The sequence below is a fragment of the Aythya fuligula genome, chromosome 26, assembly GCF_009819795.1.
Source record: "Aythya fuligula isolate bAytFul2 chromosome 26, bAytFul2.pri, whole genome shotgun sequence".
Classification (NCBI taxonomy): domain Eukaryota; kingdom Metazoa; phylum Chordata; class Aves; order Anseriformes; family Anatidae; genus Aythya; species Aythya fuligula.
Window position 1 is genome coordinate 3,070,125 of NC_045584.1, and position 553,912 is coordinate 3,624,036.

General features: G+C 52.0%; 24 protein-coding genes and 1 non-coding gene across 36 annotated transcripts; 14 read left to right on the forward strand and 11 right to left on the reverse strand.

The window, feature by feature from the left end:
• Positions 1-5,065: 5,065 nt before the first annotated feature.
• SEMA6B (semaphorin 6B) lies at positions 5,066-12,714 on the forward strand. Its single transcript, XM_032203571.1, has 17 exons — positions 5,066-5,189; positions 5,314-5,460; positions 5,706-5,835; positions 6,100-6,160; positions 6,259-6,321; positions 6,709-6,810; positions 7,225-7,315; positions 7,393-7,512; positions 7,614-7,702; positions 7,810-8,027; positions 8,144-8,275; positions 8,526-8,675; positions 9,401-9,595; positions 10,473-10,613; positions 10,811-10,888; positions 11,096-11,154; positions 11,246-12,714. Exons 2-17 carry the CDS (start codon positions 5,349-5,351, stop codon positions 12,235-12,237), a joined length of 2,733 nt encoding a protein of 910 aa, XP_032059462.1. The 5' UTR covers positions 5,066-5,189; positions 5,314-5,348; the 3' UTR covers positions 12,238-12,714.
• Positions 12,715-16,978: 4,264 nt separating this feature from the next.
• Positions 16,979-19,279, forward strand: LOC116499252 (perilipin-3-like). Its single transcript, XM_032203933.1, has 7 exons — positions 16,979-17,026; positions 17,114-17,309; positions 17,416-17,498; positions 17,599-17,830; positions 18,389-18,582; positions 18,656-18,760; positions 18,866-19,279. Exons 1-7 carry the CDS (start codon positions 16,979-16,981, stop codon positions 19,277-19,279), a joined length of 1,272 nt encoding a protein of 423 aa, XP_032059824.1.
• Positions 19,280-20,610: 1,331 nt separating this feature from the next.
• LOC116499018 (perilipin-3-like) lies at positions 20,611-22,932 on the forward strand. The gene is made up of 7 exons (XM_032203580.1): positions 20,611-20,663; positions 20,860-21,055; positions 21,163-21,245; positions 21,333-21,630; positions 21,770-21,960; positions 22,045-22,167; positions 22,254-22,932. The coding sequence occupies exons 1-7, from the start codon at positions 20,613-20,615 to the stop codon at positions 22,596-22,598; spliced, it is 1,287 nt and encodes a 428-aa protein (XP_032059471.1). The 5' UTR covers positions 20,611-20,612; the 3' UTR covers positions 22,599-22,932.
• A 3,448-nt stretch (positions 22,933-26,380) lies between these two features.
• On the reverse strand, positions 26,381-36,203 carry HDGFL2 (HDGF like 2). Of its 2 annotated transcripts, XM_032203867.1 has the most exons (16): positions 36,108-36,203; positions 34,104-34,180; positions 33,873-34,011; positions 32,018-32,197; positions 31,528-31,644; positions 31,332-31,403; positions 30,925-31,072; positions 30,653-30,728; positions 30,271-30,556; positions 29,471-29,565; positions 28,870-28,940; positions 28,426-28,496; positions 27,947-28,048; positions 27,630-27,843; positions 26,868-26,997; positions 26,381-26,657 (listed from the first exon to the last, which is right to left on the reverse strand). In XM_032203867.1, exons 1-16 carry the CDS (start codon positions 36,177-36,179, stop codon positions 26,579-26,581), a joined length of 1,929 nt encoding a protein of 642 aa, XP_032059758.1. In that variant the 5' UTR covers positions 36,180-36,203; the 3' UTR covers positions 26,381-26,578. The 2 variants fall into 2 exon arrangements, with proteins under 2 accessions (XP_032059758.1, XP_032059760.1); XM_032203869.1 differs by lacking the exons at positions 33,873-34,011; positions 34,104-34,180.
• A 3,397-nt stretch (positions 36,204-39,600) lies between these two features.
• Positions 39,601-44,588, forward strand: UBXN6 (UBX domain protein 6). The gene is made up of 11 exons (XM_032203865.1): positions 39,601-39,742; positions 39,913-40,067; positions 40,752-40,813; positions 40,924-41,055; positions 41,316-41,413; positions 41,846-41,921; positions 41,999-42,083; positions 42,307-42,526; positions 42,637-42,767; positions 43,336-43,481; positions 43,982-44,588. Exons 1-11 carry the CDS (start codon positions 39,660-39,662, stop codon positions 44,108-44,110), a joined length of 1,317 nt encoding a protein of 438 aa, XP_032059756.1. The 5' UTR covers positions 39,601-39,659; the 3' UTR covers positions 44,111-44,588.
• Positions 44,589-45,065: 477 nt separating this feature from the next.
• On the reverse strand, positions 45,066-60,067 carry CHAF1A (chromatin assembly factor 1 subunit A). The gene is made up of 15 exons (XM_032203807.1): positions 60,012-60,067; positions 59,638-59,688; positions 58,639-59,447; positions 56,304-56,360; positions 53,959-54,200; positions 53,302-53,362; positions 52,662-52,730; positions 52,045-52,268; positions 51,330-51,498; positions 51,055-51,135; positions 50,878-50,967; positions 50,405-50,666; positions 49,316-49,803; positions 46,902-46,995; positions 45,066-45,560 (listed from the first exon to the last, which is right to left on the reverse strand). The coding sequence occupies exons 1-15, from the start codon at positions 60,016-60,018 to the stop codon at positions 45,463-45,465; spliced, it is 2,802 nt and encodes a 933-aa protein (XP_032059698.1). The 5' UTR covers positions 60,019-60,067; the 3' UTR covers positions 45,066-45,462.
• Positions 60,068-61,045: 978 nt separating this feature from the next.
• SH3GL1 (SH3 domain containing GRB2 like 1, endophilin A2) lies at positions 61,046-88,824 on the forward strand. Of its 2 annotated transcripts, XM_032203855.1 has the most exons (10): positions 61,046-61,142; positions 78,968-79,036; positions 79,148-79,220; positions 79,973-80,116; positions 82,003-82,136; positions 83,433-83,591; positions 84,156-84,259; positions 85,661-85,785; positions 86,248-86,301; positions 87,936-88,824. In XM_032203855.1, exons 1-10 carry the CDS (start codon positions 61,098-61,100, stop codon positions 88,130-88,132), a joined length of 1,104 nt encoding a protein of 367 aa, XP_032059746.1. In that variant the 5' UTR covers positions 61,046-61,097; the 3' UTR covers positions 88,133-88,824. The 2 variants fall into 2 exon arrangements, with proteins under 2 accessions (XP_032059746.1, XP_032059747.1); XM_032203856.1 differs by lacking the exon at positions 86,248-86,301.
• A 1,567-nt stretch (positions 88,825-90,391) lies between these two features.
• MPND (MPN domain containing) lies at positions 90,392-94,240 on the reverse strand. Its single transcript, XM_032203762.1, has 13 exons — positions 94,218-94,240; positions 93,023-93,249; positions 92,721-92,951; positions 92,466-92,625; positions 92,309-92,393; positions 92,068-92,164; positions 91,866-91,938; positions 91,715-91,791; positions 91,433-91,601; positions 91,280-91,350; positions 91,074-91,163; positions 90,770-90,862; positions 90,392-90,604 (listed from the first exon to the last, which is right to left on the reverse strand). The coding sequence occupies exons 1-13, from the start codon at positions 94,222-94,224 to the stop codon at positions 90,518-90,520; spliced, it is 1,467 nt and encodes a 488-aa protein (XP_032059653.1). The 5' UTR covers positions 94,225-94,240; the 3' UTR covers positions 90,392-90,517.
• Positions 94,241-103,088: 8,848 nt separating this feature from the next.
• Positions 103,089-108,821, reverse strand: FSD1 (fibronectin type III and SPRY domain containing 1). Its single transcript, XM_032203853.1, has 13 exons — positions 108,752-108,821; positions 107,468-107,563; positions 107,234-107,365; positions 107,030-107,131; positions 106,496-106,518; positions 106,157-106,278; positions 105,283-105,492; positions 105,022-105,120; positions 104,703-104,862; positions 104,543-104,622; positions 104,174-104,425; positions 103,633-103,721; positions 103,089-103,521 (listed from the first exon to the last, which is right to left on the reverse strand). Exons 1-13 carry the CDS (start codon positions 108,761-108,763, stop codon positions 103,414-103,416), a joined length of 1,485 nt encoding a protein of 494 aa, XP_032059744.1. The 5' UTR covers positions 108,764-108,821; the 3' UTR covers positions 103,089-103,413.
• A 3,982-nt stretch (positions 108,822-112,803) lies between these two features.
• SHD (Src homology 2 domain containing transforming protein D) lies at positions 112,804-115,710 on the reverse strand. The gene is made up of 6 exons (XM_032203934.1): positions 115,585-115,710; positions 114,899-115,004; positions 114,512-114,724; positions 113,921-114,059; positions 113,237-113,356; positions 112,804-112,990 (listed from the first exon to the last, which is right to left on the reverse strand). Exons 1-6 carry the CDS (start codon positions 115,708-115,710, stop codon positions 112,804-112,806), a joined length of 891 nt encoding a protein of 296 aa, XP_032059825.1.
• A 1,710-nt stretch (positions 115,711-117,420) lies between these two features.
• YJU2 (YJU2 splicing factor homolog) lies at positions 117,421-125,626 on the reverse strand. 3 transcript variants are annotated; one of them, XM_032203647.1, is made up of 12 exons: positions 125,597-125,626; positions 124,751-124,979; positions 124,443-124,587; positions 123,965-124,088; positions 123,577-123,695; positions 121,796-121,896; positions 121,367-121,511; positions 120,994-121,128; positions 120,457-120,638; positions 119,924-120,044; positions 118,358-118,511; positions 117,421-117,541 (listed from the first exon to the last, which is right to left on the reverse strand). In XM_032203647.1, exons 6-12 carry the CDS (start codon positions 121,813-121,815, stop codon positions 117,453-117,455), a joined length of 846 nt encoding a protein of 281 aa, XP_032059538.1. In that variant the 5' UTR covers positions 121,816-121,896; positions 123,577-123,695; positions 123,965-124,088; positions 124,443-124,587; positions 124,751-124,979; positions 125,597-125,626; the 3' UTR covers positions 117,421-117,452. The 3 variants fall into 3 exon arrangements, with proteins under 3 accessions (XP_032059538.1, XP_032059537.1, XP_032059536.1); XM_032203646.1 differs by having other exon boundaries at positions 123,965-124,179; XM_032203645.1 differs by lacking the exons at positions 123,577-123,695; positions 123,965-124,088; positions 124,443-124,587; positions 124,751-124,979; positions 125,597-125,626 and adding an exon at positions 122,862-122,911.
• A 3,737-nt stretch (positions 125,627-129,363) lies between these two features.
• ANKRD24 (ankyrin repeat domain 24) lies at positions 129,364-136,411 on the reverse strand. Its single transcript, XM_032203688.1, is given in 18 exon segments — positions 129,364-129,662; positions 129,749-129,814; positions 129,900-130,037; positions 130,434-131,600; positions 131,682-131,981; positions 132,055-132,153; positions 132,247-132,291; positions 132,382-132,486; positions 132,940-133,032; positions 133,195-133,220; positions 133,657-133,844; positions 133,938-134,044; positions 134,280-134,350; positions 134,430-134,487; positions 134,725-134,789; positions 135,115-135,203; positions 135,293-135,423; positions 136,245-136,411. Coding segments are annotated over 18 exon segments (2,895 nt in total). The 5' UTR covers positions 136,314-136,411; the 3' UTR covers positions 129,364-129,584.
• A 2,336-nt stretch (positions 136,412-138,747) lies between these two features.
• On the forward strand, positions 138,748-145,213 carry SIRT6 (sirtuin 6). Its single transcript, XM_032203617.1, has 8 exons — positions 138,748-138,862; positions 139,611-139,738; positions 140,113-140,295; positions 142,348-142,407; positions 142,952-143,047; positions 143,595-143,675; positions 144,016-144,139; positions 144,771-145,213. The coding sequence occupies exons 1-8, from the start codon at positions 138,797-138,799 to the stop codon at positions 145,089-145,091; spliced, it is 1,059 nt and encodes a 352-aa protein (XP_032059508.1). The 5' UTR covers positions 138,748-138,796; the 3' UTR covers positions 145,092-145,213.
• A 760-nt stretch (positions 145,214-145,973) lies between these two features.
• Positions 145,974-151,278, reverse strand: CREB3L3 (cAMP responsive element binding protein 3 like 3). Its single transcript, XM_032203935.1, has 11 exons — positions 151,112-151,278; positions 149,917-150,149; positions 148,969-149,093; positions 148,592-148,847; positions 147,856-147,971; positions 147,394-147,525; positions 147,178-147,284; positions 147,029-147,097; positions 146,840-146,924; positions 146,434-146,530; positions 145,974-146,344 (listed from the first exon to the last, which is right to left on the reverse strand). Exons 1-11 carry the CDS (start codon positions 151,276-151,278, stop codon positions 145,974-145,976), a joined length of 1,758 nt encoding a protein of 585 aa, XP_032059826.1.
• A 589-nt stretch (positions 151,279-151,867) lies between these two features.
• MAP2K2 (mitogen-activated protein kinase kinase 2) lies at positions 151,868-161,708 on the forward strand. The gene is made up of 11 exons (XM_032203616.1): positions 151,868-151,985; positions 153,306-153,516; positions 154,774-154,920; positions 155,579-155,656; positions 156,132-156,183; positions 156,279-156,403; positions 157,937-158,150; positions 158,869-158,933; positions 159,787-159,848; positions 160,404-160,449; positions 161,330-161,708. The coding sequence occupies exons 1-11, from the start codon at positions 151,900-151,902 to the stop codon at positions 161,438-161,440; spliced, it is 1,197 nt and encodes a 398-aa protein (XP_032059507.1). The 5' UTR covers positions 151,868-151,899; the 3' UTR covers positions 161,441-161,708.
• A 4,027-nt stretch (positions 161,709-165,735) lies between these two features.
• ZBTB7A (zinc finger and BTB domain containing 7A) lies at positions 165,736-182,633 on the forward strand. The gene is made up of 3 exons (XM_032203846.1): positions 165,736-165,758; positions 178,101-179,327; positions 181,885-182,633. Exons 2-3 carry the CDS (start codon positions 178,117-178,119, stop codon positions 182,330-182,332), a joined length of 1,659 nt encoding a protein of 552 aa, XP_032059737.1. The 5' UTR covers positions 165,736-165,758; positions 178,101-178,116; the 3' UTR covers positions 182,333-182,633.
• Positions 182,634-193,004: 10,371 nt separating this feature from the next.
• On the reverse strand, positions 193,005-212,276 carry PIAS4 (protein inhibitor of activated STAT 4). The gene is made up of 11 exons (XM_032203849.1): positions 212,210-212,276; positions 208,962-209,397; positions 203,363-203,447; positions 201,615-201,656; positions 201,123-201,213; positions 200,682-200,810; positions 200,470-200,575; positions 197,013-197,086; positions 196,676-196,836; positions 193,719-193,849; positions 193,005-193,384 (listed from the first exon to the last, which is right to left on the reverse strand). Exons 1-11 carry the CDS (start codon positions 212,234-212,236, stop codon positions 193,179-193,181), a joined length of 1,488 nt encoding a protein of 495 aa, XP_032059740.1. The 5' UTR covers positions 212,237-212,276; the 3' UTR covers positions 193,005-193,178.
• A 2,965-nt stretch (positions 212,277-215,241) lies between these two features.
• EEF2 (eukaryotic translation elongation factor 2) lies at positions 215,242-223,949 on the forward strand. Its single transcript, XM_032203542.1, has 15 exons — positions 215,242-215,331; positions 216,068-216,282; positions 216,876-217,057; positions 217,143-217,354; positions 218,146-218,324; positions 218,708-218,813; positions 219,129-219,242; positions 219,448-219,586; positions 220,011-220,206; positions 220,432-220,690; positions 221,023-221,130; positions 221,587-221,940; positions 222,309-222,491; positions 222,581-222,713; positions 223,115-223,949. The coding sequence occupies exons 1-15, from the start codon at positions 215,329-215,331 to the stop codon at positions 223,306-223,308; spliced, it is 2,577 nt and encodes an 858-aa protein (XP_032059433.1). The 5' UTR covers positions 215,242-215,328; the 3' UTR covers positions 223,309-223,949.
• On the forward strand, positions 218,870-218,939 carry LOC116499281. The gene has a single exon (XR_004254218.1). It is a non-coding gene; the product is annotated as a small nucleolar RNA SNORD37 (small nucleolar RNA).
• Positions 223,950-224,355: 406 nt separating the features above from the next.
• On the forward strand, positions 224,356-229,884 carry DAPK3 (death associated protein kinase 3). Its single transcript, XM_032203717.1, has 8 exons — positions 224,356-224,549; positions 225,828-226,188; positions 226,267-226,396; positions 226,743-226,791; positions 226,943-226,969; positions 227,071-227,223; positions 227,620-227,665; positions 227,944-229,884. Exons 1-8 carry the CDS (start codon positions 224,488-224,490, stop codon positions 228,484-228,486), a joined length of 1,371 nt encoding a protein of 456 aa, XP_032059608.1. The 5' UTR covers positions 224,356-224,487; the 3' UTR covers positions 228,487-229,884.
• A 4,109-nt stretch (positions 229,885-233,993) lies between these two features.
• Positions 233,994-240,302, reverse strand: NMRK2 (nicotinamide riboside kinase 2). The gene is made up of 8 exons (XM_032203870.1): positions 240,088-240,302; positions 238,387-238,477; positions 237,490-237,538; positions 237,119-237,290; positions 235,511-235,582; positions 234,962-235,068; positions 234,462-234,547; positions 233,994-234,357 (listed from the first exon to the last, which is right to left on the reverse strand). The coding sequence occupies exons 1-7, from the start codon at positions 240,111-240,113 to the stop codon at positions 234,462-234,464; spliced, it is 603 nt and encodes a 200-aa protein (XP_032059761.1). The 5' UTR covers positions 240,114-240,302; the 3' UTR covers positions 233,994-234,357.
• Positions 240,303-253,737: 13,435 nt separating this feature from the next.
• HNRNPM (heterogeneous nuclear ribonucleoprotein M) lies at positions 253,738-278,085 on the forward strand. Of its 6 annotated transcripts, none has more exons than XR_004254211.1 (16): positions 253,738-253,953; positions 257,278-257,447; positions 266,093-266,145; positions 266,977-266,984; positions 267,066-267,159; positions 268,111-268,305; positions 269,297-269,450; positions 270,317-270,366; positions 270,774-270,834; positions 273,088-273,189; positions 273,775-273,819; positions 274,215-274,286; positions 274,774-274,872; positions 275,487-276,268; positions 276,405-276,589; positions 277,568-277,590. XR_004254211.1 is itself a non-coding variant. In XM_032203730.1 (16 exons), exons 1-16 carry the CDS (start codon positions 253,775-253,777, stop codon positions 277,729-277,731), a joined length of 2,280 nt encoding a protein of 759 aa, XP_032059621.1. In that variant the 5' UTR covers positions 253,739-253,774; the 3' UTR covers positions 277,732-278,085. The 6 variants fall into 6 exon arrangements, 5 of the variants coding, with proteins under 5 accessions (XP_032059622.1, XP_032059621.1, XP_032059623.1 ...); XM_032203730.1 differs by having other exon boundaries at positions 253,739-253,953; positions 276,538-276,589; positions 277,568-278,085; XM_032203733.1 differs by lacking the exon at positions 253,738-253,953 and adding an exon at positions 254,263-254,284 and having other exon boundaries at positions 276,538-276,589; positions 277,568-278,085.
• Positions 278,086-279,541: 1,456 nt separating this feature from the next.
• Positions 279,542-299,063, forward strand: TIMM44 (translocase of inner mitochondrial membrane 44). The gene is made up of 13 exons (XM_032203858.1): positions 279,542-279,594; positions 281,580-281,687; positions 282,184-282,354; positions 282,895-282,975; positions 283,632-283,781; positions 284,567-284,706; positions 285,208-285,293; positions 286,318-286,410; positions 286,729-286,853; positions 288,481-288,531; positions 291,166-291,255; positions 295,159-295,269; positions 297,921-299,063. The coding sequence occupies exons 1-13, from the start codon at positions 279,562-279,564 to the stop codon at positions 298,038-298,040; spliced, it is 1,359 nt and encodes a 452-aa protein (XP_032059749.1). The 5' UTR covers positions 279,542-279,561; the 3' UTR covers positions 298,041-299,063.
• A 13,741-nt stretch (positions 299,064-312,804) lies between these two features.
• Positions 312,805-347,619, forward strand: CTXN1 (cortexin 1). 2 transcript variants are annotated; one of them, XM_032203613.1, is made up of 3 exons: positions 312,805-312,945; positions 344,974-345,087; positions 346,021-347,619. In XM_032203613.1, exon 3 carries the CDS (start codon positions 346,212-346,214, stop codon positions 346,464-346,466), a length of 255 nt encoding a protein of 84 aa, XP_032059504.1. In that variant the 5' UTR covers positions 312,805-312,945; positions 344,974-345,087; positions 346,021-346,211; the 3' UTR covers positions 346,467-347,619. The 2 variants fall into 2 exon arrangements, with proteins under 2 accessions (XP_032059504.1, XP_032059505.1); XM_032203614.1 differs by lacking the exon at positions 312,805-312,945 and adding an exon at positions 340,203-340,297.
• Positions 347,620-349,718: 2,099 nt separating this feature from the next.
• On the reverse strand, positions 349,719-465,336 carry FBN3 (fibrillin 3). 2 transcript variants are annotated; one of them, XM_032203657.1, is made up of 64 exons: positions 465,083-465,336; positions 443,876-443,958; positions 441,471-441,569; positions 436,168-436,263; positions 433,491-433,586; positions 413,909-414,106; positions 412,010-412,135; positions 401,095-401,220; positions 392,723-392,875; positions 391,839-392,036; positions 391,052-391,195; positions 390,330-390,449; positions 389,720-389,845; positions 389,159-389,281; positions 388,187-388,462; positions 387,743-387,796; positions 385,265-385,390; positions 384,848-384,973; positions 383,190-383,309; positions 382,244-382,381; positions 382,105-382,155; positions 381,461-381,586; positions 380,509-380,736; positions 380,242-380,367; positions 379,845-379,973; positions 376,750-376,875; positions 375,676-375,801; positions 375,177-375,299; positions 374,227-374,352; positions 373,957-374,082; positions 373,490-373,612; positions 372,899-373,021; positions 372,417-372,542; positions 371,725-371,847; positions 370,415-370,537; positions 370,145-370,306; positions 369,584-369,652; positions 369,153-369,278; positions 368,698-368,823; positions 368,130-368,279; positions 367,611-367,682; positions 366,458-366,583; positions 365,826-365,951; positions 365,199-365,324; positions 364,840-364,956; positions 364,451-364,579; positions 363,789-363,908; positions 363,274-363,399; positions 362,451-362,603; positions 361,997-362,062; positions 361,661-361,786; positions 361,318-361,437; positions 359,989-360,111; positions 359,558-359,689; positions 358,857-358,982; positions 358,186-358,392; positions 357,814-357,939; positions 356,510-356,632; positions 355,692-355,808; positions 355,332-355,460; positions 354,691-354,810; positions 354,141-354,372; positions 352,743-352,911; positions 349,719-351,975 (listed from the first exon to the last, which is right to left on the reverse strand). In XM_032203657.1, exons 1-64 carry the CDS (start codon positions 465,250-465,252, stop codon positions 351,601-351,603), a joined length of 8,622 nt encoding a protein of 2,873 aa, XP_032059548.1. In that variant the 5' UTR covers positions 465,253-465,336; the 3' UTR covers positions 349,719-351,600. The 2 variants fall into 2 exon arrangements, with proteins under 2 accessions (XP_032059548.1, XP_032059549.1); XM_032203658.1 differs by lacking the exons at positions 412,010-412,135; positions 413,909-414,106; positions 433,491-433,586; ... (2 more) ...; positions 443,876-443,958; positions 465,083-465,336 and adding an exon at positions 406,920-407,043.
• Positions 465,337-553,912: the final 88,576 nt, after the last annotated feature.

A 553,912-nucleotide genomic window follows, 5' to 3' on the forward strand; every position in this document is an offset into this window, starting at 1 on the left:
GTTTAAACACACGTTTTGTTATTGTAGGGTGCCCCTACAACAGGGGACGAGCAGGGGGTTGCGTGGCTTTGGGGACAAAGGGGACAGTGGTTTTGGGGACAAGGGGGGCAGTGGCTGTGCCCAGAGGGGCGCGGGGAGGCGAGGTGCCCTGGGGACGGGTGGCACGGGGGGGGGGGGACACAGCCCCAGCACCCTGGGGTGCCCACCCCGGGGTTATTTTCCCCTCCTCGATAGGAAACCGTCCTTAATATGCAGATGAGGTGGATTAAATATGCAAATTAAAGCCACCCATATGGGTGGCACCCTCGTGTCCCCCCCCCCCGGTGCACCCAAGCTGGGTGCTGAGAATGGGGGGGGGGGGAGGAATTGGAACAGGGACGCTCCTGGGGGGGGCGATGGGGACAAAGCCCCCCAGGGGACCAGGGGGTCCCTGCCACCCCCGGAGCTCAACGCCTGGGCCCAAAGGGGGGGGGGATTCATGGTTGGGGGGGGGGGGGGCAGCGAGGGGTGCTGCGGGGGGGGCCCGGGGGCTATAAACGGCAGCTGTAAGCGGAGCCGGTAACCGGAGCGCGGGGCCGGGGGGGGGCCCCGCCGGCGACATCTGAGCCGGCGGCGCCGCGGAAGCGCCAAGGTAAAAGGGGGGGGGGCTGCAACAGTGTCCCCCTCCCCCATAAAAAAAAAAAAAAAACGGAGCCTGGTGTCCCTGTCACCAGCACGGGGCACCCCATGGATGGCAGGGGGACGCAGGGCAAGGGGGGGGCGCATCCTCTTGGCATCCCCTTGGAGGTGTCTGCGGTGTCCCCCCCACACACACCCCGGGGGGCGTTGCTTGAGGGGGGGGGACACACACACACACACACATGGGGGGGCTGGGGACGGTGCCAGGTGGTGGGGGTGACATTTGCTCCGTCCCCGCCGCGGGGACAGCTGCTTCCTGGCCCTGCCATCGGAACGGAAACCTGGGGGGGGGGGGGGGGGGGCCTTTTGTCCCCCCCACCCCACACCCCGGGCTGCGTGGCAGCAGCAGCTGGGCTGGGGGCTTCCCGAGCCCCCTTTTTTTTCTTTTTCTTTTTTTTTCTTTTTTTTTTTTTTTTTTTTTTGGGGGGGGGGTGACCCCAAAACCTTCAATTTGCGGGGACCCCAAAACCCCGCACGGCGCTGCCCCAACCCCATAGCGCGGGGGTCCCCAAAAACGCGCCGTGGGGACGGGGTGGGGGCGCGTGGCCGCTTCTGCGTGGGCTGCGGGGGGGGGGGGGGGGGGGGACCCGGGCCAGCTTTGGGGTTTTTCAGCCTTTCTTATTATCGGGGCCTCATTAGCATACCTAATTACCGCCGCTCTCGGGCGCTTTGCGCTGCTTGGCGTTACCCTAAACACCGCGCAAATCCCTATGAAAAGGGAGAGATTTGGGTAACGCCTCGGAGACCCCCCCCGCTATGGGGTTTTTTATTTTTTGGGATAACGTCTCCTGACGAACCCATTAATCCCCGGCTGCGGGGTGGGGGCCGCCGCCTCCGTTTTTCCGCGGAAAGTTGCGTTTTGGGGGCTGAAACCCAAGGGCTCTCCGCACCTTCCCGCTGCTTTTTTTTTATGGTTTTATATTTGAAAAAATATTAAAAAAAAAAGGGAAAAAAAATAAAAATCTCAGCTCCACGGGACCGGTGGAAATCGGCCGAGATGAAATAAACTCCGCGGGGGGGGGGTAAAGGAACCTGGAGGGGGGGGGCGCGCAGCCTTGGCGCCAGCACCGCGCTGCTGGGGAGACCCCCGGGGGGGTGACCCCATTGCGGGGACCCCCTTTGCGCCCCCCCCCCCCTCGGGTCCTCTCCGCGTCCCGAGTCACGGTGGCACCGTGGCGAGGTGGGGGGGGGGGGGTCAGGGGGTGGCCGCCCCCCACCTCGAAGCGGTCCCAGGCGCGGTGACAGCTGCCGGGGGGGGCGGCTCCGGTTACGGTGACATCAGCCCTACCTTGGCACCTGGTGTGGCCGGGGGGGGGGGACACGGGGGGGGGGCACAGGGGCTCGCTCCCCACCCCCCCCCCCCCAACCCGGGGGTCCCGGAGGAGCCGGAGAGGTGTGGGGGGGGCCACGCGCGCACGCGAGAGCTGAGCGGCTCGCGGGCTGTGCCGAGGGGACACCGGAGTCTGGGGGCTGCCGGGGGGGGGACACGGACCCAGCACCCCCCCCACGCACCCACTGCAAGTGGCCGGCAGCGGAGGAGCTCAGGTGGGCACTGGGGGGGGGTACGGGGGGGGCAGGAGTGGGATTTGGGCCCAGGTGATGCGGGGAGGGGGGGTCCCATCCTCAGGAGGGAAGGGGGAGGCACAAAGTGCCCCCCCCCCAAAGAAAGGCAATGAAGGGTTGCAGAGGATCGGGGCTGTAATTTGGGGAGGGGGGGGGCACAAAAGTGCAGGGCTGCGCCTCGTGCTGTGTTGTGGGGGGGGTGCAGGGCAAGGGGGGAGAGATGGGGCAGGAGGCTGTGTGCCCCCCCCCCCCCAAATCCCAAAGCTGGGGGTGCAGACGGGCGGTGTCTGATGGGGAAACTGAGGCACAGAGCAGGGGAGGTGCCCGGGGGGGTGGCCGTGTGCCTGCCTGTCACCCCCCCCCCCCCAAAAAGAAAAGATAAAATAAAATAAAATAAAATAAAATAAAATAAATAAAATAAATAAAATAAAATAAAATAAAATAAAATAAAATAAATAAAATAAAATAAAAAACCAGTGTGGGCATGCCCCCCCCCCCCCCCGCTTATCCCAAACACGCAGACCCCGACCCCGCTGGGACCCCCCCTTGCCGCTCCCTGCCTCAGTTTCCCCACGGTGGCCGTCCCCAAACAGGGGGGCCCTGTTCGCTGCCGCCCCCCCCCCCTTTTTATTTTTTTATCCCCCCCCCCAGCCTTTTCTTCCCGCACACAATCGGGGCCATTTATCCGTTTATGCCGCCCGAGGCTCAGGTTTCCCCGGCAGCGCCGAGCCGGGGGGGGGGGACGACGGTGACACCGGAGCCCCCGGCTGGGGTTACAGCACCCCGGGGTGACCCCGGGGGGGTCCCGCACCCCAAATCCCACCGGGACAGGGCTTGGGTGGGCTGCGGGCAGAGCAGGAGGGGATTCTCGGGTGGCTGCTATGGGGCTGAGCCCTTCCCTTGTCCCGAGGGGACTTGGCCCCCCTTTTAGGGCCCCCCTTTTAGGGCTCCCCTTTTTGGGGTCCTCTTTCAGGGCCCCCCTTTTAGGGCTCCCCTTTTAGGGCTCCTCTTTTAGGGTCCCCCCTTAGGGCCCCCCTTTTAGGGCCCCCCTTTTTGGGGTCCTCTTTTAGAGCCCCCTTTCAGGGCCCCCCTTTTAGGGCCCCCTTTTCAGGCTCCCTTTTAGGGCTCCCCTTTTAGGGCTCCCTTTTAGTGCCCCCCTTTTTGGGCTCCCCTTTTAGGGCACCTCTTTTTGGGCTCCCCTTTTTGGGCTCCCTTTTAGTGCCCCCCTTTTAGGGCTCCCCTTTTCCTCCGGCCACCTGCAGGACCTCGTGGGGACGCTTCGGTTTGGGGATCTCTGCCCTGTTTGGGAGATTTGGGTTTAATTGGAGATTTCCGTGAGATGTGGCTGGAACCAGTGCGGGAATTACCCCGATTTGGAGATTTCTGCCCCGTTATGGGATTCGCTTCGATTTGGGCATTTCCATGAGATTTGGCTGGAATTGGTCTGGGATTTCCCAGGCCCCCCCCCCCTCGGACCCCCACGTCACCTCCCTGGGGACCCGAGGTCGGCTCGTTAGGGTAACGAGGCCGGAGGACCTCAAAGTGGGGCAGCTCGTTAGGGTAATGAGGTTGGAGGAGAGGTCCCAGGCTGCAGGTAAATGAGGAACCTGGGGAGACGGCAGCGAGGCTTTAATTACCGCAATTAAATCATTAATGGCTGTTTAAAAAAAAAAAATAGCCCGGGCGCAAAATAATAAAAATAATGATAATTAATTAATTCCGGGCTGGTTCCCAAGGGGACGGGTCCCCTGGTGGGGGCAGGATCAGGCCCTAGCAGGGATGTGGGGGGCTTTGGTTGTCCCCCCGTCCCCAAAAAGCCATTGGGGGGCTGTGACACCACGGGGACGGGGTCTGGTGTCCCCAAGGCTGTGACGCTGTGGGGTCGGGACCTGCTCGTCCCCAAGGCTGTGCCACCGGGGTCGGGTCCTGCCCGGGGGCTGGGGCACAGCGGGGTCGGGGTCGGGGGTGCCCGGGGGGGGCTGTGGGGCTGCCAAGGGGACAGGGATGGGGACGGCACCACAGAGGGGACAGGGTCGAGGCGGGTGGCCCCATACAATGTCACCCCCCCTGCAGCGAGAGGGCGACGGTTCGATTGAAGCTGGTCAGCCCGGATTGCTAATTAATTAAATCGCTGCCTGGCTGTTAATTACCCAGCCTGGCCTCAGGCCCCTCTGCCCCACGCGGTGCCAACAGGGACGGGGCTGGGAGCCCCAAAGGGGACGGGGACAGCGGTGGCTTTGTGTGGGGGGGGGGCTGTGGGGGCTGGCTCCTGCGTTCCCATTGATCCCCCCCAAGCCTCCTGACCGGGTTTGGGACGGTGGCTGTAGGGCTGGGATAGGGAAACCACCCCCCATGTCCCTGTTTGTGGGGTGGCTGTGCTCCCTGTGCCCCCCCTGTCCCCATATCCCCATGTCCCCCTGTCCCCATGTCCCCCTGTCCCCCCATCCCCATATTTCCCCATCCCCATGTCCCCATCCCAATGTCCCCACGGACCCCGTGTCCCCCCCTCCCCATATCCCCATCCCCGTGTCCCCCCACCCCCATCCCCCTGTCCCCATGTCCCCATGCTCCCAGCCTGGCCGTGCACAGGATTATTCCCCCCCCCCTTTGGGGTTTGTGGCTGCGCAGTGCCCGAATTTCCCCGCTCCCACCCCGCAGGACGCCCGCAGCCCAGTTTGGGCCCAGTTTGGGCCCAGTAGCCCCAGTGCAGAGCTGCGCAGGCGCTGGGAGCGCCTCGGGGAGGGAGCGGGGGCGTGGGGGCCGCTTTTCCCAGCATTTTTGACATTCTTCAAGCCGGGGAAGGAACTCGCTTCCCCCTCGCCAATCCCACACGCTGTCCCCCAGCCCCACGGCTGGCACCGGACCAGCCCCAGGACCCCCACCTCGAGCCAAGACCCCCCCCCAAAAAAAAAAAAAAAAATCCCCGACACCAGGGGCACCCCATGAAGGTGCCGGCTCCGATGGCTTTGGGGTGCGGGTGCCGCGATGGGGGGGGGATCCGTGGGGCTCAGCCCGGAGAGGGGGGGACACCGGGTGCTGCCCCCTCCCCAATAACCTGTCCCCTACCCGCAGGTGCTGCGGGTGCCCTCCCGCGCCGGGGGGAGACCATGCGGCCCCCCCGCGCCCCCCTGGTCCTGCTGCTGCTGCTGGCAGCCGAGAGGTCGGCGCGTGGCACCTTCCCCGAGGAGCCCGGCCCCATCACCGTGGCCCCCGAGGACTGTGAGTGCCTGCTGGGGTCGCCCCCCCCCTGGCAGGGATGTGGGGAGGGGGCTCAGGGCGTTGCGCATCGGGGGGGGGGACGGGGACACACGGCGCGGAGAGGGGTCGGGGATGGGGTGACGGTTTTGGGGTGCCCCTGTGGGTTGGGGAGCGTGGTTGGTTGGTTTTGGGGATGGGGTGGCAGCGTGATGTCCTGTGTTGTGTGTCTGTGTCCCCCCCCCCCTCTCTGTGACCCCCCCCCCCAGATGTGAAGCACTACGCCGTGTTCGTGGGCCACGGGGGGAGCCGCCTGGTCGGCCCCGAGGGCGCCGGCCCCGAGCGCCTCAACATCCAGCGCATCCTCAAGGTCAACAGGACCCTCTTCATCGGGGACAGGTGGGGAACGGGATGGGGGGGGGGGCACAAACCTTCCCTTGGGGGGGGCACCTGGCACCTCCCTGCAGCCCCCCCTTTGCTCAGGAGGGACCCCGCTACCTGCCCCCGGCACCCAAAATCAGCCCCGGCCTCGTGCCCTGCGGGTTGGGCACCCCAATGGCACGGCTTTGGGGGGGGGGCTCCGTGCTGTCCACAGAGCCTGCAGCCCCCGGGGGTGTCCCCGAGCCCCCCAGGGTGGTGACACCCCCGTGTCCCCCCCCCCAGGGACAACGTTTACCGCGTGAGCCTGGAGCCCGGCACGGGCAGCGAGCTGCGCTACCACCGGGTAAGCACTTTGGGGAATTGGGGGGGGGGGGACACCAGCAAGGGGGGGGGCTTCACCCTGACCCCCCCACTGGATTTTCTCCCCCCCCCTTCCCGCAGAAGCTGACGTGGCAGTCGAACCAGCACGACATCAGCATCTGCAAGATGAAGGGGAAACACGAGGTACGGGGGGGGGGTCCCTGCCCCATGCGCCCCCCACCCCCCTGCACCCTCCCGCACCCCGTGCTGTGGGGGCACAGCTCCCGGCATGTCCCACCCCCCCCCCCCCCCCCCCACCGCGGTGTCACCTCCCGGCTCCCTGCCACCCTTTGTGTCCGAGGTGATTTATTGGAGGCTTGGATAATTGGGTTTGTAATTAATTATTTCTGGCCCGCCGCTCGGAGCAGGCTCAGCTCTGCCACAAATCCAATCGCCAGGTCCCGTAAACGCCACGCGGGGCCCGAACCCTCACCGAGGGGGCTGGGGGGGGGGTTTTTGGGGGGGGGGAGCCCCCCGGGGCTGGTGCCGGGGAGGGGGGGCGCGGAGGCTGAGGGCCCCCTCTCGGTGCAGGCAGAGTGCCGAAACTTCATCAAGGTGCTGCTGGTGCGGAACGAGAGCCTGCTCTTCGTGTGCGGCACCAACGCCTTCAACCCCGTCTGCGCCAACTACAGCGTGAGTGTGTCCCCCCCCCCGGCGTCACCTGGGGTCATTCTGGGCCACCCGGGGTCACCTGGGGACACCTGGGGTCACCCAGAGCCACCTGGGGTCCCCCAGGGCCATACGGCAGGGAGGGCACACACGGACGTGCCCGAGGTTGTGAGCACGACGTGGGAGTCCTTGGGGGGCCACGTCCAGTTCTCGTGGGGGTGTCCTGCTCCCCGGGGTGGGGACACCGCCCGCCAGACCCTGCTGTCCTTGCACAGCCCCGTGGTGGCCCTATACATGGCCCTGCTCACAGCCCTTTGGTGGCCCTTTTATGGCCCCGTGGCCCTGCTCATGGCCCCATGGTGGCCCTATTCACGGCCCCATGGTCCTGCTCACGGCCCCATGGTGACCCCCCTCACGTCCCCGTCTCTCCCGCTGCAGATGGACACGCTGGAGCCCGTCGGGGACAACATCAGCGGCATGGCACGGTGCCCCTACGACCCCAAGCACGCCAACGTGGCCCTGTTCACCGGTCGGTCCCCCCTCCCCGCGTGCCGTCCCCCTCCCCGCGCCCACCCCCGAGTCCCACTCACGCCTCTGTCCCACCAGGGGGGATGCTCTTCACGGCCACGGTGACGGATTTCCTGGCCATCGACGCCGTCATCTACCGCAGCCTGGGGGACAGCCCGACCCTGCGCACCGTCAAGCACGACTCCAAGTGGTTCAAAGGTGGTTTTTGGGGCGCACGGCGCCCCGCGGCTCGGCGCGGCACCCGTCCCCGTCCCCTCTGGTCCCGTCCCGGAGCAGCCCTGACCCTGCTGTCCCCGCAGAGCCCTACTTCGTGCACGCCGTGGAGTGGAGGAGCCACGTCTACTTCTTCTTCCGCGAGATCGCCATGGAGTACAACTACCTGGAGAAGGTGGGAGAGGTCCCCGCGGTGACCCCGGGGGGCAGCTGGGGCGGGAACGGGGCCAAGGGGACCGTCCCCGGGGCCGGGTGCCAGGCGGTGACGGGCGTCCCTGGCAGGTGGTGGTGTCCCGAGTGGCTCGGGTGTGCAAGAACGACATGGGGGGGTCGCAGCGGGTGCTGGAGAAGCAGTGGACGTCCTTCCTCAAGGCCCGGCTCAACTGCTCCGTGCCGGGCGACTCGCACTTCTACTTCAACGTCATCCAGGCCGTGACCGACATCCTGGAGCTGGACGGGCGCCCCGTGGTGCTCGCCGTCTTCTCTACACCCACCAACAGGTCAGCCCTGAGCCCTGCTGAGCCCCCCCGAGCTGGGCTGGGACCCCTCCGAGTGCCCCCCCCACAGGGACGAGGGGATGGCTCGGGGTGTTCACCCCGTGCCCGTGTCTCTGCAGCATCCCCGGCTCGGCCGTCTGCGCCTTCGACATGACCCAGGTGGCCGCCGTCTTCGAGGGACGATTCCGGGAGCAGAAATCCCCCGAGTCCATCTGGACGCCGGTGCCCGAGGACATGGTGCCGAAGCCGCGGTGAGTGAGTGAGTGAGCGCAGGGATGGGGACGGGAAAGGGACGCGGGGACGGGGCTGGGGACAGGGATGGGGACGGGAGTGGTGCTGAGGGCTGGTGCTGGCGGGGACGGGGATGGGGATGGGGATGGAGAAGGGGATGGGGACGGGGACGGGGATGGGGATGGGGACGGGGATGGGGATGGGGATGGGGATGGGGCAGGTGCCAGCCGTGCAGTGACGGCGCTGAGCCCCGGCGTGCCGTGGCGGCAGGCCCGGGTGCTGTGCGGCCCCGGGGATGCGCTACAACTCCTCCAGCACCTTCCCCGATGAGATCCTCACCTTCGTCAAGACGCACCCGCTGATGGACGAGGCGGTGCCGTCCCTGGGCAACGTGCCCTGGATCGTCCGCACCATGAGCCGGTGAGCTCCCGGCGGCAGGATCGGGCCCGGGGAGGCTCAAGAGGGGGGGTCCCCCGGGGGTGTCCGTGCACGTGTGGGGTGCTCACAGCCGTGTCCACGTGCACGGCTCACGCTGGTGCACGGGAGCCGCCGGCGCTGCCCTCGCGCACGCGCGGAGAGGCGCAGGGGCGCGTGCCAGCGGCGGGCGAGCACCAGGAGACCTGATAAATCTCATAAACTTTGCAGTTGAGATCGTCTCATCCTAATTAAATCTACCTTAATTGCTGCTTGACGGGGAATTAATCACGCGGTGCTCGCGGGCTCGCTGGCAGGGCAGGCAGGGTGTGCACGGGGCTGGGGGCAGGCAGTGGGGCTGGGGACAGGCTGGGGTCCCGTGAGGGGTCACGGGGGGGATCCCAGGTGGGATTTGGGCTGGAGACCCACTGAGATTGGCAGGGGGGGGGATCCAGGCAGGATCCTGAGTGGGTTTGGCTGGGATCTGAGCCAGGATCTGGATGGGATCTGCTCTGGGTCTGCCTGGTTCCTGCGCAGGATCCGGGCCAGGTCTGGCTGGGATCTGGACCAGTTCCATTTGGGACCTCCATTGCCCCCCATGCTCCCTGGTGGCTCCCGCTGGGGGCTGGCTGCAATCTGTCCATCCCCCCCCCCCGGGGGTCCCAGCTCCCACCCTGCCTCAGTTTCCCCTCCCGCGGGCTCCCCAGCGCCTCGCTCGGCTCACACCGCAGGTACCAGCTCCGCAGGATCGTGGTGGACACCGCGGCGGGGCCGTGGGGCAACCACACCGTGGTGTTCCTGGGCTCCAGCACGGGCACCGTCCTCAAGTTCCTCATCCACCCCAACGCCACCCGCAGCCCCGCGCCCGCGCCCCCCGGCAGCCAGAGCGTCTTCCTGGAGGAGTTTGAGACCTACCAGCCGGGGAGGTACGGGGGGTGGGCGGACGGACGGACGGACGGGTGGAGGGAGGGACAGACGGACGGACGGATGGATGGGTGAGTGGGTGGATGGATGGATGGATGGATGGATGGATGGATGGATGGATGGATGGATGGATGGATGGATGGATGGGTAAGTGGGTGGATGAAAGGGTGGGCGGATGGATGGATGGACGGACGGACAGACAGACAGATGGAAGGGTGGATGGGTGAGTGGGTGGATGGATGGATGGATGGACAGACGGATGGATGGAAGGGTGGGTGGGTGGATGAGTGAATGGATGAGTGGATGGAAGGGTGGGTGGACGAATGGAAGGGTGGGTGGATGGCCAAATAGGTGGACGGACGGACGGATGGATGGATGGATTGATGGAAGGGTGGGTGGATGGACAGATGGACGGGTGGTTGAATGAATGGGTGAGTGGATGGGTGAGAATGATGGATGGATGGATGGATGGGTGGGTGGGTGGGTGGGTAAGGTGGACAGAGGGTGGTCGGATGGATGGGTGGGTGGGCGGGCTGATGGGGTGCTTGGATGGATGAGGTGGTCGTGGAGGGATTGACTGGTGGCTGCAAGGTGAAATGGGAGCAGGAATGAGGTGGTTAAGGACGGATGGATGGATGGATGGATGGACGGATGGACGGACGGATGGACGGATGGATGGATGGATGGATGGATGGATGGATGGATGGATGGATGGATGGATGAAAGGAACAGAAGGATACAAGGGCTGGATGAGTGGGGGAGGCAGAGGGCTGGGTTTGTGGACGAGACGGGGGCCCACGGGTGAGCTCCCTCCTCCGGACCAGCCCCCGGCGGGGAGCTGGTCTCTGCCCCACCAGCTGAGCTCTGCCCCATGCCCAGGTGTGGCCGGGACACGGAGGACGAGCGGCGGCTGCTGGGCCTGGAGCTGGACAAGGCGGCCGGGTCCCTGCTGCTGGCCTTCCCCCCGTGCGTGGCCAGGGTGCCCGTGGCCCGCTGCCAGCAGCACTCGGGCTGCATGAAGTGAGTGTGGGGGCTCCGTGCGAGGAGGGGGGGGGGCTCTGACACCCCGTGGATCTGTCCCGTGCCAGGGTCGGGCTGGGAACGGGAGCACCGCTGGGGGAAACTGAGGCACGGTGCTGGGGCAGGGTTCCTGGAGGGGGCTGGGGTGTCGCCCCCCCTGTGCCGGGGGTGTTCCTGACCCCGCTGTGCCCTGCCAGGAACTGTCTTGGGAGCCGGGATCCGTACTGTGGCTGGACGCCTGAGGGTTCCTGCATCTTCCTGGAGCCCAGCCCCAGGTAATGGAGGGGGGGGGGGGACACGAGGGGAATGGGGGGGTCCCAGGGGCTCCCCAGAGCCTGCGAAGCTTGAGCTGCATCAGCTCCACCTGCTCCCCGAACCTAACCCCAGCAAACTCAGCACTGGCTGAAGCAAGCTGCCAGCCCTGTGCCAGGCTGTTAGGCACTAACCCCCCCCCAAAAAAAATTATGTCCCCCCCCTCACAGGACAGCTTTCGAGCAGGACATTGCCGGTGGCAGCACATCGCACCTGGGCGAGTGCGAGGGTGAGCGTGGGGCAGGGAGGGGGCTCGGGGACACCGGGGGGGGGACACCGCAGCCGTCCCCTGACGCCCCCCCCCCCTTGCCGTCACCAAGGGCTGGTGACCGAGAGCTTCGTGGACGAGCCGGACGGGCTGGTGTCGGTGAACCTGCTGGTGATCTCCTCCGTGGCCGCCTTCGTCATCGGCGCCGTCATCTCGGGCTTCAGCGTCTGCTGGTTCATCGGGCACCGGGACCGCAAGGAGCTGGCGCGGCGCAAGGACAAGGAGACCATCCTGGCACACAGCGAGTCGGTGGTGAGCGTCAGCCGGCTGGGCGAGCGGCGAGCGCGCGCGGGGCAACCCGGAGCCCTGCTGGCCCCGCTCATGCCCAACGGCTGGCCCAAGGAGCTGGGCAAGGCGAGCCAACACGACCTGGACTCGGGCGTCCTGCCCACGCCGGAGCAGACCCCGCTGCAGCAGAAGCGCTGCCCCGGCACCCTCCAAAACTGCACCTGGGAGCAGAGCCACAACATCATCAACGCCGCGCTGCGGGACCCCGGCACCGCCGCCACCGCCGCCGCCGCCGCTGCTGGACGTCTCCACGCCGGCCCCGGCCGCTCGGCCCGCGGCATGCCCCTCTCCTGCCACGCCATCCTGGTGGACCAGGAGCTGGAGGCCGAACTCAGCGACTCCTCGGGCGACGGGCACTGGGGCCGGGACCCCCCCGAGGGTCCCCGTGCCCGGCAGCACCCCGCCACCGGCGCCCGCCGCCCGCCCCGCAGCTCCTACGGCGACTTCGCCGGCACGCCGCGCCCCAGCCCCGACCGCCGGCGCGTGGTTTCGGCGCCGGGTGGGGATGGGGGGGACTTTGCCGAGGGGCCGCCCTGGCACCCCGAGCAGCTGAACTTCAACGCCAACAACGGCACGGGCCGCCCCGGCGCCCACCTCAAGAGGAACCACACATTTAACAGCGGCGAAGCGCCGGCGGGGGGCTACGGGCGGCACGGCACGGCACCGCGGGCGCACGGCGCGGGCCCCCCACGGGCGCTCACGGACCTGCACCACCTCCTGCGCTACGGCGTGGAGCGGACTCCCTCGGGCAAATAGGGCCCCGCTGCCCGTCCCGGCACCCACGGGCGCTGCCCACGCTCTTGTGGACGCTCTCCACCTCCACGCCGCGCCGCGGTCCCCCCCCCGGGTTCCCTGGGGACGGGGACGAGGTGACCCCAGGGCAGGAGCGGCGGGCACGGGGAGGGCTGAGATGCTGCATGGGGGACGGGTGCGCCCGGGCAGGGTTTGGGGCCGTCCCCACCTGTCCCCACTGTCCCCGGCTGGCACGGGGCAGTGCCCTGTGCTCCGGGTGTCCGTCTGTCCCGTCCCCTCCGCAGGCTGGACCCAGGGACCGCTGCTCCCTGGGGGGGGATCCCTGGGAGGCAGCAGGATGGACACACGGACACGGGCGAAACTGAGGCAGAGCGAGGCTGTACCCCCGCACCTCCCCGGAGCCCCCCCAGTCCCGAATCAGCCCTGCCTGAGCACTCAGGGGGCTTTGTGGGTGCTGCCAGCACCCTGGGGACACCCGGACAGGACAGCACTGAGCAGCCCCCTCCCAGCTCCAAGCCCTCAGCTCTCCCCTCCTCAAAAGCACTGCTGGGGGCTGGGGGCTGGAGCCTGGGGTGGGGGGGGGCCCTGCTCTCACCGGGGCGCGTGGGGGTCCCACTGACCCCACTCTCTGCTGGCAAAGGGTGCCCTTTCGGTGCCGGCCCTGCCCCAGCTGCAGGCAGGAGGGAGAAGGGGAGGGGGGGGCAAAAAGGGGTCAGGACCCCCCCGGTACCGAGGCGGGTCAGCCCGGTGCTCCCCAGGGGGCTGCGCACAGGGGGGCTGCGGGTGCTGCGTGCCCCTTGGGGGGGGGGGGGGGCCGGCCCGCAGCACTGCCCCACGCTGTAAATAGGGTGCCAGGGCACCGCGGGCACCCCGCCGCCCCGGGCCGGCCATGCATGCGACAGCGGAAACGTCTCTGTATAACCCCGGAGCCCCGCAATAAATTTCTGTTTACAAGAGGAGAATTCCCTCCCCGCTGCCGCCACCTCGGACGCTGCTTCTCTGCTCCGGGGGGGGGGGCTCCGGGATGTGGCACGGGGAGAGGCAAAGCAGGTCGAGGTGCTGGGCGCTCCCCCCACATCCCGGGGGATTTGCCTGCACCGGGGCGTGCGGCTGCTGCCGGTGCCCGGCCACATCCTGGCAGCATGGAAATGGGGACGGCCACATCCCACGGGTGGGTCCCCTGGGGGGCACGGGGCCAGCTGGGGGGGACAAGGGGCTGGAGGGGGATTTGGGGCAGGGGGAGCGTGCGTCCTGTTGTGCCAAGCCTCCTCTCCCAGCGTGCGCACCCACCCCCATCTCCGCGCACTCGCACCCTCTTGTGGACACCCACAGCCCGGGGGGGGGCACCCACCGTGCCCCCAGCCCCCTGTGGTGTGCAGGAGGTCAATGCCGTGCCCCCCCCCATGCTGTGGGGTGATGGGGACGAGGGGATGTGAGCGCCCTGCCCCTGCACCGGGTGCTGGCACCGTGCGAGCTGGCAGCGCTGGCGAAGGCGGCGATTTCCCGAGCGGCACGTGAGGACGAGCCACCAACCAGCCCCGGTGACGGCCACCACCACCGGGGAGGAAGGAGCCAGGACCGTCAGCACCCGAGGAGCCCGGCCGACCCCTGCAGGAGGTGAGGACAAGGCTGGGGGGGGCAGCCAGGAGCGGGGTTGGGGACAGGGGACACGGCGACGGGGACATTTGGAGAGGCGGTGGCGGGGCTGGGAGCTGCAGGGCTTGCACAACCCTCGGGTGACGGCGGCCTCCTGCCCGCAGCCCCAGCACCACCATGGTGCCGCCGGCCCGGATCCTGCCGCCGCTGCTGCTGCTGGTGCTGAGCAGCCCCTCCACGCCGTGCCCCCTGCAGCCCAACGCCACCCGCTTCGTCTGCACCGAGCCCACCCTGCGCACCTTCCCCGGGGGGCTGCCCCCCACCACGCTGGCCGTCTCGGTGGAGTTCACGGCCGTGACCACCCTGCCCCCCGACGCCCTGGCGGGGCTGCCGGAGCTGCAGGAGCTGCACCTTGCCTCCAACCTCCTGGCCTCCCTGCCCGAGGAGCTGCTGTGGCCCGTGCCCTCCCTGCGCGTCCTCGACCTGACGGACAACGCGCTGCCCGAGCTGCCCGCCGGCCTCTTCCAGCGCTCCCAGCTCCTGCAGCACCTGGTGCTGCGGGGGAACCGCCTGCGGGCGCTGCAGCCCTCCTGGTTCCAGCTCCTGGCCCGCCTGCGCTGGCTCGACGTGGGGGCCAACGTGCTGGCGGAGCTGCCTCCGGAGGTTTTCTGCCCGCTGGTGTCCCTGCACAGCCTGGACCTGTCCCACAACCGCCTGCAGAGCCTGGACTCGGGCTCTCTGGCTGGGCTGCGGGAGCTGGAGCGGCTCGACCTGGAGGGGAACCGGCTCCGCGCGCTGCCCCCCGACGCCTTCGCGCCCGTGCCCGCCCTGCGCCTGCTTTTCCTGCAGGGCAACGAGCTGCGGGCGCTGCCCGCCGGCCTCTTTGCCCCCCTCAGCCACCTCCAGGTCCTCGACCTGGCGCACAACCGGCTGCGGGCCCTGGAGCTGCCCCCGCGCCCCCCCGGCCCCCCGCTGTCCCTCGACATCTCGGGCAACCCCTGGGCCTGCGAGTGCCCGCTGCTGGAGCTCCTGCGGCGCGCGGCCCCGCAGCTCGTGGCCGCCCGTGGCACCCTCTGCGCCAGCCCCCCGCACCGCCAGGGGCAGGAGGTGGGCACCCTGAGCCAGGCTGGGGATGCGGGATGCCAGCCCGAGGAGGACGGGCAGAGCCTGCCCGAGCCCTAGGTAAAGGGATTGGGGTCGCCCAGGTGCCCGCCTGGGTCCCCTCCTGGGTCCCCTCCTGCCCTGACGCTGCGTCCCCAGCCAAGCCGAGTTCTCCTGGGGAAACTGAGGCAGGGGGAGCCCGTTCCCCCTGTTCCCATCCCACCTTCTCCACCCCGATGGCCCCCAGCCCTGTCCCACCTGTCCCACGTCCCTGTCCCCATCCCACCCCCCAAGACATTAAACAGCGACCTCAAGACAATGCTCTTTGTTCTGCGGTGTCCTGCAGTGTCCCCGGGTCACACAGTGCCAGGCACCCTGTCCCACGGCCCAGTCCCTCTTTGTCCCCCGCCCACCCCCATCCGGACCAGCCCCATCCCCACGGGACCACCCCCCGGGTGCCACCACGGTGCCACCTCCGCGTGACGCTGAGCCTGAGGACCCGCAGGGGCTGCTGGTGGCACCGAGGGGCCCTGATGGCATGGGGACGCTGGGCACGGGGACACTTGGTGCAAGGGGACATGGGGTATAGGGACACCTGGCGTGGGGAGGTTGGAATTTTGGGATGGGGATAGTCACCTGGCATGGGGACACTGGGGATGGGGACACACGGTAAGGGGACATGGTATGGGGACACCTGGCATGGGGACACTGGGGATGGGGACACCTGGCGTGGGGAATTTGGGGATGGAGATGCTTGGCATGGGGACACCTGGCAAGGGGACACCTGGCATGAGGACATATGGCATGGGGACACTTGGTACAGGGTCACCTGCTATGGGCACACACAGCAAGGGGACACTTGGCATGCGGGCGCACGGCAAGGGGACGTGGTATGGGGACACCTGGCATGGGGAATCTTGGCACGGGGACACCTGGCATGGGGACACATGGCACAGGGTCACCTGCTGTGGGGTCACACGGATAGGGGACACCCGGCATGGGGACACCAGGCGTGGGAGGGAGATGCTTGGCACGGGGACACCGGGCATGGGGACATTTGGTGCGGGGTCACCTGCTATGGGGTCACAGGGGTGGGGGACACCGGGCATGGGGACACGGGGCATGGGGTCACCAACTATGGGGTCGCACGGGTGGGGGACACTTGGCACGGGGTCACTCCCTATGGGGTCACAGGGCTGGGGGCCGCCTGCCGTGGGGACAGGGGGCACGGGGACAGCCCCGGGCAGGATGCGGCCCCCCCCGGCCCCACGTGGCGCCCCCCCCAGGTCCCGCCCCCCCCCTCCCAATTGGCTGAGCCGCGGCCCTCCCCTCCGCCGATTGGCTCCCGCCTTCACTATGAATCCGGCGCTGGGCGGGGAGCGGGGGGGGATCGCGACCGGGGATCGCGATCGCGACCGGGGATCGCGACAGCCCCTCCCCCGTAAGTGCGACCCGCGGGGGGCGTTGTAGGGGACGGAGGGCGGAGGGGGCGTTACGGGGGGGGGGGGGGGGCGAGCCCTGCCTGCCCCCGGGGACCCCCAAGGACCCCCAAGGACCCCCAAGGACCCGTCCCCAGGGAGCCGCCCCCAGCCCCCGGGGACTCCGGGACCCCCCCCACGCTCCCAAGGGACCCCCAGGGGACCCCCAGCCCCCCCCATAGGGACCTTCCCGTGGGGACCCCAAGGACGCGCCCCCGGGGCGCGCAGGGGCAGCACCGTGTCCGTCCCCCCCCCGTGGGACGCAGCCCCGGGGTCACCCCAAGGGACACCGAGAGGTCCGGCGGGGGGGTGCCGGGGGGTGCGGGCTGCCCTGGGGCTCCCCAAAAAGGCAGCACCGAGCGGATCCGGCCCCAACCACGGCCAAATCCTCCCCAGCCCCATGGGGGGACCCCAGTGGTGGGAGGTCAGCCCCGGCCCTAAAACCCCTTCCTCACCCCAAAACCTTCCCCACGAGTGGCTCGGGGGCCTCTGGGTGCCCCCGCGAGCTGGTGGGGGGCAGCTCGGGGCCCCCCAAACCCATCTCTGTCCCCTGCACAGCCCCTGCTGCCATGTCAGCCGAAACCACGGCACCGGCGGAGGCCGAGCGGGAGGCGCAGGTAGGGATGCTGAGGGCCGAGGGGGGCTGGGGGGGCATCGCTTGGCCCCCCCCAACCCCAGCTCACGGCCCCCGTGTCCCGTGGCAGAGCGTGGTGAGCCGGGTGGCCAACCTGGCCCTGGTGAGCTCTGCCCGCGGCGCCGTGTCCACCGCCTACGCCTCCACCAAGGAGAGCCACCCCTACGTGCGCTCCGTCTGCGACGTGGCCGAAAAGGGGGTGAAGACCCTGACAGCAGCAGCGGTCAGCGGGGCCCAGCCCCTCCTCACCAAGCTGGAGCCGCAGAGTGAGTGGGGCTGGAGGGGGGCAGCACCCCCAAACGGGATGGGGGTGCTTGGGGAACTGTCCCCGGCAAGGAACTGGGGTTAAAAAGGCTGGTTTTGGGTCCCCAGTTTCCACTGCCAATGAGTACGCCTGCAAGGGGCTGGATAAGCTGGAGGAGAAGCTGCCCATCCTGCAGCAGCCCACGGAGATGGTAACGTTTCGCCCCCCTCCCCCAATTCGGGGGGCACCGGGATCGAGCCCTGGGCCAGCTGCTGGGACAAGCTCCCCCCTTGTACTGTCCCCCCCCTCAGGTGGTGGCAGGGACCAGGGAGCTGGTGTCGTCCACCGTGAGCGGTGCGGTGGGCCTGGCCCGCGGGGCCGTGCAGGGCAGCGTGGAGAGGACCCGGCGGGCGCTGAGCACCGGCATCAGCACCGTGGCGGGCTCCCGCGTGGGGCAGCTGCTGGCGACGGGGGCGGACACGGTGCTGGAGAAGTCGGAGGAGCTGGTGGAGCACTACCTGCCCAGGACAGACGAGGAGCCGGGTGAGTGCTGGGCACGCCGTGCCCAAAAAACCATCTCACCCTCTTTTTGGGGTGCCATCCCTCCGGGACTGCACCCCATCCCCAGGGCTCAGCAGCACCCAGTGCCTCTCACCACCACCACTCGCACCCCGGGGTGGTGCTGAGCCCTACAGGGCCACCAGGGCGCAGGGGACAGTCCCCGTGTGGCTGCTCCGTCGGCACCCGGAGCTGGGGAACGCGGCGCAGCGGTGGGTGAACTCTCACCTGGAAAGCAGAAAGCAAATATAGCCCTGCGCCGCCAGCCCACCCGCCCCGGGTATTTATAGCTCGGCACGGGGCAGCAGTGGGCAGAGCTGGCCCCGTGTCACCGCAGAGGTGACCGGGAGGGTTGTGGGGACACCTCTGCATGACCCAGGGGGCAAGCAGCCGGGTTTGCCCCTGTGCCGGGGCGCAGAGCTCAGGGAACATCCCGGCACCGCCAGTGGGATGCTCCGTGCCTGGCACGGGGACATCCCGGTGGGGTGGCTCTCACTTGGGGTGGCTCTCACTTGGGGTGGCTCCCACCCACTCACCCCACAGCAGCCCTGGTGGCGGACGGCACCGCGGCGGCCTCGCTGGAGCAGCAGAGGCGGTGGCAGAGCTGCTTCGTGCGCGTGGGCTCGCTCTCGGCCAAGCTGCGGCACCGAGCCCTGCGCCGCTCGCTGGGCGAGCTGCAACGGGCCCGGCACAGCGCGCAGCACGCCCTGGCCCAGCTCCACCGTGTCATCGAGCTGGTAAGCCCACGGTCATCCCCGTGGCCCCGTGCGTGCCCCCCCGCTGCGCTCCCACTGCTTTCCCTTCCCGCAGATTGAGCAGGGCATGGACGGGTCCCTGCACGGCGCCCGGCAGCACCTGCACCGCATGTGGCTCGAGTGGAGCCGGCAGGACGGCGTGCCCATGGAGGACAGCCAGGTATTTTGTATTTTTTTTTTTTTTTTTGGGGGGGGTGGCCGTGCCGAGGAGACCTCCCAGGGGTTTGGGCAACCCCCCAGGGGCTGCCCGCTCGCTGCCCTGCAGGTGGAGGCTCGGACGCTGGCCATGCTGCGGGGGCTCTTGCAGCAAGTGCGCGCCGCCTGCGCCCGCCTGACCGCCGGCGCCCGGGGGCTGCCGAGCAGCGTGCAGGACACGGCCGGGCACGTGCGGCACGGCGTGGAGGGGGTGCACGCCACGCTGGCGCGCGCCCGCTCCTTCCACGACCTGTCGGACATGGTGCTGGCGCAGAGCCGCCAGACGGTGACGCGGGCGCAGCTGAGCATCGACGAGTTCATCGAGTACGTGGGGCAGCACGCGCCCCTGCCCTGGCTGGTGGGGCCGTTCGCCCCCGCCCTGGTGGAGTACCCGGAGGACAGCCCCGTGGAGATGGCCAAGTGGAACGGCTGCGTGACCGTGGGCGGCGGGGGGCACCGGGCGCAGTCGTGCAGCGGGCGCTGAGCCTCCCGATGCCACCCCCCCCCCAGCTGGGGAAGGGGCCCACTTTCAGCTGTGAATCTGCCCCTGCTGGGGGGGCAAGCGGCAGGATGGACTCGGTGGCCCTGCGTGGGATCCCTGATGTCGTTTGGGACTCTCTGGGGGGGGGCAGGGGACGGTGGCACAGGGAGGATGGGGCGTGCGCCCAGCCCTGCCCGGCCACCGTGGGGGCTGCAGCTCCCTGCTGTGTCCCCGAGCCCGGCAGCATCGGGATTCAGCAGCCTCAGAGCCCGTGAAAGAGGGGAAAAAAAAAAGAGGAAAACCAAAAAGTTAAGCCGAAAAAAGTTCAAAATGGAAGTTAAAGAGGAAAACCAAGCCCGGATTCTCTAGGCGTTACTCACAGCCAGCAGTGTGAGCTGCTGCGGGGTGGGACGTGCGATGGGGGGGTCCCTGAGGAGCTGGGGGTCGCCCTGCGGGGGGGGCTTCGTGCTGGGTGCTGGGGGGGGCCGGGAGTGGCAGCTGGGTGCTGCTGGACTGTGACCCGTGGCCGTGTGGCACTGAACTTCGTCCCCATTATCGCCGCCACCGCTCCAACCCCACCACGGCCCCATGGCGGGGCTGGGCCCGGGGCACCCCCTGCGCTGGGAATTTGGGGGGGGGGCACCGGGGGGGGGGCACCGGGACCCACCAGCACCCACTGGGACCGATCCTGAGCACACACTGGGACCAGTCCCAGCACCCACTGGGACCACTCGGCACCCACCGGGCCGTGCTGGGGGGGACCCCGGGACCCCAATATCGGGGAATCCCGGCCGGGGAGGGCCAGCTCCGTGCCGGGGGGGGGGTTCCGGGGCCGGCGGTCGTTGTCCCCGGTCCGGCCCCGATGGGGCGGGTCCCGGTCACATGCGCACGGGGCGGGTCCGGGGCTATAAAAGCGGGGCGGGGGCCGGGCACCGCGTCCAGCACCGAGCACGGCAGTGGGACGGTGAGTGCGCAACGGGACCGGGACCGGGACCGGGACCGGGACCGGGACCGGGACCGGGACCGGGACCGGGACCGGGACCTTCCCTGCAGCCCCCATCCCGGCGCTGCCGTGCTCCCGGACCGGGGGGTGGGGGGACACCGGGACCGACCCCCCCCCCCCTCCTGCGTAGGAGCTCCGGGGGTGTCCGGAGTCCGGTTGTGGGGACCGGGACCCCCCTGTCCTGGCCGGTCTGACTTTGGGTTGAGGGGCTGCAGGGTCCTGAGCTTGGGGTCCCCCCGTTGTGGGGTCGCCAGCACCCCCCTGTCCCTTTTGGGGGTGCTGCCCCCCCCCTTCTCAGCCCCCTGTGATGCTTTCCCCCCCCCCAGCCCCACCATGGCCTCCAGCGAGCCCGGGACGGCGCAGCCCAAGGCTGAGGAGCAGCAGGTCAGTGGGGCAGGGGGGGTGCTGGGGGGGTCCGGTGTCCCCTGCTGACCCGTCACCACTCGGGGTTATCCCCCTTGTGGGGAGGGGGACACCCCAAACGCTCCCCCTGGGAGCTGCATGCGTTGCCCCATGCCTTATCCCAGAGGAGATTTGGGGCTCTGGCACGCTCCCCCCCCATCCCTTTTCCTGTACCCAGAGCATCGGGACGCGGGTGGCCAGCCTGCCCCTGGTGAGCTCTGCCTACGGGATGGTGTCCACCGCCTACGCCTCCACCAAGGAGAGCCACCCCTACGTGCGCTCCGTCTGCGACGTGGCCGAAAAGGGGGTGAAGACCCTGACGGCAGCAGCGGTCAGCGGGGCCCAGCCCCTCCTCACCAAGCTGGAGCCGCAGAGTGAGTGGGGCTGGGGGGGAGCAGCACCCCCAAACGGGATGGGGGTGCTTTGGGAAACCGTCCCCGGCAAGGAATTGGGGTTAAAAAGGCTGGTTTTGGGTCCCCAGTTTCCACTGCCAATGAGTACGCCTGCAAGGGGCTGGATAAGCTGGAGGAGAAGCTGCCCATCCTGCAGCAGCCCACAGAGAAGGTACCGGGGGGGCCACACGGGTGCTTGGGGTCTGCCTTGGTCCTGCAAAACTCAGGGCTCTTCCTCCCCCCCCCCCTCCTCTCCCAGCTCATCTCGGACACCAAGCAGCTCGTGACATCCACCGTGACGGGGGCCAAGGATGTCCTGACCAGCACCGTGGCGGGGGCCAAGGACGCGGTGAGCAGCCGGGTGACGGGGGTGATGGACATGACCAAGGGGGCCGTGCAGGGCAGCGTGGAGCTGACCAAGTCGGCGGTGAGCAGCGGCGTCAGCACCGTCATGGGCTCGGCCATGGGCCAGATGGTGGTCAGCGGGGTGGGCTCCGTGCTGGAGAAGTCGGAGGAGCTGGTGGACCACTACCTGCCCATGACGGATGAGGAGCTGGGTAAGGACCCCAACGCAACCCCCCGGAGATGCGGGGCGGGCTGGGGACCCCCCTCCTTTGGAGGCACCGTGGGTCGATTCCCCATGGGGTGGTCTCTGAGTGGGGGGCGGTGGTGATGGGGGGGGATTTTCTCCTGCAGCCAAGCTGGCCACGGCCGTGGAGGGCTTCGAGACGGAGCAGCAGAAGCAGCAGCAGAGCTACTTCGTGCGCCTGGGCTCGCTCTCGGCCAAGCTGCGGCACCGGGCCCTGCAGCACTCCCTGGGCAAGCTGCAAAGCGCCCGCCACAGCAGCCAGGACGTGCTGGCCCAGCTCCAGCGCACCCTCGACCTGGTAGGACCCCCTCCCTAGGTCGTCATCCCCTTCCCCGCAGGGTTGGGACGAGCCCCCCCCTCACCCTGCTCTGCCCCCCGTCAGGTGGAGCAGCTGAAGCAGGGCATGGACCAGAAGCTGCAGGGAGGGCAGGAGAAGCTGCAGCAGCTGTGGCTGGAGTGGAGCAAGAAGCAGCCGGGCGGGGGCAAGGACCTGGTTCCCCCCGAGGTGGGTCGAGGAGCTGGGGGGAGCCCCCCCTTTTGGGGAGCTCCGTGTGTGCGCCCACCCCTCACCTCTCCTCGTCCCCCCCGCAGGGGGTGGAATCGGGCGCCCTGGCCATGGTGCAGGGCCTGACCCAGCAGCTGCAGGGCGCCTGCCAGCCCTTGGTGTCCAGCCTGCAGGGCCTCCCCGCCGGCATCCAGGACACGGCCGGCCAGGTTCGCCACAACGTGGAGGAGCTGCGGGCCAGCCTGGCCTCCGCCACGTCCCTCCAGGAGGTGACGGGCAGCGTCCTGGCCAAGGCCCGCGCCCACGCCGCCAAGGCCCGCGAGCTGATGGACGAGCTGGTGGAGCACGTGGCCCACAACACCCCCCTGTCCTGGCTGGTGGGGCCCTTCACGCCCTCCACCCAGCACCTGCTGGGCCTCCAGGATCAGTAGCGGCCTCCTGGGGGGGTGATTAGAGCGAGAACAGCGCTGGAGCTCCCCCCCCCCACTCGCCTGGCCCCAGTAACTCCTCATCCTCCTCCTCCTGCCCGCACCGGGTGCAGGGCCCCCGCAGCGCGGCTCTGCGCCCCCTTCCCCTATAGCAGGAAGGTGCCAGCCAAGTGCCTTGGCGTCCCCAAGTGCCTACAGCAGCCCCTGCCCCTCGTTTGCCACCTCTGTACCCCCCCCTGTAATTATCAGTGCCCTCCAGCCCCTGCTCTTCCCTCTGCCCCGTAGCAGGGGGGAGCCCCCGTGGGTCGGGGCAGGCAGGGGCAGCTGCTGAAGCAATAAACCCGGCGGAGTTTTGCACTGGTCTGAGCCTTCTTGTGGGACCTGGGGCTGGGGGGGGGACACTTCTGGGTCCGCTGCCCCCCCTCTGAGGCTTTGGAGGGGGAGCGATGGAGCTGCTGGAAGGGAGCAGGGGGTGACGGAGCCCTGTGACCTCACAGGGATTGAGGCTTCTACTGGGGGCACTGGGGGGGTCCTGGTGGGGTCCCCAGCCTGTTCCCCACCACCACGGCTGAGCAGAGCCCATGGCTGAGGGTGGGTAAGGGGCTGCCAGGGAGGAGCGGAGACCCCCTGCCACCTCCTGAAGACCCTGCTGTGCTGGGACATGTCCCCAACCCCTCCGGTGCTGCTGCTGTCCCCTGGTGTTGTCCCCAGGAGCAGGGGGCAGCACCCGGGGGGGGCACAGAAATGTCCATGGGGGGGGCTCTGACACGGTTCTGTGCTCTGACACGGGGGGGATGAGGGGGTCCTGGGTCACGGGGAGGGATCTGGTGACCCCCATGGGGGCAAAGGACACCCCAGGCACTGAGTGGCACCCTGCTCTGCCCCCCCCCCCCCAGGCCGGGACAGCGCCCAGCCCAGCAGTGACAACGACCCCGAGGAGCCACCCCTGGGTGCGGGGCTGGAGCAGGAGGAGCAGCAAAGGGGGGGCTGGGGCCGGGGGCAGGGGCTGAGCTGGGCCCCAGCGCCCCCCCCGCGGGTCTCAGCCCCTTTCCCGGAGCAGCTCAGCGAGGGCCAGGTCCCCCCCTGGCCCCCCAGCTCCATCAGGGCCCGCGGCTCCCGGCACCCCACCGGCACCCCAGAGGACACAGGCAGCGAGGCCAACGCACACCCCACCGTGGGCCCCCCCGTCCGTCCCCTGGACACGGCTTGGCATGAGTACAGCGGGGCCGTGGGGCAGCGCTGGGGGTCTGGGGGGGGCACGCAGGGTGTCAGCACCCCCCGTGTGTCCCCCCCGTTACAGGCAGAGCACCCTGGGGCCCTGAGGAGGCAGCCACCCCGCAGCCATCCCAGCAGGTACCCTAGGGGTGGGCACAAGGGGGGGGGGGGTCCCTGGAGGGGACGGTGCCCTGGGGGTGCTGAGCGCAGCCCCCCCGTGTGCCCCAGGCCGCTGCAGGCTCTGCCCCGATGAGTCCCACGGAGCTGGGGCGGACGCTGGGCCCCGAGGACACCATCGTGGGCATCTGCTTGGCCGTGGCCACCGGTCTCCGAGCCCTGCTGGGCTCCAGGGCCGGGCAGCTCCTCCTGCACAGCGCCGAGCGGGCGCTGGGCACGACCCAGGAGTGGCTGCACCGCTACCTGCCCGCAGGTAAGAACCCCCCCCAGGACACCACTGGGGGCTGGGGGTGTCCCTGTGGCACCGCAGCCTCCAGCTCTCCCCTCTGTGCCCCCCCTCACCCTGCAGACCGGGCTGTGGAGGGGCCGGGGGTGGCCGTGGCCGAGGCTCGCGGGCTCGGTGGTCTCCGCTCCCCCCCTGCCCGCGCGGTGCAGCGGCTGCGGCGGCAGCAGGAGGACGCCCGGCACCACCTCACCCGGCTCTGGCACATCCTCGACGTGGTGAGAGCTGGTGGCAACAGGAGGGGACAGGGATGGGGACAGGGACACCCCCCCCAGCACCGTGCCCACATCCCCGTGGTCACGGTGGCGTTTCTCCCGCAGGCGGTGGCCGCCCGGCGAGGCTCTGCGGAGCGGTGCCACCACGGCCAGGAGCAGCGGAGGGGACAAAGGAGCCCGGAGCAGGAAAATCCCAGCCCCAACCCTGCCTGCAGCCAGGCTGGGGGGGTGGTGGGGACCCCCCCGGTGCCTGCGGGGTGCGGGCGATGCCAGGAGCTCGGCGAGGGCCGGGCGCTGGCGCTGCGGCTGCGGGATGAATTCGGGTGGCTCCTGGCCCAGGCCAGGCGGTTGCCGGCCACGCTGCGGGAGGGGGCCCAGCAGGCCCAGGACAACTTGGGCGAGCTGCACCGCGCCTTCGTGCTGGCCGGCTCCCTGAGGGAGCTGGAGGAGGCGCTGACCACCCAGGGCCATAGGTGGGTGGCCCAGGCCTGGGAGGTGCTGGAGGCGCTGGTGGAATTCCTCCTCCGGCACCCGCAGGAGGCCTGGCAGGGTGAGGTGGTGCCCGCAGCCCCTGCACGGGAATAATTCCAGCCTGAATATCCCACCCCCAACCCCGTGTCCTCCATCAACACGGCTCTGCTCGCTGCCACGCTTGTGTCTCGTGTCGTTGAGTCCTTCCCCGGGGCTCCTGCTCCTCTCTGGGGCTCTGAGGTGGCACAGGCTGGGGACCGCTTTGTGCCAGCGCTGCCCCGAGGTGCTGAAATGGGGTGTGGGGGGCTTGCAGCTGGCTTTAAGCCACCCAGCAGCTGGGTGAGCCCCTTGCTGGGTGCTGCGTGGCTCATCCAGCCTCTCCTGGGGCATGGTGGCAGGTCCCTGTCCCCCTTCCCCAGCCATCAGGGCCCTAAGGACAGGGCTGAATCGGCCCCGCAGCGGGCAGCAGTGCCCATCCCCTCCCACCCCATCCCTCCTCCCTCCGCCTCTCGCTTCCCGAAAATTGGGCAAGAGGGACACGGGGTTTATTTGGGTTCTGTTTATGAAGGGTTGGAGCATGAAATCAAGCCTGGAAAAGAACCCGGGCTCCCCAAGGGCAGGGTTACAGCAACAGCAGCCTCCGAGCAGGAGCGGGGCAACCGAGCCCGTGCGGGCACCCGATCCTTGCACAAAGAGGACACGAGGACGCGGCGGCTGGTTGAGCTGGGAACATCTTTATTTTACATGTACAAAAGCTCCAGATCCTTGCAAAAGAGCGGAGAGACAGACAGACAAAGGAGACGCTGCCCAGCACGAGGCAGGACGCTGCCCCGCTCGAGTCCCCCAGCTCAGAGAGGAGCGAATACACAATTTCACTTTGTTTTTCCCCAAAAGCTGGTGCCCGGCACTGCGGCCTCTGTGGGAGCAGAGGGACCAGGCTCCAGCAGCTGCACCCAGCCCGAGGGAACGGCGGGGCAGGGAAAGGGGCTCCGAGCAGCAGGGAGAGAGTCCCCGACTGCTGGGACACGGCTGCTCCCAGCCAGGGCACAGGAAAATCGAGAAGAAAGGAGCCTGGAGCAGCCCTGGGGGCACAGCCAGGCCCTGCCCTCACCCCTCGGGGGTCCAGGTGTCCCCCGACAGACACGGGGCCACCCATGGGTGCCCGGCCTGGCTCCTGGCCCGAGGGAAGAGGGCCCCCCCGGGGGATTATTCCAGTCAGTGCCCCGGGAAGGGGGCAAAGGGAAGAGGGATGCTCCTGCCCTCCCCTAGTCACAGTCAGCGATGCCTGAAGAAATAGACACTAGGGCTCCTCGTGTTTTTCATTAAAAAACCCTTTATATTCATTTCATGGCGGTCGAAATCACAAGAAATTAGGTGGAAGGGGAGAACAAAAAAAAAAAAGGAAAAAAAAAAAAAAAGAGGGGACAAATACAGACAAACAGCACAGTCTGCCCCTGCGTTCGGTGCTTTCACAGGGTCGGGGGCACAGGACAAGACCTAGGACATCAGCTACTGTGTGACTTAGTGAAGTAACTCAAAGATGGGCGAGGGGGAGGCCGGTCTCCCTTCCCGTCAGGCAGCACGGCCCCCTCTGCATCCTCCCTCAGGCGGGCCCCGCTTCCTCAGCTCTCCTCCGCGTCGTCCACAGACTCTGACTCCCCGCGAGCCCTCTCGCGCTCGGCGTTGGGATAATCCTGCACGCTGCGGGCAGAGCACAGGCACCTCAGCAAGAGCCTCCCCGTGCCCACAGCGTCCCTCCCTCCCCCAACCCAGGCTCTTCCCCAAGCCAGGAGAAGCCCCACAAGCTCTGGCATCCCCCAGAGGTGGTGAGCAAGAGCCCAGCTTGCTGAGGAGCTGAGGGTGGAGGCGTGGTGGGTGCTGAGGAGCTGCCGAGCCCCCCCCCGTGCTCACTTGTTGTGGGTCTCCTCGGCAGACGCCTCCAGCTCGCCGGCTCCCGGCCCTTGGCTTTTGTCTCGCTCCTTCTCCTCTGTGCCCTCCGCTTTTTGGGATAAGGATTCACCGTTCACAGGAGCTGAGAGGTCTGCAGGGAAGAGACGAGGTCGAATACCTGGGCACGGTGGTGGCTGAAGCCTCGCTCACCCCAACCCACAGGCAGGCTGTCCCTTCACCCGGGGCTGACAGCCACCAGAAGGGCCCCAAAGCCTCCATTCCCCGTGCCCAGAGGCTGACAGCAGCGTGGATTTTCCCCGCCAGCTCCTCCAGGAAGGCTCTTGCAGCATTACGGGGCTGTCCCCAGGCGGGGATGGAAGATCCCAGTCCCCAGCTGCCTGCGCAAGAGCCTGAGCCAGCGGCCAAGGGCGGCTCCGCATTCCTCCATCCCCCTGGTGCCCGGGAGCAGGGCTCGAGCTGGCAGCGAGGAGCTGGCCTGGCCCAAAATCTGCCCCGCAGCCACCCCGAGTCAGGGCGTGGGCACCGAGCTTGCCCTCTGCTCTCACTGCCGCCAGCCTTTGATATTCAGCCCGCGGCGCCCTGCCTCAACACGCAGTCCCCAAGCTCAGACACGCTCCACGAGAAGCTGGGGGTGAAATTGCCCCTTCTGCAGGCAGCCCCACGGCCTCTGCCACGAGCTGCACCCAGGGCCAGGAGCCCCGAGGTTGCTACAGGCCCGGACAGAGCCGGGAAGCGCCCTGAGAGAGGGGCAGGGTGCGTTACCAGCGTTTGTCTCCTCTTCCCCCTTCTCATTCCTCGTCTCCCCTCCCGCCAGCTTCTCCTGGCTCTTGTCCACGTCCCCCTTGTCCTTCTCCGGGCCGCCTTTGTTGGCTTTCTGGATCGCCTCCATCTTTGGTCCCAGGACGCGCGACTTCAACCGGGTGTAAACTTCGGCGGCTTTCTCCATCACCTCTTTGTTGGCTTTGTAGCGACGGATCTGCGACAGCCCCGGGGGGCAGGAGGTGCTGGCACCCTTCGTGGCAAGCCAAGGGTGTCACCCCCTCCCTCCCTCCACCCGGCGATCAGCCCCCCCCTCGTACCTTTTTCAGAGTGGCCACTACGTCCGTGTGCTTCTGCAGGATGTGAGAGGTGACCTGGAGCGTGCCCAGCTCCTCCAGCGCGTTCAGGCAGCGCTTGATGTCCTGCAGGGAGGGCACCGAGGTTAGAAACCGTGGGTTACACCCGGCCCTGCACGAGCAGCAGGGGGAAAACGGAGGGATTCTGTCTGCCAGCTGCCTCTGGGGGGGTTGGCAAAGCTCTGGGTGCTGTCTCCAGGGAGAAACCCAGCGCTGCAGCCCCCCAGCCCCAGCTCAGGTGAGAGGACGCCCACAGCCCAGCACGGGGAGAGGAACGGGTGGCAGAGAAGGGCAGAAGCTCCTCTGCCAGCTCCAAATGGGCACCAGGGAGTGGCACTGCCATGAGCACGGTCCCCTCACAGCACCCAGCTTCCAGCCCAGCACCAGCAGCCTCCAGCAGCTGGGCGAGGTGCCCGTGGTGGCTCACACAGCCAGGCACTCACCGGGTTGTCCACCTTCAGGGCAAACTTGATCTCGCTGTGAAGTTTCTGAAGCTTCTCTTCCACGGTGGGCTCTGGAGCAGCGAAAAGAGACAGGCCGGGGCATCAGGGGGGGGAGCACACAACGGCCTGGAGCCCACAAGCTCTGCCCCCAAAATGGGTTTGGTTTCCTCTCGTGGCTCCAAGGCTGAAAGCAGCCCCAGGGGTTGCTCTGAAGAGGAGAGGCTGGGGTGTGCCCCAACGGGAAGGGGATGCCTGCAGGGAAGCTGTCCCTACACACCCCGTAAATGCTTCCCAGCACGGTGCAGGGATCACAGCAGCACCGGCAGGGCCCAACCAGAAGTGAGCCCTGCTGGAAAGATCCTTTCCCAGGCCGGGGGAAGCAGCCCCGGCTCCCTTCTGTCTCTGTTCTCCTGCGACCTGCCCTCACAGCCCCCGCCCTCTCACCCTTTTTCTTCTCCATTCTCCTTTCGGGGATCAGCTCCGACTTCTTGCGGCCTCGTTCCACCTTCAGAGGTCTGCGGGAGGAAAAGGAACGGGGTGAAATCAGGCAGGGGATGCCCGCAGGTAAAACCACCTGCGTGTTGCTGGGCTAGCGAGAGAGGTGACAGCTCGGCCCAGCGCGTCCCCCACTGCCCAGCAGAGCCCGGCCACGCTCCACCCACGCTCACACTCGTCTCCCACACACATCTCCCAGCTCACACAGCCAGGAGCTCCGGGACAGCAGCTCCCCCATGCCCCAGCTCCCCGGGACTGCAGAAAGGCAGAGCCCAAAGCTGAGGTGGCCCGGGATGCCCCCAGGATCTTCCTCTGTGTGTCGCAGAGCAGCAGGGATGCTCAGCCTGGTTCTCCCCCCTCCCCAGACACCTCCGTCGGCTCCTTCAGCTCCAGAAAGGAGAGGAGGAGAGGAGGAAGCCCTCCGGGGGTGCTGCTGGCACAGCCAGCTCCACCAGGACCCCATCCCCACCCCGCGGGTCCGCAGCAGGGCTGGGGCAGCAGCCGAGGAGCAGCCCTGGCCCCAGAGGAGCAGAGGAGGGGAGATGCTGACTTGTTCCGCGGTTTCTCCTCTGCTCGGCCCCTCTTCTCCTTCTGATTCGGTTTCCTTGACAACTCCGAGGGCTGCTTCTTCGCCGGCTTCTTTACCTTCAAGGAGAGAACAATGCAGGCGAGAGCAGCTTGCGGCAGAGCCCACCCCGCTGCGGGAGGGAGGGAGGCAGCACCACGGCCTGCTCCTGCTCCTGCTCCTGCTCCCGTCCTCTCGGCCCCATCGGGGCAGGATCCAGCAGTGCCAGCAGCCAGCGCCCCCAGCAGCACTGCTGCAAGGCTGCTGCGAGCAGCCCAACCGCTCTGGGTGCGGGGCTGTCCCAGCACAGGGTAAAAAAAGGAGCTGGGATACAGCACGGGGGGCAGGAGAGCCCACCCAGCCTGCCAGAGCCACGCTTCCCCGCAGGGCTGAGGTCTTCGTGCTGCTCTCCCGGCCCTGCTCTGTGCAGAGGAGCAGGCAACAGGCTGAAAGGGAAACCCTGCCCCTGGCCACGAGCCCTCTGCAGCCCTCCTCAGTGCTGCAGCCGAGCCCTGCCGGCCCTTCCCCTGCCTCTGCAGAGGGCAGCAGGGCAAATGCAGTGACTGCGGGGAGAGAGCATCACAGGGATGCGAACTGGACGGGGCCTCTTGGGCCAGCACACAGCTCCCCGTGGCACGCAGCCCTTCCCCGTGCTCCCCAGGGTAAAAAAAGGCCAGGACAGCAGGTCCCTGAGCTCCTGGAGGCTCCTGCTGACGTGGCAGGGAGAGGACAGGCTGCTGCTGCCTGCCACCAGCCCCCCCAGCCCCTCTCAGTGCTGCACTCACCTCCTTCTCCATCTCCAGGTCGGAATCTGAGGAGGACGGAGCCTTGGCCCGGCCTTTCCTGCCCTTTTTGGCTACTTCATCATCCGCGCTGCTGTCGCTGTCCGAGTGCGCCTCCTCGCCCTTCTCCGCTTTCTCCTTCCTCTTCTCCTTTTCCTCCTTCTCCTGCTCCCGCAGCCGACGGATCTCTTCCTCCTGCTCCCTCTTCCTCTTCTCTTCCAGCTCCCGCCGCCGCTCCTCGTCCCGTCTCTTCCACTCGCTGATGCGATCCACGTCGCTGTCGCTGTCGCTGCCGAGGACAGGGCACGCTCGGACCCCTCGTGTGGGAGGGGAGGCTGGCGACCCCCAAACCCCCCAGCCCCAGGGGACGGCGCCCCAGCCTCACCTGTCACTGCTGGAGCTGGTGGGGACGCGCTCGGGCTTCGGCTTCCTGCCACGGGGCTTGGGAGGGGGCTTCTCAGCTGCAAGGCAAGGGGAGGAGGGTGAGCAGGAGCCCTGGGAGGTGCTTTTGGAAACTTCTGGACGCTGTTCAGCGCAGAAACGGACACCAGAGCTCCAGGAGCACCCATCCCACGCGCCCTCCAGCCTCCCGAGGGAGCCGGCAGGGGCCCGCTTGTGGCAGGTGAAGTCTCCTGGGTGTTACCTGGCGTCTCCTACCTGGCTTCCTGCCCCGCTGAGGCTTTTTCACAGACACGTCGGAGTCCGAGTCGGAGTTGGAGTCCGACTTGGTCATGTCCACGGTTGCGTTTCCCATTTCCGAGTCCGAGTCCGCTTTGGAATCCGAATCGGAGCCGGACGCCACTTTCTGCGGGCACAAAGCGGGGTTGGATGCGGGGAACAGGAGCAGCTGCTGCCCCAAACACAGCAGCACGGTGCCCAGACGGGTCACCGAGACACAAGCAAGCTCTCTTCTAGCTCTGGACCCCCACCAGCCTGCAGCAGAGCCCACCCTGACCCAGCCTCCCTCCAGGGGCTGCCAGCAGCCAGCTCCCTCGCCCCCAGGGGTGAGCAGAGGAGCCTGAAGCAGCAACCCTCGGGCCAAGCCACTGCAGGGGGACGTTTACCTTCTTCTTCCTGCCCCCTGCAGGCATCCTCCGGGGAGCCCTGGCCACTGGCTTCTTCTCGGGAGTGAAATCCTGGAGGAAAACACAGAGATTAAATGGGGAATAGTCTCACAGTGGTGAAGCCGGTCTGCTCCCCCTGCCTCGGTGCCACTGTCCCTGCCAGCCTCCAGGCAGACGCAGCCCCAAACCTCCTCACCTGGTCACTGTTTTTTTCCGACTCCGAGGACGTTTCCGAGTTCTCCTCTTCCGTCAGGGAGGGGCTGCCCTGATCCAGGTCGCTGGAAGATTTCCGAGGCCGTTTTGCCACCGGCATCTGACGGCCAAGAAGCGACACAGTGAGAGAGGCCCACCCGCTCTAACACCCAAGCAGAAAGCAAACCCTGGCTGAGAAGGGCTTGCCCAACTCTCCCCCACCAGGGGAACCCAAAAAAACCAGCCAGATACACTCAGAAGAGCCGTGCAGCTCTGGTCTCTCTGCAAACCGCTCCAGGACGTGGCTGTCCCAGCACCTCAGAGACCCCAAACCTGCACTAACCCAACTTTCCCCCTGGAGCAAGGTGGTTTCTTCCCCCCTCCACACGTTCAAATGCTTCATTTCTTTTCGAGGAAGGGGGGCAGCTCGGTGGGGGGCCCAACACCCACGTCCCAGCCTCCTCCTGGCCCTGCTCCCCCAGCCCCTCACTCACTTTCATCGCCAACGATTTTCGCTTCAGCCCGCTGTGGTCGCTGCCCCGATCCGAGTCCTCGTCGCTTTCCATCTTCTCTGCGGTGACGGCGGCCATGGCGGGGTCGTCCTCGTCGTCCCCCGCGTCGCTCCCCCCCATGGGGTCGTTCTCGGGAACGTCGCTGTCCGAGGAGCTCGCGGGCTAAAGACAGCGGAGACCACAAAGCGTTATTGCCCCCGCAAGGCCCGCGGCAGGCAGGAGAGAAGGGGGCGAGCGGGGGCGACAAGCAACAGAGAGCAGCACTGAGCAGAGAGGAGCACACGCACAGAGGAGCACAGGGCACAGACCCCTCCTGCCGAGGCCCCCCGAGAGGAGCCAGCACCCTCCGGAGACCTTCCCGGCCCTTCAAGGAGGGCGCTCGGCCGACCCGCTGCTGATTCCCCTGCACCCCCTTCCCGAAGCCCCTTCCGCGCCACCCCGAGACCACCACAGCCACCTCGCTCCCCTCCCCGGCAGCCTCACGCCCTGCCACAGACCCTCAGAGAAGCCCGGGCTGGACGGGCCCCCGAGGGGCGAGCGCATCCCAGCCTTCCTCTGCCTGCCCTGCCGGCGGCTGGGCTCGGCCTCTCCTCCGGAATCAGCGAGCGGCCGCCCTCCTCCTGGGCTGCAGGCCCTCGATTCGAGCCACTGCTCTGGCCCAGCTGGGAAATCTTCCGTCCTGCTCCGTCCCTCCGCGCAGGGGAGGTGTCCCAGCTTCTCGTCAGCCCTTCGTGAGATTCCTCACACCTGAGCTCCCATCTTCTTCTCGGTGTTTCGTTCTTCACGCGCAGCAGGAGCAGCCGTCCCTAGCTGCGCGGGGGTTCTTCCAGCACCGGAGCCTTCCTGCCGGAAAGCCTCTCCTCATTTTGGCCTCCTGGCACCTCCTTTCACTCGGATCTCGAAGTCAAGCCTCTCCTTCAACCTCTTCTGCTCCTCCAGGCGCAGTCGGCGAACCCGCAGCCTCGCTGGGATCTCCGGCGTAGCCTCGGGCGCTCCCCCCGCTCCCAGCAAGCCCCTCAGGAGTGGGTTCCTCAACCCCGCCGGGAGTTCGTGGTGGTGCTGAGCAGTCTCCGGCCGTGGCTGCCGCCTCCCTCACCACCACCAGCCTCCCGCCCACCGCCGCGGAGAGGCGAAGTCGCTCCCGGGATTTCCAGGCACCTCCACGGCCTCACCTCGGCGGCGGCGCCGGGTCCGAGCATCTCCCAGCGCTCCTACAAACCACAACCTCTCTCCTGCGCCGGCAGCAGCACACCTGAGCCTGCCTACCTCCAGAGCGGCCGGTCTTCGTAGCTCACCTTAAAAACCTTCCTCTGCCTCTGCCTCTTCAGCCCAACTGCCTATGAAGCTGCTTTGGCCGCCTCCTCTGGAGATCGCTATACAATAAATTGCATCACACAATTACGGTCACGAAAGGCCCCTCGCACGCCGACAACCGACAGCGAAGAGCTGCCTCCCAGCCAGCCCTGGCGCCCGCTGGAGGAGCCGTCGGTGGGCTTTTGGCTCAGGACCTGAGAGACGGTTGAAGAGAGGGGCTGCCCCGGGCCCTGCGAGCAAAAATCCTCTCCGGGTTCGGGGCGAGGCACGCCGAGCGCGCCCCCCGTTCCGCCTCGGAGCCGGGGACAGAGGTGCCTACCTCTCGGAGGGCGAGCGGGGCCGAGTCTTGCACCGAAAGGGAGAGGGCAGAGGAAAGGGAAGGCTTTGCAACCCTGAGAAAGCTGCTGCGCGAGGCGGAAGCGCGGAGACACCACAGCGGGGAGAAGCAGAGAGAGGAGGAGAGCAGGAGGTGCTCGCAGCCCACGTCCTCGCTGCCCCCCCGCCACGCGAGGCCCGCACTCACCGGAGGGGCACTGTAACTGGCGTGAGGGTTGTTCTGGATTTCCCACAATCCCTCGTTGAAGCCTTTTCTCTTGTTTGTTTTCCCATATTTGTCCTTATACTTTTCATAGGGGAACAGGTCTTTGGGGCCCAAGAAGGCGCTGGAGAGAAACAAAGCAGAGGTGAGCCCAGAGCGGAGGCAGCGGGGGCGCGGCCCAGAGCTTGGGGTGGGGGGGAGCGAGGCAGCGCTTACGTCTCGTGAGTGCCGAAGAAGAAGATGGGGTACTTGTTCGGCGGGGGTTTCACGGCGCCGTCCGCGATGTCATCGATCTGAAAGGAAACCCAAAGCGGGAGGGTGGTGAGAGAGAGCGGCTGGAGCACGTCCTCTGCGAGGCGCCCGGTAGCCCTGGCTAGCAGCGGCGGCGGCGGCGGCGACGGGACTCCGGCACGCACGGCGGGGAGGCCCCCACCCCCGGCGTCTTCTTCCCACGCGCCGCGCCGGCTCCGGTGCCCGTCGGTCGGCTCGGCGTGGTCCGGGCTCTCGGGGCTGTCCCCGCGGGCCGGGGAGAAGTCTTCGGGAGGAGCCTCCCCAAAAAGGAGCCGGCTAAAAGCAGGGGAGAGGCCGCTGGAAGCCAGCAACGCCAGCGCCCTCCTGGCAGGGCCGAATCCTTTCGGTGCTGGGTGACCCCCCCGGTGCCAGGCCGGCCACGACGGCATCATCCCGGGTCTCACGGGTCAAGCGGCGACGTCTCCAACCCCCGGTGCCTCCCCGGCCCCGATCCCGCACGGCGGACGACCCCGCCTGGCCCCCGGCTGCCCACCGGGAGCCCCCCGAGCCGCGAGGTGCCGCGAGGTGCCTCTCACCCCGACCGCTCCGTCCACAGCTCCTCCTCCAGTGCCGCCGCACGGTGCTGCCCACCGGGCCGCCTGCCCCCAAATGCACCCCACAAACGGCACCGGCTGCCCCTGACCCCGCACCTCCACAGCTCGCGGCCCCCGAAGCGGCTGCGTCCCCGTTCCTCCTCCTGCTGCCCCCCGTTCGCAACCGGGGGGTCCCAAAGGGCTGCCCCGCTCCTCGCGCTGGAGCCACAGCCCCACGCGACCCCACAGCAGTGCGGGATGCCCCCGTTATACGGGCAGCACCACGGGGCCCCGCTCCCGGTGCCAGCACAGGTCCCGGTGTGGCCTCCAGCCCCGGTTCTGCTCCGGGATCGGTCCCACCAGGGACAGCAGCAGCGTGCGGCCCGGGAGCCGGCTCCTGCCCCGCTGTGGGTGCAGGACCCCGTTAATCCGGGGCGGCTCAGCCCCAGATGTGCTGGGGGCGTGCTGGGACCGGGCTGCCTGGCCGGGGGGAAGGCCCCGAGCAGGGACCGGGACCGGGACCGGACCCCCTCCCAGTGCCAGGACCAGAGCATCGTCCCGCTGCGGGTCCGGTACCGGGTCCCCCATCCCAGTACAACTGCAGGTACCAGGCCCCATCCTTGTGCTGGTACCAGTACCGGGTCCCCTGCCCTGGTGTCTGTCCAGTACCAGGCCCCCCACCCCAGTGTGGGTGCTGGGACCAGACCCCCCATCACGGTGCAGGTCCGGTACCAGACCATGCCCCCAGTCCCAGTGCAAGGACGGGTACCGGGCCCCATCCCGGTGCTGGTACCGCGTCCCCTGTCCCGGTGCCAGTGCAGGCAGCAGCCCCCATCCCGGTGCCAGTACCGGGACACCCCCCCCGGTGCAGGTACCAGGAGCAGAGCATCACCTGGTGCAGGTCCGGTACCGGGTCCCCCATCCCGGTACAACTGCAGGTACCGGGCCCCATCCTGGTGCTGGTACCGGTACCGGGTCCCCCGCCCCGGTGTCTGCCCAGTACCGAGCCCCATCCCGGTGCCAGTACCGGGACACCCCCCCCGCTGCAGGTACGGGGACCAGAGCATCACTCGGTGCAGGTCCGGTACCGGGCCCCATCCCAGTGCTGGTACCGGTACCGGGTCCCCCATCCCGGTTTAAGCACAGGCAGCAGCCCCCATCCCGGTGCCGGTACCGGGTCCCCCCCCCTCTCCCTGCCCGGTACCGGTCCCCGCGCCCCGCTGCCTGCCCGGTACCGAGCCCCCCACCCAATACACACCCAGTACCCGCAGCCCCATCCCTGTCCGTACCCGTTAACCCCCCCCCCGGTTCCCCCCCCACCCCCCTCCCGGTGCCGGTCCCGCCTCCTCCCCCCTCCCGCCGTCCCCCTCAGCGGCTCGGTTCCCCCGGGGCTCACCCGGGCGGGCCAGTGCGGGTAGCCCTTCATCTTGGCGAACACCAGGTCCCCGGGTTTGAAGCTGTGCGGCATGGCGGGGCCGGGGGGGGGGCGGCCTCGGGGCTGAGGGGAGGGGGGGGAGGGAGGCGGCGGCGGCGGAGGCCCAGGCCCAGGCCGCGGGGCAGCACCGGGCAGCGGGGGGCGGAGACGGCCCGGCCCGGCCCGCAGGATGTCCCGCCCCTCGCGGAGCCGAGGATGCTGTTGGTGGGAGGAGGTGCCGCTCAAAGGTGTCGGCCAATGGGAGGGAGGAGAGGGCACGGCGGGAGGATGGGATTGGGCCGGGCCGCTCAGCGGGATGGGGAGCGGGGAGGGGGCGGGGCCAAAGGGGAGGGGGAGAGGGGAGGGGGCGGGGGCAGGGGCAGGGGCAGGAGGGGGGCAGGAGGGGGGCGGGGGGGGTCCGGGAGGGTCTCAGGGGGGGTCTCAGGGGTCCCGGGGGGGTCCAGGAGGGTCCGAGTGGGTCCCGAGGGGGTCTCAGGGGTCCCGGGAGAAGTCTGGGGGGGTCCTGAGGGGGTCCCGGGGGGTCCCGGGAGGGTTTAGGGGGTCCTGGGGGGGTCCAGGAGGGTCCCAGGGGGGTCTCGGGAGGTCCCGGGCGGGTCCAGGGGGTCCAGGAGGGTCCCGGGAGGGTTTAGGGGGTCCCGGGGGGGTCCAGGAGGGTCCCGGGGGAGGTCCCGGAGGGGTTCGAGAGGGTCCCGGAGGTGTCTCAGGGGTCCCGGGAGGGTCCAGGGGGAGTCCAAGAGGGTCCCAGGGAATCCGGGGGGGTCCGGGAAGGTCTCGGGGGATCCCGGGAGGGTCTTGGGGGTCCAGGGTGGGGTCCCGAGGGGATCCAGGAAGGTCCCGGGGAGAGCTCGGGGGTCTCGGGGGGTTCCAGGAGGGTTCCGGGGGGGTCTGGGAGGGTCCTTGGGGGTCCCGGGACCCGTGGTGAGCTGTGGGGCAGGGGCCAGGGCTGAACAGACCAGGGTAAGGGCAGGGGGCTGCGGGGACACCGGGGGGGCACCGGCCCCGGGGGTGTTCGGGGGTGGGCGATGCCCCACAGGGAGCCACCAGACCCTGATGGGAGCCCCGGGTGTCGTGCTGGGGAGCAGGGGAGAGCCCAGCAGCTGCTTTTTGGGGGCAAAAAGGGTAAAAAGCGGCCGTCTGGCTGGGGGCAGGGGTGCAGCCGAAGATCCCGAGCCCCCCTGCAGGTGTCAGGACTGGGGGGCGCTGGGGCAGGATGTACCCGGCGAAATGAAATCCCCACAGCTGCCCAAAAAGCAGCAGGGACATCCCGGTGTGACCAGAAACTGGGGGCAGCTGCAAGGGACCCCAAAAAACCAGCAGAGACAACGGGATTTCTGCCCGGGGCATGGGAAAGGGGTGGTTATAGGGGGAAGAAGTGGGAATTGTGCAGCGGAATTAGACCTGTTTACATCCTTATTTATTTATTTATTATTTTTTTTAAACTTAAATCTTACTAATTTGGAGTGAAACGATATAAAGAATCCGTCTGGAAGCTCACGCTGGTTTAGCCCCATTTTTTCATCCCGTTTTATCCGTGAAGTCACCGAAAAAAAAGCTCACCTGCCGGCTTCGAAGGCAGAAACGGCGACAAAACGGTGGCGAGCAGCCGGGTGCGAGGACGTGGCGGCCTGAGGTGCTAGCCAACAACCCCCACGTGCTGTAGGAATTATTTTATGTCCGTCACACCTCTGGGGAGAGGCAAAATGAGAACAAACCCGGGCCGGGCGCTCGCCTGCGGCACCCAGGGCGTGCGCGGCGGCTTTGTTGGCGAGGGGAAATTAGGCAGGGCTGGGTGGAAGAGAAGCCACAAAGCCGGCTCCTGGGGCGCTGTGTTTCTGAGGTGTCCCCGGGAGGAGCTCCCGGGCCCCTGGGGACGTGGTGGGGACACGACGGGCCGGTCCCTGACAGCCCCGGGAGGAAAATGGCACCACTGCGGCCCAGCTCTGTGTGGGAATAACCTTGTGGAGCCAGCCCCCAGCCTGCTGTCTGCGCTGTCCTCACGCGATTTGCAGCCCTTTGCCTGGTTTTGAACCGATTTTAGGGGGTTTCACTGAAAAAAAAGTGTCTCCAGCCATTTAACACAGGTGTCAGGGGAGGATGGAGCTGTGGGGTTGTGCTGGGTGCCCCCGGCCGGTCGGCCCAGCATGAGGCCTGCCGAGCTCCTGCTGGAGGCACAGGGCCACACCTAAAGTTTTATTATAAAATATATATATATATTTAATTTATTTTATTCATTTTTGTCTCAAGATTCATGTCTGGCAGTGGGACGGAGGCAGTGGCGGCGTGAGGCCTCCCTCAGCGCAAGCCGCCGGCTGGAGGCATAGAGCTGCACGTGGAGAAAAACCAAACTTTGTTTTATTTAACCAAACTTTGTTTTATTTAACCCAACTTGGTTTTATTTAACCAAACTTTGTTTTATTTATGAAGATATTATTATGTTATTGACCCACATCTGGGCCCCCTCGGATAGCCCAGCTGACAGGGGCACCCTGCCGCTGCACGCCCGCCTGCTCCGGGGAATTATGGCTGCAGTTTTAGGAAGGGGTTGGGGGTTTTAGGATGGATTTGGAGATTTTTTTGGTTTGGTTTGGTTTGGTTTTTTGTTTGTTTGTTCTTTTTTTAGGACTTTTTTGGTGCAGGAAGTTGGGATGGGATTGGAAGTTTTTGGGGGAGGTTGGGGCTTTTAGGACGGGCTAAGGGGCTTTGGGGAGGCTTTGGGGCTTTTAGGATGGGTTTGGATTTTTTTTGGTGGGATTGGGGGTTTTCAGGTGGGTTTGGGATTTTAGGACAGGTTTGGAGGTTGTGGGAGGGTTAAGTCGAGTTGTTTGTTTTTTTTAAAGGGGGGAGATTGGAGGTTTTAGGCCAAGTTTGTTTTTTTTTGGAGGGGTTGGAGGTGTCAGGAAGGGGTTGGAGTTTTTTTGGGGAGGGTTTGGGGGTTTTAGGATGGGTTCGGGGTTTTTTTTGGGGGGGAGTTGGGGGTTTTAAGAAAGGTTAGGGTTTTTTGGGGAGGTCTGGGGGGTTTTAGGATGGGTTTGGATTTTTTTCTGGAGGGAGTTGGGGTTTTGAGGAGGGGGCTGGCGGTTTTAGAACAGGTTTGGAGTTTTTTAGGGGGTTGGGGGTTTTAGGACAGGTTAGGATTTATTTTGGGGGGGTGTTGGGGGTTTTAGGGTGGGTTTGGAGGTTCTTTGGGGGGCGATTGGGAGTTTTGAGGGGGGGGCTGGGGGCTTTAGGACAGGTTTGGAGTTTTTTGGGGGGGTTTAGGATGGATTTGGAGGCTTTTTTGGGGGAGGCTTGGGGGTTTGGGAGCTGCTTTGTGGGGCTGGGCCGCGGGGGGGGGGGCACCGGGACCTCCACGGTGGGGAGGGGGCGGCGCTTGGAGGACCGCGCGCGCCACCCATAGAGACGGCGGGCTAGAGCGGCAACCCCACCGCTTCCGGCGGAAGCGAGCAGAGCGGGGCGGAAGCGGGCGGGTGAGGCGGCCGGTAGGCTCCCGGCCCGCCGCCGGGGCCCGGCGCCATGCGGAAATTCTTCCAGGAGATCAAGGCCGACCTCAAATTCAAGAGCGCGGGGCCGGGCCAGAAGCTGTCGGAACCGTCCCGGTAACTGGGCGCGGGGTTCTGGGGACCGGGCCGGTACCGGGGAGGGTGGGTAGGGGGGGGGCGAGGTGAGGCCGGGCCGGTACCGGGCACGGAGGGGGGCGGTGGGGGGGGTGGGGTGAACGGGGGGGGGGTCCCGGAGCTGCCCCCAAGCGGCCCCGGCCCTCCCGCAGCGCCCCCAAGGAGAAGCCGAAGGCGGAGGCGGCGCCGAGGCCCCGGCAGGGCCCCACCGACGAGGCCCAGATGGCGGCGGCGGCGGCGCTGGCCCGCATGGAGCTGAAGGGCAAGGCCAAGCCGCCCTCGTCGCAGGAGGCCATCAGGAACCAGGGTAGGGGGGCGCCGGGCTCGGGGCGGATCGGGAGGGCCCACGGGGGTGGTGGAGGGAGGGGAGCGACGGTGCCACCGGGACAGGGTGGGGGAGCTGGGGGACAGGAGGCTGAGGGGTGGCCTTATTGATGTTCGTAAAGGTGTCAGGGTGAGGGCAGGACGCAGCCAGGCTCTTCTCGGTGGGGACAGGACAAGGGGCAGTGGCCACCAAATGGAGCCCAGGCAGTTCCGCACCAACACGCCAAAGAACTTCTTCCCGGGGAGGGTGCCGGAGCGCTGGGACAGGCTGCCCAGGGAGGCTGGGGGGGCTCCTTCTCTGCAGATCTTCAAGGCCCGTCTGGACGCCTCCCTGGGCAGCCTGCTCTGGGGAACTGCTTTGGCAGGGGGTTGGGCCCGGGGAGCTCTGAGGGCCCTGCCAGCCCCTACAGCTCTGTGAGCTGAGCTCGGCCTCTCCTGGTCTGGAGAGGGATCCCCAGGCAGGCAGGGCTAGCTGGGCAGTGCTGCTGGGGCTGATGACAAACCTCTCAGAAATGGGGTCACACACGGGTGTGCGTTCCTGGGCCAGGAGCACAGCGCCCACAGGAGCGTCAGCATCCCTGGGGCAAAGCTGCGGAGCACAGAGCTCGCTGCTGGACCACTCGGGGTCTGTGCCCCCGCCCCTGTAACCGGGATTTGTTTCTCCTAGTGAGAAAGGAGCTCATGGCTGAGGCAGCTGCGAGTGAGAAAGGAATCTCTGCTGACAAAGAGGTAGGAGGCGAGCTGCTGCTCCCAAACTGTATCAAATTGGGAGCGCTGATGTGCCAAAACAAACAGCAAAGCTTCCTTCCTCCCTTCAGGTATGGTTTGGTCTCTTTCAGGACCCAGCATTCCCCGACACCCAAGCGGCAGCCAGACCCTCGGTTTCGGGGGTCTATTTCACCTGTCCCTTGACGGGTGCGGTTGTAAGGAGAGACCAGAAAGAGAAGCACATGCGGGAAGCCATCCAGCTGGTGAGCACCACTGCACGCCTCTCCCTCCTTCCCCTTTAAGCCTGTTCTGTGGCATGGATCTCCCCGAGCAGCGCAGCAGTGACCTCGAACCCTCTGCCTTGTAAAGCTCCCCCCTGTGCTGTCTCCCAGGAGGGCAGCTCCCTTCAGGCGTTGACTTAAAATGCTCCTCATGCCTTTAATTTGCTGCAAATACTGAGGCGAGGAGCTGTGAGCCACGCACGTCAGCTCCCCCGTGACCAGCTGCTCTCCTTGTCCCGCAGTATTCTTCCACCGACCCCGTGGCCGCCTCCATCCTGGAGATTCACACCTTCAACAAGGACCGGGAGAAAGTCCGCGTGGGCGTGGAGACCGTGGCCAAGTGAGTAGGGGGTGGGCGCAGGCTGCTCGTCCCCCCCGGCAAGGAAATGCAGAGTCTGAAGGAAACCAAACCCAAATGCTTGAACCATTTGAGGCAGGGGGTGCTGGCAGGTGACAGGAGGCCAGCTTCTGAGCTGGTCCCAGCGGCTGCAGTGGTTCAGGAGGTTTGGGAGCTGCTGGCTGAGATCAGCCTCCCCCATCTGCTGCCTGGCTGGGGCACAAAGCACATCATTTTACTTTCTTTCACTTCATTTCAGTTTCTTTCATCGTTTTCTTTCTTCATTTTCACTTTCTTTCATCTTCTTACTTTCTTTCAGCTCAGATCTGTGAGGAAACACTCTGAGCCGTCTCCTTCCATGTGACCTTTGCTCCTTGGGGTAGCACATCCTGAAGTGCCTGCTTTGATCCATGAATTCCATTCCTCTTCCCACAGGTACCTGGACAACATCTACCTCCACCCAGAGGAGGAGAAGTACCGGAAAATCAAACTGCAGAACAAAGTGTTCCAGGTGAGACCACGGCTCCTGCAGCTGCCCTGCCGAGGGGCTTGGAGCAGAGCACATTTCATCCTCCCCTTTTCTTCCAGGAAAGGATAAACTGCCTGGAAGGGGCACACAACTTTTTCCAGGCTGTTGGGTTTGAGACGAGAACGCTGCCTGTTCCGGGACAAGGCAAGCCGTTTACGTGTGTTCCGCTGGGGTGAGCAGTTGGGGCTGTCCCACTGCTCAGGGGCAGCCAGCTTCGGCTGCACCAAGAGCTCCACGCTCCAAGGCGGTCACATTGACAGCCCCTCACCCTGTCTTCTCCCTGACAAGTCAAAACTGTGTTTTTTGGAGATCCTTCCATGCTCCAAGTGAAGGCCGGGACATTCGAGCCCTGTGCTTTGGGTTGCAGAGGCCACAGAGGAGTACTACGTGCTGAAGGAAGAGATGCTGACCCGGTTGGAAGACCTCAAGGACTACAAAGAGCAACTTCTGAGCTCGGAGCCGGTGCGGCCGCAGCTGGATCGCCAGCTCTGCGTCTTTAAACCCTCGCCTGAGGCTGCTCGCTTTGAGCTGCCGGATGACTTCTTCAACCTCACTGCAGAGGAGATAAAGCGCGAGCAGCGGCTCCGGTGAGTAGGCTGGAGGGGAGACCCCGCTACCCAGGGGGCGTGCGGTGCCAGCTAACGACCTCACACCCCTCCTTTGGGCTGAAAACCACTTTATGTCTAAATATCTAAAGGACAGAGGCGGTGGAGAAGGCTGCGATGCTGAGGACGCGAGCCATGCGAGAGAAAGAAGAGCAAAGGGAGATGCGGAAGTACAACTACACCCTGCTGCGGGTCAGGTTTCCTGACGGATACATCCTGCAAGGTAAAGGGCTTCTTGCCCTTTCTCCTAGCCCAAGAGCTTCAATAACCAGTGATGGAATAAAGCAGCAGAAGCGGGGTGGGGTAACGCTTCTGTAATGATTCTTCCCAGCTCTGAGCCCTCCGCCTGCCCGGGGCTGGCACCGCAAGGCAGGGCTGACAGAGGGAGGAATCTGGAGGCTTTGTCAATTAAATGAGCTCTGCCCGGGCTGCTGCTAGCAAGCTGGACTTCTTAGATCAGTTTGTTAGAGGAGCCAGCATGGGGCTGCCTGTGCCGTGTCAGGCTCTACAACAGCATAAATCCTCTTCACGTTTTGTAACAGAACTCCAGAAATAATTTCAGGCTTGGCTGCTTCTTTGTTACAGCCTGGCAGGGGTTTGCAGCAATGGAAGTAACATTTTTCTTTGGGAATTCTACTTTTATACTTCAGTTAAATCAGGCTGGTTTTATGCCACTGAGGCAGTTCATGGAGTTAGCAGTACCAGAGCCCTGTGAAACCTCCCACAAAAGGCTCCATTTGGTAAATGCCAGGGCCTCTTTCAGTATCTCACACCTCATTTTCTCATGGCAGGGACTTTTTATGCAAGAGAACCCGTATCTGTGCTCTACAGCTTTGTGAGAGAAGCCCTCAGAGATGACTGGCTGCCCTTTGAGCTCCTGGGACCCGGAGGTCTCAAAGTGACTGACGAGAACTTGGCCTTCAATGAGTGTGGGCTGGTGAGTAAGAGCCAGCACCTTGCACGGGGGCCTTCACGGGACAACAGAACCCCAGAACCCGCGTTGTCAGGGTCAGCTCTTGCTCATAATTTAGGATTTGTCTTATGCTTTCAGGACAGTCGTGCCTTGGCCCTTTCTTTCTAAGCTCAATCAAGTCATTGCACCAAGGCTTCTGGCTCAAGGCTCAGGTGCTGATGTGGAAGGAATTTTAGGGACCGAACTCTTTGTAGGAAGTGCAGGCTGCAGTAATTGCTAGCAGTTAGATCAGAAGCATCAATTGCCAGCCAGGATGGCACAAACTACAAGCCAAGCACAGCTCTAGCATAAAGCTTCCACCAGCCGTGTCCCCTGGGGAGCTTCCTGCCCATCCCCACTCCTCCTTTTTGGTTGAAGTGCTCTCACTAAGCTTTTTTCCAGCTTTGTGAAGGCACACAGCATGGTAGGAGGAGGTTAAAGTGTGGCACTAGAGGAGCTCAGTAATGCTCTCTTCTCTGTTCCAGGTGCCCTCGGCCCTCCTGACCCTGGTGTGGGACACAGCGGTCATGTCGGACATCCAGGCATCAGGCCAGGAGCAGCCAGCCAGCCCCCTGAAGCCAGAACTTCTCTCTAGGGTCCAGACACTGTCTTGAAATAAAGGGGAATGGATGCAGTGACAGTGGCTTCAGCCTGTTCCCTTCTGTTCCCATACAGACTGGTGGAGCTTCCAGCTGTGTGACCTCCGAACTGGCTGGGGTTTAGCTCTGCAGAGCGGGAGGCTAGAGATTGCGCCAGTTTACCCAACCTTGCAGTCACCTTCCCAGCTCAGTAACCAAACACTAAGGCAGTCGTGCCCAGTAAAACACTTCCAGGACTGCTCTCGGTGGTTTTAGAGACCAAATCCCAGCCGTGACTGCTCGAGGTGGTTCCCAGATGAAGCACCACTTCCCTCCCTCGGCGGAGGGAGCAGGGGTGGATACAAGGCTGGATCCCAACTGAGCGAGCCTGGCTCTGGGCCTGGGCTTAGGCTTCAGCTTTTCCTTTTGCTTCTGTGTGCACTGTAACTCCTATTGGAGAGAGTATATTTAGATAAAGTTGTTTAGCCTAATTAAATGGAATATTTAAAGACTGCGCTTGGTTTAGAGTTCTTTGAAATCACCTTTGCCTTTCAGAGGTGATCACCACGTGCTGTGGCATCACACCTCTCCCTCACCTTCTAGCTTTGGGGCACCTGCAGCCAGAACAAGGGGCAGCCTGGGAGCATAAACATCAGGAGCTCTTTATGCTGCTATTTAGGGAACTCATTCACCGACTCACAACCCTTACCAGAAATTAAAAACAACACAGGAACGTTGTTACATTCATTAGCAAGTCTGCTGCTAGTTCATTCCTTTATGCTTAAATCTTAAGTTCTTCTGTGGGGTAGAAACCAGCTTTTATATACACATACAACTTGTGATGGGTACAGGAGAGCAGTAAGCTGGCAGCAAGCCTGGTATTACATGCCAGGTTGTCACAGAACAGGAGAAGCAGCTCGCAGGTTCTTTCTTTTCCAGAGGTAAAGCCTGCTGCTGTTCCCTGGAGCAAGTAAGACCACAAACAGGATAATAGAGAGAGCATAAATTCAAATATAATTGTACATCATTTATACCCACGGGCATGCTATACAACATTATGAACAGAGAATTTCCCCAGAGGCATCACAATAAGCTTAGTTTAAAACCCCCTCCACTAGTTTTAGAGATAACTTAGATACCTTCCATTACAAAGAAGTATCAAAATTTCAATAATGCTTTATTAAGGACAGATTAATATGCAATATTTTTAAGCTAAAAACTAGAGCTAAAAATTTAAGCTTCCATCTGGTCTGAAGCAGAACAAAGTGCTGTCTTCTCTTTACAAGAAATATGGAATACTTTCAAGTATCTTGGTCGAAGATACACAAGGTTTAAAATTTCCTAAGTAATTCTACATACATACAGAGAAGTTAGTAGGCATTTAAGTCTCAAACTGTATTAGGTGGGCTGACCGTGCCGGCGTCCTGAGGAGGGGCAGCTGTGCCACTGGGTGCTGAAGCTGTTTCAGTAACTGCCAACGTAGAATCTGCAAAGTAGAAAATGTTTTGGTTTTTAGACAAAATCCTCATTAAACCAGCAAAATTTGATTTCTGCTGTGCATACATGCTTGCTGTTTCAGCACTGGGTGACACCAGTGCAGAGTAAGATTACTTGGATCCTAAAAAAGATCTTTTTAGTGCTTTAGAACCAGGTAGAGCTGCTACCAACCAGCACCAGAGCCTTCAGAACAAGAAGCTGCCAGCCTGCAGGGAGGTTTTCCCCCCACTGCAGTCATGGAATAAGCAAAAGCAGCTTAAGATTAAATGAGAAGCTTCTTGCCAAACAGCTGTATTGTCTGTGAGGGAAGGGAGAGGACGGATCCAACACCAGCTCAGACAGAAAGGAGACCCAAGGTGTGTCTAGAATGGGTCAAACACTCGAGAATTTAATACTCTGGGAATATGCACAGGTCCTTATCTATCAATTAGAGGAGCTGCCCAACACAAAACCCAGCACTTTCCTTAATTCAGGCTGGGCGAGTAGCACTGTGAACGAGCTATTGTGGAGCTGTAAGAAGGAGCTCGGAGGTTTTAAAAGTGATTTAGAGGAGCTGCATGTGGTTTGTGTTAAGCCATTGATCTGTATGATCAAGTACACATATCTAAAGCCTCGCTGAGATGAAAGGAGCCGCTCCATTTCCTCATCCCACTGTTTCTGAATCCGTAGCCTGAAAGGACACACTATAGCAGGAGAGCTTTTGAAAACCCTTTTCCAAGAGATAACTGGGACACAAATATAAACAACTGCTTAGGTTCTACCACAAAGCTGCACAGTGGTAATCAGAGCGCTCATGTGTCAAACATCTGAGAGCTTGGTTATTAGCCGATGTTATTTCCTTCAGAACAGACACTTCAGCATGCACTTAAGACTTCAAGAAGGCAGCAAAGCTACACTCCAAACCTTGTCAGTCCTGGAAGAGCGCTGAACTGAGCGTGCAAGCCCCAGAGACCAGCCCTTCTCAGCAGCAGTTACCAATATTAAGTGGATCTGCTTATACCGACCCCAACGTTCACTTTTCCTATCAGAAACAAACAGCAACGCTGGCAGGTGATGGCTATTCACGAGCACTTTGCTTAGTCGTTTGGAGGGAGAAAGGAAAAAGGGCAAGAGCAGCTTAGAGCAAAGCACGAAAATCAAAGAAGCATCTAGAATACATCACAAAAAGGACAAAAATATCCTGAATAAAACATCTATAGGGAAGAGCACAAAGCTTGCTGAAACTGTGGCAGCAAACCAGCACCAGGTTTAGCTACGGTTCCTGCTCCACTGTGCTCTCCCTTCTGGGAGTGATCGCCTGCCAAGAGACTGCTGTCAATGATTTTCCCACCTTTGCCTGGCTGTACATCCACGATTATGCAGTCGTCGTCATCCTCATCTTCCTCAGTGTCCGCCTGAAATCCATCCATGTCCATAGCTTCAGCCTAAAAAAAAAATAAAATAAAGGTATCAGGGGTGTGACAGCGAGCCAACAGTGCCAGCACGAGATCCAGCACAGCCAACACTGAGTAGAACTGCAGCGGTCACTCCTCACGGCCACTGAGCAGGCAGGAATCACTGTAAGGAACAAAAAAAGAGTAAGAAAAGCAACCCCTGGCTTCAGCACATTGCCCTGTGGTAAAGGGTAAATGGCACGCAGAGCAGGGAGCACGCCAAGCTTCTGCTCCGAGATGTTCCCCTGTTACAGGGAGCAGCCCACACATCTGAAAGCCAGTTCAAACCTCAATTAAAACCCAACTCCGTTTTGTTTTGTCCTTTTTTTTTTTTTCTCTCCCCCTCTCCTGATTTCTTTTGATGCTTTTTTGCTTCTGGAGATGGAAAGGGACTTCTGCCTGTCAAATATAAGCTCGTTCTCTCCCCTGACTTTTCATCTTGGACAGCCAGCTTCTATTCGGGGGGGATGACAGTTCTTCCCTGGGTGACCCTATCTTGGGAGCAGCACAAACCCCTCATTTTGAATCAGAAAGAAAAAAAAAAAAGAATGCAAGGAGAAACACACACTGAAGTTGCCCAGCATTGAACAGCTTTTTTTTTTTCCTCCCCTTTTTTCTCCTTTAATTGGAACCATGGAATGCAAGTCTGAGATAGACTTTGGTCCCTATCCACACAATTTTATAGAATCTCAGAATGCTCTGGGTTAGAAGGGACCTTATTAGGAGGGACCTTAAAGCCCATCTAATTCCCGACCAGAAATTTTAAGTTTACAGCTGTCCCTGAAGTCACACTTCTCAGATGCAGCATTCCCCTCCTACACACGTGTAGGTATTGCCCACTTGAAGGAGCTTTTCTTTCTCTGCAGCTTATGTAAGAGCACCTTCACTTACAAAAGCCCTGGAGTGAGCTTCACAGCAGAGTTCTAGGTGCCACGGATGAGAACAATTGGCAGGTCGAGGCTGTCAGGTTCCCCAGTTTCTCCATCAGGCAGAACGGGAGCTCAGCACCTGCACTGATTTAGGCACAGGGCACGAGAGGCTTCCAGGAGCCTGCCACCTTTTCTCTGAGCTGTGCTGCACCACACCTCACGAGGGCAACTCAGGTGCTTCTGAGAGCTTTGAAGAATTCAGGCCAACAGTGAAACTCCACTAAAAACCTTTTAAAAAACCTTTGTTTCGCTATTTCTGCTCAATTTGTTATGAGCAGAATCTCCAGTGGGTGCCAAGCAGCTTTTTTTTTTTTTTTTTCTTTAAATCTCTGCCTTTATTTAGTGCATATGAAAAAACCCAAGCAGATGGAGTTCGGGGGCTGAACAGTTTCTCGCAAATCTCTGATCTCTATCAGTGCTTGTCCTTGACTGCAGAGCTTCTTCAGTACAAGAGCCAAAGAAATTAAGAATAAAGTGGGAAAGAAAAGCATGCAAAGCCTCGTGTGAGGCTTTTCTCACCCTTGTCCACAGGGGATTATGAATAAATCCACTGAAGAGTGCAAACCAGTCCTGCCTGGAGGTTTGGAGGCTACCAGTTGCTAATACCAGGCTTCAGGATCTAAAGCCTCAGTCTTAAGTGCATGACAGAGAATCACACAGCTAAAGCAGTGATCACACACTTCTCAATCAATCTTTCGGATAATTAAGCTCTTAATGCTGTGCGTTCACCTCTGCTTTTCACGGCAACCACAGCAGGAAGGGCAAAACAAAGCTCAGAGCTGGAAGAGCGACGGCTCCAAATCCATCTCATTTGATTCCTGTGATTTATTTCATTTGTTTTTTTTTTTTTTAAACCAGCTCTTGAAATCCAGCTTTATGCACGATGAGACTTCACAGACTGTCCAGGGTTGAGCTGCAGCACCTAGGAACCACGTTTCATCGGTACACACGCAACCGATGCAAGTCAGCAGCCCCGGCTGCACATCTGGCAGCCAAACACACACAAAAACCTGCACACAAATTGCAGCCAGCTGTAAAAGCACGGCCGAGCAGACGCTCCAACTATTCACGGCTTGGAAGTGATCGCTGCCAAACAGCAGAAAGTAGAACAGCAGGAGAGCAATGTTCCAAAGTGAACAGGCCAAGCTACAGGGCAAGAAAAGAAAGCCACCTCTTTAGAGGTGCCCAATTCCATTCTTTCCCCAAAAATTGGGTCTTTCTGCCTGAAGCGTGGTTTCTAGGGCTCAATATTTTGATTGTGATGGCAGCTCTAGGCCAAGCTAGGCGGCACACCAGAACGCTCACCTACTGAGGACGCACAGCCACGTTCCCACTGCTTTTTTTTTTTTTTGTCAGGGGAGGGCGTTGCCAAAGCAGCTCACCTGTTCAGCACCCCGGGGCCTTTTCATGAATTTCGTGATGCACATGCTTCCAGTGGACTTCCTCTTCACGGGCACAGGCGGGGTCTGCAGGAGCGCCGTGCCCGGCGCGCTGCCACTGTCCTCCCTCCCCGAAGCAGGGACTTGGGTGACGTAGTTCCACTGGCAAGGGACGGGGAGGTGCTCCTGAGCAAAACTCTTCAGCACCTCGGAGTGGACGTACCAGCACATCCTGTACTCGGGTCTCTTCTCGTACACAGAGTTCTCGGAAATGATTCTCTTTAGCCTGGCTTTGGAGGGGACACCGCTGTCCTCCCCCACGGGCGTCTGCGGCCGGGACGCGTGGGGGCTCACGGGGCTGGTGTCGCCGCCGTCGGCCGCTGCGGTCACGTCGCTGAACAGTCCTTGGCGGCAGCACTCCTGGAACTCCTGGATGATCACTTTGCTCCCGTTCACGTTCCCGTGGAGCAACGGCAGCAGCTGGCCGAGGACTGCAAGGAAAAGGTTGCAGAAAGGTTGTGGGGAAGACTCAAAGGACAAAAAAAAATAATAAAACAGGCTGACAATACCCATCCGTGCACACACAGGGAAGAAGAGAAATAGGTTGAGATTTCAGATATGGGATTGTAACAGAAGCTGAACCTGATACAGACAAGTCAACCTCAACAACAGCGACCCAAAAGTCAAAGTCCCAACCCCTCTTCCAGCCTTTTCATAAATTATTTGCATCCTCACGTTAACTACACACAGGACTGGAAGGTGTCTCATGAACCAAATCCTCTCTCCCTGAAGGATCCACAGGTAAGTGGGCTCAAGCACTTCCAGTAAGTGATCCTACATGCAAGCTTACCAAAGTCTTGTTGGCTTTGTTTGCTTGATTATCTGAAGGAAGAGGTTTTGGAGGAGTGACTAAAGCCCTGCAGGGTGCCATGACAGAAAACTAATTTTCAAGAGATCTCACAGAGCTTGTTTCAATTTCAAACATGTCACGAGCAGGTCACCCTGACACTGTCACTTGAAACAGAAATCCATCATCTCTAAAGCAGAGCACAGCAGCGCATAAATGCAATTACTTAGCCCTTTATGTCTTACTTTGTTGATCTTTTGCTCTTTTTTTGCTACATTTTTGTATCTGCTGGTCTTCCTCTGCGACGGGTAAATCCAGGATACACGCCGTGAACTGCTGGAGAACCTTCAGGTCTGCATTTGTGCTGCTGTCGTTCTCTGCACTTTCCCAGACGCAGCCAATTTTCACAGGCTGTAGAACATGAAACCTCTTCCCCTTAGCCATCAGCTCGTCCCACTCCTTTGCTTTCAGCTTTTGACGGACCTTCTGATTCTCTGGATCACACTCCTAAAGCCACAGGTGAGAAAGAACGTGATACAACCACCCCAAAAAGAAAAAAAAGGTTCTTTAAAACCCAATATTTGTGGTGTGCTCCCCAAATTACACAAGTCTGCTCGTGCAGACCAGAAATGAGTGGCGTCCCTGCCTACACGTCAATATTTAATGTGTTTTACACTGGAAGCACAGATGGAAGCCCAGTGACAACCAGCTCACTTACTTCTGTCACTCCTTCATCTTCAGATAGGTACCCATGGGGTACAAAAAAGCCATCGTCATCATCTTCATCCTCTCCCTCCTCTTCATCATCCTAAAAATAAACTTTGCTTTTTAGAAGCCATACTGACAACTGCAGTTGTTCCCCAAAAGCTCTTTTTCCATCACACAGAAACCTTACCCCTTCGCTATGGGAAAGGCTTTCTCCAGGTTCCTCCTCCTCCCACTCTTCATCGCTATCTACTTCGTAGTCCAGTAGTTTCTGGAATAAAACCCACCAAAATGCCGCTTCTGTCAGTCTGAGTACGATGCGAGAAGCTCCAAAACTCAATAGCAAGAGGGAACACACAAGTGGATCAGAAATGCCAGACAAAAGGTGGACTCGAACACCAGATATTCACTTCAAGAGCATAAAGGAAGAAAAGAACCTGACTATGCTGCCTGTAGGATACTCACGCAGTCCTTTGACCAAGGATTCCTGGGACGGATCATAGTGGTTCTCTTGTTCCAAGTGCCCCAGTACGCAGGACGGTGATTCTCACAGAACTGCAGAAGTTTCATTCTACCAAACTTCCCCCTTTCAGGAACAGCATCTGTTTTGCAGTTAGCCACTACCACCACATCGCTGTTAAAGCAAAAGACCAGCTTCAGTACTTACAGAATGCCCCTCAAGTAAAAGCTTTAAGAAAAGAAAATGCTCCCTGCTGCTCGAGGAAATAGCTTTCAGAAAGTTTCAGCTCAGCCAGGACCCCAACCCAGGGCCTGAGCTCATCAGAACAGGCACTCACAGCTGGCTTGCAAGGACAGGAGTTCCAGGCAAGCTCCCTCCCTCCTTAACCATGACACTATGTGCAAGAGCAGCTCTGCCTTGGCTCTCTGTTTGCTTTTTAATACTATGCAAGTATTAAAAGTATCCACCAGTAAGGCAAGTAGTGTCCAGTGCCAAAACAGAGCTGCCTGAAACACGAGATTTCCTGTAAATAACGATTGGAGAAGCATTACATAGAACGAAGGAAATCTCCATTAAAACACGCTCTGCCCAGGAAAATAAATCTCAGACAAAACAAGTGTCAGGAGAAAAACTGCATCTCCAATATCAGTATAAAACTACTTTGAAAGCAATCTCCCGTTCATGACATAAAAGCGAAGAAAAGCCCCAAGCCAGACTAACCTGTTTACTATGTCAGTACTGTTATTGACAAAAGTAGGTCCAGTTTTACGAGGTTTGCGACACTTTAGGTCTCTCAAGAAAGAGCCTTCGCTATTCTGTGCGCGCAGGAGCTGATCCAGCTGTTCTAAGAGGTCTGAATCGAGGGCAATACGACAGAGGGGAGCTAAGACCATGTTCTCCTTAATTTCGAACGGAGCAAACTTTCCACAAGAGCCAGCAAGAATCTGAAAGAGTAAGTGGGGATTGTTAGGGTCTGAACACCAGAGAAGCTGTAGTACCAACAGATAAAACATTCACGAGTCTAAAATACCAGTTTACTGATGTTTGACTGAGAATTTGGGTTAAGCCCTTCCAACAGACTCCAACAAATCTTCTCAAGTAAATTTAGGTCTTCACAGCCAATGCAGCAGAAGACAAAGTTGAGATTTTTACTAAAGCAACAACAAAATTCTCTTGCCGTCTCTGCTCTGGTCACAGACCTTTTTTAAACCCTTGATATTTTTGAAATTAGGAAGCAAGAAATACTAATGCTTTGTCCACCAAAGAAGGTCCAAGAGACAGATCTGAGGGAAACCAGTGTATGTGTAAGATGGCCAATAAAAATACAAATACCTCACCTTTGGGGCTTGCGGAGTCTTTGGTTTCTGGAAGAATCTTGTGATTTCTGCTTTCTGTGCATTAATACGCTAAAGTCAAAACAAAAATGCAAACTATGAACAAAGGTAGGACACAGCCTTATCATTTAAAGCGAGCTCAAGCATGACCCAGTGTCAAACCTAATGAGGTATAAAACAAAGTTCAGTTATTTACCAGCTCCTGTAACTCAGTAAAAAAGTAATCGCTTTCTGTAACACACCTACACAGATTCCAGTGCCATTACTAAGACAAGGGGTGGAGTTCACTTACAGGCACTGGAAAAACAAAAAGCAAAAATAATTAAAAAAAAAAAACCAACAGATGTGGGAAGAACTGAACAGATAAACCAGGTACACCAACACCTGCAAACAAAACAGGCAAGAAACCTGCACGATGCAAATGGTGGAGCAGCACCACCAGGTCCAAACGGACACGCTCATTCCCAAGCAGCAGGGCCGAGTGAGGGGCACCAACGCAGGGTTTGCTGCTAGGAGAACTTCTGGGAGAGCAAAGCAGTAACTGTGGGAGTCATTGTGAGCAGCCCAGCAGCGCTCAGCAGGATGCCAGGCAGCCCATTAACAGCATTTCACCATAACAGAGGAGCTGAGAGAAAGCCTTTACCTTTTCTTCTTCTTTTAACCGTTTCTCCTCTTCTTTCTTTCTCTTCTCTTCAAGTTTTGCCCTTAAATATAAAATTCATTTCAACTGTCACAAACCACAAAGCATTTATTTGCACTGAGGCAGAGGTGACAAGCCCTATACCTCGACCACATCACACCAAACAAGAGGATAATCTGTTAATTCAGCCAAGAGCCACACTTGGTTAAACGCACAAGACTCTCTTCATTCCTTTTCGAGCAAACATCGACCTGTTTTAGCCACAGAGTAGCTGGGCTGCTTCAAACCATCCTCAATAGCAAGAGGAGGCATTTATTTACTATTTTATGGAGTTACAAGCGACTTCCTCAACAGACAGGCCACCAGCGCCAGCAAAAGGCAGCCAGGAGCAAGCCTGGTCAGGAAGGGAAAACTCAGTGGAGCGTGACAGCTCTTTTCAGCCATTTCAGATCAGACGCCCAGGTCAGGCTGCAAGCAAAAAGCAGCGCAGCAGAGCTGAGCCTACATTCTGGCACGGTCTTTCATGGCTTAAAATACATTCCGTGACAAAGGGGCCTTGCTGTTTGATCAGTACAGCCCCTGGAAGTGAAGGTGTGCATGCAGAGGTGCTCACATGGTTAGACATTACTCCCCACGGCCTGTAGAAGCCACGCCACTTACTCTAAAGCTTCCTGCCTCTCCTTGCGTTTCTCTTCCTTCACCCTCAACTTCTCAGCTTTTTCCTTTTCCTCTTTTTCTTTCTTTTCTCTCCTTTCTTTCTCTTTCAACTCTTTCTCTTCCTCTTTTTTCTTCTTTGCCTCTTCCTTGGCTCGCTCTTTCGCAGCTTTTGCCTCTTCCTTCAGCCTTCCCTTTTCCTCCCTTTCCGCTTGTAGCTTCTGCAGCTTGTCGGCACGCTCCTGGTCCTAGTGCAGAAAGAAGCCATTAAGCAGGTGCTTTTCATGCACAGGAGCTGCTGGCAGACAAACATGAGTAAAAAATAAGGATGCAATTTTCTCAGCCGAGATGCTACAGCGGATTCCTGCCCCCAGTGCTTGACCTGCAGCAGTTTCGAGCTCGTCTAGGCCGTGTTATTAACCACAGCTACCTGCTGCTGCAGCCAGCTCAGCCCTCTGCTTCTCATCTCGTACTCTCTCTGAAAGCATTAACTTCTTCCCCTAAGAACAGACATTCTCGCTTTCTAAGCATCAAAGGACGCTTTGTACTCGCTCCGTACTTGAGTCATCTTCATTATCAATGTATTATTGGGGAAAGTTGCACAGGAGAGAATTTTTATTACTCTAAAAATGTAGCAGGTCGTTTCCAAAAAGCATTTTGGAAATAAGCACCTCGTGAGCTAAGCTGTCGTGCTCTTCTACCTGCGTGCGCCTGCCATCATATACATTCAGAGCGAATTTATAAATGTAAAGAGTGAATTTTATCTGATCGTGTTATCTGCCCGCGAGGATTTTCTGACTGCTTTTCATGACCTCGGGCAGTAAAGCAAGTCTCCAAACGCTGGACTGTGCAGCTGCTTTATTAGGCTTGAAACTAACCCAAAAAGCCACTCGTGGCAGGTCGTTTCTGCTAAGCAGGCAGCATGAGGGGCTCGGAGCTTTTTTAAGGGGTGCTGTGGGAACACCAGGGGAAGATTACACGGAAATTTCCAGGCACAGCATTGCAGCCCCTCGTTATGGGTCTATCCAACATAGACATGAGAACGTGGCACGCTTACTAAAAATGACAAAACAGAGAAAAATAGCTTCCCTCTACTTGTAGGCCTTGGTAATTCCACCAGGAAACTAGGATGTGGCTGTGCTCAGACACAGGAGTGTCCTTATGGTGTATTTCTCCTTTCTTTTTGTTTATTTCACATCTTAGCTTTCTTGGCAGCACCGAGAGGACTGAAGGCATCACAATGTGCCGCTGACACGACGTTGGCAGTTATTTGTGAAAAGCATCCTTGTCAGAACTGAGTCATGGCAGCCAGTGAGAATCCACCAGGTAGCTGTGGGAAGAGCTAACAGCAGGGCTGGCAGCTCGGGTTGCTTTCCAGCACAATAAAGCCTCCATCCTCAACGCTCTCACACGCTGCTATTTATATAAATACACGTTACATAAATAGAGGAAGAACGCTGCAGATTGGAGCTCTATATGGGGCAGGGGGAAAAGCAAGCATCCTAGCACTCTCAGCCACTTAGAACTCAGAGAAAATAAAAATAAAAAAATGCAACAGACCAGCTTTATAAACCACTTCCTAAGAAACATCAGAGCAAGCCAGGAGCCCAAGCTTTGCTAGCTGCAGGGAAAACAACAGGCAGCTTCTCAGCCTGCAGAGCCCACTCGTACAGAGCTGCCTGCTCGAGAGCTCCACGTGCTGCAGCAGCTTCATTTAGATTTAGCCCTTCACGACTGGAAGAGGAATGGACAGCAGGATGATTACAGCACCTTGGCCCTATGGATCAGGGTTTTCTGCCTAGCAAACCCGGGCTGCAGCTTCAGCGCTTCTTCCAGCAGCGACACCCAGCAGTTTCCTCAGCAGCCCTAAGAGCAGCAGCCCGCTCGCCTCGCTTCTTAACGAGGAGCAGGAACGGTTCTGTGGCTCAGAGGCAGAGGGGTGAGGACGGCGAGGCAGGAACCAGCCCTAACCCAAGGCTCCTGAGGGTCTCACCTGTGCCTGTGCGCCTCGCGGGCTGCACCTACTCTCTCTGGAAGGGTTTGTTAAAAAAAAAAAAATCTCAAAAAGCATTTTGACAAGCAGGCAGCAACATTTCCAGCTCCTTAATATCTTCCTGAAGTGCCCAGGAATGCAGCGCAGGCCACCCACACGTCGTTATGTATGCATTAAGGGGCTGTGGAACACGCTGAGCACTTTAACTGCATGCATTAAGCTTCCTCCATATTCATCAGTCAGGAAAGCAGGAAAAGAGAGGTTTTAAGTGGCCCGAAATGAAACGCAAAGGGCTTGGCTTACTATTCAACGCAAAAGCACAGCAGGTTAGTTTGCTATGTCAGTGAAAAGGCCTTACTCTTTGCAATCTCAGCTTCTCCTTCTCTGCAGAGCTTTTGGGGAATTTCTGAGGTACCTGAAAACACAAAATGCAAGTTTTAGAGATTCACGTCACTCCCTTCACAACACTAGAACTCCTAAGAAGACCAGCAGGCTTCACCTGCACGATGCTAACCTTATTCCTTCCGATCAGTATATTCAGCACCATCAGAATCCCTCCAGTACAGGGGATCAGAACACAGCTCAGGCATCAAATCTCACCGATTTCCATTTTGGCCTGTCTAACTGCTTCAGTTTCCATTCAGTCCTCGTGTTACTGAGTTTTGCATAGCCAAACCCCTCTGGTTTCTCAGCCCTGAAGCACCCCTCGCAGTGTGACACCACGTGCACGAAAACAAACAGAGGCTACAGCTGCTACAAAGCACGGGAGCGTGACAGAGAGCATAACATTTAATTATAGCACAGTAAATAAAGTCAGTTCCTTTGACTCCAACTTTCTTTTTTCTCCTTGATCCTACCACTTACACTTGCCAGGATATTTAGCCAGAATTTCCTGAATACGAGGGCTTTTCATGTTTTATCTCCTCCTAATCATAGCCCTGTGACTCCTCCACATCAGCCCTGAAGTTCCCCCTGGGTCACACTTGTCATTTCTCCTCCAGCCATTATTTACAGGGGGAAAAAAATAAAGAAAGAAAAGGCTGAAAGGTGCTTAGTGTCTGAAGAGCAAACGGTGCTGTTCGCTGACAGGTTAGGTCTTGGGCCAGTCTGTTTCAGCAGATTCTGGCTTGGTTTCTCACACCCACCCCTTCCTTTCCTCCTGCCATTCTCAGCAGAAGGTAGAATGTTTATCCTTGGGGTTAAGAAACCAAAGCAGACCAAAAGCTTGGTTTTCTATACTCGGACGTCGAGGTTTACACGGTGCAGAGCAGTATCAGGAGATCCTGTACTTATCTGATGGAAGGAAGAGTGCTTTTAACTAGGAGCTCTCGGTTACCAAAGCTGTTTCCACCTTGAAAAACAACCAGACGAGGACAGACAACTACAGATCGATGCGCACACTTCCCATTTTGGCAAGCAGACCGTGAGCCATCTCAGGTTGTGCTTCACACCAGGAGAAACCAGAAACTGGGCTGCACTGCCAGGCTACTTACACCGGGAATCAAGTACTTTTTTTTTTTTGTTTCTGCTCTACTGGAAATATTCTGTGTCTGCTTGAGTTTGTGTGTGCACTTTCAAGAAGTCAGACTGCAAGTTTTAGCAGCCCCAAACCAGATAATGCTTCTTGAGAAAATCAGCACAGCAGAAGGAAGACCGAGCCCATTGAGAGCTCCAAGTCCCAGCTAACTCCTTGGTACCTCCTCCAGGCCGTTGAGGTTTTCCCTGGGGTCTGGTCCAGTCTCTCCTCAAATCCCCGTGGGCTAGCTGATGAAAATCTTTCTTGAAGGGCTTCAGGCAGCAGAAGGCAGTTCTCAGGGGATGGCACATGCAGCAAGGCGACCTGCCATCCCCCCCTCCAAGCACAGAGGCCTCCCTGTGCCACTGGCTGCCCTGCACCATGTCTTAAATCCCCAGCCCAGAATCCCTGCCTTGGTTTTCCTCTAATTATATCGTTGAGAAAACCAAACAGGACTGCCAGCCACCCCCGGCCTAACTTCAGGTGAGGTTCGGCTGCTCTGGGAATGCTCCGTTCCCCAGTTTGAGCACTGGGCCCCCACCGGAGCAATCCCTGCTTTACATCCTCACTGAGCTGCATCCTCACCACGCTTCCCAACTGCTCAAGTCAGGACTGCTCCAGCCAGCCCTGCAGGTATCGCTGCCTTTACAGCCCTCCTCTTCAGCCCAGCACCAAGTCACGCTGCTTGGGGGGCTCTCCTGCTAGGAGGGCAGGCCCTAAACCGAAACAAAACCCGCTCACAGACTGGTGATGAAGTCTACCTGGGGTGAGCGTTCTCACAGTGACTACAGCAGCTCAGGGAGGGCAGGCTGGAGGCTGGAGGCCATCACCTGTTGGACAAAACCCTTTGAACACTGCTCCCGTCCCATTTACCAAATCATTCAGCAAGCATTCACGGCCACTTTATAAAAGTGAACCTGTCATGGAGCTTCAAGCTGCCTTCCTGCTGTGCGGGCATAGCAGCTCTGAGCCAAGCGAGATCTAAAATCTTAGAGCTACCCAATTTAAAGGAGTCAAAATGGCAGCGACTCAGTTACATCATTAATTACAGACACCACCTGCCACACGCTGCTCACAAGCTTTGTATCTTAGCCATCCCTCTCAGGGCAATCGCAGGAAGCCATCCGACCTAGCTGCAGGGTAACCAGTTTTAAAGAGCCCGAGAAAAGAGACCAACCTTCCTAAGGGGCGTGGAGAAAGCTAAAGGACTGGTATTTCTCTTGGGTTCTGCAGCAGGCTGTGCCTCAGGGGAGCTCACAGAGGGAGAGCTTAGCGAGGAATTAGTGAGTACAGAGTCTCCTTCATGGGACGATTCCGCAGTCTCGTTCTCTGACGTGACACTTCCGTCCAGAGAAGTGACCGGGGGGGATCTGGCGGTCATAATATCCTCCAGCAGCACTACGGGCATCTTCCCCTCAAATATGATATCCTTCAGTTTGCCCTGATTAACCTTGGCGTTTTCCAAGTCGTTGCACTTCGTTAACCCAGAGCACGACTGGAGGCCAGCTACCAACTCTTCCTCTTGGCTCGCCGCAGCCTCACGCTGCGCACCAGTCCCCACTGAGTCGTCCGTGGGGCTACTCTGGGTGGAATTTGGGCAACTCAGTTCGCTCGTTCCTTTTCCTAGCGTGCCGTTAGTTCTAGCTACGGATGACGACGCTTCGGAATCAGAGCCGAGGCCGTCGCTCAGTCTATGGCTAGAGTCACTTGCAGGGTCAGTAGCGACTGCAGTCTCTGTGCTATCCTTTGTGTTCTTCTGGATGAAGTGATCTAACGGACCCTTTCCGTTAACGAGCTGGGGAGCGAAATTCCCATCCGCGTTCAGCTGGCAGTCGTTCTCCACGTTGTCCACGGAGGCGCGCGACGTGTCCGCGGCGGGATCCGCGCTCGGGCCGAAACCTTGCGAGCTCTTCACCTTCTTGACCTCGTGCTCCGCGTCGTACTTCTCCTTTGGCACGGGGTTGAGGCGTTTGAACGGCAGGCGGGCTGAAACAAAGAACGTGCGCCCCTTTAACCGCGGCGTACGAGTTACGGGGAAGGGGAAAGGAGGGGGGAGAAAAGGGAAGGAAGGACCCCAGCCGCACACCGGGGCGCTGGGGGGTGGCCCCCGGGGTGGGGGGGGGGGGGGTGCCGGGCCGGGCCGCCCGCCTCGTGGCTGCGCTTCCCGGAGCCTCACCTTGCACCAGCTTCCGCGGGGGGCCGCCGGCTTTGTCTCGGCACTCCATGGCTGCGGGGGGAGAAAAGCACAGCGCGGTGAGAGGCTGCGGACACCCCCTCCCCCCCCTCCCCGCCACCGCCACCGTCACCACCACAACCGGGGCAGCGGCGACCCCGAGGCCCGGAGCCTCCCCAACCCCCCCCCTCTCCCCTCACAACCCCCTGAGGCCTTCAGGGACCGGTGCTCCCCAGTGGGGGGGGGGGGGCAGCGGCCGGGCCTCAGCCGAGGCCTCACCGGCGGGGCTGGGCCGGGCCCGAGCCCGCTCCCGGGGCCTCCTTTGTTACCTCACGGAGGCCTCGGGAAGGCCCCGGTGGCCCCGGGAAGGCCCCTACCTGCCATGGCGGGGCGGAGCGGCCCTTCCCGGCAGCGGCGGCCGAGGCCGAGCGGCCCCGAGCGGCCCCGAGAGGCCCCGAGCGGCCCCGAGCGGCCCCGGCCCGTCCGGTCCCGCCCCGGCGGCTCCCGCTCGTATTTGGCGGGAGCCGGGGCGACCCCGCGCCTGGGCGCGCTGATAGGCGGAGCGCGCCCACGTGACCCGCCCTTCCGCCCGCTCCGCCCCGCCGCCAGCTTTCCGCCTCATTGGGCCGCGCGAGCGGCGCCGCTGATTGGCCGCCGGGCTTGTCGCTCCAGCGGTTTGGAGGCGGTGATTGGGTAGAGAGGCGGGGGGAGGGGGCGGGAGGGGAGGCCGCAGCACGCGTTCCGCGGGGGTGGGCGGGGCCGCGCAGCGCGCCGGGCCGCCGCGGGGCCGGGGCCAATGCGCGAAATGGCGGCGGGCCGGGCGGCGCTGCCGCGGGGGCTGCTGGGAGTTGTAGTCCTGGGGGCCACACGAAGGCCTCACGCCCGCGGCGTCGGCCCTACGGCCTCCCACCGGGCCGCCCGCGGCCCCAAGGCCCCCCCCCGGTCCCGTCCGTGAGGCTGCGGCTGGGGCCGGGCCGGGCCTTGCCGCCCCTGACCCCCACGGGCTGGCTGCGGCGGCTCCCCGGTGCCACAGCGCTGTTCCGTTAGGTCCCGTCCCCGTTTAGCTTTTTATTAAATTTTGGGTATTTTCTATCTATTTTTATCCATTTTTATCCCTGAGGCCGTTTCCTCGCTTCGCGTCGCACCCGATAAACCGCCCCTGCTCCGCGACAGCGCCCGGCCTATCGCGATATAGAGCGGGGGGCAGGCAGGGGCGGCGCTCTATCCCCCGGAGGCCTCCTCTCTATGATGCTGGAGGACCTCCGCCGGGCCACCGGGGGGCGCCGCGGGATCACCGGAGGGGGGGGAAGGGGGGGGGGGGGAGCGGGGCGGGCGCTTCCTGGCGGCGGAAACGGCGGCGGCGGAGGCCGGGGGGGGAGGAGGAGGAGGGGGAGGGAGAGGGGTGGGGGCTGTGCCCGTCGGGTCCCGCCGCCCAGCTCCGGTGTCCGGTGGAGGCGGCAGCGATGTCGGTGGCGGGGCTGAAGAAGCAGTTCTACAAGGCCAGCCAGGTGAGGCACCGGGGCTGCTCCGTGCCCCCCCCACTCCCCCACCTTCGGTTTCCCCCTCCACCAACGCCCCCGGTTCGGTTTCCCCCCCCTCCCGTTAAATCTCGGTGCCCCCCGCCCGGTACCGGGACCCAGCCCCGTGAGGTGCTCCCGGGATGGGGCCCGGTGCCCGCCGCCCACACCTCCCGGGGGGCTCCTGGGGGGTCCTGGGGGGTCCCGGGGGGCTCCTGGGGGGGGTCCTGGGGGGCTCCCGGTGCTCGGTGCTGCCCGGTCGCTGCCCCCGTGGCAGGGCACGGCCACCGGCATGGCCCCGTGCGTCCCCGCAGCATCCCCGGTGTCACCGTCAGACGTCCCCGAGCCCCGCACGGTGCTGGAAGGGGCCGAGGATCGGAGCTGTTGGCACCGGGACCCAACCGGGCACGGGCCCCGTGTCCTCCATCCGGCCCTGGACGGTGGCGGGGACGTGAGCCTGGACCCCTGCGGGCACCGGGTCCGTGTCCTGCACCCAGCCCCGGGTGGTGGCAGGGACGGAGGGGAGCGGGGACCCGTCCAGATGTGGGGTCCGTGTCCTCGATCCGGCGCTGGACGGTGGCAGGGAGGTGCTGAGCGACCTCCCCGGGGCAGGACCCGTCCCCAGCACAGCCTTGACCCACTCACGAAGACCACCAGAAAGCTGCAGGTTTTCTCCATAATCCCAAAATGTGGAAAACTTCGAGCGCTGCGACGCTCGGGGTCTCCGAGCAGAGCCGTGGGGTTAGGAGGGAGAGGATTAAAAGGGGTCGGGAGGGCAGGATGAGGCCGGGAAGGAGAAATCGCTGTGGGCTGCAGCTGCGGCGCGACCCCGGGAAGTTCCCCGGCCCTCGATGGAAGCTGCAGCTGGATCGGGACGGGGATTTGTGGGTTGTGAGCCTGGCTCTCCCCGTGCAGGAAATGGCCTGGCTGTTTGGGGAAAAAGCTCAGCTGGGCAATTCCTGCGCCGGCGAAACCGCTTCGCTTTTTCCCGTAAGGAGAGGTCAGAAACGTGGCTCTCCAACGCCTCGACCCCGACACTGCAGCAGGGACAGCAATTCCCCAATTCCCCATCCCTCCCCAAGCACTCGGCCGTCCTCGTGCCTGCTAACGCTATAGAAATCAGCCCTTGGGATTTATTTTTTTATTTTTTTTTAATTTATTTTTGGAACAAATCACGAATCGGTGACGCTTTCGTAGAAGCGCTCTTCTGGGTCCCCCGGCCGCTGCTTTTGTGGCCCTGTTTTACATCTGAGGCGGGCGAATTCGGCCCAGACCCAGCCAGAAGCTGTGTTTTCCAGGCTCGAAGTCGAAACCCTGCTCGGCTCGGGCCGAGTGTCCTCGCGACGTGCGCTGGCTCCTTCCTCGGCCGTGTTTGTGCGAAAGCGTTTTGCTTCACCAGCAAAGCAAAATAATAGATTCCGTAAGCCGCTCCCCACCCCCTTCCGCACAACAGGAAAACAAATCCCTGCATCGCTTTTTTTTTTTTTTTTTTTTTCCCCCTTTATGACTTCCACGGGGGAAGGTTGTGCTGAAAATAAGCGGGAGGAGGACGGCGCGGATGCGCCGCGTGGTAGCAGGGCGGCTGGAGGTGAAGGCTCAGCTCTGAGCCCAGAAACATCTCCCGAAAACATCCGATGAGACCTTCCCAGAGGGATTACAGTAAACTGGATTCCTCTGTGGTTGTTGGTGGGCGTTTTTGTTACGGATCTGATTTTTTTTTATGGAAAGAAGCCGTTCTGGGTGCTGGTGGAAAAGCCAAACCACGCGCGGCTCGCTGGGGAGCTGTAGCCCAGCTCGTGGGTTTGGTGGCCCGCTCGCCTGCTGAGCACGTGCCGGGTTTGAGCGCTTCGCCTGCGATCGAGGGGAGCACTAACACGTGAAATACCTTCTGTGGGGTTTGGGGAGGTGATTTAATCTGACCCAACCGGTGTCGTTTAGAACTAGAAATATTCACAGTGCGGCTGCTGAGGCGAAGTTCTCTGCAGGATCTAGCAAAGCGTGGCCTCGTGTCGAAGGCTGGAGCCTGCTACCGCCTTCTTCACGTCCCAGGGGCTGGGACGCAGGAGGGCAGCTCAGCTTTCCAGCCTCTGTGGCTGGGAGCTGGGGGTGACCGGCTCCAGCCCTGCCGTTTTTCGGTGTTCCTCTCCTCTCCTTTCCCTTTTCACCCTTCTTCCCTTTCCCTCCGCTGGTCCCACTCTTCAGCTGCTCCTTGGCTGAGTTGCGAAGGAGGATTAGCTATTTTTTGGCTCCCGTGAAGGTATTAGATGCTGCCGAAGCCAAACATGTGGAAGATCTTTCCCCAAACGCCGCGTTTCGTTCCACGCCTGTTGTTAATTGAAGGAGAGCGTGGCCAGCACCGAGGCGTTCCCGGCCCCTCCGCACCCCCCCAGGATGGCCGGAGCAGGGGCTGGGGTTTCCCCGCGCCCCCCTGGGGTGCCGGGACGGGGCGAAAACACGCAGAAATCAAGCTGACCCGTGGAAGATGTTCTCCCAGGGGAGGAACGAGGAATCAGCATCGCTGGGGGCTGGGTGGGAGCCCCCGGCCCCGCTCTGCCTCTGGCCGCTGAGGAATGCGCAGAGCTGGCTTCCTTCGCACCCTTTTCTTTTGCTACGCACCGACTGGAGTCCCCAAGTGGAAAATGTAAAGCCTGCAAGACTTCCCGTGAACCACGGTAACCTGATACGCTCCCTGCACGGCCAGGCTGCGTGCAACGGGGCAGAGGAATGGGAAACGGGGCAGGGGAACGTGCCCACGCCGCCCCTCGGGATATCTGCTGCCCCTCCGAGGGACAAGCCCTGGGGTGGACACGGTGGATGCAGGGCTGGGATCAGCACAGGCTGCTCTGCCCCGCTGGCTCCAGGAGGCTTTCCTCCCGCTGTGTCATCCCCAACGGGGTCACAGGATCACGGATTGTAGGGGTGGGGAGGGACCTTGAAAGCTCCCCGGGCCCAACCCCCTGCCAAAGCAGTTCCCCAGAGCAGGCTGCCCAGGGAGGCGTCCAGACGGGCCTTGAAGATCTGCAGAGAAGGAGCCCCCCCAGCCTCCCTGGGCAGCCTGTCCCAGCGCTCCGGCACCCTCCCCGGGAAGAAGTTCTTTGGCGTGTTGGTGCGGAACTGCCTGGGCTCCATTTGGTGGCCACTGCCCCTTGTGCTGTGTCCTTCCTCCTGGAACCGCTGGGCTCACCGTGCCCTGCACAGCCCGAGCCTAAACCTTGCTCCTCGTGCCCGGGGCAGCGCTCGGTGTGAGCTCACATCCTCTTCCCTTCCCGGGCTCGGGGAGTCCCGGGCTGAGACAAAGAGCACGGCCTCCTCCTCCTCCTCCTCCTCCTCCTCCCCCTGTGCAAAAGACAAAAGCTGTTTTCCGAGAGGGGAGCGCTAATTACAGCTAACGAGCCCTTGACATACCGTGCTTTTTCCTGAGTTTGATGGCTGCTCTCAAGGCTTCCCAAGATATTTTTGGACACGAGCAGCGAGTGCTCGCTTTCTGCCGGGTTGGAGAGCTGGGGTGGGCTCTGGACCCACAGTGGGCTCCTTCGGCCCCAAAGGAGCGAGCGGCTTCACCCCATTGCTTGCTCCCCAAAGAGCTGCCCCAGCCGGGCTGCCCCAATTTGATGGCACCCGCTTAAAAATCTCACACACTGGGACAGTTTGGTGACAGGGGAGAGACCTGCCCTCCGTGCTGCATCACGCCTTCCTTTATTTGGGTGCAGTTCTTTCTGCAGCGGCTTCGTGCTGTGGTTCCAGCTCTTCTTCCTCCCTCCCCCTTCCCCGGATTATACCTTTGAACAGCCACCTTTTTGTTATTTTTTAACACTAAGTCATTCTCTCTGGTTTCTCGTTCTCCAAGACTTTCCCTCACAGCACGGGGTGCCTCTGCCGTGCCCGCAGCTGGGTTTCTCCGGGCGTCACAACCGTGCTGCGCGGCACGGGAGCTCCTGCTGGAAGGGAAACGGGCTGAGAGCCTGCAGGATAACCTCTTCCACTGAAAACAAACCGCGCTGAGGCCCATTTCCTCGACCAGAGCTTGTCTGTCGGTGCCCTGGCTTTTCGCAGGTGGTTTGGGTCGTGCCCGCCCTCCAGCCTGAGGTTGTTCCTGCCCTGCTGGGGGCTCGTACGAATGTTTCAGCTCAAGCCACCCACTGCCAGGGCTTCAGCTGCTGGTGACAGAGCCTGGATTGAAGCCACAGCCTCGAGCTGTGGTGGGATGGTGGCGTTCCCATCACCAACGTGCTGCAGGGTGGCCGGGCTGAGAGGTTTTGTGCTGCTGCTGCAGCGTTTTGGCTGGAGAAGGGGAGCTGAAGCACAGCTGAGCAGAACCCCTGAGACAAAACCAGTCTCTGCAGGGGCACGCAAACACCATGCTGGCTCTTCCTGAAGCCTCCAGCAAGCAGTGAGGCTGAGGGTGGACCCGAAATGTGCTGTGTGACGGCTTTTCTGCTTTCCTACATGCCTTGGGTGGGGGCAGCAGGGCCGTGACCGCATGAGGGCAGGATCTTCGGGGTCGGGGCTGCACCCAGAGCTGCCGGCAGAGCAGCATTGAGGCATGGTTTTGGGCTCCCATGTGCTTCTTTGGAGCCATTCTGGTGAATTTTCCTTTTTTCGCACACCTGCACGGAGCCACGTGCAAGCAGAGTCCCTCGGAGGCAGGATCTGGGGGGCAAGAAGAGAGCAGGGCAAGAAGAGGCAGCTCCTCCTGGCTTCCCCTGCGTTACCTCCTCCTGTTCAACCTGGAAGGGTTGGAGTGAGCTGAGATCGGTGGCACCGCTGGGATCCGAGCACCTCACCTGGAAACGCAGACTGGGACCGGTGATTTGGGGGATTTTGCCAATTCCTGCCCGGCTGACCTTCCTCCTGCAGCACCCAGCGCTCGCTCTGTTAATATTAACCCGGGCTGGGATCCCCCCCAGCCTCCCGGCTTTGCCTTTTCTTATTAACCTGCTCCCGAAGCACGGGGCTGGGGAAAGCAGGATTTGTCCAAGCACAGCGTGAGACCCTGCGTGCTCGGGGTGCCGGCCGGCTCCTGAGTCCTGTCCTGCCATCCTCACATCCTCCACGCCGGAGCCCTCATTTTGGTAGCCTCAGAGGTCGGAGCTTCGTTGGTGCCAGGGAGAAAATGTGGAGGTGGCTCCGCGTGCTCTCAGCAAAGCTCCGAGCGAGGCTTGCAGCTCCTCCCATCCTCGCTGGTAATAACTGCGTGCCTGTCCGAGTGCCTGCTGTCACGGCCAGCTAAAATGACTGCGTGCGGGGTGTTTTCATCTTAATCCTCTCGGCTTTCGTGCCTGGTTTGTCAGCGCTGAGGTACCCGGCACGGCGACGTGCTTCTGCTGGGTGGTGGTTGTCAGAGTGCCCCTGGAAGGGGGCAGCTTTCAGCTTTTGTGGCATCGTTCAGGCAGAGGATGGTTGTGTCTTTGCGGCAGTTGCTTTAACTTGTTTTTTTTTGTTGTTTTTTTTTTTTTTTGACCCTTTTAAGATCGCTTTCACAACCGTTAGGCTCTCGTAGTGCCGAGAGCTCCCAATCTCCGAAGTCAGAGACAAGAAAACGGGAGGAGGAAACCCCTCGCTCCCCGTCCCTGCTCGCTTTGCTTCCCTCCTCGCTTGGGATGTGACACGGAGCGAGCGTCAGCCCCGTGTTTACAGCTGGGGAAATCTGGGGCACGGGCAGGGTACGTGACTCAGGGCTGCGGAGAAACCGTGCGGCATCGGGAGCTCCGTGGCAATCCTGCCCCTTGTGGCTTTCCGCCCCAAATGATCCCTTCTGCTTTAACAGGTTACGTTCTGGGCGAAGTGCTGGAAACCTACCGAGGCAGGACGGTGCCGAGGGGGGGTGGTTTCTGGATGGAGTGGAAGGAAATCCTTCCTCCCACTTCTCCCTGCCAATGCTTTCCTCCTGGGAAAGAGCAAAATGGGGATGAGCTCAGGCAGGCTGGCTCGTAAGAGCTGATTCATTTCTCCAGCACATTTTTTTTTGCTCCTTCTCTCTGCCATCCCTCCGTTTGCCAGCGCCTTTTGCCAGGACTCCCAGCCCCATCCAGCCCCTGGCGAAGGGACTGGGGGGTGAACCTGGGGGGATGAGGAGCTGCTGGGCCCACAGAAAAATCGAGGCAAAGCCACGGGGCCTCGGCGGCCTCCACACACCCCAGGGGAGGCTGCAGCCTCTTTTTTAGGAGTTGGTGCTGGCTGAAGGGAAGGGATCGTGTCTGTGCCCCCCCGGTGCCCTCAGCAAGTGTCAGGGCTTTCAGGCAGGTCTGGTGGAGGAAGGGAGAGCTCCCAATGCTGCCCCCACCCCAGCTCATGGAAATTTTTGTCCTTTTGTCCAGCTGGGGTATGTGGTGGGGTCTTCCCGGGAGCCCAAAGGCTTGTAGGATAAAGATCTCCTCGAAACAGGAGTTGTGTGTGGTGTTGAGTGGGATGCGAGGGGGTTATCGCACGCCCTGTGCCTGCTGCAGCCCACCTCGGGAAGGCTGCTGCTCTGTGCCCCTTGCAAGCAGGATGCCAAACTCCCAAAAAGCTCAGAAATAAAATAAATGGGTAACTCAGAAGTTGTGGGGTTTGTAACGCCAGCCTGACTCCTTCACGTGGCAGCTTGGCGCTGCAGCCGGGCCCTGAGGCTGCCTCGTGAGAGCCCCGCGGTGCGGAGGGCTGTGCTGGCGGCCTTTCCATCCCTGCTTGTGGCTTAATCCCTGAGCCCTCCTGTGCCGTGTCCCCAGCACCGAGCTGGCAAACAGGAGCCACGTCCGTGTGGGGCTGGGGCAGGAGGGGAAGAATCCGGCCCCTTGGGCCTCTCCGGGCTGCGAGTGCCACGTTGTTCTCTTACAGGAATCAGCGCGAGGCTGCGTGCTGGTTTCGGCCCTCCCTTGGCCTCTCCTGTGATTATGAAAGTGATTGTTATTATTATTATTTTTAAAAAAGAAAGGTTTCCTCTTCCCCTTGCCCCCCCCATCCCTTCAAAGTGCAAGCCCGTTGCCTTCAGGCCCGGGTTCCTGTTGACACGAAGCCGCCGTGCTCCTAAATCGCAGGACTGTAGGGCTCGGAAGGGACCTCAGGAGATCATCGGGTCCAACCCACAGCCAAAGCACGTTCCCTACAGCACCGCCAGCAGCAGCAAGCGGCCCCCAGGACCCCCTCCAGTGGCTGCACAGCCCCAGTGTCAGGCCCGCAGGTAGGGCTGGGGGGCTGCAGACCCTCAGGGGGACCCTTCCTCCCCTCCTCGTCGCTATACCTGGTCGGGAGAGCATCGTGATACCTCGTTGGGAGAGCTCGTCTCTTCTTCTGAAGCCACCAGGACCTTTTGAGTCCTCCTCTCGCTCCTTCTCTGGGTATTAATGAAGTTTGTGGCATCGTCACTAATTAGCTTGTGCTGCTGCTCAAAGAATTAAGCACATCTCCATCGTGCAGTTCTGTCTGTCGGACAGAAGATAAAATTTACATGATTAAAGGGCTCTTCCTAACTGAGAAAATGCTTCATAATTCATCCTAGCACTTAAAACCAGGGCTGTATGTTCGTGTTGGGCCAGACTTTATTCAGATCCAATAATTTACTAACCACTTTCTTGACCAAATTTGTTTGGGCTTTACAGGACCGGTTATATTTAAGCTTATTCTTGCCACCTTTCTGACAAAAAAAAAAAAAAAGGCAGAAAAATGGTGAATAATTCTCTGCCCACACAGCAAATCTTCTGAGTAAGAAGGTGCTGTTCCTGCCAAAACCCCCCCGATCTCCGCCGTGCAGCTCGGCGACGGAGCACTTAGCAAACATCGTGTTTGCTGCTGACGCACGGCGCTGCACATGCTGCTGGGGGGACGTTCAGGGCATCGGGTGGGCACAAATCTGGAGCGCCAGCTGTTGATGCAGCTATTCTCCAGGAGAGGAAAGCTCCCGATTCTGCTGGCTGGATTTTCAAGACCGAGGGAGGCTGCTCTTCGGTTTGAAAGGGATAACGTAACCTAAATGCTGTGTACCAGCCTTTCTCAGCCACCTATTTCTCCTGCTGCAAGGCAGAAAGGTGACAGTGAAGCATCCGTAGTGTCATCTTTAGAACAAAAGCAAACTGCAAAGTGCTGCCAGAGTGTTTTTTTTTTTCCACGTTCCTTCTGAAACGAGTATTACCGAGCACTAACAACACCCAGCAGGAAGATTGGTGGGTTCGGCATCCCCTGGCACAGGCACAAAGTGTGGCAGGGTCCCGGGGTGGGGGACAGCCCCCGTGCAGGTCTCCTCGAGGAGCAGGAGCTCGATCTGCGCCTCGTGCTGCCTTCACATCGCTCCCCGCAGCCCTGCGAGCGTCTGTTCGCTCTCTCCTGCTCTCCTTTTCCTTAGGATGCTGTGCTCTGCTGTGATAGCCGCCAAGCTTTTCCTAGTATTCAGGTTAACAAAGGGAAATGTGTATTTATAGTGTTGTGAACTATTTCTCTGCCCCTTTGATGTTTGTGTGCGCCGAGATATCGTTAGGTCCGTCCCGTGGTTCTTTGGCTAACGCTGCCCGGGTTAGTAAAGGGCTGCTGGAAGTGCTCAGACCTTCCCCTGCGCCCCTTAAATCAGGAACAGGGCTTCTTGGCCTTCCCTTTCACAGGGCTGAGCTTCTGCTGAAGTCCTTTACATCCTTTTTGGGTCCGTGACCCAGCCTGGTAACTCACCTTGGCCATCCCCTCGACTCATTAATGCCTTCCTTCAAAAACCAAGCGCAGCCACCACCCAACTTTTCACCCACTTGCTCAACGTGCCCCATCGGCCTGGCTCAGTCTCATCACGTAACCCAGACCCCTTCGGGCTCCTTCCCAGTTCCCTGATGGTCCCGGGGCTCTGTGGCTGTTGCAGCCTTCGGCGCGGTGACGCCAGGTACCGTCAGCTGCCCTGGGGACCTTCGTCTGTCCCGGTTCTCCCAGGAGCAGAAATCCCGTCTGAGTTTTTGAAAGCACTTCGTGCCAGCTGCTCTGTGGCCATTGTGTTTTTCCCGGGGACCTCCAGGTGTCGTAAACCCTCCTATTCCATTTTTTATTGCTTTTCAAACCCCCAGGAGCAACGTGCAAGCTGCAGGTGGGCTGGTGCACTGAGCCCAGGACGGGGCTCCAGGTTTCTCTGCCTCGCTTTGTCGGCAGAGCTTTGCTGCTCTCTGGCAGAAGAGGTGAAAGCAAACTCACAGGAGGCATTCGGCTTCCAGAACTTTGTCCTTTGGTGCCACATCTACCGAGTGGCTGCAGGCGCCGAGTGCTGGGAGCTGCTCATCTTTTCCACCGGGTGTGCAAAGGTCCGGTGGAGCTGCTGGGAAATGATTGCTCAGCAGCTTTGGAAGAGTCAGGCAGTAATTAACTACGGCTATTAGAAATAGGACCTGGGGAGGCTGGGCAGGAAATCTGGATGTGAGGCAAATATCCTGTGTTTCCCCTCTGTTTGCTGCACTTTTCCTCCGAATTGCTGCAGCCGTGGCGGTGGGAGAAGGGTCGTGGCGGTGGCAGAGAGCAGAGCTGCTGCTGCTTCCCCTTGGGTTTTTGTTTTCTCTGTTAATCTGACCCATTTATTGTTTTCTAGCCGAATAGAAATGATGTCTTATTTGGTACAGAGCATGCAAGAAGTGACTAATGATAGGAGAAAATGGTTATGATGCAAGTCCTTATTGCTGCCTGCTGCGAGGCGTGGTAAGCCCGTGTCAAGCATCACCCCAGAGCAGGAGGTAAGGATGGAAACTTTTCCTCCCTGGCACAAATCTGCCTCCAGAGGAGCATCGTGCCCCTTCTGCGGGCAGCCACAGTGCCCGATGCTGGCGTGGCATTAGCAAGGCAAGGCCAAGCTGTCAGCTGCTCTGCAGGGAATAAAAAGGAGCCTCCGTTCCCTTGAAAGAGTGCCTTGGAGAGTGCCGAGCTGCTGACAAGCATGAAACATCCCTGGAAAGGCACTTTGTACACACGGTGGGCAGAGAGGGGGTCTGGGGAGTGTGAAGGAGTCGAGGAGAGGTCTCTGGGATGCTTCAGGGTTGTGGGATCCTTAGCAGAACGGCCGTGCCTGGCAGTGCTGCCTTGCTGCAGGTGCGTTAAGCTCAGAGAGGCTTCGCTGGGTGCCCTCATGGGCCAGCCCATCCCTTTGAAGGACTGTAGAGGCAGAGCTGAGGACCTCATAAAAAGGGATCCCAGCTGGGATTTCAGCACTGTCATCAGACTACAGGCAAGGGAAGGACGCGTGCCCGGAGCAAACGGGCAGCGGCTGCGCTGCACTGCACGTCCGTGCCCTTCTCTGGCCGTGGCTCAGCGAGCGGGACCTGCTGGCTCCTGCTTGAGTTCCATTTTTTTTAATTCCCGCTGTCCTCATTCCTCCGAGCCCATCTGCTGGCTGGGGATGAGTCACCCGACAGCGCTCTGAGGAGCTGATTTGACAGGTGGCTCCCTGGAAAGCCGTCTCTGCGCACGGCAGCTCTTTCTTCGCGGGTCCTACGCGATGAGATTCCGACCCGAGGTCACTTTGAAGGCATCGTGCCTCGGGAAGGAAGGGACACGGGAAGCAGCTCCTCATTGTTCGGCCCTGACCTTCCTGCTGCGCCTGCAGAAAAGCGAGGCAGCGGCTCCGGGTAGCGAGCGGCTGGGTCGTTTCAGATGGTGAGGGGGTGGATAGCTCGGCTCGCTTCAAGACACGTTTTGCTGGGGCACGTGTCTGCGGCAGCGGGAGCACCTCTGCCTGCTTTCACACGCGTGCCGTGGTGGTGCTTGGTCTCAGCCCTTCTCCTAGAAGAAAGGAACGGGAAAAGTGAAGGCAAAGAAAGCTCAGCAGAAGGCGGAAGGCTGGGCACTAGGCTGAAAACATGTGTGAGCTGATATAGAAAGCAAATATTCAGCAGGGAAATGAGACGAGGTAGGGCAGAGCTCTCAGGTCCGTGTGCCCAGGGGCAGGTGGGATGAACAGAGGGGCTGAAAGGAGCCACAGCATCATCCTGCTCGGAGGGAGAGAGCTGCACCCATTTGTCTGCCTCTGATCTGCGCTGCCCTTCCGCAGCCAAACCGGGATGTGCGAGGTGGTGAGATGGTGTCTGTCGAGTCACCTCCAGCTTCTCGTTTTGGTTCTGCTGCTAAACCTGCTCTTGACAGTAGGCAAATCACTTCCTCTCGTACCCCTTCCTCTTCTAGCACTTGTCGGTCTTCTCCGAGTGGAACTCCGAAGTTCTTTGGCGTGTTGGTGCGGAACTGCCTGGGCTCCGTTTGGTGGCCACTGCCCCTTGTCCTGTCCCCACAGAGCCCTGAGAAGAGGTTGGCCATGTCCCTCTGTCTGCCACCCCTCAGCTCTTTCCAGACACTGCTCAGATCCCCTCTCAGCCTTCTCTTCCCAAGGCTGCCCAGCCCCAGCTCTCTCAGCCTCTCCTCCCAGGGGAGATGCTCCAGGCCCCGGCTCCTCTCTGTGGCCCCCGCTGGGCTCTCTCCAGGAGCTCCCTGGCCTTGTTGTGCCGGGGAGCCCAGCACTGCACCCAGCCCTCCAGGTGAGGCCAGAGCAGGGCAGAGCAGAGGGGGAGGATCACCTCCCTTCACCTGCTGGCCACGCTCCTGTTAACGCACGCCAGGAAAATGTCTTCCCTTTTATACAAAAGAACAAAAAAAAAAAGAAAAAAAAGGTTGAAAGCCTCTGAGGCGGCAGAAAGCGCTCAAGTATAAAAGCAAACACCGACAGATGGACCCCAGAAGGAACTGCAGGCTTGCTGGGAGGAAAGGTGTGTGCAGGAGGAAAGCTCTCGGGCTTGTACCGGCTGCCGCAGCTCCACGCGAGCTGCCTGCTCGCCTCCCCTTGCTCACTGCCCCTGTGGTTGGGTGCTGGGGACGCACCGAGCTGCTCTCCAGCAGCAAAAAAGAGGATGGGGAAGAAACGGGGAGGCCCCGACACAACGTCTCCCTGTCCTTCCAGCACCTTCCAGGCTCTCCCCGTTTCACCGTGAAGGTGACGCTGCCCCTTTCGCGCCGTGCTCTGTGTTGGTGCGGGTTTGCAGCACATCAAATGGAGCTCGTCCCCGTCTGCACCTGCTCAAGGAGTGCCACCAGCCTCGGGACAGGGCCAGGCCGGCATCACAGGGGCTGGCGGCGTGCTCAGGACCACATCCAGCAGGACTGTAGCTGCAGGGAGACCTTCACGGGGCTCTCAGCCATCACCAGACCCCAGAGCAGGAGGATGCAGCCGGTGCCTGGCCCCATGTGCTGCCCAGCTGCTTTAAATCCTGCACAGACGTGCAGCAGCCAGGCGAAGTGTCCTGTTGGCTCTGCAGGGCCACCCAACTGCCTCTCACACTGTGATGATGAAGTTACCAGGGAAGATAAGCAAAAATTACACTTAATTCCAGGGAGCCGTGCGTTACTGAGCTCTTGCAGTGGCCCCGTTCATCTGGGACTCAAAACATTGACAGCACCTTTTAAATTCTTTCGTGGCCTGGCATTTTCCACTGCGCTCACTATTTGCTGATGAAGGCAGCCAGGGCAGAGCTGCTGCTCTGTTTGCCTGTCTGTGGTTTTTACTTCTCGAAGGGAACTTTCTGCTGAGACATGATGCTGCGAGGGTGGCGGCGTGGAAGAGGAAGGCTTTGACCTGGCAGCAGCAGGAAGGATAATGTTTTCATTATACCGTGGGCAGCTGTTTTGGATGCAGAGCTTGCATAAGTTTGGTATGTTAGAAATAGGGCCGACTGCTTGCTACGGAGAAAGAACACGAGTTTAGGAGAAAAACAGTTTGTTTCTCTTGGTGCGTTGCGCTTGTTTGTGTTTTTGTAGGCTACCTGAGTTTCCTATCTGCAAACACTTCAGGCTGGAGAGCAGACTATCGAAATCAGGTGTGCAAAGTCCAGGGGAAGTCTCCTGCTCGCAGATAACGGCGCTGACACACGCCTCTGTACCCGCAGCTGGTGCTGACAAGGGCTTGCTCGCCCTCAGGGCGGCTGTGCTGCTGGGTTTTGGAGTAGGGGGCTCCACGGGTGCTCCTCAGCCACAGGAAGTTTGGCAGGTGGTGTCTTCTCAATCCGCTTCGGCATGAGTTTCGTGTTTGCTGATTGTGCTGAAAATCACCCCAGACTTTCCTTCTGCATCTGCCCTTCCTCTGCCAGCGGTGGGGGCGATGCAGCACATCCCATCGCTCTGAGCTGGGACTCATCCCGATTCGGGCACGGCCTCGCCTGCTGCTTACAAAACCTGGTGATGTTTTGTGCTCTGAAATGCTCTGCTGTATTTCCACATGGCCTCCATGCCCGTCTCCTGGCAGGAATGTTAATGGGGGTGATGCTGCGGGCGGCCACGAGGGAATTGCAGCCTTCGAGTGGGAGTGGGTCCTACCTCGTGCCTCCGGGATCCGTTTCGGTTTCGGTGATGGCATGGGCAGCACCAGGTGACTGATAGGTCCACCTGATTCACCTGGTTTATGTAAGGATGCCCAGAGCAGGACACCAAATGGGGGTTTGGGTTGGTTTTTATTTACTGCGAGCTTGTCCCGGAGCTGAGGAGCAGTGGTGTGGATCAGGAGAAGGAACGATGGGCCTGGAGGATGCTGGAGAGGAGGGGATTTGGTGCTGTGGGTCAGGAGAAGCTCTGTAGCCCTCCCTCACCCGAGAGGTTATGTTTCTCTCCCGCTCCCTGCTATAAAAGAGGAGCCCTCTTCATCCTGCCTTTCTTCTCCCTCTGTGTACACACATCATTCCTGCCTCTCCCTCTAGCCAAGCTCCTGCTGCAGTAGTTAGCCGAAACAATAGGTCTTTCATTTCCGAAGATCTTCCACCACACGCAGCCCATCGGTAGGTTTCCAACGGCAAGGGGAAGTTGTAATTGTTCGAGTTCCCACGCCTGGACAAAGGAAATCGATGGAAGCCCCTGCGAGGCGATTCTCTTTGAAACGAGGCTGCAGAAACCGCAGAACCTGGCCAGGAGCAGCCCTTTGGAGGCAGGAGATGAGGCAGAAGCTGAGAGTGCCGGGGAGGGAGGCTGGCTGCCCTGCTGCTGCTGGGTTTTGTCAGGGTGGGAGCCGTCTGACGGGATGAACACACCTCCCTGCGCTCTGATCTCAGGTCGGAGCTATCTAGGGCATACCTGAACTGCCAGCATCCTTTTAATTAAACACGGATGTGAAGCAAGGGATTGATTTCTTGCTTCTGGACTGCTTTCAGCCCTCTTCCCCCACCCTGTGGCTCGGTTTGGTTGTGATGCCAGCTAAACTAGGCAGGCTTATCTCCCTGATCCGTGACGCCCAAGTATATCTCCTGTGCTAATATTTGCTCTAGGAGGCATTCAGCTTTTCTTCTACGTGGTTCAGCTGAGGGCCTTTGCTCTGTCATCGTGCTCTGCTTCCTCTGAGCTCCAGCGCTGCTTGCTGGGACAACGTTTTAGTACGTGTCCGGTCCTGGTGGGGCTGATAGAGTAAAGGAACCAGACACCATAGGCTTGTTCTCACCTTTCATGCCCAGCCAGCTGATACCCTTCAGCAGAAGTCTGCAGGAGAGTATTTGGGCCACTGCCTTTGGGGAACTGTTTCCTTGTCTTGCCTTGCACCGTCCCTTCCCTGCTTGCATGCCTCTGCCTGCAGCATTTGCAAGAGGCCAGGTCTCTGCCCAGGGAAAGGCCGGCATATCCCAAGTCTGCAATCATCCCTCTTCCATCTTCATGTCCCCAAAAAAGCCCCTGAGATGCTCTCTGGAGAAAGCAGCGGTGAGATGCACGCGGCTGCATTTCACCGAGCACTTGAAGGTTTGTTCAGGCCACGCTGGGTGCTGTGGGCAACACGCATCTGCTTCCTTCTGCCTCCCACCTCCCTTCTTTGTCTCCCACCCCACAACCAAAGGGTGAGCCCCCTGCCGACCTTCGTGCTGCCCTCGCCCCCAGCCCTTGGGGCTCTTTGCAGGCAGCACGACGAGAAGGACTCAGAGGCTTGGCTCCCAGTCGCATCGTGAAGCCCTGGGTTGAACCACGAGCCAGCGAGGGTTTCTCCCAGCTTGTGTCTCAGCTAGGACAGCGGGGGATTTGCATTAGTTTGTCTTCCTGCCTGACAGATTCGGGAGCGTGGGGATGGGGCTGGAGCTGCTATGGATGGCACACAGTCCCTCCTTCTTTCCTCCCGTGATGAAGCCTCCCGGTTTAATTAGAGCCAGCGGGGAGAAAACCTCAATCTTATTATTCCTTCACAGCAGGGCACCAGTAGCATTTCTTGGATGTCAAAAGGAGGATTAAATTAGTCTGCAAGCAAGGTTTCCTCCTTCACATCTCTAGGTTTTCTGGGAGGGTGTTAAGCCTCCAAAATCACTGTGGTGATCAGTGCATTTGACATGGCATGCAGTCCCTGATTACAGCACAGCTCCCTGTCAGAGGCGTTGTTTGCAGCTTTCTGGGCTGCAGATCTGTGGGTGGCTGGGTGGAGAGAAGTCGGAATGGAATTGCTCGGGATAATTGTACCCTTCCCAGGTGTATTAGAGAACAGAGGAGGTTTCCGGAGGTGCAGCCTTTGGGAAAACGATCTGCACTGCTCTCGGATGTGCAGAAGCCCCTTTGTGGCCGTGCAGGCTGCGTGACGAGCGGCATTTTGGCACGGAGGTGCTGGAGCAGATGATGGCAGCTGGAAGCGCCTTTGCTCTGGTGTGCTTGCCCTCGCTGGGCCTGGCAGGCAGAGCAACTGCTTCATGTTTTTTCCCTGCTCTGGAGAGGGATGTGTGCCTCCCCAGCTCAGAGCTGGCTTGCAGAAACGCGTGCTGGCACCACAAGCACGGAGCAAGTGTCCAAAAAAAGCAAGAATCCAAGGTCTGGTTGTTTGCCCATCTGCAAGCGGCTCTGTGGTGACAATTCCCCTTTGGGCCTCTCGTGCGCTGGCTGGGCCCTCCTGAGGCACAGATCCATGCAGGAAGCTCCTGCTCTCCTTTTTTTCTGTCCTCTTTTTTTTTTTTTGTCCCCCTTTCAGTGTTCATAAAGAAGCCAGTGAGGCTGGGAGGGAGCATGCATGTACCTCCACGGGGCCGGGCGCACGGGGACATGCGGGGATCAGTCCGGAGATTATGTCTGAGAATGAAACCCGGAGCTCAGCTGGGAGAACAGCAACCCTTTTCTTCCCCCTCAGTGTCTAAACATCGAGGGAGAACTGCAGCAACCCCTCTTTGTGGGGTCCTCTGCTGAACCCAGAGAGAGGAAGGGCGCAGCGAGGCCCGAGAGGCCGCGGCCTTGTTGTGGGGCCCTGCTCTGAAGGGCGTTTCGGCCTCGCCATGATTGATGCTGCTGTTGCTCGGTGCCGAGCAGTCATTCAGAAGAGCTCTTTGCTCTCTGCTCTGTCATGGCTGCGCAGCCTCGAAGCTTTGGGTGTTTGCAGATGTCCTGCCAGGAGATGCGAGGAGCTGATCAGCCAGAGCTGCGCTCAGCGCCGTGGTGGCAGAGCCAGGCACTCGGAGCACCAGGGATCTTTGAACACAGCTCTGTTTTTATTTTTTTTCTGCCCTATTTTGGGGTCTGGAAATGGGATTTTGTTGAATTCCTGAAGATCTTGGCCTTCTTTGTAGCTGCAATCAGTTGTTCAGGGGCTAAAAGCACTGCAGGGCTGGTGCAGTCACACAGGGCAGGTCCGGTATCCCCGAGTGCTTTTCAACCTGGATGCTTACCTAAAAGTTTTCTCCTCTTCCTCAAAAAACTAAGGAACCATTCTGAATCCCTGTGGGAGCAGGAGGGTGCCAGAGGAAAAAAGACTTGATAAAAATCAAGTATTTGATGTGGAAGTAAACAAACCTGGATTGTTCAGCCAGAACTGGAGTTTTAACTACAAACACGAGAAATCCTGGCAATGCCCTGTGGCAGGCGTCAAGTGTTTGGCAGTCAGCAGCTGTTTAGACCACTTGTGATGTCTGTGTAGGTAATTTGGTGTCCGTGGACCAGTTTGGGGCAAGATAACACTTGTGGGTGTGTTGCAGGTGGGTTTGGCTCCTCCATTCAGCCCTGGGTGCTGCCACTGGCTGTGCCCTTTAGGAATGGGGCCAGGCAGGAAAAGTTCCTCCCCGTTTGGGCTGCACAGAAGGACTTTTTTTTGGGTGGATTTAATAAGGTATGTTCAGCAAGTGTCTTTCAGCTCAGGCAGTTGAATCATGAGGTTTACGGAAAAGAAATCTTTTCTTAGCCTAAGTGATATTTTGAAGAAAGACTTCAAAATACAGACTGACAGTCCGTAACGGCAGGGCTGCTTTTGGCTGACATCTCTTGTTCACCTGTTTTAGAACAGGCATCAGAGATGCCTTGATAAATGTATTTGAAATTGTTGCTGTATTTGCAATTGTTGCTGTGGCTTCTGTAGATCTCCTTATCCTCCACTTAAAAAAAATAGAATAAAATTGAAATACAGGACCCTAGACCATATGGCTTGCAGGGAGTTGTGGTTTAGGGCTTTGAAAGGTCTCTGCTCTCTCTAGACCTAGGTCTTACACCGGCTGCTGCGAGCAGAGTATGTTAATTCCCTGTTTACTTGCATTTTGCCTTGTGTGAAACTGAAGCCTGTCTCAAAATGGAGCTGAGAGACAATGCTGTTGCTCGCTTTTTCCAGCAAGCGTTGGAGTTGGAGCCGTGTGTTGTGATTTAAGGAGCTTCATAGCTTCTGCTGGGTGAGGAATATCCTGCCTGTGTCTGAGGGCTGAGCCATGCTTTGGGAGGGTGGGAGATGTTTAAATTTTTAGTCGGGCGGTGTTAGCAGAGAGCCAAGTGTTATTGCTGTGCTATGGGCTGTTCCTGCCACCTCCTTTCTCTTGCAGATGCTGTCTGGACCACCCCTGTTCCCTTTCTTTGCATGAGGTACAAGCAGGTTTAAGTGGACAGCCACTGCCATGCCTGATTCTTCCTGCTGTGTTCTTTTTCTGCAGCTGGTCAGCGAGAAAGTTGGAGGGGCTGAAGGGACCAAACTTGACGATGACTTCAAGGAAATGGAAAAGGTGAGTAGGTAACAGGAGGAATCTCTAAAATCACACATCTAAGTCCTCTGTGACCTTGCCAAAGCCCCAAGCTGATCTTCACTGCTGCTGGATTATCTTGTTTCCCTACAGAAAGTGGACCTGACCAGCAAGGCAGTTACAGAAGTACTGACCAGAACAATAGAGTACCTCCAGCCAAACCCAGGTGAGTCCTCTCCTGTCCTCTTCCCTCTGTCCCCCAAGTTGCTCAGGGAATCAGGGAAAGAGGCAGAGGGGGCAGAGAGATATCACAGAGACACTTTTTGACCCTAAGGTGTTGGTCACCAGCCCAATTTTGAGATCAGGCATGCTGCCTCCCTTTACCAGAGGCATGCTGGGCTGTCCTGATGTCCTGTGACCTCGCTAGCTGGCTGAGTTAATGAGGTCTTACTGTAGCTAACGGGTACTTTGTGGCTCAGGTTAAGATCAGGGTACCCCTCTTGCCCTGTGGTGTATTTCTGGACTGTAAGACACTGCTGTTGCTGTCAAACAGTGAACAGAACAGACTCATCTTTAGCCTTGGACCTAGAAAAGCCCTGGAGGGAACCCGTTTTTGCTGAGGTGTCCAGAAAAAGTGGTGCATCTGGTCTGGGAAAGGGTGGCTGGCTTTGTAGCCATCGCCTCTGGAGCCTGCTGTCCTGCGTGTTTCCAGCCAGCTCATTCAGAGCATGCTCCAGAGACTAAGGGAGAGCTGGGGAAACTCCTTTGGCCTTCACTGGTTAGCTGTAGGGAACTATTTTTGCTTGCTGTCTTGGAAAAGAAACTTCTCTTTTCATAGCAAGTGATATTTCTGGTAGATGAAGACAATAGGGCTTCTTGGCTTTAGGAGTAGCTTAAAAAAAAAAAAGTTGGCGGTGGCCAGCAGCTGCTGGCAAGCCCAAGTAATTGCAAACACGGCTGTGGCTGTTTCTGTGCCAGCTTCCAGAGCCAAGCTAACCATGCTGAACACGATGTCGAAGATCCGCGGGCAGGTGAAGAACCCCGGCTACCCGCAGTCGGAAGGGCTGCTGGGGGAGAGCATGATCCGATACGGCAAGGAGCTGGGCGAGGACTCCAACTTCGGTGAGTGCCCCGTGGGGCTGCTGCCTCTTGCAGCCTGTGGATGAGATGGCGAGGTCTGGTGCCAAATTTCCAAGCTGTTCATCTGCAATTCCTGAAGGGCTCTGTGACCCTGTGCATCGCTTAACAGCAAGTGCCTCGAGTCCAGACCGGCAGCGAGCGCCAGATCTGTAGCAGGTTTAGGGTAAATGGATGGCAGTGGCTGCACCTCGTTCCTTAAGCCAAAACCAGGGGCAAAATCCACAGCTCGTGGCTGGTGTCCATACCGTTAACAGCCTCCCTGTACACTGGCCCGCACTGAGGCCCTTAGAGGAGGCTCAAAAGCTTTCACCCAGGCAGGGAAGCGGTGATCCCAATGTGCTGGATCATAATCTGTGACATTACGTGTAAAACCACCTCTTAGTACTTCTCTATTAAACACTGGGGTAAGTTTGCATGTGGGGAAAACTCCCTCCGTGCTCCTAAACAACACTGATGACGTGGAAACCAGATTGAGCGAGATTAGGAGTTTTACTGTGCAACAGAGCTCTGCTATGGGGAAGCTGTAGCCAAGAAATCCCTTCATGGGGTAATTTCTCATAACCATGAAACAAACCATGTGTGACTTGCGGGGAGGAGGGGGGTGAAGCCTTTCAAAGACATCAGCTGTAATTCACTGAAACGTCAGCCTGCACATGTGGCAGACCCAGCACAGCGCACAGCTGTCTGATCGCTTCCAGTGCAGGGAGGAGCTGCTGTGCCTCAGGAAAATTAAAAAGCTCTGGCCACTCTGTGGAAATGGTGAAGAAGTCTCGAGGGTGTCCCTGGTCAGCTCAGAGCCCTGCACCTCTCTTGGCTTGCAGGATCCAGCATTGTTGCAGAGCGAGGGGGAAGGAAGTTTTTAGAAGAGCACACCGAACCCGACTTCCTTTAATAGCCTCTCCTTACAGAAACACTTAACGTGATAAATTTATGGTTTGACAGGTTATCTAGAGTTATCACGGTTGAAACAACTCTTTTTGCAAATACTCTGTGGTGTATTTTTTCCAGCTGGACAGTAGAGCCGTGGTTTCACTTCACCCTCTGTTTCGTTTGCATATTCTCCTGTGCTAATGTAGTGCCGAAACGGTCGGTTTGCCAAAGCTGCACAGGAATAATTTAATCTATAAATGGTTTCCACTGGAATAAAAAGCCAAGACTAAAAGCACTTCGCTGTGAGGCCGTCTGGCTTAGCTGTCATAGTGGCAGGAGCTTGAGAAAAGCATGAAGCGAACTGGGTTTCAATAAGCAATTCTGGGCTCTCTGATTCAGAGAGGAGAGGAGGAACGGTTGGCCCGGCAGAGGCTAGTGTCGAAAATGAATAAAAAGCTGCAGGTTTGCTGCCAACATCTGGGGAAACTTGAAAAGTTGGTCAGAGTGCTCTGGGCTCAAAAACCACCAGAACAAAAGGACGGCCAGACTGAACCAGACCAAACGTGCTCTCCTCTGGGCTCCTGCTGCCAGCAGCGGCCAGGGAGCAGAGCAAGGTTAACGCGCTGCCTGGCAGATGAGTAGCTCCATGATTCCCTGAGCTAACAAAGCCGCTTTCAAAAATATTTGTACCTTTTCCTTTCTCTGTGTAGTTGGTAGAGGTTGTTCCTGTGTTTTGGAGGAAAGAAATGAGGCGTGTTGGCTGTGGAGTCGGCACCGCCATGCAACTGCCTGCGCTCACACCAGGCAGCTCCCTGCGCCCTGCTCGGATGGATGCTCCAGATAGAAGTGTGGGGGCGTTTGACATGTGACAGAGCTCGCACATGCTGGGTGTCTTGGCAGAATGGCTCTGCATGCAGCTGCCAGAGACTTGGGCTCTATTTAACTGCCTGGCCTGTTCTCCCTCTCCCTTTCTCTTCCCTTCCTTTCCTCGCTCAAAGGCGATGCGCTTCTCGATGCCGGTGAATCTATGAAGCGACTGGCTGAAGTGAAGGACTCGCTGGACATTGAAGTCAAACAAAATTTTATTGATCCCCTCCAGAACCTGTGTGACAAAGACCTGAAAGAGATCCAGGTAAACGGCACAATGTTTTCTCTCCTCTTCATCTCTTCAGGTCCTGGCCCCTTCTGGCTGCTAGTGCACGTCACCACTTGCTCCATCACAGTGGGAAACAGGTGGACTTACACGGATACCAGTCCTGTTCCCCTGCACTTTGCACACTTTCTCTCTCCACATTCACTGGGATTTCCTCCCCTGCTCAGTGCACTCAGCGCCACTGCTCCTGCTCCCGAGCAGCTCCTAAAGCTTGGATGTAGGTGTGAATGTTCCTTCGCTTACTGTGCTCTATGGAGGATGCTCTGGGAGGATGTCCCAACCGTTCCGGGCTGCTTGCATTTGGTTCTTTGTGCTGTGAGGTCCTAGTAGTGTTACATTCTGGGCTGGCTGGCATTAAACTGCAGCATTTACAGCTGTTGGCTCTGTTCTGTTAACATCCTGGATCCTACAGCGTAATTTTCAAGCCGTGAGTAAGCTTCCCTCTAGGCCTCTGAGGACGCGTTTCAAGAAGGCCCTTTGGTGTCTCACTAGGGAGACGTGGAGCGTGGTAGCTCCCTTGTGCTACCACGGAGACAAGCCTGTGCAAACCGTGGCCAGGCTTTGTAATAGGATCCACCCAGACCTATAATTCACAAGGCAGCTCTCTTGAGTGAATTTTTGCTTACAGTGGTGTCTCAGATAAAATAACTGCCAACTACTCTTTCAGTACTTATCTGCTGGGCGCTCCAGTTCTGCAGGCTGCCACGGAGCTAATTTAAACAGTTCTGGCCCTGAGCAGTCACTGGATGCAGTGCCCAGAACCTGCCTCCCAGTTCCTGATCTCCAGAGATCTCTGTCACTCACAGGGACCTGAAAGTAATGGGCCAACTCTTCATCTCCCTGAAAACCTTGCATGGAGGACAGATCTGGGCTACTCACTGCAGTGCTTTCCTCCAGCTCTCAGCTAGAAGGAGCTGAAATCGTATTTTTGAACCAATTTGTTGAGGGCTGTTTCTTAGTAAAAAGTACCCACACCCACAGCAGTAATCCTTTGTCAAACCGAGTTCAAGCGGTCTGCTCCTCCCTGCCATCTCGCAGCAGCCCTGACCTGCAGCTCTCCACCGTGTGCCAGAGCCTCGCAGGCTCTGGCATAGTCTTCCTATGAGGAGTCTCATAGGAAGGAGCCACAAAAGCCTGTGCTCTGAGATCAGGTTTCTGAAATGAAAGAGCTTGGCCTGTAACTAGAGCTGCCCGTCCCAGCAGGAAAACGTGGTTGCTGCCGGTCTCTGGATCTTCCTTCTCTTTCTTTACCGTTCATAACCATCCCTTCCCCAGCACCATCTCAAGAAGCTGGAAGGCAGACGCTTGGACTTTGACTACAAGAAGAAACGACAGGGGAAGATCCCTGATGAGGAACTCCGACAGGCCATGGAGAAGTTTGAAGAGTCCAAGGAAGTGGCCGAGACCAGCATGCACAACCTCCTAGAAACCGACGTGAGTGCACGGAGAGAGTGGGGGCTGCCTGCTGCCCCAGGGCTGAGCGCTGAGGGGCGGGTTGCATGTTTCCAAAGGCACCAGGGTGGGATGTCTCGAGGAACAGAAGAGTTAAAGAGGCTGATTTCCACTCTCCTTTTAGCACGTGGGGGTTTGCCCCCTGATAACCCAGACCTGGGTGCCCTGCGAGTGGCGTGGCAGGCCCCTCACCCTTCCTCCAGCCTCCCTCTTCCTGACCCAGCTCTTGGCTGTGGCGTGAACCAAAGGGGTCTCTTCTCATTCATGTGTGCCAGTGGGGATAAGTTTGGCCAGGTCACACAGCTCGCTCAGGAAGGATTTGACCACCTAGGGAAGCCCAGAGGGCGCTGGGCACTGGCCTCCATTCTCCTGAGTCTCAGCCTCTACCCGACCTCTGTTATCTGAAACCCCAAACCTCGCCCTCATCTCCTCGGGGAAGGGGCCCCTTGTGCACGTTTCCCAGCGTGTTCTCAGTCCCCACGTGCAGCGGGAGTCTCCTGCCAGCGAGGGGGAGCCATTCACCCTGCCTTGGTGTGGTTCTCGCAGATCGAGCAGGTGAGCCAGCTCTCAGCCCTGGTGGATGCCCAGCTGGACTACCACAGGCAGGCAGTGCAGATCCTGGACGAGCTTGCAGAAAAACTCAAACGCAGGTGAGTCCTGGGGGCCGAAGGCACTCCGTTTCCACAGCCAGAAGCTGTCCCCGTGACACTTGTCTGTAAATACCCGACTTCCCCTCTAAATCCATCCCCAGGATTTTAAAGCCACTCCTTGAAATCGCTATGGCTTCGATCCAGACCTCCTTCAGATCAGTTCTAAAATAGGAAACAACACGTCCACGCTTGCTCCGTGGGCAACTGGTCTCTGCTGGTTTGGGCCGTGCCTGAATTGGGGTGTGCTGCTCCCCGGGAGGGTGGTGGGGAGTTTGGCAGGGAAAAGGGGGAGATGCGGGGTGAAATCCCCTTGGTGCAGACACCCAAAGCTCCTTGCACTGTGGGCGCTGAGTGTGAGGGTGCCCCCAAGAAATCACCTTTTGGCCAGGCCTAGGATGAAGTGAGCAGGATGAAGCTGTTGGAAGAGCTGGATGGAATGGCACGGCCTGGAGACGCCTGTCACCCCGTGTCACCTGGAACTTCCCAGCTCGGCGTCCTTGTGCCATTACCTTCAGCTGTGCTTAAGGAGCTGGAGCAGTTGGCAGGGTGCTGTGGGCCAGGAAGGTCTGTGTGTTCAGTGGCCCCCGGGTTTTCTGGAGACTAGAAAGTGAACGTGGGGATGATGTGGTGGCCACGGGCCAGTGGGAAGGCACCTGTGAGCCCCCTGCCTCATGTTCAAGCCCCCTCCCGTTTACACGGTGGTCTCCTGGTGGGCCCTGCTGGCTGCAGGACTGCCACACGTGCAGCTCTGGAGTTCTGAGCCCCGTGAGCTTGTTCATGAAGGGCAGGTCGGTGTTTGGAGCCAGCAGAGCCACGGAGTGGCCTGCTCTGCCTGCTCCCCCTGCACCCTCAGGTGCCCGACCTCCTTGTGCTGCTGGGGGCTCTGACAATGTGCAGCACGGGGGCAGCGCCTCCGCTTCCCGGGGTGATGCAGTGATGCTGCTCTGCTTCTGTCAGAATGGAAAGCTGCTGAATGGAGGCTGTGTCTGCGTGGAATCGAGAAGAGCTGGGAGCAGCCTGCAAACTGCAGCACGAGTGTCCTCTGCTGGCCTGCAGGCAGCGGGTGCCTGAGACGCCTCCGCAGCGAGGCCCTGGGGCCTGCTGCCCTCTCGAAGGGCAAAGTCCCAACTCCTGGGCTAGATCCTGCTCCAGGAGGCGCCAGCACAGAGGGTTGCACAGATTCTTGTCTACAAATGAACCTGCTCCCCTGCACAGCCACAGCGCTCAGTTCCCTGCCTGCAGTCCCTGTGGCACGTAACGCAGCGCGCAGACAGGAGGCAGCCGAGGCTCGTCTCGGGGGCTGCGAGGTGCAGGTGGTGGGTGCCTTGCCCAGCAGGAGCTACCAGGGACATTGTGCTCATTTTCACTTTGATTTATCCACATTTCTTCTCCTTCTTCCAGAATGAGGGAGGCCTCCTCGCGTCCCAGGAGGGAATACAAACCCAAACCCAGGGAGACGTATGACTTTGGAGAGACTGACCAGTCCAACGGGGGCTTCTCTTGCAACCCTACCCCCAAAGTCTCAGGTAAAGTTGTCCCATGTACGTGCACACAGCAGCTCCTGGGGACAGAGGGGAGCTACCCTGCCTGGAAATGATGTCTGTGGTGTGCTGGATGTGCCTGTGTGGGCTGGTGGCTCTGAGAATGTCAGAAATGCCTCTAGACCTGGGCTGGTTTCTCTTGGGGCCCAGCAGCCTTCGTTATATTGGCTGTGGGGAAGGCCCAGCAGGGCCTCAGGCCTGCGTTCACTGGCTGATAGTGCCCAGCCAGAGCCAGCAACGGCAGACAGGAAAAATTAAACATTTTCTGCTTCCCTCCCCATCTTCCATCACGCTGCATTTGTCCCTCCCCGGTCCCGGCGAGGCAAATGGGTTTCTAACAGCATGCAGGATGCCCCCTTTCTCCTAACAGAATCTCCCTTTGGGCCCTGCCTTTCCCTGTCTCCAGTTCACGTTGTTTTAAGCATGTCTCTTTTTGTTTGGAAGCAGCTTCCTCCTCTTTCCGATCCGACAAGCCGTCCCGGGCCTCCGTCAGGAGTATCCGTGAGTTTCCTCCCTCTGCACCGCCCTGCATGCTGTGTGCCCATCTCTCCCCATCCCTCCTCGCTCCTCCTTCCTTGGCGCTGCTGCTTGGAGTCGCTCACACCTCTGTGCTGAGTTAAACCTCGCCTCTCCCGAGGCCCACGTTAACCCAGCCACGCTGCACTGATGTTTGCCACCCCAAAGCTTGGGCCTTTGCTCACCCGGAGGAGCTGTGGCAGCGCTCACCACGCAGGCGTGCCCTGCCTGAGACCCCAAACATCAGCAGCTCCTCCAGGAGGTATCACACGTCTTGTTCCTGTCACAAGTCACCCGGCCTCGATCCGTGCCGCTCCTGCTCCTTGTACCCGCTGCCCCCTTCCTCGGAGCTGGAGGCTGAGCAGGCAGTGCTCGGGTACACGGCGTGGCTTTTGTGGTGTGTGAGGTCCCGGGCAGGACCTCGGATGGGTTGTGGGGTGAGGCAAGGCCCCGAGCAGGGTCTGCAGGTCACCGTTGCCCCCTGAGGGGGCTCAGGGGCTTTCACTGGGGTACGGAGACCGGGCTGGATGTGGGGCTCAGGGGCATCAGGGCAGGGAAAGCGAGGGGCTCGTGGTGGTGCTGAAGGTCTCGAGGAGCCTGGTGCAGGGGCAGCGCTGTGGTTGTGGGGCCAGCCTGGTATTTTGGGAAGTTATCTCAGAAGTGAACCTGCTTGGCTGCTGCTTTTGGTGTTTTCTGAGTTCTCCGATGCCGGATCCTTCCTTGCTGTGGGCGTTCAGCAGAGCAGATCTGCTGGTCTTCCTCTGTGCTGTTCCCCCTGCCCTGCTGGAAGGGCTCTAGCACGGAACAACGGGGAAGGGAATTGGGGCCCTGGAGACCATGGTGGTCTGCGTTAGCTGAGTCTGTTTCTGGTAGGATCCCTACAGATGCAAAGTTTAATGCCTGCCCACCCCCAAACTTCACTTTGGGCATAAACAGCGCAAGCAGCAGCTTTCCCTGCTATACAACACCCCTAATCCCAGTCCCAGCTGCGGTCGGGCCTGCTGCTGGAATCACGGAGCTGAGATGTGTGAGAGGGACTTCAGTTCTCTGCCCTCCCCTGGCCACGGACGGGTCTGGGCCCTCCTCAGCATCCCCCTGCTGCTGACGGTGGGAGTTCAAAGCCCCATGGCCAGCTCCTGGGGGGGCTTCCCCCTCCCATCGCCCGCAGCCTCGGGGGGACCCTCAGAAAGCCAAGAGCTAGCTAGGACCCCCATGCTCTTCCTCCTTCACCCTGTGCTGATGGCCGAGCCCCCTTGCTGGCTGATGGCACCGGCCACAGCAGCTTCTTGGACCCCTGGAGGAAGGACGGGGCTCCTGCCAGCACCCCACTGATTCAGGTTGGGCTCCGCTTTCCTCCCGTTGGGACTCTCCTTTGGGGGAAGGTCGCGAAGGGAAATGTTTGGAGCGAGAAGGGAGAGGAACCAGCGAGCTAAAACCCATCGAGGAGTTTGAAAGGAGCCCTACAGCACCCCAGGGGGCAGAGCCCCGGCACTCGCTTCCCAAACCAGGGCTGTCTGTCCTGGCTCCAGCAGAGCCGGGGGTCCCGCACGGTGCCGGGGGGGGGGTCCAAGCACGGGGCTGGCCGCCGCTGACCCCAGCCCCACGCTCTCTCCCCGCAGCCCACCTGGACCAGCCGTGCTGCAAGGCGCTCTACGACTTCGAACCCGAGAACGACGGCGAGCTGGGCTTCAAGGAGGGCGACATCATCACCCTCACCAACCAGATCGACGAGAACTGGTACGAGGGCATGATCAACGGCCAGTCGGGCTTCTTCCCCCTCAACTACGTGGAAGTGCTGGTTCCGCTACCTCAGTGAGAGGCATCTCTGCCCCCCCCCGGCCCCGCGCCCCGCTCGCGCCCTCTCCACGGTGCGGGGCCGAGCCTGCATTCCACGTCTGTCCCCACACCAGCCCCTCTCCGGCGGGGCGGGGGAGAAGACGCGGCCGAGTTTGCCACCAGGGAACAAGCCAGAAGGGTCGGATGGCCCCCACCCCGGAGGATTTGGTTGGTGTTTTTGTTTTTTGTTTTTGTTTTTGTTTTTTTGGTCCTTCTGGTGCTTGAACTTAGGTACTTTATGAGCCCCGCCAGGTTCCTCGCGGTCTGTACATTTAAGCTGGGTCGCAGGCCTCTCCTTGTCCAGATTTTGTCTTTGCTTTGGTCGAGTGTGTCCGTACGAACCCGGGGCAGCCGTGCCGCAGAGCTGGGGCACGCGTCGCGTCCTTCACGCTGGGAGACACGGCCCGGGGCCGGGCAAGCGGTGCTGGGGGCAAAGCAGGGCTGAGCCTCGTGGAGGGGCGAGAGCTTTGCCCCCTTCCTCCCCCGCTGCGGGGCAGCTGCTGCCGAACACTGCCCCTCTCCCTGCGGACACACGGCCGCCCTCGCAGCCCCGACCCCGCTGCAGCCCCGCGCCCTCTGCCCCGCTGCAGGGCTCAGCGGAGGCAGCGCAGGGCACAGCAACACTACAGCACAGCTCCAACACTAAACCTGCCCCGGGGTGGTGCTGAGCCCTGCCCGGGCGTTAGCCCTCTGCCCCCTCCCCAGCACAGCTCCATCCCGAAGGTGGTGGCTGCCCCTTTCTGCCCCAGAAGGGTTTGAGGCCGGGTTGCTTCCAAGCTTCGGGCTCTCCATTCGCAGAGCTGGGGGGTAAATCAGGGGGCAGGGGGCTGCCCGGGGCAGGGCAGAGCAGGTCCCGGCGTGGTCCCGTGTAAGATCCTGTTGCCCTGTGGCTCTGTTTGTTCTCCCCACGCCCCCAGCAGCCGTCAGCACCCCAAGGGGCTGAGCTGCAGGCTCCTCGCTCGCTCCTCGGGGCTGCTCGGCTCAAGTAAAGCCGATCCCCACGTGCCTTCCTGCTGCCCCCGCTCTGCCCCTCACCAACCATGCTCCGGGCTTTGTCCCCTCTGCCTTCTGCTGCCTGCAGACAGGTTCAGAGAACAGCCCCCTGGGGTCTCTGCACCCCTTGGGCCTGAGCCCCCAGCCCCTTTTCCCTGTCCCGGTGTCGGGACGAGGCCCCTGCCCACCCTCAGCACCCCAAGGGAGAGGGGGCAGCGCCGCCTCCTGCACCTGCAGCCCCCCAACTCGCTTCCTTGCTTCTCCAGCGTCGATAGAAAAATATTCTCCTCCCCTCCGTGGGGACCTGGCACCTCTGCTGCAGGGCTTGGCGGGGCTTGGGCACCTCTCTCCTCGACCAGCATCCCCCCCACACCCCCCCAGCTGGCAGCCGAGCCACCGCTCCCTGCCAGCGCCGTGTCCCCGTCCCCGCTGCTCCCGTCTTCTGTTACATTTACACGGAACCTTTTTAAATGTTTTTAACCATGCATGTCGATGTACGTCTGCTCCCCCGCCGTGCCGTGCTCCTCGCAGGGAGCCCACGGGACTGCTGTCCCCAGGGCCCCCCCCTGTGTCCCCAGGGCCCTCGCCTCTGTCCCCTCCCTGCTGGGGGCCGGGGTCGCAGCCCGGGAGCACTGGCTCCTCCTGCTCAGGTGGGTTGAGATGAGTCTGTCAGCTGGGAAAACTCGCTAAGACCTTTTTTTTTTTTTTTTTTTTTTTTTTGTAATGGTTTCTCCTGGTTTTTAGGGGGGAAAAAAAAAAAAAAGAAAAAAAAAAAAAAAAAAAGACCCACAAATCTCGACTTGTATCTCCGAATAAAAGTATTAAATGTTTTCTTCTTTCTAACGGCCGCCTCCTCTCTGTGCACGCGAGGTTGGATCCCTCCCCGTGGCCAAGCAGTGGCTGTGATGTGACCACCGTGCTCTGGGTCCATGGGGGGGGCTTGGGGAGCAGCCCTGGGGCTGCATTTCCCCCACCCAGCCCCTGGAACTGAGCGCCCCGATGGCCCCCGGAGCCTGCAAAGCCACCGGCGCCACCCCTCCATGCAGAGCAGGATGCCCCCAGCCCGGCGGAGCCGCACGCCTTGCCCCCATCTCAGAAACTGCTCTTTAATCAACTACCACTTCCACAAACAACGTGCAGGTGAGACTCCCACCACCACCGTCACCCTCCCCGCCACCGCGCCGGGCCCGGCCGCACAACTCCCCGGGGGGCTGCTCCGGGGCACGGCAGGGACCTGGCACCCCTCTGCCGGGTGCCCGGAGGCAGCGGGCGACACGCGGCGGCCCCGCGGCGCTGCCCCGCGCCCGTTGCCCTTCGCCGAGGGCAGCTCTGGCTGCAGGGAAGGTCTGAGCCGGTCGGGGCTCCCGGCTCCTCAGCCGCTGAGTTTCAGGAGGCTGTAGATCTGCTCCAGGGTGTGGGTGAAGCTCTGGTCTTTCGGGGTGCGGGAGGCCAGGGAGCCCTGGGGAGGAATGACGCCCAGTTTTACTGCATCCACCCAGGCCCCTCTGTTTCCCGTACTTTGCCCGGCACCGGGGCGAAAAATAAAAATAAAAACCAGGGAGGAGCAGGGAGGGTGGAGACCACAGCAATTAATTCCCTTCCCGCCCAGCTCAGGCATCCCCACCTTCAGTTTGTCCAGGTAGGTCTGGTCCTGGCTCCACAGCTCCTGGAACTTCACCAGGTCGGGGGCCCCCTTGTAAAACTCCACCAGCAGCGTCTGGGGCAGGGGAGAGAGGGGCTGCAGGGGACCCTCAGCCCCCTGCCCTGTGGGACCAGCACCCCGGCAGCACAGCGGGGATGGAGAATGGGGATGGGGACGGGTGGCAGGGGCCCAGCCCGGCTCCAGGGGGGTTGGAAGCCATCCCGGTGGGCGCAGGGGGGAATTTTGGGAGGAGGTGGTGAGGATCCAACCCCCGCTCCGTGCTCACCATCTCCTGCAGGACGTCGTTGGTGAGGAAACCGTCCTGGATGTGGGTCACCTCCACCTCCATGGGGATGCTGTAGTCATTGGGACGTTGCTGGAGGACGGGGACAGCAGCGTCACCCCACCCAGCACAGCACCGGGACCTCCCCCCCGTGTCCCCCCCGAGCTGCACCGCTACCGCCGTGCCCCGCGGGGCCTGGGGCCGCTCACCTCCGGGGGTGGCATCACCCAGAAGGGCGTGATTTTGGACTCCACGCCGGGGTTGCCGTGATAGTACGGCCCTGGGAGGAGAGAGGGGGCTGATATAGGGGAGGGGGGGGGGGGGGGCCACAGCTCGGCGGGGGGGGGGGGCCGCGTGCTTACCGCAGATGAGAGCCAGGCAGGGCTGGAAGCCGTTGCCGCTGCCCTGCAGCTTGAGCTGGTAATTCATCTGCGCGTCGATGTCGTACAGGGAGGGCAGCGCGGGGCTGAAGGGGTGGCTGTGGTACCAGCCCACCAGCGACAGCCCCTGCAGCAACAGGCTCTGGCAGATCTGGTTGGGGGGGCAAACACCGACGCCGTTGGCAGCCCAGGATCCCCCTCCAGCCCCCCAGCACCCTCTGGGGTACCCATAGAGGTGGGTGTGTGTGTGGGGGATCCTTTTACCTCCTCCTCCACGATGCTCCCGACCTCGGCGTCGCCCAAGCGGCTCCGGCAGGGGAAGGCTCGCAGCACCGTCAGCACTGGGGGGGAGGCGCAGGGTGGGTGGCTCTGCCACGGGGCTGGGGGCCGCCCGCCCGCCCGCCCCGGCGCCTACGCTGCGTGTTGGTGTCCCACCGGCCCCCCAGGTACCCCACCACTTCGCTCCGCGTCAGGTGGCTGTGGAAATCCTAAAGGGAAAGCCAAAGTCAGCAGCACAAGAAGCGCCCCGAGCCGGCACGGGTCACGCTCGTGTCCCCGTCCCCCCCCCCCCCCCAAGTCCCTCCCCACCCGCGGGACCCCGCAGGGAGGGGACGCACCAGCAGCAGGAGGACGTTGCTGGAAATGGCCACGTTGAAGGGCTGGAACTTGTTGATGGCAGCGAAGGGCATCACCTCCACCAGGGTCTGGGGGTTCCTGCAAGAGCCGCAGCCCCTGGTGCCACCCACGGGCACCCCGCGGCCCCCCCAGCCCTCCCCGCTACCCCAGCAGCTCCCACGGGGCCGGTGGCCGTGTGGGGACACAGCTGGGGCCACCCCTGGGGCTCAAGTTGTGCCCTACCTGCCCGTGTCACGGGTGCCCAGGGTGCAGTAGCGGACGGGCACCTGGGCTTTGTTCTCCGGCTTTTTCCCCGGGGGGGCTTGATCTGCGAAACAGAGCGCCCCGTCACTGCGGCTGGGGGGCTTGGCCCCCCCCAGGGGACCCTGCCCTTCCTCACCCATCCCCGCCTGCTCCGCCAGGCTCCGGCACTGCTGCTTCTTGCTCTTCTCCTCCGGTCTCTTGGTGGCCGTTGGCTCCGGTGCGGGCGCCCGGCCTTCCTTCACCACCGCCGCCTCCTCCTCCTCCTCGGGCAGCTCGTCCTCGTCGCTGGCCAAGCTCTGCGGGGTTCGGGGAGCAAAGCGTCACCCAGCACCCCACGGGGACACCCAGGGGGCAGGGGGGGGGGCTGGGATTTAGGATCGCCCCGACCCACCGCCTCGGCGGCGGGCGCGTTGGGCTGGTGCTTGCGCAGCCAGGCGGCCTTGTACTGGTCCAGCTTCTGGCCCTTGTAGCGCACGGAGGCCCAGCCGCAGCCCGACTTCTTGGCGGGGTTCACCAGGCGCTTGCAGTGGGTGGCCCAGGCGCTGGGCGAGTTGAAGACCTGGCCCGTCTCCTGCCACGTGATGGTGCCGTCCGCACCCAGGTCCCCCACAAACTTCTTGCCCTAAGGGAGCAAAGGGGTGAGCGGGGAGGCCTCGGCCTCGTCCCCCGGCCCCGGCCCCGTCCCCATCTCACCAGGTAGTTGATGGAGAGGACGCCGCGGGCCGGCTCCAGGAGCCCGTCGCGGAGCAGCATGCGCAGGGTGATGCCACGCCGGGTCAGCACGGCCCCCCGGGAGCCCCCCGCCGCCTTCGCCCGGCTCTCGGGCTCCGGCTCGGCCTCGGCTTTGTCCAGCCCCGGCTCCAGCTCGTCCTCGTCCTCCTCCAGGCACTCATCTGTGCCAGGGGAGGCGGCCGCCAGCGCTGGGGGACAACTGCGTGGGGACCCCTCCAGGAACCCTTGGGGGGGGGCGGGCAGCACCCTTGGGTCCCCCCCTTGATGTCCGTGGGTGGGAAAATAGGGAGCGGGGGGACGGTGACACACAGGGGTCACAGGCAGGTTGGGGGCCGTGGAAATTGGGGCGCTGCCAGGCAGGGACACGGGGAGAGGGGATGTGGGGGGGACACGGGGAGCTGGGGATGGGGGAGAAGGGATGGGGGAGAGGAGGATGCGGGGGGGTGACAGCATGGACATGGGGTCTGTGGGGCATGGGGTCTGTGGGGATATGGGGTCCGTGGGGAAACGGGGGGCATGGGGACATCATGGGGACATGGGGGGGCATGGGGACATGGGGGCTGCAGGGACATGAGGACTGTGGGGACGTGGGGACCGTGAGGACACAAGGTCTGTGGGGACATGGGGGGTGTGGTGATATGGGGACCACGGGGGGCATGGGGACATGGGGGCTGTGGGGACATGGGGTGTGGGGACATGGGTACCCTGGGGACATGGGGGACATGGGGGACATGGGGTCTGCAGGGCCATGGGGACAGGCGGATGTGGGGCTGTGGGGCCATGGGGACAGGGGGTCCGCGGGGACACGGGGACCGTAGGGACATGAGGTCCACAGGGACGTGGGGGCTGTGGGGACACAGGGACCCATCCCGGCGCCCCCCCAGCGCCCACAACAGCCGGGGCTGGGGTGGGGGGGAGCAGGGGGGGTACGGGGGGGGGGGGGCGCGCACCGCGTGAACGCGCACGGCCCGGGGGGGGGGGGGGCTGGAGACTGGGGGGGGGGGGGGCAGCGCCGTGCACGCAGGTGCAGCCGTGCGCGTGCCCGCTGCCCGCCGGGGGCGCGCCCCCCGCGCTCCCCCCCCGGGGGTCGGTGGCGGGGAAGGGGGGGGCTTTGGAGGGGGGGGCTTTGGAGGGGGGGGGGGTCGCGGCCCGGTACCTGCCATGCTCCGCGCTCCGGCCTCCCCCCGCCGCCACGTGATGGGGGCGGCCCCGCCCCCGCTGCGGGAACGGCGGGGGGGGGGGGGACACCGGGGAGGGGGGGGGGCACCGGGTGGTGGGGAGGGGGGGTAAGGGGGGGGGGGGGGCTGGTGCCGAGCCATGGGGTCAGCACCGCCGGGGGGGTCGCCCCGGGGTCGTGCCGGGTGCTGAGCGGGTGCTGGCACCGCGCCGGGGCTCCCCCCAACACTCCTGGGGGGGGCAAAAAAAAGGGAGAAAAGGGATATCCGCAGGGCAGCCGGGCTAACCCAGCCACGGGGATGGTCCGTGCCATGGGGGCGTCACACTCAGCAATAAAAGGTGGGAAAAGGAGGAAGAGGGGAGGGGGGGCTCTGGTGGAAGCGTCTGTCCCCCTCCCGAACACCGGCTGCGTGCGTTGAGGCCCTGCTGCAAGGACGAGGTCGAGCATCGCTTGTTTGGGGGAAATAGAGAGGAATTTCTTTCCTCTGCACTTCCACACAGCCTGTATTTGATTTTGTTTTGTTTTGTTTTGTTTTGTTTTGTTTTGTTTCCCTTTCCCCTTTCCTTTTTCCCCCTTTTTTTCCCTTAGTTAAATTGTTTAGTTCATAATAATCTTTCCTTAATAATTATTATTTTTTTCCCTTTAATTATATTATCCTTATCTCAACCCGTGAGTTCTTTATTTACTTCTTCCCCTCCTCGTCTAAGGAGGGGCAGTGAGAGCGGTTGTGGTGTTCAGCTGCCCAGCACAGTAAAACCACCGCAGTCCTTTTTTGGCGCCCTACATGGGGTCAAAGGGTTGAGATAACGACGGAATTGATTAAAACGCTTCCAGCTAACACACTTACTCACTAGTCACCATGCTCAGTGTCCTGTTAATACTGGCTTGTTTGTTCATGTTTCATGCAATCCATGCCATGTTCTCCTTCCTCCTCTATATCCGATCCGAGGATGTGCTACAATCTGTGCTCCTTTTTTTGAGTTCTCTGTGCTGCCAAACACTGGCCTTGAGTTTAATCTGGCATTCAGGCTCTGCGCTGTTATCGTTTGGGTCTCATGGAAACTATCTTTTTAGAGAATATCCAGAACTACACTGCCTTCCTTTCCCCGTCTGGATGTCAGTTTGTGAATGATATCAGGAATGGTACCTCCTCCTTCTTTCACAGTGGGCTAATTACAACAGTTTTTGAGTATTTTGAACATCCATGTGTAAGCCATATATTGCTATTTCTAATTCTGAATAACGGGTTTCCTCTTCTCCCTAAGATTAGTCGATTGTTTAGAAAGCTTACCCGGGAATCTGTCTCGAAACAGTCTGGTGGCGGGTGGCAAGGTGTGTGGGAGGATATAGGCTGGTACCTGCCACAGGTGTCTCCTCCAATAGTTTTGAACTTCACCCCTGAACAAGTGCAAAATCCTAAAAACCTGATAGAATGGTTGAGTTCTATGCCCTGACCCTGATAATGCTGGAGAACGACAGCTTGCAGCATTGTGCCGGGTCCTGGCTTACTCCTATCAAACACCGCTTAACAGCATCCAGCACCTTGAAGAGAGGGAGGAAGTCTCTGAGACAGATGACCAGATAACACGCGCTGCGGCTGACCCAGAGGACCAACCAACCATGGTATCAGTCGCCCCCACAGTCAAGACAAAACAATGGAAACAGAGCAACTGGCAGCACAGAAGTAAACCCATCTGGGCTGCTGCCCTGTGGCAAGATATTGCCCGGGTGGAAAACTTTGCTGTAAAGGTACGTCATGTAGAGGCCCTCAAGCCCAAGAGTCGTGCTACTGAAGAACGTCAGGACAACGAAGAGGTGTATCGAGCTTCGAAAGTTGAAGTGGCTCAGGTGGACCTGGACTGGGGACGTGAGGGTGAGCTGTTTGGGGCTCGATGGGCCCACAAAACATCAGGACATCTGGGGAGGGATGCCACTTACAGACGGGCTCGTGATCGAGGGGTGGACCTGACCATTGAGGTTACCCATCAGTGTGAGACCTGTGCTGCAATCAAGAGAGCCTTGAGGGTAAAATCTCCCTGGAACAGGGGGAGGTGGACGGGGTTTCAATGTGGTGAGGCCTGGCAAATTGACTACATCGGGTCACTCCTACAAACACGCCAAGGAAACGGTGCATACTCACCATGGTAGGAGCAACTACTGGGTGGCTGGAAACATACCCCATAAACCATGCCACGGCCCGAAACACTGCCTTGGGCCTGGAAAGGTAAGTGCTGTGGCTCATGGTACACCAGAGAGAATTGAGTCTGATAATGGGAGTCAATTCCAAACAATCTTGTCACCTCCTGGGCCAAGAGGCATGGCACTGAGTGGGTGTACCACATCCCTTATCACCCACAGCCTCTGGGAAGGTGGAGAGGTACCATGGACTGTTAACGTTACAAACACTGGGTGCTGGGACATAGAAATAGTGGGACATAAATCTACCAGAGGCCACTTGGCTAGGTAACAATAGGGGGTCTGACAGCCATGCTGGTCCTGCCGAAACAAAACCCCTACACATGGTGAGAGGAGCTAAAGGCCCTGTAGTGCGTGTAGGAAGGTGGATGGGGAAGGCCGTGTGGGTTGCTCCTGCCTCGGGAAAAGGCAAACCTACTCGTGGGATTGTCTTCGCCCAAGGACCGGGGTATACCCGGTGGGTCATGCAAAATAATGGGGATATCAGGTGTGTGCTTCAAGGAGACTTAACCCTGAGAGAAAACTAATCTGTAATCTAAGTTATATGTGGTAGGAAGACGCTGCAGGATCAACGACAGGTCACTTCACAACGAGCTGGGCAGTCCAACAAGGACATGAGCTAAGCTGGTGCTGGCATCCAGACATTAATCCTATTAATCTGTTAAAGGACAAGGAATAATGGTGGTGAGAATACTTACATGTTAAAGCATGGGGGACCTGAGAGTGAGACAAATGTTATGGAATAAGGGGTGGAGGTTGTATGGGGTCTGGCTGGGAAGGTACCGTTCCCTGCAGCCCACCCAGTGCTGTGCTCAGCACCTGGAGCTAGCACAGCAGTGGGATCACCCCAGGGTCGTGCCGGGTGCTGAGCGGTGCTGGCACCGCACCGGGGCTCTCCCCAACCCTCCTGGGGGGTGGGCAAAAAGCGGAGAAAAGGGATATCCGCAGGGCAGCCGGGCTAACCCAGCCACGGGGATGGTCTGTGCCATGGGGGGGTCACACTCAGCAATAAAAGGTGGGAAAAGGAGGAAGAGGGGAGGGGGGGGCTCTGGTGGAAGCGTCTGTCCCCCTCCCGAACACCGGCTGCGTGCGTTGAGGCCCTGCTGCAAGGACGAGGTCGAGCATCACTCGTTTGGGGGAAATAGAGAGGAATTTCTTTCCTCTGCACTTCCACACAACCTGTATTTTGTTTTGTTTTGTGTTTTGTTTTGCTTTCCTTTTCCCCTTTCCTTTTTTTTTTTTTTTGTTTGTTTCCTTCAGTTCAATTATTTACTTCATGATAATCTTTCCTTAATAATTATTATTTTTTCCCCTTCAATTACATTATCCTTATCTCAACCCGTGAGTTGTTCTTGATTTACTTCCCCCCCCACCTCACCCAAGGAGGGGCGGTGAGAGCGGCTGTGCTGTCCATCTGCCCAGCACGGTGACACCGGGGGAGCCCCGGGGGCGGAGGGGGGGACACCGAGAGAGCCCCGGCTGTAGGGCGGGGGGGGCCACCGGGAAGCCCGGTGCCCACGGGCACGTCCCCACGGGCACCCCCCCACCCCGTGCCCTTCGCCCCGTGTTCGGGAAACGGGGGCGGGCCCCGAGCCCGCTCCCTGAATAAGTCCCGGCCCCTCCCGGTCCCGGTGGCACCGGCGGCTCCCGGGCATGGCGCTCCCCCCCCAGCGGGCCGGGACCCGGCACTATTACGAGGGCTTCGTGCAGAAGCGGGGACCGCGGGACAAGGTGGGCTGGCACCTCCTCACAGCCCCCCCAAACCCTCCATCAACGGGACAACCCCCCCGGTACCGGGACACCCCCCCCTGGTACGGGGACACCCCCCCCCCGGTGCTGAGGGGTCCCCTCCGTCCCCCCAGGGTTACCGGAGGGTCTGGGCAGGGCTGCGGGGGCCGCTGCTCGCCTTCTACACGGAGCCCCGGGACCGCCAGGTACGGGCAGGACCCCGGGGGGGGGCGGGGGGGGGGGCCCACACCCCCCCAGTGGGACCCCAACTGGGACCCGGCTGGGAGTTGGGGGTGGGTGTGTGGGGATGGGGGGGGGATAACAGCAGCTTGGGACCTCCGAGGGGGCACCCCCGGGCTGGGAAGAGTGGGGTTGGGACCCCAGGGGGGTGTTGTTTTTTTTTGGGGGGGGGCACACCAAGATGGGACCCCCAAGGGGGCACCTCTGGGCTGGGAGAAGTGGGATTGGGACCCAAGGGGGTGTGGTTTTGGGGGGGCACCAAGCTGGGACCCCCCCAAGGGGGCACCCCCAGGCTGGGAGAGGTGGGATTGGGACCCCAGGGGGGTCGTTTGGGGGGGGGAGGATGCCAATCCAGGACCCCAAAGGGGGCCCCCCCGGGCTGGGACCCGCAGTAGGAGAACCTTAGGGTGGGAGCAGGTGGGTGCCCTAGGCTGGGACCTGAGACCTCTGTGCCCCCCCCTCACAAAGGGTGGGACCCCCCCCCCCCACCAGGTCTGGGACTTGGTGGGACCCCCCCAGGACTGGGACCTCTCCCTTGGGACCCCTGAGCTCCCCGAGGTGGACACGGAGCTGGGACCCCCCAGGATTGGGACCCCCCCAGGATTGGGACCCCCCAGGATTGGGACCCCCAAGGTGGCACCACTGGGCTGGGACCCCCCCATTCTGGGTCCCCCAAACCGGGACCTTTTAGGGCGGGGGTACGGGGTGAGATTTCCCCCCGCTAGGACCCTCCCCATGGGGGTGAGGAGGGGGGGAGCCTGTTTTGGGGCAGGCTGAGGGCTGCCCCCCCCCATGTCCGTGGGGGGGGGGCCCATGGCTCTGCTGCCCCCAGCCCCTGGAGGCTCTGGACCTGAGCAAGCTGGTGGCGGTGAGGTCCAAGGGGGCGGCCCTCGTCGTCCAGATGCAGGACCAGAATGTGATGCTGAAGGTGAGGGGCACCCCATGGGGCTGGGGGGGGGGCACAAGTGGGAAGGGGGGGGCACTAGAGATGGGGCTGGGGGGACCCAGGGTCCTCAGTGGGGTTTGGGGGGCAGGGGAGGGCATGGAAGGGAACCTGCAGGTGCTGTGGGGGGGGGGACAAGGGCAGGGTTTGGGGTCACAGCGGGGTGTAGAGGCTTGGGGGGGGCAAGGGATGGGGTTAGGGGGCTGGGGGGGGGTGCAGGCTGCCTTCAACCCCCCCACACCCCCTGGTCCCTCGCAGGCAGTGAGCGTGGAGGCGCAGGAGGTGTGGCGGGGATTCATCCTGACCATGGCCCAGGTGGGTGCGGGGGCCGAGCTGCCCCTGGGTGGGGGCCATGGTGGTGGCCCCATGGTGGCGGTGGTGGCCCGGGGTCCCCCGCGGTGGTGGCCCTGCCATGCCCGGTGCCCTGCGTGCCCCCTGCAGATGAAGGTGCCCCTGGACCTGGTGCTGCTGCCCGGCCACAAGTTCCTGCTGCTGGAGGCCCTGCGCGAGGAGCAGGAGCGCCGCAAATGCCCCAGGGAGCCGCTGGTCCTACAGTGAGTTATGGGGCCGGGGGCCGGGGGCATCTCCGTGCTCACCAGGCTGCAATGGGGACGGTGGCCGGGGATGGCTCCGGGGGACATGACATGGCTCGGGGTGGCCCAGCAGAGCTTAGGGTGACATGACACGGCTCGGGGTGACAGGGTATGGCTTGGAGGGCCTGGCCTGGCATGGGGTGACACTATATGGCTCGGGGTGACATGACACGGATCGGGGTGACACAACGTGGCTTGGGGTGACACAACATGGCTCAGGGTGACATGACGCAGCTCAGGGTGACCCGACATGGCTTGGGGGCCTGGCCTGGCTTGGGGTGACAGAGCACAGCTCGGGGTGACACAAACACGGCTCAGGGTGACACGATATGGCTTGGGGTGACACAACATGGCTCGGGGTGGTCCAGCCCAGCTCAGGGTGACATGACATGGCTTGGAGAGCCTGGCCTGGCTCAGGGTGACATGATGTGGCTCAGGGTGGCCTGACACGGCTTGGGGTAACACGACACGGCTTGGGGTGGCCTGGCACAGCTTGGGGTGGCCTGACATGGCTCAGGGTGACAGGACACAGCTTGGGGTGACATGACAGCTTGGGATGGCCCAGCACAGCACAGGGTGACACAGTGTGGCTTGGAGTGGCCCTACATGGCTCAGGGTGGCCCAACATGGCTCGGGGTGACACGACACGGCTTGGGGTGACACGACATGGCTCGGGGTGACGTCCCGCTCTCCCCCAGGTTCCCCAGCTGCTTCTACAACGTGTCTCGGGGGGAGGCCGAGCAGCTGCTGGAGCGCAGCGGGGGCAGTGGGAACATGGTGCTGCGGCCCGGGGGGCACGGCCAAGGCGTCTCCGTCACCACGCGCCAGATGCTGAACGGGTGAGCGGGGCCCTGCGGGGCCGGGACCGGGGCTGGACGGCACCGGAGGGCAGCTCCTCGTCCCCAGGGGGGGGCTCCTGATGCCCACTGATGCCATCACCCCCCCGCCTTGGCAGCACGGCGCTGATCAGGCACTACAAGGTGATCGACACGGGCCAGGGATACTGCATCAGCGTGGATGTGCCGGTGAGTGACGTGGGGCAGGGCCAGGCTGGCCCCGGGGACAAGGGACCCCCGAGCTGGGCGCCTGGGATGGGACCTGCAAGGGATGGGACCCTCCTGTCCCACGCCAGGCTGGGGTTTGGGATTGGGATCGCCCCAAAAGCTAGGGCACTTGGGGGCTGGGACCCCCCAAGGGATTGGGAACCCCCCAGGGGGCTGGGACCTAAGGGATTGAACCCCCAAGGGACTGGGACCCCCAAGGGGCTGGGACCTATGGGATTAGACCCCAAAGGGATCAGGACACCAGGGATTGGGAACCCCCCAGGGGGCTGGGACCTAAGGGATTGGACCCCAAAGGGACTGGGACCCCCAAGGGGCCCAGGGGTTGGGACACAAGGGGTTGGGACCCCCAGGAGCTTGGACGCTTGGGTGCTGGGACCCCCCAGGGGATTGGGACCCCTCCCCAGGGGGCTGGGACCTAAGGGATTGGACCCCCAAGGGGTTGGGACCCAAGGGACCAGGACCTCTGAGGGGCTGAACCCCCCCCCCAAAGGACCCAGCACCTCCTCAGGGCAGGGTCCCCCAAATGCTGCACCCCCCAGGGCAGGGTCCCCATGGGGTCTGGGAGATGTGGGGCTGTGGGCATGGAGCGGGGGGGCTGTGGGGGCACCCGTGGCGATCCCCACGTGCCCTATTGTGCCCCCCCCCCCCCCCCAGCACTGCTGCTCCTCGCTGGCCGAGGTGGTGCAGTACTTCGTGGAGAAGAGCAAGGGCACCCTGCAGCCCCTGCACTCGGAGTACAACCAGAAGCTGGGTGGGCATCCAGCGGGGACGGGGTGCATGGGGGGGGGGCGGATTTAGGATTGGGGGGGGGGCGCTGGGGGCGGTTATGGGCGCTGGGGTTGTGGGAGGTTGGCGGTGGAGGGGGTTCGAGGGGGTCTTTGGGGCAGCCAAGGGATTGCTGGGGGGGTTGGACAGAAGTTTTGGGGTGACTGGGGGGGGCAGGACGGTGGTTGTGGGGTCAGTGATTGGGGTGTCGCGGGACTGGAGGGGGGGGGGTCAGGGTTTTTGGGGTGCTGCAGGCGGGCACGGGAGGGCTGGGTGGGTTGGGGAGGGGGCGCCGGGGCCGCACGGGGGGTTGGTGACGGCCCCATCCCGCTCCAGAATTTGTGGAAATGGACGGGGAGAACGGCGAGACGCTGCAGGGGGTGTACGAGCCCCCCCCCATCTCCCTCGACCCCCAGTCTCCCCCCCCGACGCCACCCCCCAAGACCCAGGCATCCGTCCCGCCCGGCCACGGGCCCCAAGCCCCACATCGCCCCGAGAAAGGTGAGTCTGGGAACGGGGGGGGGAAACCGAGGTAGGGAGGGGGGGGAAGAGCCCCCCACGGGGGTGGGGGCACCCCCTGCCACCCCCCCATCCTTTTTTGCAGGTGCTGCCCCCCCCTTAGGGCGCCGTCCGGTCCCCACCCCCCGTACACGCCCCTGCCCCCGCCCCCGCCCCCGCGTCCAGCTGCTGTCCCAAGGTAATGGGGGGGGGGGGGTCCAGGTCCCACAGGGGACTTGGGAGGGGTTTGGAGGGGGGAAGGGGGGGGGGGGGGGCACCCAAATTCTGGGACCTGTCCCTGTGGGGCAGGGGCTGGAGCAGAGTCGTGCTTTGGGGTTCAGGTGCCTGCAGCAGCTTGGGGAGGTTTGGGGGGGTGGGGGGAACCCCCACCTTGCTGCCCCCCCCCCAGCTCACTGTCCCCCCCCCAGCTCACTGTCCCCCCCCCCCATTTCGCAGACATTACGGAGGAGCTCTGGGAGAAGCTGAGGGAGCGGCGAGCTTGCTCGGACTGCTGATGGGTGCGGGGGGGGGGGGGGGGTCTGGCACCCACCCCCCCAGTCCTGCCTCGCCTTGGACCCCCCCACCAGGCAGGGATTCCCCCCCGGGGGGGGGGTGGCAGAGGCTGGCACCTGTATCACGGCGGGGGGGGGGCACAGCCCCAGCAGCATCACCAATAAACCCATCCACCCCACCCCCCTTGGCTGCCCCCTCCTCATTCCTTGGTGCCCCCCCCCAAACCCCCTTTTCCCCCCATGGTGGTGGGGGGGGTGGCAGCAGGGCCCCCCCCCGTGCCCTCCCACCCCCAGGCAGGGCACTGGGGCCGTTTACACCTCAATCCTGATTTATTAAGGCCAGAAGCAGCTGTCTGTGGTGAGGGGGGGGGGGTGACGAGCCCAGCCCAGGTGCTGCATTTTGGGAGGGGGGGGCACGCAGCGGCAGGGGGGGGGTCCTGGCAGCCCCGCGGGTGCCACTGCCCCCCACCCAGCCTGGCGTCCCCTTGGGGGGGTCCCGGGGGGGCTGGCACAGCCCCAGCAGCGCGGCGAGGGCGGTGAGTGAGGGGGGTGGGGGCTGGGGGTACGTATGGGGGGGTCAGGGTACATTCAGTGCTCTGCCTGGGGGGGCGCCTAGTGGGGGGGGTGGGGGCGGCGTTAGGGCAGGCTGGAGCTGCTGCTGGCCGTGCTGTTGCGTTTCTGGAGGCATTTCACAGCGCTGGGCACCTGCAGCCCCACGGTGACGTGGAAGCTGCCACACCACACCTGTGGGTACGGGGACACGGGTGGGCATTGGGGGGCACGGGGGGGGCACGGCCGGGACCTCTAGGGGCTGCCCGGCCCCCCCCCCCCTCGTGTGCCCACCCAGCCCCTTACCATGAAGGCGGGCAGCACCGGCTGCGTGAACCTGGCCTTGAAGGTGTGCAGCAGCTGCTTGGTCCTGGCGTTGTAGAAGGACAGGAACCCTGCGGGAACACGAGGGGGGGGTACAGGGAGGGGACAGGAGCCCCCCCCCCAGCCTCCCTGGGCAGCCTGTCCCAGCGCTCCGGCACCCTCCCCGGGAAGAAGTTCTTTGGCGTGTTGGTGTGGAACTGCCTGGGCTCCATTTGGTGGCCACTGCCCCTTGTCCTGTCCCCACAGAGCCCTGAGAAGAGGTTGGCCATGTCCCTCTGTCTGCCACCCCTCAGCTCTTTCCAGACACTGCTCAGATCCCCTCTCAGCCTTCTCTTCCCAAGGCTGCCCAGCCCCAGCTCTCTCAGCCTCTCCTCCCAGGGGAGATGCTCCAGGCCCCGGCTCCTCTTTGTGGCCTCCGCTGGGCTCTCTCCAGGAGCCCCCTGCCCTTTTTGTCCAGCACCCAGCCCCCCAGTCCCCCCCAGACCTCCCCATCCCGTCGGGTCCCCGTGGGTCCCGCTCCCACCTTCGTGGAAGTTGCAGTAGACGCCGATGCAGTCGGGCACGGGCACGTCCAGCACCTTGGCCTTGTTGGCGTGCTTGGCGCTGAAGCTGACCTGCAGCCAGTTGTTGAGGTGGAGGCACCAGGAGGCCGAGGTCTTGCCCAGCTGGTCGAATTTGCCGAGGCTGCGATACGCCACCCCCACGCCGAAGGCCTTGCTGTCGCGGTCGTACTTCACCTCCCAGTAGTGGTCGTCCCCGTCGATCAGCGTGTCGCCTGCGGGCACGGGGCGCTGCCACCTCTCTGCCCGCGGGCGGGGGCTGCCAAGCACACGGGGAGCCCCCTCCCGCACCCCGGGGTGCCCCGCGCCCACCCTCTCCCCCCCCGGCTCACCCAGCACCGTGTAGGACTCGGCGGTGAAGCGGTCTCTGCCCCCGCGCCCCGAGGACATCCTCTTGGGGGACTGCACCACCCTAGGGCAGACGGCAAGGAGAGGGTTGGTGCTGCTCGGGGGGGGGGTGCCAGGGGTGTCGGGGGGGGGGCTGGGGGTTACCTGGCAGGAGAGTTGGCGGGCGAGGCCGTCCTGCCCTTGCCGTCCTTCTCGCGTGCCTTGACGTCCTGCACCTTGCCGCCCGTGGCGTCCCACTCCACGCTGAGCTCCTCCACCCGCAGGTTCTGGTGGCACGTGCTGGCGTCCAGCTTGAACGTGAATGCTGGGGGCGGCCACCGTCAGCGTGGCCCCAAAAAGCCCTCCTGCCTGGCCCCGGGGTGAGGGGGACGCAGAGCCCGGCACGATGGGGCAGAGGCAGCGCTGGGGGGCACGGAGGAGCGGGGGCACCAAGAGGTGCTCGGTGCCCCCAGCCAGCACCCACCTCTCGTCTCCAAAGTGACCGGCTCCGAGAACTCGCCCGCCACGGCCTTGTTGCACGCCCGCACGCGGAAATTCATGTACTTCATGTCAAACTTCAGCCCTGCGGGCACAGCAGGGTCACAAACGGGGCACGGCGAGGGGCGACACCGCAACCCCGTCCTCGGCACTACCACCCAAACCTTCGGGCTAGCCCCGGGCGCCCGCCACCCCCAGCACCCACCCTAGGGCGCCTTCAGGGCTGGACCCGGCCCCATGCCCTCACCGGCCAGGGTGTACTCGGTGCCCTTGATGCCCTCCACCACCATCCAGGGCTGGTCCTCCTTGGCGCGGGGCGGCCCCTCGAAGTTGGTCCTGCGGTACTCCAGCACGTAGTGGTCGATCTTGCTGTCCTCGTCGGGCATCCTCCAGGCCAGCGTCACGCAGTTGTCGGCCACCAGCGACTCCGCCAGGTCGATTTCGGGGGTGCTGGGCACTGCCCACGGGAGCAGCCGTGCCAGTCCCCCCCCGTGCAGCCGGGCTGGCCCCGGCGCCACCGGCACCGCACCCGCGGGGCACCCGGCCAGGGCACCCCAAAGCCCCCCCGCAGGGCACGTATCGGGGGGCTGGCACCCGCCAGGTCCCTGGGAAAGCGCCCCGAGCCCTGTAAGCGCTGCGTCTGGGGATTCCCAGGCACAGCACCTACACAGACCCTATGGGAACGGCACCCCGAGGACCCCAGGTGTGCACGCACACATCCCTGGGGCACAGCACCTCAGAGACCCCGAATGATGCACCCCAAGCCCCAAGCAGCACCCAAAGGCGCAGCATCCAAAGCTCCCTCCCCAAGCCCTCCCTCCCTAGCACTTTCTCACCTCGCTGGCTGGGACACCCCGTGCTCCCCAACCTCTCCCCCCTGCCCCAGAGCACCCCGAAACCCCCTAACTACACCCCGCTCCCCCATCCTGGCCCCCATTTGTCCCCCCGCCAGCCTGGCACAGCCCTCGGTGCCCCGTACACCCTGGCACTGGCCCTGCTTCATCCCGGCTGTGCGCCGGGAGGAAAATAACCCGAGCTGGCTGCCCGCCATGCCCTGCCCCGCGTCCCCGCAGCCCCAGCACCTCCCTCGTGGCCCTGCAGCCGCCGCCGGCGGGCGATACCTGGCAGGAAGGCGAGGGCCTGGAGCAGGCGGCGCTCCTGGGCAAAATCCACCATCAGATGGCTCATGTTGTCGCTCACCTTGGCCTTGAGCGAGAGGCGGAAGGCGGGGGCCATGGTCACGCTGCACAAGGACACGGGGACGCGGGGGGGGGGGTCAGCAGGGCTGGGAGCGGGGCAAAAGCCCAACCCCGAGCGGCCACCCCGACCCTGCGCGTCTGCGGGGAGAGGGGAGGGCGGAAGGGGGTGTCCCCGGGACCACCCCCCCAGCGTTGGGGTGAGGTTGGGGGTGACACCGACGTTAGGGGTTAGTGGGGTGCGGGGCCGCGGGGGGACCGTACCTATCCTTGATCTGTTTGGCAGCCTTGAGAGCGCAGAGGGAAAGAGGAGGGAAAAAAAGAAGAGCAGGATGAGACAGCAGCACCAGGAGCCGGACGGCAGCAGCGCAGCACCGCACGGTGTCCCCACACGGCACCCCCATGGCACAGTGTCCCCCCCCCCATGGCACGGTGTCCCCACAGCCTCTCACGGCGCTCCTACGCCCCGCTGGCTCAGCGGAAAGGAGGCACCAAGCAGCACCCCTGGCTCTGGGCGGGGGGACCCAAGGGACACAGGGGACCCAGGGGACGCAGGGGACACAGGGGACGCAGCACCCCGCTCCCCCGGTCCCTGCTGGGTGCCCGGCCCTACCCTAACCCCGCAGCGGGCGCAGCCAGCGCAGCATCATCACAGTGCCCAGCGCAGAAAAAGGAGAGGAACGTGCCCCCAAGCGCAGGCAGAAATGGGGGGGGACGACACGGGGCGGCCCCTGTGCCCCCCCCGGGGACGGCCGGGTGGGGACAGAGCCCTGCACCCATGGGTGCTGAGGGGCTCACCTCGATGAAGTCGTGGTTGTTGGCGGTCTGCAGGGTCTGGTTGGCCGTCTCCAGCAGCTCCTCCGAGCTCTCCAGCGCCTTGGTGCAAGCCGCCAGCTGCGTCTGCAGGAGATGGGGGGGCAGCAGGGTGACGGGGAGACCCCCCCCACAGCTCGGTGGGTGCAAAGGGGGCGGTGTGATGGGGGGGGGGGGACGGGGGCTCACCTGCAGCTCGTAGGTGCGGCTGGCGCGCTCCTGCTTGATCTTGGTCACCATGCCGTCCTTCAGCTCGTCCAGCAGCACGTACAGGGACTGGAACTCCCCCTCCAGGTCCTCCTGCACCCGCGCCGTGTTGTCCTGGGGGCAGCACCGGGGTGGGGGGGTCAGCAGGAGCACCCCCACCCCCCCTAGGATGAGACCCAGGGGTCCCCGTGGGGGCAGGGGGAGCGCTGTGGGTACCTCCACGTTCTGCAGCATCTGCTTGAGGGAGTAGATGAAGTTCTGGATCTCCTCATTCTTCACGGCCAGCGTGGTGATGATCTTCCGCAGCGCCTCCTGCCCCGGCGCCAGCACCGTCAGCGCCCGGCCCGGCCCCCCCCCCCAAAATTTTGGGGCTGTGTTCTGTGTGTGCCCCCCCCTTAGTGGCCTCCTGGGCATGGCGGAGCCGCACCGTGACTTGGCGAGAGTGAGCACGGGGGGGGTGAGTGTGAGCAGGGGGGGTGTGCACGGGGTGAGTGTGAGCACGGGGGCTCGGGGGGGGGGGCCCCATCCCATCCCCAAGCACAGCCCGGGGGGGGGCAGCCCCCAGCAGCCGTCTGCGTCCTCCTCCCTCTCCCCCCATCCTCCCTCTCCCCTTACCCCTTCATCCCTCTCCTCCCTCTCCCCATCTCCTCTCTCCGGTTTCTGTCCCCCCCCCCCGGTTCCTCCTTCCTCCAGCTCTTTATTCCCTCTCCCCCCGGCCCTCCCTCCCCCCTTTTCCTCTTCCCCCTCCCTCCCTCTCCCATCCCTCCCTTCCCCTCCCTTCCTTCCTCCATCCCTCTCCTACCCCTTCCTCCATCCCACCAGCCCTCCTTCCTCCTGCCCCTCTTCCTCCCTCCCTCCCTCCTTCCTCCATCTCTCCATCCCCTCCTCCTCCCTCCCTTCTCCCTCCATCACTCTTCCTCCATCCCTTCATCCCTCCTTCCTCCATCTCTCCTCCTCTTCCTCCATCCCCCCCTCCATCCCTCCCTCCACATCCCCATCCCCCATCCCTCTCCCCCCTCCCTCCCCCTTCCATCCCTCCCTCCCTCTACCCTCCTCTTCCTCCCTCCATCTCTCCCTCCTCCACCCCTCCATCTCCTCTTCCTCCCTCCTCCATCCCCTCACCCCTCTTCCCTCCATCTCTCCTCCTCTTCCTCCATCCCCCCTTCCCCCATCCCCCATCCCTCTCCCCCTCCCTCCCCCTTCCATCCCTCCTTTCCTCCCTCCCCTCCCTCCACCCTCCTCTTCCTCCATCCTCCATCCCTTCATCCTCCCTCCCCCCTTCCTCCATCTCTCCTCCTCTTCCTCCATCCCCCCATCCTCCCTCCCTCCATCCCCCCTTCCCCCATCCCTCTCCCCCCCCTCCCTCCCCTTCCATCCCTCCCCTCCCTCCACCCTCCTCTTCCTCCATCCCCCCCCTCCATCTCTCCCCCCCCATCCCCTCTCCCCCCCCTACCCTCTCCCCCTCCCCCTCCCTCCCTCCCCTCCCCTCCCCCCCCGTACCTGCTCTCCCATCCCGGGCCGCCCCCGCCGCTCGGCGCCGCCGCCGCCAACAAAGGGGGAGCGGCGCCCCCCCGACCCGGCCCGGCCCCGCCCGCGGGGCACGACGGGAGCCGTAGTCCGGGGGGGCCGCGGGGCGTGCTGGGAAATGTAGTCCGGGGGGGTCTTCTGTTTTTTATGGGGGGGAACCGCTGTAATGACCCCCCCCACAGCCTTCTCGACCCTCCCCTTGGTGCCTCCGAGCCTCCAGACGGGGGGGGTCAACAGGGTGCCGGGATGGGAGACCCCCGGGGGTCCGCTCTGTGCTGGGAGGGGCCCTGAGACCCCCCCAAAAGGGCTGAGACCCCCCCAAAAGGGCTGAGACCCCCCCCTAAAAGCAGCCCCCACCCCCAGGGCAAAGGGGGGTCCTGAGCCCCTACCAACAGGGCCCGCTGACACCCCTGGGTGGCCCAAGGGTCCTCTGCCCCCCTAGAGCCAGCGCTGGGACCCCCCCCAGGAAAATGGGGACCCCCCCTGGGGGAGGGCAGCCCCCCCCCAAAAGCCATCCCAAGCCGGCACCCTGAGCTTCTTGGGGCAAGGGGAGGGGGGTTGGGGGCCATGGGACCCCCCCACCCCATAGGCTGGGCACCCCCCCAGGCAGGGGGACCCCCAGGAAGGGGCTGAGGAACTCAGGACCAGGGTGGGGAGGGGACAGAGGGGGACAGAGGGTGTCCCCCAGCCGGGGGGGGGACACACACGACAGGAGAGCAGCACAAATTGGGGCGGGGGCGTTCTCCCAGTATGAGCCCCCCCCAGCCTCCCATTTCTCCCAGTAACTCCACGTTGCCCCCCACAGCCCCCAGCTCTGGGGCAGGCCGTGCCCCCCCACCGGGAGGGATGTGGGGGGGTTAAAAAGGGGTCCCCGGGTGGCACGTCCCCAAATGTGGGTCCGGGGGGGGGGTCACCCCAGCCCCCAGGTGCCAGGTGCTGCCCCCGGGCCCGGTTCCTGTCCCCATCCCCGTCCCCGTCCCCGTGGCGGTGGCAGGAAGCCGTGGCGTCACGGCGGGGCGATGGCAGGCCGGGACACCTCGGGGACAGCCCTGCGGCGGTGACGGGGACCCTGTGGGGACATTGGCGGCCCCTCAGAGCCCCCCAGAGCCCCCCGGCACCGGTACAGGGATGTGGGGGCTTGGGGTCTTCGTCCCCCTCCTCGGCGGTGAGTGGTGGGGACGTGGTGAGGGGGGACGGGGCAGAGGGGACAGTGTTTGGGTCCCTCTGGCTTGGGGTGGGGGGCACTGAGGGGTTGTGGGGCTCGGCCCGGCCCCTGGGTGACAGCTGGGGACATGGGGGGCACAGGGGGGGACAGAGGGGGGATGCTAGGGACATCTAGGGGGAAGCGGGTGGGTTTGGGGCACAGACGTGGGGACATGGTGGGGAGGGACAGGGGTGGGCGACACGGCTGTGGCTGGGGGACAAGGTGAGGGGGGCAGATGGGGGGGGGCAGAACGTGGTCGGGGGGGCAGGAAGGGGACGGCAGCGAGGGGACAGCCACGCACAGAGCGCTGCGTGCTCAGGGGCCACGAGCAGGACGCCGCCGTGCCTCGGTGTCCCCATATGGCCACGGTGGCACTGGGGGGGGGGGACACACACACGGGGGGACACCCTGGCAGCAACCAGCCCCCCGTTTCCCCATCCCTGGGACCACCGTGATGTGACCCCGAGCCCCGTTCCCCGCAGCGGGCGCCCTGTGGGTGATCCAGGACCCGTCGGAGGTGCGGGTGGCGGCGGGCGAAGGGGTGGCCCTGGGGTGCTTGGTGGTGGCGACGGAGCCCCCCCAGATGTTCCGCGTGGAGTGGCTGAAGGGCGCGGGGCAGGGGGTGCTGTGCAGCGCCCGCATGGGCCCCGCCGCCACCCCGGCCCCCTGCGTCCCCGGCCTGAGCATCGCCTGGGACCCCCCCATCGCCGCCCTCAGCATCCAGCGGGCACGGCCGGGGGACGCGGGGTGCTACGTCTGCCGGGTCACCCTGGAGATCCCCCACTTGGCCACCGCCACCGGTAACGGCACCGTGCTCACCGTCAGCGCAGGTAACCCCACCCCCCCCCCCGGGGGTGACGGGGACACATTTGGGGACATTGGGGTGCTGCCACCCCGCTGCGCGGCACGGGGAGCTCCTGGTTCTGTGCCCTTCCTGGGCAGCCCCGAGGGGGGGTTTAATGGGGTGGATGGGATGGGATGGGGCATCCCTGGGGGCTGTACTGGGGGATATGGGATGGTGGGGGGGTGAGGGGGGGTAGTGGGGTCCCTGGGATGTGTGTGGGGGGGGTTAGTGGGGGTTCCTGGGATGTGGTGTGGTGGTGGGGGGTTACTGGGAGTCTCTGGGATGGGGGGGGGGGGAGGGTTATTGGGGGTCCCTGGGATGTGGTGTGGTGGTGGTGGGGTTATTGGGGGTCCCTGGGAGGTGGTGCTGTGGGTGGGGGGGGTTACTGGGGGTCCCTGGGCCGTGGCTTGTCCCCGAGCATTAGCGGGTGTCTGGGTCACAGGCAGGGAAATTGCCCAGACCAGGGCGGCCACGGTGCAGGAGGGACGGGGACAGGACGGGGACAGGACGGGGACAGGATGGGGACAGGATGGGGACAGCGCACAGCGTGGCCAGCACAGCCCTGATTCTGCTTCCCCCCCCCACCCCAGCAGCAGCAGCTGAGGCAGGACACGGGGCAGGTAAGCGTGTCCCCGCTGGCCCCCCCCGGCCCGGCAGTGGCGGTGCTGCGGTGGTGGCCCAGCTGGGGACATGGTGGCCCTGTCCTTGCAGGGCTGGCGGGGGGGCTGGCGGGGGCCCTGGGGGGAGCCTTCCTCCTCTTCGTGCTGGCCTTCCTCGGCCACCGGCACTGGCGCAGGAGAGCAGGTAACCCCCTGCCCACCCCCCCGTCCCCAAATACCCCCCCTGCCCGCCCCGTCCTACCCCGTGCCCAAACACCCTGTGCCCGCCTTTCCCACCCCTCCCCAAATTTTCCGTTATGCCCAAATTCCCTGTGACCCCCTCCTCCTGTGCCCCTCACCCTATGCACCTCTGGGGATTGGGGGGGCACCCAAGGGACCCCCTGGGTGTCCTCAGGAGGTCCCCTGGCTGTGCCAGCCCCCCCGGGGGCCGTGTTTTGGGGACCAAGGCTGGCGGTGCCCGGCTCTGCTCCCCCCAACGCCCACCGCCCCTCAGACACAGCCACCTACATGAACGTGCTGCCCCGCTCGGAGCGGACCCCGAAGGAACGATTGCCCCCCCCCCAAAGGTGACAAAGAGCAACGGGTACCAGGGGTGAGGGCATCCCACTGGCCCTGAGGGTGCCCCCCCCCCCGGAGAGGACCCCCAAACGCCCCGCGCCGGGCCCCAGAGGCCCCGGGTGTCTGCGCTGGCAGGGGAGTGGCGGCGCCTGGGGCTGCTTTAAACAGGAAAAGCCCCCCCAAAAAGATGTGCAGCACCCTGCAACCCCGCTTCCTGTCTTCTGTGCACCACCCGCAGCACCCACCCCTGGTGGGGGGGGTGGGGGGGCAACCGGTGCCAAATTCAGGGTGCCCCCAGCGCAACCTCCCCAGCACGGGTGGGCTCGGGCCGCACGGGGCAGGGGACACACGTGCCTGGAGGGCTGGGGTTGGGGGGGGGGACAACGCATGGCCAGCAGGCTCTGCAGCCCCCCTGGGCCCCCCCTTCCCCCTGGGCCCCCCCTCCCCATTTCAGGGAAGCTGCTCTGCGGTCCCGTGGCCTCGTTTCAATTTGCACCCAGGCATGCAGCGGGGCCGCAGCCACCGCTCCGGAAGCGCTCGCCCCATTCCTGGCCCTGCCGGGGTAGTGAGGGGGGGGCACCACCACCGTCAGCTCCCCCCTTCTGCACCCGCGGACCCCGGGCAGCCCTTCCCGGGATGGGGAGGGTGACCGGAGCCTGGCTCATCCCCCCCGTGGGGGTGTCACCCCTCTCCCCCCACACCGCAGCCCCCAGTGCATCTGGAGCCTACGTGCCACGGAGCACACGGAGCGCACGGAGCGCACGGCCACGCGTCGGCCTTTAATGGGGGGCACCGGGGCTCACGGGGGCTGCGCGGCCACCGGGTAGAGCAGGGAGAGGTGGCGGGCACCGCGGATGGGCAGCGCCCGCGCCGTGTAGTGCCTCACGGCCTCGGGCACCGAGGGGAAGGCGGCCCCCGCGCGCCCCAGCACGAAGTGTCGCTCCCGCGTCCTCGTCAGCTTCACGTGCACGAAGCCGTGGCTGCTCCTGTGGGGGGCACAGGGGGAAACTGAGGCACAGGAGGGGAAACTGAGGCACACGGGGGGAAACTGAGGCACGCAGGGCACGGCCTCGGCCCCACGTGTGCAACGTCAGCGTGGGGGGAACGTGCACGCGCACGCTGTGCGTAGGGATGCGAGCACAAAAATGCACCACGTGCACGGCCCCGTCCTGACCCCAACCCCACAAAGGTGCTCGGGTTCTCCCCCGGGGGGTTTCTGGCCCCGCACTCACCTGAGCGAGAGCGAGTAGTCCTCGGGGCTGGTCTCGCAGTCCCGCACCAAGAAGCTGCCCTCGCGGCACAGCGCCAGCAGCGTCTCCGCGCCCGCCCGCCCGATGGGGCCGTGGTACCACCTGCACGGAGCTGCTGTCACCCCAACAGCACCCCAAAACACAGCACCCCAAAACACAGCACCCCAAAACACAGCACCCGTGACCCCAGGACCTGTCTGCATCCCTCTGTCCTGACCCTGCCGCTGGGACCCGTCAGCACACGGGGCTGGGCCGTGCCACGGGGACCTGTCTGTGCCCCGACACCATGGGGACAGCCCCGGTGGGGGGACACAGCTGTCCCTGCCGTGGGGACCCACCCGTGCCACGGGGACACATCTGTGCCACGGGGACCAATCCATGCCACGGGGACCCATCCATACCATGGGGACACATCCATGTCATGGGGACCCATCTGTGCCATCGGGGCCCCCTCCTTGCAATGGGGACCCCTCCGTGCCACGGGGACCCCCCCTATACCACGGGCACCCTTCTGTGCCATGGGGACCCCCCCATGCCACAGGGCCCATCTGTGGGGCACCCTCACTCGGTGCCTCCCACCGGGACGTTGGGGCCACCCCAAAGAGGAGGGGAACCCCCCAAGGGTGCGGGGTCTGCGTGTGTTTTGTGTCCCCCCCCCAGACTCACGTCTGCTTCTCCAGCGGCAGGGAGGTGTCCACGTGCCCCGGGCTGGGGGGGCAGCCCGATCTGCTGCCCGGGGGGGGCCGGGGGGGCCGCGGCGGCTGCCGGGAGAGGCTGGGGGAGCGCTCGGGGCTCTCAAACTGCACTGCAGGGACAGGGGGGGGGCGGGCGTCACCCACCGGGGGGGTCCCGGCACCCCCACCTGATTCATGGGGACACCAGCAGCTGGGCCACCCGCCTGCGGTGCCGGAGCACAAAGGGGTGACGCTGGGTGTCCCCCCCGTGGGTGCCCCCACCCCGTGGGTGTCCCCCCCACCATGGGTGCCCCCACCAAGGCTCTGCCTCGCCGTGATGCCCCATTGCACCCCCCCGGGGGGAACCCATTGGTGTCGGGGGGGCAATGGGGACGGGGGTCCCCTGGGATTGCTGGGGACAGCAGCGGCGTGGGGCGATACCCGGGGCGCTACGGTGGCACCCAAGGGTGCTGCGCAGGAGCGCTGGGGGATGCCGGGGGGGTTCCCAGCGGGGGGATACGGGGCCGGGGGACCCCCAGGAGGTACCCACAGGTCCGGGGGGGGGTCTGGGGGGTGCTGGCACCTGCGAACGCCCGTGAGATGTGATCCTTCTTCCACTCCCAGGGCTGGTCGTACTCGTCGGCCGGGCGCTCGTCGTCGCGGGGCAGGCGGCTGTCCCGGGCCGTGGCCCCCCCCGCGCCCTCGGCCGCCTTCTCCCAGCCCTCGTAGGGGGTGTCGTAGAGCTGGGGCCCCCCCCGGGCTCTCGGCCTCTTGCCCTCGCCCTGCTGCGGGCACCCTGGGGATGGGCAGGGCTGGGAGGCACAGCGGGGACCCCGACGCACGTGGAGGGGGGGGGGCACCCTGGGGTGTCAGACACCCCCCCCCCAAAAAAACACGGGGATGGGGGAGGAAATGGGGAGGGGGTGTGGGGTGGGGGGGGGGGGGGTCACGGGCACCCAGCGTCACCCACCTGCAGCCTCCCCGGGGTCCTCGGTGCCCCCCTCGGGCACCGCGTCCTGCTCCCCCTCGAAGGGCTCCGAGTACTCGCTCTCGTTGGGGCACTGCACGGGGGGGGCCTGGCTGGGACGGGACCCCCCCCCCCGTACCCCACACAGGTCCCCAACGCCGGGGGTCCCCCCCCCTCAGGACCCCTCCGGACCCCCCCATTCCCTGCTGCGGGTGCCCCCCCAGCCCCTTCCCGGTCCCTCCCAGCCGGTTCCTTTGTGCCCTCTCCCCTTCCCCCCCCCCCATAACACCCCCCCCCATAACTCCCCCCCCCCAAGCCCCCTGCCCACTCCCCTCTCCCAGTAACCCCAGTTCCCCCCCCGCAGCCCCCCCACAACCCCCAGCCCCCCTCTCCTGCCCCGGTCCCCCCCCAGTCCCCCCCCTTACCCTCATTTCCCCCCTTCCCCCCCCGAGCCCCCCCACCCCTACCTCTGCACCCCCCCAAAGCCCCCCACCCCCCCCCAACCCCCCCGGGCCCCCTTCCCCACTCCCCTCTCCCCCCCCCATAAAACCCCATCCTCCCCGTTGTCCCCCCCCCCATCCCTCGGCCTCCCTTCCCGGTGCCCCCCCCCCCGTGCCCCCCCCCCCCCCGGTTCCTACCTGCTCCGCTCGGCGGCGCCCCCCCCCCACCCCCGCGCCCCCCACCCTCACCAAACGGTGCCGGGGGGAAGCGGCGGGGGGGGGCCCGGTGCCGGTAGCGCTGTAATCGGGTTGGGGCGGCCGGGGGGGGGAACGCCGGGCCCCCCGGCCCAGGTAGTCCCGGAGCCACTTGGCCATAACGGGACCGGCACCGGGGGGGGGGGGGGAAACCGGGACCCCCCCCCGCAGCCACCGCCGCCGCCGCCGGGAGCCGCTTTTGTGTCGCCGCCGCGCACGGAGAGGACCGGAGCCCCCCCCCCCCCCCCCCAGCCCCCGCCTCGCCGGTAAAAGAGGGGGGGGCACCGGGACCGAGGGGGGGGGCACCGAAACCCGGGGGGGGGGGAAAAGGAACCGGGAGGAGGGGGTTAAGAGGGGAGGGGAAGGGGGTGTGACCCGACCCCGGGGGGGGGGGAGCACCGGGACCCCCCCCCCCTTCGGGGGTGGTGGTCGCATGGTCGCAGGGCGCCCCCCCCCCCAGCGTGACGTGGGGGTGAGGGGGGGTTAAAAGCCCCCCCCCCGGCACTGTTTGGGGGTTGGGGGCACAATGGGGGGGGGGGGGAGGGCACCCGAGCCTCAGGGGACCCCCGCTTTGTGCCCCCCCCGCACAGCTCCGGGAAGGGTCGGGGGGGCTGTCTCGGTCATGGGGGGGGGGCACAGGAGCCCCACACCCCCCCCATAGGAGCCTGGGGGGGGGGGGGGGCACACAGGAGCCCCCCCGTGCCACAAGGCCACCCGCAGCCCCCCGGCTCCATCAGTGGGGGCAGGAGGCTGTGCCCCCCCCCCTCTGGCCCTGTTTTTTTTTGGGGGGGGGGGCTCGAGGACTCTATGGTTGCCCCCCCCCAGCCCTTCCCAGAACAAAGGTTTCCCTTCCTGGAAGCAGGGGGGGGGCACACACAGGAGCTGGGAGGTGGGGGGGGACCGGGGGGGGGCTTTGGTGGTCCCACAGAGCCCCCCCCCCCCCCCGCCAGCCCCCATCAAGCAGAGCCCGGGGCTGGAGCCCCAAATCCTGCATTAATATTTGAGGAGGGCTAATTAGTGCGTGCGCACGGAATGCTAATTAGCCCCAGCACCACAGCCTGAGGGGGGGGGGGGGGGGCTGCCCCTTACCCCCCCCCGCTCCCAGAACCACCCCACAAAGCCCCAGATCCCAAAAGCACCCCACAAAGCCCCCCCCCCCCCCTCCACCAGAGCCCATTTGCCAGGCTCTGAGAGGCGGTTAATTAGCGAAGAGCAGCTCATCAATTAGAGGGGGGGGGGGGCCTTGACAAGGAGGAAATTAACACCGGGGGCTTAGCACGAGGGGCAGAGCAGCCCCAGCCCGGCTGGGGGGGGGGCAGACGTGGCTCAGGGCCCCCCCCCTTTTTTTTTACACGCGTGCCTTGTGGATAAAGCTGCCCCCCCCCCAAGAAGACGAAGGAAGAAGCGGCTCTGACACATCCCATTTATTGCCCCCCTCCCACAGCCACCCCCCCACAGCAGGATCTGACCCCCCCCCGCCATGAGAGGGGGCAGGAGAAACTCCGTGCCCGAGAAGGGGGAGGTTTTTTTTTTTGTGGGGGGGGGGCACAAAAGAGGGTGCTGAGTCTCCCCCTGGGGGGCTGTGGGGCAGGGGGGAGGCCCCGGGGGGGGGGGTGAGCACATGGGGGGGGGGGCAGCAGGATGGGAAATTCCCCGCTCCCGGTGCTCAGAACACGCTGCAGGTGCCGGGGGGGGGCACGGCGTGGCCCCGGGGGGGGGCAGAGGGTCCCTGCTGAGGGCTGGCTGCGCCCCACACCGGTTTGGGGACCCCAGGCGGGCTGCAAGCCCCCCAGGACCCCCCCCCAGGACCCCCCCCCCGTTGCGGTGCAGCTCTGCAGGCGGTGCTGGGGGGGGGCAGCTCCTCAGTCGCTGGCGCCGTCCTCGCTGTCCGAATACGCCCCCAGCAAGCCCAGGGAGGACGAGGAGGTGCCCGTGGCCGGGGGAATTGAGGCTGGAAGGCAAAAAGAGAGCAGCAAGGATCAGAGGGGCGCAGAGCCCCCCTCAGAAGCGGTGCTGGGGGGTGCGGGTGCCCCCCGGGGGGGATTTTGGGCACGGGGAGGGAGGGAGGACAGGAGCCAGCGCGAGGCAGCGGCACGGGGACAGAGCCCGCGGCAGCTTGGAGCTGGGTCCTGGGAAGCTGGCAGCCCCAGGCTGGAGAAAATGAATGAAAACTGAATGAAAAATGGAGAAAATGAATGAAAAAGGGGCAAACGCAGCCCCCAGACACCCTCTGAGGGCGCAAGGGCTGGCTAAGCACAACGCTGAGGAACAAGCAGCCCGGAGCCGATGGCCTCGCCCACTCCTCCCAAAATCTCCAGCTCCTGGGGCAGGGAAGCAGGACCCCGACTGCTCTCCCCGCTTGTTCGAGGGCTCCAAATCCCGCAGCTGGGGCAGGATTTGCAATCAGGCCCCAAACCCGAGCGACCTTCCCGCTGCTGCCCTCCCTACCTCGCTGCTGTGCTGCTTCCCAGTGCCCTGTCCGAGCTCGGGAGCTGCTGGCCCTGCCCATCCACCTCCAAGGTCCCTGCTCGCTGCCAGGAAGGGATCTCCCCCCCCTCCCTGAGCACATCGGGTACCAAACCCCCCCCCCCGCAGGCAGGGCCACCCCCCAAGGCCTTACCCCAAACCCAGCCCCATCCATCTCACCGCAAAGCCTCGACTTGGGAGCTCTCAGGCTCCAAAACCAGAGCTGGGTTTAGCAGCGGAGCTCATTAATAACCACAACCCCCCCAGGAACCAGCCTGACCCCCCCCCCCGGTGCAATTACCGGCGCCGTGGCTCTCGGTGCTGTTTGTTGGGGTGCTGGGGGGCTTCTGCTTCCTCACCGCCACCAGCCCGGCCAGCTGTGTCCTGCTGCTCAGCTTCCCCACACTGCGCTCCCAGCTCTCCGTCTTCTGCTTCTTGATCTGGGGCTGGGGGTCCTGCAGAGGGGAGGAGGGCGTCAGGGAGGGGGGCAGGAGGCAGAGGGGGAAGGAGGGATGATAAAAGCAGCAGTGTGGAGTGAGGGGCGCAAGGAGAGGCTGCTCGGAGCAGCCGAGGGGGGTGTTGGATGCAAAAAGGGTGCAAAAAGGGCAGGGGGCTCCTGGAGAGAGCCCAGCGGAGGCCACAAAGAGGAGCCGGGGCCTGGAGCATCTCCCCTGGGAGGAGAGGCTGAGAGAGCTGGGGCTGGGCAGCCTTGGGAAGAGAAGGCTGAGAGGGGATCTGAGCAGTGTCTGGAAAGAGCTGAGGGGTGGCAGCCAGAGGGACATGGCCAACCTCTTCTCAGGGCTCTGTGGGGACAGGACAAGGGGCAGTGGCCACCAAATGGAGCCCAGGCAGTTCCGCACCAACACGCCAAAGAACTTCTTCCCGGGGAGGGTGCCGGAGCGCTGGGACAGGCTGCCCAGGGAGGCTGGGGGGGCTCCTTCTCTGCAGATCTTCAAGGCCCGTCTGGACGCCTCCCTGGGCAGCCTGCTCTGGGGAACTGCTTTGGCAGGGGGTTGGACCTGAGGAGCTCTGGAGACCCCTTCCAACCCCTGCAGCTCCGTGACCCTCCCCGCAGAGCGGCTGGCAGCAGCAGGACACACAAGGACACACAAGGACACACAAGGACACACAAGGACACACAAGGACAGCCGACGCAGCCCCGGACAGCTGCAGAACGGCCTCAGAGACGAGCCCCCCGCTGCCCGTGGCTGTTAACCCAGCCGTGCACATCCCCAGCCCGACGAGGAGCAGCCAGATGGGTGCCGCGGGGCTGCGTGAGCTCCGCCAGCCGGGCGCTGCTGCCTGCAGGTGGTCCGGGCGCTGAATCCAATCCCCAGGGCCCGCGGATTAGTGCCGGGCCAGGGCACACGGCTGGGATTAACCCCGGCAGGCTCCGAGCTTTGATTCTCCCCAACGGGAGGAGGTCCCCGCGGGCACGGATCGACATCAGAGCAGCACAGGGGGCCTGGCTGCGGGGATAATCCCTCCCCTGCAAGCCGAGCGCTGAAAAAGCCCTTTTGTCCTGCACATCTCTGACACGGAGAGCAGAGAGGCAAAGCAGAGGCTGACCCCGGTGGTTGTTTCACTCCTGCCAGCCCTCGGGGTCCTGGAATCGTGGCTGAGGTGGGCTCGAGGCACGGGGGAGCTTGAATTTTTAGGGCTGAGAGGGAAGGGAAAGCCACATCCCGAGCGAGGACGGGGGCAGCTCGCTGCCAGCTGGAAGCATCCCCTTTGTCAGCAGGCGGCCTGAAATCCCCAGCTGAGCCCTGCCTCCGCCCAGCACGGCTCGCTTTGAGCTGCTCACACGTAGCAGACAGCAGGGCCGGCAGCTCTGGGCAGGGGGAGGAGGCTCTGCCTCCCCGCTCACCTCCTGCAGGATGTCCGTGGGTTTCGTTTTTGCCCTGGGCTTCGTGGATGGCTTTGCAGCTTCTTCGTCGGAGTCCGAGTCCACCAGCAGGCGCCGGTTCTGCACCTCCTCCAGCATGGCTCTGAGAGCAGAGAGAGCTCAGGAGCTGCCTCCTCACGTGTTCTATTGATTGTTTGTTTTTTTTTTTAAGAAGTCACCTCGGAGCGGTGCCCAAGGCTTGGAAGCACCACAACCCGCAGCCTGAGCCAGGCGCAGCCTCTCCCCTCACACGAGGGCTGTTCTCAGAGGGGGGTGAGGTCCTGGCAGCAGCCCAGAACCCCCACCAGATCCACCAATGATGCCAAATCCCCCCCCAACCCCAGCACGTGCAGCTCTCCCCCTCCCCAAGCACCTTCCCAGGCCAAATCAGCTCCCATCCCCTCACAGCCCGCTCTGGAATGTGCCCCCCCTGCCCCCAGCTCCTACAACCCCCTCGTTTCAGGGCCACGGGGGTGTCGCTGCCCCCCCGGGGGAGCGCCTCCAGCCCCACTCACTTCATCTCCTGCTCATCCTCCTCTTGCTCCCTGCGCTTCTGCTCCTCCTCGTACTCCTTGTACTGCCGCAGCATGGCCTCGAAGTCCACGTTGGCCTGGCGCTGGTTGAGCTCCTTCAGCTCCTGCAGGTTCTCCAGGACCTCCATCTCCAGCTTGGAGTCCTTGGTTCGGTTCTCCAGGACCTGGGGGGGGCCGGGAGGGAGCCGGGCTCAGCCGAGGTGCCAAGAGGGGCAAGCACAGCCCCCCCGCCCGCCCCGAGCACCAAGAAGCTCATCCTCATTTCCGAGCCTCGGGCACAGTAGGAGAAAAAACAGAGCAGGTCACAGCCCCTCACGAGTTTGAGCACAGGAGAAAAGCTCCTGAGGGCAGAGGTGGCTCCAGCCAGCCCCAAGGGCTGCTCCAGGGGGCAGCAGCACCTCAGGAGCCTGAGGAAGCAAGGCAACGGCTGCCAAAAGTCACCCCCTGCTCGGCAGGGCAGAGGCAGGCAGGACGAGAGAGGAGTGAGTGCCCTCTGCAGGGAAGGGCCCGGCCCGGCACCTTCATGGGATTGTTCAGCTCTTCCTCTTCCCTCTCCTTCTGCATCCTCTTCTCCTCTTCCTCCAGGAGCTTCTCCGCCTGGAAATTCCGCGTGGCGCCGTGCTCCATGGTGTAGTCGGTGTTCTCGGGGTCTGTCTAAGGAAGAGGCAAGGCAGCGAAATCATCAGATGGGGGCAATTCCATGGCTGCTTCCAGAGCTGTGGGCAAACATTTCCCGATTTCATCCCCCCCCGAGGGCAGACAACCAGCCCCAGCCCCTCGTTGTGCTCCAGACTGACACAGAGGGGAGAGAGCAAGAGCACGCGCTCAGATTTGGCCTCTGTGGGATTTGTCAGCCCTCCCAGCTCTTGCTCGAGCCCCCAGCACACTTCACCTTGAAAGTGATCTCTGCCAGGCAGCGCGTGCACTTGATGTAGAAGCGGAAGATGGGCAGCCCCAGGTACACCTCGTTCTGGACGGTCTCCTTGCGGGCGTTGAACTTCTTCCCCTTGTAGATGTACTCACCGCACGTCTTGCACCTGCAAAAAAAAAGAGAGAGAAGCCCACAACCATCATTAGGAGAGGGAAAAAAAAGACCAAGAACAGCCCGAATGCCTGCCAGCCCACATTCTGAGCAAGTTTTCTGCTCTGGAAACTCAGAACAAGCCCCGAATCCCCCCCGGCATCTCTCCCCTCTCCCTCCCTCCCCCCTTTTATCCCGCTCTGCCGCCAGCAGCTCCCCGCAGCGTGGGGCAGGATTCCCCGTGCCATTTTTCCCCCCTCCCTCGCCCCCCGGTTGTCCCCGAGGCCCGGCCCCTCTCACCGCATGTTGAAGGGAGCCATGAGGCGCACCACATACTGCCGGTCCTTCGGGAGCTTGAGCTTTGGGATCTTAGCGGGGTCGAAGTCAGGCGGGTAGTATTTCTGCGGGGACAGAGGCGAGGTGGTCGCGTGCCGGGCACCCCACGGGGCTCAGAGCAGGTCAGGCACGGCGCAGATGTCTGTCTGCCTGTCTGTCTGTCTGTCTGTCCGTCTGTCTGTCTGATTCCAAGCCCTCGCTCTCCTCAACCCCAACCCTTGGGGGATTTGGGGACCTCCTGCCCTAAGCAGCCCCCCCCAGGTACAGGGCCAGGACCCCCGCCCCACCTGCCTGGGACTCGCCACACACACCAGGGGCCAGCTGGTGACCCCACGAGGAAGCCCCCAAGCCCCCACTTTGGTCCCTAAGCCTCTCCTCAGCCCCCAAGTCCCCCTCACCCCCTCCCAAGGACCCTCCCTCAGCCCCTAGCCCCCCACCCTTAACCCCCTGCCCTTGGTTCTTAAGCCCCCCATCAGCCCCCAGGCCCCCTCCTCAGCCCCTAAGCCCTCCTCTAAGCCCCCCCTCAGCCCCTAAGCCCCCCCCCAAGGCCTCTACTCAGCCCCTAACCCCCCCCCCCAAGGTCCCCCCCGGCCCCTAAGCCCCCCTAAAGCCATCCCCTAGCCCCTAGCCCCCCCCATGTCCCACTCCTCGGTCCTTAAACCCCCCTAGAGCCCCCCCCCGAGCACCTGAACCCCTCTGAGCCCCCCCCCCAGCCTCCCTATGACCCTTAACCTCCCCCTAAGCCCCCCCTACGCCCCCCCCCTCAGCCCCTAAGCCCCCCCTAATGCCCTCAACTCAGTCCCTAAGCCGCCCCCCCAGCCCCAAATCCCCCCCCCCATGGCCCCTAAACCCCCCAAGCCTCCCCTAAGCCCCCCCCCGACCCCTCAGACCCCCTCCCCCCCCACAGCACGGGGCGCCCCCCACCCTTGGGAGCCCCATTCCCCCCCCCCCAGCCCCAGGAGCGACCGGGGACACCCGGGAGGCCCTGGGGACCCCCTCCCCAACCCCCCCTGTCCCCCCCCCTCCTCACGTTCAAGACTTTCCGTTCCGACATGGTTGCGCTGCGCCCCCGGCCCCCCCCTCGCCCACCGGCAGCCGCCGCCGCGCCCGCAGCCGCTTCCTGGAAACAGCGCCCGCCCCCTCCCGCCGCTCATTGGCTCCGCCTCAGAGCTCCGCGTCTGCCATTGGCCGCTTCTGCCGCCCGTCAGCGAGATGAAGCCTCGCGTGCAACCGCCTAAAGGGGCCGCCCGGCGCGGCGGCTCGGACACAAAGGTTCCGGGGGGGGAAATGGACCCGCGGTGGGGAAGGGCGAAGGGGGCTGGGGTAAAGGGGGGCTGGGGTAAAGGGGGGGAGGGAGGGGACGGGACCCTCGGGCCTGCCCTGCTCGGGCCTCACCTGGAGCTCGGGGGGCGGCACAACAAGGCCAGGGAGCTCCTGGGGAGAGCCCAGCGGAGGCCACAGAGAGGAGCCGGGGCCTGGAGCATCTCCCCTGGGAGGAGAGGCTGAGAGAGCTGGGGCTGGGCAGCCTTGGGAAGAGAAGGCTGAGAGGGGATCTGAGCAGTGTCTGGAAAGAGCTGAGGGGTGGCAGACAGAGGGACATGGCCAACCTCTTCTCAGGGCTCTGTGGGGACAGGACAAGGGCTGTCTGACAGTGCCCGCTGTGTACCTGCTGCCCTGGACCCTGCACAAGGACTGTGAGCGCAGCCAGGAGTGCCAGAAGGAAAGCAATCTCTTTATTAACTCACGCATTTAACTCCCTCCCAGGAGGGGAGGCTGCTGCAGCGCTTGGCCCCTTCTTCTGGGGCACCCCGGGTCAGGCCCGGAGCAGCTTTCGTGTGTCCATCCTGCAGGCAGTGGGCAGCTCCTGTGGCACAGGAAGCAAAAAAAATAAGGAAAAGGGAGCAGGACACAAGCAGAGATGGAAAAGGGCAGAGCCGGGTGGACAGGGAAATAGCGGGAAATAAAAGGGGAGGCAGCAGGACAGGGAGAGAAAGAGAGGGAGGAGGAGAGAGACAGCGAAAGAAGGAATGGGGAAGGGGAAGGGGAAAGGGACAATACGGACAGGGAGCAGGGCAGTGAAACAGGGACAGATGGGAGCAGGGAGCAGGACAGCAGCAGGCCAGGCTTCAGCACCTTCACGGGACTGTTCAGCTCTTCCTCTTCCCTCCCCTTCTGCATCCTCTTCTCCTCTTCCTCCAAGAGCTTCTCAGCTCGGAAGCCGGGGGGTGTCCCTGCTCCGTGGCCGCGTTCTCAGGACCTCAGGGAAAAGCCAGGCAGCAAAGGCCCCGTAACGGGGCAATTCCGCTCCCGACATCCCGGGGGCTGTTCGCTCGTGGCCACTTCCAGAGCTGTGGGCAAACATTTCCCGATTTCATCCCTCCCCCGAGGGCAGACAACCAGCCCCAGCCCCTCGCTGTGCTCCACAGGCCGTGCCCCTGCGCCCTGCTACAGGGCTGAGGCGCTGCAGAGTGACACAAAGAGGGGAGAGAGCAACAGCACGCGCTCAGATTCAGCCTCTGCGGGATTTGTCAGCCCTTTCCCCACGAGGTACGGGCAGACCCGGTGCCCCCAGACCGTGCGGCCTCCCCAGAAAGCCCGCAGCACACTTCACCTTGAAAGTGATCTCCGGCAGGCACCGCATGCGTTTGACGTAGAAGAGGAATACGGGAAGTCCCGAGTACACCTCATTCTGAACGGTCTCCTCACGGGCCTGAAGCTTCTTCCCCTTCGAGATGCGCTCAGCGCACGTCCCGCGCCTAAAAAAAGAGAAAGAGAAGTCCAGAACGCATCATGAGCGGAGAACAAAAAGACCGAGAAAAGTCCAAGCGATTTTCAAGCTGTGTCAACCCCGATTCTGAGCAATGGTTATTTTCTCCTTTGGAAATTTAGCGCCTACCCTTCAAACAGCCCCAAACTCACCCAGGGCCTCTCTTCCCCTCATCCCCTTCCTCCCGGGCTGTGTCACCGCCCAGCAGCGGATCCTCTGTGGCGAGGGGAGGAGAAACGACCCCCGCGGGCGCCGCTCTCGCTGCTGGCTGCTTCCTCCTCCCTGTGCGCGGCACCGGGTGCGGGTCCTGCGGGGCTTCGAGCCGGGGGCTGTTTAGGACGAAGCCCCCCGGGCGGCATCGTACGGGGACGGAGCAGCGACCTGCACCCAACCACAGCAACGTCAATGTCCGTCTGTCTGTCCGTCTGTTCGCTCTGCTGACCCCAAACGCCCTGGCCTGGTGCTCCCCGCACCCCCCAGCCCCCGACTGAGCCCCTCCAGGAACCCCCCGGCCCCCCAAAAGCCCCCATAGACACCCCCTGACCCTGCTGGGACCCTCCCCGAGACCCCCAAACAGCTCTGAGACCCCCCGGACTTCCCTCCCCGGGACCCTCCCCAGGAACCCCTCCAGGACTCCCAACCCCCCTCCCCCCGAGACCTTCCCGAGACCCCCGGGATCCTCTCCAGGAACCCCCTGGGACCCCCAAAAGCCCCCAAGACCCCCCCAGGCCCCCACGGAACCCTTCCCAGGAACCCCTCTGGGACCCCAAATCCCCCCAAAACCGCCCCGACCCCCCCGGAACCCTCCCCAGGAACCCCCCGGGACGTCCCCGACACCCCTGGGACCCCCAAATCCCCCTGAGACCCCCCCCAAAACCTTTGGGACCCCCTAAATCCCCCCGGGACCCTCTCCAGGACCCCCAAACCCCCCCGGGACCCCCCCCAGGTCCCCCCGGGACCCCCGGCCCCCCCCAGGCTCCGCTCCCCCCGCTCCGCACCCGGTGCGCCACCTCACTCTGCCCCCCATCGCCTCCTGCGACTTCCGGGATGAAAGCCCCGCCCCCCTTCTCGCCGCTCATTGGTTGCCGCGGCGAGCGCTCGCTTCTTATAGGCTGCCCCCGCCGCCTATCAGCGGGCCCCGCCCACCCCGCCTCAAGGGCCGTGTGCAGCGACCAAGAGCTCCCCCCCCCGCAACCGCGGCTCGGAGCGAAGGTTCCGGGGCTGGAACGGGCCGGGCCCGGGGGTGGCACCGCATGGGGGGCGCTGGGGCCGGGGTGGGTGGCCTGGGGCCCGGTTCAGGCCATGGAGAGGGGCCACGGGGGCCCTCCGAGCCCTGGGGGAGCGCATACAGGTCCTGGAGGGTTGTACGGACCAGTCTGGGCTATAGGGACCAGGCTCTGGGGGGGCTGGGGACCAGTACAGGCCCTCCACTGGGACCAGTCCAGGCTGTGGGGGCCCTGGGAACCCATCCAGACCTTCCACTGGGACCAGTCCTGGCTCTACGGGGGGGCTGGGGACCGGTCTGGGCCCTCTACTGGGACCAGTCCGGGATCTGGGGTCACTGGAGACACATCCAGACCCTCCATAGGGACCAGTCCAGTCTCTGGGGACCCACCCAGATTCACCCAAGGGACCATTCCCTGCCGTAGGAGCTCCTTGGAGCCCCCCAGCCCCAGCAGCTGCCCCCCTTTCCCCGTGCGGTGCCAGCCCAGCCCAGCCCCCCGCAGCCTTTGCCCCCCGCGACCAGCACGAGGACCAGCAAAGAACATCCTGGGGCCGATCCCGGATCCTCAAGATGTTTTATTGCCTCTTTACAGCCACCACGGTGGCCGCTGGTGGCTGCTGGGGGGCACGGGGATAGAGCAAAGGGGGTGCGTGGGGGCCCTGAGGAGGAGCAGGGGGGGCTTCCCGACCCCGCTCTGCCCCTCACGGCTCCGTCCAGGGCGTCCCCGAGGCCGGCAGGCTCCAGGCGCTGAACTCCCCGTAATCCGTGAAGTCCTTGGCAGCCACCTGCACGTGGTGCAGGGCGCCGGGCCGCAGCCCCGTCAGGGTGTAGGACGTCTGCTCGTAGGGCCCGATCTGGAAGCAGAGCAGAGTTAGGGGCCTGGGGAGGGATGGGGTGGGGTGGGGGGCAGCAGGGGACGCAGCCATCTCAGGGCTTTGCTGTGTTTTTTTTGGGGTACCGTTCTGGTGACCGAGTCCTCGTCCCGCACGTAGCGGATGCGGTACTTGAGTGGGAAGTACTCCGGGAAGGGCCACGACCCCGGCGGGCTCCACTCCAGCAGCAATTTCTTGGGCTCCCCGGGGATGGGCGAGACCCGCAGGTCCTCGGGGGGGTCCGGCTTTACTGAGGATGCGGGGAGACAGCAAACGGGTGAGATGCGGGCTGGGGGGGGGCAGGGGACCGGCGTGGGGACAATGGGGTCGGGGACAGCGCATCCACCAGCCCAGAGAGTCGCTGAGCCCCAGCGACATGTTGCACGGCTGTTTCTGCATCCATTTCAGAGGAAAAGCCCCAAAAATGAGGCTGAAGCAACCCGCAGGGCTGGCTCAGCCCCTGTGGTGCTGCTCGGGCAGCGGGGTCAAGCACCGGGGGGGGCTGCGGGGGGCTGATTTTTTGGGGTGGGCGCCGGCGGCACTCACTGATGTTCTCCAGCAGGAAGGGCAGGAGGCTCGAGGCCGTGCCCAGCGCGTTGGTGGCCGTCACGTTGAGCACGTAGGGGGTGAGGGAGAACATCTGCAGGTCCCCGAAGGAGCAGCTCCGCGGCCCCGTGCGGGCGCACTCGTGGCTCCCCGCGGCCCCCCATATGCCGTGCCTGGGGATTGGGGAGAGGTGTGAAGGGGGAAGCTGGGCGAGGGGCTCCTGCCCTGCCCCGTAACCCCCCGGACATGGCTCCAGCACAGGTTTGGGGGGCTCAGCTGGGGTTTGGGGCTCACCTGTAGGTGGCCACGAAGTCGGTGTCCAGCAGCGGCTCGGGGGCAAGCAGCCAGGAGCAGTTGACAGCCTGCGGGTAGCTGACGGCCCAGCACTCCACAATGGGCAGCGCGGGGGGATCTGGGGCAGGGAGGGGGGCGGGCAGCCGCTGGTCACCCCCCTGCCGGCCTCTGGTCTCTCCCCGTCTTTAGGGTGGGGGTCCCCAGCCGGCTGCGGGGGTCCCCATGGGGTTGGGGTTTCACTCACAGCCCAGCCGCAGGCAGATCCTGGCCCAGGTCTCCCCGGTGTCGGGGTGGTGGCAGCTGTAGGGTCCCTCGTGGGCCAGGCTGGCGTTGGGGAGGGCCAGCCCCGGGGCAGGATACGTCCCTAGGGTTGCCCCCCCCCGGCGCCACTCGGCGGGTCTCCCCCCGGCAGCCGGGCACCGCAGCAGCACCTCCGTGCCCAGGACGCCGTGCTGCGGGGCACAGGGGCCTGGGGGACACAGCGGTGGGCACGGGCTGAGCCCCTTGTCACCTCCCCACCCACCCCCCAAAAAAAATCCCAAGCCACCCGCCGTGGTCTCCAGCTGGGGCAGGGGACGGTCTGGGGGCTGTGGTCCCCCAGTTCCATCCCCAGCACCCTCCAACCCCTCTCAGTCCCCCCCCTTGTCACCCCAATCTCCCCCCCGTGTCCCCATCCTGTCCCTGGCTGCCCCATAAATCTGCCCGTGGTCCCCTCCACGCCTCCACCCCGCTCGGTGCCCCTATATCCCCCCCCCACCGCTCCCAGTCTGCCCAGTCCCGCTGCCCCCACTCCCCCTGGATCCCCCCCCCATACTTCCACCCCCCGTCCCCCACGCCCCCACGCCGCCGTCCCCGTTGTCCCCATCCCCTCATACCTCCGTCCCCGGTGTCCCCGGCCGTGTAGGGCGCAGCGCAGGCGGGTGCCACAAAAGCCACCACCCAAAACCACTTCATTTTGGGGCGCCGCCGCGATGGGACCTGTGGGGGCAGCAGGACGGTGACCCCCCGGCAGGCGACAGCGGGGACAAACGGGGTCTGGGACGTCCCTGGCACCCTCCCCAGGGGCAGCATCCCACAGGGGGGGGCCCGAACCACGCTATATGGCCGTGCCTCAGTTTCCCCTCCGGCCTCACCGCACGCCCGGGGGCCGGGGGCAGCTTTCTGGCCGCAGCGGCCGGATCCTGCTGCCAGGAAGGAGGAGGGAACGGAGGCGGGAGCGAAAGCGCCCGGTACGACCGGGGTTTCCCACGGGGCCCCGCAGCCACCCCTGCGGTCCCGTACCCGGAATCGAGGTTTCGGGCTGGGTTTGGACGGCCGCAGCTTCCCGGGACGCCCGGGCAGGGACTGTCCCGCAGAGAAACCCCAAAACCCTTCCCCGGGGGGGGGGGGGGGAGCAGCACCGGGCTCCACACCTCGACCACGCACACCCACAGCACGGCACGTTGCCCCCCGTGCCCCCAGCCCCATGGGGACCCCCCCGGACCCTTTACCCACCGCCGCAGGGCCGGAGGCTTCGTCAGCGCTGCGGGGAAACCGCGGCCCCGGGCGGCCTCATCCCGCTTCCTCGCGCAGGAAACGCTGCTCCCGGGGGGTCCCGCAGGGATCCCTGCGTGCCCCCAGGACCCGGGGCAGTATTTATTGCCACCCCTGGCCACGAGGATTTCGACCTTTCCCACCCCGCTCCTTCCTTTGGGTGTGACCCGTTCCCATTTTGGGGTGCTCACGGCACCGAGTCCCCGGCGTCCCCGGCTCCGCCGATGTCCCCCACATCCCGCAGCGCCCGCGTCTCTGCACCCATCCTCACCCCCCCCCGGGACGAGCCGTGATGTTAAGGTGGATGGAAACACTTTATTGCTACTGTGCTGGGGCGCGTGGGGCTGCGTGGGGGCTAGCACGGGGCCCCCCGGGGCCGGGTGAGCGTCGGGGTGAGTGTGCCAGCAGCGGGGTGCTGCCGGAGAAGCAAAAGGGCCACGGGGGGTGCGAGCAGGGGCCTGGCCCCCCCCCCCAGGCTGTGTCGCTGGTTGTCCCACGGGGTTTGTCATCGGGGGCTCATCTGCCCTGCTCCTGCAGCCGCTGCATCTTCAGGATCTGGCACAGGAGCCTCTGCACGTCCTCGTCCATGTGGCCCTGGGACAGAGAAAGGGACCTCGGGGTCCTGTCACCGCGTCCCCGAGCCCCCCCTGCAGCCCCGTCCCCCGTCCCCCTTTGCCCACCTGTACGGCGTAGAGCAGGTGGCTCCGGTACAGCGCGACCACCTTGCCGTGCCGCTTCTCTGCCTCCTGCGGGAGAGGAGAGGGCGTGAGCAGGGGGCCTGGGGCCACGAGGAGCCCCCCCAGCAGCGCCCGCCCCGCGCCCTGCGCCCACCGCCAGCTTCTCCTCCAGCGCGCGGATCCGGGACTGCATCACCGCGGCGTCGGGGGGGGGCTGCGGTGCTCCTCGGGGCTCGGGGAGGGCGTTGAGGGCCTCCTTCAGCCTGAAAACCTCCTTGGAGAGCTCGGTGATCTGGGCAGCGCGCGGGGGTGAGGGGGAGGCAGGGGGCTCCCAGCCCCATCTCCACCCCCGGGGTCCCCCCCCGTGGCCGTGCCTGCCGCCACCCCCGGGTGTCCCCCGCTGGGGCAGGGGCAGAGCCGGGGCTTTCCCACCTCCCTCCCGCTTCTGGCCCCGGTTTCAGTCTCGGCTTCGGGAGGGGAAAAGGGGAAGAGCCAGGAGGGCAGCGAGCGTGCACCCAGCGGCGCACGTCGGCGCGTTTGCACGTGCGAGTGTCTGCGCGCATCAACGGGGCCACGCGGGCGAGCCGCTGAGCTCGGAGCACTGCTCCCACCCCCAGGAGACCCCCACAAACCCCCCAACCCCCTCCCCATCCCCATCCCCATCCCCATCCCCATCCCCTTCCCCTACCTTCCTGTCCCTGTCCCTGACCAGCCGGGCCGAGTCCTCGGCGTGGCTGTGGAGGTCCCGCAGGCGCCGCGCCTCCTCCCGCGCCTCCGCCAGCTGCTGCTGCGCGGCCTCCAGGCGCTCCTCGGCCGCCTGCCGCTCGCTCTTCATGAACAGCGCCTGCCGCTGCACCCGGAAAACCTCCTCGCACGTCTTCTCGTGCCGCCGCGTCAGCTCGGCCAGCCGCTGGGCCAGCCCGGCCGCCTCGGCTTGCAGCTCGGCCCGCGCCGCCTCGTGCTCCCCGCGCGGCACCGCCGCCGCCAGCGCCGCCTCCAGCCTGGCCGCCTCGCGCCCCTTGGCCTCCGCCGCCGCCTCCAGCCGTGCCGCCCGCTCCCGCAGGGCTCGCGCCTGCTCCTCCAGCGCCGCCGTGGCCCGGGCGTGCTCCTCCGGCGCCACCCGGCCCTCGGCTTCCTCCTGCGCCCGCCGCAGCCTCGCCAGCACCTCCTCGTGCTCCCGGCGCCCCACGGGCCGGGCGGCCAGCTGCTCGCGCAGGGCCGTCAGCTCGGCCTCGCGGTGGCCCAGCGCCTCCCGCAGCTGCCCCAGCTGGGCCGTCACCTCCCCGTGCTGCCGCACCAGCTCCGCCACCCGTCGCTCCAGCGCGCCTGGCTCCGGCTCGGGGCCGCCGGCCGCCCTCCAGTCCCGCGTCTTGGCCTCCAGCTCTCGCCGCAGGGCCTCGGCCGCCGCCTCCGCCCGGCTGCAGCGCTCCAGCAGGGCCGCCTTCTCCCGCGATGCCTCCTCCAGGGAGGCCCCCAGCGAGGCCGTGGCCTCCTCGGCTTTGGCATCGGCCTCCAGGCGGGCCTGCAGCTCCCGCAGCCGCTGCTCGCGCTCCTCCAGCGCTGCCCGCGCCTGCTGCAGGGCCGCCCGGGCCTCCGCCAGCTCGGCACCATCCTGCTGGGGAGGCGCCGGCGCCGCCTTGCACGTGCACTGGGGCGGCTCCTCGCTGAGCCCCTGCACCGTGCTGCCCTTGCTGCCAGCCTCCGAGGCCGGGCTCGGCTTCTCCTGCTCTGCCTCCTGCGTGCCCTGCGCCCGCAGCCGCTCCAGCTCCCGTTTGAGGGAGTAGTAGAGGCTGGCGGGCACCACGTCCCCCGGGGCGGACGGCTCGCTCTCATCCCGCTCGAAGTTCTCCAGGACCTGCCAAGGGGATGGTGAGGCCGCCAGCAGCCGGGAGACCGAGGGAGGGAGGGCAGGGTGGGCAGGCGGCCGGGTTCTTGCCTGTATTTTCTCCCTCAGCTCCTTGTTCTGCACGGTGAGGGACTGCACCTGGCCCTGCAGCGTGGCCAGCAGCTCCTCGGCCGAGGGGCTCAGGGTCTTCTTGGAGAGCAGCAGCTCTGCCCCTGCGCGCCACGGAGGTGCTGGTGCCGTGCCCACCGCCTCCCCGCTCCTCCCCGCACGGGGTCACCTCCCCGAGGGGGGGTCTCGGGAGGCCAGCAGGGTCCTACCTGGGAACTCGAGCAGCTCTCCCTCCTCGTCCTGCAGCGTCTCGATGTCGTAGCTCGTGTTCTCCTTCTCGTTCTGGGGGTGCGGAGCAGGGGGGTTTCAACCGCTGCCCACCCTGCCCCGGCCCCCCGGCGCTGCCCGTGCCCACCTCCAGCGAGGACAAGCGGCTCTGCAGAGCCTCCACCTCCTTGCCCAGCCGCTCCTTCTCGCCGTCCCGCGCCGCCAGCCGCTCCTGCAGCTCCTGGATCTGCGGGGCAGGACTCCCTCCGCTCCCACCAGAGTCCTAACGGCACCAGGACCCCTCGCGTGAGGCCGCCCGCGACCTCCTTGCTGGCCTCACCTGCTTCTCCATGGAGCGAAGGGAGCCCTTGTCCTGCTCTGCCTGCTAGCGGGACACGGAGAGACGATGGGGGGGGGTTAAATGCTGCTCCCACCCCCCTGCCCCTCCGCTCCCCGGCGGTACGGTCGCAGCTACCTCCTGCCTCTGCTTCTCCTGCTGCTCCAAGCCCCGGATCTTCTGCAGGAACTGCGCCCGCTCCTGCCGCAGCCTCACGATCTCCTCGTAGGCGTCCCGGTCTTCCTGCGGGCCAGCAGCAGCCGAGCCTCAGGGCACGACGGTGCCAGCCCCTTCCCTGTCACCGGCCCTTTCCCTGTCACCATCTCCTCCCTGTTTTGTCCCCGACGTGGCCCCGCTCCTGCCCATCCTCACCCCCCCCTGGGTCTGAGGCCACCTGGAGGCGGTGGCAGCTCCCCGGGTGCCACCTCCGGGCTGTGCAGGGTGCTCCTTGTCACCAGGGGGGGAAGGAAAAGCTCCGACAGGGCACGGGGACTCCCTCGAGGCCACCACGGCCCCCCCAGAACACTGCTCAGGGGTGTTTTGGGCCCCCGGAGAGCTGGTGGCCCCCGCACAGCCCCCAGGGAGGGCAAAACCAGAGGGGTTCCCCTGCCTGGGCCCCAGTTGAGGTGCCCGGTGCCTGCCGTGCTGGCTGTGAGCACGGAGCTAAGCCCTGCCCAGAGGGACCCGGTCTCTTACCGGGCTGGGGGTGCCCGGGGGAGGCAGGGGGGCCTTCCTCTTCCTCGGGGTGCTGCTCTTCTCTCTGCCCACCGACTGGTTTGGCGAAGACGTCTGCGGAGACACCGTGGCGGAGGGGATGTCACACCCACGGTGGCCTCCCTCCTTTCTGACCCACTGCCGTGTCGGAGAGCCCCGGGCCCCCTGGGGACCCCCGCCAGGAGCTGAGGGCTGGGGCCAGCCCTGCTGGAGGGGGGCAGCCCGGCGGGTCCTTACCCGCGACGTCTGCTCGGTGGTCTCCTCTTCCGCGGGGCAGAGCGAGAGGAAAGGGAAATGAGGGAGGTTTGGGGAGTGCGTAGCCACGGGTACATGCGAGAACACGCGTGCATGCACGGGGCACACGCAGGCAGATGTTGCACACACGTGCACAGGTACAGGGACGTGCAGGGAGTGCACACGTGTGCACAGGGGACTCGTGCCCACAGGTATGCACATGGAGGCGCCGGGAGAAGCACACTCGCTGTACACACGTGCACCTCCACGCCCTCGCACACGTGTGAACACGCATGCACAAGCATGTGCAGACACCGAGGCAGACAACGGAGGCTCAGCACCACCCCCCAGCCTTCCAAAAACCACCCCCGGCGCGTGGCCAAAAGGGGACGTGCCCCCCACCTGGGGGGAGAGGGGGGGGAAAACACCTCCGTGGGCGCACGTGGAGCACCACGAGGGCCTTACCGCTGGCCCAGGACCGGCGCTGAGCAGCCTCTTGCAGGAAGTGCTGGATGAGAGCGTTGCCCGTGGCCAGCCCGTAGTGCGCGGCGTCGTGCCCCGCGGAGTCCACCGCCGCCACCCGCGCCCCAGCGTTGAGCAGCACCTCCACCGTCTCCACGCTGCCGTTCTCGCAGGCCAGCATCAGGGCCGTCCTGAGCGGGTGGGAGGAGAGGTGAGGGGCCCAGCTCCTCTTTTTTTCCCCCCCCCCATTTTTGCCCCCCCCCCCCACCCCGGCACAGACTCACTTGCCCTGCAGGTCGCGGCTGTTGGCGGCCGCCCCGCGGTGCAGCAGGTAGCGGCACAGCTCCGAGTGGCTCATCTTGGCGGCGAGCAGCAGCGGCGTGGAGCCCTCCTGGGCAGGGCATGGTTGGGTGAGGGGGGCTGCGGGGACGATGCCTGCATCCCCCCCCCCAGCGTGGGGCATCCCCCTGCTGTTATCTCCTTGATTTCTGCCCCCCGTGTGCGTGCGTGGCACCCGGTTCTCCCCTGGGGACCCCGGGTGCTGCAACCCCGGGGTGGGCAACCCCAGCCTGGAGTTTTGCTGCTCTGAAAAGCATCACGGGGGGGGAGGAACAAGGCGGTCTCACCTTGTCCTTGACGTTCAAAGGAGCCTTGAAGTCGCAGAGGATCTCTGAGCAGGAGATGCAGCCGCTGACCGCTGGGGGAGAAGGATGGAGGCTGAGCGCTGCCCCGTGTGGGGCCGCGAGCAGCATGGGGCCGGCACCCTCCCTGCTCACCTGCGTGGTGCAGCGCCGTCCGGCCGCTGCTGTCAGCCACGTCCACGGGGCAGGAGGCCTGAGGGAGAGAGCCGGGATCATGGCAGGGGCCGGGACAGACAAACGGGCTGCCCACGGGACCGCGACTCCTTGGCGAGGTGGGAGGGCTGAGCAGGATTGCCCCGAACCGCACGGTGCCAGGCAGAGCTGGGAACCTCCAGGCTGCCCAAAACCACCCCGGAGGGTTTGGGGGTGGAGAGGGCACCTCGCTGGGGCTGCTGAGCGTGGCACCTCCCTGCCTCCCTGCCCCTGGTACCTGCAGCAGCTTGCTGACACACTGCGGGTGGCCGTGCTTGGACGCCAGGTGCAGGGCGGTGTAACCTGGGGACAGAGGGACAGAGGGACAGGGGGACAGGTCAGGAGACAGACACGGGGTCAGGGCAGAGAGGGGGGACAGATGGGCACGCAGGAAGACCCCACGGGGCTGGGGCTGAACAGGAACGAGACGCCCCCGACAGCACCCGCAGGCACCGCTGGAGTCCCCAGAGAGAGCTGGGGCAGTTTGCACCCCGCGTGGCCGTCCCCTCTGTCCCCTCTGTCCCCTCCGTCCCCTCCGCCCCAGCACCGTGCAGAAGGGGCAGAAGGAGCAGAGGGCCCTGAGGGGGCCCTGGTGTTAGCCGGGGGTGCGTGGTGGCTGCGCCCTCACCCGAGCTGTCCTTGGTCATGGCATCCACGCCGTGAGCCAGCATGGCTTCCAGGCAGTCCACGTTCCCCCGCATGGCAGCCAGGTGGAACCTGCGGCAGGCCACGGGGCTGTCAGACCCAAATCGAACCCAAACCGACCCAAATCCCTGGCCCCAGCCCTTGGTGCCCCGGTGCCTTACGCGGATTTGCCCTCCGAGTCCAGCTTGGTGGGGACCAGGCCCTTGCGGACGAGCAGAGACGTCACCCTCCCGGCATCGTTGTAGTCCACGGCTTGCAGGAGCTTCTCGTCGTTCTTGGTCCAGTCCTGGCTCTGCAACGAAGCCCCCGTTGGGCTCTGGCTGGGCCAGGATTTGGGAAGGACACCAGGCTTCCTGAGCGCCCCCGCCCCAGGGTGTTCTCCTGCCACCCCAGTGACCCTGACACCAACCGCAGCCAGCACCCATGGGTGCCTCAGCCTCATCCTTGCCCGGATTTCCCCAAAAGGCTCAAAGCCTGTTCCCAGCCCCGCTGTGCTCCCAGACGGAGAAGGGGGCAAGTCGGGGAGAGCGGGGCTGGCGGTGAGCTCAGGTCCCCCGGGATGGCTCCAGCTGCCCCTGCTCCCCCACTCCTGAGCAGAACCGGGGCTGGGTGGGGGCTCGTTGCCCCAGAGCTCCTCTGTGTGTCCCCCCCCACCCAGAGGAGAGCCCACAGCGGGGCAGGAGCAGCGTGGGAAGCCCCAGGCTCGCCCCGCAGCCTGTGACGACAGCCCAGGGCTCGGCTGCAGCAGGGGAAGAAGGAAATGGGAGATGGATGTCACCCCCGATGTCACCCCCGGGAGCCGCTCGCGTCCTGCCCCTGGAGGGACCCTGTGCCACCGCGAGCCCCCTCACCCTGTGCGGCCAGGGGACCCTGTGGGATGCAGAATAAAGCCGCCTCCCGGGGTTACTGGGCAAACTGGGAGCGTGGCGCCCTCCCCTTTGTCGTGCAAGGACAAAGCGGCTCGGAGAGGGCACAGCGGGGCCGCGGGGACGGGGCTGGGGATGGCTGGGGTCCAGCTGTGGGGGGGGTGTGTGTGTGTGTGGAGGGGGGGAAACGTGTCTTACCCCAAAGCACGGGCCCGAAGGGGAGCGGGGACGGAGGGCAGGGACGTACCGCAAAGGAGGCAGCGGCACAGAGGCAGATCTGCTTCATGGTGCTGAGCAGCAGGCGGCGGGCGGCCATGCAGCCCTCGCCCCCCGCCTGGGTGACGGCTTCACGGGGGTTTCGGGATGGGCCCCCCGGAGCCCAGCTCGGTCCGGCACCGCCACCCGGGCGGGAGCCGGGTCCTGCCGCAGTGGGAGCCAGGGAACGCCTCCCCTCCGTCCCTCCTTCCTTCCCTCCTTCCCTCCCTCCGCAGCGCTCGCAGCATCCCCGCATCCCTGCCAGCGAGCTGGTAGCAAGGTCTCGCATCTTGACTGGTCCCAGTTAGACTGGGAAGGTCGGGGGGGGGTTTGGGGAGGGCAGTTCTCCCACCCTGTGCCCAAAGGGAGCCAAGGATGCACCCCGAAAACAAGGGGTGAGCATCCTCCCGCTGCCCTAATCCTGCTCCCCAAGGATGTAGGACCCTCCACCCTGCCCTGGGGGGGGCACAGCCTTTACCTCCCAGCTCTGGGGCCAAGAGGGGAGGGCAGAACCCCCCTGTCTGCACCTTAGGGGACCCCCCGCAAGGAGGGAACCCCAAAACACAAAAGGTTCCCAGGCACCTGTCCCAGAAAAACCATGGGGACGGCAGGACTGCAGTGTCCAGGGCGGCGTGGGGAAACCGAGGCACGGAGCACCCCGAGCACAGCCCCGTCCCCCCGGCACGGGGATGGCGCCAGCCAGGTGCTGAATAATTCAGGAGCATCGGCTCGCTGCCTCCGGGGTGGGAACCCAATCCACCCGTGGCTGCCTTAAAGCTGGCGGCCACCCCAAATCCCTGGGGACAGGAACGGGGACGGGACCCAGGATCTGGGACCAGTTTCCCTCTCCTCGGTGCTGCCGTCCCCTCCGCTGCTCCGTGGGTGCTGGGGGCACCCATGGGTGCAGCGGGACAGCGGCTGCACCAGCCACGGTGGCACTGGTGACCTGGTGGGGCTGCTGTCCCCATGTCTCGGGGCTGGGCTCCGTGTTCCCCTGCCCCCTGGAGACTCGGAATACCCCGGGGCAGGTCCCTATTTCCTTCCCCTCGGACATCCCGGGGCAAGTCCCCATTTCCCTGTGAAATCTGGGACATCCCGGGGCAGGTCCCTGTGTGCCCGTGTCCCCATGAAATTTGGGATATCCCGTGGCAGGTCCCTGTGTGCCCGTGTCCCCATGAAATTTGGGACATCCCAGGGCAGGTCCCCACGTCCCTGTGGATGTCCCGGGGCAGGTCCCCACGTCCCCTCTTCCCTCGGGGCCAGCACTCACGTCTGCCTTCTTGAACTTGGCCTTCAGGCTCTTCATGGCGGCTCCAACCTCAGCCCCGTGGCAGCGTCCGGGGGCTTTGGCTGCCCCTTGGGGACAAGCCCTGGGGCCGTGCCCGTGATGGGGGGACAGTGGCAGCTTTTGGGGGCTTTTCCCAGCAGGTTCTGGCCCTGAAGCCCCAGCTCCCGGTGTCTCCTGCCCGTCCCCTGCCTCCCCACAGCAGCACGGGGGGGCCACGGGGCGGCATTGGGTTACGGCTGCGGTTACAGCCAGCACGGGGGGGGCTCAGCAGTGCCCAGCCCCAGGCTGGTTTGGGGGCACAGCCATCCCCCAAATCCCCAGGCACGGGCACGGGGGGGCTGCAGAAGGGATTGTGGCAGGGATGGGCCGGCCCCGGCTGTGGGGCAGAGGGGCTGGAACCAACGGGATCTGTCCCCTCTGGGTCTCTCGGGGGGGCTGTGGGTGCAGGTGGGGGGGGCAGGGCTGGGCCCAGCAGGGCTGACACCCCCTGGCCTTGTCTGGCACCCCTTTGTGTGTGGCACCCCCTTGTGTGACACCCCCTTGTGTGACACCCCCTGCCCTTGTCTTGTCTGGCACCACTTTTCATGGCACCCCCTTGTCTGGCAGCCCTTGTGTGACACCCCCTTCATGGCACCCCTTTGCCTGGCAACCCCTGCCCTAGCGTGACCCCCCCCTTTCATGGCACCCCCTTGTGTGACACCCCCTTGCCTGGCACCCCCTGCCCTTGTCTGGCACCCCCTCACCTGGCACCCCTTGTGTAACACCCCCTTGTTTGGCACCCCCTTGTGTGACCCCTGTTGTGTGACACCCCCTTCATGGCACCTCTTGTGTGACACCCCCCTTGTGTGACCCCCCCTTTCATGGGACCCCCCCTTTCATGGCACCCCCCTGCCTGACACCCCCTGCCCTTGCCTGACACCCCTTGGGCACCCCCTTCATGGCACCCCTTGTGTGACACCCCCTTTTCCTGACACCCCCTTTCCTGACACCCCCTTCTGTGCCCCCCCCTTGTGTGTGACCCCCTTGTGTGCCCTCCTTTTGTGTTCCCCCCCCCCTTTTCCCCCCATGACTCGGGGACCGCGGGCAGCACCAAGTGAGGGCACCCCCCCCTCGCTGCCAGTCCCCAAGATGGCGGCGCCGCCTTCCCCCTGGCGGGGCGGCTCCCCGCTCATCCGCGCCCGCCCCGCGGCCTCCCCCAGCGCTTCCGCCCGCCCGGGGACCGACAACAATGAGCGCTCCGGTGCCCGGGGCGGGCCATGGCGGTGAACTACGCGGCCGGGCTCTCGCCCTACTCGGATAAAGGCAAATGCGGCCTCCCCGAGGTGAGCGCGGCCTAGCGGAGGCGGCCCGCCGCGGCCTAGCGGGTCTCCATGGCAACCGAGCCTGTGCCCCCCCCAGTGGGGTTTTTGGGGCCCCCCAGGCCCTTCTGGGGTTCCCCTTTTTTTGCCCTGCCCCCCCCCAGCGTGTCCTGCCCCTTGGGGTGGCCGGAGGGGTGCGAGGGGTGTTTTGGGTGGCACTGGGGGGGGGTTGGGGGTGACCCCGTCCCCACGTCCCTGGCGATGCTCGGGAGCTTGAGAAAGCCCGGAAAGGAGCTAATTGAGGGGAAAGTTCATTAAGGTGCATAAATATCTGAGGGGGCTCAGCCTGGGTGATCCTCAGAGGCCCCCTCCGCCCCCGGCCGTGCTGGGGTTCTGTGAAGGGCTCTGGGGAGAGGGGATGGGGTCGTGCAGGGGCCTGTCCCCAGCCCTGGTCCCCAGGAGGCTGGGCTGGAGAAACAGCCCACAGAGATCAAATTCGGTGCCTGCTCCAGAAAGCAGCATGGCCACAGGAGTCCGTCTGCCAGTGCCCACCGTCCTGCTGGTTTGAATCCCTCAACCTCCGTGGGGATGGCTGGTAAAGGGCTGTCCCTCTCCAGTTGTGTGTATTTATCATTAAAAAACGCAATCAAAGCCTCCTGCCTGGAGTTTTCACTGCGGATTTGTGGTGCGCTGGGTCTCTGTGCCTGCCGGGAGGCACGCAGGGCCCCTGGCTGTGTCTCTCCATTCCCCTGGTGGTTTCTCTTCTGCTCAGATCTTTGACCCGCCGGAGGAGCTGGAGAGGAAGGTGCGTGAGCTGGCGGATTTGATCAGGAGCTCCTCCAACGTGGTGTTCCACACCGGGGCCGGGATCAGCACCGCCTCGGGGATCCCCGACTTCAGGTAACGACGGTGGGCAGCAGGCGCGGGCCGGGAGGACAGCACCTCTGCCGAGTCCACCTCGCACCTCATAAAGCTCTGCCCTGTGCTTCCCGCCCCCTATCCCGCCTGCAGGGAGACCTGCTCCATCCCTCCCGTCCGGTCCCGTATCCAGCTGAAACCTTTCCCGTCTTGCATGCTGGCTTGGTGTTAAATTGTGCCCACAGAAGCCCTGCACGTGCTCTGCTTGCATCAAGGACGTTAATCGGTAACGCATGACCCTCGTTTAGCAATGCCCTGCTCGTCCTCTGCTGATAGGGCTCGTGATGGGTGTGCAAGCGTCCTCCTGGAGCCTGAGACCTCAGCTTTTGCTTCTTCTTCTGTCCCCGCTGCTGCAGGGGGCCCAATGGCGTCTGGACTATGGAAGAGAAGGGGCTCTCCCCAAAGTTCGACACCACCTTCGAGAACGCCAGGCCCTCCAAGACTCACATGGCGCTGCTGGGGCTGCAGAGGGTCGGCATCCTGAAATTCCTGGTCAGCCAGAACGTGGACGGCCTTCACGTGCGGTCGGGATTCCCACGGTACTGCCCCCTCCTCCCTGCCTCCGGGTCCCTCGTGCCTGTCCCCGCCGCGTGCGGTTCGTGCTTAGCACGGCCTCACGTGCAAACGTTTGCAGACAGAAAGCAACAGTTATTAATTAATTCTCTCCCTGTGCTGGGGCTTGGGTTTTGAGGCTGGTTTGGGAGCCGGCTGCTCGCTGATGCTGGGCACAGAAATTGGAGTGCACCGGTGAGGGAAGGGGTAGAGAAAGCAGCCTGAATTTAGGGGAGAGGCGTGATGGGTGCGATGTGGAGGGTGCTGAAATGAAGTCAGCCTCAGCTGGCGCTCTCAGAAGCGCACCCAGAAGCTGCTGAGGGTGCTGCTGGCTGGGACAGGCGGCGGTGGGGGGCTGTTGCGTGCTGTCCCCTGTCAGTTGAGCTGCTCGGGGCTCTGCTCGAGCTGAATTTCTCGAGAGAAAGCAATTAACGGCAGCGCTGCCCCATTGAGGAAACGATGCCTGGGCCCAGGATTGCCTCCGAAGGTGCTTGGCTTCTCAATAACTGTGTGGAAATGCAGGAGGGGCAGGGCAGGGAGAGTTCTGTCCTGGGCCTGGTCTGACGTACCGGCTGCGGTCTCCGGTTTCTTCAGCAGCTGCGGCGGGGCTGGGGGTAGCGGCGTTCCCTCTGCGGGGAGCTGCGACGTGCAGGAGCTGAGGGGGAGAGATCTCCGCTCCCTGCTGGGTGGAGGCCGAGGCGCAGCCCCGTGGCTATTTCAAAGTTGTCCTCAGATGCACCCGCTGCTCCGTGAGCGCTTGCAGCAGCAAGAAACTTCAGCCTGTGATTAAAAAAAAACATTTCCAGCTCTTAAGACCACTGAGCGATTATCTTCTTGTAAACCAAACTGCTCGGAGCTGCCTGGAAGAGAAGCAGCTGTGTTTGAGTAAGAGAAGAAAGCGCAGGAGGTTCGGGTGAGAATAGGGAGCAGGAGGGGGACATCGATAAAGACACGTCACAGAAATGGCCTCAGCTGTCGTTGGGGAGCAGAGAGCTGCTTCAGGGGCTGTTCCCTCTTATTAAAAGCCCCAAGTCCTGGTTCCTGCTCCTGGCACCACCTCTACCTTTATAAACTAAACAACCACGGGGAAAAAAGGATAGGAAAGAATCAGCAGGACTCAGCCGGGCTCCCCTCAGCCCGGTGCCACCGGCTCGCCTGCTGGTTTGGCGTTGCTCTTCCCCTCAGTGCAGCACGTGCTTGAGAGAGCTGCTGAACTGGTGCCAGGTGGTTCAGCGCTGTAGGAATCAAGTCAGTCCTGTCCCCGTCCTCCCCGGAGGAGGTTTCCAGTCGTTGTGGGGCTCGCAGGAAGACGAGGAGAGCGTGGCTTCGTTTTCCACTGGCTTCAGCACTTTGGGGCTGGGGCTGAGCTCGAGGGGAGTTTTGGTCGAAAGGAGTGGCAGAGAAAACGGGAGAAAAGCCCAGAGTGCTGAGAAGAGCAAAGACCTGGGTGGTGGCAGGGCGACAGAGATGGTTTGGGACTGGGTCAGAGCAGGTGGAGAACTGCTGCTGTGGCTGGAAGCTTTTAAAACCAAAAAGCTTTTAAAACCAAAAAGCCAGGCCGTGCTCCCTTCCCCTCAGTCCCCGTTGTGGTGGACGCAGCACAGTGCTCTCGTGCTGGAAGTGGAAGCAGGCAGCAGGAGCTCTCTCCCCAGGCTCTGAACACATCCTCTGGGGTCTTCCCTGCCCGGCAAGTGGCACGGCTCTGCCCAGAACACCTTTGCACGGTTATTTCTCGAGCTAAATGCCCACGTGGTGCCCTGCGTGCCGCCCTTCTGCCAGCTCCTGCCTGCCCTGCGTGCTCTGGCTGCCCTCGGTGAGCCCTCGGCGAGCCCGCTCAGCCTCGCGGCACCCAGAGCCCTGCTCTGATGCAGCCACCTCTTGTTAGTCTGCAGCTGCCTAATTCCCCTGGTGCTGACCTTGTGGGAAGTGGGGAAGCCCTTGGGGTGCAGGTCCCTAAGCGGGGGTGTTCGGGCAGCTTTCCCTGGTGCCCCGGGGCCCCCCTCCCCCTTCCCCGTTCACCTCTGCCATTTCTCCTGCAGGGACAAGCTGGCCGAGCTCCACGGGAACATGTTTGTGGAGGAGTGCATGAAATGCGGCAAGTACGTGAGCTGCGAGCCCGGGGAGGGCGGGGGCTTTGCTGCTGTCCCCAGGGGGGGACACAGCCCTGCACGTGCTGTGGGGACTCTGGCTGACAGGCCCCTGGCACGGCGTGCAGGGCTTCGGGGGCAGATCTGCCCTGTCCGAGTCCTAAACCCCACCAAATGTTGGGAATTGAACGTTTTGAGAAACAAGGTTGCAAGAGGAGGCTGCTCCACGCCAGGTTTTCTGTCCTGGCTGGTAGCTCTGTGGCTCTGGAGCTGGTGGGGGAGCTGTGGGGGGCTCTTGAGGGTCTACAGAATCAATGGGGGAGTCTGTAGGGTCAATAGAAGCCCTGTGGGGTCTATAGGGTTTGGGGGGGCTTCCCCTGAAGGGGCAGAAGCTGCGGGCAGCACCTGGTGGGAGATGCGGGCTGAGATTCGGTGCTCAGCTCATGGCTCTGAGCCGCCTGCCTTGGGTCCTGGGTGTGATGTGAGAGGCGCTGCGGGGACGTCTTTGGGGCTGTGTGAGCTCTCCTGAGCAGCACCCCGTGTGTCCTGTGTGCAGGCAGTACGTGCGGGACGCCGTCGTGGGCAGCATGGGGCTGAAGCCGACGGGCAGGCTGTGCAGCGTCACCAAAGCCCGGGGGCTGCGGGCCTGCAGGTAACACCAGGGGGGCTTGGGGGGGCTCCGGGAGGGGACAGGGTGCTGGGGAGGGGGCACAGCCCAGCACCGGGGAGGCAGGAGGTGCTTGTGGGGCTCAGACTTGGTGCGGAGGGGCTGTGGCAGCGATCCCTGCGGGGCAGGGGGGAGATCTGAGCTCTCTGAGCTGAACGGGGCAGGAGCCAGGGCAGCTGCCTGCCCCTCGAGGGAGCTGGTGAGGGAGGGTGGGGGGCTCCCGGCCAGCTCTAAAGCTGGGGGGGGCTAAATAAAGGCACGTCCCGGCTCTCAACAACCACAGTGAGAGTGGCTTTTGGTGGCATCTCAGCACCAGCCACAAGATGACCTCGCGCGGGTGAATTCTCTGCGTTCCCTTGCTTGCTGGGGGGTCCTCGGAGCTGCCCTGGGCTCTCTCCCATCCCTCTGCAGCTCTGGGCCGAGCAGGGTGTGAGGGGGTCACTGTCACTGGAGCCATCCCCACTGTCCCAGGGCAGCTCTGCTGGCCGGTCCTGCCCGGCAGGAGTAACCCTGGTCCCCGTGTGTCTTCTAGAGGGAAGCTGAGAGACACGATTCTGGACTGGGAGGATTCCCTTCCCGACCGTGACCTCACGCTGGCGGACGAAGCCTGCAGGTACGGCTGTGTTCAGGCTTTTAAACCCACCGCAGCTGCTGACACCCGCAGCAGCCGTCCCTCAGGCTGCCCCCGCCTGCCTTTGGTGGTGGGTTTTGTGCCTCGCAGCCCTGGGGCTGTCCCGGTAGGGCAGCAGTGCCCGGCTCTTTACCCAGTAAGTGGCTAAGAAAAAAAAAAAACCTGCAGGTTCTGGCCGCAGCTTTGCTTTCTGGCTCAGAAGCTCGTAGAGTCCAGGCTGGACCAGGGTGGAAGCAGCAGTCTGTGTACGGTTGTGGGTTTTAATTAATTAATTATTTGTTTTCCCTGCCCTGGATGTTTTTTATTTTTCTCCTCCCTGCAGGAAAGCCGACCTCTCTGTCACGCTGGGGACCTCTCTGCAGATCAAACCCAGCGGCAACCTCCCGCTGATCACGAAGAAGAGAGGAGGGAAGCTCGTCATTGTCAACCTGCAAGCCACCAAGCACGTGAGTGGGGGCTCTGCGCTCGGGGCAGTTCTCTCTGCCCTGCTCTGCTCCTTTCCCCGCGTTTTTTTAGCCCCGTCGTGGGCTGGTCCCTGCACATCGCCCCCTCCCAGGCAGAGGGGCGGAAGGCTGGGCCTCCGCTGTCGCAGGGTTTAAGGCTGCAACCTGTGATTAACACACAGAACTGGGAGGTACACGCCTTCAGAGCGTAATAAAAGCCCGTCCCAAAGCTTGGTGTATCCTCTGGTGAGTTATCTCCAGTGAAATAACTGCACACGCGTAACCCACGTCAGGAGGAGCTCGTTCCATCAGCAGCACTGCTTTCGGTGCCCCAATCGTTCAGTTTTCTGAACAAACCAGAGCTGCGGGGTTGCTGGGATGCTGTTAGAGCTCCCTTGTCCCTGTTTGCACCCGTTTAAAGGCGCAAACAGCCTGCAGCAGGATGCAGCCCTGTTCCCTGCGAGCCAGCTGGGGTCAGGGGCTGAGTCCGTGCTCCTCCACGGGCGGCGTCCCGGGGACAGGAGCCCTGGAGGCCGCGTGCAGCCCCTGTCCCCGGGCGCTCCCTGGGAGCAGCCGCCTGTCCCCGCACGCGGTGTCCGTCCCCTAACGCCACGCTTGCCCTTGCTCACCCCAGGACAAACAGGCCGACCTGCGCATCCACGCCTACGTCGACGATGTCATGACCAAGCTGATGAAGCACCTGGGGCTGGAGGTCCCGGAGTGGCTGGGGCCGGTGGTGGTGGAGAGCGCCGAGCCCGCCGAGCCCCGACAGCTCTTCAAGCTCGAGCCCGAGGCACGCGGGCTGCTCAAGGAGGAATCCTTCGCCCAGTGCAACGGCGCGGCCGGGCTGTGCCCTGACCTCGGGACCGCGCTGGTGGAGCACGGCGACAGCCTGAAGCAGGACACGGGGCCGCCGCCGACGAAGAAGGTGAAGGTGGAGCCTCTCCTCACCTGACCCGGACTGTTCCCCGGCTGTCTAGGCGCTCGTCTGTGCCACTTTTCCTACCGACTTTTTTTTTTAAATATCCTCCAACGTTGTCCCTTTTTTATGTAAGTATTAAATACACTCGAATTGTGTGCGTCTGGGCAGCTTGCACCCACCAGCCGGGGAGGAACGTCCCCTGCTTGAAAACGGCTCCGCTTGGTGCAATTCCCTCCCTGTGAGGAGGGGGCTGTGGAGCTCAGCTGTGCCCTGCAGACCTCGGAGGGACCCCGAGACGGGTGCTGGGCCAGTAACACTGTGGGGGTGACGCTATGGGGTCCTTGGGGCAGCTGCAGCAGTCCCAAACAGAGCTGGGGCTGAGCTGGTGGTGGTCACAGCAAAATCCCAGCTCGGCTGGGTGCTGTCACCTCCTGGCAGCTGCACTGGGGAGGTGCCCTGCCCAAGGGGTCCTGGGAACCCTACAGCTCACCCTATTAAACACCTGTGAAACCCCATTGCATTAAACAAAGGCAGGTGATTTTTTTTTTTTTTTCCAAAATACCTTTATTTAGTGATGAAAATGAAGTTAAAAAAAAAAAAAAAAAGTGAACAAAACCACCAAGCTGCAGTGTCGATAACCAGCCAGACCGGGGCCTTTTGGGTCCCCTCCTCCCCACCTTGACCAACCCCGTGTCCCTTCGGCAACCCCCGCCGCACCCCGGGGGTGGGAGCAGCCCCTTCCTTCCCTCCCAGTAAGGCCAGTGGGAACCAGTCTCCTCTTCCCAGTTCACAGATAGAAGCAAAGCCAAGTGGGTCCAGCATCTGTCCACGCCTGGAGGGGGACCCTGGGGGGGCCACCCCGAGGGCTTGTCCCAGAGGGGATGGGGCGCATCCCCCGTGGTCCCTGGGTGCTGTTTAAAGCTCCTCGGCCTGCTCCAGCCCCGCGGGCCGGCTGCTGTGCTCGCCCTCGGTCCACGCGAGCGCTGCCAGGCCGTCCCCCGACGTGCTGCCACCCCCCGGCGTGCTGTCACCCCCCGCCACGCTGCCACCTCGCTCTGTGTCCCCGCGGCTCGGGCTGTCGGAGGCGAGGGGCCGGCTGCGGTTGCGGGGCGAAGCCTCGTCGGGGCGCGGGGAGAAGGAGCGGGCGCCGAAAGCTTCGTGCAGGGTCTCGGGGCTTTCGCCCCCGTGCTCCGACCACAGCGGCTCCGGGGGCTTCTCGTCCCTGCCCCGGGGCTGCGCGTAAGCCACGCGGGAGGCGGCGGCGTTGTGCAGGGACCTGGAGAAAACTGAGCACACAGGAGGGTCGGGGTCAGCACCGGTGCCCCCTCCCCACCCCGGCGCGGTGCTGGCACAGAGCCCCCGGCCCCCGCCTCACCTCGCACCGGGCCGAAGTCCCCGTCTGCCTCGGCCTTGCTCGGGGCGAAGGGGCTGATGGAGGGGAAGACGATGAGTGCGAAGGAGAGCAGCAGGACCTGGGGGCAGAGGAGGGGACGTCACCGGGTGGCACTGGAGGGGGCTGGGGGCAGACCCAGGGCTGCGTCCCCCCCATTTCTCCCTGCTTGGGCACCCCATCCAGCTCTCCGTCTGTCCCTCCCCATCCATCCTCACGTGTGTCCATCCTTCCATCCAACCCCAGAGCGTCTCTCCCCCCACCTCAGCCCGTTCCCACCCTTTTACCCGTCCCTCCACCCGCCCCCACCAGCACCACCCCGCTGGTTCCTCGCTCCCCGGAGCTTTTTGGGGCAGGGAAGGGGGGGGTCGGGGCCGGGGGCTCCACGCACCGCGATGCAGGTCCCCGTCTGCGCTGCCTTGTTGCTCGACTGCACCACCAGGGCCTGGAGTTTCTTCAGCTGCTCCAGGAGGGACCTGGGGACAGGGAAGAGCCCTCAGCACCCGGCTGCTCCGGGATTCACCCCCCAACCACCCCATCCAGCCCCTTATTGCCCCCTTTCAGCCCTGGGGACACCTACGAGTTCTGCTTCTCCAGGTGCAGGACTTTCCTCTGCAGCTCCTGGTTCTGGGCTGTGCACGCCGACATCCTGGGGGACAGGGAGAAAGGCGTGAGGTCTGGGGGCACCGCCGGCAGCCCCCAGCCGGGCGCGGGGGCTCGGGGCCCTACCGGCTCTCCAGCCCGTCGATGTACTCCTTCTTCTTCTTGCGGCTCTCCTGCGCTGACTGCTTGTTCCTGATCTTCCGACGGATCTTCTTCAGCACCCGCTCCTCGTACTGGGGACGCAGAGCAGGGGGGTGAGGGCAGCCGGGGCCAGGAGGACCCCCACAACCCGTGCGCCCCCAAGGGGTGCAGCGAGCGCGTCCCAAGCACCCCGGGCCCCACCTTGGTGAGGGGCAGCTGCGTGGGCAGGGACACCCCCTCCTTGGCCAGCAGTTTCTTCTCGTCCTCCGTCAGCACCAGCTCCTGGAACTGGCCCTGGCTCTGCCTCAGCAGGGAGCTGGGCGCCTGCGGCTGCTGCGGGACCGCGGGCAGGTGAAAATCCCCGGCTGCAGGCTTGCCCCATGCCCGTCCCCAAGGACCACGGGTGGGCACCGAGCTTCCAGGGTGAGGGGAGGCACCCAGGAAGGAGCAGGAGTAGGAACGTGGGGCGGGAAAGGGGACGGGTGTGGGGCGGGGGGGAAGGAAGGGATGGGAACGGGAACGGGGTCGTGGGCCAGGAGGTGGCGGGGATGAGGAGGAAAGGACGGGGACGGGGACCCAAGGGAGGGGGACAAGGACAAGGGGGGGGGGAAGGATGGTGAAAGGGACAGGGATGGGGCTGGGGCCGCGGTGATGGGGACTCACAGCATCGGAGCTGCCCGAGAGCAGCAGGTCCTTGACGGTGAGGGTGCAGGACGCGGGTGCGGAGACCACGGGCAGGTCCCGGCCCTCCTCCATGAAGAAGCCGGGGTGCCACATGTCTGGGGGCAAGGGGTGCAGGGGGGGGGGCTGTCAGCTCTGCTGTGTCCTTGTGTCCCCCCCCCAACCCCTGGCTTCCCCCCCAGCCCCCCAGACCTCTCCGTTTCTCCCCACTCTGCCCAAATCCCCCCAGTCCCCCCAGTTCCCCTATTTCCTCACCATCCCTGATAGACCCCATCTCCCCCAACCCCCCCGGCCTCCCAGTGTCCCCAGTATCCCCCCCACAGCCTCCCAGTGTCCCCAGTATCCCCCCCCACAGCCTCCCAGTGTCCCCAGTATCCCCCCCCACAGCCTCTCAGTGTCCCCAGTATCCCCCCCCACAGCCTCCCAGTGTCCCCAGTATCCGCCCCCAGCCTCCCAGTGTCCCCAGTATCCCCCCCCACGGCCTCCCAGTGTCCCCAGTATCCCCCCCACGGCCTCCCAGTGCCCCCAGTAACCCCCCCAACACCTCCCAGTGTCCCCAGTATCCCCCCCACGGCCTCCCAGTGTCCCCAGTATCCCCCCCCACAGCCTCTCAGTGTCCCCAGTATCCCCCCCCCACGGCCTCCCAGTGTCCCCAGTATCCCCCTCCATGGCCTCCCAGTGTCCCCAGTATCCCCCCCAGCCTCTCCCCACGGCTCACCCAGGTCGATGGAGACCTCAGGGCGCGGGGCCCCGGTGCCCCCGGGGAGCGGCAGCACCTGGCAGGGGTTGGCGTAGGGGTACGGGGCCTCGCCGAGCCCCCCGTCGCAGCACCCCGGGGGGCTGTCGAGGTGGTCGGAGGAGGGGTCCTCGGACACCCCACTGTCGCTGGCGGCTGGGGACCAGCTGGGAGAGTCGGATGCCGAGTCCCCAGAGCCCAGGATGGAGCTGAGGAAGTCGTCGCCGTCCCGGGTGCGCTGCGGGGATGTGGGCGCCCGTCACCACAGGGTGCCCATCGCCGTGGGGTGCCCCGCAGGAGCCCCCCCCCAAGCTGTGGGATGACCCCACAAACTGCCCCAGCTCGCCCTGGGGGCTCACCCCGTCCTCGTGCCAGGTGCCCGGGGACGTCCCCAGCTCCACGCCGCGGAGGATCCCGTCCTGGCGGTCGAAGAGGAGGTCCAGCAGGTCGAGGCTGTCGAGGCTACCCACAGTGGAGGCCATGGCTGCGAAGAGACAGGGTCAGGAACCCCAGCCCCATCCCCATGTTTGCCCCCTCCCCTGCCACAAGGCTCTACGGGACACCCCAGCTCACAGGGCGGGCGAGGAGCACGGGGACGTGTGTGGGACCCCAAGGAGGTGTACGTGCACAGTGAGTGTGCAAACGTGTGCGTGAAACTCCCAAATCCTGCGTTTTTTTCCCCAAAGAGATCTGCCCAGCCCCGCCATGCCCCCTGGCAGAGGAGCAGGATGAGGCCCCAGAGCTCAGCACTCCTCAGCTCCCCTGTCCGGCCCCGTCCGGCCCCGGGGAGATCGGGTTAATCATTTGGGGCAGCGAAGGGAGGAGGGGAGGAGGCCCCAAAGGGGGGGGAGGACTCGGCCTCGTTCTGCCCCTGCCACAACACTTCCAGGCCCTGAGAGACCCAAAGGGCCGACGGGGCCCAACAACCCAACCAGCTGAGCAGCAAAATCAACAAAATCGGCCAAGAAAGGGATCAAACAGCCAACCCGTTGGCCAACCCAGCAGCTGTTTGCCCAAATAGCCAACCCGTTGCCTGCCCGGCCAACCAACCCCTTCCCAACTCGCCCCCCGGCCACCCAGCCCACCGCCCGACCCTACAAGCGACCCTCCCAAACCTCCACTGACCCACGGGTCCTTCACGCTGCGCCTGGGGACGGTTGATAAACATTAAAGTTTTCTCTAATTTGTTAAATTTTGGGTGGCCGGCCCAGAACGGGGGTTTCTTGACCCCATCCTTGATCCCCGCTCCTTTCGGTGAGCCCCGTGGTGCCGGCGGGGCCCCGCTGAGCGCCTCGTACACCCCGTACCTGAACGAGATCCCAAAACCAGCGGATCCGTCCCGGCTCCTGAACCCCTTTTGGTGCACGGCAGCGGGGCGGACGCCGAGCCCGGCCACCTCCTCCTCCTCCTCCTCGCCCTGACCCGAGTGGCAAAGTTTAAACTCCAACGGCACAGAAATAGCGGCCGGGATTGCAAAATCGCCCGGGTGCTGATTGGGGCCGGCGGTGCGCGACGGCAGGGCGGCCCGGGGGAAGGCCCGCTGCGCCCCGTAACTCATTAGCCAAATGTTTTTGTCCTCCTCTGCCGAGCGGGGCAGGAGGGGCCCGTGGGCGAAGTCCGGGCTCCGCGGCTGCCCGTGAACTTTCACCCAATTTGGGGATGATTTCCTTTTTTTTTTTTTTTTTTTTTTTTCAGCGTTAATCGCTTTTTATAGGTGCTGAGGACATCTGGGGAAGACGTTGGCTTGGACTCTACCACCCGGCACCTCCCCACGTCACCTCGGTCCCTGCCGGGCCTCGTGCCTGGGGCTGGGCTGGTCCCCGGGGGGCTGCCCATGCCCTCCACCCCTCGGGGTCCCCGTTGTCCCCAGGGGGGACAAAGGCACAAAGGGTTGGGTCTCATTGACCAACGCATCCACCCGTGCATCCCTAGCACCCTACAGCGAGGACACGAGGCTGATGTGCCACCAACGGGCGAGGCCGGGCCCTGCTGCGGGTGCCGGACCCCAAAACGATAGTGGGGTGGCGGCGGTGAGGAGGGGGTCGTGGCGCTGGATGGGTTTGTCCCGACCCCACCGCGCAGGGCAGGGACGGGCTCGCCCCCTCCCTGCCTCCCTCGTGTGCGGTGAGCGCGGTGGCGCGTGACGGAGGCGCGAGGCGGCGGGGGCAAGGCCGCGCCGTGCGGTTATCTCCGCCGCGACGCCCTCTGCCCGGGCGGACGGGGCTGGCGCCGCCTTCACGCCCCGCTCTATGGCCCCGCCGCGGAGACGGGAGCCGCTGGCACCGAGCAAAGGGCAGCCGCTGCCGCAGCCTCCACCCCGGCACCACCCCGGGGCCTCGCTCCATCCCCACCCTCATCCCCTTGGTGCTGGGGGGCTCGGCGGTGGGGACAGCGCAGGGCTCCCCCGGTACGCAGAGGCTGCGTCCTCCAGGCTTGGCCTCGCCTCTACGAGAGCCTCGACTGCCCACGAGCCTTGCTCCTGAGAAGGGGCTGCCCCGGTACCTGGAGGCTGCAGCCTCCGGACTTGGCCTCACCTCTACGAGAGCTGTGCCCAGCAGCAAGGGGCTGCCCTGGTACCCAGAGGCTGCACTAGGGGGACTTGGCCTTGGCCCCACAAGGGCCTCGACCCCTCCACGGGCCTCAACCCTCCAAGGGCCTTGACCCCACATGGGCCTCAACCCTACAACAATGGCCTTGATCGTCCACGGGCCTCAACCCCCACAAGGGCCTCGACCCCTACAAGGACAGGCCTCGACACCCACATGGGCCCCTACACGAGTGGGCCTCGACCCTGCACAGGCCTTGATCCCCACAAGGGCCTCGACCCCTCCATGAGGGCCTTGATCCTCCACAGGCCTCAACCCCAAGGGCCTCGACTACACAAGGGCCTCAACCCCTACATGGGCAGGCCTCGACCCAACACGGGCCTCGACCCCACAAGGGCCTTGATCCTCCACGGGCCCCTACAAGGGCGGGCCTCGACCCCCATGAGGGCCTCGACCCCTACATGGGCGGGCCTCAATCCCACAAAAAGGGCGGGTCTCGACTCTCCATGGGCCTCGCCCCCACACAGGCCCCTACAAGGGTGGGCCTCGACCCTACAAGGCCTCCCCCGGCCTCCCCCCCGCTCTCGCGAGACCCCCTCTCCCCACGCCCCTCCCCCTCCCTAACCCCCTCCCCTTTAAACCCCTCCCTTAAACCCCACCCCCTTCAGGCCCCTCCCCTTTAAGCCCCGCCCCCCGAGTCGAGGCCCCGCCCCGCGGTGCCCGCAGGCGCGGCGCGGCCCGGCCATGCCGGCCAAGAGGAAGCCGCTGCTGCCCGCCCTCACCATCACCCCCAGCGCCACCGAGGGGCCCGGGCCCGCCGGCTCCGCAGAGTGAGGCTGGGGGCTGAGGGGGGGGGGGTGGGTGGGGAAGGAGTGGAGAGGGGGGTGGGGAGGCCCGCACGGCCTCCGGGAGGATGGGAACGGCCGGGCCTGGGCTGGGGGGGGGAGGTTGGAGGGGGTGAAGGGGGTAAAGGGGGGGATTGGGGGGTGAAGGGGGAGGCTGCAGGGGGCTGGGGGGGACTGGGGGATAGGGGGAATAAGGGGGGAGGCTGGGGGAGACTGGGAGGGACTGGGAGAGGCTGGAGGGGGTAAAGGGGGCCTGGGGGAGGCTGCAGGGTAAAGGGGAGGCTGGGGGGTATGGGGGTAAAGGGGGAGGCTACGGGGGGCTGGGGGGGCTGGGGGATAGGGGGAGAAAGGGGGGGCTGGGGGAGGCTGGAGGGGGGTAAAGGGGGACTGGGGGGGCTGCAGGAGGCTGGGGGAGGCTGGGGGGTAAAGGGGGAGGCTGGGGGAGGCTGGAAGGGGCTGGGGATAGGGGGAATAAGGGGGGAGGCTGGGGGGTAATGGGGGAGGCTGGGGGATAGGAGGAATAAGGGGGATAAAGGAGGGGGCTGGGGGAGGCTGGGGCATAGGGGGAGTAAGGGGGGAGGCTGGGGGATACAGGGGGTGGATGGGGGATGGGGGGGGGGGAACCAGGATGGGCCCGGCCTCGGGGGTGTCCCGGTGGGGAAGGGGTCGGGGAGAGGTGGGACAGGGTATTAGAGGCCGGCCTCACCCACAGCTCGGTTGGGCTGTAAGGGAGGCTGGGGGTGTCCGTGGGGGGGGCTGGGGGCAGCTGAGGCCTGGGAGAGGCTCGTGGGGGGGGGGTCTGGGGCTGGGGGTGGCGGTGGTTGGGGTCAGCCCTCCCAGCCTCCCCCCCCCCCCCATGCATCGGGTGCAGGTTTGGGGGGGGGGGGGAGGCAGCAGATGGCAGGGGGGAGGCCGGCGGCAGGTGCCGGGGAGCACAGGCACCGCTTTGTGCCCGGCCGCTGGGGCGGGGGGGCGGCGCGGGGGGGGGTGGGATGGGGTTGGGGGGGCCCCAGACAAGTTTTGTCCTTCTCGTGTTTCGCAGCAGAGGCCGAGCTTTGGGCCTCCGCTGGCGGGGGGGAGGCTGCTGAGCAGCTGCAGCAGGGGCTCGGGGCGTGGAGGACGCTTATTTTTTTGTCAATTCCTTCCATTTTCTTAAAACTCCCCCCCCCAAAAAAATAATTGTTGGGTCTCTGTTGCCTCTGCTCCCTGCGCGGGGAGGAAGGGAGAAATCCTCTTCTCCTGGCCCTGCCCTCGCAGCCCCTCCTGACCGTCGCCCTCCTTTTTCTCTCTCTCCCCCCCCCCCAGGGCCAACCTGGTGGACCTCCAGAAGAAGCTGGAGGAGCTGGAGCTGGACGAGCAGCAGAAGAAGCGCCTGGAAGCCTTCCTGACGCAGAAAGCCAAGGTGGGCGAGCTGAAGGATGACGACTTCGAGCGCATCTCCGAGCTGGGCGCCGGCAACGGCGGCGTGGTCACCAAGGTGCAGCACAAACCCTCCGGGCTCGTCATGGCACGGAAGGTAAAGGGGGCAGTGGGACGGGGAGCGGGGTCTGCGCCGTGCAAACCCCCCTGGCCGGGTCAGAACCAGTGCCCCGAGCTGGATGTGACCCGTGCAGGAGCTGTGCCAAGCCCTGGGTCCTCTCCTGGGAGTCGCAGCACTCAGCGACGGGTCCCTGGGATTTGCAACGCCTTGCGTAAAAATGCTGGTTTGTTCTTCTTCCAGTGAGGCTGTTTTTAACAAATTCAGCAAAAAAAAGGGGGTCAGAGTGCTAGGATGAGGGTCTTCTGGTGATCCTAGGTGGCAGGTGGAGGGGTGGGGGCCATAAAGCTGGGACAGCAGCAGCTCCTCCTGAAGATCACCTCCCGGGTGCCTTTCCGTGGTTCTCTACGTTAGAAAAACAGCAGCTTTGCCTCTTAGAAAAGACAAAAATCTTGGTGAAAAATCAGTGGGACGCCTTCCCCGAGAGCCTCTGCTCCCCGCCGCTGTGGGGACGGCTCAGCAGGTCTTAGGACGAAGATGTTCTGCTGTGGCTGCACTGGGAGCTCTGGGTCTGCTGCTGGCGTTTGGTTCGGGAGCGTGAGGTGTGTTCGGGTGCTTTGGGGATTGTTGGGAGCTCCGTGATCAGAAACAAGGCAAAGCTGCCACGCTGGGCAGCACCACCGTGTGTCCTGCAGAGCCCAGCCCTTGTGGCCCCACAGGAAGGACACAAGTCCCAGGGCTTGGGCGTCCTACAGCTTTATAGGACCAGCCGCTGCTGCTCCAACCTGCCCTGACACCCCGTAGCCTTCACGGCTTTCCTTCCCTCGGCTCTGTTAGCTGACTGCACGGAGCCCAAGGAATAACACAACTTCTCTTTCACACACATAAGCTTTTCTTTTTCTTTTTTTCTTTTCTTTTTTTACTTTCTGTGGTTTCCTTGATATCAGCACACCTCTTACAACACCTACAAAGCTTGTGAAAATGTTCGTGTGTGCTGAGTCAGATCTGCATCAAACTTCTGACTTGTCTTTCTACTCTGAATCCTGCGAGATCTCTCGGTGTGTTGCATGGGCTGGCGGTTGCTTCAGCTGCTCGCAGGCTGCACAGCACTTTTCTTGGCCCTTTATCTTTAATTTTAGCTTGCAACCAGTTAATTAATAAAAAAAGGCAAAGCAGAGCTTTCCTTGAAGACAGTTTTGTTTCTTTCCGACAGTCGGGACTTGCTTACATGGTTCTGTAAGTCTTGTGTTTGTTTTTTTGAAGGCACTACATCTTTATTTTGTCCTTTCTTGGCAGCTGATTCATTTAGAAATCAAACCAGCCATCAGGAATCAGATTATCCGGGAGCTGCAGGTGCTGCATGAGTGCAACTCCCCGTACATCGTGGGTTTCTACGGAGCCTTCTACAGCGACGGAGAGATTTCCATCTGCATGGAGCACATGGTGAGCCCACAGCCCTCCTCTGCCCCGCGCTGCTCGGGTCTCTGTGAGCCTGAAATCCCGGGTGAAGTGGGTTGGGGTGCTGCCACTGGTCTTGGTGAGCCTGAAATCCCCACTGGGGTGGGTTATAGGGTGCTGCCACTCGCTGCTGGCAGCTCTGGCGGCTCCTCGCTCCGGCTGCTCGGCGTGCAGCGAGGCCACCGTGCCCCCGGTAGGAGCTGCGTGCTCCTGCTCAGGCGTCAAAGCGACCAAAATCGACTTTTTGGAAAACGGAAGCAGAGGTTTGGGGGTTGGCCAAACGGAAATGTTGTAAACCTGCCGCTCTGCAGAGCGCCCTGCGCGTTTTCTCTCTGGCACAGGAGTGTGGTCGCTCCTCCGAATCGGTGCTGACAGCATCGTCCCTGCACTTACCGCCGAGAGGGAAAGGAAGCGAAAAACTAACAGCAAGAGAGAGTGTTAAAATAGCTTTCAGCAAGAAGCTCGAGCTCTGATTGCCGGAGATCTTTGCTGCAGAGGGAGCGTGCTTGGTGCTGACTTGCTGCAGCCCGTGGAGCTGGGATGCTGCGTGCCCGCTCCTTTGTTTGTCTGCGTGGCCAGCAGCTCTGCTTTCCTGCTGGTGTCAGTGCGCTGATGGATTTCGGTGTGTTTTGTTTTGTTTTAGGATGGTGGCTCTCTGGATCAGGTGTTGAAAGAAGCCAAAAGAATTCCCGAGGAGATCCTGGGGAAAGTCAGTATAGCGGTGAGTGCCAGGGGCTCTGCGGGCTGCCGAAAATCCTCGCTGGGCACGCGTTGGGGGAAATGCTCGTGCTGCCTCATGAAGCTTTCTTCATTTCCCTGGGTGCGTTTTCCCATCCTGAGCTCAAGCAGGAGGTGTCGGGGTGTGGGCTGGGAGCAGGGAAGCAGATTCCCAAGCGCTCTTTGTAGCTCTGTCCCCTGGTGTTGTGCTGGTCTCTGCTGGGACCAGTTTGGGAGAAGCTTTTTTGGGCAGCAAACCCAAGATTTGTGATTGCCGTGCTGGGGGTTGTTTTGTCCTTCATCTGAATCTGGACACCAGCCACTGCTCGTCCACATCCACGGTGATTAAACCCGAAACTTGTAGTCACCCTGGGAGGCTGTCCTCGCGTCGCACCCGCTGTTTGTGCGGCGTCTCCTGCCGAAGGGAGAGCGCTTCCCCTCCCGGCCCTTATCTCATCCTGTCTTTGGTTTCCTTCTAGGTTCTGAGAGGTTTGGCGTATCTGAGAGAGAAGCACCAAATCATGCACAGAGGTGAGAGGAGGAACCTAAAAATAGCCGCCCGTGGTGGAGGAGCCCCGTGTTGTGCCTCGCGCCGTGCTGACACTCTTCTCTCTCACTGTTGTCAGATGTGAAGCCTTCTAACATCCTGGTTAACTCTCGAGGAGAGATTAAGCTGTGTGATTTCGGGGTCAGTGGTCAGCTCATTGACTCCATGGCAAACTCTTTTGTGGGAACTCGGTCCTACATGTCTGTAAGTTCCTTTCAACTTTCCGGTGGGTTTTTTTTACAACTTGGGTTCAGCTCAGGTGGGGCGTGCCCGAGCCACTCGCAGTTTTCCTGTGTCCGTGCTCACCGGGGCCGTGCTCTCTTTGGGCACTTCCACACCACGCTTACCTCTTGCTGTCCCACGTGTGGGATCAGGCTGTGGGGTGTGTGGCACCCCATGGATAGCAGCAAGCACCCTCCTGTCTCCTCGTGGCTTTTGATGCGCTTGGCACCAGAGGAGCCGCTCTGAGCCGCTCCTTGCTGCACCTCCACCAGCTTGGGGCTGGCGAGATGGAGCTGCCCCTGCAGGGAAAGCCATTCACATCCTACAAGTGCTCCCATCACGTTTCAGCAGGTGTTTCTGGGTTCAGAAATGCCTCTTTGTACGCAAAACTGAGAAATGAAGCGTGGTGGTGCAGAGGGGACGCTGGTGCTGACGCCCACCCCCTGCTCCTCGGCGGTGGGTGCAGACCACCCCAGTGCAGGTGGGTTTTGGTGCAGGCAGTGGGAAACCAGAGCCGAGGCGAGCTGCCCAAAGAGCTTCGTGTGCCCCCTTTAACCGGGGGCTGTGATCAGTGTTAGCCCAGCCGTGGGACGGGGCGGTGATGCGGTGAGCCTGGTGCAGCGGGTGGCATCGTGCAGCCTCCTCTGCCTCGCGTGGCTCTGTCCCATGTCCTCAGCTGTCCCCAACACGACTGCTGCAAGGATGAAATCACCTCCTGGCTGCCTCTGGTCCCCAGGGGCTGGATGGCAGGGAGGAGGTGGGTCCCTGCTGCCCACACCACGTGGTTGTGGCTGGGAGCAAGCAGCAGGTTTCGTGGGGAAGCTCTCAGTGCTCCTGAGCTCAGGCCTGGGCTGCTCCTGTATTTTGGGAAGGGTTATTAAGGCCCAGTTATAGTTAGACGCTATCTATTTAAACATGTCCCTTCTGCACTCAGCCACTGGATCTGCACAGCTGACCCAGAGCTGCCGATGTGGATAGCTTGCATTGATTTTTTCCTATTTTTTTTTTCTTTGCCACAGTAGGAGCCTTAGGCTGGATTTCTGCTCCTCTTATTACTCCGGAGTATTTACAGGAAAGAGCAGAAAATAATTTTTTGGCTAATAAATTGAGGTTTTAGATCTCAGATCAGTGAGAAGTAGACTCCTACTGCGTGCTCTGGGCTTCCGAGTGTGAGCAGCTGCACGCGCTGTGGGGCTGTAGCTGTTGGTGGATGCCCACAAGTGCTTTGGGTTTGCGCTTGGGATCCCCCAGAGCTTCTCTGCAGACTTCAGGAGCCTCGGATGCTGGGAGGCTGCCTTAGAGATGGGGTGCTTCATGGTTTTGTACAAGCTGTCCGTGCTATACGTGGCCCTGTGGGGGAATTATAGGGCTTGGCAGAGCCTGACCTTTCCCTGAAGGAGCGGAGAGGTGGTCAGGACGTAGACTCTGCTTTATTTAATTTCGTTGCCCCGTTGTCGTTGCTCGCCGTGGTGAAATCCTGCCTCTGAGCCTCCTCCCTGTGCTTTCTCCTTCCAGCCCGAGCGGTTGCAGGGCACCCATTACTCGGTGCAGTCCGACATCTGGAGCATGGGCCTGTCGCTAGTGGAGCTGTCTATCGGAAGGTACCCAATCCCCCCGCCAGACTCCAAGGAACTGGAAGCAATATTTGGCCGTCCTGTGGTGGACGGGGCAGAGGGAGAGCCTCACAGCATCTCGCCGCGGGCCAGGCCCCCAGGACGCCCCGTCAGTGGTAGGGGCTGTCGGCTGCATCGGACGCAACACGCAGGCGTGGGGGCAGAGCGGGTGGATGCTGGTGGCCTGGCTGGGTTGGAGAAAACCCTTCTGGCTGAGGTGGTGGTGGGGAGGCAAAAAAAAAAACAACAGGGGGTTTTGAGGAGCCGAGGAGGTGGCTTTCGGGGTGCTGCAGAGCGCCCTGGGGCTGCCCAAAACAAAGCCGAGCGTTACAGAACCACGTGTTGGGGACAGCACGGGGTTGGCAGGGTGACCCCCCTGGGGACACCAACTGATCTGAGGAAATCTGTCACTGCCCGTGTGGCCCCGCAGGCTCTGCCCACGCTGCCGTGAGCTCCCTCTCCAGCTCTTTGGGAGCAGCTTTGCTGGGATCTCTCAGCGAAGCACCAAACGGGCGCGGGTCCTGGTGCAGCGTTTGGAGCAGGCTCTGCCTGAGCCACTTCTTTTGGAAGCAGAAGGCTCTAGAACGGCTGCCAGCCTGCCAAAGCATATGGTCTGGTGCTCTCCAAATGCTCCAAGCTGGGAGATAAATCTGGGCTAGAAGAGTCTAAAAGTCTACATTTCAGAACTTTTTTTTTTTCCCCCCGTTATTTTTAACCACGAGTCGGTTCCCAAATCGGCGTCCTCTGCATCTCCCAGCAGTGGGGCTGTGGGAATGAAGCCCCTCGCTGCCTGGGCAGCTTCTCACCGGTGTTTCTCTCGTCTTGCCCACGCAGGCCACGGGATGGACAGCCGGCCTGCCATGGCCATCTTTGAGCTGCTGGACTATATAGTTAACGAGGTGGGTGTTGCTTCGCTGCCTCTGCCAGGCTGCCCCGAGGTGGTGTCGTGCTCACCCTGCTGGGTCAGGGTAGGCTCAAAAACCTTGGCAGGGCTTTCATGAGCCCTTGTAGCTGCACCAAAATCCTCTTTTTTCTGTCCCATCATCTCACAAACCCATCTCTCCTTTCGGAGTAACGTTCTGCAAGTGGAAGCTCGTGGTACCTGTGAAAGCAGCATCCCTAGAGCAACGAGGGAGGGGAGCTCTGGGGTGCGATGCCCTGTTCCTTTTGCAATCAGCCATTTCAAACGTGCTCCTCCCTAAATCAGCAGCAGATGAGCGCTCCCTCTGATGCTGAGGCCGCACGCAGACCTTTGTTTTCTTGGATGAAAACATTTGAGGGTGACCCAAAAGCTGACCGGAGCTAAGATCCCAGGCTGCAGAGTCCTACCAGCCTTCCAGGCAGGGTCTGTCCCACCAGCAAGGCAGCGAGTCTGGGGAAAAAGCAGCCGAGAGGAGTTGGCCCCTAATTAGCTTCTCTGGAACAGCTTCGTCTGCAATAGGTGTTGACAGAGCTGGGGTTTGTGAGGTTGGATCCAGAACTGGGATGCTGCAATTCTGGTCTCCCGGCCCTGGCTGTAATTCGGGATGGGGTCAGTGCCCCCCAGTGCTGGGGCAGCATTTTTTTGCCAGCCCTGCAGCAGGAGGGAGCAGCTCCCCGGCCTTCGGGGGCAGCTTGGAGAACGATGCCTGCAGAGCTCAGCCTTCAGAGCTCAGCTTTCTATTTTATGGCTCGTTTAAGACTAGGTGACACTGTGGTTTTTGACCCATTAATGCGCGGTGATGCAGAAAACCCTTTTCCTTCTCTCTGCAGCCGCCTCCCAAGCTACCGAATGGAGTTTTCACGCAAGATTTCCAGGAGTTTGTAAATAAATGGTAAGGATTGCTGCTTGGCACCGAGCACAGAGGCCTGTACCTGCTCGTGGGTGGCTCAGCAGGCTGCCTCCACCTGCAATGTTCAGCATAAGGCGGCGTTGTCCGTGTGCTGTCAGTGACCTTTCCCTGCTCTGGCTTGGCTGCAGTGCATCGTGCTGGGAGCTCCTGCCTTGGGAAGGGCTGGAATGAAAGCAGCGTGACGCTTTGTGGTGTCACTGCACCTCCTAAACGCAGCTGTGAGACCCTCTGGCACTGGGGGTGCTGCTGTGGTCCCATTAAAACAGAAACTGGACATTACAAAATCGCCCATCCCTGCAAATCATCGGGCCCTTGTGTGCAGGGTGCGGTCCGGAAGGGATGGATATTGCATCTCTGCTAGAACCTGGGGTGCTGGGGATGATTTCTGAGCTGTGTCTGTGCCACCGGTCTCCTGGGGAAGGCAGAGAGGAAGCCAAGTGGTTTTTGTTGGAGCTGGGGACTTCTGCAGCCAGCTGAGCACCTTCTTACACCAAGTATCTCAGGGCTGGCTTTGCTCTCTTGTTCTTCTCATTTCAGCTTAATTAAGAATCCAGCAGAACGGGCAGATTTGAAGATGCTGATGGTAAGTGGGGAAGAGCAATTTTCTTGCTGCAGTGGGTGGCACCAGATCTGCAAGCTGCTGTGCCCCATCCCATCCCATCCCTCGCTGCCTCCCTTGCTCAAAAGGCTGGAAACTCCCCCGGCTGAGCCTGGGAGCCAAATCGAGCCCCGGCGAGGGAGTGACTCACTCGCCTTTGAATCAAAGGCAGCGATGTTATCAGCCCGTGGAGCCTGCTGCCCCTCCCCAGCGGAGCCCAGGATGGGAACCCGATGGCTCCAGCACCGCCCCGTGTCTGCCAAGGTGCCTGGGACCAACCTTTGCCTCCCGAAGGAGGTGGAAGAGCCCACTTTGTCCCCGTGAACCTCAGTTTTTCCTCCCTCGGCGTGGTGCTGAGCTGCCCCCCCATGTGCCCCTTGCAGGGGCAGTGGCCGTGTCCTTGTGTCCCCTCTGTGTGTCCTCCCTGTCCCTGCTCCATGCCCTCTGTGCTCTGCCTCCACTCCTCCCTGCCCTGGGGGCACTGGCCTTTGGGGGGAGCAGGATTTGCTCTCCAGGACCAGGGTGAGCACCCGAAACCATGGCTCGGAGCCACGTGGCTCTGCCCAGCGCTTTTTTTTTGGCTCTGCAGCACTTTTTTGGTTCACTCCTGGGGTGCGACTTTGCTCCTTTCACTCTCCTGTGCCTCCTCTGCCCGGCTGCCGAGATGCACCAGTCTTAAAAAACGCAGCCACGGGGCTGCAAGGAGCAAAAAAATGTTGGAACTGCCCCCCAAATCTGCTGCCCTGGCATGAGAGCATGGACCCCACTGGGTCGGGGCTTTGAGAAGGGGCTGGGGGACGGGGTCTCGGTGGGGAGCGCGCGTCCACGAGGTGTTCTCCTAAACCCTGCGCCCCTTCCCTTGCAGAATCACACCTTCATCAAGCGCTCCGAGGTGGAGGAGGTGGATTTCGCCGGCTGGCTCTGCAAAACGCTGAGGTTGAACCAGCCCAGCACGCCCACCCGCGCTGCCATGTGACGGCCGAGCCGACCGCCTGGTGTCAGTACATCTGCCTCTGTCACCATTTCCTGTCCTTCAGTACATGACAGAACCGCCCTTCTTCCTCCTCCCCGGCCCCTTCTCGCCTCGTGTCCCACCGGCAAAGCCCCGGCCCTATAGAGACGTCCACGGGCTGCCCCCCGCCCCGAGCAAACAAACGCGGCCTTGGTTTCTCTTGGCCTAGGGGGCATCCCGGGCTTCTGCTCCGGCTCTGGAGCTCCTGACACTTGGGAAACGTGGTGCTGCTTGTGTTAATTTTTCTCTTTTTTTTTTTTTTTTTTTTTTTTTTTTGGAAAACATGTTCACTTGGGTTAAAAAAAAAATACCGAAAATCATCTGTGCGCGCTCGCGTGTGTGTGTGTGAGGAGGGCGGGGAGGGGGCCGCGGGGCGGGCGCTGCGCCTGCTCCTCAGGCTTCTTGGGTGGGCTGCGGGGGGTGGGAAGGGGAAATGGGGGCTGCAGATGGGGGCTGCGGGGAAGGGAGAAGCCCCTCAGGGGGACACCCAGCCCCGGGGCCGTGCCACGAGGCTGTGGTGGTGTTCGGAGAGCGGCGTGGCGCTGGGCTACCCCTGGGCCTGGTGGGCCCACAGGGGGAGAGGGGGAGAGGCTGGTGCCTGTTTTTTTTTGTTTTTTTGTTCGGTTTAGCTCTTAAATGGTTGTTTTGAGGCCTGTTCTGCTCGTGTGCGGGGTTTTGGATGGGTTGTGCTGGTCTGAGGGGCGCAGGCCGAGCTCCCGGTTTGTGAGGGGTGGGGATGGAGTCGCCCCGTGAGGCCCACGGGGGCAGCTCCTGGCCTCCTCCTGCCACCTTATTGCGGCCGTGCCCCAACCATCACGGCTCGGGCATGGCCGGGGAGCCCGGCCGGGTCTCTCCAGGTGGGCTGCATCCCCCCCTGCTTCATCGCCCAAGGTTTTGGGGTTTTCCCAGGACCTTGTCAAACCCCCCGGAGCAGGGCTGGATCTGTCCCCTCAGGGCTGGCAGTGTCCTGTGGCGCTGTCCCCTCCTGGGTTTGTCCCGCTGTGGGATAATTTGGATTTATGGTCAAAGAATTGGGGTTTAGGGGTTGGTTTCTCCTCTCCGGAGCCTGCCAAGTGATCCTGGTGGATGTTTCTCTCGTGGGGCCGAGCCGGTGCTCGCCCTTATGGCAGAGGAGTCGAAGCTCAGCACGAACCGGTGCTGTGTGGGGCAGCCATGGGGGGTTTGGGGTCACCAGAGCCCCCCTGTGCTCTGTAGGATTTGTGTTCCCTTTTATTTTGTGTCCTGGAGGACGTGGAGGTGCGAGCCATGGGGGTGGCTCCATCCCCAAGCCCCCAGCGAGGAGGACCAGGAGTTGCTTTTGGTCCCTTTGCCCCTTTTGGGGCTGTTTTTTTCCCCTGGGGCAGCCCCAAAAGGAAGCCCAAGCGCCTCGCTGCCCCCCAAATCCCTCTTGCCCCCTTCCCTACCCCTCCGTCCCTGCAGGGGCTGAGTATGGGGGGGACGTGGGGCAGGCCGGGCGCTTGCCCCCCTCTTTTTGTCCCTTATTTAAGCACGGGGACTGCTCACAAATCTTTGGGATATTTTCAGGTCGTTTCGCTTCGGTTTGGGGTTTTGGACGGGGAGAGCACATCAAGAACCTGTCGGTGCAATTAACAAAAAAAATCGATATTTTCATCGTGGAAGTAATAAATAAAGGGCACTTTACACTTAACAGTATTTTTTTTTCCTCCTTTAGTGTTTTTGAAGGGTTTTAACCCCTGCGTGGCCGAGCTCCTGCCAGGAGCAGATCGTGAAGTGATCCCGGCACCACCCCCGGGGGCTGCGGGTGCCGAGGGAGCACAAATCCCCCTCCGGGGCTGCTGAGTGCCGGGGGGGGGGAATTTTAAAAATTATAATTTTTAAAAAATTATATATATTTAAAAAACTATTTAGGGTGAGAAGAAGGAGAGGGGGGAGCCCTGGGTTAAATCTGGCTCGGATTTGAGCACCTGCGGAACACCTCGGCTCTGCAAAACTTCTGGGGGGGTCATGATGGGGGGGGGGGACACCAGTTCCCCTTTTCAGGCCTTTTCCTCCCCCCGTGGGGTGCAGAAATTTGGGCCCCGCTCTGCCAGGGGGTGGCTTCGCTCCTCCTGTCCCTTTGGGGTCCCCCAGCTTTAGGGTTTGTGCGGATGGGGCTGGACCCAGGGGGAGCCCCCCCCAGCCCCCCCCTGCAGGGTCCCCGTGTGCAGGGGGGGGGGGGCAGGAGGAAAGATTTCGGGGCCCTCCCCAGAGGTGGCGATGGTGCCGGGTACCCCCAGCAGGTGATTTTGGGGTACCCCCCACCCTCGGGGGGGGGGCTTTTTTTTTTTGGGGGGGGGGCTGGGGGCTGCCTCTTGGCCTTCGGCTCTGGGCGGGGGCGCTGGGGCCCGCCCTGGGCTGCGGCGGGGGAAAACGAAAGCAGTGGGCGGCCGTCGGCACGTGGTGGGGCCCGCTGTGGGGTGCAGCTGCTGGGGGGGGGGGCAGCACCTGGGCCCCCCCTCCTGCAGCCCCCAGACCCCTTCCCCGTGCGTGTATTTGGGGTCCGGGCCCCCCTCGGTGCCCGTTCCCAGCCCCGTTTCACTCGGCGCTGCCTCAGTTTCCCCATCTGCAAAATGGGGTCAGCGAGGCCGAGTTCCCCGAAAAGCCCCTGCGGTGTTTGTCCCCCCCCCACCTTGAGTTTTAGTGGGTGGGGGGGGTGCAGGGGCCCCGTGTGGAGCCCTCGCTGCCCCCCCCCCCAAGATGCGTGTGGTTATTTAAGGGAAAAAACCTTTAATTTGGTTGTTTAGGGGAGAAATTCTTGAATTTGGTTGTTTAAAAGAGGAAAAAAAGGGGTGGAAAAAGAAAAAGGAAATCGTGGTGGGGCTGAGCTGGGGAGGGAAGGGGGGGCTCCAAGGCCCCCCAGGAGCAGCGGGGGCTGCGGTGGGGTTACCAGCGACTTCTGGTTTTTTTTTTTTTTTTTTTCTTTTTTCTTTTTTTTTTTTTTCTTAATTGATTTAAAAAATAGATTAAGAAAAAAAAATAGCGTATCCTGTAGAACGTATATATTTTTTTCCTTTAATTTACGATTTTCCCCACGATTTTGCCCGGCCCAGGAGCAGGTGCCCGGGGCCCAGCCCGGCTGCAGGAGCAGGGCCCGGGGCCGTTCACTCTGGAGCCTAATGGTGGGCGCTGGGGGGGGGGGGACGCTGCTTCTGTCCCCCAATTTGGGGTGTTTGGGGGGGTCACGGGGGCTGGTTCTGCTGTGACGGGGGGATATAGGGAGGGGGGGACAGGAGGGGACACGGGGGGGTGCAGGAGGGGATGTTGGGGGGGTCACAGGAAAAGGGGAACTCAGGGGGGACACTGGGGGGGTGCTGAGGGGACAGAGGAAGGGGGGGAAAAGGGGATGCTGGGGGGTGACGGGGGGACAGGAGGGGGCACTGGGGGGGACACAGGGATAAGAGGGGACACGAGGGGGGACATTATGGGGGACACACAGGAAGGGGGGGTAAGGAGGGGACGCTGAGGGGCCAGAGGAAGGGGGGGGCAGGAGGGGACACAGGAAGGGGACACGGGGGGGGTACAGGAAGGGGAACTCAGGAGGGGGACACTGGGGGTGATACAGAGGAAGGGGGGGACAGGAGGGGACACTGAGGGGACACAGGAAGGGGGGGACAGGGGGGATGGAGGAAGGGGGGACACGGGGGGGACACTGGGGGGCATGGGGGGGGCAGGAGGGGACATGAGGAAAGGGGGGAGGCCAGGAGGGGACATAAGGGAAGGGGGACACTGAGGGACATGGGGGGGACATTGGGGGACACGGGGGGACCCCGAGGGGTGCGGGGGGGACACGGGGGGGGGGGGGGCCCGGAGGTGCCAAGCGCGGGGCCGCGCTGTGCCCGCGCGTGCGTCTGAGGGGGGGGGGGGGCACAAACACAAACACGGGGCCACCCCCACAGCCCCCCCCACACCCCATAACCCCCCCTATACCCCCCCACAACCCCCCCTCCCTCAGGGGCTGGAGCGGCCGCCCCCCGGGCTGCGGCGATTTCTCGGGGGTGGAGGGGAGTGGGAGGGGGGGGGGGGGGGGCGGCGCGGGGAGGGGGGGGGGGGGGGGGGGGGGGGGGGGGGGCGGGGGCGCGGCCCCTTTAAGAGCGGGGCGGCCCCGGCCGGAGCAGGAAGGAGCCGCATACGGGGCCTCGGCGAGCAGCTCCCGCGGGGCGGCCACAGCCCCTGCTCCGCCCGCACGGCTCGGCCCGGCCCGGCCCGGCTCGGCTCGGCCCCGTTCGGCCCCTCCCGGCCCCCGCTGCTCCGCTCCGGCACGGTACGGCCCGGGATGGGGGCTGGGGGGGGGGAAATAGGGAGTATGGGGGGGGCATGAGGGGGGTTTTGGGGGGGGGTTAAGGGGTTTTAGGGGGGTTTTAAGGGGGTTTTAAGGGGGTGGGGGGGGTGTTTGTGCCCCCCCCCCTCACCGCCACCTTCGTTTTCTCGCCCCCCCCCCTCGTGCATACGTTGTACTTAAAGGGGGGGGGGGGGTCGTGGGGGGGGAAGGGCCCTGAGGTGGGGGGGGGGAAAGGGGAGTGTGTGTGGGGGGGTTGCGCGCGGGGAGGGGGCTGCTGGGAGTTGTAGTCCGCGCTGCCCCCAGCCTCCTGCAGGTGCGGAGGGGGCGCGGACTACACTTCCCGGCGGGCCCCGCGCTTCCCCGCCGTCCCCCCCCCCCCCGCCCCGGCGCGGGTTGCGAGTGGGCGGCGCGGTGATGGGCAGCGGGCGGGGCCAATCGGGGCGCGCCCTCCGGGCCCGCCGGCCCCGCCCTCCGCCGCCACCACCACCACCACCACCACAGCCCGGCCCGGCCGGGCCCCAATGGCGGGCGGGCCGCGCGCGGGGCGACCCCCGGGACCCCCCCGAAACCCCCCCAAAACCCCTCCGGGACCCCCCCAAAACCCCCCCGCGTGTGGAACCCGATCGAAGCCGGACCCTTGAGGGGGGGTCTCGGGGGTGCTGGGCCTCGCCCCGGCGCCCCCCCCCCCCCCGTCAAGGCCCCCCCCCCCCCGTCCTCCCCCATTGGCCTCCACAGCGCGGCGCGGCCCGGGGAAGGGGTGGGGTCGTGGCGCCCGGCCAAGGCTCCCTGCGGGCCCCGCGGGGCCGGGGGGGGGCGGGCGCGGGGGGGGGACACGGGGCGGCAGCAGCGAGAGAGAGAGAGGGGGGGGGAGCGGGGGGGGGGACGGGACCCGGCGCTGGGTGGGGTCCCCCCGGGGCTGGGCCTAGGCCAGGGAGGCTGGCGGGGGGGGGTGGGGGGGCTGCGGGACCCCCCCCCCTGTTTGTGCTCCCCCCCCCCTCCTCGGTCCCTGTCACCCCCAGCTCGCTGTGTGCCCCCCCCTTTGCTCCTCGTCTTCCCTCTCCCGGTTTCGGTCACCCCGCAGCTCCCTGTACCCCCCCTTTACCCCATGTGCCCCCCCCCTTCGCTCATGTCCCCCCCTAGCTCTCCGTGTGTCCCCCCCCCCCCGCTCCCTTTCACCCCCCAGCTCCCCGTGTCCCCCCCTTTACCCCATATGCGCTCCCCATGTCCCCCCCCAGCGTCACCCCCTTCACCCCATGCCCCCCCCGTGCTCTCTGTGTCCCCCCCCGTGTGTGTGTCCCCCCCATGTCCCCTCCTTTCACCCTGTGCCCCCCCATGCTGCCCGTCACCCCCAGCTCCCCATTCCCCCCCCCATTTCCTCGCACCCCAACCTCATCCCCACACACTCCCCCCCCCCCCCCCACCCCCCGACCTGCCTCCCCGGCCCCACGGGGGTTGCATAACACGGTGTGTGTGGGGGGGGGGGGCGCTGAGCTCAGTTCTCCCCGGCTTTGGTTTCGTGGGGTTTTTCCACTCCCCCCCCCACACCCTAAACCCCCCCCCCCCCCCTCCTCTCCCTCCGACACCCACCCCGCGGCGGGGAGGGGAGCGGCGGCGGCGGCTGGCGGCGATAAGCGAGCTGCCCACCCCCAGCTGGGGGGGGGCCAACCTCAGCCCCTTGCGGGGGGGGGGGGGAGCACAGCCGCTCGCCTCGCCCCGGAACGTCACCGCCGAGCCCGGGGGGTCACCGGGAAGTGTGTGTGGGGGGGGGGGGGGCTGCGTGGCAGCAGGGTTTCGGAGCGTCCTTGTCCTCGCTGTCCCCTCTCCGTGTGAGTTTGGGGCGGGGGGGGGGGGACACACACAAAGGGGGGGGTGGTTTTTTTGAAGCTCCGGTGCTCGAGGTGCTGCGGGCGGCCCCGGGGGGGGATGGCGGGGTCCCCGATAGATTGTGGGGTGCCCGTGATTTGGGGCCGGAGGGGGGATTTGGGGCCAGCTTTGGCTGCCTGGGAGGAGCAGCTTTGGGGTTTGCGTTGTCCCCGGAGCTTCCTGTGTGTGTCAAACCCGGCTGCGGGGCCGTGCCGTTGGGCTCCCCATCCCCGTCCTCAACGCGTTTCGGTGCCGCTCGGAGCGCTCCCGTCCCTGCCCCGCGGTCCCCGTGGCTCGGGGAGCAGCGGGAGGCCGGGCAGGGGGAGGTTTTCTGCTCGTGGCGAGGGTTTTGCTGCCCGTTTTGGTTCCGAATCGGCCCCGTTCCCCCTCCTCGTCCCGGCTGTCGGCACCACAACTTATCCCCGAAGCGCTCCGCAGAGCTCCCAGCCTGACAAGCACGGTGATGGAGCTAAAAGGTCATCCCCTAACTCCGACAAACCGCCTTTTTTTTTTTTTTTTTACTGTTAGTTATTAATTAATATTTTTACCCTCGCCTTTCTGGGCCAAAACTTCACCTGGGAGGTTTTGGGGGCTGCCCAGGAAGGGGGCCGGGCCCCGCTGGGTGCTGCCCGGTTTGTCTTGAAGTATTAAAAAAAAAAAAAAAAAAAAAAAAAAGGGTGCTAGGAACCGAGCGGCTCGTTAGAGAGGAGCCGGGTGCTCGTTAGAGAGGAGCCGGCCTCGTTTCGTATGCGGCCTGGCCCCTGTTTAGGCTTGTCCCGGGGAGGCACAGCCCGAGCGGGGATGGCACGGTGGGATTTTTCCACCGAGCCTTAATTACGTTTGTAATTCGGGGGAGGGTTTTGCAAGGCGAGAGAGCTCTTAATGAAGCCGGTGGTGAATGCGAGCGGCCCTTCGGTGCCTGCCGAGCCGCGGATGCTCGGTGCCTGGGATTTATTTGTTGGGTTTTCTGTAATTTGCTGCTGCTGCGTGCGTGGTGGTGCCGGGGCTGCCGATCCTCGGCCGTGTCGTGGGCTCCGTGAGGTGGTTGGAAGGCGCTGGGCACGGCCAACGTGCGGGGTGCGCTCCTGTTTGGGGACTTTTAAAGCAGAATTGAGAATCGTGGCTCTTTCCCGGCCGTAAAAATCCGGATTTTGGCACAGGGCACCGATCGCTGAGGGGGTCGTGCTCGTCTCTGGGCACGGCGACCCGAAGCCCGGTGCTGGGTCTGCGGTGGTGTTGGGGAGCCTGGGCCTGCGAAATTCCTCCTCGGTGCTTCACACAGAACCAGAACATTTGGGAGCTGTGGTCTTATCTCGATTTAAAACCCACGCTTGAGGGTTTTTTCCCCCAGTCTCGGGATGCTGGGTGAGGATTCCTCCTCCTCCCACCACGCCGGGTTGAAGCAGCGGGCAGGTGCTCCTCGCCGCGCTCCCGACCAGTCCCGACCTCGGCTGCAATCCCGAACTTAAAAACTTCTCCATGAGCAAAACCTGGGGAAAGGGGAGGAAGAAAGGAGGGAGAGGAGCGCCCCTACCCCATCCCGGGACCCCTTGATGCGGAGCTGACTGGTGCTTCCCCCGCTCAGTGCCCGGATGAGCCCTGCTGGCACCTCGGGGTGGCACCCAGCGGGGTCAGCGGGCACCGGGGTCCCCCACAGGGCCCCGACCCGGGGACGTCGGCTTCTCCTGCAGCACCCCCGGGCCGTATCATCTTCCCCCCACCCCCCGTGCACGGTTTCAGTTTCCTGCTGTCACCGGCTCCCCGGGCGCAGCTTTCCCAGCCCGAACGGGCGCGAAGTCATCCCAGCTCCCGTCCCCGTCCCCCTGCTGCGGGAGGGGAGGGAAAAAAAAAAACCCTCCCTGCGGGCCGCAGGTGGAAGGAAACGGCCGGGATCGCCGACCTCAACGAGAGTGACGGGGTGTGAGAAACTGGAAACGGCCGCGCGCTGCCCCGGGGCCGCAGGTGGGAGCCAAGGCCATGGCGGGGAGAGGAGCGGCAGCTCCCCTGGCACGGCGGCTCCTGGCCACGGAGCAACCCCTCAAACGCTTTTGCTGCTGCTCGGGAGCAGCGTGGGGACCCCCCTGTCCCCCCCTCTGTGTGCAGGGACTCGGGAAGCAGCGCTCTGCTCGGGGCTCTGCTGGGCGTCCTCTTCTCTCGTGAGCTTTTGGGGTGGTTTTCCTCGTGCTGCGCGCCCCCCGAAGGAGTCCCCATTCCTTTTTGGGGTGCTGACACCCCGAGTCCTTCACGTGCTGCACTCCCAATTCCTGCGCCACCCGTTGCTGTCACCCTGAAGCTGCCCTCACGTGACGTTTCCTTCCCGGGCCGTGCACCTACCCCTTTCCCACCGGGAACCAGTAAGCAGATGTGACTGGGAAGCAGCGAGCAGAGCTCTCGGTGTTTGTTTTGCCTCCCCGACACGCAGCCGGGCGGGCGGCGACCGCGGGCTTGCAGCCTCCTGCCTCGACAGGCAGCACCCGGCGCCGCCGCGCTCCCTCCCTGCGCGCCCTCCTCGTGTGCCGAGGGAAGGGGAAGGCTGCGCGGTGCGGGGCACGTTTTTAATCCCTTTCCCTTTTCTGCTGGTGCTCGATGGAGCTCAGGAAATGCCCCAAAAGGGGAGGCTTTTGGCAGGGGGGGACCCCAAAGGGCAGCAGGCGAGGGGCTGGGAGCACCATCAGGCAGCGGGGAGCGGGGCAGGATTCGGCCCCACAAGGGGAGGTGACAAAACCCGACCCCTTGGTTTCGCCTGGTGTCCCTCATCTCATCATGCTCGGCCGGGGGCTGTTTTGTTTCCCCGTGGTTGAATTTTCTGCTGCTTACAGCTGGCGGAGGGGCTGCAGGTCGCCTCTCCGAAATCCTGGCAGTTCCTTTCCGCGCAGAACCCGGCGCCTGCAGGTTTATGGGGCTCTGCAACCTTCCTCTGCTGCCCGTGCTGAGCTGCCGGGCGAAGGCTGCTCCTTCTGGCAGGACTGAAACAAATTTGTGTTTTTTTTTTTTAACTTTTTTTCCCCCTTCTGAGGCTTTCAGGAGGATGAGAGGGGCTGAGCCCGGGGGGTGTTGGTGTTGGCAGCTCCCCGCGGCGCTGGAGGCTTCCAGCACCAAACCGACCCAAACTCTGGAGGCTCGATGGGCTCGGGCCTCTGCTCTGCTGCCACCCGGGCTCGAATCGAGGCACATTCCTGCCGGATTAAATGCGGGCTCTGATGACAAAGGAGCAAATTGGCAAGGAGGTCTGGGTGGAGCAGCCAGTTACAGCGAACCTTGCAACGAGAAGTTTTCGTGTGGCCGCGGTGTCGCAGCCATTTTCGCCGCCGACAGCCCGGTGGGTCGGGGACCGTGCCCGAAGAGGCAGGAGGCTCTTCCCCGCGTGCCCTAAAAGCCTCGGGGGAGGACGAGGGACACGGCCTGGGAATATGGGGACAGACCCCGCTGTGTGCCGGGGCCTGTTGTGGCTCCTGGGTTTTGCTGGTGGCTGATGCTGCGACGGAAACCGAACTTCCCCTTGTGCTTGGAGGCCGAGTCGTGCCCTGGAAGGAAATCCTTTCCCCTTTGTAGACGGCTGAGATCCGTGGCGTGGCTGAGTGTGGGGCTTGGGCATCCCTCCCGTGTCTGTGCTGGTGGGGGGAGAGAGGTGGGGGCTGCTGGGGCTATGGGGAAGGGGAGGCTGTGTCCAGAGAGATGCTGGGCGTTTACTGCTGCAGAGCGTTTGGGATATCACCGAACTGTAGGGGCTGGCAGGGCCCTCAGAGCTCCCCGGGCCCAACCCCCTGCCAAATCAGTTCCCCAGAGCAGGCTGCCCAGGGAGGCGTCCAGACGGGCCTTGAAGATCTGCAGAGAAGGAGCCCCCCCAGCCTCCCTGGGCAGCCTGTCCCAGCGCTCCGGCACCCTCCCCGGGAAGAAGTTCTTTGGCGTGTTGGTGCGGAACTGCCTGGGCTCCATTTGGTGGCCACTGCCCCTTGTCCTGTCCCCACAGAGCCCTGAGAAGAGGTTGGCCATGTCCCTCTGTCTGCCACCCCTCAGCTCTTTCCAGACACTGCTCAGATCCCCTCTCAGCCTTCTCTTCCCAAGGCTGCCCAGCCCCAGCTCTCTCAGCCTCTCCTCCCAGGGGAGATGCTCCAGGCCCCGGCTCCTCTTTGTGGCCTCCGCTGGGCTCTCTCCAGGAGCTCCCTGCCCTTTTTGCACCCAGTGTGTGGTTATGGGCCCTGTGCAGGGAGCTGCTGCCGGTGCCTGTCCCTTTTGGGTGTAATTCTCGCAGCTCCTCGTGTCAGGGCTGTGCCTTGTGGCAGAGGGGGAGCGGGAGCAGCAGGGCTGGGATTGCCGAGGGGTCGTTTCGCTGGCTGGAGCCTGGCTTCGGCGTGGAGGCGAGCGGTTTATCCCTGTCCTCAGAGGCACTCGTCCTTCCCTGGCCCACGTGACGGGGAAAAAGCCTCTGGCACGTCCTTCCTCTGCTGGGCATCGCGTGAAAAGCACCCGAATTCAAGCAGTTTTGGGAAAACCGAGAGGAGGAGCAGCCAGCCTTCCCGATGCGCCCTGTAGCAGCATCCTGAGCACGACGAGGAATCCCAGACCTCAGATATCTTGTTAACAGAGCCCCCAGCTCCGAGCGGGGCAGCAATCCTCTCCCTGCTCCATCCTGTCCCCTGCCCCGCTGGTAGGTGCCCAAGGCGCCTTCCTGAGGTCCTGCTCCTCTTGGTCGAGTCCTGCTCCTCTTCTTGCCGCTGCTGACACGGCGGGGGGGGGGGGAGTTTTGCATCCCGAGGAGCTTCTGAAGGAGCTGAGGTGTAAATGTAAATCAGCCTCTTGGGATCCCTTCAGTCAGCTGCCGTAATTTGCCTGAGGTGGCCGGGGGTTGATGAATTACACCCCAAACCTGCCTGGCCGGGAGCTGCTGGGCAGCGTGCCACGTCCCCTCCAAGCTAGGGGGGGCTCTGCTGGCTGCCCCCCCCGTAGCACCACGGCTCCGTGTCTCACCCCAAAGCCCCCAAACGTTGCGGTGGGACTCGATCCCGGCTCAGATACGGCTCCAGAGCGGTTCAGATGCTCTGCTGAATCTACCAGCCCCACGCAGGCTGGGAGGGAGCACAGGATGCGGCCGATCCCCAGCTAGGAAATGGCTGACTGGCGGCCGGGGAGGGCTCCGCGGATCTGCCCCTTCTGGGAATTAACCTTAACGGGAATTAAAATCAAGGCTCTCTATTTTTTTGTGGTCAGTCAAGTCCCCACGTTGCTCACTGAGGGTCTGAGGGGGGCTCGATGCCAGCCCAGGGCGATGACCACGGCCTCTTCTCAGCAGAGCTCCCTCGGCGGCGTTAGCAGGATGGGGAATTCTCCTTCCCCGTATGAGCTCGGCCTGCTCCAGAGGCAGTTGTGTTTCCGTGGTGTGGTACGGAAGGTGTTGCTTCCCCGTGGATGCCAGGGAAGAGGAGATTCCTCCAGGCTCTGCGCCCAAGGACCGGTGGCCGACGTGTCTGGAGGGTTTGGGGCCGCTTTCCTTCCAGCTTGTGCAGCTGGGTTGGTTTTGCCGTTGCACCGTGCTCGGTTTGAGACCGAAGCAGGATGACCGGAGAGCCCCACCATGGCTGGAAGGACCAGAACAAAAGCCCGGGCCCTGCGGGGTGGTGCCCTGGTCCTGCCGTGTGATTTTTGGAGCCCTGCACCCATTCGGGAGCCGCCTGATGCGGTCTCGTTTCTCAGAGCAGCCTTCACGGCGTGAATCCATCGATTCATGCTGCGGTGAGCGAGCCCCTGTGTTGAGAGCCGGGGCGTGAGAGGCTTCCCAGAGCTCAGAGCCTCCAGAAGGGGAATCCTGGGGGGCTGCAGGGGATCCTGGCTGCGGGACACAGAGCCAACATTGTCCATGGAGCGGCCACAGATCCGTGCAGGACACGGCTTCCGCCCTCTCCTTCAATAGCTGCATGATCACGGTCATGTCATATGTCTCCTGCAGTGCTTCGCCCCAGATGTGATGTCCAGTTAAGATAGCAGAAAGCTGAATTCACTCTTGTTTTGCCCCGTTTGGCTGCGTTACCTGCTGAACGTGAAAGTTTTCTTCCTGCCGCGTTACCAAAATGGTGGGTAGAGAGGGGAAAAAAAAAAAAAACAAACACGGCGGTGCAGTTTTGTTTTATTTCCTTTTTTTTTTTTTTTTTTAACCATGCAGTTCGCTCCTGCCGATGTGCAGGGTCTTCGCCTCGAGAACATGCATCTGCTCGGCAGGTCCACATAATTTGGATAGTTTGGCACCAAACCGCCGGCAGCGCATTCCTTTCGGAGAGCAGTTGAATTTTAATGGCAGCACGGAGGAGCTGCAGCGGCGGCTTCCCCCCGGCAGGCAGAACGCCCTCCTTCCCTCCTGCCTGCCCCCGTCCCACCTTTTCGGGCCGGTTTTGATCTCCAGGGATTGATTTCCCCGCTCGGGGACCTGTCCCCACGGCTGGAGGAAGGAAGGGGGAGCCGGGAGGATTGCTCCCTAAATAGAAATGGAAGAAAAAATGCTCGTCCCTCCCGTTGGTGGTGAGTGAGGGATGGGATAACGTTTGGGCCTTGGGCAGCAAACCCCTTTTTCTTCTTTTTCATAGCATCATTGGTTTAATAATTTCTTCCCAGCGTGCAGCAGCGCTGCTGCAGGGTCTGCCCTTGCCCTGATAGCCTAACGCGGGCATTTCCCCCGAGAAATTGGGCACGGCCGCTCCTTGGCCTTGGCTGCGTTGGGCTGCAAGCGGCCAAATACCACGTGCCGAACCCGAAACGCAGCTATTTTCCCCCAAAACCATGCCTGGGGGATTGGGCAGTGTGGCGCCCCGCAGCCGTTTCACCTCGTGCTCGCCGGATCAGGTGCTGGTAATTTTCCCTTTCTGCCCCGAACGGGGTTGCTGAATTTCCTTGTCGGGGTGGGTGGCACCTCGGCGGGCGGGGAGAGCCCTGTTGTTGTCAGGAAATTTGGGACCCGTCCAGGTGAGGAGCAGGGTGCTGCCGTTTGCTGTTCCTGGCTGACCCGGTGTGCACGAGCTGACGCCTGGGATTTGCCTACCTGGGAGCCCTCATGCGCCGCTTCTCGTCCCGTCGCAAATAACTGCGAAGGAGCAGGAGCAGCCAAACGCCACCGAGGTTGGGAGGAAAACAGTAATTAAGCAGCGTCTCGTCAGCGCTTCTGGTTGCGATCCCATCTCCCCGTGGCCGCCTCATCTGAATGGAAACGTCGGGTCCCAGAGCTGCTGCTGTAGGGCTGCCACTCGATGGCCCTCAGCGGGAGGCGCGCTCGGAGAGTAAGGAGATGAGGTTTGGGAGAGCCAGGGGGGAGGCCTGAGGCTGGGAAGGAAAAACCGCAGGGATCGGGACAGGCTGGGGGACGGCCTGCGGGAGAGGAGCTCTGAGGAGAAGGACCTGGGGGATGACAGGTTGGCCATGAGGCAGCACTGTGCCCTGGTTCCCCCTCTGCTCTGCCCTGCTCCGGCCTCACCTGGAGCTCGGGGGGCGGCACAACAAGGCCAGGGAGCTCCTGGAGAGAGCCCAGCGGAGGCCACAAAGAGGAGCCGGGGCCTGGAGCATCTCCCCTGGGAGGAGAGGCTGAGAGAGCTGGGGCTGGGCAGCCTTGGGAAGAGAAGGCTGAGAGGGGATCTGAGCAGTGTCTGGAAAGAGCTGAGGGGTGGCAGACAGAGGGACATGGCCAACCTCTTCTCAGGGCTCTGTGGGGACAGGACAAGGGGCAGTGGCCACCAAATGGAGCCCAGGCAGTTCCGCACCAACACGCCAAAGAACTTCTTCCCGGGGAGGGTGCCGGAGCGCTGGGACAGGCTGCCCAGGGAGGCTGGGGGGGCTCCTTCTCTTGGAGCCTGCCCATATTTCAAGCTGCCAGCACCCTTTCAGCTGCTGCGAGTTATATGCGAGGGCAGCTTCCTAGCGGCTGAAATGCAGCCGCTTTGGGGTGAAATGTGGCGTCTTTGCAACCCCGCGGAGACGCTCAGTCTAGGCCAGCAGGCGGGTGATGCTTTGTAGGCACGTCAGGGGTGGACGGAGAGAAAAGAGCTGCCTGGGAGATCGGGGTCAGCAGTCGGAGCTCCCCCTTGGTGGCCCGGTCAGGCCTCGTTCGGAAGGACCAGCCAGCAGCTTTTGGCACTGGCCACCTCTCTCTCCATCAGGAGCTCCTTCGCAGGCACACTTCACCCAACCCTGCTCCTGCTGCAAGCCGGCGTTCGTTTTTTTTTTTATTATTATTATTTTTTGCTGCTTTGTTGGGTTTCTTTGTGTTTTGTTTTGTTTTGTTTTTTTTAAACCTGCATAGGTGAAGGCTTTCCCGTATCTCATTACAAACCCCCGGAGCCATCCCGTCCTGTGTGTGGCTTCCCCACCCGGCTCCCCGGCCCCCGGAGGAGGCAGCACCGCGCCGCTTCTCCTGCCGGCCTCCAGCCCAGGCTCAGCCCGGTGCCGAGGCCCGGAGACCGTCCCCGGGGAGGCTCCCGGTGCCTCCCCCGTGCCTCTCCTTGCTCTTGCCCCCTCGCCGTCTGGGCCGCCGTGGATCCGAGCCGCCGAGGAGCCGCACAAAGGGCGTGTTGTGCGAGGAGAATGAGCCCGCGGAGCCGCACGGCTCGCCATGCCAGCCCTCGGCGGTCTCATGACCCCGCAGCCGTTCCCACACTGTCCGGACGATTGTCCTGGCCCCCCCCCCCGGCCTGGGGGGGGTCACCTCGCGTGGCCTGGCTCCCTCCTACACTCCCACCCCCCCCTCCCCTTGGTCCCTTCTCGTCCCCGGGGGCTGACAAAGCCCGGCTGTGCAGGCGGTGCGGCTCGGCTGCCGGCGAGATTAGCGCCTGCAGCTTCAAAATGCTTCGTGCAGCTCAAATTCTCCTCAGGGAGCCGAGGGGGGGGGGGAAGCTTCCCAAAAGCATCAGGTCCGGAGGGGAGGAAGGGAACGAGGCCTGGACCCCGTGGGGTGGAGGGGGGGACCTTGCCCAAGGTCGTGCCTGGGGCCGGTGCGTGCGCTGCTGGGCCTCCTGGTCCCTCTTCCTGGACAAATTCATCTTAAAAACCCATCAACTACAAGTCTTGAGCTGAAATCCTGCTGTTTTGGGTGGGACATGGGGTGAGAGGGGTGCTGCTGTGCTCGGTGTTATGGGCAGGACCTCTAGGGGCTGTGGGACAAATCCAGCCCTGACCCCCAGCACGTGAGCACAGCGGGGCTCCAGAGAGCTTAAAGGCTGGTTTAAGCATTCCTGTTAAATACTGAGGGTTTCACATCAAATTGGTGTTTCGTGGAAGGTTATTGATTTATTTATTTCCCCCCTAGAGCTTAGCTCTGCCCCTTTGCCCTCTGCTGGTTCCTCTACGAGGACCGCTCGGTGCTGCCCCCGAGCCAGGGTGGAGGTGTGGAAAAGGGGACGGGAGAGGTGCACGTGGCCTTCTCCTGCTCCTCCTCTTTACAAAACGAGCCAATGTTCCTTTTTTTCCCTCGAGTTAATAAAGTTTTTTAAAAAAGGAGGTTTTGTGCGTGTCCCTCTGCAGCGGGCAGCACCTCCACCCCGAGGAGGAGGGAGGAGAAGGGCGCTGCGCCCATCTCACAGCAGGGAAGGCTGGGGCTGGGAGGGGGTTAGGGGCTGGTTTGGGGCTGGGATTTGAGCAGGTTTGGCCCCGCTGAGCCTGGCCCCGCGGCCGGCAGCTTGCCGATGGGGAGAGCACCCCTTGGGGTGGGGGCGAGCGAGCCCCTGGCTGCTGGCTTCGCTTTGGGGTTTTCAGCCTCCGAAGGGAGGACGCGTTCAACCAAGCAGATCCCCTTTTGCCACGCCACGGCACCGGCAGTGACGTTTTCATTTTGATTTTGCCTCTTTTTCCAAACCAACCCTAGTGCTAGAAGGAGCTGTGACTCCTGCAGAAGCACTCCTGAGCCGGGCACGTTGTGGGGCCGAGTTCCCAGCACCCCACCAGCGCCTGCTGAGGCTTCCCAGAACGGTCAGGTGCAGGTTTCCACGCTCCCCCTGCCCCCATGGGGCTTTTGTGGGGTTTGTTCAACGCCCCCGCTGCCCTACGGGACGGGCGCTGGTGCAGCGGGGCCGTGGGCACCCGAGGTGCTGCGAGCTGTGCGCGGAGCTGCAGGGCTGAGGGGGAGAGGTTTTCCCCACGATTACAGGCTGGCAGCAGGGGGGTGGCAAATGAGTTTGGCAAACGTTTTCCTGCTGAGGTTGTGGTGCCACAGAGCGCTCATGGTGGCACCAAGCAGTGGTCTGGGGCCACCAGCGAGGCTGAAACCCAGCACCAGGCTCGCTCGTGGCTCGGTCCAGGTGTGGCCGACCAGCTTGGGTACACGGGGGCTGCTCCTCCTCCTCCTTCCACGCCTGTCCCAGGTAGCTGGCAGGGCAGCAGGCGAGGCTGAGACGTGCAGATATTTGGTACCCAGGGGCTGGGAACTCAGCAAACGTCCCCAAAGAATCGCGTCCCTCGTGGCTCACCGCCTTCCCTCTCTTCTCCCCGCAGCTCCTTCGCATCGGAGATGGCGGGCGGCGTGGACGGCCCCATAGGGATCCCGTTCCCCGACCACAGCAGCGACATCCTGAGCAGCCTGAACGAGCAGAGGAACAATGGGCTGCTGTGTGACGTTGTCATCTTGGTGGAAGGCCAGGAGTTCCCCACCCACCGCTCCGTCCTGGCGGCGTGCAGCCAGTACTTCAAGAAGCTCTTCACCTCAGGGTTAGTGGTGGACCAGCAAAACGTGTATGAGATAGACTTTGTGAGCGCGGACGCCTTGTCGGCCCTGCTGGAGTTCGCCTACACCGCGACCCTTACCGTCAGCACTTCGAACGTCAGCGACATCCTCAACGCCGCCAAACTGCTGGAGATCCCGGCGGTAAGGGATGTTTGCACGGATCTCCTGGACAGGAAGATTCTGGCCAAAAATGACCAGATGGATATAGTAGATCAAATTGATCAGAGGAACCATCTCAGAGCAAAAGAGTACCTGGAGTTCTTCCAGAGCAACCCCGTCAACGGCCACCAAGGCAGCTTTCCGTGGACCAACTCAGAGTTGAGAGACCTTCAGAGACTGAACTTCCGAGGCCAAGAGGAAGAGGAGGAGCCGGACTGCAACGGCATGGACTTCTACTCGCAAGCCCCCCTAAACGAAAGACCAAAGGCGAATGACTGTGATCCCGACAGCAACCCGGCCATGTGGCTGGACAGAGAAGAGGACGAGGCGGCGGCGGTGGCGGCGGTGGCGGCCCCCGGCTCCCTGTATTCACCCTCTCAGAACGGACATTACAGCAGCCGCGGCCTGCCCACGCCGGGAGAAGAGGAGGTGACCTCGGGGGGCCCCCTGGACCAGCAGGAGCCCGGCGACTCCCCGGGCTTCGTGGCCACCGGAGCAGACACGGAGGACGACGCGCGGGAGGTGGACGGCCTGGCCGCCAGCGCCCTGCTGCAGCAAATGATCAACTCCGTGGGGAGACAGCAGCTGGGGGAGGACGACCGAAAGGACGACGACGGGGTGATGGATTATTACTTGAAATACTTCAGCAGTTCGAACGAGGGCGACGTCTACCCGTCCTGGTCCCAGAAGGTGGAGAAGAAGATCAGGGCGAAAGCATTCCAAAAGTGCCCCATCTGTGAAAAGGTGATCCAGGGGGCTGGCAAGCTGCCGCGCCACATCCGCACCCACACCGGCGAGAAGCCCTACGAGTGCGACATCTGCAAGGTCCGATTCACCAGGTAAGGAGCGGGCAGGAGCCCCGGCACGGCGCGCGGGGCCGGCCTCGTGCGGTCTGCTGCTTGGGCTTGAGTGATCCTGAAGGTCCTTCCCAGCCCACGGGGTTCTGTGGTTTTATTTCGACCGCTCGCCCGCGGGGACCAATTTGTGTCCTAGCAGGTGATTTGTGTGTGAAGGCCGGCGTTTTGCACAAAATGAGCAATTTGGGGGGCTTAAGGGGCCGGGTCTTAACACCCAGTTCCCTTACCGACTCGGGGAGCCCCTTTCAGGTGTCCCAAATTGCTGACCTCTGCTGGAAACCTGCCCGGGCCCGGGCTTCTGCAGACACCAAGCAACGCGGTGGCTGAGCCGGAGCTGCACCCTCTGTGTTCTCGTGGCTGCAGCGCTCGGTCCTGGCCGCGGAGCCAGGGAGCGAGGCGAGGCTTGGAAAGCGGCGTAGGAACGGCTCCGTCTGATGATGGAAACATCCGTGGCCGGGGGCCGTGCCAGGCGGTTGGGAACAGGCTGATCCCCACGCCGTCCGCGTCCTCGCGGCGAGGCGAGCGGAGCCGCTGCCGCCCTCAGCTCCTGCCCCGAGCTCGCTGCGGCTCCCCGGGGGCCTCCGCCTCGCTGCCGCTTCTCCTCCGCCATTCTCCGCTCTCCCCCTGGGCCACGGGAAGGAATGCCGGAGAAAAAGGGGGACATTGTTGGGCTTCCTCTGCTCCGCGTTCAGCCGAGCCTTGCGGCACAGCCTCGTGTCCCACCCGGCCTCCTGCTCCTCCTCCTCCTCCTCCTCCTCCTCCTCCTCCTCGTCGCAGCGCCGGGAGGCAGATCGCAGATCGCGTGGGCTGCCTGGCCAAGGAGCCAACCCCCCCCCAGCCCTGCCGCCTGCTTCCTGCATGCTGAAACCCTCCCGAGCCCCGCAAGCCGCCCCCCGAGCCCCCTGCACCCCAAAAACCTCGCTCGGGGCCGCACCCAGGCAGCACGGGACCCGCGTCCGATAGCTGAGGAATGCCGATAATGCCGGGGGCAGGGTGCCAGCCCCCCCGGCACGGCCCTGTCCGGGCAGCACCTCCCTGCTGGATCTGCCCGTGGGGGCTGCCCCCGCTTCGTGTGCCCCACGTCCCGGCACCGAACGTGGCCCCAAACCCCTTTGGGGTCCGAGGTGCTGTGGGGTGCGTGTTCCCCTGCCCCGGCTTCACGGCGTTGCCGTCAGGGCCCTGCCTGCCGCTGGAGGCGGGGAGGAGCAGAGGTCAGGCTGGAGCTGGGTTTTTTTTTGGGTTTGGTTTGGTTTTGGAGGTGGAGGAGTTCGAGATGAGGCCACCTCGTTCGCTTCCTGCTTTGCTGCGCGGCTCCTGCCTGCACCCCGCTCCCACCCAGCCCGTGGGGGGCTTCTCTCCTTCGAAGCCGGGATCTGGATGGAAGCCTCGTCCTTAGCCCAGCCTGGCGTTGAACTGTTTCATAACGCGCCGGGGCCGTGTTATTTCCAAACGTCCTCCCACCCCCCTGATTTCTCGAGGCCTGCATTCGGCCACGTCAGAGCCCTGCTCGGGGTAACCCCGGCTGCCTCCGGCCTCGGGGCCCTTCAGCATCCACCCCATTCCTCGCCTCGCTCCGCTGAGCTGCTGCCGGGACCGCTCCCAGCCCCGGCGCTGAGTCAGGCCGGGCTCAGTGATCTGCCCCAAATCGCATCAGCTCGCTTCTTGCTGCTGTGCCGGGCTCGTTTGCCTTGTCCCTCGTGGGACACGGGCACGAGGCTGGGCTGGGAGGGACCGGGCGGGACAGGGGGTGGTGGATCAGGGTGAGGATCCGACCCCCCCTGCCTGCTTCCCCTCCCGGCCCTCGGCTTTGTGCTGATTTTTGCTTGCTTTGCTTCCTGGTTCCTCTGCCCTCGGACGGGGAGGAGCGGCGGAGTCGCTCAAATAATCTTCCGTGAAAGAAAGGCAGAACGGTTTTATACAAATTAAACTTCTTTTTTTTTTTAAAAAAAATCCATTTCAACGTGCTGCAAACCACATAGTTTGTTCTGAGGACGGCCGCGTTTCCAGCCCCACGGGGAGCTGCCTCAAACCCCCTTGCGGCAGGGCCGCACGCGGGGTCCCCTCGCCCCCAGCCTCGCTGCTCGCCTGCGCTGTCCTGCCGCACGCTTCGCCTCTTGATTCTCTCCATCCCAAAGCGAGCTGCTCTGCCTCCCCGGCACCCAACCCACCCGCTGCCAGCACCCTCAATGCCTCGGGTTTTTGTAACGCAGGCGCTGCCGGAGCCGCGCCGGAGCCCTCCTCGTAGGCACGGGGCAGGCGGCTTCGCTCGGACCAACGCAGCTCCGGTGCCTCCCGGTGCCTCCCAGTGCCTCCCGGTGCCTCCCAGTGCCTCCTGCCTCGCCGAGGGGCTGCCGCCTGCCCCGGGGTGCAGGTGGAGGCTGGATTTGGGCCGCCACCGCCGTGATGGAGAGGGAGAGCAACGCCAACGCCGGGCGCGAGGAGGAGGAGGAGGAGGAGGAGGAGGAGGACGGTGGAGCGCAGCCCTCGGCCTGCTGGCCCCCCTCGCTGACCTGCCCCCTGTCCTTTCTCTCCCACGCAGGCAGGACAAGCTGAAGGTTCACATGAGGAAACACACAGGGGAGAAACCTTACTTGTGCCAGCAGTGCGGAGCCGCTTTTGCTCACAACTACGACTTGAAGAACCACATGCGTGTGCACACTGGCCTGCGGCCCTATCAGTGTGACAGCTGCTTCAAGACTTTCGTCCGCTCTGACCACTTGCACAGGCACCTTAAAAAAGATGGGTGCAACGGCATCCCGTCCCGGAGGGGCCGCAAGCCCCGGGTGAGAGATGCCGGGGGGCTGCCCACCCCCACAGGGAACCCCGAAGACGGAAGCTTTCAAGCCGGGGGGGAGAGTCAAGAATCAGAGGACACCGTGCAGAGGAACGGCCAAGAGCAGCACTTTGAAGATAGTTCTAATAATGAAGCGCCAGGATTGAATGTAGCAGGAGGGTCGTCCGAGGGCAACACGCAAGGACTCTCCTAAACCAAAAACAGAAAGTGTCACAAAATCTAGTTAGTACTTTTTCCTCCGATTTTTCTCTTTAAAAGATGTTTCTCTCCCTTTTTTTAAAAAAAAAATGAAATATATATATATATTATGTTTCCAATCTTCCCATCGTAACCAGGGCTCCCCCGAGGATCCCTCCGTAGCCAAGGACCTTTTCGTGGAAAGGCAGACGCTAGGAAGCGTGGGGCGGGGATGGAGAGCGGCTCTGTTGCATGGAAAGGAGCTTCCATGTAAATCCAAAGCTTTATTTTGTGTCCAAACACACGTTAAAAAAAAAGAAATTATTTCAGAGAGATATCTATTTAAAAAAAAAAAACATAGAAAAAATGGTAAGAGTTGAAGGGCTCTTTCAGGGCGGGCGGTACACGCGGTGCCTCGGAGGGCTGGGAAGGAGCGGGCCCGGCCTTCTCGCCTCTGTTTTTGCAAAGCTCAAAGCTCCACGCGGGGTGCTCAGGTGCTGACGTCCTGGGATCGGGATCGGGATCGTTTTTTGGGGTAGGGAGTGGGGCCCTGCCGCCCGGCCCCGCTGCGGCACCCATCCGCCAGTGCCTGGTGGTGAGCGGAGCCGCAGGCAGGGCTCGGTGGCAGAATCAGCCCGGCTGCCCCAGCAGGGGTTTGTAGGGTCGCTCACAGCACTGGGTGTGCGTCGGCCCCATCCCAAACCCAGGTTTGGGGCCGTGAGCGTGTGGCTGCACCTGGTGGTGCCGCCGGCCCTGGCGCTCACCCTAGGCCCACAGCCGGCCGCGGACGGGGCCACCAGGCCCAAACGGCGTTTTTCTGCCATCGGGGAGTTGTTTTTTTTTTTTGCTGGGCCAGGCCCTACAGGATCTCCACCTCGCCCCCCCCCCTCTTCCCCAGGGTGTTTTTGTTGGCTCCTGGACCCAAACTCTGCTCCCCCCCCCACCCCCAGACCCCAGCAGGCGCTGCTGAGGCCTCTCCCCGCTCGCGGCACCCACGGCTCGCCGCGGGGCCGTGGTGTGGGTGCAGCCAAAACCCCCCCTCAGTGCCCGGGGACCCCTCAGGAATAGGGCCCGGCCCCGGCACCGGGGCTGTGCCGTGCGCCCACCGAGGCGAGGCCGGGGGCTGGGGGTCACCGCCACTCCCCCCCCCATCCCCGTCCCCGTCCCATATTTTTAGGCACTCGGTCAGAGCCAGCAGTGTTCCCGCACGCCCAGAAAGCGCCTAAAAATGGCAGATTCCTTTTAAAAAAGGTTATTTGAGGACTCCCTTAAAGGGGAAGGAGGCTTTTGGCAGGAGGAGCTGGGAGGGGCGAAGCCAAGCGCCGGCAGCGGCGGTTTGCGGCTTTAAGGCTGCGCGGCCGGGGCTGGACACCAGCGGTGTGCTCGGCAGCACCGTCACCCGTCGGGCACTGTCACCCGTCGGGCACCGTCACCATACGGTCCCCGTTGTCACCGTACGGTCCCCGTATGGTCACCGTCACCGTACGGTCACCGGTCACCGAGCGCCACCCAGCCCCTCAGGCCATGGCCACCCCAAACGTGGTTTTGGGGTTTTTGGGAGGCCGCCCTCCTCTTCCTCGGTGCCACGCCGGGGCTGTGGGAGCAGGCAGGGGGCCCCCAAAAAAACCGACCGACCCCGGTCCCCCCCCCCCCGCCCCGGGATGGAGGCGATTTACGGCCTCAGAGCAGAGGCCGGGGTGCGCCATGCGCATCCCCCCCCCCCCCGGGTTAGCAGAGGGCGATAGCAGAGGCACCTTTCAGCCGGTCACCTGTTTTCTAAATGCACATTTTTTGAAAAAAAGAGATTTTAGTCCTTTTATTTTGAAAGCACTTTTTAGATTCTTTTTTTTTTTTTTTTTTTTTTTTTTTTTTTTTTTTTTCCCTTTTCGGTGTTTGTTTTTTAACTTTCAAAGCAAGAGCAGGTTTGGCCGAATGTATTTTGGAGAGGGAGTGAGAGGGGAGTGTGTGATGGGGGGAGGGCTTGAGTGATGGGGTGGGGGAGAGATGGATGTTTATTTAATGCAGAAAAAAGCAATAAAAATAAAAAACTATTATAAAAAAAATAAAAAAAAAAACAAAAACAAAGAAGTCTTAGCACTTTGCGATGGAACGGGTACTTTGAGATCACTTTATCTTAATTTAAAAAGCAAAAGCAAAAGATGTTTACAAGTCAAAACCAACTTCTACGGAAAAAAAATATTATTAAAAATCCTAAATTTATTTTTGTAAGAAAAATGTGTATATATATATATATATTTAAAAAAAAAAACACGTAGGCAGAATCCAAGGTATATTTCATGGAGTAATAAAAGCCGAAAGGTGTCCAATGTGAGGAACGATGCTAATTAGGTTCTGTGACATGCCCTGAAAATAGACCCTCAGAAGTCGTTGCACTTCACAAAAAAACGGAAGCTTGAATTTTAGGCAGGAATCATGGTTTTTGTTTTGTTTTTGTGTATTGTTCATTTCTCCCCCCCCCCCCCCACGCCCCTCTCTTTTTTTTAAAAAACAAGAAAACGATAAAAATTGTTAAATGTTTCATAGCCAGTGCTTCTCCAGACGTGTCTCCTGTCCCCGGCCTGGTTGTGCCCGCGGACCCAGCTCTGTGGTGTGGGGCCGGAGCTGTGGGGCCTGGTCCCATGGGGCTGGAGCTATGGGGTCAGCGCTTTGGGGCCTGGTCCCATGGGGTGAGTGCTGCAGGGCCTGGTCCCATGGGGCTGGAGCTATGGGGCCGGAGCTGTGGGGCCTAGTCCCATGGAGTTGGTGCTTTGGGGCCTGGTCCCATGGGGTCAGTGCTTTGGGGCCTGGTCCCACGGGGCCAGAGCTGTGAGGCCTTGTCCTATGGGGCCAGTTCTGTGTGCCCTCTGCCACCACCCTCGCACCCAGCCCCATCCTCCGGCCCCCCCTGCCCGCAGCCCACCCCGAGCCAATTTAGGGGGCCCTGGGTGTCCCTCGTCCCCTATCTCTGTTTGGGGGCCCCGCCTGGGCGCCGCAGATAAACCCCGTGCCTGCCCCCGCTGCCCGCCCTCCCCAGAGGCTGGTGCCAAGCCCCTCGCCTTGCAGCACCGTGTCCCCCCCCCCGGCACGGGGCCCTGTCCCCCGTCCCCATGTGTCAGTGAGTGCCTTGGGGACGGGGACGGGTCCCAGGGCCCTTTCTGGGGCCGAACCTCTGCTGAGCACTGGCTAACTCTGGCATATGCAAAAAAAAAACAAAACCTAGCGTGGACTTGTAAATAGACAGTTACTTGAGGTTCTTTCTTGTAATCAACGTTGTGGTATTTTCTTTTCTAGTTTGTGTTACTTCTCCTCCTCTTCTCTGTCCCCCCCCATCGCCTCTCTTCTCCTTTTCCTCCCTCCCCAGCCCCAAAGGAGCATTTTGGAAGCTTGGTGTTTCTCCCCCGGCCACCTTGGAAGGAAAACCCAGAGCCCTTTTCCTCCCCTGCCACCGAAGGTGGACAGCAAAAAAAAAGGAAAAAGGAAAAAAAATAAGGAAAAAAAAAAAGAGAAAGAGAGAATTAGTCTCAGGATTCCCCGTGGAGAGCACGTCCCCAGCCCGCGATGTCCCCGCCGGACACTAACCGCCCCCCCCCCCCCGTGGCCTCTCCCGCGCCGCCGGACGGACGCCCCCCCGTTTGCTGGCAACACTTTAGCACAAGTTTGAGTTTGCACTAAAAAAAAAATACACACGAAAATTGAAAAAAAAAAAGGAGAAAATAAAAAAACGACCTCCCCCGGCCGACCCAGGAGCGATCTGTGCCCGTCTCGGCTGGGGGGGTCCCACGCCTTAACCCCCCTGAGCCGTGTGAGGGACACGGAGGAAAATCCAAGCGCCTGCAGCCCCCCCCCCCCCCGATCGTATTCTGTATATAAGCACCGATTTGTTGTCATTGTTGTCATTTATTATTATTATTTTTTTTTTCAATTCAGGTTGTGATAAAGTGTTGCCAAAGATACTGCTGAGTTACGACGTTTCAGGAAAAAAAAAAAAGGAAATGAGAGGAAAAAATAAAAAAATAGAGCCTAAAAAAAAAAAAAAGCAAAGAGCTCCAGAAATCAAACTGACACAGTAAAAAAAAAAAAAAGGAAAGTTTAAAAAGAAAAAAAAAGATTTCTGCCTGGTTTTCTTTTTTTTTTTTGGTACAGAAGAGGAAAAAAAAAAAAAAACAGGCCAGGGCAATGGGGCCGGGGGGGGCACAGATGGCAGCGAGCCCTGGCCCCAAAGCTGGGGGGGTCTATGGCTCGTTTGGGGTCAGCAGTTGCGGGGGGGGGGGGGAGTCCTGCACTGGCTTCACCCCCTGCCAGGTATGGGGGGTATGAAGGGGGGGGCACCCCAGCTTTGGGCTCCTTCCCCCCCCTCTTTTAAAGATGCTGCATCCCCCCCCCCCCATGGCACCAGCGCAGGGGCTCAGGCCCCACAGCAATGGGGCTGGGGGGGGGTCCCCAGCAGTGCAGGGATCGTCCCCCCACCCTCAGCTGGGCCAGGTGGGGCTCAGGCAGTGTGAAGGGGAATCCCCCCCCCCAGGAAAAGGGCTCAGCCCCCCCCTTCTCCTTCAGCCCCCCACTCCCAGTGCCGGCGCCCCCAGCCCCAGGGTCGTGTTCCCCCCCCCGTAGCGCTCCCGAGGCCTGATTCGACTATTTAAAAAATATCTATCTATATATCTATCTATTTATATTTTCGAGTTATTATGAAAGTTTATATTTAAATAAAGAGGAACACTTTAAAAAAAAATAAAAAAAAAGAGCAGTTCCCACATCACAGGACCGAGCTTTCGGAGCCGGGAGGGTCGGCAGGGTGGGGTGGGGGTGTTTTTTTTGGGGGGGTGGGGGCTGCTCGGGACGAGCAGCAAAAATGCTGCAGCGAAATTCAGTTTTCCAAAAATTATATATATATATACACACACCCCGAGAGCCGATTTGTTCTGGGGCAGGTGGGGCACGCGTGAGCCCGAGCCCAGGAACTAAAGCGATTTGGTGCCAGGAGGCAGAGAGGAGATTCGAGATGGGGCCACAATTTTTATTTTAATTTTTTTTCTTTTTTTTTCTTTTTTTTTTTTTTTTCTCTGCGTCTTTATATATAATCTATTAAAAAAAAAAAAACAAAAAAACAAAAAACAAGAGGTTTCTCTTCTTATAAAAGCACTCGCAAAGGTTCATCGGTTTTATGTGTTCAACTACTTTTTGTGGTATCTGGGTAACGAGCGAGGTGAGAAAAGCACAGAAAAGACATTCCATAGATTGTAACTTTGATAGCTCTTTATAAAACGTGTGGGAGACGAGAAAAAAAAAATAAAATAATAAAAAATGCACTTTTGGGGGGGGCTTTAAAAAAATAAAATATATATTAAAAATACGCACGCAGCCGCTTGGTCTTCTTGGGAGGCAGAAACGCTTATCGGGGGCAACAGCCACGGGGGGGGTCCTTTATTTTGAGGCTATTTTATGGTTTGCTTTTTCGGGGGGGGGGGGGGGAGATCCTCTATTTTGAAGCTATTGGAGACTATTTTATGTTTTTTTTTTTTATTGGGGGGTTCCTCTATTTTGAGGCTATTTGAGGTTATTTTATGTTTTTTTGGTTTTGTTTTTTTGGGGGGGAGATCCTCTATTTTGAGGCTATTTTATGGTTGTTTTTTTGTTTTTTGCTTGGAGGGGGAGATCCTCTATTTTGAGTCTATTTAACGGTTTTGGTTTGGGGGGGGGAGATCCTCTGTTTTGAGGCTATTTTATGTCTTTTTAGGGGGGGGATCCTCTATTTTGAGGCTATGTTTTTTTTGGTTGGTTGGTTGGTTGTTTTTTGGGGGGAGGGAGGAGAGATCCTCTATTTTGAGGCTATTTTATGCTTTTTTTTTTGGGGGGGGGGGGGTTAAGATTAGGCAGGTGCTCCCTGAGCTGGTTTGGGTTGGGGGGGAGGGATGTGAGGCAGCCCCGTCCCCCCTGTTTGCCCCCCCCCGGTGCCCCCCATCCCCGCTGATTGCCTTAGGGCCGATTTGCCCCCTCTAAGCCGCTTGCGGCGCCGCCGAGGTGCGAGGGCCGGGGCCGTAATCCCGATTTTTGTGTGCAGATTAGGGCTGGGGCAAACCCCGGTGTCCCCCCCCCCCAGCCCCGGCACGCAGATGGCCACGATTTAAGGGGCCTTTAGGGCAGGGGGGGGGCTGCAGGAACCACAACGGGCTGAAAATGGGGAAACTGAGGCAGGTTCGGGGGTGGTCGAATGGTTTTGGGGCCGTCGCCTCCTCCCCAGGCTCACACCTGTCCCCACACAGCCCCAAACCTCCGGACACCCCCATGGGGTCCCCGGGACCCCCACCCCACTCGGGGGGGGGCATCGCCGGCGTTATAAGATTAAGTTTGTGTCATAAGCTTCCTAGTTTTCGAGGCCGCTACGAGCTTTGGGGGTTTAATCCCCCGGGATTAGGTGGCCAAGTCGTCTTTCTTAGCGAGACGCCCTAATGCCACTTAACACCTGGGATCCGCGATATTCATTAGGGACGTCGGGGACAATTAGCGGCAGAAAAAAAAATAAAATTAATAGGGCAGGGTCTATTAAGGCCCCCCCCACGGCCTTCTGAAGCAAAACGGCGGCTTAATCGGGCAAATGCAGCCCCGCTGCCCCCCCCCCTCCCACCGCAGGGATTAAGCCCCATATGTGCGTCCCCTGGGGGGCCGGGACCACCAGGGGTGGTGGTGTGGGCACCCCGGCTGCTCAGCCCCCCCCCATGTCCCCCCCTGTGACAATGCCAGGGGGTGCCAGGCCCCGATGGGGTCATCCTGATAAAAGGGGGGGGTCCCCAGCAGGGTGCATGGGGACACGGGGTGCTGGGGGCTGGCTCTGGCCCCATTGTGGCCTGTAGGGTTTTGGGGGGGGTCCCATGGGGGTGCTGGTGGCATCCACAGAGCTCCCTCTGAACAGGTCCTGCATCTGGGGGCCCCCCCCCCAAAAAAAAAAACACAGCCCCCAAGCACAGGGCTACAGGAAGGGGACATGGGGAGTGGGGAAGAGGGGGGCGAGGACGCGGGGGCCAGGGACCCGTCCCCACCGCGCTCGCTCGGGCAAGGAGAGGTGGGGGGCAGCGGGCAGGGCCAGGGGGGGCAGCACCGGGGGGGCCAGGGGGGGCCCTGCGGGCAGCGGGGGGCAGCAGGGGCAGCAGCAGCCGAGGCCGTACAGGGCGTAGGGGTGGCAGTAGCCGATGTTCACCGCCAGCCTGCGAGGGGAAGCAGAGCACGGGGTCAGCCCGCAGACCCCCCAAAAACCACCCGGACACCCCCAGACACCCCCTTGACCCCCCCCCCCCAGCCCTCTTCCCCAAACCATCCCGGCTCACCTGCGGATGCGCCTGCGCGCCCGCCGGCGGTGGTAGTCGCCCTTGGCGAAGTCGTCCAGGTTGGCGGGGTGGATGGCCCAGAAGTGGCCCTTGCCGTTGTCGCTGCGGCCGGCTTTGACGAAGCACTCGTTGAGGGACAGGTTGTGCCGCACGCTGTTGCGCCAGCTCTTCTCCTGGCACAGGAGGTGCCATCAGCCACCACCAACCCCCCCCCACTGGGCACCCCACGCAGCCCCTCGGCGCCCGCCCCGGCCATCAGTAGGGACCAGAGTGAACGGCGCCTGACTGACACCGAGAGCCAGCCCGGCTGAGCTGCCCGTCACGAAACCATCGCAGAATTTGGGGCTGTTTTTCCAGCAGATGAAGGTCAGGAGAGAGATGAGGTGAGTCCAACCTCCCCCCTGCCTCCCCGTCTCAGCTCTGGTCCGGTGCTTGGCTCCCGATCGCTCCCCCCCTGCCCAAGCACCACGATGGGAGGGGTAAAAAGCCCTGAAAACAGCATTTTTGTCATCTCCCCCCAGCCCTCACCTTGTTCTTGAAGTAGGGGTACTTGTCCATGATCCACTGGTAGATGTCGGACAGCAGCAGCTTCTTCTCCGGGGAGGAGAGGATGGCCGTGGAGATGAGGGCGATGTACGACTGCGCCGGCTTGTCCCCGGGCTCCGCAGGGGGCCGGGGGGCTGGCGGGGGGCTCGTGCTGGAGGCAGGGGGAGCGCAGGGCCCCCCAGGATCCCCTCGTCCCGACAGCAGGTACTCGATGGTGAAGGAGGCCCCGGGCGGGCGCGTTCCCCCCGGTGCCGCGTCCCCCATGGTCCCCGCAGCGCAGCCGGGTGCCCGCGAGGGGAAGGGCTCGCGGGCCGGCCCCGGTAATTAGTGCAGATTACAGGGTTTGCTAATTGTGTTTTCACAAACGGGCTGCCTTTGCAAAGCAGCCTGTTTATCTGGCAAAGCCCCGGGTTTAGCGGGATTTGGGCCTTTAAGCCTCATAAATAAAATGATTAATCCGCTGGAGGTGGAGGAATTCAAAGTGGCAGCGAGGTGCCCGCGAGGACGGGGCTAAAGGAGACCCCGCGCCAACCCCTGCCCACACCTGCACCCTGGCAAAGGGGAAACGCACCCAAAAGAGCACCCAAACGCCCCCATTAGAACCCAAAACCCCTCATTTGCACCCAAAATCTCCGGCAGGGACCAGAGGAGGCTCCGGCCGCCGGCACAGGGAGCTGTTCGGGGCCAGGAGCAACGCGACAAGCAGACAGCGGAGTTAAATGTAAATCTTTCTTTTTATTTAACAAACACTATAATTTGAACTTTGAAGAATGTGTACTGAGGGAAAGAAAAATAATTTTCTTTTGTTTTTTCTCTTCTCTTTACAAAAAAGAAAAAAACAGGATATAAGAAAAAACATATGTACAGGAAGAGCTGGCCAACTCAAACAGAAAGCAGTAACAGAAGCATGATGTTTCCAAACAGTGGCTTGGCCTGGAAAATTTAAAAGCAATTAAATTAGAATACAAATATTAGAAAAAACTGGACTCTAAAGCTACTGTGAGCCACAGAACTTTATACAGCAAAACTTAATTTTTGAGTTCTACCCAATTTTTTCATTTGGAATCCCCCTTCCCGCCCCTGCCCCCATTTAAACCTGAAAACATATTGCTTTACGCACAAAAAACAAACAAAAAAAAGAGAAGATAAAGAAAAGTCTGCCGTACAAATCAGAGCTTCTCTGCGGGAGCAAGACCGGGAAGAGCAAATGCCACGGACCTGCCCTGGGGGGACCCCCCAGCTCCACAAGGGGCCAGGGGACGGAGGGGACAACGCGGTGCTTCTCTGCAGGGGCCCCCCCCGTTTGTCCCCCAGCTTCACTTTGGTGGGATACGAGGGGCAGGATGTGGAGATGGAAGCCCCAGAGATGCTGGGTCTATAGGTTGAAGCTTCCTCGAGAGCGTTTAGAGGTCAATTCCTCGCTCCGTCCCTAGACGCCTTCAGGTAAGTCACTAACAAGGACTTAAAACAGTTCTGGGTGGAATTTGATGTTTTTTGTTTTTTTTTTCTGACCCAGGATGAGTGCTCGGGAAGGCGCCGCCGCGTGGTTCTGCCTCCCCAAGCCCGTCCCCTTCGCTTTCCACCTGTCCCGTGGGCATGCCAAGGGGCAGAGGCGCCGGCCAGCTTCCCTCCAACGCTTGTTCTCATCCCCAGATGAGAAAAGTCAGCAAGGTCTAAAGCAAAACAGACTTCAGAGGCATTAGTGGGAACAGCAGAGCTGCTTACGCAAAGTCAATTACAAAAATTCTCTAAGACAAAAGTCAAAAGGTTACCATTTGGAAACGCAAAAAAAACAACAAAAACAACAACAACTTTTTGCCATCAAGAGCATAGCAGTAGCTTTGGGTCTGGGACCAAAGCCTTGAACAGAGAAGTGGAAAGTCCAGAGGCTGCGAACGCGTGGCCACGGGGCTCCGCGCGCCGTCCCTCGGCTCTGTCCTCGCCGCCCTGCCCAGCAGTGCCAGCGGCGGGCTGCGCACCGGGTGGTGACTGAAAGAAACCTGAATTGGAGATTACCGAGGTAGTTGGCTAGAAACTGAGATTCCCCCACCTGGCATTTTCTCGAAGGCCCACGCATCCCTCGCCCGCCCGCCCCGCGCGCCAGGGGTCCAGCTGTCCTGCAGGGCGCCGCCGCCTCCAGCACCAAAACCTTCTCAGGGAAAAGGGAATGCGCAGCCCTTTGAGTCTTCAAAAACACCAAGTTATTGCACTTCAAAAAATACAACAGGTTTGTGGTTCGAGCCCTCCCCACCCTCCCTCCCCCATGGCTTCTGCTCAACTAAAACGATTCACTACGCACAAGTTTCTACGTTACCTTCGGGTCGGGTTAAAAGATTCGAAACGTGTCTCTTTACATGAGGTGCAGAGCTGCTCGAGCTCCTATCTAGAACAGTGCGATTCCAATCAGACGTCTCTTCCCTTTCGCCCCGTGCCCCCCAGCCCCACCCCTAAAAACCCCCCCTCTATGCTCGCTGGGTTATACAAACCTCCCTCGCCCACCCCCCCCAACTCCTCTCCCGTCCCTCCCCCCTTCCCGCCACCCCCCCCTCCCTCCCCAAAACATGTCCAGCAAAACTTGTAGATAACCAGGAATGCTTATTTCAACAAGACAATAAAAATGCACACAGCTTTGGAGATGCACGGGAGTCGGGTGTCCTGGAGGTCTGCAGGTGAACTCCACCGAGCTGAACGGTCCTGGTGCAGGGCAGCAGCGAGCCGCGGGTTCTGGCTGCCTTAAGACACTTCCCTTACTTCAGACTCCGGTTTCAGGGTCAGGCTTTGAGTGGGGTAGTTTTCCAACCAAGAAGCAGCTCAATGGTTTTATTTTTTTTTTTTTTCTCTCTCTCGTTTTTAATGGTTAATTTGGAATAGGAAAGTCAAAGGAGATCGGGGAGGGAGGGAGACGAGGTGGGAGAGGACATTCTCCCCCTCCTCCAGTTTAATAAGCACCAGAGTATTCAAGTCTGTCCGTTCTGAGATTCAGAGCTGCTTCCGCAGTCAGCAGGCAGAAACTAAACCTTTCTCGTAAGAGCAGCGTCGTTTTGGTTGGGGTCCGTCGTCGTCGTCGTCTTCCTCCTCGTCCTCCTCCTCTTCCTCCTCCGACGAGGAGCTGTCCAGTGTTAAATCCACGACATCGGCAGTGGCCTTGCCGTTCTCACCGTTACCGTTAGGGGCGGGCAGCAGCCCGTTCACATCTGAGGAACCTGAGAGGGGGCAGGGAAGAGAGGACTAATTAAGACCCCTACTGATTAATTCACGTCCAGTTCGGGGGGATGCTCTGACCCTCGTGGTTTCTCGTGGTTGTGCAGGGTACAAATGGCACATTAGGACAAGGCTCTCGGGCACCAGGTTTGATTTTTTGGGGGGTCCTGTATGGAGCCAGGACCTTGGGATCCCTTTTTTTGACCCCTTCCAACTCGGGACGTTCTGTGTTCCCAGATGTCACGCAGCTCTTCACAAGCCCCCCGCAAAACTAGAGCTCCCCAATCCATGCACGCTGCCTACAGAAATGCCAAGCCTTTATCTCCAGATGCTCACCTAGAACTAATATTGGACACTGAGGGCTGCAGCTCCGTTCCTTCTCGGCTCTGATGGGACACCAGGAGCCATCCACCAGGTACTCTATTTCATCTGCGTCCTCACATTCGGTCAGTATCTTTGACAGGAGCCTGGACGGGAGAGAAGATGCCATCTATTAACCTTGAGGCCAGCAGCAGCCCTGGCCAGCAGCCTGGAGCTTCACCTTAAATAGCCTTCAATTTAAGAGAAATTTGGCATTAGCAGGAGGCTGCCGAACAGACAGCCCTCGCAGTCAAGAGCTCGTTTTATTTCCCATAAAACGAGTGCAGGTTCTGACAACGCAGACCATCCCAGTCCTTTCTGACAACGCACCTAAGCCATGAACTAACGTTTTAATTACGTGCAATTAGAAGAGCCTTGCCCCTTCACCCAGTTTCCCCAGTCTGTGGTACCCGACCCAGAGCCCTGGCAGGGCTGGTGCCAGGACAGCCCCATCGAGACATCCGCCAGGGCCACAACAGCCCATTCTGCTAGGAAATAAGGCAGCCAACAAGCAGCACTGCGCTTCCTATTCTTATTTCCCAACGCCACCACAACAATATGTGCATCTACACACACAAAAAATAAATCATTCACCTCTGGGAGCATCCCCAGTGCAGGCACCCCGAGGTTCTCGGTCAGACACCAACCAGCACGAGGGGCTCGCTCTGCCTCACTGCAGCTCACACCCCGGGTATTTGATCTTCCCTGGTACCATTGGCCTGTGAGGTTTGCTTGGACCTGCTCTTAAACTGCCCTTCTGCAGGGTTGTTCACCCCTGGGTTGGGGCATTTCCTTCCAGCACTAAGAAACGCTCATAGTAAAAATCTGAGAAGCCCAAGGGAGCTGTTGGTGGCACGCGTTTCTGCCTTCTCCCAGCCCAAGGAGGAGATGTGGTCCCGCAGACAGCCCTGTCCCCTACCAGAGCACCCACCACGGCTGCGATTCCAAGCTAAGCAGGCCCCGAGGATCTCAGACACGAGCAGCCAGCCACCTCCCTAGGAACTACGCCCCTTTTTTAGCTACCAACATCCAGCCGTGACTAGCAGGTTCCCTCCAGCGTACTGCCGGGAAGCTGAAGGTCACCTCTCCATCCAACAGAGCCAGGACCAAAACCCAGCCCTGAGCACCGCAGAGCAGGGGCAGAACAACGTGCTGAGCCTTCAGCAGTGACAACCAACTCCTCTTCCTCCTCCTTGTCCGAGAGGGACAAGCAAGCGCGCTGCTGATCTGCAGAGGTTCTCCACAATCCAACCCCTTGTACTTTCCCCTTCAGCCTCAGCAGCTTTGTTGGGGATCTCAGAAGGAACTGGATTTTCCTGTTGGTGTTGGCCGGAGGACAAAGCAAACAGGTTATCTGTGCCCAGGCTGTTTCGGGCTGCCTAAAAAGCCACAACCGCTGGATGGGATCAGCACCTACGAGCGCAGCGCTGCTGGGAACGCGCCACCCGGGCTGAGCCGCCTGCTCACTGCACTGCCCCGTGCACCGAGGGAGCTGGAAGCACCCGAGCAACCCCTCCGAGCTCTCCCTGCATCGCAGAGAACCTGCATTAGAGGCCAATTATCCAAGCCACGAGGGCGGAGATCGGTTCCCAGAAGCCGAGAGCCGCACACCTCGCTGCACCTCGGCTCCACCAGCCCGCGGCGCTGCCGGCAGCCGGAGCACCCCCAGGGCTGGCAGCGATCCCGGCCCGTCCCGAGCAGCCTCCCCGCCTTCTGCAGCAGCAAAGCTTCAAGCTGGGGGGTGGGTGGAGGTCACCGCTCGCATTAGTTCCCTTCTTCCTTCCTTTACTCTTGAACAGAAGCCAGGCAATCTACCGAGCTCTCCTCTAGGGACGGCCTCTGGAGCCCACGCTGCCGGGGCCGATGAGCGCTGCAGGCAGATTTATTTTTTTCCTGGCTTGCCTCAGGTGGTGGCTGCTGGCAGCCTGGCTCCTTCTGCAGCCTGTGTACGGGACTCCATCTACCAGGTCTGCAACCAGGAGAGGGAGATCTGCTGGGTTTGGGTAACCCTCTCTGCAAACGGCTGCATATTTGAGCTCTCTAGTGTAAAGACTCCCTCGGACTTTAAAGGATCACCTGCAAAGTGTTCTTGTAGGGCTCAGCCACAGCACCCAGCCCTCCTGACTGATGGCAAGACCCTTGTTCTTACCAAAGTGCACAAAGAAAAGCAAACTCCCGTAGCTCCGGACCAGAGTTAAACACCACTCCCATACAGACTGAAGGCTAGATGACAAGTTGAGTGTCAAGTCCAAAGCAACCTTCCCCAAATTCATGTTTGAAGAACTTCTGATGGGGCTCACGTTTCTCACCTCACCCTTGTCCAAATGCGCTTTGAAATTTACTTTCTCTAACTCCTTCCTGTGCTTTTACAGCCAACCATGCCAGGTTCAGAGTGAGACCGTAGAAAGAGAGCATTCCTAATGCAAATGCTGCATTTGTTCCTCGTTCCTGGGGGGCTACACGTTGCAGGATGTCTGCTATAAAAGCTGGCAAAGATTCCCCCAGCCAAATTTTTAGAGCACGCCAAGAATTGCTTGCAAGCTTACGAGCACCTCACACCAAGAGGAGAACAGGAAGATGGTTCCTATCACAAATCACCTTATCGGGTGCTCATAAAGTGGGTTTATTCCACGCAGCATGACCTCTGTCAACCAAGGCAGCTAGCTGTGCGGGTTCAGCAGCCTGATGAAAAGAGCGAGGCAGTAAATGCTCGGTTCTTAAAACGCTTTCGTGTAAATCAAGAAGGGCAAACTGACAAGCAAGCCTTGCTCTAACACACCAAGACAACCACGTGGGCACATTATGCAGGAGCAGAAGGCACTTCCAGCTTTGTGTTGAGGCAGACTTCAATCAGATGCAGAGACCAAAAAGCACGGTGCCACGCCCGGCAGAAAGAAAAGAAAGAGGCTGGGGATAGAAACGGATGCACTCACCCGTCAATTATTAGCTGGTCGTAGGGCGCTGGTTTGTCACACACAGGACACATCCATGTGGGCTTTTTCTCGTTCATCTGAAGGTAGAAGACGGCATCAAAGCACTGCAGATGTGCGCAGGTCTCTGCCCGGCACGGCACAGACAGCCTCATCTTCACTAGCTGTTGGAGCAAAGAGCAGAAGATCAGGGACAAACCCCACCCAGGCTACCACCAGACAGCTCCTCCTCAGAGCCTGAGACACCAGGGAAGGTTTGACAGCTCACAAAACAGGTCTGGCAGTAGAATAGGATTTCTTGACAAAAAAAAACACAGTAAGATGTCTTGCAGGGACTTACCGGACAGATGAGAGAGACACGAACCCCTGTAGTGGCTATTTCACTGTCTGGGTCCAAGCGTAGCTTCTCTTTTACTGCAGTAAGAGTAGAGGGCACAACATTTAACAGATGCAAGCTTAAACCTGGCAACAACGCGTCAAGAAGCTCACCGACAGCCCCTGGCTGCCTACAAGTCATTTCCACCGCGCATGACAAGCTCTGCCTGTCAGAGCCAGGGAATGCAGGGGACAGAAAGTTCTTGTACCAGCCAGGCCAGGCTCGTGCAGCCTTCAGAGCTCAGTAGAGCACTGCCTGTGCTGCCTGGCTAGCCAAAAACCTCGGGCACGATGTGGGCACGATGTAGTGCAGGCCAGCTGTCTGCTAGGAAGCTCACGTTTTCTTACAGTCCCCAGCCCCTGACTTGACTCCCTTCCCAATGAGCCAAGTGGTACGGGCTGCCCCTCATCCAGGGAGACCAAGCGAAGGAGATTTAGGGTGGATTTAGGTCCATCCCTTGGGATGAGGGCAACCAGGTGCACACCGACCACAAGTTACTGTTAAGGCTCTTTGAGCAACTCTGCTACCTCTGACATGAAGCTGCAGGCCAGGCAGCTGGAGCACAGAAGGAAATCACACTGCTGGGCAGCTTTTTCATGTTAGTATCATAACGAGGGAGTCGATTGGGAGTTAATTTTGTCATTATTTGCCCTCAGAGAGCCTGCAACACCCACATACCTGGGCCTCCTGCTGTTTGGGCAGTTGTTCTGGCAGAGAGCGAAAGAGTGGACAGAGCTCTAGCACGCAGCAACAGCCTCCCAGGAAGAAGTCAGTTTAGACTTGCCTGCTCGTTAGCACAAGCGGGATGGATTTTATTCCCTTCCGAGATCAGTGGCAATAGGGAAGGGTTAACTGCATGCCCCTGCTCCCTGCAATTCTGAGAAAGCCCCCCCAGAAGTGAGCAAGCACAGGATAGAGTCAAATTGACAGGAAATCGGGATTTCTCCATCCAATAAACAAGCCTCCTCCTAGTGCTACTGGGCTGGAACTCTTCAGTTTACATGCTGGCCAGCTCATCTCTTCCAGCAAACTCTTGCACAAGGAACCACAGAAAGACCTAGATGTACCGGGGGAGGCAGCTCAAAGAGCAAGGCAGCCATGCAAAAAGCAGCGATCCTGCATCTGCTGGGAAAGAGTCAGACATCAGGGAAGGAGGGAGAGCCCTGCCCCTGCTGCCACGTACTGAAAGGGAAAAAGGAAAACCCAGAGGGGCTGCAGGGAAATCAAAAAGAGCAAGTATGCAGCTCCCACAGGGGAAGGTCCTGCCTCAAGGTGCAGAATCAAACCAAAGTGAAACGACCCCACGACGCCTAAAGAAGAGCTGCTGCTGTTGAAAAGGCCGAGGACACTTGCATCACCCTATTTCTTTGGAGCAAGTCAAGCATTTATTTTGACCTTTGCAGATCATAACAAGATATCTGCAGACAATGAGGCTGCATGCAGTTTTGCAACACGCAGCTCTAATTAGAGTGAATTCCCAGATGTGAAATTCTCACACGTCTACAAGGTTTGGTGTTGCTTTCTTCACGTTAGGAGGATTTTCATCCGAGTTTAATTTTCACAAAGGTTTTTTTGCTAAGAGCACGTTCTGTGCATGAATTAGGATGCATGGAAAGGAAAAATGGGCGTTTTCCAGGACCTCCTGATTAGAATCAAGCTGTCTTAAACTGCTTTTGGATCCGCAGCCATGCATACAAGCATCTGTTTGCAGACAACGTTCCTACTAAAGTCAACAGAAGCATATGCAAAGGAAGATGAGTCAGCCCCGAGATGCAACCCAAGTCAAAGGGGAGCTTTAGTAAGTACTGAGGGATATTGCAAGGAGCTGAAAGGGGAATCATTTGCAGTCCAGGCCAGAGCTCTAAAAGCAAAGTTTACAAGCTTTTTGTGCTTGTTGGTTTCAGATGTCCAAACAACTTCCATGCAGTAACAGGCCAAACGAAGTGAAGCGAAACGAAATAATGCTCCTATTTGGTTAAACTGAAGGTCGCCAAGTGCAGCTCCTCTCTGCCCCTACACCCAGCCAAAGCTGTTAGTTATCCAGCTCAGTTGAACCGGAGGTTTGTTACCAAGTGGAAAAGGCAAAAAAAAGCTGCTTTCAGAACCTCTGCCTGCCACTTTCAGTTCAGGAAGCCACCGTGCAAATGCTTGCTTTGAAGGGAACAGAACACGTTGCTGGGCCTGCTTTCAAGAAGAGCACAGTGTCCAGGAGGAGAGGATCCTCCGCATTTTAAGACAACTCAGAATCAGCACCTGCTCGTTCGTTTGAGGTTCTGATGAACACAACCAGTGTTCTGAGAACAGGGGATATTTAACACATGGAAATTTGTGTTTCTCACGTCAATAGGTAAGTGCTGGCTGTCAGTGGGCTAATATGGTCAAGACGAACACCATCTGCTGTGGTCTACAGACGTAAAAGCGTGCGTGTGCTACAGGACTGCTGCACTTACACACGTGAAGATCAGAAGGATCAGAAGTTTGGCTAGAGCAGCAATAAGCCCCATGAGGTAGATTAGCCATCTGAAGACCTGACATGCCTGAAATCATCATCTCCCCTGTGACCTACGAGCTATCTCCAAGATTACGCTGCTTACACCTGGTAAGAGTTGTCCATGATCTAAAAAGCATGTTTTAAAGACCATTATGATCCACAATGTTAGTTCTCTGATGCAGAACTAAATACCAAGAATGGTCTCTCCACTAACATTAAATAACTGGAAGTCTTCCAGACTCTCTGGAGCTGCAAGCAAGTCCGATTCTGCCTCCAAAAGGTAATTTCCCCTCACATTTCCATAACGTTTTTTATTTGCCTCATACCATGATGATTTACCTGAGTGGTCTAGGATAAACATCTCTCGGGATCATCTCTTCTCTGAAGCTGGCAACGCATTTGAAAGTTCTGTTGGTGAAATCCCACTGCCAGCCCCTAGGATTCAGGGGGTGGGGTGGGCAGCAGGACATTTTCACCAGGATCCCTTGCTCCAGAAAGCTCCTTTGGATATAGTGCGGGTCAAGGCCGAGGTGCTGTGGCAATGTTCATCAGCTCATAATTATTCAGATGAAGGCATGAAGCCATTCGCATCAGAATGACACCGGCCCTCAGCGGCACTCATCACGATATAACCTGGAGACAAAGCCTAAATCCAACTACGTGATGCAGAGCTTCTGCAGAGCCGTGAGAGACACACGCTGCTGAAATGCTGCACTTGCACACGGGTTTGGGGCAATTTCATACGACTAACAAACATCTTAGCAAGCCTGTTCAAACAAAAAGTGTTTTTATACAACTGGAGGAAAGCAATCGCACAGAACCAGGCGGCTGTTCCCGAAACGTTTCTAGCAGCCTGGCTGTTAGGAATGCTGCAGTGTCAGGGGCATGCAGTGAGCCTCCCCTAGGCACCTCTCAGGCAGACATACTCACCAAGTGCTTTGCAGAGCTCGGGATGTTTGATTCCGATGGTTTTCAACCTCTGCAGCAGCTCTGCTGAGGTCATCTGCCGCACTAGGTACAGCCCCACGGAATAGCTCTAAGGAGGAAGGAAAAGAATGAGGAGAGGAGGAAGGGGAAGGATGAGCAGGGCTGCTCTCCTGCACGTGCTGGTGCAGTTCTGTGCAGCTCCCTTCGGCACGTACCTTCCCGTAGTTCCCCCAGGTGACAGTGATGCGGTTGGTGGCTGCAGACAGGTACATGAGGTGGGTGAGGTTGATGGGACGACAGGGCCTCTTCGGTTCCACTCCGGGTTTGTTTGATGGATAGTAGCCCTAAGGCAGAAAGATATATTTTTTTTAAATGCTGAAGATGCTGCTGTTGGGGAACATTTATCTAACAGCTTAGCTGAATTCTAACCCACCCGCAGTTTTCAAGGAAAGGGGCAGAAGGGAGCTGAGCAGCCTGACCCAGCACAAAGCGAAAAGGATCAAGTCTTTTTGCAAGGACAGTTTATGAACGCGGATAACCCCTCAGAAGATTAACCTTGAACTAAGTCATGCCTTTTTATAATCTGCCTTCATCAGAATAAAGAAATACTTCCACCAGTCCTTCCAAAGCTGCAGTGCCGCCCGTCCCCAACTTACCGGCACCGAGCAGTAGCTGTGGTTCACTTTCACCGCGATGTTCGGGGGGTACTGGTCCTCCTGGGGAGCACTGGTGTCTGTGTAACAGATTCTGCAAAGAAACGACGTCCCACTTAGCATCCCCACGCTGCTCGCCGCTTCAAAGCTCTACACGCCAACCAGCAGCCAACCTTTACCACACCAACCCATGCTCCCTCGTCTGGCCAAAGCCAAGCCAATTCCACTCTGCTCTCCAGGTTTTCATGCAGCCTTGAGATTTGGGTGGACAAATCCGACACCCTGCTGTTTTCTACCGCAGCACTAACTCAAGTGGTACATGTAAGGAGAGGTTAGAAAGTAGAGTTTAAGACACTTGCACGTAAACAAGCAATTTACTGTAGGTTATCTTTACAGCTATGAAAACCACACTGAAGGTTATTCTCTTTGGGTAATGCATTCCCCTCCTCCCCCCCGCTGCACTTCACGGTAAGTTAACCCCATGCTCAGACATACCTTAGTACAACCTGAACCGATTTCACACCGGGTTGCAACTCCCTAGTAAATTAAGGAAGAAACAGAAACTTATGTGAAGACAAAACAAAATCAGCCATCACCTTCATCAGACTCAAGAGTTTGCTAATTTTAAGAAACAAATCTTCAAAGAATTACTTCCCACAATTTAATTTATTCAATTCTCTCTGCAGATATCAGCAGCCCTGTAAATATTGTTTCCTAATGCACCATCCTACAGCCTTCCCCTGGGCTTTCAAAACTGTAAAACTGTTTGAAGAGAGGTACCCATTTGCCTGGCGTTCTCTTGTTTGTAAGCATTTATAAAAACTAGGTTTTAAGGTCAGGTGTATCTGACTGCGCCTTCCAGACTTTGTTTAATAATTCAATTAAAGCTGTTCATGCAAACCAAGGAATCTGTGTATTATGGCACCAGCAGAACAATTTATCACTGCTAACTTCACTGGTAATGTTTATAACAGTATTTCAACTGGTATCAGGAAAACTACAGATCACAGAACGAGGGGATTTTATTAGGTGGCTCTATACACAGGTACCAAACACACTCTGCACAGGATTCAAGGCACTAGGTGAGAAACCAGAATTAGCCTCGATTTCCTTCTGAAAGCCTTTCACATTCCAGTTCAGTGTTTTGGCATAATTTTTGTTTCATTTTGGGGTGGAGGGGATGGAACCCAAGCTCAGCTGACAGTCGGGAGCTGATGTGACAGTTTCAGATGTGCATGGAAAGCACCTGGATGCTACCAGAGGCAGGGGAAGATCCTCACGCTGCACGATCACTCCAGACAGGGAACGACACTCATCGAAACCCCTGCTGAGAAACTGCTGTACTGAAGATGTTTCTGATGGTGGAAGTTTTCTCACAAACCCAAATACACGTAGAACAGAGCATTAAGAATCAGCTACAGTATGTGCAGTCTTTTATCACCCTTAAAGCTTTCTGTGGGTATCGTTTCCTCTCTGTTATGTCTTTACACAGCTTCCCCTGCACTGCTTCTGTTGACTTTCTCCAACAGCAATCAACACTGGAGAGTCAAGAAACACCACCTTCCTCTGAGTTTATACCAGCACGATTTTACTGGGAAAAGAAGTACTTGAAGATGCTTTTATTTAAAGTATTTAAAGGTGACATATAATGCCTGGTTGTGGAGGACCTTTTCTGCATTGTTGGCCTCTTGTAGCAGCAAGGACCAAAGCAGGTCAGCAAAGGAGCAAGCCTTACTGCCTGCACTGACGTGTCTCACACGTTTCATTGTTTAAATCAAAAGTTGGTTCGTGACAGAGGTCAGGCTAAATCCTAATCGGTGCAAGATGTTTGCCTATGCAGTTACTATAGCACCCTGTGCAAAACAGAAGCCTTCTTTCAGATGCAAACAGCATTACACGGCGAGCTTTTGAACTTTTGATGCGAAGGAAAAATCTGCAAATATTCACAACACGAGCTTAGCAGAGAATTTGGGTCATCAACGATTTCATACTTCTTTTTTTCCCCTGCTCAAATACACCGTTCAAACGGGACACTAGAGGAGCAGAAATGAAACTCAGGGTCTTAGACAGGAAGTGTTGTACCCCCACACCCCACAAAAGCTATTTGCTTTACATTGGATGTGGCCGGTCTGCTGATATCCTCAAGTGTTTCCACGCAGGGACCACGAGCTCCCACAGAGAGGGAACACTCAGGAATTAGACAGCCTCCATTTCTCCAACTATTACCACGCGGTGAGAAGTACCTGGAATTTCTGATCAACTCCACTTGTCTCGGGGTCAATGCAAAAATGCACGGACTTTCCTGGAGCTTCTCATTGTTCTGTGGGACTGAAGAGGGAAAAAAAAATGTACATCAAATTGGCAATAACTAGCTCTTACATTGCTAAGCACGAGGTGGGTTGTTTTTTTTTAAATGTTCTGAGCTCTGTTTATGTCTAAGTCCTGTCTGCCTCCATACAGCTGCACAAGAGCTCCTATCACCATACATTCTCGTAACAAGATAATAAACCAAGTTTTGGTAAATGTGCCGCTGATTACAGCAGTGCTCGTTTGGTTTTTGGCCTGTTTTTCGGGTTAGCACACTGATAGCACACGGTGGATTTGGTCTTTTTTTTTTTTTCAATCCTTTCTCTCCTCAAATAATCAACAAGCCAACACGCATACGTTCATACAAGAACAAATGTCGTGAAAGCATGAAACTGTGAGGCTGATTCTGGAAAGGAAAGAAAGAAAGAATGAAAGAAAAAAAAAGGGATCAACTGGGAATAAAAGAAAAACACAAGAAACAAAGAGACAGAACACTGTTCACAAACACCTGGAGTTGAGGGCGTGTTTTATAGGATGTTAGAGCAGAAATGCTCAGCTGAGAACCCAGCACTAATTGGTCTTTTATCCATACATAATTCAAAACCAAACGCATTTAGTGTGATTAACGTTGAGCTTCAGATGTGGAAAACCTGAGACTTCCACTTAGTACCTTTTATCGAGTTCTAGCAGAGCACATTTGATTATCAGAGCGTGTTTCCAGCTAAAATCAGGTCCTGGAGCTGCTGAAAGTCCCAAGATAAACACGAAGAACAGGAAGTGACAGAACAGTTTTTTTTCCTTTTTAATCAAGAATAGTGGATTTTAAAGTCACCGGCTAGTTTACTCAAAGCCAATATACCAGAATTTAGGATGTAGGAAAATGTGCTTCTCTGTGAGCAAAAACGAGACGAAGGCAGGATAAAACCTCTGCAGCTCTAAGATCTTGAAAGACGCAGTGACAACCCGATTCACTGACTACATATACTTCCCTTTGATAATTCAGCTTTAAAACTACAAAAGGAGAATTCATAAATAATAAAAAAGTCCTTGTGGACTTTTAATTGAATTTCAGTTTCCATCTAAGTGCCTCTTGACCAGAACAACCAGCCAGAAGCGGAGCGTTTCCCAAGGACTGCAGCACCGGGCACTTTCTAACAACAAGACAACAAGAACCGAAGTTTTTTTTTTTTTATTTTTTTTATTTTTTTTTTAATATAATTGCTTCAATAGCTGCCTGTAGGCAGGCTGCCCTGCTGATTGTTGAGCTACACAAAACCAAGGCAAACCTGGGGATGCAAAACAAAAAGAAATTCATGTCGTTTTGCATTTGTATCAGCTCACCTGGCAAATGCTCCCCTGCTCTCTGAGCAGGGCACTGCCTGCAGAACAAACTGGGACCCTCAGGGGATGCCCCCAGCACCGCAGCCAGACCCTGCGAGGGATCCAGGAGCCTCCGCTCACCTCTCCAGGGCAGCTTTCCAGCACCCCCTGAATTTCCAAGCGGGCCATTTGCTCATCCTATTGCACACCAGGCAGCAGCAGCAGCAAGTACTGCTCCGGGGCTGCGCCTTCCTTCACTCAACCACCAAAAAATCACCTCTACCAACACTGGGGTACGATGGCAAGCTGGCACAGCTGGCTATAGGCTGACCACAAGTCTAAAACCAACCATTTTCCCATGTTTTTTCCCTGCAGCTACTCAGTAAAAGCTCCTTGTGCTTGCAGCATGAGAAGTCAGATCAATGCGTGCTGCCCCGATGCGGAAGACCCCAGAGGCACTTCTCCACCACCCCCATGGGCACCTGCTGTGGGCTCGGACAAAACACCCCAATTTTAGAAAAAAAAAGCTGGAGGGAAGACAAAAAAATAAAATCAGCAGCGATCAGGACTGGATGTTTGAGGAAAGTGCAGGAGAACATCCCCAAAAGATGGGGGGAAAAGCTTCTGCAAGACAGAGCTGAGCAATGAGCTTGTTTTCCTTCAACACCTTCATTCTGGAAAATCAGCTCCACCTCCCCTAGGTACGCTTTTAGGGTACCCAATCCGCCCTTCACATCTTTGATGAGCAGCCAGAACAATATTTACACGTTAGGCTTTTGAAGCTAAAGGGAACAGCTCTGTCTTCGCTCCAGGACCGATGTCTCGGCACCACAACTCAGCTCCTGGACCTGCACGAGCGCTGATGGGCTCAGTTAAACAGCTGATGATAGCAGGACATCAATTTATTTATTTATTTATTTATTTTTTAAAGACTTAGCTTAATCAGCAAGCTTCAGAACAAGAGAAGACATCTAAACCCAAAAGGCCCTGGGGAACCATCTTCAAAACCGTAGCCCGATGTAACTGCAGAGGGCTCCTGTTCCAAGGAGCCAACCTAACCCACAGCTCCTGCTGCAGCCACCCAAAACGGGGACTGCATCGACTGCAGGGCTTTGAGGTTCCCCTGCTCCAAGGTTTTCCTTCTCTCTCTAATAAGGACCACGTTCCTCGCTGTTACACTTACTGACCAACCTCGCTCAAGGCGTTACATGCTCCCAGCACAGATTATACTGCGAACACCGTGGCTGGATCCCTCGAGATGTCAGAGATGTGCTGCTGCCAGGTTTCTGTGGGGCCGAGCTCGTTGCACACCCCTCTTCTCACCCCTCCACCCCCAAAGCAGTCCATGCAGGGTGCAGTCCCACACATTTTTCCCTCCCTGGCTACGGGACCTGCTCTGACTGAACTGAAGGGCACTCGGCTTCGTGCAGGGGCTACGTTGCCACTGCTTCACCCGCAGAGGTGGCAGAGGGTGAGCACACCCCGCAGGTACTGCAGGACACGGCACCGCTCTGCTCGTTAGCTGCTAAGGCAGGAAAGGTAATTAGCGTTCGCTCCCTCTAAAAAGGTGTCCGATCAATCTTAATTTTAAGCTTCACCTACCCGAGAGAATTGTGATGATTTACCTAAATTAAAAGGACTCTTTCGTGTTGACATCCCCAGACCGAACCAGAAAGCTGTCTGCGTGCAGGTAGCTCGGATGCTAAACTCCAAGTGGCTGGCATGGTGTGTGCAGCCCCCAAATACGAGGGAGTAGCTGCTTCACGACGAGCCTAATCTACTTGCTTTTAGCTGAAGCCACCTTTGTCTACAAGGACAAGGGTAATCCGACCCTTCTTCAGGGAATCGGCTTGCCTGCAGACCGAATGAGGCATTGCCCACCTCACCTTCCATCTCAAGGAGGCGAGAGAGCCTTTAATTAACAAATGTGCTTCCCATCGACGTCAGGAACATAAATCAGGCTTCCTCTATTCCAGCCAGGGCTCTGTGCTTAACCCCCTCGTCTGTAGCCCGGGGAAAGGCGCTGCCCAAGCAGCAGCGAGGTGTTTTTAACCAGAGCAGTCTCTTTTGGGTACTTCCACGTTACAAATCTCTGATTTACGCTTGGTGTGGACACAGCAGGCAAACCACTCGGTTCTCCTCGGATCCATTTATTTCCCCTCCTGCCCCATCCAGCCCACGTGGGGCTGTGCTACCTGGCGGCGTTAGAAGTGGTTCCAGAAGCCCGTCGCGCCCAGGAGCTCAGTGCCACATCTAAATACTCCCAGCTGTACAGAGCAACAAACGCACCTCTATTTCCTGGAGTGTGGGCAGGAGGAATTACAGCTGCGGCCCACCAGGCTGAGAAAATCATGTGGAAGACATCTAGGGGTGATCAACAGCTGACCGGGACGACAACTGAGCATCTGCTCAATGCCCAGCTCCTCGGCACCCATCCCCAGGCAGAAAACTCTCCCATCAAAGGGAAAATTAACCAAATATGCTTCAGGGAGCACGCCGACCCAGGGGAGGCATCAGCTAACATAGAGGCGAGATATTAAATTTAATGAGACCTCGGATCTGATACAGAACATCTCACGTCAGCTTCTAATAAGATCTATTAATCACCGCGAGTAAATCCCCGCTCCTATCTCCGGGTGTTTCCACATTTTAGAATTGCTTTTCTTCAAAATATTCCACTTGCATTTCTGACTAATAAATGCCATCTCACACTTAGGGCTGAATTAGCCCATACCCCAAGCAGCATTTAAAGGTGTATCTCAGTTTTACAGTGGCTGCCTCCTTCTGACTGTTCAAACGGTCACAGCCCTAACACACCAAACCTTCATATGAAGACCAAAATCAGGATGACTTTGTCTCCAGAAAGCTAACCGAAATACAAAACGAACAAACTTGCTTGTTTCAGGGCTAGTAACAGAGCCAGGTGTAATAAGGGAAAGTCACACACACAAAGGATAATAAGCATATGGCAGAAATTATCAGACGACTGAAGAAGGAGGTAAATGAGCCTAAGGGATAACAAACTAGCTTTGAGGCAGAAGAGAATAAAAAAAAGAGTCTGATGAAAAAGCAGGAAGATGGAATTAAGGAATTGTAAAGTGTAGGCACATGGAACAGAAGGCCATTTCCTGAGAACTGTATTCCCTTGATTTAAAAAAAAAAATAAAAGACAGGTTTAAGCATTTGAGCTGTGGTCTCACAAGGTGCGCACACCCCCATTATCTGTGTACCTGGGTAACCCCAGGCAGCCACCTCACACCTCCATTTCCATCACTGCAGCCCTCTGTGCACCTGCACGATCCTATCTTCATGTTGTTGGCTTTTATTATTTTTTTGGAAGCGTTTCAGAAGGTTTTTCAGCCAAGGAAGACCAGCTCCCCGAGCTCCTACGCTTCCCAGCGAGGCCTGATGTTACCACGTCCACCGAGGCACTGAGGCTAAGCAGGCTACGGTGCCAATTCTCCTCTGTATGTGCTGTCCTCACTACAAAAACCTTACACACAACCTCTGGGACAACACTCTTCATTTCTCAGAGTTAAAATAATTAAAAAAAAAAAAAAAAAAAGATTCCTGGCCCCAAGGTGGGAGAAAGCCCTTCTTGCAGTTTCCCAGTTGCTCCTCAGAACGCACAGCATCACGCACTAAGCACTATCACAGCCAAAAAAAAGAGTCAGAAAACTGTTTGAAGCGCGTACCACCCCCCTCTCATCCCTAGGAGACTTTGGGTCAGGACTGTTCAGCACTAAAAATCAGCATTAGTGGGGAAAATGCCAGCGTGCTCGCTTAGCCCAGGTGCCACAGCAGCACAAGAGTTCTTCCATCAGTGCGACGTTACAGAGGGAGGGCAGGTAAGGAGTCACAGAGAAATTCTGCAGCTCTGCCCACCAGGGATAAGCAAGCTGCAGCCAAACAAGGCAGGCTTTCAAAGCACCTCTCAAAGCGACCACGTTCTTCTTCTAAGGCAGAAAGAAAAAAAGGAAATATTCTTCTGTGAGCTTAAAGCACGAGGGAAGGAGGAAGGAGGGAGGGTGAGGGACGCCCACCACGGGTCGGATCCATCTCCTCCCGTCACACGACTTCAGAGAGCCTTGAAAACACTGCCACCTCTTTGACACTGAAACCTATTTCGGTTTTCTCTCTCCGAGACCAAGCGTGGCAGAAACAGACGGGTGTACGGAGAACTCACCTAAGCCTGGAAACACCCGGGGAACTCACCTAGTTCTGTGGGCTTCAGCAGCTCATCCAGGGTGGTGTAGAAGGGCAGCTTCACCAGGCGAACCTCGGGCTTCACGACTTTGGGTGGCAACCTGCCCAGTCCGTTAAGGTATTTCCCGTAGAGCGCGGGATAGTCAATATTGGGAGTGGAGATAGAAGTCCTAGCCACGGTGCTGCCCCGCTCGTACGCCGAATGGATGGAGAGAGCCTCGGGGGACCGGTGCTGCTGCGGCTGGGGCTGGGCGGCTTCGGAGCTCTTCTTGGCGTAGCGAGTCTCGTAGAGTTCCTTGATTTTCTTGAAAACCTCGGGGCTGCAGTCAAATTGGACCAATTGCAATGCTCTGGTGACTAGTTCATGCTTAAGTCCGCTTTTACTCCTGCCAACGAAACCCAGCAACATCTGAAGATCTGAGACGCGGAAACTCATCACCATGTTCTGGGGGATAAAAAATTAGAAACGTTGGTACAGCGATACACAAAGGCAAAAGGTCCGCTCTCTACAACCTGGAATCCAAAATGCTAAAAATCCCTTTGAAGAAAGGCGCCCAACCCCGTCAGCCACCCGATCAGCGTGCCGGTTATTAGGCACCTGTCTGAGCACAGCAGAAACCATCAATGAAATCCCAACGGGCTCACCCACACCGGAGAAATGCCATAAATGCTGCCTGAATTACTGCTCCACGCACCAGGGACCCCAGGGGAGCAGCACGCGGTAACTCCTCCACCCTGCTCAAAGCCTCCAAACGTCCCAGGCATCTTTGGGGAAGGGAGCTACGTTAAAACCTTTATCTACAACTCATTATTGCAAAGAAAAGGAAGAAAACAACAATGAACTGAAAACCAGCTGACGTTAGAGAGACCTGGGGCTGCCAACCTTTGAGCAGAGTATCACCCACGTGCCGTTCGGATGGGCAAAACCCCTCAAACTCGTCCTGTACCCGCAGGACTTTGAAGAAAAGGTACCTAGCTGAGGCTACCCGGAGATATTAGGAGGCTGTTGAGGAGAGGAGCGTGTTCCCATGAGAACGGCGCCTCTGGATTCCAGGCGGGGGCTTTGCCAAGCACTCCCCCACGCTCCCAGCCAGCAGCTGCTGCGCTGGTTATTATGGCTTTTGGTGTTTTGATAAGCACTAAAACCAGCTCCACCTTCACCAGTTTGCTCTCCTGCTGCTGGGGAAACTCAGGCGGCCTCTGGCTGTAAGGCTCAAGCTGCCCTGAAAATATACCCGATAGGAACCCGGATTTATTCCCTCAACACCCTGCCCAGCGTGTGGAAAATGCAAGAATTCAAGACACGGCCCCAGCAAGGAGCAGAGACGCAGCAGGTCTCTTCTCTCCGCTCTTTTTTAACGCATAATCACCCCCAAAAAAATCATAACTCTGTGGAAGTCAATGGCAGTCCTGGGATTTCCTGGAATGAAAGACGTGGATGATTTATTTAGCTAAAGAAAGCCGCAAATGAATCCAGAAACATCGAATATTCGCTTTCAGGTGTGTGGGAACTATGCTACAGAGATAATGCCTGTGAAGTGTCCCAAAATACCTTTAATAGGAGGGAAAAAAAGGGAGAAAGGTTTAAAGATGAGAGAAAGGCTGTGTAACTGGGGGAATGACAAGATTCAAGAGCTCCGGATCCACGTCACTGCCTCGCTGGGTGCCACCTGCGCGCCCCTGCCCAAATTCCTGTGCCTCAGCGTTCTCTGAGAAGGGAACAGAGAAGGGAGAGCATCGCCCTCGCTGAAGCTCCTGAAGGATTAATATTCACAAAAACAAAAGCAGCGAGGCTGTGCAGCACTCGGGCACCAGGGGAGGCAGAGAACAGCGGACGGGTTCTTGTGCTTGCTGCTCCGACACCACCGGTCACTCAAGACTTTTGGTGCATGAAGTGAAGTTTGAACCACCAGACTTTTCTGGTTTACATTCAGAAGGGTTTATGGTCCAGGCTGGATTCGAGCAGGGACAGCAGAAGTTTTACAGAAAGCAAACATCTCATCGAGGCTCGGATCTGCGTAACAGTCCGAGGGGTGCTTGGAGGGATCCCGTTAAGGACAGAAATCCCTTCAGGTTATCGCCAGCTCCTCCCTTTGAGGCAGCTTCGTGTGCGAGCAGCGTGGAGCCGCGCTCAAACACCTGCTAAGGAGGCACCAGCTGAGATCCTGGAAGCACACCTCCCTCCAGAGGAGAGCTGGGCTCCCAAAAACCACAGCAGAGGCCACACAGGAGGCAGAGGGGAGCCCGCAGCACCGCTTACGACAGGCTCTGCACCTCTTGCTGCGGCCAAGCAGCCCCACGGCGCTCGTTAGCTGCTCCCACGGGGGCTAAAAGCATCCCAGCTCATCCCCGGGGACAGCAGAGCCCCTGCCAGAGAGGAGGGGGGGGGCAGAAAACCGGGACCCAGGAAGGGGGCCAAGCCCCCTGGGTGAAGGGCTTTGCCCTACAGGGTTATTGCCCCCAGCCCCCCCCCAGGAACAGGGGGGAACAGGGGTTTTGCCCCACAAGATTTTCACCCCCAGCTCCCCCTTAAGAGCAGGGGCTTTGCCCCCTCCTTGGGCAGGGGCTTCACCCCACAAGGTCTCACCCTCAGTACCCCCCCCAAAAACCAGGGGCTCCATCCCACGAGCTTTTTGCCCCCCCCCAGCAGCAGGGCCTTCACCCCACAACGCTTTTCCCCCCAGCCCCCTCCCAGGTGCAGGGTTTTTCCCCCAAGCCCCCCCCCAGCAGCAGGGGCTTCCCCCCACGAGCCTTTTACCCCAAAACTCCCCCAGGACCACGGCTTTTGCCCCCAGCCCCCTTGGGAGCACGGGGCCCTCCCCCTCCCCCCTTTTTACCCCCCCCCTCAAACCGTTCCCTCCCCCACCCCCCCCCCCTCACACCGCCCCTGCCCCCCGGGGCCGTTCCGCCGTTACCGGGCAGGAGCCACCCGCGCTCCTCAGCCCCTGGCCGTGTGTGTGTGTGTGGGGGGTGAAGCTCAGAGCCCCCACCCCCGGGCAGCGCCTCAGGGCTCAACCCGGGGCCTCCAACCCCACACCGGGACCCCCGGGGAAGGGAACGAGGTGGAAGGCGCGGCGGGGGGGGGGGGGGGGGGGAGGCCCGAGGGTGCCGCCCCCTCCTCTCAGCAACGCCACCGCGCCGCCAACCGCGGTCTCTCCGGGTCGGGAAGAGCCTCGGCTGCTCCCCCAGCCCCGCTTCGGGGGGGTTGAGGCCCGGTGCTGGGGGCCGGGGGGGCGCCGCTGCCGCCGCTCACTCACTTTCGCCTCCACCAGCTCCGCCGCCATCTTGGCCTCCAGCGTCCACCGCGCCGGGAGCCGCCGCCGGGTCACGTGACGGCCTGAGGGGAGGGGGGGAGAGGAGGAGGAGAGGGGCGGGGCTTCGGCGAAGCGCGCGCCGCCCAATCGGCGCGCGCGCGCGCGCCCTTCTCCCCGCCGGCCGCTGCCCCCTCTGCGCAGGCGCAGTCGGGTCCGCCCCGCCCGGCAACGCCTGCTCGGGTTGGCTTAAAGGGGCAGCGCCCCCCGAATTATTTTTTTTTTGGGGTGGGGGGCGGGGAGGATTTCTCCCTTGGTGGGGGAGGTTTTTGGGGTTTGTGGAGGCAGCAGAAGCTGTGCTGCACCCCCCCGTCCGCAGGGCTCGCGGCGCCTTGTTGGAATAAGGAGCCTGCTGGCCAGGGATGCTGTGGGGAGAGGGTTTTGGGGAGCAGCTGCTGGGGATTCCCCCAAATGGAGGCGCTGGGAGGGGGGAAGTAAATTAAAAACTTCCAGGTGTGGCCTCAGCAGGGGATCTGAGCAGTGTCTGGAAAGAGCTGAGGGGTGGCAGACAGAGGGACATGGCCAACCTCTTCTCAGGGCTCTGTGGGGACAGGACAAGGGGCAGTGGCCACCAAATGGAGCCCAGGCAGTTCCGCACCAACACGCCAAAGAACTTCTTCCCGGGGAGGGTGCCGGAGCGCTGGGACAGGCTGCCCAGGGAGGCTGGGGGGGCTCCTTCTCTGCAGATCTTCAAGGCCCGTCTGGACGCCTCCCTGGGCAGCCTGCTCTGGGGAACTGCTTTGGCAGGGGGGTTGGACCCGGGGAGCTCTGAGGGCCCTGCCAGCCCCTACCATTCTGTGGTTCTGTGTGGTCATCTCTGCATGGCTGCTCTGGGGACCCAGGTCCTCGAGAAGCTCCTGCCGTGCTCCCACCTGACACCTCCAAAGCGCAGGTGTCTTCTCCTGGCAAGGTCCTTGAGCAAACCACCCATGGTGATGGCAGCCCTGAAATCCAACAGCCCTTCCGCACAGGTCAGTGCTTGCATCCCCATTTTTCTGTGTTCTTGGGGAAATGATCTCTCAATAACCCATCATCTATTCAAAAACACCTCAGGTGGGGATAGAAATGATCGTCCCCAAGCCCAGTATTGTTCCCCCCTGGGGTTTGATTGCTTCATAGATAAGTGTGGGGCCAGAACGTGCGCAGCGGTGACCCTCTTGTGTGGGCTGGCAGCTGCGGGCAGAGCTATTGGAAATAATTCCAGTGGTTGGGGTGAAAAAGGATGCAATGGGAACTGGATCTTGGGAAGGGGAAGCTCCTGGGAAGCCAGCTGAGCATCTACTGCTCGTGCATTAATGGCAGTGGCTTTACACAACAGGGGACGGACCCTGTGGATCCTTGCTGTTGGAGGACACAGAGGTTTTCCAGCACTTTCCTCCGTCTCGTCCTCAGCCCCATGAGCTAACTAAACAAAAAGACAATTAGCTGTTTTCCCAGGCAGGCCGACATGTTAATCAGGCTGCCCAGCATTCCCTTCCAGTCTGGCGAAAGCCAGCATTGGTGCTAAAAATTCAAACGGTTGCTATGGCAACTCCAACAGCTGATAACTCATCCTGTCACAGGGAAAGCACAGGACGCAGCCTCCCAGGGCCAAAGTGATCCCAAGCAGCTCCGCCGCCGTCCTGCTGGGACCACGGTGGGCAGAGGGGCTGTTGGGCTGGGAATTTGGCTGCTGTGGCTGCCTGGCAGGGTGGGCTGGGGACAAAGTGGGATTCATGAAAGTTCTCTTCACGTCCTAGGTGATGGAGGTGGAGCGACAGTGTCCTATGATGCTATGGGGAAGGAAGAAAAAAGAAGCGAAATGTGTATGCTGTGGAGATGGTGATGTTCCACCATGTGGAGTCCCTCTTTGCTTTGTCCATCTTTATGGCCTCCTTTTAGTTTGCTCCTAGTTCAGGTAATTCTGTTCACCGCACAACACCATGGGTTCTCTGTATGCTACAACAACACAGCAAGTGTGGGCAGCCTTCCTGCACTGGGCTCAAAGGACTCCTGCAAACACACGCAGGGTCGTTCCCCACACCACACAGTCCCTGCCCCGGCCCTTTTTGGGGCAGGGATTGGGAATGGTGCAGCCAGCAGGAGCGGGGAGGTGACCGTCCCCCTGTGCCTCTGGTGAGGCCACACCTCAAGTGCTGGGTTCGGTTTTGGGCCCCTCAGTACCAGAAGGACATTGAGGCCCTGGAAAGTGTCCAGAGAAGGGCTACGAGGCTGGGGAAGGGCCTGGGTCACGAGTCCTGTGAGGAGCGGCTGAGGGAATTGGGGGTGTTTGGGCTGGAGGAGGCTCAGGGGAGACCTCATTGCTCTCTGCAACTGCCTGGAAGGAAGGTGTGGGGGGCTGGAGGTCGGCCTCTGCTCACAGATAACTAGCGATAGGACTATAGAGAATGGCCTCGAGTTGTGCCAGGGGAGGTTCAGGCTGGAAGTGAGGAGACATCGCTGTCAGGGCATTGGGTGCCCAGGGAGGTGCTGGGGTCCCCATCCCTGGGGGTGCTCAAGGAGGGGCTGGACGTGGTGCTTGGGGACACGGCTCAGTGGGTGACACTGGTGGTAGGGTAGCACCAGATGATTTTGGTTTGGAGGCCTTTTATTTATTTATTTATTTATTTACTGATCCTGGCGTTCTGTGACCGCGTTCCCCTCCCTCAGCCCCTCGGGCCCAGCGCAGGGCCCCGCCCGGCGGCAGGGGGCGCTGCAGCCCCCCCCGGAACCGATGGGCGCATGCGCAAAGCGCCACTGACAGGCCGGGGCTGGTAGGCGTGGCCTAAAATAGAGGAGGCGTGGCCTAAGGGAAAAAGGGGCGAGGTCTCTTCATGGCCAGGGCTGGACCCCGCCCGCCCATAGAGTCGCGGGCAGCCGGGAGCGAGACAGGCGCGGCTGCGCATGCGCAGTGGGCACGAAGCACGCAGGCTCCGCCCCCCGGCCGGCGCCGCCGTATAAAAGGGGGGCGGTTGACGTCAGCGCTCTCTTCCGCCCGCTCTGCGCTCGCCACCGAGACAGGGCCGCCGCTGCCGCCATTACCGCTCCCCCCCCCCGCCTCGCAGAATCCGCCGCCATCCGCCATCATGGTGAGCCCCCGCGCCCCGCCGCCGCCCGGGGGGGTCGGAGGGGACCTCGAGGCTCTTGCGGGACCGGGGATCGCTGCTCCGGGAGGGCCGGTGGCGGGGCAGGGGCCTGGCGCTGCGGGCAGGGCCTGTGCTGAGGGGTGGGGCTGGAGCCGGGGGGGGGGAGGAGGGGGGTGACCGGGGATGGGGGAGGGGGAGGGGGGGACAAGGAGGGGGAGGGGGGGCTGTGGCAGCCCCTTGGGGGCCCTCCCGTGCTGGTGCCGGGTTGTGCAGGGCCTGGCCCGGTGGGGGGAGCGGCGGTGATGTGGCAGCGGAACGGGGCCGGGAGGCCACCGGGCGTTATGTAACGCTGCGGGCCCGGCGGGGGCAGCCTGGCGGGCTGTCAGCTGCCAGAAAGCCTTTTATGCAGGGTTTGTGTTCACCGAGGTTAAGGTTTTTCAGCACGTTTTGCCTCCAGGAGGGGTAGCGGGGTTTGTAGGGTGTGCTCGGGGTGTCGGCGGCTGCTGGGTGCCTGCAGCGCCAGCCTGGGCCTCGCTGTTCGCAGCGCTGGTGTCTGCAGTGCCCTTGGTGTTCCTCCTGCGGGGCGACTCGTAGCGCTGGCTGCGCAGGCAGAATTGATGTCAGCAGGAGTAAACTTGGCAGCGCCAGGTATCGGCGTTGTCGGTTGGCCTTGCTAGAAAAAATAAAGCCTGCTTTTTTTTTATACACGGCGTGTTTCTCCTTTCTCTCTTTCTTCAAGGTGAACTTCACAGTAGACCAGATACGGGCCATCATGGACAAAAAGGCCAACATCAGGAACATGTCCGTGATCGCCCACGTTGATCATGGCAAATCAACCCTGACTGACTCCCTGGTATGCAAAGCTGGTATCATCGCCTCTGCCCGCGCGGGGGAGACTCGTTTCACTGACACAAGAAAGGATGAGCAGGAACGGTGCATCACCATCAAATCAACGTGAGTTGTCCTTCTTCAGGCGCTTTAATACTTCTACTGCATATTCTGACCTTGGAGGTGCTTTAAATCCTAGGCTGTTTTTTTCTTGAGCTCAAAGAAGTCAGACACTCTCTGGTCATGGCATTTAGGAGCTTACCTTGTTCTCATGAGAATTGCTTAAATGAAAGAGCAAGCATTGGGATCGGTGTTCACAGGAGCCCTGTGGTAGGGAGGCTGTCTGGTGAGCAGCCACTGTTCTTAGGAGTGTCTCTGCCTGCAGACCAGGCTGTGTCACCACGAGTGGCTGAGGAGTCTGAAAGGGGATGGGAAGGGATTAGATGTAGTAGAAGAAGCAGAGATACTTGTCTGAAAGTGCTCTTTTAGCATTTCCAATCGCCAGAAGGGGTTATAATTTCAGGAAAGCATAGGAAGCACAGTTTTTAGCTTCTGAGTATCTTCCATGCTGGCCTCCCAGGAACATGATTGAATAAATCCTGAAGCCCAAGTGCAGCTTCTTTGCAGGATGAAAGGCAGCTCCTAACTGCATGTTTGTTTCTAAGCACTGGGGAGTGGTAATGCATGGTTAGAAACTTCGAGTTTTTCTTTTATTTCAGAGCTATTTCTCTATTTTATGAGCTCTCTGAAAATGATTTGGCCTTCATCAAGCAGAGCAAGGATGGTTCTGGTTTTTTGATCAACCTGATTGACTCTCCTGGGCACGTGGATTTCTCTTCAGAGGTCACTGCTGCTCTTCGTGTCACTGACGGTGCCCTGGTTGTTGTCGACTGTGTCTCTGGTAAGGTTTCCTGTAGCCGTGTGTAACTGCAGTGTATTTTGGTCGAGTTTGAAAATAAGAGAGCTAATTCCCATGCGTTTGACAGGCGTGTGCGTGCAGACAGAGACTGTGCTGCGTCAGGCCATTGCTGAGAGGATCAAGCCTGTCCTGATGATGAACAAGATGGACCGAGCGCTGCTGGAGCTGCAGCTGGAGCCAGAAGAGCTGTACCAGACCTTCCAGCGCATCGTTGAAAATGTCAATGTCATCATCTCCACGTATGGGGAAGGAGAAAGCGGTCCCATGGGAAATATCATGGTAAGTGAGTGGCTGTGAACACTGCCTGCAAAATAAATCACTTGAGCAAAAGTAATCAGTTGTGGCCTTTCAGCAGTCCTCTGCTCTACCAAAGGGAGAAATGAGACTGGAATAATGAATGTACCCCTGCTACCCAGGCTCCACTGATCTGGGGATCTTTTGCTTGCTTTCCTTCAGAATCTTCTGTTAGTACAAGCCGTGAGGAAATGAATATTGTAAATCCAGGGAAGTATCTTCCCTCTGTAGGACTCTATGGCATCAGGTGATGCAAGATCCCTGGCTCCTGCTCAGCACCAGCTGTCTCCTGAGATTGCAGGGTAGTTGGAGTTTGTACCTCTGTCCTGTGCTCCCTGCTGGACTCCCAAGCAATGAGCAGGATTTCTGGCTGAGGGAACTGAGAAAACCTGTGTGCTTTGTTCCTGCTGAGCACTTGTGTGCACATTACAGGTGTTACACGCTGCTTATAAACCCCTGCTAAGGACAAGAGTCTTACTTGCATGCAAGTTAAGCAGATGTTGAGCTGCTTGAAGTGAAGAATAGTCAACTGAACTGGGAAAAACTGATCTGGTTCTGCGTTACAAAGCTAAAATGGGGCACGTGTGCCAGTCTGTGCCCCAGGCAGATGGTGGCAGTCACAGAAACGCTCAAGGGCTCTGTAGCTCTGAAGCTCCATCTTCAAACTCTGCTTGCTGGAGCCATACTGAGTGTGTTAGAGGCTGGCTGCCGGGACGTTCTCTGTCTGTAACAGCTGTTGTTGTTCCTCAGTAACCCGACTGTTTGTTGCTTTTCAGATCGATCCAGTGCTTGGTACAGTTGGCTTTGGTTCTGGTCTGCACGGCTGGGCTTTCACTTTGAAACAATTTGCTGAAATGTATGTTGCAAAGTTTGCTGCCAAGGGTGACGCCCAGCTGAATCCATCTGAGCGTGCCAAGAAAGTAGAAGACATGATGAAGAAGCTGTGGGGAGATAGGTGAGCAGTTGGGGCTGACTTCAATTTCCAGGCCAGCTGCGTGCCCGTAACCTGCGGGCGCAGAAGATCAGTGAGGAGGGGAGGATGTGGTTGTGCCTGTTCACAGCCTTGTCTCAGTGACTTGGTCCTCGTGCTAGCTCTGGTTCAGAGATCTGTCACCCATTAAATCTTTACAGGACAGGAAAGCCAGATAAATGGGGAGGGGATGGTGAGCTGGCAATGTGAGTGAATACATTTTGGCCAGCTCTGAAAGCCTGAGTGTGATTGGGAAAGTAGAGTTCTTACTCAGCAACTCTTTTCTCTGACCTGAGCTAAGCAGAAAAAGCCACAGCTCTGTGCCTGGACTGGGCATTGATGGCTGTCTGGCATAATTCTTTCTCCAGGTATTTTGATCCTGCTACTGGCAAGTTCAGCAAGTCTGCCACTGGCCCTGATGGAAAGAAACTGCCCAGGACGTTCTGCCAGCTCATCCTTGACCCCATCTTCAAGGTGTGTTTCTTAGTGCTCAGCCCTTGCTGGTGCCTTCAGCTCCTGGTTCTGCTGCAGTGCGTGATGATGGAAAATTTCTTCACTTTGACCTGACATGTTTGATTGAAGAAATTTGAGTATCTGACCCAAGCCTAGCTCGTTACTAGCAGGCAGGGAAGCTGGTAGCAGATAAGGGGGAGACAAGTATGTGCCTATGTCTGTATGGATTTAATGGGGTGGAAGCTCAGAACTCAGGTTCTGTAGGGTGTGTGGAGTTTGTGCTGCTGCTTCAGAGTGGGTCCTTAGAGGCATTCACGAATGTTGCTGCTGTTTTAGGTTTTCGATGCAATCATGAGCTTCAAGAAAGAGGAGGCAGCTAAACTGATTGAGAAACTGGACATCAAGCTTGACAGTGAAGATAAGGACAAGGAGGGCAAGCCCCTGCTGAAGGTGAGGTTGGTCTGAAACTGGTCTGAATCCTCCATGAGGAGAGGTCAGAAGCTGGGCTGATCCAGCTGTATGAACTTACTCAGCAGCTACAAATCCTGTTTGGGTTGGAAGGTGCTGACAGCTTAGAGGGGAGTGAGGAGGGGAAGGTTAACTGCTCAGCTTGGAACAATCTGCTTGAGTCTTACACCTCTAATCTCTGCCGCAGGCCGTGATGAGGCGGTGGCTGCCTGCTGGAGATGCCCTGCTGCAGATGATCACCATCCACCTGCCTTCTCCTGTCACGGCCCAGAAGTACCGCTGCGAGCTGCTCTATGAGGGACCCCCCGATGATGAGGCTGCCATAGGTACGATGAGCCCTTCTTGGTCGTGAGGGATCTCTCTGTGTAACTGCTCTGTGGTCTGCCATGCCTGGGACTGTCTTGTTCTGTGTCCCCAGCTTAGTAGCTCCTCTAATTCTTGACCCCGTAGCTCTTCTAGCACGGATCAAACAGGCTTACGAGCTAGCACTTTACTCGGGAGGGCTGAGCTAGGTAAGTAACTGGAGAGAAGCCAGGGTGTATGCCAAAGGCTCAGGCTGAGCCTGTATTTGTTTAAAAGATCTCTGGTAAAAGATCTCTTGGCAGTCTGATCTCTCACTGGTAGTGCTAGCCAGCTGGCCAGCAGGGAACAGGCGGGGGCACTGTTGGGTACAGTGATTAGGGGCCCGTGGGTGGTTATGCTGACTGCTGGAAATGTCACTGAATTAAATTGATTCTCTCCTCTTCCCAGGTATTAAGAACTGTGACCCCAAAGGCCCCCTGATGATGTACATCTCTAAAATGGTGCCAACCTCCGACAAGGGACGTTTCTACGCTTTTGGACGTGTTTTCTCTGGTCTCGTCTCAACTGGCTTGAAAGTCAGGATCATGGGGCCCAACTACACACCTGGCAAGAAGGAGGATCTGTACCTAAAGCCAATCCAAAGGTCAGTCCTGGCCAAGTACAATCACAACTGTGGTTCAGGTTTGTGGTTCTAGAACTAGAACTGTTTTGGGGCTGGTTCTAGAACTGTGCTTGGGGCCGGTTCTTATGTCTGAGGCCATGAGAAAGGCTTGGCCGCTGATCTCAAGTCTGCTAGCACAGCTCTGGGATGCTGCCTTGTGGGACTTGGTCCTTCAAACCCAGGTGAAACAGCCTTCTCTTTCTTCAGGACCATTCTCATGATGGGCCGCTACGTCGAACCCATCGAGGACGTGCCTTGCGGAAACATTGTTGGTCTGGTTGGTGTCGACCAGTTCCTTGTGAAGACTGGAACCATTACCACCTTCGAGCACGCTCACAACATGAGAGTCATGAAGTTCAGCGTCAGCCCCGTCGTGCGCGTGGCTGTTGAAGCCAAGAACCCTGCTGACCTGCCCAAACTAGTGGAAGGACTGAAGCGTCTTGCCAAGTCTGACCCTATGGTGCAGGTGAATGTCAGAGTTTGAGGTGCAGAACTCCTGGTCGTGCCTCTCAGTAGGCTTCTGGTTGGGGTTGTGTTGTTTTTGGCCTTCGTGGTTGCACTGGGCACACTGGCAGGGAAATGCCCTGAGCTGGGTGCTGGTCCCAGCCCCACCAGAGTGGGGAGGAACGGAGCACTTCACCTTTGGGCTGGTGCTGAGTGAGTCATCCTCAGAGCGGTGGAAAGAGTTCCCAAAACTCGCCCCGATGGTCTCTGACTTTTGCTAAATGTTAGCATTGTGTGTGCAGGAGCTTTCCTTGTGTTGCAGTCACTCACCTGCTGCATTCATGCTCTTTGCAGTGTATCATTGAGGAGTCTGGAGAGCACATCATTGCTGGAGCAGGGGAGCTGCACTTGGAAATCTGCCTGAAGGATCTGGAGGAGGACCACGCCTGCATTCCTATAAAGGTACAGCTGCTGCATGCAGCCTGGTGGGCTGAGGGGCTGCTGGGGCAGAATGACTCTGCAGCTTGGAGGCTCTGAACTGACAACACAGATGCAGCTGCCTGTCTCTGCAGCTCCTGCCACTGGGGAGCAAATCCCTGGGGTGCCAGTTACTGCAGTGGCAGTTCAAGCATTCCAGCTATGGTGGATGGAGCAGAGCGTGAGGCTCACACCGCTCCTGATCTGATTTACTGCTGGCTGCTTAACACTGCATTTTGTTACACTGCCTGTAAAGCAGCGTGGGTTGGGTGTTGTCCCTGCTGTAAGTGCATCTACACCAACTTGCAGCCAGTGGGGGCTCCTCTTGAAGTCCAAGCAGTCGGAGTTTGGTGCTAGCACTGCTCTGCCTTAGCACTGGTGTGAGCTGCAGTTGGGTCGGTGTCTCACTGCTGTTCTCTGCTGTGCTTTTTCTCACTGCAGAAATCTGATCCTGTTGTGTCTTACCGTGAGACAGTCAGCGAGGAGTCCAATGTGATGTGCCTTTCCAAGTCCCCCAACAAACACAACAGGCTGTACATGAAGGCCCGGCCCTTCCCCGACGGATTGGCTGAAGACATTGACAAGGGCGAGGTCTCTGCTCGCCAGGAGTTGAAACAGCGAGCTCGCTACCTGGCCGAGAAGTACGAGTGGGACGTCACCGAAGCCAGGAAGATCTGGTGCTTCGGTCCCGATGGCACTGGCCCCAACATCCTGACCGACATCACCAAGGGAGTGCAGTACCTGAACGAGATCAAGGACAGTGTGGTGGCCGGCTTCCAGTGGGCGACAAAGGAGGTAGGGGCCGTGCTTCTGGTGCTCAGCTTCTGGGGCCGACCGCTCCAGGGCAGTGGTGTGCTGAGTCCTGAAAAGCTGGTGCTGAGGTGAGCTTTGGAGATAACACACAGAGAAGCTAGTAAAAGGCTTCAGTTCTCTGAGAAGTTGTACTGATGAATTGGAGGTAGGAATAGCTGATTCTTAACTCATTGGTAAGGAAGATAAAATGCTGAGTAGCTTCTTGGTGCTTGCTGCTGTAGGACCCACTCCCAAGGAACACCAGTAAGCTGAGACTCCAGTAGATACCAGTAAGCTGAGGGAGCAGAGCATGCCAGTATGGGCTGCCTTCTGCCCCCAGAGCTGCTTGACAGCCTGCTTCCCTTTCCCAGGGGGTCCTGTGTGAGGAGAACATGCGTGGTGTTCGCTTCGATGTGCACGATGTGACCCTGCACGCCGATGCCATCCACCGTGGAGGCGGGCAGATCATCCCCACTGCCAGGAGATGCCTCTACGCCTGCGTGCTTACTGCCCAGCCCAGGCTCATGGAGCCCATCTACCTTGTGGAAATCCAGGTAAGGAGAAAGCTCATCCCAGAAGCTCCAAAGAGCCCGCGTGTGGCAAATTCAGGTGGATATTTACAGTCCTGACCCCTCTCTTGCAGTGCCCAGAGCAGGTGGTTGGTGGCATCTACGGTGTGCTGAACAGGAAACGTGGCCACGTCTTCGAGGAGTCCCAGGTGGCCGGCACCCCCATGTTTGTGGTCAAGGCCTACCTGCCTGTCAACGAGTCCTTTGGTGAGTGGGGGGGGCTCTGGGAGCGCAACAAGGGGGGCGCACACTGACAGCCACGGGCAGGTAAATGCTAAATCCTGCTCTGGTCGGAGAACCTTGGTGTCCAGCTGCTCCTGACCTGGAGGTTGGGATGTAGGCTGCCAGGTGGGCAAGCTACCATCCTTGGAGGCTTGGGTGACCCCTTGGAGGCTTGGGTGCCCCTTTAGGGTCCTGTTGGAGGTTGTGGGTCACCAGCAGCACTCCTAAAGGGGACGAGGGGCAGCTGGAAGGTCAGTGTAGCTGAGGAGTGTGACAAATTGGTGCTGTTGGACACGACATGCACCACATCTGCCCTGTGGGAGAGGTGATGACGTGAAGCTGCAGGGAAACACCTCTCATCTCTGCATCTCTGCTCTCCCCTCCAGGTTTTACGGCTGACCTGAGGTCCAACACCGGTGGCCAGGCCTTCCCCCAGTGCGTGTTCGACCACTGGCAGATCCTGCCCGGGGACCCCTTCGACAGCGCCAGCCGTCCCTCCCAGGTGGTGGCCGAGACCCGCAAACGCAAAGGGCTGAAGGAGGGCATCCCCGCACTGGACAACTTCCTGGACAAGTTGTAAAAGCCACCCAGCTGCCCCAGCATCACTGTCACTGCTGTTGGACTCGGAGAAAAAAAAAAACAAAACAAAACTAACTAGCGTAACACCACCAGTGCAGCAGGCAAATGGTAGACTGCAGTGACCATCTCTTTGCATTGTACTTAATCAGTTTCATAGCGATTTGAGACTTTCAACAAAAAAGCATTGATATTCAGCCTTATAGGTTTCTGTGTTGCACATGACTCATCTGGGGCCCCACTCGGTGCCATTGTAACTAAAACATTTCCACTTGATGCAACTAGAGTTGCCTGATTCCATATTTATTTGACTCGGGGGGTGAGGAGGAGCATCTCTGCTTTATTTTCGGAGGGTGTAGAGGAGCGGCTGGAGGTGGGGGAGCAGGGATGTGCTGAGCTCTTATTTCTTTAAGGGGGGGGACGGTGCCCAACTGAACGCGAACCGGGGGCGGCCAGGGGGGAGGAGGGGGCTGGCTCCTGCTAATGGCCTGCAGTGGGTTTTCAGGGAGGGGGTGTCCAGGGATTTCTGGTTGGGCAGAAACTAGAAGGCAAGGAGATCTCGTGCAGTGTGCTTGTCATCATGAACCATCAACCAATGTATTAGTGCCACTGGAAATAATAAATTTGATATGGTGATTGAAGAGGCGCGGGGGCTCCTGCTTGCTTCCCTCGGGGGGGGGGGATGCCTGCGGCCGTTTCTCCCGGTAGCAGCGGGCTCTGGCCCCCTGCCCGCCTGCTGCCGGCCTCGGAGGGGGGGGAGGAATAACGGGGAGAAGGGGGGGAAATGCGGCTGGGGGGGGGGCCCGGGGGCTGCATTTCGCCGCCGCGCCGGGAGGGGGCCGGGGGCGGGTCTCGAACCCGCGGCCGGGCGGTGTTGGCCCCGCGGTGACGTCATCGCCCGGAGGGGGGCGTGGCCTGGCGAGGCGCGGCAGCCAATGGGAGGCGCGGGGGGGCGGGGCCTGCGCTGTGCTGGAATGCGGCGGCCCAGGTGGGGCCGGGCGGGGCGGGGCCGGGCCGGGGGGCGCTGAGGGGCGGGGGAGGGGAGGGGAGCGCCGGGACCCGGAGAGGGGGGGGAGGGCACCGGGAGCGGCTCCGGGCCCGCGGAACGATCGCGGCCCCGGGTCCGCGCTCCAGGCGCTGAGCGGAGCCCTCGGCACGGCCGGGGAGCGGCGGCCCCGCGGCCATGTCCGGCTTCCGGCAGGAGAACGTGGAGGAGTTCTACGAGATGGGCGGGGAGCTCGGCAGGTACGGGGGGGGGTGGGGGGGGTGGGGGGGCACGGGGAGGGCTGGCGTCATGGGGAGCGGTGACGTCATGGGGGTGGTGACGTCATGGGGGTGGTGACGTCATGGGGAGTGCTTACGTTATGGGGAGTGGTGACGTCATGGGGGGTGGTGGTGTCATGGGGAGCGCCTACAGGGTGAGCCCTGAGGATGAGCTCTTCTGTCGCGACGAGCTCTTCTGTTGGGGGGCTCCTTGGTATGTCACGACAAGCCCCCACGTCACGATGAGCTCTGACGTCTGAGCGAGAACGTAGTTGTGAGCAGCTCTTACGTCACGATGAGCTCTTATGTCATGATGAGCTCTGACATCAGAGTGAGCTCCTATGTCGTGACGAGCTCGTATGTCATGACGAGTGCTTATGTCATGATGAACGCTTACATCAGAGTGAGCTCTTACGTCACGATGAGCTCCTGCATCAGAGCGAGCTCTTAGGGTGAGCTCTTACATCACGATGAACTCTTATCTCGGTGAGCTCGTATATCACAACGAGCTCTTACGTCACGATAAGCTTTACATCACAACGAGCTCTCACACCACAGCTCTGCGGTGGCAGCACTTCCCCATTGCCTCTCCCCACACGCACTGGGCCGTGCCGTGGCAGCCCCGCTCCGGGCCTTATAGGGCCTTATAGGGCCTCTCGGGCGAGCGGGGCTGGGCCGAGCAGCGTGGGGCCGCGGGGCTGTGCCCCCCTCCTGGCCTCTGTGGGGCTGCGGGGGCCCGGGGGTGCCGGGAGGGACGGGTGCCAGCAGCGTCCCCATCCCCGTGGGCAGATTTCAGTCTCCCGAGCGGCGAGCACCGGGCTCGGGAGCGGCCGTGTGCCGGGGAGCAGGGGTGGAGGCCACGATTATGGCCCGGCCGGGGGCTGAGCGGCTCGCGGTGGCATCTGCAGCTGGGGACGAGGCGGCAGCCGCCGTGTCCTCGGGAGGAATTTCCTTCCTGCGTCCCACGCAGCGCCGCTCCGCGGGGGCTGCTTGGAACGCCGGCTCCAGCTGAGCCGCTTGGCTCACGCCTGCCCCGGGGTGGGTTTTTTTTTCTCCTCCTGGCTCTGCCGTAGGGATTTCAGCGCCCCCAGTCCCGTCCTACAGCTGGAGGAGCAGTGCAGGGAGCGGGTGGGTTGTGTCAGATCTGCACGGGAGGACCCCGGTTCCAGAGAAGCCTGGGGGAGCTGCGCATCCTCCTGCACCAGTGGGCACGGCGCGGGGTGTCCTGTCCTCACCTTGCCCCCTCCCCGCCTCCCCCAGCGGCCAGTTTGCCATCGTGCGGAAGTGTCGGGAGAGGAAAACGGGCCTGGAGTACGCGGCCAAGTTCATCAAGAAGCGGCGGCTCTCGTCCAGCCGGCGCGGCGTGAGCCGGGAGGAGATCGAGAGGGAGGTGGACATCCTGCGGGAGATCCAGCACCCCAACATCATCACGCTGCACGACATCTTTGAGAACAAAACGGACGTGGTGCTGATCCTGGAGCTGGTCTCGGGGGGCGAGCTCTTCGACTTCCTGGCCGAGAAGGAGTCCCTGACGGAGGAGGAGGCCACCCAGTTCCTCAAGCAGATCCTGGACGGGGTGCACTACCTGCACTCCAAGCGCATCGCCCACTTCGACTTGAAGGTGAGGCCTGGCCCGTGTGAGGACCTCGTGTCCCGTGTCTGGGGGGGGGCTGTAAATGCTGCTCCTCTCCCTCTGCAGCCGGAGAACATCATGCTGCTGGACAAGAACGTGCCAAACCCTCGCATCAAACTCATCGACTTCGGGATCGCCCACAAGATCGAAGCTGGGAACGAGTTCAAGAACATCTTTGGGACCCCGGAGTTTGTGGGTGAGGCCGGGCAGGCGTTGGTTTGGGGGGGGGGTCCCCAGCCAAGCATGCAGCAACATCCCTGCTCCTTCCCTCTCCCACCATCTCCAAGATTTTGCCTCTCGTGCCTTTAAGCAGCGATGAGCTCAGTGTCCGAGCTGCGGCCCCGGGGTGGGCAGAGCAGCCAGATTCCTCAGTCCTGCCATTCTCAGGCACCCTAAAATTTGGGGGCCGAGCTGGGCACCCCACGTGTCTCCCCGAAAGCTCCGGAGGAAGTGGCCGGGCGGGGGATGAATGCCTCGACGGGGACAGATGGAATTTTTTCTCCCCAGAATATATCTCTTCCCTCCCTTCTTTCCTTCCAAAGCTCCGGAAATTGTGAACTACGAACCCCTGGGGCTGGAGGCGGACATGTGGTGAGTGCTCTGCAGGCGGGCGCCGCGTGCCAGCCCCGCTGCCGGCCCCGTGCGCTGCTCGGAGAGAAGCCGGGGCAGGGCAGGACGAGGCCCACTCGGTGCATAGGGAAGGGACCTGCGGGGCTTTGACCTCGTTTCCTCTCTTTTCCAGGAGCATCGGTGTCATCACGTACATCCTGTGAGTATCGGGGCGCCGCGAGGGCAGGGATCGGGACCGCGGTGTCCCTGCCCCGTGCTCTGTCTCCTGCCTTGGGGTGCGACCAGCCGCTCTCGCCGCAGGTTGAGCGGGGCCTCGCCCTTCCTGGGGGAGACGAAGCAAGAGACCTTGACCAACATATCGGCCGTCAACTACGACTTCGACGAGGAGTACTTCAGCAACACCAGCGAGCTGGCCAAGGACTTCATCCGACGCCTGCTGGTCAAGGACCCCAAGTGAGCGGCCGGGAGCAGACGGGGATTAACCAGGGGAGGGGATGGTCCCCGGGTGCAGGCAGCCCCACGCCTGCCCTCCTCCCCTCCACGTTAGGGTTTCTCTCTGAGCCTGCCGCGCTGCCTGACGCCACCTCTGGCTGTGCTGCTGAGCTGGTTTAAAATCCCGTTTATTCCCCCATTCCTTCCCCTTTGCTCTTTGCTTTCTGCTGGTTGTAGGATTTAAAGTGTCTTCCCCGTGTCAGCGTGGGGTGGATTTTGCCAGAATCGTGGTGTCTCTGGGAGCACCCGGTGGCTGCAGCAGCTTAGGAGGGAATTGGGCCCATAAGAAGTGGTGAACCAAGGGCTCAACCACGCGTTGGGGCAGTTCCTCTGATCGCAGCTTTGCTGTCGTTGCAGGAAGCGGATGACGATAGCTCAAAGCCTGGAGCACCCCTGGATCAAGGTAGGAAGTTACCGGTGGCTTTTGGGTGTCAAGCTTCCCGGAGGTCAGGGGGTGGAGGTTTTGGATTAAGGTCTGAAGTTAGTGGTGCCTTCTGGGTGTCCGATTTGCAGGAGGTCAGGGGGTGGAGGTCTGTGTGCCCGCAGCTCTCGGCGGCTCCTCCAGCCCTGCCGGGGCCGGTTTGGCTCTGCTGCAGCGCCGGTGGGTGTGGAGGAAGAGGCAGGAGGTCCCGTTCCTGCTGTCCTGGCCGTGCCCCACGCCGTGGCTGTCCCTCTCCCCAGGTGATCAAGAGGAGGAACGTCCGCAATGAGGACAACGGCAAGAAGCCCGAGCGCCGCCGGCTGAAGACAACGCGCCTGAAGGAGTACACCATCAAGTCGCACTCCAGCATGCCGCCCAACAACACGTACATCAACTTCGAGCGCTTCTCCAAGGTCATGGAGGAGGTGGCTGCGGCCGAGGAGAGCCTCCGAGAGCTGGAGAGGAACAAGAAGTCCTACCAGGAGGACATCGAGGCTCTGCTGTCCATCTACGAGGAGAAGGAGTCGTGGTACAAGGAGGAGAACGAGAGCATCAGCCAGGACCTCCGCCAGATCCGCCAGGAGCTGCAGAAGACGGAGGCGCTGAAGAAGCAGACGCAAGAGGAGACCAAGAGCGTGCTGCAGGCGGCCAACGGCCTCAAGAGGCGCTACCGAAAGCTGGAGAACCACTACGAGGCGCTGGCCAAGCAGGTGGCCTCCGAGATGAAGTTCGTGCAGGAGCTGGTGTGGTCCATCGAGCGCGAGAAGCTGCAGAGCGGCGAGGGGGACGGCAGCATCCGCTAGCCCACCCCGGCGGGTCGAGGGGAGCCCCCAGGGCCCACAGGGAGGGCTGCTGCCCCCCCCAGCTGAGCTTTTGCTTGTTTGCCCGGAGCAGGAGGAGATTGCAGCAGCTTTTATAGCGTAGGAGCGAGGCTCCCGGAGGAGCACGGGTCCGGCGAGCTCAGCCTGACTGCCCCCGGGGGGTTTGGCACCCCTCCGTGCAGGAGGCAGCGCTGAAGGAGCCTCGGTGGCTCTGCCCCTTGCTTGCCCAAGGGGCCGATCCAGCGAGAGCCTTCGGTGGCTGTCCCCGATGTCTCTTAGCTTCAATTTTTTTCCCCCTTTTTCCCCCCGGCTGCCCTGACCTGGGTCTGTCCCCGCTCAGACGTCGGGCGGCGATGGGGGACTTGTGGGACCACAGCAAAGGGATCCCGAGCGGGCTCTGACAAACTGCTGGGCCCAGGGCTGGCACGCGGGCAGCTTGCATGTCCCGGGAGACCTCTGCCCTGGGGGGCTCGAGGATCCCAGCTTGTGCTCGCCTGGCTTTTGGCTTTCTGTCTGCGGCTCTCGCTTTGCTTGCTGTCTGCATGCTCCCCGTGCTTGAGCTGGGTGCTCCCTGCGCTGCCGCTGGAGCTGGGGACCACTGCTCTCCTCTGGGACCCCTGGGACTCCCTGGGGTCCGGCCTTTGTCTTCTCGGAGCCCCAGACCCTTTGGGGCTCCTTCTCTCCGTGCCTCCAGAGGCTGCTGTTGCCTCTCTGCTTTGCTTTCCTGGGTGCTGGGCACCGGATCGGCCTGTGGAGGCGGTGAGCTCCTCACGGGGCCTTTGTGGGGCTGCGCTCCCCTCCGGCACCGAGCTCGTCCTTGTCCCCGTCCTCCCCTCGGTCCCTCAGGAGCTGTGGCATTGTCCCCTGGCTCGTGGGGTCTTTTTGGGGTGGCGTCAGAGCTCTCCCAGCAGCTCGTCCTTCGCAACCCCCAGCCGCTCGTGCTCGCTCTTCCTCCCTGGGGTCTCTGGCTCTGTCCTCAGCACCCAGAGCCTAGTGCTTTGTCCAAGCGCGGGGGGGAATTGGCCGACCTCTGCTTGGGTCGGGCTCTTCCCCCCTTTTCTTGTGCCTTTTCCCAAGACCTCCGTGGCCTGGGCTGGCCTGTGCGGGCCCCTGAGTTGCCAGGAAGGTTCCTGGCTCCACGTGGCCTTCTCGCCTGTTCCTTTGCTCCCGGCAGCATCTGGTGTGACGTCCCAGGGACTGCAGTGCCCGAAGGGAAAAACATCCCAAAAGTGGCTTTTTCCCAGATGTTGTCCCCACTCGTCACCGCTCCTTCGGGGGGAGGCAGGCCCCGGGCTGCTTGCAGCTCCCTCAGCTTTTGAACCTGGGCACCAGGCAGCACCCTCTGTCCCCTTTTAGCCAAATAAAGATTTCTGTACCATGGCCCGTGCTCTAGGGTGGGCTTGGGGTGGCGGGGAGGGGGTGTCTGTGAATTAGGGAGGGTCCCACGGAGTGGGGAAGGTCAGGGGAGTTTGGGGGGGGGTCCCTGCCCTTTTCCCCTGGATCCTCCCTAATGGGGTCTGGGGAGCGAGGTCCCGAGGGGCTGCGGGGGCCAGGGCTGGGTTTCTGCCAGGACCATGGAGGGGGATCCGGCTGCCCACGCTCTGCACAGAGGGAGCCAAGACGAGGCTGAATTTGATCTGGGGGAATCACCGGCCAAATCCTCCTCCGAGCGGGTGCCGGGCATCCCTCTGGCTCCGAGCACCGTGGCACAGGGGCAGCGGGGTCCGGATCCGGCCACGTTTGGCCAGGACCGAGCCCAAACCCTAAGGGCTTGGGGCAGGGGGGGGGGACCCACTGACCCCATTGCCGGGGCCACCCGAGGCTCCCCTGGGCACGAGAGGGACGCAAGCAGGCCGTGGGGACACGCCACGTGCCCCCGCTGACGTGCCTGCGGGGTGTCAGTTTCATCCCAGCTCGCGGGGCATGCGGATGGGGGATAATTTTAGTCAGCCCCCCCCTTTGCAGCCAACGCACTGGCATCCAGGGCCCGAGGGTGACAGCGTGACCCCATGGGGGCTCGGGCAGGAGCAGTGCCACGGCCCCCCGGGGATGGGGGGGATTGGGGTGCACGGGGATGGGGGCGGTGGGGTCTGGCTGTGGGGCTGCTGCCGGCCCCGTCCCTTGGGAGCTGGTTGGGGTGGGGGGCTCGGTGGCCCCGGTGGTGCTCAGCACCCTTGGGTGCAGCCTGCAGCTGGGGGCCAGGCCCTGGCTGTCCCCACAGGTCCCCCAGAGCCTGGCTCTTTCCCCCTCCTCAGGAAAGGTGACGCCGTGGTGGCTTTGGGGTCTGACGGGGGAAATTCAGCTCCAGGGACAAGAGCCCAGAAGAAGCAGGCTGGGGGGGCTGGAATGTGGGCACCGGTACTGGTGGCACTGGGCCATGGTCACTGGTACCAGTGCTGCCAGCCCAGTTAGCCCCGTGGGGGCTGCTGTTGGGGTGCCATTTATTAGGGTTACAGCCGTCCCCCCACAGCCCCTTGTCCTTACAGGTGTGACAACGGGGACAGGGCCCCCTCTGTGCCCCCCAGCTCCGAGGCAGGAGTTGGGGGCAGCCACCAGGCCAAACCATCCCCATTCCCCCTGGCCACCCCCGTGTGCTGGGCTGGTGGCTGGGAAGCAGCACAAAACCCACTTTCTGCCCAGTTTAGCTTTCAATCGAGGGGTTTTGGGGTCCCCCCGGGGCAGAGGGGTGGCCCACGGCCTGCTCGCACCAGGGCCGGAGCCGGGGAGCTGCCAAGCAGCGGCTGCCCCATTTCATCCGCTCTGTCCTGGCCTTTTGTCAGCGGAGCCAGCGCACGAAGGGATGTATGGAAATCCTATAGCCACAGCTGTTCCCAAAGTTCACATAGTGCTGAGGCTGCCGGGCCGCCTGTCCCACCACCGGTTTTGGTTTCAGGCTCCCCGAAGGTTTCTGGCCACGCGGCCCCAGCCCCGCTGCCCCTGCGGCCGCCGGGCCCGGGGGTGGTGGTGTGGGGAGTTCCCATCCCGCTGGGTGCCCGAGGTATCACCGAAATTTTTGGAAACCAGAATTCAGGGCAGTTTTGTTGTCCCCCGTGCACAAGCTGGCTGGCCTTGGGGGGTTTTTCAATGACAGCCTGCTGGCACAAGGTCGTGGTGTGCTCACTGTGTGGGGCTGTAAAGATGGTGGGGAAAAAAAGGAAATAAAACAACCAACCAAAAAAAAAAAGACAAAAATAAAAATAAAGCAAACAAACAAACAAAGCCCACCTTGCCCTGTGCTGGAGGATTTACCGGGGAAGTGTCCCGGAGGTCAGTGCTTAAAGGACTGAGCCACTGCCCCGTACTAAATCCTACAGGAACTGCATTTCCTAAGGGAGACTCTCAGAAACGTAGGGCTAAAATGCGTTTGTTTTTTTTTTTTTTAGGCTTTGGTGGTTGCTTCCTAGAGGGCAGCTGGAAGAGTGCAGTGCCTTTTCCCTTAAATGTCTTTCATGAGGACAAAATGGTTTCATGCAGCTTATCGGGCGCGGGTTAAACCTCTCTGTTAGCACGGGGGAACCCTTGTGGCGCCCGTCCCGTGCCAAATTCCACTGGGACTGCTTTTTTCCATCAGCAAGTCTGTGGGAAACGCTCCCTGTGGCGATGCCGAATGGACTTACAAGGTATCGGTGACAAGTCCCAGCGCTCCGGCCCCGGCCTCGGCATTCCTCAGGTTTGCCATTGACAAGAGCGCTCCGACATGTAACGGCGTAATTATAGCTTGGTGGGTCCCTCCCGGCACGCCTGGAGCGGCGCAGAAGGAAATAAATATGCCTTTTTATAGCTTGTGGAAGCATGGATGCCGTCAGCATCCGCTCCTCCTCGCTGGCCGTGGCGTCCCCGCTGCTGCGCAGGGGGGTGGCCCTGCCTCGCTGCTGCTCTCCCTCCTGATTTAAAATGATTTATGTTTCTTTTTAATGAAAATGTTAATGATTTAAAATCCCGTGAGACAGCCCTGGTGATTTTGGGGTGATTTCCCGTTAACCCGTGGCAGCTGCCTTTCCGGAGCGAGGTTTCTAATTAAGGCACGTCCGCAAACCTGAGGCGAGCCGTGCTGACGCCGCGGCCGAGTTATGCGAGCGTCCGCAAGATCGCCGCCCTCGCCCCACGTGAGAGGTTTTGTGCTTTAACATCACCGGCCCTTTATGCGTGGTGCTGCATGTGCTGTGCTTCATCAGCTCGGTGGCACTTCCTATCTTTAGCCCCGGGGTATTTTGATAGGCGGTCGACAGCCCTCGGCACGCTTTGCCCATCTCCCCACCAGATTTCATGACTTACGTGCCTGCCTAAAGGCCTCGTGCGGAGCAGCAGCCGTGCTCTTCCTGGAGGGAACCTAGGCATTGTTCTCAAAGGCCTCAGAAAACATGAGATGTGCAGGAAAATGAAGCTCTATCGCTTGGATTTGCTTCAGGAACAATATCTCCCCTTCCTTTCTACCTTCTATGTAATGTTACGCTCCATATTACAATTTATTGTAATATTCTCTCTGTGTTTGCCTATTCCTTCTCTTTTGTGCTCTCTTGCTTTGAGTGGGAAGCTTTTCTCAGCTCACCGTAACACCGAGAAAAAGCCTACCAGCAGAAAACCCCATCAAACTCTTTCCACGGGTCATTTATTTATAGTTTTGCTGGAAAGCGAGGACACACGAGATCCGTGTCCTTTCACCGTACCGCAGGGTCTGTCTTAATGCAGGGTGTTCTGCCTGTTGGGGTGCGAGCTCCTCTGCAGGACATTTTGAAGGCAGATCACCCAGCAGGGTAAAGGCCTGCGTTCTCCAGCACAGGCTCCTTGGAACACTTCCACATGAAGTTAACCAGAAGTCTATCAGTAAATGCACACACTCCAAGGACACCTTTGATCACTGTTTGTTTCAGACTAAAATTAGGTTGGCATTTTCAGTACTAATTCCTGAGGAGCGATTCACCACGTAGCACAATCTTAATGTGAAGCTGCTACACTCATTCCCTGAGAAAACCCACAGATTTTCCTGCTGGATTTTCTATTCAGTAACACAGCAGTCCCCACCTCGCAAAGTTCAGCTAGCTGGAGAATTTAGGACATAGTAACTCTTGTCTGGACTGCAAAAGGCAGAAATGCAGGCATCCATCCAAACCTCTCACCTTGGGAGCACTCCACAGTTCTGTGAAACGGGCCACGGTATCTCTACACGCTCATTTGCCTGAGCACAAAGTGAGAAATGCAGACAAGCTGAGGCTGACATAAAACTGATTTCACACCCGCGATTTAAAAATATCTGCAGTGCTGTTCACCTCCCGTGATCGCCTCTGAGACTCTCACCCTTGTTGGACAGCCGAGCTATGTTTCCAGGCTGGAGTTATCGCTTAAAGCGAGGCTGCCTGAAGCTGCACAGGTATGCTCAGCATGAAATGTCAAATGCCACGAGATGTGTGGGCTGCTGTTGTTCTGGTGGTGGTGTGTGTGCACCTGTTTTTACTAAAGGTGATCAACATATGAAAATGGGAGCTCAGAAAGGAGGTTTTAAATAGATTTTTACTGAATTTGAAAGATGACGTTACAAACAAGCCATTACATAAAGGCTTAATATCTGCAGAAGCATATAAGCAGGAGAGGCAGTTGTTTTCCAAATGCATCTCTACTTGTCCCACAATGAAAATGCGTTTTCAACTTATGTTTAAGCCAGTGGAATATAAAATAATTAAAAAAAAATCCTGTCCGTCACAGCTGCAAATAACTTATCTTCATTTTTCAATTATATACAAAAGATGCTTTCCAAAGGGCAGTGTAAGAAGTGTTTACACAAATAAACCCCAGTTCTGACTTCCAAGTACTATTTACATCATTTCTGTACACGGGTCTTTCAGGTCTTCCGAGACCCTGCAAAGCAAGAAGGAACAGCGTGACCATCCGAGCGTAAGAGCAGATGGTTTCCAGCAGTCAGCCCTCACTTTTCACCCCCTTGGCAGCAGGAATGTATTTACCTATAAGCAGTTCAAAAACTTGTTCTGAATATCTTCAAAGACTTGATTGTAAAGCTCATCTCTAGACTTCAGTCCATCTAAATAAACTGAAAGAAAACAGAGTCAGTCCACAGGCTTCTACTCTGAACAAAGTTTGTATGTAGATTAATTTTTTAAATATTTTACTGGATTAATCCAAATGATGACTTGTTTTCCACTTCTGTTTTCCAGAAAACAGAATCCTTCTCAGACACCTATGTCCCCCTAAACCTCTTAACCCATTATAAACTTTTATTTTTCCTTATAATAAAGGAAAATGTTCTTAATAATATACAAGAAAGGGAAGGAGTTCTTAGCTATAGGACTGCATATATTTATCTGTCCAGAAAGTAGGCCAGGACTACAACTTAGTAGTAAAAATAGTGCCTTGCATCATTACGGTTAAATTGCCTTGATTACATTACTGCCTTCCTTAATGTCCAGAGTATAACACCAAAGGCTGTGGGTTTGGAGAGCCTTACCAACATCAACACCGTTGTCCTCCATTTCTTTCCTGTGCTTTAAGTACATGGGCCAGACGTGTCCATCGAAGAGCCCAGGGGGGTCAGGGACGGTGTAGTTGCGCGTGCTGCGAACACGGAGGTGGGGAGCAGTGTTAGGACCGCGGGGGCTGCACCCTTGGGCAGCACTAAAGCCTGAAATTAATCTGACAGCTGCGTGCATGGCAGAGCTGGTTGGTCTTATCAATAATTGGCAATAACTTCCACGTTTTGCAGCGAGTTTATCCAAACACCTAAAGGAAGCATGCAACAAAACTGCTCTGTTTGCACCCCTGAATGGATGCAGTCTTAATACAACCCCCACAAAGGGGACAGCCAGAGCTTCAGTAAGCGCCGCATGGAAGTCTCTTCCTCCAATTAGATTAAACTTTTCAACTGTAATTCCAATTTGCAAGTGACACAGATACATCCCAATGATAGTAAGATGCAGGTAGCTCAAAAGCCTGCCTCTCCTGACTGCAGCAGGCAGTGTTTGGGGGAGGAAGGGTCAAAGTCAAAGCATCCCCTTACCTTCTCCTCCTTTTGCACTCATCGTACGGAACTGCCAGGTAGTAGCGTATGTCAAAGAGGTCTATCAGTGGTCTAGGGTGGGGTGGAAAGAAAGAACGTGTCTATTTATTGCTTTCTGATAAAGTGCTAAGTTACCCCTGAAAGCCATACAAATCTTTCTGCTTCTTACATGTATGACTACTGCAGACAATTCTGCTTTTCATTAAGGCAATATCTGATCTATGGCAGGTTTATTAGTTGCTATAAAATGTGAACAATGCGAGCTTTCAGAGGTCAGAACTCTCCCTCCCTCCCTCCCCAATATCTGCTACGAGTTACTGGAGGAGATTAGACGTGGGGCTAGGTGGGCCTGGGGGATGAACCACAGCTCTTGCTCTATCCGCTCAATTTTGTTTGCAGTCAGCTGAAGTTTCAGCTCCTCAGTCTGGCACAAACAAACTGATCATCGTGCAGAAGCGAGCAGTCAAAACGTGCACGGAGAAACGGGTTTGGTACAGGTTCCTCCAGAAACCCAGTCACTGAGCTCCACCGTGGCTTACGGAGTTGCACTGCTATTAGGCTGAAGAAAATAAACCCTGAAAAAAAAATCTAAAAAAAAAAATCTAAAAAGCACAGAATCATAGTATGATTCTATTTTAGAATCATTCTATCATTTAGAAGCTTAGAATGATTCTAAAATCTAAAAAGCAAAAATCTAACCTAAGCAGCTAGTTTGACCCTGGTGGGATGTCTGGAAAATGCTTGCGGTGTGCATTGAGCAAGCTCTGGGGAATATAAAAACATATAAAATATTCCCCAGATGAAGGGCAGGCTCCTGCTCCCGGGACAGAGCACTCGGGAGGTATTTGTAACCTTCAGGAGAGGTGAGGTACGAGCGTCACCTCCCGAGGGACGGGCCAAGAGCAGCAGGTGCTGTGCTGGGGCAGCCCGCGGCTGGCCGCGCTCTGTGCATGCAGCCCAGGGCTGCTCGTCCTATGGCACAGCTCGGGAGGAATTCCACTTTTGCCAAGTGTCACGCACAGCTTGTTCTTGTGAAAGTTTCGTAAACAAAGCAGCAGCTTGGAGCCAGCCCTCTGCTCGCTGTGTTTATAGCACACATTTTTCTGGAGTTTGTATATTTAGCTATTGGAAATCTCCGCTCTCTCCTCTACTTGTCTCCCCAGCTTCTTGCCAAGCATTTTTTCCCCATATAAGAATGTGAAAAAGTTGATCTTTGCTCCAATGTACAATTAATTACGTGGCTCAATTTAGCCAGTGTTAAGCAAGCACGTGCACCACATGAGAACTATTCCTGAAGCCCAGGAGGGACTCCAAGCAGTGACCGCAGCACTGATTATCTCCTTGTTCTTATCAATGACCTTCTCAGGTCACAGTTTAGGCAGTGTGCTGGGAGACCGGAGGGAAGGAGAGCTTCCTGCCCTACCCTAAAAAAGCCACTGTGTGCAGCCCGGTTTTACCAGCAGCAGATTTCTTACGCGTGAGAAATTCTTTGACATGATACCTCAGAAGGAGAAGGAAGGGTGTATTAGTAAAAAGGAAGTTTTAGTCCTGGCACTAGTCATCTAGCGTTCCTCCCTGGAAAGCCATTAATAGTTCCCCAAACCTTACTTGTAATTATAAAGCAGGAAGCCTTCAATGACCAAAATATGGATATCTTTGGAGGCTGGCTCTTTAGAGCCAGGCGTGACATTCACCCCGTGGGAACGGGCAAACTTCACTGGGTTCTCAATCCAGGCACGCACAGTGCTCACCATTGCCTCCATATCCAAGGAATCCAACACTAGTTAGAAGAAAGGGGGTGGGTGGGAAAGAGGCACACAATCAAATACCTTGAACCACACAGGTTTGAAAGTATAATATAGAATGAACTTGTAAAATTGAAATTACAATTAATTTACTATTAAAACTTTAATAATTAGAAAGAAATACTTAGGAAAAAAATATACATTACTGCATCCTATAGCGAACACTGCTCTTACCATCCCATTGTTTAAAGCCGTCTTCCCCGACTTCTATTTGATCTTGTGGCTGAAATATAGTGAGCAATAAAACATTGCTGCAAACTCAGCGTGATCAGTTACCTAAGATCCGATCACAACCTGGACGCTACCGCAACACCCAACAAAGTGTTCACTTAACGAAACCACTACCGACCTTACTTAGTTAAAATTTTAAGTTCCCATTTTTCACCAACCCAAGAGCTTTTTTTTTTTTTTTTTTTGAAAAAGCTCTCTTGGCTCAGATAAGCCACTTGTGGCAAAGAATTTGAGGTTGACAATTGGGTATGTGATTGCTGGCCAAAACACTCATGTTCCCTATTTATACGTGAGCAGGTAAAGGATTATTCCTGGGCAAACTATTTATAAACGGGGGGCCTAGAGCAAGCACGTGAGGACTTAATATGCCAACATAGCGTTAAGTAACTTTGAGTTTACCTGACCAATAATAGATAGCTGAACTCCTCCTAACATTTCTAACAAAAATACAGCATAACTCGTGGGCCAGTGAAAGCTTTACATGTGCCAGGCTCCACATCCTTATGGAAAACCATGTGGGACCCCTTCTCCAGTGCCAAGAGCTGGCCTCTGACCCAAATTCATGCTCAAGGCCACCGCCAGGGCAGTGCTTGTGGCTCAGCACCTCTCTAAGGGTGCAAGCAGCGCTGTGTGAGCTTTGAGGGCTGCTTGGGGGCACATTTTTTAGGAGAAATGAGGAGAAAAGGCCCAGCTTGAGGGGTCCATATGGACAGGGGGCTTTTAGCTGAGCTAGGGCTGGGTCTGTCCTGGGGACTGAGGGAAGCTTTCAGTGCCTGGGGCCACTGCTACATGTGGGAGAGGCGGCGCGTGCCGGGGGCGAGCGGGAGGCGCCGGGCTCACCTTGAAGAAGTCGTCCTGGTGGACGACGCAGCAGTTGGGCAGCGCCTTGACAAGCCTGTTGGTCAGCGTGGTTTTGCCACCGTTGGTGACGCTGAAACAGAGAACATGAGACAGGAACGGGATGAGGGACACGAGGCTGAGGGACATGGGGAACATGGGGCTGACGGAGACGCTTTGGGGTGCTGACAGGGACACGGGGCTGATGGGGGACACAGGGGGGACACGGGGCTGACGTAGCTGCTTTGAGGTACTGACGGGGACACGGGAGACATGGACACGGGGGACACTGGGATGGGGGACACAGTGTTGATAGAACTGCTTTGAGGTACTGACAGGGACACGGGGGACACGGTGCTGACAGAACCACTTTGGGGTGCTGAGGGGGACACGGCGCTGACAGAACTTTGGGGCGCGCGCAGCCCGCGCGCCACGTTTGAATTTCCCGCCGCGGCGGAGCGCGCTGAGCGCTGATTGGTTCTCACCCTCCCCCCTCCCGGTCCGGCCGCGGCTCGCGCCGCTCTTAACGGCCGCCGCTTCCCGCGCGCGGGACGGCGCGTCCTTACCCCTCCCCCCCCCCCCCCCGTCTCCCGCCGCTGAGGGGAGCGGCCCCGCCGCCATCTCGAGTCCCGCCGCCGCTGTGGCGGTTGCTCCGTCCCGCTGCCTTCGCGGCCCTCCCCGGGGCTGGGGGAAGCCCCGCGGGTGTTTCCGCAAGATGGAGGAGGAGAAGGGGGGGGCCGAGCCCTTTCCCTCAGCTTCGGGAGTGGGCGTAAAGCGCCCGAACCCCCCCCTTGTTGCTGCCTCTCGTTGCCCCCCGACACTTCTCTTGCTCAGGAGGCTGGCCGAAGGAGCTGCCCCCTGAGAGCAAGGCAGGCGAAAAGTGCCGTTAAAATGCTCTAAATTAGTAGTGAATGAGGGAAGCTCCTTCCTTTTACAGCCATTCAGCCCTGTAGCCGCAGAACCTGCCTTAACACGAGGCATCCGCACACCCCTCCCCCCCCCTCCAGACGGGAGAGCTGTCAAACCTGACTGCGCTTAATCTCTTAATATATATATATATATTTTTTAATCCAAAGGCTCACAAGATCACACGCTGTCCTCGACCTGCCTTTCGGCTCTGTCTTGCCTGGGTTCACTTTAGCGAGCTCCTCTGCAGTGAGTGGAGCGCTGCCAAGTTGCATCAGGCAGCCCGTCCTCAGCCGCAGGCCTGCTTCCAAGCCCTCCCTTGCTGCCGAACAGAGCTTTTTGTCCAATAATCCGACTCAAAGCAGCTCCCCCCCCTTCCCCGTGTCCTTCAGAGAGGTTTTTAAAAGCCTAAATTGACGTTGAAAACGTCCTTTTACAGAGTTAAGGCGCACCACGCCTGTAACTTCACCTATGGGGCTATTTGCAGTACTTCTTTCTACTTAAGCCTATTTGCAGTACTTCTTTCTACTCCAGCCTATTTACAATACACTTCTTTCTACTTCAACCTATTTACAATATATTTCTTTCTACTCCAGCCAGCCTCCCGTTAATGCTGTAGAAGTTTGGTGGGTGCCTCCCTGCAGAGCTCTGGGCGTTACATAAAACATAAATTAAAGAGTCAGCAACTTGGGGTTTTCTAGAATCCTGTACCCGCACGGTTCCTCAGCTCATTTTACAGCAATTAGGCACAGCGGAAAAGCAGCGTGTTAGGTACCGAGGGCACCGCCAGGCACTTACCCTCCGATGCCTATGATGTATTTCATCTTCACGGAGTCGCAGGAATGCGGCGAGGCAAATGAGGGAGGCTGAAGTGACTTTTGGCAGCACAAAGCCGCTCCGGGCCCTTTTCCTCCCCTTTTTTTCCTGCCCGTTTCCCCTCTCGGCCCTGTTCCGCTTTACTATTCCATTGAAGAAAAGGCGGGTTGGGCTTTAATTTATAGAGCCCCGCTGCAGCGCCCTGCCCTCCCCACGGCTTCCCCGCCCCGCCTGGTGATGGAAAAGCCCTATGACTATCATGAGCCCAAGATGCCATATTTTAGAGCCCGGATTAACCAATCCTCACCTCGGCATATAGGGTCATGCGCGCTGCCGCTGCACCTGTTCCTGCACCCCTCGCGGACCCCCACTCCGCTGCCCTTGCTGCCTCCGCTATTAATAGCTTTTTGGCAAGCCTTCCCTTTGCCTAAATTAGTAATGGGGTAGGTGAAAATGTCACCCCTTTTTACATTTCCTTTGGGAGGTCTGGGGAAGGGTATGGAGGTGTGCGAGGATAGAATTAAGTGCCTCGTTTTTTTCCTTGAAGCCAGGCGAGCTCTCTCGTTGCGTTCCTCCTCGTTTTCCCCGTCCCACTGTGATAATTTTAAAGGCATCCAGGCATGTAACGAACAAGGAATTTTTTGTTTCTCTAAACTTCTGATACGGGAACTAAAATATTTTTTTCCCCTGTTTTTAGTAAAGCTGTTCAGAGAAAGGAATATGCAGAGGCTGATGACTAAAATCAGTAAAGCCATGATCTTTTCAAACTTTTATTTGTAAAACTTTTGAACCTTGGGCTTGTAGTTCATACACAGGCACAAAGTCATAAAATTACATACTATACAATTATATTACAGTTACATATTATATAGATAATATATATAATAAAGATATATAGATAATATATAGATAATATATAGATATATGTATATATATAGATAGATAAGATATAGATAATATATATTATATAGTTAATATCTATTATATATCTATATATATTATATAGATATATTATATAATATATATACAATGATACTAACTTTCCTGATGGCTGCCTCTTCCCCATTTCACTCATGTAAAGCAACGTTTTTCAAGGTGTGTTAACTCTAGCTGAACCAGAATAAATAGTTTATTTGAATAAATACTTCCCAACACAAACATGTGTGTGCTTTAAACATTTCAGATACTTCTAAAATCAGGGCTCTCTTGAAATACGTTAGGTAAAGCAGTTAGTGATAGCTCTGAATGTTTTTTCAGATGAACATAGTGATATGAATCATACAGCGTGCGTTTTGAAATAATATCTTGTATAATAGTTTAAATCACCCAAACCACTGTCCTTTTATTTTTTCTTTTAAAAAATGCAATGTTTCACACCTTATAAATATCCCTGGTATTTTGGAGACACCAATGACACCTTTTTCTCAAAATGGGCAATTGTGCGGCATCATTAAGGCGGTTTTTATTTATTTATTTATTTATTTTTCCAGACCAACTGCCTCCAAGCTGTATTTAACTTGAATTTTTCTGTTTCAGGACCGAAGAAAGGCTTATGGCCAAAAAAGCTTGTTTGCAGCTCCCCAGCTATAGCTGTTGATCCAATGAATGATGTTGCTTCTCCCTACAAACCTTGCCTGCTTAAGGCTAAATTATGTTCCTCAGCCATAAGGTCAAGGCCTAGTGCTTTGATAAAAATTAGCTGATCGTGAATAAATATGGGCAAAAAATCAGTAACTTAAGAGGCATCAGGTTCTGGAAGTCTTTCAGTGAAGGTATTGGAGGTAAAAAAAAAAGATATATTATTATTATTATTATCATTATCATTATCAATTTATTTATTATTAAGAGAGTGCCAGGTAAATTTATGAACAGGATAATGCAAAGTGTTTTTTTTCCAGTCTCTTATGCTGTATTAATTCTATGGATTTAACAAATAGACCTCAGCCAGTGCTTCCACTGTAATTCTTATATATTGCCTACATTAGCATGCTACTGGATTCCTCCTGGAGACTTCACCTGCAAGTTATACTTTTATTATCACTACCAAGGTAGCTATGTAAAATGTTTGCTTCTGAGAAACTCGGATTGGGAATTCCTGAACATGAACGAGACGTGCCTGTCGGGGAAGTTGGATTTCCAGCAGCTGCCCATCACAGCCTTTGCAGTGGGGAGTCACCAAACTGAGTCACCAGAGTCTCAGCTGGCGTCAATTGTCATTGTGTGCTGAAGCAGAGCAATGACAATTTACACCAACTGAAAATTTGGCCTAAGCACTGGCTCTGTGCTCAGTTTTTTCATGTCCTTCACTGTGTTTCTCCTTCTGTCCACGAACTAGGAAAATGTCTTGGTTAAAAAAGCAAGCTGTGCTATATTAGTTTATATTTTACCACATTTGACCTTGTGTGCTAGGCAAAAACTGGGAGCCTTGGCAGTTGTGTAAAAGTTAGGTGGGGATACTGGTGTCAGCTTGCTTTGATCTGGTCTTCTTTACGTTGGAGTCCTGCTAATCCAAATATTATTGGAATATGCCAGCCTCTAGGTGAGTGAAAATTTTATTCTGCCCTGGTGTCCTTACTGATACGCACATGCTTCAGAAACAGAACTTATTTTTTTTGTGTTAAAAAATCAATATTTGGCCTAAGATCAAAAGAAACAAAACATTTATAGTATAGGTAGAAAAAAAATAATAAGTTACAGCAGCTAGCAGCAGCTGGTTTTAGTATTTGGCTGACTTGTTTGGGATCAGTGAAAGCCACAACAGTGAAGTTCCACTATCTCCATTAAGAAAGTCAAAGCTCTGTTTTTTCTGAAAACCAATTTTCAAGAAGGCTTTTTTATTATTATTATTTTTCCTAACAGTTCCAAATCTTGTTCTCTGAGCACCCAGTGTAAGAGCTCATTTTATGAAGCCTTTTCTTCGTGGTCCCTCAGTGCTCCCAGGAATGTGTCTGGCTTTTCCCAAAGCTGTTTTTAAGCCACTTCTCTACGTTTTTCTATCACCTGTATTCATAATCATGCACAAAGCATCCAGTGAAATCATTTTCACCCACATAGCTCAAATTCTCAGATTCCTGAGTGGCCCCAGATTTGCTGTTGTTTTAGGAGTTGGCATGTGTCTGCCTGTGTTTGGAGATCTCAGGCATTTCAGCTGTCTGCTTTGTAAGAACCCCAAAGACCTCTTACACAAAACTGTCTGAAATGGATGGTGACAGTTACACTTACCAGCTACAGCAAACTTTACCCAACCTGTAAAAACGTCTATGCAAATGCCAAGTGTTCATACATTCTTTTTTTAGCAAGCTATGTTAGCCACATTTCTCGGTGAGTTATGCGTTGATCTGAAATTTCCTTTTTTTGTGTGCTTGTTTATCCAGCAGATAGGTTATCTGCTTGACACTTCACTACTACAAATACCATTCAGCAGAGGTTTTCCATCAAAGATAGAAAATGTTCCCTCTCTTTATTTTTAGAATACTGATGTTTGCTAAAAGTTTAATATTAATCTCTGTTAAAACGAAGATAAATTTGACAAGACAATTTAACCATCGTGGAGCACTCACGTTGTTTCCCCGAGCTAGTTTATTTTTTGTATATCCATTGACCTCTCTGTTGCAGGATGTGACTCATTTATTCTAAACCTTTAATTCTGGCTTCAAATCCTTCCCTAATCATAAGACATTGCTTATGGTATGAACAAGGTTATGCCAAGGTTCCTTAATGCTTTAGTTAGAGGCAGGGGGTGGGCAGTGGCTAGATGAGACAGCCTGCCAGCTGGTGAGAGAACAGTCAAAGGAATGAGAGTAATCTTCACTTGTGAATTTTTAAATTACAGGTTTATTTATTCTTCACAGAATGCTGAGTTGGTCGGGTTTGCTAGGAAAGCCTTTCTCCAAGCCTTTGGCGACCACACACGTCTCAACAGTGCAAAAACTCTGGAAGAAGACAGGCTTTTACTTTTCAAAAAGACACGGTGAGAGAAAGTAAGAAGTGACACAGTAATTGTTAACTGCTAATAGCTAGGACAGCTAATAGTAAAAAAAAAAAAATAGGCTAGTAGAATAAGAGGCTTAAATACAGTAATGCCTAACTAGCCGGCATCTTGTCCCAGTGATAAGCAGGCTGTCTTTCAGGCTGCCACCGTCAGAGGTGATATTTTCTGCCACTGCTGCTGCTGATCCCACCGCTGCCATTAGTGGCAGGAAGTCTGTAAGTCCCGTGGGGGAGGCAGAGGTGGAGCACTGGGTTGGCTGCTCCCCTAACCCTAATCATGACCCTAACCCAACACCTACGTCGCCAGATTCTCCCATGAAGTAGTGCCAACAAGGGAAGCCGTTTGGTAGACCTGAACTTCCTTGGGCAGCCTTTATGGAACCCCACACACAACAGGACTCTGCGCACTCTCTCTCTCCAAACCCTAACCCTAACTGTAACCCAAATACTAATTATGACTCTAACCCAACACCTACATCGCCAAATTCTCCCAGTGGTCACAACGGAAGCCTTTTGGTAGACTCGTGAGAAACAAAGTAGTGTTTTTGTGACAGAACGTGTTTTAGCAGTGGGAAATTCCACTAACCTTGAGTATTCAAAAGTGACTGTGCAGGCATGACAGTGGCGTAGCTGCGGGGAGTACGCAGATAAGGGGAAGGCCCCACTGTCCCAAAATAAGGATGGTAACTAAGAAAAACAGGACGAGCAGTGCGAAATCAGTAAAAAAACAAAAAGTCACATGAGAGAAGAAGGAAAAAAAAAAAGAAAAACAGGAAAAGGAGAAATTAATGGTTGGTCAAATGAAGTTGTACATATATGGGATAGTAATAAGTGTTGAGTAGTTTGTGACCCTGTAGTACTCAGCCAGTGAGGAACTAGGGGAGGAATCAAGGATCGGGTAATGGGAAATATAAGGTTATGACAGACTTTTGCTGTGTGCTCCTGCTTGCAGGATGCCTGCTATTGCAGTCACAAATAAAAATGCTGCTTCACAGAGATATATCTGAGCCTGTGCTCTTGGCTACAGAGTGTTTCTCACAAACTGGGGGCTTGTCTGGGATCCTGTCGCCTTCTGGGGAGCCCCGTTAGCACTGCAGCAGGAAGGCGTCCCCGCTGATTTCAGCGGTCCTGTGCCTTGGTGATGCAGAGAGCTGACGAAGGAACTGAGACTGGTTGTGAAGGCAGGATCAGTGAAGAGTTAGGGAAGTAAGGAAGGCGGGCACTCCAGTTTTGAGAACTGACCTGGTAACTCTGCACAGACCGAGGTAAGAAATATTAATTATTGCCATGGGGGTCAGGTAAGACTCTTGTGTGACGTGATTGAGATGTACCTCTGTACAAAGTGAGTGTGGAGACCTGACGTGTGGTTCTGCAGCTCCATGAGGGGCGAGGCCAGGGACAGAAGAAGTTAAAAGTAAAGGTGAGAAAGGAAGAGAAATGTGGAAATTGGGGAAATCTAGCAGTACACCAGGGAATCTGGTTAACCCCTAAGTGTATGGTACCCTGTGCACGGTAAAGTGCTCGGCAATACACCCCCATTTTCTAGAACTGGAACGTCAGTGTGTGGTACCCTGCAGGAGGCAAAATTCTGTAGCACACTGGCAAGGGCTAGGAAAAATGGGCAATGAGAGTTCCAGGGAACAGGGAGATATCCCAGGGCAGTGCCTACCAACAGTCCTTCTGGAAGAATGGTAAGAAAGTGGAAAAATAATACCAGAATTAGAGGAAATGATAAAAAGAAAACAGTTAAATACTGTGTATTGATCTGGACAAAGGAACCAATTAAGGAAACAGCAGGATTTTGGCTGAAATATGGGTACGATGAAAATTCAGGCTTTAAATTTATATGTAAACAAGAAGACTCCTGTCTCAGAGGAGTCAAATTGTGCTGCATGCTGGGTGCAGGGGGTAAGTCAGTTTTTACTGAAAAAGGGTCAGGACCAGGAGAAAGAGGAGTCAGAGAGAAGGACGGGTCAATGGGAAACCCTTGGATAATTTACCCCCTCCCTGTAGCCCTAATATTGCACTGGTGGCAGCAGCAGCTGTTCCAGGAAGGGAGATGGGGCTGCAATTAACCCTCTCCCTAGAGAAGAAGAGCACCTTGGGCTCTGGTAAGAATTAGAACAAGGTAAAAGAGATACTGAGAATGTCACCTTCCCCTGTGCTCCCAGTACTAACACTCCTACCTATCCTCTTAGGGAGGTCCCAGGGAGGCAAGGACAAATAGGTTCTGTGACCCTATGCAAGAACAGGAAAGAACCAACCCCCCCAGCCCAGGACTAACTCCGACAGAGCTGAAATATCCGCTTACCCAACGGGGATAATAACACGCCACAACACAGAAATCATACGAGAGACTTGGGGTCAGATGGAGAAAGTAGTCGGGGATGAATCCTGAGAACCCAGTAGCCCAAGGGCTCTTTCAAGTTCATTTTGTGATTAAAGCCTGGCCAGATGCACAAAGCTCCAGAAGGTGGGAGGATGGAGCAAACAGTCACTGCAGACCCTCCTGTGGGAGGCCCTGAAGGTGTGTGTCAGGAGGGGGGATGAGAAGGAAAAGCAGGGAGCAAAACTAATGGTCAGCACAGGGGACCAGATAGTGAGGCAGAGGGCAGGGGATAGAGGGAGAAAATTTTCAGTCGAGTCCAGGATGGAAGGGAAAGGAAGAGAGACAAAGGAATGGCAGGCAAGGAAAGCTGCCTGTGTTGCAGCCTGAATCCTAGCAGGGACAGGCTTTGAGATGTTTTACTTCCAATAGGAGGATCTGGAGTGGAAGAAGGAGGAGCGAGTGGTTGCTGTTAGCAGTTCAGAATGGGGGAGTTGGGGTTTCTCAGAAAGCTACTCCCACTGAGAGCCCCTGATAAATGAAACGGGTTCAGGGGCTGAGATAAAGGCAGGGAGGTCACTCTACAATTATTGTCACGGGCAAACCAGACTTAGCAGAGGGAGATTAATAACATTTATTACCTATTGCGGATGGGCTGGAGCGGTGAGAAAGACAGAAAGAAGCTGGGGGCACCTTCCCCCATCTCTCTGGGGGTAGAAGGGGCTGAGATAACAGTGCTACTCCCTGGGGACACCAGGCTGAGACTGGGGCAATTGTTGCATGTGCCTGGGGCAGGGTAACTCACGGGGATCAGACAGGAAAGCGGATCAGACAGCAAGGAAGCGGATCAGACAGTAAAGAAGCAATTGACTACGTCCTGGAAGCTTGGCTCCCCTGAATGAAGGCACTTTGGCCCTGACCTCTTGCACTTCTGCAAATTCAAACCACACCGGAGCTGGGCAAAGGGAATGAATTACCTCAATTCGAGACAAAAGATGCTTTTCTTAAAAACTACCTATTTGGTTGGAGTCTTCTTTGTCAGCACTCAGGACCCATGGATCGTGAGCTCAAACCCCACCCTTGGAAGCCCCGAGCCACCCGTTCCGAGCAGGAGGTTGGATTCTGATATGAATGTGGAGGAAACTGAAACTACAGCCTGAGTGGGACACACCGTGCCGGGTACTGACTGCTGAGATGGCAGGAAGAACAGCTGAGAAAGGGTGGACTCAGTGCTCTCATTACACCCAGGTGAAGCTATCAGTTGATCCTAAGGCCTGAGAGACTGTTCCTAGAGGAGAACCTTTAAAATTAAAAAATAGGAGGAGGTGTGAATCACAGTTGTAAACTAAACTTTATCTTCTTAGGAAAAAAAAAAAAAAAAGAATACCACGTGTAATTGGGAAAAAGAGTTGGATTACATAGAATTAGGGTGTTCCCAGGGTATTCTGGTTTTTATATTGGGATGTATATCGTTCTTCATACTGATGGAAATTCAGGGGGCAATAATACTGACCCTGGATGTGGAAATGTTAGCTGTGAGGGAGGGAATTATCTATGCTGTACCGAATTTAGTAATTATGGGAATGTTAATATTCATTAACATATCCAATGTGCTGGTGTTAATGCGCACCAGACACAACATGGGAATTATCTTGTAATCAGATACCAGGCACGGAAGGGGTGGCGTTGGCTACGTGGTAGTAAAGCCAGGAAGGTGTTGCCCCTGCAATTAGATGTATTTCCCCCCTCCCCAGTATTTGCCCCTTGACTTAATCCTCAGGGGTCAGAATCCAGCCTCAGTATGACCACAGAAGCCAACCAGGACATTGAAGTTTCCTCTTCATCCCCTGACAGGAGGAGTCACCCAGAGGTGGACCAACAGAGAACCAAACCCAAACCCATCCCTTTTTGCCAGCTTTTCTCCACTCACCTTCCTGATCACAGTTTAGCGCTTCCATCCTCCATGCTGAGCCAAGGCCACGTGGGTTAGACCAAGGAGAACGAACAGACAAACGTGACGATCCACAAAGCAGTCCGTACCCTCTCCCCTTCTCTCCTCCCATACAGCCAAGCCTCAGACCCACGTCCCCCGGCCCAGCACCGCTGCTTTGCTCACCTAACGTCCCGAATGGATGCATCACGCTCCCTGCTCCTGCACTCCGAGCATCTCCAGGTTCCAGGATCTGCCAGGACCTGGAAGCGTTGGCATCTGGTGTGCCTCAGCAATGTGTCAGGAGATGCAGGCAGCTGTCACACGGCAAAAGGCAAGGCAAAACAGGCTAACTAAACCCACCACGAATGCACAGCAGCCCCGGCAGGGGTGATCACAGACCTCTCCTCTCGAGATGAGGGTGACCCCGCTGTGGTAACTGAGGTGGCCCCGCTCAGCCTCTCGGGAATACGGCTCCTGTGTGGCCAAGCCCTTTGTGGTGTGCATGTAGCTCTGTGAACCCTCTGCAGTTACACACCTGGCTTGATACACCCGGTGATTAAAACACAGCCCCACAGCGTGCGTGTGCCCCGTCACGCCCCACAACCTGCCCCCAGCTACAGACCCCCCGTAAGGGAGCTCCAAGCACTTCAAACCCGGACGCTTGCAAGGCCCAAAGGCTCAACCGGCAGCAAAGCAGCAGGGCAGAGCAGCAAAATACACCAAAGGGGCCCTAACCCTGAACGAGGCCGCCCGCTGCTGCTGATTTCGGCCCCGTCCCCGCTCCGGGGGCTCCGCCTCGGCCCCGGCCCCGCGGCGCTGCCAGCAGGGGGAGCGCGGGGCCGCAGCGCCGCCTTCCGCCACCAGGCGGCACCGGCCGGGAAACTACATTTCCCAGCATGCCCCGCAAGGCCAGGCGGCCAATCGGAAGCGCGGAGCCCAAGGACTACAGTTCCCGGCGTGCTGCGGGGCGAGGCCGCTCTGAGGCCTACAGGCGCCTGAGGCCCTCGGTGCGCCCCCCCCCCCCCTCACGGCGGGGCCTTCCCCGGGGGGGCCCGGCCGGGGGTCCCCAGACCCCCCCCCCGAGGAGCCGCGGCCGCCTCTTGGGGCCCGGCCCCGGCCCGGGGAGCACGGGCAGCGCAGGGGGAGCACCCCGGGGGCAGGGGTGGGCGAGGGGGTCGGGCAGGGGGCCCCGCACAGGCAGAGCTGCGATGGGCACGAGGACAGAGTCATGGTGGTTTTAATAGTACCGATTTTAGGTAGTTTTGGTCAGGGGAAATAAAAAAGAGACCGTATCAGAGAGGACTCTGCTTAACAGGCTCTGCATTTTCCATTGTTTGAAAGGAGAAGTCGTGAAGATGAGTGCAGAGGCACGCAGCTATTGCCAACAGTGATGCTGTAAGTAGGCCTCTCAGTGTTGCTTTTGGTATTTTGTAGGGAAAAACATTCAGCCTGAAATTCCTCATGCGTAAGGCCGTGAAGGGCAGGCAGAGAAGGAACCCAGCACGCTCAGTGTGTCTCCTGAGAATCACATGGCTTCACAGGGCTCCTCAGAGGAGGAGGCAGAGGTGTAATGAATTCCTCCTCCAGCTCTGGAAGGAGCTTTTCTCATAGCTGTGACAAAAAGAAAAAGTTATAATGCAAGCCGTTACACAAAGCCACATTCAGTGAATTCACTATTACAGTAAGATCAGTTTTAATTGAAAACACTTTGGCAGCACTGCTACCAATTCAAACATAGCGCTGCACAGAATTCAACTCCAGATAAAGAAAAAGGCAAGATAAAAGGATAAATACTTGAGCTAAGGCATCTGCAACAACAGTAGGTGTTTGTCCGCATCCCCAGTACATCATTTGCAGGAGACAAAGGGATGTCGCAGGGCCCTCAGAGCTCCCCGGGCCCAACCCCCTGCCAAAGCAGTTCCCCAGAGCAGGCTGCCCAGGGAGGCATCCAGACGGGCCTTGAAGATCTGCAGAGAAGGAGCCCCCCCAGCCTCCCTGGGCAGCCTGTCCCAGCGCTCCGGCACCCTCCCCGGGAAGAAGTTCTTTGGCGTGTTGGTGCGGAACTGCCTGGGCTCCATTTGGTGGCCACTGCCCCTTGTCCTGTCCCCACAGAGCCCTGAGAAGAGGTTGGCCATGTCCCTCTGTCTGCCACCCCTCAGCTCTTTCCAGACACTGCTCAGATCCCCTCTCAGCCTTCTCTTCCCAAGGCTGCCCAGCCCCAGCTCTCTCAGCCTCTCCTCCCAGGGGAGATGCTCCAGGCCCCGGCTCCTCTTTGTGGCCTCCGCTGGGCTCTCTCCAGGAGCTCCCTGGCCTCGTTGTGCCGGGGAGCCCAGCACTGCACCCAGCCCTCCAGGTGAGGCCCGAGCAGGGCAGAGCAGAGGGGGAGGATCACCTCCCTTCACTTGCTGGCCACGCTCCTGTTAACGCACGCCAGGATCCCCTTGGCCCTCTTGGCCAGCAGGGCACAGTGCTGCCTCATGGCCAACCTGTCATCCCCCAGGTCCTTCTCCTCAGAGCTCCTCTCCCGCAGGCCGTCCCCCAGCCTGTCCCGATCCCTGTGGTTGTTCCTCCCCAGGTGCAGGACTCTACACTTGCTCTTATTAAACCTCATTTGGTTTCTTCCTGCCCATCTCTCCAGCCGGCCCAGGTCTCGCTGAATGGCAGCACAGCCTTCTGGCGTGTCAGCCACTCTTCCCAGCTTTGTGTCATCGGCAACTTGCTGAGGGCAGACACTATTCCCTCATCAAGGTCATTGATGAAGATGTTGAACAAGAGCAGACCCAGCACTCTGGGAATGCCGCTACTCAGGCCTCCAGCCAGACTCTGCTCTGCCGATCACCACCCTCTGAGCTCAGCCAGTTCTCAACCCCCCTTACTGCCCACTCCTCTATCCCACACTTCCTCAGCTTTGCTAGCAGGATGTTGTGGGAGACAATATCAAAAGCCTTGCTAAAGTCAAGGCAGATGACATCCACCGCTCTCCCCTCACCTACCCAGCTGGTGATGCCATCAGAGTAGGCAACGTGGTTGGTCGAGCACGACTTCCCCTCGGTGAATCCACGCTGAATATTCCTCATAACCTTCTTCTCTTCCAGTTGCTTGGAGATGGCCTCCAGAACAAGCTGCTCCAACACCTTTCCAGGGACAGAGGTGAGACTGACTGGCCTGTAGTTTCCTGGATCCTCCTTCCTGCCCTTCTTGAAGAATGGAGTGACGCTGGCTATCCTCCAGTCCTCAGGCACCTCTCCTGTTCTCCAGGACCTTTCAAAGATGATGGAGAGTGGTTTGGCAATCACCTCTGCCAGCTCCCTCAGCACACGCGGATGCATCCCATCGGGACCCACGGATTTGTGTGCATTGAGCCCACTCAGACGCTCCCGGACCACTCCCTCACCAACCAGGGGGGAGCCCTCCATTTCCCGGACTCTTTCTCCTCCCTCCAGGGTCCAGGAGTCCCAGGGGGGAGTCTTTGAAGCAAAAACCGAAGGAAAGAAGGCATTCAGTATCTCCGCCTTCTCAGCATCCTGTGTTACCAGGACAGCCCCCTCATTCAGCAAGGGACCCACGTTATCCTTAGTTTTCCTTTTACTGTTTACATTAAAAAAAAAAAAAAGAAAACAAAAACTTCTTATTATCCTTTATCTCCTTTACCAGGTGGGCTTTAGCTTTCCTCATCGCATCCGTGCAGGCCCTGACAACACTCCTATACTCCTCCCAAGAGGCCAAGCCCTTTTTCCACATTTCCTAGACCTTCCTCTTCCCTTTGATCTTGTCGATGAGCTCCTTGCTCATCCACGCAGGTTTCCTGCCCCCTTTCCCTGATTTCCTGCTCTTCAGGATGCACCGATCCTAAGCTTGGAAGAAGTGCTGTTTAAATGTTGCTCTCACAAGCACCCTCACCTTCTAGCAACCCAGCCCATGAGATACCCCCAGGTAGGTCCTGGAACAGGTCAAAGTTGGCTCTCTGAAAAATCCAGGGCAGCAACCCTACTTTTTGCCTTATTTCTTCCACCAAGTTCCATCTTGAACTCCACCATCTCCTGATCCCAAGCTGCCCCCAACCTTCACATCCCTACCAAGCCCATCCCTGCTGGTAAGAACAAGGTCCAGAAGCACCCCCCACCTCGTCAGCTCCTCAAATATGTGCTGATTTTGTTCCCTAAATACATACACTGTTCTCAGGAACTCTAAGCCTGTTAACTTGCCAACAGTATTGGGTTTTATTGCCCAGGAGATCTTTCAGGGCTTAGTCCAACGTTGCAGACCCATTATTAGCAAGGTGAATCTGTACTGAGAGCAATACCCTGTAAGAGTGCAAGGGAACAGTGCTGGTGATCCATGAATGGGGGCTGGGCCACATGCCTTGGCCTGTGGCAGTCCTCGTGCTGCCATCTCAGGTTCCCAACATTGGAAGTGATGCAGGTTTCTCTCCTGCCATGTGAGGAAATGTTTCCTGGTGCTGACATTACCTCCTGTGTTTGTTCCCACTGCCTTTCGTCCTGCCCCTAGACACCGCTAAGAGCTCATCTCTGCTTTCTTTGTGCCCTCCCTCGTGGTATTTTACCAGGAGAGGCTGAGGGAGCTGGGGCTCTTCAGCTTGGAGGAGATCGAGGGGTGACCTTATTATAAATATGTAAAGGGTGAGGGAGCCAGGCTCTTGTTGGTGACACCCTGTGACAGGACAAGGGGAGTGGGTGCGAGCTGCTTAAACACGAGACAAAACCGTTGAGACAAAAAGCGCTGGGACGGGCTGCCCAGGCAGGCTGCGGGGCCTCCTTCCCTGGAGACACCCAAGGCCCGCCCGGGCGCGCTCCGTCGTGACGCGATTCCACATCTCCCTGCCCCCGCGGGGGGATCGGCCGGGATGGTTTCTCCATCTCCATCCCAACCCCTAAACCACGCCGCCCTGCGCTTCCCCTACACACACCGGCCCCCCTCGGGCTCTGCCCCTGCTCCCGTTTCGGGGCGGGGAGGGGGCTCCAGGGCTCCCCCGCCCGCCCGCCGCGCTCGGCAACACCCCCGCGCCTCACGGCCCGCACTGAGCCTGCCCAGCCCAGAGGCGGCCCTGAGGGAGGGGCCGTGCAGCGGGGGACGGCGCCATGCGCTGTTTGCCGGCCGACGCGGCCCAGCAGGCCAGAGCGGGGCTCGCTTGGACCCGGCCTCGCGGTTCGGGCCGCGGTCGGGGCTCGCAGAGCGGTAACGGCCCCGCGGGGCCCGGCGGGATCCCGGCGGCGGCGCCTCAGGGCCCGGGCCCGGCCTTTCAGGGCCCTCGCGGGCAGCGGCGCCGCGCGCAGGCGCGGGCGGACGGCGCGGGGCCGGGAGCGGCTCCCCCCCCCCTCCCCCTCGGCGGTCCTCCCGGCATGCCCCGCGCGCGGGCGGCAGGGCGGGCTCTGGCCACACAAAGGCTCGGCGCTGGCAAAATGGCGGCGGCGGTAGCGGCGGCGGCGGCAGCGGGCGGCGAGGGGGCCGCCAACAAAATGGAGGAGCCGCCCGTGGGCGCGGCGGCGGCGGCGGCTTCGTCGGCGGCGCAGACGGCAGCGGCGGCCGCCCCGCCACCGCCCAACGGGGCGGGGGGTGCTGGGGACGCGCCCGTGAAGAGGTAACGGGGGGGAGGGGGGGTGGGGGGGGCTGTGGGGCCTCGCGCGCGCGCGCGCGGCGGGGCCTGATGGGGCCTAGGCCTCGCCTTCGCCCTTGTCCCCGTCCTTGTCCCTGTCCCCGTGGCCGTTGTTGATTTTCCTTCGTGTCCCAAGGGACCCGGCCACGCTCCGGGCTCCCTCTGTGGCCCTGAGGCTCGCAGGCCGCCTGGCAGCCTCCGAGGCCTGGACGCGGAAGGAGTCGGGATCGCGGTCCGCGGCATCGAGGTTTTTGTGGGTTCTGTTGAGGCCCAGTAGAAACGTTTCCTCAGTAAATGTAAATCTTTCCCTAAAGGTGTAAGGACTCCCGGCGGGAGGGGTTTTGGAGCTCTGAGGTGTTTTTTTTTTTTTCTAACTGTTGTGTCAGTGGTTGGTAAGTTGTGGTACGCCGTCGTCGTTGTTCACGTTGCTGTGATATCTGGAGCAAAACGTGTCGCTGTCTTATCCCCGGTGTCTTACCAGAGAAGTAAGTTGGTTAGGGAGACATCAGAGTTCAGTGCCTTAAGACCAGGAGATAACTTGAAAGTGATGCCAGAGCCTAAGTAAGGGTCATTTGTTGGATATAAGTGCAATATTACAGAAATATTAATAGTAATAATTTCCAAGGACTATGGTTATTGATCTGTAAATATGAAGTTTGTAAGCAGAAAAAGTTTGAACTGCGTGTTGCTTTCACATGTGAACACTAACCTAATTTTGAGAAGTTTTATAGTTAGCAGAAGTTCTCTTTTTTTTTTTTTTTTTTTTTTTTGAAATTCCAAGTAAAGACTGCATTTTTTCCAGTTAACTTTTGTCCCCAGGCCTGAAATCTTACGTAGTTAAGAATCAGCATTTTTAACTTTGTGTTCTGGGAGTAATCTGTTAGACTTCTGGTCGGATTTGTTTACCTGGTGTTCCGAGTTGTGCTGCGTAGGTGGGCATCAGGCAGGTTCCTGGTTGCTGACGGCTGTTACACCGTGCTGCAAATCTGCAGTCCGACTAAGAGTTGAGAGAGAAGAAAAAAACTGCAGCCAGAAATATATTAGTCGAGGCTAGCGAAGGGTCTTCAGATCATCTTCCTTCCTCGTGTTGGGTGTTTGATATTTGGAGAATATTCCCGTCTTGCCTTTGGGTTCTGGTTACAGCTCAAAGCTTGCTGAAGTTTCACAGTAGCAGTGCCTAGGTAATACGGTTAAAGGAATTTTTCTGAGATGAGGCTTTCTGTAGCCTTGAATTATTTCAGCTTGGAACCCAAGGAAAATTAAGTTAGATAAAATATCTAATGAAAGTAACTTATTGAATACATTTTTTTCTGTACACTTTGCCATGGGGGTGTTATTTTTTTGTATTTCTTGCATTAGCCTTGTTGTAAATGGGTCACTGTTATTCACCATTGTTCCTTACTGGGATGGGAATTTCACTCCTGTTTTTTAATTCCCTAAACTTAATTTATTTCACTCCCGTTTACTGCGGGAATTTCGTCTCCCCTTTTTTTTTTTTTTTTTTTTTAACTTAGCAATGCCTGCAGGCATGGTGTATTTATGGAGAGGATGTGGGGAACTCACCTCTTCCTGCTGTCCAGAACTGCCTTTAAATGCTCAGTTGTTCTTGTACTTGGCAACCACAGCGATTTCTGTGGCCACGTGCCTGCTTGTCCTCCTTTTAGTGCCGGAGGATGCCCACGGACAGTTGTTGTCTGACGTCCTGCGAAAGAGAAATGTTGCAGCCAAAGTAGTTTCCTTGATATTTCTTTAGACCAGGCTGGATTTTGTTACACCAAATGTGATAAGGAAAAATTTCTAGACTAGTGTTTGTCTCTAATAGCAGGTACGGTGGCTTGCCTGAATTCTTTACAGGTATATGAGAGCTTGACGTGTGATAATCTGCTCCGGGAGCTTTAAACGTAGAGTTGCAAAGATCTCTGCATCGTACCCCGTGACTTTGAAGCAAATTACACAGCAGTTCTACCTGTGGATAGCTTGAACAGTTCTGGTTTGAGGAATAGCCATAGAAAACTGTTCATTAGGTGTAGCGTTTCACACAATTGCTGAACTTTGTGTTATTTCTTCAGCAAAACAGAAGCTCGAGTGTTAAAAGGATTGTCCAGTTTTAAATCTGCTTTTGGATTTTTAATTACTTGATTACTCAAGATTTTTTTTTTTTAAGCACAAAGGAGGGAAAGCCTAAAATTTCCTTTTTTTGATTAAACACAGTAAATGAGTAAAGAACATTTTTTCATTAGAGACCTTTCTTCCAACATACTAGTTATGTGCAAGACTTGTGTCTTCTGTTGTCTAAGTGGTACGCGATGGCCATAACTAAGGTCAAATACTGTTAGCAGTTCTGGCTGTGTCTGTAAAGTACAATATTTTTGTTTGCTTTTAATGTGTTTGTGGCTGGAAAAGCATGGGTTGCCTTGTAGTAAAAACGAGGAACCCACTAAAATATCACACTCGATAGGCATCTGCATACTTTTTTTTTCCCTCCAGGCTGTTGTATCTGCTCAGTGATTTATCTTTTTTTTAAATTTTTATTTGTATATTTATATTCAGTTTATTTTTTTAGATACAGTTTGTATATTTATATGCAGTTTATTTGAATACTGCTATTTAGTGGCATTTGTCTTGTTAACTAATAGTGGTGTAGGTTAGTTGAAAAACAGTCTTCACGTTGCATTCGTTAATTGTGATCTGCTGGAGTTTGTGTTCTGAAATAGTAAAAACAAACAAACAAAAAAAATATTCAGTGTGTTTGAAAGGCACAGACTTTGAATTTGTGTTGTCCCAAAAGGTATTAACTGAGGGGGAGGTAGATGGTTTAAAAGAGTGTCACGGACATGAGTGCTTAGATACGGGGTCACTTCGCTGAAATTCTTGTAGTGCAAAAATACAAATGTGATAGGTCAAAGAATTATTGGTCGTAAAGATGTCAAAGTGTAGTATGTTAAGGAGAAAATAGGGTGTGTGTCTGGAGCATCACAAGGAGATGAAGTTAGGCCTGCTTGGCTTTGAAGAGATTTAGCCTCTGCAGTCAAAAGCTTTGGTTACATTGCATAAATAAACGTGGGAGAAAATAGTGGGCCTTAATGATCTGAGTTGTCTGCTGTTAGGAACTCTTTGTTGCAGTGGTGCGTGTAGCACTAATACCATGAGCACCAACTTGTCTTCTTATTACTGTTTTGCAAATAAATGAACAGATGAAAGTTTGTGAGTTTTGATTTCTTCTGGGAACGCAAGAAGTTATGTTCCAGGAGGTGATACAACACTAATCAACTGCCAGAGTGGTTAACGTGTCCAATTATCTGTTTGCAGTGAAAATGAACGACCAACTCAAAGTGAGAAAAGGAAAGAGAAGAGCGTCAAGAGAGGAGGAAACCGCTTTGAGCCGTATGCTAACCCTGCTAGAAGATACCGAGCTTTTATTACAAATATTCCATTTGATGTCAAGTGGCAGTCTCTGAAAGACCTGGTCAAAGAGAAAGGTAATGTACAACCAGGGCTGACCAAGTGATGTCTGTCATCTTACTCGTAACAGACTTGGTAAGCTTAACAGTTGAAGTTCTGGGTGGACTTAGTGACACGAGTTTTGCAGAAGGTCTCGAAGCCTTTTTTGGTGTTGCACAATACCGTGCTCTGGCAGCCTTCCAGACGGATAGTTCCTTCATAGGCATGTTGGCGTATGTTTAATAGTGCTTCATCAGAGATTAAAAAGAGCATTTGTCTTATGGGTGGAAAAATTAAAAAAAAAAAAAAAAAAAAAAGAAAAAAGAAAAAGAAAAATGAGGCTTTTACCAGATTTTAGTCTTGACATGAGCAAAACTTTCTCAAGTATTTTCATGTCTTTTGGGTTATAAAGGTAGCCATACAATGTCGATCTGGCGTATGTGTATGTAGCTGTTTTTCTAAACTTCGTAGTGATTTGTGCTTACATAAAGATACATCCTGCAATTGGATAGCAGTAAAAATGTATTTAAGGGTGACCTGCAAAGAAGAAAAATCAGGTTTGTGTTTTAGTGCAATCAACGTGGGTAGGGCTTTGGAAACCAAGTTCATGATGTCTTCCTCCATCCCTACCTGTATTTAACTTACACCTGCGAATGGGAACCTTCTTAGCTTGCTGAAGAAATTGAGCTGATTAATCTCAGGTGGTGACAAGTCTAAATGCATCTTCTTGGCTCACTTGGCATTATTTCTTTAAGTTGATGCCCAGCCTACAAGTTTTCAAGTCACTTTGGAAGTGCAGTGGAGTGGCAAGAAAATACTTGGCTTCTCCATCATTAAAATGTCTCAAAACCTGTTAGGCCTAAGTAGTATGAGCATTGCTCTTGTGGGTCACTGCTAAAATACATACCATCAGACATGTCTTGCATAACAGTGATCGATGTTCACTTGTGTTTGAACTCGGTAAGGATCGGTGGTTAGCGACTTCACAAGTCGTGGCCTAATGAATCGGGGAAAAAAAAAAATTTCCAAAATGGTTTTACAACGTCTGTCTGTGGAGGCAAAATGGAGCTGCTTAGTCTGCGTAGTGAACTTCAGGACTATAAGCCCTGGCAAACTTCCATAATTAGAGGCTGTGAAACGTTGATGCTTGAGATGCAACGATGGTTTCTTGTAATCTGAAGAACTGCAGTCTTAAGACTGCTTTAACAGGCCCTAATTATGCATGGTCCCCTGTCCTAAGCTGTGTTAGCACTTAGCTACCCGAGATACATTGGTTAATAGGAGTATCTGTATGTGTAGATGTCTTATTTTAAGTACTGTGTTGAATTCCGTTCCAAGTGTCTTGTGGTTTCTCTCCAGTTCACGTGGATGGAAAAGTCCGATGTGAGATTGTTTCCTGCCTTGCTGTTCAGCTGCTCATTCCAGCAGATAATCCTAGGGGAACGTTGAAACCTCTTCAGTCTGTCTGCAGGGCTTGTCTACGTATTGAGAATACGCATTGTTCTTGGTTTTTGGGACTGCTTGTTAAAACATAACAGTTTAGATTTGCTGTGTAGTTGTGATTCATTCTAATTAGTCCCAGACTTCTACCAAATTGGTGCTCTTGTGCTGTGCTTGAACTTGCTGAATCGGTGCTTTCTGATATAAGGCATAGTAGTTCCAAGAACCAGGAATGTGGCTGTGGAAAAACCTAAACGTGAGAATTCTTGGTTTGTAAGTGCAAGAATCACAGGCCAAACGTTCAAGGCTTTGAGAGCATGTGAAATGGATCTGTACGCAAAGGGTAACCGTAGGTGATTCATGACTATCGCATTGCTTGGCAGTCATAAAGACGGAAGCTGTTAGCAGCAATGGCATAGCAGGTTACCGAACGTAGGAGGAGTTCACCTCCGTCGGCTCTTTTGTGTCAGTAAGTATGGGTTAGGAGACATTAGCTTTGAGGTCTCATATTTCTGCAACTTGGTTTGTTCAGATGCGTACATCTGAAATCTAAAGGTGACATCTCTCAAGAGTAATGCCTTGGTTTAGTCATTTCAGTGTACTTGTTGGTGAAACTCAATTACAGGTATGCAGTATAACACAGTTATTAACGAAATTAAAAAATGTTCTTGTTTGAAACTCCCTTGTATTGGCTGACAAACACAAGGTTCTACTAAACTGAGGTAATCAGCATTGCTACCTGGTAAGTGGCTTCAGGAGAAGAACGAGGCAGCAGTTGGTTCTTCTGCGTGGAAGTGGAGTCTAACGGTAAACGTAACGTGATTGAGTGCTAAATATTGGCCTTAACCTGTCCTCCCCAAAATGGCTCTGTTTTGGGAAGCAAAATGTAAATACTTTGTGGCAGCTGGTATACATAATGTGATACTATGTAATTAAAAAAAGAGTTTGAGGTATTTATGGATTCTTTTAGGAAATAGAGAACTTTGTATCTTAAACCTTTTCCCTGACAAGAGTAGCAAGGTGGCACACAACACAAGGAGAAATGTTAGCTGTAGGATCTGCTTTGTTGCAGCTAGGAGCAGTTGCAGTCATGGTGGCCGTTGTCACATCACAAATAAAGATTTCAGGACACCCTAGGGACTACTTGTATTAGCATGGTTTTAACCTCATACTTAAAGCATACACATGGTATCTGACAGGCGTGCTTACCTCTTCATATCAGAATCTGAATGTGTGAACAGAGACAAGGAAAAAAAGCTGTTCCCAGCTTAACCTTGCTATGAAGAAAAGCAACCACCAAACTAAATGTGGTGCCTTCTGTCTTTCTCCATCTTGAGTAATTGTTAGTGTCTTTGTGACCCCTTAAAGATGTAACTCATGCCCTCTTGTTACTGGACTTGAACGCAGGTGCTGTCGAGCACTTCTGTCAGCTCGGTTCTGACAGCTGTTGCTCTGGTACCTGAACACAGCTCTTCCTGGAAGGCCACCTGTTTCAGTGCTCAAGAAGATTCTGTTGCAGCGTGCTTTCATGCTGAACTTCTTGGTGAGCAAACTGAAAAGGATGACTTTGACAATGTAGAAGTGCTAATTTATCTGACTTTCCTCCTGCCCTTACTTCCAGTAGGTGTGCTAGTGAGTTCTAACCAGGACAGTACCTTGGTACAGAATGGTTCCTTTTCCTAACAATAAAATTACTTAAAATTGGATCTTCCTCAGTCTTTCAACGTCCTTCTCCCTAGTACTTTTCCTGCCATTCTCATTCTTCATCATTAGGCACCACAACCAGCTTTGTGCAAGACAGTTAAAAAATGAAACTTAAAACTGTAATCCACTACTAATAACCCTTGCCTGTTTCTCTGTGAAATGAAACAGGATTTCACTGAATGTCAAAATACCTTAGATGAGGATCATGCTGTTCTCTCTGCATTTCACAGCTGGATGCTAGTTGCAGTCTGTTTCATGGATAAAGTCCATATTCAAAACCTTACAGATAAGTAGTCAGCAGGTAGTTGGCTTGAATGAGGCTGAAGGAGGTCTGTAATTACCTTTCTTCTGCTGGGAAACAAGGAGTGTTCCTTATCTATGGGAGGTGATCTACTGGGTTCCTGTTCCATGAGCTTATATTAGGGTACTCACAGGACTTTCTACAAAGAGCAGAAAAATATATATATTTTTTTTACTCTTCAGTCTGTTCTTTGCAGTTCAAAGCTGTAGTGAAATGCAACTAGACTAAGTTATCTGCAAAAGAATTCCTGCAGAGTTATCTTAATGTGAACTGTAATGACTTCACTGACACTTGGTGCCAAGTTTTTCATTGTGGCAAGAGGTATGTTGGATGTGGCGTCCTGCTACCCTCAACAAGGGGAGGGGTATACTGCACCTATCTTATTTTAGCAGCACTTCAGCATCTCAGTTGTAGCTTTGTTAGCTGAAGATGTTTCAGCTTGATTCACTTTTCGATTAAAGCAGAAAGCTTTCTGCAATCAAAAGTTAATATTAACTAGCTATTTGGCATTTTAGTCATTTGTAGTTTTAAGATTTCTTTTCAAAAATGATGAAAGACCTGACTGCTTTCAAATGTCAAACCTTGACAGTAGTCTTCAGGTGGATGTGAGAATACCGAAGTATCTTTTTCATGTATTTACATGTATGGTGACTGCAGATAGCAAGGTTTGATGATACAAATGTGTAGTGGGACTTTACAGCAGGGCATAGAGTGTTCTTAAAAAAAAAAAAAATAATAAAAAGAACAAGTAGCTAAGAGCCGCAGTGACTGCAAGCTTTTAACTTGCTTTTGCATAATTTTTGCCATTTAGGACCGTGAAGTCATTAACTTGTGTACCTAATTGCCCAGAGTTAGGTTGTGAGCACAAATATTGAAGTCTGGGGTTTGAGTACAGAGCTTCACTGAAATATCTTGAGAAGCCATCAGTGGAGGTCAGTATCTTATAATAGGACTTCCAAGTGTAAATGTTGCTTGTGTTTTCTTAAGTAAATCTTGCATTTCTGCTGTTGCTATTAAATTTAATGGAAATTTTACCATCTTGGAAAATCTACATAATTTTTCGTAAGAGCAGAAATTGTACGTGGTGTTCCTGAGCTGACTGACTGCCACCTTGCAGCAGCTTTGTGCAAGATGTGGTACAGTCAGCTTCCTAGTAAGACAGACGGAGGAGTTTTCAGTATCACTTGAATGCTAACAACATCTTAAGCAAATATCTTAAACTTTAATTGGACTATCTACACTGAAAGCTTTAATACCAATAGAGTTTGAAACACAGTGGTGGGATCTGAGTGTATCTTCTGTGTTGCTTTCATTGTTCTAACCATCTTTTCCAGGTGGTCCTTCAGTGGATTCAGGGAGCTTTGCACCTCTCCTTTTCTTCCAGGGCTCTTTAAGAACCAAAATTACCCATGCTTTTTTTTCTGGTCTCTTTCATCCAAGAGTGGGACTACAGGAGAAATACTGTGCTGCTTCTTCAGGAAGATTGTTTTTCTTCTCCCCTTTTGCACAGACAGTGTAAAAACCTTTAGTTACAGTCTGTTCTGTTCCCTGCCCACCCTGGAACTTTTCCGTGGTTGCTGGTCATGAGATTTAAACACTGTACATGAAGGAGTAACTGGCCAATTCCAAATTGTCTGATGGTGAAGGCGTTAGACTTCCAATGGTATGGATGTCTTCCTTCACGAATCATTTGCTTTGTAGTTATTTCTAAAAAATGGTGGAAATCCAGGTAGTCTTGGTGATGTCTTGAGTGGCTACTTTCTCCTTACTTTTGACCCTGTGAGACAAAGAATCTGCCGTTTTGTAGAGTATTTACCATTTCTTCACTTTTTTTGCTTCTCCTGTTGCTGAGACTTCTGTCTTTGGACCTTTCAGAGAGAACCAACTTCATGATCTTCAAAGTTTACGTCTACAGTTGAGTTTGTTACCCTAGGTACTTTACAGATACCTCTGTAGGGCCTTGAGTCACTGTATGCTTGTATGAGCTCTCTGAACAGTACAGGAGAGAATTTGAATGCTGACAGGCTAACCTTGCTTGAACACGTAAGTTTTCCATGCAGATAAACTTCTTTGGGAGGTAGATACAAAATTTGAGGAAACGTGACTGTGTGGAATAGTACTTAAGTAATGATAAACGTTCTTTGAATTTGTATTTGTAGTTACTGTATTGATTTCTGCTTCAGTCTTCCCTTTTAGGAAACAAAAGGTTTCTGAGCTTCCTCAAATGTGAGGTTCAAGGAAGTCTGCTCTACCTTCAGTCTTAAAGACACCAATGGGGAACATATTCCTTAATCACTTTTACATTAAGTTTCTGCAAATTTTATCTGCCCTTGGAGGCTGATCTGGTAACTATAGAATCAGAGAATGGTTGGAAGGGACCTTGAACATCATCTAGTTCCAACTTCTGCTAAATCAGGTTGCCCAGAGCCCCATCCAGCCTGGCCCTTTAACACTCCCCATCTTTCCTGCAGCCCCCTTTAGGTACTGGGAGGGCCACTATAAGGTCTCCCTTCTCTTCTCCAGGCTGAACAACCCCAACTCCCTCAGCCTATCTTCGAAGAAGAGGTGCTCCAGCCCCTTGATCATCTTGGTGGCCCTCCTCTGGACTTGTAACGTGTCCCTGTCCTTCTTGTGCTCCAGGTGGTGCCTCATGAGAGCAGAGGGAGAAGATTGCCTCCCTTGACCTTCAGGTCATGCTTTTTTCGATGCAGCCGAGGATACAGTTGGCTTTCTGGGCTGCAAGAGCACACTGCTGGCTCATGGTTATTTTTTTATTAATTAGCAGCCCCAAATGCTTCTCAGGAAGGCTGCTCTCAATCCATTCGTTGCCCAGCTTGTTTGTGTTTGGGATTGCCCTGACCCAGCTGCAGCACCTTGCACTTGGCCTCGCTGGACTTTGAGGTTTGTACAGGTCAACCTCTCAAGCCTGTTGAGGTCCATCTGGAGCAGAAAAACTTATTTTTTTGTTTTATTTTTTTGAAAGTTCAGTAAGCTTCTCCTGTGCTTGAATGAAATTTCTTCACTTGTGGATATATAGGGTGTCTTTCCTGATGCAAGCTAACTATTTGCTAGCAGAAGGAAAATCTGCCTGGATCACTGTTTCTTTTTTCTCCAAAGGTTTGGACATTGTGGTTTGGGATCTGAAAAGAAACCAAATAAAATGGGACCCAGTGTAGGTTCCTTTTTTTCTTAAAATAAATAAAAAAATAAAATCCTTTGTCAGTCTCAAACAATCGTTTCCTGGAGGAATTGTCGTGTAGAATCTTCTTACGTTTTTCAGGGGAAAAGTGCACTTTTATTGTAGTTGTTCTTTAATCTGGACGTGTCTTGGATACTGATCTTCTATTCTACATGTCATTCCCCCCCTCCTTATTGTGTCTGTGTGTTTTGGCTATACAGGAAATTCAGATTCCCTTTCAAAGGAAAACATCCCTTTCAAGATACGTTTTGTTTTTAATACAGGTGTCTCTAAGGCTTGAATGCGAAGTATTGAGCAAAACTGACAAACTCTTCAAAGTGCTACACTATTGCCTGTGTAGTAGACTTGAGGAAATCTTGTTCAGAGGTCAAATTTGCATATGTTAAATTGTATTTAGTATATTGCAAACTTTTTTTGGGGAAGTGTTTGTGTGCATTTTAAGAGATGTAGCTGGCTTTGATTAGTGGTTGGGAGAGGAGAGCCCTCAGTCCAAAGCCTAAATAATGTTACTGGGAGAAATGAGTTACAGGATTTATAACCTGTAATCTCTGGGGTCTCTGAAATGGAATGGTTTTTGTATCGTAGGGAATCTGAGAATTTGTTGTTCTTGATAAAAGTCTGGCTGGACTCTGGCTGCTGCTGTTGAGATGGATGGCTTCAGAATGACCTGGTACCACTGAACATTTGGGCTGGCCGCATGGGCCCCATGTACCACCAAGGATGATGCTAGGATGCCTGTTTTCACTGCAATCCCATGGATACATGATCTCATAGTGCTCAGGTTGTAGGTGGTAATTGAACACTCTAATCTCACCTGGCCCTCTCAAAGGGATTTATTAGCCTCTACAAGTCTTGAATGCTTTGTATCCTCATGGAAACATCTCACTGCTTATTCTGCCAAGCTAACTACTCTCTGGCTGGAATGCTGATATTGTTTAATTATTTCCAATATCAGGAATGGAAAGAGAATGTCATTTCATCAAGCATTCCTTTTCTTCCAGCTTCTAGAAGAAATGTGGGATGTTCACTTTGGGGGATGACACTAGGTGTCTGATAAATGACCGGGCCTGTGGGAGGAGAGGCTGAGCACTCCTCTCTGGCCCTTGCAGAGGTAGACCATCAAATGTGAGCTTCTAGTTCCTTGCTTAGGGTATGCTGGCAGTGCTTCGGTTTGGTTGTTTCTTTCCCACAAAGACTGCTTTCTTTTCATCTTTCAGATAGTGTAACTTGGAGCCTGTCTTAAATTTAAAAACCAGAACTTATAAAACCAGAAAAAAAGTATTAAAAAATTTTCCTCAGTTATTCTGAATAAATTCTGTATGCCAGTCCCTTCAAAGGCAGCAGCCATTTTAGAAGTTGTATTCCAGAGGTACGTGATATGGTTACGTGGTCAGTTAAGGAAAAAGCAATCCTAGTCTTGTGAGGAAAGGTGCAAATATAGTTTCCTAATGCACTTTGCCTTTTGCTGTAGGCTCTTGTCTTGAGGGCGAATATGACAGTTTAACACTAACCTAAAAAATATGGAACCTAATAAAGGATTTAAATTTTGCTGTGACTTAAAGACTAAACTGCTGAAATAAAAAGCAGACATGTGAGTGATCTCGTGGTCTGTTGGGCCGGTCTGATCCCCTTTTGGGATGTGTACCAGAGGAAAAATCCGGAGAAAAGCAAGCAACTGTTTGAGTTCTGGACTGTGGAGACAAGATGGTGTACTATGTGAAGTGAGGGAAACTTGTTCTTGCAGACTTCCCCCTGGATTTGGATTGCCTCAAGTAACGAGTGAGCACTAAAGGTCGAGGAAATTGGTACTGTGGAAATAGCTGGCTTTTGAAGTGGAGGAAAATCAAGAACATGTTCAAGTCTTACAATGTTACTGCATACCTGTAATTGTCCAGTTTTGTGGTTTAGAGAATATGGAGTGTTTCTGGGCTTTCTTATAAGGCAGAGGCTCCATACACGGTTGTTGATTGTTCTAAATTCCCATTGTTTTCTTGGCTTTTCTCCCTTGGTATATGTGTCGTCTGGAATCTGATTTGTAGTTGGTGAGGTAACATACGTGGAGCTCTTAATGGACGCTGAAGGAAAGTCAAGGGTAAGTGTTTGAGAGAATTTCTTCTGTGGATTTTCTACATGACAAATGTAACTGTATGGTGGCGTGGAGCGAAAGGAAGTCAGGAAGGTAGAGAGTGTGTATGCTTAGCGGCTATAACAGGATTGCTTAAAAGCTTCTTTGGGGCTGGGGAGGCGGGGGGCTGGGGACTTGTAAGAGCAGTGTTAGGGTGGTCTTCCACTGTGTTCAGGTGGCGTTGGCTGTTTGAAGTACCCATGGACACTAGCAGTACGTACAGTGGTACGGAAGGTTAACTTGTGTTTTGGAAAATGTTACTGTAGTGGTTTGCTGAATTTGTAAGGCCAGTGTGCAAAAGCAGGTTCTGGAAACTATACTTCCTGTGCCAGTAAACAGAAGTTAATTTCCAAGTTAAACGTATATTGCCTTTATAGGTACTTAAGTCAATTAGTCCAGTGAAAGTATCTTGCAGGAAAAAAATACACAGTAGGAGCTCACTTAACTGTACTGAAGGATATGGATTTAGGGTGAGAGAATATGGCAAGGATTTGTCTGTATGACAGAGAAGAACAGTTGATACGGAGTGTGTGGTATTTTTCTTGGAGATCCTGGACTTAGTTCTGCTTGTTACAACTTCAGAAACTACAGTTTAATCCTGTTATGGCATAAGAAATTATATCTTATGGAATTCGAGTAATGAAGGCTTTATTGGGTAAGATTACATTTATTTTTGCCCCTAGGGTTAACTAATGTGATTTGACTTTTTATTTTTTAAAAAGTGTTTTGTGCTTTTACTTACTTTATTTTTTTCTTCCCTCCTCTGCTTGTTACTCGCCTCTGAAATCAAATCACCAGGGATGCGCGTAAGTTCACTTATGAATTTATAGCAAGAAATAAGGAAATAAGATACGAGCAGTGTTCTTAGATGTCTTGTATCTTCACAGTGTTGTTGAATTCAAGATGGAAGAAAGCATGAAAAAGGCTGCAGAGGTTTTGAACAAGCATAGTCTTGGTGGAAGACCATTAAAAGTGAAAGAAGTAAGACTAACATCTGTTCTTTTAGTATCTTGGATTTAAGGTGAAGGGGATACCTCTTAGTCAAGCTTTATGGCTGACTAATTTGCAGATAAGAATATTTGCCAAAGTAGAACTCTTCAAATAGAATTTAAAAAGACACACAGCTTGTTTTATTACCAGAACCTATTGCCGAACTTGAGTTTGAACTCATTTGTCAAGACTGAACTTGACTTAGAAGAATAGGTGCTACTGACAGTAATGCAGCACATGGATAAAGCAAGTGTTTGGCTTGAACTGCAGGCGTACTTCTTTATGATTTGATAAAGAAACCTGCATAAGTATTTTGTTCTTGTCTCACTTCTCATCTAATTCTGCACCATAATGAATGTACTTTACAAACAATTCCATAGAATAAGGTGGTTTCTGAAATACTTCGAAGATTTATTTCTGTTCTTATGGCTTTTCTATTTTCAATCACTATAACACGCTCAACTGTACAGTGATACATTCCAAATTTTTTTTCAATTTGGAAACCTAGTGTGAGGGGAAAAAGAGCAGACCAAACCCCTCTTTGTGAACTTTTTACACGCTGTATCTTGTCTTGTAAGGAAGTCTAACTGCAAGAGAAATGAGTTGTTGTACTGTTTTGAGGATGCCAAAAGTTAATCAGTGTTTGTCTTCCAAGGCTTCCCCAGTACCGTTGTCTTTAGAAAAAATGCAGCTGTGGGGTTTATTGCTGGTATTAAATAATAGATACACACCTGCAGAATCGGGGGAAATGCATGGATAGGAGTAACTTGCGAACTTGAGTTGTGCTGGTGCATTGATCTGAAAACTTAAAAAAAAAAAAAAATTAAATTAAAAAAAAGTAGTTGGCTGGAGGTCTGTAGGGACCTTGTATAAATGAATATCCCCTTTTGACTTTTGGCTTTGCTGGTACAGATTAACTTAGTATGTTTGTGTTTTTTTTAGGATCCTGATGGCGAGCATGCCAGGAGAGCAATGCAGAAAGTCATGGCAGCTAGTGGAATGGGTATTGGTCCAGGTCCAGGTGGCCCTGGAATGCTCAATATCCCACCTAGTATACTCAACAATCCCAACATACCCAATGAGATCATCCATGCCTTACAGGCAGGGAGACTTGGAAGCACTGTCTTTGTTGCAAATGTAAGCGTTGTGTGGTCTCTGAACAGGGTCTAAACTGAGTAGAATCTAATGAATTAGAGGAAAAGCTGTAGGCTTCCAGCTCTATTCCAGTAAAATGAAGTATTCTGTGACTAGTCTTGTTCTCTTCAGTTGGAACACTGCCGAGTGGGAAGTAAGTTTGCACTCTAATGTATGAACAAAAAATGAGAACTTCCCCTTGAAAGGTATGCCCTGTTGTGGATATAGCATAAAAACAAACATTTCAGTATGCACATACAGCAAGAATAGGACTAATTTTCAAATCCTAAAACTGATCTTGATGTGGAGAAATGTATCTTGTTTGAAGGAGGGGCAGTGGGAACGTATTTAAGCAAGTTCAGTGGTGAGATAACAAGCTATATAAGAATCTAGAGAATATGAAATTGTGGAAGTTTGTTCAGCTTTAAAGGAAGAAGGTGAAAGGGATAACTGGTGGTTGTCTTCATAACCGTGATTCAGATCATACAGAGAAGACGGGTCCAGACTCGTTGCCGTGGACATCAGTTGGAAGATGGGCAACACCATTTAAATACTAGAACTATTTCTTTTTACTTTGAGACAGATGAAATAAAGGAGTGACTGCCAAAAGTCTGTACGCACTTAGGTGTTTGGAGCTGAGCTGGGCATAGCCCTGAACAACCTGAACTAATTATACCTGCTCTCAGCAATAAGTTAGAATAATGACTTTCAGAAGTTCCTTTCCAGCCTAAATTGTTCTGTGATTCTCTTTGCTAGTGAAGTTGTAAGATGAAGTTGTATCCTATATATTATAGTAATTGATAATTTGCATTTTTGAACAGAGCTAAAAACAACGCATTTAGCATTCTCTAGCGTTCTATTATTTAAATTTTATCCCATCTCTGTGAAGATGACTACTCAGGATTGTAGATACCAGGAAACGAAACTGATGAATGCTGAAGATACTCTTTGGATGGAAAGCTTTCTAATACTTCTAATATCACTTATCTTCCAGCTGGATTACAAGGTTGGGTGGAAGAAACTGAAAGAAGTATTCAGCATGGCTGGTGTTGTGGTTCGGGCAGACATCTTAGAAGATAAAGATGGCAAGAGTCGTGGGATCGGAACTGTCACTTTTGAACAAGCTATAGAGGCTGTTCAGGCTATATGTATCCTTGAAATGTATTACTGGTAAATAGTAGACAGGTTTGGCACTCCATCCTGCGCTAACTTCCATGAGTTCACAAATAACTGTTAAGAAAAGCAGGATGAAAATAATAGTAGTAGTATTACAACAGAGGATATTGCCTTATTGTGTTAAGTGAAGCCACTGAAGTGTATGGAAAATGTAGGGAAAACGAAAAGAAGAAAAAAAAACTTCAAATAATGATTTTGAGCAAACAAAAATAATTAACAAATAGATGTGAATTTCTAACCCAAATAGTAGTAATTTTTCTGTCAGAGTTAGTATTGAATTAAAATACAATTTCTAAGAAAAGGCTTGTCCTAAATTCCTGTAATGGAGGTAAAGGAGGAGTGAAATGCGTCCATCTGCAGTGTAAGCAGGCTTGATCTGGTGTGTTTCCCTGTCAGCCATATTACACTGCAAGCTGTGATTTGCTGCGTAGCAGTCTACCCACACAAAGGCAGAATTGCAGTGTGGATACTACTACGTGCTTCATCTCTCAAGTTGGGTCTATGGTGTGGAAGGGAGAGAAATGTTTAAACGCCTAGGCTGGTTTCAAGACATTTTAAGTGGTGTTTTAATGTCTTTAATATGAATCAGAAGACTATTTTTGTAACTCATGTTTTAATTTTAAAAACAAAACCCAGTCTTTGAATATTCAGTGATTTGGTTTGGAAGCTTTTCAGTTTTGGAGAAAGCGAAAGGGTATCTGATAACCTGTGAATGACAGTATAAGAAGCTACCTGGAGTCTTGTGGTTTTCTGATAGGGTTTTCATCAGATAGTACTTGGAGTTTTAAGACTTTTTGTGGTTCCAGTGCTTGAAAGATGATCCTTAATGAAATGAAAGCGATGTTTAATGGGCAGCTGCTGTTTGACAGACCAATGCATGTAAAAATGGTAAGTACGTTCAGATTCTTACTAGTTTTTGAACTGATAATGTGCTCCAGACTTTTTTTTGGATGATGTGTGGCTTCAAGGTTGGTGCGACCTTCCCAGGGCAAACAAAGGTAAATAGCACATCATGACAGAAGTACAGCCCTGTACTTTACATCTCACTTTTAACTCATGGGTTGAAATACTGGGGGACACGAGTTCTGTTTAAAGGACTTGGCCTAATACCTGATGCTGTCAACTCATGCAGTTGTAGAAGGTTATTTCTAATTATTTTTCTAAAAGACAATCATAAATATAGTAAGAATTACTTTAGTTTTCTCGATTTACCTTTTAAAAAAAGGTAGGAAATCTTTCTAGTGAGAAAGCAGGCCAGAGTTGTGTACAAACTTAATGTATCAAATTATTTTTAGGATGAACGAGCCTTTCCAAAAGGAGATTTCTTTCCTCCAGAGCGACCACAACAACTTCCTCGTAAGTCTCTGCTGTATGACTGAATATGCTATGTTTTTAACTTTTCTTTGCAGCAACTTGAATATTTGCAAAATGAGACTCAATTCAAAAGCATTTGGCTCTCAGGTTTGCATTTAGAGAGATTTCCTGTATATTCCTGGATTATACCTATTACTGGGTTCGTCTGCTGACAAGCAAAGCTGAGTTGTTAATAGTCCATAGGAAACTTGTGCTCAAGAGGTACTGCCTCTGTAACCTGCCATATGTAGGAGGAACAGATGAATAAATAGAACACAATTAAAAAGTATGAGCTGTTGTTAAGATGTTTAGGCAACTTCTGTTACTCCCCATCTGCTCAAATCCAGCCCGAGTAAAACTTTGGTTCAGCCTGCTGAAAACTGGGGTTCAAATGGCCTTAATATCTAAGAGATTAATAATAAATAAGTTTCAGTCCTGTTTCTTTTTGGATACTTCCTTCAGCTCATAGCTAAAAGTTTGTCTTAGAAACAGTATCCCGTTCATGTTCTCAAAGCTTCCAAGTCTCTTGATTGTAAGTCAGAGGTCCTGATGCCTTGTAGGACTATTGTTAATAACAGGTTTTAATGGAAATTTCATCAGTTTATAAAGAAAAGTGTGCACCCTTTTACGTACTGGTATTCTGGGTGTCTAATGGTTTTCCTTCCGTCTAAAGGGCTGGGTTGAATTCTTGAGCATCTTCCAGGTCTTCAGGTTTCTTAGGGGAATAAATACAAGAAGGGAGGGTGCAGGGATGACAGAGCCAGGCTCTTTTCAGTGTTGCCCAGTGCAAGGACCAGAGGCAGTGAACACAAACTGAAATAGAAGGCTCCATCTAAACATAAGGAAGCTTTTTTTTTTTTTTTATACTGTGTGGGTCACTGAGTACTGGAGCAACAAGTCACCCAGAGAGGTTGTAGAGTCTCCATCCTTCAAGATATTCAGAAGTTGTCTGTATGTGGTCCGGGGTAATGGGCTCTAGGTGACCCTGCTTGATGTGGGGGATTTGTGCCAGATTACCTCCAGAGGTCCCTTGTTCCCTTGACCACTCTGGGATAAGATAATGAAAGTGTTGAGCAGGAGTAGACTGGGTCGGAAAGGAGAATTAATGGTAAGGAAAAGCCCTACTGTCTTACAGCTGAAACTGTTCTAAAATGTATGTAATTCTGTTAATTCAGCCAGGATTTTTAAGAATGTTTACTTAGTCATGGAAAGAAAACCTGTGTATGCTGTAACCTTGAATAATTATCAACCCATCCTTTAATTAATCAATTTTCTGTGTATCTACCAGAACCTTGTTCAGCAGCCGTAGCATCCACAGGTTTTTTTTACTTCTGCCATGGCTTCCTGTAATGGTATACCTCGTCAAGAGAAAAACACTGCTTTTCTGTTTAATTATTACTGTATGAAATGGAACAAATAATGATGGAAATGTATTTCTTGGCCTTTAAGTTGGGGGGATGGGAGGGAGGAATGGTATCGGTATCTTGTGGTGTTGTAAAACATAATTCAATGCTTCCTGAGATCGTTATGTTGAAATGTAAACAAGGAAGTCCTATTCTCATAAGGAAAAAATGCAATTAAGCTGTTTGATTCAAGTGCAAGCAGAGAACTTTTTCTTCCTGATCCACTCTGAGAAAAATGAGTTGTGTTTTTGTGTTTTTTTATTTGACTGGGGAATCCTTTATTCACTTGGGTACAGGAAGAATCAAAATCGTGTCTGAGAATGATATATATTTTTCGTTTGCCTAGGAAAGAGGCTGGCTGTGTGCTCTGAATTCTATAGGTGGCTGTCAGTAATAGGTGGAACCTTGCAGTTATTTAAATTCTTAGCTGCAAGGGAACCTTGGCAAACATGAAAATAAATCTTTTATCAATCAAAGGTAACATTGTGAAAAGGTTAGAAGTTCTTTATACTAAATTGCCCACTCTTTTCTCCTTAGATTGAGTTGCACAAAATAAGCAGTGTTCTAGCCAGTTATTTTTCAGGAGTCAGCTTAAAACCAACCAAAAAAAAATCAACTTTTCTCAGCAGTAAGATAAAACATAGATGATGAAGAAAATATTTGGGATTAATTTCCAGTCTACTTCAAGACACATCTACTCTAGATTTACACTTTCATGCATTAAGTACATACCCCAAAGTGGGAACACAGCAAGCTTTTTTGGAGAATAGAAGTCAATTAATTAAGAATAAAACTTGCTGTTTTGTCAAATTATGGAAACAAGGCTTTTTTGATATCTGAATATTTTCTTCAGATGGTCTTGGTGGTATTGGCATGGGATTAGGACCTGGAGGTCAACCTATTGATGCAAATCATTTAAACAAAGGCATGGGAATGGGCAACATGGGACCTGGAGGTAAGAAGATTACTCCTACGCTTTGTTTCATGAGAGCTTTAAGCTGTATAGAAGGGTAGATAGCTTTGTTTGCCTACACAAAAAGTTGAAGTGTATTAGGAGTGTTAAAGCCAAATGAGTTCTTCTTGAGCTAAGTCATGAGCTTGATAACAGAAACTTGAACCTAACCGACTGCTCCATTTTTGTTTTTTACCATGGTAAGGGCACAGCTCTCATTTTCTGACTCTTGAGCATGAGCAGCAGACACTGCAAATATACATAAAACTTCTAAAACCATCTGTCACTCTTAACACTTGTTAGTGGGCTTGCAAATCTATGTTTAGGATATATTTAAATAGCAAAAAGTTTTAAAGAGCCACCTAAAAAGTAGCACACACTCAGCTTTCAGTTTGTAAATGCCTATGGTTTTTTCCACTTCCTGCTTTTATTTCTTGAGAAGGAATGTTGCAATCTACTCGAGCTAGCACATGTAAGCTTTCCAGTTCAGAGTGGATGTGCTTGTATGATTTCTTTCTACAGCCAATCTAATGGCTGATGGTTTGTAGAATTACATCTGCTACATAAAGCTTTCTCTTTTATTTTGAGGAATGGGAATGGAAGGCATGGGCTTTGGAATGAATAAAATGGGAGGTAAGCTGTGTTTTTTTAAATGTATATAGCCTGTTTTTTTTTTTTTTTTTTTTAAGTCATGTAAACTTAGCTGTATGTGCCTAGCAGCCATTTGTTTTCCTTGGAATTGTCACCAATTTAGTGATGACTTATGTTTTTGAGTATTAGTGAAACTGCTATAGATGTACGGGGAAGCGTTGAAACCTCAGAAAATGTGACCAGTGGTTTGGTCATGAGACTTCTAAAACGTGGCCTTGATTTAGGAGATAAGCTGTGACCAAATTCTGACCACAGTTAATGAGTCTGTGATAGAGTTGTCTTGGTGCCTATGGAAAAAATCTGAGGAAAACTTATTTTGGTGAACTGTAGCGTTAAGTTGAAATGCTAAAGCATCCCTGGAAATTCCTTTCTTTTAGGAATGGAAGGTCCGTTTGGCATGGAAAACATCGGGCGCTTTCCAGCTGGAATGAACATGGGCAGAATGAGTGGTAGGCATTAGTTTTTTTTTTTTTTTTTTTGTTATAATATTAAGCTTCCGTGTTCAACAGCAGTCCTTGGTCTCTGAAACTGTAGCACTGGAGACTGGTCATATTCCTCTTTCCAGCTTTTTTTGGAAAAAACTTAAAGGCTTACATCTCACACAGTGTCTGCAAGGCCCTTATGGCCTCTAAGCTACAAAAAAAAACAAGTTCATAGGAGTTGCCTTCAAGGACTGCTTTGGAAAGATAAACTGTGCTGTCTGTATTCACCAGAAAGACAAAAAAAACTACTCCAAAGCAAAGTGTCTTGTCTGTGTTGAGATGAGTCCTGGATTTTTGTTCTTATTTTTCTGGGGGTTGTGTTTTGGTCTCAAAAAGACATAATAAAATGATCAGGAGGACATAATAAAAGTTAGCCTTGCTGTTAATCTTTAAAAACTATGCCTCTAGTAAAATGTTGATACCCCGAAGAACATATCAGACTTAATCTTTACAGAGATGGATCGTGCCATGGGTGGAGGATTTGAGAGAGAATTTGGAAGAAATGAGATGGGAATGTCTCGTAGTTTTGGAGACACCTTGGAAAGAGGAATAGGTCAGTACATAAAGCTAAGTACTTACACTGCCTACTGGAAATACCTGAACTGTACATAAAAAAAAAAGTGCACGTTTGTAACAAAACAGGCCATATTTTACACATAGCTCCTCTAACACTTTGATCAAATTTTGATCAAACAGTAATTTCAGTTAAATTATTATTCTTGCTGCACAGTCCCCAGGGCATTGTACAGGACAGCTAGCAGCTAAAATTGTATTTAAAATGCTACTTTCGCCACCTGAACAGCTGGGTTTTCATATGCATTCAAACTTCTCTCCTTGTTTACACATCAGTTTTTCTTCTTTGAAACTTTTATTGTGCATATGGAACTCAAACTTGTTAGGAAAGGGTAAACTCTTGCATATGGACTAATGAGGTTACCAGTCCCTTAAAATGTGTTGTAGTCGTGGTGATCTACGTAATCAACAACAATACTCTTTTTCCCATCTGAAATAACTGCTTCATATTCTGCAGTAGCACACACATTGGTCATTTTTTTTTTTTTTTTGAATAATGATGATCTAAAGGATTTCAGTACTGTATGCAATGCAAGCACGTGTTTGGTTTTAGTATGTGTTTTGACTATTTATAAATTGTGTGTTTTGTTCCAGGTGGTGGAAATGCCAGCATTCCTGGGATTGAGAGGATGGCACCTGGCATTGATCGTATGGGCTCGGGAATGGAAAGAATACCCTCTGGGATGGGGCATGGGATGGAGAGAGTAGGGTCAGAAATAGACAGGATGGGTCTTGTTCTGGATCGCATGAGTTCCAACGTGGAACGGATTGGTTCTGGAATTGACCGAATGGCCCCTCTGGGCATAGATCACATGGCTCCTAACATTGAGAGGATGGGACCAGCTATTGAGAGAATGGGTTCTGGCATAGAAAGAATGGGCTCTGGAATAGGCTTTGGCATTGAGAGGATGGGCGCTGCCATTGAGCGTGTTGGTACCACTATGGAAAGAATGGGATCAGGTGTAGAACGAATGGGTTCTGGCATGGATAGGATGGGTATAGGTATGGAGCGTATGGTCCCTGCTGGAATGGGAACTGGGATGGGTCAGGTGATAGAGAGGATGCCAGGTGGCTTGGATCGCATAGGTGCCAATCCCATGGAAAGAATAGGAATAGATCGTATGGGTGCTGCTAGCATGGAGAGAATGAGCTTAGAGCGCATTGGAGCCACTAATATGGAAAGGATGGGTCCTGCTATGGGACAGGGCATGGGAGCAGGCATAGATCGCATGGGACTTGCAATGGGAAGCAATTTTGAAAGACCAATGGATATGGAACGTGGAAACTTTGCAGGCAATTTTGCAGGCTCCCTTGGAGGAACTGGAGGACCTGCACCTGGGGTGGCCCGAAAAGCCTGTCAGATATTTGTGAGAAATGTGAGTAGCCTTCATCCTAGTGCTTTATGTTGATTTCTTTTGTGTTCTTTTGACTTTAGTTACAATTTTTAATATTGCATGCTGCCATCTGTGGGGTTGGGCAGGCCTTTGTGAGTTGAAGCCATTTTCTTAACAGGAGAAAAGCTTTCTGCGTATGAAAAAGACGGTGCTGAACTATGGCTTCCCAGGATGGAGAACATGTTTTGAAGAGACGGAAGTACTGACAAGTCGTTTAACAGTTCCTCAGTAATTGTTCTTCTTTTTCACAGCTGCCTTTTGATTTTACATGGAAAATGCTGAAAGATAAATTTAATGAATGTGGTAAGTTGTTATATCACTGGAAATCTTTCCTGAGAACTGGATATCTCTTGTAGAGCTAAGAATTACTTCTATGTCCCTGACACTAGTACCTTACTAAAACTTCACTCAGACTTGGGAAAACATCAGATATTCATGTTGACAAGTGGCTTGGGGATGTTTGCCATCCTGCAATGCCAACAAGAGTCCTACAGGATTGAGAAGATAAAAATGTTTTGACTGTCTAGTTGATAACCCAGTCAACACTTCTCAACACCCCTTCCCAGCTGTCTAGGGCTGGATTTATTATGTGGATAGCCTCTCTGTAGTTACAGGTAGAGACAGGAAGAGAAAGAGAGAAGTCCAGGATGAATGATGAGATTCATTTCCTACAACAAAAAGCTGAGAACTACTGAAAAGCACTGGCAAGATGCTTTATTTTGAAGTGAACACGTCTGTTTGGGGAAGCTGTCCTTAAAAGAACCTTAAATTAGTAATAGCAATAATAAAAGAAAAACGAAGAAATTAAGGAGCTAAAAGAATTCCTGAATCAGCTGCATATTGTTAGATGTATTTAGGTCCAGCTCATGAGACATCTGACCTTTAGAAAAGCTAGTCCCACATGGATTTCTTGCTTGCTACAGCGACCAATTTCCAATATCACGCTGTGGAATAAGCTAACTTTCTAGAGGACCCGTTAGCATAATTCATTAGGGCTTTCTGCTGCTTTGAGAACCATCATCCTCTTTTTAAGAGTCTTTGTGAGCATACCTTTCTTTTCAGAGGCTTAGGTAAGCTACTAATGGTTGAGGTAGGCTCTGCAGCTTCTAGGGGACTTCTCATGGCAGTGGTCACTGGTAAAATTGTCCTAGAGCTTTAAGTTTCAAACCACTGGTAGTTTCTAAAGGTACGCTTTCTGTGGCTTAAGGGAGAGAACTCTAAATCAATACAGTCATGTGGTACCTCCTAGATTAAACAAGAACCTTTCTTTTTCTTTTGAAGGTCATGTGCTGTATGCTGATATCAAGATGGAAAATGGGAAGTCTAAGGGCTGTGGTGTTGTTAGATTTGAGTCCCCAGAAGTAGCTGAGAGAGCCTGCCGTATGATGAATGGGATACAGCTTCGTGGGAGGGAGATTGATGTGCGAATTGATAGAAATGCTTAAGTAGATGCTTTTTTTAACACTGATACCAGATTTTTGAATTTGTATTTTTTCTTGTTAACCATTTTAATTTGACTGGATGTAAAGGTGTTAAAACAGTTCAATTGCTTTCTGGAGTAATTTTAATTACTTTTTTAACAAATGGATTTCCATTTTACTGTTTTTGCATTGGAACTGCAATGTGCACAATCTTTTTTTTTGTAGTTGTGGCATCTTGTTGACATTACAGATGTAAACAGTATGACTTTGATAATAAATGCAAGTTAAAGATTTCAGTCATTGCATCTATTACTGGCAGCACATCCCTATGCTTGCAAAAATATCTGTAAACCAAGTAAACTACAATTTTTATTCTCTTGTGAAGTGTCAAGAAAGTGTATCTTTGGGTTGTCAGTTCATGACAGTATGAATTAGACTTTAAAACAATGCACCTGAACATTCATGCTAGTACTCAAATGTCTTTAGCCTATCAGTTTCCTGTGTTCAGACCTGGTAGGTAAGCAAAAGTACTGGGGCTGATAGCTTGATCTTTCTCCAGTGGCAATGCTGATTCAAAAAAATAAAATATCCTGCACCTTCAGTTGTCAGTGCCATGCTGAAGGCCTGAACTAAAAAGGGATTAAAAAAAAACACAACACACATGCTTTTTTCCAGTGTGGGCCAGGTGTGTCAGTCCCAGGTGGGGGCAAGGACCAGTAAGTGAGTGGGAAGCATCTGGTGTGGGTAAAAAGGCAAAAAGGCAGGAGGTGGGATATTTCACCTTTTTATACAAGTAATAACTTTAATTAAGCAAAGTGAAAGTGATTCTTTGGGTCAGAATTCTTGTTGCAGGAGAGATGAAACTTTATGCTAAAGAATTAGAAAAAAGGAGTAAAAAGCCATTTGAAGTGTAGTCATGCAATTAATGTTAAAGTAAAGCTTATTAGACTTTTCTTCAGGTGAAAGGTTCCCTCTGTTTCATGGTATTCCTGAATTGTGCTGCCACAATCAGAGTAGCCAGAATTCCTCGACATGGAAAACCAGCTTGAACTAGATACTTCAGAGCTACTGTGAAGCATCCCCCTCCCCATACACACCTTCAACACTTCCTTCCCTTCAACCTCCAGCCAATACCTTCCAAGATAAAATGTTTTCTGTACACTTCAAGCTAATGAATTTTAGTTTCTTCTGTTTTTTCAGTCACAAAAGGTTAGCATAAAATAAACACCTTTTCCAACACCTCATTCAGTTCTGTTGAAAGGTAATTGATTCAGGGAAGTGTAGAAGTCTCCAATCAGCTCTGCTATTGCAGAAAAGGTAGTGAACAACCCTGAGTTGGTATGTTTGTTATGAAATTAGCTATCTCTTCTGAGAGCTGAAGAAAAAACCGGTGGGAATGTCCCCTTTTGGCACATATTTTAGGGGATACTTCAGGAGACGCTCGGCGTGCTGCCTAGGCTGGAGAGAGATGCTGGGAAGAACAGAAGAGTGGATACTGCACTTGATCTTTTGTTTTGGATTAAAAAATGCCCTCTTAATAAAAAAAAATGTTAGTTACAATGTTGTTTGACTCATTTTGGGCATAGGTAGTGCTGTGCAGCCTGGGCTGTGAACGCACCCGGGGGCACCCAGAGGCGATTCGTCCCAGGCTGGGCTTCAGGCTCTGGCCGTAACTGACCACAAGGACAAACCCTGACGGAATTTCATCGTTTATTTAACTCTCTTCAGGGAGTCTCACGGCAGAGACCTCATGGGCCCCGTCCCCGTGCCGCCCGTGACGGGGCCGAGCCTCAGCGGCGCGCGGCAGCGGCGTCAGCGCTCGGCGCCGCCCGAAGGTCACACACCGGCCTCAAGATGGCGGCGGCGGCGGCGGCGGGCGGCTGCCGGGTGAGCGCGGGAAGGGAGGCGGGCGGCGGGCGCTGCCCTCAGCCGGGGCCGCGGTGAGGCGGCGGGAGCCCCGGCCGGGCCGCTCCGCTCCTCTCCTTCCCTCCCCTTCCCTCTCCTCTCTTTCCCTCTCCTTTCCTCTCTCGCCGTCCCCTGAGGCGCGGCCCGGCCCGGCAGGGAGCGGGGTTGGGGCGCCGGGGTCGCTTTTACCTCAGGGGTGGGAGCTCCGGAGAGGGGGGCAGCCTCCGGCCTCATCGCCGCTTCCTCCTCATCCTCCCCTCCTCCTCATCCCCTGCCCCTCCTGTGCCGCTGAGGGGATTCCTTCCCTCATGCTCGGGGCCTTCTGCGTTCTCTTTCTCCTCCACCGGCCTCGCCCACGCTACTGACTCGGTAGCTTCATCACAGTGACCCACGCTGCAAGTTGGAGCTGCTATAAAGCTAGGGAAAGCAGAAAAATTAGCCTAGGTCTGTCCTGGAGCTTCCAGGGAGTCTTCACAGAGCTGTCTGTAGCCTTGGGCTGTTCTGTTGATGGGGCTGAAAATAAACCAGGAGGCTTTTCTCCTCTGTTGAGCAGGTGAATGGATGTATTAATTCAACACAAACGTTCTGGTTCTTTAAACCTATTTTTGAGATGCTTTGAAGCTTGTTGATCTTCTCACGTGCACAAAGCTAAACGTGGCATTAAGCATTTCTTTCAAAGTGGTCAGTAACCCACTTAGAAAGAAATGTGCGTTTTGGTTAGGAGCTGTGATCTGTTAAAATCCAGCAGGCCTCCTGTCCTAGGTTTTAATGCTCTTAATTCTTGTAGACGTTTCAATTATGCATATAATAATCTGGTTTATTCTTGCTTATTGCAAAGCTTGTCCTCAGTGATGACTTCGGCAGCCAAGTTTGAAGGCTGTGGAGAGCATTTCATTTGATTCAAACTCAATCAAATTCAAACTTTTAAGTTCAGCAGTCCAGCAAGTGGAGCTTAGGTAGAGCCACAGAGCTGAACTTAAAATAAATAAGAAAAACTTTAAAAAAAAAAAAAAAAAAAAAAAAAAAAAGCAGGAGCTGAACTTAAAATATGTGACTTATTAGGAATGTAGAACCCAGTGAGCTATAACGTTTATCGTTGGGCCATTAGGGTATGGGCAGTGATGTCAGATGTAATGTCTGGGTTTGGCTTATGGTGCTTGGCAGCAGTGTTGTTAATGAATCACAGAATGGCCAAGGTTGGAAGGGACCTCTGAAGACCACCCTGTCCACAACCCCCTTGCTGAGCAGGATCACCCAGAGCACGTTGTGCAGGATCATATCCAGGGGGGTTTTGGATATCTCCAGAGAAGTAGACCCCACAGCCTCTCCAGACAGCCTGTCCCAGTGCTCTGTCACCCCCCCAGTAAAGAAGTGCCCCCTCATATTCCTCCTGTGCTTCAGTTTGTGCCCGTTGCCTCTTGTCCTGTTGCTGGGCACAACAGAAAAGTCTGACTCCATCCTCTCTACACCCACTCTCCCTTCAGATATTAATGTATATAAATGAGTTTTCGCCTCAGTCTTCTCTTTTCCAGGCTAAACAGGCCCAGTTCTCTCAGCCTGAAGCCACAGGATAGGGCAGCATGGCTATTTACCAAACTTTTCAACATCTACAAGCCTGATAAAACACATAGGCACATTGTTAGTTTGGATGCAGAATTAAATGTTCTCAGCTTACAAAATGTTTTCCTAAATCCTTAAAGCCCATTTGTTCTGTTCATGCTTTGTTCTTTTTTTTTTTTTTTTTTTTTGTTATTTAGGGTGAGCAGTTTGAGAGAGACTCGCAGGGAAACAGTTTGGCTGCATGATTTGGGTAACACAAGTCCTTAGGTTACTCAGCACTCAGAATCTGTTCCCAGGAGAGCAGTAAATATTACCCATTTGCAGTATTCTTTCCTGTCTATCTTGGCTCTTCGAGACTGCTGCCATCTTGTATTGTGTGCTAACTCGATCGTGTGTTTTGATTGCAGAAATGTCTCATCAATGGCATATGGCTTATATCTAGAAGATACCCAGTTCCTGCAGTCCATAGTGGTACCGTGTGTAGAATGAGCACGCCTCTTTTAGAGATCAATCAGGTTGGTTAATAGCTGATTTTTTTTTTTATTTCAGGATGAATGTGGTTTCCCATTAGAGTACTGAATCTGCTAGATGTGGATATGTTTCTGAGAAGCAACAGTTCTAGGATGAAAGTTTCAGCAGTTCAAGATATACTTGACAAATCCAAGGATTTTTGTAGTAGCAGAGTCCAAGTGGCAGAATTCAGGAGTGGTGCTCTAGTAACTTCATCTACTGGGTTGTTTCAAGCCTGGTTAATGTCAAACTGCCCCTAGAGAAGCTTTTTTTTTTTTTTTTAATAACTATATGGATTTATTTCACAGGGCATCAGAAATGTGTCTGATGCTTGGCTGTTTTAAGGGGAAGGGGCTTATTTTTCAAGGCAGTGGTACAATTTTCCACAACATTTAATACATTAGAAGTGATCCAGTGCTTGGCTTAAGTAAATCTACCTGCTGGCTTTGATACTTGTTTAATTTCTTTTTGGATTCTGCAACATGTAACAATTTTCTTTAGTCTAGATGTTATTCTTCAGGAGGAAGAAAGGGTTTTATATCAGGTTTTGTGGAAAACATCAAACAAGAATTAGCAAAAAACAAAGAGATGAAAGAAAGTATTAAAAAGTTCCGAGATGAAGCTAAAAAGCTAGAAGAATCTGATGCACTTCGAGAAGCAAGAAGGAAATATGTAAGTCTTCCCCATGAATTCTGTTGATGTTTTCATTGCATAGTCACTAAGCTATTAGAAAGACTCAAATTTAACATTCAGAAATGAACTTTTTAGTTGTTTGCATTCCAGTTTTTATGAGAAGTTCTGCTTGGCTGTAAATACTGACAGGTAAATGGATGTCTTAGTGGAAATCTTCCCAGCTACCATTCACTGGAATTTCTCATATAATGAGAAGATAAAATAAGGGAGCATTAAATTTGATGTTGACAGTTTTAGTACTTCTTCTATAATCTTTAAAGAATTATAAACAGCAGTAATTAAATGCTGGAGCTGGTTAATTCAAAAAATTGGATTTTACCCAGAAAAGAATGTGTTATACTCTGATTTTTTTTCAGTAAGAATGTGTTCCTCATTTGGAAAAAAAAAGTTATTATGGAGAAAGCTAAATGTAGTAATCCTGTATAGGCCCAAGCAATTGTAGCTCTTTTTGCCCTGTGTTACAGTGTTCTATCTGCTAATGTTTTTTTTTTTCGTTTTTTTTTTTTTTTTTCCCCACAGAAAACCATTGAATCTGAAACAGTGAAGACCTCAGAAGTGATTAAAAAGAAACTTGAAGAAATCACTGGTACAGTTAAAGAGGTAAAAGAGCCATGGAGTAACCTTTCCCTGTGGCAGTTAGGTTCTGAGGTTCTGTGTTTTGTGTGTATTTGAATTATCACCTTTTCTTTTTTATTGTTGGTGCAAGTTGTTTGCTATACCATAGGTGATCACTATTGCAGATCGTAAAGGATAGAGCTGTTAACAAAGTTTCAGCATCCTGGCTCTTGTGAACACAACCTAAATAATATATTTGAACATGTTGGACTGAGAAATGCATTCGCTAATTCTGCAGGAAGATTTGAATAGCAGAGAGCTATCTCAACCTCTGCTCTGCCTTATCTTAAGAAGCCGTACCTGATTGTTTCAAAGAACAGGACTGGGATATTTTTACTCTGTCATTGTTGACCTCCTCTTTGTGGTCAAGAAGAATATTTTCTAAATGTACGGGTAGCAGCTATTACAAATGGGTATGGTCCTGTGAGTAGCCAAATTATTGTTCTGTACAGACATGTTGTCTGAGTTTCAGTGGCGAGCCAGTATTCCAGCCTCTCCTGGGACATAGAACTATGTGTTCACCTTAGGTTTGGTTGGTTTTATTGTGTGTGCATCAGGTCTTTAGCATTCGTAAAGAAGGCTGACTCAAAATGTGTTTTCACCTGTGTTTTTGTGATCTTTTCTTCCCCGTTCTGTTCCAGAGTTTGGATGAAGTAAGTAAGAGCGATATTGGCCGGAAGATAAAAGAAGGTGTGGAAGAAGCAGCAAAAACAGCAAAGCAGTCTGCAGAGTCGGTGACAAAAGGAGGGGAGAAATTAGGCAAGACAGCAGCTTTCAAAGCTATTTCTCAGGTACTTCAGCTATTTCTGAGGTATTCCTCAATGTCCCATGCTTCTCTGGGACCCAGTGCTGTGGACACTGCTTGTTGACATGGAAGCTATGTGCACGCTTGTGCTGAGTATAAAATTAGATGCAAAATTTTTATTGTAAGACCTTTTCTATTAAGAGGTAGTGCTTGTGAGACATTGTAATAAGCCAATAAATTGAAGAAATGTATTTTATAGGTGTAGCATTCGCTCAGTAACCCTAGAAAAGTTTAAGTCTTGAGTAGCTGAGCTTCCATAAAAAGAAGTGTTATGGGGAAAACTGGTTTCTGTGTTTGTGGAGTAGGGTAGTAACTGTCCCTCTTCTGTAGAAAAGTTCTAGTGGTATTCTTGGGAGCTACTGACTGAAAAACTGGCATGCCTGAAGCTCTCCTTTCTGAGAAAATAAATAACCACTCATATGCTTTGATGCCACCTTATCAACTGTCAATTAGCTTAAAAGGAAATATTCCACTTGACTGGTTACTCATCGCTCCTCAGAAGTATTAGATTTACCCCTTATAAGAGGAGATACCAAGCCAGATGGAACATTAGCCTTAGCAGTCTCTGTGTTTCTCATAAGATGGCCTCTACTAGCCAATTGACTAGCCAGATGTCAGTTCTAGCCACTCTGCACTGTTTTATTTTTTTTTTCTTTTTCTTCTGAGTAAGAGAGCCAAGAATAACCTATCTTCTTCCTTCAACAGAAACATTTTTTGGGGAAAGGAGGGAAGAAAAAGTAAATCAACCTAATAGGGGTATTTTCTTTTCAGGGAGTAGAAACTGTTAAGAAGGAAATAGATGAAAGTGTTTTAGGGCAGACTGGTCCTTACAAGCGTCCAGAGCGACTACGAAAAAGAACAGAATTCTCAGGCGAGAGGATTAAAGAGGAACGAGTATTTGAAGCTAATGAGTAAGTATTGTTTATAATTTAGGGTAAATATTTCTGTGTACAATGTGATAAAAGCTTTAAAATTTAACTGCAGATCAAAAATGGTTAAATGGCTGAAATAAGGCTGTAGGGAGAGGTGTGACCTAGCAAAGCAGGTAGGTCTGAGAGCAAATTGCCACCACAAATTGATGATACTGTATCTTCTGATCGTGAAGTTGGGCATTTAAAAATACCAAGTGGGTACATAATGTTCTATCATGAAACTATGACTTGCACGTGTTACATTTTTCTCAGTTCTAACACCTTGCTATTGAATTACATTTGGCAGGACTAAGTCTGAGCTCTGCTTTCTGTACTGCCTTGCTCCACTAAATCATGTATCTTTTATGCTGTGCATCAGCGTCACTGCTACTCTACGCTGTGGTGATATTCATGGCAGTGATTCATTGGGCTGTCGTTTTTTTTATTTTCACTCTCATGTAAGCTACTTGTTCACAAGTACCCATCTTCTGAACTTTCTAGAGAGGCCATGGGTATGGTGCTGCATAAGGACTCAAAATGGTATCAGCAGTGGAAAGATTTCAAGGACAACAATGTGGTGTTCAATAGTAAGTGTTCCAAAGACAAAGTAGTAGCACATTACTTTCTCTGATCTGATTCTTGCCATGTGGGACCTGATGCCATCTATGCAACTAGTCTAAACATAACGCAAATCATGACATTTGTTGTTGCTGTTGCTGTGAGGTGGTGTGATTAGGATATCTGCAATGTTGTCAACTGTGTGTCTTTTCCAAGTGGCTCCTTTTGTGTGCACATCTCTTCCCCTCTTGTCTTTGGGCAGTCCCAGTTCCCTGTAGGTGCCTTCACCGTTGGTCAAAGAATTCTAGATAGATCCACTTTTACACTGCTAAGAGGTCAGGGCAGACATAAGTGCATGTCACCGGGGATAGGGCTGGCCTCTTGTCCTTGAGCTTATGGTGAGGAAAAATCATGTTTTTAGTGAGCTGGTTTCTACTGTCACCCGCTTAGAACCCAGGAGTGTGGGGGACTTTGTCATTAGGTGGTTGTTGTTTGTTTTTTGCAAAATGTAAAAGTGCTGGATATCTCTACTGCAGTGGGCAATAACTTCTGATAGTCATCTAGATGCTTGATGTTTCTGAAAAGTGTAAAGAAACGATAGGAAAAGGGGCAATGGGTGCAAGCTGGAATATAGGATATATAAGGATACTTATAGTATACTTATAGGATATATAAGGATGCTTAAATATGAGACGAAACTTTTTCACGGTGAGGGTGACGGAGCACTGGAACAGGCTGCCCAGGAGGTTGTGGAGTCTCCTTCTCTGGAGACATTCAAAACCCACCTGGATGTGTTCCTGTGTGACCTGATCTAGGTGTTCCTGCTCTGGCAGGGGGATCAGACCAGATGGTCTTTCAAGGTCCCTTCCAGTCCCTAACATTCTGTGATTCTGTGAAGATGGGGAGAAAACTAGATTTTGAAATTGAAGGTTGTTAATCGACAAAGAGCTTTAGAAGAGTGCTAGCAGGTTTCATCTACAACCCGTTGCTTGATTTTTCTAGTTCAGGAACTCAGTGGAAGGACGCTGCTGCTCATGTTTTCTCTTCTTTCAGGGTTCTTTGCAATGAAAATGAAGTATGATGAAAGTGATAATGCATTCATTCGAGCTTCCAGAGCTGTCACAGACAAAGTCACCGATTTGATAGGTAATGTTTGATTGTTGCTTTGATTAAATGCAATTCTCTAGCCTTCTAGCTGTGTTGCTAGTGACTGTTTGTGTGGTACTAGCTTTTTGGGAAAGATTTGGGAGCTTTATTGTATTTTGCATGGATCATTATCCAGTGTCAGACAGTGTAGCAACCTGCTATTGGCAATATGACGACAAGTGAATAAATTTGGTGGGATAAATCTCAAGTGTAACCTGCAGTCTGTAGCTGTTTCAAGATGAGTCTTCCTTCCATCTGTTAGATAACCCAAGGTCCATCTTGTTTTCCGGTAACAGTCTCTCTGAATTGTTTTATCAGGTGGATTGTTCTCGAAGACTGAAATGTCTGAGGTTTTGACGGAGATACTCAAAGTGGATCCCTCCTTTGACAAAGATCGTTTTTTAAAGCAATGCGAGCGTGATATAATCCCCAATGTCTTGGAGGTAAGGTAGGGACAGAGTGTGATGCATTTGTTTTATTTTCTCCTTTACTGTAATATAGAAGACTTTTCTTTCAGTTTCCTAGTGCTAAAATTAAAAGCAAGGGCTGTATTTGCTTCTCAAGCACTCAGCTTTGCACACCATTATACATACGGTAACCTTAGAAATAGGAACTTGCATTTTGCATTATAGTTTAGTTGAAAACCATATTTCATAATTTAATAGCCTCACCAAAATTCTTCGGGCCTGGAAAAACAACTGGCCATCTTCTCCCATGAGCAGTAGTATGATCACGAGAGGGATCAAACTGAACTAAGCGAATGAGCAGTTCTGAGCATCAGATGTTGGTGAAGGGAAAGAATTTGGTGCATGTGCATTGCTGCTTTCTAAACGATCTGTAACTGCTTGTGAAGACCAGATCATAACAAAGGGTTCAGTGAAAGTATTTCTGGCTCTAGTCCAGAAAGTATATGAAACTTCAAAGACTAAGTTGTGAAAACACTCAGAGGATGATAGTAGAGATGAAGGATGTGCTACAAGGTAAATCTGTGAAGGATGTTACTACAGCTGTGTGTAGTTCCTCTCACTGTTACAGTATGTCAGGAAAGGCAGTGAAAGGAGGGTATTCAAAGAGGTACAACAGCGATTGTTTTGAGAGATCTGTATGAGATTGGAAAGATCAAGGCTTGAAGAGAAGGAAGTAAATGCTAATAGAGAGCAAAGTGTCATTTTTGTCATCCTACAGTGTAATGGAGAAGCATGTTATGATGTTGGAAGGTGTTACCTCAACTTGATGCATGCCAATACACACAGAAATATTTGTGATTCTCTAGTCATAATTAGTTTTTGTCACTTCTGTCTTTCTAGTGACTGACCTGTGTGTGTATCAGAGGCATGACTGAAACTGCAGTGTCTGCAGTGAAATGAGACAGTGAATAGTCCAGTCCAGCTCCCTTTCCTGACAGTGCCATGTCACTAAAACAAGCTACAGAAGTGTGGTGCACTTGACTTGGAGCAGTTTTTCACAGGATAGTGTTTTCAGGCTTTACGTGGCCAGCTTACTGACGGCATTAAGCATGAAGGTTTCTAGCCGTTACATTGAAAAACACCCTGCCACATAGAACTAGCTTTATTTTTGAAAACTGCTAAATTTCTAGCATCTGTCTTGTTATGAGTCCCAGGTGTTTATTACACGGTTTTAAAGATAAACCTTTTTATGAGTTGCAGTGTGATTTTTCTGCTCATTATGTTCCCTGACAATTTTTCAGCCTTAAAAACTATGGACCTCATATCTATTTTGTATTCTGGCTTCTGTTAGATCCCACCTCCCAGGATCTCTGGGTAGGGTGTGTTCTGGTGATGTGCTAGACAGTAGGACTTAAATTTGTGTCTTAATTATCTAAAGATTTATGTACCTCTGACTAGGTCTGTTTTTTTTTTTTTTCTTTCTTCTTTTTAAATAGAAGTTGTTATTGCTGCTCCTCTTTGATAATTCTTGCTCTTTTCCTACGTCAGGTTTTCATCAGATGTGGGGTTTAAAATAGTTTGCTGCTGAAAGTGCTGTTACTTCAACTCTCAGACAAGGCATGTATTTTAAAATGTTCAAATCTTATTGGTTTTTCTATTTTAGGCGATGATGTCTGGAGAGCTTGAGATCCTCAAAGATTGGTGCTACGAAGCAGTAAGTATAGCTACTAAAAATGTCTGAAAAGGTTTAGGATTCTCATTTATAAGTAGGTGTGCCGTGCTTTCTTTGCAAGCTATTTAGCCACTGCATCTGTGATGTCGCTTACCTGTTCTGCCTGGCTGCTCCCCCATCTAAAACATTCATACTATAAAAAACTAATGCAATGGATTTCTGCAGTTGTACAGATATGAGAGAGAGGGAATTGAGAGAGAAGCTCAAACTAGTCCAACTAGCTCCAGTTCTACACAGCCATTCTTGATTTGGATGGGCTTTAGTAGAGCCTTTGAGGATTGGTGCACTGTATGTTCTAAATTCCAGGGGAAACTGAAGAAGTTTCTAGTACAGAAGTCTCCAAGAATCAATGAGTCTTTCAAGAACTCGTGACATGAGGTTTCACGGGGCTTCATCAAATTAGCGCCTATGCAGCCCCAATTCACAACATTTCCAGTTATGTTTAACATAATCCCAGAATTGCTGTGGTGCCTGATTTTCCTGGAACCATGAGTGTCTTGACACTGGACTGGTTTGTAGGAGGCTTTATTAAGAGAGATGCAAAACGAAGTGATCACACAGATCCCTCTTGACTCGATACTTACTTCAGCTTTAATGAACCACTGGAGCCTGAAGCTATGGGGAATGAGTGGAAAGACAGTGTATGGTCAGCTGTCTTCCAGCATAGCCATGCACAGAAACTGTCTGTAATGTGCTGGCTGGGCTTATTGGCTGTGTCTGCCCCATATTCCCCAGTATCTCAATCACAGAATGGTTTGGGTTGCCCAGGACCATGTGCAGACATCTTTTGAAGATCTCTGGGGCTGGAGACTTCACATCCTCTCTGGAAAACCATTCTAGTGCTCTGTAACCTGCACAGTAAAGAAACACTCCTGATGTTTGGCCAGAACCTCCTGGGTTCCAGTTTGTGCTCATTGCCTCATCATGGGACTGGCCAGAATCCCTGATATGGTGTGGAAAGGTGCAGAGATGTTTGAGCTGACCCAGAAAGGTGACAATTTTCTGCTTGCAGGGTCAAGTTGTCCCTGGAACTATAACAAACAAAACTTCACTGCAATATCCCAGCAATCTTGGCAGGCTCAAGAAGTTTTTCTGAAATTGCAGCATAGAAAATCAGCAGCCTGGATAATCTGGCTGCAGAAAACTGAATTTATTGCTTAGATGTTGATTTTATTTTTGTACAGGTATAATTTTTCAGTATTGGATAAACTTCTTGAAGGATTGAATATGAATTTGTTGTGATTCAGTGCTTGTACTGTTCATTTAACTTCATGGAAGCAGATCTTTACCTGACAATGGCGTTTAAACGAGACAGGACACGTGTTCTCTTCACTCTGCTCCAGAATAATTCTGTTGTTAGCAATGCAGGCCCATACTTGATTTGTTTCTAAAAAATGTAACTGTTTAAAATGAATGTTCTCCTTACTAATGACCACCACCAGAGGGCTGGAAATTCACACGCTGGAAGGGACAGTCTTTAGTATTTACAGTTTTTGAGGTTAGCTGTTTTTATTCTGTCTTTGTAACAATACTGCATGATGTAAAAAAGTAGGATATTTAAAGCAGTCTGAAAGTAAAGACAGTTCTTTAGTGTTTCAAGCCACCTTTGAAATGATACCGTAGAATTCCTTTCAAATCTCTGGAGGGAAGTAGCAGATTATTTTGGTTTATAAAACACAGACCAAGCCCTTCTAAGCTAGTTGTAGTTACAAATTAAGCTCATAAGTCAAGAATCATCCATAAAATAAGGGAAGGTAGGAAATGAGTCCTATTAATGAGAATCCAGAAGATAAAGGCTCTTGAGCACAATCATACTGAGAGTGTTAAGTTTGTGCTACTGGTTGCTAAAATGTTGGAATACAAATCAGTAAGGCAAGTATACCGAGTCAGAGTTTACCTAAAACAGTGGCCTGACAGTTTAGTTTAGACCAGATGACCTCCAGGTGTCCCTTCCAACCTAAACCATTCTGCATTTGTTTCATAGAGCTGTCTGTCTGCTGTCCCTAGCATCCCTGTTCTGTAACTCCAGCTTTTCTCTAGTGTTTCAATGTACTTCTGTAGGGTTTTTGCCTTTAAATGCTTGTGACAAAGGTTAGTGGTGGGGAGGCATGGTAGGGACTGCCTCCTGTTTGTTTGATAGCAGCCAAAAATACTGTGATACTTGCTGGAAGCAAGTGGCAATTTGAATCCCCAGCAGCACTTCTCGATGCATAAATAATGAAGCATATGTACCTAAAAGGTGGCAGGAGGTGCTGGTTTGCCTCCAGGTTCTGGCTGAGCATTAGGAAACCAGCTTCATTTCCAAATTGTTTTCTCCCTGTCTGCTGTCAGATCAGAACTTGCAAGTTCCTTGGCTGTCAGTTTGACTCAGTGTGCATACTCTGCTGTGGATGATGGGTCTCCTGCTCTGTCCAGGGGAGATGGGATTCTTAGGCAGAACTTGGTTATGTGAAGCGCAGAACATTTGATGTAGCTGTTTGACATCTTGCAAGACACTTGCATTCAGCGTATTTACAAAAACCTAACTTTTTCTGATGGTTCTTGCTAAGCAGAAAATCTCTTTTTCTTTGACAGAACAAATTTAAACATGTAACACAAGTTTGTTCCTTCATTTAGACTTACAGTCAGCTTGCTCATCCAATCCAGCAAGCCAAGGCCATGGGTCTGCAGTTCCACTCCAGGATTCTGGACATTGACAACATTGATGTGAGTATCCTTTTCTGTATTTCACCTTGGGGAATGAATTAGAAACTCACAACTTCATGTTTTTCCTTCTTTGTTCTGTTTTTTGCCTCATGCTACCTTGGTATTTACCATTTCTGCTAACAGAGATCATTGTTGCTGGAAGGGAGACATGGGATAGATAAGGAGTGATTTGCTGCTGTGTGATCAAGCCTAAGTTACAGCATTGTGGTTTGTCTCCTCTGTGCCAGGGCCCCTTGGTCTTAATCACCATGGATTGAGAGAGGCTAATAATAAAGGCAAGTGGCACTAACCCAGTGCTTTCTGTGAAGGGCTTCGTTGATGCTTACTCTGGATGATAACGTGCAATACCTTTGTGACCCGAGGTTGTGCAGTGCAGGAACAGTTATCAGAGAGAGTTAACTGCTGTTCTGTATGGCTCTTGATAACTAGCAAGGTAAAAATACCTAATTTAAACCACCGTCTTTTAGTTTAAAGCCATTACTCCTTGTCATACACTCCCTGATAGAGTCCCTCTGGAGAGGGCCCCCAGTTTCCACAGTCTTCCTTCTATCACCGATGTACCTATAAAACCCTTTCTTATTGCCCGTGATGGCAAATTTAATTCCAAAAGGGCTTTGGCTTTCCTAGCCTGAGCCCTGGCTGCTCAGACAGTGTCACTGTATCCATCCCAGGCTCTCTGTTCCTGCTTCCACTTCTTTTTCTGTCTGAGTTTGGCCCTTGTTTATCCATGCAGGCCTCCTGGCGTTTTTGCCCAACTTCCTCATTGATAAGTTATTAAGTGTCTCCGTAGGGACTGATACCAGGTCAGACAGTGTTCAGTGTTTTCATCAGTGATGTAGAAAGAAATAGGGAATTGCTGCTGATCTGTTCAGACAGTTACCATAAAGCTTGGTGCAGGGCCAATCCTGTAGGAGCAGAGAATGCAGTTACATCTACAGAATAAGGATCTAAACCCACAGGTGATCTAGTTCCAAGGGAAGAAAAGGATGTGGAGAATGTAAGCTTTCAGGTAGAGGTTAAAATGGAGCATGGTGATAATAATCACTGTTCACAAAGTGGGAGCTGTTCCTGGTTTTGTTTGGGTGTATCGGCTTGCTGGATGGTGCTTACTTACAGTCATATCCTCCTGGAAGACCAGAAGTTAGGAAGAATTCAGCAGCTGTGATGGAAAACCAAGAGAATAGAATGTGCTGCTGTTGGTGGTTTGCTCAAAGGAGTTCTGCTGATGGTGATTTTTCTCTGTCTGCAGCCCTGTGCATGAGTCCTTCTTTTTGTGCTCAAATCATTAAAAAATTGGAGTGGGTGCAGGAGAGCTCCAGAAACATCTGAGGAGATGCCCTACAGCAAAAGATTTAAAGAGTTTGTCATATGTAGCCCTACAAAAGAGCAGTGGGAGCCGACCTGATTAATGGCTGTTCCCTCTTCACAGGGAACAAGAAAATCATCTACCTGTTAATAGACAAGGCACCTCCTAACACAGAAAGTTAATGCTTGGTCGTCTTCCTCAGACCATTTTCCATTGCTGCCTGATAGGCTTCTAATTTCCTCATCCATCTAGGGGCAGAGGAAGTCACTCCTACCAGTTTGATAAATTAGGTATTAACTGCAAGCACGTGCCGAATGAGCAGGAAAATTTCTGTAGCATCTGCAATTTGCCTGGATATCTTGAGCAATAAACAGCATGTTTTAACAAAATTAAAGCTGTGGAAGTAATAAACATGCCTGCTTTTTTTGTAAGCCTTTTAGTTAAATGAAATGTTTTTCTGTATTTTTAGTGTCTGGGAAACCTGATTTCATATTATGCTGAATAACCTTTTTCCTCTGTAGGTGCTAATTAGTATAGAGCTGTGCACTGATTCTGAGCAGTGTCTGCAAAGACATTTTGTTGTTAGCTTGTTTTAGAGGTCTATTTTCACATAACGTTTCTCAAGAAAATTACATCACCTTAGCTGGAAAGTGATTGATGTGGAAAAGAATGAGTACAGTTCCTGTTACACTGTGTTGCAAGAAAGGAGCATAAAAGGATGCTGTATATTTAAATTTTGAAATGCATTTCCCTAGATAAGATTTATAGGAGTATGTTGAGTGATATCATTCACAAAAACTGTTCCCTGAATTTGAGAAAGAATGTTTAGATTTAAGGGAGTTCACATGCTACAAAGTTTGCAGCACTGAAATTAAAATCAAGTCTTAAAACATCAGCATAAGAACTCACGTTCTAGGTACCTGCTTAAGCACTCTAATTTCCTCCTTCATTAGATAGCTGCTGCCTTTAAGTTAAATGAAATTTTGTGTCTCTGATATTTGTTAGGATTATTCATTAAGCTGCCTAAATGTAGTTTTAAGTATGTGACTTAAAATAGGCTTGAAAAAGGAAATAGGCTGAAATAGGCTTGAAATAGGCTTTCTGAACTTGATGTGGGGGGAGTGATACGTATACTGTCTTGAATATAAGTATTTTTTTTCATCTGGAAGTCTTGGTACCTGTAAAGGATACACCCTAATCAGCGATGTGGTCCCTCTCCTCCTTGAAACATGCATGGAAATGTGTGTTGTCAGAAATTGGCAGTACTGGATGGTGTCATATAAAACAATTGTCACAGAAATGGGTCCGATAAAGGGCTGTGAGATCTGGTTTTAGCTACAGGGCATTATGCATTGCTGGATGACCAGGCGCATTCCAAAAATGCAGCCTTGGCTGGAATGGCGTGAATTACTGCAGGGCTAGAGAACTGATTCCCTCTGGATAAGCAAAGGAGCATTGCAGAATTGCTGAGTTTTCCTCAGGGGAGAATAAAATGCATAAATGCATATCCATTCCATTCCTGGTTCTCTTGTCCGGTTGAAAATAGCAGGGGGGAGGAGTTCTGACCTCCTGCAGGAATAATGCAGTCGATGTTCTGAGTAGGATATTGGACTACAATGAATAGCTTACCCTGTTTTAGCTGGAGAAGCAGGTATTGTTGTCCAGCTTTTTGATTTAAAGCAGCAACGTGCAGGTATAAAATGCAGTGCACATCTTTGTAAATTGTAGCATGTTCTTGTAACTGTCTCTTGTGATGTATTCTTTACCTTGTGATAAAATGCAATGATTTTTATTGAAGAGTATACAGAAGAATATAATCCTACTACCTAAAGTTTGCTAGTTAAATTTTTAAATCTAGTTCAATACTACTTCGTGTTAAAGATCCATTTACAAGCATTTTCCTTGGAAAATTTAGCTTTCTGCTTTTGTTTTTTAAGAGCAGGGTTTCTTTTATTATTACTTTGTAATTTGGAAAAGATGAAACAGAGCCTGCTCATCTTTTCCAGACTTTTAGATTTGGAAATACTGTGAAAACTTTCAGAACAATTCTGGGAAATCTTTTAAGTATAGACTAGAATAATTCAGTTGGAAGGGACCTTCGGAGAACAAGTCCAACTGCCTGACTATTTCAGAGCTTAAAACAAAACAAATCAAAAACCTAACACACATTACTGAGAGCATTATCCAAATGCCTCTTCAACGCTGACAGGCATGGGGCATGAACCGCCTCTCTGGGAAGTCTGTCCCATCGTTTGACCACCCTTATGGTGAAGGAATTTTTCCTAATGCCTATCCTGAACCTCCTCTGGCACAGCTTTGTGCTGTTCTCTCGCATTCTGTCATTGGTCACCAGAGAGAAGAGACTGTTGGTGAAGAAAGAAAGATTTTGGGAAAATGTTTTGTGATAAGGCATGTAGCATTTGTGTGAACAGAGCAAGTATAACTGGGTGAAAATAACTCCAGTGCTTCAAGGAGATGGAATTGTTAGCTGTGTCAAGCCACGGTAGTTGTGTTAAACACTTGTTGCTTTTACATTAATCTGCAGAAATGTCTGTTTTCTAATAGTTTTTTTATTATTATTATTTTTTTTATTGCAGCTGGCTATGGGGAAAATGATGGAGCAGGGACCAGTATTAATCATCACTTTTCAAGCTCAGATTGTGATGGTAATAAAGAATCAGAAAGGGGAAGTGGTAGAAGGCGATCCGGTAAGTGATGTTCACCGGCTGCACATGGTTTCCCTAGGTCCCCTGCCAGCCGTGTCAGTTATATGTTCTCTGTTCCCTACAGCAGTGTGTGGTGTATTTGCATTTCACGTACCCACACACCTTATAACTCACAAGAAAGTGCTGTCTTGCCCTAATGGCGTTGCTGAGAATATTGGGGAATGTCCCCCTTCGAGGGGAAGACGTGTGAGGGGCTGGAGCACCTCTCCTGTGAGGACGGGCTGAGGGAGTTGGGGTTGTTCAGCCTGCAGCATCCTGCAGTGTTTTGAAATCCAGTTGCATGCTTCCAAAACAGTAACTCACCCTACTCCCTGGCTAGGGTTTGTGGGTGAGCTTGTTCCTTGAAGGCTGAGCCCTGAGATTCCCTCAGGGGTACCCTGAGAGGCGTCTGAGCTCAGTGGGAGATTGTGGGTGCAGCCTGCTGCAGGCCTTGGAGCTCTCCAGGAATTCTTGTTTGGGATTGCTACTTACAGGATTGCAGGGCCGTTGTCTTTTGGTCATTAACTTTCCAGAAATCAGGCCTTTGCCAGTTTGTTTAGGAGTCACCTTGCACAGTAACCCCTCCCCTTAGCACTTAATTACATCCTTGTTAATCAGTCACACCACAGGGCCCAATGTGATTAGAGGGGAGGCCTGATCATCTGAGGCCTGTGTCATTGCAGAGTGGTTGACCCTTTTGTCACTATAGCTAACTTTGTGGCTCGATTCTGGCTGCCAACAGATAGGGACCTGGCTTCTCTCTGATTAGGAGCGTGATGAGATCTTTTTTATTCTCTTCAGTCATTTCACAAGCGTAGCGATTTATTTCTGGAGTCATAGATTTTCCCATTTCCATCAGTTTTATTTTCACGTTTTCTTTGTTGCGGTTATTTTGGGACTTGCATAAAACACTATTAGATGTTTCTTCACAGCAACTGAAGTTGGAGTGGTGTGTTGGGGAATGTTCTGTGGCTTAGGGGGGCTGGTTTTGGCCCTTATAAAGGAGACGCCTCCTGGTCAGACACTCAGAGCTTCTGGCAACAGGCTGAGCTTCAGTGCTGCCTTCCAGCCCTGGCAGTCCCTCATGGTGTCGTGGCCTCTTTATCTAATTTTCTTCCAGTTGAGATTTTAAGTGCATTTGTGAATTTTCATCTGGTGCTGCCTCTAAAACATGGTGTGGCCTTCCATTTCGTTATTTTTAGCATGGAGAGCCTTCTTTTGTTTGGAAATCTGTGTGTGAGGGAGAAAGATCCTGCTGTGCCCTGTGCGTTACAGAATCACAAAATGGTTGATGTTGGAAGGAGTCTCTGGAGCTCATTTGGTGTGACCCCCCCAGCTGAAGCTCAGGCATCTTTTGAATATTTCCAAGGTTGGAGACTCCACAACCTCCATGGGCAACCTGATCCAGGGCTCAGTCATGTTACATGGCTATGCTAATAGTCATCACATACTTGCTTCAGATGGCAGTGATGAATTTACACAGAAAGCTTGAGTAAACTTTCAGTTCCATTCTGGGCAGCTTTGGCAACTCAGAAATGGTAAAATCAAAATAAACTTTGATTTGTGGAAGGAACAGTCATGGAAAAAGGGGAGCAGTTAAACTAATCATAGCACCTGTGATATTGTGTCAGATTTGGGTTCCTAGGAGCACATTTTCTATGTGTTAGGCAGTGTCACCTCTCTCCTGAGAGACGCAGAGATTTTGTCATGTCTAGCTGCAGTGACTAGTCAGGGAGTTATTTTCATAAGACCATGTGCCGTGGTTTTACTCACAGGGAAAGGAGGAGAAAATCTGATGGAGAGGGCTCAGGGGTTGAGATAAGGACAGGGAGATCGTGCAACAGTTTCTGTCCTGGGCAAAACAGACTCAGCGTAGGGAGATTAATGTAATTTATTACCTATTACTAACAAGGTAGAGCAGAGAGAGAAACAAAACAAAAAATGAAAACACTTTTAGTGGTGGGTCCCTTTGGAGCCTGCTGAAATTGTCCCTTGTCTAACATGGGGCAGCTGCTGGAGGCCACCCCTGCAGCCCCCTGCTGCCAAAACCTTGCCACATAAACCCGCAACACCATAATTAAGGGATTCATTTCATGGTATTCAACGGATTCAATTCATGGTGTGATCTAATCTACATAGATAAGTTATTATTTTTACTTTCTGTCCCTCCTCAGATCCGGTGGTGATAATTTCTGGTTAATTTGAGCTGCTCAAATGGAAATGTGGGTGCTGGTGACGTAGCTGTGGGGAGAGGATGCAGCGCTCAGACTGGTTTGGGAATGGCATAGCTGTAGCTGGAGGGAAGAGCCTTAAACTTGATTGAAGATTACAGGCAGCAGAACAGCCTGACAGCCAAACCAGTTTGAAACCAGAAACGTAATAACAGTTGATGTATTGTTAATAGAAAGTTGGCTGCTGTGGTGTCAGCTAATGTTTGTCAGGCAGAGATATTTGGGAATTCTAATGCTGTTTTCAGATATCGAAAGTTTATCTGTTCCTAACTGGGGTAAATTTTTAACCACGATGTAGTAAATGTTGAACCTACAAAGAAAAACGACAAGTCTCTGGAGCAAATGTTACACATCTCCCCAGTCAGTACTGAGCTGGGAGGTCTGTGACCGTAACGCGAGCTCTAACAAGGATTTTTCTTGCAGGACAAGGTTCTGCGGATGCTGTACGTATGGGCACTGTGCAGAGACCAGGACGAGCTCAACCCCTACGCTGCCTGGAGGTTATTGGACATTTCCTCATCAAGCACTGAGCAAGTTCTCTGAGAAGAATCGCATCTGAGAGCTTCCTGTCCCTCTCTTCGAGCGATGCCAGTTCTGAATTTGCACCAGTCTACTGCATGATGATCTGCGGGGGAAAGAGGCTAGATTGGTTCCTTTTCAGAAGAACAGGCTGTGAGGTGTGCCATCGTTCCGCCAATTCCCATCATGAACTGGACAAGTCTGACACATCTGCCTTACACTTTGCTGTGTAGCTGTTGCACTGTAAGGATGTAGGGTAGATTGTAATGAGAGTGCTCTAAGACACTAGCAGCTGCTCTTGGCTCCTGTTTTAATCGTGGCTGAAGGAGGCTGGTTTGGGTTCTGTGTATTTCCCAGTGCTTCCAGTGATACCCACAGAGGTGGGTGTTGAAGAACAGTGCAGTGAGGTGTGACAGGCCTAGTTGCAATCTGCTGTCATCCTCTGATGGCCTTACATCAACCCCAAAAAGAACTCAGAGGTGCTTTTAAGGCACCCTTGGTCTCAGCTAATCCACATCTCATACCGAGTGGCACCAATACCAGTAAGCCTTCTGTTGCTGTAGTGTCTTGTACCTCACCAAACCAAATGCAATCGGGTATTTGCACATGACTTGGAGTAGAACAGAGTCAGGATGGAGCTGTTTGCATCATCATACATAAACGTCCACAGTTCTGCAGGGGGAACATCCTTGTTTGTGGTGTTTCTGTTCATTCTGTGAGCTGGTACCACTAAAGAGCACGCAATGCATTCCTCTGCCAGGCTGAGCTGATGGTGCGGAGGAGACAGGCTCTGAGTGGCTGCAGGGAGGCAGGCAGAGTGCTAGAACACTGATGGGGAATAAGGATGGACAGGGTAACAACAAATGAGTAAATAAAATGCAATAACAAGTAGAACATCACCTCTTGTAGCTCAGACAGTGATTAAGTGAGATGAGAAAAGAGGGCACGGTTCCCTTACTGCGTAAAGTTCTTCCCAAGCATGGCTTTGTTCACCGGATGGATTTCTGCTCTGGGGGATCACACACCTGTCCTGGAAGTCTCAGGTAGCAACTGGAAGGCATCGGGGGCAAGCTGGAGACACATTCACAAAGACTCTTGGTTCTGAGCTTCTGCTGAAGGCTCAGTTTTGGGGTTGTGGTGGGGTTCAGTTCCTCAGCTGTGTCCTCTCAATGGAAAGTGAGGGTGGGGGGAAGGAAAATAGTCGTGGAATAGGATATCAGAGGACTGATGTGCTGCTGCGTTCTGCCTCTACACAGAACAGGGTGATGCTGGATAGCCCTTCTTGTCATGGGGATGGAAGAGTGTCCAGATCAGTTCCTTTGAGTGTAACTGGGATTCTCTCACAGCCCTTGGGTGAAACATTTCAATCTCACAGCCCTTGGCTGATGTGTGCAGCAAATTCAATAGCATCCTGCCCTGCCTCACAGAAGCTGCCCAAACTTGCTACCAGGCTAGGTCCTTCTGCTCCAGGGCAGGCTGGGGATGGGTGGGATATAGTCCCTGCTGCCTCCCTCATCACACAGTTTTCTCCCTGGTGCTTTTGCCATTGAAATAATTTCAGATTTTTACTCAGATGTTTTAAGCACCAGTACACAAAATGAAGATCTGAGCAGAGTTAATTCTACAGTGCAGAAACCAGCCATGAGATAGGGAATTCCTGCATCTGCCTGCCTTCAGAAATGGAGGGTGATGCGGACCTCACTCGGTGAGGCTTTTTCTGGGATGGATCTTGTTTATAATCTTTGCACGCTGCCTGTACAGTGTGTGGAGAGACTAATTCTTTATTTGAGTGTCTGGACTGCTGGGTGGAAGTGCGGTGGAAATGAGATACTTCCTGAACTTCATCAGGGATGGGGAAAGTCTCATCACCAACACGATACAGGAATGGAGTCAGCAGCCTCGGAACATGGAGACTGCTCACCTCCTGCCCTGCTTCCTCTGTAGCTGAATGGAGGCTGTCACTGATAAACACAAGTCTGCAACAGCCTAGGTATGTGTGCAATCTACAGCCTATTGCCCAAAACTTTTGGGATACTTCTATGAAACATGTGCAAAACTTCTTTTATCTGGTATGCTTTACGTTATTTTTTAAACTGGTGTTGGGAAAAAAAAATCTGGGTTAAGGTGTGGTGGTTTTACCCAGCTGGGCAGCTGAGCTCCACCACAGCCACGCTCTCACTCCCCCTCCTCAAAGGGAAAGGAGGAGAAAATCTGATGGAAAGGGCTCAGGGATTGAGATAAGGACAGGGAGATTGCTCAACAATTTCTGTCCTGGGCAAAACAGACTCAGCGTAGGGAGATTAATGTAATTTATTACCTATTACTAACAAGCTAGAGCAGAGAGAAACAAAACAAAAAAGCTCAAAACACCTTCCCTGCATCCACCCTCTTCTATGTCCTTCCCCCGAGCAGGGCAGGGGAACTGAATGGGGGCTGCATTGGGTCCCTTTGGGGCTGTCTGAAACTGGCTGTCCTCTGAACGAGGACAGCTCCTGGGCTCTTCTCACAGAGGCCACCCCTGCAGCCCCCAGCTACCAAAACCTTGCTGTCTAAACCCAAAACAGGCTCAGCAGCAGCTTCAGCACTTCCTGGTCACGGCACTGAGCCTGCCAGAGTTCAAGAAGGGTTTGGACACTCTCAGACACATGATCTGATTTTTTATTTTATTTTATTTTTTATGGGTGGTCCTTTGGGGACTGAGGAGCTGGACTCGAGGATCCTTGTGGGTCATTTGGGGTGGGCTTGGGCCTCCTTGTGTTCCCCCAACCCCATTTCATTCACAGTGTCCCGTGGGCCTCTTCCTTCTAGATTTAAGTTAAGTCTTCAGCTGCATCATTCATGTCAGCAAGACCTGCCTTTACTGCGTGTCATCAGGTGGGAAATGGGTGATTTAAAAGTTGCTCCGAGGACACAAACTCCTGCTGCCACCGATGTGCAATGGCACATCTTGCCGTGGCAGCCCAGGAGCAGAGAGCACAGGGTGCAGCTGCACGGAGCCAGGGAGTGTAATGAACTCTGCACAGATCAGGATTCAGCACAGACGATGACACTTAGCTTATTGATTTCTTCTTAGGAGAAATCTGGTTATGTTTCATGAGATCAAGCAGGCACCAAGCCTGGGAGAGCGTAATTCGATTGAGCTGAGACTTTTCAAGCCTGCTGTGTCTCGAGCTCTGTCCGTGCAAAATGCAGCTGGTGTTCTGCCTGGGGGGAGAGGAGAGGGCTTGGGCAGAAACAGCTTTTGGGGAGGAAGCTTGGGGACACCGTTCCTCATTAGGGTTTAAAATGTTTTAAACTATTTTAAGTCCTACATCCTTCAAACTGGTGAAAGAGAAGCCCTTTCATCTTTCATGGGAGAAGAGAAGAGAAGAGAAGGCTCCTCCTTTTTGCCACCCTTGGTCAAAGCACCAAAGCCATAGAGGCTCTGCTTTTGTGGCCCTTACCTTCTGTATGCTGGACTTCCCTGTACAGTTCACCAGCCTCCAATGTTCTGCAGCGAAGCAACTCTTTTGAGGTGTTTCAAGGGCTGATACTGTGACAGGCCTGCAGAGGGGACAGCAGATCCTGTTCTTCACATGGATCCAGTATCCCTAGAACAATACCAGAGCTGGGGAGGCCCCTGGAGGAAGCCCCAGAAGAATAAATACTTTCTCACAGAGCCTGGAACAGGTGAGAGGGACGTGACCCTGGGCTGCTGAGCTCAGAGAAGGTGGCACAACGCTGCCCAGTGCCTCCCAGTGCCTCCCAGTGCTCAGTTATCCCCAGGGCCTGCATTAAGCACGTGCAAGCAATGCTACCTGCTGCTCTGCAGAGACCAGGCTGCCTTTCTCCAGCCACCCCCTTATGTGACAACCCCAATTCCCTCTTCATATCCAGTCCTTGCATTCCTGCCCTGTGCTGGACGTTTCCTGCAGCAGAGCAACCACTTCAAAGTGTTATTTTGGAGCCTGTGCTGAGGCAGTCCTGCAGTGGGCACCACGTACTGTGTTCATACAAGCAGGCAAGAGGGTGCTGAGCTCTCCTGTCACCCAGAAGCGCTCTGTACACACCTGTAGCAGCCTCAGCAAGAAGTTCTGCCAGCGATGCCTTTGGCATTATCTCTACTGAGTTGCCCTTTGGTTGGGAACACTCTCCTAGTAGGGACGAGGGAGACAGGGCAGCAAGAAGTGGCTTTGGTGCATGGGTAGCTCCCAACACCCTATCGTGTTTGGTGTCATCTCTGCTACAGAAGGGCTCTGGCAGGCCTGTTTGCCCCCCTGATGGGAGCCAGAGAGAAGTAGATGTGCTTATCAGCCCTGCAGGGCAAGAGCTGGACACCAAGCACGAGAGAAGAGAAACCTCCAGAGCAGCAGTGTTCCTCTAGCTGTCGGTGACAGCTCTCTGAGATATATCTCAGGCACAGGAGCCAAAGAAATGACTCAGGAGCGTTTTTTTTTCTCCTTGGTTCTGCTTATCAGAGCCGTGCTGGGCTTGAAGGGGTGGCTGGGGAATAAATCCTCGTGTCCTGAGTGCCAGTCTGGGCGCCAGCCCTGGCACTGCCTCACTCCCCTTAGCCCAGCATCACCTCCCTCACTCTTCACTTTCTTTCCCTTGCCTTTACTCCAGTCTTGATGTTGGGGCCAGAATGGGGCTGATCGGTGAAAGATCAGCTCTGCCGTTGCGGAGGGGGAAGGACTGGCTCGAGCACAACTTTTCCTTGCAAGAAACTGTAGTTAAAGGAGCACCAATTAGCAGAGCCCCTCATTATCATGCCAGCCTCCCAGCGCTGAAAGCAGGAATCACGCAGTCACCGTGATTATAGACACAGCCGACTGCAAATTGCAAACAATTTGCAGCAGGGAACTCGCCTGGCTCGGTAAGGCCGTGTGTATGTTTACACTGCCGTGTACAGCAATACGCTCATTACGGGTTATTAATAACACGGCCCACTTTCCTAAATAAATGTGAATCTACCTTTCTGTTTTTTCTGCCCTACAGTACACAAGGCTCAAGGCTCGGCCTCCCTCCAGCCCTCCCAGAGCTCTGATCTTGCTGCCTTTATTTCCTATGGCATCAAGGGCAGGAGGTTCCTGGTCCCCTGCTGTCTGTCGCTGTCACTTCACCCCTCTCATCCAGCAGCACATTCTCCTTGGCCTTTCTTTTCTTTCTTTTCTTTCTTTTCTGATCTACAGAGCCCCTTCCTGTTACTCTTTGCATCCCTCACCAAGCTGAGTCCTGTCAGTGCCTTGCCTTTCCTGCTCCCACCCCTTTACACCCAGACCACATCCCTCTGCTCTTCCCAGGCCCTGTGTCCCTGCTTCCACCACCTGTGCATTTCCTTCTTGCTCCTCAGGCTGCCCAGCAGGTCCTTGTTCAACCCTGCTGGTTTCCTACCTTCCCTGCTTGATTTATTTCCTAGAATAGAGCTCTTGTGCTCCACGGAAAGTATCCTTAGAGTCTCCAGCTCTGATCAGAGGGATGGCGTCCCATGGGATCTCATCCACAAATTCTTTGAGCAGCTGGGAGTTGGATCTTCTGAAGTCCAGGGTCCTGACTGCTCTTAGCCAGGCACATATCCCTCGAGATCACAACCTCCACCAGGGCATGGCCACTGCAGCCCAGGCTTCCTCCAGTCTTGACCTCTTTAACGAGCTCTTCTGCACTGGTGAGCACCAGGTCCAGTGACGCTTCTCCTCTGCTTGGTTTGATACCTGGGTGAGGAAGTCGTCCTCAAAGGAACTCCAGGAGTTTCCTGAAGTGCTTGCTCCCTGCCCTGTGGTTTTCCAAGCCAACATCTGGGTGGTTGAAACCCCCCAGGAGGATGAGAGCCTGTGAGCACGATGCTTCTGGTGGATGGAGCCAGAAGGCCTCATCAGCAGGTTCCCCTTGATCAGGCACCTATTATAGATCCCATCCACAATTTGTCCTTTATTGGAGTGGCCTCTAACTCTCACCCACAAGCTCTCAACCTGTCTGTGGCTCTTTCTCAGAGGCAACTCTTCTCAATCAATCCCTCCCCTAATGCAAAAGGCAACACCCCCCTCCTTGGGATCCTTTCAGGAGCAGGCTCTACGTGACTGTCCTGCCATGGCCTTCAGGATGGCCACGACGTCTCCCTCTGTGCATTTTTGCCCTCAAAGCCTCCGTACTCCGTGCCGGTGTGTGTGTGGGGGAAGGAGGTGTTAGAGGGGATCGAGCATCCTGTGGTTTTGTGGTTGTGACGGGTGAATGAGTGGCTGTGACCTGCTGCAGTGGGAAGCCCCGGCTCTGCTCAGCAGCTCCTCATTTGAATGCTAACGAGGCCTGCCAGACAGGGTGGTTCTCTGCTGCGGGAAGACACGTCAGTGATGGATGATGCTGTGCTCCCAAACCTCACTTCCCAGCTCCTTATGCAAAGCAGCCTCCCTCTGAGCGAGCACAGGATGGTCCCAGAGCAGGGAAGGTCCTGGGACCCTGAGGATTCCTTCCCATCACACACGGAGCCCCTTTCTTTGCCTAAGAGCTGTGCAAAGCAGCCCTGGCCTCCCCAGCAGCGTTGTTCATGGGGAGACTCCGTGCCCTGATGCCCTGACAAGCCAGGCACCGGGCTGGCATCACAGAATACCCCTGGCCAGCAGGTGTCTGCCTTTTTTGCACCGCGAGGCTGTGAGCAAGGCTCCTTGCAGCCCACATCTCCAGCTGGGTGCAGCACGTGTGCACCCCTGGGCCCCCATGGGTTCCCAGTCCCACTCTGCAAAGGGGACCAGGAGCACCGAGTGCCCCTTGGGTGCTGAGTATCCCGCTGCAGCACAGAGAGCTGCGGTCAGACGCCCTCTCATCACCCTTTTCCAGTGGTTAGACGACAAATGTATAAATGTTTCTCATCACAGCAGATCACATACTCCTGGTTTTTCTTGGAGGGTTGGAGGGACCTGCAAGGCAACGGTGGGGGTCTTGCAGGGAGAGCAGGGGGAGAGGGTCGGGATTGCTGTCCTTAGGGGTGCAGGATGGACTCAACCCACCCAAGCAGCACTGTCACTGTTCCACATACACCATTTTATCATGAACAACATCTGCTAACATAACACAACATCGTAACAACATCAAGGAAGAGCCACTTGACTTCCTACTCACACCCCCCTGAAGGTAAGCCATGGGATTCTGGAAACAGGAGAGACTCATGCCATAAATATGGCAGAAAGTTGAGCAAAAAAAAAATAATAATGCAGAAGGCAGCAGGCACAGGAATAGGGGAACTTTCCAGAGGAAGAGAAGACAGGCCCAAGAGGACTGAGTGAAAGCAGCAGCAGGCCAAGCCAATGCAGGGAGGGGAAAGATTTTTCTACGTTCTGTTTGCCTTTCACAATTATTATAAATTCAGGTTCTGTCTGGATCTGGAGACTGTCTGGAGGCCAGAGGGCACGGCGCTGCCAGCAGGAGGTGAAGGAGAGGCAAAGCAGATCCTCTGTGGTTTGCCAGGCACAGAAGGGGGCTCAGACATGGCAGGAGCCCAGCGCGATGCCAGGCGCCGTGCTCGGCCCTATGGCAAGAAGGGGGGCACGTCCCTGGGGAGATGGGTTGGGACCGAGAGCAGGCTGGGTGCAGATATAGCCAGGCAGCTGCGGGGCTCAGGGCTGCCTGGAGAAGGATAAAATTGTGATTTATTGCCCAGAGAAGGATAAATTTGTAATTTATTGTGCAGAGAGATATTGGCATGCCAGGCTTGGACCCTCTGTCTAGGTGGGGGAGCTGAGCAGCACCAGGGCTCTCTGCAGGCCCCATCTCTCCTATGCCTGCTGCCAGTCCCCAGCTGAAGTCTGTCCAGCACCATTAGCTCAGGCCATCCTGGCAGGAACTGTCTGCCTCGCTAATTTAATGAGCCCCCGGCTTAACGCATGGCGAATTCTGACATAAATAAAATAAAACGTGTCAAAGTGCAGCTTCTTTCCAATTACAATTCATTAGCAAGCTCTGAGCCACCGGCCTGACCACGGTCAATAATCCCAGTTGGGGAAGAGCAGAGGAAAAGCAATTTATAATTTTCCCCAGGCGTTTCGGGAGGAGGCAGGACCGTCTCACACCGGCATGGCCTGAGCAGGGCCTGCCTCCCCCAGGAGGGTCCCACCTGGCTCTGGCCTCTGCGTGTAACCCAGGGATAAGGACACGTCCTTTTTCTGTCCCCTGGCCCCTCCACGATGTAGGGATGCACTGGCTCTTGGGATCTGGCTGGGACCTGACATGGATTGGCTGTGGCAGGGCATCAGCTTAATGGGGATCTGTCTGGGTTCCCCACATCCCCTCTTTTTCTAAGAGCTGTTGTAGGACTGAGCAGCTGATGTTCATTTCTCCCATTTTTCCTGTTTCAGTCCATTGCCTTCTCCTAGACAGGGAAGGAGCAGACCCTTCTGCCCCTCCTGAGCATCCCAGTTTCCCCTGGAGATGCCAGATGGAGGCAGACAGATCCCAGGAGCCAGCCCCTGGATTCAACACGTGCCTTTTGGAGCTCGTAGCCCACACAGCTGCAATCCCTGCTGGGCACTAACCCAGTGCTGGGGGTGGCTGGAGCAGAGCCTGCTCTGCCCTTTGGGGCTGCCACCAGGACCCAGGACACATCCTGCCACCAGGACCCAGCAGGCCGACCTTTTGGGATTGGGGCTGTTTTGTGGATGTGACAGTGGCGTGGGGGATTTGACCGTGGCCATCTGTGCCGCTCAGGTTGTCTGGAGGTTTTGGAGACCAGAGATGGAGGCAGAAAGCTCTAAGCTGCTGTGGCCCAAAGCAGCCTTTTGCCAAAAGGGAAGATCCAACAGGGAGGTGGCTCCTTGGAAAGCCGTGGTCACCCTGTGAGGCTCATTGTGCCAAAGGGGGACTTGTAGGCATGGGATTTCTGCTTGTCCCTCAGCAAACCTCCCTGGTTGGGCTTCACAGACTGAGGGTCACTGCAAACTGGTGCCCTGGCTGCCCTTGGGCACTGCCGCATCCACGCAGGGGCATCGTGCCAGCTCGCCTGGCTGCACACGGGTGTATCTCACCACCTACATTTCTGAGATGTCTCCTGCATGGGCCTGTCTCTGCTGCTCTACAAACGATCCCCCTTTCTCTCCCTTGCTGCTCTTCTGCAGCAGCTTGAGCCCTGGCACACCGTGGTGAGGAACATCCTTTCTTCTGCAATCATTCTCAGCCTGCAGGAGACCTTCAGGAGCCTGCGAGGACTTCTCAGTCGCAGTAAGAGGTGGCTGGAGGAGGCTGAGTGTGGGCAGATGGAGACAGAACTCGGAGCGAGCTGGCAGCTTTGCTGGAAGGGCTGCGATTCCTGGAGGTGCCGGGAGTGGGGCCAGGAAGGAATCGGTCTCCAGCTGCTTGTGTGAGGAGACCATGGCAGTCTGCATGCAGCTAGGATGGGCACCTCTTACAGGCGATGCTGAAAAATGGTGAGAAAACTTAGTTCTTACATCTCCCCGGTGTGGGAGAGGACGATCTGACTTCTCCCTGGTTTGGATTCAACGAGGACTGAATAAATTCCAGTCTAAGCTCAGCTGTCCTCGACACTGTTCAGGTTCAGCTTGGCCCGAAGCAATTCTGTGTTCCTTCTGGATCAAATCTATCAGGATTTTACAGTAGTGCTCAGGCTCAGCTCAGATTCAAGAGGAAAGGAGCAATTCACACAGGTTATTGTATCATCTAGAGCAAAAGTTCGGATTTTAACAATGAAAGTGGTTGAATTAAGGCACAAAGTCCTTGGGAGGTGGTGGCATGTCCTGCTAAAAAGGTCTCCAGGTCTGAATTAGGTGGCTTTCAACAACACACGTCTCGACCAGACGTGTAGGTACATGGCCCTGGTGATATGGGAGCTCAGGCTGGATGATCCCACTGTCCCTTCTGGCATTAAATACCACAACACTCTTTGTGTGTTGTGATGCTCCTGAGAGCCTGTGGGGAAATGGGACGGGTTGGAGATCTCAGACCTTCCCATACCGCCTGCTCTCAATTTGTTACCTTCAGACACGGGGCTTTGCTCTGCTGTCCTAATTACTCCCACTGTGCTTGAGTTTGGGCAGTTGGTGTTTAGTCTTCGTACTGAGGATTTTGTTCCAGGCATTTCCATTTTTTTGACTTGATTTTGATTAAATGTGATGATCAGGATAGATCTTGAACACATCACAAGCAGCTTTCTAGGTGCACTTTGGTGCTCTGTTCCTCACCAAAACAGCACATATCAGGCATGCAGCCCATGCTGCCAGATGAAAATTTTCCTCTCTGGTCTTCCTGCCACTGGGATTGTATTTTTTTTTCAGGACATGCAATGTGTTCACTGTCAAATTGCAGCTACAAGGAAAGAGCTGTGCCAAAAAACTTTGTTTAAGAGAAGTTCCTTAGAGGTGGATTTTTTTTTTTTTTTTTTTATAATTAAGTGTATTTAATCTCTGAAATGCACCTGCCTTTTCCAGGTTTGTGGAGCAGAAGGGTTTTGTGCTGTGCTGTCTCTCAAGATGCTCATATCATCTGCTGAAGCCTCATTTTAGCAGCAAATTGCTCCAGAATGATTCTTCTCCTTTAGTAGATCGGCTAAAAGAGCTGTGAGTTCTTCCAGAGTGCTGCAGAAGAGAACAGCAGTAGGGTTATCTGAGCTTGCTGGAAGAATGAGTTACTGAGAAATGTGTGGATTCTTCTGACTGTTACCATGCCCACACGGTACGGGGGAAAAAAAAAAAGTAGCTTCTTTGAGGCAAATGATTTGAAAACAATTTCTTGATGCCAAAGAGCATGGAGGGAAATACCACATTGAAAAATTCCTTCTGAAATGAAGCATTAAGGAAGGGGAAGAGCTGAAGGCAAAATGTGTCTCATTTACACGTGGCTGTGCTCCATGGCTACAGGGAGGCTGCTCCCTCTGTACAAGGGAATTGTAAAGGTGTTAAACCATCTGTCAGTGACAAGACCCCCAAAAGCTCGCAGATACCTTTAGAAAAACCTTCAGTATGTCCCAGGCTGAAGGAGAAGAGGTGAGGGTTGGAAGAGGCTTGAAAATCCCCCAGGAAGACAGGATTCGGCATATCTGCATTACCTCTTAAAAACCACTGTGATTTCATGCAGTTTTTGTACTGCTTGTTCTCAAACAACTTTTAATGGAGAAATGGCTACAGGTTAACAGGTGAATAAATTAGTTTTATTATTATCCTTGATCTAAATCCTGTATTTTCCCTTACATGCTTTCAGTTGAGATGTTTTCTAGAGTGCTTTTCATTCATTTTCACTCTGCTGCTGCACTGCTACTAATTGGAAGCTAACCGAAGCTATTTGATGGGATTTACATATATTTCAAAAGAGAATAACTTCACAAACATTTCGATTTTTAAAAAGAAAACGCAGCAAAAACTTAATGTAACTGTTTTCTTAAAACATATTGAAAATATAGGATTTTGTAAAAAAAAAACAACTTTCTTACAGAATTAATTTCTTTTGGAAAGGATGCAATGCTCAGTTACAACAGCCTGATGAACTCTAGTTGTAGGGAGCTCTGTAATTGTGCAATAACTGCAATTACCATGAAATAATTGCAATAACTGTGCAATAACTGCACAATAACTGCAATAACCATGCAATAACTGCAATAACCATGTAATAACTGCAATACCTGTGCAGTAACTGCAGTAACCGTGCAATAACTGCCCAGACAAGAGAAGCTCTTCGGCACACGCTTAGATCTCCTTGGGGACACGTGCCAAGCGTTTGCAGCAGCAGGTGGTGCTTGTGTTTCCCTGCCAAGCCCACCTCACCCTCTGTGTGTGGGATGGTTTCTCCTCCAAATGGCAGGCGTTTATTTTTGTCCCTGGCGGTTGCTGTGTGGGTCTGCTCTGAGCATCCAAACCCTACCCCGATGGAGGATGAGCTCCTGCAGTCCCTGTTGACACCACCGTGTCTGATTTCCCTGGAAACATCTTCCATGCTCTGGCACAGGCTCCTGTAACCATAGATACACACAAGCAGTGCACAGCGATGCTTTTCCGTGTTTTTCTCTTAGATACTGCCAGCCTCCTCAGGTAGGCAGTTGCCTGGTCTGCTCCCCGAGCAAGGTGTCTCTCTGCAGGGCTGAATTATTTTAAAGCAGATAGAAAATGTGAATTGTACAACCGAAGCTAAGCAGCCCCTTCCTGGGCCCTGGCGATGGGGGTGCATGCGGTTAAAGCTGGTGTTTGCTCTGAGCTTCCCACTGTCTTTGAAGCAAAGGCCTCTGTCTCACCTGTGGGCACCTATTCCTAATTAATGGGAACCCCAGAATGAACCTGACCTCGGCTCTGCCTTGGACAGAGCAGCTGAGCAGCTCCGCTCCCCTCTCCTGGAAGCCAGTCCTCCCAGCTTCAGAGCAGGATGGGAGAAAGGATGAGGAACACGTGCAGTGGGAGCTCTGCTGTGCCCAACGTGGGGTTTTACAAGCTGCAGACCACTGCCCTGTGTGATTTGAAGGGTAAATATCAACAGTATATCCCAAAGGGTGTGCCAGCAAGGACCTCCCTTCACCCCATCAGTTCCCTAAGAGCTTTGGAGGATTTTATTTAAAAAACAAAAACTAAACACCTCCAGTGTTGGACACAGGGATTAAGGCTCCCCAGATCCTGGTAGGAATGGTTTGTCTCAGATTCCTCGTGTGCTGAAATAAGCTCTGGGGATAAAACTGGTAGGGGCCTGCGGGACGTGTGGATTTTGTAGCAGCCGTGACTCATCCCGGTCTTGGCAAGTGCTGGAGGGCCAGAGCTCAGACAGCCCCAGAGCTGGTACGGAGCAGATGCCAGCCCTCGAGGATGCTGGGGAGACTTACCGCATGGCTCTGCGGGGGGACAGATTGTGTGGGTCCTGCTTTTGCTGTTTTCCAGCCATGTTTTTGTCCCTGCTCCTCCTCCCAAAGGACATGCAGCCTCTGCAGTGCCTGGGAGATGTAAGAGGAGCTGGAGGAGGAGAGCAGAGTGTGATTTAGTCTCACCACATCATGGTCAGTCCTGCCTCTAGTCTCAGCGCCTGTCCCACCCTCTAGACCAGCTCGTCGTGGTAACCCCACAAAAATCTCGGGATTTTTCTGGGATGTAAGAGAGGAAGACAAAGCCTGCCTGCTCCCTGCCCCCCCCCAAAAAAACACAATGCTGAGTGCCTGCAGCATCCACGGGGCAGAAACCAGGACCCATCCTGGAGAAGAGACCAGCTCCAGGGAGCTGTGGTGCTTCCAGCAGTGGGGGCCAAACCTCCCTGGGAGCTGCTGCGTGGTGGAGGGGTCATACGGAGAAAGTGGCTCCTCGGTGACAGCCCCAGGCCTGTGGCTTCATGCTGGCACTGGTCTGGGGGGTTTCCAGTCCCTCCCCATCACAGTTCACCTATGCACATCCTGCAATTCCCCCGAGCTTGCTTAGCCACACCTGGGGTATTATCACACCTCTGTAGGCACGGGACTGGCATGTGGTGAGCATTTAATCTGCTCCACAGGGACCTAGGAAAGAAAAGGATTTTGCAGGAAGGTGCCTGTGGTGATATCAGACATGTCACAAATGGGTAACATTAAAAAACTTGAGTTGTGAGGGAGACGTAGCACTCTTTGACATAGGCCCATGGGCATGGACTGAGCACCTGCAGAATTTACTCTGAGCCCAGTCGTGCCCACCAGAAGTAGCCACAGCTTCAAATGCCCCTCCAATACATTTTTTTTTCTCTGTATATCTATCCTGCACCTTTGCAGAGGACAAAAGCCCTCTGCTGTCCCCAGCGCCGGCCCTGAAACTCCCCTGGGGTTGCCCCAGCAGGACTGGGGGAGCTTTTGCTAATCTTTGTCAGCAAGGTGTGCTCTCAGCTGAGAGCTGGTGCTGAGCACAAGCAGCAGCAGTGCTGCATCTGACGGGGGTCTCCTCCTGACCAAAAACCCCGTGGGGCCTTTGCTTGGATCTTTCTTGCCTGCCCCAGCAGACTGGTCCTCTTTTAAGCCATCCCCTTTGCCAGCATCCATGGGCTGCGCCTCCTCCCTTCTCGTCCTGGTGCCCACCCACACCTCCCTGCAGCCACATCGCTCCCTTTGGTCCCAGTGGATACTGGGGGACCCCTGGGATGGATACTGGGGTTCCATTGGGATGGATACTGGGATGCTCCCATTTGCTGTCCCCTTTGCACAGCCGCCCCTCCTCAGGGTGTTGCCCTGCTTCCCTGCACCCTCCCTGAGAAATCACCCTCTGCACAGCACCACCCCATGCACCCTCCTGCTCCCCTGTATCCCCTGCATCTTAGACGCACGCTGGTCCCTGCCCCACAGCCCCCACCCCTCTCCTGTGTCCCCACAGAAATCCCTCACCCTGTGCCCGTTGCTGTGCCCAGCTCAGCACCCCAACACCGTGCCTGGCCCCCTGCATCCTCACGGTACCTCCCCAGGACCCCACAAACCCTCGCAGCGCCCTGGCCACCCCCCCAGAGCACCACACGCACCTGCATCCCCCTCCGTGTGCAATGCACCTGCACCCCACCCTTCTCCCCCTCCGTGTCCACAAAAACCCCACAGTCCCACTCCTCCCTGCATCCCCGCCCCACCCTGCACCTCCAAGGACCCCCCACACCCTCCAAGGACCCCCCACGTCCCCCCGGCTCCCCCACATCGCCCTGCACCCCCGGGGCTCTCGGGAGCACCGTATTCCCCTGCATCGCCCCCCCCCCCTCTCCTTACATCCCCCCCAACCCCCGCATCCCCCCCCCCCCCCCCCTCCCTCCACTCCCGCAGCATCCCCGCTCCTCCCGGCCCCGGCCCCACCCCGGAGCATCCCCCACGCCCCGGTTTCTCCCCCCCCCTCGGATCCCCGCAGCCCAATCACGGCGGCTTTGGACGAATTCAAACCCCGCAAGCTCTGCCGCTGCCGGTGCTGCCTCCTCTCTCCCCCCAGCTCCCCCGGATGGGCTCGGGGAGCCCCGGGGCGGCCGCGGCCCCTCTCCGCCGCCCGGAGCTCAGGTGAGCCGGGGGCTGCCACCGGGGTTTTGTGTGTGTCTGGGGGGGCTCCCGGCAAAGTTTGGGCTCGGTGGCACCGGGGGAGGCGGCAGAGCACGGCCAGGATGCGCCGGGCACCGCCCGCCGGCGGCTCCGCAGGGGCGGCGCGGGGCTGGGGGGGGGGGGAGCGCCCCCGGTGCCCGCAGCCCCCGGTGCCCGCAGCCCCCCGGCCCCGCTCCCGGTTCCGAGCCGGTTGCGGCTGCCGAGGGCATCGCCCCCCCTGCGGTGTGCCCTGCAGAAATTGGGTAGGGGGGACTCTCGGGGAGGTCGGGGGGAAGAGCCCCCCCCCGGGGGTCTGAGCTAGCCTCGGGGGGCGTAGGGGGGAGTTAAAGGTTTTTTTTTTTTTTTTTTCTTTTTTCTTTTTTTTGGGGGGGAGAAATGTTTGTTGCTGCCACATCGGAAAATCGGGATGGGCCTTTTCTTGGGGGAGAAGTCAGAAATTGGGGATTTCTGCAGCTTGCAGCAAAACTGCTGGTTTTGGAGTTCTCACAGCCGGGAGTGACGGAGCGGCTGCGAGACCCCTCCGCTGAAGGGCCTCAGGGAGTACCCACCCTCTGGGGCTGGAGTGCTGCTGTGAATTTTGAAGAACTTTGAGCTAAATTAAGTTGATTTCTGCCTTCTGGAGCTGCGGTTCTGTCTGAAAGCAGGGGAGAACTGCACAGACCCTTGGGATAAAGGAACAAGGCAAAGAGCAAAATCAGCCCCAGTGAGGAGCGGGTGAAATTCTGATTTCAGCCTTCATAGGAAGAGTTGGAGCTGCAGGAACTCTCCTTGCAGTGCTGGGTGTGTCGGCGAGCCCAGCCCATGGCAGAGGGAATTCATCTCTCCCAATCCGTGGAAAGCCAGCGGGGAGACTGGGCTTGGCACAGGCAGGTTTTGGTGCAGAGCCTCATGTTAAACATGAGGGTAAAAGCCGTTGGCAGCAATGACAGGTATGGATTTGACAGTGTCTGTAGGCTCCCCAGCACTTGACTTCAAGCTTCAAATCTGTGCCATTCCAGGATCCATCCTTCTTTTTCCCAGCTATTATTATTTGCCATAAATCTGCCCCAAAATAAGGGATGGAAAATCTTTAGGAGGGCAGGGCAGACCTGTGTGCAATAGGAGGGGAAGCACGATTCGAGTTCTGGCTGCTTAACAAGTTTCACCCTCTGTGCACTGCAAATGCCTCATCACCCCAAGCTCAGGTCGTGGTCCTGTAACCAGGCATTCACGGCTCCGATCGCTTTGCCTGGTTTGATCTCTGCTGGTTTGGGGCACAGATTTAGAGCTGAACAGAACCACTGCAACCAGTGGGACCTCGGTGTCCCAGGAACACTCGAGTTGGGGTTAGGCAGGCAAGGTGTTCTGGCTAGGACTATGCCAGGCCAGGATTTGCAGCTGGGCGGTGGCAGAGTTGCAAACATCTTCATCTTTTGCTCTGTGGGTAGTTCTCTCAGTGCCATGGTAGGGCTGGTGGATGCTCGGGAAGGTATCTGCAGCCCTGGCTGCCACCAGGTTGTCCTGGCAGGAGGACTGGGTGAAGGCAGCTCTGTCGTGGTGCATCTCTGGCCTTGCCTTTAGCAATTCAGCGCTGGTTTGGTCCTCACTGGCAGTAAACACCCAAATCTTTGGGCAGGACTGTGCTCTTCCCCAAACCCCGAGGAACCCTTGGGGAGCCTCTGTGGGACATATGCGCAGGAGTGCTTCCCATGGGTCCAGTTCCAGAAAGGGAAGGGACGCCTGGCACTGACTGCAGGATGTAAGCATGTCACACGGGTACAGCGCCCAGCCTGCAGGTCCCCCTGGAAATGACTTGGCACTGCTCTGAGGATGCACAGCCCCTGCCAAGCTGCTCCCCAGGCTGGGAGAGGCCGGCTGCTCGTATCAGCATGCTATTTACCTGTTGAAAGTGGTGCTGGCAGGGCAAGGTCTTGCTGCCTTCCTCACTGTGCTTCTGCCAGAGAAATCTGCTCTTTATTCTGGTGCTTGATGAGCTCTGCTGTGCTGTCTGCAGCCTGGCTGGGGCAGCTTTCTGTCCTCAGGGGACGGAGTGGGCTGCACAGCAGTGACCAGCACTTCCTTGGTGATCATAGAGAGGTCAGGGATGGAGCAACAGCAGGCTGTGGGTGGGTGCTGGAAAGCCAAGGGGATGCAGCAGCAGGCTCGTTTTGTTGGCTGTGTGGTGTGCTCATGGAGGCTGACATGGGTGAGAGAAGCCGGTGGCATCCTCTCCTGGCTCTGTACAACCTCATGGTGCAAGCTGTCAGTAAATCCTGAGCTGATGTGTTTTCTGAACAGCTGCTTCTACGAGGAAAGCGCTGTCGAGCTGTCAGGTGCCTGGGAGCTGCTCTGATTTCACTGCAAATATGCCTACAAAGTAAAATTGATGGATCAGAATCTAATATTCTGAGGGGGAACTTAATGGCCATTAAACTGCTTCTTTCCTGCTTTGAGTGCTGATCTACTACAATTAAATGAGGGGATAAAGGCATAGAGGCAGAAGAAGAGGGCTGCCAGAGAGGTGGCATGGGGCTGTCTGCCCCGGGGCATGGGGCCACAAGGAGGGAGGCTGCTGAGAGGCTGGTGGCTGCAGCACATATACCTGTCACCTGGCTGGGCAGAGCTGTGCTGACCTGAAGAATGGCCTGTAAGTAGGGCCTGAAGTGCTTACATCTGCAGGGATCAGCATCCCTGACGTCCCCTGGTCCTGGGTCTGCTCTCAGCAGTGTTCTGCTCGTGGGTCTCAAGCCTGTGAACCCTTCCAAGTCCCAGACCTGCTGCTCAGCATTGCCTCGAGGTCCTTTTGATCGTGCTATTGAGACAAGCAGACCAGATCCTTGGGCAGGACTCAGGATCTGCCTGGGCCAGGAAAGCTGGCGTAAACTCTCTCTGTCCTGGCCTGTCCCATCTTAGCCAGCTGGAGCAAAGTCCTTACAGCTTGTGCTCCTGGAGCTGCTCTGCTGTCCTCTTCCCTGCACAGCTGATTGCTGCTTAACTGGCATTGAAGCAGAGAACTTTGCCCAGCTTCAGGCATGTATTTTTTTCCACTCTGATATCTGCTTGCTGACATCAGGTCTTGTTTGTGCTTCCCCTACTAAAACCAAACCATGTTCCTACCCCATGAATTTGCTGTTCTCCCAATGGCTCTGTTATCAATGCTCTCGGCCTCCCCTTCTTTCTAGCAGCTTTCTGCAGGCAGGGGCAGTTCTGGGATGTCTTGTTGATGTTACTGCCACGGGGAGGGTCCTGCTGTGTAATGCTGCAGTGCCCACGTGTCTTTGTTTCACACCTACTCCCTGTGTAGCAGTCAGGCCTTGGCTGTGGTCTGGTGGATGCCACATGTGCCTCTGTCTCCCGAACGGATCCTCTCCTGGTCAGTAGTGCCAAGGCCTGTCTGCCAGCTGATTTGGTTCAGATGCTGCAGGATAACGTTTGAGACCTGGACATGGCAGATTCACATCCTGGTGGTGTGCTTGGCCAGTGTCACTGAACCTGCCGCTCACACTCCTTCGGCCAGTAAGAAACCTCAAGGGCAAAGCTGACAGCTGTCTGTGATAACGCTGCCGTTGGGTCTGCCTTCTCCAAGGTCTGTCTAGAAGACCACTGGGCACTGGGATAGTGCTATCGTAGCACCTGCATCTCACCATGGGTCTTTTCTCCATGGGCATTTCATGTGTCTTGGCTGACACCTGGGAGCAGCAGCCCTCAGCTAGCTGGACCAGGCCTGCTGGATAAAGGCTTGTGGCCTGTGGCCATATCCTGGGGAATGGGCAAGGTCTGGCCACCTCAGCTTCTCTTCTGGTCACAAAGTACTCCATGATTTGAGGCTCCACGTGGTCAGAGCCTTTTACCCAGAGGAGCTGGCTTCTTTCTGGTTTCTGGAGAATGACAACGGGTATCCGGACACACGGAGAGCTGGAGCTGGAACCCACGGGGCTGGCTGTGCTGGCCTTGTGGTGCCACCAGCTCCAGGGTCTGTTCAACACCTGCTCTCAGTTAAGAACCCCAAACCAAAATGTGCAGCGCTCAGAATTCTTGCTTGCTCTTCACACCAGGTTCTGGGTGGGAATTATGTTCACCGTGCCTTCCAAACCTGATGGAGCTGTCAGCAGCAGTGTCTGGCCAGGATCCCCCTGTGTCTGTTAGCAGATGTCATGCCAAACCATCTTACTGTGTAGGAGAGGTGAACAAAGCCCTGATTCCTACATTCAGGCCTGATCCTCAGAGTACACAGTTCAGTAGTGCTCCACTGGCTTCTGGTGGTCTGGGAGGACAGATGGAGGAAAGATGCTCCTGGCTGCTAGATCTGCTGGGCTGGGCAGATCTGCAAAAGCGAGGCAGGCTCACAGTGCCAGTTGCAGAGAGCTTTCCTCCAGGCTTGCTCTGTCCTGCATTGGAAAGGACTGCAACTCCCCTCTCCCAACCATGCTGCAGGAGCAGGCTGCCTGTGGGGCTCCCAGCTGACTCCTGTGAGGCTGGGAGGAAAGTGGTCCATTAGGCTGGCCTCGTTACCCATCCCAGGTCCCAGAGAGACCCCCGTGGGGAAGCAAGAAAACGGGAATTTCCTTGTTTCCCATGAGTGTAGCAGAGGGTGTGAGTGCTGAGCGAGATGACTGTTGAGATATGGTCAATGCCAGGACCAAACACCACGAGTTTAGTTTCCAAAATCCTGGGATTGGCTTAAAAATCATTTTGCCTACAGAAGCAATCCAATATGCTGGGACCATGCTTTTCTACTCCAGCCACAAAACTCTCCCTTTTGCAATAATAACCAATATTCTTGGATTCAGGAGCTGACATTGAAGCATTGTCTTTAAAGTCCCAAGAACTGTCAGAAGCAGCAGGATGACTGCCGTGTGTGCCAGATGTATGGGCTACGGCTGTCCTCTCCTCCTGCTTTTTTACTGCAATTACTATGAAGGGCTCAGGGTTGTTCCTGCACGTCCTTGTAGTTGCTGTGGTTTCTCATGCTGCTGGAGCTGAGGAGGATCCAGGTGACTTCTTGCACCTCTGAGAATGAAGACTTGTGCTGTGCTTTGTGTAGGATCTTCCCAGACTGGTCTGGGCTCAGCAGTGGGTTCAGAGGTCCCTGTGGGATCTAATCCACTGTACAGCACGGGGAGGCACACCTGGGCACTGGGTGACTTTGCACACTGAAGCCGTCCTCCAAGCAATTTGTTTTTGCTGCTCAGTGACTTTTCATGCCCCATGAGAGGCTATCCTGTTTCTTCCCTAGGTGTAATCTTTCCCTCCAGCCTGTGTTGCTGCTATCCTGGGAAGGCAGGAGGGATATGGATAGGGACAGGGAGTGGAGCCACAGAATTAAGTTCATCTCTCTGGGGATCAGTCGAGACACGGGGCTTAATGCCATGGTAGATTTTGTGCAGTGTTATTTCCCTCTCCTGTGGATCCTATGGGACCTACTTGCTCATCTCCCAAGACCTGCAGCGATAGCAGCTGTAGTTTGTCAGGTCAGACTAACTGCCTCTATTTCCTCTCCAAGCTTCTGAGCCCCCTGCACACAGGCCATTTCTCCCACAAATTGGCTGGAGGTGTTTCTCCCCAGAGGCTACATTACTCACAGCCCTCATCTCCATGTCGCCTGACTACCTCTAAAATAGTCTTCATCCCTGCTCCCATGTCGTGAGAGTGTGTGGCTGTGCAGGGCTGCTTCTTGTGGCTGTAGCAGCCTCTCCTCATCGCTCTTCTACCCCAGCTGCGTGCTCCAGGCAGCAAAAGCAAACCAGACCCACCACTGCAGCCTGCACGGTCATCTGGTGAGTTGGCTCTGAAAGCATCTCTGAGTGCTGATGCTCTAAGCATATCAATTCTTCGGTGCATTAAGTGAAATAAAGAAATAAATCCAAGGGGATAATAAACCAGAAAGTGATAGGCCAAGAACAGCCACAATGAATGGGTAACCACTCAGCCCGCAGGGAGAAGCAGAGCCATTCGCTGTTCTTCAGTGCATCTGAGCAGGGACAGGCAGGGCACACGGGCAGATATGCATACCATAAATATGTGCGTGCATCTTTGTGGCCGCACATATGTCCATAGTCACAAGCTGCTTCCACAGCATGTGCAGAGACAGCTTTGCCATTCTCTCCTGCCCCCCATCGTCCAAATATTTACTGTGTCATTGAGCTCCTATCTGGCCCATATTGAAGGGGTGTGGTATGAAGGCTCTGCCTGTGGGGTGTAAGGTGTTGGTGTGGGGCCAGCTCTGGCAATGCTCACGAAATTAAAGTGAAAAAAACTCTGTCAAGTCTATGGTTCTCTCCATTGCCTTGCAGGAGAGGTTTTGCCAGTTTTGCTGCCTCTATCCCTTTCCAGCAGCCTGCTTTGCACTTCACGAGTCTGGTTCTTGTACATGTTGCTCTTTGTGTATGTAATGGGATTAAGGAAAACTTGTGATCTCAGCACTGCCTAAGTCTGTGAGTACCCAGCAGTATGCTGCTTCTAGCCCCTGCCAGCATAAATGGGTTTAAATAAATGCCCATTTAATAAAAGCCCATTGAGCTGGGGGGCTTTGGGAATGGATGGGGGGTCTTGCATGCATCTTGCACACACATTCTTGGTGTTTTGTACGAAGTGTGGAGGTGACAGAGCTGTTGGCACAGCTGACCCTCAGTTGAGGCTGACATTTGCCTAACTTACTGTGAGTTGTGCTTACTGAATGTGGTGCTTGGACAAGGTGGGCATGGACAACCCACCTCCTAGAAGAGACTGTGGGAAGACACCAAGGCAAGATGTTAAGGGTTTCAGGCTTGGATAAATTTGCCAGCATGTTCTGTATCTTACAAGGGTTGTCAGCTCTCGGGGCCAGATGGGGCTGCCCCAAAGAGCTGTTTTCTTTTTGCTATGGTATGTTGCTTTGTAGTGTTTGTGTCGCCATGGTGTTTAGAGACTTAGCTGCAGTAGTGTTCCACTGGAGAAAGTGTAAGGTGCAGGTGTAGATAAGGCAGTCCACCATGGAGAGCTGGTGATCCAAAAGAATAGGGAATTCAGTAGAAATCAAAGCAGAAGGAGCGCAGAGACAGGAAAGGAGAGCAGTAACAGGAAAGCTATTGCCTGCAACCACTACTAACCCTGCCACTTTTCTCCTGTTTGCCCTGTACTTATTTCCTTGGTCCTTTCTCCTGGCCCATTTTGTACCCCCCTTTTTTTTTTTCTTTCTTTCTTTTTTTTTTTTCTTTTTCTTTTTTTCTGGTGTTGGGTGCACCTTCTTCATTCAGTCCCTGTGCATTTGCTCCTGCTGGCTGTGTGCACCATGCTCCAGCTCTGCTTACCCCAGAACCACATGCTCAGCTGGTTTTCTCCATCTCTCCTCGGTGCAGAGCCCAGTCCTGTGCATGGGTGCAGCCAGACCTGGGCCAGCCCCATGGAGCTGCACTGCATGGAAAATGCTCCTCAGCTTGGGAGGTACCGGTAAATGCAGGGACGGATTCACAGGACCTTTTGTTGATGCAGACAGCCTGCATTGCAGATTTGGGAGAGCTTGTCTTTAATTGTATCAGACGTGTGCTAATGAAGGGATTAAGGCCCAGAAGGGTGAGCAATGCAGGCCAATTTTTCCTTTCATGTATCAAGGTCTTTTGTTTTGCAATGTTCTCTGTTTCTTCTCTCCTTTCACTCCCTTTTTTCTTGCCCTTTGCTTGGGGCAGTCTTCCAGTTTCCTCCCCACTGGAACCCAGTGATACTGATCCACATTCTGGATACAGGCTGCTTGCCTCAGACCTCCTTCTCCCACCAGCCAGCTAAAATTTCCTCCCCTTGCCTATTGCCAGGGGGCCACTGGGCCACTTTGCTCGAATTTGGGCACTGTGTCACTGAGGTGACAGAGGAGAAGCAGGGCACCTCGCTGTGGTTGTACAGTGGGTCAAAGCAAGGAGAAGAGAAAGGGTTTGCCTGGCCTTTCTGCAGACTAACATCAGCTAGAGGAATAATGAGATTGAAAGGGCAAATGAGGGAGGACGGAGGTTGCTCAGGCTATTCTGCTTTATGTTCCTTGCCTCTAGCATGAATATATTGGAAACACTGCCTGGTTGGGTCCTGTTCTGTTCCTGCTCTGTTTGATGTGTGATCAGGACCTTGTTATTTTGGGAGAGGTAAGGACTCTTGTAGAGTAACCCCAGCTCTCTCAGCCTTTTGTCACAGGAGAGGTGCTCCAGCCCTATGGTCATCTTTGTATCCCTCCTTTGGACCCGTTGTCACCTAACCTAATGAGGTTCAACAAGCCCAAGTGCAAGGTCTCCTATGGGGACAGGCTGAGAGAGCTGGGGCTGTTCAGCCTACAGAGGAGAAGGCTCCAGGGTGACCTCATTGCAACCTTCCAGTACTTGAAGGGGACTTATAAAAAAGGAGAGTGACTCTTTGCTCCATCAGATAATGACAGGATGAGTGGGGATGTTTTTAAACTAAAAAAGGGGAGATTTAGATTAGATGTTAGGAGAAAATTCATCCCTCAGAAAGTGGTGAGGCACTGGAACAGGTTGCCCAGAGAGGTTGTAGATGCCCCATCCTATGGGCATCCTATGCCCTCTGAGGGTCTGCTAGGCAGCCTGACATGAAGGTCCCTGACTTGTGACTCGGGTGAGAGAGGCTTCTCTCGGGTGAGAGCGGCTGAGGGAGCTGGGCTTGTTCAGCCTGGAGAAGAGGAGGCTCAGGGGTGACCTTATCGCTCTTTTTAGGTACCTCAAGGGAGGCTGTAGCGAGGTGGGGGTTGGCCTGTTCTCCCACGTGCCTGGTGACAGGACGAGGGGGAATGGGTTTAAGTTGAGCCAGGGGAGTTTTAGGTTAGATGTTAGGAAGAACTTCTTCACTGAAAGGGTTGTGAGGCACTGGAACAGGCTGCCCAGGGAAGTGGTGGAGTCACCATCCCTGGAAGTCTTCAAAAGACGTTTAGATGTAGAGCTTAGGGATATGGTTTAGTGGAGGGCTGTTAGCGTTAGGTTGGAGGTTGGACTCGATGACCTTGAGGTCTCTTCCAACCTAGGAAATTCTGTGATTCTGTGATTCTGTAATATTGCTGCTTTGGTCCTCCAAGCCTGTGTCCTTGCTCCTGAGAGGAGGGCAATGAAGGCCTGTTTCCCTGAGATTTTGTATGCTGAGGTCCAGAGTCCATCTGGGAGATCAGCAGTGGGTGCAGAACCAGATGGAAGAACAGCAGCGGGATGCAGAACCGTGTCTGCAGCAGCAGGATGAGATATTTCTGGTGTCAATACTTGTGAGAATCCACACAGGGAGGGCCGGGTCCATTTGGAGCTTTTGGGTTTTGTCATGGAGAGCCTACGTGTTTGCTTGGCTTCAGTGCAAACCTGAGTGCACCAACCAAGTACTGGCAGATCAGGATGTCCTGACGGTGCCCTACAAGACTTAGAGCAGTGGGGAGAGACTCAGTTGTAGGGCTGGCTTTGCCAATTGCTAACAGGGCAACTGAATCTATAGGAACGAGCAAATTCTTGGTCTGAAGATGATCTTTTGGTGCCTGTGGATGAACCCCAGGGCTCATTAGCACAGAAATATTTGACAACAGGTGAATATAAGAGACATCAGCAAGCATCAGGGCTATCTTTTGTACTCCCAAATAAGTTCAAAATAGGGACTGAAGAGCCTTGCCCTCTGCCAGAGCTGTCAGTGGAGTAGGAAAGGCCCCGTGTCTCCACAAACACTAAAAAGCCACCGGCCCAGGCCGGAGTGTTTAGCCTGGCTGTCCCATTTGCATCACTCATCTCACTGTTACAAAACACACGCACCCCTGGCCGTGGTGTCAGGCTTGAGGGAAGTCATGGGCAGCTTTGGCTACAGCCTGGAGCAAGGAGATAATGATAGCTGGGAAATATTTTGAGCCTTTGCTGCGATCAAGGGCAGTCCTGTGTCTGTAGCAGGTTCGTGATTGCCCCTAGGTCTGACAACTGTTTTCTCACGCCCACCCTGCATCCCAGCACAGCCCTGGAGCAGGCACTGGATCTAGTTAAGGCTCAAAAGTGTCAACAGCACAGTAGCTCCCAGTTCCTTTGTCTGCATGGCTCATTTGCTACTCGTTTAAATATAGCTTGGCGTAGGGTAGTGCCTCAGATGCTGGGAGCTGGAAGAAGTGAGATTTGATTAGCACCTTGCCTAAGGGAAGCAGGAATGGGATGCCCTGGCTTCTTGCAGCTTCGTCTCCTGCTGCTGCTGATAGATAACATTAGTTTGAGTTAGTAGCAGTCTGTTCTGGTCATGGAAACAGCATCGATTTACACAAGCTGCAGACCTAGTCCTGGCATTGATCTGCATTTTTATCAGCTCATCTCAGCTGATGGGAGATGTTTTGACACTGCTTTGGAGGAGCTCTGCTCCGGATTGCTGTTGTTGGCTGCCTCAGGTCATCCTTCTGGGTCCTGCAGCTTAATAAAACTGCCTGCAAAAATTTGGATGCATTTTCTTCAAATCAGAAGTCTCCTGGTGTGGCTGTGCAGCCCTCACACCTACACTTTACAAGTGTGTAAATGGTTATAGTGCTTTGTGGTAGAGGTGGGGACCTTTTCCAGGCAGCCTTGCATGGGCTGATTCCAGCAAGGCTGTTTCTCCCTTTGCTTTCTGCCCCTCCCGTCCTCCACTTGCCTCTGAGCTGTGTGTGTGCAGGGGATAAATTCCCAGCGAGACTTCCAAAGGCAGGGTGTTTGCTCTTCTTCTTTTGATATCCCTTAATGAGAGCAATTAGCCCACATTGGTGCCTGAAAACTCTACTGTCCCTTTGGATTTATTATTGAGTAGGGAGAGCACTCGTCATTTCCATGGCAGAAGAAGCTCTTACTGTGCTCTTTCAGCAATTTGCCTCTTTGTAGGGATACCCTGGCTGTGCAGTTTGTTTCTTGTGCTCCAGAGGGGCTCTGTTTCTGCAACTCCACTAGATACAGGCCTCCAACTTGACTTTGTCCCATTGACCACAACCCTCTGGTTTCTTCCCTTCAGCCAGTTCTCAGTCCCTAGGTGCTGTGCTGGCCTCCCATGTTCCCAGTAAATAGGTGCTGTGGTGGCCTCTCATGGAGCTCTCTTCGGTTTGATATCTCTTTACTGGCCACAGTGTACCCCCACTCAGAAGTCACCTTCCTTTACCTACTGGCTATGCACTTCTTCAAGGGTGGTTTGCCTTGAAGATGCAAAGGCCATCTGGATACAGGAGACGAGTTACAGACAAGTTCCCCTGCACTGTGGTGTAACCCCAAGATGGGTTAGAGCTTGGCCATCTGATGTCAGCAGGATCAGCTTGGCCTTAGATGTGGATGTCCTGGATGTTCATTTCCCACCACAGCCAAGACTAGTGATGGGCTGAGCAGAACCCAAGGTGGGCAGGGCAGGAAATGGTCTTGGGAACCTGCCATGCCAGCTTCTCAGTAACCTGCCTTCCCATCTCCTGCTTTTAACCTGTCAAGAGCCCCTGCCTGACAAGTGTTTGGGTTCGGTGGTGATACTGTTGTCTGAGCAGGAGGTTTGTCAATGAACAATCCAATTTCAGCCCTAGGGCAGACTGTTCTTCCCCTCTCTCCCCCCATGACTGAACTCAAGAGGATGGGAAGGGTCCTCACTGCACAATTCAGTGCAACCCAGCCCTGTCTGGCTGCATCCCAGGCAGAGCAGAACCAGTCTCCCTTCCACCAAGCAGACTCAGCACTGTTTGGGCTAGGATGGGATGGGATGTTCCTCTTGTAATTATCTTTTCCTAAGGTTGTCCTACACTCCCCCAGATTTGAGAAATATGCTCTGCAACTAGTCTAGGAAGCCATGTAGAAGAGTGGGAGCAGGAAGTCTGCAGAGTTTTTCCTGGGTGGCCTGGTGGCCTGTCCTAAGTTGTGTGCCTCTATCATCTTTCTGTAGAGCCCTGTGCATTCTCAACATCACTCCCACTCTGCTCGAAAAAGCAGCAGGACTTGAGAGATTTAAGAAAGACCAGGAAGCCTGAAAGAACAAGCTGAATTTGATCAGCAAAGAAAGGGAGTGAACTCCTCTCAACACATAAAGCTGTTATGAATGGATCAATTGTTCTTTGCATCCGATGGGACAAGATGGGAAGTGATCAGTTTAATTTGGGGATAATAAGATTTAGGTTAGATATGAGTGAGATGCAGATTGGTTACGAGGGAGTTCTGGGAGAATCCTCATCAGCTGAGTTTTAACAAAACAAGTGCCTGTTCTGAGCATCCTTGGGCTTATTTCACTGCTGGGAACAGATGGTATTAAGAGATGCTTATGCTCTCATGATTCCAAGATATTCTTTGTTTAAAACCTTCCCGAAGATAGCTCTGGCTATCTAGTAGCTTGTTGTAGTTTGTTGGTGCAAGTTGCACACATGGTACTGTGGAAACCCACAGTGCTGCAGGATGGCAAGGAAGCTGAGCTCTCAGGGGGAGGGCAGGTTGGGGTGGGTAAACCAACACTCACACTTTTACAGCCAAGCTGGGTTGCTCTTCTGGGGAATTTGGCTCCACTAGCCACAGAAATACCCAGGCACTGCTATGCATCCTGTTGCATATGAATGGTTCCAGGCTAGAACCAAAAAACAATTTAAAATCTTTCAATTGCAGCAATGGCTTTCTTTGGAGCAGCATATTTGCCCACTTGCTAAATAATTCATAGAAGAGCCTAGTAATTAAATGCTAAAGACCTGATTTGCTTAGCATTATTTGTACTTACACTAGTATTTAAATGCAAGAAATTACTAAGACATTTAATTGCTAATTAAAAATAATACAATTACATACTGCCTTATAAGAATCGGTCACCATTTCTGTGCATTGTTTGCACAGAGCATAAACACTTATTCTCTTCTCTCTTTCAGCAGTTATCTTGCAAATTGTTGTCACTGTATTTGTGCTGATGGAAGGCATGTACTCTATCTTCCTTTAGTGGCTATTAAAAACATGAATAAATAAATAAATAAAGAAAGAAAAATGCCACATAGACTGCTTGTAGAGAATCTCTGTGGAGGGTGCTTAGCTTTGCTCCCTACCTTCCTCCTTCTTTTCCCTGCAGAAGGTCCCCTGCACACCAGCCCCTGTTGGACCTGCACTCTCATTGCTTATGGTGTTGGGCTGTGTGTAGGGCACATTACTGAGAAGGAGATTCGCAGGTACTGGAGGGAGAGCAGTGCAGGACATATAAGAAGTTGTCTTCAAATTGAGAGTGACAAATAGGCTCGAAGGGCATTTTCCTAATCCCTGAGACCTCAGCTTGTTGGGGAAGGCTCTGGAGGAGACAGTGAGATGTGTTGGGATGTTCTATATTCTGGAGAGTCATTAGCAGAGCGAATTACATGTATATGTAAGGACCCAGAGACTAGAGGGCCTAGTCTTATGAGGGACTCTCAAAAAAGCAGGGCTGCTGGACCAGGCAAGGAGTTTGGGTGCAGATCAGTGATGCGTGGGGTCTGTCCTGTCCAAGGAGTCAAAGGAAAGTCTGTGTAAGCATATTTACAATGTATGTGTGTTCATCGGGATGTGTGGGAGGGACAGGATGAATGTGCACGTGGCGGGGGCATACGTCCTGCATATGTGTTGCATGCATATCAAGGCTGTGTGTGTGTGTGAGTGGTCTGTTTATATGGTGGGTGCTGGGAATATGTTTGTGTACATGTACTGGGAGGTGTTTGGAGTATGCAGGTGCTCCTGGGGGCCACTTTGGGTATTTGGATAAGGGAATGTGTCTGTATTTGTGTGCAGTCCCTGAGAAATAACAACTGTTTTTCAGCTTATCTTAAGGGAGCTTGAGGGAGGTGCTAAGGTCTATGAATTCATCGTTAAATGTTCCTAATGAGTCACGCACTCCCAATCACAAGCGCTTACTCAAATGCAGTCCATTGGGTGGCATCCCTGCCTATGGCGGGGGGGTGGAGTTAGGCGATCTTTAAGGTCCCTTCCAACCCAAACCGTTCTGTGATTCATTCTGTGATTCATTACACGCCTTCTTCACATGATTCACTCAGAGCTTTTGATACTAGGAGGGGTAGAAACCAAATTCACCAGGCCAAAGCAAAGCTGGGCTTCTTCAAGGCAAAGTCTCTGGGTCCCTTCTCTGGGTTCTTCCATGGGGTCTTCCACTCACATATGTGCAGATGTAACTGGAGCAAGTGGCCCCTGCTCTCTTTTGAGATGCTGATGTAGATTCTTCCTAACCAGGGGTAGACTCGGGGGAAATAAATTCTAGCCTAGCCTCTCGCTATTCCATCAGCAAAGGTATATCATGTTCCCAGGAACGGTTGTGTTATCTGCAAACATTGCTTGCTTGGTGATAGGTCATGGCATGATGCAGCACTAGCACGTCCAGCTGCTCTGAGGCCCTCTCAGAATTGCCTGGCTTAATGCAAGTCTCCCGGGACTTCCAAAGTGAAAGATGAGCGCACCCCTGGCTCTAGGAAATGGAAACAGGCTCAGCTGAGATAGGGACTGGTGTGGGGGAAGTGTGCTTCCCATGCCTGTTGCAAGCAGCAGTCCTGTTGCTAAAGAGCTTGTGGTACAGTTATATGTGAGGCTGAGTCACCGAAACACATCGAGAGCGTCTGTGCTGGTGGCTGAGCTTTCTGTCAAGGCTCCCTTCCTTCTCAGTGTAATTGAAACTAAGAAAAGATCCTTTCCTAACCCGGACTGCTGTATGGCTTACCCACTCAAGGGGGCATATCTACTGGAAGAGGGCCTGCGTTTCCTCGTACTGTGGAGAAATATTTCCTGGCAATATCACTGGGGAAAATTAGAAGGATGATAATAAATTGGAGAAAAATTGGTGAAAAATGTGACTAGTGAGTGAAGGTGGGAAACAGAGGCATTTTGGTGAAAGATTAGATTATCACAGATGTCTTATCGCAGGGAGATAAGACCCTTGCTTGGCTGGAGAACAGAAGAGCAATACCACCTTGTTTCACAGGTGTTAAAGCGCCCAGTGACTGAAAGATTAAGCTTTATAAGCTCTGTCTAGGTACAGGTGCAGGTTTTAAGGATATTATTTAAGCATACACTGCTGGTAAGTTGTCAAAGAATAAAATGATTCTTAAATATCTGCTATGGTGAAAAAATACCTTGGGGCATGTTAAGCATTTCAGCGTCGTGACACTCACTTGAAAACAAGCATAGAAGGAAAATCTATCGAGTGCGAATTGTGATCTACTTAAGCTTTGTTTTGTGTTTCTAGTTGAACTCTGAGAGCTGACGCTGCATTTTTTTTTTTTTTAAAAAGCCATCTTCTTGTGACACCAGAGGCAGAGGGCTGAGAAGACACAAGCTCTGCTCCTGTCTTTGGATGTACTCGTCCACTAAGTTCATTGGCTCTGTTTTTCCCTTCCTTTGTTCTTGCCTGCTTCAGTAAGGCGACCCAAGGGAACATTTTTTCTTCTTGCTCTTATGTCCAAGCTTCTCTCTTGAGGTAGAGCTGTCTCTCCCTCTCCTCCCAAGAGTTACACGGCAGGAGGCTGCTTGGGATGGCAGCATGAAAGGCTGTCTGTCTGTCTTCTGGACTCCTCTTATAAAACTTCACATCCCACTGATGACCTGTACAGCCTTCCCTGAATCCAGCCCAATTTGAGACCGTGTTATGGACCTGCACACACTTTTCCAGATGAGTGCTTGTAAAGCCTTGCCCTTACTGCTTCTCTCTGTTTGCTGAGAGCACCTCCTGTTTCATTTACTTTTTCCTCCTTTGTCTCATTCCTACCTGTTAAGCTCTCAGCTTCCAGCAGGAATTGTTGGTATTATGGTTTAAATATATAGCCCTGTCCATGGCACTGTTATCTTCATGTCCAGTTCGTTATTCTAGCCTTTCAGACCTTCTTTCCTTTTGAACTACAGATTTCTTAACATACCAAGTGCTTCACTAAAATCTTGTTAGACTGATATTAATTTGAACTTCTTTCTCTAAATAGTGATTTTGTTGAAGAGAACTGTATGTTTGCCTGACATAGTCATACTCTGATAATGCTTCAGCATTTTTTCTTATTTCCCATTTATTTATTTATTTTGTTCCCATTTTAATTTAGAAGCCTTAAGCGCTGTTATAGCTAGGTTCATATAGAACCTGTAGTTGTTTGTATCTCTGTTTTTCTTTCTTCAATCCAATAATTACATTTGCTGTTCTCCAGAAAGAAAAGGAGAATAATTAGTGGCCTGTAATCATGTATTCTGGCTCAACATTATTGTTAGCAGTACCAACTAAAGATTCCTGACTAGGACATCTGTGCCTGCTGTGACACAGCTGGTCCACCTGCCAGTGAGGTTTGCCTCTCCCATGATTTCTAGGTAATCTGTAGCAAAATAAGACACCAGCTTCCCTTCCCTTTGTCCAACAGCTTTCCAGGAAGTCCACACACTTGGAACTGTGTGTCACTGAGCTGTTGTGTCTGGGCAGTGTAGCTGGACAGAAAAAAAGTCTCTCAGCAGACAACCTGAGCTTCTCCCTCCTCGGTATACCTGTGGTATGTGGCCTGGTTTAGCAGTCCTCTGCTCCTGTAAGTACTGCTGATTTTCTGGGAAAAGCAGACAGAATGCATAGAGAAACTTGGGTGCTCTCTGTAGTTTCTGGAGTCCATCATTGTAATGATGCTTGCACCTCTGGGAGGCAGGTGCAGTCCCTCTGGTGTCTAAATATCCCACTCCTGGGATAGATTCCTAGAGAAATCTGGGCTGCGATGAAAAAAACTGAGAGTAAAAATTAGTGACTTAAGGAGGGAGATGGCAGTGATCTCACACTCAGCTTTGCTCACAGTCAAGGCAGAGCAAACTGTAGAGAGACAGTTGCTAAATCTGAGCACCTAAACTCTGCCCCGGAGCAGCACCAGGCTAGAGCCAAGCAATGAAGTCCACGGTGATTGGAAAAGCTGTGCTGTAATGTCTCAGATGATGTCAATGCAGCTGATGTACAGAGCAGGGTCAGGCTGGGCACCAGGGCAACCAGGCAGACAGGGGTACTGAGACAGATGCAGATGGAAAAGCATGCAAAAACCAACATGTTTTTCAACAGATATTTTCAAGTAATTTTCATATTTTTCAGATATTTTCAAGTAATTTTCATATTTTTCAGCCTAGGTGATGTGGAGGCTCTGAGACACAAATTGTGTTGACACCTTAAATGGGACACATTAATCTGGCCCTAGATATTTCACGCAGACAGCCTAGTGATGAAGAGAAACATTCCCTGAGTGTGCTCTTTCTGAAAGAATTTGTCACCATCAATAAATTGATGAGAGATTTATTTCTGCCAGCCCTAAAACTGCACACAAAGTAATGTGATTTGTTCAAACTCTTTAACACACTGTTCTCCTTGATTTAAAGTCTGTTGAGCTATCTTTATTTTCTTAGCACATAATTAATTCAGATTCTGGCTTTGACGGGAAGGAACTAAGATGTCTCTAGAGTCTGTTATTTGGGAATGAAAGAAGGAAAGGGCAAATGGAAGGGCTTAGACAGTAATAATCAGCTCAGTATCATTCCAACTTGGGAATAAGCAAAGGTTATCTGCGTCTTACACATTACGTAGCTTTTTCTTCATGACTACAGCTGTGACCATATTAAGATGGTTGGGCCCAAAGAGTTGAAGTGAATGGAGTTAAATCCAGTTGGAGCCCAGTCACAAGTGGTGTCCCCCAGGGCTCAGTATCGGGGCCAGTTCTCTTTAGTATCTTTATCGATGATCTGGAGGAATTGAATGCAGCCCACAGTAAGTTTGCAGACAACACCAAGTTGGGTGGAAGTGTTGATCTCCTTGAGGGTAGGAGGGCTCTTCAGAGGGATGTAGGTAGGCTGGATCGATGGACTGAGGCCAACTGTATGAAGTTCAACAAGGCCAAGTGCTGGGTCCTGCACCTAGGGCACAACAACCCCATGCAGAGTTAGGGTTGGGGCAAAGTGGCTGGAAAGCTGCCTGGTGGAAAGGAACCTGGGGGTATTGGTTGATAGCCAGCTGGATGTCTTCAAGAATCATGTAGATGTAGAATTTAGTAGCATGGTTTAGTGGTGGACTTGTCACTGCTAGGTTAAAAAACTGGACTAGATGAAACTAGAGGTCTTCCCACCTGAATGATTCTATGATTCAATGAATTTGGGATGGCTCCCTGTGCTGCACTGATTGGTGCTGACTTTAATCTAGTTTCTAAATAGAAATTCGGACACCAGCCCTGTCTGCATGGGGCAGTTGGGCTACAAGATGTGAAATCTTCTGCAGCTTAAAGATGCCTGTTCGGGGTGGTGGTGGAGGGCATGTTTTTATCCAGGACTATGACAACAAGGGAAAGAGACCCTGGAGCTTTGTCAGAAAGTGCTCACAGTCCTTCATGTCTGGACCATGGCTGCAGATCTACAGCTTGAGACTCAGCTGGCTAGGCTGAGAGACCCCAGCAGAGACCACCAGGGAGCAAAATTCTGCCTTCAACTGGTTCAGGGCCTGGCCATGGGGGTCACAAGCTGGGCACTGTGTGCAAGGCCAGATATCTCTACTTACTCAGCAGCTACACTTCAGTTTGACAGGGAGGAAAGAAGAGAAGTTAATTCATTACTGCAAAAGACTTAGAAGTATTTAATTGATCTTGTCAAAGACGAGGCATAATTCCATAGCTGCATGGTCCCAGCAGACACTTCTAGTCCCCTGACAAGGCAGCTTTGATACAGCTATTTCAGTAACACATGCTGAAGTCAGGAAGGGGACTTTTTATTTAATGATTCACACTAATTAGGATGAAGCAGGCATGCTCCCCATCTGCGCCACAGCACAGTGGTGACCAGGCCCTTCATATTATCACCATCTCCTTGGGCTTGCCTCCTTGCAGGGGCTGAGGTTGGGAGATGCTTTGTGGGAGTATTTAAGGACAGGTGGGCTTGTTGCCAAATGTCAGAGCTCAGCACCCCTGATTTAGTGCTTGGGCCAAGCCCTGTGCATTCATATCACTGCCTGGGTGTTTTTCTGGCAGAATTGTGACTGCTGGCCACAGACAGCTCTTGGTGTGGTGGTCCTGGTGAGCATCAAGTCCCAGGGGCCTGGTGGTGATGTTCACAGTAAATAACTCCTGGACATACAGCATCCTGTGGACTAGGGGAGAAAAGGACCCATCTTGCTGATGTGCTCCATCCCACCCCCCAAACAAACAAACAAACAAACAATAAACACAACAACCAAAAAATAATGAAAAAAAAAAAAAAAACAACCACAAAGCCAAGCCAAGAGAAAACACTACCAAGATCTGTCTCCAAGGGCCATCACACCATATTTTCCTAGATGCATCGCACTCCTGGACGTGATGCTTTGGGGCTATTTTTTCCTCCTGACTGTGGCAGCTGCGGGTGCCTGTGCCACTTCTAGTTTCTTGTGGGGGGAAGTAGAGCTGCTCCACATCTACCATGCCATTCAGCAATGTCTGTGATGGGAATCTACCATGAAAAATAAGGTCCTAGCACAATTCAGGGCTGACAGCAAAGTTCCAGTACAATACACTAGGGTATTTTGCAGTCCCTTAGCTTTGCCTCTCTTCTGGGGAAGTAGAATAACTGCTGAGGGTCTTTGTTATGTCTGTGTACTGTGTGGGAGGTTGAAGCAGTCCCGAGTCCCCATCCTGGCTGCCTGGGAGGGGTCTCAGCCTGTACTATACAAGAAGGAAAGGCCCCTGGTGACCAGCAGGTCTGAGCATTTCTATATGAAACTGGTTGTGATGAAACTGAGCTACAGATAAGAAGGCTCCTCGCCATCAGACGAGGGGAAGGAGGAAGAAAACAACCTCCCACCACAGGAGGAGCAGGAACAGAGCTGCTATTTCAAGGATTTTATCCTATCCAGGCATCATATGACATGGCACATACAAAAGCAGGGCTCCTACATGCCTGTCTTCCTCAGCAGTCGTGCTCTAGATCCAGAGTAAAAAGACCAGGGCTTCCCTGATTTTCCTGTCTCTTGTAGAGTCAGGGTTGTCTAGTGGCTTCTGTCGTAAAACTGTATATTGTTTGTCACCATGCCCAGTTCTACCTGTTTACAAGATCTTCTGAGTCTGCTGCAGGCTACATTTTTTTGGAAGGAAGATCTTGGCTTAAATCAAATTGGAAGAAACTTGTATTTCCTTCTTCTTACAAAAACAAACAAACCAAACCCCCTAACTTCTGTCTTTTAGAACAGAATCTGAAAAAAAAAACACACACACAACACAAACAAACAAACAAAAAACACCACTACCCACAGTGATGGTTACCTTTTATTCAGTCTGCATTTGTCTACATTTTTGAAATGCATTTGCCTGCTCCGGTTTGTTTCCTCTGCTACACAATCTTATCTAGGAGATCTACATCAGGGGAAGGGCCTTCACCTGGGTCAGGGTCATCCTGACCCGTGGGTATGTTTTTCAGTGTTATAATGACATTATAATGAGCAAAGTTTATCTTCGGACGTTATTGTTCCTCTTCTTTAGCCAGCTTGACCCAATTCCCCTTGGCATGTTGATCACCACATCCAAGTTCCTTGTATTCCAGGATATTCTACACCATAGATAGTGCTAGCTCTCCATTCTTACAGTACAGGTTACAGAACAGTGACTGGACCTAATAATAGTTGTCCCAGTAATGGAGAGAGGTTCCTCCTTTTTGATCATTCGTGTTATTTTATGTTGTTTTAGAAAGAAAAAAAAAAAAGAGGGGTCTATTCATAAAGGATGTTTACATGGTAACTTCTTGCTGCGCTGTCAGATAAAGACAAGGCCACACGTAATAGCCAACAGCACTGAGTGGGAGCTGCATGCATGCTCCTCTATCACACCGAGCTGTCCCAGTTTATCCTGCAGCCAAGGCTGGCTGTTAATTCTGGTCGGGATGGCAGTGTCTCTGTCTGTCTCATTGTGAATCATCACTTTGACCTCTGTGAAGCTTCTGTCTTGTCCAACGCACACAGCCAGGGAACACAGGGACCTGAGGATCTGGGCAGCAGATCTCGCCACCTCTGCTGTGCTCTGCACTTGCCTGTTTGCTCCCCCAGGAACGATATCCCTGCATCCCTTCCTTGGCATGAGGTGGCTCTCACTAAAGCTGACTGAGATTGTTGCAGTTCTTGGGCTACTGAGGACTCGGAGGGGATTTGTCATAAACTGTGGGTGCAGGAGTGTCTGGAAGACCAGAGTTCCTACTCCTTTCGTCTCTGTAATGGTTAAGGGAGCTCCTGGTAGCTTCTGGGGCCAGAAGGCTCTGCAGGGAGAATTGACAACACTTGCAGATATGAAAGAACAGGTCAACTATAAAGCATCCTTCATGATCTCCGTAATAGCTTTGCAAAGCTGAACTTGGCTCAGAGAAGAGTGTAATGAGGTGCAATTCTCTGCTTGATTAGCTGCCATTATAGAGGAGTCAGCCGCTCCCAAATGCTCTGGATTAGCAGTGGAAAGGACACACTCTTCTCCCACTGCCACCCAAGCATATTCAGAAATATGCCCTCAACCCTCAGCGGGGAGGCTCGGGTCAGCACTGAGTATTTTCCAGGAAAGAGGGTGGGGGCATGCCATGAGTCCTGCCAGTGTCAGGGGATTAAGAAAGGTGCATTTGAACTGGCTCAGTCCTTCTTGCTTCGTTCCTTGATAACAACAGCTCAGCATGCTGTCTTCAGACTGCTGGGAGACAAGAAACTTCCCCGAGTTTTTCAGCTTTTCTGAAGCAGCAGCAACACTTGCAGCAATCCGGGCTCGCAGTAGGTCAGAAGTTAATTTTCATTAAGTTAATTGCCATTGGCAGTTAAATTAAAATCTTTAATCAGTGAAAACACAAGGATTTTCACTGAGCCACGGGCAACTATTTTTGCTTTGAACTAAAGGATCCAAATGTGCAACCCCAGTCGTCAAAGACAAAAGCGTTCATTCCATGCCACGGGGTTTTATCCACTGCAGTATGTTACAATATCACTTCATCAGCATAAAAAAAAAGAAAGGAAGAAAAAAAAAAGAAGCAAACCACAGTGCTTAGATGCTGTTCTGAGATTTATTTCATTTCATAGGTAAATAGATTTTTGATTAGAGAAACACTCTGCTTTTTTCTTTCAAAAGTGCTTGGCCGAGTGGTGAGATAATGCAAAGACTGAGCCTCATTTAATTATAAAGTCCTTTAGGTCCAGGCAAAACAAACTCCCTTGCTGTCTCCACGGTGCAATTAGGTTAGCATAATCTAAAGCCTGAACCACCCTTTCTGGTGTTTTACTGGGCAGTGACTGTGCAGGCTGCAGTGCAGTATTAAATCAGTGCTCTGAAGTACAGTCAGGATCAATATTTCCGAATGCCAGAGTCTTCCACGTTTCTCAGGGAACTTTTGTCCCAAACTTCCCTGAGGCTTATCCATCTCTTCTGTCATAAAAGGCAAAATCTTTGGCAGAAACAACTCTGAAATGCTTCCAAGAAGTGAGGGCAGCAGAGGAAGTTCCCCACACGCTGATTCCTTTAGGCATGTTCTTGTTAACAGAGATTTAAATAGGGGAATTTAAAGTCAAAAGTGTTAGATCAGCTGGAATTTGGCTTCTGGTGCAGACATGACCCTTCTTTGCCTGCTCAGGGACAAAAGAAGAGCGTGCAGTGCTGGGAAGGGCCAAGGGCTGTGCAGGATAGCAAGGAACACTAAGGGCAAAAAGGCCTCTGTGCTCCCAAAGCCCTAGTAATGTTCTCTGGGTGCTACATGTGCTGGTCAGGTGCATACACTGATGGACTCAGCTGTCCCATGGGCTGTGGGAGATGTGCAGACTCCAGCATGTGCTGTTCGTGAGTGCAGCTGGAGAAAAAACACTGCCCAGGGCAGCAGGGCCCAGGGGAACCGTGCATCCCTCAGAGCATGGTGGGCCATGGCCCCTGTGTGGGCTCTGAATGCTCCTGTGATGCTCTTCTCTTCACAGAGCTTTTTCCACATTCTCTGGCACCAAAGGCAGTAAACGCAAAGAGAAAGAGTTGTTAGTTTAGATCATTGTAATGCACCAGGGCTACCGTTCATTATGCTCCAATAAAAAGGGCACTCAGGCTCCACGAGGTATTGATTAAAATAACATTTATTGGAGCTAATGCTAGAAGGAAGAAGAGCATAGCATACATAACCTGATGTCCTTCCAGATGCAGAGAACCCTGAGTTGTACAGCACTGGACTTACTTCTAGTGGGTGCATGGCATGATGCAAATCCCATCTGGGAAGAGGTTTGGTCTTTGGAACTCCTGCAGGATTTTCTTAGAAGAAAACAATTCTATTAATAATTTCTCCTGCTAAGCAAAAGGATGTTTGCATGAGAACACGCTGCTTTGCTTTAATATAAAGACAAGGACATTCATGATAGTGCCAAGTGGGACCTGCTTGCAGACACCTCCGTTACCTTTAACACCTTTAAGTTTATCCCACAGCCAAGGAATATGTGCTACACTGCACAGACCTTTGCCTGCTCAGGTTCACTGCTGCCTTGTATCTCATCTCTGTTAGTTAAATGCTCAGTTGGCAGGGTTACAGGAGCCCTTGAACCAAGTCAAACAGTAAGCGTTGCAGTGCAATTCATCTACCCACCAGTAGATGTGTGAACCATAAACAACCCGCATCCGTGTCACTGTAGGGTCCTCTTTCCCTGGGGAGAAGCAGCCATGTCTAAGGCTTGAATTTTCTACCTGGACGAGTTTACTGTGCTGGGTGCAGTGATGTATTCCTTCTGGTCACCCTCTATTTTCCCTTAACTATAAAGGGATGCACGGGTGACTTGCCCAGATCATTTGTCTTGGAGAACCAGCACATTTTGTGCCACTAAAGCCATTCTGTGCTTATCTTGCCTGAAGAAGAGAGATCTGCTCTCCCCACGCTGACCCCAATACTCAGATGTGCTAGCACAGCACAACGTCTGTTGCTCTGATTAGGAAGCCTCTTCTGGGCCAGCAGAGTCCTGTGGGTTCTCTGCAAGATGCCACCAGGCAGAACAGTAAGATTTGCTTCCACTGTTGCAGAAAGGAGTGATCCCTATGCCTGGTGTGGTTTTATGCTCTTTTAGGAAGACTCCAGAGCTAACCAGGTTGGGATAGTGAGGGTCTTCACTGTACCAGGGTTCTGCTGCTGCTCACAGATACTCTATCCCTGTGCTTTTGGGAGTTTGTGGGCTGGAACTGGTGTACACTGGTCCTGTTGGATCTTGCTCTGTGCAAACAGACCTCTTTGTGTCCCAGGTGTAGCCTGCTCTGCTGGAGACAGGCCCAGCAAGGGAAATCCTGCCTGACCCTTAAAAACGTGGAGAGCCCTCAGCTGGTGTAATTGTGTTTGCATAAACAACCCGTATCAGTTTAAAGGTGATATCATCAGGAGCTCATTGAAATGCAGCCACAGCCTCCACCAGAGTGCAGAGTGTCTGTCATAGCTTGAGGCAGAAGAGGGGGCATGAGAAAATCTCAGCTCCCCAGAGGCCCTGGGGCAGTGGGTGGTCCCTCCTGGGATGGTGCCGTGCTGCTGGCCGTGTCCTGGCCCTCCACAGCAGCTCTGTGCATGGCACTCAGCTGGCTTCTGCAAGGAGAAGGGCTGGGAGAGGCACTGAGGACTCCCCTCCACAGATCAGGATTGGAAATTGTAGCAGGCTTCCCCACAGAAAGCACACAGACTGTGGGGGCACCTGGAGAGGGGTTGGTTTGCTTTCATTTGTCTTCACAGACCCACAGCCTGGGGCAAAGGGTGACGAGGAAAGACAATAATGAGGGACAATAATGAAGGATGAGGCAGTGGGCAAATGAGCCACAGAAAAGCCCACAAAAATCTGGGTCTGAAAAACAAACAACAGCTGGAAATGGTAAAAATCTGTGCTGTCATCTCACAGAGCAGCTGCTTTTGCAAGTTTGGACACTGTACTGGTGCATGACCAGCTCAGAGGTTTCATTCTGGCCAGAGGCTGTGATGTTCACTCCTTGGGTGGGGATCTGCTACTTGGCTAATCGTGGCATACGAGACACATGAAAATCACGGCTGTGAGGCCAAAAGGAGAGTTGGAGAGGGTTTGACTGGACTGAACTGGATCAGATTGGGTTAGGCTGGGCTGGAATGGACTGGGATATACTGGGCTGAGTCAGCTTGGGCTGGATGGACTGCATAGAGGAGAGTCAGTGGCTAGCCAAGGGGATTTTGAGGACCATCTATGCGAGCATATCCTGTGATTTGCAGGGCACACAGTTCCACAACCAGTGCAACCACAGAGCATAAAAGGCTTCCGAGACTATTCCATGAGTGGCTGTGAAGGCCTTTATGAACTGTCCTTTCACACACACACAGTCCTGCCAGAGGACAGATTACTAGCATAAAAATATTAATTTTGCAGGGAGGTGACTGATGTGGCCTATCTCCCCTTTGCTCCAGGCAGTGAGAAGTCTCTCTGTACTGATTAAGTGTGAGAATGTTGTCTGTAGGCACCTTTCAGAAAAAAAAAAAAAATAATAAAAAAAAATATATATTTCAGTTAGCACCTAAGATGAATCAAAAAGTAAATTATGTGGCTATTCACAGATATTTGCAATGAATTACCTTACTGTAGGAAGGAGGTATGCTGCACTGCACTGAAGGGGCTGGGGATCACAACTGTGTTCCTCTGGTACTGTCACACTTAGAGGAACTTGGTTTTATGGCCTGGTGATTAATTTTTGCAGGATGATTATTTTGCACTGGGGAAATAGCTGAAATTGTGAAAAGGAAGCAACATGGAGAGGAATTGCATCACCTCTCAGCAGCTATATGCAACTTTGTCATCTAATCCATACTGGGATTTGTTCAGACAGCCAGGCTATGCCATGATCTCAGGGGTATTGGTGGTGGGAGCTTGTATATTTATCTGCTGGGCATTCTTCACTTGCTGATCTGCCAGAGACCTGACCCTGGTATTCCAGCATCTTTTAGCTCAGGATTCAGGACAAAGAAACAGAGCCTTTGTTTGTGGATGTCCCTCGAAACTGGGTGTGGATCATGACCCTGTGATCTCTGCTACAGTCAGTCTGTCCTGATCTTGTCGACCAACCCTGTCCCTCTGACTCACCTCTCCCATCCCATCTGGTGCTAGTTCCTCCTCCAGATTGCATCCCATTAGCAGTGGCTCCAAGTCTCCTGTCTCCTTTCTCCAGAACAGAAAATGCTGCCCTTTTTTGCTTGTACAGATCTGGCACACAGAGGCGGGGAGGGCATGCAGGTGGGAGGCAGTGACAGGCAGAGTTGGTGACACACACTCAACCTTGAGGAGCTTGTGCAGCACTGTCAGGCTCTGGTTCAAGGCTCTGGTTCAAATTTCTCGTTAAGGGCCAAGTACGTAGCCAGTTTCTTGGAGACCTCCCAAATCTGGTCCTGTTTCCCTGCGAGCTGGGTGTGACACTGTACAAGCCTGGCAGCCCCTTGCATCCCAAACTGCTGCCAGGCTTGGCATTGAAGCTGGATCACTCCTTGAGTCTGGGGTGGGAAAGTGTACGCAGGGCTGTAGTGAGATTTTGCAGTCCCGGTTCCTTCACCCCTTGAACATCTTCATGATCAGCTGTGTACCCAGTATCTCTTACACTGCACCTCTGACTTGTTTATGTCTTAGGTCCTGGTGCTGCAGGCAGTCAGGTCTGGCTGCACTGCATGAACAGCAGCAGTGTGCTTGCCGAGCAGGAACGCTCTGCTTCCCCCAGTACATCCCAGTGTGCCAGGAGTGGGGCTGTGGGTCTGGGACACACACGGGCAGTGTGGACAGACAGGGGTCTTGGATGCGTTAGAAGAGGTGGTAGCATAGGCATAGTGCCCTTGGGACTGGAACAGCTTTTGGAGAGCTATGCAGAAGGAAAGTTGTGTGGGAGAGCAAGGGCTGCCCATTCTGCTGCTACACGAAGCCTTATCAGAGTGGGATCTGCACCCTCTGTGTCTGATGGGGATGGTGGGAAGGGTGGGAGTGTGCAGGCCTGTGCTAGGCAGATTTGCAGCTGGATCATACACGTTGCTCCCAAAGCCTTGGACACCCTTCTGGGAAGTGCAGGCAGGACCAGCAGGAGCGCCTGGCACACCCCTGTGTGCTGCACTGGGAGAACTGGGAGCACTCAGGGGAGCACTGGGATTCAGGAGCTGTACTCTAGGGCTGGACAGGCCCGGCCTCCAGCCCTACTCTCTTCCACAGCCTGGCTTTCCCAGGCAGGCAGCTCCTGAAACTTCTCTCAGCTCCAATTGCTGTGCTCCACCTTTTATTATAATTGATTCTGCATCGCCATAGGAACCCGCTCCAGCGTGAGTGAAGCGCAGCTGCCTTCTCTGTGTGCTCTCCAGGAGACGGGAGGCTGCTCCTTCCCTCGAGATGGCAAGTGCTGAAGCTGGGAGTAGCTGTGGCTGAGCGGCAGGGCCCCCCGGCCCATGCCAGCCAGGTACTGTCCATGCCCCAACCCCTCTCAGGTGCTCATGCGATGGGTAGGATGGGGGGCTTGCAGATCCAGGGATATATGCAAGGGGGAGTGGGGGGCGAATGACACATTCCCTTTGCATTGTCAGGGACCACCTACCCCTCACTGGTGGTGGGCTCAGGACGTGGATCTGGTGCTGGGACCCAGTATATCTTCTGGTGGCAGTTGTCAGGGCTGGATGGAGAGAGAAGGATGCTGGACTTTGGGTTGGGGTGGGTGGGAGCCAACTTTCCTGGGTAGCTATCTTCATTCCCAGGTGGTTTAATTTGGCAGTGGTGAGGTTTCTGCGTGTGCTAATACAACTGCAGACAGGAAGCACACCCTGCAGGGTGTTCTGCAGAGCTTTGCTTCCCATGCCCCCCCCTCCCCATGAAACCAGGGATTACGAAGTCTGGGACTGAGGAACGAGCATCTCTCCTTAGTTGAGGATGGATTAAACCTCACCCTCAGCTGAAGCACGGCCCTTTAGCTGTGTCAAAGGCTCAGCTGGCCTGAAAGATTAGGACAGACCATCTCTTAGGTGGAAAAGAGGCTGGAGAAAGTTTACAGCTAGGTGAGGGGCACTGTGCCCGGTGCTGTGCCTGTGGGCTGACTCTGGGCATAGCTCAGATGCCAGCACGAGGGGCAGCCATCAAAAGGCCAGGGCATGTGATAGTGACACAGCCATGGACCCCAGAGCCCCAGCACTGCCCCCGCTCCCTCCGGGGGTGGTGGTGTCTCACACTCAGTGTGTCGTGCTCCTGCTCTGGCCTGATTAGCTTAGTTCTCCCCTCCATGCCCTGAGTGCTGCTCATCTTCCTCTCCAGTTGGGCTCAGCTGCAATCCTGGCAGCAGAGCTGCCTTGCTGGGAAGGCCCCTCCACACTGGCTGCATGGGATCAGAGAAACACTGGTGTTTTTCCAATTAGACGCAGGCTGGTTTAGCACAAGCTTTGCCAAGTTTTTCCATCAGGGTTTGGGGTATAAACATGCAGGAGAGCTGGGCTGGGCTGGAGTCCCAGACCAAAGGAACCAAAGGAACCAAAGGAACAGCCATGCACCTAGCAGGGACAAAGGGCATGCCTGGTGTCCTCCTGCACCCCAGGGTGAGAGGGTTGTGGATATAGCCCCTTCTGCCTGGCTCCCTGTGCTTGGGGCACAGTGGTCTTCCCTAGTCCCTGCCCTGCTGTCTCCCTGCATGCCAGGCATGGCAGAGGAGGGAAGGCCTCGGCAGTCCCAGCCTGTCTAGCTATGGGACAGGAGTGCCATTCCTTGTGGAAAGTATTGAAGGCAGATGCTGATAACGGGCTTTAGAGCATGAGGGAACATCCGGATACATCAGTGCAGTTGGGGGACCCTGTTGAGACTTGGGGTCTTCCTTGGACCTACAAGGGACCTGGGAGATGGGCCAGCTAATGGAGAGGAATGTAGAGGGTTCATGAAGGAGGCCCTCATGACGGAGAACAAGCTGTTTCCACCCATCTCCATGGTCTGCTTTTATGTGGGAGGCACAGACACTCCTAGAGAGGAATTCATGATCAGCAGCAATGCTAGAGCAGAGACCTGTACCCCTTGTCTCAAAGCTGGGATCGTTAGCACCGCAGCATGGATTCCACCCAGGACAGGTTACTTGTTCCTGAAACAGAGCCTCTGAGCTCTCTCCCTAAGGGGCAGAACTAGGCTAGGATACAAGCAGGTCCTGTGAAAGGAAAGGTGAGCATTGCAAAATGCCAGCTGGATAAAATAAAGGGTTTGGGAAGAGGTTAACAGGGATGGTAACTCTCCTTACGTCCTCTTTTGAGCATCTGAATCTCCAGCTGTCTTGGGACGTGCAGGCCCTGGTATGACAGTGGTTGTGTTTACGCTGGCAGCTGTGCAGTAACCCAGTGGGACTTGTTCGCTATTTGCTGCCAGGAATCGGCAGCAACATTTACTGAAAAAGGCAATGTAAGCCCAGCAAAGACCTCAGCTGTGTCATGATCTCCGTATAACAGCACCAGGCACAATCCTGCACCTCCCCAAAACGTGCCTCTGTCCCAGTGGGGCTCAGCCACCAGCCTCAGGCTGTGGGCTTGGGAGCATAGAAGTGGGACGACTGAGGGAGAGCCACACATCTGCGACACCTGCAAGTATAGCCTTTTCCTCTCCCTAGAGATCTTAGGTCCTGGAAACCTCTTGCTGAGGCAGAAACTTGTTTTTCTGCAAGGGTGCTTGCTTTCCTGTCTCCCTGGTGATTGCATTTGCTGAATGTTTGCAACAGGCTCGTGTGTACCATGTGCAGCAACGCGATGAGCAAAGGGGAATGTGGAGCAGGGTCCTGTAAGACCCATGGCTCCCACAGAGCAGCAGAGTGCTCTCAGGCAGGGCCCTGAAGCATGGCATGGTGTATGCTGCACTGCCCTGCTCATTTTGCTTAGCAAATTGTCTTTCTGAGACATTCCCAGAGCCCTGGATGCATCTATCTTTTGGATTTTTCTCCAGGTTTTCTCAAATAGGTTTATATGGGGAGTGACGGTGGGTTTGTGCCTTTCAAATCAGGTTATTTTAGTGCTATCCTAATGAATTTGCTCCAGTTCTTTGTCAGACATTTTACTCTGTTTTCTTCGTTTGAATTTAAATATTTTAGCCCCTCATAACTCCTCCTCCAAAAGTAGTTCCACCTTCTCCATTTAATACATTAGTCTCATTTGTCATTGTTATATAATTGTAAATGTCTATTTTTGGTTATAAGACAGTACTAAGTTGTGTATATTTAAAAGTGTGTAAACCAAGTCACTCCCTAGTTGTTGGACTGCATCCATGACACTGTGCAATTAAACCCTGCTTCACTGTGGCTCATAATAGTATCTATCTTCCAGTTCCATTCTTTGAATAGATCAGCCTTTCTGGTACAATCCCGCTTTATTGTGCAAATCACATTGATCTTTTTTAATTCCTGCTGATAAAGTGCACACTTTTAATTCCTAGGTGTTTCTTGATGTTAATTACAGTACTGAAAAGCTCCCAGCATCCAAATTCTCAAAGACAAATTTATTAGTGACTTGGTGAGCTGCCTTGGCCCTGGATCCAAAGGTGGGTTCCTCTCCCACCAAACCCTGTGCAGCACTAACATAGAATACAGGCTGTGCACTAATGCAGAGCTAAGCCCAGCTGTGCCAAGGCTCCTGGCTTCATCTTTGATTGATGGTGGGAGTAAGCTGTGTAAAGGAAGAACAGATTTTTGAGCAAAGTACTGTAAATTGGAAGCAAGCAATACCAGAACTGTCAGTATCCAGAAATTGCTGTCTAGCTGATACAAGACTTTCTCCAGCTGCTTTCACTGTTTGGGCTCTGATTCTGCTTTGGATACTCTTTATGCTTTCCTGTACAGTACCTATCCGTCGGTCTTGACTCCTGCTCAGAAAACTGCAAGAACTCAAAGGGTGGAAGATGCTGGTGCTAGCAGAAGTGTCTGGTGTTGCTCAGTGAGCAGGCTGAGTCATGCCAATGCTGCACAGAGATGCACGCTGAGATCCCATAACCTCCAGCCAGTGCCCACTCATGGGATCAGACTCTCAGTTTGGGGGTGTCTGCAGGGGGAACAGTAAGTCCCCCACACCAGATGGCATCCTGCATTTGTAAATACTACTCTGTACTTCTTCACTACTCTTCTTTTACAAGTTGCACGGAGAAGCTGTGGAGGCCCCATCCCCAGAACAGTTCAAGGCCAGGTTGGATGGGGCTTTGAGCAACCTGGTTTAGTGGAAGGTGTTCCTGCCCGTGGCAGGTGGGTTGGAAATAGATGATCTTTAAGGTCCCTTCCAACACAAACCATTCTATGATTCTTTTAAAATATTTGCCATTCCCAAATGAACATTTAATTTGTGTTTCATACCCATAAAATCTCCCCACAGTGTTAATAAATAGTTGACAATGGTCCTCTTCCTTTGTGAGTTCTGTCCCTATTTAGCAATTTCCTTGCGCATGTATTCTTTTTAGTTACTAAGGGAACATGAATCTTAATAAAACTCAATCACATATTCCTTAAATAACAGCTGCCTTCATTTAACTATCTTATCAGCATTTTTTTTGGCTCTGCTCAAAATTCTCCTCCCCAACTGGGAGAGAAATAATTTATCCTGAATACAGGGCTACTATTTGGCAGAAAATCATGTATTTTGTCCTGAATATGCATATTCCTCCCTACCCTATTGATGTGAGTTACAAGTCAATTGGGTACCTCCAGATGCATGATTTGTAGTTGATTTGCTTATAATAAAGCAGGGCCTGTTCTGAGCATATCTGGTACCGAGGACCATGAAGGGAATTTTCTTAACCCAGATGTGTCCATCAGAATCGTAAATCTCCCCTAAAGTCTCTGTGGCTGGTGGAAGGAGCTTGGCCAGCCGTGGCTTCTTGGCAGCTGCAAAGCAGGGAAGCTCTGCCTGGTGTTTAAGCAAGACACGGCAAAAAGGGGCTCTTGGTGCAGGGTTAGATTCTGTGTGCAATCACAAATGACCAGACGTTAGTGCAGGTGTTTTCCTGGGTGAATGGAGCTAATGCTGCTCTGACAAGAGACACTGAGAACTTGTAGTTACTAACCTCAAAGGTGTTTCGTGGTGCTTTGCTATGACCGCTAGTGATTGTGGTCCTTTTAACCGCTTTTGCTGTCTTTGTCCCTAGCCCAAGGAAGCTGGACCCTGGAGATCCTTGCACAGTGAAGTGGCTGTTTGGACACAGCCTACTCCTGCTCCTGCTGCAGTAGCGATGCTAGTGCCCCCACGCAGCTGCAGTGAGGTAGGTGCCCTCCCAGGACTCAGTCGCTTCTAGGCCTGGTGCGAAACCAAAGGTTCAAAGGACAGCAGCTGGACATAAGGCCCTCAGGAGGAGTGGGCAAGCTCTAAACTTGTGCCCACCTTTGGAGATTTTCAAGACCAGACTAGATAAAGCCCCAAGAAACTTACTGTGACTTGACAGCTGAGGTCCTTCTCAGCCTATGTTTTCCTATGATTTGGGGCAATTGGGCCAAAATAGTCTTGCAGCACTGGGCTTGGCAGTTGAGCAGCCTCTCCAGAGGATTGCTGGGGGTTTATGACCAGTGGCAAGCTCTATACCAGTGGCCTGAGCTGCCCACTTTGTGTCCCTATTCCTTTGTGTCCCTGATGAGTGACATTGCTGTGGAAGTGCTTCCTGAGCTTGCTAGAAAACCAGGAATCCACTTGCGAACCTCTGCCTTCAAAGGTGGTAAGGGAGATTTCCTTCTGAAGATTCCTCACTAGCATTTTCTACAAAGTGCCTCCTCCCTACATAGAATTCCTTCCTCATCCCCTATAGACTTCCTCCAGCTGCCAAAAGCAAAAATTTAACCCCTCTAATTCTTTAATTAAAGCAAAAATGACTCCTGGTGTTTAGGAGCCATGGTTGAATTTAAAATAACAATAATTAAGATAGGTTTCACATTTGAAATATTTGTTCAATTAAAAAAAATATCTTCCCACATTTCCTGGCTGAAAATACATGCTTAATTCAGCCCCTAACCATGAATGCCACAGTCCCCAGGCTTTTCTGCCCGATACGTGGCTGCTTGTCTGGCTGCATCAGCTTTCAGGTAGCTGCATTTCTAGCAACAGAGGGCTCTTCCCTGCCCTTTCCTGTCTATAGTTATTTATCAGGATTGCTGAAGCCTGTGGCCAATTCCTCTTCCCTCACCATCTTTGCTTTTCCCTCCAGGAGCTCTTGGCCTCTGCAGGAGTGAATCCCAGGCTCCTCAGCTCAGCTTAGCAGTGCCAGTGGCTATGGAGTGACCTGTGTGCAGGTGGTGCTCGGGGCGCGTGGGCACAGCAGGAGGCTGGAGCTTGCTGCCTGAGCCTAAATGCGCCCTGTCCACGCACTCCTTGCAGCCAGAGTGCCTCACCTCTGCCATGAATGATGCATCGACAATGGATTATGAACTCCTGTCCCCCTCCTTGGTCGAGCACCCGGCCAGCACTGCGGGCATGGATGCTGAGCAAAAAACCGTCTTTGCCTTTGTCATCTTCCTCCTGGTCTTCTTGGTGATGCTGATGGTGCGCTGCTTCCGCATCCTGCTGGACCCCTACAGCCGCATGCCTGCCTCCTCCTGGACTGACCACAAGGAGGGGTTGGAGAGGGGCCAGTTCGACTACGCCTTGGTGTAGAGGGCAGGGATGGGGCGAGCCTGGGTGCTCTGTGTGCCTCCCATCCCAGCTGGCCCCGGCCCCGGCCCCCCCTTCCTCTGTGGTGTTGCCCCGGGCCAGCAGGGATGCTCAGAGCAGGGAGGTGAGGTCGGGCTCTTGTCTGGGGTGGGTTTTCTAGGGGGTTTCTCTCTTTTCTAAGCACTTTTCAGTTCTCTTCGCAGTCTGCAGCACTCTTGGCGAGATGAGTTGGAGGGGTGATATGACTCCCCATGGTCCTTGCTGCCTGCCGTGCCCCGGGGCAGTGTTGTGTGCTGCAGTGAGGGGCAGGAGCCGATGGGATGGGGCACGGGGGACCTGCCCTCAGCCACAGCCCACAGAGCTCCTGGTCTGGGTGGCTCTGCCTGGTGCCAGGCCAGAATTTTGACCCCCACCTCCTCCTGCCTCCCACGTTGCCCTCGTCTGTGTCCTCTGGGGAGTGCTGACCATGGTCCAGTGTGTGTGTGCGTGTGTCCCTGTAGCTGAGCTTTGTCTGTGAGGTGGTTTGTAGGCACCTGACCCAAGTGCTGGCTTTGTTCCTCTCTGTGTGGCAGCCCCAAGTGCCCCTCACAAGGAAGGGGCAGGTGGAGACCCCGTGTGCAGCCCCCTTTTGGCATCCAGCCCTGCAGCCTGCTCTCTGCTTTACACCGTAGTGACCTGTCCCTGCCGAATTGTGAAAAAGGTCCGAGCAAGGCGCAATCCTGCAGCCACTTGCAGACCTTCCTGGGTGGCCCTGCTGGGATCAAAAGTCCCACACAACACTTGGGAGATGCCCTTCAGCCAGCCCAGGCCTGGCAGTACCTTGCAGTACCCCACTCTGGGAAGTCCCTGCTCCAGCAGGATCTGGGCAGCCTCCTGGTGTTGGGGTGTGCTGGGGACGGCGGGCCTCACCTGACCATCCTGCGCCGAGGTAGCAGAAGGGCTCTGTAAGTAGCTGAGGGGAAAATACGGCTCCCACCCCTCTGTGGGATCCATACCTCTCCAGTAGGGGTGCTGCAGCTAGTCACAGGGCTGGCTAGCAAAAGCTGTGGTGGGTTATGGTGTGGGACAGTAAGAGGGTTTGTGCGAAGGGATTTGAGCCCATGGGGGAGAACTTCCTTGTGCACCATGGAAATAAAGCTGCACTGTGCTAACCCCACACAGCTTTTCCTCTGCTCTGTGATGCGTCCCATCGGGCTCCCAGAGGAATGCTGCTGCTCCCCCAGCAGGAGTGGGCTGCCCCATGTGTATCTGCCTGAGCCAAGACCCACGTCTCTCAGCACAAGCTGGAGCTGGTCCATAGGGGATGGGTGCCATGTGGGACAGGAGCCCCCCTACCAGGTCTTGGTGCTGTGGGTGCGCCATACCTGGGGACACATTCTCTTGGGGAAATGCAGAAGGTGCTTCTTAGCCACAGTGTGGCACCTGGACCAGTGTGGCTGGTCAAGGAAGGTCCCACTCTGGTCATGTCCCCTGTGGGGCTTGTAGGCTGTGTCTGTGTGATGACCCAGGCACAGCAGGCAGCAGCCTGGTGGGTTCTGCTGCACCCCCCCGGAACCTTCTGGGTGTGTGGGTGCATGTCACCCCCGAAGAGTCCCTGGGGCCACATGAGCACTGGCACAGGGGAAGGAGCACTGGCAAAGGCTCAGGGACCAGTTTGGGTGCTACGTGTCCCTGGGCCTAGGAGTGAGTTATCCCCATGGCTGCATCAGGAGGGACAGAGGGGGAATGGCAAGTTACAGCTCCATAATACTCTGATAGGAAAAATCACTGGGAGCTTTCTGTCATGAGGATGGCCATGATAGTGCAGGGGCATTGGTATTAGGGTCAGCATCACACAGGCAGCAAAGAGTGGCTGACAGGACATGGGCACCAAGTCCAGTGCTTCTGTGGAACCTCTCTCCCCACTACCCAACACGAGACTGATACCACTCAACTAGTGCCAAGCCTGGCAGCCCAGGCGGCCATTTAGGGGGGCTGTTTGCAGCTACCTGATCTCAGTGGGAGTGTTTTCTTCTGCTTAACTGTCCCCTCACCCAGCGGTGCCCCCGTTCTCCCATCACCCGGGGAGGTGATGGGCTTCCTCGCAGTCCTTGGGATGCTGTGCCCTCTTGTGGCTCATGGCTCCGCAGCCGAAAGTGCAGCTCTGGCTCTGCGAGGGAGGCTGAAAACCTGAACGTCAGCCTGGAACTAAGAGTTTGAGTTGAATTCAACCAGCTGGACCCTGGCTCTGGGACATATGGCCGAAAACCTGAGCACAGTGCATGTCATGTTCACTGCAGTTGAGACAACCTTTGCATTGCATGACCTCAGCACAAGCACCGTTCAGCACACGAGTACATTTATGCACACTCATGTACACTCCATGTACACCCCAACAGCCCTGCACAGCTCCACCAACATTCTTACACATGCCTGCACCCACACATCCACCTCCATGATACAGCTACACTCCACACCTCCAGGCTCACATAAACCCCCTTGCATGTATACAGACCCACAGGGCACCCTACCCCTTCAACTTCCTTCCTGCATGACCCACCATGTGTCTGTAGGCTCTTACTCTTCCCCTCTCCTTCTAGTCTCCTGCATGCCCTCTGCCTCCTCTCCAGGTGCAGACCTCTGGCATCATTCTCCTTTCCCTCTGGGAGAGAGCAAAGGATCAGGTAAGATTCTTAAAGTGCCTGTCCTGCCTCCTTCAGCTATCTTCTGCTCTGAGGCTTTTGGAGGGACCCCCAAAACCACTATGAGTACCCAAGGGTGCTGAATTATGCAAAGGTAGAAGAGCTGGGTGAGGGTATGAGTATGGAAGAGAAACTAGCAGAGCAGCATAGCGCTGCCACCAACCACTGCTGTGCCCAGACTAAGAGGAAGACTCAGAACCACTTAACCCAAAATAATTTTATTGTTGCAGTTGCTTCTGATACAAAAAGGAATTCCACAAAGAGCCATCTCTCTCTGCAGGACAAGGGGGGCACAGGTTTCAGTTTCAATGCTTCCCAGAAACATCCAGCAAGAAATGTCAATACAAAAAACACCACACCAGAGAGGAATGAAGGAAACCTTGAGCTTTTTCATTTGATAGTTTTGGCTCAAAACACACACACAAACCCATCTCTGCTAATTTATTATTATTAATAGTTTTTTTTTTTAAAAAAAAAAAAAAACACCTGTTGGAAAAACAAAATCAAAACAAAAATAATAATAATAATAAAAAAAACAAAACAAAACAAACAAAAAAAAATTTCAAACATCAGGCCACCCATCCTGTCACAAGCTCTGGAACTCTTGCAAAACCAGAGTCTGGAGCTGCATTATACAAAAGAGTTTTCAAGTTTGACATTAGCCCAAATACAGTATACATACACTTCCCCCACCCCATGTGGTGGCAGCGTACCAGGAAAAAACAATCCCCCTCCTCGCAAGTACCCAAAAAGCTACAGGAATATGCACTCCTCACAACAACAAGCAATCATAACTTTGGTGGTTAAACATAAATACGGAAGGGTGGATGGATACAGTGCACTCATGTTGATGATTCAATACCAGCACCAGCTTTTGAAAGCACCTTAGATTTGTTGATCAGGTAGTTTTGTGTGTTACCAGAGTGAATTAGCACCTTTCTTTCCTTTGCTGATGCACAGCGTTGATGCAGAATTGAAAGCAGATTCGTACAAAACTAGGAAATGGCATTGCAAAGACCAGCTGTGGAAAAAACGCTCTTGAGGGAGGAAGAAAAGCCCACCTGGACAGAACAGTCTGGACAGACTAGTTGAGGCAGCAGGGAGAACTTAATTTTCTTAATTCATATTTTCCAGACTCTTTTTAGTGCATTTCCTTTGTCTGCATTAACCAAAGACTGTGTATTTCAGTTGCTACCCTGGACTGACCAAGATGTATGTAACAATCAGAAGGGAGTGACTTCCAGTCCCCATTTTCAGAAGTGCTCCTGACTCAGGGGAATCTGGTTATAACCACTGGTGTTACGGAGATGTGGGAGCTCAGAGTCAAAAGCTGTTTGGAAAATGAAAGCCTGACTGTCCTTGCCTCTCTCTCTCCCTGCCAGGCTGCAGAGCCCACCCACCCCCATCTTGCTCCTTATGGTAGGATGTTTTCATTACAGGATTTTCAAACATTCTCATCAGTGATGGCCAGCTAACCTGCCTCTGCAGCATGCTCTCAAGTTCTCCATCCCTCTGGCAAGGGAAGGATCCAGATGCTCTGAACCAGACTCATGACATTTTTCCTGCCAGTTTAGTTTGTTCAACCACATTCAACAGTGCAATTATTTGTCTTCCTCCAGAGCTCCTCCTCACTTATACAAGGATACATTAACCCCTGGACTTGCTGGAGCTCTGGAAAAACCCTTCCAACTCCAGTCTTTGGAGGGAGTGCACACGTTCAGCATGCTGTAGTGTGCCGAACCCTACATTTCCTACAGGATCTTCTGGTTCTGTGGTCTGGCTGCTTCATGATGTGAGGTTAGCAATCTGAACTGCCCCTTCAGTCACCAGTGACCTTTTCAGTTTGACAGAGGAGCCGAAAAGGACCACAGGTCATGGACAGGACAGAGAGAGAGAGAGAAAGGGCAGCCAGTGTAGGTATGGAAGGGTTTCTGCAGCACCACAGTGGCAATGCAGAAGCAAAGAAGGAAAAAGAGCTGTTGGGAAATGCACTAACATCACACTGTGTTGTAGCTCCTTCCAAAGCTGCCCCCAGCCCCCCTCCCATTTTTTTGGGCTGTAGGGTGCTATATGGCCTTTGACCATGAAGGACAGGCAGCTTCCCCGTGGTACTGCTCCTGCCAGCTCACACCAACAGTATCTTGTTTAAAGGAGACAGGCAGGAGCTGAGCACAGGGAGGGTGTCCCTGCTAACAAGGTTGGAACCTTTGGCAAAGCTTTCATGAGATCTTTTGTGGTGTGGTTTGTTTTTGACCCAAGCAACCCATGAAGTGGATGGAGTATCCCTGTGAGGCCCAGGCAAGTGCTGAGCCCAAAGGGACATTTCCCATCAGTTGTACAGTGCAGTGGGGGAGGTGGTGGCAGGGGGTGCAGCGAGAGAAAAGGCAGTTGTTTCCAGATGTGGATGGCAAGGCTAAGGATTGTACTGTCGGTATGGTGGGTGGGTCTCATGGCTGTTAGTAGAGCTGGAGCTGGAGCTTCATCCTCAGTGCTTGGCCCAGCTCCCCTGCTAAATAGTTGAGGTGGTTCTTGGCCTCTAGTTTCTGCAGTTCCCTCTTGCGGTACAGGGGTACGCTCACGATTTCTAGCAAGTAGGTGCCAGGCACTATTTTCTTGCGGCCAAGGTGCAGGTAGCTGAGCCCCTCTTTTTGGTGGATGCGGAAGTAGCCATCCTCATTCCCATGGGAGATGAGGTACCGCACACGGTTCTCCAGGGGCTCCACAGCTGGCAGAAGCTCCAGGATGTGCTCCTTGTGAGCCAGGTCGGAGAGGTTCAGTGTCATGGACAGCGGAGCATCCACATCCATGCTGGCCAAGTTCACAGTGTGATCCTATGGAAGGAGCCAGACATGTTACAGATACCAAGAAATGCTCATGGCCTGGTAAAGAAAGACTTGATTTAGGAGTTTCTGCCTCATGGGACACCCCAAGGCAGCTCACAGAAGTGAGCGCAACTTCTATGGTCCTTACTGTCCCCTAAGTGTTTCTTGGTTCTCTGTTTTGTATCTCTGAGACAAAACCAGCAAGTCCACAGCCCAAGTCTTCAGGGAAAGCACCAACAAATCTATGGGCATTTTGCTCAAGGCCTGAAAATGCCTCCAAGTCCTATCTGTCCAGAGAAGGCCTGTGAACTTGGGTGAGCCTTTGACAGAGGCCAAAGCTTCCTTTCAAGGAAGAACCTGTATTTAGACCGACGGGTTCAGTCTCGAGTCAAACATTAAGTGCTGATAGTCCCCTGTGGTCCTGTTGGACCTGTTACCCTATCAGCTCCTCTTGCAAGGGAACGTGTGCCTTATTTCTAGGTTGCATGCATCTCCAGCCATTTGTGCCCAAACCACACAAGTGTGTGTCACTTAGTGTCCTCTGACCCTCCTCTGATATATTGTGAAAGGTCTTCTATTTCTGCAGAACCTCTGGATTTGGTTGTCTCCATGAACACCCAAGCACTCAGTGAAGGCAGGTATATGCTGTCTCTGCCTCAGACTGAGACAACCCCACAGAAATGGACACCGCATGGGATCTACTACAGACTGCCATCCACCAAGTGACTCAGCTCTTGTCTTGCCCCACTCCATCTGGGATGACATGAATTTTTTACCTGGTGCCTCTCAGTGCCATTGATGCTGCGTCGCTGGCGACCCCTTTTGGGGTAGCCATTTATCTTGCACTCATAGCAGGTCTCAGGGGAGAGCAGGTTGTCTTCATCCTCTTCCTGGGGTGCTGGAAGGTAGGTACCTTTCCCAAAACCCAAGCCAGAAATACAGTGTCTGGTGACAGAAGAGCATAGAGACCCATCTCAGATTCATGCTTCAAGAAAGAAATCTTACCATTGCCCTCACAGGTTCTTCATGTAGCACCCAAACAAAACGGTGGATTCACGTCCTGCATGGTTTGTGCAGTGTCTTGCGTACAGTACGTGCCTGGGGGAGATCAGGCCACATCTTATTTAATAAGGCAGTAGGTTTAATTTGCTTGCACCCTGGATTAGATTGCACCTGTGGTAACACTGCAAAACATGCATCTCACACCTCAGGTCCTTGGCTGCCAGTCTCAGGGACCTGAGCTACAAATTGTGGTGGAGTTCGGGCACCATCACCTGGTATCTGGTTACCTACAACCCCTACAGAGAGCAGGAGGGACCTCTTAAAAGTGACTTAGAGCACAGGAGAGAAGTGTGAGATTGCTCTCTGTCAGTAGAGAGCAGTCAAACACTCTGCTTCACAAAGTGAATTTGGGCTGGGCTGGAACAGCATCTGACACACAGCTGCTCTTCAGGATTCATAATGCTGAAAGCTGGTCACTCACAGACAGTGAGTCCTGGGGCAGGAGGTGGAACTGCATACTGCTGAGGGTCCTTGCAAGGAAGCAGTTCCAGGTTCTGGATCCACCTGAGTCTAAAGGCATCCAAGGCTACAGAAATGGCTCAAGAACCAGACTGGAGATGAGCTGGGGTGAGAACCAGTTACCAGTCTTGCTGATAAAGCTGGGCCACAGTGGGTGAGTCTTAGCCTCTGAACATCACTCTAGATGCACTTTAAATGTGCTTTATCCAGAGATGCTTAAACAAAGTCTAAGAATTCCCTGCAGCAGAGTTAGCTTGGGAGATTCCCTCTGAGGGAAGTGGCCCTGACAAAACAGTCAGAGCTTCCTCCTTCCTTTCTGTTTTTGCTATTCCCTCCAAGGTAATCCAACACCCAACATCAATCTGAGCTCCTGTGGGTTATGTGTGGCTGGCCAACCCTGTCCGTCTATTAGCTTGGGAGTATATGTGAAGGTGTGTGAGTGTGTGCAATCAGCTTTGTAAAAGTAAGGCCTGTGGGGATCTGGTGTGGAAATTTAGGCAAAAAGATCCAGAGGGGTGGGCTTGGTGCTGTCACAACAGCAAGCACGAGTGGGTACATTCCCATGTTAATGTGCCCCCAGAAGTATGCCTGGCATCTTCCTGATGGAAAAGATACCAGGTGCCCCTACAGTGACCCGCTGTCCGCTCTCTTACCCTTGTCCTGCTCGGAAGTAGCCTCCAGGACAGCCACAGAGATAGCCTCCGTCTGTGTTGGAGCAGCCGTAACTGCAGGGGCTGCCACCTGCTGAGCATTCATCCACATCCTGGCACCCCCCAAAGGCCTGGTCAAAATCGAAGCCGGACGGACAGACACACTTGAAGCTTCCCAGAGTGTTGTAGCAGGAGGCAGAGCCACAGGTGGTGGGGCTGGAACACTCGTTTTCATCTGCACCCATAGACAGCAGAACTAGTTAGAAACTCAGTGGAAGAGGATTGCCTTCATTCCCCAGCCTCCTTTGACGTAGGGAGCTGCTGGCATCAAGAGCAGTGGGAGCTCAGAGAGTGGGGCAGGGCAAGAACAGCATCTCTGAGTAGAGGCATGGCCTGCTTCTGGGGCAGGGCAGGAACTGCAGTGCTGGGTTTGCAGAGATGAACCCAGAACCCACTGTCAGAGATGGTCAGGGTGGCTGGAGAGAGACTCAGAGCTAGGCTCTACCCCCCACCCTACAGCTCCAGTATCCAAGAGCCCTCATCCCACACTCACCCACGCACTGATTCCACTGGTAGTGCTGCACGTAGCCCTGGGGACAGCCACAGCGGTAGCCTCCAAGCACATTCTGGCAGCCATGCTGGCACCGATGGTTTCCATCACACTCATCCACATCTGCAGCAATGTAACACAACAAACAGCAGTGAGACAAATCCCTGTCCTGTGGGCAGCACCAGGCACACAGGGACCACGTGCATGTGGTACATGCTTGGGAATTGTCATCCATCAGTGTGTGCATGTAGGTGGGTGGTTCTTCTGCCTAATTATAGCTCTGCAGCTTGGACTTGAATAACACCCTCAGTCCCAAGGTCCACGTGTATCCCTCTGTAGCTTCTGCTTGGATATTTTCTGCTTTATGGCCTTTTGGTCTGCCGGGACTGTTATCAGTCTGTTCTGCCTCATGCTGCCTGTGTTGAACACAGACTTTCCTTTAGCTTAGCACTTGGTGTTTTTTTTTCAGGGCATGAGGTCTCTCATGGTGAGACACAGGTCCATTCCTTTTCTGGATTTCTGGGCTCCCACAGTAAGGAGTGGACCCTTCTTGTCTGGGCAGAGCTACCCTGGAGTCTGTGAGTGAACTAGGAACTCTTCCATATGGAACATATTTCTGTCAAATTCCAGAGACAAAGACCCACCTTCACAGTTGACACCAGAGCTGTCCAGGGAGAATCCTTTCTGACACTCGCAGTTGTAGCTCCCTGGTGTGTTCAGACACTGTCCTTTGGCTCCACACAGAGAGGGCTGAGCTGTGCACTCATTATTGTCTGCAAAACACCGACAGCTGCCTATAAGTCCAGCCCCAAGGACAGTGCAGCTTTATGGAGAGCTGCTTGGCATCTTGGTACTTAGCTCAGCCTCAATAACAGAGACAAGTCAGATGCACAATTCCAGGCTGGCTGGAGAGGGGCAGGTAAGTCTCTGATGGGGTTGAAGCTAAGCCCCCAGGCACACTTGTGGTGCTGCACAGCATAGTAGTGAATGCTTCTTCTACTCACCAATGCAGGACGAGTGGTGCTGAGTGAAGCCTGGGGGACATTTGCAGTTGAATCCTCCAATAATGTTCACACACAGGAACTGGCAGTTGTGCTGCTTGGTGGAACATTCATCCAAGTCTAAAGTAAAAAGCATAAGAACATGTGTTTCAATTTATTTTACTGAGATCGCTGATCTTTGGTGTCTGAGTCAAAGACACCTGCATACACATGGTGGTTCTGGGCATATACAGTGGGCCTGGGCAGACCAGGACCTGACATGGACCAGCCTCAGAACAGCACACACAAAGTTCTCGCATGAGAATCTCAAGTCCAGGGAGCTTCTCCCCACCTCGACTTCTGATTGCATACAGATATATTTAGGAGCCAGATTTTTCTCTGTCTCTGCTGCAAGCCCCAAGCCCCAGACCCTCCCAGACTCTCAGACCACCTTACTTGCAGCCTGAAATATCAGCACTGGGAGAGGTGGGCAAAACCCCAGCCTGGTTGATGGCAGCACAAGGAGAAGCCCTTATGGTGACTCTGACATGCCCAACCCACTTGTAGGATAGATACACACTGGTTCAAGGCTCCTGGGACTCAGCAGAACTCGCAATAGGCTGTGCAATCTGTAGGAAGGGGCAAGGAGTATTTTTTTTTATGTCTAGTGTTTGTAGAGGGATGAAATCAGTTCAGGAGGGCACCTTTCTCCTTCCCTAGCCTTGTCCTGTGTCTGAACAAAAGGACCTGACTGGTCTGTCACATGTTAATCAGCTCTTGCAGTCTCCAAGTTGTCTGAGATGAGACAGGATCTCTGCTGCATCCTTCTCTTGGATGAATACCTTTGCAGATTTTCCCATCTTCTTGTAGAATATACCCTCGGGGACAGGAGCACTGGTAGCTGCCCTCTGTGTTCTTGCAGATGAAGTTACATGGCTTAGGAGACTGGTTACATTCATCCAGATCTGAATTTGAGAGACACAAGACAAAGCATTCACAGTTTGTGCTGTTGAATGGGATCCCCAGACAAATGCATCTTTTGCATGGGGTCCCCACTCCCTGCCCCAGACAAATACATCTTTTCCACTCTTCAGGAAGCAGGTGAGCAGAGGAGCAGAGACAGAGGCTTTGACGGAGCACCCCTGTTGAAGCCAGCACAACAAATCTAGGAGATCTCCTAAGGAAAAGGGCTGAATAACCTCCCTGCTCAGACATGCAGTGTGGTGTGACCTTGTGTATCTGAGTGCATCTTGCCCAGTTCCCTCCTGGCTGAGGAGATGGGTGTGTGCTCCTCCTGAGTACCAGGAACATCAGGGATGGGGTCAGGCCCCTATTTCTGGGGGCTGTCACCTCTGCCCCGCAGGGAGTGGCAGCACTGGGCTCTGAAAATGGCCCATAGCTTTGAGCAAGGCTGGATGGATGGCACAGAGCTAGAGAAAGGTCCCAGATGTTCAGAGAAGAATCCTGGCCTGGTGCTCAAGGTCGTATCTGCCCTTCACACACAGCTTAGTTTCTGGGAGCCAAGACCTCTTTTCCACTCTGTACCTAGGACACAGCTGCTGGCATGGTCCTGAACACTGTCTCAACACTGGAAGTGTGGCACGTCTTCCTCCTCCTCATTTCCTATTCCTATTTCCTATCATTTCCCAGAGACCTGCAGCTATGATTCCAGGGATGCCTTTTATGTCAACATCTGGATTCCCCAAGTGGCACTCAGGCTGGCTAGAGCCTGTTGGTCTGCCAGTGAAAGATCTGGCTGCTCACAAACCTTCGTCTCTGCATCACCTTCACACACCTACCCCCTGCACCCCCATGTCCCTGTGACCCCTGCAGTCAGCGGGAGAAAATAAGGACCCTGGGTTTTATAGAGTTAAACAGCAGGGAGGAATGACCTTTATGTATTGCAATACAATAGGACAAAGTCTGCAGAGCCCTGCCATCTATACACAGGGCAGTAGGGGCAGAGGTGGCGACCAGGACCCAGGTAGGGGCTACAGGACCCTTTCTTTGCATGCTGAAAAGCAGGGGAAGAGGAAGGCCTGCCAAGACCAAGGGCTGTACAGAGCAATTACAGTCACAGAATGGTCAAGGTTGGAAGGTACCTCTGCAGATCACGGGAAGAATGGGTTTCCTTCTTCTGACTTACCCACGCAGGCTGTGCCTGTGATGTCTGCGGTGTAGCCCAGCTTGCAGTGGCAGCGGAAGGAGCCGATGCTGTTGATGCACTGCCCATTCTTGCAGAGGTTGGGCAGTACCTTGCACTCATCAATGTCTGCGAGAGGGAGAGAAGGACCTGTTAGTGCCAATGCTGTCTTGGTCCCCATGTTCCTGTGACTACACTCTGCCAGGGCAACTCAGGCCCTCCCTGAGAGCCAGAGATTAAATAACGTCACAGAGGCATCTTGTCTGCTCAGGCACTGTGTAGAGTTGTCCCAGTCAGTTTCCAGTGGAATTCTGCTTGTACCCATGTCTCTGCTTTCTCCTCTCTGCAATAAAGTTGATTTGGCCCCCAGCTCACCTCTCCCATCGGTAGAGTACCCTGGACCATGAGGACACATTTTCTTGTACTGGGCAGTTCCAGGAAGGGGGCAGAGCTCACACTGGGGACCCCAACTGCGCCCACTGTTGCAGCAGCACTCAGATTTGGTGACCAGGTTGCGGTTGGTGGAGGACATCTGGCACATAGTTTGCAGTACTTCAGTGAAGCAGAATCCCTGGCGGGTGTCTGGATAGAGAGAGTGGGGAGACAAGTTCAGGATGTGAGACAATGTCAGCATCGGGGATAACAGAGCAACCTGTCCTGCCTGTGTCAATTCCAGCGTGGAGCTAGGGTGCTTTGGACAATGTGAAAGGCAAAGGTGATGCCCCAGCAACCCGTCTTCTTGGGCAACCCAGGCCATTGCCTGTAGGCCGGAACCTGGGTGTCCAGGCTAGTCCCTGACTCTATCCTTTCCAAGTGTCCTTTCACAGACTTTGTCATCTCTTGTACTCAGAAACACTCCCTGGCACTGTTCGAAACTGCAGCCTGACCTGAGGATGACAGCTCCCACTTTCTGGGATAGATGAAGTAGTTCAACATTTTCAAATATTCACTTGGGCAAATTCCCCTCCGATATCCCAAAGCACCTGAAAAGCGCCACCTACTACTAAGAAGAGACTGCTCAAGACCCACCAGGACATGGTAATTACCGATACACTCTGTGCCAGAGGGGCTGACTTCAAAGCCTTCATTGCAGTCGCAGCGGTAACTTCCCACTGTGTTGATGCAGCGGCCGTTGGGGCAGATTCCAGGCTTGGTGCGACATTCGTTCTCATCTAGGAAGGAAGGAGCCATGAAGAGCTGCAGCGAGGCCCAGGACAAATTTCAGCTTTCCATGAATTCCCATGCTAGCACTCAGTTTGAAAATCCCTCACATAACTGCCAAGGAACACTCCCACATTCTCCTGAATGAGAAATACATTCACTTTCCCCAGACATCCCCCAGAACAGCCCTGGTTTGCACATTCTCCACCTGCAAGTGGCTGAGCTGCCAGACCAGGAGTGGATCTGGGCACAATGCCTGTTCCTTTTGTACCTAATGCTATCTGGGTTAGCCAGCACTGGTCCTTCCAAAAGCAGCTCAGTGCAAAAAAGCTTGACACAGACATGGAAAAATTCAGGAAAAAGGACACTAGGTGCAATGTGTCATCCTGTGTTGAAACAAATGGGTCCACTGATGAGCAGGGTGTGCAGCCATCTAGTAAAACAAGAACTTCTCACCCATGGGGAACCCCAGAAAGAATGTGTTTGACAGGATATAAATGAAAGCTAGATAATGGGCAGCCCCAGGTCTCCACCTAGGATGGTCTACAGCTCCACTGGGAAACCCTCCCAGCCCGGTCCTTGGTACCTGTGCAGCCATCTCCATCAGGCCTGCGTTGCATTCCTGGTGGGCAGATGCACATGAAGGTGCCGATGAGATTCTTGCACAGCATTCCTCGAGACTCACAGTCGTGCAGACCCTCTACACACTCATCCAGATCTGCAATGGAGAACTTTATGAGACCATGTTCATCCTTCCATATCTACACCACTGTGGGGGCAGCTAAAGACTGAGTGCTCACATCTGCAGTGCTCTGTCAATCCCTACTGCCATGGTCAAGGCTGGCTGGCACATAGCACAGACACCAGGGTAGATGTGAGAGTGAGCACAAGCCAAGAGACACCATCCCAGAAGTCCTGCCTTCTCTCTGTACAGCACCAGAGACAGGCTAAGGGCTGGGCTCTTGGGAGGGTGTGGGACCCAAATGGACCCAGATGGCTGCGGAAGGGGTATTTTACCTCTGCACATTCTTCTGTCTTCTCGGAGGGCGTATCCAGATGGACAAGTGCACTCGTAGGAGCCAAAGGTGTTGATGCAGCGGAAGGCACACAGCAGGGGATTCAGTGCACATTCATTAATATCTGGGAGGCAGAAGAGAGGAGAGATCATGACTTTGTGCTCTGAATGTGATCAGCCAGACAGTAATGTCAGTGGACCTCCCCATGAAGACTCTCCCCCTGGGCAGGCATCTCATGAGAACTTTCTGGGCTTCACCAAGGCTTCCTGTCATGGTCTGCTGTTGCAGGACAGATGCACGGTGTTTGAGCCAACTGCAATGGAGACAGGGACCTGGCTCCTTGGTGAGGCAGCTCCTGCCTTCAGGTAGGCCTCCAGCACTCACCCTGGGCTCCGGTCTCAGAGGAAGCCAAGGGGGACAGGCTGTGATGTACATGGAGATGGGGACCAGGCAGCTTTTCTGCACTGTCCATTGGAGGCTGACCTGACTGCTGCTCACTCACCCAGGCAGCGATGAAGTGGGGACATGCACACAGCCTAGATACAGCTGTGGTTTTCTGGGGTGCACAGGTGCCAATTTGTGCACAGGTGCCTATGGAAGCAGGTGGATGAAGGACCCTGTGGGAACCATTGCCACTTTCGGGGCTAGGCACAGATTTACCAAAGAGAGTAAGGCCCTTGCTGGCCCCAGAGAGTCTGTAGAAATGTGAGAATTTTGGAAAAGGAGCAGGGGACTGCAAGGACCATCAGGGAAGAATAAAAACCTCGTTAAGGACAAAAGGGACTCCCCAGATATCTGCTTCACACTTTTCTACGTGACACTAACACCCAACAAACCAAGACTAGAAGACCACAGTTGCAGTGTGTCCCACAAGAGCTATGAAGACTCGTTATATCAGCCCTACATGTCCACCATTCTTCACTGGCTGGGGATTTCCCAGGTAAAATACCCATCTTGTGTGACAGAGAAAGCAAAAACTGTGTCAGTGATCCTTGCCAGTTTGTCTGTGGGAAGCATTCTCCCAGATCTCAGCCAGACTGGCTCTGAAAGTTTGAGCAAAACCCATCATCTGGGAAGGAAGCTGGAGCAGGAAACCCATGGACTCCTCACTCCTCACTCCAGCTCTTTCCTTACATCTCCCAGCCAGGATGGAGTAATGTAACATGACTTTGGTAAGTGAAAGACTCCAGAGTCCAAATCTGGCTGGGAGAGTGTTATCCAAGCTAAAGGGATAGTGGAAGGAAGGAAGGAAGGTGTTTACTTGGTTTCTCCCACCTCTCACCCCGGAGCTGTGCAATGTGGGATGAAGGCAGCCCCACAGCAGTGTTACCTTCACATGTCATCATGGGACCTGGCTCAAAGCCCTCGTCACAAGCACACTCGAAGCCTCCCACCACGTTGGTGCAGGTACCATTCCCACAGGGGTTGCCAATGGAGCATTCGTCTGTATCTGAAGGAAGCCAGGACCACGTTAAGAGGATGAGTTACATACAAAAGACACAGGCAGAGCATTCAAAAAGGCCCAGTAAAGTCAGGAGCCAGGCTTAAAAAAGGAAGGGACAGGGGAGAAGTAAATTCAAAAATCCTTCTTTTCACACATGCGCATGCTCATAGACTTTAACATAAGGAGGATAAATGCAAGAGGGAGCGGTGCTCCCCACTCAGACCCTTACCTACACAATTGACTCCTGTGTAATCCAGGTTGTACCCAAAGGGGCACTCACAGCGGAACGAGCCATCAGTGTTAATGCAGGCCCCGTTTATGCAGACACCCAAGTTCTCCGAGCATTCATTCACATCTAGAAGGGAAACCAAGGCAATGAAACCTCATGTGAGCATGTGGCCAGAAACATCTGTCTTCACCAGGGCTGGTGACTGTGCTGGTGAGCAGAGACGATGAGCTTGGGAGGACACCCACCCAAACTACTCTCCAGATAGCCTAAGTTTGGTTGCTTCTACGCTTCACACCCACAGGACACATTTCTTCTCATCCCTAGATCAGACCTTACCTTCTCGGGTGTCACCTGGGCCTGGGATGGCTCCATGACCATAAGGACACAGCTCCTGGAAGGCAACTGGAATAAAGTAGAGAAGTGAGATATGCTTAGAGATGCTTCCATTCTCAGAGCTGTATGGGAAACACCTTTGCCCGCCTTGCATCTGGAAGCACTGAGATGCTTTTCCCTTATCTAAAGTTCCACCAAGAAATGAGAGCAAATCCAAAACAGAAATAAGCAATCCATTTCCCAGTAACCTGACTATGGTTGCTGGAGGCTCAGGGAATACTGCAATCTAGTAAGGGTGACTAGGTTTCAAAGCAGTACTCCCAAGACGAAGGAGTGCACTCTGCTGGATAGCTCTCATTGCAGGTTGTTTGGCCTAACCTGCACACTTTCCCCATACTGCTCATGTTGGAGAAACACACAGACACATCTCCCATGAGCTAGGGCCCAGCACACCTACCATTTCCTTCCTGGGGGCACAGCTCACACGGGTCTCCCCAGCCTTCTCCTGGCATCTTGCTGCAGCAACACCGAGCCTTGGTGGTGTTAAAGGCCTTCGGGACAGAGCACTTCCCATTGTCAAAACGAGTGAAGCAGAAGCTCTGGCGAGTGTCTGTGGAAGGACAGGGAGATGCACAGGGCATTGCAGACATCCAGTGGTTATGCCATCCTCCCCTTTCCCCTTCAGAATGAGGAAGGTCCTCTTCTGGACACTTGTGTCCAGGATGACTCTAGAGGCAGGCAGTGCTGCTGCAGAGGAAGGGAGCAGCCCACACCCCCCTTAATTTTGGCTCAGAGAAACCAAGTTGTCCTGGAGCTGTGCATGAACTGGTGGCAAACCATGATATTTTATTATCATGCCTCCCTTCCCACCTCCTCCCCAACACTTTCTGTCTTGAGCACACCCCTATGGGGGCACAGCAGGCAGCAATAGTGCTGTTGCCAGCTCCTGACTCTATCTGTGGTGTTTGTGTTCCATAGAATCATTCAGGTTGGAAAAGACTGCTAAGGTGATCTAGTCCAACCATCCCCCTACCTCCAATATTGCCCACTAAACTATGTCCCTAAGTACCACATCTACCCTTTTCTTAAAACACTTGCAAGGATGGTGAATCCACCACTTCCCTGGGCAACCTGGGAGCCTAAGCACTCTTTCTGAGAAGAAATTTTTCACAACATCCAACCTGAACCTCCCCTGGTGCAACTTGAGGCCATTCCCTCTTGTCCTAACATTTACCATGTCCTGTACTTCCCCACCATCCTGCAGGCAGAGCCACACTCACCAAAGCACCGTCGTCCGTTATCAGACAGCACAAAGCCAGGAGGGCAAACACACTGGAAGCTGCCAGGAGTATTGGTGCACGTCCCGAAGAGGCAGATGTTGGGCTCCTCCTCACATTCATTGATATCTGGGACCATTGCAGATGCATTACTTACAGAGCAGCCAAAGGTCGCTTCTTTGCTCATTACATTAAAACCAGGTGAAGTCAGGATGTTTGGGGAGCTCTGTTGCTCACAGGTCTCACCCCTTTTGGGGATGGGAAGCTTGGCTTTACCCTTTAACCCACCTTCAGGGCAAATTGGACAATTGAAGAGGTCAGGGTACAGCAAAACCACTGACCCTCTCCTGTCCTGGCAGCAGGCCTTGCCTTGCTCTGTGCCCAGTTGCTTTCAGGAGGATATTTGGGGGTGGTGATGCATGCCCCAGCCCACCCAGGAAGAATATTGTTGCTCTGGGAATAGCCCAAGGTGACCACATGCTGTGCTAAGAATGGAGGAGGCAGAGAGCCAACATTACCAATGCAGTTGTCGTTCTGCACTTCATACCCAGGGGGGCAGATACAGCGGAAGGATCCCTCCAGGTTCTGGCAGGTGCCGGGGGAGCAGGTCCCAGGCAGGCTCACACACTCATTGATGTCTGCAGAGGAGAGGAAATAAGCAATGGTAGTCTGTGCTCAGCTCTGAGAATTCAGGTGGAGGGTACCTTTTCTGCAGTGTGGTGGGCATAAATAACCGGGGTACAACGTGCCTGTCTGTCCCTGGAGCCCCACAGGCTGCACCAGCGCTGGGACCATCTCAAGCAAAACCAGTCCTGCCTTGCAGGGTAGTTCTCTGGTACACTGGTACGACTCTGCATGCTTTAGGAGCATGGACAAGACAATATTTGCCCTCTTTGTCTGCAGGTCTCAGCTGGTTGCAAGGGGCTCGCATGACTGTTCCTGGCATTGCTGGAACTGAGACACAGGCGTAGTGGGGTCCAATCCAGCTTTCCATTGGCAGTCAAATGACAATGCTTTGACTTGATGGGACTTGGGGCATTGTGAGCGAGTCCATTCGCCTCAGATGGGAATACCTTTAGGTAGACCAGCTGGGGACCAGGTATCTTAGCACTACACCATGCCAGCCATGCCAGCATACAGCATAACTCACTGAGGACTAGCCTGCTCCCCATACACTCACCTACACAGTTTTTCCCATCAGGGGTCCGGTCATAACCCTCTTGGCACAGGCACTGGAAGGAGCCGATGCTATTGATGCACTGGCCATTTCGACACACCTGTCCCACCAGGGATGAACACTCATCAATGTCTGTGGGGGGGAAACGACAAGAACAGTGGGAAGAGATATGCACAGCGTGAGTGTCAGTGTACCACCTTGACCAGCCCCTTATCTCTGACTGGTAACATGTCCAACTACCCCGATAGCCACTGACAGGATAACAGCTGCCATGTGGCACCCAGAGTCACCCCCTGCATGCCCCTGTGTGACACCCACTGAATGCCCTTCAGCTCTTGCCAGATGACACCAGTCATCCATTACCCGTGTAGTTGGGACTGTGTGTAACTCACCCATGCAGTCATTATTGTGTGTTAGCTCAAAGCCAGGGAAACAAAGGCAGTTGTACGAGCCAACTGTGTTCTTGCAGGTCCCATTTCCACAGGGTTGCCGGTCACATTCATCAATATCTGCAGGGAAAAGGACACAGCTGATTGAGGGGAGATGTGAGCTGAGAGACATTGTCTTGGATGAGCAGACAGGGTCCAGAGAGCTGCACATGTCTATGGTTTTGCAAGGCCAGCCTGAGATTAAGAGGACACAGTGGCCACATCCTTGGCACTACCCAGCAGGTGCTGGGGAGAGCTCATGTCCATCCTGACACTGTGAGTCACTCAAAAGGACAGTGCAGGGCTGGGGCAGTCACACTGACCCATGCACATGGTCTGCTCCCCGGTGGCCTTGAAGCCGTTATGACAGATGCAGATGTAGCTGCCCTCGGTGTCAACACAGTCCCCGTGGCTGCAGACATTGGGTATCTCCTGGCACTCATTGCGACCTAAAACAGAGCAAAGTGGGCACCAGTGAGCAGAAGGGATGGGCCAAATGGAAGAAGTCAAGGTGCTAACCGTTTGCAGACCCCTGCTTGCTGTGTTTGTGAGCAACAGCGCAGCAGAATGGGATCTGAGTTTTCAGAGAGATGGCTCTTTACGGAGAACAAGCAAGAAGATTTTTTGATCTGCAGTCTCTAAAGAAGTGTTTAATTAAAGCAAATGCCTGAGCTGCCAAACTAAAGCTGCAATTCACAGAGATCCTTTTTCACCCCCAGGGGCCCACAGTCCCTTGGAATTATTCTAAAAGTGTAGGCATCCCATAATCACAGCACAGGCCCCCAAGCCTGACAAAAGATCAGGAACCAGTGCATGGGTCTGGCATATCCTTCATCCTGTCCTTCCTTGGGTCCACACAGGGTGGTCTGCAAAGCCAGATGAATAGCTTAGGGGGGTCAGCACCTCCCACATGTGCCTCTAGAATAGGTAGCAAACAGCTCCCATCTTACCCACGCAGGCTCCGCTAGGCGACAGCTTGTATCCAGTTGAGCATTCACACCTGTAACTGCCGGGGATGTTGATGCAGTCAGCATTACGCTGGCAGAGGTTCTCCCCGCTGCTGCATTCATCAATGTCTGTGGGAGGAGAGAAGTGCACACCTTGACTGTGCAGAGTGCCAACAACTCACCAGGCGTTATCCTGGTAGGGCTGGAGAGGCTAATTGGAATCAACTGAATTGTTACCTGTGGTTTGTTCCAACTAGTGTTAATATTCATCATTTTTCTATTGCTTTGTAATAAAATAATGTATTTTAGGTATAATTCAATTCTTTTAAACAATAGCATTTACAAACACTAAAAAAAACAAAAAAAAACAAACAAAAAAAGAAAACAAACAAACAAAAGCACTAAAGCCAGAAGAGGAGAAAACCAGAAAGGAACATTCACAAAAACCAGCTTTTTTTTTTTTTTTGTCCAAGATTTGATGCAGAAAAGTCAAATAATTTCAAGAAGGCTGAGAACGTGAGGATTCTATCAGCCCTGACCCTGATGCCTCATGACCTGGGGAGATGCTAGTGCTATGCTGAGCCCCCCCACCCCCATAGGCATCCTTGGGAGCACTGTCCTGGCTGTTCTGTTACCTTCACAGATGAGCAGGATGTTGTTGTAGCTGAATCCAATGGGGCACTCGCACCGAAAGCTGCCAATCTGATTGATGCAGACACCATTCGTGCAGATAGCAGGGATCTCACTGCACTCATCGATATCTAGACACAGATAAAATCTGTCATCAAACCAGGAAGGCAGAAAGGAAGAAAGCATCCCCCATAACTGGAATACTATTGCCCTTGTTCATTCTACAAAGAAGATTAACAGGGAACGGCCACGAGGCAACCAGTGGGACAAATCTTGCAGGATTAGTACTGGATCCTGCAGATAGTGCCAGGCAAGGACTGCTCTGCATAATTCTGCCTACCCAACAGAGCCACACGACTGTAAGTCACAGGAGCCAGAGGATTGCTGGCAGAGCCTGCACAGCACATGTTGGGAGGGATCCTACTGAAGACATCCACCTTGCTTTCTCCGAGTATACTTCTGTAGTACAATAGACACTAGCTCAGGCTGTGGGACCAGGCTGGAACTGGGAAGCTCAGGGAAGCCTCTGAAATACTGAGAGGGCTTGAGGGGCCCTGACTCTTATCTCTGTGTTCAGTACAATCTACCACCAGGCCTGCCAGCCCTGCAGCCCCACACAAGTGACTGACAACCTCTGTAGCATGGCCCATGCTTCAAGTTCTTGCTTGGACTGCAGAACTTCCATAGACACTCCGCAAATTCCATAACTTTCACCAGCACCTCTGACTTTCCATCTACCAAAATACAAACCTGAAATCTCAGCTCTCAGCACCCTGAGATTGTAATGCCTGTGCTGCTAGCACAGGCCATAGACAAGTGCCAGGTCTATCACATGTGAATTCTAGATCTACCTGGCTACAGACTACTGTCTATGGTCACTGGCCACCCGTCTGTCCAGGTAGCACTGAGACCAACAGACAACTGCAAATGTGGAGAGCTCTGAGCAGCCCAGGCACTCTGGACACAATCCTGAAGGCTTGGTGAACTGCTTGCAATCACGTTTGCCACCTCTTTCCCTTCTCTCTTCTACTCAAGGCTTAATTTGCTGAGGGAATGGAAGCAAACGTGCTCACAGACGCCGTGGGAAGAAAGTAGAAGGGTAGAGAGAGCAGGCCTGGCAGCACACGTGTGGGGACAGAAGGGGCTGGCTGTACTCACCAATTGGCTTCCCTGTGTGGATGTCGATGATAAAGCCAGGGGCCTGGTTCCCACACAGGATCTGGTACTCAGCTGGAAGGGAAACACCACAGTCATGGCCATGCCTGCTGGGCAGCCAGTGAGGAGTGAGAGGGATGAGGGCCAAGAATGGCTGGAGTGAGCAGAGAGAGGATGTAACAGGTCGGAGGGGATCTGCATGGTGCCTGAACAGGAATCTCAGGGACTGGCACATGGGGAATGCAGAGCATGTCTATGGCACAGGGCAGAGAGCTTACACATGTACTGCAGAGCACAGACACATCTACACATACACACGCACACTGGCACATACACACAAAGACATGCATACACGTGCATGTCCCCATAGCGTTCACACCTGTAGGCACTGTCTGCCAGCCATGATGCTTTTTCTTCTCCCCCACTATTTTGTTACTCTCCCTGTGCCTGTGTCTCAAAGTGCATGGAAAAGTAAGAGGGTAGCCACGATCTCCAGATGCCTTTCCAGGAAGTTTGACTTACAGCTGGCTGGTGTGGGGCAGGGCTCGCACGGCTTGTTCCAGGCCTTGCCAATGTTGTAGGAGCAGCAGCACATCTTCTTGGTCATGTTGAAGGACAGCTCATTCTCACATGTGTCATTGTAGTTGCGATAGCACACACTCTTCCTCATGTCTGCAAAGGCAGCATAGTCATTGTCTTGTGCCCACCCTCAGAACAAGTGCTGCAAGCCCGAGCAAGCTCCTTGCCAGGGATATGTCAGATGGCCCTGTCCTGGTGCTCAGGGACTGCAAGTAACACACAGGCCCAGCAAAGTGGCTGCAGTGATGGGCTGAAGTCCTGCTCAATGAGAGCTTTGGACTCTGTCCCATAGCAGGCAGTGGCAATGCACATCCTCTGACATGGGCAACGTGTGTGGTGTAGGGGCAGGGATGCATTCAGGCACCCTGAGTCCCAGCCCCTGCTCCCAGCACTTCCCACTCCTTCCACTCAGCCACACTGCCCATATCATGCTGCCCACAGCACCACCCATGAGTAGTGCACAGCCTGGGCACTGCTGGGCCCCTTTCCAGAGTTTTGGATAATGCCATACCCATGCAGTTATTTCCTCCGTTGACTTGCATGTACTCAGGGGGGCACACACAGGTGTAGTTGCCAAGGGTGTTGTAGCAGGTCCCGGGGCCGCAGATCCCAATGTGAGCAGAGCACTCATCAATATCTGCCGAACAAGAGGAGACAGGAGGTTAAAGTACTGCACACAGGTAGAGACAGGCCTGATGTGGGGTGGAGGATGGGCTTGGCACTAGGTATGGATAGGCCTGGCACAGGGCACGTGCAAGCTGGCATGGGGACCAGGCTGGGAGAGAGAAAGGGGCCAGGGTTTGTGAAAAGAACACTAAATGTGGAAGAGAAAGGGGAAGAGACTCTACCAACCACTCCTACAGCACAAAGGGAAGGCCCAGCACAGATACAACCATGACTCTGTTGCACACACATACACATGCATGCACACACTTGTGCCACAGACACCAAGCACAGTACAGCTACCTTCACAGATGCGTGTGTCCTCATTGAGGTAGTAGCCGAGGGGGCACTCACACTGGAAGCTGCCAAAAGTGTTCACACAGTTGCCACCCTGGCAGAGGCCCGGCAGCTCCTGGCACTCATCGATATCTGTGGAGGAAGAGCAGCCAGGAGGTGTTCACTACCTGGCAGACCAGACCAGGGAGCGTCCCCAAACCAGGACCCCCCCTCGTGTTGATCCCACTGCCTGCAGCTCCTGCTGATACCCAAGCAGCTCTGTCAGGTGTCTGGAGCATGTCTGAGCATTCATTTGCTATTTACCATCCTTTGGGTGGTCAGGGCTCACTCAGCAGGCACTAACCAGCCTGGTGATGTGGCAGACGATGCTCAACCATGGCTGGGCTCCCCTAGGTCCTGAGCCCCTTGTGAAGGTCAGGATGGCCAGCTGGGCTTACCTTCCAGGATGACAGTGATGGGGTTGGGCCGGAAACCTTCTCCTCCAGGGCACAGGGTCTTGTACTCAGCTGTGGAAAAAGTCAGTCAGGAGGGTCCTGAGCTGAGTAAGCTCCTGTGAAACAGGACGGGGAGGGAAACCCAGGGGAAACCCAGGAGAAACAGGGCATGGGGATGGTGATTGAGGTACAGATGGAGCAGTGTGACTCCTGTCACACTCTAAGCCAACTTAGCCTCTCCAGCTCTGCCCGCCCAGTCCTGAATGGGGTTATTCCACATTCCCCAGCCTTGTGACAAGGAATAAAGGATTCCAGTCTGGACCCCTGAGTTACAGCCTGCCTGGTCTCCCCCCACCTTTCCCCAGCCTTGGTCTACGTGTCTAACCTTGCACAGCAGGGTCAGCCTCTCCTCCCTCATTTCCTTTGCTCTGTAATAATTCTAACAAATACTGGACCTGGGACCTCTAGCCTGAGCTGAGAAGCTACAGGGACACAGCCCCTTCTTTCTGTTGTATGCTGCCAATCCAGCCCATCCAGTTCATCCCAGATGCCTTCCCAACTCACTTGTGTTGGCTGGAGGACAAAGCTCACAGGGGTTACCCCATGCACGACCCAGTGAGCAGCAGCAAGATGCCCGAGTGACACCAACTCCAATTTCTGCACTGCAGGAGATGCCCCCATCTCCTCGATCCTGGGTGTCCAGGAAGCAGTTTCCAACACGGGTATCTATGCAAAGAAAGTACTGTGTGAGTAAGCAAAGAATTGTGTGCACAGGAGGAAAAACATCCGAGCTCTTGACAGGAAAGTGTGTTTACTAGACAGGTCCCCACTCACCCACACAGCCCACACCAGTGGGGTTCAACTCAAAGTCTTGTGGACAGTTGCACAGGTAGCTGCCAGGGGTGTTGACACACAGGCCATTGATACAGTTCACAGGGTCTGCACATTCATTGATGTCTGAAAAGATGGAAAGATGAAGACTGAAAAGAAAGATGAATACTGCCACAGAAACCACTCATCTAACCTGGTCTTGAACACTTCCAGGGATGGGGCACCCATAACCTCTCTGGGCAACCTGTTCCAGTGTCTCACCACCCTCTGAGGGATGAATTTCCTCCTAATCTCTATTCTAAATCTCCCCTCATTTAGTTTAAAAACATTCCCCCTTGTCCTGTCATTATCTGGTTGAGCAAACAGTTGCTCTCCATCTTTTTTATATGTCCCCTTTAAGTACTGAAAGGTCGCAATGAAGTCACCCTGGAGCCTTCTCTTCTGTAGGCTGAACATCCCCAGCTCTCTCAGCCTTTCTTGATAGGAGAGGTGCTCCGGCCCCTTGATCATCTTTGTCCCTCCTCTGGACCCTCTCTAACAGATCCACGTCCTTCTTGTGCCAGGCCCCAGACCTGGATGCAGCACTCCATGTGGGGCCTCACAAGGGCAGAGCAGAGGGGGACAATCACCTCCCTCCACCTGCTGCCCACTACTCTGTTGATGCAGTCCAGGATGCAGTTGGCCTTCTGGGCTGCAAGCACGCACTGATGTTTTTGTCAACTGATGCAGTCAGTATTAATAAATCTTAAAATGCTGCTAGATAAACCTGTGTAAAAATTTCTTGAGTGACAGTACAACTGCCTGACCTCCTGAGGGCTAACCAAAAGCTAAAGTATATTATTGAGGGCATTATCCAAATGCCTCTTAAATACCAACAAGCATGGATCATCAAGTCACCTCTCTAGGAAGTCTGTTTCAGTTTTTGAGCATCCTCACAGTAAAGGAATTTTTCCTAATATTGAATCTAAACCTCCCCTGGCATAGCTTTGTGCTGTTTCCTCATGTCCTATCATTGGTCACCAGGGAGAAGAGATCAGTACCTCGATTTCTGCTTCCCCTCCTCAGGAAGTCATAGAGAGAAAGCAGATCACTTCTTGGCCTCCTTTTCTACAGACTAGACAACCCAAGTGTCCTCAGCCTCTCCTCACAGGCCATGCCTTTCAGCCCTTTGACCAGTTTTGTTACCTTTCTCTGGATGCTTTAAAGCACCTTAACATCCTTTTTCTACTGTGGAGCCCAGAACACAATATTCAAGGAGAGTATGTACCATGGGTCAGTAATCCTCATCCAATGGACACATGCAAGTCCTGTACCTGTGCAGTTGCCTCCACTCCTGTCCAGTTCATAGCCATCATCACAGGCGCAACGGAACATCCCAGGCAGGTTCTGGCAGGTCCCAAAGACACAGATATTCTGGAAAGTGCATTCATCGATATCTGCAAGAGAGGGAGAGCTGGGTACTCAGGATCTGGCAAGGTGAGGGACAGGACAGGACTCTCCCGCTCTCTGCAAAGCAGAGCCACAGCCTAGTCACCCACTTGGTAACCCATGTCCTCATGATGGTTCTAGTTCTGAGGGATATCACCTCCTGGGTGAGCAGAACCAGGAATGCTGTGTCTATACTTTCTCCCCTCACTCCTGTTTAGTTGATTGCTCAAAATATTGCCTGAATCCTCAGCTTAGCCCAGCCCTGCAGGCTGGGGACCAAGGCCTAGAAGTGGAAGAGCTGACACGTCTGAAGAGTACGTCTCACCTGGAGCTGCCAGCCTGGGGAATAGCACCTTGGAGTCAGAGCAGAGCCTACAGTTCAGCACTGACGATGGGGTACCCAGCACTGATGGTCAGGGTTCTGACTACCTGCAAGAACCCAGGAGCCTTGCACCACCAGATGATGTGTCTTGCTTAGTAGTGGATCAGGTGGTTATGGTGCTGAGGAGAGGCAAAGGCCAGAAAGGAGGTAAACCCTGGATATCTTGAAGTCGGTAACAAAACTCTGTGCACTTACCCTGGCAGGCCTTGCTGTCCTCTGTGGGATTGAAGCCCATCTCGCACTCGCAGCGATAACCCCCAGGTGCATTGAGACACTGTCCGTTCTCACACAGGTTCACATTGTCCGCACATTCATCCACATCTAGAGAGAGTCAGGTGTGAGACTGAAATGGTGTCTACCCAAATATAGGAGCTTTTTCCACCTTGCCCAGGAAATTGCCACAAGCTTGTTCCCACCCCCCTGCTAGGAGGCTGCAAAGAGGGGGCTGAGATACTTCTCAATCTTCCCCAAACACCAGCTTAGAAGAAGGTGGATCTCTGCAGAAGGTATCTCAGCAGGTTGTGGTGCAGGGCCGGCTGCAGTGGGTTTTGGAAGATATCTGGTTTGGGAAATCCCATACAGGCAGCCAGGTGCTGGGGGAGTTTGAGAGGGGTGAGACCTTTGCCTCAGGACACGCAAGCCACATTCCTGCTGCTGAGTGAGTCTGTGGGACTTACCTGTGCAGGAGAAGCCATCCCCATTAAAGCCTTCTCGGCAGGCGCAGCGGTAGGACCCTGGTGTGTTGATGCAGTTGGCGTTCAGGTTGCACTTGTGCTCTTCAGTTGCACACTCATCCAGGTCTGGGAAGGGAAGAGCACCCTGTCAATTCAGACACACATACCCACACATACACCCTTACATCCCTTTATACATACCGCACACATTGATCCAGTGAGTCCTGCACTCTTATAAGCACATCATACATACACCAGCACATCCCTACACACCTCCCATACCCACACCCCCCTGTACAGCCACATTGCCATCTGACATTCATCCAAACACATTTCAATATCACACACACACACTCCACATCCCACAAACATATGCCCTTGCTACCACCATCACTTGGATCCTTCCCAGACATAGTCACAGAGCCTGACAGTGCAACACCTGCAGCCCCCCTTCATCCTGCACCTGCACTTTGAAAAATCCTCATGCAGGGCCCCTTGGGCTCAAGACCATTGTAAGCCAAGCCAGCCCAACCTTCACAGGTAGCCACAGAGCACCTGGACACACCAATATGCTCTCCTAGGATGAGAACTCACCATTGCACTTCAGCCCATCTCCAAGCCACCCTGTGCGACACTTGCACTTGAAGCTCCCAGGCACATTGATGCAGGAGGCATGCATGTCACAGTTGTGAGCCCCAATCTCACATTCATCAATGTCTGCAAGAAGGAAGGATATCAGAGCATGACGCAACTCAGCTTCCCCAAGAACATGTTGTCCTGGGGTTGTATCCTTGAGCTGAAGAGCTGATCTTTGTTCCCTTCTGGAATATAGAGACAAAAGGAAGGACAGCTTCCTGGCTTGACTATAAACCAGGGAAGTGTCACCCTGCCTGAAACTTGCGTTAGTGCCAGTGTGTGCCTGCCCAGGAGGGGCTACCAGCCCCAGGGGTGCCCACAGTATCCCCCATCAGAGAGATGGAGTTTCCTCCAAGGCAGCTGCAGGAGGCATTTGTGAGGGCTCCCACTAGCACTCTGGGGCTTCAGTGCTGATGTGTTCCCACCTGTGCAGCCTGTGGTTCCCTTCTTGACGAAGTAGCCCAGCTGGCAGTGACAGATGAAGGAGCCCTTTGTGTTTTCACACTCGCCGTGCAGGCAGATGTTAGGGTTGAGATCACATTCATTCACATCTGCAGAAGAAAAAGGGCTTGCTTTGAACACCACAAGGACCATGTCCTGACTTTGCAGCAAGCTTCTGCTTCTCTCCTTCCTTCCCTCCCCCAGCAACCTCGTGGTACAGTGTTGATGTGCCCAGGGCACAGCTTTGTCCTTACCAATACAAGTCTTCATGTCCAGGGATGCCATGAAGCCATCGAAGCAGAGGCAGCGATACTCCCCAGGGATGTTAGTACACTGCCCACCATCACAGATGTCTGGATTATCCTCACATTCATCAATATCTAGAGAGAGAAGACCATTGCTTAAGTTAAAAAGTTAAGAGCCAGGGAAAGAGTATTGTGGGAGCAGTAGGGGGCAGGAGGGAGTCACAGCAGGGGCTGTGTAACAAGTCATGTACAGGCCTGGGGGGCCTGTAAGGAGGGGCTGGACTTTGAATCAGAGAATCACAGAATTGTAGAGGCTGGCAGGGCCTTCCAGAGATCATCAGGCCTAACCCTCCTGCCAAAGCAGGTTCCCTAGAGCAGGCTGCCCAGGGAGGCGTCCAGACGGGCCTTGAATATCTGCAGAGAAGGAGACCCCACAGCCTCCCTGGGCAGCTTGTCCCAGTGCTCTGTCACCCTCCCCGGGAAGAAGTTCTTTTGCGTGTTGGTGTGGAACTGCCTGGGCTCCATTTGGTGGCCGCTGCCCCTTATCCTGTCCCCATAGAGCCCTGAGAAGAGGTTGGCCATGTCCCTCTGTCTGCCACCCCTCAGCTCTTTCCAGACACTGCTCAGATCCCCTCTCAGCCTTCTCTTCCCAAGGCTGCCCAGCCCCAGCTCTCTCAGCCTCTCCTCCCAGGGGAGATGCTCCAGGCCCCGGATCATCTCTGTGGCCTCCGCTGGGCTCCTTCCAGGAGATCCCTGCCTTTTTTGTGCTGGGGAGTCCAGAACTTGACCCAGCCCTCCAGGTGAATTGACAGCACTGCAGAGTAAACCTTAGTCCAGAGAAATCAGCTCTCTGGAAGTGACCTAAAAATGAGACCCCCACACTCTCACACTATGTCTGACAGGCAGTGGATGCAGAGGACCCTGGGACAGCACCTATGAGAGCCAAGCTGAACACTCACCTGCACACGATCTCTTGTCTGGCATCAGTGCATAGCCTTCACTGCAGCTGCACTCATAGCTGCCTTCTGAGTTGGAGCAGTGCGTGTCACAGCCACCATTGGTTATGGTGCACTCATCAATGTCTGGGGGAGAAGGGAGAAGTCAAACATCGAGTTAAGTCATCACCTGGGATACGTGCACTGCAGCAGACCTGCTCAGATTCAGCGCCAGCATGCAAGAATGAGGTGGGAGAGGTGCCTTTGTGATGGGCTTGCTGCAGAGGGAACAAAGCTCCCCTGCCCAGGTGAAAGCATTCTTGCCTTCACTGTCAACCACTTCCCATCTCACAAGTTTCATAGTTGGTGATAACCCTTTGCCAACAGGCAGGAGGTTCCCCCCACACCTGATGTTAACTTACATTCAGACACCCTGCTGAGCATCATAAGGGGTATGAAGCCAGGAGGGTCCTGGATGCACACTGGGGTCTTGGCATAGGATTTGGCAAAGTGGAGTACTCACCGACACAGCCCTGTCTGTCTGGTGTGGCCTGGAAGCCCGAATCACAAGCGCACTGGTAGGTACCGATGATATTGACACAGCGTCCATTGCGACACAAGTTGTCACTGAGAGAGCACTCATTGATATCTGTGGTGGAGAGAAGAGTTTGAGCAGCCAGCCATCCTGCTACCATGTCAAGCATCATTTGGTACACAGCCCTGGGTACCCTGACCTACAATCTCAATTTGTCCTTGCTTTCTGACCTGATACTCTCCCATGTACTTTCTGTCCTGAGAAGAGAAAGCAGGCTGATTCCCCAGAGCCATGACCTGCAGTCCCTAGGCTCAGCCCCAGGCTGGTCCGATTTAACTCTACCTTCATTCTTCTGTCCTCTCTGAGTCAGCAATTCACTGCCTCCTCCCATCGTTACTTGGTGCTGTTTATGATTCCCAGGAGCCTGAAACACAGATTCCTGATCATGCTAGAACTCAGCTCAGCTCAGACTGCCCTAGGCAAGTTCCTTTTGATTGTACACTTATTGCCAGCTTGCAGGTTATGGCTGTGCAAATGGTCTAAACAAAGCTACAAATGAGCACTGCAACTTGGTTGTTTAACACATAACAAGCACTTGACACTGCCTCACACTGCCTAGACCACTCTCAGAGATTACAAGAGACTAGGAACTGTTCCTAATTGGAATGTCACCAACTTGCTTGGGAGGTTAGACCTTGGTTGTATGGATATGTGTGGGTAGAGATTTTGGGGCTTCAGGCCTAGAGAATATTTAATTTACTGGTAGAGATATAGCTATAGCAGCCAGTAGAAAACCCAGATCTGCCATCGCCTTACCAGCACCTCACTGCTCTGTGTATTCAATGAAGAGCAGGTAGAACAAGAGACAAATGCAGTGAAACCCTGGGAGTCATCTCAGAACTTCCTGGTTGAGTGTGTTTTACACATACATGGGATTGGAAGAAAATGCATGGGCCTAGTACGAGACTCAAGTCTCATTATCCTCATCATTATCCTTCATCATTATCATCATTATTATCCTTGGTCAGACTCTGGTCATAACATAGCTTTCCATCACCTTACCTACACAAATGTTCCCTTCAGAAGTCAGCTCGTGTCCAGGCGGGCAGATACATTCAAAGCTGCCATCTGTGTTCATGCAGATCCCACCTCGGCACAGCAGCGGGTCCTGCTCGCACTCGTTGATATCTGCAGAGCGACATGAAATGTGGTTGATTTTTCCCTTCAGCTGGGTTTTCCCAATAATGGGGTGGTGCTGGTGCCAGGCACCACAGTTCTACCAACAGAGATACATCACAAAGCAGAGACACATCCCAAGATTAACAGGGTGGTGAATCCAGGGTTTATGTGAGCCCAGATGGATTTAGGGTTGCATTTTGGGAAACAGCAGCTGTTGCTTTGACCTCAGCAGAATGCAAAGCATAACATCAGGAGGAAATAAATTCCTAGCTTTGTGCAGATTATCCAGCAAGGATTAGATAGAATCATAGAAACATTTAGGTTGGAAACTACCTCTAAAATCATCAAGTTCAGCCATTAACCTAGCACTGCCGGGGAAGGGAAGAGAAAGAAAGGGAAGGAAAGGGAAGGGAAGGGATAACTGTAGAATGTGCAATGACGGCAGGAGGCCAAGCAGTGCTATCAAGAAAGACCAAGAATTTATCTGCATATAGAATTCATGTGTATGGATAAATTTATGTATAGAACTGGAAATAAGAGGTCTACTAATTTCAGCAGTTATCTCATGATGATATAACTGAGAGCTACTTACAAGAAGCATATATTAACTAGAAAAGAGACCAAGCTACATATAACTATTAAAATGAGTGATCTAGCATGTGAGATAGCATTTATGGCAGACAGATGAATCAGGTTAATCATAGCAGAATAACTGTGGTGCCACAGATGGGATACGATGTAAAAAGATCTACAAGTTGAGAAGTTGCAATGGTATTTGAAAATTTGTGGCTTAATGTAAGGGTTGAACAAATGATATCAATTATGCCTGGATATAGGTGGATGTTTAGAGTGTGTATACATAAACAATCAGTGACAATAAATAACAGATGAAGAAACGGCTGAAAAGCAGTAGATGGGGCTGAGTTGTCACATGGAAGGAATAGCCAAATATGTATGAGAATTGGAGCTCACAGCCACCGAGTTCAAGCTGCTGGCCTGGCAAGGCTCTTCTGTGCACTAGCCAATCCCACGTGTAACGGTTGTTGTCTCCCCATATGGCAGAAATGAAAATACCAGGCATGGATTCTGTCCTTCACTTGGTGGCAATGCCAGGGGCAGACTCCAGCTGCTGGTGGCTCAGACAAAAGGAAGGTCAGTGGCCAAGGTCTGGTACAAGGCAAGATCCAAGCCAATAAAGAATCCAAAAATGAAAAAGCCCTTAGGCTTACATTAAAAAAGGAAGGTAGCATTGCTATTGGAACTGCAGGGAAATGTCCTTTGGGTATAGTAATCAGGAAAGGTATAGGAAAGAACTTTAGAAAAACTGGTAAAGCGGACCCAATCAGTTTCTGGATGTGCCTGAATACGTGATGTGGAAACTCAAACCTGTTGGTACAAAAAGAATCTGCCAAGTTTGTAACTGAGCTGCTTCAGAATCAGGATGTTGTCTCAGATCAGCAGGGGCTATCAAGGCCTGTCACATTCATCACCTCATGGAACTCCAGTTTTGAGTGATAATATTTTATTTTATTTTATTTTATTTTATTTTATTTTATTTTATTTTATTTTATTTTATTTTATTTTATTTTATTTTATTTTATTTTATTTTATTTTATTTTATTTTATTTTATTTTATTTTTTTACTGGACACAGGTGAGTTTAGTCCATGAAAATGATGGATTTAAACTCTGGTACAACCACTTGTAACAGCAACGTGAGCTGCTGTACTCTACTACTGCAGTAGGTCAGGTTCCTGGAGCTGCTGGGGTGCCCAGGGTGGCCACTGGCTGGGGTAGAGGCTCAAGTTCTGTCTGATGATCTTGAAAGGGCATAGACTCTAATGTCATGAGCTGGCTGTGAAAATGGCAGGCTTTTAGACTAATTTAGTACTACTACCAAAGGGCATGTGATGTGGCAGCCAAAAAAGCCCCTCCAAATTTGTCATCATCAGAAAGAATTGTGAGGACAGGAAGAATCAGTTTGCTGCTGTATAAAGTGTGCCCACATCTTGAGCACCGTGTGTGTGCAGCTGGGATCTTTGAAACTTAGGATATACTGTGAAAGCTAAGCAAAAGAGCCAAGGGGTTGGAGTGGCTGCCTTATGAAAAGACACTAAAGTAACTGAGACTCTGCAGTCTGAAGAGAACTAGAATTTGATTGATGCTCGCAGAATCAGCAAAGCAGTGTCTATGCTGAATTTAGAACAACTGTTTACTATATGCTTCCATACAAGAAGGGTGCCTTTGGTGAAAGTAGAATGGATCATTTCAATTGGTTAAAAGCAAATAATCCTAGTGACCTTCTAGCTTAAGCAGCCCCAGGAAGCTGTGGAGGTAGATAGGATCAGCAGGCAGCTGATCAAAATATAATTAGACAAGAGGTTCATAAGTGGATGTGGAAAGGTCTGGTGGAGAAATTGCCTGTAGCATTGCTAATAAAACTTGGTAACTTCCCTTGAAGCTGACATGCAGGACTGATGCGCAGAGAGCCTGTGCTGTGCCTCATGAACCTCTGACTTCAATTTATATACATTTTGCTGTCCTCCCAGGAAGATCTATGGCACTCTCAGCCCTTCACACAGAGCCCTTCCTCTCTACAAGTACTGCCATTCAGCACAGTTCTGCCTTTGCAACCAAACCAAGGTAGAAGACTCACTGCCCTGGAGAGAACACTGTCAGGCATCTCCTCAGCATCAGGACTCCTGCAATGCACCTAGATGCCAATGTAGGAGTTCGGCTTGATACCAGGGAACAGAGAGCTAATAAACTTCTCACAGCATCTCTGCAGGCCCAGGTCCTGTGTTGTGTAATCAGCAGTGCCCAGGTGCAGCCAGAAGAATGAGACAGACAGGTAGCTGGACAACCAGACATACAGACAGCAGCTTGGAACGAGACCATATCTCAGATCTGGTACCAGAGCCTCTCTTCCCCAGGGAAAAACAGTAAGGGTGCTGCTCTGCACTAGAGATAAGCCCTTACCCATGCAGTTCTTCATCATCATGAAGCCGCTCTCGTAGCCTTCAAAGCACTCACACTCGAAGCTGCCCGGCGTGTTGACACAGGTGCCATGGCCACACAGGTCTGGTGAGATGCGGCACTCGTCGATATCTGTGGGGGATGAAGAGCAGCTAGTGGTGGCAGGACAAGCTACAAAGCACAACAGCTGGCACTGGGCTGCCTCCCTCTGGTGCAGGACTGATCCTTCCTACCACAAGCTGCAGCAGGGTCACAAACTGTTTGTGACCCTTCCCTTTGCTTCTCTGAACATCCCTAAGATAATTGCCATGACTCCTCTGGGTGCCACCATAATGCTAAGCATCCCACAAGGCAGTGGGATGGGCACGAGTGGTTCAGAGGAACATTGTTTTTCCCTTACCTGTACAGTTCCTTTCCTCAGCATCCAGAGCAAAGCCACTGCCACAGAGACATCTGAAACTGCCAATGGTGTTTCGACAGGTCCCATGAGTGCACAGGCCAGAGAAGACCTTACATTCATTCACATCTGTAGGGGAAGGTTAAACAGCAGTGTTTCAGGACAGGGATGTCTGCAATGAATGTAGGGCCCCAGAACCAGGTTCCTTGGGCTGTAGCTGAGATAGGCTGAGCACAGCCCATGATTAGGCACTCCCCTCTTTCTTCTCACCTTTGTAGAAGGGTCTGCCAGAAAGCACATCTCCTCGGTTGGCAAAGCCAGGTCCCCTTGGGCAGATGGCCTTGTACTCGTTAGAGCCAACCTTGGGACATTCTTCACAATCGATGCCCCAGGCTGAGCCCACGGAGCAGCAGCACATGTCAATCCGGTACTTGCCCGGCAGAGGCTCCGTGCACTCATCTTCATCCCACTTCATGTAGCACTGTTCCACACGCACATCTGGTGAGAGAGCAGAGATGAGTTCCTCCCTGCAGCATCTGACTTCTGGAAAGGCTGGAGGTATCTTTTTCTGGGACATCAGCCTTGTGCCATAGTTAGCATTGTCCTTAGAACAGCTTTGGCTGGGACCAGAAAGCATCCTTCAAACAATGCCCAGGTATGGGCCGTTTGGTTAAATGGCCACCTCGTTTGGGGTGATATTAAGGATTATTGATATGGCCATGGCTGGCTTGTGACTGTTGGCACCATGGCCAGAAAACAGTCCCTCTTTGGAGGAGCTAGTAGTGCAGATGACCCTATGAAGGGCACACGTTTTTCATGATGTGCCCAGAAAGCAGCCAGGAATTGCTTTAGGGCTCCTGGGCAGGGTCATTAACCTTTATTGTTAGGTTATCTGCTTAGAGACTAATCACTGTAACCGCCAGTGATGAACAGAAGCAGTGGACCTTAGAAAACATAGCACGCAGAATTGGCTACCCGATATCCACGCAAGGACAACAATTGCATTACTGGCTGGACGTGGGGACATGAAGCTGTGGCACATTTGCCTTGACTGGGCTGCTTGCTTTGGCTGCTCCTAACAAGTTTTACATACTTCAGACAGCAGCAGCCTTGGGGATTGATTGATGGCATGTGTTTGGGTATGGGATGGTTGGACCTATGTGGAGATGGCTGAACAGACATCAGAGGGCTTGGTCAGATGGGCCAGATGAGGTGTTCTTACCCACACATGTCCTAGCGGTGCCATCGAGGGTCAGCCCTTCTGGACACTCACACCGAAAGGAGCCGGCGGTGTTTACACAGCGGCCATTTGGACAGACACCAGGGAAGACATCACACTCATTTACATCTGTTGGCAGGAAAGCAAGAGGCACGCATGAGGGTGGCACATAATCGGGCCCAGTATGGCTTCAAGGAGCCCCTGGAGAAGCTGGAAAGAGCCCAGAGCTGCCCACCTGGCTAACACTGGAAGGCTGTCACACTGAAAAACATGCTGCAGGCACAGGCACTGCCATACCCAGACACTTTTGCAAGGAGCTTGCATCATGAAGCCTTTTCAGAGAGGAACAGACAGAGAAGGTGGTCCTGTTGCACAGGCCCGTAGCTGGCACAGTGCTGACAGAGCAGCACCAGGACGCATAAAGATAACTGCTGTGTGTCCACATACTGGTGCTACACACCAGTGAACAGCCTCTATTCAGAGCACCCTGTCTGCAGGGCAGATGCCAAAGCAAGAAAGCACGAAATAATACAGAAAGTATGAGACTCCAACCAGCTGTATCCAAACTCAAAGATGCAGAAAAACAACAAATAAACAATGACTATGTTCCCAATTTAAAAAGTCTTCTGTGTCCTGCAACACTTTACCTTCACATGTGACCCCCTTCATCCTGGCATAGCCCCGGGGACAGGCAGTATCTGCAAGAAAACAGGAAAACAGAGGAATATTAGCAGATAAATGGGCTGCATCCTACCTTCATGATTTGTTTGCCAAGAAGAACCTTACCAATCTCACAGCGCTCACAGGGGCTGCCCCATGCTGCTCCCAGTGTTGCACAGCACTCTGATTTCAGCGTGGCCCCGTTGATGTTCACCTCGCAACGCCCATCCTGGATGTTCAACCAGCATGTCCCTTTCATGCTGTCTGTAGGGACAAAGGCAAGGCTTTGAGTCAAGAGCTGCTCCTTGGCTAAGGTTCCCGACTTCATAACAGCCAGCCTTTCACAGGAAGCAGGTAGGAGAAATTATCCTTAAGCTGCAGTGTGACTATTGCTTTCTGTCTCTACATTATTTATCAGACATGGGGCCAAGCACTTTTAGCATGGACCCAAACTGCTGTTCCTTAGAGCCGTGTCCCACTTCTATGCTGTGGAGCAGCATTTCTGTGCTCTCTGATACAACTACTATTGCACCAGTTCTGTGTCCTACCCTTTTTCTATTCTCAGCCTGCTCCTCTTCTGGATAGAAAGAGTCCCTTCTGCATAGCTGCGCCAGGTTGCTATACACCAACACCGTGCAAGGCCCTGACCATCTAGGAAGTGAGTACCTTCTCATCATCTTGATGAGAAGGGTTCTACTTCATCTTGATGTGCCTTAATCTCAGCACACTAAAAATCTATCTGGTGAGTGAAAATACACCATCATGAACTGTAGGGTCCCCCTGGGCCCCATGCCTGTGCTTTGTCTTGCTGCAGCACAGTTAAGGATTTCTGTCTGATACAATGCCCAGAGCACTGTCTGAAGTGTCAGCATTTCGGGTTTCCTGGATGCATAAGAGATGTTAATTGATACAATTAACAATAAGGAAACACAAGATAAGAAAGAAAGGCCTCCAACAATATCCACCCCTGGGCCAGGATCACAGGACTTGCTTCAGGTGAACAGCAAGGACTTCTGCAAGGCAGTGCTGATATCAGTGTCCTGGAGTTGCCTCCAGAAGGCCATATCCTTACCCACACAGATGGTGCCACTGGGGTCCAGCTTGCTGCCTGGGGAGCACTCACAAGCAAAGGAGCCAGCATTGTTCCTGCAGACACCATTCACGCAAGGATTAGAGGTGCACTCATTGATATCTGCAGAAAGAAAGGGAGTAAGTGCTGTGGGACGCAGTCTTCTGGGTCAGGGACTAGGGGAGACAAGAAGCAAAGAAAATGAAGAAGGGAAATTTTCAGCTGCTCAGAGGTTCACCAGTCCAGGCCGTAAGAATCCTGCATGTACAACTCCAAGTATGCGCCATTTCAAGATGGATAGGCCCTGACATAAGACACTGAAATTAGTGAGCTTCTTCAGTGTTGAGGGAAGCGATGGATGGATTGAGGCTAGGCAATGAAACTAATGGGAAATTGTGGGGCTTTGGCTTTCCTAATCTGATCCCTGGCTGCTCAAGCAACGTCTATGCACCTCTCCCATGCTATCTGTCCTTGCTTCTGCTCTCTGTAGGCCTAGTTTTCTGTTTCAATTTGGCCAGGAGCTCCTTGTTCATCCATGCAGGCTGCCTGGCATTTTTGCCCAACGTCCTCTTTGTTGGGATGCATAGCTCCCGAGTTTGAAGGAGGTGATCCTTGAATATCAAACAGCTTTCTTGGGCCTTTCTTTCCTCCAGGGCTTTGTCCCATATTACCTTACCAAACAGATCCCTGAAGAGGCCAAAGTCCAGGGTACTAAACTTTCTGTGCTCCCTCCTTGCTGCCCTCAATATGCAAAACTGCACCATTTCATGGGCACTGCAGCCAAGGCTGCCCCTTGTTCCACATTCCCCACCAGCCCCAACTTGTTGGTGAGAATGAGATCCGGCATAGCACCTCTCCTTGGTGGCTCCTCTGTCACTTGAAGAAGGAAGTTATCATCAGTGCATTCCAGGAACCTCCTGGACTGCCTACTCCCTGCTGGGCTGTCCTTCCAGCGGGTATCGGGGTGGTTCAAGTCCCCTATGAGGACTAGGGCTTGTGAGTGAGAGGCTGCTTCTATCTGCCCGTAGAGGGCCTTATCTGCTTGGTCTTCTTGATCAGGTGGCCTGTAGCAGACTGCTGCTGTAATGTCCCCTGTCCCTGTCCTCCTTTTAATCCTGAATGATGGACTCACTCACTCAGGGATGCTGCTGGCTTAGAGGGAGAAGCCACAATGTTGACCATGGCCTTTATGTGTTTGTCTGCACCAGATGTGAGGCTTCATGGCATTTGCCTTTTATCACATTCTTTACAGACAACGAGGGTTTTGTCTAAACAGATGCATAAAGTGCCAGTGTTTTGGGGCTTTGTGGTCAGCAAACAAATCTCTCCTAGTACAAACTATAAGCTTTCAATCAAATACCCCAAATTTGTAATTTTGGTCAGGTTCTAGCTACAATTTTGGGAGCCTGGAGGAAATTGTTCTGGTTTTCAGTCACTGAAAAGCTCAGACGTTTTGGGGTTTGTATGTCCACTATTTTGAATGAAATTCCCTCTGGAAAAAAAAAAATCCCCAAACCTGGCCCTGCTCCAGCTCAAACCACTCTGGGCAAAAGAGAACCAAAGGCACGTTAAACTCAGCTTATTTCAGGCAGGATGACAAGACATAGCTCACTCTTTATAACTTGCAAAGATGCTCTCTGTTGTCTTAAGAGTCACATTACCTTCACAGGTATCTGTCTCAGTCCTGAAGACAAAGCCCTTGGGGCAGGTGCAGGTGTAGCTGCCAGGTGTGTTGCGGCACAGTCCGTTGTCACACAGCAAACGATTGACAGTACATTCATCAACATCTGTGAAAAAGATAGGGTTTCTGAGCTTCAACACCAGAGTCCATTCTGTCAGTTTGCCAGCCCTACAGCACTCCAACAGCCTGAGAGGCATAGAAATGCTCCTTTTTACCCAGATCAATACTGTACAAGGCCTGACGTGTAAGCAAACACATTCAGGTCTACGGATAAAACCAGAAGGTAGTTGACGCAAAAAGACATCATATGCTGCATGTGAACCCCCTCCCTACTACCACTGGACTATGCCACACTGCTTTGTTATGACAGACTGGGCTTGGGCTGCCCTGAACTCACCCACACAGTTCTTGCCCGTGGGATCTGACTCATAGCCCAGGTTGCAGATGCAGCGGTAGCTCCCACGCAGGTTCTCACACATGCCGTTGGGGCAGATGTCTGGGTTAAGGGCACATTCATTGATGTCTGCACAGAGAAGGAAGTCAAATTAGATGGATCATGGCCAACCACAGACAAAGAAATATTCCATACTCTAATTCTTCATTGCTTCTTGATGTCAGTAGCCAGCTAGGGCACCCCTCTGCAGATTTCTCTCCTTGTCCCACCTACCCTCTTGGTATAATCTAGTAAGCTCTGGGGAGCCTCACCACTTTATTCCCAGTGCTTTGGAGCTGGGGATACATAGCTGATATGGCACGGGGCTCTGACCTCAGGAGCAGAGAACTGGACAAGTTGAGATGACTGCAGACTCATTACCACATGGAGGGCTCTCAGGTTCTTCTGTTATCTTCTTGAGTCTACTGACAGTGCCTGTCTCCCACATACTCAGGTCAGACTGCTTAATTGTCCTGCCTCTTTCAATAGGCAAGAAGGCGGAAGGTGCTCTGAGCAAGATGCTGGGGACAACTGGTGTAAACACAGAGTGTGATGGACGACCTACCTGTGCACATATAGCCCTACTTCAGGGGACCATAGCTAGAGGTAAAACAGGGAAAGAGCACCCAGACATGATGGAGAGCATCCTGTGGGCAGTTGGACTGGCAAAAGGGTCATGCCCATGGCTAGATGGTCACAGCAAAGCCCTTCCAATGGCACTGAATCCCTGTGGCCCCTGGACTAGCCATGGTCCCCAGACTTGCACAGACTCACTGACCACACAGCCACCAGGCTGGAAGAAGTCCTGGTCAGGCCAAAGTGAATTTCCTTTTCCTATTATTTGACATAAAGAACTGTTTGAGAACAGCTTGGCACCCTGGAACGAGAGATGTGAGGACCTAAGGCCCTGTGTGGTGATGGCAGGGCAGGGAAGGAGGGGAGTGTTCAGGTGAGGGCAAGGCCATGGGACAAGGAGCCCATGGGATGTCAAAACCTCAGCTTCAAAGACTTGCAAATTGCCTTGGCCAAATCTATCCCAGCCTGAGAGATTTTGGGACCACTCTGCAATGATGTGCAGTGGGTATCACAGGGCACTGCTATCCATGTGCATGGTGGGTGAACTCAGGCCTGCAGGAGGTCTGGCAGTCAGAGATGTGGGTGTCCCTGCCATCACCGACCCATACTGGGAGTTCTGTCCTTAAAGAGGAGAGTGCTCCATGTCAACAGAACCAAGAACGTGAGGAGAGCAACACAGAGGGGTGGCAGCCATGTGGACAACTCCTCCTGCTTTGTGCTGATATCACTTCACTGCCCTTTTTGGAGCAAACCTCTCGTGGCTGGGCAAAAAGATATTATCATGGCAAGAAACAGCCTCCCCACAGAACAAGGCACATTTTCATTTGTACAGCAGTGTCCTCGCAGTGCCATAGTGCCAGGTGGCAAGCAGCCCAGGCTAGGGCTTTCCAGACATTGCTGGCCTTTGTCTCCATGCAGTCGGAGTTCAGTTACATCCCCAGGGAACTGCAACCCTGGAGAGGTGCTGAGTGTAAATAGCCCTGGCTGCAGGCAGTTCTGGGCTGACCAAAGCATGCCTGACATTAATATCTTGCTAGAAAGCATCTTATCATCAGCCCGAGACTGATTTCGGCCAAGAAATGGTACCCTGGAAGGAAGCCCAAGAAGCCACCAGCATTTTGCCTCTGGCTCATTCCCATTTGGAAAGTTTTGAAAGACCATAGTTAGCTGGCTGCTTTGTGTTCTTCCTGCTAATCCAAGCACTGCCCAGGGCTGGCAGTGTAGCTGCCTGCCTGACGTCTTGCACAGCTGTCTAATTCAAAGCAGTCCCTTGGCAGCATGTCTCATGCAGCACAACATGCACTTATCACCTCCCTCTCCTTGGAAGACTGTGAACCATCTTCTCCTGCAACCTAGGAGCTGGAGGACAGAGGAGGGAAATAAGCAAGAGGATGCAACTGGTCACACTCTTCACTCCTATCAAAGCAGTGCATAAAACTAAACTCTGTGTTCACATCCCCAGAAGTGGAGTTGCTGCAGGGTGCCAGAAATAAACTACTTGAATCAATATGCATGGTTGTTTGCTTAATATTAATACAAGGTTTTGTAGGAAGGAGAAAAGACATAGTACACCCCTATCCCCTTGTGCCCAAGCCCATGTCCACCCACAGACACTCACTAACACAGCAATATGTTCTTGCACTCACAACCACCCAGGCTATGCAGTCTCCCCCGAGCTTACTCACAAAGTGCTCTCACATCACAGGCATAATGTTTTAACGCTCCTCCACAGCGCTGAGTCCCTTATGGCACACGCTCCCACAGTCACACAGATGTATGCACACTCAGTTAAAGGCAGATGAAAGAAAGAGCTGAGAATGACTTTAGATGCGTCTATCTAGAAAATAGTATTTGGGATGCATGTACCTCTGCCATCAGCTGTTATTCCAATGCCGCTGCTGCAGAGTGCCTGGAATTCAGCTGTGGAGAAAGCACAACAGAGCCATTATCTTTTCTGGACAGTTCAAGTACAGTGGCATTAATCTGGGATTTATTGTCTGTTTGTTAGAATGGCATTTGTGGGCTTCCAAGCAGTGTCTGTTTACACTTAGGCAATGTATATTTTAGAGCTGATACTCCCAGCTAATAGTCCAAAACTGTGAGAATCTCTGCAATGAGATCAGCATCAGATTCTCTTGTTGATTCAACCTGATTTTGTTGACTGCAAGGTTACACCCCTTACCCCTGCCCATGGCTTCTCCATACCATTGCCAATCTGTCTAGGCCATCTTGTGAAGAACCTGTCACAGACCCAGAACATCTCTGAGCACCTTCTTGGCTTTTGCAAACCCAGAGGGAAGAGGAGCTCACCGGAGTTTTTGGCAGGACAGGGTTGGCAGGGCTCTCCAAAGCCATGATCTGGGTTAGCACAGCAGCACTCAGACTTTGTGACTGCTCCTGGAAAGGGCCGCGCACACGTGCCCTTTTTAATGCCTCCGTAACAGGTGCTGCGCATGTGGGTGTCCACACAGACTCGTCCATCCACCCCAATAGCCAGGCCTCCAAGGCATTCACATCGGAAGGAGCCCTCTGTGTTTATGCACCAGCCATTCATACAGATTCCTGGTGTCTCACACTCGTCGATGTCTGGAAGAGGAAGCACAAACTGGCTGTTAAGCTACCCATGGGCAGGAGAACACAAAAAGGGGCTTTAGCTTATTGCATTAGCTTATTAGTGTTATTATGATGCTTTAGCATAATGTTCTGCCAGGCTCTGATGATGATTCAGGGAAAGGAATAGGGATCTGGACGTCTTCAGTCTCCTGAGAATGAATCCCTTCTCAGAGCAGCAGGGTCTGGACTCTGCTATGTTAATGGAGCAGTGAGACAGAGATTTCACCTTGTGTCACAGCAGTATCTTAGAGGAGTGCTACATTCTCCTCTTCTTCCTTTCTCCACTCTGCCTTCACACCCTAAATTTCCTGACTTTGGGAGGTGACACACGAACCCTGGTGGAAGATACTGTAGAGAATGGGGAAGCCATGGAGATAATGGCTTCCAGCTAACATTGTGTAAGCCATACAGAGCTTCACAGCCCTAGTTAACCTCATGTGGAAAGAGGATTTAAGCTCAAATTTGCACCAAAATAGTTGAGGTGCAACAACATTTTCCCTTGTGCCCACTCTGTTGTTAGGGAAGAATTTCTGGCAGCAGAGCAGAAGATGCCTGGAACCAGATTTGCTTTTTCTTAGCTTCCCTTGGCCTCAGACTCATTGCAAGTCCCCCAAAACACGGGTGGCAGGCTGGGAAGAGGGCAGAGGCCAAGCTCAGAGACCTACTCACCAACACAGTAGCGTCCATTGGGAGCCAGCACAAAACCTGGCTTGCAGATACATTTGAAGCTGCCATCTTCATTGATACACATCCCATTGAGGCACATATTGGTCGTGGCACATTCATCATGATCTAAGGAGGACAAGCAGAAAAAATGAACAGAGTCTGAGAGCTGCAGCAGGACTCTTCTGTGCTCAGACACTCATGTCACCAATCCTGTAGTCAAAATGCTTCTTACGAGAGTAGATGCTAATCCTCAGCTAGAGTTCCCTCTGCTACTCCTGTTAAGAACTGTCCTGTACCTCAGTCAGCTGGTCCAGTTTGCAGTAGGACTTGTACCTTAGCTGCTCTCAAGGTGATAGAGAATATCCTGCTTCCATACCTCTGCTCTGCTCTGCTCTCCTCTCCTCCCAAGAGATACCCACTCAAGATACACTCTGCCATAGCAGCGTCTATCCAGGATGAAGGCAGATCAGCACAGACTAAAGTATCCCCCAGGCAGGATATAGTCTCAGCTCAGCTCCAACTTCCCCAAGGTGATGGATGATGACGTATCGCGAAATAGCTTACCAACGCAGTTCTTGCCATCAGGGGTGATTTCAAAGCCAGCATTGCAGATGCACTGAAAGCTGCCATCAGTATTAACACAGCGTCCATTCCTGCACATCACTCCATTCATGATGCACTCGTCAATATCTGGCAGGGAAATAAATATAGGAAATCAGCGGCAGGTGGAATGAGGAGCACTTCCAGCTTAATCTGCTCCATGAGAAACCCAGAAAAGTGCTCTCAGTCTTTCACAGTGTATTCTGTTCCAGGATGACAGTCTTCTCCTCTGTGCAAACTGCAAGAGGTGGAAATGCATGAAAAGCTCTCTGTGTGCTCTGGGAGCGGCACTAGTTTTGAGATTTTAGAGCTCTGGGATCTCAGGACTTTGATGATGTCCTGGTTGATTTCCTGCCCTAGGGCTCCCCTTGTATCTGAAACAATCCTATGCCTGTTCAAGCCCATAGTAGGCAGCAAAAAATTTCATACAAAAAGCCATGGACAGGCTTACTACATGGACAGGCTTACTACTAAGTGTGTCAGAGACACTTAACTCTTAACTCTTTGATAATCCTGCTGAAATTGGTGTAGCACACAGTGTCTCCCCCAAAAGGCAGGGACAGAAAAGACATACCAATGCAAGCCTGCTTTGTAGGGGTGCTCTGGAAGCCTTCATGGCACTTGCAGTGATAGGAGCCAGGTGTGTTCACACAATCACCGTGCACACAGGGGCTGCTGGAGCACTCATCCACATCTGCAAGAAGAAAAGCTTATATCTATGAGACACCAAGGGAACACACACACAGCTACTAGGAAAGGCAACAAATGCTGGCTTCTGTGAGCTGCTGCACCCATTGACAGCATGGCCAGCAAGGATGAAAGCAGTCACATTCTGCATTGAGGAGCCGAAAGCTGGAGCTGGTTGAAAGGTAAAGCCAGTCAGGCCTGAATACGTGATAATGACCACGTAAAGAGTACAGTTAGAGGAGAAAAGGATCTGAAGCCTGCAGACCTGAAAGCTTGACCTCTTTCATGTCTTTTTGGAAGCTCTGCCCACTGAGCAAAGGAGGGAGAATATAGATTGTCTTGGGAATCTGCTAAGCAGTGACAAGCAGCTAAGCCAATGGCAATGTTATGGCTACCAAAGGAGAGTTGTCACCATCGCTGGGTAGACAAATCCTTTCCGTCTTCTTTCAGCTTCACTAGCTGACACGAGCCCAACTACAGCCTCTCATAGGGAGCTCTGTCTGGAATGTGGGTTGTTGGGGCAGCAGCCTAAGGTGATGTCAGGAGCTTGCATGGGGCTGGTGCACGGTGGGCGCCGACCTGTGTGTGTGTCAAGCAGATTCCACTCACCAATGCATTCTCCACGCACATCTTGCTTGTACCCCATGTTGCACTCACAGCGGTAGCTGGATGGGGTGGGGATACAGCGTCCGTTCAGGCAGAGGTTAGTGAAATGCTTGCAGATGTCAATGGTCTGATTTAAAGTGGCAGTTCCTGGAAAGCACAGAGACAACATCAGACAGATATTACAGCTCCCTTCCCGTTTCTGCCCCCTTGAAGGAGGAGCAGTAAGTCCACCATGGTGCTGCAGACACAAACTGAGCTGCCTCAGAACGCTCTGCAGAGTGCTGTGCTACCAGGTGTGCCCTCACCCGGCTGGCATCCACAAGATTGCACAGCAAGCAAGGTGAGAACCAATATTTATTGTCATCCAGTGCACTTCTGCAGGCCTCAGCTCTCGGCCAGGAGCTATACAGAGATGCACATAAGAAGAGTCCAAGGTGGTGGGAAAAACAGTCTGTTTTGGGGAAGCAGAGAGTGAAGCAGTGACGTGAAAGCTTCATTCCTGTTTGGTAATTAGAAAGATATTCTGCACTGGAGCCAGCTTCAGCTCCCTTGCTCTGCCAGGAGATGCTGTTTGATCTGCTTCTGGGCTCAGCATTCTGCATAGCATTAGTGTCACATCCCATCACCTCCACAATGTCATAATAAATCTTGTATCTGGCTACGAGCACTGGTGGTTTGCTCATGTGTGCACAGCTCAGAGAAGTGGGCCGGCACACAGGCAAACACGCTGTGTATGTTCTGAGACAGGCAGCCAAGTTGGGTCAGCACAGTAAGAAGTAATTTTAATTACCAATGCTTGAACTTCCTGGGCCCATTCCAGGCAGACCTGGGATCCCGCCTTGTCCATTTGCCCCATTTGGTCCGATGCCTCCAGGTCCGTTGAGTCCCGGCCCAACTCCATTGGGCCCAAATCCAGGAATTCCTGGAAAGCTCCCAGGGAACCCTGGCACGACTGGGAGTCCTTCAATGCAAAGCCTGCGGTACTCATCTGAAACAAACCAGCTGCCTTAGTGCTTTTCCAAGAACGTCTTAAAACCCCCCCGCTGCCTCCGCTAGAGTGCAGAGAGCAGAGACAGAGGGGTGGAGAGGCAGACGGCAGGTAGGGTGGATGCTGCTGGGAACAGGGCAGATGGGGAAGGAGGGCTTTCATGCTGTACACTCTAGACCAGATGATGGGGCAGCTTGCCAGGGTGTTTGGCAATAGCCTCTTGGGGTGTATTGGGCAGGTGGGACCACTGGTTCCCTTCATGCAGGAAAGGACAGGACACGGAAGGGTGACAGACTGGTGCTGTAAAGCTCCATCCTTCTCAGAGGAGGGGTTGCTGATGATGAAGGAAAAAAGGCAGGGAGATATAGATAGCTACTGTGTTATGCCTTCTGAAGGCATCCTGATGTGTGGTCTTACTAGTATTTAGCCCCAATGTTCAATTACGGTGGGAGCCAAAAACTGCTGAAGGGGTACAAGGAAAGGGATAAATTCTTGCCTTGGCTGAAGGCATCTGGCTTGCCTTCGGATGAACCCCAGGCACAGAAGCCAGCATCCCATGCAACATTCCTCTGGGTGTTATGTTGATGGTTTACCATGTCTGTGCAACCCTGGGGTATAACTAGGGCAGGGCAAAAGAGCCACAGGTTGGACCAGCAGAAGGTGCAGAGCCTTTGCATTGCACTTACCAGATCCCCGGACAGGGCACATTTCTGGAGTCTGACCAATGGCCCAGCAACGCCCTGAGTCACAGCAACACTGCATCTTGGTGTACTGGCCAGGGAGGTCCCCAGCACAGCGGCCCCCGATCAGAGCAGAGAAACATGTCCCAATCCGCTGGTCTGCAGAGAGGGAGAGAAGAAGGAGACACATTCAGAGGGGGTCATCATCGCACTCTTGGTCAGGTCTCAAGGGCCTGTTCCCATTGGTGTTTCTTCTTGCTGTCTATTATCCTAATCTGATCTTCTATTCTGCCTCATCATCCCAGATCGTGATGTTCTCCAGCACCTTCACCTGGTGCACAACAAGGCTGTAGGAGACAAGCTTCACCCTCTAGTATTAGATCCCACATTCCCGTTTAGATTCCTATAAGCAGCCTGACCAAAAACAGAAACAGGCAGTAGGTTGGCAACACCTCTCCATTGGATTCTCTCCATTGCTTGTTGCCCTGAACTCCACAAGAAGGACAAGCTGATTCTGGTTGAAATCACAGAGCAGAAAACAGATGAGATCCCCCACTTCATCTCATGTTTCCTTACCTTCCCATTTCAAATAAATTAGGCAATTTACAGGTGTCTCCTTCCTCTCAGTAGAGTTTCTGCACTGATGATAGCCAGGTCTGGGTTCCCTCACCCAACATACACCCTGAGTTACCAGCTGGGAGAGAGAAAAGGCTGAGGATAGCTGGTCCTCAAGAGACATCACTGCAGACATTAATCGTACCACCACTGGGCAGCGTGACTCATCCTCTCAGCAGGGTCAGATAAACTGTTCTGGAGTAAATCCATTATTCAGAAAACTGCATCCTGGGGCTGAGATCTCCATTCTTCAGGTTCCTCCTGACACTGGTGTCCGTCTTGCTTATTTAGGTTACACTTGTGACCAAGGACTGTCCATTAGTGTCAATATAACTGCACAACCCTTCCTTTGTGGACAAAGCTGTTTAGCCTCTGCAGAAGTCTGGCAGATCTGATATTTGATTTTAATATACTCGAATTTTTTGACTGTGTTTTAAGAATGAAGTGCTCCAAAAAAAAAGTGTTTGAGGGACCATTTGGAGCCTCTCCATCACCTCCAAGCATGGAGTGGGACAAAGTCCCTCCTTACCATTTCATGTCCAAATATACTGCCTCAAAGGTAATTCAGACCTACTAACGAAATCTAGGAACCAAGAAGGCTTGGTGAAAATGGAAGGAAATGTATTTGGAAATATATTTTGGAAATTCATTATCATGGCTGAGGTACACAGAAAGCTGAGCAACACCCTCATCTGTTGACAACAGCACAGAGTTGGAGACAAACTAATCCAGACAGAGGGAGTACTGGGAAAAGGGAGCCTGGCTGTGCAGCTTAGTGACTGCAACCTCTAAAAAAAGGACAAATTTCAGCAATGTGCAAAGTGGGAGGTACTGCACCTCACTAGACCTTGTTCTCCTTGGGGACTTTGTGGGTGTAGCGGCATACAAGGCTGTAGGGAAAGTTCACTGTTGACTGCTAAACTGATGAAGGTTAGAGCTACTGGTTCTTTGGTTTTCACTTGTAGCAGGACAGAACTGGCAGCCCAAGGTGGCAGCCCAAGGTGGTTAGCCACCGCTTTGGCAAGGCTGGGGATCAAGGTTCAACACTTCCAGCAACAGCCAGTGATCCCCAGTGTTGTACTTGTTGTACTAAGCAATGACCCTCCCACAGCCACCACAGTTCAGTGGGGGCCTGCACTTCTCAGGCAAGGCTGTACCTTTTCTTTCCAGAATGGTTATAAAGGTACGTGCCCTAAGACCCTTGCTTCCCACGAGGAAACACTCCTTGCTATTTGGTTCCAGCGTCTCTCTGTAACCAAATGGACTGTTCCCAATCTCACACGCCTCTCGTCTGATGGCCTCCCGTTCCCAGAGGATGCCTGTTTCAGGTCATGGGTTAGTTCCCACAGCCTGGACGGAGCAGTAAGAACAAGCCCTGGATGATGGTCAAAGCCTGCAAGCACAGCCAAAGCCACAGACACCAAGCCTGGCAGTGGTGTTTAGTGTGTGTGGCTTCTGGACAAGGCCCAGGAGACTGAGGGTCTTTCATATGTCTAGCAAGCCTTGTCTGGCACCAAGCCCTTTAGGAAAACCTGGAATCTTCCACTCATTCATCTCCTGTCCTTGTTTCTCAAGTAAATTAATGAGGGGGAAAGTCTAGTCTGATTTGTCGTCTCTGCTTTTAGACTGAATTAGCCAGCAGGCTGACACTTTCCTGAAATATAACTAAAATTAATTGCATGGAACTGTTTGATCTGTGGGCTGTAGTTACATCTCTTCTTTAATCACATCTCGGGGACTTGCAGAGGACAGCAACCCTGTTTAAAGCCAGGGTGACTATACCAGCAGCTCTTTTAGTAACATTCTTTCAGCCATTCGCCAGCACCGAGTTCAACACAAACTGTTCCTCTAAACAGAAACGTTATCCACGAAAGAGACTTGCAGTAGGGCAGACAGACCAGGAGAAAGGAGCTTTGAGCAAGGGGATTGAATGCAGCACAGGAATAACTCCTAATCCTAGTAAAGCAAAGTACTAGCTATATGGATGTTTTGGTCTTCCCACGTCCTTGATCTCTGGCAAATGAAGATGCCCAAAATCAATGCCTTTATCTTTGTAGGTTTTGGTGGCAGCTGCTGGTGTGTAGAAGAGGGTCATGTTTTCACAGCACCTTGATAGGTTGGGAGTGTTATTTAACATCAGCATGCAGCCCACTCTTATTCCAGAAAGCAGCCACTCACTGAACAAGCCAAGGCAGCATAGCGGGGACACTTGGAAAAGTTGCGTGAGCCCCTTTACCTCAAACCATTGGTGTGAATTTAGCTAAAAGCCACTTAGGACAGAGCTTAGATGAACTTCTAAATTGGAGGGTGGTAGTTTGGAATAAACCCTCTGGGCATATGAAATAACAGATTTCACCCAGCCCTTCTGTTCTTCTATGGGATGCTTGCTGCCATAAAGGCAGTGTACATGGTGACAGCCAGACAGTTAACGAGCAAGAAGTAATTCAGAGAGTGCAACTTCTCCTACAGACAGACACATGTTGACAGGTTTGACAAGGCAGGGAGGTCACAGCAGTTTGTGTAATGGAGGGAATGGTCCGGCCTTTACTCATCTGGATGAACATTTATTAAATTCAGCTGTCTTTGCTGCAGTTTGTAATAATCTCTTTCAGAAATGAAGGTCAGAACCAATTGAAAACCCATCTGGAGCTGCCTTGGGCAGAGGCAAGGGTGGATGGAAAGAACAGTGGGTCCCTGCAGTCCCTCTATGACCTCTTGCAGGACCACCCACATGCTGGAGGTACCAGCGAAAGCCATCGTGTTTTTGTTCAGTCTTCCTCTGCAGCTTTTATGGGAACAGATTTGCACAGTAACCTTGGTAAATCAGATAATGCTGCAGGTGAGAAATAAGGTGCACATGAGATTACACAGTGCACAGAGGTGGTGGATAGACCCATAGGTCTGTCAGTGGTCTCTGATTCAGGAAGGCTGTGGATGCTTTGTAAGGTCCCACCAGGAGTAATGCAGCAGGAAATTGAATTTGTTTTGCATATCATTTGGGGACAGAAGCAACTCCAAGATGGAGCTGCCTGCTGTCTGGCAGAGTCTGCACCCATATGGCTGGACCAGCATCTCAAAGGCATAGGAGTGTCATGATGCCTGGGACAAGCAGTACACCAGGAGCTGCAATCTCTGGGTAACGGGTGATTATTCATCATGGCAAGTCTCCATTCATGTCAGCGTGGACATCCTCTCTGTGGTGGGTACAAGGTGACAAGGGTGTTCAGAAACCTAAGAACTTGTTGTCTGGTTCAAGTTTTTAAGCAGCCAGTAGAAGAGATAAAAGTCTCTGCAAAGGAATTGCATACAGCAATGGATTCTCATGGCATACATATATAAGTTTGTTTGATTTAGTCATCAGTAGTTTATGGAAGTTATGTGAGGAAAAGTGAGAGACTTAGAGAATGGAAATAAATTTGAAAACTTATTTCTAGTTGTTTCTGGTTTGAGGGAATAAACTCTTTTCTTGATTTTTTAAAATTTCATTTCTTTTTCTCCACATTTATCACATTCATTTCATCATAGAACATTTTTTTTTTCCCATCAATTTCTTTTTGTTATTTATAAATTCCCCAAGGATTGGGAAACTATGAAAAAGATCAGGGCAAAAGTTGCAAAGGGGCAAAGGAAAATGAAAACAAGGGGAAAAACATTAACAGCTTGCCTTTACCAGTGCAAATATGAAGACAAGTATAAAAAGTTATTATAATGTTTTAAATTACTATTTCCCTAATTTTGCACGTTTCGTCCTGATGAAAACCTGATCTGTTCTTTGGAGGTGGGGTGGAAGCAGGCAGAGAAGGAGGAATAGGAAATACTGGTACTGAATCCCAGAGAAGAACTTTAGAGGGTAAATATTTCTTCCACTTTGTGTCTTGCCTTTTACTGAAACTGAGAATCTCAAGCGGCCAAAACCAAACAAACTAATGGTTTGAAAAAGGCATTTGGCTCTGACTATAAAAGGACCTGAGGGCGATTAACTCAGCAGGGAACTGCAACACAGACATCAGCATGTAGCCAGAGGACTACCACCCAAGATGTCCAATGGTTTGCATGGAAGAAAGGTGCAAAAGGAGCCTCATGCAGTGGTGAGGACACTCAACCAGGACTAAGGATGTCATCACATGTTCTCAGTTTCTGGAAACCTAACCAATTTCACTCTTGTCTGGGTAAGATTAGTATAGGTGGCGGTGTCCATCTCAGTGGAAAGTGATGTGAGAACAAAGGAATAATGTGTGCAACTCCCACTAAACCAATATCCATGACACACCTTGGCCACCAGTGCCACTTCTGCTGTCTCACTGAAGGAAGGCTGCAGTACAAACAGGGAAGCTCTGGATTATCAGAAGGCAGTTTCTTTGTTGGCAAGTGATATAGTAAATTCACTCCCTCCCTGGCTCCTGGCTGTTCACTGTTTTCTAAACTCACCTTCCAGTTTAACTGTTTTAAGCCTGAGGTATAAATGCATCCTTGAAATAATTCCCCTTCCTCTTTTCTCATTGTTGTCCCCAGCCAAGGTCCCACCAAGTCATGGACCCCCTTGTCCTTCTGGGCCTGGACATGATGGTGCTCACCAGAGGGCAGCAGGAGGAGGATGGGAATCCCAGTGACTATGGAGCCCTTCTATACCCTCAGTCCCTGAAGGTATCTGGGAAGAGCTCCCCTCGGCAGCATACCCAGTTCCTTTGACCCTTTAGGAAGTGCTGAGAGCTGTTGAGGGGCTCTGCTCATAGTCCCTCCAGCTCCTTCTTAATCCTTTTGAGCCTGTGACCCTCACACCACTTCCTTTTTGTCATTTCTCAGTGTCATAAATATTATCTTTTCATATTTCCTCTTTCCTGTTCTCTCCCTTCCTGGAAAATGACCAAAGAAGCCAGAAAGGGTTCTCTGGGTAGGTGAGGCCCTCAGTGACACCCTCACAACCTCTTTTCAATCTCTCACAGTCTCTCTTTCAGAGCACTGCTGTCGTATCAGGAGAAATGAGCAAAGAAAGCAATGTGCAGGACTGCTGGCTTGCACTGAACAAGGGAATACCACGTGCATGACTGGAAATGCATCCGAACATCCATTTTACTCATTTGAAAACTATGCTTTTAAGCAGTTCTTGAAAAGCAAACCATTGTACAAACAAGGCTTACAAACTGCTAGAGCAGATTCTTCTGCTGCCTGCAAAGCACTGAGCCTGTCTTTTACAAGCATAAATGAATGAAACTGTTGTGAATACACGTGGAACTGGATTCTTTGTGTCAAGCACAGATGGTTGAATCATTCAATAAATGTTCATTTCAAATGATGACAGACTTTCTCCAGCTACGCCGCTGTTTGCATTTTACTGGGGAAGGCAGCTAATGAGATCTGGGATCAACTCAAACTCAGTGTCTTGCTGTTTCAGCTGCAAAAACTACAGGAGATTATTCAAATGCAATAAAAAGGTGTTTACTTTTCTAAAAAGGGAGGGGAAAGGGATGGGAATATATGAAGTTTGCCACCATAAAATCTCCACATACTCAGTGTGGGTGCCCCATGATATATAAAGCCGTATGTGGTCATTTTCAGTCTAAACATCTGAGAGGTGGTGGTATGACAATCTTTTCTGTTCTCTCCTGATGCTTTTCTTGTTTTAAGGGTGTCTACATTATTTATTAACTTTCAATTTTACAAACTATTTATTTATTTCATAGGATGTAAATAGTGGGTTAAAACTCCCAAAATGAGCACTAAAACCCCGTCAACCGATATAAACAGGGTTTATAAAATATGGATTCCACTGCAACAGCACCCAATGGTAACTGTGTATTTTGCCAGATAAAATATTGTTCGTCCCAAAATATGACAGCACGCTAGCAGCATTTATTAGCTCAGGGAAATGGCTAGAGCATGATGTATTGAGTTTAGATCCAGTCATAGTCCACTGTAGCTAACTAAGCTTTGGACTATTTTTAAATTTGGTCTTTCTAATTTTATTTAGTTCTCTTTACTTGAAACATTTGGTTTCAAGGAAAGTAGAGAAATGTCCATATGACTCATAAGACAGCCATCACACCCTCAAGGCTTATGGAAGGGCCTGGGAAACAGGGCGGAAAAGAATTTCATTCTTTTTAAAACCTACCAGGTGCCCAAACAAGGTGAAACGTATGTTATACTTTATAACATTTTCTTTCTGGAACTGGAACATGATTAATTTTTATTCCAGGTTCTAGGGATATAAAAGAGCTTGGATTTTTATATTTATTTATTTTCTTTATTAATTTCCAGGACTTTCCACAAAAAACTGTGCCTGACATTTTCCATTGCACTAACAATGATCCTTGCCAAAGATCCTTGCCTTTCCTGTAACAGTTCCTCTTTACAGATCCTTGCATCCTTGCGTTTCTAAAGGCAAATTAAGTTTCTGAACAGAAAGACAAACCCTGGGGTTCATTTTGACTAAAGTAACTGCTCCTGCTGAAAGCAAGTAAGTAGAGATCTGATCTATTTATCATAGATACTGTTGTCCGTTTCAAAGAGAAATGGACCATCAAATATTTACAAGACTTGGAAAAGAATTTTGATCTGTTAAACATGCAAGATTCACTCCAGGCTCTGTAGTCTGGAGGCAAAACAGCTCATAAGTCTGGGGAAAGCTTGCCTGGACTTGAGCCAATTCTGGAAAGCTTTGAAATACAGGCATCTTGAGCCAAACTAAGAGTGAACAGGTATGTTTGAGCCTGTTAAGTGGCACACACTGTCCACAACCGAGCCCTTCATGCAGTCTGCAAGACTGTGATTTCCTTATGGGCCTGGAAGTCATTTTGTTGCCAGAAATTGGATATTGTGGGAGGAAGGTGGGCTACAAGGTAGTGTGTAAGAGCTTACACAGCAGCCTTGTAAGCCTGCAGGCTCAGCATGTGTGCAGGAATTGGTGTCTACAGTGCCCTGTGCCATGTTTGGGAAGCACCTCTTTCTTTCCAGTGACTACAGAGGGAAACCAGACAGCCCGCTCAGTGCAAAGCAACTCAGTCCTGAAAGGTTGAGTTCAGTGCAGTGAAATGAGGCCAATTGAGTCCACAGTCCAACTGCTTATTAGCTTGGGGCAGTAGAGATTTATGAGCCATTACCTGTAGTCTAAACAGGAAGAAGGAGGAGATGACAAAAGTCACCATTTATTTGCATTGGTTGTGCAAACATTTGGAGTGAGCTTTCCTGCTCCTTCACCTCTGCAAAGCAAGTGGATGAATGTGCAGCTGCAGGGTGTTCCTGTAACTGGGCTCCTCTGATTCAGGAGAGCTTACAGACTTCTCCTTGGACCTTCACACTGTGGCATACACTGTGCCTGCAATTCAGTCACAGGGGGACTGCTGATATCTCTGTCTGTCTGACATTTAACGCAGTTAAAGTGATAGGATAGGAGCACAAGGGTTCTTCTTCAAGCAGACCAGTACCCTAGCCAGACACCTTCTATCTCAGTCCTCTTAGTGTCCCTAAGCAGCCTCTTGTGAAACACTTCAAGCACTAAGGCATCTGCAGCCCAAGTTATTCTCTGTGACTTGGAGATGGGGAAAGCCCTGGTCCACAGCAGCCAAGGAGGAGAGCATCAAAACCTGTGACCAGGCTGGACTGTAGCAGCACATGAAAGGACAGCACATGAAAACCAGCATTTTACAGCTATTGCATGAACGATAACTTTCTGAGATGATTTTCAAATAGCTATCATGATGTGAGTTCTGGATTTCAGTGTAACCTCTCTCTACGTCAGTGGTTGTGAGAGCTATCAAGCGTCTTACCAATGCAGCGGGATCCATCCGGGCTTGTCATGAAACCACGCGGACATGTGCACACGTAGCTGCCTGCTGTGTTGGTACACTCACCACCATCACACACGCTGGAGACTGCTCCACACTCATCCACATCTAGAAAAGAACAAACCAACAGTGATTATGTTTCTTTGCAAACCATCTCCTTTCCTACCTGTGGTATCGATCCAGGACCAGAGTTGGGAACACACAGGCCAGCTGCTGGTGTTAAGGACTGTTATGGGATGATTGAAACTCTTAGTGGACTCCTAGCAGTGGATTGGTAGAGAAAACAAGACTCTCCAAAAGAGTAATTCAGAAGGCTTCATGAAGGCATCTACCTATCTCCACTGACAACAGAGGTCTTTAGGTAGGTTGATCTAAAATGTTCAGCTCTCTGGAGCACAAAGGAAGCTTTAGGACAGAAACACATCTGTGTAAGTGCCTGAACAGCTGTTCTGAAGGCAGAGATGCTTCTGAAAACATCATGTTTTTAAAAAGCACTGGACACCTACAATATTCACAGAATTTTTCCATACAGGAGGGATTTGGTTGAATTTTAAGACAAATGTGTGTACTAGACCTGTGTACTAACAGTAAGACAGAATACAGTGTGTGATACAACTTCCTTCTTTCCTGGAAGTGGCTGAACATCTACCTACTGATGGGAAATAGTGAATTAACTCCTTGTTTTGCTTTGCTTGCATGCACAGCTTTCGTTTTAACTAGTAAACTGTTCTTATCTCAACCCACAAGTTCTTGCATTTTTACCTTTTTGATACTCTTCCCCATTGCCCTGGGAAAGGGTGAGCAAATGATTATGTGGGGCTTTGCTGCCTACTGGTTTAAACCATGACACCATGGAAAATAAGGACATTATAGTAAGATTTTGTCAAAGCACAACAGCTATGCTCAGGCCTCAGAGAGGCCAGGCAGCCTCAGTGCCCAAACATATGGTAATGATTGCGGAAAGATTACCAAAGCACTGAAATTCAGAGAAAACCACACCAATGTTGCAGCTTTTACCATTTGAACTTACAGTGTGATCTGCCTAGTGTGGAGATAACAGCATACCTCCACCACAAAATGAACACAAAGACTAGCCCCATTGCCAAAGGCCTGGCTACCTGAGCCCGGATGCTGAAGAAGCTCCGACAGGAGCTTTTCGCATCCACATCTCACTGCAGAGCCAGATTCTTCCCTCTGTCTCTCTTCCCCACGTTTCCTTCCCAATGCAGCTGATGTCCCTGTGAGGAATTCTGTCTCCAAGCAAACATCTCCCTGCTCCCCATGCACCAAAATCTGCCAAGTAACCATCAGTCCCTCCGGAACTTCAGGCAGAACATGTTTTTTATCCTAAGGGAAAGCACATAATCCTATCCCAATGACTTACATTGGGCCCTGTCAAAATGAGTTTCTACACACAATTCTCCAGCTGTGCCTGAACAATTAGGGATTGGATTATGGTTCTGTAGAGTCAGCTTTTTCATTAGACTGTTCGTAGAAACCAGATACTAATGCCTCATGAAGCTGTTCGCACCTGTGAAGATGACAGGGAAATACATCCATGACACTGACAGGGAAATACATCCATGACACTCTACACTGCACTAGTGTGGCCTCATATTGAGAGCACCACATTATAAAACAGCACATAAAACTGTTAGAGAGCACCTAAAGGGGGGCTATGAAGATGGTGAAGGGAAGTTCTAGAAGGGAAGACACATGAGGAGCTGCTGAAGTCACTTGGTTTGTTCAGCCTGGAGAAGAGGAGGCTGAGAGGAGGCCTTATGGCGGCCTGCAGCTTCCTGATGAGGGCAGTGGAGAGGCATGTGCTGAGCTCAGCTCTCTGGTGACAGCAACAGGACCGGATGGAATCTGCATCAGGGAAGGTGAAGGCTGGATGTTAGGAAAGGTTCTTCACCAAGGGGGTGGTTGGGCACTGGAGCAGGGTCCCCAGGGAAATTCATGGCATTGAGCATGCCGGAGTTCAAGAAGTGTTTGGACAGCGCTCTCAGACATATGGCCTGATTTTTGAGTGGTCCTCCAACCCAGGAGCCGGACTCGATACTTGTGCATCCCTTCCAACTTAGATATTCTATGATTCTATAACCTGCTCCATTCACTTGGGCTTAATTTTATGCATAGAAATATAAAACTTCACATGAGTGGTGATTTCCCGGACTTCTAATTTGTCAAGATCTCTCTTTAAGACCTCTCTACACTTAAGGGAGTCAACAGATCCTGTTAATTGACTACCATCAGCAAACAGTATGGAGTCCTGTGTCCAGATCACTTTGTTTCTAAAAACATTGAAAAGAACTTCCCTTAAAATGGATCCCTGTGGAACCCCATTAGTGATTGACCTGCAGCCTGATGAAACCCTATTTACTATAACTCTTTGAGCCTTACCCATCAGCCAGTTGTTCACTCATTGTATTATGTATTTGTCTAGCTTTATGCTGGACATTTTGTCCAAAAGGATACTGTAAGAGACAGTATTGAAAGCTTTGCTAAAATACATTAAAAAAAAAATCACATTACTGGCTTCTCTCTGTCAACTGGATGGGTAACTTTGTCATAATAGGAAATTAAGTTAGTTACACAGGACTTTCCCTCCATGAACCCATCTTGGCAGTGACTAATGACTGTGTTGTATTTCAAGTGTGTTGTTTTTTTTTTTTCAATAACTGCCAGAATAATCTTTTCCATAATCTTACCAGGCTCTGCAGTGAGACTACCAGGCCTGATACCAGGGTCTTCTTTCTTACCCCTCTTGAAAATTAGAAAAACATTTGCTGGCTTCCAGTCAACTGGGGCCTTTCCAGATTTCCAAGACCTTTGAAAAACAATTGAGAGAGGTCTTGCGATGATATCAGCCAGCTCTTTGGGTACCCTGGGATGAATCCCATTGGGATCTATAGACATATGTGCATTCATCTGGAACAGAAAATCCCAAACAAGCTCAGAGTTGGCTGGAAGTTTATCATTCCCCAGTCAAGGCCCTTCTAATCAGGTCTCCAGGGGTCCCAGGGCCCATCATCAGTGTTACAGGCAGGGGCAAAGAATCATTAAAAGTCCCTGGTTTGTGGTGATCATCCTCATCAAGTAACAGACTAATGTTATCTTTAGTCTCCCTTCTCCTGACAACATACTTAAAAAGGCCCTTTTTGTTGGCCCCACGGTACTGGTGAGTTTCAACTCTAATTGAGCCTTGGCCACATGAATTTTCTCCCTACAATAACAAACAGCATCTCTGTAGTCCTCCTGTGTCACCTGACCCAGCTTCCGTTGTCCACCATATACCAAGAGGGGAAGATGCATTCTTATTTGTTTTCTCAGTAATTCCAAAATCATGCTATCATAAACATAATTTTGGCTGCCTTTTACACACAGCAGATACTGCCTCTGTCCTTGCAGTGTTCCTTTAGCTCTTTGATGCTCAGAGTCCTCGTAACAGATAAACATGACCTGAAACCTAGAAAGGCAGCAATGCAAATTTACAGAAAACACTTCCCCCACCTGGGCCCCTGCAGGGAAAGAGATTTTATCATTACACTCTACCCTGTCATTTAATTACAGGCCTGTGTTTGGTTACAATTTGCAGAACACTCCAAGAGATAGACTTTTATGAAGCAAACGCTGGTTGTACTATCAGAAATAGCTGTTTAAAACATCTGCATAGCTCTCTTGAAGTTTGTTGTATCAGAGATCTGGAGGCCAGCTGACAGGCAGGCATCTTATTAGCTCACTATTGGTAGTGTCAGTCATCCAAGAAAAAGTGTATGTGAGGAGTGGGCAGGAGTGACAGCAAATACATTCCTTTCTTAAGGAAAAATGGAGTTAATTCAAAAAGTTAAATCAAGCTGTAACATTTTTTTTTTCTTCATTTAAAATCCTAGCTCAGAAGAGACCAGTGTGAGCAAGACAATATGCAGGAAGAAAAAAAAAGCAAACGTTTCTCAAGACTACTTGCACATCCTGTACTTTGAGAAACTGAGCTCTGGGCTTTGTTGTTGTTTCACTTCTTCCCAACCACATCTGCCTTCTTTATTTTCTCTTTCTAAAGTGCCTCATAGTTTTGATTCATTCAAAGCTGAAGTCCTTGGAGAGCTTGATGCCGTGGGACACATATGTACACCTCTCATTAACACCCAGCTGCCAGTTCTAGGTAAGGAATTCTTCCAACTCCAACCTGGCTACTTCATGACTTTTCCAAATATCTGTTAAGAATTAAAGCAATATTCTGTGCACTCTGCTCTTCAGACAATGGCAGAATTCAATGCAAACGTTGATTTTGGACCTGATCTCCATTTCGTTGGGTTGGACTTGGCCTGATCATTTAATACTGAAGATGCTGGAAGCCAAAGGCTACAGAACTTCAGAAACAGAGAGAGTCGCAGCCTGCAAAGCCCATCCAACACGGGTGCCCACAGACTGAAACCCCAACCTTTCCATCTGCTAGAAAAACAGGAACTGATGGAGAAAACATCTCTGTGTCACGTAGCAGAGGTCACGCCTCATCAACCCTCTCTCGTGCAGCACACGGGACTCTCAGACCTTTCCTTCCAGAAAGCACAAAGAAACCACAGAAGAGAGTAATGGAACCCTCCAAGCCACACCAAATCCATGGAAATGAGCTTTTAATGGATACAAACAATGAACTCTTTTTCTAGACATTTTGTAAGAAAATTGAAAACACGCTAATAAAATGGCTATCATGTTCCATCGGGAGGAAAATGGGCCAGCCTACCGTCTCTGCTCACGAAAAAAGCAGGAAAACTCCCTCCAATTTAGAAACATGAATGAGATTCAACAGAGTAAAAAATAGAGCCTTGTCTTCATCAGAAAATTCAGAATTTTGTGTGTCGGTGACAAAAAGTCTACTGCAGACTAGCCCTTAGGGACATAAGTGGCATCTAACATGTCAGTAAACAAGTGCTAAATAGAAAGAGGTGAGTTAAAAAAGGAAAGGAGAGATTTGTAATTAAAGGATCTGTTCTTCCTTGGCAGAATCTGTCTCCTGGAGATGCAGATGGCTACCAAAAAGGGTCTATCATGAATAGATTTAAACAGAGCTTGTTACACAAAGCATGCAATGCCTTTCACCCCCTTGCCTGGTATTTCTCTATGTACTTTATTGTATCTTGTATGTTATCATTCTGGAACAGATTTGGATATGAGACATTTATTCCTTTTTGGTCACTGGAAAGCATCTTGGGTGAGTTACTGGTACTACATACTTCACTGATAATAGAGCTGGCATAGCATTTTGTTATTCCATACAGGAAAGGCTATTAAGAAAAGAGATGAAATTATTGGCAGAGAACCACTGAAATCATGAAAGAAAAAGTTTTTTCAGTCGGTGATTCTATGCTTGAGAACATGTGACAGAACTGTTCCCTTAAGTATAATTTTAATGGTTGCTTTAAAATGTAACTCAGTGTAACTCAGTTTTAGGTCAGAGGTTGGACTCGATGATCTTGAGGTCTCTTCCAACCTAGACAATTCTGTGATTCTGTAACAAACTCCGCTTCCCTCTGATTTCTTGATAAAACTTTTTGTATCAAGAAGATGTGATGATTTCAGTTTTGATGTTTCCTTCCTTCATTACCATTACTGTCAGGAGTGCTTTCTTGTGTCCTCCTCAACAATGCTTTATTCCAGAAGTATTAAGAAGTTAGCTTGATATTAAGCATGCCACTCTTTCAGAACTCACACATTTCCAGTCCCCTTGCAAACCTCCACAGATCCTGCTTTTTCCCTGTTCCTCCATAAACCAAGCCTAGGATCTGTCAATTTAATTGTAAACTGACCTGTGTCCTCCTTGCTCATCGTCTCACACAAACACAATATAAATGCAGTCCTTTGTCCTTTGCAAAGCCAGCCTTGTCTTCAGTACCAGTTAAGAGAGCAGCCTTCCCCATCCTCAGATCCTGTCTCTCCCCTTTCCCCCTCCTCGCTGAGTTTCACAGACTGCTTATATCTTTCAGAAAGTGAGCAGGCGACTCTCTGTGCCAGAAATTTCTCATTATGTGTTGTACAGCCCCAGGCTCAAGAACTCTTGATCCCTTGAGTTCCCTCAGAATACAATGAACAAAGGCATAAAATAAGCCACTATTTGAAAGTGTCACATTCATTAGAGATGAGATGTAGAAATAACTCTGGAACTAAGCAACCCTGAACTTGGAGAACATATAAGTTCAAATCCAAACTTGATGTTGTGTGCACATTTTCATGTTTAACAGATAGAACAAGGACATAATTTTCCTTATGGGGCTGACAAAATTTCACCCAGTGTATCCAGCTGTAACCATCTGATATGCTTGGGAGATCAGGGCCTGACCTGGACTCTGTTATCAGCAGAGTAGGTCTTGCATAAGAACAGCATCTTTACTCTTCAGGGATTCAGGAACTGAAAATGAAGCCTTGATTTCATGTGCCATTTCTGTTAAAAGATAAGTATCACCATGGAAAGCTAATGATATTATTTCTACTCCTGCTTATTCCCACTGATAAACAGCCCAAAGAAGATTAGTGGTACATGCTGCTGCATTAATGAAGGAGACATCATTTATCAGCAAACACAGTGACACAGGCTCTGACCTTTGGCTCAAACACAATCCCATCTGCTGACTTCACTCCCCGGGAAGAATCCTATAAGCAGAAAATACAAGCTCCTGGGAACTAGGGAAGAATTTAACACAGACTTTTCATTTAGCTTTAATATTTCCTGGTTGCTGGACTTGAATGAGGCATCTGAAAACAAGAGGAAACCATTTACTTTTCCCAAGAGAGATGGTCTCAGTGCAGGCTGAGAATTCACTATTTTCACCAGCTGCAAAATAAGTGCAAACAGACTCAAAAAGGGAATTCCTACAGTGTTGAGATTTTAGGTTTGGAGCACACCTGGATAAAAAACCATATCCTCTTATGGTTGTGGTCATTATTTTGATTAAAAATCCCTGTTCCACTGTAGTTTAGACTGTTACAGTGACTTTGGCAGTACAGACATTTCAGGAGGTCAGGAATTAGGTGCTTATCTGCTATACCAAGCAGTTCACTCCTGACTTATCAAAGCATGCAGCAAACTCTCTGAGACAAGGCTTAGCTCCTCTTAGCTCCTAAGTTGGAAAGGACCTTCAGAGATCATGTAGTCCAATTGATCATTTCAGGACTAACCAAAAGTTAAAGCATATTATTGAAGGTGTTGTCCAAATGCCTCTTGAACACTGGCAGGCATGGGCCATCAGCTCCCTCTCTGGGAAGCCACTTCTAGTGTTTGACCACCCTCACAGTGAATAACTTTTTCCTTATATCTAGTGTGAACCTCCCCTGGCATAGCTTTGTGCTGTTCCTTTATGTTCTGAATAACACTTCATAAAGTGTTAGCATCAGATGAACCCCTGACAAAATGCTGGTTCTTTATTCCCCTGGAATATATGGAGTACATGTCCCAGAGGGGAGCAGTGATAGTCCAGATGACGGTATCCCCTTTTCCTTCTGACTTCATGGTGGGGGCATGTTGGTGATTCATGCCTGGGAAATGAGCCCTCAAAAACAACCACAACTCTTCCAGCTTAGAGCATCCCTCATATTTAAGTCGCTCTCACAGAAAGACCCCTAGGTCAATAAGTTAAACTAAAGGCAAGCACCCTCTTTTGGTGGTCTTCTTAGCAACTGAGGTGAGATAAGCTATGGAGTGGATACAGTAGATGCTGGAGACATCTCTTTTTATGGCCAGCCAGGAAGGAGAGTGAAAGGAAGCTGTTTATGGCTGCATTGAGCTGTTTTTGTAGGCTTTCTGGGAAGTGAGGACCCACGCAGAGGCCCCTTGCATCTGGATGACAGATTCAGACAATGGATTGTTTTTAATCTTGGTGTATAGAAGATTCCAGCTAAACTGATATCATATGTGCTTTCTCTGGTCCCCAGCCAGCATGGGTGAGGCAAACAAATGCAAGAACAATTTTTTGCACCCTGAGGTTGGGTGTGTGGTTCTAGTACAGTTCAACCTTTGCCCATTGGCTAGCCAAATTGCACGGGACATAATTTGACATGGGGAACTGGTTTATAGCCTGAGATTTGTGTTAAATGGCTGTTTTGGATTCTCCTGTTTCCAAGTCCTTGGGTGCTGGAGCACTGCAAGGAACCCTTCTGTTCAAACTTTGTAAAGTCTCATGGCATCCTGCCAGTGAAGACGCACTGAAACAGATGTTTTCTCAGCAAAAAAAAAAAAAAAAAAGGAGTTTTCAACCCCCACCAGAAGATTAGCCTCTGAGCTGGTGTCTGACTTCGGAAAAGTTTTTCTGAAGGGCTATACCCAGGTCACACGGCACACATTGACAAAGACACCACTAGGATTATACCAGCCAAGAAAATGTCTGGTTTGGAGGAGAGTGGGCATATGTGAATGGTCACTGGGAAGTAGTGTGATGTTTTTATCCCTGAGAAGAGATTCTTAAGAGAAGCCCCATAGGGTAAGGTATGATGCAAATACACAGTGTCATGGAGATGGCTTTTTGTCATACTGACTGCTTCTAATAGTTGCCTACAGTTCCGTCAGTAACTTTGCCACCTGGAAACAAATTCCAGGTTAAACATCTGAATTCTAGTGCATTCATCATCCCTTCTCTTCATTACAACAGAGTCTTGGAGAGGAATGAAAGGCAAGTGGAATTCCTGAAGTTAATCTAGGTGGGACACAGTCACACAAGCACAATGAACACATTTAATCCTGAAAATGGCATACGTGGGCCAGCAGACTTTCATTAAGGTATGTGGGAAAGAGCTTTAACAACTGATGCAGGAACAGCTGTTTTCCTTTTCACGGAATCACAGACTTTAGGGCTTGGAAGAGACCTTGAAAGATCACCTAGTCCAATCCCCCTGCTGGAGCAGGAACACCTGGATCAGGTCACACAGAAACACGTCCAGGTGGGTTTTGAATATCTCCAGAGAAGGAGAGTCCACAACCCCCCTGGGCAGCCTGTTCCAGTGCTCCGTCACCCTCACTGTAAAAAAAGTTTTCTCTCTTCTTTAAGCAGAACCTCCTATGTTCCAGCTTGCACCCATTTTCATTTATCAGATGTTTGGAAAGATACAACAATGTTTATTCCTCCACTTCTGAGTAGTGCAGCCTGCCTGGCAAGGCATAAGAGCAGCTGCAAAATGCGTGGGGGCCGTGTGTCCTTCCTGCAGGGGTCTGCACAACTCTCAGGGACATTCTAAATTGTGGTAGTGGAGCTGCTGCGACTGGACCTTAAGGAACTGGAGTCAAGCTATCAAAATAGCATGAGTGCCAGATTGGTGGCACTGTGATAACATATTGACTGTACGTAATCCTAGTCTGCACTCCACATTTTACCATGGAATTGTGTTTTACGGCATAGAACAGGTGTCTAAGACCCTGCTTCTGGGTGAGTTCTGAATTCAGATACATAGTGGATAATTTATCTTAAGTCACAGAGCAAACAGTAGTTCCAGGGGCTTCCAGGTAGAGTTCTGCCTTAACTACCACAAATTAAATTCCTCCACCTTCTGTGCTGAAGAAGAGGCAGACAGTAGTTTCAGTGACATTCCCCTCCATAAGTTGACAGAGAATTTGAAAGTTGGCTGTGCTCCTCAAGCTCCCCACAGCTCAAGGGCAAGGCTGATGCTGAGAAGACACGAGCTGCATTCCCCTCTGCTTTGCTCCGTGCTGCAGCATCTCCCTAGCTACTGCTAAGGCAGTAATGTGTTAGAGCATCCCAAACCACAAGCACAAACTGAAACACTGTGCCATGTCCAAGAGAGATAGATGATGAAAATATCATTCCCGTCTGCAACTCACTTGAAGATGAAAGGTGCAAGGTGCATCCCACAAAGCAACCAGGAAGACTGAAGATTTTGGCAGACATCCCTGAGGTGGTATGCTTCTGCTATGGGGCTGGGACAGTATCAGGTTCCCTGGCTAAAAGGAGGGATTCACAGCCATGCTTCTGATTGGCAATTCATGTCTATGGTAACAAATTTTCATTTGTATTTAAGGACAAATTTCAGATCCTGGCCAAGATGTCAGTTTGGAATAATGACACCTAGTCAGTGAAACAAAATTGCATTTAAAATTGCATTTACTTGTTCCACACCCTCATCTTCTGGAATCAGGTCTTCTGCCATGCATTGATGCTATTTCTGGTTGCTTTGTTCCATCACCATCTGAGCTAGTCAGGCTCTACCCACTTTGCCCTCCTTCTGGTTACTCTATTGAATTAGAGGCAACAAGCTGCAAACTGCAAAAAGATAAATATCAATTGAATATAAGGATAATGTTATTCACCATGAGAATGGTGCAACCCTGAGTCAAGAACCCTAAACAGACAAGCCTTAAGTGTTCAAAAATCCATCAGAAAAGGCACTGAGCACCTGACCTAGCTTTGAACCTAGCTGTGGTCTAAGTAGGAGGTTGAACTAGAGGCCTCCAGAGATCCCTCCTGTTCAATTGGTCTTGTGTTGGCATTAAAATATCTTTAAAACACCCACGGAAATCAAAACAGAACAAAACATTTAAAAAAAACAAAAAACACTTATGAGTTTAAGAGAAGAACAGGCAAGATCCATTCCTCATTTTCTTGCCTTGAACTCTGGGAAGCGGATAAGCAGATCAGAAATTCATATTGCAGTGCTTTCACTAACACGCCTAGGTGCTTGCAGTGCCCTCTCCTACTTGGAAATTAGGGTTGGCTTGGGGGCTTTCTCATATCTCTACTTTGCCAGCCTTGGAGATGCCCTTAATACAGAGAGATTCATAGAATCACAGAATGATCATTCCCAGGTTTTTAAATGCCCTTGTGTTCTCAGAGCATACCTGGGAACCCAGTGCTAAGCAGTCTGGTGAAGCTGTACAGATGGATGTCTGCAGTCTTACCTTCGCATCTGTGGCTGGTCTCACTCTGCTTGTGTCCTGCAGGGCATTTGCACTCATAAGAACCGACTGTGTTGATGCAGTTACCTCCCTGACAGAGGCCAGGAATGGCTTGACATTCATCCACATCTATGGGGAAAAAAGCAAAGACATTAGAAAGTACAGCCACTGCAACAGATGAAGGTTCATCCCAGCATGGTGAAGAATAGGTAGTGCTACGAGAAATATGAAGCTTTGCTCCAAGTAGGTGGATTTACATTTTTAATGCAATTACTCATTGGATTACATTAGAGATAAGGTGAAGGACATAAATGGACTTAAAGTTATTGTTGGCTTATCTACAGAAACAAGAAAGCAGAGAAAAGTATAGTATTGTTTAAATTACATGAAATGCAGATTACAATAGACAGCAAGAAAATTCTCCTCAGCATTTCAAGGTTTATCCTACAGACACTGGCTAATGCAGGATTTGGGTTGTTATGTTGGCTTTTGGTCATAACAGGTAAAGGCTCAAATTAGTTGAAGATGCAGAAGGGAATTCATGCAACTCTACATGGAAATCTCTGCAACCCACCAGTGGGGAGGAGAAACACGGTTATAGAAAGGCTGCCAACAGGATTTGCTGGTTGGAGCTCAGTGGACCATTCTGCTATTTTTGCCTGACTGTCCTGGACACCGAATGCAACCTTTAAGCATGTGATTTATGCATATTTTGTTTGTGTAATCTCAAAGGACATATTAACATTTATAAAAAATATTGATAGAAATATTAAAATTTACCGAGAACTAGCCTGCTGATATAAGAGCTAATCATGCACCAGTACTGGGACAGTAAAAACAGCAGTGCCACAGAATGAGGGCCTATGGAAGGCTCAAATGATAACTTAGTTTTAAGCCTGGAGAAACATTAGCCTGATATATTACGTCTTGCAGGATGGAGGATGTCGCCTGAGAACCATAGCAAGGCCAGAATCTTTAACTGAGCTAACATGATTTTAGAAATGCAGAGTTGAGCAGAGAAAATATTCACTGAACCAAACCATCAAACCACTGTGTGAAGAAGAGTTGATCAGAACATTGAACTATAGGTCCACATGAAAAAAATCTGGATTTTATTTTAACTGCCTTATACACTGAAAATTACTGGGGAAATCCATACATTGAAACTACCTCAGAATGGAAATCCCTAAGAGTTTTGTTTGGGATATACATGTATGAATGTCTTAATACAAACATTATAACATATTAGAAAAACAAATATATATGTAGATATTAATTACATTAAATATTACAAATTTTACAAGTCTTGTGGATGTAAAATGAACATGGAGAGTAGGTATTATGTCAGAGGAAACGGAATCAAATGATAAAGCTGTACTTGAAGCACCCACTTTTATTCAAATAATTTCAAATGCTTCCTCTGGAAACTTAACAGTACACTCACCTGAAACAGTCTGACCTCATGGAATGTTTCCAGCTGAAAATATTTCTACCTGCTCTCAACTACAAACCAAGGGAGAAGCAGGGACCCAGGGCACTGCTGGTAAAGCTGGAACATGTTGCCTGTGGCACAAACATTGCTCTCCCCTGCATCACAGCCTTAACTAAAGAGACCAAACTTTGGCCTCCAGAAATGAGTAAGAAAATGTCATTCTTCAATGCCCTTACCTTGGTTCTGTCCACAGAACACTTTTTGTCACTTATAATGCATATTACTGAAGTGTATGTCACATGGGAGACATAAGGTCTGTGGTGATGGTTTTGACATAACTGTGGTTTTAGCAAAGTTTACACAGACTGCTTTCTCTATATTGGGACTCCTGTCAGTTATCACTCACTTGTGCTTTCAGCACACATCAGAATGGATAAGGAAACATCATCTTACATATTCATGGCATTTACCTTGGCAGGCTCCAGTGCGAATGTTGGGAATGAAACCTCGGCGGCAGGGATGAGGCTGGGCAGGGCACATCTCACATGGGTGACCCCAGGCCCGTCCAATGGTGGCACAACACATGGTCTTGGTACAGACGATCCCACTGAGCTGGCCCTGGCACATCTGGTTATTTACTTGGCTAAAGCAGGGACCGGTACGATAATCTGAGGGAGAATAAAAATAACCACAGGTTAGATTAAGAAACAAGCACAAGGTCCTTTGTCTAACACCGTGTCTATTCCCCATCCCACCAGCACAGCCATTTAAGTGCAGAGTCAACAAGTTCTGGAAAAAAAATATGCAAGCATGGGAAGAAGAAAAATTTAAAATGAAGCTGGAGACAAGTACTGGAATTAATAGCTGCCTTTCAGATACATGTTTCATGTGATTGTCTAGAGGTTCTCCAAGACAGCTCTTCCTTATCCACCTCAGATTCATCCCACGAACTAGAGCTATTTCATGCTCTGAGTCAGTGGTCTTTAAGCACTTGCCACAGAATGAACTCAAAACACAAAGTCAGGCAAAGGGAGATTTCAGGGCTGCATGTTCACCTGTTCTGTGGATGGCTGTCATCAATGAAGCAATTGAACTTCATATTAGTTAAGGGGAAAGATGTATATGGAGACGGCATGGTAAAAGCATCTCATGAACAGTCTTAGGGCCTGACAATCCACATAACATGAACATATGGGCAAAGTACAACATTTCAGTCCCTGAGGACCTCCTTTCATCCCCATAACAGGGAACTCCAGTGCCACATTGCCATACTCAGCAAATGTAAGCCTCATACCTCCAGGTCAACAAAATTTATAAAAAAGAGCTTGTTTCAAGATGTTGGTTTCCTTGTTGAGTCCCTACACTGTGTTGAAATACAAATTATCATCAAGCATCAGTGTTCAGATTAGCTCAGAGATGTTTTTGCAGTGAAACGTTTGAATTTGTCACGTGAAGTAACAAAAAGTTGTGTGGAAAGTGGTGATAGCTAAATCACGAGCCATGAGCAGTAGTGGCACACACATCTACTGACTAATAATTCTATTTCCAGAAATGCGTTAGTAAAACATAGACACACAACAAAGGAAAGCTCATTCTTGGCCTGCAAGCTGTCAGATACAAGCCTTTCCACACATGATCTCTGCAATTGGTTGCCTTCTTCTTAAATACTGACACAGATGTGCAAAAAGCAAAAACCAAGGAAAACCACTGAGTTGATGCTTTGAGACAGGAAACTTTCTCCCACCGGTACAGCCACATTATCAGACCTCCATTTGCATGAAACCATGACAGAGTGCTTTTATCCTGGGCTATAAAAGATCATCTGGAAATGCTGGAAATTACTATAAGCTTTAGGATGAGAATGCCTGTGTTTATATATCTTCCTCACTCGTGTCGTCTGTGCTGAGCAAAGTCTGGGTGAGCTACATCTGTATTACAATTGTTCCACCTGGAATCAGGGTAAGCATTAGCTATATAGCAAAGCACACAACAAATCCTCCTCTAACTCTGGGAAAGAACCCACAATTCCTTAATTCCAGCTTTATGTTCCCTCTTATTTGCATTTTTGAGCAGCTGAAAACACAGTCATACTTAAAATTTAATGCTGATGAAAGTCTCAAAAGAAGGTTGGTCTGTGGATGTCACTGAGAAGTAAGCGACAGGATGGATTTGAGAAAAAGAGGGCAATGATTTTGAAGTTACGTAGGTATAAAGCTGACAGTAGCTCATAAAAATGCATTTGTTTGGAAATCAGAACAGACATGTGTATTGTGTTTGCAATGGTAAGTTACCAAATAGTCATAGTTTGGTTTTTGACCAAAGTTTTAATGAGATACCAAAGCACATGGTTCTCATTAACTTCTCCTGCCATGCCAAGTTTAATGCTTTAGTTTGTTCTAGTTTATTCCTAGAAAACAAATCAACATATTTTGAGTTGTTCTCTCACCCACTGTCTTTTTCTTATAAAACTGAAAGGCTCTTGCTCAATTTTTTAACATTGAGACCAAGGAGATCTCTCAATAACCATACAGGTGAACTATTTTAAAACTTTAAATTTAAAATTAAATGTCTGATGTAATTGTGGTACTTATCTATGAAGGGTTCTATTTGACTTAGAAAGTCAGATCACATACATGTATAACAAAATTGAGATGTAACAGCACTCTACAGAAGGCGGAGATGAACTTGCACCTCCCACATCATCTTGCTGAAGCATGGCTGGATGCACTGCAGCAACACTTCCTTGAGACTGATAATGAAAGTGCAATTGTAAGCACAACACTCAATTTTAAACAAATAATTGACAAAAATAGATTTCCATATGTAAATTACTTTCTTGGATGGAATGAAGCTAAGGAAATTGCAGTCTGGAGTCCAGAAAGTCTGCCTGCATTCCAGTTCCCATCTGTTGCTAATTTTAATGGGTCAAATTATTAAATATTTAATGAGGCAACAATCTTTTTTTTTTTTTTTTTAAAAGAAATATGTGTGCTTAGAAGATGCTTGAAGACTTGTTACAGTCTACATAGAGGATCCCATCTTCCAGGAACTTTGTTGCAGGTTGTTGTCCTTTGGAAGTTGGGTCTTTCCTGCTGGATTTCTTATAAAAGCAGAGAAGAAGTGCCTTCCTCATTGAAAGCTGGGATTTATTCCTGTTTCCTCTTTCATTCTCACTCAGCCTTACAATTACAGTGTCCAGTGGTAGAATATAGGTGATTTCCGTCTTTCCATCTGCAGGTAGCTCTCATTAAAGAGATTACAATATATACATCAGGCCTTATTTTAGGAAGAAAAAATTCAATCAGAGTGTTTCCAACTCTACAGAAGAGATTTTTAATACAGCAGGACTATGCTATCTAGTCCTTCAACAATCAGTTGTACATTTAAAAAACAACAGGCCAGCTTGCTGCCTCAATTATCCTCTCTAAAAATAGTTTTGTAAACAGTAAATACTCATTATAGGACAGACATCAATTTTCCTTCCTACATCTATAATCAACTGCATCATTACACAACTCATTTTTCTTTCTTGCTTGCTCTGTTAACTTCAAAGTAGACCATACTCAGTGCCCTTGGTCTGTAGGCTTCTTATCACTGTGGACTTAGATTAGGTTACTGGTCATATGCTTGTCCCAGGCAGCCAGCAAAGAGTGCTCAAACTTCAAACCACACCAAGGAATCAGAGTTGCAGCATCAAAGTGTTTGCATTAACCACAAGAAACCTGATTCCTTGCTATGCTCTTTGTTTTCAAACCCTCACCTCCCCCTACCCCACTGGGACAGTAAGGTTTTAAAACACCAGCTAACCTCAACTACAGACTTCTGCAGATGTCGCAGTCAGTTCAGGGCTACAATGAGTCGTCTGCCTAATCCCAAAGCCAATACAGGCCCCAGATGTGCTCAGAAGAGGAAGTGTAACAAGAACAGACCTCATTCTCAATTTCCATGTTTGGCTGGTTGTCATGGAAATCGCTAGGAACCCCTTTTGGCTAATGAATGGTCACTCCCCAAACCCTTGGGGAGTGGGATCCAAGCCATTGCACACCCTCTTACATTGAGTCACAATTCCTGTTGCAAACAGCTTCCTGCAAATATCCCTTTAAACATTTTTCGGGTTTTCTAATTAGTGTGTCCAGGACATAAGTGGAGGAATACTTTACAGTTGCTGCAGACATCTGTCTTCACCAACATGCTGCATGGACTTTTGCTGGAAAGTCTGGGACAGTCCAACATCAGAGTGGAGCAAATAATTCAAGTAGTCCCGATTCAGCCAAGCCAGAGCACAAAGCCTCATAGCTATCCCTGCTTCCAGCACCTAGGGTGCTACATTAATCAGGGATGTTGCCCTGGCTTTGCCTACATTATTTCACCCAAGTTCACCTTGCCAGAATAAATCTCACCTACTGCAAGAGGTAATAAGAATGTCACACGATTCTGCCAACTGTAATTTTTGCCAGGAATGCAGCTTGATCTCATTAAAAAGAATAATCCATCCAGACTATTTAAAATTACCACTCTGAGACTATCAAACATTTATGTAGAACAGTTGCAAGGCACCTTCTTTATTGCTAGGTTTCCCTAATATTAAATGAAGAAAATGGAAATCTTTTGTAGGGAATGTTTCCCTGGGATATATGGCATAATTGAATGCCATTTTTTGATAGGGAAATGTTAATTTCAGCAACTCAGTCTAATTTCTTTGAAGGAGCTCTCAAACTCAACACTTCTATTAATAAGGGCATTTTTCAGATGTTAATTACAACTTTACATGCAACTTCAGATTGCTTTTTATAATAGCTGAATTGACACAGTATCTGAACTTGGAATATTTACAACTTCATAACCAGTTGAAATTGTTCCTTTGCTGTGGAAACACACGAAGACATTTTAAATTAACTTTTTGCTCTCTTTTAACTTGTCCTTACTGTCCCTCTGGGAAAACAAACAAACAAACAAACTAAAAGGTAGTTTTTGACACGGAACTTCTAAAAAAGAAAAGGATTTTGCTTGAAAATTTTCACAAGAAAAAGGATAGCCTTCCCCACTTCTGTCACATCCATCTACCCAGCAGGGTGTCGCCATGTAAATAAATGCTTGGAATGGGAATTCACATCCTTGGGTAAAGATTCAAAAGCAGGAACAATTACACTACATTCATTGCTATTTAAAACCATAATCCCAGAAACACAAAGATGCCTGACCCTTTCGTGTAAGCAGTTCTGCAGGTTCCACACTAAAAGGAACATAAAGCGATGGAAGAGCTCTCCTCTGTGCTCTCACTCCATCTTCTAGACCGTCGTTTCTTTAACACTATTTAGCTGGAATCCCCTTATGAGACAGGCCATGGGCCATGTGAATTCCTTCTTTGTAAAATAAATAAATAGAGCAGCAAGGAAGGAAAGATTTTCTTTGCTAAAAATCAAATTCCGTCTCATAATAAACAATGCTTTTAATGAAGGGCTTTTTCTTAAAACAGTACGGACAAACGCGGCTTGTAAGTCATCCCCAGAGAGATACAGACTCACTGTGATGAGGTCACTATAACATACCCCAGGCTTTGGCAGAGTTCCACATTGCTTTCTAAAAGCTCAGCAAACCAGTAAAGGGGGGCAAGGATAGTGGATAGCAAGCCTGATATCTATTTTTCTAATGTCATTGCATGATTTCCGTCAGCAAAAGACTTGGTCCCCAGGCCAGGGGAGCAAAGCCTTGCAATTCTTTTTGTCTGTAACCTTCTGGGCTTTTGGGGCAGAAAGCACACAAGCAGGCAGTCAGCACAGCCCTGGGAGTGAGCAAGAGCTGATGCAATCAAGGCAAGGCACTAATCTGGCAGATTCACATGCAGACTTCTACCCCAAAGATTCCCATACAATGCCTGCTCTCCCTGGTACGGGTATTCCTTGAACAGCCCACAGGGAAGCCCAGCTGTGCTCTCAGGGACCTGCCAGGTGAGCTCATAAATTACGAATTAAATGCCTAAATGGAGGAAATTATGCTCTACTCACAGACAGACCATGGACAGAAAGTACCCAGGGGAACACCATGCAAAATCCACCAGACAAAAAACAAATTGAAGGGAGTGAATACAAGTCCACCAAATATACTGCAATTGTTCCTGTCGTAGTAAAAGCAGATTTTAGTACACTGATTACAGGTTTCTGCATGTATTGTAACCCTAAATATCTGTTAAACCTCTCAGGCTGTGTACATCCATGACAGCTTTGGTGAGAGGATGGATGGTTGGTGCAGAGAGTGTGAGGGTCTCTGTGAAGGACTCTGTTTTCATGGAATACTTTCTCCACCTAGTCATTTCCTTACCTCATACAAACACAGTCATATTCTTGATGTTAAACTTTTTGGAGTTCTGCAAAAAAAGAAAAATCTGGCTGGGGCAGTTTATAAGGCCAGACATTCCAACTGTTGAAAAAACACATTCAAAGGAAATAGTAAAGAAAGAACTTTTTTAAGTTTTCCTGTCCTATTTTTACAGTTTCCTGTCAAAATCTTTGCCTGATGAAACCTGAGATAGAGCTTCATGTACAACCCTCCTCTGAGGGTTCTTCGCTGTGGCATCTGAGGCACAAAGCACACACAGCAACAAAGAGCCAATACTTGAAGCAGTTGTAGAAATGTGCATCACTGTTGGAGCAGGAGGCTGACACTGCCATGCTGTGTTCTCCATCATAGAAGAGAGATGTTGAATGGTTGGTTAGTGCAGACATGGAGGTGCTGGGGGTAGCATAGGGGTTTAATAGCTCTGGACTCTCCTCTCCAAGCACATTTGCCCCAGGTCTCAAATATACTCAAATTTGCTACTTGTAAATCACCCTGTTTCCAGCGTAGTAAAATCATAGAATTATAGAATGGCTTGGGTTGGAAGGGACCTCAAAGATCATCCAGTTCCAACCCCCCTGCCATACGTAGGGATGCCACCAACTAGATCAGGTTGCTCAGGGCCTCATCTAACCCGGTCTTGAACACCTCCAATGATGGGGCATCCACAACCTCTCTGGGCAACCTGTTCCAGTGCCTCACCATCCTCTGAAGGCAGAATTTTCTCATAACAACTAATATAAATCTCCCGTCTTTTAGTTTAAAAACATTCCCCCTCATCATGTCATTATCTGATAGAACAAAGAGTCCCTCTCCATCTTTTTTTAAGTCCCCTTTAAGTACTGATAGGCTGCAATGAAGTCACCCCAGAGCCTTCTTTTTCTGTAGGCTGAACATCCCCAGCTCTCTCAGCCTTTCTTCATGAGAAGAGTCGCTCCTCTGGACCCCCTCTAATAGCCCCACATCCTTCTTGTGCTGGGGGCCCCAGACCTGGATGCAGCACTCCAGGTGGCACCTCACAAGGACAAAGCAGAGGAGCACAATCACCTCCCTCCACCTGCTGCCCACCCCTCTGTTGATGCAGCCCAGGATGCAGTTAGCCTTCTGGGCTGCAAGCGCACACTTCTGGCTCATGTTGAGCTTTTCATCCACCAGAACCTTCAAGTCCTTCTCTGCAGGGCTGCTCTCAGTGACTTCTTCTCCAACTGTGTCCTCATGTCCAGGATTGCCCCAGCCCAGGTGCAGCATATTGTACTTGGTCTTGTTGAACTTCATTAGTTTCACATGGGCCCAATTCTCAAGGTTTTCCTGGTCTCTTTGGATGTCATCTCTTCCTTCTGTTGTACCAGCTGCACCACACAGCGTGGTGTCATCTGCAAACTTGCTGAGGGTGCACTCGATCCCACTATGTCATTGGTAAAGATATTAAACAGTACTGGTCCCAGGACAGATCCCTGAGAGACACCACTCATCACTGGTCTCCTCCTGGACATAGAGCCATTCACCACCACTCTCTGTGTATGACCTTCAAGCCAACTCCTTATCCACTGAATGGTCTACCCATCAAATCCATATCTCACCAATTTGGAGACCAGGATGTCATGTGGGACCGTGTCAAAGGCCTTCTGTAGAAGTCCAGGTAGATGACATCAGTCGGCCTTCCTTTGTCAACTGATGCAGTCACTCCAGCGCAGAAGGCCACCAGATTGGTCAGGCATGATTTGCCCTCGGTGAAGCCATTCTGGTTGTCTTGGATCACCTCTTTGTCTTGCATGTGCCTTGACATTGCTTCCAGGAGGATCTTTACCATGATCTTGCCAGGCACAGAGGTGAGGCTCACTGGTCTGTAGTTCCCCAGGTCCTCCTTTCTACCCGTTTTAAAAATGGGACTGATGTTTCCCTTTTTTCAGTCACCAGGGACTTCACCTCACTGCCAGCACTTTTCAAAGATGATGGAGAGAGGCTTGGTGAATTAATTGCTTCATCTATTCATGTGGGATTAAAAAATCTGTTTTCTCCAGTGAACTTTTAGAGTAAGTCCTCATCGGAAAGGAGACAATGGTTAGTACAAGGGGGAGAAATGGAAATGAAAATACATCAGTCCAGTTCAGCCTGTCTACCCTATATTTACATCCTGACACATACAGAGAAAATGTTCAGCTTTCCTGCAGGAGCTCCTGGGTTCTCTCTAGTCTCCTGAGCTCTTGAGGAGCATGACAGCACCCTGCTTCAACTCCCAGCCACACCACACACATAGCGTGTGGACCCTGTCTGCCTGGACAGACCCGGATCTGTTGTGCCACTGTGAGCTGAAAGTCTATTTGTAGAACTGCCCTAGGACCTTGAGTACATGTAAGCCAAGCAACACCACTCCTGAGTATGCATTCCTCCTCTTCTACCTTCACAGGTCTAGGTCTGCAGTCAACAGAATGCTGATGCACATCGTCCTTGGGTTGATCTCAGTCCAGTGAAAATGCAGTGATTCAGGTGTTCATCTCCAAACATGCTTCACTGAGCCGGTGACTGTGACATGGTGTTGTATTGCACTCCTTGCAGCCAGCTAGCTGAGGCTGCTCACAGGCCCTTGCAGAGAGAGTCTCTAGATATCAGTGAAATGTGAAACAAGGCATTTACCTTCTTGCCAGTTTCCTCCCAAAAGGACTATTTCTGATGTCATGTTCCCTTGAGTGGCTGGTGGCTGCCAGATACATCCCAGGCCCCTTGGCACATTTGTTCCAATGTGTCATGTGTTTAGATCCACTCTTCAGAGGCTGTCTTTGTACCCATGGATTTAGCTATGTGAGAAACTCGGGTACTTCACAACCTTGTTTTTTTTTTTTTTTCTGCTCCAGTGATGTTCTGCTCCCATATGCACTGAGAAGCACATTCAACAACACCAGGACACTCTGTTGGACACATGGACACCCCTTCTCACTCTAAGAATGAGAGAAAAAGCCACAGGTCACTGCATCCAAGAGTGATGAAGAGTCAGCAGATATGACAGTCACCTTTCTGCCTAACTCAGTGCAGGCGATGAGCTGCCAGCTACACAGACTGGAAGACCCAAACCTATATTGTTCCAGCATTCTCCTGTGCGCACTGAACTGAGCCCCTTACTGAGCACCAAGCAGAAAACAACAGCATTTTGGGAGTGCTGTCCCACCTCTCAGAGGGAGAAAAGTAGTAAGTGATCATCTATATTCATACCAGAATGCTTATGGGCATGCAACAAAATTATACATGGAGGATGTGTCTACATCCCACCAGTGCTCTCAGCTGACCATGACTGGCTTTCTGCAGAGAGGGAAATGTGGTTCCTCAGGGCTACAAATAGCTTATTAAATAAACCCACCCACAAGAAGAAAATAGCAAACTACAACTGACTATGGAGTTAGACTCCACTCGTGGTGAAGTTTTTGCCAGATCTTTCAGCCTAAAAGCATACTACAAGTTACAGCAGTATATATCAGAGCAATCCTCCTCTCTGGATTATATTTGATTAACAAAGTGCTTATTCTATCCCATTGTAGAGAAATGGCAGTTCATGCCTCACCTTTGAAGGCAGGCTGAGAAGAAGAAACACTATCACATACCTCAGCTACGAGTTCTGTTTTATATCTTACCATCTGCATTACCAGAGTACTGGGAAAATCAATTAAATGCCTCATTTCAAACTAGGATGAGAAATCTCTTTGTAAACACAGTCGTCTATTAAAAAGCTCATTTGGGAAAAAAAAATCTTAACCACTGCCAATAGCATTCCTCTATAAGATTTTTACATGAAGTAATTTCAAACTTAATCTGGAATTGAGTGGAAGAACCACTGGCTGGGTGTAGGCAGATTAATTTCTCAGCCATATACTGTACTCACACCACTCAGACAGCTTTTGATGGGCCTGACAGAATGAGCCACAGTAGCCAGTGTTTTCCTTTTTTTTTTTTTTTTTTCCCAGAGAATTAATATGAAACAGAGAATTAATATGAAATGAATAAGAGATGAAACCTTTCAGTTCAGGGGATGCCTGTGAAGGGCTAGGCGAAGCATTTCAGTTCAGTCTCGTATTACGACAGCTCACAGACCATTTCTCCACCCATGCCCAGCATTTTTCTGAGACAACAAGGGAATTCAAGAAGACAGAGGCACAGAGGGTATCTAAGATAAAAGCTAAGGCTGTTCCACAATATAAACTGTGTCATATCTCCTAACCCTTCAAAACATGGGACCAAAGCGGACAGCTCCATTTGTCCTAATAAAATCCACCCTAGTGAAGAGACACAAAAATAAAAAGAAGGTGACAGGAAGGTAACATCTCCCTCCCCTCAGTCAGTCTTTCCCCAGCTCCCCAGTGTTGGGGTCAAGGCTTTGCTCATTCTTTCAAAGTGCTGCAAATACAAATACAAATACAAATGCTTTCAAAAAGCAGGAGCCACATCCCAGTCCGTATTTCTGAGTTCTCTCTATTCCCCCGTGATTGTTGCTGTGTATCTTCCCACATCACTTGTTCTTTGAGAAGAGCAGCTAGACTGGGGCTCAGTTTCACACTCTGCATGGACCTCAGGCACAGACATAGGTAGTATGGAGGAGGTATTTTTTCCATTTATCCCCCTAACAAAAATTCTATTAGTTACCTCGAATTAATAAATGTGACATATCTTCTTAAATGCAAAGGCTGAGATTAAAGACCTTTCTGAGTTATGTCATGTATCATTAAATTTCTGTAAAGTTTTCGTGGTCCCCCTTGTTACCATGATGTATGTTCTTGCATGCCTGGTCTCCGGGGCAGTTTTCAGCTGAAGGTACAAAATATGTACAGCTCTACCAACTCTTCCACTTAGAGCAGCATTCTGGAAGTTCAGGACTATGAGCTGAGTTTTCAAAAGGAGTGAATAAAGGGACCATGTTCACTGTTGGCTGCTTCCTGTCAGAGTTTTAGCATATACATAGGGAGATCTGACACATCCTGTATAGCTGATTCTTTTCTCCTAACCATCCAAATTAAACTGAAAATTTGGGAAGTAAATCATTATGAAGAAGCAGCAGAAAAGCTGAGACTAAACCACACGATAAGTCTTCTATGGGTTGGGGAGGCTTCACAAGTAAGAATAATGGAATATTCTGCAATATTCCCACCATCTGGAAATCTGAGTGGATTAAAGTGCCGTTTATGCTGACAGACTCATTAACATCCATCTGTACTTTACAAAATGGTGTTTTGGATCACGTATGCTGTTTATATATGGCACGGAGCATCTGTCACTAGAAAAGTTACAGCTGGAGGGAATGTAATAGATCACTTTGGATTCCTCTTTCCCTTAGACAAGACAGACTCTACCACAATTAGATCTAACAAATATTTACGTTACCTGCTCTTAAACACCTGCAGTTATGGGAACAGGCTCCTTAAACAACTCTTCTAGTGGTTAAATATTTCAGGATGATAGATAAAAGTGGAATTCAGATTGATAGACATTAAATGACACAAATATGCTTAGAAATTAGGATGATGAGAAGAACTGTCTTCCTATACAGGAAGGATCTTTATGAAATTGATATAGCATACAAAAATGTGTTAATTTGGGGACTTGTGTTAGTCTTACTTATCGCTAATGGAGATTTCTTCCAGGACTGGAATGATATCAGTTATGATGAACCCAGGGTTTACAAGGCCAAAACAAAAATGAAAACAAACAACAACAACAACAAAACATCAAAATCATTTTGAAACTTTGAAGAATCTACAGACACAGACATAGACACATCATGGGAACTCTGATGTGCTCTGAGTGCACATCAAAGGAGATCCTTGTGTTATGTATGTGTTAACATATAAAAAATTGCATCTTGATATATGCAAAATAATGGAGATACAAGAAGAATACAGGCACATTACCAATAGTAAAAAAAGTGGTGAATTAAAAAGTAAAAAGTTGTGATTTAGATGCTATCTGTCCTTTTCCACATGTGCCATGTCTTGTTTACTAGGAGACTGAGTGGCCCTTTTTTTCTGAAGCTACCTGGGACCTGCTTTTGTCCATTCTGGTTAAATACTAAGGCCCAGCCACCTTACAGCACTTTTGGAAAAGCACTAAATATTCAGAACATGATTTGTTCTTCAGTGAGTGCAGCTGTGGCTTCATCTGGAAACCTGCCACAAAGAGATTGACCAAGATTCTGCCACGGAGCAGGATCGAGGCCCACACACAAACTCTTAGAAATCCTCTTTATCGTGTGTTTAATCTGCCTAAGCACAGCAGTTTTTGAACACCCATGTCCTGCTCAGTGGTTCCACACTAAATGGCTGACTTCTTAGTGCATTTAAAAAATAAAATAGGAGAAATATGAGTGCCGTAAAAACACCAGTGCATTGTTGTAAGACATCGTGAGAAGCTGCTCTTTGGAAGCTGTTTCATTTCATCCCAATACAGTGCTTGTTTTGGTTTTGAAAGAAAGCATTCCTGCAATGAGAACTAAAAGAAAAATAGGAGCTACTAACTGCCTTTTCCACGGATATTACATGTCTAGGACTTGCAGTGTCTCTAATCCTTACTCCTTTTCATGTTTGCAATGCTGTGTGCAGTGACAGGGATTTCTTTTCAAGTACTAGCTAAGAGAAGAGCCAGAACTTGGACAATGGGTGCCAGTTTTAAGTTTGCTATTATCCTTATACAATCCACTTCTGGGTTCTTCATAGATTTTGAGAAAGAGTTATCTAGAAGGACAGGAGCAATACCGAGTTTTACATTTCTCAGCCCAGCATCCATTAGAGAAACAGTGTCCAATGACACAACAACTATAAGCAACATGTGCAGCTTAGTCTTCAGGAGATAAAACACAAGGTCTTTTGTGACCAAATCCTACAAGGAGCATCTATCTGCACTAATACAAACTGTGAGCCAGTGTAGGGTACAACAGCTTGACCTGGACCACAGATGGTGTGCAAGGTCATCTGAAGCTTTTGACTCTTTTTGAGTAAGAAACAAAAAGTGAGATACTTTGTTTAGGATTCTTAAGTTCTTCTTTTCTTGTTCACTTGCATTTAAGTAGATGAGTCAAAACACCAGCCACGAGTTGATTTTTGTTGTTGTTGTTGTTCTTTAGGAAATCTTGAACCTTTAAAAGAATACATGGAGACATAGCGAGGGTTTTCTGAACTGGATGATAGGAACTACAGACAGCTACATGACCAAATTACTGTCTTTTCCTCTTCCCTATTGTTTGCAGAACTCCAAGTGTCTTTGGAGATATCCTGGTCTTCAGGTTTTGGGACCCTTCTGCAACCACAACTCAGCTTAGAGATGCTGTAAAGTATGAAGGAGTTCACCACAAAGATCAAGAATGTTATCAAAAAATCCTTTTTTTTCAGAGTAAAAGAAGATATGTTTTCATTGAAGGGAGCAACTGGCATCGACAGTGATGACTTCAGCATTTGTATGGGAAAAAAAAAAAAAAAAAGCAAATTAAACCTCATCCTTCTTACACAGGACAATCTTCCACACCTTCATCCGAAACCAATGTTGACACTTTTTTGCAACATTTTTTTTTTTTCCTACTTGAAAGAGGGTGAAATCAGAGACTTGACATCTCAACGTTTCATTTTTTCTTTAAAGTTCAAGTAAACTATTAAATAGAATTGGCCTCTCTCCTCAAAGATTCATTTTTTTTCTATACTTTTTTCCTCCAACACTGATGCAATGTGAGATCATGTTACCAATGTTGCTGGGGTTATACAATATATTCCCTAGTTTTTATCCCTGAAGATGTCAAGTGGAAGGAGGAAATGATGCTATGATTCTTTGAGTACCTAGCTGTTACAGTATTTACTTCTGAAGTGGAGCGTTTCCTGAATGAAGTGTGAAGGCAGTTAGCTTGCTTCCATTACAAAGCAGCCTCTTACTGTAGTCCTGAGTTGTTGAACATGCAGCTTGTTGAGTTTACAGCAGCAGAAGCTGTTGCATAGTGTTCAGGAACTCAGGTTATTATCATTTAAAAATTAAAAGATCTCTTTTTATGGTTTATATCAAAATAAATTCAAAATAAAATCAAATTAAAAGCCTAACGTGTCTATAATCTGTTTTGAATGCCTTCTGTTCATCAACACAGATGTGTACATTTTCAATGCTTGCCTATCTAAACTGATACCCTAGCCCCTGTATGAAAGCAGACCCTAACAGTGCAAACCATACTACTGTATACTAATGTTGGCCCTAGAAACAATAGAGCTGTGTCTGTACAGTGCTAATAAGCCTTTCCGAGAACCCCAGCACTCTGGCACAGATATTACCTGGATGAATAGATCTGTGTGTTCCTCTAAACAACTTAGTATCTATGCCCTGCATATAACAATCTGAGATAACGGCTCCATGCTGTGCCTTGCAGCAGAGAGAAGTCTACAAACAACTATCTTGATACTGCTTTGGGAGTTAAAGATTTTAAATCCAGCATCAGAGAAGCCAATGTATGACAACCAGGGAGTCTTTCCTAAATCCTGCTAAACATCCCTTCTTGATCTGAAAATTCCAGAGATGGGCTTCATATGAATAAAAGCAGAGAAGTCCATAGTGCAGACATCTGTGGACGAACTGATCACCTCTCTGTATACACTCATCCTAAAGGCAATGCATTTGGTCAATGAATCCTGCCCAGCACTGCTATCACTGTCACCTATAAGGTTTCATGAGTTTATGTGCTCAGCTGGATACACCTACTTCAAAGGAGTCTAAAGTGAGGCAATGTAGTACAAGGGGGATCAAGCACATTCCTATGGAAGATAACCGGTTGGAACTAACCTCCTTGTTAAAAACATGATCTGTTTTTTCCAGTTTTGAACTGGTTTTGCTTCAGCTTTCACTTCCTCCACCTTGACTGAGCAGAAGAACCCAGGTCCCTGCTTTCAGAGCTTGTCTCATTCTACAAGAAATATTTCTCTGCAGAGGAACATCCCCTCTGTGCTTTTTCAGTCAGTGTGTGCACTGCTGATGAGGATACAGCCCTCAGGCTATAATGTGTATTTGACCAAAGACTATTCCTGAAGTAATGGTGCCATTTTTTTTAGGTGACCTTGGGAAGAAATTTTCATGGGGAAGACTGGCACCAGAGAGATTTCTCCTGGAACCCCTTGAGATTCTTAGTTATGCCTGTGCTGAGCTCCCTGGTAGGGACACAGATGAGTAGCAGAGGAGCTGACAGACAACTCTGTCAAACATACTGGCAGGTTGCAAGGCCAAGCAGTCATCAGTTCTGTGTCACCTGTATGTAAGGTATCACCTGGCCTCGTTCTGCTATACTTGAACCACAGATACTGGTGAACTTTGATAATAAGGGTGTCTTTAAAATACACATTTCCTGGCTTTTATTTCAGGCTGAAAAGAGTGTTTTTTCTTAGGCTGAAGTGACATCTCTACCTACAAAAAAAGGTGTGGTGGAGGCAAACCAACTCTTGGTCCAGAAGCCACTGCAGTATGAGTTGAACTGAGTTTGTCCTTCCTAACAGACTAGTCTCTTAATATCATTTTTCAGTCTGAGGAATCTTATGCTTTATTTAACACTCCAGTTCCAGCCTGGAGGTGGCTAATTTGGGATCCTGGACAAGAGTAAATGTGCAGTGGGCTGTATCTCACCACCAATGTACTGCCTCAATTCCTCTGTCATCATTGTTAGTGGTTAACTTACCAGCTCTCCTGCAACCCTTTGGTGAATCCTCACAGTACCCATGCTGCAGCAAAATGGCTATTATTTTACTGAGAAACATAATAGGGTGGAGATGTAATGAATTTTCCAAGTAACCATAATTAGTGGGCCAGACTCAGGATGGAGCAGTAGACCTTATAGACCTCTCCATTACCCAGTTGTGATTCAAACCAACTGCTCCATTTCAAGAGCAGGCTGGAAGAGATTGAGAGATGTATCCTACCTCCCCTCTTCTGCAAGCTGACTGTGTTCTGATCATCCTGGCCAGGTTATTCCTATCAGTAGAAATCTCACAGCACAGAGCTGAGGGTAGTCACTGTTATTTTCTTTGCACTCTTTAGTCAAGAAGGATGCTGGGGTTGTTGCCTAATGCTAGAGAGCTGCACTTAGTAGTTAACAACAGTTCTCCCAAGAGAAACATCACTGTAACTACTCTGAGTGGGAAGGAGAAAAGTGGATGATGTCTTACTAAAGAGTAACTGGTGTTACTGGAAGTTCTCTCCCTGTGGAGGCACAGCAGGAATCTGAGGAATTTCCAGAGTACTCAACCACTTATGAGACATACTAGGAGAGCACTGGTAAGGAGCCTTGGGCTGAACCTTGGACTTCCTACTTACAATTCCAGTAGGTTTTAGGTTCTGATTTGAATTAATGTTTCTTCAGAATAAATAAATAAATAAATAAATAAATACATAAATAAAATGAGACTCAGAGCTAAACTGAGAGTTATGGATGATCCGTGTTGCTTTCAAGACTCCTACTTGAGTCTCCTATTACTGGAGACTTCCAAGGATGCTTGTAAATATGTCACATACCATGGCTGCTTTAAAAGGAGAAACTGAACAGAAATTCAAGTGTTCGTATTTCCAGTAAGTCTGGTGCTAGGGACTTCATCTCAACTTGTCTAGCAATGGAGCAGGAGAGCAGTTCTCCTTGGAAGGGTTAAGTTCCTCGTTGTCACACTACCGATTACCAGTAGGTCAGTCACAACCACCTCACCAGACCCACAGATTTCCCAGCCAGAAGCTTCTTTGAAAAGTGTAACTTTTAACATCTCTTAGAAAAGCAAATGCTCTGTTTGCCTTGGCAGGGTAGACCTGTGTATACACAGCTGGAGAGCTTGTTTTGTCTCTTAGTACAAGTCTGGACCAAACTAAATCTCTACAGGCTTTCTAAAAATCCTCTCTTTATTTAAATTACTTTATACATTGCAAACTGTCTCCAAAGTTTGTCCCTGTTCAGTCCCCATTTTTGGCTGGCTTTCCTACCCCCTCTCCTACCCCCTCTCCTACCACGCACACAAAGTAAAGTGAGTTGGATTTTTAAGTCCATTGCTGTATACAAGAATGTCTTAAGACATTCATGTCTTATCAAACACAGCCAATGTCCATATCAACTTCAGATACCTGTGAGCTAGGAAAAAAGAAAGCAACTCTATGGACAGTTCTCGACCTCACATTCAGGAATTTTAGAGGAAAAAAGCTTGCAAGGTACAGTTTTCAAAAGAGAAAGGCTTTTGGCATAATACCTTTCCATAAATAAAGCAGAGTGTGTGCGTGCATGCCTGTTTGAGAAAGGCAAGGAGAGGTATTAAAAAATATATGAATGTAGTGGTCCACCAATTTCTGCAGCAGAGTACAAAGGAGGAGACTGGAACAATACAAGGTTACTTCAGTAAATGTGAGTGGAGGTTTTTTAAATTCTTGGCATCCAATAAATGTGATGCTCAAACCACAGCAAAGGCCTTTTATAGGGCACCTGCAGTATGAAGTTCAGTAGAGACTTTTGTAACCCAGGGAACATTGCACAACTATTTTGAGTTCTGCATATTTCTGCTGGCTTCTGTTCAAGCAAGGCTGACTGATGCCTGGGCTACCGGAAACCAACTGTTATTCCTATCTCACCCTCTAAATCACATTGCCAAAAATCCCCAACTTGGAAAAAAAATATAAACAAACAAAAAACGTTAAACTCAAGAACAATCCAATCTTTGAACAGGGAGTTAAACAGAATTATCCCAATCTCGGGAAAGTGAGAGGCTAGAAAAGCAGAATATTTCCAGGGCACTTTGATGTTAATCCTGGGAGTTCGCACATCATCTTGGTGTTTCAGTTTCATTTCTGCTCTGTGCCACTCTGGCCCTTGCCAACATCAAATCAGAGCAGTGTTGTGAGATGTCCACCTAAGCCAACAGGAAAGGGAGAAAATTCATATCTCAGAGCCAAAACCTCAGCCATACCCATACTGGGGTAAACCTGATCTAGTCACTCAGCACATGCTGGCTGGCTGGATGAAATACAGCAAAGCCACATGTCACTAAGAGCATATTCTCAGGCTCTTAGTGAAGATGTTTTGATTCATACTGGATGAGCGGCTGGCAATGAACTGAGGGAGATTTACAACAAGACAGAGCTGGCTGATGTTTCCCTTTGAAATGTTTTTACTAAAATATAGTAGAAAATTCATGGAAAACCTTTGGTTCTGGTACAGTTTTCAAGATTTTCAAATAGATATAGTATTAAATAGTAAAAATAATTCTGCACAGGTTGGAATATTGACCTTTCAGATTTCAGGTCCATGTTAATTTGCAAATCAATAGCTGTTAGCACTGATGACATCGTTAATTTTTTGAGGGTATTGATCTCCTTCAGCCCAAAGAAAAGGCCTCCTGCAGCAGACAAGACACGTCAAATTCAGGGAATTGCTGCCGGAGTTTGATTCTATAGACTGAAAGATGCAGGAGACATCTTTCCATATTACTGATACAGAAGCTGAGTGCTCGCCTGGTGAACTGCAGTCAATCTATTTCCAACAGAGTTCTTCTGCAATCTGGCCAATCCTTAAAGGACCGTTTTGCTTGTGATGTCTTAACTTGTGTGGTCTCTAACTCTTCTGCAAGAGCTGCAATGAGTAGTTGCAGTCCTGAGTAGTATCAGGGAACTCTGACAGTTGTACAAATCTGGTTCAAGGTAACTCAAGATGGTCACCAAAATTAGCTGGTTGTGTTAGGTCTGGGTGGGATGGAGTTAACTTTTTTCATAGCAGACTGCACGCTGCTGAGCTTTCCATCTGTGGCTAAAACAGTATGGATAGCACACTAATGTTTAGGATGTTGATGAAAAGTGCTTTCACAGCATTGACTTTTTTTCCCCAGCTCCCTGCTCCTCACATCCAGTGCAGTATGCTGGGGCTGGGCAAGAGATTGGGAAGGGACGTAGCAATGACAGCTGACCTGAACTGACTGATGGAATATTCCGTGCCATATAACATTGTGCTCAGCCTCAGGAAAAGAAGGAGGAAGGGGGAAAATAGCATGGTTATGGCTCTCATCTTCCCAAGCAACTGTTACACATGCTGAGGCTCTGCTTCCCAGGAAGTGACTGGATATCTGCCTGCTGATGGGAAGTAGTGAATTAATTCTTTGTGTTGCTTTGCTTCCACACACAGCTTTTGCTTTCCTTATTAAACTAACATTATCATAATCCATGAGTCTTTTTGCTTTCCTTCTATCTTCTCCGCATCCCAAGGGAGAGGGGAATGAGCAAGACACAGGATGTGTGCTTGGACTGAGTTGATCCACCACACCAAATTTTTTGAAAGTTTTACTTTATTTTTCCCTTTTAGTGTTTACGAAGAGGCTGACAGTGTCACCTTCCCTTATGAGGATGCTGTGATAAGGGCCTTCCTCACATTTCCAAGCCACACCCTGGTTACCAAGACAAGAAGCAAGGGAATGCCCAAGAGAAAAATACCTCTTTTATACTGAGCACAGGGATTTATATATATTTAACAAAAGAGCCACAAGGGGCCACATGTGGAATGAGAAGGATACACAGACACGAAACAGATATGCAGTCAGTTGGGATCCCAGGGATTGCTTTGGACATGAGGTTGTTATTAAGTGCTGAATCTTCATGCCAGGGAATTGAGCAGAAATTCACTCAGAATTGAGTATCCCTAGTATATATGCTTGAATATACAACTCCTAATGCTGTGTTCTGTCAGTGATAATATGAAAATATGTTTCTTACCTCTCTCACACTGGGGGCCAGTGAATCCATAGACACATGCACAACGATTTGGTCCAATGCAACGACCTCCGTTCTGACAGCCGTTTTCACAGACAGCTGTTTAGAAAGAGAAATAGAAATGATTGATTTCTGCTCTCAGTAAAACCACAGCATGAACTGTGTGGTGCTGGGAAGGGTTGGAATATCACCTACTTTGTGGTGTTCACCTGTCAAGAATCTCCACATAGTGAACATACAGAGAAAAGCGTGATATTTTTTCCCAGAAAATGACTTCCTGTTTATGAGTGAACCCATTTATAAAAAGGCTATGAACTCTCATTTCATTTGAGAGGATTTCCTGTGCTCTGGAATCTCAGCTCATTCAGGTCAGCACTGGGATTTAAATGTTAAGGTCAAGACGAATCAATACAAATGACAAACTGTATAAAGGCAAACATTTAAATTCAAGGAGAGGGGAACAGGACAACAATGAAATGTGAGAAAGGACCAGTCAGCAATTTCATCTTGCCTTGCAGAGTAAAGCAGGACAATAAACCAGACCTGTTATTTTGACCACACCAGTATATCTGCAATCAGTACAACATGGTGGTCTTGCTCTACATGGCAAACAGAGGAACAATTGGATGGATGGATAACACTGGCACAGTGTTAGTGCTCATTTTAGGTTGCATTGGCATTGACTCATTACTTCATAACACTATGGTAAGATGTGCTCATTCGGTCTGGTGGTAGTGTCAGGAGATGATGCTCTTCAGGACAGAAATAACTTTTCTGGGGTTAGAACTGGGGCAGGGAGTCCCTTTGTAAGCAATAGGTAAATGACAACAAGCCTGAGAAAAGTTGAGAAGATAAATTCAGTTTTCACTGTGAACAATTCAGATTTGTCTGTGGAAACTGTGTAGTACCACTGGCTGGAAATACTCATCTTCTTCAGACCTGTCTTCAGCACACCCACACTAGCTGGCATTCTTTATTCTCTCATATTCTGGCATAATCTGAGTGAATAGAAGATGAAAGGCCAACACTCATACGTAACACAAGATCAAGTACTTTAACAAGTCCATGTGAGAGGTTGAGATGGGCAGGATGCCACTGACCTATTAAAATCTCAGCAGTTGTAGTGACTAATTAGGACTGTTGCAACATTTCCTAATGTTATTTTTACAGGTTTTCACTCATTAAACTACTCAGTTGCACAACATCACTGGCACATTGAGGATCAGAAGACTATAATCTCACTTGAAGGGTGAAATTATTATATTACAGCTGAGTGGCTGAGAGGCCAGGTGCTGCTGCATATCATAGCCTTCAAAGGTTACACCCATTTTAGAACTGAATAAGCTGAAATCTGCTTTGCTGGAATGCTGCCAATGGGACTCTCCATTGTTCTCCACCCTCTCAGTGATGTGTTGCCCACATCTGAATCATTATGAAAACTCTGTTGAGGATATTATAGGTGGAGCTGGTAGCAACACATATTAAAAGTTGCCTAGTCTTCTCCATCATAAAGCCTGATTTGCACTTACTTATAACTTTCCCAAGCTTTAGCTATTCAGAATGAAATTTTCCATATGGTGTGTCTGCCTTCAGTTGAACTTTTTGGAAAGTTTTCGAAAAAAAAAATCATAGAATTATAGTATTGTTAAAGTTGAAAAGGACCTCCAAGGACATCTAGTCCAACCATCCCCCTACCACCAATGTCACCCACTAAGCCATGTCTCCAAGCACCAAGTCCAACCTTTCTTTGAACACCCCCAGGGACGGTGACTCCACCACCTCCCTGGGCAACCCATTCCAATGCCTGACTGCTCTTTCTGAGAAGAAATTTCTCCTAATTTCCAACCTAAACCTCCCCTGACACAACTGAAGGCCGTTCTCTATAGTCCTATCACTAGTTATCAGTGAGAAGAGGCTGACCCCCAGCTCCCCACACCTTCCTTTCAGGTAGTTGCAGAGAGCAATGAGGTCTCCCCTGAGCCTCCTCTTATCCAGACTAAACACCCCCAGTTCCTTCAGCTGCTCCTCACAGGGCTCGTGTCCCAGGCCCTTCACCAGCTTCATAGCCCTTCTCTGGACATGCTCCAGGGCCTCAATGTCATTTTGGAGTGAGGGGCCCAAAACTGAACACAATACTCAAGGTGTTTTTCTAAAAATATTTACAGAAAAACAACACCTAATTTATACTAGCATGGTCCACTGTAGGAAAACAGGGGATGATCAGCAAAGCCTGCAACTGCTCTTCCTGGCATGGGGGATTCATGCTGAGAGCCAGGACGTGTGCAGTCTAAGGCAACTTCCTTACTGTCTATGACGTGAGTTTCCTCAATCTAAAACTCATTTCATACTCCGCAGAAAAAAGGTACAAGTCATGGCAAGTCTTGACTTTGAGATCAGCAGCATGCTAAGGTCAGCACTGGTGGGGTATGTTCACTGTGGGGTCTTTTAAATGCCACACAGAAGTTTGGATGTGCAGTTGTGTGGAACCAGAAGGGTGGTTGCACAAACCATTGGCACCAATTCTCCCAGCCTGGCCATGCAGAACAAATGTAACATGTCTCCTAATGAGAGCAAGCTGAGATTCCAATGGAGAGGAGAATATAGCGAGGCCATCAAAGTCTGAGCTGCAAACAATACATCAGTATGTGTAAGGTGTACAGCACGTGTTGCAAGTACTTACGCTGTCCACAGTATGTTCCGGTATAACCTTTCTGGCAGAGGCAAGATTCATCATTGCAGCTTCCACCATTCATGCACCTCACATTGCAGGTTTGGACTGTGGAGAAGAGCAGGGAAATATTAGAAGACAATGCAAAAAATCATCTGTGACAGGAAGTGGATACCTCACAAATAAGTGGTGTTCAAAACTTAATTTCTTCATGTCTCAGGGCACAAACTAAGGGTGATATTAAATGTCCTTTTTTTTTTCTTTTTTCCAAGTTAAATGAATTAACTTGAATTCCCATGACAGGATATGAGCCCACAGTGTGGTTAAATGCTTGCACTTTTACTGAGGTATAATCACCCCGGAGTTTCTTACAACTATAAACACCATAGTCTGTTCCTTAGCCCTTAGACAGAAGGTATTTTTATTGTTCCTGTACCTGGTAGTATTGAACTGCTGAGACAATGAAAAGCCACGAGTCTTACAGGCAGTGTAAAACTATGAGCAGTTCGGGGGATGTGATTCTTCAAGTCCATTTTGTACAGGACAAGGCAGGACATTGTCCTTTCTACAGAATGTCCTGCCATAGCTCATGTGACTGAGAGTAAGGGCATAATTACTCATATTTCCCTTTCTTTGGTGACTCCATCATTCTAAACATTTTGTTTTTTCTTTTAGGATATGGCATTTCAAGTATTTTCATATATTTTTATTATTATTTTAGATTTTTGCTCCATTTTCAAAATATGCTTTTCACATTCTGGGCTGTCAATCTTTAAAACATCTTCTTATTAGAAGCATGTTAAAAGACCTATGAGATGTATTTGGGGGTATAAATTATTTCATGGAGGAAAAACATCAACTTTTAAGATATCTCTTTTCCTTTTACAGTGATTATGTGGCCTTATTCTTATGAGATTCATCTCATAAAACAAGGTTTCAACGAATCTGGAAAAAAAAGCATGTATTATCTAGTCTTCCTATGTTAGAGTTCAGTTTTTACAGTAGATTATGGAACACTGATTGTGAACACTGTAGAAAAACAATAGTAATAAATAAGAGTCAGTCCGTTTTACACTGACGTAGACACAAAGCTAGTATTGGCTTTAACTGTTTCATCACTATTCAACAGTTAAGGATGTGGTATTAAAATAAAAGAGCCACAAAGGGGTGGTTTATTGCTAAACACTGAATTACAAATAGGTCAAACAGCTTTCCTTCTTTAATGAAATGCCTGAACGATGCAGTCTTCATTTGTGAGATGAGACAATTCAAACTGCAAGTGCCTCAGGTTGTAGTAAGTTATGTGAAAACTGTTTTGCAGCATGTACACTACAGCTCCTGCATGCCAGGAAAGGAAGAGCTGTGATTTGGCAGCTTGAGGAAGTTGGGTCTGGAGAGTGCATACATGAGTGGATACTCAGATGTGGCTTGTGTATTCTCTGTACATGTAACATCAGCTCCAAAAGAGAAGGGTTAGGGTTAGCATAATTGAAATGGCTGCCCAAAAGGTAGTAGAAGTCAGAAGTATCCAATAAGGATAATTACATGGTTCACGCCTTGTTCATGGAAAGCCTGACAGGAAGAAGGAGTGGAATGGGAAGTCTCAGGGCTTTGCATTCAACATGCTCAGCACATGTGCTGTACGTTTAATCCATGCATTTCTAGTATGGTTTGAATTAGTCATGATGTCTACAATTCCTATTGCTCCGTGGCTGGAGATCAGGCCAAATTTAGATGAAAGCTTAATCATTAAGGAAACTGAGCTTGAGGCTTCAAAGCATTGCCCAGATTGTCAGACATGAGACCAGTCTCTCTGGGAAATGGCTGTGTTTCCAGCACATTCTTCCCCTACACCCCTCACTACAATTAATCAGCACTGGGAAAGCAATTACATACAACAAATCTGGGAGGGCTGCCCAGAGACAGTAGGAAGAAGTAGCTAGGAAGTGTCTGTCTGTCAGAGTTGTCCGTCTGTCGGAGCTTTTCCCTACAGAGTCTCCCGAGTTTTGCATTCAAGGCATTCAGCAGGGGGTAAGATCTGGTGAAGTTAAGAAATCTTAGTAGTTCAGGTTCTGCACATAAGAAAAGCCTTGACACTCATCCAGAAATTTTCCAACTAATTGGCAAATATACTATTTCTAGCCCTGCTTAGGTCCCATTTCTTACTTTTGCTGTAATCCCAAATGCCCTGAGGTCCCATCACCATTTCACTTATCTCCAAGGCTAGCATCAAAGGGTCTGCTAGATATAGAGTGCTGAAGAAAATCTTTCAAATAAGAATTTAAAGACCTATTATTCTTTGTCAGGATTTTCCAAGCAGAGACCAAAGTTCTAGGAAAAAGAATGACAGTTCTCCCTAGTTAACTTTTCCCATTGGATTGGATTAGTTCTACATTTTATTTTAAAGGATCAGTGTCTGCAGCTGTTCTGCCAGCCATCAGCAGTGGAGTTTGCAGACAGGTTTTATGTCCGTTTATTGACTACTACTATCTAAACAGTCACTTGCAAATTACTCCTAAAATACCTTACTCTCCCAAGTAAGAAACCGAACTTTTTGTTATGACAGAGAGAGGCAGAGTGGCTTTTATTGCCTCTGGAATGCACTATTTGTCTGTTTTACCTCCCTGAAGCATTCATGATAAATGCAGATCTAAACATCCCCACAATGAATGCCAGATTTAACGAAGCCTCTGCAGAGAAACCTACCCCTCCACCCCCACCCTCAACCCGGAGCACATGCTGAAATCCACCCCAGGCTCAGAGGAATGCCAGGTCTGTGCCCAAATGTATATACTGCTTACAGCATTCCTCGCATTCCTCTGTGATTGCTAACATATGGACCCTCACTCCAGAAACTTTTGTGTCTCCAGCACCTTCCATTCAGCAAAGCATTTGGGAAGGTTTGCAGAGCTATGCACGCATAGGCTTCAGCACTGTGCGCTTTCTGGGGACATCTGTAGTGTTGTAGGACAACGTGGCGCTTTGGAACTAGATTCTGGGAATTTTCTTCTTTCAGTCACGCCCCGAATGTGGTTTTGAGGTTTGAGGGGTCTAGTTCTCTGGCCTTCAGTCAGATGCCTGCAAGTCACTTCGTTAACAATAGTTTGCCTACAGATGGGCAATAATGGGAAATAAATTTCTGGGTTGTCTCTAGAAATGGCCACGAGATCTTAAAAGATGCTATAAAATCCCATTAAAATCTGCATCTTGCATTGTCCTGACAAAATCATCCTTCTCAAAACAATACACAGCTCTGAACAGAGACACAGCTCTGCTCCTTTGCTTGCAGGTTTTTGTTTGTTTCTTTGGCTGGTGTTTTTGAGTACTGTCATCATGTATGTATGGACAGACCACTTATACATTCAGGTGCAAATGGTCACCCAATATCCCTGCCCACATCTGGAGATCTGGAGTGCAGGCCAGCCCCGATTCACGAGAATTTGAGAAACAAATGAAGCCCTTTCAGGCAGATCTGCTTATGCATAGTCTGCACTGACTTGGGTGGGTGGTCTCTGTGCTGGTGGCGGCCCTCGTCTTGCCAGCAGGAGTGCAATTATCTGCACCCAACAAGCTCTGAGGCTGTCAAACCAACCTGCACTCAGTGATGCTTCTCAGACAGATGCCCCTTGTCTGCCCAGGGAGAGATTGGGACAGTGAGGGAAGGGAGTATGAGGGGCTGCACACATAGATCCTACAGGACTCACTGGCTCTTCTCACATATGGGCAATAGAGCTTGATATTCAGACCCGTTTTCTCTCTTATGTGAAGGATTCAAATAGTTTTGACTGCTTCTTTCTGCTGTTTAGTGAGTAGAAAGAAGTGTCTGGAGCTTTCTGCAGGTAACCAGCAAAGGCAGAACTACTTGAACTATTCCAGTTCAAGACACGGTGTAAGGCATTCTTTCATATAATTATGTACAGACTCATGAGTGTGGGTACAAGGGCTTGTTGGATGTCCCCATTCAGCCTCCCCACAGATCAGGATGGCTGTGACTTTGTCTAGCCAAGCTTTGAAACTGCCCAAGCAGGGAGATCTTCCACACCTCTGGTGACCTGTTCCAGCATTGCACCACCCTCCAGCGTAAGAAACTTCTCTTTGTGTACAACCTGAACATCCCAAGTTGCAACCTATGGCCAGACACTTCTGTTATCTTGCCTGCCACTACTGAGAGGGGTTTGGCTCCACTGCCTTTGTAGTGACAAGTACAAAGTTTGCACTTCCAGTAGTTAAGACTACGACTGGATCCCTCACTGACTCCTCTTCAACTAAATCAGCCCAGCTCCCCCACCTTCACCTTTGAGGACACATGTTATAAAGCAACCATTTTGCAACCCACTGCAGATCTAGTTTCTTCTCATCCCTTCTGCACTGGCAGCCCAGAACCAGACTCAGCATTCCAGCAACAGCCATGCTAGTGGCAAGCAGAGGGGATAACACCTTCCCTTGACTTTGTTGCCACAATCCCCTTAATCTAACTCACCGTATGATTGGCTTTACTGACCGTCACAATGACTACTGAATCATAACCAGCTCAGTATCTACAGTAACTCCCAGCTCCATCTCATCACAGTGGAAAAAGGGGCACAAAGAAACACTATTGAGTGTACAAGACCATTAGCTATCAGGTTTTAGATTCAAACGGGAGAAGTGCTTTCTGTGCAGAGTCATGTGCTGCAGAGTAAAGGAGTGTATGCCTGCTCTAGCCTTGAATACATCCTGCAAGAATTACTAGAGGGTTATGGGGATTGCTGTCTGGATATTTGACTGTCACTCCTCCAAGTCCTCCATAGTTTGCTTATGTGCTATGTTAACAGAAACCTCATTCACCTAGTCTTCTTCCCAGAACTTTTCAGGTCTTTGTCCTGAAAGCCTGAGATGGGAGAAAAAGGCAGAAAAAGTGGCAATGGAATTTCTACATTCCCTACAAGTGCATAACTTCATTGTGTCACTGCAGTTTTCTAAAAACATTCGGCAACTCTCTCTGATGTTCAAATCACAGCCTACCAAAACTTAATAAACTTAGCATTGGAAAAAATAATTATTTGGTTAACAAAAGCAGTGACAGATTTAATTCAATTTCAAGGAACAGCCAGGAGTGGATGGACTCTTTGGCAGCAGTGTTGCTATTTGCTGCTGGGAAATTCAATTTCTGTATCCTGTATGATTTTTTATACCAAAGTAGTAGAAATCACAAAAAATAAACAAACAAAAAGATAAATCAGGTTACAACCTTGTTGCCCATTGTGACTGGGAAAATTTTAAGAGAGCATATAACTAATTCAGAGGGAGGACAATCACTAGCAATGTCTTTTTACCTCCAGCTGAGCCACAGTTAGGAGAAAGTTGTCCATTGGAGCACGTACACATGTTTGGCCTCGAACAAAATCCATCACCACAAGAATTCCTGCAAATTGCTGGAGGAAGAGAAGGAGACAGTGATTAGCACAAGGTGCTAGTCTGTGAACTTCCTCACAGGCTCATATTTGGCTGCCAAAAGGGTGTGAATTCACCTTGCTTTAAGAAGAAGAAACTGGGGAGGAAGTTGTGGCACCTCCTGAGGACTCTGCTGTGGGCAGGGCAACAGTAAGAAGGACTCCCTCACTCTCAGGGCACGAATTCCTGGAGAAATCTTCCTTTTATCACACCCTTTGGCTAGGCCCTTTGCCTTATTTCTATTTCACTTAGCAGAGGATGGGGAAAATGTGGCACCTTTCACTATTTTTACCTGCTAAAAATGTTTCTTATCAGAGACAAGTGACATTCATACTGAAACAGGTTTCCTTATTATTTTTTTTTTTCTTTGGGCATTTCCATGCAGCATTTTGCAGTCTGTAGTTTGGCACTGAGCTAAATGACTGTTACTGAGATGCATCTCCTGTTGAATGAGGGGCTGAGCCTGAGTCAGCCAGAGATGCATCAGCAGGATGCCTTCATATCAATCTATCCTTTCTTGTCTGGGACCCCTGCTAATCTCTTTCCCTTCCTGTACCATGAGAGCCAAGAGCTGACAGTATTGTTCCACCTGTGTAAGCACAGATTTCATTAGAGTCTCGTGAAACTATCTCATCTCTGTGTTTTTTATAAATACAATTATAAGGCACAGTTCCCCGAGGACCTCCAGCCCAGATGGCATGTTTTACAGCTATGAGAAAAGTCAGCAGACAACCCTGAATGTTGCTAACCCTGCATGCCACAGAGCAGCCATTTGGTTGTAAGTTCCTTAACCCTTCACTGCAACCAGCAGTGAACTGAACCAGCATTAAACTGAAGACTTGAATACTTCACGGGGCGTCCACTGCCTACAGGGCAGTGGATTTCCTAAAGTAAAGAGGATTTTTTGAGTTTGCTTGTCTCTTCCCGTAAGGAAAAGAAAGGATGCATAACTCTGTATCTTACCACCACCAGGGGTGAAGTAAAATGCATTTAACTCCTGAGTGATTATTCACTTTTGTTTTTTAGTGAGTAGAATGCCCAATGCAGGCATTCAGACACTGGCACTGGTTACTCACTGTGCACAAGGATGCATAAACTGTTCCCATCACTCATAATACACTTGAAAGTATTTCCTTTAAGAGGAGAATATTTGTGGCTCTGGGCTCGGTTTTGTGCATCTGAGATCCCTGACATTAGGAAATACTGGTATTAGGAAACATGAGGCAATTCTCACTAAGATGACTTCTTTCTAAGTTGCAGTTTCATCTCTGAAGGTGGAGTATCTTCTGAAATATGTAACCTGTATTGTGTCAGAGATTCTGCAAGATGACCCTATTTTTTTTCCTCAACTTGAAACCTCCCACTGTTAATTATTTTTAGGAAGTTTTGCAAAAAGCCATTCCAAGTGTGCTCTAATGCAGAAGATTCCTTCAGAAAGCTAAAATACGGGGAGATATAAGCATCCTACAGTGCTATCTGCTATTTGGTGTGTCCAGGATACAGTTAATATATTCAGGACACTATGCATTTACAGTGTGTGTTTGCTATGTTTCAGCATGAAGCATGACCAAATGCCAGTCAATTACACCTATCATCTCCAGTAAGAATCTCATTTATTTACCCCTGAGCTGACTTGCAATTCCCATGGGAACATCTTCCCAAGGGCAGACTCCTTCATCTCCCCATAGCTTATGCCTTTACCATACAGAAATGAGCCATAGATCCTAAGCCCCTTAATGGATTTTATAGGTGTATATCAGCACTTGAGTATATAACAACGACCTACTCCAAATAGCAAAGCTATCTGCAAAAACAGAGATGTGATCTATATAAATCAGCATTCTCCTTTAGAAAGAGGACACTGAAAGAAAAATACAAATTCCTGCTTGTGGACCCTTTCCCATGACAACATGCTTCCAATGGCACCATCTAGATCTTGTCTGAGCAGCTAAATTATTTCATCTAACTAAAAAGCTCTAAAATTACTTTTCTGGAGTCACTAAAAGTGTTCCTTTGAGGCTAATCTTCTAAGCAGGCACACAAATTGTCAAGCAACAAGGAACAAAGTGGCAATTTGGCAGGAGACAAAAGGCCATGCATTAAATGGGACCAATTGCAACAACCCTGTTTTAATCAAGGCGAGCAGAGATGAGAATTCCCAACAATCACTGCTCCTTTCCCAGTGGATTATGAGATGTTTTGTCATATGCTGAAGCGTGAGATGTGTATTCCTTCCCACATGGCAGTTAGCTCCCTTGGTGCCCTTAACAGGAAAACTGATACTCACGGACAATGCACTGGTTCCCTCCGGGCAGCGTCTTCCAGCCAGGGCAGCAGTAGGAGTGGAACCTCGAGCCACAGACATTGGGTCTGAAAATTAAAAACAATTTTTCCTCTGTTTCTGTACAGTGCCATTGGATATTCAGCACTTATTATCTCTGTATGAGAGCCCTTGAGTAGTCTCTTGCATGACATTTCTCTGCCAAACTCCATTCCCTCACTCTGAGCTTAAACAAGCCATGTTTAATTCCCACCAAATGGAGTCAACATACATTACTTTAATAACTGACTCCTGACCTCCCTGTGCAGAAAGCCCCAATTAGCTACGCATTTGAGTGAAGGGAACTGAGGGCACATTTGACTGCTGTTGTTTCAGCTATAATGCGCTGTGCTAGGATCATGGAGCTCAGAGCTCAAGCTGCACAGAAGGAGCTCTTTCTGACAACCACTGGCTTCACAGAATCATAGAATGGCCTGGGTTGGAAAGGTTGGACGAAGATCATCTTGTTCCAACCCCCCTGCCACAGGCAGGGCTGCCACCCACCAGATCAGGTTGCTCAGGGCCTCGTCTAACCTGGCCTTGAACAACTCCAGGGATGGGGTATCCACAACCTCTCTGGGCAGCCTGTTCCAGTGCCTCAAAACCCTCTGAGGGACAAATTTCCTTCTAAGGAAAGGAAGAAACCTTCTAAGGAAAATGAGCTTCTAAGGAACATGAGCTTCCTGCTGATCTGATGGCTTGCACAAAATGTACAGCTGTCACCTCCTTGTGTCCAACACAAGTGCCTCCTCCAAACTGAGAGACACAAAAGAGACTCTGCAGGAGCTGCCTGAAGTCCATCAGGCTGTCTGGAGAGGTCAAGCTTATGTGGCTCAGTATCTCCATGCTCATTAGCATTTGGAGTAAATGTCTCTTTGCACGTTCTTCTGTAAACTGCTCATGGTGAGGGGGTTTGTTTGCTGCAACCATAGCAGCTGACACCAGATCCACTCCTGCACCTCCGAGATGCCAGAAAAAAACAGAGCCCCAAAGGCTTAGAGTGACCCTATTAGGACTATGGAGGGGTGAGGAATTGAGGCACAGACAAGTCCACCATTACACTAACCCAGAGCATGTATGTAGGCTCCCAGTATAAGAATGGGGCCATATCCACAAAGTTAGACACAGCCAGTTGGAGACACACATTTCCACATAGGAACAACAAGACCTAGACACCAGACAACCCTAGAAATCACAGGCAACTGGGTATTTTGATAACCTGAACAGGGCAAGGGCGTCTGTTTCTTGTGCACATATCTCATCAGCCCTGTGTGTCTTAGATAAAGTCCCGCTCTTCCTTTCTGAGTGGCAAAGTCATGCACATTCCAAACCATCAATCAGACAGGCTGGACATAATTTTCTTCATCTTCCTTTTTTTTTTTTTTTAAATCAATGTTATGCATCAAAGAAAGCTAGAAAACCAGCCCAAGCATATAATTCAGCATGGCATTTACAATGTTGTGCCATGCTACACATCTGTAAATGAAATAACAGACTTTCAAAGAAAATTTCCCAAAAGAAAACAAGAAAGCCATAAACCCATGTGATACCCATAGTCTTGTGACATTGTCAAGTGTGGAGTCTTGAGAACGCAGCCCCTTGCAGAGATGCTAGGGCTCTACCAAAGGATCAAACATGGGGGATGGCAGTAGAGACATAAGTGTAGACAGTGTTCAAACCTTGGCTGGACACTGGCCAGCAATCCTCCAATGTGTTGTGCAGTCCCTGAGGGATCACATCTTTTAGAGAAGCATGAGAATTTGAACTCAAATAAAGAGTGAAAAATACACTTTGGTAGTTTTCCAGTTTGCAGTAATCCTTGTTGTTAAAATGGCTTTATTCAGGGTCTGAGTTAAACAAGCTTTTAGTTTCAGGCATTGGATCTTGTTATATCTTTGACTGCTGGATTGAGCGAAGTCACTTCCAAATAGACCAATGTAGGCTCTATCACCCTTTCATTTTCTCTTTGACAAGGGAAGGAAAATATCAAACTAGTTTATCAGGATCCATGGACCCAACTTTAAATCGTTTGTTATTCATTATGCTATCCTCATTCTAATTTTTATTGATTACATTTTATGTCAACCACTTCAGCAGTTTGCTTGGGGCTGGTTATTGACAATCTGTAACTATCACCATCATTGCACAGAGAGGGTGGCTTTATGTGAATGAATCAGATTAGGAAGTTTCTGCTATGTAGTTTGGGATGTTTCTGAAACACCAGAGTTTCCATCTGAGCATTAGGAAACACATCATCGTGGTGTGGGCGACTGTACACTGGGCAGGGGCCAGTGTAGTCTTCCTCCTTGAAGATCTTCAAAAGCCATCTACACATGGGCCAGGGCAACCTGCTCTGGATGGACCTGCTTGAGCAGGGGAGGTCCTTTCCCATCTCAGATGTTCTGTAAGTCTATGTTCACTGTAACCCATTTCATTGTGAAATACACTTCCACAGCTATGTGCATATCTCAGCTACTGGTAGAAATATCTCTAGTTATATGGCTACTCAGTGTGGGAGCAAATGTATGGATGTAGCAGACTGTAGCAAAAGAAAAACTCTGATTTTTTAAAAAAACTTATACAAAAGCATTGGCTGCTTTGTTTATTTTTTATTTTTATTCTGAAAATATGACCATTTTCCTCAGCTAGATCAGCAAATTCATTTAATTTTCCACAGAACAGTCTCTTTTTATTTCCCTGGTGGTTTCTAACACCTCTGCTACTGGTTTGTGTTGCTGCAGATGGCAGCTGTGAGGAAATCACACCTGGGAACAAGCCCTTTACAGAGCCTTAGTTGAGAGCTGCCTTCACCCTGGGTATTCCTGGGACTGGTACTTTCAGATCGGAATCAGAACATCTACATTAAAAGCCAGAAAACAAGGCTTTCTTTGCTCATGTTTCATCGTTTCAGCAAACTGAAAAACTGAACCCCAACTGCCCATCAAAACCAAACCGCTGCTAAACTCTTATGTAGTTTGTATACTCTTTGGCTACATCTAGAAGGAAAAAAAAAAAAAAAAAGAAAAAAAAAAGAAAAAAAAAAGTGACCTTTATAGATGAAAGGACTTCAAGATCTAAAACAATCTGAGCATCTGCTTCCACCTCCCAGGGAGGCCAGAGTACCTCACATGCCAATATGTTCTTTGAAGTGACTCAGTGAAGAGCCATAGAAAAAATGAAATTCCAAAAATGGCTTTCAGGAAAAAAAAAGAAGAAGTTAGCAAGTCAATATCTCCAATCACCTTGCAGGAACAACTCTCATAAACTCTCATAAAACAATACCTCTCTAGCTGTTTCTAAACAAGTTAAGCAACTCAAACATTAGTTTCTGGTCAGATCTAGCTTGTTCTCACAAAGCCCCTCTTCCCCCTCCCCCTTCTTTTTGGTGTTTATTAAACTGCCTGATTTCACAGCATGATCCAGCTGAGTACAGACCTCCATTCTGTTCTTCTTGTACCCATAAAAATAGCACACATTGCTCCTGATGTGAATTTAGATGTCAAAATGGACCCTCTGGTATTCTGCCACCAGCAAGGGAAACACATAAAACAGTTATTGTTTCATCTTCCCTTCATTCCTTTAAAACAGCATCCCAAACCTTGCCTGTGCCCTTGTAGAGACTGTTTTAACCATGGATGTCTTTACTTCCCTCCCATGCCATGACGTGCCTACTTCAGAACTTGTCTTGCTTGTTCTTCCTCAGATCCCAAGGTGTCTGTGACAGTAGGTGTGCCATCAGTCTGTTTTCCTGAACTTCCTTTTGCTTCTGCCTCAAAGTTTTGCCTAAGTGGTGGGGATTTTTTGAATATTTTCTTCCTCTGGTTTCCTTTCTCAAGGTTCTGCAGTGAGCCAAGAGTGGGAAGGCAGAGGGTGCTGGGTTGGCTGTGTACCTTGGGCACAACAGCCAATATCAGAAGCACTCTGTAGAGTCAGTCCCTTTGCCAGATTCCAGTCTGTATTTTGGCAAGAACTTGCAGTGGTTTAGGGCAACAGATTCCTGGCTGGGAGAGGCTGGTGGATCCTAGAATACCCTGAATAAGCTGCGTAGGCATCCACAAGTTTTTCACCTCTGGCATGACTGCAGTTGATGTAGAGGAGTTACACAGACGACATGTAGCAATCGTCAAGCAAACATACAACATGCATTCAGAAAACACACAGCAAACATAAAGTAGACCCAGCAGATATTCACTGGATGCACAGCAGACATAACAGAAACACAGTGGATGTACAGCAGTCACAATGATGATGTGCAGCACACACCCAGCAAATCCAGAGCACAGCAGACAGAAAACAGAGACCCAGCAGGACATGTACAGCAGATGTGCAGCAGACATGCAGCAGATATGCAGCAGATGTGTAGCAGATACGCTGCAGGTGTCTCTTTCCAAGTGGAAGAAATATAATGTTTTCACAGGGAAAATGGAACTGGGCAGAGTTTACAATAACGACAAAACCACTGAGTTGGCCTAAGAGTAAACTCTAAGGAACCCTCTACTGAACACTGTTATTTCCATGTAAAAGCAATCTTAGCTTCTGCTTTCCATGGTGACTAGAAGATCTCTGAGCAGCACAAACATTGAATGACTTTCTGGTCAATGAAGGGTGTTGCTTTCCTTCCCAGTTCCAGTTTTCCCAGAGCACACAATGAGCTGTGCAGAAACTGTGGCAACTGTTTTTCTACTTGTGTTGCATTTGCCCTATGCTCTGCAGAACCTCCCTCACCAAACCTGCCAACACAGAATCATGAGCTGTGCTACAACACCATGATTTTTGTAAGAAAAAAGTATCTTCAGCAAAGCTGTGACAAAAACAATTGTGGACATAAGTAGCAGTTATCTCGATCCTGGAAAACACATGCTGGAAACAAATGCTCTTATCAGCAAGAAGGTATAGATAAAACGCATGTCATTTAGTTGTTAAAGAGAAACCATGCTTCATGGTGAAATGCTTCAAGGAATGGAAAGGTGAAAGCTAGAGGAAAATTCATTCAAGTTCAGTAAACTTGCCACAACATTCTGATGATTACTGGTCATCAGCATCTGCAGCCATTTCAGAGTCCTAAATTAAAAATCAAGAGACTTTTTAGCTGTGCTCACTGTCAACTTTATCTTCTGGCTAGCTAGCTGTACCAAGGTGGTCTTATACAGACATGACGCAGTCCTGAACAGGCATAGTTATAATGCTGAGACTGTGCTTATACTCTATGACTTTTCCTTTGGGTATTAGAGCCACAGGAGTAAGAGAGTGTCTGCAGGCAAGGAAGAGTCTGAAAAGACCTCAGATACTAAAGATATTTTTTTTAAATGAAAATCAATATGGACAAAAGAGTAATGCTAAGAAAGAACAGAAGGAAAAGCAATCGTAGCCACTGTGTCTTCTTTGTCCACTTTAAATAAACAATAGAATTACAGAGATAAGCACAGACAAAGTAAGCCTGAATTTCAACTGATGGCACTAAATCCTGCCTGCTGGCAGGGACTACATTTGAGAACTGGGAGATGCCAAGAAAAAAAAAAAAAAAAAAAAAAGAAAGAAAACATTTCAGAAGAGCAGAACTACGGACATGAGATGTGAAAATGCAGGGCTGTTAGTAAGAGAAGCCTTTCTCCCAGATCCACAATGGAGTCTAAAGCATAAGCAAGCACTGAGAGACAAACCACACCACAAACTTGCCCACAGGCTCAGGGTGCCAGTCTGCTGGTGGGGACGGAACACAAGTGGAGTCTGGTTGTTCCTGTAAGCAGCCTGGGAAATACAGCCTGAAGTACTGAATTGTTGCCTGCTAGCTGAGCAAGCAGCCCAAATGGGCTCAGTCTGCCAGTTATTGTCAGATGTCTAGTGTGACCCCAGCAGAAATGTTCTCATTGTTAAAGGTAGAAGAGGGCAGACAGCACAGCGTGTGATGTTTGGGCTTAGAATGTTTTGCAGACCGATGCTAGACAAAAACTAAGTAAAGTTACCCTGAGCTTCCTGCTTAACCATGTTATGTTGGAACATATATTATTATGTTATGCTTAACCCCTGTGTCCTCAACACATGGATATGCACATGGATATTTACCCAGTCCTCCAGCCGTGGGAAAAGGAATAGCCAGCTAGAGAGAAGTCTCTGAGTCTTCTTCAGCAAACTCTGCACAGTCACCAAAGGGCTGCTTTCTGTAAGAACTGCAGTGCCCTGCAAGTAGCACTTCTCCTGCCAAGCAGCAAGACCCACAGCTAATGAAGCCTTGGCTACGTGTAGCGCGTGCTTTCCAGAAAACAGGCACTGCAGCCCAGGATTTGTCTCCCCTGTCATGGTTAATCGGTGTGCTTCGGTTGTCACTGGCTTTCAGAAGTGTTATTTCCATTCCTTAAATCAGAGGAAGACAGAATTGAATGAAAATCAGTGTACTGCCAGGGCTGGAGTAATTCTCAGAGGTGCTCTGGTCTGCACAGGGTTATTCCCTGGCTGCTCAAACGTTTTCCTTCTCACTGGCCTCATCCTCACTCCAGGCAAATGAATGATAATTTCAGCCAGTGTAGGTGGATATGAAAGACTTGTTACCTTCCCTGCTGTCCTGCACTCACTGTCTATAGCATTAACGACATCATCTCCATGGGCAATAATGGATCAGTCCTGACTGCCCACTCAGATCCTTGGGAACTACAGAAAGTGGTGCTGCATTTCCATCAGCATAACTGCACAGGTCTCCTTTATCAAGCTAAAAACTTCCTGGAGAAAGGTTATGGTAAAATGAAAGCAGAACCTGGTCTGCAGTATCTGTATTTTCCCACATCTTAAGCTAACCTTCCTTCCCATGTTGCTGCAGAGCTATACCCACCCACTCTGAGATGGTTTTCACTTGTTCTTTACCCTCTTCAGACCACAGAGCCTTCACAGGAAAGCAAAATATTAGTCCCTTTGTCTTGTTTGCCACACTGCTGTCAGTTGCTTGGCACTATATCAGCATTTTTAAATACTCTTAGAAGGCAGCTTTCCAAGGTGGGAGACTTCAGATCTCTCCAAACAGCAGGATATAGATCTAAGATAAAGCTGAATAGACTCCTAGTGTGTCTGAGGAAACAAAGGCCCTTACACATTCAGCTCTCCAGGGTCAGGTCATGAACCATGTTCTCACTTTAAGAGCAGTCAGTCTCCTCCTGTTCCAAGGACAGCAGACAGAAAGCAGGAGCTAAGGAGGGCTTGCAGAGGTCCAAAATTCACACACGCTCAATAGGAGAAAAAGCCCCCAAACATCCTTTGCTCAAGTGGACAAAGGTCTGCTGGCAAATAGGACAACAACCTAGGGAAATAAGTACTGATAGGACCAGAAGGATTAATTCAGGAAGAATTTACTACAGCTTAACACTTTGGGCCAATTTCTTGGTGGAAAAACCCCTTGACCAGTGACTGAGCTTCCTTAGCACCATCCCTGAGCTGTGACCTTGGAACTACTCTGCTCTGGTGCATGCTCAGTGGCCCAGCAAATGGTTCTCCCAGTTTGTTGATTACTTTGTGTATGGATGGAAAAGATTGGGCTGGGAAACTGCTACCAGAACATAGGGACCCTTTTCCTTATCTATCAGTCCTTTATTTCCCTCTCTGATACAGCCTAAGGCTTCTTCCTGCTGGGTGGAAACAGATTTTCAGTGCTGTAGCTGTCTCATGAGAACTACTTTCCAAGATATTCTCTACTCAGTGAAAAAAGGAGTCTGAGCTAAAAGGGTCAAGCTGGGATATGCACTGAGCAAATGACTTTCTGCACTGGTTTGAGTCTCCTGGCGAGGACAGAGATGCCAACACTTTACATCTCTTGCAAGTTTTCTCTGCTCTCCTTAGTGCAATAAGAACACGTGGAGGATACTGAGTAGGTGCATTCAGAAATTAGTACATTTTGTAATGTACTTGTAATGGCTTTTATAAAATTTGTTTAAGATAAGACGTAATAAGACTTTGTTAATAAAAGTATGGCTTACACTTTTATCACGTCCCACATGTAAGTCAGGTGAGTGACCAAAGACAAATGATTTCTTCTCTGTTTCAATCAAAACAGTAAAACATTCAGTAAAAAACACTCTCCTGCCCTGCCAAAGTACAACTGTGCAGGATAGTATTAGGGCTGGAGCCCGGTGTTTTACGGAAGGGTGAACAGCAACTTCCCCAGACATCACATTGGGTCTACACCTGGTGGTTTCGGAATGAGGAGCAGCACAACTTCACTATCCAGCCACAAACTTAATGATCACAAGATAAGAGACTTCCTCCATGATACTGGCCCTCAAAATAGGCAGGACAGAATATAGTCACAAGAATACATCCAAATGCAGACCTTGAGCCTTAAAGGGAATGACTGGAGGAAGACAAGAAGTCAAGAGACTATTTTCTAGACGTTCTGGACACCCAGTACACACACATTTCTGTGTAAAAGCTTTGCTGTTACAGATATTCATTTGGCAAATGCCAGGTGCAAAGGTAGCATTGCTCCTCAGCAACTGCTGACTACCCGCAGCTATCTGTAAAAGAGATCATCTGAGCTCCTAACCAATGCAAAATAAGCTGGTTTTGTTCAGAGCATCTACAACAGCCAGTGGAGTCATGCTGAGACCCTGATCAGTGATTATGGTGAAATCCCCATTCAACAGCATCCTTGCTGGCCAGCAGGACCAGGTGAGCTATTTCCCTGTCTGCTAGCACCCTCACACTGAGGGTGCACCTGGAATACTGTTCTAGAGAGATAAGGAGAACCTGGAGGGGGACATCCTTGGACTAGAGGTTGATGACCTTTGTAACTGCTTCAAATTGTCCTTCTTGCAAAGTGCTTAGCTATTTCTTTTCTCCAAGTACTTAACGTAGTCCTGAAGGTCTCTGACTCATGGTTTGTTTTCAAAATGACTGCCTCTCTAGTCAGTGTGGAAGTAAACATTTTAATGACTTATTTGCATGCATCTTGAACTCTCACTTCCATGATATTTTGGGCCTATTTATCTTGGGTACTAACGATCTGATAAACCTCTTGTAAGGATTCACAAAACTGATCTCTAAAACAAACTCTGAACTCTCGAATTCCCACTTATCAATCTCCAGACTCTGCTTATCAGTTCTGTAGAAAGACCCTGCTAGATAGCAGTTTAATTTCACAAGGTATGACTAAAGCCTGTTCCTATTTGTAAGCACAGCCACATGGCATCTGTCAAGGGTCCATATAGTGCAATACCTATTCTCAAACAGTGGCCAAAAATGGATGCATGCAGAACATTATGAAAAGAGTGTAAATATAGGTAATTATTCCCCCCAGCATTGCCCTCAATTCTACCCATTTTCAGGTCAAGGATGTCCTGGGATCAATGTAATTTCTATGAATTTACTAGTCTTTGGCAAACGTCTTTTCTATTAACTTCTCTAGTCCCTCCTTAATCTTTTGTTTGCTTGTGGTTGGTGCCATAGTTTCCTTTGAAAAAGAAGAGCTCCCTGGTTATATTAAAAACATGAAAATTAAACAAACAAATCTTTGCCTTTACTCGGCATAAAATTCACATGCTTAAAGTTAAATACCTTAAAGATCTCACTGGGGATGAGTGTCTGCGTGAAGGTCAAATAAGAGCTTTTCACCCTTCTTTACCTGGCCATAAGTTGGAAAGGGAAGTGAGTGTAACTTCTAACTGCACTACCATAAAGACTGGGATGTTCCAGTAAGATGTTTTTTATGAAGGGAAAAACGGGTGGGACAGCCTGCCACTGAAGTCATGGGAGTGAAGACATCATTGAATGGTGTTTCAGGTGAGTTACTATCCCAGGCTTCCCTTTAAAAAGACAAAAACAAGGGAGATAAGGTCCAGTGATGACCTTCCTCCAGGTCCCGGAGGAAATGCTGTCTGAGCAAATGAGTGGTGTCCCTAGCAGAGATGATCTAGGTGAACAGGAGATTCCCAAGACGTTCCCCACCCCCATCTGCCAGACTCTGAGGTCCAATGCTTACTTCCAGAAATGTTCTTATTTTATTTTATTTTATTTTATTTTATTTTATTTTATTTTATTTTATTTTATTTTATTTTATTTTATTTTATTATTTTTTTCCCAATGGAGTTTTTTGAAAGGCAATAAGCTGTCATTTGCCACTACTGGCAAATGTCCTGTTCCTCCCCCAGTGAAGATATGCTCTTATAACTACTTTTGGGCGTTTATCTTCCATAATTTGCTCTGGCCCCATGGGAATTATACCATTCCTAGTACATGCAGATGAAACTGTGCTAAATACACCCTCTCCTGCTAGAGCACAATCTCCTAATTTTAGGATCTCATTAAGTTTGCTCAGTCTTACTTTTCCTTCTGTTCTTCTCTCTATATTCTCTGCGTGTAAATCCATTTGGGGGTGAAGCAATTCTGACATCTTACATGGGATGAATGAAGGCCCTTTAGCATTACAAGAAGGAGGTTTTGCTGATAGTTACTGCCTTTCCTGTCCCTTGTTTTCTTTTTTTTTTTTTTTACGCCTTTCAAGTTTCAGATAAGGAATATTAGGAGTTGGACTCAATGGTCCTTGTGGGTCCCTTCCAACTCAGGATAGTCTACGATACTCTGGTTTATGGGGAAATCAAAGTATTCAGCAACAACAGAGATTTGTTCAATTCTCAAAGCACTAATGCTTGTTCAGTTTTAGGAATGTACATTGCCACTTATGCTGCTTTAGATTTCCCCAAACCATTTAGTGTTACCCTTTGCTGTAAATTCACCAACTCAGTGACAATTTAGCTAGTTCCAGAATAGTCAGTATTTTTGATTTGATACTGCAGAAAAAAGATGTGTCTGCTGCTATCCACGGAAGACATATTTTAGGGATGAGACATGGAAAATCTTTTTAGATTATTTGCCCTTGCAGCTTATTCTCTTATCATGAAGTTCATGCCTGTGCTAAGTCAAATAAGATTAATTTGTACGAACATCACCACTACATTCTCTAGTCTGACATGACTGAAGCATGTGGCTTTTCTAGGGAAGATGATCTTGCCTCTCTACCCAAGCTGGATATTTTTTTCCTATTATTGAATGTTCATTTTGGTTTTAATCTTAGCCTGATTTTTTGTTAGGCTCCAGGGACCATCTCACACAATAAGTGGGGAACACCATTACAGGAATCAGTCACCCTTAGTCTCAGTGGAGATCACTAGGGGGACGATAATTACTGCCAAATGTGATAGTGGTTTTTGTCCATGTATCTTGCCATCCACAGGGATTTGGGATTGTGTCATGGTGTGAGAACAGATTTTAAACAATGTTGACTTTTGGATCGCTGGCCTGTAGAGAAGCATATTTGTGTCCCTCTGTTTCTTGACTTACACAATTCCTCAGATGTATTGCAATTATTTCTTTCAGTGGTTTATCAGCTTTACAGTTCTAGGACCAGGCTATCTGTATATTTCTGTGTACTTCCCCAGGCCTATACGTGCTTTTGTGATGGAAAGTTTGCTAAGTAATTTGCAAACAAGAAAGGAGAGCAATACCCCTGGAGAAGCCAGCTGCTTGTATCAGCAATAAATACACAGGAGAAGTACGCCAGGCAACCCCCTGTTTATGTATGTTTAATGACTCGGTCCTGAAAAGGAGGTGCTTAATTTCTCCCACCACAGAAGTCATTCTTTTGTTCTGTAAAGCAGCACAACATATGTTTAGCTTTTAGGAATTAGCTTGTCACAAAGATTTCAATTATATTTGGTTCTAAGAAAGCAGTTTTAAAGGTGCAGCGATGCTAATTTTCTGTTAATAGCAGCAGAAGTTACACACCTTAGAACTGGCAACAGCTATTTTGCTGGGTAAGACCATGAGTACAAAAGGACTTAGAATTCAGAACATTTTGAAGTTGTTTGCTGAGATGACCTACAAATCACTTTCCTAAGGCTCTCAGTAACACCCAAACTGTGACAGCCAGTGTGTTGCTGAGATGAGCCCAGGATGAGGCTGCTTCATGCTTTGTCTGGCACAATCATCAAATTTCTCTGCAACAGGGTGATAAACATGGACCAAGACAGTAAAGGCAAGCAAGTGACCACATGCAGGACTTACTCAAATGGGAGATTATCATATTGGCAACAGAAACATTCTTCTCTGATCTCATCAAAGCCCCAGACTTGTGATGTTTCTCACAATTCTGCTACCAGACCCTTTACTTTCTCTGTCTCATGGAGCTGCCCCTACTTCAGCCCCTAAAACCTCAATCCCACTACCCAAAAAGTGACGTGAACTGGCACATAGCTTCCTCCTGAGCAAACAGGCTACCCAGGGCAGTGGGCACAACACCAAGTTTGCTGGAGGTCAAGAAGTGTTTGGACAACCCTCACAGACACGTGGTCACACAAGGACTCGACACACACTTACAGAGAGGGAAAACCAGACTGAGGATGTTGCCTGGCTGCCACTGAGGTGACTAGCTCACATCAAAATAAATCCTTATGCTTACAACAAATTTCTGCCCAAGCTTAGGTGACCCAAGCCATGTGAAGCAGACTGCAGGATACACCCATCCTTGGAACAACTATAACGTTGCACACATGCACGGTCATTGTGCACTGATGTGTTTATGAGCTGCATTTTGTCCATTTCTGGTGTATAGCAGTAATCTCAACTAAGTCACCGCAACAGCAGATCATGAAGAGGGAATTTTACCAGAGTCCCCAGACACCAGTGGTGTCAGTTAAGGGTTGGCTCTTCTGCGTTATTCATTAGCAGGTATTTCCTCTTGAGATCTATGAGCTTAAATAGACAGGATATACAGAAGAGAGAAAAGGCACTTTGAGAGAGAGCAGAACCATGCTCATATTAATACACATCTGTTTTCTTTTTACCTTACTTAGAACTAGAGAATACAAGGTTTATTTTGCTTATGAAATAATTACATCAAAAATTGCTCCTTCTCCCCTGCCAAAAAACCCTAAGTCTAAATTTTTCTTTAAAACGTTATCTCAGTTGTGGACCAGGAAATGGACAAGCTGAGCCAAAATGTAAAATTTTGGTTTTTATTGAGTTATCTCAGGCCGTCAAAACCTTTCCTTTGGCTGTTGGCACCTCTATTTTGATGTAAATGTCCTAACATCAATATATATATATATATATATATATATTATTATTAGTCATCTCATTTATTTAAAGAGCATTATGGTCAGATACCAATTGTCGTCCTGTATCTTCAGTACAAGCCAGGCTACCCAAGACTTTTAGGAACCTTTTATGTTTCAGAAAGACAACCGTGTCTCAATATCAGGTTTATCAAAAAAATATGAATAGAAATAAAAACAATTTTTAAAAGATGCGTGATTATTTTTCAGTTTCATAAAACTAAAGAAGAAAAATGCAAGGAAAGCCTATTGGAGACTCTATGGGTTTTGGATTCAGTCTATTTTGCTTAATGCCAAGTTCAAGCCTAGTAATGTTTACAATCTTTTTAAAGCAATTTGTGACTATAAAATCTTTTGTTATACATCTTTTCTTTGTCAGTAAGTCTATTATTTCCCTTTATTCAGATCTTCATGCATTTGGTATGAATGATGGTAGGGAAAGTCTTCTCTTATTTGAGTATATTTATGTTTAAATCCTATATATCAGCAAGGAACCACAGGGAAGACTTTCCATTGAAAGAAACTGAAAACGCAATTGATTTCCTGGAACTGCATACAATTTAATTTGGAAAGCAGAGTTACCAACTCTTCCATCTTTTTTTTCCCCTTAAAACTCTGAAACAAATTAAATTTCAAATCCATTTCTTAAAAATTCCAAACAAACCCCTATAACCTATTAAACTCTATGCCAGACAATCTTTTTGCCATGCCAACACTTGCCTTTATGTTTCCCGCCAGTAACAAGAAAAACCAGCCTAGACAAGAAGTCCAAGAGCAACTATTTAATAATATAAATTAAAGACAAGGAAAATCTAGGAATGAGAGTCCTAAGTCAGAAGTCTCCTGCTGTTGCCTTAATTTTGTTCCTTCTGTAGTACTTGAACTTCAGCTTTATGACTAAATCTCAAAGTTTACATGTGTGGAATATAACAAATCCAAGTGCAAGGTGCTGCACCTGGGCTGGGGCAATCCCAGACATGAGTACGGACTGCATAAAGAACTCATTGAGATCAGCCCTGCAGAGAAGGACTTGGGGGTTCTGGTGGATGAAAAGCTCAACATGAGCCAGCAGTGGGTGCCTGGAGCCCAGAAGGCCAACTGCATCAACAGAGGAGTGGGCAGCAGGTGGAGGGAGGTGATTGTGCCCCTCTGCTCTGCCCTTGTGAGGCCCCACATAGACTGCTGCATCCAGGTCTGGGGCCCCCAGCAGGAGAAAGATGTGGATCTGTTGGAGCGGACCCAGAGTAGGGCTACGAAGATGATCAAGGGGCTGGAGCACTCCCCCTGTGAAGGCAGGCTGAGAGAGCTGAGGATGTTCAGCCTGAAGAAGGGAAGACTACAGGCTGACTATATTGCAGCTTTTCAATACTTAGAGGGGGCTTATAAAAAAGATGGAGAGCAACTTTTTGCTTAGTCAGACAATGACAGGACAAGAGGGGATCGTTTTAAACTAAAAGCAGGAAGATTTAGACTGGATGTAAGGAGGAAATTCATCCCTCAGAGGGTGGTGAGGCACTGGAACAGGTTTTTGGGTGACGTTTTGGATGCCCCATCCTGGAGATAAGGCCCTGGGCAACCTGATCTTTGGGGGGGGTTGCATCCCAGCCCATGGCAGTGGAGTTGGAACTAGATGTCCACTTAAAGTTTCAGCAGGCCTTGGAGCCAAAAGACCCACATTCTCCCCGTGGCACGAGTATGGTAGGAGAAGGCAAGAAAATTTTGCTAGAGTCTAGCCCTGCTCTTCCCTGTCATGTTCATCCTCATTGTATGTTCTGAATTTTGGGGTAGACATGTGGTGCTAGGAGTTTGACTCGATGATCCTTATAGGTCCCTTCCAACTCAGGATATTCTATGATTGTTGTTAAGTGCAGATGTCCCAAAACAGAATCCTTGAAGTTGGAGAGTCCTAAGGCATGCACTTCAAGGCTTTGTAAGAAAAGCATTTGAGGTGTGGGCAACCATAAGCAGCCCCGTTCTTTTCAGGCAATGACTTTTAGTTAGTACCGTAGTCTTGTTGTTTCTCTTCAGGTGTACGTGTCGTTTCTATCTGTCAGTGGAGTTGGTTACACACCCCAAAAATTTTCTCTTTAAAAGTATTTAGTTTGCCTTAGTTCAGGGTCTTTTTCACAATCTCCCCACACAATAAGTGAGTCTGGTTGCCTAAACTGAAAGATTAAATTAAGAAATGGGGCGTTTTAGCTTCCACTGACTTTTAGAAGCACCTTGGTTCTTTCTCTAAACAAGATTTCATTATCCAGGGAGTTTTACACAACTTTGAAGTCAAGAGATTGATTTATTATTATTTTTTTAAGGAGTCAGGCTGAGTTTCTGCACTGAAAGGACTCTGACGATGGCACTTTGGGGATACCAATACCTCTCACTACACTTAAAGTAGCAGCAGGAAAGATTTGCTTAAGCTTTATTCCTTTTAATTAAATAAAAAAATATATAAAAATAAAAATTATCCTTGATCTTATCAGAGGCAGAATCAGGGCCTGAATCATGAAACTTCTGGCCAAACTAGTTTTGTTTTGGGCATCAGTTCTTTTTAAAGGCGTGTTTACAATAAGCCTAAAGAGACAGTGTGGAGAAAATTATAACTACTGCTAGTGAAAAAAATAATCTGTTGCTTGTCATGTAGAGCATCTGTATATGGAAACATAAATCCCAGAGACTGATACTGCTGCTAAGTAATTAGGAGAGTTAATAATCTGCATTTACAGGAACAGCAAACACCAGGAAACACATGGGACTTGAAGGTGGTTTTGCTGTGCTCTGCTTCTACCAGGACTTCAGGTCAAAGCAAACTGACTGGTTTTGCCCCTGAATGGGACAGCCCTGTCCTCTCCCCATTCCTGGCTTCTCACTCCAGTGCTGCATCATCCTTTCCACAAGCACTCAGGCAGCAATCCAGGTCAGAAAAGCAATTCAGGAAAGCAGTGCCAACACTAACACAAGGGCGTAAGCGGTGTGAGGGTAAGATCCCATCACACAGTGACAAAAAAGCTGATAATAGCTAATAATTACTGTACTAAGATGCTTGTTGAACTACGCCAGGAATCAGGTCATTAAAATGATGCTGGAAATCGTCTTTTTCTATGCACATCTCAGAGTGAATTGGAAAAGTGGTGACTTTTAAGCTTTGGACATTTGGCACTACTGTGCCCAAGCTTCCCTTGACAATAAACATCATCACACTGTCAGCTCCAATTTAAATTGGTGCTGTGCAGCCCAGAACCATAGCCCATAGCTTTCCCTCCCCACTGCACCTGAGCTTCCAAGCTTATGGATGCACAGGTTTATCTACATCCCAGCAATTCTTTCTGTCCTTTGCAGCCACGGTGTGCCCTTCCTCTCCCTTCCCCAACGTTAAGTGGAAACTAAGGCATCAGAAATCTATGGCAGAGAAGCTTGTGAACTCATATTTGCTATATCCGACAATTCATTTAGACATTTCTCCGTCTTTTTGCATAAATCATAGCAATAGAAGAGGTATGATGTATGTCTGTCTTTCCCAAAGATTATCTCCTCATCTATCTTCTCAATTGCAGTGGCCATTTGCTAATTAATGGGCTTGACATAATTAGTTCTGTTTAAAGTCAAGCTATAGCTGAGCTTTTATTCTGACTTGAAAAAAACAGACAGCCATGAACTTACAGGAAATCATACTGCCAGCAAACAGCTCAGCTGGCTGCAGACTAATCATCTTTTCTTTCCCCTTTGTTAAACACATTCTTTCTCTTGGAAACTGTTCAATAGTTCATTAAACTAATAATCCCATTCAAATCTTGCCTCATAAATGGGTTTGTCAGTGCTGTTTCTTTCAGGAGACAGTCATTTTAAATTGCCTCTACTTTAATGGGTTTAACGATAGATTAAATCAGGGCTTTGGCTGTGACTTATTGCTCCACATTACTTTATTAGTTATTATTTGTAAAGGCATTGGTGAATAACACACTCATTTATTTTGCATTTTTTTCATGCTTTGCATTTATATCATACTTTCTTTTTACTAAGGAAGACTGGGTTGGGAACAGAGTTCCAAGTAATGTTATCCAACAGAACCATATACAATCTTTCCTCCTACATTGCTGATGATGCCTCTTTTTACCAAAAAGAGCTCACTGATTTGCTTACTAACAATATATGTATAACTATCCTCATAAAAGGAGAGCTTGTGTCAGTCACACAGGAGTTTTTAGAGAACAGATTCTCACTGCAAGCTCTATGGTATTAAATGATTCTGTGTATTTCTATTAATACTAATTGAGTAAGGGTTCACAAAAAGTCACTGGACACCAAAGGAGAGCAGGTATCAACTGCTGCCTGGGCTTACTCGGGGCTTTTCAGGAAAAAACTTGGGGAGTTATTTGTAGCGTAGGCAGCTGTGCTACGTGCAGAAGTAGGAAAGAACACCAAATAAATTCTTGTGTATTTAATTCTTCCAGAGTTGGTTAACACTTCACTGTGTAGCAAGCTGGAAGGAGGTGGAAGAAAGTTGGGTAACACCCGTCCATACAGTTCAGGTATGATTCTATTTCCTTGCCCAAACTTAAATATAATAAAATGTAGAGATGGAAAGAATCCATGGTTCCATCCACTCCAGAGAAAAGCAGGGACAAAGAAGAATAATTCATAGAATCATTTAAGTTGGAAAAGACCTCTAAGATCATCACGTCCAACTGTTAGCCTAGCACTGCCAACCATGTCCTGAAGCACCACATCTACACTTCTTTTGAATACCTCCAGGGACAGTGAATCAACCATGTCCCTGGGCAGCATGTTCCAATGCCACACAACCCTTTCAGTGAAGAATCTTTCCCTAATATCCAACCTAAACTTTCCCTGGTGCAACTTGAGACCACTTCCTCTTGTCCTATTGCTTGTTGCTTGGGAGAAGACACAGACCCCCACCCAGCTACAACCTGCTTTGAGGTAGTTGTAGACCTGAGCAATAAGGTGTCCCCTGAGCCTCCTTTTCTCTAGGCTAAATAACCCCAATTCCCAAAACAGCCCTCATAAGACTTGTTCTCTAGACACTTCACCAACTTTATTGCCATTCTTTGGACATGCTCCAGCACATGATGCCCTTCTTGTAGTGAGGGGCCCAAAACTGAACACTGTATTTGAGGTGAGGCCTCACCAGAGCTGAGTACAAGGGGACAAATACTTCCCTAGTCCTGCTAGCCACGCTATTTCTGATACAAGTCAGGATGCTGGTGGCATTCTTGTCTACCTGAGCACACTGCTGGCTCCTATTCAGCCAGCAATCAATGATTACCCCTAGGTCCCTTTTTACCCAGCAGCTTTCCAGCCACTCCTCTCCAACCCCATAGCATTGCATGGTGTTGTTGTGATCAAAGTGCAGGACCCAGCATTTGGCCTTGTTGAACTTCATACAGTTGGCCCCGGCCCATCGATCCAGGTTACCCAGATCCCTCTTTAGAGTCCTCCTACCCTCAAGGAGATCAACACTCCCACCCACCTTGGTGTTATCTGCAAACTTACTGAGGGTGCACTCATCCAGATCACTGATAAAGATATTAAAGAGAACAGGCCCCAGTACTGAGCCCTGGGGGACACCACTTGTGACTGGCCTCCAACTGGATATAACTCCATTCACTGCAATTCTTTGGGCCCAACCATCTTAATATGGTCAAAGCTCTAGGCATGAAGAAAAAGTTAAGTAATGTGTAAGATGCAGATAGCCTTTGCTTATAACCTTTGGTTATATTTTACAGCAGCCACAAATCCTGATACCTTAAAGCGGCAAAAAAAAAAACAGGTCAGGGAAGATGTTTATCCATAACTGCTACTCTCTAGATCTGTTTCTAGGCAGAGCAGGATGAGGGACCAGGACAGTCTGGGGAATCTACAATAAAAGTTACTGGGTCTGTGACTCTTCAGGGGATGGCTTTCAGTGGCTGACAGCCCCATCTACAACAGTGCAGATGGTGACATCTGTGGCTGCCTTCTCAGACCAGTAGAACACTACTTAAAATGTCATTCTTTAATAGATTTCTCATCTCAAGTGGTTTATCAGAGACAGAGAGAGGGAGATTTTAAGCAGAGCAATTGCTGAAGGGCTAGAAATACTGAAGGAGATTTCGACACAAATCCAAGGAGACTGTCAGGGTCACTTGACAAAGAGCATGGGAATTGCCTGAGGCAAGATCTCCAGCCACTCTGGGTTTTGCCAGCTCTCCTTTCATTGTCCACCATCATCCTCTCCCTTGCAAAAAGACTGCTCTCCCAAGGGCTGGGAAACAATGAATCTTCAGTTATCTTAATTTATAGTTGCACAGATTTCCCTAAACAGACCTTGCACTTATCCCAGTGGGGTCTTTTCTCTTCCTACATCAGTTGTTTCAGAGGGCATTAAGAAAGCAGAAGACAAAAGGAGAGAGGTAGCAGTGTGGTCCTTAGCTCTCAGCAGTGGACTGGGAGACTAACACTTCAGGCCTGATTCTGAGGCTACCTCAAATTTACTGTGTGGCCTTTAGTTGCTTACATAACTCATAATTTGAGTATTACTTTACTTAAATGATAGCAAATGTCTGAGGCTTTAGAGAAAAGTTTTCTAACTTGAGAGCTTGGGCTTCGTTTTTAAAGCATTTGTGGGATTTGGACCCTTCACATTCCCAAAAGTCAAAAGAACGTAATCTCTAAGCTATTTTTGAAAACAGTATCTGGTCACCTAGGTCACTGAGTTTCATAAGATCACCGGATTCCAGGGACCTCCATTCTTTTCTATTCCCATTATGAACATAGTGATCAATCACATATTGCCCTAGGCTGCCAGACTGAACAAGAGTTTCTGGATCCGGTAGACAGTCACCCCATCCTTTATAAGAAATGTCCATCATCATTTTTATCACAAAGATTTGGAAAGTTTTTTTAAACAGACTACATCCACAAAGATACCTGAAAGAATCACAGCAAAAGTACTTCTGGCTTATAATGGAAGAGACATAGGGTGGTCCTGCCCTGCAAATGAGCTAATGGCTGCTTTTGGTAACTAGTTTTGAGAAGAACAAGCCCCAGGGCAGCTGCTGTCCATCTTTTCTAAATCCACCATAGCAGAAACAATTGGCTGTGCATTTTTGAATTCAAAGAGCAAATGGTGCCAGCACCACGGCCCTGCCCATGGCAGCTCTACTGCCAGGCTCTGTGTTCCAGCTCCAGCCCACACATACATGTTTGTCTGTCTCGGCTGAAAGTGTGGTGCTCCATCCCATTCAAAAAGCATTCTCCAGCAAGTGCTGGAGGACTCTGGCACAGCCCAGGCTTTGCGCGTGTATCACGTTCTGCTCTGATTCTGCCCACGGACACAGGAACACTTTCCAAGAACTACAGCCAGGCAGACTTAAAATAACTCAGGATCGGTGCTGGGGCCAGGAACCATCTTGAGAACACACAAACACTGCTGAGCTCCAGCACAAGCTCCAGTGTTCTCTAGCTTAGCCCTGTATCCCTCCTCAGGTGGAAAGCCCTCACAAGTCCAGTTCTCACACTGATTTGGCTAGAGATGAGACCACAAGCCACAACTTCGCAACAGAGGACTGAGTATGGACGCCTGCCCATGAGCAACAATCGAGAGAACAACCATTATGTAAAAGCAGTTATCAGAGGCAATAATCTCTTGGTACAGCCCAGAGCATCAATTGGTAGCAGAGAGATGAGTGACACCAGGGTTGAAACCCAAGTTGGCAGCATCCCTGCTAGTGACAGTGGAAAGCCCAGCCAAAGCCATCACCCCAGGCAAATGTCCAGGATCCGTCCCACCAACAGGCAGGATGTGGATGGCTCCTCACAGTCCTGGTGTGAGCCCCTAAAGTGCTGTGATCCACTGATCAAAGCCACAGAACCCAGTGCACAGCACTCTGTTCACACGGGAGGAGTCTGGGTCCTCTGCCTGTTTGGCTGTCTCCTGCAGTACGAGCTTTCCTCCTACCCTGGTCTGCAGAGCAGATTCCTTCCTGAACTCCATGAAAAATAGAAAAGGCAATTCTGTAGGCATGTCTCTATGTGCTATAATAACAAACAAAGTTCTGCTTTGTAAAATAGAAATGAATATTAAACATACCCTCGTAAAGTGTCTTGGCCTCTTCTTCTCACTCTGTTTGCTGGCTGTCTTTCCTCATAGCCTGCAAATCTGTCTGTCTGCAAGTCCCCTTCATATTGACCCTGGGTTTGTTCCACATACAAAACTGCTGTACATCCCAGCATGAACCTGGCCAGCCATAATACCCCCATGATGGCACGGATTCCACGATTCCCCTGGATGCCCCGAAAGCTTCTTCCAGCTGGAGGGTCCCTGCTGCCTTGGTGGAGGATGGATTGTGGCAGCAGCCCCTAAGTGCCAAGGTGCCTTTCTGCTGTTCCCTTTCTAGAAGTAAAGACAGAGGAAAGAGAAAGAAAGACAAACAAGTGTTCTTAAGGGCTTTCATACTTTTAAAATGATTGTTCACCCCAGGCTGTTCCCCCCCCAGAGTTAATACAGTGAGATCATACAGTCACACTGAGTTTGGCTCATTGTGCATGCAGCCAACATGCTCACACTATCATTCTGCACCACATCATCGCCAAAGCCTTCCTTTCCCATGGGGCAGAAACCAAAAGATCTCTAAGGGTTACGACTCTGCTCTTGTATCCAATTTTTCTGCCTTCCTGGGGAAGAAATGAAGAGTGACCTGCGTGGTCATGATACTGAACTTGGTGTGGTACCTAGATTCAGAGGAGCAACACAAGATGCAGGGCTATGAAGCAAGAGGATATTAGCACTTCAAGGAAGGGTGGATCCTATTTATGGACCATCTTCCTAGGTCCCATAGCTCTGCTTTATTGTGCTGTATTCTAGCCAGACTGGATATGTGACAGATTAGTTGCTTGAAAACAACCTCCCAGATACCTGGTGTTTCAAGCAGAGGAATTGCTAGAAAACACATCAGAGTGGTATACATGTCAGTGTTGAGGTAGGCAGAAGGGTCGCGTGTTCAAGATGGAAGACTGAGGTGGGGCTACAGGATGAAGACATGGTACATTAAGCTAAGTCTGGTTTCTGTGGAGGATGGAGGAACAGAGTAGAGGAGGAGGGTGAAGGGACAAGGTGGAAAGCTGGGTGTGCTGGGGGGTATGTAGGATCAGAGACCCTTAGCTGGGCCAGACATCTGGGAATGACAGACCACAGGGAAAGGGATGGTATGGGGTCCAAAGCTTCTTCAGAGGGCAGGGAGTGGGCCAAAGGAGGCAGACACCTGTGGTTTTGGACACAGCTTGGGATGAGCACATCATTACCAGCTCTCCCGGGCTGCATGCCAGCAACAGAGCCCATGAGCTAGGCCATAGGTAGACAAGGACCAGGTCCAGGCTGTTGCCCTGAAACATGCCAGGGCAGTTTCTCAGTCCCCAGAGATCTTCTGCCCTAAGCAAGTCCACGTGGATCAGTCTTGATGAACAAGACCCCTTCCTGGGACGAAAGATGTGAGCCCTTCTCCCTCCTTTGGGGGCAGTGACATGGGGGAGAGGGTCCTGTGGACAGCCTCTGGCCAATATGTGCAGAGCCCAGGACCTGAGCCCTCAGGAAAAGCTGAGGGCCAGCTCATGCCACGGAGCACTATGGGCAAGGCACCCACAGTGGTCTCTGGAGCAGCTTAATTTTAGTCCTTGCGGTCATTCTGGGTCTTATGTGGCACCGAGGGCAAAAGGAAAATAAACCCAGGCAAAGGGCACAGATCCTGGCACAGCACAGACCCAGGGGGAGGAGTGCAATCAGAACTGGGGTCTTCCTCAGTGATGAGGAGCATGGCCCCAGGCTTGGGCTGAGGGTGCAGGAACAGGCAGTGCTGCGAGGCTGGGCTCAGAGGGGGAGACCAGGAAGGCTATGAGAACGCTCACTGAAAAGACTGAAAATGTATCACAGAGGAATGTTCTTCCCAGACTGCACCCCCTGATCCTGTGCCCTCTTATTCCTCCTCTTAGCCCCCATCATCCCTCCCATTCTCCAAATCCCCCAGCCCTGCACTGGCACGTGCAAATGACCCTTCATCTCCTCCCTTGCCCACCCCCATGCATCGGAGTTGGGGTCCCTTCCTTGCTTCTTCTGGTCGGGGGAGGGTTAGAAAGCATCTCTCACCTCAAGACCCCAAAGTTTGCTCCTTCAGGGAGGAATCCTCACAGGTCTCCCCTCTCCACCCAGACTGGAAATATCTGCTGCTTCTGACAGAGGCACAGGCTTTAAGTCTGCTCCTGCTGGGAGGGACAGGGCCCCTGAGCCTCCCCTAACTGTCCCCCTTGCTTTCCCACAGCAGCACTTTCCAGTTCCAGCCCAGCCCCAAAGCAGGCAAAATCAGCCCAGACAAGGCAGAAAATGCGTCTGAACAACAACAAAAAAGAAATTCCTCACAACTCCAGAGCGGTGTCCCAGCTGGGAATCTCTCAGCTCTTGAGGGCATGCATTTTTCAGGCTCTAATATTTCAAATGCAGTGAATGAGAAAGACAGAGTGGGAAGGAAAAGGCAGGGCTGGGAGCAGAGGCAGAGACAAAGAAACTGCCTTTCTTGCAGCAGCCTTGCAAGCTCTGCTGCTACTTTGCTGCACATGCCTGTCTGCTGAAGGCTGGAATATGATTACCTTCAGCTAGACAAAAGGGAGAGCATTTCCTTTCCTCCCAGAGTTCTCAAGGTAGCTCACAAATGGAAGCGAAGTCATTAAAAGCTTAAAGTTTTACACTTCCAGAGATTTCCAGCCTTCATGCAGAAATTTAAGCTGAAGAAACTCCAGATTTATACATTTCCTCACAGAGAAATCAGAAGCAAGACAAATGATCGATACACAGGCACGTACTATGAGAGCATTAACAAAAGTCTTACTAAGAGAGTATGGAAAAGTCATTTACACCATCAAAAGAGAGTTAAAAAGACTCAAAAATTATTTTCAGCTTTGAGAAATTCCATCCAACACCACTTGTAAGAACTACACTGACAAAGTAAGGAGAGAGCCAATCACTAAATCAGATTTAAAACTGATCTGCAAGTTTGGAAGGAATCAGGAAAGACTTTTCAAAACCTTGCCTTTGAGTTTGTAAATTAATTTAATTAAAAATGCATAAAACTTAGAAAAAAAAAATAAAATACAGTTAGGCAGACAAAGAATTACAACATCAATTACAGAGAGAAAGAAAATCGATCCTAGCTATGCAGGATTGGATTTAGTCCGAAACTTTTTAAATACCTTTACGTCCTGGAATTGGTGATGTACCCAGAGCTCCTTTGTTTAGTGGAGATCTGGGCAGAAAAGAAGGGAATAAAACCCTCACCCTTGAAGGAAGAGAAGAAAAGGTACAGCCTAATCCAAATTGGACAGGGGGAGGGCCTTGCGGTGGAGGAAGGGGTGCAGGAGGAGTGGGAGTAGCAAGGGACAACCCTACCGCATTCTTGAGCCAAAAGTTTTTAACTTCAAGGAGGGACTGGGGCGGGGGGAGAGGTTGGGTTTAGCAAGAGACGTTTGAATGCAGACATGATTATCACCTAGGCATTCTTTGTGAGTGGAGGACTCGCTTAGCTCAGTTAATTAGGGAACACTTTCAGTTCAGCTGGATGCAGTGACTGCTTGTCCCAAATTTAGGCTGGAGCTGCAGGAGGCAGAAGGGCATTAGTAACAGTGACTTCACATCAAAAGATCTGATGAAAAATAATTCATTTTCAATTTGGGGGTGATTCTTAATCTCTTTTTTAGAAAAGTGATTGTGTGTCAACAGTAGCAGGAAAAAAAAAAGACTTCCAAGTAAAAGGTACTTTTCTTGCTGATCATTTTCTTTTACTCAGCACAGCTGATGTGAAACAATTAAGCAAACACAGGTAACCTGAACACAGGTAACCTGAAGATTAAGTGACCCAGGCCAGGACCTTTACACTCAAAAGTTACCTGGGCTCCGAAAGAGAAAATCTTTGACATTACGAGCATTTTCACTAAATAAATAAATTAATTAATAATTCTATGATGATCTTTGAATGCCAGCTGTGCGACTAATTCTGCTCTTTTGTTCCATACAATACCTTTTTTTTTTTTCTTTTTTTCCTCTGCCTCTTGCTTAGGAAACATTACTGATGTCTTTTCTTTAAACGCAAAATAAAACGCACATGTTCCTCCTCCTCTTTGAACTCTACTCTGTGCACATCATCAGAAAGAAGCACAAGTCCCCATGTGTGGACGGATTGTATGCCAGAAGTCTCCCCGGAAACCCCAAATCAAGTTGCTTTTCAGGTCAAAGATGTTCGGATAAGTGTCTGAACCAAATGGACCCTAAAAGGCTGTGCTCAACACACCAGCAACGTGAGGAAGCTTCCTTATTGTCCTACCATCTGGCTCAGGGCTCAGTTACCTTTTTACACTCAGCAGCTGAGGGTTCAAATACAGCTCACAATTCAGTTTACAGAGGTGCAGAAATTCCAAGCCAAGCCCCAAGCTGACAGGGAGATTGTCATCTCTTCTCCTCCTGCCTCTCTTTGAGGCGTCTTCACTGCCTTCTTTGTTCTTTTTGCTTTTCCTAATTAACCCCCTACTAGCTTTATAGAAGTCAGAATGATGCTCAGCCTAATTAACAACAAACTTGTGGAGACTAACAGGGAAAAGGCAGACCTTGATTTTACAAGCAGCCAATAATGGAGCATTTCAAGGAATGCAGTTCTGTCAACAAGTCTGTAGTGTTTTTTACAGCTCAGCAAGATATATAAACTATTTCCTGGGCCCGACCCTGCAGTGCCTATTTATGTTAAAATAAATGTGAATTTCACCTGATTAATGTCTGAACTGCTCATACAGAGCAACACAGCAATGAAAGTACAAGAAAATACATTTTTTCTCTCTCTCAAATGCACAGCAAGTTGGAGGGTACAACTCTTGATGCAAAAGATTCCCTATGTCAGCTTAGGCTAGTTAAAAGCATGTTAACTCCTACATTGTATTCATAACCATGTTTACATGATCAGTAGATATTTAAAGGTATTCTGGCACAGAAAAATACACACAGGGTCTTTGTTGTATTTTCAGGAACTCTGGAAAGTCTATGACTTTTGGCCATCACATATTTTAAAAAGTAAGTGTCCAAAAGGTGATAGTGCATAAACGAAGAATTGTTCTTGTTTCTTTTTTTAGGTGCAAAATCAACCACAGATCTTTCCTTTTGGAATGCACTTGTAATGCCAGATAAATTTTATTTGGGTCTACAGTCTAGTGTATCTGGGCTACTCAAGACTGTTCTTTATGCTTAGAATAGATGTTATCCTGTGCCTCACCTCTGGCATGATCCTGCTCAATCCATTTCCTCTGTTAATTCACATGTAACTGATCTCAGAGAACACATTTAATTAACATTTCCCAGGTTCATTTGCTTTCCTCTCTCTAAAACCTCTCTCTGAGGGGCTGCAGTTGAACACAACCCTGCAAATGATCGGCACGCGAGGGAAATACACTTTTTTTCTACATTCCCTATTGAATGGTTAAGCAGCATTTTAATCCATTCAACATATGCAAATCTCTCTGAACATGATGCTTTTAGCTCCTCCTTTATTTTCTAGATTGAGGCTTTTCAGCACAGCTGTATCTGATTAAGTCCCAGGATTCAGACATTACAGCAAGATCTCTTTCAAAGTCTCATTCAAGCCTCCAACCAGTTCTTTATTTCCCCACTGTCACGTCGTTGTTGCTGACCACACGGAGTTACTAAGATTTGTATAATTTCTCTAGCTCTCCAGCTGCTTTCCCCTTGGGTGGCTGAGTATTTTGGTATTGTTTTTGTGCACAATAATACATTCACCCAAAATGTTCCTGTGTCTACCTGCTCTGAGGGATAGAGAAGGCAAATGAGTAACTAAGCATGTAATCTACCTCTGATGCTTGCATCCAATGTAAATTTAGAGCGGGTCTGAAGTTGGAAGAGTGATCTTTACTTCAAGCAATATTGGGGTGTTTTTCTGCCCACTGGAAAACAAGAACTAGCAGTGAGCCCACTCATGCCTGTGGAAGTGGTGGACTGGCTGATGTTTCTCAGCTAAATTGTTTCATGGTCCACAAAACTGCCAGGGAGAAACTCTGAAGTGGAAGGAGCAGTAGGATGGCAAAATGTACTCCCAACCAGCCCACAGAAAATTACCCTACATATTTATATTAAAAAGTATGTGTCCCTGCACAGTTTTAAAAAACCATATGGAGAATCCCTATTTGTAGGAATAAAGATCTGTAGTCAGATAAGTATCAATCACATAACAGATCTATCTTTAGCAAAGTTTGCTATAGGACAAGTACAGTAGCCAGTATTTTAACTAAGGCTGCCTAACTGACTAACGCAATTAAGGTGGAAAATTTTATTAGCTTGGCCTTTGTGCCTTCCAAATCATGCCCAAAGAAAACTCTTAGTGCCCAAACTTTCATTTTCTGGCTGTATAATTTGTCTAATAAAGATTATTCCATTTCTGTTGCCTTGAAGACAAAGGAAACACTCCTGGTTCAGTATTCAGATGTTCACGGGACCTTTTTAGAATTCTAAATGCCTGGATGTGAGTGCTCTGGGTCTCATCATGTGAAACTCTCCAGGAGTTCCTCATGTGGGCAATGGTAGAGCTGTCAGTACATATGATGTCCATGTCCTTTTCTCTGAAATGTTACTTAATCTCTCTACCTTACACCCAAACCAATTGCTATAGATCACCTTTTATCAGACTGTTTTGTGTCATATCTGTCTCTTTCTACTTAACTATGCAATTAACATGGGCTTTCTGGCCTGTTTTTCAGGGTGAGTGCCATCTGAGACATTGCTTAAGACTCAGACAGAGATGGTTGTGCTGGTGCAGAGCCTGCATAACTTAGTATGTATATGTGCAGGCAGACAGACTGTAAAATATCTTGAAAGGTTATTTTTCTGCCATTTTCCATCGCTTAATCAAAGTGAAATATAAAGCCCAACACTGCATTCCTGATATATGTGGTAACAGTCAATTGTCATATTGCAATAAATATACTCAGATCATTTGATTACAAAATAATCTGATCTATACTGTTTCCAAATATTTATTTTTTTTTTCCATCTCAGCTATATGTGAATCCAAGTGCTTTGATATTCAGCATTAAGATTAGGTAAATGATGCAAATTCTCTCAGAAGGACATTAAACCCCAAAATAGAATTACTTCATAATAAAACCTCAAGTGAACAACTAAGGAGGTAAACATGCTTTTTATATTAATACACAGCAAACTGCCAGCTATTTTACCTATTTATATGTCATACATGGAAATCAGCTATTAATCTGTAAATTAAATCATTAATCTACTTCCACTCCTCACATGAAGCTGCAGGAAGAGGTAGGATAGCCTCACGTGGCTAAATCTGTGAATACAGATCTGAGGAACATTATAATCTCTGCCCCTGCCACCAAGCTTCTGTGAAGTGACAGACACACCACTTGAACTGATACTTTCATAGTTACATGATTTGGAGTCCCTTGTTTTTAGAGGCCTGGCACAGGACAAGTGGATCTCCTTTGCAGAAATTATCATAGAATGATACAATGGCTTGAGTTGGAAGGACCTCAAAGATCACCTAGTTCTAACCCCCTGCCATAGGCAGGGCTGCTACCCACTAGATCAGGTTGCTCAGGGCCTCATCTAATCTGGTCTTGAATACCTTCAGGGATGGGGCATCCACAACATTTCTGGGCAACCTGTTCCAGTGCCTCACCACCCTCTGAGGGACGAATTTCCTCCTAATCTCTATTCTAAATCTCCTCTCTTTTAGTTTAAAACCATTCCCCCTTGTCTTGTCATTATCTGATGGAGCAAAGAATCGCTCTCAGTCTTTTATATAAGAACCCTTCAAGTCGCCATGAGGTCACCCCTGAGCCTTCTCTTCTCCAGACTGAATATCCAAAGTTCTCTCAGCCTTCCTTCATAGAAGTGCTCCAGCCCCTTGATCATCTTCGTAGCCCTACTCTGTGTCCACTCTAACAGATACACATCTTTCTCCTGCTGGGGGCCCCAGACCTGGATGCAGCACTCCAGGTGGGGCCTCACAAGGGCAGAGCAGAGGGGCACAATCACCTCCCTCCACCTGCTGCCCACTCCTCTGTTGATGTAGCCCAGGATGCAGTCGGCCTTCTGGGCTGTAAGCACGCACTGCTGGCTCATGTTGAGCTTTTCATCCATCAGAACCCTCAAGTCCTTCTCTGCAGGGCTGCTCTCAATGAGTTCTCACACTCTGTATGCATGTCTGGGATTGTCCCAACCCAAGCACAGTCTCCAGTTTGGAGACCAGGATGTCATGTGGGACCATGTCAAAAGCCTTACAGAAGTCCAGGGAGATGACATTGTTCGGTCTTCCCTTGTCAACTGATGTAGTCATTCCATCGTAGAAGGCCACCAGATTGGTCAGGTACCATTTGCCCTTGGTGAAGCCATGCTGGCTGTCTCAGATCACCTCTTTGTCTTGCATGTGCCTTAACATTGCTTCTGGGAGGAACTAAAACATGCCTTAAAATAAGCAAATATATTTTTTTTTTTCCTGTCAGCTGCACTGTTTAAAATGTCTCCGTGTAAAACAGCATAATGTCTTGTGTTAGTTCACATGGCTGTCAGGCAGATAAACTAATGGTCAAATTTTCAAGTTTTAAAAGGTGAAGCATAATGTAAAATACTTTTTGTTGTTCATTATTATTAATTCTATTCACTGGAATAGAGCTGTAAAAGTAATTGGTTTTTGTTTGTTTGCTTGTTTCTACACTGAACAAACTGAAAAAAATAAAGGAAGGGAAAGAAAGAGTCATTAAGGGCAATTAGATGTATGAAAATTCAACACATTTTTAGTTTGACATAAACATATAATCTGATATTAAACATTGCAGTTTTGATTTTGGATTTTTGTTTTAAATCATTCAAGTTTTATTTATTTATTTATTTACTGAAGTTCCTAAAATTCTGTTTTCATAGGAAAAACTACAACGTTCAATTTTACAATTAGTGAAATAAAGTATTTGTAAATAATCATCTCTCAAAAATAGCTGACAACCTCAATAAAAATTTGAGTTTTTCACTGTATTTAGCCAGGAATTTTTGCCACATCTCTTTTGGTCTTAGACTGACCTGTGGGCAAAAAGCAATGAATATAACCATCCAACAGGGAAGAGAAGATCACTTCTTTTAATTTTGGTGAGGACTAGGTATCATGTGCACTGCATGTGACAATCCAATGGAAAAATAACATGAGATCGACATTTGTTATTGTCACTATAATCATTAAAATTCATAAGGGAGAATGTTTAAGGTTACCTATAAGGTTGTGAACCCGATTTTCTTTTTAATGCCTGACTTGGCTATCTTTTGGCTCTTTCTCTGGGCAATACATGGTATCAGGATCTTGTAAAAAGAAGTATAATGAGAGAAGGGAACTTGGCTTTTTCTGTCTCTTTCACCATTGTCAGTCCTGATGTTACACATTATTACACTTCTCTCCTGTATTTCTGCATGAATGTGAATAAGATGATGCCTTCAGTCATATCAGTGACTGTCAAAAACATGTAACAAAGCCTAATAAAGCTGGGTTAAGGTTGCTTTAACTTTTCTATTTTTGACTTCAGTGAGGGTAATCTAAAATTAGTACATGTTGCTTCTTGCAAGATGACACAATTGCTGTCAGGACAGCAACAGTTCTTAAGCATGAAGTCATCTAAAAAAATCAAAATCAGGCTCTTGTATTCAGATTCTTGCTGTGAACTGAGGTCAGGGAATATGAGATTTATGCTGCTGCTCCAAGATCCCTGCAAGGCTGTGTCCTGGCAGGCCCACAGCTGCTTGCTCTAGCCTTGAAATCTCTAAGAAATTGGAGATTTTATTTCAGGAATATGGTGTATAATGGTCTGAGCAGGATGCAATGAAATGCATGTAATAAACCTGCACTACCTGAGAGCTTTGCAATGCCAGGGCATAGGATGCTGCCAGCAGGGTAGTGCTGTGATCACTACAACGAGCTACTCAGATAATGAGGATGGAGGGGGTCATAAAAAGGATTCTAAGAAGCCAGAGAACTGTCTGTATACAGGTGACTAGTCTCCACTTCTTCTTGATGATGCTCTGTTCTGGATGGAGCTGTGGCACCTGGACTCCTCCTGAAAGACAGGTAGATGTCCCTTGGGTCCACAACAACCTGCAGTGCATCCCTTTCTTCTGCAGCTAGTCCAGAGCTGCAGAATATGTCCAGAGACGTGTGCCTCAAAGAACAAGACTTGTTCAGAAATAGGCCAGGCTCAGATGCACTAGGTAATGGAAGGGAAAGACATGTGGCCTGAATGTGTTTTCCTGAAGTTCAGGCACTGGCACAGCAGAAGACACACAGTGATGTATGCAGGAGCCCATGTCCAAATAAACCTGGCAAGTTAGCAGAATGTCTGATAGTCTGGGCAGATGGCATGTGGGCGGTCTGCAAGGCAGACACGTAGCAAAGGGGCATGTGCTGCTCACAACCATTACAGACACTTCTTATATTACTTCTTTTTTCCCCACAACAAAATTTTTCTTGACGTGCTGCAGGAGCACAAGTCCCACATAACCTTAGTATTACATAGCCAACATGTTTTTGATGCTGTTCCTGGGTGTTCTACAATGTAAGTGATTTACGTGGGCTCAAGGCAGTGCTCAAAAGACAAGTTCCATCTTTCTTCAGATCTGCTGAGAGATAATCAAGTCATCTCTTTGTGCTTCAGGTACAATCCCACTGAATGTGGGTATGATGCCATCTTCCTTTGAAATATGCTTCTGGAATGAATAGGAATAAAAAAATAAATGCAGGGAATTTCCAGAAACTTCTTGTCCAATTTCATCTCAAACAAATTGACATCGAAAGTGGAAGCTATCAACACCATGTGAAGAATTTAAAGAGTGTGAGGAACAAATTCAGACAAAGGTTTCTTTAGGGAAATCATCCTACAACAATAAATATCTCATTCACTTCAGATTGTTATCAGGCATTTAACATGAAAACAGTTTTATCATCTTATCTGACATTCTAAATAATGCAGGCCAGAAATTTCACTGCCTCACATTCTCCTTTACTCCAACCTAAACAATCCAAGTGTCCTCAGCCTCTCCTCACAGGCCATGCTTTCCAGCCCTTTTACCAGCCTTTTTACCCTTCTCTGGATGCTTTCAAGTACCTTAACATCCTTTCTGTGGAGCCCAGAACTACTCACAATACTCAAGGTGAGGCAACAGCAGTGCTATGTGTAGCAGGAGAATTGCCTCTTTTGACCTGCTGGCATTACACGTACCAGACACTATAAAGAAAATTAACTATATCCCTGTAAAACCCATAAAACCGTCATTTACCTCTGTTGAACTTCATGCTGTTGTTGATTGTCTACTGCTCCAGTGTATCTAGATCCTTCTGCAAGGCCTTTCAATCCCTCACAAAAGCAAGTTTGTTTTTCTCTTAAAAAAAAAAGAAAAAAGAAAGAAAGAAAAGAAAGAAAAGAAAGAAGGAAGGAAAGGAAGGAAAGGAAGGAAAGGAAGGAAGGAAGGAAGGAAGGAAGGAAGGAAGGAAGGAAGGAAGGAAGGAAGGAAGGAAGGAAGGAAGGAAGGAAGGAAGGAAGGAAGGAAGGAAGGAAAGAAAAAGATTCCCATTAAGATCTTCTCCAAGTAAGGCAGAAGTTCTAGAGCAGGAGTTAAGAGAGGAGGGGTACCTGTTATTTCAAATGTCCCCATTGGGCACGCTTCAACATTGAGCATTGCTTGGTACTTCCAGAAAGGCGAAGTCTGCTTGGTGTGTTGCAAAGGGATCCTCAGGAATTAGAAGGGCTTCCAGCACACTAAGTGACAGGTAGTGGAGGGACAGGAAAAGGGACCAGCAAGCAGCTTCTGGTGCATTGAGCAAGCCAATCACTTGAGGCATTGGAATGACATTTTAATAGTTAAAGTGGAGCTTTGTTTCATAGATTTCCAAAAGCAGAAAGGCTTGGTAAAACCAGAGTGACTGAAGTGCCAAAAAAAAGAGCATTGGGTGGCACTTACTTATTTTCTTTGCCCTTTGGGTCACATAGTCCAGATTTTAAGGCCTTACGCGATGGACAGAAATGATTGAGGTTGGGCAGAAAAGGGCAGCTTTCTTCTAGACATGTTGATCACAAGCAATCCTCTGTTCTCAGTGCTGCTCATGCTGTTAGCATGCAATGCCAACCTGGCAGAGGAACCACCACTATTTTGGGTGGCCCACAGACACCAATGGAGCCTGCAGTGGCCTTGCCCTTACAGTAGGGTTGCCTGGCATCGTTTCAGCATTTCCCTCTGCAACAGGACGGGACCCCACATGGAGAATATGTGCTGGCTAGGAGACAGCCCTGTGCTATAGATGTTTGGGCAGGTGCCACACTTGCCCATTGATTCCTTCCCAGAGCTCTTCTGGTTTTCTGTAACAAAAGTCAGTGATGGACATGGATAGAGTTACAGGGCTGGCTGTGCTGACACTGCTGTCACACTGCTTTCGAGGCATGTGTGCACAAGCTCAAAGAGTAGCCAGTGAGGCCCTCATTACCAGGTCACCCTTCAACCAGCTCCCTGTGTGAATCTAGATCAGCCTTCTGGGGCGGGTGGTGGAAGGTTGGGTCCAGCAGGGCTGTGGGTCACTGCCCAACTGCCAGCTAGGTGGATTATTGGCTCTATCACTTTTGCAAGAGTTAATTCAAATTAATTTAGATGAATGTCTGTATGCCATTCTGAGACTTTGGGATTCAGTCAGAGGCATTCAGGTGAGACTGTGTCAGATTCAGGCCCTGATGGGGTTGCCACTGGAAGTCACAGAAAGCACTGGCCTTGGGAAGGCTGAGTGACATTGCATGGAGGCTGGGGAGACAAGGGGCCTACAGAGGTGATCAGATCCTCACTGCTTTGTGCCATTCCCAGGGCTGTAGAAATATCCCTTGGTTTTGCACACATATGAGGCTTTATGTAACAGGACAATGATGTTCCTGTGACAAACATGTACTTGTCTGAACAGACCTGTCTGCTTTGCTGGAGCCAACAGTAAGGCTCAAACCAAAGGTACCCACTCATGATAAATTGCTACCAGCGTCCTGCTCAGACTGAGGCTCCTGTCTATGTAAGATTTGCAGTCTTAGAGCTTATGATCACAGTTGCAACATTCCTTTTGTTTTCTAGGAATTCGACTCCACCAAGGAGGGAAACCACAGGGAAATTGTTTCAGTGTGCGCTCTGGATTGGGAGAGAAGGGATGGGGCTAAGGCATGATGTATAACATACAACTCAACAGCCAAGATGTTTTTTTAAAAAAACACCACACTTTTATTTAAACTAAGGAAAGTAACTTTTTTCTCTTTAGCTTGGCAGGCAGCAGCAGCCATGCTGAGCCCAGGCAAATGTAGATCAAAGCCAGGCAAGTCTGCTGCAAAAAATCAAACACTGGACATTTATTAAAATTTTATTCATAAAAAGACATGCAGTGAGTGCAGTGGGATTTCACTGTGGAACTTCTGACATACATGTGAGCTGCCTTATTTAGAATGAAAATCATGTCTTTCTCCTTCCAGGAGTAAGGCGATCCCTCCATTTCCTGTGAAATTCAAATCAGGGATACAAATACCTTTCTCCTTGCCCTCATGTGGGCTGGAGTCTGCATGCAGCCCTCACTTGTGGGATGGGGGATTCACAGCCTTGGAGGGGTCGTTCCCTTGAACTCTCCTGGCACATGCTTGAAGGCATAGAGTTCCTGCTGCAGCTGTCTGCGCTGGTCCCAAAGAGGCCCACATTACTCTCGTTTCCTTTGGTTGAATTCAAAGTCTCCCACTCTCAAACCTTTTCATTTGTAGTTCTTTTCTCTCTTTTGTGCAATCTGTAGCACAAAAGTTTAACTTGGCAACAGTGCTGGAACAGATGGAGAACACTGGACCAACTCCCTAGATCCCAGGAACTTCTTCTGCTCAATGCTGTATGCAGGATTTCCAGCCACTTACTGCTTGAATCTGCCAGGCAAAGCCTAAAAACAATTTTCAGATAGAGAAACTGGGATTTTCTCTAGGACATCAGCAATCAATGAGTCACCACATGAGTGTACTTCCCCAGTGGAAGGTCCAAAGTGTGCACATTCCATGTGGACTAATTCCAAGCAGAAAAAGAAAGAAAAAGAAAAAAAAAAAAAAAAAAGAAAAGAAAAAGAAAAAAAAAATGAAAGGATAATTGATAATTTTAGGGAAACCTGTTATACCTCTTCGTATGACTCACTTTGTAGAAGGATCAGTGTGATAAATCCATGGTTAGTTTATTTTGTAGATGAAGATCAGGCATAGCTCTGTGCTTGCCTTTCAAGCACATCCACACGCTTCTGAACTCAGACATGGGCAAGGCACAGGTTGGAGTCATTCCTCAGGGGAGAGAACATCCTTTTTCCTTTTAGCACAGATGAGCAAAAAACATGTTTGTGCCCATTAACATTGTGAACAGTCCAAGCCCAGAGCTGTGAGTTGGCACAAAGAGTCATAGCAAAGGAATGAACCCACAGGGACCGGAGAGGTTCAGGAGGGGAGCAAAGGGCAACAGTTTCCCCTTTTCAGATGTACTAGTCTTTTTACAACATGCAACAAAGGAGAGGTAAGGTAAACTTTATAGAGTTTACAAAAAGATCTGAAGTGGTGATGGGTAGAATTTTTCAATGTAAAGCAAATTTGCTGAAAAAAAAATATTGTGTGGTGTTCTGAAACCATCTGCAGATTTTTTCAGCTCAACAAAAAATCTGAAGGACTTTTTTTTTTCATTTTTCCAAAACAGAAATATGCAGGGGGGCAGATGGGATGCATGTCAATGTGCTGATGAAGATGGTAATGACATTGTGAGATTTTGTCACCTTCGAAAGACCAAACACATCCTGGGATGTATTAGCAAGAGTCCAGCCAGCAGGTCACAGGCAGCAATTATTTCCCTCTGTGCAGTACTTGTAAGACCACATCTGGGCACTATCTCCAGATTCTGTCTCCCCAGTATACATTGATGTATTGGAGGAAGTCCAACAGAAGCCACCAAGATGGTCAGGGAGTTGGATTACATGATGTATGAGGAAAGATTGAGGAAAATTCATTTGTTCAATGAGGAGAAGGCAAGGGGAGAAGGAGCCCATCTGCAGCTACCTAACAGGAGGGTACAGAGGATTCAGAGACAGGTTTTCTCACACATACACAAATAAAGGCCAGGATGAAATGGATACAAGCTGGAGCAAATTAAATTCTGCAGAGATATAAGGAAAACTGTTGTTTTGTTTTGTTTTGTTTTTGATTTTTTTTTGTATTTTAACAAAGAATGGTTGTATACTGTAAAGAGACACTGAGGGGTGATGGAATCTCCAGCCTTGGAGATAACACTCCACGTGGTCTGACAACATGCTTGAACTGGGTTTGCCTTGGGCAGGTGGTTGACTAGACATCCCTTCCAACCTACATGGGGTCCCTTCCAACCTCCAGGTTTTAAAATTAAGATAATAGCTCCATCACAAATTTTGGCTGTCATTTGTAGGGTCAATTAAAAAAAAATGAAGCCAAGTGCAATATTTCATTTTAGGTCAAAGAGAAAATTTCAGGTTGACCTAAAGTAAAACTTAAGATCAATTAAAAACAGTAATAAAAATGTAGGTGAATCAAAAAAAAAAAAAAATTCATTTGTTCTATTTTGCAGAACAACATCCTAAAGGGAGTAGTATAGAAGGGTCTGAATTAGCATCCAGCAAGTATAGGGTAAGAGTGTGTGAAAAAGAACTACTGGATGACCATGAATGATATTCTAGTATTACTCATGAACACACAAGAGAGGAGGCCTGGCATCTTCCTATAGCTCTCAGCTGAGAAATTCTCAGTGAAGAAGCAAAAATGAGAAAAATAAGAAAAAATGTTGGAGAAAACCCTTCTTCTTTTGTGCAAGTGTCTGCTTTCAAAAGCCGATGAGCTGGTTTTATAGCTCATGAATTCAAGCAGAAAGGTGAACACTGAAACATTATTATGGAAAGACAAGACATACGGTACCCTCCATCTGAACACGGTGCTAAGTTTCTAAGTAGGAAGTGAAATAGGAGTGAAACCACACATTCCCCATACCACTGCCAGACTGAACGCACCACCTCACGAATTGTAGAGAGGCAAATGACAAGCATCCCTTGCAAAAAGATGAAAGCAAATAGCTTAATTAGCTATTTATTTGGAGAATAAAAGCTGTCCTGCGTATGTCCTTTTTTTCTCATTCAACACTATTTTCAGATGGGTAATACTTGTGAGGTCATCTGTTGTGTTTCCTGCCAATGCGTGATGTTATATTATATTTTGTTTTCCTTTCTCAGTAGACAAAACAACTGCATGTTGGTTGAGACCGCTGAACTCAAGTTTTGTTCTTTGAAATTTTTCTACATATGGTACTGTATTGTTCAAAGAGGTAATTCTTCAGGACCCCTAATAGCAGAGCATAGACTGAACAATGTGAATGAATGGCTGTGGGGAATGTTCCCATCATCTTTCTTTGGCCTGACTATGAGTGTTTCAAATGCAGGCATTTTCAACCCATCCCATCCTAGCAAATTCTGGAAATGTCACTGAAAAGAAGGTGTCCTAACACTCTGACCAAGCACTGGAGCTTTCAGATGACTAGAAAGCCAAGGTGTGCAGAAGGCTTTAAAAGCAATTGCAAAGCACAGTATATTTATGTTTATGAATTTTTGCAGCTATACAAAACATTGTGCTAAAGCAGCATTGTTCTTCCTTGAATAAATCCCCTGTAACACTGACTCTTTCTTGAGCTCTCTACCCACTATCAAGCAATGGATGAATGCCCTTTAATAACTTCTAATTATTTTCTTTCAAATGATGCCTTCTCAAACACTGCACAAGACTGGCTAAAATCAGAGAGATTTTAAGAAAAAAATGTTTGAGTTCTGTGTGTACACAAAGATGTACTAGATGAATACCTGGGTAAAAATGAGGATCCCTTGTGAAGGTTATCCAGAGTGCTTCCTGAATGCTCACAGGTGGAGGAGTCCTGCATATGCTTTTTTCTTTCTTGTCTCGTTTTCAGTCTTGTTGATACGGTTTAGTGATATGGTTTAGTAATATGGTTTAGTGGAGGTCTGGTTAGTGTTAGGTCAGAGGTTGGACTAGGTGATCTTGGAGGTCTCTTCCAACCTAGACGATTCTGTGATTCTGTTCATTTCTAACACAGAATATGGGAAGTCGTGTGTGTTTTCAGTAAAGACTTCCCATCTCTGATGAAATTATCAATACCAGTGAATTCAGCTTCCTGACCATGTAAAGATAAGTAAAATTGCACTACTACATTTTTATTGCATTTATGGCCACCAAGCTCCCACATGCCACCAAGACTGTAAGAACATGTTAAAAGTCATTCTCCTGTATACCAACAAGAAGTCAGTTTTCAGCAGCATAAGTGATTTTGACTAATCATAGTATAAGTAGCCTAACATCAATCCAACTTGGCTTCTAAAGCTGAAGGTAATGCTCTAAGCTATCAAACAGCTATAGTCTTCTGCTTCAGAACTGGTTGTATTTTACAGTAAAATTATTTTTCTATATGGCATGGGGCAGTGAAAAGCACTGTGATTGATTTGTCTGCCTGTTCAGATCAGTTGGTAAATGCAAAATTATCTCAAGTTTTATACTGAACGAGGCCATTTTTTTCTTCACTTCTTGTCCCAAGATTTGCATCCATGGAAGTTTCTGTGCAAAGCTGCATCTGTACTGTGATTATTGTGAGACCACAGAGGCAACATTCAAGCTGGAACAGTGCAGAGTTTGCTGTAACCGTCCTACTATCACACAAAAGAAGACCAATGTCACAGAAAACAAACCAACCCAAGCAGCAATTTCAGCCCTGTATTCTCTCTGCAGTAAACTGCAGTACTTTAAAGATAAGAGCAAAGCCTGCTTCTGCCACCCACATGTCATGCTATGCCATATGAAGGGAGAACCATCTCCATTCAGATCAGTAAACTAATGGGAACTCTTCTCCTGCCCTCAAAACAACCATCATAGCATGGATAATGTCCAGATATTTAAACTCTCTTCCTGCCCCAGAAGAAAGCAGACCTCACTTATCCCTTGAACATGGTAATTGTATGGAAGAATGTTCATTGGCTTACTCCAGACCTGGGTACTAGCAGTATATCAGGTTGGACTATAATAGACATGTGCACAGACCCATATGAATGTCAGCATGGTGACAAGTTTAACCTCATTGTCTACAAAGAATGCAAAACCTTCAGGATACATTTGAAATGAATTATTGAAAAACACAGGAAAACCAAAAACGTTAAGAACAAATTTTGTACACCAGTCACTAAATGACAATGGCCATTTATACATGGCTAGACAGTGCAACGGTGCAGGATTCCTGTCTTTAAATCATGAAATCAATGCAGCTTTTAGTGTTGTCATAAGTAACATGCACAGTAGATGTCTTTGTGTCTTTGGCTGTCTGGCAGAAGATCATTCTGTTTCTACTGGGAGTTGCATCATTATTTTGTCCTCTTGTGAACAGTATTAATATTTCAAGATCTGGGAAAATACATTTTCCTTTTTATTCTTTTGGTTCATTAACAGACTGCTTGTCAGGGCTTTGTGCGAGTCACCATCATCCTCTGTTATGAGTTAGTCTATCAGCTGATGTCATTGTTTGGCCATTGTAACCTGAATGTCTGAATGTCTTTAGTCCATTGCCTGAAGGGTCTCTTTTCCTGTTCATTGTAACGAGAGAATAAACCAAGTGCCAGCAGTAAATCTGTTTCCTTTTAACATATATAGATTTGAGCTAATAGTTTAGCATTTTCTTCTCTGGGAGGTGCAAAACACCCTTTTTCTTCATACTTCTCTTCCTAGTGACAGCTATGAACTAATAGTAGAAGCAAATTTTCCTCAGTGCCAACACCTACATGACTTATTTGTTTGAAATAGTCATTTAATGCTGTGTCTTTCTGGTGTCTGACATGATCCAGGCAATGCATATTGGAGGTTTTCAAGAAATGTGTAGATGTAGAACTTGGTAGCATGGTTTAGTGGTGGACTCTAGTACCAAGTTAAAGGTTGGACTAGAGGATCTTAGATGTCTTTTCCAACCTGAATGATTCTATGATTCTATGACAATCAAATTTGACCTTCTGAATAACATAGGATTAACTGTATGCCCTGTGTTGTTCCTTATATTGTCTATTTGTGGGAGAAACATTCCCCGTTCCATTGCACCACTCAGTGGGAGGAGGTAGAAGAGGGTGAATGGTGTTTTTAGTTTGTTGTTTTTTGTTTGTTTGTTTCTCACTGTTCTAGTCTGCTAGTGGTGGGCAATAAATTACATTAATCTCTGTGTGCTGAATCTGTTTTGTCCATGACGGTAACTGATGAGTGATCTCCCAATCCTTATTTCAACCCTTGAATTTTTTTCATCATACTTGCTCTCCCTGTCCTTCTGAGGAAGGGGAGTGAGAGAGTGGTGGGGTGGTGCTTAGCTTCCCTTCAGTGCTAAACCACAATGCCATCATCTAGCATCAGCAAATCATTGGGAAAAAAAAACAAAAAAACAAAAAAAAAAAACCTGGGTTTTCATGCTTCAAAAACAAAGACTTCTCCTATAGGTGGTGAGAGTCAGAAACTAGAGAAAGAAGGTAGTCTGCAAGTGACAGTGATACATTGATTAATCTTGTGCTAGTGAACATAAGCATTGTTAGATGAGATCAGACTTTTTTTTTTTCCAGTGCAGAAGTCTTCCTTTTAATAGTATCATTGTTTTCTATTCCCTTTCTATAAATGTATAAATGTATAAAATACTATCACATATACTATCTGTCAAGCAAAAGGTAATAAATAAATAAATAAATAAATAAATAAATCATTAGTCACATAGACAACAATGAAGCATTCTGTGGTCATTTCATCACTTACTTTCAGCATGTTTACTCATGTATGTATGAGTGGGTATTCAACACACTATCTGTTATACTTACAAATAGCCTTATTAGGGCTACCTACAATCATATTTATTAAAGGATGAGAAGAAAGGGACATACATTGAACCTAAATGCAAATCAGTGATGTTTTAATTGTATTATATAACACACCTCATAATACACAGACCCCCAAAAAATTTATACTTGTGACTCTTCTTTCCCTGGATCTACTCTGTATCCCACTGAAGCTGACATATAAGGAATGTGCATTTGAACAGTTTGCTATTTGTGTCACCTTTTTAAAGACTCAGCTGCTAATATGTTTTTGATGGCACCTTACTATGTTGACTTTGACCTTACAACATGAACCACTTGGTTCTCGTGCCATGCCCATTTAAGAAGTACGTATACACAGATCCAGGTGATTAACATATTTCCTTTTAAGCCTGGCAACTCCTGTCATTCACAGAGAACTCAGGACTGCTTCAATGTGAAATGAAGACAAAACAGACTCAAGACTTGTTTAATATGGCTAGTATCATATATAAGACTACTAGTTACTGACAACAAAAAGCCCAGCTTCCCTGCTGCCAGGTGCAACTGTCCTTATTACAAGCAGAAAACACCAGTCAGAGCAATCAAGATCCTGCAGCTCACAAAAGTTACTGTTAGTTTTGAAGTCTTTCAAACAACTGAGTCGTCTGCACCCCAAGAACTCCTTGCATCCTTCCTAGGAAGATCATACTTCAATTCATTCCACTTTGCAATTTATGTTTACTTCCCCCAGAGTCATGGTCAGTTTTTCTAGGCAAAAAACATATGGTATAACTTTTTTTGGACTTAGGTAACACCATAATTAATCTGGAAGTAACTTAAACTTCCCAGTTTGTCTGAAATACCTAGGTTTTGCTGATCTACGGACAAAATAAGGAGCTCCTGGCCAAACTCAAACAGAAAAATGAGACTTACAGAGGGTGCAAGCAAGGACAGATTGCATGGGGCAGATACAGAGACACTGTCTGAGCAGCCAGGGATCAGGTTAGGAAAGCCAAAGATTGTTTAGAATTAGATTTGGCCAGGGACATCAAGTGCAAAAAGAAAGGGTTCTACAGGTACATCGGTGATAGAAAGAAGACTGGGGAAAGTGGGGGCCCTTTCTGGAATGTAATAGGAGACCTGGTCTCCTTGGATATGGAGAAGACCGAGATACTCATAGAGTCATAGAATATCCTGAGTTAGAAGGGACCCAGAAGGATCATCAAGTCCAGCTCCTGGCTCCACACAGGTCTACCCAAACATTCAGGCCATATGACTACTCAATGACTACTCAATGACTTTTTTTGCCTCAGTCTTCACTGACAAGAGCTCTAGCCACATAGCCTGGGCCCCAGAAGGGAAAGGCAGGGACTGGGAGAATGATGAATGCACACTATAGGAGAAGATTAGTTTTGAGACCAGGCTGAGGGAGGTGATTGTCCCTCTACTCTGCTCTCGTAAGATCCCACCTGGAGCACTGTGTTCAGCTCTGGGCCCCCCAGCATATGAAGGACATGGACATATTAGAACAAGTCCAGAAGAAGGCCACCAATATGGTCAAGTGGCTGAAGCACTTCTATGAAGATAGGCTGAGGAAGTTGGGGTGGTTCAGCCTGGAGAAGAGAAGGCTCTGGGGATATCTTACAGCAGCCTTCCAGTGCCTAGAGGGGGCCTACAGGAAAGCTGGGGAGAGACTCTGTCAGGGGATGTAGTGATAGCACAAGGAACAATGACTTTAAACTAAAAGAGGGTAAGTGTAGATTAGATATAAGGAGGAAATTCTTTACTCAGAGGGTGGTGAGGCACTGGAACAGGCTGGCCAGAGAAGCTGTGGATACCCTATCCCTTGAAGTCCAGGCTGGATGGGGCTTTGGGCAACCTGATCTGCTGGGAGGTGTCCCTTCTCATGGCAGAGTGGTTGGAGTTAGATGACCTTTAAGGTCCCTTCCAACCCAAACCATTGTATGATTCTATGTTTCTATGATATGCAGAAAGTTAAATACAGTTTAGCAAAAAGGAAGAATCTTAAACAGGCTTTTTTGTAAGTAACACAAAATAAGCCAAAGAAGGCAACCATAAAACGAGGCTCAGTGCTATGTACATTGAAATAACTATCTACAGGGATTTTCCCATCACTTTAAAATTAGTTCCACCACTTTAAAGTTAATTGTTTGCAGCTCTGTGTACAAGGCCAAGTTCTCAACAATATGGATGCGTTAATGCCTTTCCTACAGTAGAGGTGAAGAAACACTGATTTCATTTAAGGTTAAAGCAAAAACTTGTTCTCACTTGAAGGTTCCCCCCTTTATTAAAACAAGAACACTGCAGCAGTAAAGTACAGAGAATATAGTGCCAGTGAGATAAGGCCCTGAAAGTTTCAGGTTTCTGCAGACTGTCAGAGCAAAGTACATGACTTCCATAAGAGGCTGACAAGCTTTAGTTTCTTCCCTTTCTGATTGCTTTAGCTAGGCTTTTCCTTTGTTCAGCGCTATAATGCTGACTGAAAATGCTGTTCTGCCATCTGGTAAGTCTCCCATGCTGTGAGGAAATGATAACTAGGCTCTCTTTCCAGCAGGGATATCCAGTTTTGATTACTAAGACTTGAGGCTTGAATTCATTTGCAAAAAGACACAGTTAAGAGTTCAAAATTCTAGCAGTCTCACATCCCATAGCAGTATTGTTTAAGTGAAGTTTTGGCACAAAGTATCAGGAGAAAGGAAAGTCCAGATTCTTATGTTAGAACTGACTGCTGATTGGCATGATGTAACCAAGTAAGTCCTAGATGAAGAAAAGAATAGAAAGTTGGCCTTAGCAGTTTGAAGGGGAGCAAATTTACCACTAAGCAAGCAAGGAACTCTCCATCATAGTCATAGAACCTCACCTACACTGAACTGAATTTGGTTAAGAGGAAGACAGAAACAAAGACATTAGGAGGAATAGAATATGATTTTCCAGTATCACAATTGTGCAGTAGAGGAGTCCAGTGCTACTTTAATTGCAATGGAATACGTTTGCACAGGTGGAAAAAAAGACCACAAAAGTTATCAAAAGGCTTTACAATGCACAGGTGCTATAGCCAAAGAAAACAGAGAAGTAAGAGTGATTACATCATCTTACTCCCTAACAGCCAACTAGTGTTTATTTGTAAAGTTCATGGTACTTGATTTTGACAATGTCCTAAATAGTTTGCAAGGTGTAGCAGGCTTCCTGTGCTTACATCAAGAAAAGGCAGATCAGCAATTGCCAAGTCTACTGATCAGAAAGGGTTATTCTAAGGGCCCTGATGGCATTCTTCTTTACTTCCTCAGAGCTTGGGTGCCCAATTCTGAGACAGTGTCATTGAGGGCTGCCCTTTTCCTGTGAGGACCATGTGGAAAGCATGTCTAGACAGCGCTGCTCTTGACTTGCTTGGTGTACATGGGACTGTCTGACCCTAGTTATTGTCTCCAGACTTGATCCTCACCCTCACTTGTAATCCTGGGCTGACGTCAGACCTGCCTTGTAACTATGGACTTCTCTGATGATCTGGACTCCTGATGGACCCTTGATACCATCCCTAAGTCTGCCCTGCTTGACTTGCTCCAGTACTGTGACATTGTGCCTTGACCTGCTGCCCAGGCTATCCCCCTTCGCTCCAGGCTCCCAATCTCTTTAGGAGCAGCCAGCTGCTGCTGCTCTCTTACACCCATAAGCTTGTGTTTCCTTGGTTGTTTCTGCAGGGACACAAGCAAGAACATTCTGCAGGAAGTTTGTGTTTCTTCTGCAGCTGCATATCAACTGGTGTGTACAGGGTTTCCTGGTCCTATTCACTGGAGACATGAGTCCATTCAGGCTTCCTCTGGATAATCACTAAACGGCACATGCACAGAAAAAAACCCTCACACACCAGAGGAGAACATAAACATCAACGTTGTGTGCACAAGCTTATGAAGACAGGACTATATGAAACACATGGTTCCATTTTAATAAATGTTCTTGCATTTCTAGTGCTTTTTTATGGCTTGTTATTGAGCTGTGAATAGCAATGCTTGGGGTTTTTTGTTATTGTTGTATTTTATGAGGACAACACCATGTCCATTGCCGCAAACATCAGATATTTTGGTGGGGAAGATAAGCTTTCAGCAAGAGCTCTTGGCTCCTACCCAGGTCTCTGTTAACTACTTCTGTTTTGCTTTTTTTTTTTTTTTTTTTTTTTTCCCTGGTTCAAGTTTTGAAAGGTGTGGATGGGTAACAATGGAGTGGTCAAGAAGCCCCATATGCTCTGAAATATTTTATCTTACCTGCTTTCTTAAACAATTTCATCCCCTACCGTTGTATTCTTCAAAGTTCTTCATATTTCCTTTGTGCTCACAGACACAATTTTCTGACAGCCTGTGGTGTGCAGAGAAGAGGCTTGTCTGCCTTGCTGAGACAGATGAAATCGGGTATCTGTAGCATGAAGACCCATGTATCTCATATTTCTGTGAGTACCTGTCTCACTGAAACGGGATTTGATCAAACATGAGTGTAGGTGAGGGAAACTAATGGGAAAAGATAAACCTTTCTCCTTATAAAAACATATTATGTACCTTCATTAACAGCTCTTGGGCCATCCTACAGGGATGAAGTTTGGCAGGGCAAACTGCCAAAAAGGCAGGATCAGGCCTTTGGGCCGGACAAAACCTGCCTGAGTTTCAATAAGGGGGAATTCATGTCTCCAGGTCTGAGTGTGGTTCTGCTCTCCTGTACAACACACCACTTCAGCACAGCACCTGACACTTTCCTCCTCCTCTGTGGGTGTCCCAGTCTGTTACAGTCAAGGGATAGGACCAGATTCTTCTGAGTTTCCCTCTGAACATGTGGAGGCAGTGCTGGGAAAGGGAAGATAGTAGAAAATGTATGGAGGCTAGACAATGAGCTGGGAGCAATGTGCTAGACACAGTTCTCCTTGGCTTGTCCCTGTAAACCTTGATCACAAGGCTCAGGACTTTCCAGGACACTTGTTCTCTAAATGCTGGGTAGAGGAGAAACACCTTATAGTTTCTCATATCAGGGAGCACAGGCAGGAAGGCAAACTGTTTTAGGTCAATTGCTGTAGCAAGATGTGAACCCTAGATGACATAAGCTGCCTCCTCTTCCTCCTTCTCCTACTTTTCTTCCTCCTCCTTCTCCTGCTCCTCTTCCTTCTTCTCTGCATTTGGCCATTCTGTGATTGCCAACTTCTTCTATCACAGTATCATTGTTTTCATTTCTAAAGCCCCACCAAATACAGTGCAGCCTGCATGTGCCCTGGTCTATAGCAAAATGTAAACAGGTAGGCTTCCATCCAGGGGAGACAGACCCCCCCAGGGAGGGCCAAGAGGCCAATTAGTGAAGACATAACATGGATAAGGAATCCCACCTGAGGGCTTAAGAATCCATGGTTGGAGGGGTGGAGTCCTAGAAAAGTCACATTCTCTGAAATACCTCAAGCCGTTTTTGTATTTAATACTGGGGTCAAGAAATATTGTCTTTCTGGGTTAAGATTCAACATGAGGTTGCAGATAAAGACCAAAAGGAGAAAGCAGTTACATGCCATAAAGTAGGACCATGGACCACTACTTTACAAAGTTAAAAATGCAAACAGACGTCACCAGTGTAACAGAAGGGGGTATATACAGAGTTCAGGGAGCCTCGCATGTGCCCAATTTATTACAGATTTCTGAATATCCCTTGTTGCAAAATCTTATTTAGGAGCCAGTCTCTTACTATGTGGCTGGGATTCCAGCTGCTTGGTGAAGTGGATGAGCATGGGCATTCAACGGGAAAAAGGACAGAAAATTCAGACTAGCTCTAACCCCACCGCTTCAGGATTGTCTGAAGCAGATCTGCCAGGGGTAGTTGGAGTTACTTCTTAATAGTAAAGGCCAAATCCATTTTTCAAACCATTTATTTTATATATATATATTGCTGGGGGAAGGGAACCAAATTAAAATGGAAAAAAAAATGTAACAGCATTTTTTTATTTTTTATTTTTTTATCATCCACCAGCAGGTGAATGAATCCTGTACTGACACAGAGAAAATATTCAGACACCTATAATATTCCTCGACACTTCTGCATGCTGCTATCCCACTGCACACATCTGCAAGACCTTTAATCTCCACCACCCTCTTTTCCTGGCACCATGTTTAATTCCTGTTACAGTTTCTTGCTCGTAAGTAGGGAGACGGATCTGTTGTGGTCACTCATGTTTTCCCCATCACTACAAAGAAATGCACTGGAACAAACACTGAATTCCCAGCACTGATTGTACAGTGTGCTTGCCCAAGTGAAAAGGGAGAGAATTCCCTCAGTAAACACTCCTAATGATGTAGGAGCTAGAGAAGGTCCTGTCCCAGTTCTGCTGACTCCTTTGGTATTTTAGTGTGCTGCATCACCTCCAGCATTTGCTGGGCCAGGATACGCAGCCCTTTCCTACTGTGCTCCTTTTACAACTGAGGCCTGTGCTCTCCCCCTTCTTTCTTCCCTCCTATGTTGGACAGAACTGTGTTTATTTTGGTAAAAAATAGAAAGGCCTGTTTTCTGCTAGCTGCAGGGAAAGAGAGTTGGTTGAATGAGAAGGAAGTACATAAAGAGAGGAAAGCACACAGGTTAAATGGGGGACAGTAGGCCTTCTTCCCCTAAATACCACCCAAATGTCAGGGGCTGCTATGCCACACCGGCATCGTGAAAGAGCACATGGAGTCTCAAGGGAAAAACAGGCTTTTCCAGCATTCACCAAAATCAGTAGGATTCTGCCCACTTCCTAGAACATTCCTGGAACTGAGGACTTGCAGAAGTGCAGTTCTCCAAAGCCGTCACGTTCCATGTGGACAGCTGCCATGGCACTGAGCTGAGGGCTGTGCTCCTCTCAGGCTCAGGGCTGGAGCCCGGGACTGCTTCCAAGCTCTTGGCCACTTCCCCACCCTGCTTGCTTGGATCTGCTGGGGTTAGTCTAGGCATTTCTCCCTCCGTGCTAAGGACAAAACACAGAAGTCCTGCTTTTTTTTTTCCAATGCACCACTGCAACATGGTAAGCCAGCTTGCAAGCAATGCACAGCTGTGGCTCAAAGAGCAGCAGCTGCAGGTATTGTGGACTCATGCAATCCTCTCAGCGCTGCACGCACACAATTTGGATGGCTGTTCCTCATGTACCTTGACTTCAAATCAAAATAACTCTAGTAATTTACAAAAGGAGAGAACATCCTGTTGCATATATTGGGAATTTGAGAAATATGATAAACTATAAATTGCAGTCTGACACATCAAGATGTGTTCTGCATTTCAATTCCATTATCAACACACTTGAAAATACTGCCCATGTGGTAGAAAACAGGCACATAGGAAATTTAATCTGTGCCAGTTTGGGGTTCTCAGGTGTTGCACCTATCCAAAAATGTTACAAAGCTGGAAAACAACAACAAACGTATATATATATACATACATACTTATATAAAGTTATAGGGCAAATCTCTAATTTCTTTTGACACTTCCGCATCTCCTGTATCTCCTTGCCATATTTTAACTTGTGCGTGGATAGGTCCTGGCAGGCAGTTTACACTCAGCCACTGCACTATCTAATTAAGGCAGGGCTCTGCTGTCCCAGCAGCTCTTTTGCTGGTGGGCTAGCTCATCTGGCTGACATCTTCCACACCTGTGGTTACTGTGCAGATCTACTGCATCACCTACTGTGATTAAATGAACCATTTTGCCAGGGTGCCTAACTTGTAAGTCCAGATATTAGCAAAGGGGAATCCAGCCTTTCCATATGTTTATATATGTATATATATAAATATTATAATATATATATATTAAATAATATACCTTTTTATTTTCCTTAGGTCAACTGATAGGACATTTCCAGCATTAACTCTAGGCATCTCTGCCAAATTCTGTCTGAATGTGAGTAAACACTTCTTTACTGTGAGGGTGTGAGAGCACTAAAACAGTTTGCCCAGGGAGATTGTGAAGTCTCCTTCTCTGGAGATATTCAAAACCCACCTGGATGCCATCCTTTGCAATATGATCTAGGCGGTCCTGCTTTGCAGTGGGGTTGGACTAGATGATCTCCAGAGGTCCCTTCCAACTTCAACCAGTTTGTGATTCTGTGGAAATGATGTAATAGGGGCCCATGAAAACCACCCTGTCAAAGCAGCTGAACTGCCCTCATTGAGATTTAAAGCTTAAAAGAGACAAAATGCATTGCAAGTCACATCTCTCCACTTTATTAGAGCATTTGAGATGGTTACAGTCTTGGAGAGAAACCAGAGAAATACCTATCTATTGTAAGATGGATACAAAATAAATTAAGGGAATAAACACAGAGGAATTGTGAATGGACCAGAGTGATGGCAGGAGGGGGAGTAAAGACAGTCACACTGCTGGAGGGATCAGAGGATCTTGAGAATTTCAGGTTCGCATGTGATAGAGCAACAAAATCCACTTGGTTTTAGTGAGTGCCTTGGAAATCACCCAGGAATCTCTGGTTTCCGGCAAGTTGGAAATAAAACAAACCATTCTCACAGTATTTTAACCTCTGCATTCAGACAAAACTAAGCAGCAAGGGAGCCTGAATTTAATATTTGCACAGTGAATGAGCAGAAGTTTTCCACAGCCCAAGAACTTTGCATTTCCGGTCAAGGCTTATGCCAGCTTCTGGACTCTTTATTCTGATGCAAATTCCAGCTTTGCTGACAGACTCAGTTATTCCCTAGAAGGACGGGCTGAAATCAAACTCAGGCTGACCCATGGAGGAGGTACTGAGAACACCAGAAGAACACCAAAAAAATACTCTATTCAGTATAGCTGAGACATGCCAGAGAAAGAGGAAAATTTGGAGTCCAGAAAAAAAATGGGTAAGTCATGATTACTGGCTAGGAATATCCCTGTGAAAACAAACCTGAAAGTAGCTACTAGCCATGTGGTCATGACTGCCAGAAACCACCAGCTAACTGACCATACCTTGCCACTGCACAAAGCAGCTGCCAAAGCTGATAGATGTGCTAGCATAAGCAATGCTGCACATCTTTTCTGCCTGAATACATGTAAGTTACCATGCTAACTCCTCAGCTGAAGGTCCTTTTCTGATTCATTGCTTCATACCGATATTTATCACCCTCCATTATTTCTACTTGCTGATAGTAAATGCCAGTTTACATCCAAAGTTACTGTTTATGATTTATAAACTACATGTCTTTTCACATTGTGTCACTAAATTTCATCTTCAGTAAGCTTTTTTTACAGTATTTTCATCCTTCTCACATATTGTTCTTTGCCAGATCAGCAGAATTTAATGGTGCTCAAGCCCAAGAGGGTCTCTTGTGAGTAGCACTGCTACCCCTACTATCACTGCTACACCTACAGCTATGATCTCTTTTTAATTTTTTTTTTGCCTTTTTTTTAGTCAGTTTCTGATGTTCTGATACATTTTTTCTTCTGAAGAGGAACTCTTCCAAACTTGTCCTGTCTGTGATCCATGTTGTGCATACCTTCACATCCTATAGTTATGCAAGCCATAGGAGTTTGCAAACTCCCCAGAGTATTTGCAAATATTGTATCTTGTCTGTCACTGTCAGCTACCGCAGATGCAGATCCATCTGCTGTTAACTTTGAGATTCTAGTGGTTTTGGTGTCATAGCCCTTTTCTTACTATACTGGAGTTACTCATCATGTTAACCAAATCAGAGGGCTACCCACTCTTTAGAACCCTGAAAACTGCAGTTTCCTTTGCATACATTCTAATGACTTCATTAAATGGCCTTCAGCATCACTGTGTCACCCCTTAATGACCTGGTTTTACTTGACTTACACTTAAGATACTTTTTCCAAAGTATTGGTCATTGTCACTCTCATCAACATATACTCAGAGTGGAGAATCTGTCCACCAGATAAAACTGCATTCCACCACTATGGTGGATAGTCGGCTGAATATGAGCCAGCAGTGTGCTCAGGTGGCCAAGAAGGTCAACGGCATCCTGGCTTGTATCAGGAACAGTGTGACCAGCAGGGCTAGGGAGGTGATCGTCCCCCTGTACTCGGCTCTGGTGAGGCCGCACCTCGAGTACTGTGTTCAGTTTTGGGCCCCTCGCTACAAGAAGGACATGGAGATGCTTGAGCGGGTTCAGAGAAGGGCGATGAAGCTGGTGAGGGGCCTGGAGAACAAGTCCTACGAGGAGCGGCTGAGGGAGCTGGGCTTGTTCAGCCTGGAGAAGAGAAGGCTCAGGGGCGACCTTATCGCTCTCTATGGGTACCTCAAGGGAGGCTGTAGCGAGGTGGGGGTTGGCCTGTTCTCCCACGTGCCTGGTGACAGGACGAGGGGGAATGGGCTTAAGTTGAGCCAGGGGAGTTTTAGGTTAGATGTTAGGAAGAACTTCTTTACCGAAAGGGTTGTGAGGCACTGGAACAGGCTGCCCAGGGAAGTGGTGGAGTCACCATCCCTGGAAGTCTTCAAAAGATGTTTAGATGTAGAGCTTAGGGAAATGGTTTAGTGGGGACTGTTAGCGTTAGGTCAGAGGTTGGACTCGATGATCTTGAGGTCTCTTCCAACCTAGAAAATTCTGTGATTCTGTGATTCTCTCTCTGTATTTGGTGTTACATGGTTGTGCTGTGGCCTAGCCTGTAAGTAATAAAACAATAAATGTTCTCCAGTAAGAAAAGCTTCTATTCAGCCTCTTTTATGTATGGAGACCTTCATCCCAAGTGAAGTCCAGATCTTTCAGGAGGTAGAACTCATATTTGACTAACTTGTTTGGAAAATAAAATAAAATAAAATAAAATAAAATAAAATAAAATAAAATAAAATAAAATAACGATAAAAGCTGTAAGAGTTTTAGCTATTCTGTAAAACAATCACCACCCACACAAAAACATTCACTTTGAAACTCCAATATAGAGGAAAATAAAAAAAAAATTTGGATATAACACTGGCACTTCCCTTGGTGTCTTTAGTGAAAGCACATTTTTTTTGAACACAGTAAAAAGAAAAATTGCAATCTGAAATAACAAGTTACATGTACACAAAAACAACCATGCTGAATTCTAACAAAATACTCCTACTGGTGTTGCACAGATGTCACAGAGAAGTGCAATATAAGAAATAAAATAGGTCTCATCATTGCCTCACCCACTTTAGCACTAGAAAGAGTTAAATCCGTTCATAGAGTCTCTGAATCTGTAGGTTACACTATTTCCTTATTAAAATGAGAAACAGCCACATCACATACCATCCCCCAGTCATGTTTCCAGAGTAGTCACCTCTAAGTTGAATAGCAAACGATATCAAAACCTGCTCAGAAATTATCTCTCAAAGTTTGTCTAAGAGATGGGCACTAATGGTGAAAGGAAACTCAAGGAAAATCCATTACTGACACCACTCTAAATTCAACCAAATCCTAGCTCATATATAGAAGGTTGCAGCAACTTGTAACCACAAATAACAACTGCATCTCCAAGACACCCTAAACTAAACAAACTTAATGATGCCTCCCACAGGTCGCCACTGCAAGAAGAACATCTGTTTCCTATGTAGTGGAGAGATATCCTACAATCTAATAGGTTTTGGAAGATTAAAAGGATAATGAAAGACATTTGCAATTTCTCAGATTGCTAAAACTTTATATTTTAGCTTTAGGAAGCATTAAAGAATGGGGTCAATTCAAGTAGGAATGTGTGCCACATGAAATAAAATTGGGCTGAATAAAGATCACCAGGAACCAAAGAAAAGTAGGAATAATTTACATATCCTCCATCAAGTGGAAAATACTCCATAATGTGGACCTTTCTGAAACCATTGTAAGCTTTGGTCCACAGTTTATACACAATCATGGAATCATAGAATGGCTTGGGTTGGAAGGGACTGAACCTGTCAGAACAACAACCGAAAAAAAAAAAAAAAAAAAAAAAAAAAAAGTGGTTTTGGAAGATATAAGCTACTCTGTCTACTCAGTTCAGCTCAAAATATGCCCAAATTGAAGCTGAAAGAGGAGAGTGTTGTCAACTATTTCTCTGCTGGACCTATTTCCAGGGACATCTGTGTGTTGTGCAGGTGAAATGAGTCCTAAAGAACTGTTAGCTCTGCTTCTTCTCTGGTGTCACAGTCTGTGTTCTTCCTGTGCATTTTCCCTGTTTTTCTGCCTTTTCATAAGAAGACGGGTTACCTTCTGCACTAGAAGGAAAAGCATGGGTAGATCTCTTGCATCAGGGAGCACTGAATAAAAGAGGAAGAGACGCAGTGTCTTCCTTACTGATGCTGGACACCAGTCCAGCTTCACGGAGCTGTCCATATGTTGGAGAAGACACTGGCTATAATTTCTCTCTAAATATCAAAACCAAATTAAGCAAACTAACTCTCTCGGCATCCATACACCTAATGTCATGATGGCTGCAGAGCTCTGCTGGTGCCCCAGGAAAGGACCTCTAGGTCTGATGAGCCCAGTAGACTTCCCAAAATGCACACCAAAATGCAATGAGCCCCAAGACTTTCATTCCACATTGAGACTGGGGTAATGTCTCAGTATGTTTCCATGTGCTGAGTTCACTTCAGAAAGGAAAGTATGCTACTAAAGTCACACAGCCCTTCTGCTTCTTTTGGGACTGAACCAAAAATGTACCTCCCCTCCCCCTGCATTTCCCCCCGACACACCTTTCCTTCCACTGGAACATAAACCCAAATAAGATGTTGGCCTGACATTAAAGCAAAATGTATAAATATTTTTAAAAAGAGAAGAATTCCTGCCTCTCTAACAGTTTGCTCCAACTAATAGGTTTCAGATGTCTCACATACTTCATTCATTCAGCCCCATTCAGTCTCCTAGGAGCCCCCGCTGTATTTATTAAACACAGCAATTGTGGAATGTTCAGCACTTACAGAATAAAACACACCATTTTTTACCCCCCAAAAAAGTGTAATTAGAAAGCTTTGTGAGTGACCTAAAACTGTCATTCTGGTTCCAGTCCCAGTGCCCACTCCAGCATTCTGCAGCTGTCTCAGATTTTGCACTACAGCTTAACCCTTTCTGGATTGCGCCAGCCCCCAAGAACAATTTTTTTTTTTTTTTTTTTTTTTACCTCCTTTTTTTTTTTTTTTTTTCCCAGCCTTAGCGGGATCCCTTAGCTGCCTTCCTGAAGCATCTCCTTTTCACTGGGTTATTATTAAGCATGTACTTTTGGACATTTGGCTCTCAAACACGTCTTGTCTCTGCAGTCTCAGTAACTCTTCTAGTAACACTGCTAGATACTAGAATCAAGCCTGAAATTTCTGCAGGATGACAGTGCTAATTTCAGCAGCAAAGAGCTGGAGAACACAACATCTTTCCTAGAGGGATTCAGATTGAAGCAGACATAATAGAATGGCAATTTTTCATTACAATACTGGCTTCAAGACCAGAGGGAGGATGTCTGGGCTAGGAGCATTGTAGAGAGGCAATAGATGGAGTTTGTTCCAGCAAAAGTAACCTGCCAGTACTGGGTGACTGGTCAGAACAGTTTACTGGAGTCTAGCATTGTCTCAGACCCTTCCCTGGGGAGAAACACATGAAAAGCAGATCTTAAAGGCCATGAGGCCTCGAGTCTGGGCTGGGAAGACCTGGCAGAAGGCAGCAGTGGAGAAACTCACTTTGCTGAAGGTCACAGTTGTGTGGTCTGTGCATTTCTGCCAGCATCTTGAGAACATTAATAGGCCTTAACGGCACCGTCCAGCCTCACCTGGAGCCCCAACCCACACCCTTCCCAGGGGCCAGGGGCTCCATTTCAGATCAGCCTGCCTGAGTTAAGTCCAAGGTGAGCCTGTCTTCAGCTCTGTCACTGGTGGACTGGACACTGGGCGAGCCCTGGCTACTGTCCCAGCTTGGACACAAGCTGGTGAGACCCCTGCCCTGATAGCTGCTCTCTCCTCCTCATCTACCAGCCCTCTGTGCCTTAGGGTCTACCCTCAACCCTCTACCAGCCTACCCTCTCCTGGGCAATTTTGAGGTATGAATTGTGCAGCCCACAAGGACAGTGCAAGAACCAGTACATGGAAAAACTAACATCTGGGAATGAGTAAAGCTGGGAGGAGGCAAAGCACCTGGCTGAGACTCACAAGATCCAGGAAGACATCCATCCCCTCACCACCTCTTGCCCATCCCCAGCCTATTGGCTTTGGGGGGAGTATGGGGAGTTGGAGAGAGTCTTGATGCTGTGCCAGCACTGTTCACAACAGCCAAGCACATCAGTGTGATATTAATGCCTTCCTAGCTACAAGTGCAAGTGCAAAGCACTGTATAGGCTGCTGTGAGGAAAATTAACTCCATCCCAGTCAGACCCGTGTCTGTGACTGTGTGCTATATTCAGGAGGGGTAGCTCAAGACCTACCATCCTCCAGACCCCATCGGGCAGAACAGGATTTTGCTCACCATCAGCAAGACCTGGGGAAGGCAATATGGACCAAAGCATTTAAGAGAACAACTGTCTCCCCAGTTTGCAGATTACTACCTATGAATTTCATTGCAGAACTATGGAAAGTGCCTCTATGATGTCCTTGTTTGTATTACAGGAGGAGGTTTCTTCATTCCCTCCACCTCCCCGTTTATGAGCTGTGCTCACCACACACTGTGCAACTGCTCTGGTCCTTTTCTTTCTACAGTGACAGAAGTAATGCAGTTACATCTGAGTCCTAAACAAACACATCATGGGAAGACTGACCTTTCCCCAAAGGTGTTATAAGTCATTTTTCACTCTTTTTGGCTGAAGAGCTCCACACCCATGCCCAGATGGGAGACCCCTTACAGTCCATGGGAGCTACACTGGTGTAACTGTTTCCACATTACTGCCTGCTTCAAAATCCTCAGAGTAAGTCCTGTCCCAGCCATGTCCCCAAGGGAGTCATTAGTTTGGAAGCACGATCCTTGATTATTAGTCCCCTTACAGGAGGTTTTATGGGAATAGATGAATACTAGTGTATTATAAAATGCTCCAAATATTCTGAGAGTCACTTTGGAGAAGTCTTAATGTTTCATTATAGCATTCTCTACAGAAACTACATCTGTCACAGCCCTCTACTTAGGTGGAAGAACAGATTCTTCCTCTGACCACTTCCAGGATGTTTCCAGCTTTGCAATACTTTCCAATTCCACAGAAGGCAAAACACACCTGTGAGCCCTGGTTCTGAGTATTGTAAAGGTTCTGGCTTGCTCTTTGATAATCTTTTCTGTTTTAGCACTGCTTCATACCATCATACCAGTAAGCCTTTCACTTCCCCTCAGCCAGTTCCCTTCACGCTATCTTGGAATGTTCCTTTTCCTAAATTTTGCATAACTGCTGATAATCTAGTCACCGCTTGCAGTCAATGGAAGTGATGGCAATAATATCTCTAGGTTCAGCAGAAACTAAGCCCTGGAATAACATGCTGGGACTTAAAGAGGTTATGAAAAGCCTTAGAATACAACCTTGCACTGAGATCCCTGAGTGACAAGGGTGGACACACACAGCTTGTGACTTGTTGCACATTGCAGGGAAGCAGCAGCAGAAGTCAGGGAGACACTCCTGAATAAGGCAGAAGAATAGAAGGTTGGGTCTCTACAGCTCAAGCCAGAGGAGGAAGATGCCGCAGATAGGTTCTTTTTTTAAAACCAAGTCCCCAAAGACCTTCTTATTTCAGCAGTCTCTCCTGCTACCCTGGTGTAACATTACCCCAGGCTGAGCAGCTGACCATGTATTGGAAAAAACCCTATGGAACATTCCTGACCATTCCTGTAAGTTGGTGCCTCTGGGACAACAATATTCCCAACCCCGTTATGTGTTTCTAGCCTTTTTTTGTGAGACTGGGCTAAGCATCTGCTGGTGTTTAAGGATTCATTATTTGGAAGGAGCTGACAATTACCTCTAATTATTCAAACTAGGTCAGGTTCATCAGAGTAGTTTTATGCAATGACTGTTGGATGGAAATTAGGCCCAATGGTCACTGGAGAGCAGAATCCACCTCTCTTCTTTCACATAAAGGAAAAAAAAAAAAAACTTCCTCCCATAGAAAACAGGTCCTTCTCTCACAGGATTTGACCTGTGTGTGTCCCTGGCCTGTTATATGACTTCCTGAATTGAGTTGACAACTGTGTTTTTGTATGAACACTTCAGGTGTTTTGGAGTTTGCCTGCAAATTTCACCAGAATTACTGGTGAGAACATATCACAGGCAGATCACCCAACACATAAACAAAGAGCACAGCCTTTCTCTTCAGTGTATAAGTACCTGGACAGTGGCCAAGTACCTTTCATTTCCATGAACTCATAGATGGAGAAGAGCAAAGTCCCATCCACTCTAAGTGAAGAGCAGGTTTGAGACCACCTGAAGGAACTGAACAGGTACAAGTCTATGGGGCCTGACGAGATGCATCTCAGGATCCTAAAGAAATTGGCTGATGTAGTTGCCAAGCCTCTCTCCATCATCTATGAAAAGTTCTGGCAGTCAGGTGAAGTCTCCAGTGACTGTAAAAACGGAAACATCATTCTTTAGTGTCCCTTCCAACCTGAGCCATTCTATGATTCTATGAGAGATTATATATACAGCCTGGACAGTCAAGATATTAGGTTCCTGCCTAATGTCTGAATGACTACAGAAGCTGCAAACAGCTAATTTTTCATTCTCTGAGCATGGGAAAATCTGGAGTGAGTATTACCAACACTCCTCCACTGGGAAACCTATGTTACATGTCATTTATCTGCAGGGTAGTCCTGAACTCCAGCAGTTCAGATATCTTTATGAGTTTGAGGCAGCCAATAGTCCCTTTGTGGACCTGTGTGTACCATGCAGATGTAACTATAAAGCCTATAAAGGCTCAGGGGACACAGGACATTTGACACTCTCTGTTCCAAAGACAGATCAGTTGACTGCATGAAAGAATGCTGTGCCTGCTCTGTCCGTGTTAACATCTTCACATGAAATTCACTACCCTGTGGCTCAGGATAAAAAACATCTATGAAACCACTACTGTCTGCATGGATAGCCCAGACTGAGAAACCTCACAGTTGATTATAGCTTGTGTCATTGGGCTGCCTACGATTACTCAGGTCTAGAAACTCCAATGCTTTAATACATGGCTTTGACTCTCTGGATAAATCCAACAAAGATCTCAGCACCCCACGGACCCTAAGGTATGCTGGCACTCACGAGAACTCCCTCCTGCAAACACACACTCTGGACCTGTGCTCACTGCCTTGGAGAGGTGGTAACTCAGCATCCCATGCAGTACAAACAGCCACAGACACCGTCAAGTGGAAAAGATAAGGAGCAGAGCATGTCCCAGCTCTGTATCTGCCATTCTCTGACCCTCCAGTCTTAAAATAATCTTCAAGGTCACTGTCCAGGTCTCTTGGCTTAATACCTGGCATCAGTGACAGGCTTCCAACTTATGGAGCAGGATGGTAGTAACTACAGTCCATGCCTGTAGCAGTGTCTCCCGACATTGGTCCCATTGGCTATTTCAGTGCTACAGGATGTGCCTGGCATGTTGGAGCACCACTGCCTGCCCATTCTTGGATTAGAATGCTCAAGAGGGTGAAGAGAGGTAGTGTCCAAGGTGATGTCTTCAGATGCTCTGTCCACTGTTCCTGGGAACTCAGGACAAATCTAGTTTTAGTTCTCCAGAACTAAACAAGGGAGTGAAGGGAATTTCCAGGATGTTGGAAAAATTTCAAGAACAGTTTTCTGATTGAAGTCTCCGCATCAAAATTCCCAGATTACTTGGAAATTTCCTTTGGGACCTCAGGTACTATGTGAGAGCATGAAGACTGCACTTCTAACCCCTGTGGGCAAAAGATACATTATTCCTCTTTGTCAGGGGCACTTCGTATCTACTATCCTGGAAGGGCTTCTAATGCCCCCAAAGCTGGCAACTCCTCTTTAAATGAACAATCTGACAGTTCTCCTTGGCCAGTCTGACAGGGTACTTGTCAAATGCATGGCTTGCCCCTGTTCTGCTGCAAAAGGAGCACAGTAGGGATGGGCGAATGTATGAAATGGAGAGTGGGACAACGTCACAGGGGAAGGGCGTCCCCTTGGAAAGGCTCAGTGTCCCTTTGGAGAGGTATGAACTTTTAGATGCTTTCAATGTCCTCTTCAAGCCACTGTTCAATCAGGGCTCAGCACATCTGTGAAGGACCTCCACAATCACTTTCTGCACATCAGGAAACGCTGGAAGGTGCAGAGAGTTGAGGAACTGAAAGACCATTGAGAGCATTGCCCTCACCAGCCTCTCTCCTCTTCATTCTTCCATTGACCAAGGAAAAGGGGTGGTAACCGGATGTTAGTGCCAAATACATGGGAAACTAGGTGAGCCATTTCCAGATGTCACTTGGGTGTGACGTTGGTTACCCTGCTTGACTGAAAAGCTTTGCTCCACCTTGATGACACATATGAATAAAAATCTTGAAATGGTCACAGTGTAGTGCTGTTTACAGAGAAAATTCATTTGAAAACAGGAAGAATTCACATATATCCCGATATGGAGCACAATCTCAGTTAATGAGATGGTTAAAATGGTACAAGCACAACTGGAAAATATGCTGCACTGAAAGGCCAGTAAATTCAAATTCCTTCTCTCTAATTACATGTGATTGCTTTTTGGCAAGCGCTCAACCTGCCAGAACAGTGAGGTTTTACAAACATTCACATAGGCATTAGATCATTGTTTGAATGAGTTATTTGCAGCCCAAATCTGAAGTAAAAACATAGTTTAAGGAAGACCATATTGAACAGGATGAAGCTGTCTGCTTTCATGTCTCCCGATTGTCTCTGGACACCCAAGATCCCCTCTAGCTGCATTTCACTCACATCACAACAGCTTTCATGGCCACGGATGCTTTTGTGGTCTTCTCATACAAACTTGACACTCCTGCAAACAACAGGCTATGGATGGATTCCTTTGGCTTACTGTAGACTGGAAATGGTAGCTTTGAAATGTATGTGATAGGACTTCAGGAAAGGCTCTCTGCACATCCAGTACTTGAGATGGTTCACAGCACAGGTGGCTATGGGCAGCTAGTATAAGAATTTACGAATATACACTGGTGATCTTTGCTTATCTGCTTGTGTGGTATAACCATATTAACACTTAACCTTTTCCATAGCACTAAATATTGCAATACACACGCACTACATCACACACCATTTCCAGGAGGAGGGTGGTGCCTTATGAGAAATACCAATGGTAGCAAATGTCATTGTTGGGAAACCAAATTTCTCGATATCAGACCTTTCTACATTGCCACATATCTTGAAATAGGCCCCTCTCCTTTGTATTATAATAAACTTTTTGGTTTGCTCTAGTGAAATGCATCTTTGCCTCTGCTGGAACAGTTTGACAAGGGATCAAAATGCCTGAGCTGTGGATCCTTGTGTCATCCTCTAGCAAAGCCTTTGTGAAACAGCAGGTGCTAACTCAGCTTCATGGCAAAGGTGGTGAGGATAAACCAGAACTAACAGAATCTCTTGGTCTCTTAGGTGAGTACCAATGCCTTGAGAAATCCATCCAAAACAAGAGGATGGAAGACCCAGAGAGGAAAGAGACTGCAGTACCTGAGAGATCAGATGGACCAGACTGAATGAGGCAAGCTGATGCTGTACAAGAGGTGGCACCAGAAGAGCTTTGTAGCACGAGACTTGCGCTGCTGTCCTTCTTACTTTAAAGTGCAGCTTTGAGTTTGAGAAAATCCTCTGGCAGCTAGGCTGTTGAGCCTCATGGGTCATGAGTAAAAATACTCTGAGTTCTGGCAGCCAACCAGCCTGTTGCATGGAGCACTGCATGGTGTGGCTTTCACCTCAGAGGCACTTGTAGGACACTTCTTGCCTTACATGTGCTTCCTAAATTAGATCTCCTGAGACTGACATTGGCCTTTTAAGAGGGAGGTGAGATTGTTAGTAACCAATGTTATCCATTAAACAGGAATCAGCAGCTTTTATTAGACTTTGAGGTGCTGTAAAAGGAAACAAGGGAGTGTACAACATCGTGAGCCCATTCACCATCCCCAGAGGAGACACTTTGCCTGGCACAGAGGGTTTTTCAGTCAGGCATTCTTGCAGGTTACTGTAATTATTAAGTAACCTAATGCTGCTTAGTTACAGCAAGCCCCAGACTAAACACAAGGAGCTTTGTGGAAATGCAAGGAGATAGACATAAGGTTTGTGAAGGGCAGATCTCCAGTGGGCCCCTTCTCCTGAGGCCAAAGAGAAAGAAAACTCAAGCTGGAAAGAAACTGTCTGATGATTGCCAAGCTCTCCACCCAGGAAAGTCAGAGTATGCAGGATCCTTTCTCACCAAATCACAGCCTTAGCTACATACCCTGTCTGCCACCAGCTGTGTTGCTGGCATACAAAAATAAATAAAAAATGGCTAAACAACATTATGACATAGCAGCAAAAAGCATATGCACTGCTACAATGACTGCAGTCATTCTGTTCATACAGCTCCCTTCCAGAACATGCTCAAAGATAATCAACACCTGTTGGCAAAGGATCTTATGGAGTTTTGGTCCATGGTTTCATTTCAAAGATGGTCTTGCAGTTGAGTGTTTATTGGTGAGCAGAGTTGGCAATCATGACACCATCCTCCAAGACAGCAGAAGCAGTGGAGGAAAGGTTAAAAAAAAAAAAAAAAAAAAAAAAAAAAAAAAAAAAAAAAAGATTCATAGGGGTGTTAACTAGGTGAGCCTCTAGAGGTTTCTGGGACTGGCCATCCAACTTCCAGTTGGAAAAGTGCTCAAGATTAGATCATGTTGCCTATCACTTTGTCTACCTAAATTTTGAAAATACCCAAGGATGGAGATCCCCAGGCTCTCTGGTGAACTGTACCAGGGCTGCAACATCTCCTGGGAAAAACATTTTTCCTCATATCCAAACTACATCTCCCAAGCAAAATTTTGTGGTCAGCAACCTTAGTTGCTTTGTTTAGTACTGCCAAGAGTACTTATAGCCTCCTCTTTACCAGACAGATCAGCCTATCTCCCTCAGCTTTTCCTCTCGGGACATGCTCCAGACCATTTCCATAGTTACTTGCCAGCTCAACTCCATTTTTTTTACCATATTCCTTTTGATCAACAGGCCCCCATACTGACCATGTTGTTCTAGGTATAGTCTCACTAATGCAGAGTAGCTGGGGATAACAATGTCCTTTACCCAGCCTTGCACTGTATGTGTTTATTCCACCTCAGGTGCAGAATTTAGAACCTCTCTTTGTTGACATTCACAATGTTTCTGTTGTTCCAGTTTTGAAGTTTCTCCACTCTGCAGTGAAACTCTTCTGTTTGTTTTGCTGGTCACCATCATTAAAGTTAGTGTCATCCACAAATGTGCTGAAGTTGTGCTGTGCATGGGCATTCAGGTTACTAGAGAAGATGCTGAACAATATGAGTCCTACTATCAACCCCTAAGTTAATCCAACAACTGTATATCAAGCCACTAGTAACTCACTACCTTTTGAGCCCAACTGTCCAGCTGTTTTTTAACCCACTCAACAGTCTATTCTTAACTATTCTTTATTAACTTTATAACAAAAATGCTGTAGGAGATGCTGCCAGAAATCTTATTAAGGACAAAGTGTTACATCCACTGCTTTCCTCTTTACACAGTGAGCCATATCATCTCAGAAAGACATCAGGCTGGTGAAACATGATTAGGCCTTGGTAAATCCACGCTGAGCTTTTGTGATTATCTTTTCATCCTTTACATATCTGGGAATAGATTCTCTTCCACGTAAAATCTATCTATAGCTGAAGAGCCTATAATTCTCAGCTCTAGCTTTATTTGCTGTAAGCAAAACCATGGCTGGGCTTTCCCTCCAATGTTACTATTAAACTGATGGGTAATATTTTGTCACATTAATTTAATTAAAAAATAAATAGAGACAGACAGAACAGATAGTGATATGAATCGAAGTAGGCAGTAGGCAGAATCAATCAGTAGGAACAGAGCAGACAGAAATATGCAGTTGTTCCCTTTCTGTGTAGGAGAGTTGATTAACACACTGCAAGGGATAGCAGAACTGCTATGTTGTCCAAAACCGTTTTCCTCTCCGATGCCATACAGATTTGACCTGCATCAAGAGGAGATGCACAACCTGCCTAGGTGTGTTGTACAAAACCAGAGTGAGTTCCCAACCAGAGTGAGTTCCTGGAATTTCAGAAGAATTTTGGCAAGAAATAGAACCTGTGTAATGAGCTAGAGCTTAGATAGATTAATAAATCCAAATGGCCTAACTGACAACAATAGCAGATGAGGGAAGAGTGGGAGTAAGACATAAATTCTAGAGAGAAATTGCTGAGAAATATTCTTGACTTCTTCCTTAAAAACATAACAAAGCAAAAAAAAACAAAACCAAAACCAAAAACAAACAAACAAAAAAACATAGTCACACTTGCTTCCCCACCATTTGCCACTTCATCTGCAAGAATAATTAGAACTTGGCATTAAGCACATGTGTTTTGACAGATATACTTTTTTCTAGTATACTTCACTACACAGAACACCAATTTTAGTCCTGAGAAGTTTGTCCCATATCTACAAAGACAAAACTTCAAATTTACTTTCCAAAAGAAAGAATAAGACTTCCAGGAAGCATATGACTGAAAGCTTGGTGCTGAAAATTTACATGGAATGAAATTCCAAAATTTTCATTTTTGTTGTTGTTATTATTTTTGGTTTTGTTGATATTGGTTTTGTTTCACAATAAAGCTTATAAGATAAGGCATGTTCCCACCAGAGAGCTGCCATTCTAGCTATGGAGATACAATAACTGAGCACACAACTGTCACAGTCTACTGCCTTGTTTTCCAAAAATTCAGATTCAATAAAAAATAGTGGTGTATTTTGGTTAGAGAGGAAGATGTAGGAATAAAAATTGAATGTAAATGAAGGATAGACATCTGTGAAAATTTTGAGAGAGCTGCCAGCCAACAATAAAAAAACATATTGCCAAGAACATTTTTCAATTAGAATCCAAATTTAAAGATTTCTTATTAAGGAGGTATGAAGAGAAAACAAACAAAAGCTACACACAATGTTCAGATGACATGAACTATCCTGTAAAAGTTCTCACTGATTTGTCATTGTATTTTGGAAATGACATGGAATTTATGCTCTGTTTTAAATTGGTTTTAGAATGCAAACTTTGTGTTGCAAGCAACGGCTTTATTAAGATCTAAGTCAACAAAAAGCTTAAAGCTCTTTTTGAATATTAATGTTTCATCCTGTCATCTTGTGTGATATTAGTTATTATCTTCATCATCATGATATGGGAATTTCATTGCAAAGCTAATGACCTTCCTAGGGTCATAGTCTGATGCAAGTGACAGAGCCAGGAAGAAAAATAATCAGTCCTGTTTTTTTAAGAATTAAGCAACTCTGCCTCCCTCAAATGAGTAATACAAACCATTTGTTTTCTTGCTCAAACAGCAAAATCCATAAAATGAAAACTCAGAAGATGGACTTTTGTCTCCATATATGTAATCAGTTATTGCCATTACAAGACCTTTTAAATGTGCCTTCTTAATCCACACACATTACTGAGCTACGAGTTGCTTTAAGCTGCATAGACTTCCCATCACAGAGACCTGATTTCACTCCATACACTTCAATATAAACTCAAAGACTATTTGGCTTATAGAATTACACTAGGAAAACCCAGGTGTTCAGACTAACCAGTTTGCAGTCTTTCTTTTAGTGCACTTTGGATCACTGAATGGGCACACAATGGCTGATTGTCAGCGTGAGGCCGAAGGGAGCTGACACATTCCCAGAGAAAAATGCCTTTGCTATGTGTTTGGAAGGTTACACAGCTGTAAGTCAGACTCAGGAGTTGAAACCCTGGAGGGATTTTTCCCTCAAACACATACGTGTTATGGAAGGAAGCTCTACAGTAGATTGACATGCCATTAACTCCTGCTGGTGGGAGCCCATTCCAATGGCTGGAAGTCTTTTACAGCCTCATACTGCTGATTCCATGCCCTGCCTGTCTTGACTCTTGTCTCATCTGTGGCCTAGTGACTTGGCCTGGCTTTGTATTTATTTTCTCATTTGATAAGAAACAGGCTCTTCTCTGAACTCATTATTGGTGTGAATACTTCAGTGAAGTGAGACTGAGACCTGCACTATACATGTACAATATCAAATACTCAAGGAGAAATGGAACTCTGTCCAATATACCATTTATCTTTTTTTTTTTTTTTTTTTTTTTTTTTTAAATCTCTGATCTACCAGCTCCCAGGCAAGCCATCAGTTGGAACAAAATAAAATAATGAGCTAAATGAGCCTAAATGCACTTTGAGGATCTTTAACATCCTCATGATGGGAAATTATTATAAAGGACTAGGCAAGAAGAAAAGAAGCATATCTTTGATGTTCCACACTTGTATTTATTTACATAAGTTTTTAAAATGCTCTGGGCTCTCACATAATAAACACATTTACATAATAAATCAATGAGATTATTGACTGTAATATAAACTGAGCATGGCAGTCGACTATCAAATTTAGATATTGTCCTCTACTGCCGTGTCACGACAGTATACAAATATTAAAAGTAGAGATCAAGATGAGGGAGGCCAGTAAAAGGAGAAAAATAAGTTAGATTGTCAGTGATATGTGAACAAGAGGGAACTTGAGTCATGAGAGGAATATCAGGAAAATGTTGGATGACACTGCTCTGTATTAGGATTTACAATGGTTTCACAGCCATGGAGGGTCCTACATGGCAGGACATTTTAATTACAACAACAATGTTTCTCCAAGGGTCAGTGTCTAGGTGAACAGAAACCTTCTCCCATTCTCTCAGGTAAATCCTCTGCAATAGGTTCATTCTCTACCATTTGGAAGGATTTCTGTGTTTGAGACTGGGCTCACTGTATATGCACCAGCCATCCCCTTGCACACAGGAGTCATGGTAATTTTTACTTTTAAATTTTGAGTCAGTATGGTAATGTTGCATTAACACAGCACAAAGGCTGAAAGCTCCTTCTAAGATTGAACTTTCATAGATTATCCTGGGAATCTACATAATAAGTCATATCTAAGAATCTCAGGAAAAGGCTTGGGCTTACTTTGATATCGACTGTGATTGTGCTTTCAATAAACCTGAAACTGTCAGCTGCAAAACCAGGCTTTAAAAAACATGAAGCTCCTTTCACTGGGAACTGAGCACTGAATTCCAGCTCGAGGAAATAAATAACAAAAAACAAGAGCTAAAATGCAAAGGTAGATATACAAATGCAATGCAATGGATTCGAGAAATTCATTCCTCCTTCCTGCCAGCTGCAATGTTGTCAAGCTATCTTTCAAGTTCCCATTCTCCTCAAAGCTCTTAGGAGTCTTTTAGGTCCCAGTTCCCCTGACTTCCCCAGTCACCACAGGGCAAATTCAGAGTCCATTTACGACATTGTCAATGTACTGCAGCTCCACAGGTTTCAGAACAGTTTTTCTGAGAACAGAATTTGGCTTTTAAGGGCTTTCTTATGCCAAAGGAAAGCAAGACACACAAGCCAACAGGGTCCACTGTAGCCAACCTGTAAGGCCCGGACTATGTTAATGGCTATGAGACATTAAAAACTTTTAGAGCAGCTTTATTTGTTTATTGGTTTCCTTTGCTATAGCTGTTCTTGATTTCTACCCCATAAGCAGAGGTGGAAGGCCCTAGGGAGTGTGGGAATGACAGGGTAGAAGCAGTTAGAAAGGACAAGGATTCTAGCAATTCCTTTGAAAAACAGGTTTACACTTGTGATTTGGCATTTGCTCGGAAAATTTTACTGTTTTTGTCTTTGAAATGAAATGAGAGCAGCTTTGGCAATGGCTATAGGAATGATACAGGCAGCACTGGGAAATGAATGCTCATGATAGAGTCAGATCTGGTTATAGTGGGGAGGAGAGAAAGAGAGAGAGAGAGAGAGAAAGAAAGAGAGAAAGAGAGAACGAAAGAGAGAATGAAAGAGAGAGAGAGAGAAAGAAAGAGAGAAAGAGAGAAAGAGAGAACGAAAGAGAGAATGAAAGAGAAAGAGGGAACGAAAGAGAGAATGAAAGAGAGGAAGGAAGGAAGGAAGGAAGGAAGGAAGGAAGGAAGGAAGGAAGGAAGGAAGGAAGGAAGGAAGGAAGGAAGGAAGGAAGGAAGGAAGGAAGGAAGGAAGGAAGGAAGGAAGGAAGAGAAAGAAAGAAAGAGAAAGAAAGAAAGAAAGAAAGAAAGAAAGAAAGAAAGAAAGAAAGAAAGAAAGAGCGAGCAGACTATGAAGGGTGCAGGATTTGAGGCCAGACTGAGTTGCTCACACACAGTGGGACTCCCTGGAGAGGCATATGGTTTCCTCTTGTTTGACTCAAGCCCAGCTGGGGACCTAGATAAACAATAGCTGGGCTCAGCAATCCTGGGTAAATACAGAATGGAGACAGTTGTGGTTAAGCAAATAATTCAGAATGGCTTTATTATGGGCTCTCTACCAACCTCAACAAATCCCCCTCTGCTCCCCCAGCCTCCTTGACTCTTGGTTTCTGTATTTCTCAGGCTGGGTGCAGCTGAGCATAAATGACTGATACTACTACATCCAGTAGGAGACAGGCACTGTACTGGAGTGGTGTTTTCAGTGGCATTGTTTGAGCAGCCCTGGAAAAAAGGACAGAAACAACTGAATGCAGTCTTCTTTGTGAGAGTAATAGCCATCTAACACAGAGAAACGGGTCTATAGTCATCCATGCAGGTGACTGTAATATGCCCCTCAAGACTGGAGAAGTATATGAACATGTTATTCAACCTGCTCCTTCAAACTCCTAAAGGAGGGAAAGAATAAACTCTACTGCAAGGTGTGAATCTTCTGGAAACCAAGATGTTCAGATAATAGATTCGAAAGTAAAAATGTTTCCACTGAAGGCAGAAAAAAAAAAAGAAGAAAAAAAAAAAAAAGAAGACTAAGCTCAGCAGAATTCATAATGCAATAATAATCCAAAGGGTACCAGCTATGTTCTGTGCAGGTGTTCAAAAATACAGATAGTCCAGGCAATGACTTTCTCAAGACTGAAATATGTCTCAGACCTGAGATAAATATCTGTCTCCAAAGTAGATGATGCAACATCTGCACCTGGAGCTGGCCCCTGCAGTGCATTTCAGAGCTGTAGGCTGTCTCCACTGGTTTTATTAGAAAACTGGTACCCTGATGCATAGGTGGAATTCCCTTATGCTGAGCAGGGAGTGCAGAGAAAGCTAGACAGGAATGCAGGAGTTCTGCTGGAGTCTAGCATCAGTGTAAAAACAGTAGGTGACCCTCTAGGCCCATTCTATAACCCAGGAGTTATTACAGTCTTGTAGGAGCCGGGAACTGCCAAAATGAGGCCCCTTGGCTCCTGTATTCTGTTCACAAGTCTTTGCTTCAGCAGTGTTGAACAGATCAATCCCCCCTGGCAGGAGCATGGTGCCTCATAGGCCTGGAGGGGATGCTTCTGATAAACATCTGGGGAGCAAGCTCCAAAATGTAGGTGGTCTCAGGCATCAGGCCTCTGTGGAGACTATCATGGATGTAGCCATGAAGGAGCCCTTTATGTGCCCCCAGCCAACTGGTTATTCTGTCTGCATGGGCTCTCAGTGCTTTGGGTGATCTCCCAGATCATTTGTCCTTCAATTCCTACACTGCTGAGATAGCGTTTCCTAAGGAAACTATATGAGTTAGTGCCTGGTACCATTCCATTCAGCACTGAACACCCAGCCCTTCTCTGTACATCATTAGTTACTCCTTGCAAACACTGATTTGACTGAAGTCCCAGGTATGCTAACCCCCTTGAATTCTTCCCCCTGTCCTGTCCTGGAGAGCCCCAGACCCTGCACCTCATACACAGCATCGCAGGTAGTTCTGTCTCCAAAGCACAATGGACTCACGCCCATCCTTATGGAAGATGCCAATTACATTAAGCTGTTTTCCATTATGTGTTTCAAAACTGTGGTCTCCAAATGCTTTTCTCTTTGGACCCTATCTTCATCTGGGCCACAGGAATGAAAGGCAAGGTTGTTGCAACATGAGTACACAATAAAACATGTTTTTTTAGCAAATAAAAACTTATACAACGTTTTATTGTAGCCCCATCTTATCTCCCAAGAAGGAAAGGGAGAGACAAGGTAATTAAGCGTCTAGTTTGAAGCATGGCATAAAGACTGTATCATCCTCCAGGTAACAGACTGAAGACTGCAGCTGCAGCAGGCCTGAAAACCACAAAAAGGTCAAGTGTTGAAAAACACCAAGCACTTCCTTTTTTCCCTCACAGAGAAATCTTAGTTTCATGTTTCATGATCTTTGCCTACCAAAATATTAAGAGATCAAGGCCTTGGTTTCAAGTACAACTTATATGCTGACAGCCCACCTGAGTGGATAGTGGATATATAGTCCTGTGTGCTGACTCACATAAAGGTGGGTCACACACATTTCTGGTGGAGAAGCACACAGGACAGGAGGTATGACTTGACAATGTGCCTGAGCGGAGCAAAACTCCCAGTGGCCATCCCCCAGGGACAGAAGACTAGAAATAGAAAAGCTGACAGATAGTAGTGCCCCTGCAGCAATGTATCATGGGGTGAGGGACTACTAAGTGCATGTCTTCATACTGTAAGTCTGCAGTGGTGGAAAGGATCTGAACTGCTCAAGGACACACAGAAAGTTGAAACTTGGAAGGGAGCTCTGGAGGCTACAAGCTGGGTTAACTTCAAAGCTGGTCTGGGATGCACAGAGCCTTTTCCAGTCTAGTTTTGAGCATCTCCAAGGACAGAGATTCCCACCTCTCTGGTTTTCTGTCATAAAGCTGAAGCACTGTCATGGAGAGGAATTAATTCCCCAAAGTCAGTCAGAATTTCCCACATTGTAGCTTCTGCCCATTGCCTCTTGTTGTTTTACAACACAGTTCTGAGAAAAGTCTGGCCTCATCTTTCCCATAACCCTCCTCCCAGTCAGAGAAAGACAGTAAGTAATTTGCCCCTCGGCCTTCTCATCTCCAAGCTAAAGAAGCTCCATTCCTATAACCACATGGCAGGCTTCAGCCCCTAATCATTTTCACAGTCTCTGCTGGACTTGTTGCAGTTTTTCCTGGGGCTCCACACACTAGCCCCTGTATTCATATGTGCCCTCATGAGTGCCACACAGATAGGTGGAATAACATCCCTAAAAAAGGCAGCTATACTCTTGCTAATGCATCCCAGCGTGTGGCTGGTCTTCGCTGCCAGTAAGGTGCACTACCAACTTCACTGCACTTCTAGGGTGGAAGTAGAACATTTCTTTCCATAGACAAGAGGTGCAATAGAAATTCCACAGCAGTTGGTATGTTTGTTTGGTATCCAGCAGATACGCTTTAAAACATTTCAACACTGAGGTCAGAGGCACCATGGAGGGTTGGTGAGAAAACACAGCTCTCTCCTTCCTGGCAGCCACAGGATAGAAATCATGTGAAAAGAGCTGAGCCAGAGCCTGGATTAAAAACCTGAGATCTAAAGAGCCTAAGAGTGATAGCACCCATAGGAATGAAAGACAATGTTTGCATTGCCAGCAGGAACATGCTAGCTGAGTTTCCTTCTTACTGTATCAATGAAGCTAAGTGCAGCACAGCCATACCACCTTCTTGTGGAATCCCACCAATTCCTGACATTAAGGAGCTGTGCTAAGAGCCTCAGTGAGAGATAGTCCATGTCGGGGTGGGACAGTGGGCCCTACTCTTGGAGGACTGTGCTTGGAAGTTGGCATTGAAGCATTGCATGAGATGGAGGAGATACTGCCTTTACATGGCTCCTTGTATGGGCTGTCGTACTGCTTCACTGAGTTACAGAGAACTCAGAAGTCAGAGGGAATCAAGCTCATGTTTTCTACCAAAACCAGAATCCAATTTCTTTCTTTCTTTGACCACCTCGTGGACAATGCTAAGCTTAGGTCTATACCACACTTCCCTTTCCATTATCATGACTGGAAGCTGAGGACTTTAGTTGGGTCACTTTATGAGGCACAGAGAAAGTACCTTGTGTCACTGCAAAGCAGCTGCTAATTGCATCCTCCTCAAAAGGAACCAGTGCTCTGCAGTGGTCCCATGCTATTTGGAGTCCAGGAGGAGAAGCATGATTGAGGTTCCAGGGTTATGAAGCTTTAGAGTTCACAGCTGCAAGAAAGAACTTGTTTATAGTGCACATCCAAAGACACTAGGGTCCAAGACAAGTACTCTGTGAAACGGGACAGTGAGACTTTGGCAGTTCGATTTACTTTAGGACAGTGAATACAGGTAGAAGAAGGCAGAATTATTCTGCCTTCCCTCAAGAAAGGAAGGCCAAGGGCCCTGCTCTTTTTCTGAACATAGTACTGCTGCCATCAGGAGATTTGCCTTTACTTCAGAGCCTGGCAAGGGAGTGAACGGGCCTACTGGTGATGCTGTACTCACCCCTTCTTAACTTGGACAAAGCACCTGCTATATTCTTTTTCTGAAAAGAACAGTTTGTTTCCTTGTTCTACAAGAGCATCATGAGAAAGAGAAACAGAAATTATGCTAGAGAAATAGAGATTTCTTTCCTTCTCTTTCATGTTTGATTTCAAATGTTGGTAGAGGAGATGCATTTTTCTTGCTAAACGTCTTCTACTATTCATGGGAAATATGCACATCTCTCTTTTTGTAAAAATCTTGTCACTGCTTCTCCCACAAGAACAATAATTATTCCAATGTCAGACTCATAAATCCCTCCCTAATTTGTTCATTAATTGCCATTCTTTATTACTTTCATCTGAAGGAGGATGAGGGATGATCTGAAGACCTTGGTTTTTCATTCTTCCTGTGAGTAGTTGTGATTTTGTTACCTCAAATCTGAGCTCATCATTTCCTGACACACTACCCAACCTTTCCATTAATGCTGCATGAGCAAACTCAAGGTGAAAGGTTATGTTAACTATAACTTCAGTGTCTCATCTAAAAATGTTTTGCCTTTAAAATCAGACCTTCAATTGTTATCTGCTTGAAATCCTGGGAATCAGCCAAATTTCCAGAGAAATAAGCACTAACTGATGCAAGATGTTGTAAACATATGGAAAAAATAGTGCAATGCAACATATAATTTCAAAAAGCTGGTCTGGCCTGGAATTCAGAGCAGGCTCTAGGGAGAGGTCAAAGGAGCTAAAAGTTTTCAAGATATGCTGTTCTTCAAGAGCTTTCAAATAGCTGTTTGATCAAAATGTTTCAGTCTCTCTCTCTCTTTATTTTATTTTATTTTATTTTATTTTATTTTATTTTATTTTATTTTATTTTATTTTATTTTATTTTATTTTATTTTATTTTATTTTTTTCCCAAATGTATTTGCTGCATCTCTAGGAGGGAGCCAGATCAACAGTGAAGCCAGTCTGGCACAAAAGGGATCTGCCCTTTTTACTCCTCTACTGTTAGATAAAGCATTGCTTTCTTCCATGACATCATTTCTGGGGCTGCAGTCACCTGTTAAGTGATGCACTGCTCTGTATCAGTCTGAACTAAGTTTTAGATAAACAGAAAATAGCCAGTTTATCTGTATGCCAGGGGGACAAGTAGAGGGGCTATGATCAGCTGTATCCAGTGATAATGAGTCTTGTTCTGGGGTTTCTCCAATTATTTTTCTGCATTAGATAACAGCACTTGGATCCTATAAATCCTCATGGAGAAATAACTTCAGCTGCACTTAACACTGAAAACGAGATACAAACACAGCATTGCTGGTACTTTTTCCTTTACTGATTTGTTACGCACACACTCTTTGTACATCTGGTCCTTGCTTTAGGTGCTCACTGACAATATATTCCTGCAAAAGCATTGTAAGAGATTGGCAGCATTACAGTTCCTGTTTCACAGATACAGAAAAATAAGATGAGTTGCTTTGCTCTCCCTTATCCTATAAAGCAAGACAGTGTCTGAGGTGGTGTTAAATTCCTGACTTGTAACTGCATGGCTCTTCAGACACATGGCATTCCTAAACATACCAAAAAAATAAATAAAAATTTAAATGTACACATATTAGCTTCTAATCCTCACTCTCAGTTTCTGTCCTGAATGAAGGATTCCATGCCAGAAATCTGATCAGCCCAACTAGGGTATCAACAATCTTAATTTCATTTTACGACAAGATCATCCAGCTAGTTGACCAAAGGAAGCCAATCAATGTAATCTGTCTGGATTTCTGTAAAGCTTTCAATATTGTCTCTCACAGTATCCTTCTGGACAAAATGACAGCAAGCTGAACATGAGCACAGCATTGATAACCGGATAGTTTTCAACCTGCCTTACTGTCCACTTATATAACTCATCCTTCATTAGTTTGTCAATGAGGGCGCTATGGAAGAAAGTGTAAAAAGTCTTTCTAAAAAGGCTTCCTAAAGCTTTTCACTACTCTCTTTTTGTCCACCAAGCTAGTTGTCTAAGTATAGAAGGCTATTGGATTGGCAAAGCATGATTTTGCCTTCATAATTCCATGCTGACTGCCACATTCTCCTTCTTGCCCTTCCTGAAGATAGAAGTGGTATTTGCCTCAGGATACTCTTCTGATCACTGTGAGTTTTCAAGGATTGTTGAGAATGACCTTGGATCCATCTCACAGGCTCCTAACGACTTGGATGGGCTATTTGTTTAGACGTTTCCTAATTTGATCCTCCTCCACCAGATGGCACTGTTCTTTGTTCCAGACTTTGCGCAAATTGCAGGAGCATAGGATTCCTGAAGCTAAAGACTGATGCAAAAACACTGACTACCTTGGCCTTTTCCATGTCTTTTTTTCACTAGGGTTCCATTCTCTTTCATCAGCAGGCCCACGTTCTCCCCAGATTTCCTTTTGCTGTTGATATACTTGTAGGTGCCTGTCTTGTTTCCCTTCATATCCCTCACCAAATGCAATTCCAGGTGAACTTTGGCTTTCCTCACCCCATTTCTACATGTATGGGCAGTATCTCTGTATTCTTCCTGGGTGACCTTATCCTATTTCCACTCCTGTACATTTACTTTTTATGTTTAAGTTTTGCCATGTGCACAGACCTCCTGCACTTGACTTTTTTCCGAGCAGATACCTGAATGGGCCCAAGTCTGCTCTCCTGAAGTCCAGGGTTCTGATCCTTCTATTTGACACTTTGACTCTTCTCAGGATCCTGAACTCCACCATCTGATGTCACTGAAGCCAAGGCTGTCCCCAGTTTTCATTGGTACTGATCAGTGTGGGTAAAAGATGAATTCACAACTGACAAATGCAAAGTAATACAGACTTGAGGCAATAATTTGGACAGCTCTTCTGTAATTACAGGTTTTTAATTAAGGTCATTCTCTAAAGAGAAGAGACTGAATACTCTTTGAGCAGGTCTGTGAAAACCCAAAATGTCTCCCTTCAGCCCATCAAACATTAGTAGAAAAAGATATTTTACTGAGGCTTTTGAGCAAAGGACAAACAGTATTTGTACAGGCAAAAATTGCAAGCCTCAGAGGCACTCAAAACTTACTGGTCAGAAAATTTCACATGCAGTCATCATACTACCTCAACGGTTTGATAAAATGTTCTTGCTGATATGAGCAGTCACTAATGTGTTCAGAATATGCAGCATGCTCCTTTGAAAAAGGATGTGGCAGGGGAATAAGGTATACAACTTTTAGCCCTGTGATAAAAAAATGAAAAAATAGAGGCCACAGAGTGTTGATGGGAAATGCTTTGGCCAACTGTATAGAGACAGAAGTAAACTGGATAATCCTGTTTTCTCACAGTATAATTAAAAAAGATATCTGATGCAAGTGCTTACAAATTGAAATCCAATAGGAAGAAATGTATTTCTGTGCAGCTCACTACTCTATTCCCTTGGAACAAGCTGCTACAAGATACTATGAATGAGGTTCAATAAACGACTAGCAAGACACTCCCAGCAATACTGCAATAGGAATGCCTTGTTTTGTTTAGAGAAAGGATGTAAATCCATCTGCTGCTGGATGCAAGCCAACCGCAAACTTACAGGCTTAGGCAGACATTTTGCCGAATCACAGCCTCCTCCAGAATCATTATTGTGGGGGTTCTTGTTCTTCCGGTAAAACAGCTGGACAGTATCAAGAACAAGATAAAAAAACTGTATGACCATTCATCTGACCATATTTCTGTAGCTGCCTGTTGCATTACAGGATATTCTGAAAACAAGAATATGTCAAATAGCTCCCACTGATATTCATTTAAATAATATGGAATAAATATGGATAAGAATCCTTAGTTGCCTGCCCCTTCTGAAGAGCTTGTAGCGATCCATTGCAGCACTCCAGTCATGGAAGTGGTCCCACCATGTTTCAGTGATGGCAAATAGGTTGTAGTTTGCCTGCTGCACAACGGCTTCCAGCTCCAGTTTGTTGCCCATGCTGAGTGTATTGGTGTAGATGCACTTCAGTTACACCATTGCCCTAACCCTCAACCCCAGCATTGCTCCCCCAGGCTCATTTGTATTGAGCCTCATTTCCCCCTGTCCCCCTTCATGCTTAGTTTAAAGCCTTCTCAATGAGCCCTGCCATCTCCTGGGCTAGAATCCCAGGACAAGTAATGTGTTGGGTAATGCACATTTATAATTTAGACACTAGCAGTGATGGGGCAAACATTTACAAATGGCATATGATTTAGCTCACTCAAGACCAAAGAAAAATGCAGATGGATCTAATTCAGAGGAATCCGATCCAAGTAGAGCAAGATGTACCACAAATGAATTTTCAATGTATTTAATCCATTGGCATTGCAAAATCATCAAAATTTGTTATACAGACTTCACCACTACCATTAATGGAATCAGTTCAGGAAGGTGGCTAAGCTATCAGTTTGGTAAAACTTGGTAAAGATTCTGATAATGTGCAACAGAATTATTCTGTAAAACAGAAATAAATACTATAATATTTAGAGAAGAAATTAAAAATAACAGCAAAATAGTCTAATGACATGATACACATTCTCGTAAAAGGTTTTGGATGCTGTGTTCAGTCCCAGTCAGGGTTCCCACAGTCCCAGAGCAAGCATGGCAGTAGCACAGAGGCAGGATGCAGCTATGCTAGCATTTTGGTTTGAAACAGGAGTTCAATTTACTGGTGAGCCCCCTGACTCTCCCTGAGTTTACCGCATGCCAACTTGCTGGGGCAGCACCATCACTTGGTCAAGTGGGCAAAGGTTTGTCCTCCCAGGAAAGTGCTATCTGCATTGCACTCCCCAGAGGCACTGCATGTCATAGGCTGGAGAGAATTTGCTGCGTTGGCTAACACCAACAAAGCAGATGGGCAGACTCTGAGACCTCTTCCCTCTCCAAAGGGTATCCTAGGATGCAGGGATAGCCCCAGTCCTGTGTTGACTGCCATTGAGCTCCTTCTGTCTTCCTTCAGGCTATTATCACTGAGCAGCTCTTGAGCCCCACAAAGCAGTGAAGTAACAGAGATAATTGATCCCAGGAAGGATAATGAGATTTTAGGCAAAGACTTCAGAGCACTTCCTAAACTTCAGTGCTTTCAGCTGCTTGAGCCCAAAAGGCAGCACAGGGAAAATGGTTGTCTCCCAGTCCAGAGAAAGGAATGTGACAAACCCTACATGGCTGGTATGGCAGGAGGGAGGGAAGGGAGCATTAGGGCAAAGCAGGACATTCTGCCCTTTTATCAGGAGGAGTGCAACTGATAAACCAGTTAAAGAGGGGAGCGTTCTGTGGGAAGGATAACAAACAGAGTGCATAACAGTGGTAAAATCCTTGGCTTACATATTTAGCAAGTCAAGATTAAAACCATCTGTTCTGAACATTTCCCAGACTACAAATTAATAATTGCAGAATCCTTCTCCCCCTCTTCGGTCCCCACCACTGCATTCCCCAATACCACCATAGTAACAAGTCTTCCTTCACCCTCTTCCTCCCACTCTCCTAACTCTTCCGTCTGCATCCTGGGCTCATCCTCTTCCTTCACTGTTTCATTTTTCCTCATTTCTCCCTCTCCTCACCTTTCTCTGCTCACCAGTCACCTCTCTCTACTATCTGCCCTTCCCCATGGCTCTCCAGCACCCATCCTCTCCAGGACGTTTTTCCTTACTGCGTCTCCCACACTCTCCCTGTCTTACTGTCCTTCCCTGTCCCCTTCTCCCTATTCTCTCATCACCCCTGCTCCTACTCTTCTCACTCATTTCTGATCCTCCCCCATGATATATCAAGCTGTAGTTAAATCTTCTATCAGATAATAAGAAAAAATAAAGCAAAGATAAGTGCTGTTTTTACATCTCAGCAAGGGTCTCCACAATTTGATAAAATTCCCCAGACACTGCGTGAGCCCCTCAGAGCTGCTTCATCACCAGAGCAGGGAGCAGCTGGATGTTGCAGCACAAAGTGTATTTGCCAATGTTTTGCCTCCTTGATTATCTCTGCATGCCAAATTGAGGTGACTCTTGTTTATCTCCTTCACAGAGATGCTGTGGTGATGGATTCATTCATGTTGGCCCACCACTGAGTGAATGCTAAGGCCTGGATTGCCTGTGCTTCCGTTCAAAACTACAGTTCCTCAGGCACCCGCTTCAGCTATCACCTTTTATAGTGGCATGCAAAGCCCAAAGTTCAGTGTCTGACCCCTAAATTCTCCAGGAGTGAATGTTCTGGAGCTGGTCAGACCCAGCCACACATCATCCTTTCCAGAGGGACATCACACTACAGTCAAGTCCTGTTGCTCCAGTGAGCACACTGTCGCTTGTTTGCATTCATGCCTAGTCATACAGTTCCCAGAAAGTCCCAGGTGATGTAGGGAACCAGCTTCTTCAAAGAAGGATATTAAGCTGCCTCAAAGATGTTGCTGCGTGACTGCTCTTCTTTCTACCTCTCCAGCATGCATTCAGAGGGGTTCATTCAATCAAGCAAAGAGAGTCTTAGCTCGGCAGACAGGCCGTACACCTCAGCTACCTTTTTTTTCCTTGCATTGAAATCTGTAATTGCTAACTGCTAAATGTAATCTATCTTCCATCCTTGAGAACATGGAGTCTGAATTTAAACTGTTCAGCTGCCTTGTAACAACAGTTCAAAGCTGTTGATGGTGTTGGCAATAGCTTACTTAACAACTTAGGATCCTGCTCCTTTCTGAGCCTCAAATTCTAGTTTCCTGCTCCCTTTTAGAAGAGTCAGTCAGACACTCTAAACCACCACTCAGCTATTCTGTTATAGGATGTTCTTTAGTGGAGGCAAGCCTCAAGTTTCAAGACTTTGCTTTAAAACACAGGTAACCAGCTATAGGTGGCCCTAATTGAGCAGGAGTGGTTGGACCAGGTGATCTCCAGAGGTCCCTTCCAAGCTCAGCCATTTATGATTCTGCTTATAAGGAGCCATCTGTAAGGACTAGAGAAGTTGGAAATGGGGTTGGAAATGTAGCTAAATATAGCACAGCATTCATAGGGTTAATGTGGCTGAGTCCAGTACCATGAATGGGGAACATTATTTTGCACTGTACTGCTGCTCCCAAGTCAATCCAGCTGTATGCATCCTCCCAGCCTTATCTCAAAATTCAATGTGCCAAGCCAACCACCTGCTTGCCATGCTGGCCTTCATGCTGTTGTGCCATAAATTCCCACCAGTGTGAAAATCTGTCCTTCAGCCTGAGACCTGATAGTGAAGGTACCAACCATCTCCAGAAACTGATGTGGTGGTACAAGGTGTCTCCACTGTCCCAGTCCCAGCAATTAAAATAAGACATGGTTCACACAGCAGCAATTAGGGCTGTTTCGGTCACCAGTCAGGGCAGTGCAGTCAGAAGAGTGTAAGACACTATTCCTCTCATCCTAATGTAGACACCTGCACTAGTCAGATGAATAGCACCCCAGACTTCACTAACTGGATCTCCAAGACCTATGAGTATGTCCAGGTATCTGGCTCATGTGCCAGCATCTCAGTTTTCCAACTTTTTGTGGTCACAGTGCATTTCTTCCTTCAGTCAACTATAAACAAATGAAAACATGCCTGCTTTTCTATTAGGGTTCTGGAGTTGTCATTATTTGAAGAAGTTGGTGCCAACAGCACCTTTTAAGCAAACAAAATAGAATATTAATAGAGAAAAAATTGTGCATTTCTGAACTTTCATATGAAAACTTGTGTAATAATGATCTGCATCTCCTAGAAAAGATACACATGACAAGCCTCTTGTATGCAATTACAAAACAAACAAAAAAAAACCAACCAACCAACCAACCAAAAAAAAAAAAAAAAAAAAAAACGACAGAAATTTGTGTACCTCAAGCAGTAATGTAATTTCAATAGAAAATAAAAAGAAACAGTTACAAATAAGTGGTACAGTTAACTTGAACACTATTTTGTAGAAGGTCTCACTTGTGGTTCCTCACAGAAAACATGCACAACTGCATGCACATGTGATTTGCATCTACCATGGACAAACTGTTGTTTGCAGCAGCTCAGTCAGCCAGGATTCTGGTAAGGTTGCACACAGACAATTACTTCATGATAGTATAGAAATACGGATTTTCTTTGTGGAACAAATTAAGTTTGCCTATTTTTATTTCATTTAATATGAAAGAGTTCAGTCACTATGGCTTTTATTTAACTTAGAGCAGAATGTATAAGATGAAATAGCTCACAAGACATCAGTGGGGCATGGCTTATGCCGTCTGTCTATCCCAGGCCCATCTGTTAATGATGGAGAACTGGAGGGAAAGTTCCCATTGCCAGCCACTGTATAATGAGAAACAAAGAGAAATGGAGCAGACAGTGAGTCAATCCAGATTTTGAAGCATGTTCTACTCCACTTCCCTCTTTTTTTTTTTTTTAGCATAGAAGCTGGTACAGGAACTGCTCAAAGGAGTTTGTCATTATCCTTGGAAACTCCTTCCAACTCAGTAACTGGCAATGAAAATGCTAAATCTCTCATGCTTGGAAACCTGCTTACTGGCTTCTCAGAATTAGGCTTCTATGTTGCATACTAAGTCTAAGAAATGTACGTGAATTTTGAATCTGAAGTCTGTAGTGTTTGTGCTTATAATACATACACTATGCAGACAGATTGCAGTTACAGACTGTTTGCAGATATACAAGCATGAATTATGAAAGTAATTTTTAAGTTTGCTGTCAACATTGGTTTATTTATGATCTCCCTTTTGGATCAGCTTCCAAATCTAATTTTATGGTGCAGTAGTTGAAATCTGAGTTGGGGCCCATATTCTACTTCACTGGAGCCTTCTTGTAGTTTAAAAGGTTCTAGATGTCCTGGTAGAAGAAAAGATTCCTCTGTCTTTTTTAACCAGCAAGTAGATCAAGAGCCAAGCCTCATCTTCATATCTTTAGGTAACATTAAAAAACAAAAACAAGCAAACAAACAAAAAACTAACAGAACTATTAAAGAAACAAAACAACAGAGATCAGAATGGATAGAATGCTTCACATACTTCAGTACCATAACAATTTTCGTATCATAATTAACACCACAGGGCACAAGTAGAGGATTTTCATAGGCACAGATGAGGAAGAGAGAGTTAAGTTTTAACTTTTAGTAGAAATTGGATTCTTGGCATGTCTCTTGTTTCACAAAATGTAAATATGCCAGACATTCCCCCTAATACAGTCTATCTCTCCTCTGCCCCACATATCGTCTTTGCTTGTCAAAACAGATTTGCTCCCCCACAGTGCTTGGATTTATTTATTTTTCATTCCTCTCCCATTCTAGACAGAAAGAAGAGCAACTCATTTCCTCCTCCATTTCCTCTCCATCCCGTCTTGTAAGGGAATTCTGGGACAAGAAGCAATTTCATATCAAAGTCCCAAGCAGTTCACAGTGGTACACATTAATGCCAATCCAACCTCAGGATGATGTTTCTCCCATTTTCTCTAACAAATAGATTAGATTAGAAGGTTAGCTTTTTATCTGTGGCAAAATGGCCTGAATCCATTCTAGATTTATCTGACATCAGAGATTCCTCTGACTAAGCCAAGGATCAAAGATAAAGACTCCTGGTATTTCTCAGTGGACATACAACACCATCTCCCCTGAACACGTGATTTAATCCACAGTCACAGTGCGTGTGTCCATACCTGCTGAATGATTTATAGAGCAAATCCCTGTATGGTCCAGGTACACATACAGATACACAACTTCCTGGAATGTCTGCAGCATTCACTATTCATTATGATGTCTCTTCCACTAAGACCCCCACCTAGCAACCCCCCGATCTTTCCTCATTAATAAGACTCCCATGGACAGCCACACTGTCCTGAAGGACAGGAAAAAGGTATTAGTGCTATATCAGTACCTTGGGTGTTTTTATGCTCCCTTTATGGGCAGTCCCCTGCCTCCTTTCCAAACTTCTCAGTTCTGCTGCTCGCTCTGCACCCCATTGCCTCACACTGTCTTCCAGAGCAGGTCTTTCCATCAGGTCCTCTCTGCTTTGGGCAGGAGGAACCAGAACTGGAGGAAATGCACAGACTTCTGAAGAGATATGAGGAGAGGGCTGGAAACAGGAGAAGCCTCTGAGCTATAGGGGCTTATGGCAGTTGAACTCCTCAGGATCATGATGTGTGTGGCCCTGTCATGTACCGAGGAAAGGGCCTGGAGTCATCTTCCCAGAGCATCCAGGCAGTTTCTCAGAGTCTTGGTAGTGCACTGTCAGCTGGAGCTAGCTGACAGTTAAGTCCTGCTCTGGAATAAGCCAGTGCTCAGGCAGCTGGCCCTGGCATGAACCAGGCTTTGATGGAAACGGTGAGGCCAGGGGCTTTGGCACAGAGCGGGTCATTGTAGAAGCCTCCAGGCCTCACCGTCATTGGAAAACCCAAGGACATTTGGTCTCTTCTCCAAAGCAGCAAGTGATAAGGCAAGAGAAAGCGGGCTCAAGTTGCACCAGAGGAAGTTTAGGTTGAATATTAGGGAAAATTTCTTCACTGGAAGAGTTGTGAGGCATTGGAGCATGCCTCACAGGGAAGTAGTTGAGTCACCATCGCTGGGGACATTCAAAAGACATGTAGATGTGGTACTTAGTGACATGGTCTACTGGTAGACTTGGCACTGCTAGTTTGAAGGTTGGGCTTGGTGATTTAGAGGTCTTTTCCAATCTAAATAATTCTTTAAAATTCAGCTTCATTCCCTAAATCTGGGTGAAGTTCTCATGCCACATCCTGCTAGTCTTGCAACATGCACACTCAGCACGCAAACAATATGCCTAAATACCTTATTTTTCATGTCAGTTATGGTACTCATCAACATCCTCCTCCCACCCTATGTTCCGCTTTTGTCTGCTGTTCCACCCTGCCCCTAGTCCAGTCCTGACTATTTTAACTCCAGCACCTCTTTTTTGCCTTCTCTATCTCCCATGCAATCCCTCTATTTCCTCTAAAACTCCCAGACCTATACCAGACACTTTCTCTCTTAGTTGTTCCTACCCTGTTCATGTGCACTGCTGCTAACACCAGGGTAAGACTGAGTGTGCATGGGAGAAAGATATTTATGCTGACAGAGTAGCCTTGTTCCCACGCCAGAGTCCTTATTCCAGCTGTGCCTATTTAATCTAATTTTTGTACTGCCATCATTAGCCATGGAGTGCATATGTATAGCAAAACCAGTGTGACAGCCCCTACAAAAGGTGGTCACCATGTCTTTAAGATCCCCTATTTGAGGACAATGAATATGCAATGGGAATGAAAGGTATTAGAAGGAAGATATGTTTTGAAAGGGCAGGTTTCTGAGTGGGCACAGAACCAAATGGAGGGTACCAGGGCGCAGTGTGGATGGGCTCCTGGACATAGGCACCCTTAGAGGAAGGTTTTCCTGAGCAGAGAGCCTGTGTAGAAGAGGGTCCCTGTCTGTAAATGTCCTGTGTTTGTCAGAGCACATGGCAGAGGTGATGCAACCGAACTGTCCTTGAGCTTCAGGCATTCAAAACTGCATTATATGGTCCCCTGGCCAGAAGAACCATGCTTCAGGGGATTTTTTTCTTCTACTTCCTCTGAAGTACAGGTACAGAACAGGTTAGAAAGAGATCATCCCCTTGCTTTTGGGATGTCAAGAACAGAGGGAACTGGGAATCCTGTCAGATCCATTCTCACAAATCCCTCCAAATGAAGGACACTTTTCCCTGGGGCAAAGCAGTATTGGGATTTCATAACAACCCAATACCCATGTGTGGGAAAGACCAGGAAGAATGCAAGACACTTCAGATGTGTGGGAGGTTTGTACAAGGCTGTGTTTTGTGTTATCTACTGCTTGGCATGGCAAGATACAAGGAAAGTGAAGCCTCAATATGAAGTGGCATATTATCCTGTCCGGACTTAAGTGTCTCACCTTCCTGGTTTTGGGTGTTGGCTGGAGGAGGGGGGTCTCAAGTTCAACATCTCAGTAGAACAGAGCTCCTTTTTTAGCTTCTCTGCCCTGTCTACTGTGCAGTGAGATCACAGCTAAGCCCCAAACTCCAGCCCATTCCTTCAAGATCCACCATGTCCCTTGTTCTGTAGGATGATGTTGTAATGCATGTCTATCTGGAAGCCAGATGAACTGCAAAAGCCTGTCTCCAGGGGAGTCTGGGACATTATGTTTCCATAACTCCTAACTGCTAGAGACAGGCTTCAAATCAGTCTCTCTTTTCATTTACAGCAGCGTTAAGAGACCAGACAGGAAGTGATGTCATCTTTCTCCATCCACCCACACCTCCCTTGGCATATGACATCACTCTCATAATTTCCACCTCTGTCTGTATTTTTAAAGTTCTCCTTTAAAACTCTCGCTCTAAAGCATATTCAAGCTTTATCGACACGAGACACTTACTACTATTTTCCAAAGAAACTGCTTTTGCTGAAAAGCCTGAGATCTTCCCATTTGGAGTTCATGGCACCAGCATTCCTGGGATGCTGATTAATGGCTCTGTGCTAATGCAGGAAATGTAGCCAGCTGCTCTCTGGCATTAACAACTAGTTAAGGAAAACAGGGCTCTAGGAAACACATTTTATGCAATTCCACACACTTTTATAGTACCAGCAAATCTCAAAAACAATATTTTTGCTTAGAGTCATCTGAAAACAAGAACCTTCTAGTGCAGTGTAAATGTAGAGGGAAGTCGTACAACCACAGAATCACAGAATGGATGAGATTGGAAGGGACCTCTGAAGATCATCTAGTCCTGCTGAGCAGGATCAACCAGAGCACATTGCACAGGATGGTGTCCAGGCAGGTTTTGAGTATCTCCGGAGAAGGAGACCCCACAACCTTTCTGGGCAACCTGTCCCAGTGCTCTGTCACTCTCACAGTAAAGAAGTGCCAGCTCATAATTGAGCTGGAACCTCCTGTGCTTCAGTTTATGCCCATTGCCACTCATGGCTGGGCAGAACTGAAAAGAGACCAGCTCCATCCTCTCAACACCCTCCTTTCAGATATTTCTTTATATTGATGAGGTCAACCACATTGTCAAGCATAACAGAAAACCAAGGGTGGGTAATTCTGTTGTCTCACCACAACACCATTTTTTTTTATAGCCTGGAGAGAAAAAAAGTCTGAAGCTAGAACTGAATTGGCTGGAATTGGAGCTGCCATGATGCTCAGAGAGTAGCTAGGCTGCAGCACAGGAAAGAAAGTCTCTGATGTGAAGCTCCAGTTCATGGTAGAGATCACTGCATATTGGCTCAGTAGGTCCTCCCTATGCAGCTTTACACAGCTCTAACCTTCTGTGAGAGTTGGTGCCTAGTACTGGTTCATGGCTACGGACATTGTTGCTAGCATGTCAATCTCAGCCACACCTCAGAGAGATTGCTGAAAACCTGACAGAGAAGGAAACCAAATGGAATGGTTACAACCTTCCCAAAACAGGCAGTGGAAACTGGGAAGGACTTGACATTGCTAAGGTGCTTGTTATCTCAGCATCCAGTGATCTGAAGCAGTCTGAAATACCTGTTCTGTAGCATGCCCAATTATGCCCCAGAACCCTTGTTCTCCTGACAAAAGGGTTGGCCTCTTCTCACAGGTAACTAGTGATAGGACTAGAGGGAATGGCCTCAAGTTGTGCCAGGGGAGGTTTAGGTTGGAAATTAGGAGACATTTCCTCTGCAGCCAGGCATTGGAATGGGTTGCCTGGGGAGGTGGTAGAGTCACAGTCCCTGGAGGTGTTCAAGGAAAAGTTGGACCTGGCGCTTAGGGACATGGTTTAGTGGGTGACATTGGTAGTAGGGTGATGGTTGGACCAGATGATCTTGAAGGTCTAGGGTTTTCCAACCCTAATGATTCTATGATTCATTAAGAGTGTTGCTATTTGAATGTATGGAAGCTGTTCTACAGCTCTGGTTCACATGCACAAACAGAGGCAAAATAAGTAAATTAACAGCATCTCTCCTTTGCTGACCTCAGAGTATAGGTAGGTAGGTAGTCCTTTGTGAGACTAGCTGATTTTCCTGATGAAATGAGCTTGTCTTTATTTAGGAAAATTGCCTTTCTTCCTCCCCACCAACACCCAGTCAGAAGTTGACATTGTAGTCACACTAAGCCTTTTATTGGAGAGAAACTTCACTCCACAATCTCTGCATCTAGCCCAGCAATTTGTGGCTAGGAATAAACAGATTTTCAAGCAGGCTTCCAATCTCAGTGTTAAGATCCTCTGGTTTATAAAGCTTATTTCTTGCTTCGTCCTATCTCCCAGGAAACAGTTAGCTTTACTTATCAGATGGAATCTATTGCATTTTTTTTTATCTGTTTCATTCAGCAGAAAGAGACATATGAGGCTACACTTAAGTTAGAGAAAGGTCTGGTTTCAGGGAAGAGCATCACAAGTTCACCCTCTGCTGGCCACTCAAACTCCATAGCAGTAAAACTGAAGTGGTGATGCAGCTCCACAATCTGCAGTATGGTCAGAAGAGGTCCCACAGCACTTTTCTTACAATGCTGTGGAAGAAAAAAAAAATAATAATAAAATAATAAAATAATAATAAATAATAAATAAATAAAATAAAATAAAATAAAATAAAATAATAAAATAAAATAAAATAAAATAAAATAATAAAATAAAATAAAATAAAATAAAATAAAATAAAATAAAATAAAATAAAATAAAATAAAATAAAATAAAATAAAATAAAATAAAATAAAATAAAATAAAATAAAATAAAATGGGCTGCATGGTTGCATATGTGGCAACAGATTCCCTAAAGTAACAAAGTTCTGCAAAGAGAAGTGAATGCATTAGTCTGGGGGTCTATCCTCACAACTCTGGAGACCTCCTAGTGGAAAGCACAGGGTTAGTGCAGCCTCTCCCTTGGACTCTCCAAATACACAAGGAGTTCTTTGTTTTGGAGAGGGGTATAATCTGGGAAGGGAAATTGCAAGTAGTTTTTTTGGAACAAACCAGTAATGAAATCCCATCAAATTTTACCAAATAACAGTAGAGCTGGAGCCTCTTGGCCTCTTGGGCCTCTCTGTCTGCTGACAGCACCGAGCAAACAGGGACCTGTTCTAATTATGTGTGCCAACTGCATTTGCTCAGCTCTTCCAAACCCAGCAATTGTTTAAGGCGCTTTGGTGAGCTGCCAGGAAACGTGCTCAGCCTCCCCCATCCCACATCTCCTCCTTGTCAGACATGGTGCCTGTTGATTACTGCTGCGCTTTGGGCTGCTGATGGAGACTGCCCTTCAGGACAGACCTCCTGTGCCAACAAACATTCTCAGGTACCAGCCTTGGTGGAAAAAAAAATACACTCTTTTTTTTTTTCCCGTCCTGACCCTCAGAGCCCAGCCACCACTCTGCTCCCTGTGATGCCTCCGTTGGTCCAGCACTTCCTCCCATTGTGGCCCAAACCAACCACAAAGACCTGTCTACCTCATGCCAAATACCCCTGCAGTTTTCCCTTCACCCAGTTTCTTCACTCAGTTTGTTAGAGAGGATGACAAATTAATTTTGTCTTTCACTTTGTCAATGATCTAGATGAGGGCATCAGGTGCACCCTTAGTAAGTTTGCAGACAATACCAAGTTAGGCACGAGTGTTGATCGGCTCAAGGGTAGGAGGGCTCTGCAGAGAGATCTGGATAGCCTGGATCGATGGGCCAGGGCCAACTGTATGAAGTTCAACAAGGCCTGCACTTGGGGCACAACAACCAAATGCAATGCTGCAGGCTGGGAAGAGTGGCTGGAAAGCTGCATGGTGGAAAGGGTATTGGGGGTAGATGGCTGACTATGAGCCAGCAGTGTCCTCAGGTGGCCAGTGGCATCCTGGCTTGTATCAGGAAGAGTGTGGCCAGCATGACTAGGGAAGTGACCCTCTATACTTGGCTCTGGTGAAGCTGCACCTCAAATACTGTGTGCAGTTTTGGACCCCTCACTACAAGAAGGACATTGAGGCCCTGGAGCATGTCCAAAGAAGGACAATGAAGCTGATGAAGGGTCTAGATTAGACCTAGAATTAGAGAACAAATTTTATGAGGATTGGCTGAGGGAGCTGGGGCTGTTTAATCTGAAGAAGAGAAGGCTCAGGAGAGACCTTATTGTACTTCACAATTACCTTAAAGGAGGTAGTAGCAAGGTGGGGATCAGGTTCTTCCCCCAAGCACCAAGTGATGAGATGAGAGGATATGGCCTCAAGTTGCACCAGTGGAGGTTTGGGTTGGATATTAGGAGAAATTTCTTTACTGAAAGGGTTGTGAAGCACTAGAACAGGCTGCCCAGGGAAGTGTCTGAGTCACCATCTCTGCAGGTTTTCAAGAAATGTGTAGATGTAGAACTTAGTAGCATGTTTTTTTGGTGGACTTTAGTACTAAGTTAAAGGTTGGACTAGATGATCTTAGAGGTCTTTTCCAACCTGAATGATTCTATGATTCTGTGATTCTATGACGCACACATTTATTTAGCTTTGCATTCTCTGAAGCATTGAGCAGCGCTGTACAGCACTAAAGAGCGTTGTCTTTCTCCTCTCAAGGCTTGGAAGGATCTGTCTTACTGTAAAGTAAGATCCCTTTTGTTTTGCTTTGTGAAAGCCTTCCAGAGCACAGACAAACTAGGCCCGGCTGCTGCCCCCATTGTCACTATTACAATAGCCCTGCAAGATGCATTCAGAGATCAGGGCATATCACACCCACATATGGACAGAGTGCTCCTTCCCGGAGATCTTGGTCGCAGACAGGGGACCCAAGGGAAATGGAAGCTATGAGTCAATTGCACAGTAACGAATAGAGCTGTATATTCCTCTTACAGCCAGAGTCCATGTCTTTCCCTGAAGAGTGGACTGGTTTTGCATTTATTTCCCTCCTTAGCTGTTTAAAGAGCAGCCATGATACAAGAAGTCCTTTTAAAGGAAGATCTGAAGCTTCCTGCTGCCATTATCAGTCCTTTGCTTGCATCAGCCTAAAATATCCACACAGCTAAAATCTTGCAGTTTACAGCAAAGTGCTGTTCTTTTTCACTGCCTTCTCTCTGATCTCAGCCAGCAGACACTCCAAACTCGCCAGTGCTGACTGGTAAGGACCATACACATTTCTCTGCCCTTGCTGCCACAGCCTCTCAGTAGGATCGTGGCATAGGCACACATTTGGTAAGAGCACACTGATTTCTTGAAACAGTGCAGTTGACTAATTGGTACGAAATCACTTAATTCTTTGGTAGTTTACTTGCTGACTCTGAAAGGTGAGACACAATGTATAGTCCTGGGCAGGAAAATCCCTTAGGAATCTTGCCTGACAGGTAATATGTGAGAATCAGGCAGACCCTTGCCTCCTCTAGCAGCAGGGCTGTGGGACACTTTCTGCAGGCAGAGCAGCTCATGTGGGAAGAGATATACCTCCAGTACCTGCTTCAGGTGATGTAGCTAAACACCATGTCTGTTCAGAGATGATGACAAGGACATTCTCCCCTCTGAGCATAAACAGAGGCAGCAGGGGGGGTGAGCAATCCTTCTTCCCTTTTTCATGAGACTGGCAATGGGAATGCCTTGGGCTCCCTTCCCATGTCTCCAGGCCCAACTCAGGGAGCAGATGGGCCTCAGTCAGCATGCTTTTCCCTGCAAGGAGTGGCTGAAGTCCTTGATCTGCAAAAGGATTGCCATATATCCATTTTGCATGGGCAACGGCCAAGTTCTATGCAAGGAGCAGGCAAAAGTGTTTACCTGTATGAAGCATCACAAGGACAGCTGTCACTTCTCCCTGAGTGTGCAAACTGGTCTAGATGTGCAAGTGAGATTATGGACAGGGCTGAGCAAAGGCTATGCATTGGCTAGTGGGGGATAGAGATCTCCCCAGAGCTCATCACGGTGACTTTTATCTCCATAGGCCCACATGCTCCTGCAACAGTCACCATCTAACTACATTCGCCTTACCATGGAAACAAATGTTGGACAGAGATCTGGGGATCTACTGAGACCTACTCAAGGTGCAGTTGCAGGTATTAACATACCTAAAATAGCTGTTGCCTAAGCCCATCAGGGTGATTCAGAGTAAAATGAGTACTTGGGGTTTCTGCATAGGCAACAGGGAGACCTAGATCAGGACCTTCTGAAATGGTGCACACACAGACTGCACATAAGGATCCAGATTCCTATAAATACTCGAGAGTATGCAGCCTTAAATGGATGCTCAGATAATAAAGATATTTCAGGAATTGAGGAATCTACCAAATATCCTGCAACTTGCTCATCCCCACTGAAGCTTAGTTTTATGTTGCAAAGGCCAGCTCTTTCTCTGCTTGCTCCTAAATCACAGAATCACAGAACTGAAGGGGTTGGAAGGAACTTCGAAAGATCACCGGGTCCAACCCCCCTGCCAAAGCAGGTTCTTTAGAGCAGGCTACCCAGATAGGCATCCAGACAGGCCTTAAATATCTCCAGAGAAGGAGACTCCACAATCTCCCTGGGCAGCCTGTTCCAGTGCTTGTCATCTTCACTGGGAAGAAGTTCTTTTGCATGTTGTTGCGGAACTGCATGGGCTCGATCTAAATCCCACCATATGGATCATTTAGCTCTAGACGTACATACACACAGACATAGGGTAGTCTTGTAACTATCAAGAGTCTAGCTGAGACCCTCAAGTATCTCTAAGATCTTGGCCTGAATTCTGAGAAATGACAATGAATAACAAAGCCTGGCCAAGCAGAAGCACATTGTAGTACCCATTCTATGGAAAACTACCAGCAGAAAGCAAGCACAGTGGGATAAAGAGCTCCTGGGCAGGTTTTCAGCTTGATGCTATTCCCAAGTGTTGGTTCTCCATTCAGCTGAAAGCCATTAAGAAGCAAAGGATTCAATTAAAATTCGGGAAACTTCCCTTGCAATGTAATTTGGGGCCATGTCCGGACCATACTTCAAGAAACTGAAGTTCGCTTAAGGTCCTACCTTTGTGTTTACAGACTCTCTCCCAGCCTGAGCATGCAAGAGTTAATGTCTCTAGCTCTTCCCTCGATGGAGTGCAGCCCAGCACTGTCTGAACTGGCATGAACTGCTGCTTAATGCTCCAAATGGTTTCAAGCACATTCCAGCTAGGCCCCCAGAGCTGGGCTGTGTTCTGGCCAGACCAAACACCACAGTCTGTTTAACAACTGCAGTGCAAGGCACAGATCAAAGGCAGCAGCCTGAACGCCTGCTGCACACTTTTTGCCTTTTATCTCCCTGCCTGGGAAGCACATCCTACAGCTACCCCCAAGAAGAGGTTGCAAGTCAAATGTTCCTCTCAGTATATTTCTTGCCCTAGTGACGACAAGTGCATTATGAACATGGGCTGTTGGTCTTGCTCTTGTCAGAGAGGAAGAATTAGTAAGGTAAGCAAGAGATGATAAAGGACATTAGATATTCTCCTGCCATGGCTGCTAGAGAACTAACCTGAGCCTTCCAGAGACGTGATACAAATGGCATGAATTTGCAGGGTTGGAGGGGGAGACAAAACCCTGAATTTCCCTCATACTGAGTGACAGACAGTCTACCCTGGGAATGGTGGGAGGAAGAGGCAGAAGGGAATGGCTGGTGGGTTGGGGCCTTGCCAAGCTTTGAGACTAGTGGCTGCCAACAGCTCTTAGACACCTTCTAGGCCAGACTATAAAGAGGTAAAGAGGGGAGAAATTTCTTTCCTTTTCCTCCTTTGTACTCATGGAAAAATCTGTTGTCTAAAAATAAGCCGTAAGATAGCTGCTGCCCAAGGCACATCATGTACCCAGGCCAGGAAGCAAGCTCAAGGAAGGTGAATTAATAAAGTTGGGATCTAGAGTGTAGGAAGGAGACCATCTGGACCTATCAGTATACCTAACATCTTCCCAGTATCCCAAGGTGCCTCTGCTGGAACTCTTCAAAGATACTGGCATTCTGGCCAGTCACAATGGAAGCAAAATGAGATGAGAAAATCACGGAAGAAAACTAAGCCCTTTCACTCATCCAAAGGTTTAATTTTCTAACAAAGAACGAAGTCCATCTCTCCTTACCCTGAGCTGAAAGTCTTTGGCAATGCCCAGGGGTTTGCACTGCACTGTGCTTTGGAGGGTTCCCAATACGGTCTCATGAAAAGCTTAGGGGTGAACAGGGTCCTTTTTTCCCCCTACTCTCTCCTGTAATGCATGGAATTGAAATTACCTCTTCCTTTTCGTTTTGTTGTCATTGGCTTCTTAATAAAAGAAGATGTTAACTATTTTAACTATAATTTCCCTCACTTTGGTAACTGATAATTAAAGATTCAATTTCCAAAGTTTTAATCAAGTTTGATAGTATCTAGTCTTAAACCTTGATAAGCACCTTCATATTTCACTGAATTACAGGAGAGAGTTCCTATTGGTGCCCTCCAGGGAAGAAAAGGTGGTGGCGTGAGCTCTTGTGCTATTACACAGCACAAACGGGAAAGAAATGTTGTGTCTGCCTTAGCTGCAAGGGAAATACTTGGTTTTGGATCTCACATGTTATTAGGCACCGGAGAATCCAAACATGAGATTCTGATCCATGGGAAACTGTACTTCTCTAGTCCAGCTGCTCCTGGAACAGCACCATTTATCTAGGACCAGGAATGCCTTAGCTACTCCCACACGGGGATCCTGCAAGCTTTTGCATTTCCAGTCAGCTGTTGACAAAGTATCTGTTTCTCAGCAGCACTGGAGTTCAACAGACTGTTCTATGTTGCTCACTCAGTTGCACAAGTTCACAGGTTTGTTGTTTTGCTTTACTATGTTCCTGCTGAACTTTGGGCTCACTGATAATTTTGCATGAAAACAGTTTTTCAAGAAAAAATCTATTAACCAATTTTTTCACAGATAGTGTCTGTTCTCCATGTTCATTTTCAATATTTCACTGAAAAAAAATGAAAAATGCTTTGATTTCTCCCCCCCCCCCCCCCCCCCCCCCCCCCCAAAAAAAATAAAAAAAAAAAATCCTAGGAAATGAAAATTTACTGTGGAAGAAACATTTGCTGAAGAGTTCAGCAGAGAAGCAGGAATCTGTGCTCCTGTGGCCAGTCCAGTCCTGAGCTTTACAGCAACAATAATATACAGCTCAACTGACTACAGCTATATCACCTCCCAAAGAAAAGTATTAGCTACCTTTTCTCCAGAGCCAAAGAAAGTCAGAAAAGTCAGTTGTTTGTCACAGTGCTGAGGTTGAGGAACTGTCCTCAGCTCATCAAAAGCCTTTGGAAATGATTTTTTTGAAAAACAAAACGGAGAAAGATGAGAGAAGGCAGATTTCTAGATTTACTTTTTCTTCCATCAAGAAAGAATGAGACTTTTGGAACATGAAAATGGAAAGCAACTTGAGTGAATAAATGTTAACTGAGTGATTTTTATAATTCCAAATCTGGAAAGAGGAAACAGAAAAACGGAATAGATTTCAGTCAAAGACATGGTAGTTCCCCTCCTGGATTGGAAGTGTGAAAGCAAAAGACATTCAGGAGAACTGGCAGTTCCTTAAAGAAATTACTGAGAACGTAAGTGCAAACTCCCCATGCAGAGGAACTACAGGAAATGTGGCTTCATTGCTTCTTACTTGCATTTGAAGTTGCACAAAGCTTGGAAACTAGGTCAAAGTAATAAGGACAAGACTAAAAGAACAGTATGAGCTTGTTCAGGCAAAACCAAAAAGGCACAAAATGAAATCAGTTAAGGGACACAATGCAACAAGAAATGTTCTGTAAGTACTTTGTTAATAAGTTGATGAAGAACCTTCTGCTTGACTCCTCAGAGGAGAAAGAAAGGAAGCTGTAGACAGATGATGTGGCCAACATATTTGATGCTTTCCTTGAAACTCCTTCTGCCTAAAAGGGCAACTGCAAGCATCATCAGGAACAGGACAAATACTTACAGGTTAGAGTGTATGTGGAGAGGTTACATTTCATAAAATATCTGGCTTAAAGAACACCATCCCAGTATATTCAGAGGTGGTAGTTGCACCCAGGGCCACCAGCAGTTGTCTGGACAATTAGGCAATAGTGGAGGCATGAAAAGGTTTAGAAGACTTCTAAGAAAGGAGATAAATGAGAGACCCAGAATTCTATCATTGATAGAATTAAGAGTTGCTTGGATTCTATAGACTTAGCATCTAAAACTGAGGAACACAGCTAACAGTTTTCTGAAAATAATACTTAAATTCTTAAAAAGAAAAAAAAAAAAAGAAAAAAAAAAAAAAAACATATTAAATACTAGGAATTATTAAGAAATGACCATAGAATAAAACACAATGTTAGATGCTACTGTGAAAACTAATGGTTTGCCCACGTCTTTTGCACCTATGGTCCTCACCTCCATCTCAGAAAGGATACAGTAGTACTGGAAAAGTGTCAAAGAAGGACAATAAATAAGGATGTTGAATCCATCTTTGCTGATAACAATTAAATAAAGCAATGCAAGAGGTAACTGATGGATATGTAAAGTCACAAGTGTCATGGACAGGAAAAAGATGAAATATCTATCCCCAGTGACTTCCCTGGCAAGGTTCAGAATATATCAGATAAAGCCATCATAAGGCAGATTCAAACCTAATACAGAGAGATGAGTGTTCACACAACAGAGTTTATGTGTGGAACTTCTTGCCACAGGACACTGTAGATGAGAATATTATACACACATTCAGGTGGTGATTAGACAAATTTATGGAAAATGAGGACTCCAGATACAAACGCACTGCATTTTGCAGAGGAAGTGTCTAAGCTGAAAACTGCTAGAGGCAGGGTATATGGGGAAAGTATAATTTATTCTTCCCCATTCCTACATGCTTTCCCTAGGCATCTGTTGTCAGATGCTGCTAGAGAAATTTATTGGGCTGGATAGACTTATTTTTTGACCCAGAGCAACTGATGAGATTTACATGTAGCTCAATACCCAGAACAATTCCTTAATAAAATTGCAGACAGTCCTCTTGTAAGTATGTTATAAGCTGACAAGATGAGAAGCTATGAACATTTATTTTTTTCCAGGACAAATTATGACAATCCAATTTAATTTCCATATGCACTGGGTTTCTATAGATAGGGAAAAAAACAGCTGGTGACAGTTATTTTGACCTGAAAATGGCTTTAGACTTTGTTTCATATACATTCTCATTAGGGCTTAGGGGAACTGGGATGATCAAAAGCCATACTGAGAGAGCAGATCTCAAGGGACAATTGTCACTACAGAGGAACATAGAAAGTAGACTTTGCAGTGGTTTCTTGGGTCCACTTCTATTCAGGGTTTTTACTAGTGTCCCAGATGGTAGGAAGGAGAAAGTGGTGGTTTTTTTTGTTGTTTGTTTGTTTTTGTTTTGTTTGTTTTGGTTTTGTTTTGTTTTTAATTTGTAGTTGACAGGAAGTTAAGACTGTCTGTCACTGGTGCTCTGGGGCTCAGGCATGGTGTTGCTGGCATCCACATGTGAAGTGTCACCTGGGCCAGGTTGCTGAGAAGATCCTCTGAATCCAGGAGTCCTATAAGTCCTGGAGAAAAGGCAGGACCAGAGGCTATGGTCCAGTCCCTGAGTAGCTCAGGGTTTGGAGGTCAGGCTGCAGGAAGAGAGGATGTAACAAGCACAGGTGAGGTGCAGAACCATCCCATCACCTCTCTGATAGTGGCATGATGGAAATGCCTAAGATCTTGTCCTGCTTGGGTCCTTGTGGTGCCACCTATTTACACTTCATCACCATGGTCTGGTGCAGCATCACAAAAAGTGTTCCCACAGATACTCATTTGCACCACCTGCCCATTCCACTACTGGGGTAGCCACAGACAGTGCCAGAGAAACTTTGGCCAAGACCAGGCAAGGAGAAGCCATTTGAGCAGGCAACATGGGGAAAAGAGATCAAGAATCAGAACAACTGGTGCAGAGGGGTGATTCTTCCATCAAAATGTGGACACAAGAACAGTCGAGTGAAAATAAGATGATCCCAAGAGACTGTGTGATGAGCATTAGGATGCTCCAACTCATGGGAGCTCTAATCAGGCTGTACCATCATGTGTGGGTCATTGGCGCCACTGAGTGGTAAATCAAGTCTCCTACATTGTACAAGCCCCAGCTTGCTGTCTCCATCAATTTATTCTCACCTCAGCATCCCTACAGGTGTGTGTGACCAAGGAAAGCTTCAAGGCACTCTGCCGCCCCTCCATCCCACAGTGCCTGGTAGGCAAGAGATTCATGAGGGTGCACACACAGAAGCCACTCTGGTTTTCTGAGGTACATTTACTGCATATGTTTTCCTCTCCACAAATCTAATAACTTGCTGGGTCTGAGGCTAATTGGGTGGGGAGCTGGGGGTCAGCCTCTTCTCACAGGTAACTAGTGATAAGACTAGCGATTGAGGATGATAGGCCTCAAGTTGCACCAGAGTTGGTTCAGGTTGGAAATTAGGAGACATTTCTTCTCAGAAAGAGCAGTCGGGCGTTGAGACGGGTTCTCCAGGGAAGTGGTGGAGTCACCATCCCTCTGGCTTGCCCTCTGGCTTGCCCTTTAGAGCACATATTGAGCAAGCACTTCAGCCTTTCACGTTTCATTGTCTCCTCCCAACCTGCTTTCCTCTCCCTTCCATCACTAGTTCATTTTCTGCAGCTCCAGCTCCACCCCAGTTGGGCCAGTCTGACTTGCTCCCTACAGAAAGTCTTCCTCTTGGATCTGCTGGCAGCCTCTTCTTAGCCCTCTGCATGCTCCCAGCTTCAGCATCCTACAGCTTCAGCTCAGTCCTCCTCTACAAACACTTCACAGGAATCTGGACCCCAGCTCTCTTACTTCATTTGGCACAATCCAGGATTCAACTATTGCTAATAATGTGTTTGCCACAAGACAATCTAAGTCCTGTTCTGAACACAGAATCAATTCCCCTGGGTGATTTCCTGCAAAATTCAGAAATTTGAGAAGGGTGATTCATGTATTTTCATATATGTGCGTACACACACACTTGTAACTAGCAGAAGTGTTTACATCTTCATCTGAGGAACTGTACCACAGCAAAAGTAACACCAAACCCTCCCAGTAACTTGGGGTTCCCCTACAAACAAATGAGGATTGCTTATTTCCAATAAACCTCTTCAGTGATTTCAGGTGCAGAGGCTCAGCACCACAGGATCTCAAACTCCAGGACAGGATAGCAATCCAGGCACTGTGAAAAGACACCATGTGTCTCTGAGACCACCCATGAACCACCTCTACAATATTCCTTCTCTCTGTGTCAGAGATAGGAGTTTGTCATGGTACCATCATGTTAAGCTATGAGATTATCTTTTTCCTCCTTGCTACTTTCCTTCCCACTCCTGAAGTGTTTGTTGGAGGCTCACACCTGGATCACAGTTGCCACAGATTGGGTGTGATGGGAAGCGAGTAGCTGCACATCATAAAATGTGTCACTTGAACAATGGGTGTGCAAGCAGTAATGAAATAAGGTCATGAAAGCAGTGATGGAATAAGATCATGAAGAAACAGGATGACATTTGATGTCATCATTAATAATGCTAATTTAATTCTGTTTTCCTTCCTTCTCTCCCCCTCCCCACCTCCCTCTCCTCCCAGCCTCTATTCCAGATGATCCTTATCCCTACTCCCCACATTCTCTGGATCTACTTCAATATCGTTCCAGAGTTACAGGTAGATCACCTTTGAAAGTAGTTTTTGTTTCACACCCCCACAGACACATATTCAAAGTTTGGGGCATTATAGCTTCTCAAAGAAAAGGCTGTCAGTTTGTTTTCTTCATATGTCAAAACAATAGTTTTTTCTTGGCCTTATTTCAGAAATGGCCCAACTGTTTCAGCCCAAACTTTTCAAATAATTCAGCCACAGGCAGACAGGGAATGTGGTGTGTTTCAGACTGTGTGGTTAATGCTGGCAGAAGTACAAGGAACAGAAAACATGGTGCTACAATGGAAAGCATTAGGAAAACTTAGCTCTAGGCAATGCTATCAGCTCTGAATATAACAAGCTTCTTTCTTTTAAACTGAAATAATTTTTCATGCAGGAATTTTCATCAGTTTAACTAAATGGCAGTTTTCAGTTCCTAAACCAGAAGCCTACCATCTGCACCACCATTCCTCAATGTTCAAAGTAGGCTTCAAAAAGGAACAAGGAAAAGCAAACACTTTCTGCAGTTCTGTCCCTCTCTGGAAGCCCTTGGAAGAAATTGCACTCCAAAGTTGTTGCAAGTTGTGCACATTCTCTCCATATGCCCTGGATATGCCCTTAGCACTTTCTTCATGAACAAAAACACTGCTGGTCAAATACCCTCAACTGAACCATCTCAAAATATAACAAGGTCTAACAAAAAAGAGTGAAGCAACTGAGCTCTAGAGATGTTATTTGATTTAACCAAAGTCGTCTTCTCTCCAACATCCATCCACCACACAAACCTCTCTACAAGCTGTCCTGTGCACACACAGAGCATAGGGTCACAAACCAGCCCTTGAGTGGAGTATGGAGCACGGTGTGCCAATGTTTCCTCTGTGCTGAAAGACTGCGGCAGGCAAAGAGCCAAAGCAAGCGTGCTTAAATTGCTGTTTTACAGTCCTGTGGAATGGGATGAAAAGGGAATGAGGAAGGTGAAGAATGTACTGTGCACACACCACTTGCTCTGCTCAATGGCTCCACACACTGTATGGAGCTGTGCCAGGGGTGACGCCATGGAAAGAAGCCCATGGCACTGGCCAAGTGGTACAGAAATTGTGCTGTTCCTAGCGGGCTTCTTCGTCCACTGCCCACTCAACTCACAGCTGAACCTGTGAAGCTTGGTTTGGAGTCAATACTCCATCCCACACGCAGAGCAAGTTTTTGTCTTTCCTGCCAGCAAGGTCTGAAAAACACTTGATTCATCCACTTTTATGTGGTGTCAGCCAATATCTGCCTTGAGGGTTTTTTTCCATAAAAACCACACAGAAGTCATATGGTCATGACTCAATAAAGCCCCTAGCTGGCATCAGCACTGCCAAGAGCCCACCCAAACATCCTCTGCAAGTACATCTGAACTAGGCCCTCTCATACCTGATGTGGAAAAACAAACTCCTAGATCATTCCAAAAACACTTCTTGTTGTCCCTTTCTCTGTGACCTGGCCACCTTTCACCATCAGACATCTATCTAGCAAGATAGACTGCAGAAGGTGTCATTCATATAAGTGTCTACCATTGACCTAACTGAATCTTCAGGGCCACTAGGAGCAAGTTTAGGGACATGTGATGATGTTCACAGTCGGTGAAATGTGAACATGCATGTGTGTGGCTCCTTCTGCTGGGAACTGGATTTTCCTTTGATGTGTTCTTCATAGCTTGCTCACCTCGAAGGGAAATGAATCTCCTTAATCAGTAGTCATCACTCACTCCACCAGGCAGCAACAAAGTTGGGGTTACTCCACAAGAGAAGATAAACCAGGAGACCACAGCACAGACAGAGAACCCACCATGTGCATTTCTATAGTATCCGGGCAGGACTGGTGACAAAAGGCCCCACTGACAATCCCAAACAAGGCAAGGGTGTGAATAAGGTCCAGGGTCCGTCCAGGGATTCCGGTCAGGAGCTGCAGGAGATGAAGCCAACCGTGCCCTGGGGTACATCAAACACGGCATTGCTAGCTGGTCAAGGGAAGTGATTGTCCCGCTCTACTCCACATTGGTGCAGCCTCACCTTGAGTACTGTGTGCAGTTCTGGGCACCACCATATGAGAAAGATATAAAACTGTTAGAGTGTGTCCAAAGGAGGGCAACAGATGAGGTAAAGGGTCTAGAGGGGAAGACATACGAGGAGCAGCTAAAATCACGTGTATTGTACAGACTGGAGAAGAGACTGAGGGGGGGCATCATCATGGCCTACAGCTTCCTCATAAAGGGAGCAGAGGAGCAGGCACTGAGCTCTGCTCTCGGGACCAGAAACAGGACCTGAGGAAATGGCTTGAAGCTGCGACAGGGACTGTTCAGGCTGGATATCAGGAAAAGGTTCTTCACCAAGAGGGTGGTCAGGCACTGGAACAGACTCCCTAGGGGAGTGGTCACGGCACTGAACTTGCTGGGCTTCAATAAGCATTTGGACAATGCTCTGATTGTCCACGATCTGATTTTGTTATTATTATTATTTTTTGAGTGGCCCTTTGCACACCCAGGAGTTGGACTTGGTGATCACTGTGGGTCCCTTCCAACTCGGCATATTCTACAATCCTTATGAGAGCCTTCAGCTAATCCTAGCCCCTTTACATTGTCAGATATAAAAGCACATAAAATCCTTTAAAAGAGACCGCAATATTTCTTTTCAACCCCATTCTGCCTTACTTCAAATGGTCTGAATACGTAGTATGGAGCTCATCTTCAGTCTGGAACTTATTGCATGGATTCAGATAAAACTTGATGCTCCATGGGACTGCCTTCCCTGTCGTTAGCATGGTTACAGCCGTCATTTTCTATTACAAATGTTGTTGTACCCATTGCTTCCTCCACTGAAAACCAATAGATGGAGTCAATGTCTAGCGATATGTTTGAGACTTTATCAGAAACTCTCTCATATTCTCCTTAAGTGCCATAATTCTGAATTGGTCTCATTAATAAGTGGAATTAATAACTGGAATCTCCTTTCTAAGATATTTCCTTAAAAGTGGCCTAACTACATTCAAACGAGGCACTAATAGATGTGCTAACACTTTCTAATTTGGCATGCAAGTTTTCCTGAGTTTCTTTTGGGTTTTCTCCCTTTGCTCTTGTGCTATTTAATTTCAAATCTCTATACATAATCAAATACACTTTATTTTAGGGGACATACTCTACTTGATACCCTACACAAGAGAAAAGCTTCCAAAAGTATCAGATAATTAGACAGAAAGTTAACTGACAGGAAGTTAAATGACTTTATCCAAACAAACTTGATGATTCACTTGAAGCCCAAGTGTCCCATTGGTTTCTCCTTCCCTTTGTGAATTTGTAGAAGAGCCCCTGAATACCCTAGTGTCCCTAACACTGAGGTCTGAGCCGTGTGCTTCACATCTGAGTTATTTTTAGAAGTTCTTCAAAACTTCAACATCAGGCTGAGCCAAACCCAGGAATTAAGACTCAATAATGCTTATCTGTACATGCAAGACTCTGGAGGTCTCCCCCTAGGTCCTGAAGGCAGAGTGAGTGTCAGGGATGCAAGAGTGCCCAGCTGGATGAGCTCCTCAAACAGGTGGCTTTGTTGCAAGAGGAGCTCACTGGATAGCATAGCATTTGGGAATCTGAGTGGGAGATTGACAAATCGTATTATGTCTGAGCAACAAACCTGCCTTAAGTCTTGGCAAGGGGAAGGTAAACCAGCTTCCAGCCCTGAACGAGCACATTTGAAAGACTCACAGGACAAGGGATCCTTGTCTATGCATGGACCCACAGCAGGGGTCTTCCCCTTGCACCTGAAGTGCCCCTGTGCAACAGATATGATGCTCTAGGGCAGGATGGAGGAGACTCCCAGAGAATTAGTAAAGACCTCAGAAAGGCCAGCCAAACAAAGGTGGCTCAGTCTCCCAACTCAGAATTGGGAAGTGGCTCCAGATCAGATGATACATCCCCCAGAGGTGTCATTTTCTTTTCCAGCTGTTAAAGGAAGGTTTATTGGCTGCCTAGTAGGTAGACATCTACATTTGTAATGAACTCTGCCCACATAATCAACAACCCCTCCACCCTACAGGCAGGAGTTGCAGCATTTCCCCTACCCAGGGCCTTAGGTAATGGTAGGAGCTGCCCGGGGAACTCTCTGCACACCCATCTGGCACCACCAGGAAGCACACCTGCTCCTGTTACCCTTTCCTTGAAGGCCATCCTCAACACACAGGAAAGAAACATCAAGCAAAAAGAGCAGACTCCTTCCAGATGTCTTGTCAGGCAGTGACTGCACAGCCAGGCTGTCCCAGTGTTAACACCTCAGCCAAATGAGCAGAGATGACAATTATTTATGTGGGGGAATTCATCTGTTTCCTTGGCAGCCGTGTATGACTGTAAACCAGGTGCTTGGGTCATGGCCAGACTTCAGAGAGCTTCTTTGGAAACCTGATCTGTAAGGCAAAGTCTGCCATCTAGTTTCTGATGTGTGATTAACTCCAGTCTCTCAGCCTGGTAATATCAAGAAGAATTTGAGAATTTGTTCCACGCTCTTATCCCAGGGCTTTACATGATTAATTTCCCTTCCCCTACTACTCTGCTGGCCATTTTCTTTGGTCTCTGGGGATCTGCTTCAGTGACAGACCAATTTTCCTCTCTTGATGCTGGGGAAGAAAAAAAAAAAAGAAAAAAGAATAAAAGAAAAAAAGAAAAAAAGAAAAAAAAAAAGAAAAAGAAAGAAAAAAGAGAAAAAAAGAAAAAAGAAAAAAGAAAAAAAGAAAAAAGAGAAAAGAAAAAAAAGACATGTACAGCCCTCCTGTACTTGCAAGACTGATGTGTAAAATGATTTTTCATACCCTGAAGGTAACAACCATGTGGTGAGGGGCAATATGGCAGTAAATGCCATACTGAAAAATGTTCCACTGAAAAAAGTGAACAGTCACAAACCTTTCCACTGAATTTGCAAACTTGACTCAGTCTCCAGATAAGATGCTCTTGGTTTCTGCTCTAACTGAAGATCAGACATTCAGGCTAATGACCCTTAAAGCCCAAGGATGCGTAGCTTTTGCTGTATTACTATACATTCGTGTTTTTAAAGAACCAAGACCCTCAGAAAAACAATCAAGTCTTTCACTTAAGCCTGTAAGTCTCAATTCCAACTATAGGTAAAAAGTTTAATGTTTCAGTGTTACAGGCAATGACCAGAGGATAAGACAGGCTTTTTCTTTGCAGTGCTCCACTTTGCTACCTGTTACCGCAGTGTTTAGTAATGTTAGACCTGGCAAACTAAATGCAAAACACAGATACAAGTAGATGCAACCGTGCAGCTTATGGAAATGGCCTGGCTGATGTAACAGATGTTTTTCTGACAAAAGGAAAAGGAAGCAGAGCAGTACTTTAGCCATGAAGCATCTCTGAGAAAAGCATCATGGCTCCCAGACCATCAGATGTCACAAGTCAGGAGGGGATTTTGCAGAATAAACTGTGGTCAGGAACAGAAGAATGCAATATTCCAATCTGGATTTTCCATCTGCTGTTTGAGGCTGTTTTCCAGCACCTTGCAACTGGATGAGTAAAGAACAGCTTGTAACACAGCTTGTAAATATGTAACAGCTTGTAATATATTTATCATGTCTTTGGTTATATCATAAATGTTGGTTACTGGAATAATTGATTAGAATAAGGCCCAACATAAACCATATCCACACCCCAGTGAGATCTCCTGAATGGGGGACATGTTCCCTATCGAGTGAGATCTGACCCAAGGTACTCGTGGGCCTGAAGCCTTTCCCGCTGCCTGATAAAGCCTGCACAACAAATCAACAGATGTGAGACTGATGCCCATATGCAACCACACTCAAACTGTCTCATTCAGGCATTCAGCTTAAGTGATACAAGACCTAAAGACAAGATGGTTGGCCTGGCAGTATAACTCAAGGCTATCAGCTAAGAAATTAGGCACTGGGAAGTTGAGAGCCAAAAATTGGCAGCTGCTTTTGGTCTCTGATTAGTTACAACTCCTTCACTGAGCAGGAGAGACATGAAGAGGCCCTAACCCAACTTCCAGCACAAGCTCAGGTCTTTGTACATGCTTCAGCTCTGGCCTGGGCTCTCTGTGCAGGAGCCATGGCACACAAGTGTTTGTCTAGGTCATGTAATGTTATTGCTGGCTAGGGTGATCATTATTGGTTGTGTCTGTTTAAAGTATCAGTTAAAGTGCAGATTTTGATTAACATCCAATTTGGAAGTTTTCATTTTGTTAAGTGGTCCCTCAATACAACTTAGAATTTCTTTATTTAGATGCATATTTGGGGATAGTTTATTTTATTTTTGACATTATTTTCTGGAGCAGAAATGCCCTGTGAAAACAATAGATAACACAACTTTTATCACTACTTCGCCAATTTAAAAGAGAATTTTAAGTTCCAGGATTTGTTCCAGGGATTTATCACCTACCATATATATTTAAATGCTTTTCTTTCTAAGCAAGAGCATTGTTGTAACCTCCAAGGATGGACCTCAGATGGATTCAGCTCCCTCCAGTACAGGCAGTTTGGATGAGGTTTTTGGTAAAAGGTAATATCACAGACAATATTTTAGAAATCAGTGATTTGGGGAGAAATTGGCAAGCATAAATTGCAGACACGTGTATCTCTATCTCTGACATCTGTTTGGTATATGTTCTTGACACAGCCCAGAACGATGTTTTAAATCAATTGGACTTAATGAACTGCATTTTTTCATTTTTTATTAATCAAAACTAATATAGAATTATGACAACTGGAGAAGTGTTTTGTCCACATTCACTGCCAACTCATGATGGGTAGGAAAGGTAAATGCTAAAAACAGCATAGCAACGAAATCACAAAGAACTGGCAGATGTTGAGGACTCCTTAGCCAGTGTTGCCTATTCTCCATGTTACTGCAAGTGACCCTGTCCAAACCACTTGCACACATCCATACCAGTACTTGTATATGGATATGAGAGAATCAGTAAATTAAATTCAAGAGAGGATGAATCAATTTTGTTTAAAATAAAATAACCTGTACAGTGTGCTCTGAGTTTTGCTGAACAGGCTGTGTAAGGGGAAGGGGGGAGGCAGGATGCTCTGACATTCTCATGGCATGCTAGGCACTCTCAGGACACTTTTCTCTCTCAGAGTGGAGGAGGAGGGACCAGTGACACATTCACCCTGAAAATGGTGCTGCAGGTTGAGATCACAGCAGGACAGGGCAGAGCCTAGCAGTAGAGAAAGGGCATGGGATTGCTTGCTGAAGTTGCAATACCTAATAATAGCCACAGATCATATACTTTTGTAGCTCTGTCAAGAAAGACAGAGATCCCAGGACAGCTTTCCTCTCTAATCCCCTGGAGCAGCACAGTCCCTTGAGGTTTGTAATTCAAATCCTGCCAGACTGTACCGGGGAGACAAAGTGGTTGTCGGGTACTTTGGTCTGTCCTTAAAATAGGAACAAATCTGCTCCCATGTGGCTCCCCATACAGCCTTGGACTGGGGGGAGGGGGTTGCACGTCATCCAAGAGCACTCACAGTGCCTGCATTTCTCTTTTTTCTATTACCCGCCCAAAACCATAAATTTGGCTCAAGCTACTGAGCTTCAGCACCAGGCAGTAAGCCAAGTTCTCCTGATACCTGAGGCCATAAGGCCCAAGGACTACCAAGTCAGGCTGACACACAGCAAGAAAAATGTGCAAGTGAGGCCATGCAGCAGACACAGGCAGCAGAGGTGGGTAAGTGGACTGTGGGAAGCACTGAGACACGCACAATATGTTCAAGCCACTCTGTGCCATGTAAATGGCCCTGATGCATGTACATTTGTTTCTGCTGGTGGTCTTTCTGGGTCTTCTGGTGGTCATTGATAGTCTTCCCCACTTTGTTCGCTGGTTGAACCCAGTTCTCATGCATGCTCAGGCTCAGGAGGGATGCTGCAAAGAGCTGTGAGAAGGGGCTCTGCAGCTGTCTGGAGGCTATCAGTATTACTTAACGGTATTGGTATCATAAAATTGTTCACCATTGCCTGCTATGTGATTGTAGTAATGATAAAGACACCAGGAAAGCATCACATTCTCAGTATTACCATCAGTAATATCATCAGCATTGTGAGTATTTTTCCTTTGGCAGAATAGAAAGCTAGCATCATCTCTCAGGCTCACATAAGGAGAACAGTCTGCACAGCTCAATGGCCTGGGTGTCCAAGAACAATGCCTGGTTTTGCCCATGCTGCAAGGAGACTGCCTGTGAATGTACCCTTCCCATCCATTTATCTCTACTAATATCCCACTGTGGGATTTCTCATCACATTGGCTATTACAGCTGATTTACTTTAAATAACTAAGACTTATCTTTGGAGACTTTCCTCCAGCAACAGAGGGCCTTAAGCCTTTGCCTAATCTTCCCAGATGCAGCTGCGGAGCAGACTTTCTCATGTCAGCTGTGTGATTCTTGAGAAGTTATAATTTAAAGTGGCAGCACTCCTTATTTAGTCAAAATGTCATTCTCTGATGACAAATAGTGTCTCTGTAAATTTTCAGTACAACTGTTTGTTTCTAAAATAAGCTGTCATATCTTAATCGACCTCCTGGTTAAGCTGTGTCCTCCAACAGCAATACCTAAATCAAAATGAGATAAAACAGCTTTACTTCTGAGAAAATAATTGTGTGTCAGCGTCTAAGCCTTTGTCTTTGCAGTCTTAGCACTAATATATACAAGTTATCCAAGTTATCTTCAAGAACAGGGTTGAAGCTGTTTTCATGCTCAGAGATGAATATACGATATCTTTAAAAAGAAACGCTGCTGACATCCCTAAAGCTGGGTCATAAAACGTTTGTACCAGATACTTTGGTAACAGTAGAGAATGCAGACAGGACTGCAACTCTTGTTTCATGAGCAAATTGACATATAGCTGTGTTTGAATTCAAAAAAGCAGCTGACAAAATTCAGCTAAAGGAATGAGGTAAGATAGATGGCAGGGTCTGAGGGCTTCATCTTTGCTTGCACAAATCTTGGCATCAGAGCTGTTTCCAGCATGCCATTGCTCCTTCATTCTGTGTGGCATGTAACATGCACATCTATCAGATTTTTCTGCTGGTCATTTCAATTACACAGTTTCCCTTGTAACCCTGATTTCTGCAGCTGTTAGTTGGCTAATATCACTTATGCATACTGGAACATCATCAAGGCTGAAATAATCTTTGTTAAATTAGGACTAAGGAAAGAGAAAATCTTCGTTTGTTTTACTTTCAGTGGCATTGCTGCTAAATTACAATGCCTCTACATGAGTGTTTGTGCCGGTACACTAGAAGTATGAGGACCATGAAGCCAGGAATAAGGTGTGGGCCAGGTTTGTAACAAGCTGGAACAGATTGATTTAACCTGCTGTTGAACTGCACTGCACTGCACGAGCTGCTGCCTCTCTTCAGTCACATGCATCTGGCTGAGCCAGTTTAAGCAGCTAAACTAGAAGAAAACTAACCCTGTATAAGATCTTTCTTACAGTGGTTTAATTAAAAATAATAATAAGTTTTCTGGTGGTTTAGCTCCTCAAACTGGCCCATCAGAAGGTAAAATGAATGGCAGGACTGTGCCTCTGTGCCTGAGGGAATACAGGCTGAAAAAGTCAGGACAGCCTCTTTCTGCAGCAGGTAGCTACTGGGTAGATTTGTTGTAATTCAACGCTGCTCCCTTAAACAAAGGAGTAAGTCCGGTGTGTCTCAGACTGAGTAACTCAAAACTGTGATTTAGCCCTCAGTCCTTTCCAGGTGCACCAGGCCGGTGCTCAGTTCACAAAGATCTGTTCTCTCTGTCACAGTTTTACTTTTAGAGTTACAAAAAATAATGTGAACTTTTATGTCTTCGTTCCTGAAGTGTGACCTACCCAAGAGCAGAGTCCATTGTGAGGGGCTGTAGTGGCAGTGGGTTCACCATGCAAAAAGCACCTGAGTAACTTGTCCGCTTTTCTGCTACAGTACTTTGCCACTGGGCCCTGCTCTTCCTTAAAATGCAAGGGGAGGAGAAACAACTGCCTCCTTGCCCACTGCTGTGAACAATAGAAACTTTGCAAGAAGTGCTCCAGTATGTGCACGAACAGCCTTTCACACCTTGGGTCACTTACTTGCTGCAACCCTCCCCGACTGCCATAGCACTAGGAACATTATCAACACTTGAACTGCTGACACAACCTCCCTCTGAGACCCGAAAAGGTCACCGGAGGGCACAGTGAGGTAAACAGAAGGGAAAGTAATTGAGAGGAAAAGAATTCAGTTTTGTTCCAAAACAGTCCAACATCACTGCAAGCTGCAATGTTTTGGATCATTAGAGAAGATTACGGCACTTTTTTAGCGCTTTTGGGAGCTCCTAAAAAGTGGAAGTGGATCCTGTTTGAACGGTTTGTCACGCTGTGATGTGAGGAAGTTCAGTTCTATCTGCATTTGAACACCTGAAATCAAAGTGAAAGAAGCATTTTAACAGCAGGAAAAGACTGGCATTTGTCTTATTACAGAGTCACTAGCAAGAAGTGCACAATTCATGTTGCATTTGAATTTTTGCAAAAGTGAAGCTTCACACGTATGTTATTGGAAAGATAAATGCATGGTAAGATATCAGAACACTGGTATCTGCAAGCACAATTCCTGAAACTTCACCTTATTGTTACAGCCCTGACATTGCATCAGCAAGTTTTTGTGAATCTGAGGTTGTGCTGCTGCAGGTACCCAGAGGTGCCACTGCACTACCTGAGCAGAGCTTCTCAGCACCCTTTTTTCACCTACACAAGCCAGATATTTCTGTTCCTAAATCCCCTGAAAACCAATGCAGGGAGAATTTTTTTAGAGTATGCCTACCCCTCAGAAATAACACTGGGGTCACTATGAAGCTGAGTGTTCATGAACACACAAATTAAAAAGCTGTAAAATAAATTGAATCGATTAAATTAAAAACATTAAATGGTATCTCCATTTATATCTAAATACATGGCAATGCTTTCTCAGAGGGGAAGAGGACTTCATTCCCTCCCTGTTTCTCCCTCTCGAGGTCTGTAAGAACAGGTTGGGGCTGGGGATTCCCTGGGGGTCTCTGGTTCTGTATTCCAGACTGCAGGGTTTACAGGAAGAGGTGAGATGGTGGGAGACAATGGGGAACTGTGTATCCCAGAGAGGAATGTGCTTTCCTTCTGTGCTGCGGGTCCTGGTGGACGACAGGTTGATCATGAGCCAGCAGTGTATCCTGGTGGCCAAGACAGACAATGAGATCCTGGCGTGCACTAAAAGGAGCGTGGTCAAGGGAGGTGATCCTCCCCCTCTGCCCTGGTCAGGCCTCACTTGGAGTACTGTGTCCAGTTCTGGGCTCCCCGGCACAAAAAAGACAGGGATCTCCTGGAAAGAGTCCAGCAGAGGGCCACAAAGATGATACGGGGCCTGGAGCATCTCCCCTGGGAGGAGAGGCTGAGAGAGCTGGGGCTGCTCAGCCTGGAGAAAAGAAGACTGAGAGGGGACCTTATCAATGTTTATAAATACCTGAAGTGTGGGAGACAGAAGTATATGGCCAAACTCTTTTCAGTGGTCTGTGGGGACAGGACAAGGGGCAGTGGCCACCAAATGGAGCCCAGGCAGTTCCGCACCAACACGCCAGAGAACTTCTTCCTGGGGAGGGTGCCGGAGCGCTGGGACAGGCTGCCCAGGGAGGCTGGGGGGGCTCCTTCTCTGCAGATATTCAAGGCCCGTCTGGACGCCTCCCTGGGCAACCTGCTCTGGGGAACTGCTTTGGCAGGATGGTTGGGCCCAATGATCTCTGGAGGTCCCTTCCAACCCCTACAATTCTGTGAGTCTGTGATTCTGTGACCTACTGTATATTCACCAGTACCCATTTATGTTTGAAGTTCAGTTGTACCGAGTGGGACAGACTGGGTGTGCAGGGACTTTGGTTTTCCACTTGAGGGTGCTGTCCAGGCTGACACAGTTCACCTTCAGGGTGTCCAGCACATCACAACCAAAGAGATCGGAGACAAACTGCCCACCAGATCTGGTCAGAGATTTATTTGGACTCGATGAACAGGATGTCAGAGGGTGACTCTTTCATAGACTATGAGCAGAGGACTTGTTCAACATCTGGCCCACGTTAAGCAGCTAGTGTATAAATGATCACATTCAAACTACCAGTTTTTCTTACTCATAGATATATTGTAATATAAATAATAAAATGGGTTTGTCAGCCTATGTTTTAAAGTTATTTTTAAGTACCTCAAATCCTAATTATTTCCTGAAAAAAAAAATTGAAGAAGCCTGATATTTAGAGACTGAGTGTCCATCTTTGTGTTCCAGAACCCTTTGGATGTCTCAAGGTGGATATTATAAAAAGGAGTGGTAACTTTTAAGTCTTTAATGGAGCACCCTCTATGGTCAGAATGAGGGGCACTGTTCAGCACTCATAGCCAGAGTTCAAAATACATCATGATTCATATAAAAGACAAGGTATTCACAGGTCATGTCCCTGTGCACCAGGGCTCCTCACCAAGGCTTTGTGTCCCAAATTGCTGTGGGGCATGGAGGTTTGTGCTGTGTTTTGATGATGGCCCTGTGTGCTGGTGACTGGTGATTAAGCAAAAATTTCTGTTCCAAGTGGCATGACTCATATTCCACCTCTGTAACTGAGGAAGTCACAGCTAACCGGGGTGAGGGGGTGAGAAAGACAAATAACACCCTGAGCAAAGCCCCTTCCTTTGTTCCAGTGTTTTTAAATGTTTCTGTTTTATTTACCCTCTGCTCTGACATTAGCAGATTTTTGCCCAAGGAAGGCCCAATACAAGTCCTTTGGAAGTCAGTGGGAGCTTTTCACTCAGGTCAGCAGGCTTTGGATCAAACCCAGAAAAGCTGGATTTATAATACAAAGACTGCTGGTCAAGCACTGTTTTAAATTGGTTTTGGTGATGCCATTCAACTAGCTACAGGAACACTAATGCATGTAGGAGCGTTGGGGTCCACCCAAGGGAATATGATATGGCTAGAGATTCC

Excerpts from the sequence above, each read along its gene's own strand:
- HDGFL2 (XM_032203867.1), bottom strand. The coding sequence starts at position 36,179 with ATGCCGCACAGCTTCAAACCCGGGGACCTGGTGTTCGCCAAGATGAAG. Across the intron at positions 31,645-32,017 it reads GAAAATCGTTGGCGATGAAA|ATGCCGGTGGCAAAACGGCC; the intron begins GTGAGTGAGGGG and ends CTTGGCCGTCAG. Across the intron at positions 28,497-28,869 it reads GAGAATGGAGAAGAAAAAGG|AGCCCACCGTGGAAGAGAAG; the intron begins GTGAGAGGGCGG and ends TCGCTGCTCCAG.
- FBN3 (XM_032203657.1), bottom strand. The coding sequence starts at position 465,252 with ATGGGGGTATTATGGCTGGCCAGGTTCATGCTGGGATGTACAGCAGTT. Across the intron at positions 392,037-392,722 it reads GTGCCCTGTCCGGGGATCTG|ATGAGTACCGCAGGCTTTGC; the intron begins GTAAGTGCAATG and ends GGTTTGTTTCAG. Across the intron at positions 389,282-389,719 it reads TGATGGCAAGAACTGCGTTG|ATCATGATGAATGTGCCACG; the intron begins GTAAGCTATTTC and ends TGTCCTCCTTAG.
- NMRK2 (XM_032203870.1), bottom strand. The coding sequence starts at position 240,113 with ATGAAATACATCATAGGCATCGGAGG. Across the intron at positions 238,478-240,087 it reads TACATCATAGGCATCGGAGG|CGTCACCAACGGTGGCAAAA; the intron begins GTAAGTGCCTGG and ends TCTCTGTTTCAG. Across the intron at positions 234,548-234,961 it reads GGACAACGGTGTTGATGTTG|TTTATTTAGATGGACTGAAG; the intron begins GTAAGGCTCTCC and ends GTTTTCTTTCAG.
- HNRNPM (XM_032203730.1), top strand. The coding sequence starts at position 253,775 with ATGGCGGCGGCGGTAGCGGCGGCGGCGGCAGCGGGCGGCGAGGGGGCC. Across the intron at positions 270,835-273,087 it reads GCGACCACAACAACTTCCTC|ATGGTCTTGGTGGTATTGGC; the intron begins GTAAGTCTCTGC and ends TATTTTCTTCAG. Across the intron at positions 274,287-274,773 it reads GAACATGGGCAGAATGAGTG|AGATGGATCGTGCCATGGGT; the intron begins GTAGGCATTAGT and ends TAATCTTTACAG.
- EEF2 (XM_032203542.1), top strand. Across the intron at positions 216,283-216,875 it reads TGCATCACCATCAAATCAAC|AGCTATTTCTCTATTTTATG; the intron begins GTGAGTTGTCCT and ends CTTTTATTTCAG. Across the intron at positions 220,691-221,022 it reads AGTCTGACCCTATGGTGCAG|TGTATCATTGAGGAGTCTGG; the intron begins GTGAATGTCAGA and ends TGCTCTTTGCAG.
- UBXN6 (XM_032203865.1), top strand. The coding sequence starts at position 39,660 with ATGCGGAAATTCTTCCAGGAGATCAAGGCCGACCTCAAATTCAAGAGC. Across the intron at positions 40,068-40,751 it reads GGAGGCCATCAGGAACCAGG|TGAGAAAGGAGCTCATGGCT; the intron begins GTAGGGGGGCGC and ends TGTTTCTCCTAG. Across the intron at positions 41,056-41,315 it reads TGCGGGAAGCCATCCAGCTG|TATTCTTCCACCGACCCCGT; the intron begins GTGAGCACCACT and ends CTTGTCCCGCAG.
- SHD (XM_032203934.1), bottom strand. The coding sequence starts at position 115,710 with ATGGCCAAGTGGCTCCGGGACTACCTGGGCCGGGGGGCCCGGCGTTCC. Across the intron at positions 115,005-115,584 it reads CTTCCCCCCGGCACCGTTTG|GCCCCCCCCGTGCAGTGCCC; the intron begins GTGAGGGTGGGG and ends CGTCCCAGCCAG. Across the intron at positions 112,991-113,236 it reads GACTACTCGCTCTCGCTCAG|GAGCAGCCACGGCTTCGTGC; the intron begins GTGAGTGCGGGG and ends TGCCCCCCACAG.
- SIRT6 (XM_032203617.1), top strand. The coding sequence starts at position 138,797 with ATGGCGGTGAACTACGCGGCCGGGCTCTCGCCCTACTCGGATAAAGGC. Across the intron at positions 138,863-139,610 it reads GCAAATGCGGCCTCCCCGAG|ATCTTTGACCCGCCGGAGGA; the intron begins GTGAGCGCGGCC and ends TCTTCTGCTCAG. Across the intron at positions 143,048-143,594 it reads CGGGGGCTGCGGGCCTGCAG|AGGGAAGCTGAGAGACACGA; the intron begins GTAACACCAGGG and ends TGTGTCTTCTAG.
- SH3GL1 (XM_032203855.1), top strand. The coding sequence starts at position 61,098 with ATGTCGGTGGCGGGGCTGAAGAAGCAGTTCTACAAGGCCAGCCAG. Across the intron at positions 84,260-85,660 it reads GCAGAAAAACTCAAACGCAG|AATGAGGGAGGCCTCCTCGC; the intron begins GTGAGTCCTGGG and ends TCCTTCTTCCAG. Across the intron at positions 86,302-87,935 it reads GGCCTCCGTCAGGAGTATCC|CCCACCTGGACCAGCCGTGC; the intron begins GTGAGTTTCCTC and ends CTCTCCCCGCAG.
- SEMA6B (XM_032203571.1), top strand. The coding sequence starts at position 5,349 with ATGCGGCCCCCCCGCGCCCCCCTGGTCCTGCTGCTGCTGCTGGCAGCC. Across the intron at positions 6,161-6,258 it reads GCGAGCTGCGCTACCACCGG|AAGCTGACGTGGCAGTCGAA; the intron begins GTAAGCACTTTG and ends CCCTTCCCGCAG. Across the intron at positions 7,513-7,613 it reads CGACTCCAAGTGGTTCAAAG|AGCCCTACTTCGTGCACGCC; the intron begins GTGGTTTTTGGG and ends CTGTCCCCGCAG.
- ZBTB7A (XM_032203846.1), top strand. The coding sequence starts at position 178,117 with ATGGCGGGCGGCGTGGACGGCCCCATAGGGATCCCGTTCCCCGACCAC. Across the intron at positions 179,328-181,884 it reads TGCAAGGTCCGATTCACCAG|GCAGGACAAGCTGAAGGTTC; the intron begins GTAAGGAGCGGG and ends TCTCCCACGCAG.
- CTXN1 (XM_032203613.1), top strand. The coding sequence starts at position 346,212 with ATGAATGATGCATCGACAATGGATTATGAACTCCTGTCCCCCTCCTTG.
- FSD1 (XM_032203853.1), bottom strand. Across the intron at positions 105,121-105,282 it reads CACCGAGTACACCCTGGCCG|GGCTGAAGTTTGACATGAAG; the intron begins GTGAGGGCATGG and ends CTGTGCCCGCAG. Across the intron at positions 104,426-104,542 it reads CGAGTCCTACACGGTGCTGG|GCGACACGCTGATCGACGGG; the intron begins GTGAGCCGGGGG and ends CCGTGCCCGCAG.
- PIAS4 (XM_032203849.1), bottom strand. The coding sequence starts at position 212,236 with ATGGCGGCGGAGCTGGTGGAGGCGAAA. Across the intron at positions 201,657-203,362 it reads GAGTTGATCAGAAATTCCAG|GGAGTTGCAACCCGGTGTGA; the intron begins GTACTTCTCACC and ends TTAATTTACTAG. Across the intron at positions 200,811-201,122 it reads ACAGCTACTGCTCGGTGCCG|GGCTACTATCCATCAAACAA; the intron begins GTAAGTTGGGGA and ends TTTCTGCCTTAG.
- LOC116499252 (XM_032203933.1), top strand. The coding sequence starts at position 16,979 with ATGTCAGCCGAAACCACGGCACCGGCGGAGGCCGAGCGGGAGGCGCAG. Across the intron at positions 17,831-18,388 it reads CAGGACAGACGAGGAGCCGG|CAGCCCTGGTGGCGGACGGC; the intron begins GTGAGTGCTGGG and ends CTCACCCCACAG. Across the intron at positions 18,583-18,655 it reads TCCACCGTGTCATCGAGCTG|ATTGAGCAGGGCATGGACGG; the intron begins GTAAGCCCACGG and ends CCCTTCCCGCAG.
- CREB3L3 (XM_032203935.1), bottom strand. The coding sequence starts at position 151,278 with ATGTGGGGTCAAGGCCCTTGGAGGGTTGAGGCCCGTGGAGGGGTCGAG. Across the intron at positions 148,848-148,968 it reads GCACCTGGCACGAGGACGGG|CGCACCCGGGACGGCGACGA; the intron begins GTGAGCCCCCAG and ends ACATCCCCGCAG. Across the intron at positions 147,972-148,591 it reads TGAGGTCTCCATCGACCTGG|ACATGTGGCACCCCGGCTTC; the intron begins GTGAGCCGTGGG and ends CCTTGCCCCCAG.
- MPND (XM_032203762.1), bottom strand. Across the intron at positions 91,602-91,714 it reads GGAGCATCGTGGAGGAGGAG|ATCTGCCAGAGCCTGTTGCT; the intron begins GTAAAAGGATCC and ends CCCCCCAACCAG. Across the intron at positions 91,164-91,279 it reads GGGTGATGCCACCCCCGGAG|CAACGTCCCAATGACTACAG; the intron begins GTGAGCGGCCCC and ends CCCGTCCTCCAG.
- LOC116499018 (XM_032203580.1), top strand. The coding sequence starts at position 20,613 with ATGGCCTCCAGCGAGCCCGGGACGGCGCAGCCCAAGGCTGAGGAGCAG. Across the intron at positions 20,664-20,859 it reads CCAAGGCTGAGGAGCAGCAG|AGCATCGGGACGCGGGTGGC; the intron begins GTCAGTGGGGCA and ends TCCTGTACCCAG. Across the intron at positions 21,056-21,162 it reads CACCAAGCTGGAGCCGCAGA|TTTCCACTGCCAATGAGTAC; the intron begins GTGAGTGGGGCT and ends TTGGGTCCCCAG.
- YJU2 (XM_032203645.1), bottom strand. The coding sequence starts at position 122,885 with ATGTCGGAACGGAAAGTCTTGAAC. Across the intron at positions 121,512-121,795 it reads ATGGCTCCCTTCAACATGCG|GTGCAAGACGTGCGGTGAGT; the intron begins GTGAGAGGGGCC and ends TTTTTTTTGCAG. Across the intron at positions 118,512-119,923 it reads CCACGGACATCCTGCAGGAG|GACCCCCAGCCCCAGATCAA; the intron begins GTGAGCGGGGAG and ends TCCCCTCTGCAG.
- CHAF1A (XM_032203807.1), bottom strand. Across the intron at positions 49,804-50,404 it reads AAGAGCAAAAGATCAACAAA|TCCTCGGCCAGCTGCTGCCG; the intron begins GTAAGACATAAA and ends TTTTCCTTGCAG. Across the intron at positions 46,996-49,315 it reads GGCCCCGGGGTGCTGAACAG|GCTGAAGCTATGGACATGGA; the intron begins GTGAGCTGCTTT and ends TTTTTTTTTTAG.
- TIMM44 (XM_032203858.1), top strand. The coding sequence starts at position 279,562 with ATGGCGGCGGCGGCGGCGGCGGGCGGCTGCCGG. Across the intron at positions 279,595-281,579 it reads CGGCGGCGGGCGGCTGCCGG|AAATGTCTCATCAATGGCAT; the intron begins GTGAGCGCGGGA and ends TTTTGATTGCAG. Across the intron at positions 285,294-286,317 it reads CAACAATGTGGTGTTCAATA|GGTTCTTTGCAATGAAAATG; the intron begins GTAAGTGTTCCA and ends CTCTTCTTTCAG.
- DAPK3 (XM_032203717.1), top strand. The coding sequence starts at position 224,488 with ATGTCCGGCTTCCGGCAGGAGAACGTGGAGGAGTTCTACGAGATGGGC. Across the intron at positions 226,397-226,742 it reads TGGGACCCCGGAGTTTGTGG|CTCCGGAAATTGTGAACTAC; the intron begins GTGAGGCCGGGC and ends TTCCTTCCAAAG. Across the intron at positions 226,970-227,070 it reads GGTGTCATCACGTACATCCT|GTTGAGCGGGGCCTCGCCCT; the intron begins GTGAGTATCGGG and ends CTCTCGCCGCAG.
- MAP2K2 (XM_032203616.1), top strand. The coding sequence starts at position 151,900 with ATGCCGGCCAAGAGGAAGCCGCTGCTGCCCGCCCTCACCATCACCCCC. Across the intron at positions 156,404-157,936 it reads GAACTCGGTCCTACATGTCT|CCCGAGCGGTTGCAGGGCAC; the intron begins GTAAGTTCCTTT and ends TTCTCCTTCCAG. Across the intron at positions 158,151-158,868 it reads CCCAGGACGCCCCGTCAGTG|GCCACGGGATGGACAGCCGG; the intron begins GTAGGGGCTGTC and ends TTGCCCACGCAG.